The 467,846-nt window shown below is 34.5% G+C and overlaps 62 protein-coding genes, 10 long non-coding RNA genes, 1 other non-coding gene and 2 pseudogenes across 115 annotated transcripts; 34 read left to right on the forward strand and 41 right to left on the reverse strand.

Moving 5' to 3' along the window:
* Nucleotides 1–1,198: 1,198 nt before the first annotated feature.
* LOC108199780 (nucleolar complex-associated protein 3) lies at nt 1,199–9,983 on the forward strand. Of its 2 annotated transcripts, none has more exons than XM_017367752.2 (14): nt 1,199–1,337; nt 2,138–2,303; nt 2,481–2,650; nt 2,819–3,030; nt 3,930–4,138; nt 4,257–4,359; nt 5,522–5,685; nt 5,808–5,946; nt 6,639–6,818; nt 6,897–7,024; nt 7,409–7,735; nt 8,657–8,796; nt 8,885–8,982; nt 9,378–9,983. In XM_017367752.2, exons 2-14 carry the CDS (start codon nt 2,146–2,148, stop codon nt 9,843–9,845), a joined length of 2,496 nt encoding a protein of 831 aa, XP_017223241.1. In that variant the 5' UTR covers nt 1,199–1,337; nt 2,138–2,145; the 3' UTR covers nt 9,846–9,983. The 2 variants fall into 2 exon arrangements, with proteins under 2 accessions (XP_017223241.1, XP_063939042.1); XM_064082972.1 differs by lacking the exon at nt 1,199–1,337 and adding an exon at nt 1,376–1,444.
* Nucleotides 9,984–11,330: 1,347 nt separating this feature from the next.
* LOC108199551 (protein transport protein SEC23 E-like) lies at nt 11,331–18,773 on the forward strand. Its single transcript, XM_017367417.2, has 12 exons — nt 11,331–12,294; nt 12,776–12,949; nt 13,453–13,614; nt 14,149–14,291; nt 14,671–14,746; nt 14,872–15,044; nt 15,304–15,385; nt 15,993–16,070; nt 17,003–17,164; nt 17,264–17,527; nt 17,835–17,939; nt 18,060–18,773. The coding sequence occupies exons 1-12, from the start codon at nt 11,518–11,520 to the stop codon at nt 18,207–18,209; spliced, it is 2,346 nt and encodes a 781-aa protein (XP_017222906.1). The 5' UTR covers nt 11,331–11,517; the 3' UTR covers nt 18,210–18,773.
* A 586-nt stretch (nt 18,774–19,359) lies between these two features.
* LOC108197711 (protein PUTATIVE RECOMBINATION INITIATION DEFECT 1) lies at nt 19,360–25,822 on the forward strand. Its single transcript, XM_017365401.2, has 9 exons — nt 19,360–19,876; nt 20,752–20,861; nt 20,936–21,111; nt 21,620–21,928; nt 22,280–23,240; nt 23,332–24,046; nt 24,124–24,404; nt 24,482–25,145; nt 25,339–25,822. Exons 1-9 carry the CDS (start codon nt 19,430–19,432, stop codon nt 25,570–25,572), a joined length of 3,897 nt encoding a protein of 1,298 aa, XP_017220890.1. The 5' UTR covers nt 19,360–19,429; the 3' UTR covers nt 25,573–25,822.
* A 767-nt stretch (nt 25,823–26,589) lies between these two features.
* Nucleotides 26,590–28,797, forward strand: LOC108197014 (small ribosomal subunit protein eS8). Its single transcript, XM_017364479.2, has 5 exons — nt 26,590–26,729; nt 26,827–26,899; nt 27,687–28,023; nt 28,267–28,436; nt 28,563–28,797. The coding sequence occupies exons 1-5, from the start codon at nt 26,726–26,728 to the stop codon at nt 28,639–28,641; spliced, it is 663 nt and encodes a 220-aa protein (XP_017219968.1). The 5' UTR covers nt 26,590–26,725; the 3' UTR covers nt 28,642–28,797.
* Nucleotides 28,798–29,079: 282 nt separating this feature from the next.
* On the reverse strand, nt 29,080–30,810 carry LOC108197013 (receptor-like kinase TMK4). Its single transcript, XM_017364478.2, has one exon. It carries the CDS (start codon nt 30,734–30,736, stop codon nt 29,222–29,224), a length of 1,515 nt encoding a protein of 504 aa, XP_017219967.1. The 5' UTR covers nt 30,737–30,810; the 3' UTR covers nt 29,080–29,221.
* A 2,277-nt stretch (nt 30,811–33,087) lies between these two features.
* LOC108199885 (probable acyl-activating enzyme 16, chloroplastic) lies at nt 33,088–44,153 on the forward strand. The gene is made up of 18 exons (XM_017367898.2): nt 33,088–33,477; nt 34,493–34,681; nt 35,362–35,476; nt 36,163–36,250; nt 36,796–37,007; nt 37,346–37,464; nt 38,254–38,403; nt 38,959–39,026; nt 39,991–40,096; nt 40,869–41,027; nt 41,317–41,370; nt 41,448–41,528; nt 42,101–42,238; nt 42,801–42,960; nt 43,099–43,178; nt 43,464–43,603; nt 43,768–43,825; nt 43,897–44,153. The coding sequence occupies exons 1-18, from the start codon at nt 33,283–33,285 to the stop codon at nt 43,987–43,989; spliced, it is 2,205 nt and encodes a 734-aa protein (XP_017223387.1). The 5' UTR covers nt 33,088–33,282; the 3' UTR covers nt 43,990–44,153.
* A 4,377-nt stretch (nt 44,154–48,530) lies between these two features.
* LOC108199774 (selenium-binding protein 1) lies at nt 48,531–51,891 on the forward strand. The gene is made up of 7 exons (XM_017367744.2): nt 48,531–48,828; nt 49,629–49,824; nt 50,041–50,268; nt 50,535–50,766; nt 50,884–50,991; nt 51,081–51,353; nt 51,470–51,891. Exons 1-7 carry the CDS (start codon nt 48,717–48,719, stop codon nt 51,749–51,751), a joined length of 1,431 nt encoding a protein of 476 aa, XP_017223233.1. The 5' UTR covers nt 48,531–48,716; the 3' UTR covers nt 51,752–51,891.
* Nucleotides 51,892–53,133: 1,242 nt separating this feature from the next.
* Nucleotides 53,134–53,711, reverse strand: LOC135148231 (uncharacterized). The gene is made up of 2 exons (XR_010286162.1): nt 53,488–53,711; nt 53,134–53,373 (listed from the first exon to the last, which is right to left on the reverse strand). It is a non-coding gene; the product is annotated as an uncharacterized LOC135148231 (long non-coding RNA).
* Nucleotides 53,712–54,336: 625 nt separating this feature from the next.
* On the reverse strand, nt 54,337–58,347 carry LOC108199193 (cyclic nucleotide-gated ion channel 2). The gene is made up of 8 exons (XM_017366928.2): nt 58,293–58,347; nt 57,828–58,218; nt 56,912–57,127; nt 56,494–56,795; nt 56,256–56,367; nt 55,896–56,132; nt 55,035–55,121; nt 54,337–54,956 (listed from the first exon to the last, which is right to left on the reverse strand). Exons 1-8 carry the CDS (start codon nt 58,298–58,300, stop codon nt 54,444–54,446), a joined length of 1,866 nt encoding a protein of 621 aa, XP_017222417.1. The 5' UTR covers nt 58,301–58,347; the 3' UTR covers nt 54,337–54,443.
* Nucleotides 58,348–61,271: 2,924 nt separating this feature from the next.
* LOC108199194 (dof zinc finger protein DOF5.7) lies at nt 61,272–62,760 on the reverse strand. Its single transcript, XM_017366929.2, has one exon. The coding sequence runs from the start codon at nt 62,556–62,558 to the stop codon at nt 61,458–61,460; it is 1,101 nt and encodes a 366-aa protein (XP_017222418.1). The 5' UTR covers nt 62,559–62,760; the 3' UTR covers nt 61,272–61,457.
* A 4,513-nt stretch (nt 62,761–67,273) lies between these two features.
* Nucleotides 67,274–67,766, reverse strand: LOC108199203 (uncharacterized). The gene is made up of 2 exons (XR_001802329.1): nt 67,639–67,766; nt 67,274–67,539 (listed from the first exon to the last, which is right to left on the reverse strand). It is a non-coding gene; the product is annotated as an uncharacterized LOC108199203 (long non-coding RNA).
* Nucleotides 67,767–69,821: 2,055 nt separating this feature from the next.
* LOC108198564 (cyclic nucleotide-gated ion channel 2) lies at nt 69,822–73,368 on the forward strand. The gene is made up of 8 exons (XM_017366314.2): nt 69,822–69,829; nt 69,906–70,302; nt 71,279–71,494; nt 71,614–71,915; nt 72,049–72,160; nt 72,284–72,520; nt 72,713–72,799; nt 72,877–73,368. Exons 1-8 carry the CDS (start codon nt 69,822–69,824, stop codon nt 73,366–73,368), a joined length of 1,851 nt encoding a protein of 616 aa, XP_017221803.1.
* An 8,714-nt stretch (nt 73,369–82,082) lies between these two features.
* Nucleotides 82,083–86,111, forward strand: LOC108197125 (heat stress transcription factor A-5). Its single transcript, XM_017364638.2, has 2 exons — nt 82,083–82,429; nt 84,623–86,111. The coding sequence occupies exons 1-2, from the start codon at nt 82,211–82,213 to the stop codon at nt 85,844–85,846; spliced, it is 1,443 nt and encodes a 480-aa protein (XP_017220127.1). The 5' UTR covers nt 82,083–82,210; the 3' UTR covers nt 85,847–86,111.
* A 1,573-nt stretch (nt 86,112–87,684) lies between these two features.
* On the forward strand, nt 87,685–88,634 carry LOC108197683 (protein RALF-like 24). The gene has a single exon (XM_017365372.2). It carries the CDS (start codon nt 88,018–88,020, stop codon nt 88,408–88,410), a length of 393 nt encoding a protein of 130 aa, XP_017220861.1. The 5' UTR covers nt 87,685–88,017; the 3' UTR covers nt 88,411–88,634.
* A 1,407-nt stretch (nt 88,635–90,041) lies between these two features.
* Nucleotides 90,042–92,930, reverse strand: LOC108199119 (UDP-glucosyltransferase 29). The gene has a single exon (XM_017366863.2). The coding sequence runs from the start codon at nt 91,568–91,570 to the stop codon at nt 90,101–90,103; it is 1,470 nt and encodes a 489-aa protein (XP_017222352.1). The 5' UTR covers nt 91,571–92,930; the 3' UTR covers nt 90,042–90,100.
* Nucleotides 92,931–95,863: 2,933 nt separating this feature from the next.
* LOC135148315 (uncharacterized) lies at nt 95,864–99,193 on the forward strand. Its single transcript, XR_010286363.1, has 3 exons — nt 95,864–96,053; nt 97,878–98,072; nt 98,934–99,193. It is a non-coding gene; the product is annotated as an uncharacterized LOC135148315 (long non-coding RNA).
* A 3,012-nt stretch (nt 99,194–102,205) lies between these two features.
* LOC135148316 (uncharacterized) lies at nt 102,206–105,535 on the forward strand. Its single transcript, XR_010286364.1, has 3 exons — nt 102,206–102,395; nt 104,220–104,414; nt 105,276–105,535. It is a non-coding gene; the product is annotated as an uncharacterized LOC135148316 (long non-coding RNA).
* A 2,921-nt stretch (nt 105,536–108,456) lies between these two features.
* LOC108199571 (adenosylhomocysteinase) lies at nt 108,457–111,796 on the forward strand. The gene is made up of 3 exons (XM_017367449.2): nt 108,457–108,875; nt 109,617–109,982; nt 110,852–111,796. Exons 1-3 carry the CDS (start codon nt 108,531–108,533, stop codon nt 111,596–111,598), a joined length of 1,458 nt encoding a protein of 485 aa, XP_017222938.1. The 5' UTR covers nt 108,457–108,530; the 3' UTR covers nt 111,599–111,796.
* Nucleotides 111,797–123,747: 11,951 nt separating this feature from the next.
* On the forward strand, nt 123,748–125,454 carry LOC108200019 (UDP-glucuronate 4-epimerase 6). The gene has a single exon (XM_017368074.2). The coding sequence runs from the start codon at nt 123,807–123,809 to the stop codon at nt 125,139–125,141; it is 1,335 nt and encodes a 444-aa protein (XP_017223563.1). The 5' UTR covers nt 123,748–123,806; the 3' UTR covers nt 125,142–125,454.
* A 5,294-nt stretch (nt 125,455–130,748) lies between these two features.
* On the forward strand, nt 130,749–155,120 carry LOC108198981 (uncharacterized). 16 transcript variants are annotated; one of them, XR_010286397.1, is made up of 8 exons: nt 130,749–131,009; nt 131,140–131,282; nt 137,305–137,385; nt 139,690–139,956; nt 140,066–140,195; nt 150,979–151,084; nt 151,252–151,369; nt 151,461–155,120. XR_010286397.1 is itself a non-coding variant. In XM_064083087.1 (6 exons), the coding sequence occupies exons 3-6, from the start codon at nt 137,330–137,332 to the stop codon at nt 151,287–151,289; spliced, it is 333 nt and encodes a 110-aa protein (XP_063939157.1). In that variant the 5' UTR covers nt 130,760–131,009; nt 131,140–131,282; nt 137,305–137,329; the 3' UTR covers nt 151,290–155,120. The 16 variants fall into 16 exon arrangements, 2 of the variants coding, with proteins under 2 accessions (XP_063939157.1, XP_063939158.1); XR_010286395.1 differs by having other exon boundaries at nt 130,750–131,009; nt 140,063–140,195; XR_001802233.2 differs by lacking the exon at nt 139,690–139,956 and adding an exon at nt 148,489–148,636 and having other exon boundaries at nt 130,755–131,009; nt 140,063–140,195.
* Nucleotides 134,120–137,161, reverse strand: LOC108198979 (putative disease resistance RPP13-like protein 3). Its single transcript, XM_064083086.1, has one exon. It carries the CDS (start codon nt 136,883–136,885, stop codon nt 134,276–134,278), a length of 2,610 nt encoding a protein of 869 aa, XP_063939156.1. The 5' UTR covers nt 136,886–137,161; the 3' UTR covers nt 134,120–134,275.
* On the reverse strand, nt 143,670–147,806 carry LOC135148337 (putative disease resistance RPP13-like protein 3). Its single transcript, XM_064083089.1, has 2 exons — nt 145,693–147,806; nt 143,670–144,287 (listed from the first exon to the last, which is right to left on the reverse strand). Exons 1-2 carry the CDS (start codon nt 147,804–147,806, stop codon nt 143,786–143,788), a joined length of 2,616 nt encoding a protein of 871 aa, XP_063939159.1. The 3' UTR covers nt 143,670–143,785.
* Nucleotides 155,121–158,288: 3,168 nt separating the features above from the next.
* On the reverse strand, nt 158,289–161,069 carry LOC108198980 (disease resistance protein RPP13). The gene has a single exon (XM_017366754.2). It carries the CDS (start codon nt 160,976–160,978, stop codon nt 158,435–158,437), a length of 2,544 nt encoding a protein of 847 aa, XP_017222243.2. The 5' UTR covers nt 160,979–161,069; the 3' UTR covers nt 158,289–158,434.
* A 5,284-nt stretch (nt 161,070–166,353) lies between these two features.
* On the forward strand, nt 166,354–171,904 carry LOC108198982 (uncharacterized). 4 transcript variants are annotated; one of them, XR_010286298.1, is made up of 7 exons: nt 166,354–166,642; nt 167,060–167,149; nt 167,254–167,398; nt 168,312–168,359; nt 169,105–169,189; nt 170,056–171,069; nt 171,242–171,904. It is a non-coding gene; the product is annotated as an uncharacterized LOC108198982 (long non-coding RNA). The 4 variants fall into 4 exon arrangements; XR_001802238.2 differs by lacking the exons at nt 170,056–171,069; nt 171,242–171,904 and having other exon boundaries at nt 166,459–166,642; nt 169,105–169,387; XR_001802239.2 differs by lacking the exons at nt 168,312–168,359; nt 170,056–171,069; nt 171,242–171,904 and having other exon boundaries at nt 166,465–166,642; nt 169,105–169,387.
* A 1,242-nt stretch (nt 171,905–173,146) lies between these two features.
* LOC108198565 (putative disease resistance RPP13-like protein 3) lies at nt 173,147–176,180 on the reverse strand. The gene has a single exon (XM_017366315.2). It carries the CDS (start codon nt 175,862–175,864, stop codon nt 173,285–173,287), a length of 2,580 nt encoding a protein of 859 aa, XP_017221804.2. The 5' UTR covers nt 175,865–176,180; the 3' UTR covers nt 173,147–173,284.
* A 1,941-nt stretch (nt 176,181–178,121) lies between these two features.
* Nucleotides 178,122–181,164, forward strand: LOC135148272 (uncharacterized). The gene is made up of 2 exons (XR_010286254.1): nt 178,122–178,661; nt 178,857–181,164. It is a non-coding gene; the product is annotated as an uncharacterized LOC135148272 (long non-coding RNA).
* Nucleotides 181,165–181,510: 346 nt separating this feature from the next.
* Nucleotides 181,511–184,818, reverse strand: LOC108197268 (disease resistance RPP8-like protein 3). Of its 2 annotated transcripts, none has more exons than XM_064083217.1 (2): nt 182,937–184,818; nt 181,511–182,023 (listed from the first exon to the last, which is right to left on the reverse strand). In XM_064083217.1, exons 1-2 carry the CDS (start codon nt 184,516–184,518, stop codon nt 181,692–181,694), a joined length of 1,914 nt encoding a protein of 637 aa, XP_063939287.1. In that variant the 5' UTR covers nt 184,519–184,818; the 3' UTR covers nt 181,511–181,691. The 2 variants fall into 2 exon arrangements, with proteins under 2 accessions (XP_063939287.1, XP_017220332.1); XM_017364843.2 differs by having other exon boundaries at nt 181,511–181,990; nt 182,937–184,817.
* A 1,268-nt stretch (nt 184,819–186,086) lies between these two features.
* LOC108197170 (uncharacterized) lies at nt 186,087–187,525 on the forward strand. Its single transcript, XR_001801960.2, has 2 exons — nt 186,087–187,193; nt 187,281–187,525. It is a non-coding gene; the product is annotated as an uncharacterized LOC108197170 (long non-coding RNA).
* Nucleotides 187,526–191,944: 4,419 nt separating this feature from the next.
* On the reverse strand, nt 191,945–194,806 carry LOC108197169 (disease resistance protein RPP13). Its single transcript, XM_017364704.2, has one exon. It carries the CDS (start codon nt 194,731–194,733, stop codon nt 192,133–192,135), a length of 2,601 nt encoding a protein of 866 aa, XP_017220193.2. The 5' UTR covers nt 194,734–194,806; the 3' UTR covers nt 191,945–192,132.
* A 5,227-nt stretch (nt 194,807–200,033) lies between these two features.
* Nucleotides 200,034–202,874, reverse strand: LOC108197498 (glycine-rich RNA-binding protein 2, mitochondrial). 2 transcript variants are annotated; one of them, XM_017365137.2, is made up of 5 exons: nt 202,724–202,874; nt 201,643–201,772; nt 201,276–201,344; nt 200,522–200,628; nt 200,034–200,443 (listed from the first exon to the last, which is right to left on the reverse strand). In XM_017365137.2, the coding sequence occupies exons 2-5, from the start codon at nt 201,758–201,760 to the stop codon at nt 200,336–200,338; spliced, it is 402 nt and encodes a 133-aa protein (XP_017220626.1). In that variant the 5' UTR covers nt 201,761–201,772; nt 202,724–202,874; the 3' UTR covers nt 200,034–200,335. The 2 variants fall into 2 exon arrangements, with proteins under 2 accessions (XP_017220626.1, XP_017220627.1); XM_017365138.2 differs by lacking the exon at nt 201,276–201,344 and having other exon boundaries at nt 200,082–200,443; nt 202,724–202,863.
* Nucleotides 202,875–206,189: 3,315 nt separating this feature from the next.
* On the forward strand, nt 206,190–213,215 carry LOC108199689 (uncharacterized). Of its 2 annotated transcripts, none has more exons than XM_017367628.2 (4): nt 206,190–206,581; nt 206,854–207,468; nt 210,632–211,730; nt 211,961–213,215. In XM_017367628.2, the coding sequence occupies exons 2-4, from the start codon at nt 207,391–207,393 to the stop codon at nt 212,437–212,439; spliced, it is 1,656 nt and encodes a 551-aa protein (XP_017223117.1). In that variant the 5' UTR covers nt 206,190–206,581; nt 206,854–207,390; the 3' UTR covers nt 212,440–213,215. The 2 variants fall into 2 exon arrangements, with proteins under 2 accessions (XP_017223117.1, XP_017223116.1); XM_017367627.2 differs by having other exon boundaries at nt 206,913–207,468.
* A 5,729-nt stretch (nt 213,216–218,944) lies between these two features.
* LOC108197791 (probable magnesium transporter NIPA1) lies at nt 218,945–223,293 on the forward strand. 2 transcript variants are annotated; one of them, XM_017365494.2, is made up of 9 exons: nt 218,945–219,182; nt 219,343–219,537; nt 219,913–219,969; nt 220,460–220,550; nt 220,632–220,792; nt 220,980–221,107; nt 221,189–221,326; nt 222,244–222,336; nt 222,577–223,293. In XM_017365494.2, exons 2-9 carry the CDS (start codon nt 219,411–219,413, stop codon nt 222,922–222,924), a joined length of 1,143 nt encoding a protein of 380 aa, XP_017220983.1. In that variant the 5' UTR covers nt 218,945–219,182; nt 219,343–219,410; the 3' UTR covers nt 222,925–223,293. The 2 variants fall into 2 exon arrangements, with proteins under 2 accessions (XP_017220983.1, XP_017220981.1); XM_017365492.2 differs by having other exon boundaries at nt 218,946–219,182; nt 220,457–220,550.
* A 309-nt stretch (nt 223,294–223,602) lies between these two features.
* LOC108199343 (pectin acetylesterase 8-like) lies at nt 223,603–226,426 on the forward strand. Its single transcript, XM_017367121.2, has 12 exons — nt 223,603–223,884; nt 223,952–224,034; nt 224,268–224,400; nt 224,520–224,596; nt 224,739–224,825; nt 225,049–225,173; nt 225,265–225,295; nt 225,406–225,459; nt 225,553–225,630; nt 225,725–225,818; nt 225,891–226,036; nt 226,127–226,426. Exons 1-12 carry the CDS (start codon nt 223,764–223,766, stop codon nt 226,355–226,357), a joined length of 1,260 nt encoding a protein of 419 aa, XP_017222610.1. The 5' UTR covers nt 223,603–223,763; the 3' UTR covers nt 226,358–226,426.
* Nucleotides 226,427–226,544: 118 nt separating this feature from the next.
* LOC135146726 (non-functional NADPH-dependent codeinone reductase 2-like) lies at nt 226,545–227,854 on the reverse strand. The gene is made up of 3 exons (XM_017367126.2): nt 227,441–227,854; nt 227,129–227,369; nt 226,545–227,060 (listed from the first exon to the last, which is right to left on the reverse strand). The coding sequence occupies exons 1-3, from the start codon at nt 227,761–227,763 to the stop codon at nt 226,656–226,658; spliced, it is 969 nt and encodes a 322-aa protein (XP_017222615.1). The 5' UTR covers nt 227,764–227,854; the 3' UTR covers nt 226,545–226,655.
* Nucleotides 227,855–227,940: 86 nt separating this feature from the next.
* On the forward strand, nt 227,941–233,622 carry LOC108199344 (pectin acetylesterase 8-like). The gene is made up of 13 exons (XM_017367122.2): nt 227,941–228,216; nt 228,285–228,367; nt 228,602–228,734; nt 228,854–228,930; nt 229,071–229,157; nt 229,383–229,507; nt 229,599–229,629; nt 229,740–229,793; nt 229,880–229,957; nt 230,054–230,147; nt 230,239–230,384; nt 230,475–233,073; nt 233,200–233,622. Exons 1-12 carry the CDS (start codon nt 228,096–228,098, stop codon nt 230,676–230,678), a joined length of 1,233 nt encoding a protein of 410 aa, XP_017222611.1. The 5' UTR covers nt 227,941–228,095; the 3' UTR covers nt 230,679–233,073; nt 233,200–233,622.
* LOC108199345 (non-functional NADPH-dependent codeinone reductase 2-like) lies at nt 230,894–232,195 on the reverse strand. Its single transcript, XM_017367123.2, has 3 exons — nt 231,795–232,195; nt 231,483–231,723; nt 230,894–231,414 (listed from the first exon to the last, which is right to left on the reverse strand). Exons 1-3 carry the CDS (start codon nt 232,193–232,195, stop codon nt 231,010–231,012), a joined length of 1,047 nt encoding a protein of 348 aa, XP_017222612.2. The 3' UTR covers nt 230,894–231,009.
* Nucleotides 232,170–233,508, reverse strand: LOC108199346 (non-functional NADPH-dependent codeinone reductase 2-like). Its single transcript, XM_017367127.2, has 3 exons — nt 233,195–233,508; nt 232,864–233,104; nt 232,170–232,791 (listed from the first exon to the last, which is right to left on the reverse strand). The coding sequence occupies exons 1-3, from the start codon at nt 233,506–233,508 to the stop codon at nt 232,387–232,389; spliced, it is 960 nt and encodes a 319-aa protein (XP_017222616.1). The 3' UTR covers nt 232,170–232,386.
* A 284-nt stretch (nt 233,623–233,906) lies between the features above and the next one.
* On the reverse strand, nt 233,907–241,195 carry LOC108199347 (non-functional NADPH-dependent codeinone reductase 2-like; annotated as a pseudogene).
* Nucleotides 241,196–242,144: 949 nt separating this feature from the next.
* LOC108198566 (non-functional NADPH-dependent codeinone reductase 2-like) lies at nt 242,145–243,934 on the reverse strand. The gene is made up of 3 exons (XM_017366316.2): nt 243,384–243,934; nt 242,878–243,118; nt 242,145–242,717 (listed from the first exon to the last, which is right to left on the reverse strand). Exons 1-3 carry the CDS (start codon nt 243,695–243,697, stop codon nt 242,313–242,315), a joined length of 960 nt encoding a protein of 319 aa, XP_017221805.1. The 5' UTR covers nt 243,698–243,934; the 3' UTR covers nt 242,145–242,312.
* An 886-nt stretch (nt 243,935–244,820) lies between these two features.
* On the forward strand, nt 244,821–252,039 carry LOC108198726 (uncharacterized). Its single transcript, XM_017366501.2, has 12 exons — nt 244,821–244,959; nt 245,072–245,156; nt 245,262–245,325; nt 246,719–246,820; nt 246,899–246,942; nt 247,881–247,976; nt 248,270–248,349; nt 248,438–248,654; nt 249,474–249,529; nt 250,336–250,464; nt 251,109–251,292; nt 251,679–252,039. The coding sequence occupies exons 1-12, from the start codon at nt 244,919–244,921 to the stop codon at nt 251,805–251,807; spliced, it is 1,227 nt and encodes a 408-aa protein (XP_017221990.1). The 5' UTR covers nt 244,821–244,918; the 3' UTR covers nt 251,808–252,039.
* A 2,177-nt stretch (nt 252,040–254,216) lies between these two features.
* On the forward strand, nt 254,217–259,936 carry LOC108198567 (E3 SUMO-protein ligase SIZ2). The gene is made up of 15 exons (XM_017366318.1): nt 254,217–254,240; nt 254,941–255,021; nt 255,391–255,433; nt 255,584–255,671; nt 255,845–255,962; nt 256,149–256,258; nt 256,923–256,976; nt 257,120–257,207; nt 257,298–257,373; nt 257,889–257,947; nt 258,082–258,189; nt 258,872–259,030; nt 259,170–259,274; nt 259,563–259,643; nt 259,748–259,936. The coding sequence occupies exons 1-15, from the start codon at nt 254,217–254,219 to the stop codon at nt 259,934–259,936; spliced, it is 1,383 nt and encodes a 460-aa protein (XP_017221807.1).
* Nucleotides 259,937–262,374: 2,438 nt separating this feature from the next.
* Nucleotides 262,375–264,678, reverse strand: LOC108199101 (uncharacterized). Of its 2 annotated transcripts, XR_001802274.2 has the most exons (5): nt 264,286–264,677; nt 263,590–263,675; nt 263,403–263,504; nt 263,146–263,335; nt 262,375–262,652 (listed from the first exon to the last, which is right to left on the reverse strand). It is a non-coding gene; the product is annotated as an uncharacterized LOC108199101 (long non-coding RNA). The 2 variants fall into 2 exon arrangements; XR_010286467.1 differs by having other exon boundaries at nt 263,146–263,504; nt 264,286–264,678.
* A 10,099-nt stretch (nt 264,679–274,777) lies between these two features.
* On the forward strand, nt 274,778–275,314 carry LOC108199185 (uncharacterized). Its single transcript, XR_001802322.1, has 2 exons — nt 274,778–274,834; nt 275,016–275,314. It is a non-coding gene; the product is annotated as an uncharacterized LOC108199185 (long non-coding RNA).
* A 2,529-nt stretch (nt 275,315–277,843) lies between these two features.
* LOC108197429 (RPM1-interacting protein 4) lies at nt 277,844–281,534 on the reverse strand. Of its 8 annotated transcripts, none has more exons than XM_064083442.1 (4): nt 281,407–281,534; nt 279,163–279,885; nt 278,318–278,512; nt 277,844–278,148 (listed from the first exon to the last, which is right to left on the reverse strand). In XM_064083442.1, exons 2-4 carry the CDS (start codon nt 279,760–279,762, stop codon nt 278,074–278,076), a joined length of 870 nt encoding a protein of 289 aa, XP_063939512.1. In that variant the 5' UTR covers nt 279,763–279,885; nt 281,407–281,534; the 3' UTR covers nt 277,844–278,073. The 8 variants fall into 8 exon arrangements, with proteins under 8 accessions (XP_063939512.1, XP_063939513.1, XP_017220535.1 ...); XM_064083443.1 differs by having other exon boundaries at nt 279,163–279,882; nt 281,407–281,529; XM_017365046.2 differs by having other exon boundaries at nt 277,844–278,132; nt 279,163–279,882; nt 281,262–281,429.
* Nucleotides 281,535–282,255: 721 nt separating this feature from the next.
* LOC108199560 (uncharacterized) lies at nt 282,256–290,738 on the reverse strand. Its single transcript, XM_017367435.2, has 16 exons — nt 290,207–290,738; nt 288,502–288,603; nt 288,330–288,396; nt 287,873–288,051; nt 287,207–287,467; nt 286,841–286,924; nt 286,692–286,739; nt 286,530–286,594; nt 286,117–286,165; nt 285,197–285,473; nt 284,916–285,034; nt 284,628–284,708; nt 284,209–284,283; nt 283,426–283,601; nt 283,173–283,323; nt 282,256–282,798 (listed from the first exon to the last, which is right to left on the reverse strand). Exons 1-16 carry the CDS (start codon nt 290,582–290,584, stop codon nt 282,601–282,603), a joined length of 2,310 nt encoding a protein of 769 aa, XP_017222924.1. The 5' UTR covers nt 290,585–290,738; the 3' UTR covers nt 282,256–282,600.
* Nucleotides 290,739–291,642: 904 nt separating this feature from the next.
* Nucleotides 291,643–299,216, reverse strand: LOC108199544 (probable methionine--tRNA ligase). Its single transcript, XM_017367407.2, has 17 exons — nt 298,970–299,216; nt 298,535–298,679; nt 297,762–297,915; nt 297,470–297,625; nt 296,758–296,988; nt 296,440–296,583; nt 295,367–295,457; nt 295,124–295,230; nt 294,908–295,022; nt 294,293–294,411; nt 294,137–294,202; nt 293,831–293,959; nt 293,597–293,740; nt 293,335–293,455; nt 292,843–293,075; nt 292,590–292,691; nt 291,643–292,135 (listed from the first exon to the last, which is right to left on the reverse strand). Exons 1-17 carry the CDS (start codon nt 299,109–299,111, stop codon nt 291,905–291,907), a joined length of 2,430 nt encoding a protein of 809 aa, XP_017222896.1. The 5' UTR covers nt 299,112–299,216; the 3' UTR covers nt 291,643–291,904.
* A 2,096-nt stretch (nt 299,217–301,312) lies between these two features.
* On the reverse strand, nt 301,313–302,757 carry LOC135148307 (uncharacterized). The gene is made up of 2 exons (XM_064082894.1): nt 302,389–302,757; nt 301,313–302,177 (listed from the first exon to the last, which is right to left on the reverse strand). Exons 1-2 carry the CDS (start codon nt 302,755–302,757, stop codon nt 301,542–301,544), a joined length of 1,005 nt encoding a protein of 334 aa, XP_063938964.1. The 3' UTR covers nt 301,313–301,541.
* A 20-nt stretch (nt 302,758–302,777) lies between these two features.
* Nucleotides 302,778–305,475, reverse strand: LOC108199670 (disease resistance protein RUN1-like). The gene is made up of 3 exons (XM_064082893.1): nt 304,344–305,475; nt 302,989–304,090; nt 302,778–302,918 (listed from the first exon to the last, which is right to left on the reverse strand). The coding sequence occupies exons 1-2, from the start codon at nt 304,862–304,864 to the stop codon at nt 303,028–303,030; spliced, it is 1,584 nt and encodes a 527-aa protein (XP_063938963.1). The 5' UTR covers nt 304,865–305,475; the 3' UTR covers nt 302,778–302,918; nt 302,989–303,027.
* A 547-nt stretch (nt 305,476–306,022) lies between these two features.
* Nucleotides 306,023–308,097, reverse strand: LOC135148306 (disease resistance-like protein DSC1; annotated as a pseudogene).
* A 2-nt stretch (nt 308,098–308,099) lies between these two features.
* LOC108199669 (disease resistance protein RUN1-like) lies at nt 308,100–311,568 on the reverse strand. Its single transcript, XM_017367596.2, has 3 exons — nt 310,735–311,568; nt 308,329–309,430; nt 308,100–308,236 (listed from the first exon to the last, which is right to left on the reverse strand). The coding sequence occupies exons 1-3, from the start codon at nt 311,256–311,258 to the stop codon at nt 308,150–308,152; spliced, it is 1,713 nt and encodes a 570-aa protein (XP_017223085.1). The 5' UTR covers nt 311,259–311,568; the 3' UTR covers nt 308,100–308,149.
* A 5,373-nt stretch (nt 311,569–316,941) lies between these two features.
* LOC108199668 (disease resistance protein RUN1) lies at nt 316,942–321,457 on the reverse strand. Of its 2 annotated transcripts, none has more exons than XM_064082892.1 (5): nt 321,332–321,457; nt 319,701–320,802; nt 319,487–319,606; nt 318,305–319,216; nt 316,942–317,842 (listed from the first exon to the last, which is right to left on the reverse strand). In XM_064082892.1, exons 1-5 carry the CDS (start codon nt 321,355–321,357, stop codon nt 317,186–317,188), a joined length of 2,817 nt encoding a protein of 938 aa, XP_063938962.1. In that variant the 5' UTR covers nt 321,358–321,457; the 3' UTR covers nt 316,942–317,185. The 2 variants fall into 2 exon arrangements, with proteins under 2 accessions (XP_063938962.1, XP_017223084.2); XM_017367595.2 differs by having other exon boundaries at nt 319,325–319,606.
* On the reverse strand, nt 321,455–323,512 carry LOC135148541 (disease resistance protein RPV1-like). Its single transcript, XM_064083841.1, has 2 exons — nt 323,074–323,512; nt 321,455–321,924 (listed from the first exon to the last, which is right to left on the reverse strand). Exons 1-2 carry the CDS (start codon nt 323,510–323,512, stop codon nt 321,455–321,457), a joined length of 909 nt encoding a protein of 302 aa, XP_063939911.1.
* A 3,059-nt stretch (nt 323,513–326,571) lies between these two features.
* LOC108199550 (disease resistance protein RUN1-like) lies at nt 326,572–331,403 on the reverse strand. 2 transcript variants are annotated; one of them, XM_017367416.2, is made up of 6 exons: nt 330,717–331,403; nt 329,342–330,446; nt 329,102–329,238; nt 328,957–329,014; nt 327,925–328,848; nt 326,572–327,436 (listed from the first exon to the last, which is right to left on the reverse strand). In XM_017367416.2, the coding sequence occupies exons 1-6, from the start codon at nt 331,238–331,240 to the stop codon at nt 326,789–326,791; spliced, it is 3,396 nt and encodes a 1,131-aa protein (XP_017222905.2). In that variant the 5' UTR covers nt 331,241–331,403; the 3' UTR covers nt 326,572–326,788. The 2 variants fall into 2 exon arrangements, with proteins under 2 accessions (XP_017222905.2, XP_017222904.2); XM_017367415.2 differs by having other exon boundaries at nt 328,957–329,238; nt 330,717–331,399.
* Nucleotides 331,404–333,483: 2,080 nt separating this feature from the next.
* Nucleotides 333,484–336,185, reverse strand: LOC108198570 (disease resistance-like protein DSC1). Its single transcript, XM_017366321.1, has 3 exons — nt 336,120–336,185; nt 334,373–335,284; nt 333,484–333,849 (listed from the first exon to the last, which is right to left on the reverse strand). The coding sequence occupies exons 1-3, from the start codon at nt 336,183–336,185 to the stop codon at nt 333,484–333,486; spliced, it is 1,344 nt and encodes a 447-aa protein (XP_017221810.1).
* LOC108198571 (disease resistance protein RUN1) lies at nt 335,146–342,555 on the reverse strand. Of its 2 annotated transcripts, XM_064082800.1 has the most exons (7): nt 342,361–342,555; nt 341,157–341,307; nt 339,135–340,236; nt 338,738–339,019; nt 337,726–338,631; nt 336,120–337,244; nt 335,146–335,284 (listed from the first exon to the last, which is right to left on the reverse strand). In XM_064082800.1, the coding sequence occupies exons 1-6, from the start codon at nt 342,506–342,508 to the stop codon at nt 336,600–336,602; spliced, it is 3,234 nt and encodes a 1,077-aa protein (XP_063938870.1). In that variant the 5' UTR covers nt 342,509–342,555; the 3' UTR covers nt 335,146–335,284; nt 336,120–336,599. The 2 variants fall into 2 exon arrangements, with proteins under 2 accessions (XP_063938870.1, XP_017221811.2); XM_017366322.2 differs by lacking the exon at nt 342,361–342,555 and having other exon boundaries at nt 341,157–341,836.
* Nucleotides 342,556–344,664: 2,109 nt separating this feature from the next.
* Nucleotides 344,665–349,333, forward strand: LOC108197015 (alkaline ceramidase). Its single transcript, XM_017364480.2, has 3 exons — nt 344,665–344,885; nt 347,641–347,970; nt 348,515–349,333. The coding sequence occupies exons 2-3, from the start codon at nt 347,717–347,719 to the stop codon at nt 349,026–349,028; spliced, it is 768 nt and encodes a 255-aa protein (XP_017219969.1). The 5' UTR covers nt 344,665–344,885; nt 347,641–347,716; the 3' UTR covers nt 349,029–349,333.
* Nucleotides 349,334–350,179: 846 nt separating this feature from the next.
* Nucleotides 350,180–352,407, reverse strand: LOC108197512 (uncharacterized). The gene is made up of 2 exons (XM_017365159.1): nt 351,946–352,407; nt 350,180–350,683 (listed from the first exon to the last, which is right to left on the reverse strand). The coding sequence occupies exons 1-2, from the start codon at nt 352,366–352,368 to the stop codon at nt 350,510–350,512; spliced, it is 597 nt and encodes a 198-aa protein (XP_017220648.1). The 5' UTR covers nt 352,369–352,407; the 3' UTR covers nt 350,180–350,509.
* A 649-nt stretch (nt 352,408–353,056) lies between these two features.
* LOC108197372 (actin-related protein 2/3 complex subunit 4) lies at nt 353,057–357,825 on the reverse strand. The gene is made up of 8 exons (XM_017364970.1): nt 357,664–357,825; nt 357,509–357,574; nt 356,275–356,327; nt 355,795–355,822; nt 355,414–355,488; nt 354,764–354,868; nt 354,057–354,146; nt 353,057–353,442 (listed from the first exon to the last, which is right to left on the reverse strand). The coding sequence occupies exons 1-8, from the start codon at nt 357,733–357,735 to the stop codon at nt 353,353–353,355; spliced, it is 579 nt and encodes a 192-aa protein (XP_017220459.1). The 5' UTR covers nt 357,736–357,825; the 3' UTR covers nt 353,057–353,352.
* Nucleotides 357,826–358,669: 844 nt separating this feature from the next.
* Nucleotides 358,670–364,969, forward strand: LOC108199960 (uncharacterized). Of its 2 annotated transcripts, XM_017367992.2 has the most exons (9): nt 358,671–359,078; nt 359,952–360,044; nt 360,138–360,242; nt 361,185–361,337; nt 362,117–362,215; nt 362,290–362,418; nt 363,055–363,234; nt 363,990–364,106; nt 364,630–364,969. In XM_017367992.2, exons 1-9 carry the CDS (start codon nt 358,785–358,787, stop codon nt 364,789–364,791), a joined length of 1,332 nt encoding a protein of 443 aa, XP_017223481.1. In that variant the 5' UTR covers nt 358,671–358,784; the 3' UTR covers nt 364,792–364,969. The 2 variants fall into 2 exon arrangements, with proteins under 2 accessions (XP_063939284.1, XP_017223481.1); XM_064083214.1 differs by lacking the exon at nt 361,185–361,337 and having other exon boundaries at nt 358,670–359,078.
* A 905-nt stretch (nt 364,970–365,874) lies between these two features.
* LOC108197037 (O-fucosyltransferase 1) lies at nt 365,875–373,123 on the forward strand. 4 transcript variants are annotated; one of them, XM_017364514.2, is made up of 10 exons: nt 365,875–366,027; nt 366,113–366,305; nt 367,670–367,748; nt 367,874–367,944; nt 369,240–369,328; nt 369,840–369,963; nt 370,040–370,323; nt 370,684–370,813; nt 371,984–372,702; nt 372,831–373,123. In XM_017364514.2, the coding sequence occupies exons 1-9, from the start codon at nt 366,020–366,022 to the stop codon at nt 372,596–372,598; spliced, it is 1,593 nt and encodes a 530-aa protein (XP_017220003.1). In that variant the 5' UTR covers nt 365,875–366,019; the 3' UTR covers nt 372,599–372,702; nt 372,831–373,123. The 4 variants fall into 4 exon arrangements, with proteins under 4 accessions (XP_017220003.1, XP_017220002.1, XP_063939647.1 ...); XM_017364513.2 differs by having other exon boundaries at nt 372,845–373,123; XM_064083577.1 differs by having other exon boundaries at nt 365,877–366,027; nt 366,116–366,305.
* Nucleotides 373,124–373,943: 820 nt separating this feature from the next.
* LOC108197283 (small ubiquitin-related modifier 2) lies at nt 373,944–375,554 on the forward strand. The gene is made up of 5 exons (XM_064083578.1): nt 373,944–374,036; nt 374,177–374,222; nt 374,490–374,633; nt 374,916–375,062; nt 375,310–375,554. The coding sequence occupies exons 2-5, from the start codon at nt 374,220–374,222 to the stop codon at nt 375,382–375,384; spliced, it is 369 nt and encodes a 122-aa protein (XP_063939648.1). The 5' UTR covers nt 373,944–374,036; nt 374,177–374,219; the 3' UTR covers nt 375,385–375,554.
* Nucleotides 375,555–375,685: 131 nt separating this feature from the next.
* Nucleotides 375,686–380,040, reverse strand: LOC108197282 (ER lumen protein-retaining receptor). The gene is made up of 7 exons (XM_017364860.2): nt 379,721–380,040; nt 378,300–378,565; nt 378,043–378,158; nt 376,954–377,027; nt 376,782–376,845; nt 376,367–376,462; nt 375,686–376,098 (listed from the first exon to the last, which is right to left on the reverse strand). Exons 1-7 carry the CDS (start codon nt 379,812–379,814, stop codon nt 375,873–375,875), a joined length of 936 nt encoding a protein of 311 aa, XP_017220349.1. The 5' UTR covers nt 379,815–380,040; the 3' UTR covers nt 375,686–375,872.
* A 543-nt stretch (nt 380,041–380,583) lies between these two features.
* Nucleotides 380,584–385,174, reverse strand: LOC108197694 (ER lumen protein-retaining receptor). Its single transcript, XM_017365385.2, has 7 exons — nt 384,593–385,174; nt 383,304–383,569; nt 383,047–383,162; nt 382,081–382,154; nt 381,932–381,995; nt 381,492–381,587; nt 380,584–381,092 (listed from the first exon to the last, which is right to left on the reverse strand). Exons 1-7 carry the CDS (start codon nt 384,681–384,683, stop codon nt 380,876–380,878), a joined length of 924 nt encoding a protein of 307 aa, XP_017220874.1. The 5' UTR covers nt 384,684–385,174; the 3' UTR covers nt 380,584–380,875.
* A 2,202-nt stretch (nt 385,175–387,376) lies between these two features.
* On the reverse strand, nt 387,377–391,243 carry LOC108197428 (ER lumen protein-retaining receptor). Its single transcript, XM_017365044.2, has 6 exons — nt 390,929–391,243; nt 389,588–389,853; nt 389,356–389,471; nt 387,975–388,048; nt 387,805–387,868; nt 387,377–387,726 (listed from the first exon to the last, which is right to left on the reverse strand). The coding sequence occupies exons 1-6, from the start codon at nt 391,017–391,019 to the stop codon at nt 387,690–387,692; spliced, it is 648 nt and encodes a 215-aa protein (XP_017220533.1). The 5' UTR covers nt 391,020–391,243; the 3' UTR covers nt 387,377–387,689.
* Nucleotides 391,244–392,458: 1,215 nt separating this feature from the next.
* Nucleotides 392,459–399,969, reverse strand: LOC108197871 (protein ZINC INDUCED FACILITATOR-LIKE 1). 3 transcript variants are annotated; one of them, XM_017365602.2, is made up of 18 exons: nt 399,717–399,969; nt 398,436–398,639; nt 398,017–398,057; nt 397,600–397,660; nt 397,401–397,503; nt 397,208–397,310; nt 396,970–397,023; nt 396,818–396,880; nt 396,521–396,570; nt 396,370–396,445; nt 396,047–396,250; nt 395,142–395,229; nt 394,461–394,546; nt 394,265–394,372; nt 393,692–393,736; nt 393,526–393,614; nt 392,921–392,964; nt 392,459–392,642 (listed from the first exon to the last, which is right to left on the reverse strand). In XM_017365602.2, the coding sequence occupies exons 2-18, from the start codon at nt 398,581–398,583 to the stop codon at nt 392,551–392,553; spliced, it is 1,455 nt and encodes a 484-aa protein (XP_017221091.1). In that variant the 5' UTR covers nt 398,584–398,639; nt 399,717–399,969; the 3' UTR covers nt 392,459–392,550. The 3 variants fall into 3 exon arrangements, with proteins under 3 accessions (XP_017221091.1, XP_017221092.1, XP_063938574.1); XM_017365603.2 differs by having other exon boundaries at nt 398,436–398,651; XM_064082504.1 differs by lacking the exon at nt 399,717–399,969 and having other exon boundaries at nt 397,608–397,660; nt 398,436–398,480.
* Nucleotides 399,970–403,596: 3,627 nt separating this feature from the next.
* Nucleotides 403,597–406,469, forward strand: LOC108197213 (purple acid phosphatase 15). The gene is made up of 7 exons (XM_017364768.2): nt 403,597–404,090; nt 404,235–404,426; nt 404,901–405,234; nt 405,304–405,521; nt 405,593–405,783; nt 405,862–406,146; nt 406,272–406,469. Exons 1-7 carry the CDS (start codon nt 403,808–403,810, stop codon nt 406,383–406,385), a joined length of 1,617 nt encoding a protein of 538 aa, XP_017220257.1. The 5' UTR covers nt 403,597–403,807; the 3' UTR covers nt 406,386–406,469.
* Nucleotides 406,470–406,688: 219 nt separating this feature from the next.
* On the reverse strand, nt 406,689–409,786 carry LOC108197214 (PLASMODESMATA CALLOSE-BINDING PROTEIN 3). The gene is made up of 3 exons (XM_017364769.2): nt 409,346–409,786; nt 409,083–409,116; nt 406,689–407,176 (listed from the first exon to the last, which is right to left on the reverse strand). The coding sequence occupies exons 1-3, from the start codon at nt 409,653–409,655 to the stop codon at nt 406,945–406,947; spliced, it is 576 nt and encodes a 191-aa protein (XP_017220258.1). The 5' UTR covers nt 409,656–409,786; the 3' UTR covers nt 406,689–406,944.
* Nucleotides 408,127–408,199, forward strand: TRNAA-AGC (transfer RNA alanine (anticodon AGC)). Its single transcript has one exon. It is a non-coding gene; the product is annotated as a tRNA-Ala (tRNA).
* A 654-nt stretch (nt 409,787–410,440) lies between the features above and the next one.
* On the reverse strand, nt 410,441–417,717 carry LOC108199575 (ubiquitin carboxyl-terminal hydrolase 2). Its single transcript, XM_017367460.2, has 3 exons — nt 417,429–417,717; nt 413,681–416,631; nt 410,441–410,969 (listed from the first exon to the last, which is right to left on the reverse strand). The coding sequence occupies exons 2-3, from the start codon at nt 416,611–416,613 to the stop codon at nt 410,732–410,734; spliced, it is 3,171 nt and encodes a 1,056-aa protein (XP_017222949.1). The 5' UTR covers nt 416,614–416,631; nt 417,429–417,717; the 3' UTR covers nt 410,441–410,731.
* LOC108199625 (myosin-binding protein 3) lies at nt 416,907–439,889 on the reverse strand. 2 transcript variants are annotated; one of them, XM_064082840.1, is made up of 5 exons: nt 439,679–439,827; nt 438,760–439,461; nt 436,846–438,416; nt 434,409–434,467; nt 416,907–416,918 (listed from the first exon to the last, which is right to left on the reverse strand). In XM_064082840.1, exons 2-4 carry the CDS (start codon nt 439,454–439,456, stop codon nt 434,417–434,419), a joined length of 2,319 nt encoding a protein of 772 aa, XP_063938910.1. In that variant the 5' UTR covers nt 439,457–439,461; nt 439,679–439,827; the 3' UTR covers nt 416,907–416,918; nt 434,409–434,416. The 2 variants fall into 2 exon arrangements, with proteins under 2 accessions (XP_063938910.1, XP_017223020.1); XM_017367531.2 differs by lacking the exon at nt 416,907–416,918 and adding an exon at nt 433,942–434,290 and having other exon boundaries at nt 439,679–439,889.
* Nucleotides 420,309–423,336, forward strand: LOC108199971 (uncharacterized). Of its 2 annotated transcripts, XR_001802564.2 has the most exons (4): nt 420,309–420,323; nt 421,076–421,157; nt 422,316–422,780; nt 422,925–423,336. It is a non-coding gene; the product is annotated as an uncharacterized LOC108199971 (long non-coding RNA). The 2 variants fall into 2 exon arrangements; XR_001802565.2 differs by lacking the exon at nt 420,309–420,323 and having other exon boundaries at nt 421,076–421,136.
* On the forward strand, nt 426,954–428,294 carry LOC108198818 (ethylene-responsive transcription factor ERF062). Its single transcript, XM_017366595.2, has one exon. It carries the CDS (start codon nt 427,112–427,114, stop codon nt 428,168–428,170), a length of 1,059 nt encoding a protein of 352 aa, XP_017222084.1. The 5' UTR covers nt 426,954–427,111; the 3' UTR covers nt 428,171–428,294.
* LOC108198572 (high mobility group B protein 15) lies at nt 428,574–431,373 on the reverse strand. The gene is made up of 6 exons (XM_017366323.2): nt 431,216–431,373; nt 430,788–430,866; nt 430,230–430,389; nt 430,022–430,150; nt 429,339–429,736; nt 428,574–429,245 (listed from the first exon to the last, which is right to left on the reverse strand). Exons 1-6 carry the CDS (start codon nt 431,371–431,373, stop codon nt 428,748–428,750), a joined length of 1,422 nt encoding a protein of 473 aa, XP_017221812.1. The 3' UTR covers nt 428,574–428,747.
* Nucleotides 439,890–443,668: 3,779 nt separating the features above from the next.
* Nucleotides 443,669–446,021, forward strand: LOC108198573 (uncharacterized). The gene is made up of 2 exons (XM_017366324.2): nt 443,669–445,495; nt 445,575–446,021. Exons 1-2 carry the CDS (start codon nt 443,669–443,671, stop codon nt 446,019–446,021), a joined length of 2,274 nt encoding a protein of 757 aa, XP_017221813.2.
* A 9,182-nt stretch (nt 446,022–455,203) lies between these two features.
* LOC108199952 (receptor like protein kinase S.2) lies at nt 455,204–457,955 on the forward strand. The gene has a single exon (XM_017367984.2). The coding sequence runs from the start codon at nt 455,280–455,282 to the stop codon at nt 457,806–457,808; it is 2,529 nt and encodes an 842-aa protein (XP_017223473.1). The 5' UTR covers nt 455,204–455,279; the 3' UTR covers nt 457,809–457,955.
* Nucleotides 457,956–467,846: the final 9,891 nt, after the last annotated feature.

Consider the following 467,846-nt stretch of genomic DNA (forward strand, 5'->3'; position numbering starts at 1 on the left):
ATACACTCCTAGCACCGGGCATCTTATAGTATCACATGTCGAATGAATGTTGATTAGATCATTTATAATTCCGATATATATATTACGAAACATTGTATTAAATCACATGTAAAAATCGATATTGTAATTAATTGCCAACGAAAATACTTAATTATTGAAAATCCTATTAAAGCATTCATGAATGAGTTTCCGCGATTATTCTTTATATCGAAAATTCTTTATCCTCATCCTTATTCAAAAAATATATGTTAGATGAACCGGCGCAGTAACATGTACAAATGAATAATAAGAAATATAATTCAAATTTTGACTTCAGCATGAACACTGTCGGGATATACTGAATCATTTGTTTTAAGTATATTTATTTCTTATCTTTTTAATTGAGAATCATTTAAACATTCATATGTTATATAATGTTACATATTGTGAACAATTCAGCATCAAATGGAATACGAAATTTTGGATTGTTAAATTTTTATATAACACAATAAAGATTCACAATCTAAGCAGTGTTAGACAAAATCACCGGAACGATTGAAATATTATCTGAGATAGTCCATTGTGACTGTTAAATAATATTTGTATAATCTATGTTTATTGAACGTGATCAAAATAATATAATTATTCTTCTATTATGATTATGATAGACAAGAAAAATTAAAATTATACAATATGTTATTGCTTAGGTTCTTAATTTAGATATATTAATTGATACCTATATACAATGCACCTACTTTGACATATGTGATGTAATATATTGTCGATCACAAAATTATGTATTGGACAATGACATTATAAACAGAGTGAGATATTAATATATAAAAATATGTTTTTTTTACACCTCATATTACGTGTAAAAAGATCAAAATGATTATTATTCTGAAATAAAGAATCGAAACATACCTGAATTAAGAAACAACACAGCATAGCCTAGAAGCCGGATAATTACTCATTTTATTTCAGAATAATAGTCTTTTTGTGTGTTCGTATTCTGAAGCGTAAAAAATGTATTTTTATTTGATATTTTCAATTCTTTTTGAAATAAAAATATAAATGTTAATATTTTATTCAAAAATTACTTTAAAAAATAACACATACAAATATATAATTTTTTACAACTCAAATTACGTGTAAAGAATTGTAATAATTATCATTTTATAACCGAAAATCAAAAATATTGCAATCTCTCTGATTTTAATTTTAAGAAATCGAGACTGTTTAACGAAAAAAGAAAAAGAAGCCTCGCCCGTAAGTAGGGTTACAACGAATTCATTCCGCTCTCTCCCTCCGCATCTCTCTCGCCCTCGTCTCTCTCGCGCGCCGTTACAATTTTCACTGTATGTATACACCACAACACACCCACACATATCGAGCTCACTCGTTATATATCGATTTCTTGTTTAATTTTGATTTGCAACTGACTGCTTACGCGTACACACACTGTGTATGTAACTGTGATTATAATTTCACTGATAGTGATAGCTTTATGATGAATTTAATCGCTGTTTGTTTGTATTTAGCTCATACTAGTTTCGATATTGCAGTAGAAGTTCAGTAGAAGTTGTGTAGTTGAGCCTGTTGTGATTTCGATATTATTTGAAGTTATGTAGCTGAGACTATAATGATTTTGAGCCTAATCGTTGTTTGTTTGTCGAGCTCATTTTAATTTTGATACGGTAGTGGAACCTATGGTGTGGTTGAGGATATTGTGGTTTCGAGTTTAGTCGTTACTCAATTGTATTGATTTTTTTGCTTTGCAGTTGAGTCTTGACTGGTGAGTATCGATATTAGCAGAAGTAATGTAATTGAGACTACTATGATTATTTTTGAAATATTTTAATTGTAGTTTAGGTTATAACTGCACACCTTTTGTAGTCCTCATGTTGAGTATTAATGTTGAGGCGTAGTAGAAGTTATTTAGCTGCTAGCGTTCTGAAATTGAGCTTAGTCGTTTACTGTATTAGTGGAAATTACCTTCACATGTTTGCGGTTCCGTATGATGAGTTTTAACGCCAAGGCGTAGTAGAAGTTTTTGTATGTGTGGCTATTCTGATTTGAGCTTATTTGTTACTTGAGTGAAATGAGTTTGTTTTAATTTTGATCTGCGGATTGTTTATAAGATTGATAATGTACACAGAGTTCTGTATGGGGAGGAAAAAGCAGAAGGTAGTGTTGCCACCTGATCTTCCGCCAGATGTTGCTGAAGATGACGTTGAGGTGTCAGATGAGGATCTGGCTTTTGTTAAGGAAAATATAGAACATGTTGGCTTTCTCAACACTTTGGATACACAGTCAATTACGAGGTACTTGCTGTGATTTTTTAGTATTTTTGTTGAATGAATATTACATGATTGTGTTGTGCCTAATATTACAACGAATCACATATGTGCGTGTGTGAACTTGTTGATTTCTTAGACGGATTGTACAACATATAATAGCAAGTTTTAAGTTTGTAAGTTTTGTTGTATTTTGATGTGAAGGCATGTAACTCGTGTTGCTGACGTTAAAGAAGATGCCCTAGAGTCTTTATACGAGCAACGATTGAGAAAGAAGACTTTACTCAAAGAAAAAGATGAGAATTTGCTTGAAGTTGATCCAGTAGATGCTCTTCCTGTTAAGACCCCGGATGGAAAGATTGTTTTCAGGACGGGTAATTTTATTTAACTTTAATCTTCTGGCAGACATTATTATGCCATTCCGCCTGTCTTGCTTTCTATGTAGATGATGGAAATAAATTGCAACTACACGGGTCTTTCTTATTTTCTTCCAATCGAGAACTTATGTATAATTTACCTCTTTTGGTTTTATATTGCTGTAGTACCGAAGGTACCAAAAGTTGCAGTTGATACAGCAACAGAAGGTGAAGCCACTAGCGACAATGAAGACAATGTTGCAGATAAAAGTCTAGTGAGGTTAAGCAAGGCAGAAAAGCGTGCCAAGTTTAAGAAATTAAGAAAAGAAGCAAAGAAACAAGGAAAGGAGGTGACTGAAATTGAGGAAGTAAATGAGACCTCCCAAGCTGATGTTCTGGTATACCCTATTAGCCAGCCTGTATGGTTATTTTGGTTGATTTTTTTCCTACTCAAAACTTTTCATTTTGTTGGAAATTTGCACTTGAAATGAAGCGAAGTAGTTGAAGGCTATTGCATGAGCGTGGTACACGATCATGTTAAATTTTTACACATTCATTAAATTGTACTGGAAGCAAAAAATATAAAGGGAAATTAAAAAGCCCCTGAATAAACTGTAGTGCTTCATTCTGTGCTCATGCAATGATTTTGTCACAAGCAGCAGTTCAAATGATATACTATATGGACTATATTATATGATACTATTAGGACTATCTTCTGCTTCTCCATTTTGTTACTTATTCTCCAGGTGCTTGAGAAAATATACAGTAATGGTCATGCGGTTTTATAAAAAAATTTGAATAGGTTAGGAGGTCCACTAAATTATTAATTACTCTCAGCGTCTCATTGCACCAGGAGTCTTCCAGAAGGCCCTTTTAGCAATATCTTTCATCATCATATAAGGCTTTGCAGTCATAACATGCTGTCTCTATTTCAATTGTGTTCTTTAAAAAAATTGCAGAAGATAAGTTAGCAATGACAACGCACAGTCTTTTGATGTAAGCTTAGCCTCTAAATGACAATCATATCTTTTGGAGGCCTTGAGGCAGTTTACATGCTATATTCCATCTGTTTTATCTTGCAAATTGCTGGTGTTTGAATTCCAATCTAGTAGCACTCGTTTGTGAATGCAAACATTCAAGAACTTTAAAGCAACTGATGCCTCCTTCGGGCATCTCGATCGAAATATTTTATATGAACACTTTACTTCTTAGCTTTAGACTACTGATTTTTTGGCCATAACTAATGTTATTGTAATTGTGTTATACTATTGCTAATTAATATTGGTGGTTTATCCAGGAGGAAGTAAAAAAGGACCTTACAGCTGAAGAAGCAAGTGAGAGTAAGAAGTATAGACTTGCAGAAATCGGAACGGCACTGCTTACGGATCCAGAAGCCAATATTAAATCTCTCTCAGAGATGCTACAAATTTCTAAATCCGAGGATCATGCTATAGTGACACTCGGTCTAAAGTCATTGTTGGCTGTTTTTAAAGACATTATTCCTGGGTATGAAAGCCTACCGAATTTATTTTACTTTTCATTTGCTAGTTTATATTTAATATTCTTTGTCTATGTGTACAAGGCCGTAGTATGTAACTATTTGTTTACGGGTTTTGTGCACCAGCTATCGTATCAGGCTGCCTACTGAAAAGGAGCAAGCAATGGTTGTTTCAAAGGCTGTTAAAAAAATGCGGTTTTATGAGTCTACGCTCTTGTCGGTTTACAAGGTTTGAAATGACATTTTTTATTATCCGATAATTGTTCTTGAGTCTACTTAACATTAAATTGTACAAGTCTGTTGTAAATGTACTCTACTTGTTCTTGAGTCTACTTAACATTAAATTTTACAAGTCTGTTGTAAATGTACTCTACTTATGCATAGTACCATCATTCAGATTTAATATTTGGTACTAGTTTAGGTAAAGTATAGTTTATCTTCTCAATTTTAACCAAACATACAATTTTCAAGTGTCTGAAGGTTTGGCTGATGGTGCGCTGAATGTTGATTGGTAACTAGAGCCCTCTAGCTAAAGGGAATACTGATGTGCTTACCTCTTACATTTGCATGCTTGTGCACATGTGTTTGGTGGTTTGCTTGTCTGAATGAATGGGTCCTGTAAAATCTTATACCTCTCGATTGTTTGCTTTCTGATAGGCTTGTCAGTTGTCTATACTTTTGCAATACGCTGACCTTCATTCTCGCGAATATATATACTTTAACTATCTAACCATGTCATTCTTGAAGAACTACAAAAATTGGTTTATGTTATCAGACAAACTAAAAGCTTGTTTTCCAGTTGTGCTCTTCATTTACTAGAAATTATACTGATCAATTGTTTAATAGTTTTGGAAAACAGGATCGTTTATCATCAAATGTATCCATTGCCTATTGAAGTGTGTTTATTGTCAAAAGTTATAAGCATGACCTGATAATTATGCCATACCAGTTAGCTTCTTATAGTTGAGTTTCATAGGTAGTACGCCTTTGATTTAAACATCCATATGGAGAAAGTGGAAAGAATATATAATTTTTGTACTGCGAGGTTTGATCATGTTCACCTCTATTATCAACTTAGTTCTGTGCATAATTTGCCTTAAAAAGGTCATGTAATTTGGCTGAGTAACCACCAAAACGGTACTTAAAGTTGATGAATCCATGTAAAAACTTAAATGGTGTAGCCAAAAATTATTAGGATCTGTTTATTCTAAACTATTTAGACTTTTAGAGCCTGAGGGCACATCCACTTTTAAATTTTATCAAGTCCTATATATTTACCTATATTTCTTCTTTACCTTAAGTGACTAGTGAAACGTTCCTGACTTGTTCTAATATTATGCTTATATATAAGTTCACCTTCTCATTGAGTGTTTCACTTCGTGCATTTGCAGGCATACCTGCTGAAGCTGTTTTATTTAGAAGGAAAGCCAGCCTTTCAGCGTGTAGCCATTCGCTGCATCTGTAGTTTGTTGGAGGCAGTTCCTCACTTTAACTTCCGTGAGAGGTTGTTAGCAGTTGTCGTCAAGAACATTAGCTCTGCTGATGATGTTGTCAGGTTGTCCCCTATCTCCTTTCCATTCAGCTCGTGATCATCTGATCTTTTCTGTTAGCCTTGCTTTTGAGTTCTAAGATCATATATATATGCTCATATTGTCTTGATTTACCTTTTGGGGATAGAAAACTGTGTTGTGCCACTATTAAGTCACTGTTCATGAATGAGGGAAAGCATGGTGGGGAAGTTACTGTTGAAGCTGTTCGTTCGATTGCTGCCCTTGTGAAAGCACATGATTGCCAATTGCACCCTGATTCGATTGAGGTATGGAAATTGCAGTTAAAGTTCTTATAGCTTTTATTTTCCAGTAAAACATTATTAGCCGTAGCTTATATTTTCCAGTAGCATTTTCTGTACTCGGATTCTCAGACAATAGTGTTGGACCCAAGTTGACACTAGTATGGTAGCAAGGTCATTCACAATGTAAACAGTGTGCCCGATACCAAAAATTGTACTAAATGCTGGAGCATAGTGTTAGAGGGTTACCCACACAAGAGTCAAGACTAGGTTCTTAAGCTCATAACATAGATATCTCATGGTTCTTGATTCTAGATAAGAAAATTTCATTAATTTTATGTTAGTGAAATGAAATTGGTTTCATTTATACATGCCTACATAAGGAGAAAACAAGGTCTGAACTTTGCTATAGAATCACTCCAAAGTGAGTTGATCTTAGATCTCTTATATAGTGCTTCATATCTATATCTCATGTTAAAGTAAAGTCAACCTAAAATTATTTCTATAAAATGCCAGGTTCTTTTTTTATCTTGCATCCACGACTAGGTGCTTAATAGAATTGATTTGTAAGTATAGAAGATGAAGATATATCAGCAGCTTCACCTGATTTTCTAGACTAGAGTGCACTTTGAGTGAAATTAGCTGTTCTGTTCTACTCCATACAAAAATGTGTGTTATATGAAATTTTGGTTTCCATCTAAGTTCCCTTACTTTTTCAGGTTTTTATGTCTTTATTATTCGATGAGGATCTTGGCCGGGCCCAACGAGCGCCTGTAGATAAGAGGAGCAGAAGTAAGAAATTTAAAAAAAGAAAGAACCAAGAGGAGCAGCCAAATCAGTTACTTAATAATGATAAAAAGAAAGCTAGGAAAGAAATGATATCACAAACACAAGAGGAGGTAATCATCTTCAAATGAAAATCCCCATTGCCTGTTTTTCCCACAATTGACTTCAGTTTGACCTCGTATTTTATGCAGGTTGACGCTGAATATAAGGCTGCTTCATTTGCTCAAGATATTGCAGAGCGCCGAAGAATGCAGACCGAGACTCTTTCTGCTGTTTTTGAAATTTATTTTCGTATATTGAAGCATACCTTTCAGACAAGGTATGTCCATTAAATTATTTTGTAATATGATACGTAGCAGAGGCTTGGTTTGTGACATTCAATTTGAAAACGTAGGTGTGGTTTAATTTTAATGTTACATAGACAAATTATACTACTATATCATATTATGTCACAAGTATAGTAATTAATTAATTCCCAGATGTGCCCCTAAAATTGCAAGTTAAATATTATTTACACTCCTTTTTTGCAACTAGCATGGAATCTGAAGATGGTTACTATTATAAAAACGCAGAGGCAAAATGTGTTTTTGAATGTTGGGTGCTTTGTAATATATCAAGTAGCAGAATTATAAGTGTGATTGAAATAAAGACCTGATGCATGGTATTAAGCATTAAGATGTTTCCTCTTTTTTATGTTCCACAGAACAGACGCCACTTCAGGATCCTATGTTTCATCAGGGGGACACCCACTTCTCGTTTCATGTTTAAACGGAATTGGGAAATTTTCACATCTTGTTGATTTAGATTTCATGGCTGATCTTATGAGCTACCTTAGAAAACTTGCTCGTGGTAGTGGTGATGGTAATGGATCTCCTGAGGATTGTTCAGGATGTTTGACTGTGTCTGAGCGCCTCCAGTGTTGCATTGTTGCTTTTAAAGTGATGAAGAGCAACCTCGATGCCTTAAATATAGATCTACAGGACTTCTTTGCACAACTTTACCAACTAATACTAGAATACAGGCCTGGGAGGTAACATCTTGTGCACTATAATGCTATTATATAGTGAATTTCTCGCATAACATAATAACAGGTTTGTCGCCTTAAAGATGTGTGGAATGTGATCAATAATCATAAATTTGGTGGATGTTTTTAGCAGAGTAATTAACCTTTCTTCCTAGTTGCACACATTCATCTATTTTAGGTGCCAATTCATTTTCTGGTACCTGTTACATTTCTGTGGTTTTCAACTCAATTGTTAGTCTCTTTTTGTTATACGTCAGATACGACCATGGTGTCCCAATCCTTCATGTTGCAAAATAGACGCTTCACCCAGTAGCAGTCCAACTTATATAGAGTCCAAGGCCTCTGTTCAACTTATATTTTAGGAGCAAGGCCTTACAAGGACTTGTTTTTGGAATATCCTATTTGGTTGCGTTATAAATAGTCTCATATACTTCAGTATATCAATTGATTGGTAATAAACGATGTCTTTAAAAATGAATAATAAATTGAATTCTTTGTAGCACACTTGCATGCCAAGTCTTTGCACTTGGTAAATATTAGATCCATACCCCAGAATCTTAATAATTCAGATAGTTTAAACGCCTCTATTTCTCTAGTTTCACTGCATTTAATACAGAATCCTGTTTTTGACTAAGCGCTATCCAAGCTTAGTGCCGTTTGATTGTCTATGAATTTATAACGGTCCCTTGTTTGAACGTTTTCTGTCGTCTTCTGGTTTAATTTGGAAACCTGTACGTAAAATAAATGTGTGAATGCTAGTAATTATAAGGAAGAGGGAGGAAGACAGTCTTTTTAGTTCTGTATATCACATATGTTTTTTGCTTTTCCAGATTTCATGTGTTTGTCATCTTAAGTATGTTTTTTTGTGTGTGGTTGAAAGACCAAGATTATGTCCACTAATTCTTTGACCTTGATATATTGGACCAGGGACAAAGGTGAAGTATTAGCTGAAGCTCTGAAGGTAATGCTATGTGATGACAGACAACATGACATGCAAAGGGCTGCAGCATTTATTAAACGTTTGGCAACGTTTTCATTGTGTTTTGGTGCTGCAGAATCAATGGCTGGTATATTGCAGTTAACTCATAGCTTTGTATCATTATTGGTGTAGTATATTTTTCTTAACGATATGCACATTTGTGGGAGATATTGCAGCTCTGGTTACTCTGAAGCATCTTCTCCAAAAGAATGTTAAATGCAGAAATTTGTTGGAAAACGATGCTGGAGGTGGTTCTGTTTCAGGTCCTGTTGCGGTAAGATATATTTTACTTCTTAGGCTAATCTATGCTGTTCATTTTTGGGTTATAATTCTATTATTGCACCCCTAGTCACCTAATGGTATACCAAAACTTACTGTTCACTCAAGAAAATTGATGGACCTTCCCTAAAAACATTCCCTTCACGTGGATATTAGATTCTCTGCGTGAAAGGGATGGTGAAATTAAATGGAAATAGAGAAAAAGACTGATTAATATCCTTTGTGATCTATAATCCTGTTGTCTGCACTAGTATAACTTTGTTTCTAATTCATTTGCAGTACCTAGCTGCTTATTTGATGATTTAAAACATATTAGCCTTCTTGTTTATGGTTAAGTTGTCTACTAAATTTCTGCATTTCATGCTAATGCTTTATTAACATCATTTGCAGAATTATCATCCTTATTCTTCAGACCCAAACCTTAGTGGTGCACTAGCTTCGGTACTTTGGGAACTTAACCTCCTTTCAAAACATTATCATCCATCTGTTTCCACTATAGCCTTGAACATAGCCAATCTAACCAATACAACTAATCAAGTTTATCATGCCAATGTCTCTCCTCAACAAGCATTCGCCGAGTTATCACTTGAGAAAGAGTCTTTTAATGCGAACATTGACATAAATAAATCGGGTAACAAGAGGAAAAGAGTCAATGTGCAACAGGCTGTACCTACTGTGGATGATGCTGAGATAGCGAGTCGGACGGATGAAGTTGAGGTTAGAAAGAAACTATCAGAGCATTTCTTCCTTCTTCGTGACATATCAGAGAATGGAAGATTAAAGAGCGAGCTAGATCGTACCACAAAGTCATTACAATTGTATCAACAGTACAAGAAGCAAAAGAAAAAGCAAAGGTAAACAAACAACATCTCTCCAAAATTTTTGTAACCTTAGGATGCATAACAAATTATTCATTGAGCTGTATTTGAATGTTGCGACACCGCTTGTATTATTTGAATATACTTTTTTACATATTTTGGAGATTTCTTTCATGAACGGAGATTGCTTAATGTGATTTGAATGTGTTCCAAGTGCCAACATGTATATTGTGGTTACGCAAGTACCATGTTGGATGGACACTGTTATGGTACGATAAAAAAAACTTTAGTCTATCAAGAGTAATTTTAAACAGATTTATTTTGTAATATGGTGTTTCCCTGGTTCTTTCTAACCATCTGTGATAGTACAGCTTTGCTATGCTATCTAAATTTCCATTTGATGTGGTTTTCACAATGACTATTTGCTCGACTTTCTCTCTTTTTTTCTTGTTGCAACTTTTTGCTATCATTAGGTTAAAATCTTAATTTCTGCGTGCGTTTCAAATTAAAGATATTTTGACGGATGAATTACAGTTTATGAATTTCAAATATTGTTGACTCAGAGATTTTTCGTCAATTTTCAAGTGCGAATGTATCTATGGCAAAACTTCTAAACATTATGAGAAATGCTCAAATCCACAAGTTTTAATAATACATTACAAAAATAATAAGTACTTAAATAACACTGATTTTTAAATTTTTTAGAAGCCCATATTTAAATTAAATTGCCACGGGATTACTTGTCACAGATAATTGTCGATTAACGTATTTCATTATCAAATTTGATACTGATTAAACATATGAACGGCAAATATGGAAAATTGGAATCGATGTTTCCTTCCTTTTTTTTTTTTTTTTTGATGCAAAATTTGAAATTTTTTGCGGACGGACATGTGAGGAGAAGATTTCATAGAAAGAAGATATTAGGCTCCATTTGAAAATACTGACACTTGTATCAATTTTTTGTTAAAAACAATCTGATAATTTATTTGATAAATTTAAAATTAATTTTTTTGACAACAATCTTTAGCTCAAAGTTGATTTTAGAAAATATTTTGGCTTATTGTCAGAAATCAAAATTTTATCCGGTTTTTATAAATACTCATAATTTAACTTGAATTGTCACGTATGATTTCAGAACTAATTATGGAAAATTTGATTTGGACTCTCGTTTAAGGATGTTGAAAATTTAAGAAGATTTAATATCAAAATGAGAAGAGTACAATTTTTTTTTGACACGAGAAGAGTACAAAAACTTTAGTTCAGTTTATAAAAAAAATACAATCACCAATTGCATCAACAAATTAGAGATCTTTAGAAATTTTTTAGAACCATGTATTATCCAAATTATTACATTTATGTCCGTGTATTTGATTTATTTTGGATTTTGGATTTAAATTTGAGGACTTAAATAAATACAAACTAATAAACAAATATATTTTTTTTGTAAGGGCTAATAAACAAATTTCTATATGTATTTGGATTCGTTAAAATATAAAAACTAAAAAGACACAATTATTCGTGCAATCTCGAAAAACAAATACACAGAGCCTAAATATACGTCCAGCTTCTTCTTCTCTCTCTAACTCTCCATCCTTGACTCCATTCCTCACATTCCTTGACCCCTCTCTCCATCTCTCTCCCTCTCTCTCTCATCTCTCTCTCTCTCCAGGGGTCATCTCTCCCAATCTCTCCCAAATCTCTCCCACATCATGGCTTCAGAAATGGCAGAAACCGATCGCGAGGGCATCGACGGCGTCCGCATGACCTGGAACTCATGGCCTCGCACCAAAGTCGAATCCTCCAAATGCGTCATCCCCATCGCGGCTTCCATCTCTCCGATCCGATCTCACCCAGATATCCTCACCCTCCCGTACGCCCCTCTGCGTTGCAAGACGTGCTCGGCGATTCTAAACCCTTTTGCCCGCGTGGATTTCGCGGCTCATATTTGGATCTGCCCCTTTTGTTTCCAGCGCAACCATTTCCCCCATCACTACTCCGCCATCTCGGAGACCAATGTGCCGGCGGAATTGTACCATCAGTACACCACGATTCAATACTCTCTGACCCCGATTGAGGATCACAAGGTGGGTCCCACCCAGATGGGGGTGGGCCAGGGCGGGGCGAATTCGATGAGGCCGCCGGTGTTTGTGTTTGTGTTGGACACGTGTATGATTGATGAGGAATTGGGGTATGCGAAATTGGCCTTACAGCAGGCGATTGGGTTGTTGCCTGAGAATGCGTTGGTGGGGTTTGTTACTTTCGGCACGCAGGTGCAGGTGCATGAATTGGGGTTTGGGGATATGTCGAAAGTTTACGTTTTTAGGGGGTCCAAGGAAATGGGGAAAGATCAGGTCTTGGATCAGTTGGGGTTAGGTAGGAGGAGTGCTGGTGGTGTTTATGGTAAAGGTGGACAGGCTGGGGGGTTTGATAGTGGCATTCATAGGTTCCTTTTGCCTGCTTCCGAATGCGAGTATACGTTTACCTCGGTACATCTCTTCCTTGGCTTGGTTTTTAATGGTCGGGCCTTTTTGTTAGTATGTTGAATTTTGAAAAAATGATATATGTGTTTGTTGAAAATTAGTTAATTATGAATGGATTTTGAGTAAGCTTTTAGCTCGGTAGGTCTCGTTCTTGGCTTGGTTTTAATGTTTTGGTCTTTTTGTTAATATGTTGGAATTTGATAATTGATATATTTGTGTGTTGAAAATTAGTTAAATATGGGTTTTAATCTTGGGATTTTTTGATGGTATATTGTTTTTAAGTTAATTGGTTGTTGATTGTTAATTGATTGTGATTTAGTTGAATGTTGAAAATTAGTGAGTTACGGGGTTTAATGGTGGGATCATGTTGATGTTTTGATATTGGTTTGAGAGTTGAATTTTATTACTACAGGCCTAATTGATTTGATTTAGTTATTTGTTGACAAATCTATTAATTAAGGTCTTGTTTTTTTTGGTTGGTATTTAGTTGTTAGAGGAGTTGGGTACAGATTTGTGGCCAGTTCCACCTGGTAATAGATCTTTACGGTGTACGGGAGTGGCACTTAGTGTTGCTTCAGGATTGCTTGGAGCTTGTTTGCCTGGTACCGGTGCACGGATAATTGCTCTTGTCGGTGGTCCATGTACAGAAGGACCTGGCTCGGTATGGCTTTCTATCTTCTAGTTCAATGCTCTCCCTTTCTCCACCCTTTTTTATCTCTATATAATTTTAAACTAATGATTCTTGTTTAATGTTTTTATCTGTATTACCATGATTATCGGGATCCAGAACTGAATTATAAATGTCGAGATGTGTTCTCCTACAGGAATTTATTCATTAACAATGCTTTTCCTTAATATATAAACGTAAATATTTCCTTCAATATCCTAATCATCGCAAGCTTACCTGTCTATATCTTTTAAATATTAACGTGAATATTACATAGTAATCTGGTTTTTTAAAAATTTTGTGACTAAATTCTCCCCTTACCCTCACAGCTTTGTTCTTCTGCCTTTACTTTGTACCTTGATACAATCTACGTTTCAAGGTCTTTATCTTAGTAACACGTATTGTATATCAGTAGTCCAAACAGTTCAGAACTGTATTCATCTGGGACGAGTTTATAATTTTTACTTTACATGATTCTGACTTTTTATGTTCTGCAGATTGTATCAAAGGATCTGTCTGAACCAGTTCGGTCCCATAAAGATTTAGACAAGGATGCAGCACCTTATTTTAGGAAAGCTGTCATGTTCTATGAAGAACTTGCAAAGCAGCTTGTTAGCCAGGGGCATGTGTTAGACCTTTTTGCTTCTGCACTTGATCAGGTTTGTGTGATAATATGCTGTTGCAACTTTTAAACTGGTGCCTGGGTGAAATATGTAATGTACGTACCATTGTGGTGTGGCTTCAGTGTTTAGTTGAAATGTGTATATTTACATCTGTAATTGTATGAATTCTCTATATGATAGCCAGCCCGAGTTGATAGTTTGTGATCACATGTGAATATGTGATAACCGGGAGCAAGTGTCCGACTCACTTCTACAATTCTTTTGTTACCTAATTTTCATCTGCGGATTAAAAATGTATGATTTTTTTTAATATCAAAAGGACAAAAACAGATTGGTTTGGTGTAGATCTGTGTACTACGCATGTACTGTATTAAAAATTCACCACTATAGTCACTGCAACAATATTATATTAGCTTTAGTTTTTAAACTGATATTGTGGCATTAAAAAAAGACATGTGTGTGTGTGTGTGTGTGTGTGTGTGTGTATATTAATTTCTGATGCCATAAGGCCCTATAATGCTTTCCTGGATTGTATAAGCGTTTATATTTTAAATTTGTGTATATTCTTAGGTTGGTGTTGCCGAGATGAAAGTTGTCATTGAGAGAACAGGCGGGCTTGTTGTTCTATCCGAAAGTTTTGGACACTCTGTTTTTAAAGATTCTTTTAGGCGTGTTTTTGAAGATGGTGAACAGTCGCTAGGGCTCTGTTTCAAGTGAGTTCTCATTGTTGAACATGTAACTCCTGCTTTATAGTTGTAATATGCTTTCACATTATATTTGTTGATAAGATATATGTGAAACCTTTTTATCTACCGCTAACTCTGGTTCGAGCTTTGAATGGTGTAAATATATGCAGTACAGTGTACACGCAATAAAAAAGACACGCATAAACAATCAGATATATGTAATATGCATATGTTTTTCTGTAATCTGTATCTCAGAGCCGTGTTGTTTTTGCAGCTTTACGTACAATATTGTTCAATATGTACAATATAATTACTTGCTCTAAAATGTTACTGGTTTGACCTATGAATATCAATAGTATTTTTTTTCAATACATATATGAAGCTTGTAATTGATTAATTGTTTCAGTGGCACACTTGAGATCAATTGTTCAAAAGATATAAAGATTCAGGGGATTCTTGGTCCTTGTACGTCTCTGGAAAAGGTTGGTTTCTGCAATTTTTGAGAAACTGATATTTTGTATTGCTAAATTACTGAAAGTGGACACTAATAAGTACCTAATGGTTATTATTTAATATTTAAGTCATTAAAGTATTGTATGTCTTGCAGAAAGGACCTGCTGTTGCAGGCACAGTCATTGGACAGGGGAATACTACTGCCTGGAAGTTGTGTGGCCTAGATAAAACTACTTGCTTGACTGTTTTCTTTGACATATCATCTAGTGAGAAACCAGATCCTTCTGGAAATATCAATCCACAGTTGTACATACAGTTCCTTACAAGGTGAGCTGGAAATCTCTTTTCATCTGGCTCTGAATTGTATTCTGGACCATGATGTATTTTTTAGTGTGAGTTTCAATTATATATTTTTTGATTTTTAGGATTGTCAAGCTGTTCTTTGGCTTGCATATTTTAACTTCTCATAATATTTATGAAAATATATACTTTAGCTTTTTACATAACTTGAGTGCATTTTCTATAATTAAGAAGAATAGTGCTGCTTCTTCAATATTGAAATATGTTGGTTTTGATTTAAATGAAGTTATCAGAGCCCTGATTGTCAACAGAAGCTGCGTGTAACAACCATAACTAAACGATGGACAGATGGTGCTATTGGGTCGGAGGTATGTAGTGATCTATGTTCCTAATTTCACTTTTGAGTTTTGAATTGGGTTTAATTTTATCGTTTATTTCATGCAGTTTATATCATATTTTCTTTTGGGCTTTGACTCGACATATATATGCCAGTTATACTATATCTCTCGCACAGTATATACTATTTCTAATAGCATCAGTTACCCTTAGTTACTTGCATGATTTTCATACATGTATGTCGGAGGGATTGCAACTTGCAAGGAACAAAATTTCGTAGCCCCTGAGCTTTTAGTTAATACACACCTTATATGCTTGAACTTGGTTGGTCGGTGATGAACCTGCTTCTTGCCAAACACACTTAACTATGCCGACCCCTCCAAAATAGTGAATACACCACTTTTTCCTGAATATTTTTTTTGTTAAAATGTAACATGTCTTGATTTTGCGAAGCTTATAGGGTTGAAATTCAACAGGTTGCCTTGTTTTTGTCTGGCACAAATTTATGTTATTGTGCGACACATACATTATCATGCTGATTTATGCCCTTATTTGCCAAATGGTTATTGTCATGTTAATTTGCCAGAGGTAAATGCACGAAGTGAGATGTTTATGGTGATGAATTTTATGACTCTGCAGGACTTGGTACAAGGATTTGATCAAGAAACAGCTGCCGTAGTGATTGCAAGATTGACCTCTCATAAAATGGAAATGGAGGTACTATTATGTCTATATGAATTGTGAATTCTGGGTAGGTTTTTTCTGTGCGGTTCTTTTAAAGGTTAAATAAAAAGAAAATTTGTACAAGTAAAACCTGGATAGTTGGCTAATTGATTTTTTCCTAGGTTGTTGGGCATGTATAGTAGAATACAGAGTTAAAGTCTGTTTTTATCTTTAAATGGCAAAAGGTGAAAGACAAATGCATTTATATGACTTTCGAAATTTGCATATTCTAGTAGTGACTTGTTGAGTTTTTTAAAAATGTTGTGTTAATTCTGTAACCTGAAGTGATTCTAAGCTAAAACACAAATTTGCAGGGAATATATGGTGTAGTGTTCAATTTGAACTTCAAATATAGTAAATCTATGAAATCCTTTTTGGGCAACTTTGTCACCTTTCTAGAGCATACCGAATGATGTGGAAATAAGGATGAAAATATCAGATTGTATTTACTTTATGTTCTTATATAGGAATAGGTTTGATTTTAATATATTTTAAAGTTTAATTATATTATTTATAGATTATTATTAATATCTAGATTATTAAAGAGAATAAGAAAAGGATTTGTTTCCTTTATTAGGAAGTACTTGGTCCCTTAGTTTAGGGATTTACTCCTATATAAGGAGACGTCCTGCATCACTAAGTAGAGAATGGATTTGAGAACTTTGCACATTATTATTACATTATTAAATGGAATAAAAATGAATTTCTTGTGGTTAAGTTGTCTTCTGCAAGAAATATGTCGGAAGTTTAACCGAGACATTCTGATCTATGTATTGATAATCTATATAATCTCCTACATTCCCTTTTTTTAATACTTCTTTCTACATTTATTGATCGAACTTTCCTTTTAATTAGTAAGTGTTTATAGCTTTTGCTTGTAACTTTAATGTTGCCAGTTGACTATCAATTATGAATTTCTTTATCAGGAAGGGTTTGATGCAACACGGTGGTTAGATCGGAACCTTATCCGTCTATGCTCCAAGTTTGGCGACTACCGCAAAGATGATCCCACATCATTTACCTTGAACCCCTTATTTTCATTGTTTCCTCAGTTTATGTTTAATTTGAGAAGATCACAATTTGTGCAGGTATTAAGCTTCCAGAGTTCTTGCAATTTTCTTTGTCTATTTGCGTGTATTTTATATGTATGCGTATAACTCTATTGTCCTCTGCGTGCTGCTTGGCAGGTATTTAACAATAGTCCAGACGAGACCGCCTATTTTCGGATGTTGTTAAACCGGGAAAATATACCCAACTCTCTTGTCATGATACAACCATCACTCATATCTTATTCATTTAATGCACTTCCTGAAGCAGTTCTATTGGATGTTGCATCAATTGGTGCAGATCGTATTCTTTTGTTGGACTCATATTTTAGTATAGTTATATTTCATGGAATGACAATAGCTCAATGGAGAAACATGGGTTACCAGAACCAGGCTGAACACCAGGTGCATTCTTGCTTCTAATGCTCTAAATGGATAATTTCTACATAATTTAGTGGTTTAGATATTGAATACTAGACAAAAGTCTATAATTCATCCCTATTTAAGACTAGCTTGCAATAAAAATTATGGATATTTATACACACAGAGGGGCATACCTTTTTTTGAACCTGGTGTTTTTTTATTCTTAAATCATTAGTACCAAACACACTGATAAATCATTAGACTAAACCGATGATTCTTTAGAGAGAGCAATGATATGCATTGGATGAACGTGAAGTTTGTTCTCAACAACGTCATTTTCGTTTTGTAGGCATTTGCACAATTGTTGCAAGCTCCTCATAATGATTCTAAACTAATCATTGGTGAGCGTTTTCCTGTTCCAAGATTGGTGGTCTGCGATCAGCATGGATCTCAGGTAAATTTTATTTTAATATACATCTCTTATATTTAATTCCTCTAGCACCAAGTAGTATGTAAGCTATATCTGTGCACCAGTATGACCTCTTCCTTATTTGGTGTAAATTATGTTGAGCAGGCAAGATTTCTATTGGCAAAGTTAAATCCATCAGCAACATATAATAATGCTTCTGAAATGGCAGCTGGTATGGACGTAATTTTCACCGATGACGTAAATCTCCAGGTGTTCATTGAACATCTTCAGAGGTTGGCAGTGCAGTCTTCTTGAGTTTACAAAGAGGGAAAATTTCTAAAGAATTAAGTTTTGGTTATGTAACCGGTGTCAAGTACAACTTCAATCCCCTCTCTGGTATCCTCTTGTTCCATTATATGATTGCTAGCTTTCTTTGTATCCTTCACAAGACAAGAGATCAGAACGCACATCCTAAGAACAATAAAGAAAGCACATATTATTCTTTAAGGGCTGCAGAGAGGTGTTTGAAATAATGGGTCTAGGTTTTGTTTTATATTTTCGAGTTTTTCTATGGAAGATTGTGAATGTAAGTTTATAGTGGATATATTTAAGCAGCAGTTCTGGAGGGCTATATGTAGCAATGTAGAAGTCAGGAGTCTGATCTACTTGTTCTCTGCAAAAGTCATACCGTCGTCAAAGCTTTTCATATAAATTTTATTTTTGGTTTGTATACTCGGAGACTTGGCTCCGAATCTGAGAAGTTTAGAAATTTATGTTGTTTTTAGTTACTCTTGTTTTCTGACTTGTAATATATACCTAATTTGTATGTGCTCTCCCTGGAAGTTAAAATTACATAATTTGACTTTGTTTTGCTCAGAATGTAGTTACCAGATTCATATTTAAATCACCACTTAATAACATGCAGCAGACCATTATCAATCATGTAATGTTTTTAGTCAGACTGTTGAAATAGCATCTTTTTTCATGGTTTTAATATTTTTTGTGCTACTAAGAAGAAAGAGCAAGGAAAAAGATATGTTAGAGGAGCATAGTATAAACTAAAGAATTTAAAGATTTTCAACTTATCTTCTTTTTTACAAGTTAGAAATTGACTTATAAATTTGTTAGGACAACGATACAAATAAGTTGTTTTCACTTGTAAGTCCACAAGCTCGGCTTATAAAGACCATCAAACAGTCCATAGAAGTGTATTTTTTTTTTAAAGTAACGAATATATTAAATAATGAATATAAAACACCTGTTCAATATATATGTCTAAAAAAATTATATAAATATACACATTTTTAAAAAAAATAAGTCCTTTGAAAAGAAAAATACACCCAAACATGCCCATAATAACCTATTGCAATGATTATTTAATATCATGGTGTGATATTAGATAATATATTTAAATATTATATCTATTTAAATAATGTCATTCATATAGTAATTCAAATAAGCTTAATGATCCATCCTTCCTCTAGAGCACCTCGTCTTGGCGCCCAATTTTAAAAACTCCTCTTGAAAAATCTAAAATGTACACCTCTTTCATCGTCTCCGATCACCACCACCACCGCCTCCCCGCCACCACCTCACCGCCGTGCTCCCAAGGCCACACCTCCTCTCTCAACCTCCCCACTCTCCAAGGCGGCTCGATCTGCCTCCTCTGCCTCTCCAACCTCATCTCCTCCCCCTCCTCTCCCTCTCTCCACGTCTCCTACGCTCTCTCCCAGCTCTCTCTCGCTCTCTCCCAGCCTCCCTTCCTCCGCGCTCTGCTCACGTTTCACCCGCACTTTCTCGTGTCGCCGCTTGTGAGCTGTCTCGCGGCGGTGGATGATGAGGCGATCGCGAAGCAGGTGGTGGAGATCGTGGTGGAGATGTGCAAGTGCGGCGATGAGTCGGTGTATGGCGAGTTTGTCGCGAGGGTTTCGGATCGGGTTTCGAACGGATCGTTGGCGTGGAGTAGACGCCAGGTGTTTATGGTAATGTACTAATGTTCCTCGATAAACCGTGAAATTTAGGGAGTTACTGTATGAATGATTTGTATGGAAGAAGCTTGGAGATTATTATTTTTATATGTTACTGTATGATGTTTATGTTAACATTTATAGGAATAATTGTGTAATTTAGAGATATTTATGCCTTTTTTGGAAGTGACATTAAGTAATTCGTTTGAAAAATTTTGAATGCTTGATTTCGGAGAAATTTTAAGATTAAAATATGTTTCTACTAGTGCTAAGATGTCTCTGATGGACTGATTAGTATAGATGTGTACGTTTGTGGCTATTATTAGGTTAGAAAGCGCGAGAACTTACTGAATCACGTTTCGAATCTGATATGATTTAGGGAAAACGTATTAGTTTATGGTGATTTCTGGATTAATTGTTTATGTTTTCAGTTTCATATTATATTTATGTATATTTAGGTGACAGTTAATGATTGAATTATGGAATTTTTTTGAGATTACATGTTATACTCAGTACTTGACTGATTGATTGATTAGTAACCATAGAAATGCACTTTGTAGCAGTTTGAGGATCCATTGTTTGCTTATATGGCATGAGAACTTGCTGGATCAAGCATTGTATACGATATGATTAAGTTTAATGTATGAATTTGTAAGGTACTCTAAGTGATTCTGTATTGCAACATATATTCAAGTATACAGCCTTAATCATCTGAAACAATGATTTGGATTAGTAGCAAGGATAAAATTAAGGTATAGCTACACAGGTAACAGAGCATATGCATTGATATGTACCTAACATTTTACTGTGTCTAAAACAGAATCGGTGTCCTGATTCTTTCAGCTCCTATCTTGGTATTTCATTTAGTTGGTTTTCTTTGTTTTTCACAGCTTCACTGCTTAGGTGTGCTCCTAGATCATCAGAAGAACAATCCCTGCAACAACATTAAAGACAAAGAATCCCTTGCTCTAAATCTTGTGTCTGGTCTACAGCTGCCAAGGTAACAATCTAGCATAAGTCCTTATTTATTTTTTTGCCCATTATATTCAAGTTTTAGTTTCCCTTTTGATACAGTGAAGAGATACGAGGGGAGATTCTTTTTGTTCTCTACAAGATCTTAATCATTCAGAACACGTTTAAGGATGATAATGTCACCGATGCTTTCATTACATGTGGTCCCAAACTCTTGCGTTTATCACTGGAAGCCCTCATGAAAACAGAGTCTGACGACGTTCGCTTGAACTGCATAGGTCTGTCACTTTCTCGTGCTCTATATCTAGAAAATATCTTTCATGGCTGTATGATTATTCTTCTTCCTTACCCTTATGAGTTGGAAGCATGATCAAGCATTTAAAACTCGCCTACTGATAGTAATCCAGTATATAACATTGTTACCTGTTCCAAAATTGTGAGTTCCATTTAGTCAGGCATCCAATCTATGGCTATCTGTGTGGCACTGTCGTACATTTAACACATAACATAATGGTCCAGTATTAATGTAATATATGTATCTGTTCAGCAGGTAGTGCAAGGGTATCAAAGTTTAAACTATGTGACGACTGTTTACTGCTTTCTCTGTGATGATTTTAGTGAGTCTTAATACTAATATGAATATGATTATGTCCCCAATTGCTTTGTTGCTATAATTATCAGCAGTAACTACTCAATATTGTATCTAGTGATATCGTCTTTTGCTATTGTAATTTATTTTCTATCGTCACCTCGCACATCCAATGGCAATTTCATGTGTTACTGTAGCACTTCTGTCTGTGCTGGCTCAGAGAGGGTTCTTTGATAGTGCATACGGAACTGATATCAGTAGCGGGGATCAATACGAAGATGACAACTTTATGGAAACAAATCAATTATCAGATAGGTCTGCGATGACCCGCTTATTTGCTGAAGCCATCAAAGCACCACTGCTTTCATCTGATAGCCAAGTTCAAACAGCCACTTTAAACTTAACATATCTGTATCTGTCAAGGGATGACGGTTCAGGAAAAGAAGTTCATGTGTTGGTGGAAGAGAATATAGCAGATTATGTATTTGAAATTCTGAGATTATCAGGTATTATCCTTGAACTTAACCAACTGATGATGAGAACTATTACATTTACTGATTGATCATTTTCTTAACGATTAAGAGTTTCTGAATATATTTCTTAAATTTCTGTATATCAGATACGGACCTTTTCTGATTGTAAATACATGTCAGCCTAGTCGAAACAGTGGACGAGTTTCTGTTCATATGGCCAATCACTCCTATCTCCAGCATGATCTAACTATTTGCTGAGAGCATGTCCATTCATGCATATATTTGACATAATCTCTATATAAGTTTCCTACAAATATACATATATTAGTACTTCATAATGTATATTCTACTAATCCTTCTAACAAGCTTTTATTATGTTTGTAGGGTGCAAAGATACACTTGTCAATACTTGCCTGCAGGTTCTTGATTTATTATCATCTGCTGATCAAGTGTTTAAACCAAGACTTGCTATTGGTTTCTCAACCCTGCTTCCTGTTCTGCATTATGTGGCAGATGTTCCATTCCATCCTGTTCAACCTCAAACGATAAAGCTCATACTGAAATGTGTTTCAAATTGTCCAGGAATATTGTCCAATTCTCATGTTGAAGAAATTAGCCTTGTTTTGGCTGGAATGCTCAAAAAACATATAGATGGTGACACAGGCATGCTTCCAGAAACATTTACTTTGGCTTGCTCTCTCCTGGTAGCTCTTCTGAAGTCTCCATCTTGTCACGAGGCTTCAACTTTTGCATTAACACTTCAAGATGCATCCAGGCATGCAATTTTGAATTGTTTAAGCATATATGGACGGCACCCCAGCCAATTTCTGCACTCCCTATACCTACTTAAAGAGGCTTATGCCTATGGTTGTGAAAGGAACACCAACACCAGTTACATGGAACTAAGAAACTGCATTCTAGAGGTGTGCAAAACACACCTTTTACCTTGGTTTTTAACAGCCATCAGTGACATGGAGGAAGATATGGTTTTGGGAGTACTAGAAAGCTTCCATGCAATATTGCTTCAGGATATTGATACTAAACCCAAAGACTTTGCATACATTTTGCTTTCATCCTCGTGGTTCAGCTTTTCATTTGGATGCCTTGGCTTATTCCCAGCAGAAAGAATGAAATGGAGAGTTCATCTCATGTCCAGTTCTCTGGTAGATGTGCTTCTGGGAAATGATTCTGGGCAACCCATCAGAGATGCTGCCTCTCATCTACCATCTGATCCTATAGAGATGCTATACATACTAGGGGTGAAGAGCTCTCATAATTTAGATTCTTTATCTTGTCAATCTGCGATTCTGCTGATACTTTATACCAGCTCTTTGTATGATGATAGGTAATTAAATCTTTATTTGTCAATTTTCTTGCTTCATCAACTCTAAGTTATGCATCCAGTTTATCATTCCTTCAGCTTGTTCTTTCTGTAGGCTTGCAGATGATAAGCTGGTGTTAGCTTCTCTTGAACAATATATCTTACTTAACAATATTGAGCTCTTATATGGAGCTGCTAAGTCTGAAACAATTGAAATTCTGGTAAATGTGTATGGCCTTTATAGAAGTCTTGCCAAGATGAGCTACCAAATACCTTACAGTCCAGAAGCTGAAAGGATCTTATTTCATCTTGCCAGTGAAAAAGATTGGGATCTGCTTTCTTCAAGAATTCACTTCAAATCACTGAAATGGTTATTTCAACAAGAAAAGATGTGCAAGTTACTTTCCACACAAATTTTAAAGTTATGCAGATGTAGCACTTCTGTTGCTAACCATATCCTTCTGCATGGAAAAAATAGTCAGAGCTTGGATGTATTAACTCTTGCTGAGCTGGTAGCTTCAGAAGACAACTTCGGTGCTACACTCTTGGTATATTTACTGAGAGAACTTGTAGAGGAAGGTGGACAAGAGGATGACATCATTTCTACGTTGAATCTCATTGCAGAAATTATAGACACATGTCCAGGTGCTTCAGACCAATTATGCCTGCACGGGATAGGGATCGCAATCGAAAATCTTTATTATTATTCAAGGAATGCCTCTTTCCCAAATACTTACATGAACATGTTGAAATTAATTTTCAGAATTTTTAGCTCAGTGCGCTCTAAGTCTATTTCAGAAGACGAATCTTGGCTTGCAGTTACAATGAAGGTAAACATTTCTGCTATTTTAGCCCACTTCCCCTCCTTTTCCTGAAGATTGACTAAACCTTTAATCTTATATCTCAGTTGATGGACTACCTAATAGCAACAGCAACTGCAGATGGGTGGAATCATGAAGGTCTTATGATTATTGGCATTCTTTGTTTGATTTTGCACCATTCTACAAATCAAGCACTGTTAGGAGTATCAAAATCCATTCTTCTGTGTTCTGCTTTGGTGCAAATAATCACCAAAACAATCCGTGAAGCCTGTTCTAAAGGACCTGCTTTGACAGATCACGATGAAGGAACAAATGTAGGAGCAAGCTTGATATTTCTTCTTTTACTAAACTATTTCTCTTTCAAAAGGTCAGTGCTTACTTCCAATGTCCTCCACTCCTCCTTTAATGACATGTGTTGAAAATGACATTTGTTTTTCTCAACAGTATGCATGCTGTGGTACCTGGAAATTTCTACTTGCTCGATTTACTAGATACCAACAATGTAAAAGAGATATATTTTATAAGCATCCCGTGCCACGATCTGTGCAGACTGATTTATTTTGGTTCTCCTCCAGTAAAATTGGTTGCTTCATATTGCCTTTTGGAATTACTAACTAGAATTTCTGAAGAGGAGAGGACAGAACCTGAAAAGTTCAACTGCAACTCATGCTACCTAAAATCACTGATCGCTGTATTAGAAGGCATGCTACATTACAGTGACATAAGAGTTGCCATGAACTGCTCTCTTTGTCTATCAATTATTCTGGGCTGGCAAAAACAGGATATATCTGCACAAGTCTTTGGGAGAAACAATTGGTGCAGGTTTATTATAGAAGAACTAGTAATGTCCTTGGCAGTTCCATGTTTAGCATCAAAGACATTGCCGATTCATCATAAGCCTGCAGTTCATGTAGCAGTCGCGTTGCTCAAACTGCAAAACATTCCTCAGTGGATGTCCTCAGTATTTGATGATTCTAGCATATTGGGTATTGTTAAGAACCTATCAGCAAGTAATTTGAGTCCAGAAATGGTACTATTATTTCGAGTGCTTCTGACCTCAGGGTACTTAAAGGCCGATCAAGTTGCTGTCCTCAATCGTTTGTTCCAGGTAACAATGTTAATTCACTTTTTAAATGGCTTTTGGTAGTCTCAAAGCATCTACTATATCAAAGTCTGAGGAATTTCACAAGTTTATTCCAACTACAATCCATAGCATATTTAAATCATCCAAATTTTGCACTAGGCATCTGTAAATATACATTTCTAACAAACTCCAGGCATCTATCTCTATTTGTCTTCAGGAATGCAGGAAGCGTATCTACTCGCAAAATAGTCAGGACAGCAAAGAGGAGCACACAGAGAAGCTAAATATCGCCTCAGAGGGACTAGGAAATGTTTGCGAGTTTCTGATCAACCTCATGTCCTCTCAATCCCCTGCTGGCATCAGGTCGCAAGAAGTACAAGTCAGGAACAAGGATTTGCTAGAAGAGATAGAACTATTTTCTAAAGATATTATGGAAGAGGATGTTGCCTAGTGATACTTTGTTTAGCACTCTGACTTGTACACAGTAAATACATTCTCCTGAATTTATCATGTTTTTGGTATAATAGCTTTAATAGATCACAATCGGTCAAAACTTGAGATTATCTTGTGTGTTTTAGAAGAGTTTTAAGAAAGATCTCTCCTGAAAAAGCTTTGGAGATGATGGCTACATTTCTTGAGAGGTTGTTTCGGGTATTTTAAAGATATTACAGCCCCCACAGGTGATTCTTGAATAGAAAATTGGATTTATGATGGGTGTAAAAATCACCGATTCTATAATATCTGGTTGATTCTTTAAAAGGTGATTCGATTTTTAAAATGTGATTAATCAATATAAATTTTTCTTAAATGATATGTCATATAATAAATTAAATTAAGTTATAATATAATAATATATGTGATTTTTAGCCCAATTAATTCTTCCGATTAATATCTTATCCTCTGATTAATCCCTAGTTAGTATCTATACCAATTGCTCCATATTCCCAATTTTTACATTCTAATTTCTCAACATTCATCGTAAAAGAAATAAAAATTATTATCGATCCGTGTCACACAATTTTATAGCAAATTAGCTTTTTTGACATGTACTAAAATTAGAAGAATTAGATTTTGAAATAAATTATATAATTTTGATCATTTATGAAATTTTTTTGGCCCAAGCATCTATTTCTAAAGAAATAATTAAGAATTTTCTTGATTAAAAAATTAAAAAAACACAATCCATAATAATAAGTCACATATCGTTAATAGTATTATCAATAAATAAATAACTCTTTTATAATATTTAATTTATTTTCAGGTCGTAGCTTTTAACTTTTAATTTTATCCATATAATTGGAGTGTTAATTTGGAATTATTTAGAGTTCGATTATTAAAATAAATACAATGTAAAATAAATTTAAACAAGTTCTAAATATTTCAAAAAATAAATACTGTTAGCCTCTTTTTTTTTTTCTTCCCGTTTTGCTTTAAAAATTAAAATACACCGCAAATTAAAAGCATACAACGAGAAACGACGTCGTAGAGAGTGTAAAGGCGATTATAAATTAGGGTTTTGCAACAAACCCTACTCTCATTCGGCGTCTTTAGGAGGCAGAGAGAGAGAGGGAGGAGAGAGAGAGAGTTTGACATCGTCGGCAGCCATGGGTAAGCTCTTACTTTACATTTTCTCGGATGTATCTATCTGTATCTATAGTAGATCCAGAACACTGAAAATGAATTGTATGTATATGTGTTTGTACAGGTATTTCTCGTGATTCTATGCACAAGAGGCGTGCCACTGGTGGCAAAAAGAAAGCTTGGAGGAAGAAGCGAAAGTAATCTCTCTCCCCCCCTCTCTCTCTCTCTCTTCCCCTCCCCTCCCTCCCTCCTCTCTCTCTCTCTCTCTCCCCCCTCTCTCCCTCTCTCTCTCTCTCCCTCTCTATAGATGTGTATAGACTGACATATTGGTTAATTATGTCAATCAAGTATTGTTGCGGTTGATTATACTGTATTTTGATTTGTTATTGTCAGTTAATTATGTCAATCAAGTATTTTTGCGGTTGATTATACTGTATTATGATTTGTTAATTGTACTAGACAGCTTTTAATAACTGCGGTGTAAATGCAATTGATGGACTAAAATTAGATTAGTTTTTTTAATTTAGCTTTCAGTTGATTGAATGCGATTACTATTGTAGATAATTGGGGATATTGTTCATAGCTAATGTATTGAATAAAAAGTAATGGTAGTATTGAAAATGTAAGAGATTGAAGAGTTACTTAAAATTGTGATAGACAATATGCTTTTGCTTTTGTGTATGTATAGTTTTTATATTTTTTTAGTTTGACAGAGTCATGGACAATATTGTAGGACCTAATTTTTTGCTTGCTTAATCATATTATCTTGTTAGTGTAGGTTATGATAAAAATGGAAGTTAAATGTGAAGATATTTGGGGGTATATTATGCGAATGTTTTGAAAGATAATTGTTTGCTTTTTGATGCTTGAATTTTGACATGTTATTTTGGTGATGGATCATTGTGAATTGGTGCTGGAGATACTTTCATCTTCAATCTATTTGATATGCGGTGATTCTGAGCATGTTGTCTACCCTTGTTATAGGTATGAGCTCGGAAGACAACCCGCGAACACAAAGTTGTCAAGCAACAAGACAGTTCGAAGGGTACGTGTTCGAGGTGGTAATGTTAAGTGGAGGGCCCTGAGGTTGGATACAGGTAATTTCTCCTGGGGTAGTGAGGCTGTGACACGAAAGACCAGAATTCTGGATGTGGTTTATAATGCATCAAACAATGAGTTGGTGAGGACACAGACCCTTGTGAAGAGTGCAATTGTTCAGGTTGATGCTGCACCATTCAAGCAGTGGTACCTTCAACACTATGGTGTCGAGATTGGTCGCAAGAAGAAACCGTCTGCTGCTGCTGCCAAGAAAGAAGGAGAGGTATGATAACTGTTTATCTTCTTATAATACCTTTTTTTTTAATGCCTATTTGGTTGTAGTCTGAGTCTCCCTGCTTTAATTTGTCTATATGCAATCTATACTTGGAAATGCCTCTGATTGTAAAAGACTACTACAATCAAGAACATGTTGTTTGTTTTGCTTCATAGAAGTGGTTTGTTGTTATGCTCTTGTTTCCATTGTGGTAGTAATTACTAGCTAACAATTGGTATTGTTTTTGAATAGGATGCTGAGGCTGCTGCTGAGGAGGCAAAGAAGAGCAACCATGTCCAGAGAAAAATTGAAAAGCGTCAGGAGGATCGCAAGATTGACTCACATATCGAAGAACAATTTGGAGGTGGGCGTCTGCTAGCTGCAATTTCATCACGACCTGGCCAATGTGGCCGTGCTGATGGGTATGTAAATACTTCAAATCATATTACTTACATATCCCAGCTTACAACTGTGCACTCTTGGCTCAAATTAGTGGTAACAACCTAATAGCACAACTACTGAGTATCTTTCTTTGTCCTTTTTGACAGATACATTCTGGAGGGAAAGGAGCTGGAATTCTACATGAAGAAACTCCAGAAGAAGAAAGGAAAGGGTGCTGCTGCTTAAAAAAAATCACCACATTAACTGAGTTTGATTTCAAGTTGTTTTCTCTTTATTTGTGAACACATGAATTGTAGGATCTATTGAGCTTGCTCAGCCAGCCTTTTTGATGTGACAAGATGTTTTATATGTTATGAGAATTCAGTTGCATTGATAGCTAAATGAATGAATCACTTAATATATACAATGATAATTTGAACCATTACTCTTTGACAAGTTCCAAATTCCTTTTGAAGGAAAAATTGCTTGACAATATAAAGTTTTTGATGGCTCTGTAAGCTAGATAGTCGATAATGGCTTGTTGTAGAACTCTGCTTATAGTTACCCATTCCTTATTTGTGTGAGTTTAGTGACCTACTTGATACACCAAATGAATGGATATATTTTTGAGTTGTCGGAAGTTACATTGAACCAATGTGCTAGTGACATGCTTGATACACAGAATGACAGAACTGTAATTCACCTAAGAGCGAAAATAATTTCGATTTGCTGGAAGTTGCATCGAACCAAGAACATGTATTCGTGAAGGGAGACTTACATTAACTGGCTAATAGTAGTTGTTAATGCGTGCCTACGTGTGCACACACTAGCAAACCCTCATAAACATTAATAAAACGGTGATAACAATAGTAGCGGTCACACTCCAAGTTGACCTCTCCATTGATGCCACATTATCACTAAGTTGTACCCCGTCATCTGATCCCGACCCAGATTTCTTGCCATTTCCATCTTCACTGTCTACATCTTTCCCAATAAACGAGTTGCCGTTCGCTGTAATCTTGACAGTAGGTGCAAAACTTGGTACTGGCCCAGTCAAATTATTATTGGAGACATCAAGGGCTACTAGTTGATCCAATGTGGTCAAGCTCTCAGGAATAGAGCCAGTAAGATTATTGTCACTCAACAGCAGATTCTGCAATGAAGTAAGATTTGACAATGCAGGTGAAATTGTACCCGAAAAGTGCTGCTTGGCGAAGTTCAGAGTTCTTACGCTCTTCCCACGTGAATCACAAGTAACAAATGTCCATTTGGCACAAGCATCATTACCGGTCCAAGCTTCTGCAAGTGAGATAGGATAGCTTAGAGCCCCTGCAACAGCAAGAAGCACGTTTACCTGAGGATCACAAGGGCCAGCGGAACTCCTGCAGAAGCTGTTTGTGTCCCCAAGGGTAGCGTTAACACCACTTTTGAACTCCGGAAACTGACCCTGCAACTTATTGTTCTGGAGAGAAATGTTGATCAATTTAGGGAGTTCAGTCAAGGAAGGAGGGAGTATTCCAGTGAAGTGGTTATCCCTTAGCTGCAAATCGAACAGGTTTAAGCATTTAGACAGGTCCGGGACTGGACCAGTGAAAGCATTAGCGAAAAGCCAAACTTGAGACAACTGGGGCATCGAGGATAAAACATCAATAGAACCTGATAACCCAATAGCCTGACTATTCAACCAAAGGTTCTGGATTCCAGAACCCCAAAAAGTTTTTGGTAACACCCCATTAAGATTATTGTACGAAAGCCTCAGATTCTGGAAGTTCTGGAAAGAATCAAAGATATCAGGAATAGTCCCGAAAATGCCTGAATTACTAGCAGCAAAAGTACCTAAATCAGTACTCTCAGACAAGTAATCAGGGATTTTCCATGGGGAAAGATTTGAGTTATCACTGATACTTAAAGTTCGTAAGTTAGTGAGACCAAGAAGAAAATCGCGAGGGACTGAAGTGAAGTTGTTGGAATCAAGAAAGAGTTCTTGAAGTGTGGTGAGATTAGCAAAAGAAGGTAATGTCCCAGAGAGAGAGTTTCTTTGGAGAGCTAGTGTTTTGAGTTGAGAGAGTTGAGAGAGCTCTGCTGGGAGAGTTCCGGAGAGAGATTTGGAGGCAAGGTTGATTGAGGTTACTCTGTTAGAACTGTCACATTTTATGCCGGTCCATTGGCAGTAAGATGTACCAGTCCAGCCAGACGGAGAGGATGTGAGGGAGGCGGATAGTTTGGACAGGATGGCTCTGTCATCTGCGATTGATAGAGAGAAGAAGAGAGAAAGAACGAGGAGGGTGGAATGCAAATTTCTGGATGACATTGTTAGTGCTAACAGTGAAAGAGAAAGCATATGATATATAGTAATGGAGCAATGTGCTTTGTTTTATGGACACGAGGGAATTTAAACATGGGAAGGGAAGGAGAAGGTCACTTTGGAGTCGTGATTTGAATAATAAACCCGGGCCATGAGTGCTAGAGCGCGTGAAATCCATATATTAGAGAACCCTAAAAGAATATAACAGATTAGGGAGTATGTTTAAATATTCAACAAAGTGCTGCAGAAAAGAAATATTATATTGTACGGCCTCTTAGGTTGAAAAGGAAACCGAATCTGAAAATTAGTCAAGAATGATGTTCTTATGCTGTGCATGTGGAAATGTGGAGCACTCGAGGAGTATTTGTACATATATTCTGATGAACAACTCATCTTTAGAGCCTGTGACAAGGAAGACAGACTGATTTATATTGTATAACTAACACGTATAACAATGAGATGCTAAGGTACATAAATTGGTGAAGAGTGCAATTGTTGATGTTGCTGCAACATTTGAATAAGAGTGAAAGTTTCGACACTATGGTGGAGATCTTTGTCACAGAAAGAAACTACTGCTGCATTTAGTTCCTTCTACCGTCTATCTTGATTAATGTGTAAGAATATAAATTTTCAGACTGTTGGGGACAAGTGTTAAGTTGTTCATATTGCTCTGCACAAGAAGTTAGCTGTTACTCTTGGAGGCATTTAATAGTAAGCAATTAGTTTTTTGGTAATAGGATGCTGTTGCTGCTACTGAGGAGGATATAAAATCAAAAATGTCCAGAGAAAATTAAAAATAAAGAATGTATGGAAGATTATTCAACTAAAGAATCTGAATCTGAGAACCCGCGAAAGTTTCTGGTAATACTCCAGTAAGATTATTGTCTGAAAGCCTCAGATTCTGAAGAGTTGGGAAAGAATCAAAGAGATCTGATAGACCTAAAAATGCTTGAATTACGAGCAGAAAAAGTATGTAAATTACTACTCTCAGTTAAGTAATAGGGTATATGCCATGGCGAAAGATTTGCATTATCACTCTTACTTAGCTTTTGAATTAGTTAGGCCTAGAAGAATTTTTTTAGGTACCAAAGTGAAATCACTGGAATGAAGATGAGTTCTTGGAGTGAGGAGAAATTAGCAAAAGAAGGTAAAAGTATCAGAGAGAGAGGGAGAGAGAGTTTCTCTGTAGAGCTCATGTTTTGAGTTCAGAGAGTTCATATGATAGAGTTTGAATTCTTGAATTCAAGTAACAATTCAGCTTTCAGGTAGCTGTACTTTTTGGTCTGTCGCGATGTTAAGTTTCAGGACTGAGTTGCATTGTTAGTTGCTAGCGGAATGAATGAATCCACTGCCATGATAAATACTGTATAAACTTCTGTCCAGCTTTAAAGCCATGCATCAACAATTCCTATCTGTTGATCCCAGACTCCTTGTGCAGATCATCCATGCTTCTGGTTTCTAAATGCTAATAATCTCTTTATGTCTGTATTGTAGAAAACCAAGACCTTCATGCTCTACTTCAACCTTACAGACTTACAGTTGATGTTAGAAAATAAAATCTTCATGTTATGTACCGTTCAGTTTTAACTTAAAAAAAATTCGCTTTTGTAATATTATAAATTTTTTCCAGCTCTCCAAAAGCTCCTCCAATAATGTATCAGCAAAAAAAATTGTATAATTATGGCCTTTGACCAAATAGATGCGACTTGTATTGAGCGTTCGCTCGTACTGACTCGTGATACCCGTATCTCATTCAATATTAGAAACGCTTTTGACGATATTAGAGTTAGATTTTTGATGTTATAGGTGTATTGCTGTAAAGCTGATGCGAAAATACACCATATTATTCAGAAAACACTTGATTTCAATATGAGTAATGTATAATTAGTAGATAATCATTTCTTAGTCATTGTTGATAATCGGTGTTATTTCCATTTTTGGACCATTAAAAAACAATTCTACAATCATAATCTGTCTTTTCGGTTAGTTAAAGTACTCATTATAATATCATTTTTAACATATATGGCCCTACTTAATTATGCAACAATGATTTTCAAGCATTGATATTGTCAAAAATTAAATAATATATTAAAGCCTTGACATATCCACCTCATGACCGAGCAAACCAACAAAGATAGTTGAATAGTACAAGCATCAGTTACACTACTGGAACTAAAGTATTACCATCTTTGTCAAGGGTGGGATTGGGTAGTAGATAGGAACATTTAAACATATAAAAAAATTTGACACCGATTAATTCCTAATTAAACTCTGCAATATATTTTCTCGATTCGATTTTAAAATCAGATTAATTATTATAAAATTTTATATAATATATTATATCAAATATAATTATAAAATAATATCTAATTATTCGATTAATGATTATTCAGCATTTGGATTCCCTTCTTTTACAACAGGCTGATCATATAATTATTCTACCATATCAATCTTAGTAATTTCAGATGCACGTTTTCCTATGTTGTTGTACTAAAATATCCCTTCATTACATATACTTACAGACCAGTGTATGATGTGTATCTAACATAATCATTAGAATTCCATTGTTTTTTGAGTGAGAAATGGCACTGGTTTCTGGAGCTCTGATTACACCTCCTTTCTCTTCTGTTTCTAAATCTTGTGATAAGAATGCATTTCAATTCTTGTTTTCCAGGGGTGTGGCAATAAAAAGCCCATTTTTTTTGCAAGAGAATTGCAAGTTTGGTGGTGGTGGTGCAGGGTCAAGTCCAAGATTTAGAGTTTCTTGCAAATTACAGGTTGTTTCTTGACTGCCCATGTTGTTAAATTACTCAATTTTGTGAATTTTACTTGCTGTTATAATTTATTCAAGAATTTGATTGTGTTCAAGGTGCATGGTAATATTTTGAATATTGATCCCTAAAAGATTGAGTTTTTACTTTATGGAGTGTTTGTAGAGTATGTGGAGGGATAAAAGTTGGAGTTTTTATGGAAAGAGCTCTCTCTAATTTATTTTTGGAGCAGGGGAGGGATGAAGTTAGTGTTTTTGCGGAAACAGCTCTCTCTGTAATATCTTTATAGTAGGGGAGGGATAAAGTTCGTGTCTTTGCGGAAACAGCTTTCTTTGGAAAAATTATGAAGTAGGGGAGGGATAAAGTTGTAGTCTTTACGGAAACAGTCTTTTGAGCAGAGTAGGGGTGATGGTGAAGCTGGAGATTTTGTTATGAGTATCTAGAGTAGAGAAGTGATGTTGGTAAAGCAGGAGTTTTAGGAAAACAACTATCTAGAGTAGAGAAGGGGTAAAGTTAGAGTCTTTATGGAACCAACTTTCTTTTAAAGGAAGGGTTTGGTGAAGTTGGAACAACTGGGGTGCAGCCCCACTTTTTTGTTCGTAATTTTATTTAAAGCCTATTTTAGCTTGGAGCACACTAGTCCATACTGAAATTATGGAAGTAGGACGTTTAAGGATTAAGGATGTTGCCTCGCATCCTGTACTTACGAGTGGAATATACATGAATGTTTGGCCTAATTAGATTACTTTAATTATCATTAGTGAAGCTTATTTGTGAGCAGCAGTTTCGTAATTTAGCATTTTTTTGGTTAAGTTTTGTTTTATGCAACTCTCTTGGCCCCTTTCTGTGGCTAATCCCACTTGTTTAATATTTTAAGACACTACTTATAATTGAAAAAGAGAAAATATATTGTCTCGTGTTATTCATTTTAGCAAAATTATATTTGTCCTCCATGATGCTATTTGTGAGCAGACAACCGATCTTCTCATTACTTACTGAATAATTAATTTTATATTTTTAGGCCGAGGAAACTCAACTTCGAAGGTGTTCGCCTTTTCTAGATAGTACATTACTTTCTGAGGATAACGTGTTGCCATCTGAATGGAAAGCCATTCCGGACATATGGAGATCTTCGGCAGAAAAATATGGTGATAGGGTAGCTTTGGTGGACCCATATCACGATCCTCCAACTGAAATGACTTATAAACAGGTCAGCTTTGCATTTATAATCATAAACTGATAATGAACTTGATTGCTTCCATCCCAATACATCTTGTTTATGTTACTATGTTAATAATCAGTAGCCTTCAGTCATTAAATAAGTTGGATGTTTCTACGTTTTCAACTCTAGCTAGGTCACCCACTTGTATTTATATATCTTTGTATCGCTTCTAAAGGTTTTCTTCGAAAGTACTGTGTGGGGAAAATTGTATGACCATGTTATCCATTCTTTCACTTGTCATTTCTTCTAAATTCTAGCACAGATCTCAAAGATCTATAGAAATCTTAACATTAGTTATATATTATTTCAGTTTGTGGATGGTTCATTGATAGTACACACGAGGAAGTATGATTCATCTAATATAACTGGGTGGACATTCTTGAATTTGGTACCTAAGAATTTAGAATGGTGAAGATTACTATTTTCAGCCAAATTTCCAACCTGTACATGTCTCAAAAATTGTATAGGATATAGAATATTATAATGATATATGGTTTATCATTTGTAATTCATTAACCAGTTTAAAGGTTTCCCCTTTTAAATTGCATTCATCTATTTTCATTTATGCCCCATGTATAGTTGAATTGACCTAACACATGACTATTACTGCAATGCCTTACAGAAAAAAAATTACCAAATTTAATTGAATTCAGTATTGAAAAATGCAGCTGGAGGAGGAAATCTTATACTTTTCTGAAGGCCTCAGAGTTATAGGATTAAATCCATATGAAAAGCTTGCTCTTTTTGCGGAAAATTCATGCAGGTGGCTAGTTGCAGATCAAGGTCAGGCCAATTTTACTGTCTACTTACTTTTTTTTTCTTTGATTGCCATTCATTGGGACATACATGTCTCGACTTTTAAAAGCCAAATGGACGCAAATAACATGTTTTGCAAAAAAATAGAGTTTATAATTTGCCGTCTTTACCAATACATTGACTAAAATAAATGAATATATGTCAGTCAATATGGAATATATGTTTTAAAATGGAAGAATACATTATTCCATAATGTATTATATAATAGTATACATGATGTATTAATTTTATATATTACAAAAGTAGAGAAATCGAAAAAAAAAAAATGGGAGAATAAATTTACTTTTTGGTGGTGGAAACATGTATGTGAGGCCACTTGAAAATGGTCCATTCTATTGTAATACCTCAGTCTCTATGTAAGTTTCTCGTTTCTTTGTTGTCCAAAGGCCAACCATATTTTTTTTGGATATGATTAATTATACATGTTTTCAACTTGATGGCTTTAAATCTCATATTGTAGAATTACTTCAACCATGATCTAATTGAGAAACATTATATCATCGTGTCTAATTCAATAAATGGACACTAAAATCACAATTGCGTCTATAATAGTAACTGATTTATGGTGTAGGAGTTTGCTTATGAATTATGAATTACTGTATTATGTGGATAATTTCTGTATTTTATGAAGTTCTTTTTGTATATGACTTCAGGTATAATGGCAACCGGAGCAATTAATGTTGTGAGGGGGTCACGATCATCAGTCGACGAGTTGTTGCAAATATACAACCATTCTGAAAGGTTATTGGGATGTAGACTATAGGTTTCTCTTTTTCCTCTCCAGATTATGCTCTTATATTTTTTGATGTTCTAGACTGCTAGGTCAATAGTATCTCACCTGAGCCCTTCCTAATATTAGTGAAAGCTTTATCCTCCTTTTCCTTTTCGAAACAGTTGAATATATCTTTATCTTGTTGTAATTTTTTAATTCAAAATTAATTTTAATCATGACAGTCTGCAGTTAACGTTTCAAGACTATAATTTGCAATGATCATTTACAAATTTGGTTAAACTAGCAGTTTCGTATACCATGGTGACTGCCCTGTAAAATGTTAAGTGATGGTTAACCTCAGCGGTCATTAGCAAATTCCTAAAATTTCAGTGCAATTCATTGAGAATCCCCAGAGATATTTGATAGTATGGTAGAACATGAATCATGTAGCAGCTATATTGATGGATTTTAAATTTTGTGTGCTAGCTATAGTGAGGCTTACTATCTGTCCCATGAATACACTTTGTAAAATTTCTTAGCTGTATTTGTTTGCTGTTGCTCACTTTTGTGGCAGTGTTGCACTGACCGTGGACAATCCTGAATTATTCAACCGAATTGCAGAAACCTTCTCTTCCGCAGCATCTCTGAGATTTGTAATCTTTCTCTGGGGGGATAAATCGTGCTTGGAAAGCAACTTTTTTGATGAAGTACCTGTTTACAACTATAAAGAAATCATACAGTTGGGTCGTGAAAGTCGCATGACTTTGCTTTACTCGCATGATGCTAGTAAGTTACTCTATATTCGACATCAGACGTTGAATAGAAGGTCTTGTTCTACTGTTGAATGCTAACTGTATTGCTTTTGTCAAAAATGAACACATATAAAGAGCTGTTGGCATTCTTTGTTTTTCAACAATGTCCTGTCACACATTTGTAGGCATCACAATAATAGAAGTAACACATAATACAATATTTTGTGACATTATACATGATTTTTAATGATGTATACCTTTAATATCTTCGTACTGACTTTTCTTCTTATTATTCACACCATTAATGTTGTATTCACAAATTGGTTTGCTCTCTATGTTGCTGTGCATTTTTGTCACATATATTTATTTCAGGGGAAAAATATACATATGAAGCCATAAGCTCAGACGATACTGCTACATTTATGTATACAAGTGGGACTACTGGTAACCCCAAAGGTGTGATGCTCACACATGCAAATATTCTACACCAGGTTTGATTAGCCCCTCTCTTGCTCACAAAATCACACACAGACTCCCTCCAACTTGAAACTATACTTGGTGGATATTATCCCCTTGAAGAAGAAATCTTAATTATGGGAAAACAAATCAGAACTTCAATTAAAAAAACAGTTCTCAGTTAGGGGCTTAGATAAGGACAACATTTTTACACCAAAATATAGATCCCTTACAAGGGCAGGAAGACCAATAAAGTAGGAACTGACAAGTTTCGGATTAAGCATCCCGTCATGGGATCTTGGGCACATTGACATAATACTCTCTTTCCTGGGTTCTTATTGTTCTAAGAAGTCTACTAATAGTTTTTTGTGTCACACAGACACACAACACACGCATGGCAGAGTCGCACTCCATGTCTGCTGCTCTAAACACACAGACTCCCCCTTTCCAATTTAAGTGATCAGACTTTTAACACTTTGTTTATCATTAAAGTCACTGTTATTGTGTCTCATTGACGATTCACTTACCATAGCATAAGAGTTTTGGGTGCCACGTCTTTGTTCATATAATCACTGAGTTGTTAACCTACATATTGATAAATATGGTGCAAATACATTTCAGGCTATCTAGTATCTACCATGTAAGAAGCTCATGAGTATAGCTACTTTTACATTGTTTAAAAATCTGCATTACTGAAGCATTGACTAGCTTTGATATCATTACATCATATGCTCCTTCTGGTCTGTGTGCATACAAATTTATCGTATATTCCCAAAAGAAGTTCGAGATTTTGTTGTTAATAGTCAATTTTCTTTCATTCTCAGATAAAGAACTTGGGGGACATTGTGCCTGCTGTACCTGGAGATATATTTCTTAGCATGCTTCCACCTTGGCATGCATATGAGCGTTCTTGTGAATATTTTACATTCACCAATGGGATTAAGCAAGTATACACATCAGTTAGATACCTAAAGGTATCGTCTTTTATCCTGTAAATTCCGGATAGTAGTGCTGAATGTGAAAGATGGAAACAAATGTTCAAATAATTTTCTTATGAAGGCTCTTTGTGGATGCTGGTATAAATGATTATATTAGTCTAATATTTTGATTTTCAATGTAGAAATGGATAAGATGCAATTTAGTAGGATCTTTTCTATTTATAAGTTGTACTACCACTTCACATTTCTATTGCTAAAAAATGCATTAGAAGAGTGGTCTAGATTCTAGATTTAGATCTGTTATGAAGGCTCTTTGTGGATGCTGGTATAAATGATTATATTAGTCTAATATTTTGATTTTCAATGTAGAAATGGATAAGATGCAATTTAGTAGGACCTTTTCTATTTATAAGTTGTACTACCACTTCACATTTCTATTGCTAAAAAATGCATTAGAAGAGTGGTCTAGATTCTAGATTTAGATCTGTTATGATATTATATACTTTGATAGCACTTAAAAATTAGAATGACAAGCTTTGTGGTGTTTTTGTCTAATTAAACCCTTTACTTCCGATATTGTTTTCAATGCAGGAAGATTTGCGACGACATCAGCCTCATTATATGATATCTGTTCCATTGGTATATGACACACTTTACAGGTAAATCAATTTTCACCATAAGTTCACTAATTGTAGCTTAATGCCGGAAAAAAAATATTGTTACGCATGTAACCATTAGCAAGGATCTGTACTATTTTGTGCCAAGAGTATAATTTTGTTGAGGGTCTACCTTCTTAATGTGGAGAAGGGTTCTGTTACCACCATTATTCTGCCTCTTCCTATAAGATTTTTTGTCTGTGCTTAACCTGTTCTAAATTGTGAGCCTGTGAGATGATGTAATTGTGTAAATTTTAATTTATTCTTCTATTATAGTTCAACCCGCGGTATCTCTTTTATTACTTGATGTTGCATGCATGAACATGTACCGTCAATAATGCTGACATTTTAGATGCGGAGAATGAGCACAAACCCATATAGAGAGTTCAATAAATATACAGTACCCAAAATCTACTGTGACTTCAAATTCTTGAACCAAAACTAATATCTATGAGTTGAATTAGCCTTTGTTATTATATAGTAGATGTACAATATCTAGGTCTTGCATGCGCAAGAAAATAATAATCCGTCTTCCCGGCCTCCCCCACACTGTCTGGATTAGTGAAGGCTTATCATTTGTTCTCAGTTGTCTTTCCAGCTTTTTAGCACTCATACCATTGCTAATATAGTGAATTTTTTTTTTCATTCGAGGATAAAATATATATTTTTGAATATTATTACATGTTGAATTTTCTAAATATCTTAAAATTTTATGTACGTTTTTCTTTTTTCAGTTCACCATTGCTTTGGATATAATTGCATTTATACTTTTTCAACATACCAGATGTCTTCACATTTTTTCTTATCTGATTCATCCTCTCCTAATCTTATATATATATTTTTGACTATTTTGCATGATGATCCAGACACCCAGTATGTTCTGGTGGAAGTGTTGAACCAGTTTCTATAATCCATACTTCTTACTAATGATTGTGTACTGTGTCTAATTCAATATTCCACACTGCAGTGGGATTCAGAGGCAAATTTCTACAAGCTCTGCTGTTCGTAAACTTCTGGCGCTCTTATTTATAAGAACCAGTTTAGCTTTCATGGCGTTCAAAAGGATTTATGAGGTTAATCCCTAACGCAGTTATTTGCGTCTCATATTGCTCTGTGCTCTGTTAACTTTTGCAGCCATAGGTCTGATGCACAGGCCCAGCCTAATAAAAGGAACTTTAGTTCCTTGTGATAAAAGATGAATATATCATTATAAATCTAGTAAATGGTTTCCATAGCTGCGGGTGTTAATGTGTCCCTCGTGATCAGGTGTACAATATTAGGCTGAGTTCAATGAAATTTTTGGTTTCAGAAAATTCCCTATATTCTTGCTGCTTACATTTTGTATCTTTGTGTTTCGTGCACTCCCAAGTGTATCTCCCTCTTTCAGCATGTCTGGTTCTGAATGCAAGATAGTTTTTGTAGCAAGAGAAGTCCCATTCATTTCTTACATAGATATATAGTTCTAAATTCCTCTATCCGCTGGCATGCTTAAAATATGACCTTCAAACTACCAAGTCGCATTGAATTGCATGTTAGTTAGATGCTAATTCCTGATTGCTTTATTTCTATCCTAATGTCTCAGTCTACTAAACTGATCCTTGAGAACACAGAGGGAAAGCAAATTTATATCATATTCATATATATGCATCTGACCATACTTATTACTATTTCATTACTCTGAAATTTAATATTTCGAGTATCTACTCTTTTTTCAAGTATTATTAGTTCACTAATCCATGTCAGAACTTTGAAATTCCTGCTTGTGGCCCTCTGTATAAAATTGGAATGGAATAGGTCAACTTTGTCATGACAAAAGGCTGTTTTAAAGTCTTTATCCTTTTGCAGGGAAAATGTCTAACAAAAAATCAGAAGCAGCCTTCTTACCTTGTTGGTGTCTTGGACTGTTTTCTGGCAAGGATTATTGCTGCTATATTGTGGCCGATACATATGTTGGCAAAGAAGATTGTCTACAGTAAAATTCAGTCTGCTATTGGACTTTCAAAGGTTTAATTTAATGAATCATTTTTTTTTTGACTCTGTGTGAACACCTGCGTAGGGTTAAGTAAAAGTGCTGTGCAATAAGTTCTCTATAAGATATTTTTCCTTTCTATTTGACAAATGATAAATCTTAATTAACAAGTTAACTTTTGTTTTTCTTACCCTTGTCTGAACTTTAGTTTAACTTGTCATTAAATTCTACTATTTCCCAAAGTGTAGACTATTTGGTATCTTATCTGTGATCTAGATAAAAGAACATGTAAATAATAGTGATATGCCACCTTTTCTTCTGCAGGCTGGCATTAGTGGCGGTGGTAGTTTGCCTTCGCATGTTGACAGCTTTTTTGAGGTTACAAACTTTTGCATTTTATCTGAGTAACACAAAAAATCTGTGGCTACTCTTTATAAAACTAGTTTTGTTGTCAGGCAATTGGAATCAAAATTCAAAATGGATATGGACTGACAGAAACATCTCCAGTCGTTGCTTGTCGACATCTAAGCTGCAATGTAAGAAATGCATACTAGCACATGTTTTTTTTTTTTTTAAATTTTCTTTCTTTAGATTTCTTTGGATAGCAATGGATTTTCTTTCATTCCAGATTCCTTGTTAGGGCTTGAAATTGCAGTTTACTATCTGCGAGCAGGCCCAATTCAACCCAATCCATCTTTTTTCACCAAATAATTTCAATACCATCGTAATAATTTATCTCCCAGAAATCCTCTTCAAGTATAGTTCATTTCATGAGTTTGTTTCATTGATTTCCTATCTTTACAAACAATCCTGATGGTTATATATGGTGATATTGGCCGGTCTTACTCTAACATTTCTGGTACTGTTTAGTGGAAAATGTTGGCATGTCTTGTAGCAATCCTACAGTACTTGCGATGGCCCATAGTCCCCTTTAACCAATTCTCTTTCAAATTTTCTTGTTCATAGTTGATTAGTCTCACTTTTTCTTAATTACCAAATTTCTTTTAAGTTTTCTTGTTCATAGTTGATTAGTCTCAATATTTCCTTATTGAACCATGTTTATCTGTATTGCTGGTACATCTGACAATGTATTAAATGCAATTTCAAGGTTCTTGGCTCAATTGGACGTCCACTTCGACACACAGAAATAAAAGTTGTAGATTCCTTGACGGATGAAGTTCTTCCACATGGAGTGAAAGGCATTGTAAAAGCTAGAGGGCCACAAGTGATGAAAGGATACTTTAAGGTTTGTTATATCACCTCCCAAATCATGAACTTGTGCTTACCAGTTTTAGCTTGATAGTGCTGATACAAATATTAACATATGAGCAGAAATTCACAATATCCAGTTATATGTAGAAAGACAGAAGCAACAACATCCGTCACTAGTTTTTGGCTCCTAATTAATTCTATACCTCATATTAGAGTTTTTTTTTTTTGGTGAGCTTGAACATGCAACACTGTTTGTCCTTCTCTGTGGAGAGGAATGGTTTTGAGCTAATGGTGGTGCATCATCAATGGTGTCCGGCATAACTGCGAATTGTATATCTAATACATGGTCACTATTCATAGATAAAGAAATTATTATTATCATTATTTTCTATTATTTTAAATTTTACAATTTCCAATCAAACACATTATCACATGTAGAATGGACTAAGATAAAACAGATTAGGATTTCACCATGAATTATGGAAATAATTTTTTGTTCTCAAACCTTGCTGGATCACATGTTTGGTTCCATAATTGTTAATATATGAGTATAAAGCTTCTCTAACAAGCGAATGCTGACTATCTTTATTAATCAGAACCCATCAGGAACTAAACAAGTCCTAGATGAGGATGGATGGATAAATACCGGTGACATTGGTTATATTGTGCCTTACCACTCAGTAGGGCGAAGTCGTAATTCTGGAGGCATTATAGTTCTTGAAGGACGAGCTAAAGATACCATTGTTCTCTCAACAGGTATCAGTAAAAATAGATTTTTTTAAATATGTGGTATTATATGTCAGCAGGCAACATTCTTTGATTAAATTAGAATTTTTTCCAGCTATTTCCTTAATTTATTATCATTATTAGTCAACTTAACATGTTGTCAAATAGGTGAAAATGTGGAACCAGCAGAGCTTGAGGAAGCTTCACTGAGGAGTACCCTGATCCAACAAATTGTCGTAATTGGTCAGGTTGGGCATAGTTACAGTTCTTGCATAGATGTTTGGCAACCAAAACCCTTGCTTAAGAATCGGATCTGGAGAGAAAATTATGGAATACCATTTTTTAAAAATAACTTACTTTGGTTCCCCCACACAATTCCTAAATGATAAAATACCATTATTTCCCCTTTATGAAATTGCAAAATGATGAAATTGAATCGTTATTGCTCTCTGAGAATGACTTGTTAATGAAACTCCACAAGGTGATATTAAACTATATCCATCTGTTAGCTGATATATTATACATACGTACAGGATCAGCGGCGTCTTGGAGCTATAGTTGTTCCAAACAAGGAAGAGATTACAGCCACAGCAGGAACTTCGTCAGAAAGTGACTCATCTGAACTTAGTAAGGAACAGATGACTAGTCTTATATATGCGGAGTTAAAGAAATGGTAAGTCTTCTGGTTACGTATGCAACTGTATATTTCACTTGGTCGATCATTTATAGTTATGTTTGTACCTAGCAACTACTACATTCTCATTGTTTCTACGTGGACAACGAGCCTTGCTAGTGCTCTTATGCATATTTTGTCTAAGTGAAATCTCCTTGCTCCAGGACTGCGGAGTGCTCATTTCAAATAGGGCCAATACTCGTGGTCGATGAACCTTTTACAGTAAGTCTTCATTGCCCGAATGCAACTTCACAGTTCGATCATACATTTATTAACAAAACTCGAAATTGCAGATCGATAGCGGTTTAATGACTCCAACCATGAAAATCAGGAGGGACAGGGTTGTAGCTCAGTACAAACAGCAGATAGAAAACATGTACAAATAAATTCCACTTGGGCAATGTAATTGCATGCTTACATCTTACAAATCACAGTATTTATAATTGTAAAAATAAATAGAAGCGAGTCAGCTGCAAGCAATCATCCTTTTGACAAAGAACTATCTATACGTTAAACTGGTTCGGGCATCTAATTATTGCATTTATATTTTTGTTAAAATGTACATACAATTTTGCTAAAATATAGCGTAAAATTAATTTGGACTCAGAGTCGAATTCAGGATCTGGGTCAACATGAAGTTTGATTATGTGTTACTTCTTATCCACCAAGTTTGATGGAATGGACACGAACATATTAATTATTCTAGAATAATTAAAACAATTAAAACTTATTATCTACTTTTTAACTAAAAAAATGAGATATCTATTTTTTAATTAAAAAAATGAGATTTCATGTGAGGGAAGTGTTGAAATGTTATAAAATCTACCGGACACATCCGACCTTTGAACAACTACTGTGCACATGACTGAAAAGAAAAAGTGTAGCATCCTTAAATTATTTTCTGGCTGAGAAGAAAGGAGGATAAGATAAAGAAAAGTCCATGGGGAAATTCTTAATAATATCTGTAAAGAATCTTATGTTTCGGCATTGATAAAGATAGACTTTCTGGAGTTGCTGCATATATTTCCACGCTGTATCCATTAGTCCAATACTATCATGCCGAATATCCTCTCTGTCTCGTCATAATTATTAGATTTTCCTAGTGGGTCTGACAACTACATTCCATATGAAAACAATTATTAGAGTATCTCCAACCATACAAACCCTTTAAATAATTTTAGCCAATCTTCTCTGGATGGATATATTTGTCGAATTTCTGTAAGTCTGTAAGAAATTTGTAGGATGATTGCACATCAGTTATTACCATATTGAACTGATATATTCTATTTTAACAAACTAAAATATTAATAACATTCTATTTTTAAATTATAACCAACCAATATAGTCAATACCATTGAAGTACAATATCTTACGGATCAGCAAATTTTACATAATGTTTTACAGTTTCAATTTAGCCAATGACCATAACCAACGCCATTGGAGATGCTCTAAGTGAATATTTTTGTATATATGTCCTCGACACATGCTAGAAATCCATTACTTATTTTATTATTCTGTATGTTTCATTATACATGAATATGTTATATTTTAATTTTTGACGCCCAAAACTTATAATCTAAGGAGAAGTTGGTTGATGTTAATGAACTCGTTTGATTTGTATATCAGTGACATAGAATGTGAAATCCAATCTCATTTGAAAGATGTCTTTTAAAATATTTATTTTATTCTCGAATCTCATTCTCATTCTCTGACGATCCAAACTCCGAACTTTTTTCAGGCTAGAATGAATTCAGGAATGAGATAATGTCTACTGTCCACATGTCTAAAAAGAAATCCTAAATTTATAGGATAAAGAGATTCAGATATTGAGAGAATCTTAGTTTTCGACATTGATTAGGATTAGAATTATCAGAGCTGTCCAATACAATCTTCTTAATCGCTACACGCTGTAGTATCCATTTCTCGAGGAAATATCACATATCCCGCAAGAGGCGGTCGTACCTGATGTGCTTTGAATTATGAGTTTTAGATGACAAATATCAAATTTGATAAACTTTTTTTATTTATGCGAGTTTTTGGAAGAATTGACTACTTTTTTTTATTTTTATATACCTATTAAATCAATATACTTATATAAAGGAGAAGCATGGGGCGTTTAGGTGGCGTCTCTTAGAGAGCTCCGTTCTATTTTTCTGATTTTTTGGAATTTTTGGATGAAAAAATATCAAAAATAAAAACGGTCTTTTTTAGTTTTGGATATATATATACTTATATAAAGGAGAAGCATGGGGCGTTTAGGTGGCGTCTCTTAGAGAGCTCCGTTCTATTTTTCTGAATTTTTGGATGAAAAAATATCAAAAATAAAAACGGTCTTTTTTAGTTTTGGATATATTTGAATAAAGTTTCAAAATTACCTTTTTCAAAATATCAAAATCAAATCAGAATTTGAAAGTATCATCATATTTTTGGAAAAAGGTGTATATAAAAAATAGAAAGTATTTTGATAACCAGTCTTTTCTCAAATCAACCCCTATAAGAGCATCTCCAACGGCATTGGCTATAATCGTTGGCTAAATTGGACCTGTAAGACATTATGTAAAATTTGCTGAACTTGTAAGACATTTTGCTTCAATGGTACTGACTATATTGGTTGGCTATAATTTAAAAGTAGTATATTATTAATATTTTAAATTGTTAAAATAGAATATATCAGTTCAATATGGTAATAAATGATTTACAATCTTCCTACGGATTTTCTTACAGACCTGTAGAGGTTCGACAAATTTAGCCATCCATTGGAGGTTGACTAAATTTATAGACAACAGCTGATCATGGTGGAGTTGAGTTTCTGGAGCTGTTGGCTAAATCTTTTTATTTTAAGTATGCTAACTCATCTTTTAGCCAAGGGCTTTAGATGGTTGGAGATGCTCTAAATTGAGGTCGGACATCATAAAATTTAGCATACACAATTTTTTTTTTGAGCTTATTTGTCTTCTCCATCTAATACAATAATGAGTTACACTATGCTACATGCTTAGAATGGCGTTAGAGATGATTAGTGGATAAGAGTAAGAGTTCGTCGGATGTGGCAGTCGACAAATCCAAACACGGGAGAACAATATAGTCTTGATGGATGAAAATGTCAATAAATTAACCGTTAGGGATATATGTTTGTTCGTTATTCTTTTATAATATTTGTTTTGTTCATCGGACATATATGTTGTTATATGATTTACTTTGTACAGAGGAAAAAATTATATATGTAACATTATCAAAAAAATAAAGGTTGTTGCAACTTGGAAGCAAGGACAGTTATAGACCGCGATCTCATGAATTTAAATTGATATTTTTGCGGACAACCAATAAAAAAAATCACTGATAAACCGTAAATGGATTGGAGTTCATACGTAACGAGATGATTAATGTTCGTACAACTAGAAAATAATGTTTATCCCATTAAAATTAGGGATGGTTTCGGAGTTGCATCTCAATATCTTTCAGGCTTTTACGCACATATGCTAAACACAACTAAAATTAAGATTTGCCATGCTTTGAATCGTTAATTACATGCATATTTTTATTTTCATTTTTTCACTCATGAATTATAGTCAAATTTTGCAATTTTATATATTAATATTAGTATTGCATCGATATGTTTATAAAATAAAATTTTTTTTTTATAAATATTAATTTTGAATCATTAATATAATTTTTATATGCTTCCGTAAATTTATTTTAGTTTATAGATATTAATATTAAATTATTAATATAATTTTTATAACCCGCCGCAACGCGCGGCTTTTCAACTAGTTTTTAGTTAAGGATTGAAGATACTCTTAGTTATTGTTTGACAAGACAATCATGTTTTTTCGTTATATGAGATTCGGATTGATTTTACGACGAGATTTATTTATCATTGTTTATAAATTTGAATACCAGATCAATTTACAAATTTCAAATCACAATCACCGTTCAAATGAGGATCTCGACATCTCGTCATTGATTGAGATAGATTTCTTGGAGTTTGTGCATATCTTTCCACGCTGTATCCGAATAGTCCAATATATCTCGGCTTTCTCTTTCTGCTTTCTGAAGAAATACCACAGATTCTGTTAATGTTTTACAAATAATCATAAAATTAAATTGGTGATTTCTTTTCATATTGAAAAAATTATGATAAATTCATGTCTGAAGTAGTTTTACACTGTTAAAAAACCGATATATAAAATTAAATATTTATCTTAGTTCAATCTAAAATACCAGCCTATTCATGTCATATATGATTCAAAATATTTAGTAATTTAAATTTGATAATAGTAAGAAATTTTATATAATTATTTTTAAAATTATATAAAAAGCAATGAAAAAGGTCATCTTTTTGCATAGGAGACTAGTAAACTTTCGTTACATGTTAAGCCGTATATGTTTTAATTTTTACCCGTCATTGGACAACTTTTTCAGCTATTACAGGCCTGTTCGATACCAATCTTCTTCGTATCATGAACAAGGACTTGAATTTATTTTGTCAAAAAAAAAAGTACTTAAATTTATCATTTTTAATGATTAGCATCATGATTGATTAATATCATGATTGATTTATAAAGTAAAAATTACAGAATGATTATATTCCGTAAGAAAGTTTTAATGTATTCTGAAATATTGTTTCATAATTTTATAGAAGGATTTAAATCCTTTTCAGAATTATTTAAGTAAACAGTTCTCCTAGTCCAATTCTTGATTTTTCATATACACATATGAATTCTTTTGTTATAAAAATTATAAAACTACCAAGAATTTTTTTATGATATCTAAGCATGTGATAGTAATAATAAATTTATATAAATGCAGAATCTTCAAAAATAAAATCCTACTTTAATTAGATAATTAAAAAGGAATATACATCCCCCAGTGCAAAAATATTACATGAACAGAGTATATAAAACCGTCCAAGTACATTAAAATATATGGAAAACATAGTATTCAGTTGTTCTATATAATTACGGCACTTGCACGCTCTGACACATGTGAACTGTGACGAAGTGTGTAAGAAATTAAGAGGGTTGGAAAAGGATTCGGAGTCCTTGAGAGACAAGGAGGGATAAAGATTGTATAAACACACAGAGAGAGAGAGAGAGAGAGAGATCAGGGAGAGATGAGTGAAAAGATGAATGGATGCTGCAAGAAGGGACCTGGGTATGCCACCCCACTTGATGCCATGGCTGGTCCGAAGGAGTCTCTGATATATGTTACTTGCATTTATTCTGGTACCCCATCTCTCTCTCTCTCTCCCTCCCTCCCTCCCTCCCTCCCTCCCTCTCTCTCTCTCTCTCTCCCCCTCCATCCATCTCTCTCTCCCTCCCTCCATCTCTCTCTCTCTCTCTCTCTCCCACTCTCTCCCCCTCAGTTGTATAGTATTAGTCTATAGCTTATCAGCATAATCTTTTTCAAGAAGTGGTGTTGGAAAAAAGATTGCAGATCAATAGGAGAGAAAAATAAGGCCCACCAAGGAATTTTGTCTGGATCAAGCTGGTCCATGTTTATGAGTTATGAATTAAAGGGATGTCAAAAAATTTGAATAATTTTTCAATTTGATTATGTGTTTTTGAGTTCTGATCTGATTTGTAAGCTCTTGCCTGAGTATAATTTCTAGAATTTACCCTGATGCGGTCCTTCGAAATTGATTTCTTTTTGGCAATAATAAGTCTTGATCTGTTGACTACTTGTTAAGTACATGAATTAGCTGGATTAACTAATTAACTAATACAATTAGTCTGACCTATGTCATATTTCAATTTGAAATTCATATTCTGAGGGAAGGGCTAATTGGTATAGCTTACTTATGCTACCATCCACATATGGTGTCACTTTGGCAAAGTTTAGTCTTTAGGAATTTTTCCGCAAAGTAGGGAATATATATTCTTGTCCCCTGTTGGTGATAATAAAAGTAACTAATGAATCTTTGTGACTAGTGATGTACAAAGCGTTCTGAACACGAACAGTGAAAATATTGTGCTATTCTATATGGTTTAACATGTAAAAAATCCCTCCTGGTTTTGTTTTATAGGAACCGGAATACAGAAGCCCGACTACCTTGGTACCATCGATGTGGATCCTAGCTCGAAAACTTATTCCCAAGTCATCCACAGGCTTCCCATGCCTAATATAGGCGATGAACTACATCATACTGGATGGAATTCATGCAGCTCTTGCTTTGGAGATCCAGCAGCTGCTAGACGATTTCTTGTCTTGCCTTCACTCGTGTAAGAAACTAGTCTTTTGCCTCTTAGCTGCGATCAGTTTTAGCCTTCGCAGATGCTACTGATTTTAGTATGTTCTGATTGTCATGTTTATTTAAGACCCTAAATATTTTTTTAACTAGTTGGTGCTGTTACTTCTTGTCTTAACTTTGGCTACATATACACAAATTTACAATTATGCCTTATAACACTCATTACATCTTTTGTTGATTCTTTCAGATCCGGCCGCATATATGCTGTTGACACAGCAAAAGATCCACGGGCTCCATCTTTGCATAAAGCAGTTGAGCCTGAGGAAATCTTGGAGAAAACTGGATTAGCTTATCCCCACACATCTCATTGCCTTGCTACTGGTGAGATATTGGTATCATGCCTTGGAGATAAGGATGGAAACGCCAAGCAACTTGGATTTCTTTTGCTGGACTCTGATTTTAATGTGAAAGGAAGGTACACAATTGATTAATAAATGAAAAATGATTCTAGCATTTGAGGACGATCTTATATGCAATACATGTCTAGCTTGCTTTGAGGGACCAACAAGTATCAGCTTAAACATTGTTTAATTTCGAGACTCGACATGTATATGTAATGATATCTTTGATAGCATAAAGCAAATGTAAAATTGCAGTCCCTATTTTATATGTTCAATATGTTCAATGGACAGTTAATCACATGCTGATAATGCAGACATTAACTTCTATTTTACTTATTAGGTGGGAGAAGGAAGGGCAGAACCCACTTTTTGGCTACGATTTCTGGTACCAACCCAGACACAAGACTATGATCAGCACATCATGGGGAGCCCCAGCTGCTTTCACCAAAGGCTTCAACCTTCAACATGTTTCTGATGGTTTATATGGTCGCCATTTGCATGTCTATAGCTGGCCTGGTGGTGAAATTAAGCAGACAATTGATCTTGGCAGTGAAGGTCTTCTTCCCTTAGAGGTGAGTGTAGGAAATTTTGTCTATTCTTTCTAATTGTTTTTACGTAACTGGCTGTACGTCAGGTATATATTCCCCCAATTTCATTTAGAGGACTAACATTTGTAAATTGGTTAACAGATAAGATTCCTGCATGACCCTTCTAAGGATATAGGGTATGTTGGATGTGCTTTGTCAAGCAACATGATAAGCTTCTCGAAGACTGCAGATGGTTCATGGAGTCATCAGGTAAGAACAGTTCATTAAAAAACACGTTTTCTGCTCCATTAAGAAAAAACATGCATGAGTTTATGACACTTCTTTCTTTGACATTTTAGCTTGCAGTATCAGTGAAACCACTGATAGTTCAAAACTGGATTCTTCCTGAGATGCCAGGGCTTATAACTGATTTTCTGATTTCTCTTGATGATCGGTATCTCTACTTTGTGAACTGGCTACACGGAGATATTAGGCAATACAATATCGAGGATCCTAAGAATCCTGTACTGGCTGGCCAAGTGTGGGTCGGAGGTCTTATTCAGAAAGGAAGCTCTGTAGTTGTCGAGGCCGAAGATGGTAGCACCTACCAGGTTGAGGTTCCACAGGTCAAGGTATGCACCATTACAATCTCAGCTTTTATTAACAGCATACAAGAAGCTAAGTAACCAAGTTTTACAAGGGCTTCCATTCGTAAAACCAAATAGTAATTTCTTTTCTCTTTTCTTAGGGAAATCGGTTGAGAGGTGGGCCTCAGATGATTCAGTTGAGCTTGGATGGGAAGCGACTTTATGTCACAAACTCACTCTTCAGCAAATGGGACAATCAGTTCTATCCGGAGGTCATAGAGAAAGGATCCCATATGTTACAGATCGATGTTGACACTGAGAAGGGTGGTTTAAAGATCAACCCAGATTTCTTCGTGGACTTCGGTAAGGAACCTGAAGGTCCTGCCTTGGCACATGAAATGAGATATCCTGGTGGCGACTGCACATCAGACATATGGATATAATTGCTTCTTATCTTATCATTAATAAGACTTAAACTTTTGTTTGGATTTAGACAATGTGATCTTTGTATCATTGATAATTAGCAGTGGATCATAATCTGTCATTTGAATTTGTTACATATGTTACATCTTTCTTCTTACAATTTTTATCATTTTCCGAAATAATCTTCTGGAATTACGACACTGACACAGATGACAAGTGGAAGCTTGATCATTGTTATTCTTCTTGAAAGTAACCTCGCGGTAGAGCTGTAACTTGGGCCGGGAAGCTCGCGAGCTCGGCCGGCTCAAACTCGTTTAACCGGGCTCGACTCGACTCGACTCGTTTAGTTAAACAAGTCAAGTTCTGGCTGAGACTTTGTCTCGTTTAATTAAACGAGCCGGCTCGACTCGTGAAATAAAATGAGCAGAGTTCTTATAGAGGCTTAGGCTCGAATTAAATCAAACGTGCATACTTGATCGACTCGTTAAAACCAGCTCGTTCCAAACGAGCCGCCTCGACTCATAAAATTAAATGGGTCGATTTGGATAAAGGGTTTGGTTCGATTAAGTTAATCGAGCCGCTCACCCGATTAGTCTCATCTACAATTAAACCCAGCTTGAAATTCGGCTAGCTCGGCCCGAATTACAGGCGGAACTTAGCAAGTAAATGCTTGACCACTTTTCATTTTATTCTTTTCGAAAATAATCCCCAACTCGGATAGTAAGTAAACACCTGATCATATTCATTCTCGAAAATAAAACAAGCTCTTCAACATACTTCACATCATGAAATGTTAGGTGGAGTGCGGTTCCTTTGATTGCATAGACTTTCAGTGGGTCTTCCACTACACCACTAAATTCAACATAGTAAAAATGCAGCACTCTCGTTTTTATATAAAGAACAAACACAAAGAAACCACACCAACAACTAGTTAAAATGAAAAGAACTATCCACACCAATGCTCTCTGCTTCTCTCTAGTCCTTGCAACCATGATCTTTGCTGCAAACTCTTCGTTAGACGAATCGACCAGGGACTTAAACGAAAGCCTGGCGAGTTTGTATGCAGCGGAGGAGATTAGCCTGAGGAGAATTCTTGAAACCAAGAGGTACATATCACCTGGAGCCTTAAAGAGAGATCAACCTGTCTGTGATGGTGGCAGAGGTGAGGCTTACTCGAAAAGCGATGGCTGTCTTCCTCCACAGTCCCATCCTTATAACAGAGGCTGCTCCAAATACTATCGTTGTCGTAGTGATTCATGATTTCAACTTTGTTGTAATATCTTTCTTGGATTGTTTGATAAACTCAATAAATTTGTCAATGAAATTTTTTTCGAGATTTTTTTTTAGCAATTTTTGTAAAATGAGAAGTTGTCTGACAAATCATCACAAATTCACAACAGTATATCATAATCAAAGTCATTTATTTAAGTAGCCATTATTACAGAGAAATGGCTTCGATACATAAATCTTGTCAGATGACAGTTTGATTAATAGAAACAGCAACAGAATTTCGATGGTGGAAAGCAAACTCCTCCTTTAGCCATTTTGGCTCTGCAAAACGCATCACAGTCAGTTGGGAGGTCTGCACATTTTCCGTAACACGTTGGTAACTTAAATTTCTGTGAACTCACGGACTCTGAAACTACAAAAACATTATTGTGCATTAGCATAGCTAATTCCCTCGAGCTGAGTTACCCTATACATTTTGCGTGTGCTTGTGTTCGTGTGTGACAAGAGAAAGGATAGTTTTGTATACCAGGCGAGACGATTAGCAAAATAAGTGCAATTGATATCACAAGTTTCTTAGCGGTGAAAGGAACACTCATGTACTCCATTTCTGCTCTATATGCTTCTCCAGGTACTGGTGTGACCTGCAAATGGACTCCCAATACAACATTTTTTGCTGTTTCAAATTATTAACAATTATATAGAGGGACAGTTTTTATTTTTGGTGCTTTTACCTGATCTTGATTAATTTCCAGCCACTCCTCAGTTGTAATCTACATTTTAACTATAACTAAAAGTGGCAATTAACCAAACTGCAACGTTGCAGAGTATAATAACGTCTCGTAAATATCTTTTTCTATTTTTTATCATCAGCTTTAGTTCAAGAAAACCTAGCATAACTTGAATTTTTTTTCTTCCAGAAAGAGAATACTGATTGCAGACTCGTAGTGTTAGAATACAATACGATGCTAGTATGCCCTCTTCCTAACACCTTCAGATTTTAGGAGAATTAGTCACTTAATATGGTATCAGAGCTCTCTGCTGACAATTTTAACTGCCAGAGACAGCAACAGATTTTGGCTGGAAGAAGGCAGATTCCTCCTCGAGCCTCTCGCCATTTGCAGATATATTGGCCAAGGGCCATTTTTTGAGAAAAGTTATTTTAAGAAAGTGACTCCTCGCGGATTTAAGTTTAGCCACTACTTTGAAATTTACTCTTACTTTAACACTAATACTATTCTAACAATTGCAACTAATTGTTGCAATTTTTTGGATTTAAGTTTTCAAACAGGCATATAGATTGCATTTCTATGTAACTGGGCTAACTAAGAAATACTCAACAAGAATACCAACACAACTTAATTTGTTATGTAACTTAAAATATTTTAGTACAGAAAAGTTCTGGGAAACTCTTTTGTTAACCGGTTTACACACACATAATAATCCGGGCCAAACACAACTGATGATAATAACTACTGCAGATTTTTAGTCGAGGTGGTCTTTAGGCCTAAGGGACATGAACATTGCAGCAAAATGGCGGAGTTTCTGGTCACTGCTGGTGCTTGCGTCATCACTGCTACCAGCATTACCTGTGCCACGATTGATGAAATCACCTCTAGTCCTTTGCCAGTATCGCCTCCATGCAAATTGTATATTGACAGCAGCCCATGACCTCCAATTTGAAGAGTAGTACCTTGTTTTGTACTTGAGTTCACCACGTGAGAATGTATAACGAAAATGATTCGTTATATGTTTAAGCTGATCAGAATTAAGACCATATGCCTCAACAGGCTCCACACAAGTGAATGTCGCAGATGAAGGTGGGAAACGGTCTACAAATGGTATACGAAGGCACCAAGCAATAAGTTCATCTCCAATGAAGCCACCAGGTTCAATTGGAGTGGTTGTTACCATGTCCTGTGTGATATTTTGACTTCTCATAACGGAACCTTTAACAATGAACACCATGCGTTGTACTGGTTCACCTTCTTTCAGAATCTGTTCATGTTACACATTAATCAAGAAATTGCTGAATGGATTGATCATTATGAATTAGACATAGATTTTATAGATCACCTTTTCATTTGCAGAGTAGACCATGGGTATAACCCGGTCACAAATATGGTCGAGGATAAGGTCATCCAAGTTGTCAAACAGCGGTACCTGGATCATCAAAAGGAAGTCTTTTGTCGGTGTTGAACAGGACAGAAATCCATCACAGAAGTTTTTCCAGAAAACAATATATTGTTAGAAATAAGAATGAAACAAACTCTAGCTATTAGGGGTGCGGAGGGACTGTAAGGCCATGAGATGCCGGTCACAAGTTTGGTTAAGTAAGCTACAGATGCTAAGAGCCAACACCCAAATTAATTTGCAAATATGTATATTTTAAAATTGTCTTGAGTATTAGTTTCATGCCAAAAAGAAAAAGGAATATGATTACGTACAGAAGGTATCTTGAATTTTCAATTCAAAAATCTTGCCCATTTTCTGACGCTTGTCATATTCATGAGTATCGGTTTGATGCAACAAAGAAGAGGAATATGATAACGTAATGCACAAGATATCACAAATCTTGCGCATTGCGCGATTGTAATCATGTAAAGGAAAAAAGTGGTCTCTTTGACCGACTAAGCAAAAAATACCAACTTAGCAAAAACGTGCGCTCAATGATCAACAAAGCTTGCGCTTTTAATATCTTTTTTTGCATCTCTTCATTTAGCCCTTAATTATTTTTTGAAATTTAGGTAAATAATACTAGTATGATCCATCTTTTAGGTTTCAAACTAATTATATAGTGGTAATCCCTGGATTTCTTTAGAAAAGGAAAATAGCAATTGTTATATTGATTAGAGCGCCTAGTATACTTTCAGGAAATGTATTGAGTTTATCACTAAACAATATAAATGCTAAAATAGCTTGCAGACCAGGCCTAACCTTTCTCACCAAGTCCAAGCAGAGATAACGCTTGATATCTCTTCTCAGTCCATCCGGCATATTTTTGATGAGTTTCATCTCATCTTGGCCTCCCATAACTTTCCATCTCTCTTGCTCATAATGCCGGACTCTCCGCCTCAGCTCAGATGGTATCTGTCTCCGTCCCATCCACCACTTGATGTCACAGTATCTCAATTGCATTTGTCTCCGTCTAGGCGTCACAGAATGAAAAAACACCTAAATATTGTCTCCAATTAGTAGTTTCAGTCGTAAAAAATTAACAAAAAATATGCAATAATTTACTTTTATATAGCCGATCCAAGCAAAAGAAGTTTAGTATATAATCTTGAATATGATCACCTGGATATTCCCAATTAGAAAAGTAAAGAGTGACAAGCCTGCGAGCACCATGACTATGGCAAAACTTACTTCAGTTGTCTGGCTCGTAAGGTCGAAATTACTGCCCATAGTGCTACAAACACCCACCATACAGAAGTTCATAACAAAAACAACAGCGAAATCATAAGAAACCAGTGACACAATTAAAATAAGAAACACTGCACAAAGATTATTATGTGCGTAACAATTATATATATACCTGAGAGACATGATTCCCCAGAGACCAGAATAGAGAATTTTGACAACGTTAGAGTTCTTAACAATAAGAGGCAGAGCAAAGGCATAGTTCCCAAAGGGGAACTCTCCGTTTTGGTCCATGCAGGTCGAGAAATTGCCCTTCATGGTGGAATTGGCAAGACACGAATTTGTAAAGCTGCTGTAACAAATCTCTCTCGGGCAAGTCCAAGCAAGTGTCTCACATTGTTTGCTTACATGACATTGTTTCTTCAGGCACTCTGCTATACGTTGCACTGACAGACTATACCAGAATCCCCCCGACACCTAATTTTTCACGACACATCAAATTCATCAAAATTCAAAAATCCAACTCAAAATCCTTACTAAACCATAATTAGCCGAATTTCTAAACATGGGTATAAACGAAGGCATATACGTACATGTGAGGCAAGAAAATAAGCGATTAGATTGAGGATTAAGCCCCACAAAGCAGTGCCGAAAATGTAGCCTGTGACCTTCTTCACTCCATGCATAAGGTAGAAGCTGTGGTACAGCTTAGGGAAGAATTGCAGCAAGAAGATTATATGACTTATAGTCATTACAGCTTTTACCTTTTCTTGTTTTAGTAGTTCTGGTAATATTAACCAGTAAACAGCCTGCAGTTCACAAACAGATTGACAACATATTTTGTTATATCAAATTTCAACATACAAGTGATCATACTAAATCTAGGTGCTAGGCATGGAATAAACTCATAAATTCGATGAAAAATGGACCATTAGGCATTAGCCCTTAATCTTCGTAAAGGATTAACAAAGTTCGTATTGTCGCATGCACGTAGCTCTGAGCAGTGCTAGTTACCCCAAATTTTACGGATTCGAATACACTCATGTATATCCTATAAAATGCGGATACTAATTTACTTGGAATAAACATGCGCAGAGATAAGAACCAAAGTGCATTTAATTCCGAGATTACACGTGTAACTCTCAGAATAATTTGCATGTAAATCGAATGGAAAATACTGTCACCCATAATTCCCAAATTAGCCAATTTTGTATCAATCCATATTTCCCCGGTCCCACAATACATCGTCAAATTAACTAATTAAATTTTAATTTTATTCATATAAACTAATTTCGCAAAAACCGTATTTATATCACATGACTCGTATAGATATTCAGCATATTTTGATAAATTATTCCTTCCGTATTCTCTAACTACTCAATTATCAAAATTTTTATAAAATAATTCAAATTTTTTAATAAATCTCGAGATGAGCCAGAGACGCCGGTAGCTCTCGGAAATGTTGAATTGCAAAATACAAAAAAGGCTATTAATGCATGTTGTACTTACCTGCGGCACCGGGAGTATGACAAACAAGTCGAACCAAAAGCCCTTGGGCGACCCCACGTACTGCTTCACGACGGCGCGTGAATCCCACACGAGCACTCCGCTGCCGCTGACCAGCGACTCTTTGGCCACGTAAGCCATCCGGAACTTCAACCAGAGATGCATGCCATGTAATAAGTCGACAAAAGTTCTTAACAAGGTGGCGAATAATAACATAGTTCCGTCAATATAAATGCATGGCTTCGGACTAGGAGAGACTGTTATGGCAAAGAGGAACAAAGGGTCGATGGCTAAGGCGGCGCCGCGAGATAGGACGGTGAATCGGTTTAGGAATTTTATTTTTCGGGTTCGGGGATCGAGAACGGGGTCGGACGGACCGGGGATTGGAATGCACCTGGAATAAGATGAGACTAGTTAGATAGTTAAATTAAATTGATCGAATGGATTTGAAATGATTCGGGGTGTTACCTGTGCATGTTGGTTGCAAAGAGGGAGAGGAAAGATGGTAGATGCAATTGTGAAGTGATAAACGAGGCTTTGAGAAATTATACACACTTAGCACAATGATGACGTGGAGGTGGGGTCCACTTGAGGTGGAATGTGGAATATTCTTTTTTGATGAAAATGAAAAATGGTATACGCTTGGTCCCATTTTAATTACTCTTTTTTATAAATTTCACTTGTGTTAAAAACGATTTTTCGACGGTATATTCATGGACATATATTAAATTCTAAATTTTATAAATTTATTTTATTTTAATTGGCTCATACTTTTTAATAATGTTGAATTTTCTATATATATAAAACCTCCTTCAATTAAAATAAACTAAACGTATAAAATTTAATACTTAGCATATGCCCTGATATACACTGGACAAATCGAAATACGAAATTCTAATTAGTGTATTTTTAATGAGAAAAATAATAATAAAACATCATATTTAATATTTCTTAAATTCCTGTAAAAAAAATATTCTTAATACAGTTTGTCTAGTTTTTGACCATGTACACATGTTAAGCACCAAAATTAAACTACATGCATTTAGCTCATTTTGATGGGAGAGTTTTTATATATGTAGGGGGTCCACCATTATAACAAGTATGAGCCAATTAAAATAAGATAAACATTTAAAATTTAGTGCTTTACCATTTACAATTTTTGATGGGAGAGTTTTTATATATGTAAGGGGTCCACCATTATTAAGAAGTAGGAGCCAATTAAAATAAGATATACTTTTAAAATTTAGTGATTTACCATTTATAATTTTCCGAACTAATGCCCAAATACATATCGGACTCAACAATCCATCACAGACCGGTCCAAATATGCCGGCAAATTCGTTTACATTAGTTGTTTGTTCGTGCTTATAAAGGCCACGAATACTTTCCACCTGATGGATGTGGGATGTTACATTAACTATATTTTATAAAAAAAATTCAAAAATTTATTAATTATATAATATTAATATTTAGTGGTCAAAATTTGGTCAATTTAATTAGGTGTGTTTAACTTAATTTTTAATCCCAGTCTCTGGACTTATAATCAGAAATAGTTTATTCGTATCGTTTGCGTAAAAAATTTATAAGTCAATTTTCAATATTTCAGAATATGAGCAGTTGAAAATTCTAACATTTTAGTAATTTATTTTTATTTTTAAATTTGATTTTATAAAAAAATTCAATACTACTTTAAAAGATAATTTATAATAATTTATTATTATATTAATAATTTTTATATCCAATAAATTGTAAACACAAAAAATTATCCAAACACATAAACTATATCTTAATTATCACTTTATTTATTATTAATAATTTTTTTTAATTTATCAAACAACTTTCATATATAATCGGGATGTAATGTTTGATCAAAGGCTTTTGAATATTGGCTTTGGAACTCAATTCGTAGTTGCTATATTTTTAATTATGAATCATGATGTATGATGTGATGTAGGATAACGTGAACAATTTTGATAGACTTTGATAGTGATCGATGAAGGCGCCGAATATAAATGAGAAAAATTATACTATTTTGAAATTAATTATTAGACAAAGTTGATAAATCTAACCGCTATAAAGTAAAATAATATAATTAATAAGACACCGAATGAGTAAATATTTTTTAGACAGATTATTCCATTCCAAGTAACGTTAGATCAACTCAATTCTAAGTAAACCTTAGCTAAAAAAATTGAGTTAGTATATAAAAATACAAAATATACATAATCTATTTCAAAAATTTACATCCCACGCTACACTTCTATTATTTATAACTATAGTCAAATTTTTATTGATGTATATATTTATGAAATGGCTACATATTCATAACAATTAACAAATGACACATCATCTATTATTATATTTAAATAATATATTATATTTGTAACAATTTCAAATAATAATAATATATTATTTTAAGATATAGTCAATCAATATATTTAAATTTTAAACAATCAAAATTCATAAAAATTAAAATAATATTCACCCCACTCATTCCATCCCGATCCTACTAAATCCATCTAAACAAAGTTTAGGCCCACCTCGGATCCATCTCGGTCACAAAATCAATTTCCTCAAAGTATCTCTTAAAATAAACGCCAAGGGTGGATAGTCAGCATAAACACATACACTGATACACAAACCGAGGAGGGGAGCAGAAACAGGCTATGGAAGAGTGCAGTGGGGAGACAGGGAAGACTTTGTCTAGCTCCTACTGCTCTCTCTATCTCCTCCTCTTGTAACACTTGATAACTCAGTCACTGCAATAACACAGACTTACCTGATCGAGAGAGACATACTATACTGCCTGTTGCATGTGACAGTGAGACTTCTGATGACACTGTTTTTGCATGCTACAGATCAGAGATACCCATCAGCTTCATTCATTCGCACTGTCCTTGTACTTCGCGGATCCCAATAAGATCAAACAGATAGATACTTTCAATTAAACTGCATGATACTCCTCCCTCGATCCTTCTGGGTTGTATACGTTTGGGAAAGAAGACTCAGCACACATTTTAAAACTCTTATAAAATATAGTTTTATTAATTAAAGTACTAGTTGTTTCTCCCTCGATTCTTCTGAATTGTATACGTTTGAGAAGGAAGGCTCGGCACATATTTTAAAACTCTTATAAAGTATAGTTTCATAAATTGTAAACTACTAGTTATTTTGATTTGATTTTTAACTGAGTACTATCGATTCCATTTTTACAACCTTGCTTATACTACTAGTTGTTTCATCTAATTGTGAATTAATTGAGTATCAGTGTTGAAGAGTATAAGATTTTGTTAGAGTCTTCCTCTGAGATCTTAAGATTTTTAATGGACGGGTAAGTTATTAATAATAAGAGATTCAAAATACCTGGGATACATCATATATACACACAATATGATCCTGTAAAGACAAGACATACGTTTCTCTAACACTACGAGGTTTTAGAAGAAGTGACACGAGACATGGTTACTTGACAAGTTTCAATGTATGTTCATATAACAAGATGCGAATACAGAAATGATTTAGCTGGTCATATATCAGATCAACTAAACTAAACTACTAAACTTTAACATCAACATCGGAGTTTACATACAAGATTTAACCTCTTGATCATCAAAGCTAATCAACATCTAAGCTCTAAGGAAGGGTTGTGAACTGATCAAAGTTGGCCCATGCCTGATTCTCCTTAATATCAGCAATGTTAAGGCCACTGCTAATCGCGGGGTTTTGATTCACAACAGGTGCATAACTAGAATTACCAAAGCACCAATCTGTCCCCAAATTTGCAGAACTAACATTTCCAGTGTTCTCCATTCTTGATTCATCAGCTGGTTTCGACGAAATCTCCAGGTTCTGAAACAACAGGGGATGTGGCTTCTGACTCTGAGAGTGTTCGAGATAGTTGGCAGTACTGCTAATCAAACCATTTTGCCGCGGGTAATTACTATTATCACCGCCATTATTGAACATCGTGTTAAGCCTATCTTGTTGTAACTTCCAGTGAAGGTCTTGGTTGATTGAACTCAAGGACTCGATAGAATAAGCCAGATTACTGTTAGAGGGGACCGTACTGTTAGAGGGGACCGTATCGTGAAGTAATCCTTCCTTGAAGCCTCCATACTTGTCTGCATGATCTTGCTTGAGTACAGAAGATGAGGAAGAAGAAGAAGATAAAGGGAAACTATTTAAGGCCATGAATTGGCTTAAATTGTTTCCCGGATTAGGTTCCAAAGTAAAATTGGACATAACATTTGATGATAAAGGTACTGTTGGAATGTCACCGAATGAAGAAACTAATTGATTGCCAACAGGAGGAGGTGCTGAAATATTGTTAAACCGCGGAAAATTTGTTAGGCCTTCTCCAAGTTGGAACTGTAGACTATTGTAGAACCTGAATCCGCCACTGTCTGAGTATGATGAGGCTCCTGAGGAGTCCTTAAAGTCTCCTGAGGAGGGCCTTGAAGAGGAAGCTCTGGAGGTTTTCTTGTTCTTGCGACAGCCACCACCAACAGGCACGTTACGTAGAGCTCCTCCCTTAGTCCAATACCTCTTACACGTCTTGCAGAAGTGTCGCGGTTGAGTGAGACTGTAATTGTTGTAGTAGCAGAACTTTGTGTTCGGAGAATCACATCTAGGGCAGTTTATGGCTGCTGGTGGCCTTGTGGCTGACATGGCCTTGCCGCGGCTACTTGGATTCTGATAGTTCCTCTCATCTTTGTTCATGTCCGACGACATCATTGGCTTGGCCTATGCACAAACCCTAGAATTAAGAAAGGGAGAGGTTACGGATACGTAATCAAAGAAAGCATGTGGGGATGAAGTGTATAATTTGGTTGTCTCTTATTGAATGGTTTCATGCATGGGGTTGAGGGGTGGTTGTGAGTTTTATTGAGACAAAGGAGAAGAAACTAGGGCATGCTGCAAAGTATTTGAGGTTAGATCTGGTGGTCTCCAGAAGAAAATAACTCATTTTTGAGGTTATATCTGTTGGTCAACACGGGCGTTCCATAAGCGGACAAGACTTGCGTCTATATCACTCCCACCCTAAAAACCGATTTCAACTAAGGCCTGTGAGTTACATACCGGTTAAAAATCTGATACATTGAAAAAGCTGGGTACAGAGGAATCATTAATTTGTGATTAGAATTTAGGAAGCTAGTAACAAAGTACAGTACTGTATAGTAAAAGATGAAAGGGAAAGAATAGAATCAGCAACTGCAACAGCAACAGTAGACATATAGCTAGGCATCTAGCTAAACACGTATCATACTCCCTCCGTTTCAAATTACAGAATATAGTCTGGTCCGCGTCTTGCATGAATTTTATAATATTATCGAAAATATACCTATACGAATTTTAATTCCGAATTCACTCTCGAATCAGTTTTCGATTTTCAAAATTCTGGTTCCGTCACTCTGATGCTTACGAGTTTTTTGAATTTGGGGTGTTGTCCTGTGTACAAAAAATTCTATGAATATCTTGTGTAGGTCCAAAAATATGCATTTAAACATATACTGTGATCCCCAGCCCGGCAGAGCCATAACAATCTATAGCCGTATATGCAGGCAAAACAGCTACTACGTACTTTTTTTCATTGTCTCTTAACTACCATGTTCTGTCTTTTTCACCCCGTTTCCACCTCCACCTCCCTCTTTTACTACACTGCACAGCTGTAATTTTGCTATGGCTTTCGGGATTTCGGAATAGGTGGGGCTAAAATATATACTATTTTTGTCCTCCTCCGTTATCGTGGTGAAAAAGAGCTCAACATATATTTTAAAACTCTTCGTGGGCATGAAAAGTCCGTAACTTAAGTTTCTTTTTAAATACATATTTTTATAATATTTTTAGAATAAATGTTATGGAGGTATTTCTATTTCATATTCATTATGCGGTAAAAAAAATAAGGCTTATATTAGAAACTAAATATAGTTTCACATACTTTTCCACCAAAAGAAGTTCTTATTTCCGAAAAATAATGTTAACCAAACGGCTGAAAAATATAATTTCATAAATTCTTTTTGACCATTCCTTCTTCTGAATAAAAATTTAATCTTTAAACTTTTATAAGAAAAACTTATTAAAAATAAGTTATGATTCTATACTTTACATAGACCTTAAAATGCTTTGATAAATCTTTGCAGATGAAGAGATGTCAAAGTACACTGAGAGGCGCAAGAAAATGTATACCAAGCTCTAAAGAAATAAAAGGGAAGTAGCTAGGAAATATTATTTTAAGCTGGTTCAGCCGGAGTTTCAGCCTCGATTAGCCCTCTATTCCGCCATGGCCAAGATGACCTTTAAAATGCATGCCAAGCTGTAAAGAAACGAAAAAGAAGGAGGAATTATCATTTTAAGCTTTTGAATATCAGCAGGAACTTGATATAAATCTTCAAATAATCATTAACTAAATGTCAGGATTCAGAAAAAAAATTAAAAACTAAAATTATAGATTTAATTATAGATTTAGCCGGAATTTCAGCCTGGATTAGCCCTTAATTCCGCCATGGCCGAGATGACCTTAGAATTGAAAAGGACGTGACCATGAAGCGGAATATGTGAAGCAAAACAGTTAAAGAAAGGCATGCAACTAGAGTAAACCAACAGTATGTTAGGTGACACATATATACACATTATGCAATTCATTGTGTCACTTGTTTATAGCTATTAGATAAGTTATAATGTGTGTATATGATCTAGCACGAGATGACAGATACAGGGGAGAGGGAAGGAGCTCGTGACGAAGAGGGCTGGATTCCCGTGAGATTAGAACCAAACAAGAGGGCAAGACATGCACAAAATATACTAACAATCGAGTTGCTGATTATGATGTTTTCCGTCTTTTGACTATCGTGAAAAAATTTTGGATTTGGATCGGGATTCGTTGCATTTTTCGGAAGAAATTTTCGTGTTTGGAAAATAATTTGTTTTTTTGGGAATAAACCTTGGGAAGACATTTATCGGAAACTAGGCGAAAAGTAGAAATTCAAGAAGATTATTTTGTAGAATATTTTCTGACAAATAAACGGAGACCGGAGTTTGACAAATAATTTAGAGTTTAACATGGCAAATTCACATGGATTTCGAAACTCTTATTTCACATCTTATGAGTTTTGGTAGAAAAAATATTTGTTTGTGTAATAAGGCTAAAACTAATTACTTAAAGTCATAAATAAGTTAAAAATTGATTTAAAAACAGAAATAAGTAAAAAAAATGGCTTAAGTTAGTTTGAGATATTTTTTTCGGTAACTTAATTTCTTAAAACTTTTTTTTATTTATGAAAGTTACTCTGTTACCCATCCAATAAGTCATTAACAAGTCAAAATTAATCAAACAGATATTTAAAGTTCACATCTTATCAGTTATCACAATAAAATTACGTTAAAGTCAAGTTTTAAACTCAATCAAACGAGCTCCCGATCATGTACAACAGAATCTGATATGAGCACATACAGTATATGTACCTGATAGCTTACAACCTCTCAGTGTTATCAGTTTTTGACCATGTCAAGTGAATGCAACAGTAGAAGCAAAGGAGTAAGCTCTTATAACAGTTGGGAAGACCTTCAAGTGCATATTTATCATGTATAGACTAATTATGCAGATCATCATTCCAACTACCATCTAACAATATATCCAGGTACCTCAAATGCAGTAAAGAAAATCACAGAATCACGAAGATGTCGCCATACAAACAAGACAGTATCTTCAAATGGCATATTTGTCAGTCACAAACTTAATTTGATGATCAACGACGCTCCCTTTTAACAATATGTCCAAGAACACAGTCTTTAATTGTCATAGAGCCTTAGAATTTCCATCAGAAGGATGAAATAACATATTAAAACCTCTGTTTTTTACCCTTAAGGAAAGTACTTCTCTATTAAAGGATCACCTCTGAGCCACGCTGTTTCTGAAAATGCCTCTTTCGCAGCTCCTCCTCCCCAAAATTGGTTTTAAGCAGCGAAAAATGAAAGATACAAGTATTGCAGAATGACAAAGAATGAGAAGATTATCAGAACATCCGCAAATTATTTTTATTTAAATAGCCATTTCATGTACATCAACAGATATATAGAGGAATGGCTTCGATCCATATTCTTAGACGTGAGCCTAATTAACCATAGACACAACAACACTCCTTCAGTATAGGAATGCAGCCTCCTCCGGGGAACCCTGAGTCTCTGCATAACTCGTCGCAATCAATCCCCAAGTCTGCACATTTTCCAAGACATTCGCCAATAGTTCCTTTTTCTCTAATCGCGGAAACTGAAAGAAAAAAGATTATCACATCACGGTCTATATATTTCATTTTACTACTATGGTCTTTTATGCTTATGTGCACATTCAAATACAAAAATATTGCAAGATTATCTGTATAAATCTCATGATGAACATACATACCAAGCGCGACAATTAGCAAAACAAGTGAAAACCATATCACAATTTTCTTAGCAATGAAAGAAAAACTCATGTTTTCCATTGATCTCTTTCAAGAAGTATTGACTAGTTTATATACAGACAGACGATTTCACTCTATCTCTCGTCTCTGTCTATCTCTTGTCTATCTGCTTGAGAGCTTACGTATGAGCTCATCTACAAGACCATTTTCTACTCAATTTTATATTTCAATACGAAAGAACCTAATATAAAGTTTACAGTACTTTCGTAGCTTATAGATGTTCAAACAACATCTTAACTTATAGTTTGTCATTTTGACCTCGAAGGATCGAAGTTTCAATCATCTTGTTGGAGCATCTTATACATGGACAAGGGTCCAAGGCTTGCCAAAAATCACCAGATGGTGTTTTATTTTCAAAAACTAACTAAAGGCATGAGTAAATAGTTGCGATTTGTGAAACATTGATCTACTTTGTGGGAAATGATGAGTAAATAGTATAGTTTTGGGGTTCCAGAGTTTAACTACAACACCATTTTTTCGATACAAACATAAACACTACAAACATTTACACATTTGGTGGAGGGCTGCTTATTTAATACGCTATGCTTTGTTTGATTATAACATTGTGTATGCCCATACGACATGTCTACGGTCTACATACTTGCATCAAGCAAAAACTTTAGTAGCTTATAGTTGTTTGAATGAACAACGTACATCTTAACTGAATTTGTCATTGGAAGAATTGAAGTTTTTAATCCTCTTGTTGGAGCATCTTATACAACACCAAGGGCCTAAGGCTTGCAAAAAATCAGCGGGATGCTGTCATGTTGTTATCTTCTTATCTGTACATGTCGGAAAATATATTTATATCAACTTTTATTAATCTGAACTGATATTATATAGTCAAGGCCTTAAAGTACATATGTTGATCATCATAAACTCCCGGATTAAAAAGTTCCAAGCACCTGAAGTGCAGCAATGGTCGTTGTAGGAGCATAGAGATCGTGGGACAAACAAGTTAATTCATTGGTGAATGGAAGTACGGCAGAATGTCAATCGAAAGAAGAATATTGAAACACGCTCTTATTAATTTATTAGCCATCGCAGGTACATTAGCACACAGAGAGAAATGGCTCTAATACTTATCCTCGGGTGAGAGTTTAGCTACCAGTTCAAACAACAACAATCCTTAAACGGCGGAAGACAGACTCCCACGGCATATCCAGAGCCTTTGCACGCATAATCACAGTCCATGTCCAACTCCTTGCATTTGTTAAAGCAACTTCCAAACCGCCCTGCCTCGCTAATTGCAGACTCTGGAACCAAATGCACAATGAAAAATTAGCTGTAATTGTGTTGTTGTGTGCAAAAAATAGTGTGTAGTGCATAAATCTCGTAATAAACATATTAAATACCGAGAGAAACTACTAGCAAAATAAGTGCAATTGATATCACCAGTTTCTTCATGTTCTCCATCTTGTCACCGGAGCAATACTGATAGCTATCCAAGAGTTTGAACCACCTTATATATATCCTCGCTATTTACTAGAACTCGTCATGTGCATATCTGTTTTTGCTTACGGGCATGTATTTATTCTCAACTAAAATTGTCTTTGACCGCCTAAATTTTTGACTATACATCTCTTTCTTTGTTTTTGTTCTTCAAAGATGACTAGACAATCCTAGGAGATAAGAAACAATGGACCTAAATGATGATATTATATTTATATAATTATATTATATTTTGAGAAAATAAATAAAAACAGTGTAGAAATAAGAAATAACTTATAAAAGATTAATATAAAACTAATTACTTCTATTCATTTATAAATTATGTTAACTAAATAAAATGAATTTTACTTTGATTTTCATTATTTGTATGTGATATTATTATATATGTATTACAATCGCCCCACCTATATTATCTTATCTAATCATATTAATTTTGTATTAAAGGATATGTTTTGTCTAAATGTTATTTTGCTCTGTTATTTTGTCAAATAAATAACATAATTTATAATATTAGGGAAAAACTATTTTAACATTTGATATAAATTTAGCTTCTTTTTTTTGACAGATATAAGTGTTAATATATAAATAAACACAATAACAACATTTAATTTGATCATGGAAGAAAGCTTTTAAGTAAATTGTTGATTCCGAATGGCTCACCGTCGGATACAAGATTTTGTTTTAGTGACTGCCGGAGAAAAATAAAGGACCCGTCACGGGTGTGTCAATGGGTTGAGAATTTGAGATCATGACTTCGATTCTCCACGAAGTTATGGTAATAAATGAAATAAATAAATGGACTGTATATTGGAGGGGTAAGAATGTGTTAACAGTTTTTTCGAACTAGTGTCAGAATGCTGGAGTTAAAAAAAATATATTCAAAAATAAAGGGAGTAAAACTTGTTACTCTGTAGTTACAATTATACACATTTAGCACGACTTTGATACGTATCGGTAGATGATGCTTTAATTAAGCGAAGACACAACACTACTCTTTTAGAAGGCATGCTCCTACTGCAAACCTCAAGCCGTAGTTTCTCCGACACGTATCGCCCCTGCGATACTTTTTCGAGGTGAATCATAATCTCAACACATATCTTCAGGTGGTAATTGTGTCATTTTTGGGAATTCATCAGTCGATAGACATTATCAAAATCGTCAGAGCCTCAGAGGGGGCTGAAATTTACAAGACTGTGACTCACACGTCTTGCCAGTCTATATTCAGTCCTTTTTTAAATTATACTCTCTCGGTCCCACTGGATAGTATACATCGGGGGACGGGGATTCGACACGGACTTTAATAGTCCCGTAAAGTATAATTGTATAATTTATTTTTATTCAGAAATAAAATCTTACAAATAAGTTACGGAAGTATATTTTATAAAAGTATTAAAATATGTATCGAGCAGTTGAAAAAACCCGTATAAAATTAAATAAGACAAAGGAAGAACATGTCATTCTACATCGCACCATAGTTAAAATTATTACAACCAAGTGCAAAGTTCTGCCGGGGTACTGGGTTCATTCGGAGGATCTGATGAATTGATCGGAATTGCTTTTCAATATTCTGAAAAGAATAAATGATTGTAATTAATATCATATACTACCTCCACTACCTATGAAATCAATATATTTAAAATTGGTAGACCCGGAGAAATAATAACAAAAAAATTCATATACCCCATAAACAGTGTCTTAACTGCTAATTCAGCCATAAATTCTACAATATCGCCATCAAAGAATCTTGTGAGAATCACTATTCCGAAAATTCTCTATTTATTGAAAAATCTTGATAAATCTTCGAATGATTTTTAAAACATATTTGATCGATTATATTTCGATATAATCGAAAATCCCGGATTTATCAAACAAGATCTCCGATGAGTTATGAATAAATCCACCTGCTACTTCTGATTCTCTGATTCCCGATTCCTAGAGAACTAACAATCATATGAAAAATAATATTTTTATTTTATTTTCCAATTAATTAAACCAACTAGAGTGTTCTACATTTTAAATTTCTCCCAGCTTCACTCATCACTTCCCAATTCCATCCGCCATCTTTCCTCTCCCTCTTGCAGTAAACATGCACAGGTAATGACAAAAATTATTTTATGATTATTCCACCAACTCGGATTTATTTAATTTATTTTTACTCATTTCATTTCAGACGTACTCCAATACGAGGAAAAACACCCTCCGTTCCCGTCCTCGATCCCCGAACCCGAAAACTAAAATTCCTAAACCGATTCAGTGTTCTTGCTCGTGGCGCTTCCTTGGCCATCGACCCTCTATTCCTCTTTGCCATAACAGCCTCCCCTGGTCCGAAACCATGCATTTATATTGACGGCACTATGTTATTATTCGCCACCTTGTTACGCACTTTTGTCGATTTATTACATGGCATGCATCTCTGGCTGAAGTTCAGGATGGCTTACGTGGCCAAAGAGTCGCTGGTCAGCGGCAGCGGAGAGCTGGTGTGGGATGCACGCGCCGTCGTGAAGAAGTATGTTGGGTCGCTCAAGGGCTTTTGGTTCGACGTGTATGTCATATTTCCGGTTCCGCAGGTAAGGACAACATGCATTAATTATTTTTTTATTTGAAAATCTAAATCTGGATTTCAGTAGGTATAAATTTTATATTCTTATTTATTTGGAATAGTAATGATAAGATACCGAATAATTTCTTGAATTTATATGAAATAAGAAAGAATAAAATACAAAATATTGGTTGACTTTCATCTATTTCAGACAACAAAATGAAATAATATATGACCATCATATTACAAACTTGAAATTTCAGACAACAAAATGAAAATTTGGTACAATTCGATTGTCAATTTATACTTCACTCAATAAAAAATAAAGCGTGTCTTGATTTAATTCATGTTTAATTTTTTTGTTTTTTAAAAATGCGTTCAATCAATTTTTATTAACTAAATAATCCGGATACAAGTTGAGAACCATCTAGAAAATATATAGGGGGTGTTTGGATGATTGTTGGGAATGGGAATGGGAATGGGGAATGGGAATGGGGGATATGGGAATGGAGGGTATGGGAAATGGTAACCCAAGGCGTGTGGAGGTATTGATTTACCCTTCAAGAGATAATGAGGTTCCCATTCCAAGCAAAAATTTTACTAATCCAAACACAATGTATGAGTATTAGGTTCCGATTCCCGTTAACCGGGCTCATTAATCATCAACCAAACGCCCCCATAGTAATTTTGCTATGCAAATTATGTTCCGTGCAAGATTAGTTTAATCATGAAAATAATTAATTAATTTGATGATATATTTGCGGGACCCGAGAGGAATAGGATTTTACACAAAAATTGGCTAAATTTGGAATATGGGTGATACTGGTAATTTTTAAGTCACATCCAGATGTGATCTTGGATTAATTAAAAGCACTTAGCTTCTTATCTTCGCATGTTTATTCCAAGAAAATTGCAGGCTGAAAACGCAAAATTTGATAGTAACGGTATTGTATTTTGATACAATTCAGAAAGTAAATTAATGATATGCGTTGTCAATACTGCAGGCTGTATACTGGTTAATATTACCAAAACTACTAAAAGAAGGAAAGGTAGAAAGTGTAATGACTATAACTCAGACAATCTTCTTGCTGCAATTTTTTACTAAGCTGTACCACAGCTTCTACCTAATGCGAGGAGTCAAGAAGGTCACAGGCTACATTTTCGGCACTGCTTGGTGGGGTTTAATCCTCAATCTCATCGCTTATTTTCTTGCTTCACATGTATGGAAATGCCTTGGCTTGTACTTATGTTCATAAATTCCGCTAATTTTTGTTTAGTAATGATTTTGAGGTAGCTTTTTGAATGTTATTGAATTTGATGTGTCGTTGTGAAAAATTAGGTGTCAGGGGGGTTCTGGTATATACTGGCGATGCAACGTGTTGCAGAATGCCTGAAGAAACAATGCCTTGAAAGCAAACATTGTGAGACACTTTCTTGGACTTGTCCAAGAGAGATTTGTTACAGCAGCTTTGCAAATTTGTGTCTTGCCAATTCCACCATGAAGGCCAATTTCTCGACCTGCATGGACCAAAACGGAGATTTTCCTTATGGAAACTATGCCTTTGTGCTGCCTCTCGTTATTAAGAACTCTAACGTTGTCAAAATTCTCTATTCGGACCTCTGGGGACTCATGTCTCTCAGGTATACAATTAGTACTGACAAAAAATCTCTGTGCAGTCTCTCTGTATTTGGATTTTGTCATTCGTTTCTTATGATTTCGTGGGAATCTATTTTGTTTTTTTTTATTAACTGCATTATGGGGTTATGTTTGTAGCACTATGGGCAGTAATTTCACCCCTACGAGTCGGTCAATTGAAGTGATTTTTGCCATAATCATGGTGCTGGCAGGCTTGGCACTCTTTACTTGTCTAATCGGGAATATCCAGGTGATCATATTCAAGATTTTTGTAAACTTCTTTTGTCTTCAGATCGAGTCATATAAAAGCAAATTATTGCATAGTTTCAATCAAAGTTTCGGGACTGGACTATTAACTGAAGACAATGTTTAGGTGTTTTTTTACTCTGTGACACCTAGACGGAGACAAATGCAATTGAGATACAGAGACATCAAGTGGTGGATGGAACGGAGACAGCTACCACTGGAGCTGAGGGAAAGAGTCCGACTTTATGAACTCGAGAGATGGAAAAGTATAGGTGGCCAAGATGAGATGCAACTCATGAAAAATATGCCGGATGGACTGAGAAGAGATATCAAGCGTTATCTCTGCTTGGACTTGGTGAGAAAGGTTAGGCCCGGACTGCAAGCTATTTTAGCGTTTATATTCTAAAAAGAGTAACAAATTTGATATATTTGAACCAAATTAGTGAGGAATTTGATATTTATCCCGCAAGATTTGTGAATTGTTATCTAGAACAACTTGTGAGATGGATTTCTTCTGGTTCAATATCGATAAAAAGACTTTCTTCTAATGATCCAGGTACCACTGTTTGACAACTTGGATGACCTTATCCTCGACCACATTTGTGACCGGGTTATACCCATGATCTACTCTAAAGATGAAAAGGTAATCCAGAAATTATATCTCTAATTTATAATGATCAATCCTTAAGCAATTTCTTGATTAATGTGTAATACGCACAGATTCTGAAAGAAGGTGAACCAGTACAGCGCATGGTGTTCATCGTAAAAGGTTATGTTCTGAGAAGGCAAAACATCACAAAGGGCATGGTAACAACCACTTTGATTGAACCCGGTGGCTTCATTGGAGATGAACTCATCTCCTGGTGCCTTCGTATGCCATTTGTAGATCGTTTCCCGCCTTCATCAGCAACATTCACTTGCTTGGACCCTATTGAGGCATATGGTCTTGATTCTGATCAGCTTCAATATATAACAAATCATTTTCGTTACACATTCTTACGTGGAGAACTTAAGTACAAAACAAGGTATTACTCTTCAAATTGGAGGTCATGGGCTGCTGTCAATATACAATTTGCCTGGAGACGATACTTGCAGAGGACTCGAGGTAATTCTATGAATCGTGGCACGGGTAATGGTGGTAGCAGTGACCAGAAACTCCGCCACTATGCTGCAATGTTCATGTCCCTGAGGCCTAAAGACCACCTCTACTAAATTACTACTTTCTTCATAATTTTGTTTTTATAGACTGATAAAGTCAGTACTTTCATGCAATCATTTCTGAATGTCAAAGAACAGAGAATATCAAAAGCCCTTCTATTATTTTGTTTAAAAAGCCATTTCATATACAATAAGAGAAATAGCTTTGATACATATTCTTGGATGAGATTTTAACTATTAATACAACAACAGGAGTTCAGAAGGCAAGTTCCTCCGATAAACTGCAAGGTTTTGCAATACGCATCACAATCATCTGGGGTCTTACATTTATAAAAACAATATCCAGCATCATCAGCAGACACTGAAAAAAAAAACTGTTAGGAATAATTAATTTTAGGGAAACTGGCAAAATACTCGTGTTTTCAGACTTATTTTCAAAAATACTATCGAAGTTTAAATAAGGTTGCAATGTTTATTGAAAATAATTGATTTTCATGTTATTAGTATTGGCATTGCAAACGAGGTTGCTTATATGTTTGCACCGTATTTTTTTAGATATTTTTTAAATCGCCCTTAATTTTACTATGCTCTCGGTATATGCTAATGTGCACATGAAAAAAAATAAAATAATCGTAAGTGTATGTGCATCAATCTTGTGATGAACATCCATACCAAGCGAGACGATCAGCAAAGTAAGTGAAATCCATATCACAAGGATCTTGGCAATGAAAGAAAAACTCATGTTCTCCATTTTTGTTCAATCTACTTGTGTATTACTAGTATGATCTACAAAACGACTCTGATGACTCCTTATATAGTTAATGACCCTCATCTCTTTCTGTCTAGTTGCAAGCTTAATACCAGTAGCGGATAACAGAAATAAGCTACAGCTGCATAAAAGAACAAGCTACAGATAACAAAAACAAAATACTACTGCATAAAAAAATCTGAAAGATATTCAATTGAGATTTTTAGGCATTTTTTTCTTCATATGATATCTATGTGCATTCAATTCGGATTTTTTAAAACGTATTAGAATCTTGGGATATTCAAATAATTTAGAAGATCTTGTATTCAATCAAAATTTCATATTGTGTGTTTAAATATCTTGTGATATTCGGTTGACAGTTTTAAAATCAATTAGAATCTTATATGATTTTTTTGGATTTTATAAACTGATGGAATTTTTTAGAATTGTGCAGTTTATTTTACGTTTTTAATCCCTGCAAAATCTGCCAAGATTTGAAGGATTGTGCTAGACCCCGTGTAAAATCGAAATCACCTAAATCCATTAAAATAAATAAATTATTTATAATCTATTAAAATTCAAATTAAATACACACCCCAACCTGCGATATGATTGTTCACATTGATTGCGATATTCTATTAAAATCCGAACTTAATACATCTATAACCGTATATTTGAAGATAAGATTGTTATTGATTAATGTTTATAGTGGAGATTACACATTATTTTCTATCGAATTTAAAAATGTAGCTAAATATTCAAGTTCACAAAGACCAATTTCAATTATCATGTTTTAAATAATTGGTGCCCGCCGCTACTATGCTTTTCTTTAAAGGAATGGCTTAGTTTTAAAAAAGGGTTAATAGCCAAAAGGATCACTAAACTCATGACCAACTTGTAATTGGGTCATTGAACTCAAAAAATTTGCAAATAGATTTAGTCATGTGATCCATCTGCAAGCTTTTTAAGTTCAGTGACCCAATTGCAACTTCGTCATGAGTTCAATGATCATTTTGCCTATTAATTAACCCTTTTAAAAAATGACTTATAAATTAAGGGAAATCATTCTTTTAAAAGAAAAAAAAACAGAATCTATCTCATGAATTTTAAAATTTGGTCATTTTCAAGTTTGATCTAAAATAGTGTTGTCATTAATTACCTCATGCTTATTATTAATGTTTGAGTGCGTTAGTGCACAACAATTAATTCATGTATCGAATAGTATGTTCTTCCAAGAATCTGGGGCCTGGGCAGAACATCATGACCATAGCTTTTCACCTTTCAAGCTCATTTAACTTCTTATCTCAAGTAGTTGCCGCAATTCCACATAGAGCTTCTACACCTTGTAGAGCAAAAAAATAACCTCCTTTTAACGCTCGGCACTTTTATAATTTTTTGACCTCAAATTGGAGGTCATGGGTTGCTGTCAATATACAATTTGCCTGGAGACGATACTTGCAGAGGACTCGAGGTAATTTTATGAATCGTGGCACGGGTAATGGTGGTAGCAGTGACCAGAAACTCCGCCACTATGCTGCAATGTTCATGTCCCTTAGGCTTAAAGACCACCTCTACTAAATGACTACTTTCTTCAAAATTTTGTTTCTGAAGACTGATAAAATCAGTACTTTCATGCAATCATTTCTGAATGTCAAAGAACAAAGAGAATATCAGAAGCCCTTCTATTATTTTGTTTAAAAAGCCATTTCATATACATTAAGAGAAATAGCTTTGATACATATTCTTGGATCAGATTTTAATTATTAAGACAACAACAGGAGTTCAGAAGGCAATTTCCTCCCGGAAACTGCAAGTGTTTGCAAAACGCATCACAGTCATCTGGGCTCTTACATTTATAAAAACAATATCCAGCTTCATCAGCAGACACTGAAAGAAAAAGAAAAAAAAAGAAAAGCTATTAAGAACAATTAATTTTACGGAAACTTGCAAAAATACTCGTGTTTTCACTTATTAACAAAAATACTGTAGAAGTTGTAAATAAGGTTGGAATGTTTATCGAAAATGATTGATTTTCAGGTTAGTGGCATTGCAAACGAGGTTGTATATATGGTTGCACCGTATTTTTTCATTTGTTTTAAAATCGCCCTTAATTTTACTATGCTCTCAGTATGCTAATCTGCACATGAAAAAAGAAGAAGAAGATAATCGCAAGTTTATGTGTATCAATCTCAAGATAGACATGCATACCAAGCGAGACGATTAGCAAAATAAGTGAAATCCATATCACAAAGATCTTGGCGATGAAAGAAAAACTCATGTTCTCTCCATTTTTGTTCAATCTAATTGTGTATTACTAGTATGATCTACAAAAGACTCTTATGACTCCTTATATATAAAGTCATTTAATAAGAGAGGGCAAATATACATATAAGATAACATAAATAAGATATAACTGCCATGAAGATATCTGAAAGATATTTAATTAAGATTTTTAAGCGTTTTTTCATTCATGAAATTTATAGTATTCAATTAGGATTTTTTAAAACGAATTAGAATCTTAAGATATTCAATTGAAATTTTAAATAATTCTAAAAAAATCTTGTATTCAATCAAAATTTATGTTGTGCTTAAATATTTTGTGATATTCGGTTGATAGTATCAAAATCAATTAGAATCTCATGATATTCGAAACACCGATGATTTTTTTGGATTTTATAAATTGATAGATTATTTTAGAATTGTTCGGTTCATATTATGTTTCTAGAATGCCCTTCATAATTTGCCAAGATTAAAGGATCATGCTTCATGTGTATTCAATCCAAATTTTAATGGATTGCATGTGGTTTTAATTCTACGTGGCCAATTTGAGGTAAAATGTTTTAGAGTTGATATAAAATTCTTAAAATTTAAGTATAATATATCAAAATCTGGTGGATCTGGTGTTATTTCTATAAACATAAAATATATCAATACCACAAAATTCTTCATTTTATAAAATTCAAAAAAAAATCGGAGATTTTGAGGCCCATCAAATTTTCATGAATCTTAAATAATCTTAATTGAATATCAACATATTTTTTTGGAAATAACGGAGGTCTCAAAAAAGATATCCCAATTTTTTTTCCAAAAATTGATATATCAAGTTATTGTTGGTTACTCCCTTATAATTAAATATAAATATAATGAGTTCTCCTCCATGTACATTCATTTCACTAATTAAAATGTCATGTGTTTTTTGGAGTTATTTTAGTATCCCTAGCATTGCTTTAATTTAAAATATCAAAACACCCTCTTATTATATTGTTTGGGAATCCATTTCACATACACTGTCCTACATAGAGAAATGACTTTATATTTATTTTAGATTTAGACGACAGTTTAATTAAAAGTAACAAAAGCCATTTCATAAACGTTAATCCACATAGAGAAATAACTTAAATACATATTTTTGGATTTAATTAACACAACAACAGTTGTTCAGCATGCAAGTTCCTCCAATAAACTGCAAGTTTCTGCAAAACGCATCACAATCATCTTGGCCTTTACATTTAAAAAAACATGTTGTAGCATCATCACCAGCAGACACTGAAACAAAAATATTTTATTAAGAATAATCAATTTTACTATGCTAATTATGTGCACAATCAAAAAAAATTATCATAAGTATATGTGTATCAATCTTGTGATGAACATCCATACCAAGCGAGACGATCAGCAAAGCAAGTGAAATCCATATCATAAGGATCTTGGCAATGAAAGAAAATCCCATGTTCTCCATTTTTGTTCTATCTACTTGTGTATTACTGGTATATATGATCTATAAAAGACTCACTGGTTGCAAGCTTAATAACAACAGATAGTAGCAGATAACAGAAATGAGCTGTAGCCGCATAAAAGAACAAGCTACAGATAACAACAATAAGTTATAACTGCATAAGAAAATCTACAAAATATTTAATTGAGATTTTTAAGTATTTATTTATTATTAAAATTTGTGTGTATTCAATCTGGATTTTTTGAAAATTAAATTCTCGGGGTATTCAATTATGATTTTAAGTAATTCTAAGAAATCTTGTATTCAATGAGAATTTTATATTGTGCTTAAATATCTTGTGATATTCGATTGATAATATTTAAAATCTGATGGATTCGATGAGTTTTTTTGGATTTTATAAATTGATGAATTTTATAGAATTGTTCAGCTTATTTTATGTATATAGAACCCTCCATAATCTGCGTAGATTTGAAGTATTATGCTTCATGTTGTAGTCAATCGAGATTTTGATATGTTGTATGTGGTTTTGATTTTACGTGGAGTCTAAATGTTTTAGAGTTGATATAAAGTACTTAGTTAGAATTTAAGTATAATATATCAAAATCGGGTGGATTGTGGTGTGATTTCTGTAAACATAAAATATAACAATCTCACGATATCCATCAATTTATAAAATCTAAAAACTTGGATATTGAATGTCATCAAATTTTCATGAATTTTGAATAATCTCAATTGAATACCACCATATTTTTTAACATAATTTTTAGAGAAATAATAGAGGTCCCAAAAGGAATATACCATTTTTTTTCCAAAAAATTTATGTATCAATTTGTTGTTGGTTATTCTCTTGTAATTATTAATATAATTATTAATATAGTGAGTTCCCTGCATGTACATTCATTTCACTAATTAAAATATGTCATATGTTTCTTTAGGAGTTATTTTGATACCCCTAGCATTGTTCTAATTTAAAATTTCTTATTATCACATTTTCTTAATAATTTAAAATCCTAATCATTTCAGGATGTCAAAGAACAAAGAGAATATCAAAACGCCCTCTTATTATTTTGTTTCAGAATCCATTTCACATGCACTAATCCACATAGAGAAATGGCTTTGTTACATATTTTAGATGATACTCTAGTTTAATTAAAAATACAACAACATGATTTGATAATGCAAACTCCTCCCTTAGCCCCGATATTCTGGTCTAGGCAAAACTGATTGCAATCCCCCACGTCCGAGCAACTTGCCAAACAGATTCCATTCTGTCCTATCTTGCTGGTCGCAGACACTGAAACAAAAAGACCAATCTGAATTATTAATTTTCCGAAACTGATCAATACCATGTAGTATCCACATTTATCAAAATAAATCAGAGCCTGTATAATGTATATATGTAGCAAGTGTACATGGATAAATCTGGTGATGAACATACATACCAAGTGAGACGATTAGCAAAATAAGTGAAATCCATATCACAAGTTTCTGGGCGAGCGAAGAAAAACTCATGTTCTCCATTTGGTTCTATCTGCTTTTGGATCACTGATATGTTCTGCAAAATATGTGCAGACCAAGATCATCTCCGGTCAGTTATAAATCATTGGTTAAGGGGCTGTATTCAATTAGGATATTAATAGATTAGATATGATCCATGGATTTTAATGAATTGTATCTGATTCTGATTTTACACACGGATTCTAGATATGATCAATGGATTTTAATGAATCGTATCTATAGATTTTGGTGGGATTTCAAATCTTTAAAATACACGAAACAATCCACAAAATTCATCGTTTTATGAAGTCCAACAAAATCAATCAACATTTGAATAACGTCAAATTTTAATGAATTTTAAAGAATATGACACTCTAATCATACTCTCCACCTTTCTATAATTTTAGCTGAGCTCTTATGGATGACTATATTTGTAGAAACACGACAGATCTATAACATTAGTTAACATATTAAAACAATACATTCTATTTATAATAATTTAAAATAAAAATAACATGCTAATTTAAAATATAGTCAATCAATATAAATCAGTACTATCGAAACAAAATATATTACGGGTTCTGCAAATTTTACATATTTCACCTAATATTTTACAGGTCCAATTTTGTCAACCATTATATTCAAGCCATTGAAAATGCTCTAGTTGACTTACTTATTTTAACCTATTTTCGGATGTTTTACATGTAGAATAAAGGTAATAAAATAGTTTGCAAAAGATTAATTCATGTATGGAATATCTTCTTCCAAAAGTCTGAGCAGGACATCATGACCTTAATTTTTCACCTTTCAAGCTCATTTAACTTCTTATCTCAAGCAGTTGCTACAATTCCACAGAAAGCTTCTGTATTTTAATACGTTCTTGTTGAATGCAACTGCCATTTCAGAATGTAGAAGACCAGAGAGAATACGAAATCACCCTCTTATAATTTCGTTTAAAAGTCATTTCTGATACATCAAAACAGACAGAGAAATGGCTTTGATACACATTTTGAGACGATGATAACAACAGGCATTACTCACTTGATCATCATCGTCGCTACTCTAGGATTGATGAGTCTGAGACAGACAAGACACTGTCTTTGAACGACATATATTGTCTGCTAAGAAATATGAAGCAAAAAAATTAAAAAAAACCCTGTTTTGGCCCCTTAAGAACCACAAGAACCTCTTTTAATCTATGAAAAAATTGATACTTTCTTCTTGAATGTAATCATTTCAGAACAAAGAGAATATCAAAACACCCTCTTATTATATTGTTTCATAATCCATTTCACATACATTAGTACACGTAGAGAAATGGCTCTGATACGTATTCTTAGATGATAGTTTAATTAAAAGTAACAACAACAGGATTTCAGAAGGCAAAATCCTCCCTCAAACCCGAACCCAAAATGTTGGCAAAAATTATTGCAATCGTCCGAGCAATTTCCAAAACAGTATCCAGCCTGTCGTTTCTCGCTGATTGCAGACACTGAAACAAAAAGACTAATACGAATTATCATTTTCCGAAACTAATCAATTCCATGCAGTATCCTCGTTTATCAAAATACATCAGAGTCTGTAGTAATGCATATATGTAGCAAGTGTACATGGATAAATCTTGTGATCAACATACATACCTTGCGAGACGATTAGCAAAATAAGTGCAATCCATATCACAAGTTTCTTGGCGAGGAAAGAAAAACTCGTGTTCTCCATTTCGTTCTATCTGCTTTTGGATCACTGATATGTTCTACAAAATCTGTCCAGACTAAGGACAATGACAAGTATCTCAAGTTATAAGCATCTCCAATCGTGTCCAAAAATGTTGGCTAAACTGGACAAAACATTACGTAAAATCTGCTAAACTTTGAAACACATTTTGCTTTGATTGTACTGACTATATTGGTTGACGGAAAATGTTAGGTACTTAAAATTGTTTCTAATTCTTTTTACCGAATCTTAACTAGGTAATGTATAATTGGTTCCACTTTCATTAATAATAATCGGATCCCTGTGTACACATAAAGGGTCGTTAACTTAAACGGATATGATATCAGCAAGAAATGAATGAAAGAGTGCAGTGGAGTCTGGAGACAAAAGTAAGACAGATAGTGAGCAAGATGATCAGTAGAGATTAGCTTGAAAACGAAAAGGAGGCAAGGTCTGTGTGTAGCAGTATGGACTATGGAGAAAGGTGTGGTTGGAATGATCATGGTTTTCCGTAAACCGAAAATTCGGGTTTTTTTTATTTGATTCGGCTTTGGTTTTAATAATTTTTCAAACCAAAAAAATAAAATAATTTGAGTTTGATTTGAATAAATCTGAAGTGAACCGAGTTATATAATTATATATTTATGAATACTGATTACATAATATAAAATAAAATTATATTGATTAAATCAACATATAACTTGAAAATGAAATTTATAGAATAATTAATATAATATTTATAACGCCGAGTACTATTGTTTTTTCAAAGCACTGAAAATACATGTTACTATTAAAAAAAGTTGATAATCAGATTTGATCGACGAGGACATGAAATAATAATTAATCAGACATCAATTTCATTCGTCAGAAATAATTAGATGATTAATTGAAATAATTAAAAATTAATTTTGCTTATATTTTTATTTTTTCTTAAAGCAAAATTTATAATAAATAATCTTATTAAAGAAATACAAATAAAAGTGGAAGTATTTTTTTAACTTTCATGAATGACTTAAACAAGTCAAAACTGCAGCAAAAAGTAACTGAGGTTGTATAAAAAATAAGAAAAGGGGCAGTAATGTTGTTTTCTATCAACATTTTCTCCCCCAGCAAACAAACACTTTGACTCTTATCCCTCTACACAGACTTTCTCTCAAATTCTAAATTACAATCTTGTACCACAACCCCAGATCGGAGAATTGATGGACGGAGCTGCGGCATCCGGCGGCGCCGGCCCGGCGCCGTTCTTGCTGAAAACGTACGACATGGTCGAGGACAGATCAACGGACGAGATTGTTTCATGGAGTTCATCAAGAAACAGTTTTGTTGTGTGGAACCCACCTGAGTTTGCTCGGTTGTTGCTGCCTACTTACTTCAAGCACAATAATTTCTCGAGCTTTATTAGGCAGCTCAATACTTATGTATGTGCTCACCAACACTTTATTGTATTGTTGTTGTTGTGTGTGTGTGTGTATTGTGATGTGTGATTGTGGGTTGTTTGTGTTTTGGTGAAAGATTTGGTTTTGATGAGATGGGGTGTTTGAAATTTGTGATTCAAGTGGAAAGAATAGACAAAGATTGTGAATTAATGATGAAATTGGAGATTGATTAATGTTTTGCTGAGTGAATTTATGATGAAATGGGCAAGTCTTGCCTGCTTAGTGATTGACTGATTTCTCCCCCTCCCTGTGTGTGGTGAGTTGAAGATTTAATTACTTACAATTTTGATAAGACATGATACTTGAATTTTGTGAATTTAATGGAAGTTTGATAAATATTGGATTTTTATGATGAATTGAGAGATAACGTTGTTTAGGGTGTAGTTTGTGAAAAGGGTTGCGTAATAACTCTTCGAAATTAGAAAATGGTTATTTTCTATTATTGTTTATTATTATTATTATTATTATTATTATTATTCCTTGAAGATTATTTATGTTAAGTGGCTCTAGGTAAAATTTGGTAACTCGGTAATCTTGGTTGACATATTTGTGATGTATTACTACAATACTACTTGTCTGAACTCTTTATTTATTTAGCAATATAGGAAAGGGCTGACAATGTATGTTTGATGCTACTTGCAGATACAGAACGCAAAAATGACACTGCATGACTCAATCAACTAGAATGTTTAAATGCAATATATTAGGAAGTTTTAGAATGAAATTGGATTGAAATGTTTACGAACAAGAATACGACCCAAAACCACAGTTTTACACCCCTATACGAGTATGTGTCGATGTACAAATTTAGTATGTTTGTTTATTTGCAAAAAGTTTCACTTACAACTCACTGAGATATGTTGTCAGTGGAAACATAAATAAATACATGTAAATGGTCCTCTAACTTTTGACAAGAAACTGCTGATTGTATTTTCATAGCCAGAGTTCCCTTCAATGATTGATGAGGATTTAAAGTAGGCTATCAGTCTGCGGTATTAGGAATTGTGGTTCACTAAAACATGTAATTCAAGAGGCGGGAGAATGATGCAGAAAAATAAGATTAAAATATTAATTTGTATATAGAATTAAGATTAAGTTAATTGCTTAACATTCTGATTCCTGTTAGCACTCTGATTCCCGTTAGTATTCTGATTCCTCCAAGCTCCAACTGACATAGCTGCTTTGTAAAATTGCTTTTAGGCAGTATGAATTCCACGTTCCAAGTATCGTTACATTGAGAACATATCCCAGTTTTGAGTCTCCCTAAACCTTATTAACAAGATTAATGGCCTCAGTAGAGAGTCTGCTTTGGTTAAAACCCTATCATGAATTCTCCCGACAAGATCTATACCATAGAATACTGCCCAGGATTCAAAATACAGCACCTATACATAGAAAACCAGTAACGAATTATATCAAGGTTAGTGTCATTGGACTTCCTCCATACACTTTCCTGTTTGGCTGTTTCTGTTAACAGATGCCTTTGATCTTTACTACATACCTTTTCCGGTTTCCATTAACAGATGCCTGGAACTGGTTTATGCATAGGCCCTTGACTGGTTTATGTATAGGCCATCTGACTGATACTTAAGCCATTTCCTTTAACTGATTCATATGCTCTAAAGGTTTTTCCACCCTCCTAGCTTTTGTTATAGATGTACGCTCCACTGCTCCAGTGCTTTGTAAAGGGTCATTTTCTTCATTCCTGCTAAATTACATATCACCTCTTATAATATCATTGCGAGGACTGTTATAAATTCGATTTCATGCTCTTGCTTTCCAACAGGAGAATCTATTGTTATGTGAATTTGGTATGTATAATCACTTGACTTATTTGGTATGTTTACTTGGTAGCATTAAGCGATTCTTATTTGTTAGATGAACTGTTTTGTACTGATCCCTTCCTCTTGTTTCTCTCCATAATGATACAACAAAATAAAATTCTCAAAGTTATGGGCTAGAATTGGCTGATGTAATTGCAAAATCAGAAAGGACGCAACTCTTTGGATATCTTCTTTCCATATTTGTTAGTTAACATTTTTGTTACCCTTGACATAAAGGACCTTAGATTTATTCATTATATTGAGATAATGTTGATTAAGCAGCAAGAAACTAAAAATAGACCATGTTCTCCATGACAATCATTTGTATTAAATCACTTGTTTTTGTTGACAGGGTTTCCGCAAGATTGATCCTGAAAGGTGGGAATTTGCTAATGAGGATTTTGTACAAGACCAGAAACATCTTCTGAAGAACATTCATCGCAGAAAACCCATTCATAGTCATAGCAATCCTCCAAGTTCTACAGTTGATCCAGAAAGAGCTGCTTTTGAGGAAGAAATTGATAAGATATCGCGTGAAAAGACTACACTTGAAACCAATCTTCTAAGAATCAAGCAGCAGCAACCTACTGCAAAGCTTCAGCTGGAAGAGTTGACTCAACGAATAGGTGGTATGGAGAAGAGGCAGGAGAACTTGCTAGCCTTTCTTGAAAAAGTAGTTCAGAATCCTGAATTCGTCGAACATCTTGCACGTAAACTGGAATCCATAGATTTATCTGCATATAACAAAAAAAGGCGACTACCTCATGTTGAAGATTCTCAAGTTTTACGAGAAGATAGTTTTGTTGACAACCATAGCTTCTCTAGGCCCGAGTTTGGGAATATCTTTCACCAAGATTTTTCAAATAAGCTCACACTAGAGCTATCACCAGCTGTTTCAGATATCAACTTGGTGTCACATAGCACACAAAGTTCCAGTGAAGGTGGAGAAAGTCCACAAAGGGTGTCTGAAGGAGGCATAAAGGATGCCCTCATGAGATCAGTTAGTACTGTATATGCCCCCGAGACATTAGAGCTTTCTGATACTGGTACATCTTTTACTTTTAATATGGATCCTTCTCTTGCCCAGAAGGTAGGATTGGCAGGATCCAACAGCCCGAAGTTGCAATCATTGCAGCAATGTTTGAGTTCTAGCGAGGAAGGCGAAGGTCATATCTCCTGCCAACTGAATCTGACTTTGGCATCTTCTTCCTTGCATGCCAATGAAAGTCATTATTCAGCTAAGCTCGCCCAGGACAGTGAAAAATCTCTAGTCTCAAGGTCTATTGGTAGTGGCAACGAGGTTGAGTTTAGAGTTCCTCAGAAGAGTAAAAACTATTCTAGCGATGGTGCAAATTTGTCTTCCTTACATGATACAGCAACTAAAAACCAAGAACCAGAAACTGCGCCACCCAGGGTAAACGATGTTTTCTGGGAACAGTTCCTTACAGAAAGACCTGGTACTTCAGAGACTGAACAAGCAAGCCCCTCGGCCAGGCCAAACCTCCACGACGAGCAAGAAGGCAGAAGACAAGGAAATCAGAACTCCAGAAGTACTGTGGATAGTCTCACTCTTTGACTGCCAAAATTGCTGCCTGCTGGATGTCCTAAGAAGGTTTTGCAACATTCTTCACATCTTTTGCTACATTTGTAACATAGTGTATATTTAGCATATTCGAGCTTGAGCACTATTCCTAACTGGTCTGTCAATAACTTATGTGCAAACATTAGTTTCCGATAATTTTTTAGGGCATATTAGACCTTAATTTCGAAGATATTCACTTTGAAATTCAACCGAAGATGACCGGTTATAAATCATGCTATACAGTCATTTTTGTTGTTTACTTTTCTGCATATTAGTATAAATTTGGAGATTAAACTGCATTCTGAATTGTTGCAGTACTAGCGATGCACATGTGAGGCTTAGGGTTTGAGGTTAATAGTCTGGGAATTTTTACAGAAAAATAAGTCTTTCCGAGAGGCAAAAGCTCCGAGAATAGTGATGATCCAACTCTTGGGGAAAAAAATTAAGAAACACAGAGGGTGTTCGGCCGGATTTAAAAGTCCGGCTTCTGGATTTATAAGTTGGAAGTTAGAATCAATTATCTGTACCGTTTGTATAAAAAGTCAAGAAATTTTAATAAGAATTTGAGAATACTAGTTTTTTCATGATTTCTACTTTCTTCCCAAACATTTTAATTACTTATGAGTCATTTTAACTTTTTTTTATTTTAAGCAAAAACACTTATTTTAAACTCACCCAAAAATGTCCATTATTCTCAAAAGCAAAATAGACGAGCTTTCTGCAGGTCAGAATATTTTGCTTAAAAGCTACGATTGTTTGTTACTTAAGCTCATTGCAATATTATAGCACCGACGAGAACTGTGGCATCATCTTCCACCCACCCACTGAAATGATTACATTCTCTCCCCGGTGTTAGCAATGATGACAATGGAGGATTATTATTTTTTGTCCTCGGTCCAGAGTTATGTGAACAGCATATTTTTACCCGTATTCTAATATTTTAGATGATGCGTCTGTGTTTATAAATCTTTTTATTTGACAGTTTTTTCATGGAGCATATTACAATACGTATAAAATATATTTTATAAAAATATTAAAATAAGTGTCGATAATTAACGTATAAAATTAAACAGGACTAAGATAGTCGCCGAAAAGTATAAGGTTTTATCACCTCTCCAACTCTCTCTCCATTAGGGAGGATTTTATTCGCCCAAGTACTTATTTGTTGAGGAGAAACTGATCCAATTCGGAGTTGTTGATGTTTATACTGATCAATCATAGAAGAAAAGTTGGGATTCATTCCGATTAAGCTTCCTTCCTTTTAATCTTGAAAGTTTTCTCAGATACAAAGAAATGATTCAGTTCCAGAGCCAAAGATCATAGTTCTCGAACGAGTAATCGAAAGGATTCTGGAGCATCCTCAGGATTAGGTATTGCTCCTCCAATGATAGTAGTACCAAGTACTTCCTGGCGAGCTCTAATATGATCCGATTTATAAGTAAGCATCTCTTGTAAAATATAAGCAACACCAAATCCTTCTAGAGCCCAAACCTCCATCTCTCCTACCCGCTGCCCACCTTGCTTAGCCCTTCCTCTGAGGGGTTGTTGTGTAACAAGTGCATAATGTCCGCTGGACCGTCCATGGATTTTATCATCAACTTGATGAATTAATTTCAAGATAAGCAAGTATTTGATGCTCACGAGACAAAAACCAGTGTCAATTATCAATAATTCAATACCATGGAAAAAGATCAAGTAAAAGACGAATACCCTCTGGGGAAGAAGTGAGTACTCAATTCATCAACAGTAAAAGCATCAACTCCAAGAAAACTGGATGCCCAGTTAAAAGGGTAATCCAAGATATGCACAAAAACAACTCCAGTCACCTGAAATTCTTGAATCAGAAACAGCAAAAATTATTAAATAATCCCTCACATGTCCACAAATTCTAAATTATAATACTGGATTATCTCCAGCAGGGCCCACTAATCTGGCCTCCTCTTACCACAAAACTCCCCAAAAACATCAGTGTAGTCTAGCTAGTAGGTGTGATAAGATATTGTGACCCTCACTAACATTAATGACTTCTCCAGCTCATTACTGAGTCTTAACAAATCCACTTCCACTAAAGTTTCCCCCTTTTCCTTTTTGGTCACATTCACAACCTCCCCAAATTCCCACTTTTCACACACTATATAGTTCAAGAATTTCCAAGAAAACTAGTCATGCTGAAACTAGCTCAAATCATGAAAACCCTTTTCATTTTACTGGTTTTCTTGCATACCCTTTTGATTTCTTGTCATGGGGTTTCAGTCTTGGAGCTCAATTCACTGAAATCAAGTGAGTTTGAGGTAATGGCTAAGAGGGCTTGTGGTAGAAAAGTAGGGGAGTGTTCAGAGCTGGCTGGTGATGAGGAACTGATGGATTCAGAAAGCAATAGGAGAGTGTTGATGATGGGGAAGAGATACATAAGTTATGAGACTTTGAAGAGAGATTTGGTGCCTTGTGGTACACCAGGGTCTTCTTATTACAATTGCAGAAGTGCTGGAGTGGCTAATCCTTATAATAGAGGCTGTGAGGTCATTACTAGGTGTGCTAGAAACTCTGTTGGATCTTGATGAAGTAAAGGGATGTGACATTGTAATGGTGCACTGAGACTTGGTAAAGTTCTCTCCTTTTTGCTTTTTTAACTATGTTGTAATATATCATGTATGGAAAATTGGAAATGTATCCTTGTTATGTATAATGTGATTCGGGCTTAATTGTCGAAGAAATTAATGGTTTCCCTTCGAGTCCATTATACATTGTTAATGTTTTTTAAGAATAAAACCTTATATATATTTATCGGGTCTCGGTTATTTTAGATTGATTGATTTATGTTGCTTTGATGGGTGAATTAAAAAAATGCAGGATTGATAGTTTCGAATTTTCCCAGATTAATCTGCGGATGGTGAATTTTAATGTTGTTACATGGTGCTAACTGCTAAGTATCTTTTGCATCTATTAAATATTGTGATAAGGCTTGTTCAAATAAAGATATTCAGATGAACAAGTTTTTAGTTTCATTTGCATAAAAATTGCCAAATAAAGTACTACATTACTGCTAAAATGGCTATTTTCAGTTATTCAAGAATCATTATTCTGTTGTAAGTACTTCGTTTAACTTTTCAATATTAATTTTGTTTCTCTTCTGCAATTTTTTCTGAGCCTTGAAAATTCTCTAGCGTACCTAGGTGATTTACTTGTTAGATTATTAGTGACATCTTCTTGCTTTTCACCTACTGTATCTGTTGCCATGTGACTGCAATATCCGCTACATAAAAAATTATTTACCCTTCTTACTTGTAACATGTTTTAGAAACAGAGTGGGTGAGGTCTAAGCATTAATTTATTGAGATTATCATATTCTGATTTATGGGGCATTTAATCTAATTGTCCACTTTGTTTATTAGGTTTCCTATGCTCAATCGTTTAGTTCACTAGAAATATTAAAACATAGCTTTGTTCACATTTAGCTGATTTCTGAAGTCTTTATCATGTTCCCTGTGCTAAATGGTTTAGTTCAAGTCATCCCTTGAAGAGTGGTTTTGCTCGACATAGAAATCAATTTCTGTAGTCTACATCTTTCCAATTGGCCAATCTTTACATCCAACTGATAAGGCGTGCAGATTTTTATATTTTTGAAATGTTTACCTACGTTACTGGGCCTTCACGGGTGGGTGAATACATTACAAATTTATAAGAAATTAGTGGTGTAGCTTCTCTTTGTAAGGAAGAAATTCTCCTGTACTTATAACATTCTCTAGCATCATAATTAATATCAGATTGTGGTTAGGTGATGGAATTTCGAGTACAAAATGGTACCTCAGTGGTAGAGTCCATTTGCGTTCCCTGATACATTTTGTGCTAGTGCCTTTCTATGTTGTAGGTTACTCTTTTTATGTTCTTCCTTCCTTTAGTGGGTAAACAACACATTTTACTTCAGGTGTTATAGCTCATCTTGGATGATGCTTTTTGCAAGATGTTATTTTGCCTGTGAACCAACTAAAGTAAACTACAAAGTGACGGAAACACACACACACATATAGATAGATATTCTAAAGTAAGTAAAATTTAATTTCATAATATCAATTAATTACATATGTGTACATAAAACATAGCATTAAAATCCTAATACTTCAGGTAATGTACTCAACTCACTAGAAAGCACTCATGAATGCATGTAGCACTTCTGGAGTCGCCCCTGAGATTATTTATCTAATCAGGGATGGCCCTAATTAACCAAATGGTCAGAAGCTTTAATCAAGATTATGGCCTACTCAGTTCTCTGACCACTTCATCTATCTCAATTTCTGCTTTCTTAAACAAGCTAAGCTGCATCAATTCCTTCACCACTTCATCAATCTCCTCATCTCCTTTTTGCCTTATGCTAGCACCCAATTCCTTTGCTTTCTTCCTCATAATCCTTCCATTTCTCGTAGCAACAACCTGTTTGATGACAGAGGCAATCTTCTCTCTTTTGACTCGTCCATTTTCATCCCTCAATACCTCAATTCCCGTGCCAAAGTCCTTCACTAATCTAGCATTTATAGGTTGGTCTAGATGCATGGGCATGGCGATGATAGGAACGCCAAAATACATGCTTTCATTCACAGAGTTCCACCCACAGTGACTAACGAAACCTCCAATACTTGAATGCCCTAAAATGTTAGCCTGTGGTGCCCATCCCTCAACAATTAGCCCTCTCGCTCCAACTTTCTTATGAAACCCTGCTGGCAGTTTGTCTTCAACCCTAATAATCTCACCAACTGGAAACCTCACAACCCATATGAAATTAACATTACTCAACATTAAACCATGAGCTAATTCTTTAAAATCTTCTTCTGACAAAAAGTACTCGCTGCCAAAAGAAATGAATATGGTGGAGTATTTTTTCTTCTTGTTCAGCCATTGGATGATGTCGGAATCATCTTTTCTGATAGGATCTTGAACCAGCGCACCGACATGCACAATTTTTTTCCCAGACATTGTAGATAGATAATCACTGAAATTTCCTTCCATCTCTTTGATACCTTTGATTAAAATTACTGTATCAGACATCTCAAGGCTTTCAATAGCTTTGTGAAGTTCGTCACATTCTCCTGATCTGCTCACTTGAGCTTTCTCATATTCACGATAGAAAATAGTTGAGAAAGGATAGTCTATACTCGGATACTTGAAAGTATGAAGCATAAAAGAAGTCATGGTGGCACTTGTTGCTATGAACTGGACAGCCGGGATACGTAGATCAACTGCAGCCTGTGCTGGCCATGGCCTGAGAAAATCATATATAAGCAAATCTGGCTTCACCGTCTCTAGTATTTTAGAAAAACCAGGTTTCGCCATGTCAAAAGCACTTTTGAGAGTGTCCATGAGATGAGGGGGGAGCCCATTCGTCGTGTGCCAACAAGGGGGAAGATTCGGCAAACTTGGAAGATCAAGTTGTACTAGCTGGATCGACGACTCTTCCCCCATTCTTTTCCTGATGGAACTCAGATTCGCAGGAGTAGAACACAAGTGCACACTGAAATTCCTCTTGCTTAGTTTTCTCCCGAGCTCTAGGAACGGAGACAAGTGTCCATGCGCAAGCCATGGAAACATCAAAACCGATAACTTCTTGCTTTTCGCATTCATGAAAACTTCTGTCATTGTTTCTGAGCTGTATACTAGTGTCTCTCTCTGTGTTTTTAAATGATGGTGAAAATGTACAACATTGAATGGGTTATATTGAGGTTGCATGGCTGATCTTCTTTAGAAATAGCAAGTATTAGAACATGGAAACACTTTGTCTTTAGCAAAAGCAAAGATCTTAGAGTTTCAAGACAAGAATGCAGGAATATTCATTAAGGTTTCATAAATTTGGAAAATATTTTGTTCAACAAGTTGAAACTTATAAAGTGATTACTAACTCTACCTATATGTAAGTGTATTCTATAGGTTAGAAGTTTTGTTTGCTCAAGATTCTAACATAATCTTGATGAATAAAGGGCTACACTCTAGTGGTGCATGAGATTTGGTACACTTCTTTCCCTTTTCTTTTTGATTTGCTTCTTTGATTTACTTTGCAAAAAATTAAGGCAATGTATTTTGTCATGTATAATGTGATTTGTTAGTGTTAATTGTTCAAAGATTCTTTTTTTTTTATATATGTTGGTCTATGGTCATATATTTCTTAAATTACAATGCTGATTTTTTTTATGGTTTAGTATATGTACTTGTCCAATATCCATGTTAGTTAAGTACAAGTAATTATCCCATATCTACCATGGGAGAAAATTGCTGGTAAATATGCTTGCTAACCTCATCTCCCGACTCAAAAGAATCATTAACGAATATCCTCTCTGACTGGATTGACCATAATTTTTCTATAACAGATTAACAGTTGGCTAAAATAATATTTAATTGTATAAATTTTGTTTCAGTATCATTCTAGTTATAATTTAAAAATAATATATTAATTTCAAATTGTTATAAATAGAAGATATTATTTTAATATGATAACAGGTGATGGAGAATCTTGTTACTATTTTTAAAAATAAACGATCAATATAAGTCAATCCCATAAGAGTACAAGCAAAGCCCATAAGAGCACAACAGCATCTCCAACGGGGTTGGTTCCAACGGAGGTGGTTATAGTCTTTTGTCTAAATTATAGATGCAAGATATTACGTAAAATTTGCTGAATCTGTGAGACACTATATTTCAATGATATTGACTATATTGGTTGGTTATAATTTATAATTAGTATATTATTAATATTTAAGATTGTTATAATAGAATATATCAGTTCAATATGGTAATAAATTATGTGTAATCTTCCTCAGATTTATTACAGGCGGTAGAAGTTCGACAAATATCGTCGGATGTTGGCTGAAATTATAAACAGATTTGGTTGAAATGCGATTTTTTCCAAGAGTTTGGCTATATTTTTTATTTTTAGTATGTCAGATGGTTCTCTGTGGTTAGAGATACTCTAGCAGGTTCATCTCTGTTTTCAATTATAAAGCATATCCAATCATGAAGAACTCTTAGCTAAAAATCGAGATGGCATATTAAAAATGAAAAATATAACCAATCTTTTAAAAAAATATATAGCAAATCTGATCAAATATTTATCCATTGAGTTTCTGCGGGAGAAGTCCTAATTTGATTATTATTTATGCGAATGTTTGGTCATAATTGACATTGTATGCTTTATTATCAACAAATTGATTAAATATAAAGTAAATAGTTTTTATTTATTATGATAACTTAAGTTAATAGCTTACATTTTTATTTTGATATGGCTACGTACTAGGGGTGATCACGGTCTGGTTTAAACCGCAAAATCCGCATAAACCAATCCGATATTAATCCGATCCAAACCGAAACCGAAATGAGGTTTACGGTTTCGGTTCGACTAATTTAAAAAACCGTGGTTTGTGGGTTGGTTTCGGTTTTATATTAAACCAACCCGTTATAAAACCGAACCGCATGTGTATATATATAATATAAATATTTAATATTATATATATACAAAATATTAGTTTTATATAAATATATTAATTTTTTAGTTTATACTTGCTAGGTTGTCTAGTTGCTTACCTTATCAATACCAACTACAAGTCATATCAATTCGGTATTCCACGACTTCGGTTCAACTTTATGCATTTTATTAGACTAAAATTTGTATTTTAATTTAACTATGTGAAATTATGTAAATTGAGACAAAATGATCCTCTATTTTCTAGTATTATTCATGAATTCTCATTTCTGATTATAAGCCTTAATCATAAACCGATCAATCCGCTTAACCGAACCATTAAAAACCGCACCGCTTGGTCCGGGTTAATTGGTTTGCGGGTCGCGGGTTGGTTTGAGATTATAAAAAACCGCTAATATATGGTTTGGTTCCGGTTCTACCTCCAACCCGAACCAAACCGGACCGCGATCACCCCTACTACGTACTGCTGTAGCAGTTCTGACTGATGATTCGCGGAAATCAAAATGAAAAGGGATGAACATATTTTTTTCAGGACAACTAAATAGAAATTCTGGTTAAAACAAGTCGGAGAACCATGAAGGTGTCTCACTTAATTGATCCGTGATTTTAGAAGTTTACCATTCCAAAATTATAGGTTTTTTTTTTTGACAAATGCAAGAAGATTTCATTAACTTGAATATAATACAGCCGGGACAAATCCCCAACTGCCGATACAACCAGGTGGTAAAACAAATAACATACTAAAAACAATTAGATGATTTGTTTCCTGATCGTTTAACACATAGAATTTAAAAATTCTTGAAACTAAAAACGAAATCAAAGACATCCCAAATGATCCAAACTGCACCAACATCTCTGGAAATAGTACCATCGCAATTGACCGTATCACGTAAAACCCATTGTTAGCCCAATGTTCAAAAACAACAATCGTATGAATTGGGATTGGAGAAACGGCACCACAGCTATCTACATGCCGGACACCAGCTATAGACATGCCAAAGGCACCCCAGCTATCTACATGCCGGATACCAGCTATAGACATGCCGAAAGTGTAACCCCGTGAAGAATGAACAATCTTTGATTGTGAAAGGTGAGCTCTTGCAATAATCACCACCGTCTCAGAATCAATACTGTAACATCCCAGATTTTCAGAATTAGTTTATTAATATAGAAATAAAATTTTTTGAATATTACTATTGGCTTTAATTGATTTCTTCTGATAAGATGAACGGTCTGTGTAATATGAGTATAATTGTGAAGTGAATTATAAGGTTAAAGACGGAAGATGCATTCTTCTGTTGTGATTTCGTTTATTTTAGCGACCCGGATTTTTCAAAAAAAAAAAAAAAAATTGTTTATCTTTATAAAAGTAATTTTCTTAGAAAGAGAGGAATAAAGTTTAATATGTTATTCTAGTTTAATGTGTTTTCAAAATTGTATATTTAAATTCCGGGTTATTGTTTTATCAATACAGGGTTGTCTTTTCAAAATTATATTTTATATAATTGATTTTAAAGATTTAAAAGATTGCTATTGTTACATGGCTAAGTGTTGCATGTGGAATTGTGAGTTTAGTTAGTTATGATAATTTAATGTGAATATTGTATGAATTTTGGTGTAAATTGATTTTCTGTAATTGGTATTTATACGTGCTAGAACTGTGGGTTTAATTATTGATATTATCAGAATGAGTCATGTGTTATTTAGATATTTTCAAATGATTTATATATGGATATATGAATATCCTTTCAAAACTTATTTCAAATATTATTTCTGAAAATACAGAGGTTTGTCATGTAAAAGTTAGATGGTTGATATGTGAATATATGTATTACATGATTAAGTGTTACGTGTGTAATGGTCGTGTAACCAGTTATGGTTACTTACGAATATTATTTGAATATTTGGTAAATTATTTGATAACTAGTTTTCTATTTTGATTGCTTATATATGTTGCAATCACGAGTTTTCAATTTTTATATTCTCAGAATAAAATATGGAACATTTGGGTATTTTCCTGATAATTTGTGAATAGTATGTGATATTTATATGAATATTTGTAAAACTTGTGTTATCTGGTTTATTGAATTGACTGCTCATATGTGTTCGGATTTGAGATATTTAAATTTCTATATGATCAGGATAAAATATAGTTTAATTGGATATGTTCATATCGATTTTTGGATTGATACGTGATTTTATAATCGATTTGTGAATTTAATTTCGTTTAATGATTATTTATATTTAAATAGTTATTCAGCATTTTGAACCCCGTGGGCGTTCGGGAAAATTTCGCCATTAAGCTATTTGGAACATTCTGAGCATTTCTCGTGTTTTAACTTTTTCAATCCGGAGTACGGTTTGCCCCGTAAATGATCCGGTACGGTTTTATTAATATTTTTAAAGTTAATAATTATCTGGTTGTCTCGTAATGCGTGAAGCATATTCCAGGAATATTCCAAAGCATATTCAGGGAATATTCCAAAGCATATTCAAGGAATATTCTCTTATCTTCTTCTATAAATATCCTTTACCAGTTTATTTCGCACGTACAATCATTTCGTCAGTTTCTCTGCACGAATACCGAGAGAAGACGAACGGGTGTTCTTCGTGTTCTTCATATTCAAACGAGGATTTGAAGGCGTTATTGGAATCCGATGGAGGCGTATAAATAGTCAAAACGAAGCTCTTGACGCGTAGAATCTATTGTAGTCATCAATATCAGCGCTGAATCGACAGGTTTTCGCTAAATAAGCTTTTTAAATTCGAATTATATTATTTCAAAAGATGAATTTTCGTAAATGATGTTGTTTGATTGATTTGATGATTCCATGTTGTAGAGCATCTCCTGCCATTCGTTTTCATATATTATATGTCGATTTTTGACTTCCGTAACATATAGAAATAAGGGTTTGATTCTTGAGATGTGTTCTTGGATGTTCTTGAGGTGTTCTTGAATGTTTTCAATTGAAAATTGGGGGTTTTTATTTTATGAAATCTGGGCTAAAAAGGATGATACCAGTGTGTTGGTCTCGATGCAAAGAGTCTGTACACATGATTAGTTTGTGTGTGGGATGTCTAATTGAGGCTCGCCGGAGTTTTAAAACTCAACGGCGGCGAGCTTCTTTTCGAAGCTTTTGCGGCCATTTCTTATGGCTTTTGGTGATTCTGAGTTTGTAGAGGTGTTGCTTGTAGTGTGGGCATGAATTCTGGAGTTTATGGTGACTAGAGGACGCCGGGAAACGTTTTCCGGCAAGTGTAGAAGGTGGCCGGCGGCTTATTGCTGTTTGGTCACCGAAGTTATGAAGGTGGTGAAGTTGTTGTACCCAAGTTTTGAATCTTACAAAACACCCCCCTGAAACTTCTGAAAGTTACACTTTAAACCCTGGCCGAAAACTTTCAAAAGTTTACAAAATAAACCTTTTGATTTAATTTTCAAAAATTGTTTTATTTAATTATTTTAAATTCCAAAAATAGTTTTTAATTATTTCTTTATTCAAAAATAAATCTAAATTAGTTTTTTAATTAATTTTAATTAGTAATTAATTATTTTAATTGGTCAATTAATTTAAATATTAATTGATTAATTAATTTAGTTAATTATTAATTGATTTTAATTGATTAATTAATTAGATTTAATTGTTCCTTTTGATTTAAAAATTCTGAAAAATAGTTTCGAGCTTTGAATTATTTTTCTAAAATATGTTCGAGGCTCGTTAATTGATTTCAAATGATTTTGGATCCGATCTTGAGCAATCGGATTTGATTATTTATTCAAGAATGGATTCTTTTACCTGTTTTAATTCCGAAAAATGTCTAGAAATTCCAGAAAATTCCCGAAAAATCATTTTGAACCTAAAACTTGATTTAGCATCAATTGGGAGGGGAAACCTAATGTGTATATGTTGTCTGTTATCGGTGTGCTGTATTACATGTGTCGAAAGTGGAGTCGGAAACGGTTTTCAGCATAACTTTTGATCGGTAATTCAGAATCGAGTGAAACGAAAAAGAGATTAAAGCTTATAAAGTCTATTTTAATGTGACATAATAATATGATGGAGTATAGAATGTGAATAGTTGTTGTTAAATGTATAGAATATGATTATATGTGATCTAATTGCTATTAATTGATGATTTCATGGACTATCTGGTTGTTCTAGTATTACATACATGTGATAAATGATTAAATGACATAGTGTCGTGTCTTGATAAATGTCGGATAAAAGCATATGGATTATAGTGATTGGATTTGGTTGGTTGATTGTTGATTGAGATAGGATAACAGGTGGATAGTCTAATAAATAGACGAGACGATGTCGGATTTTCGATAAGATTTATATGATATTTAATTGATAATATGTTATGTGAAATATGATTAGACTATATGGTAGAGTCAAAACATGATCATGTGTTAAGTGATATTTGATGAGTTTAAAGAGTTATATAAGTGGGTATCGATATACGTGATATGTGTATGCGATAGGTTATGCTACCGAGTTGATAAGTAAAGATAAGAATCAATAGATTATTTAGTGATAATGGTAGTATCTTATTCTCGTAAAGGGTTTGGACGAGACGGATACGATCGAAGACGTTCAGAAGGTCAAACGATGTTACAAAGCGAATAAGGAACGAATCGAGTAAACGAAGCAGTGTGGCGAATAGAGTATAGCCAAAGATGGTCTAGAGACTATGATATGCATAGAGTGTGAAAGTGGAAAGATGAGATTGAGATATGAGACTGGAATCGGATTTAAGGCAAGTTTTCCTAAATCCTTCCTCATATATATATTGCATGCTCTGATTATTCTGTCAAGATTATGATATTGTTTATACTGAAACCCTTCTCAAATAAACCCTTACTTCTGAGAATGAAATCCATGCTTGTTTTCTTCTTCTAAATTTTGAAAAGCCAAACACCTGATTACCCTCAATTTCTATTACAAGTATTCTGATCCTTCTTTCCAGTCCTCAAGATTTTAAAAATGTCAGCTTTACAAATTAATTCGAAGTTCAGATTGTCATTGAAGCATGTGTTGCTTAGTGATAGTTAGAACTTAGAATGAATTGAGATCTTCTTGATTATTCAACCCACCATTGTCAGGCTAGTTAACTTAGCAGATGATGGAGGATACTGAATAGTTAAGGACTTCTTGAATTTTGATTTGTAAAAGGATAATTCTTAAAAGTTGGTTTGGAATATTTCTGTTGTTGATAATGATTATGATTCTGTTCTGTTGATTGATCTGTCTATTGATTTAAATTGTTAGAATTGGATTAGTTTTTATAAAATATGTGGACCAGATTCGTGGTCAATTATAGGCCAATGTGTGCCTTGGATCCAGTATAGAGAACAGGGCTGTGTGCCATGTTCGGGGTTAGTGCGTGACTGATCAGCAGCCTAACCTTTGGTTTTTAAGTAAAAAATGTGATGAATCCAATTCGACAATTCTTCTGTAAGTTTGAATTCTGATTTCAATTGCTGATAAGAATTGTGAAGTTTTCAATTACATATCCTGAACTTGTGAACCCTGATAAGATATTTCAGGACTATTGTTGCTTATATACACTTGCTGAGCATTGTTGCTCACCCTTGCTATTCCTTTTTAACCATTTCAGAAAAGCTTAAAGATGAATTGCATGATTGAGATTGCGAGTATGGCTAAGGCTAGGCGAGGAGTCAGAGTATAGAGTATCCAGAGGACAAGTGGAATGTCCAGGGAGATTGTCAAGGTTGGTTCTAGATAGAATTGTATTGATGAGATTCAGTTGTAAGTCATAATTGGAATAGATTGACAGTAATTCTTCTCATCGAAGATGATCTGAGATTGTAAGATATTGTTTATTGATAGTGGTTGATTCTGATTTCAATACTATAACCTGGATGCGATCCTGTTTTTAGGGGGTTAAAGTGTTTTCTTTTAAATCTTTTACTAAAGTTTTCAGGTTTTAAATCCTTTGATTTTATTACCTTTCTCAAAAATACAGGTTTTCAAAAGTGTTTTAGAATGATTTTGTGTGGTGACGTCAGAATCCAGACCCCCGGATTCTCGGGCTGTCACAGTTGGTATCAGAGCAACAGGTTATGAGTTATTGGAATTAGAATATAGGTTGTCATTATAAGTTTCTAGAGAAGAAGTGTTCAGTGACCTCATATAGAGGTATTGTGAGACTGTCTGGGGATAGTCTAGAGAGGTAATCGGAATAGAATCTAGATAGTTAAATTAAGTTGAGGGTGCATGTTTAGATGGATCATGGTTCCTAAGTCTAGATACTTGGTTTCTAGTATGGGGATTGAGTGAGATAGTGAGTTGTGATAAGGGTCAGAGTTAGACCTAGTCAAAAGAGTGTTGATAGTGAATGATTGAGTGAAGAATGATAAAGATGCATGGTTCAAAATATTTTGACCATGTTACATATTTGAAAGTGGTTTATCGTTTGAATTGAGATGTAGAAGAATGGGTGTGGAATATGAGATATTGTGAATTAGAAAGAGAGTTTTGTAGATAGATGTGATGTGAATGATAGAGAGTATGTGGAATTGAGTCTAGTTATCAGAAGTAATATTGTGAGTGAGATAGAACGTTAGTCTTAACGACGACCCTTCAAGCTAACCGGGATTTCTTCTGATATCAAGATGAGCCAACTTCATTGCGAACGATAATAATGTCTACAAGGGATCTTACGAAGCTATCACGAGCGAGAACGTCGAGAAGAGGACATACCTTGAACAACAGCTTATGGGAGCAGAGCAAGAATTTGAGAAGACCTTGGCAATATCTTTCTTCAATAAAAACTTATTTTAATTCTCCCCATCATCATTAAGTCCTTATTGGGATATCTTTTCTACAAAAGTTTTGATAAATGAGATTTCTTATTTCTCGAATGACGAGAAAACATTGGTATTGATCATTGATATTGGTATTGATTCTTGGTGTGTGATAAAGGTTATTGTGAGAAGACAATGATATTTCTTGATATTCCTTGATATTCTTTGATATACCTTGATATCTCTTGATATTCTTTGGTATTCTTTGAGATTCCTTGGTATTTCTTCCACATGATTGGGATGAACAACCCTATTTATAGGGGACACAAGGTATACCTGTCTGTGTGATAGGAGTTGGATGGGACGCCATCACTTGTGTGTGTTGTGATTACAAGAAGGTTAACAACCTTTAGTAGTGTCTAATATGGGCACGCAACATTAAGTTCATTTGATCATATTGATCTCTCAGTCACTCTCTTATTCAAACATGACCTAATTTGAAAACATTTTTGTTCCATTCTAAGTTCTTAAAGATTGAATCTAAGAACTGAGCTCTGTAATGGTGAAGGTTTTAATACTCTTATTTGTTTCAAAGTCAAAGGTATGCCAAGGTCGAACGAAGGTGGGAGGATGATAGTACGAAGGATGTACATTTTCGTTCTCTTCGCGGATTCTGAGGACAGAATCCTTATAAGGGGGGTAGAATGTAACATCCCAGATTTTCAGAATTAGTTTATTAATATAGAAATAAAATTTTTTGAATATTACTATTGGCTTTAATTGATTTCTTCTGATAAGATGAACGGTCTGTGTAATATGAGTATAATTGTGAAGTGAATTATAAGGTTAAAGACGGAAGATGCATTCTTCTGTTGTGATTTCGTTTATTTTAGCGACCCGGATTTTTCAAAAAAAAAAAAAAAATTGTTTATCTTTATAAAAGTAATTTTCTTAGAAAGAGAGGAATAAAGTTTAATATGTTATTCTAGTTTAATGTGTTTTCAAAATTGTATATTTAAATTCCGGGTTATTGTTTTATCAATACAGGGTTGTCTTTTCAAAATTATATTTTATATAATTGATTTTAAAGATTTAAAAGATTGCTATTGTTACATGGCTAAGTGTTGCATGTGGAATTGTGAGTTTAGTTAGTTATGATAATTTAATGTGAATATTGTATGAATTTTGGTGTAAATTGATTTTCTGTAATTGGTATTTATACGTGCTAGAACTGTGGGTTTAATTATTGATATTATCAGAATGAGTCATGTGTTATTTAGATATTTTCAAATGATTTATATATGGATATATGAATATCCTTTCAAAACTTATTTCAAATATTATTTCTGAAAATACAGAGGTTTGTCATGTAAAAGTTAGATGGTTGATATGTGAATATATGTATTACATGATTAAGTGTTACGTGTGTAATGGTCGTGTAACCAGTTATGGTTACTTACGAATATTATTTGAATATTTGGTAAATTATTTGATAACTAGTTTTCTATTTTGATTGCTTATATATGTTGCAATCACGAGTTTTCAATTTTTATATTCTCAGAATAAAATATGGAACATTTGGGTATTTTCCTGATAATTTGTGAATAGTATGTGATATTTATATGAATATTTGTAAAACTTGTGTTATCTGGTTTATTGAATTGACTGCTCATATGTGTTCGGATTTGAGATATTTAAATTTCTATATGATCAGGATAAAATATAGTTTAATTGGATATGTTCATATCGATTTTTGGATTGATACGTGATTTTATAATCGATTTGTGAATTTAATTTCGTTTAATGATTATTTATATTTAAATAGTTATTCAGCATTTTGAACCCCGTGGGCGTTCGGGAAAATTTCGCCATTAAGCTATTTGGAACATTCTGAGCATTTCTCGTGTTTTAACTTTTTCAATCCGGAGTACGGTTTGCCCCGTAAATGATCCGGTACGGTTTTATTAATATTTTTAAAGTTAATAATTATCTGGTTGTCTCGTAATGCGTGAAGCATATTCCAGGAATATTCCAAAGCATATTCAGGGAATATTCCAAAGCATATTCAAGGAATATTCTCTTATCTTCTTCTATAAATATCCTTTACCAGTTTATTTCGCACGTACAATCATTTCGTCAGTTTCTCTGCACGAATACCGAGAGAAGACGAACGGGTGTTCTTCGTGTTCTTCATATTCAAACGAGGATTTGAAGGCGTTATTGGAATCCGATGGAGGCGTATAAATAGTCAAAACGAAGCTCTTGACGCGTAGAATCTATTGTAGTCATCAATATCAGCGCTGAATCGACAGGTTTTCGCTAAATAAGCTTTTTAAATTCGAATTATATTATTTCAAAAGATGAATTTTCGTAAATGATGTTGTTTGATTGATTTGATGATTCCATGTTGTAGAGCATCTCCTGCCATTCGTTTTCATATATTATATGTCGATTTTTGACTTCCGTAACATATAGAAATAAGGGTTTGATTCTTGAGATGTGTTCTTGGATGTTCTTGAGGTGTTCTTGAATGTTTTCAATTGAAAATTGGGGGTTTTTATTTTATGAAATCTGGGCTAAAAAGGATGATACCAGTGTGTTGGTCTCGATGCAAAGAGTCTGTACACATGATTAGTTTGTGTGTGGGATGTCTAATTGAGGCTCGCCGGAGTTTTAAAACTCAACGGCGGCGAGCTTCTTTTCGAAGCTTTTGCGGCCATTTCTTATGGCTTTTGGTGATTCTGAGTTTGTAGAGGTGTTGCTTGTAGTGTGGGCATGAATTCTGGAGTTTATGGTGACTAGAGGACGCCGGGAAACGTTTTCCGGCAAGTGTAGAAGGTGGCCGGCGGCTTATTGCTGTTTGGTCACCGAAGTTATGAAGGTGGTGAAGTTGTTGTACCCAAGTTTTGAATCTTACAAAACACCCCCCTGAAACTTCTGAAAGTTACACTTTAAACCCTGGCCGAAAACTTTCAAAAGTTTACAAAATAAACCTTTTGATTTAATTTTCAAAAATTGTTTTATTTAATTATTTTAAATTCCAAAAATAGTTTTTAATTATTTCTTTATTCAAAAATAAATCTAAATTAGTTTTTTAATTAATTTTAATTAGTAATTAATTATTTTAATTGGTCAATTAATTTAAATATTAATTGATTAATTAATTTAGTTAATTATTAATTGATTTTAATTGATTAATTAATTAGATTTAATTGTTCCTTTTGATTTAAAAATTCTGAAAAATAGTTTCGAGCTTTGAATTATTTTTCTAAAATATGTTCGAGGCTCGTTAATTGATTTCAAATGATTTTGGATCCGATCTTGAGCAATCGGATTTGATTATTTATTCAAGAATGGATTCTTTTACCTGTTTTAATTCCGAAAAATGTCTAGAAATTCCAGAAAATTCCCGAAAAATCATTTTGAACCTAAAACTTGATTTAGCATCAATTGGGAGGGGAAACCTAATGTGTATATGTTGTCTGTTATCGGTGTGCTGTATTACATGTGTCGAAAGTGGAGTCGGAAACGGTTTTCAGCATAACTTTTGATCGGTAATTCAGAATCGAGTGAAACGAAAAAGAGATTAAAGCTTATAAAGTCTATTTTAATGTGACATAATAATATGATGGAGTATAGAATGTGAATAGTTGTTGTTAAATGTATAGAATATGATTATATGTGATCTAATTGCTATTAATTGATGATTTCATGGACTATCTGGTTGTTCTAGTATTACATACATGTGATAAATGATTAAATGACATAGTGTCGTGTCTTGATAAATGTCGGATAAAAGCATATGGATTATAGTGATTGGATTTGGTTGGTTGATTGTTGATTGAGATAGGATAACAGGTGGATAGTCTAATAAATAGACGAGACGATGTCGGATTTTCGATAAGATTTATATGATATTTAATTGATAATATGTTATGTGAAATATGATTAGACTATATGGTAGAGTCAAAACATGATCATGTGTTAAGTGATATTTGATGAGTTTAAAGAGTTATATAAGTGGGTATCGATATACGTGATATGTGTATGCGATAGGTTATGCTACCGAGTTGATAAGTAAAGATAAGAATCAATAGATTATTTAGTGATAATGGTAGTATCTTATTCTCGTAAAGGGTTTGGACGAGACGGATACGATCGAAGACGTTCAGAAGGTCAAACGATGTTACAAAGCGAATAAGGAACGAATCGAGTAAACGAAGCAGTGTGGCGAATAGAGTATAGCCAAAGATGGTCTAGAGACTATGATATGCATAGAGTGTGAAAGTGGAAAGATGAGATTGAGATATGAGACTGGAATCGGATTTAAGGCAAGTTTTCCTAAATCCTTCCTCATATATATATTGCATGCTCTGATTATTCTGTCAAGATTATGATATTGTTTATACTGAAACCCTTCTCAAATAAACCCTTACTTCTGAGAATGAAATCCATGCTTGTTTTCTTCTTCTAAATTTTGAAAAGCCAAACACCTGATTACCCTCAATTTCTATTACAAGTATTCTGATCCTTCTTTCCAGTCCTCAAGATTTTAAAAATGTCAGCTTTACAAATTAATTCGAAGTTCAGATTGTCATTGAAGCATGTGTTGCTTAGTGATAGTTAGAACTTAGAATGAATTGAGATCTTCTTGATTATTCAACCCACCATTGTCAGGCTAGTTAACTTAGCAGATGATGGAGGATACTGAATAGTTAAGGACTTCTTGAATTTTGATTTGTAAAAGGATAATTCTTAAAAGTTGGTTTGGAATATTTCTGTTGTTGATAATGATTATGATTCTGTTCTGTTGATTGATCTGTCTATTGATTTAAATTGTTAGAATTGGATTAGTTTTTATAAAATATGTGGACCAGATTCGTGGTCAATTATAGGCCAATGTGTGCCTTGGATCCAGTATAGAGAACAGGGCTGTGTGCCATGTTCGGGGTTAGTGCGTGACTGATCAGCAGCCTAACCTTTGGTTTTTAAGTAAAAAATGTGATGAATCCAATTCGACAATTCTTCTGTAAGTTTGAATTCTGATTTCAATTGCTGATAAGAATTGTGAAGTTTTCAATTACATATCCTGAACTTGTGAACCCTGATAAGATATTTCAGGACTATTGTTGCTTATATACACTTGCTGAGCATTGTTGCTCACCCTTGCTATTCCTTTTTAACCATTTCAGAAAAGCTTAAAGATGAATTGCATGATTGAGATTGCGAGTATGGCTAAGGCTAGGCGAGGAGTCAGAGTATAGAGTATCCAGAGGACAAGTGGAATGTCCAGGGAGATTGTCAAGGTTGGTTCTAGATAGAATTGTATTGATGAGATTCAGTTGTAAGTCATAATTGGAATAGATTGACAGTAATTCTTCTCATCGAAGATGATCTGAGATTGTAAGATATTGTTTATTGATAGTGGTTGATTCTGATTTCAATACTATAACCTGGATGCGATCCTGTTTTTAGGGGGTTAAAGTGTTTTCTTTTAAATCTTTTACTAAAGTTTTCAGGTTTTAAATCCTTTGATTTTATTACCTTTCTCAAAAATACAGGTTTTCAAAAGTGTTTTAGAATGATTTTGTGTGGTGACGTCAGAATCCAGACCCCCGGATTCTCGGGCTGTCACAAATACAGTCTTTGCAGATCACCAAAAATATCAATAAACTCGTTTTCAATAGATCCAACACCAAATGAACCCAATCACAACCAGACAAAAACATAACAAAACACTCCAAAAGGAGAGACAAGACACACACTCCAAGAGGAGAAACACACAAACATCCAAAAGATTGGGTTTTATTGAAAGGAAATTAACGAGAATAAAGGAAAAATGAAGGGGTTGGGGCTTTCCACCGGAGAAAACCAGTGGAAGCCCCTTGGTTTACTTGAAAATGCACAAACCCTAGATGAGAGGAGGAGAGGAGGGAGGCCGCTGATGTTAGATGATGGCTGGTTTTTCCAAAATTATAGGTTTGATTTCACTCGGGAGCATAAAAATAAGTAGACTGTCATACTAGCTGAGCAGAGTGTGTTAGCAGTTCTCCGGATTAGTCCAGATACGCGAAGCTTGACTCGACACCGGAATGAAGTATGATAAATGAGTAAAATTTTTTTATCAAAAATAAAGCCAAATAATTTATTATTGCACTTATTATTTTGAAAGATCAAAGTAGATAATTGTAATCATAAAAAAGACACAAATAACATTTATTTGTAAACGGACTGTTTTTTTTTTTTCTAATTTCTGGCAGAACAGTTTATTTATCTTTGAAAGTGAACATAGATAAAGAAAATATATTGGGCTGGGTCAATCAAAGCCCATTTGATCGTAATTCCCAGGCCGTTCAATCTTTAAATTACACGGCCTTGCATATATGTCATTGTCTCGACCCAAATGGATTTGAAATTAAAAAGTAATCGGAAAATCTTTAATCCATATAGTATTTTTATCTTTTTCCTTGTTCGTCAAATAATAGCATAACCTATAATTTATATGACGAAGATATTATTTTCTTGGATTAATTTCAGTAATAACATAACCAAAAAATTTGGTTTTAAGTTATAATTAAGTAAAAATTTCACTGGAGGGTGATTCAATCAAGTCAAATTATACTGTATGATCATGTTCAGCTCATCAATAAATAAATCTATTATAGTTTCAAAAAAAATTCTATAATATTATGTTCAAGTTTTCACTCATTAATAAATTAAAAAGGATCCGAAATGAGTTCTTTTCCAGCCAAATGTCGAGTCGTTTTGGAGTATATGAGCTCATTTAGTGCCCCAAACGTGAATAGTTTAAGATTTCAAGTGATGGATTTATCTTTTTTGTGCAACAATATATGGATTTGACTCGCTCATATCAATAAATATTAGAGTATAATAATGTGATTTTTGACACATATTTTTAGGTGGATTGATCGGATAATAAAAATTATTATTTTTAATTGATTATCTTGTAGATTGAAATTTCAGTTACATATTTTATTTTGGAAAAGAAAATATAAAATAATATTTTTTAACTATAGGGTAAAAGTACATAAGTTTGCCAAAAGTAGAAGCTGTCCTGTGATGAAAACTGAGTGCAAAAACTGCGAATATCAGAATTTTAAGGGGCCGTTTGGGTGAGCTTAAAATGAGTGCTTATTGCTTAAAATAAAAAAATGAAATAGAAGTTAGAAGCAAGTTAAGACTTATAAGTGATAAAAGTGTTTGGAAAATAAGTAGAAGCCATGAGACAAAAGTTAGTAATCGTAGCTTTTTTTAAGTACTTCTTGACTCTTATACAAACGGTACAAATAAGTACTTTTAACCTAAAATTCAGAAGCTGCCAAACACCCACTAAGTTTACAGAAGTCTGGCCTCGTTGGTGCGGTAGTATTCATAAAAATGAATAAAAGGGACCAAGGGTCATGAGCATGGGGTTGTTTGGGTTAAGTTAAAAAAAATGACTTCTTGTTTAAATTAATTAAATGGAGAAGAATAGAAGCCAAAAACAGCTTGCAAGAGGTACAAGAGCTCTACCACCACACCAACACCTTGTTTGATGCTTTTGGAGTTGGTGAACTTCGGTGAACTTGAAACATAGGACACCATTAGTAATGAGCTTAACATTCAATGTATAGAAACACTTTGTGTTTACTCAATAGTTTCCACTTTCCACCAACAACGAACTTTCACCAACTTCAAATTGACATGTCTTCTGTTTAAGAGAAACCAATTTCAACTTGATGGGTTCTTCATTGAATAATAATTTTTATGTTATTACATTATAATCATATTAACGATAAAAGGTTATATGATAATAATAATTCTATTAATATTTTGAATTAATGACTTAAATTTTCTAAATTAAATATTTTATCCGGACACTTTACGAAACACGTGATTTCTCGAACCAATATAATCTTATTTCATTTTTTTCCCCAAATCTTGTTATCAATCTGTGACCTATCTTTATCTCACTATTTGGAAATCTCTCTGAAGTGCGTGCAAATATGAAAAGCTTAACATTAATCTTGCGAGTTTTTATCAAAACTTCATTCTCAAAAAATAAAACTATAAATTAGCATACACAAATATAATTGTAGAAATCAAAATCGAAACTACTGATCCGTTGATTCAGGATTTATTTAAATTTATCATTTTTTTAAAAAAAATAAACTAGAGAATAATCAGAATATAATTGTTACATCGATGATTTTTTCTAAATAAATATTAATCAAGAAGTAATTAAATTATTTTTATAAAAACATATATAAATGTAAATATAAAAATCACGGATAAAGCAAATCACCTAAAACCCTAAACAAATCCCAGCCGTCCATCTAAAATCTCCTCCACTATAAAACCCCTCCTCAGTCTCCCCCATTTCTTGTGCCTCCTCTAATCTCTCTACCTATACTTACAACTATACACACAGATCTCAGTCCCCGAAAATGTCGCTCTCCGTCGAAAAAACCGCGGCCGGTCGCGAATACAAGGTCAAGGACACATCCCTGGCCGACTTCGGCCGGCTCGAGCTGGAGCTCGCCGAGGTCGAGATGCCCGGTCTGATGTCGTGCCGGTCCGAGTTCGGCCCGTCTCAACCGTTCAAAGGCGCCAGAATCACCGGTTCACTCCACATGACTATCCAGACCGGCGTGCTTATCGAGACGCTGACCGCTTTGGGCGCGGAAGTGCGGTGGTGCTCGTGTAACATTTTCTCGACTCAGGACCACGCGGCGGCGGCTATTGCGAGAGATAGCGCTGCTGTGTTTGCTTGGAAGGGAGAGACCCTGCAGGTTCGATAAATGAATAAATCGAAAAATAGACATATAATATCGGCTGATACTGTTAATCTGTTATGTTAGCTTACGATCTCGATAAATGAATAGATTTATTATGATTTATTAATTTATCGATATCTGTTTGTTAATAAAATGTTATCTTAGCTCAATTTATTATTTGATAAATTTATGACAATTATCTCTTGTTAATAACATATTAATATGTTATTTAAGCTCACGATTTGTTATTTAATAAATTTATTATATGTTATTTAAGCTCAGGATTAATAACATTTTAATTTGTTATTCAAGCTCCCGATTTGTTATGTAATAAATTTATTGTAATTTGTTAATTTATAAAGATCTAATAATGTTTCTTTTCTGGACAAACATAACATAGATATTAGCTCATAATTTTAATAAAATTAATAAATTTGTTATGATTTATCGGTTTTTCTAGCATGTGACCATGGGCACATGCACCAAATTCTATAAGTTTGGTGGATTTTGATTGGCTCGTGCTTCTTTATAATGGTGGACCCTTTTGCAAATTAACCAACCACACCAATAGAAATCCACCAAACTTATAGAATTTGGTGCATAGCATGGACAAACCCATGATTTATCAATTTATTGAGATTCAATTGTTGATAATTGTGCCCTTACTAAAAAAAATTGTTGATAATTGTGCATAATTATTTACTTTTAAGTTTGGGTTTGTAAAAAATTAATGGAGTGTTATTTATTAATTAACAGGAGTACTGGTGGTGTACGGAGAGGGCCTTGGACTGGGGTCCAGGAGGTGGGCCAGATTTGATCGTGGATGATGGTGGTGATGCGACATTGTTGATTCACGAGGGTGTGAAGGCGGAAGAAGAGTACAAGAAGACTGGGAAGGTTCCAGACCCGAGTAGTACGGATAATGCTGAGTTTCAGATTGTGCTGGGGATTATTAGGGATGGGTTGAAGAGTGACCCGATGAAGTATCACAAGATGAAGGAGAGATTGGTGGGGGTTTCAGAGGAGACGACTACTGGGGTTAAGAGGTTGTATCAGATGCAGCAGAATGGGACGCTTTTGTTCCCAGCTATTAATGTTAACGACTCTGTTACTAAGAGCAAGGTGAGTTTCGAATTGAACTCCTTGTTAATATGAACGTATATGTTGGTGGTATGCATTGAATTGTTTTATGTATTGTAGTGTGGTGGATCTGATAGGATTGATTTATTAGTGCTTTACTTGGCCGCATGTTTATATGATTTGGGATAGAATTATATTTCATTACAAGTATTTAATAATTGTACTGCAAGTGTGCTAAAGGGATTGATTTAGATTAAGATATGGGGATCTGCATGTGATTTTTTGTTTATTGTGGTGTTTGGACTTGAGATTGATAAATTGTTAATAGTTCCTGAGGCTTAAAGGCTGATATATTAGTTACAGTATTACGTTACATCTCTCATTTTGTGTGTGAGATGCATTATAGTGTGAACTATTTCATCATTAAATCTGTGAGCTCACTGGAAAACCATCACTATATACATGGCTAATAAGTTTGTTCTTTCCAGAAAAGCTGTTTTTGTTGAATGAAAGCCTCTGTTTCTGTGCGTTATGTATTGAAGTTTCTTTTAGGTGATTACATTGATCCATTTCAGTGTTATTCTAGTTCTAGGCTAACAAACTATAACATTCCCATGTTTAGAGCAAACAAAATTATGTAATTTGCCTTTTGTTCTTCCATGCCGATGAACATAAAAAATGATTTTTTTATATGCTGGACAACATTCCCTGCTATTATGACAACTTCTTATATTTGACAGGACTAGTTTAATAGAGTAGTATGTTATTGGTCCTTAAATTTATTGCAAGCAAGAGTGTCACAAGCCGTTTAAGTCTTATAAATGTCTAAAGATGGAGCTTTATTCTAATTTTTTTCATGCTAGTTTACATTCTCTACAATCCTGATATGTTATTCTTTGACATGAGATCAGTTTGATAACTTGTATGGATGCCGCCACTCTCTTCCTGATGGTTTGATGAGAGCCACCGATGTTATGATTGCTGGAAAGGTTGCACTTATTGCTGGATATGGAGATGTGGGAAAGGGTTGTGCAGCAGCCATGAAGCAAGCTGGAGCTCGTGTGATTGTTACTGAGATCGATCCAATCTGTGCTCTTCAAGCTACCATGGAAGGGCTACAAGTTCTTCCCCTGAAGGATGTTGTCTCTGAGGTTGACATCTTTGTCACCACCACTGGTAACAAGGACATCATTATGGTTGATGACATGAGGAAGATGAAAAACAATGCCATTGTCTGCAACATTGGTCATTTTGACAATGAAATTGACATGCTTGGCCTTGAGACATTCCCTGGTGTGCAGAGAATCACAATCAAGCCCCAGACTGACAGGTGGGTCTTTCCCGACACTGGCAGAGGCATCATTATCTTAGCTGAGGGACGTCTCATGAACTTGGGTTGTGCTACTGGTCACCCCAGTTTCGTGATGTCTTGCTCTTTCACCAATCAAGTGATCGCCCAGCTGGAGTTATGGAACGAGAGGAGCTCCGGGAAGTATGAGAAGAAAGTGTATGTATTGCCCAAGCACCTTGATGAGAAGGTTGCAGCACTCCATCTCGGAAAGCTTGGTGCCAAGCTTACTAAGCTCACCAAGGATCAAGCTGACTACATCAGTGTTCCAGTTGAGGGTCCTTACAAGCCTGCTCACTATAGGTACTGAGCATGGAAGTTTGTTTGCTAGGTTTGAGATCCAATTTATGAACTGGTTGTTTAATTTTATTACTCTGCTTTATTTTGAGAATTTTATCAGCTAAAATATCAATGTCGGTTCGAAAAAGTTTGGCAAGTTGGTTGGAAGAAAAGGATTGGCCTTTGTTGAAGATCATATTGAATTATATTAAGGCTGTTTTTTTAGTAACATGCGGTGCTCCATTTATATGTTAAGCATTGGTAAAAAAGTTCCGAAAATCAGTTATGTAACTTACGGTCTGGTTTACAGTTCTGAGGTTAATCTTGCAGTCATTTTTGCAATTATGCTTGCTGTTCTTGACTTGCATTTACTTTCAAGAGCAAATGCTTGTATGATACCATCCAGTCATTTTAGCGTGCAATTTTCCAAATGGGCTTCTGTTGCTGGTAAGCTACTTATCAATGACTTTTTCTTGTAAACAAGAGTTAATTGTGGCAACTCTTAATCTTGGTCCAATACCTACACTTCTATTTGTGACAGTTCATAACTTGAACTTCACAAACTGCAACATGTTGCCCCTTTTACTTCCCTTGCTGTAGTATTTTTCCTCTAGTGGCTGTATATGTATATGTGTATATTTTTCCTCTAGAAAAAACGATATAGGAGTATAACTTGAAAAGAGATCATAGAGGTCAGGTGAGGTCGTAAACTTCAGGAATACAATTGTAGATTTTGAAGTTCTAATCCTAAAACTTGTTCAAGAGCATCTCCAACTACGAAAAACCCTTAGCTAAAAGTCTAGTTGACTTACTATGATTAAAAATTATAGCCAATATCTATGAAAAACCGCACTCCAACCATATGAAGCCTTTATATATAATTATAGCAATCCCCTTATGGATGGTTATATTTGTCGAACCACTACAGATCTGCAGTGAATTCCACGTCATCTCCCGCAATTTATTTTCATCCTTCCCGCTGATTACCAATTATTTATTACCATATTAAACTGATATATTTTATTTATAACAATCTAAATATTAATAACATACTATTTTTAAATTATAGCCAACCAATATGGTCAATACCATTGAAGCATAATGTCTTACAGGTTCAACAAATTTTACATAATCTCTTACAGGTCCAATTTAGCCAACGATTATAGGGCCTGTTTGTGCAACAGAAGTGGCTTCTACTTCTAGCTTCTCTTTTTCTTGACCCGTTTGTGTAAATAAATAGAAGCACTTTTAAGAAGCTGAGAATACTAGCTTCTCTCTCAGAGGTTCTACTTCTTTTTCAAACACTTTATTAACTCATTTACTTCTCACTTCTGCATCACTTTTTTAATTTAAATAAGAAGTCACTTCTTTTAAGCTAACTCAAACGGCCCCATAATCAACGCCATTGGAGATGCTCTAAAGCCCCAAGCCAGCGTATAATGGGACCGTTTAATAAACTTCAAAAAAATTAATTTAAAACGGGAAGTCGTGTTGTCCGAACAGACCCGATATAATAATTTCAACCCGATATAATTTAATGCAGAGACTGATGCTTCTCCAAGATTAATGCTGGACTTCGATGTCTACCAACTTGTGAATGTTAGCTCGAAAAACTTAAAATTTTCAGTAGATTAATTTTTCCATTATTTTTGCTAAAGTATTATTAACATAATTTTAAGCATTATGAAGTTCACTTTCTTTTTCTGAGAAATCTCTTTCTTCTCCTTACTCATATTTTAGTATAAAATATTATAAATATTCTCTTCTCCACTTATTAAAATATCAAATAGTTTAAAAAAATAGCCGAGTACGAGGGAATGTTTGGAACTTTGGATGAACTTAATTTTTAAAAATGAGTGAAAATCCTATACACTTATCCATTGTATTCTAGAATTATATATTTTAGAGGTGTCCAACTTCTTGTATCTATAAATATGTAATTGTTTTTAAATAGAGTTTCACACATATGTTTAAGAATAAAAATTATTTTATAAAAATAAGATAACACCGTCATGAATCGGCTGAATCATTAGTAAAAACTAAAAAACGTTATGAATATGAACACTGATATTGAAAGGTTATGTGCCATAATCACCTAACATTCATTATTAATCACTTTTTAAAAAAGATGATGATCATATCAAATTCAGATCATACATGTCGTATAAAGAAAAGGAAATACATCGATTTGTTATTATATTTATTTCGGAAAATCTTTATGAATAGGCTTCCTATTATGTACACAGTACACACTCATTATAAGGAAATTTTTGGAAATCTTCAAACTATATATAGTGACAAATCTTGCATTAATCTCATGTAGCCAATTGCTATCCCTATTTAAACACATTATTCAGAAGATTTGAGGCAGAGAAGAAGAAAATCACATACATACAGTAGTAAAATGGCCTCCTCTGCAAACTTCTTTGTCGTTGGAATTTCAGTATTTTTATTGCTTGTCAACTTGGGTTAGTCTTCTATTTTGATTGATCAATTCATGTTCTTGCTTCTATCGTAGCCAGATTGTTTTTATACTATCCAACACTGTCTGAGTGTCGAACTCTATAATAATTTGAAAAATTTACGTATTTTTGTCTAAACTAAGTGTCAGAGTGTCGATACCCAATTCTGAGTGTGGAAGATCCGACATGAATACTCGATATAAAATGTAACATAAATGTGTACAAAATTTTGTACATAATGATATGTGATGGGTTTTAACTGAAAAACCCTTGTATTTATATTAAGAACTCTAATTAAAACCCACCACAGCAATTGCCACAACTTTATGTACAAATTTTTTATATATAATTTTGTGCACCTATCAATGCTCATCTTGAAATGTGATGTGTTTACAGGGATAGTTAACGCGGATCAGTCGAGTTGCCCACAGTACAGCAAGCACAGGGTCATTAGGTTGGACCAGGAGAACTGTATAGGGGCTTGTAATGCGTTTCCGAGTTGTGGTCTTGAATGTGTTTTTAGAGGTTATTCAAGCGGTGACTGCACCACCAAGGGACATGATCCCCCTTGTGCATGCTGCTGTAATCCAAAGTAATTTATAATTTATCAAATTCTGATGGAGAAGAAGAATTATTTGAGTGCGTTTGAATCTAATTTATACAGCCTGCAAATAAATTTAATGTACAAACCGTTGAAACTGAAATTTAAAAGCGGGTATTATGTTAAAGTGCTCAGTGCCCGGCATTCTTGTCAAGAATATCAGGTGAAGCCACTATAATCATTGTATATCAATGTCCTACTCTCTCCGTTTTAAAATATAGGTTGTTTGACTTTTTTGCACGTAGTTTTAAGTCTTTTGACCGCATACTTAAAATCATTAATTTTGAAATTTTCTTATTTTGAATAATAATATCAATCATATATTTTTATTCAAAAAATGAAAATTTCGAAAATAATGATTTTTAGCATGCGGTCAATAGACTTAAAAATACGTGCAAAAAAGTCAAACGATCTCTATTTCAAAACAGAGGTAGTAGTTTTTAAGATTTCATCAAATTCCAGTAGAGATTGGATAATCAATTTATAATTTTTGATAAGAATAGTGAATACCTTGATATAAAATCCATTTAAAAACTGTCATAAGACTCAACTAATGAAAACAAGTAATACAAAACCAACTCACAGCAAGCTTCAAAATAGGCTAATACCCCAAAGAATGTGAGGACCCTTTTTCTCGGATTTTGTTGGCTCCCTCCGTCCCTGTTAGTTTAATAAAAAAAATTAATTTTTTTTCTTTTTTAATAAAAATTATTTATTTTCCTTTTTTAATAAAAATTAATGAATCTAAATTTAGTCAGAGCATCTCCAACCATCTAAAACCCTTGGCTAAAAGGTGAGTTGACATACTTAAAATAAAAAAAATTTAGCCAACAGCTCCAAAAATCCAAAAATTCAACTCCAACCATGCTCACCTGTTGTCTATAAATTTAGCCAACTTCTTATGGATGGCTAAATTTGCCGAACCTCTACAGGTCTGTAAGAAAATCTGTAGGAAGATCGTACATCATTTATTACCATATTGAACTAATATTTAGCCAGTACCATCGAAGCAAAATGTCTTACAGGTTCAGCAAATTTTACATAATGTGTCCAATTTAGCCAATGATTATAGTCAACGCTGTTGGAGATGCTCTCGTGTTCTTTCGAAGTGGAATCTTACCTACAGCAGGTCCTGGTTGCTTCTTGTGCTGTTAACTTTACATTGGTATGCCTTCTTCACTAGAGAGTGTTACTGAGTCCCCTGTTCTAAAACATGGCAAATCGATTCCGGAGAATCAACAACTTACGGTTGTTTGATTTTTGACGCACATATTTACGTGTTTTGTCGGGATATAAAATTTTAGTTTTGAAATTTTTATTTGATGTATGAAAATTTATATGTATAATGTTAATTCTTAAAAAAATTAAATAGAATAAGTTTTCTATATGATCAATACTTCTAAACTTTTATATTTTCTTTTCGGATCTCTTCTCTTTGCTGCAAAAAACTCATGAGCAGAAGAGAGTTTTAACTTTTTTCCCCGTATTTTTCACTCATAATCAGAACTTGGAAACACAGTATAAACATGATATGCATGGTTGTAGAAATCAAGAATCAGAGCTAATTGATTCACCTGTCAATTCAAAATTTATGAATTTATAAGTAGAAAGGGTTATGAATATGAAGTTATGAACACTGAAATTGAAAGGATTCTGGTTGCCATAATCACCGGACATCTGTTAAAATCTCATTAATTACTTTCTAAAAAAGATGATGATCATATCAAATTCAGATCATACATGTCGTATCAAAGAAAAGAAATACATCGATTTGTTCATTATATTTATTTGGAAAAAAAATATAATTTCGGTATATTCGTATCAAAGAACAACATGAACAGACTTCCCATTATGTACACACTCGTTATAAGGAATCTGACCTACAACACGTCCTGGTTGCTTCTTGTGCTGTTAACTTTACATTGGTATAACTTCTTCACTAGAGAGTGTTACTGAGTCCCCTGTTCTAAAACATGGCGAATCGATTCCGGAGAATCAACAACTTACGGTTATTTGATTTTTGACGCACATATTTACGTGTTTTGTCGGGATATAAAAATTTTAGTTTTGAAATTTTTATTTGATGTATGAAAATTTATATGTATAATGTTATTTATATGTATAATGTTAATTCTTAAAAAAATTAAATAGAATAAGTTTTACTATATGATCAATACTTCTAAACTTTTATATTTTCTTTTCGGATCTCTTCTCTTTGCTGCAAAAAACTCATGAGCAGAAGAGAGTTTTAACTTTTTTCCCCGTATTTTTCACTCATAATCAGAACTTGGAAGCACAGTATAAACATGATATGCATGGTTGTAGAAATCAGGAATCGGAGCTAATTGATTCACCTTTCAATTCAAAATTTATGAATTTATTAGTAGAAAGGGTTATGAATATGAAGTTATGAACACTAAAATTGAAAGGATTCTGGTTGCCATAATCACCAGACATCTGTTAAATTTCATTAATTACTCTCTAAAAAAGATGATGATCAAATCAAATTCAGATCATACATGTCGTATCAAAGAAAAGAAATACATCGATTTGTTCATTATATTTATTTGGAAAAAAAAATATAATTTCGGTATATTCGTATCAAAGAACAATATGAACAAACTTCTTATTATGTACACACTCATTATAAGGAAAATATTCAAAATCTTCAAAATATATATACTGGCAAATCTTGCATTAATTACACATAGCCAATTGCTATCCTATTTAAACACATTATTCAGAAGGTTTGAGGCAGAGAAGTAAGAAGAAAATCACATACATACAGTAGTAAAATGGCCTCCTCTCCAAACTTCTTTGTCGTTGGAATTTCAGTATTTTTATTGCTTGTCAACTTGGGTTAGTCTTCTATTTTTGATTGATTAATTCATGTTCTTGCTTGTATTGTAGCTGGCATGTTTTTAAACTCAAAGCTAAAACTGTCTAATATGAATACATGTCTGAGTGTCATACTAGGGTAATAATTTGAAAATTACATATTTTTGTCTAATGTGTCAGAGTGTCCATACTCATGTCCGAATGTCGAATGTCGCATATCGGAGTGAAGGTCTATTTTACTCTTATTCCTTAATAGTATCCCACACGGGTATTTGAGACAAAATGTCTAGATAACGTAATTTTTAGATACATAATTTTCTTCCATGAGAAGGACTAATTTTGAAATGTGATGTGTTTGCAGGGATAGTTAACGCGGATCAGTCGAGTTGCCCACAGTACAGCAAGCACAGTGTCATTGGCTTGGACCAGGAGAACTGTATAGGGGCTTGTAATCAGTTTCCAAATTGTGCTTATCAATGTATTCATAAAGGCTATCCGAGCGGTGACTGCACCACCAAGGGACATGATCCCCCTTGTGCATGCTGTTGTAATCCAAAGTAATTTATAGTTTATCAAATTCTGATTGAGAAGAAGAATTATTTGAGTGCGTTTGAATGTAATTTATACAGCCTGCAAATAAATTTTTAATTTGCATCATTCTTGTGAAAAAATATGAAGTGAATGCGATTGGATAACTAAGGGATGGGTTTATCACTCGTTGTCCGAACACCCGGGTTTGACTCTGCTCATATATCAGAACAAATATTCATTTGTAAGGCATATATGGGCGTATAAGCTTCTTTGTTTAAAATTTATTTGTAAAAGATAAATAAGCTTCCCTGTATAAAATTTAACATAGTCGAAAGAGATTTCAATTAAATTTTTTTATATGACGAATAAACATATGCACTGTCCTAATGAATATATTGTTGTATGACGAGTCGGTGCCTCGGTGGTCAGATAGATTTTCATAAATGAGAACGTAGCTTCTAGCTACGACTCCCATGTAGGTCGGTATGGTCACGAATGTCGTTTCATGAAGGAATTGAGAACCAAGTGCAAGTTGTCCTTATCTTTTTATACTAACGTAGCTTAATTATTAAGTCCAGTATATATTTGTTATTTTCTTTTACTTTGGCTAGAATATCTTAAAACAGATACTCATTTGTGCTATAAGTCATATTCGTCTCAAAAAAGTAGCTTAATTGTACATGGCTCTAATTTTGAAAGGACAATTCTTGAGTCTTGACCCGTTAATTCAAATGTTTATGATGAATTTTCGGAACGATTTGTTTAGAATAAAAATGGTAGAGCATTTTCAGCTAGCCTGTGCATTTGGCTTATTTGAATATATATTTATAGTTTTATTTTCAGAAAAGATACGTATTTATGTAATTTTTGCAATTATAATGTTTGATACTACTAATTTTACCTTAAAAAAAATTACTTATCTTTTTCAAGAATAAAAAGTTGTTTTCGAAAAATAAAATATATATCAATCTTTTTTTTTCCCTATGGGTCAAATAAAATATTAAAACTATATGTGCGGCCCCATAGATTAAGAAAACTCGCATAGGTACAAAACCATCTTCATTTTGTTGACATTTGGTACCAAAACATGTTATATTAGAAATCAATAACCAATAGTCTAATTTTATTCTTCAAAAAAAAAGTCTAATTTTATCAAAAATAAATATAAAAAAAATAACCAATAGTCTTCTAATATACTGCCCAAGTCCAAGGACTGGCTATTAAAGTCATGCATACAAATGAATTGCGGTGGTTGCCAATGAGCTATCGCGCATCGACTACATTGCGGATTTGTCCTTTTCTCATTATCGTAATTATTTATTATTATTATTTTGAATAGATATTATCATAATTATTAAGTCCAGTATATATTTGTTATTTTCTTTTACTTTGGCTAGCAAATGATAATTTCTACCTAATATCATCAAAAATGCGTTCTCGGGACGGTGATATATGAAGAAAATGTTTGTTGTTAAGTTTTAGGTTTGGTCTGTCAAGATGAAATTATTATAAAATACTCCTTCCGCCCTAATTTACGTCCTTTTTATTGTTCGATAAATTAAATTGACTAATTTTTGATTAAATTATTAAAATAAATTTATCAATTATTTTATAAAAAATTACATATTAAAATAGACTAAATTTATTTTTTGATAATTTTAATTTTTTTATATAATATATAAATTTCAATCAAACTATGTCAAATTGACCAATAAATTTTTTGAAAATGGACATGATAAACAGATTCTTATGATAAGCACGTAAAATTGTGTCTAGTGAATCTAAAAACATATTTTTTAACAATACTTATTTTAAAAGTTTATTTTTAGAGAAAACAAGTATTTCCACTAAAGATACACTATCTTCTTATTTTCAAAAAAAAAAAAAAGTATTTCCACTAAAAAAAATTATAAGCTTTTATGGAAAGTTGTCACATATATTATTATCAAATTCAAAAAAGTATATTTTGAAATTATATATCAAAACACGTAAATATTAAAAAAAATTATCAAACAATTTCTCAATTTTTACAATATCTTTTTAACGATTTCTTTTTCTCAAAGGCACAACAAACCAGTGTCATTCTTAACAAACAAATCACACTATCCAAAACCTTTTATTTTGAAACATACAATTATCATTGTATAGAGGCAAGTCAACATCATATTTACTGATACTGTGACTCTAAGGTCTTAGCTTTTAGCTTTAAAATTATTCACTTGATTTTAAAGCTCATATAAATAAAACAATAATGAACATTTATAAATGTTTTGGCACCATCACCTGGTTGCGTTACCCGGCTTAAACGCAACCCAAAACGAGATCTATTACACTAATCTCCGTATAAACTGGATTAATCATAAATTACAATGTGGATTGTCAGCTTGTTCGAATTGTTTACAAACTACGTAAGATCAGGGGCGGAACCAGGGGGCTAGTCCCGGCCAGCCCCGGCTGAAAAAAAAATAATAAGTGTAATTATTTTTAATTTTTTAGTCCGGGGACAAATAAAAATGATTATATATAAAAAAAATAGCCCACTTAACATGGTGGTTTACATCGAGAAGGCCATATTTAAAGACATAGACGATGAAGTTATCTTACAACGCTATCAATATATGCAAAATCGTAGAATTCAGTTGTCATCCATTCCTTCCTAAAAAAAAGCAGTAAAGATTTCACCACTTAACTAATTAAAGTATGCATATTTATTTTTAACTTTTTTACTGAAATTTTAATAATAATTTAGCTCGGGTTCGAAATTAATCTTGATTCCGCCACTGCGCAAGATGCAGCCAGGCCTGGGAGTGTCCCAACCTTAAACTAGTTTTGTCGGTCACAACACCGTCCCACACGCTACCAAACAGCCACAAGTATGAATTCATTTATATATTTATGATTTTTCCATCCATCTGTTGAGTCATAACCGTGTGTGATCTATTTCCGAGTGTACTATCTTCGAAAACAAGGGCGGGTACATTATTCTATTAAGATTTAGGAGAGATTTGGTTAAAACATAAAATTATAGAAGGGATTTAAATTTAAAATATTTTAAATTATTAAATAAATATATATTACAAGAGTCTGGAAAGCTTATTCTCGAGCACCCATTATTTAAAATATTTCAAATTATACTTTATAAAAATCTTGCCCGTTCTACTAAAATTTCTTTTCCAGCCAAATTAGTATATCATTATATAAAAATTACTTGTTTAATAATTTTTTTAATATAAATGAAATAACCCTCCGAGTGGATTCGTCGATCGCTACCATATATATCGTGATTTATTATATTATTGTATAATTCTGTCCGGATAAAACTCTCAATTTTTTAAAAGTGCTTCCACTTATTTACATAAATGGGTCAAGAAAAGAAAAGTAGCAGTCCATAAGGCTTATATTTCCTCCGTCCCTCTCATTTCCTTGCAGGTTTTTTTCACCGCTCGACATGCATTTTAAGATTCTTATAAAATATAGTTTCATAACTTATTTTTGAAATTTTCTTTTTACATATGAAAATTTGAGCATCAGATTTTTATTCAAGAAAAAGAGATTAATAAATAAGCTACGAAATTATATTTTTTTAAAATATTAAAATACGTGCCAAACTCTCGTCCCGCAAAGTACACTACTGCACGGCATTATCTAATTTATTGCTTGCCTTTTGTCTAACGAAATGCTAAATTGCAGTCCGATAAACAGCTGTTAGCCCAAATGTACTGCAGTCTGCACATATTTACCCAATCGAAACAAATGGCGAACTTCTTTAATTAGTTGCCGGCCGGCACGTGTTTATTCTTACAAATTCCGGCGATATTCTCCGTTTGTTCGCTAATATATAAGCATTTTACCATCATCCAGGTCCAAACATTCGAATATATTTTAATCAATTAAATTAATATTTTTAAATATAATTAATATATCAAGCATATTTTGTAGCATTCATTCGTCTCCACAGAATATGAATGCCTTGAAAGTCACCGAAACGGCGAGGCTAATATTTTTTCCTTCTTAGTTGCATGCATGTTCCACTCTTTCTATTAGGTCACTTACTTTTTCCGAATTAATAATATTGTAATTGTTGACATTTATATTATATATATTTCTTAAAATTAAATAAATTTAAAATCTATATTACATAGTTGACATTTATATTTTCAATGTCTCTTCCATTTTTTTCATCCCTGTCAGTTACATTTCAAAAAAATTTAAAATTAAAAAATCAATGACATCAACTAAGTTCATCCGTATTTCTCAATTTATTAATTAAATATTAATCATAACACTATTTTATCCAATTTTTTACTTTTTTTATGTAATTTATCGCTTATTTTGACCTAAAGATGCAATATCTAAAGTATCAGAAACGAGTGAGACGGAGAAAAAACATCGTTATGATAAATCGGAATTTCGATCTCTCAGAACTCAATGCAAGGTAAAATCGAAGGCCAAGGTAGTACAGTATTTGAAGTATAGTAAAATTCTTCATCCGTGTACCAGTTTGTAGTACATGAAAAGCATGAAAGCAACACTACAAAATGTTTTAATTTTATTTATCAAATGGTTGGACACTAATATTGAGCAAATTATTTCCGGCTAGTAATTCTATTAGTATCTTTTGGACTAACAAGTGAAGATGACAGAGATGAAAAAGTCAATTGTTTCACGTTTTTTTAGCACATTTCTTGATCTATTGATCTATCGATCTATCTTTGTTCTAATTTAGACACCATCATGGGAAAATACAATAATATTACGAAATTCTGTCATAACACCATTTTCAATAATACTATCAAATATAATTAAATTTATACATATTCAAGTGATAAAAATTTGTCTCTTTCTATTTACCTTATGTTGGGGCCAGAAAAAATTACTTTTTATCAATTTTTATTTGAGGTTCAACTTATATATGTTATGTCGCGTAAATTTTATTGTAATTACGTTCTTATTCATAATTTCAGAAAATAAATATTAATAAAATTTGACATATAAATTAATTTAGTTGGGATCCCTACTTGTTGTCATGAATATATACGTGTTCACCACATGGTTTAGTAATTTGTCTACATACTTCCCTTTCGAATTTATTATGAGCTGGATAGCGGCTGCTCTGCTCATCTTCTTCATCCATTTGCATTAATGTCTCCTCTTTTCCTCCATTACAGTTCACCTACATTTCTGTCCACACTCTCAATGGCATTTTAGTAATTCTCCACCATACCCTGTTCCATAGAAACTGTTCACAAATTCACTTCCATCTCTACCCATCCGAACTCCAATTGAAATTAATATTTTAATCGATGGATGTTATAAAGTCTTAAATTTTCTTGATATTACCTATTTACAATACTTTTTAAAAATGTTATGTATCCTAAATTTTGTTCTAATTTATATTTCAAAATAACATAACAGACAAATGATTAATTTTAATTTTATTTATATATATGAGATCTTGTTATTTTTAATATAGATGAAATTAATCAAATATAATCAATTAGACTTTGACAATTTTTTTTGAAAATAATTTATAGGTATTCGGTATCTTCAGTTTTATGGTATTATATTATCAAGAAACAAAGATGAATCATTGCGACTTGTCCAAGTTAAGTTTTTCAAATCCAATATTAATCATAATTAAACAACTCATCCATGAAAACTTGACTTTTTGGTTGGAGGGTATTAAAGTAATACAACTCATCCCGTGTCCTAAACAAACAGTCCCAAACTCTCCTTTATATCCATTCATTCCCTGCCTTCAAATCTCAGAGAACCTCAGCTCCTCTCAAAAACACTCTCCAGACACAATGGCATTCCCATCCGACACGAGCAAAACAACCAAACTCGAAAGATACAATAGCTACATCAAACGAGTTAACTCGACGAAGCTTCTGACAGCTTCGTCGAAACTCATCTTTCGCGCATCTCTACTAATCTCGATCGTCTTAATTTTCTTCTTCACACTGAATTACCATCCGTTGGCTAGCCACACTGCTACTGCTAGTCCGCACCGTCATTTATCCGCGTTTTACGGGACCGGAGCTGATTGGGAGAAACAAGTCCGCCACTCCTCGACTCCTCGGCGTGCTAGCGGGTTTTCGATCCTTGTCACGGGAGCTGCTGGATTTGTTGGCTCGCACTGCTCACTCGCGCTGAAAAAGCGCGGTGATGGAGTGCTAGGCCTCGACAATTTTAACAAATATTATGATCCGTCTCTGAAGCGAGCTCGACAAAAATTGTTGTCGAGTCACGATATTTTTATTGTCGAGGCCGATTTAAATGATGCGGAATTGCTAGCGAAATTATTTAGCATCGTTCCGTTTACACATGTGTTACATCTTGCGGCTCAAGCTGGTGTGCGTTACGCAATGCAAAACCCGCAATCGTATATTAAATCAAATATTGCGGGTTTTGTTACGTTGCTAGAAGTTGTGAAAGCGGCTGATCCGCAACCCGCAATAGTGTGGGCCTCTTCGTCATCCGTGTACGGTCTGAACACGGAGAACCCGTTCTCCGAGTCAGACCGTACTGATCAGCCCGCGAGTCTCTACGCCGCAACTAAAAAAGCAGGCGAAGAGATCGCGCACACTTACAATCATATTTACGGTTTATCAATGACCGGGTTACGTTTTTTTACTGTTTACGGGCCGTGGGGAAGACCCGACATGGCTTACTTCTTCTTCACGAAAGACTTGCTTCAGTCGAAAGCAATCAACGTTTACAAGACTCAAGATAACAAAGAGGTGGCGCGTGATTTTACATACATTGATGATATCGTAAAAGGCTGCGTCGGAGCTCTCGACACCGCGGAGAAGAGCACAGGCAGCGGTGGGAAGAAGAGAGGTCCGGCGCAGTTGCGGATTTATAATTTAGGTAACACTTCTCCGGTCTCGGTAGGAAAGTTGGTTTCTATTTTGGAAAGTTTGCTAAACTTGAAGGCCAAGAAAAATGTGATTCGGATGCCTCGAAACGGCGACGTTCCATATACTCATGCAAATGTTAGTTTGGCTTATAATGATTTCGGGTATAAACCGAGCACCGATTTGTCGACCGGGTTGAGAAAGTTTGTCAAGTGGTATGTAAGTTATTACGGGATCCAGCCAAGGGTAAAATCGGAAGCCCACAAGAAGAATCAAGCATAAATATTTTCTTTTGATTTTTCGTTACTTTTTTGAAATTCTAATGTTGTAATTGTGAAGGGAAACGATTGTTGTAAAGATACGTAGATATTTATATGATACAACAATTAAATATATTATTATAAATTATAGTGGAGGAGGGGTATGGAGAAGTGTAGATTCGTGAGGTGGGGGCAAAAATGTAATAATGCGTCGATTTTGCTAAAAAAAATGGAGCAATATCGGCCATTAGATTAGAAATCTTTATTTATGTTCTTCCTTTTGTTTCGTTGTTCAAACAACAATGATGATGATATAAAGAAACTTTTTCACATTACTTGTTTTTAATAGTTTATAATGTAGTGATAATGTGCATGTATAGTGTAATTTGCATGTTACTTGTTTGGCAATGATTAAGCTTGCTTTGCTGATTTTTGATTGTTAGCTAGTGGGAGAGATCATGAGAACTTTAATTATTTGTAATAGTTTACAATGTAGTAATTGATTTTTTTTTGCTTTTGTAGATGCCTTAAATAATTAAAGGGAAAGTTCTTAAGTGTAAATGTGGTTGAGAGATCATAGTCGTTAGATATTTAGAGCACCTTCTTGCATTTTGGTCACTTGTATTTTTCAGTTAATTGATTCATATGTGATTTTAATTGGTTGCAAAAATGATTTATGACTTAGCAATGCGAATTATTGTTTCAGTATATTGGTGGTGTTTGTTTGCAAGAAGCAGACTTCTTGCTTCTGCTTTTTTGAACTGTTTGTGTAAAGAAGTAGAAACATTTTTAAGAAGCTGAGAATGTTAGCTTCCTTCTCACAGCTACTGCTTATTTCCCAAACACTTTATTAACTTATTTACTTCTCACTCCTACTCCACTTTTTTATAATAAGCAAGAAATCACTTATTTTAAGTTAACTCAAACGGTCCTATGAATTAAGTGCTTGTTTGGCACGTAGCACTTCTAACTTTTTTTATGAAAAGTCGACTTCTACTTTCTTGACCGGTTTATGTAAAAAACTAGAAATACTTATAAAAGTTGAAAATAGCCGTTTTTGTTTCAGATTTTTTGTTTTTTTTCCAAACAGTTTAATCGTTTATAAATCTTAATTTACCTATCAGTTCTAGTCAACTTTTGAATTTAAACAAGAAATATTTTTTTATTTAATTTATTCAAACAGTTCCTAAATTTGTTCGAGGGAATAAAAGTGAACGTCAGCCGCGTGAAAGTTTGGTAATGTTAACTAAAAATCTCTCCACGATGAAAGATGAGTGGAAGCTTAGTTATTAGCACACTCTCAAATCACAAGTTTGGCTGTCGCCTGTCGGTGCGTTGACAAAAAAACAGAAAATTTGATCACCAGCCTGCTTACCGATCGAGAGTCGATGCATTTAGTAATTTATTATTTATTTTAATTAGTTGAAATTTAGAGGGATTATGTCATCAAATTCTCCTAAGACTTTAGGTTCTTGTCACGAGGTTTTAGGAATCAAAGGTTGGTACCTCTCAATTTGTTGAAGAATCAATACACAACGGCTTGCAAGAATGTTTTTTAATTTTCATGTCAATGATAATGGATGAAAGAGACAATAAAAAAATCGTATAAAAATCGGAATCGAAATCGCTAAAGTTTGATAAAAATCGAGATACAATCTTCACTCATGTATTGTAGAAGTACTGAATTTTTAAAGAAATATTATATCTAAAGCAATTTTTTAATTTTCAGAGCAATTTGCAAAACTTGCACTAAAGTTAGATCATTTACGTGAATATAAAAGAGAGATAATTGAATTTGTTCTGGAAACAAAAATATTGCTCTGGATATAACATTTTTCAATTTTTATACGACGAAACAGAAGCACAAGTACTAATTTTCGGATCTTCTAAAATTTTATAAATTTTGCATATAAATTTTGGATCTTTGAGTGGTATTCTGTTTTGGTCGATGCTTCTTCTTCTTTTTTTCTCTCCATGGAAATACGTTCGATATGCTTTGACATTTTGGACTTCTAAAAACAAAATAATTAAGAATTGTGTTTGTTGGTCACCGCCTAAACTCAACTTGTTCACTAGAGTTTGGGAACATTCCAATGTAATATTTGACATATGCCAAACTATAGAGAATTAATAAAATTAAATAAATTATAAAATGGAGCCGACTACTCGAGTCTTCTGCTTACATCTATAATTTGAGCTCAAGTGGTGAAGTACTAATATCTTTCGGTTGAAAATATTTTGCACCTAAATTTGCCAATAGAGTTCATGTCAAAGACTTAAGGGAACATCACTAGGGAATGTTGGGAGAGTTCTTTATTTTGATTAAAATTTAGAAGAAGAAAATATTCTCCTCTTATCTAATTATTCATTCATATTAGCGTTAAATTCGCGTGAAATATGGAAGATTATATGATTTTAGATTCGATTTTCGTTATTTGGTGTTAAATATCTCTAGGGTAATGGCCCTCGTTTCCTATATATATATTTCCGGCTTAGTAAAAGAAACATCATTTTATCAGTGATATAATATTTTTGATATTCGTATTTTTTGTTCTTCTAAAATAATGTTTTAAATTTGATCATATGTCATTTAAATTTGAAAAAAATGAATGAAAGGAATATATTAAACAAAATATACATTAAATATGTTAAAGTGTGAATGATATAAACAGGATGAATTGAAAATATTATCTTTCACAACCGAGTTGTCATTTTTCTTAGCCTTGGAGATGCACATGGATATGAAGTGAGTGATCAAAGGAAAAAAGACACAAAAATACAAACGACTTAACGAGACTTTTCAATGTAGACTTTATTGAAATCGGAATTTATTTAACATTTTCTGGATTTTGTTCGAGCTGGCATTAAATCATTAAGCCCAACTTGCAAGCTATTCTTGTTAGACCCGTGGGGATAACGTGGCCCAACTTCTCGTCCTAATATATACGTGTTCGGTCTGTCCAATTCTTTTCATCGAGATGGGGCACACGCTGATTATTAAATATATATAAAATAATAGAAAAAGATATAAAATAAAATAAATACTTTATTAATATTTAATAATATGTTAATAAAAATATATGAAGGTAAATTTATATCGTAAAAATTTATTGTTTCTAGAAAGTTCTGAAATTTAAATAATCAAAAAATCATCTCAATAAAAGTGTAAAATTTCGATAATCGGGTGATAATAATTTTAATCTTTAAATTAATTACACAAGAACAAATTATAAATATCACAATAATATTGATTTTTTTTGAAATTTATTTTAAACTCGAATAATCTTGAATGATCAGTAAAAATATTATTATTAAACTTATGAGCCAGGAAATTATTTTAAATCCCGATTCTGTGCCCGAACATGCTCGCTCCGATTTTTTTTCTTTTTTTTTTTACGTGTATCTTCTTTAAAGATTCTGGCATTGAAAATTAATGCAACTTTTTCTATCTAATTTCTTCTTTCCATATGGCTTCGTTTGTTGTTTAGCAACCTCATGTTAAGCCAACTTAGACAACTTTAACACTAAAATATAAAATAGAGAAAAATAGAGATAATTAGTAATATGAGGACACAAGTTGCAAAGTTTAAAGTAGTGTGTGAGCGACAAATGGGACATGCCACCTAAATTATTTATCTTTCAATCCAAATCAGAAGTGTTATCGTTATTATAATTAAGTGGATTTTGACAACTACATAATAATATTTCAACAAAATGTGGTTTAGAAAGCTTGCGCAATATATATATAGGGGTATCGAATCTTGTCACGTATAATTGAATCAGCACCGACACTTTTGTAAGCTTAAGAAGCTTAAACATCGAGTAATTACTAATTACACTCATCAGTCTTTAATCTTGATATAAACAAGACACATGTAAGGTTAAAGACTGTGTTTTCACCTCCAAGTCCGAGGTCTGAACAAAATCAAACAATAGGTGTGAGAGGATTTTCAATTAGGTTGGTTCTGTTTAAAAAATATTAAATATATTATACTTGAAAATGCTGACTATATTTTAAAATAATACTGGAGTTAATTACAGTATATCATTATTATATGTCTACTGGAGTTGATTCCTTTTTAGATAATTTCTAAATATTTTTATTTATTATCTATTAATTATTTTATAGATGATAATTTATAGTACGATTCAAAATGTTATTATTAGAGTTAATTACAGTTTATAATTAATGATGCTGGTCAAGAAATACAAGAGAATTTATTCTTTTAGCTAACAGTTTACTATCTAGGCTGGCTGAAAATGATATAGAGCATAGGATTATTTGTAGTGAAATTATTATAATCTGTCTTCCTTTTCCAGCTTGCATGGATGCAGCTTCTGAGCCTCAAACAATTCTTTTTCTATCTAGACATATATTGCATCCCATTGGCCATTACTAACGTATCTGATCTGGCAATTGGCATAACAAAAACTCAAAATTTTCATGCAAGTGATCATCATGCTATCTTGGCAACACAAGGTGGACGGAGTTGATTATATTAATAAATAAGAAAAATGTATTATTAGAATTGAATTTATTCTATACCATAAGTATATATTTTGTTTATATTTTGAACAACCACTTACTAGATGGAAAGTTTTATCGAATAAAATCGAATTAATACTCATATCTCCAGCACAAAAGTACCGACCAATAAAAAACCTCCACTCAACAAAAAATAGTTGTTTGCATATACGCACGTAGACATTTGTTTGTAGTATGTATTAATGATTTTCACGGGGTGTATTCGATTGGGATTTTAATTGATTGTTTTCGGTGTATGGATTTTAATGGATTCTATGTGATTTTGATTTTGTGCGGATTTTTGACAAAATGTCGCAGAGTTTATATGATTTAAGCATAATGTTTCAAAATACCATTGATTTTGATTAGATTTCAAAAAACTTAAAATACACCGAAGAATGCCACAAAATCCATCATTTTATGAAATCCAAAAAAATCCATCACCATTTGAATATGATCATATTTTAATGGATTTTAAACAATTCTAATTGAATATCATCAGATTTTAAAGCATAATTTAAAATCCCAATTTAATACCATCAGATTTTGTAGCATAATTTAAAATTTGAATTGAATACCTCACGATTTTAATGGATTTCAAACAATCGCAATCGAATACCCTCGGATTTCATGAATGAGAAAAAATGTTTATAAAATCCAATCCAATATACCCTCTTACACGAGTGTATTGGATTGAGATTTTAAAGCATTTTTTTCATTCATGAAATCTGAGGGTATTCGATTGGGATTGTTTGAAATTCATTAAAATCTTTAGGTATTCAATTGAGATTTTAAATTATGCAACAAAATCTAGTGGTATTCAATTGAGATTTTAAATTATGCTTTAATCCGATGGTATTCAATTGGGATTGTTTAAAATCCATCAAAATCTGATGGTATTCAAGTGCTGATGGATTTTTTTGCATTTTATAAAATGATGGATTTTGTGGCATTGTTCAATGTATTTTAAGTTATTTGAAATCCCACCAAAATCAATGGGATTTTGAAGCATTGTGCTTAAATCCTATCAACTCCGCGACATTTCATCAAGAATCGGTCCAAAATCAAAATCACCTACAATCCATTAAAATTCACAGACTAAAAAGAATCCATTTCCAATCGAATCCATTATTTTAAGTTAAAGATATCGAATGTTGTTTTATTTACGAGAGATGCTTTAATATGGCTAGCAATTTTTAGATACTGATCACAGTCTTCACGGTGGATTTATTTAGATTCAAACAAGTTTTAGTGACATGCAATGAGCAGGGGAAGCACCTGCGAAATTATCCACCTTAAAGAATGCAAATGCTTTCAAGGACATGTGTATAATCAATCATCTCCAGCCGTTTTATCATCAAGCAGGTATATGAGTCTATCTGATTAAACCTAATGTTCAAACTTTACATATGTATACGTAAAACATTTGACGTAAATGGAAAATACATCAAATGCGAAGACTTCTATAATCAAATAAGCGCATTCCTATTTTCAGCAGAATATGATCTCTGGCCTTTCATGTGAAAGTGACGATGATCAAAGGTTCTTGTTTAAACCAGTTCAAAGAAATTTGCAGCTCGTTGGGTGATGCGGCGCAAGTGTTCGATGAATTGCCTGTGTGAAGATTATTTTGAATTGGTGAGTTTACTTAACAATATTTTGTTTTCTTTCTTATCTTTTAACCATTGGGTCTTTTCAACTGCTTGGCATGTATTCGCTTTATTGTGTTTTTGAAGTGTTTGATTTTGTGCTGCTTAACTAGTGATGAATATTTGATGCTTGAAGTTTCTTTGAAAAATAGTTTGGAGAACATGTGTGAGATCATGCAGAGTGCTCAAGAACTGTCATATGACGGGTCTTGTGTAACAAACAGCCTTAAGCCTCGGCATATTTGATCAAGTTACAAGCAAGTGGCTTAGAGCAAGCCCAATGCAATTCCCTATTTTCAACCCTTAAAATATTATATATTAATGGTTACTTAAAATATTGGGGATCAAAAAGCTATTTTGCTCCAACGATGTTCTCTATTTGATTCCCTATATTTTAAATCTGTAGAGAGAAAGATTGCACTAATAAATAACGGAAAAATAAGAGGAGATATGAGCTGGTGATGACATGGAGCATATAGGGGTTGCTTTTTCATCCCTCAAATAAGGTGTTGAACTTTCTCTCACCTAAAATTAATAGGGGATAGGGAGTTGCGTTGGAGGAGCTCTTTTTGTTCTAAATCCTCAAATCTTGTCCATGTAGATCAAATATAGGTAAGGAATTGGTGCATTGGAGTTGCTCTTATAACTGAATTCTGATCTTTCTCTCCTTGTGTAAATATAGCTGAGAGCTCAATTAAGGATTGTGCAGCTAGCATTGGAGTGAGTGAGTACTCGAGCTAGTTAAACAACTTAGCCTACATCTCCAAGTCGCTGAAATTAAATAGCTTATCTTGCACAGTCAAGTTGCTATAATTCTACGTAGAAATTGCACTAAGTTCGGGCTACCTTAAAAATATTCTTTAAGTTATTGATTTAGGAATTTGGGTTAGGATGGCTGAGTTATGGAACCTAATGTTTTGAGATCACCGAGTATGGAGCTTGGTTTACTCGATATTGTGCCCTTTCATGGGTTGTTGAAGATGAAAGGTCACTCCATTGAAGTGACCGAGTACTCATGCTTATTTTTGTGCTCTGTAAGCAAGAGTCCTTTAATGGAAAGCGTAACCAGGATATGTGTCTATCACAATCCTCTAATGGTTGCCAAGCAAAAGCAGGACTTTAAAGAAGTTGAAACCTATGTTACCCAAACTCGGCTAAAAGTGTCCTACATGGATATGTGTCTGAGTATCAGAATCGGCAATAATTAGAAAATTTTACATGTTTATGACTTAAATATGTGTCAGAGTGTCCATTGCCATGTCCGAGTGTCGAGTATCCGACACAAGTACCCAAGACAAAATGAAGAGTACGGGTTACATTTGTTGAAACAGTCTTATAATGACAAGCAAAGTCAGGATCCCTCTAATGGTAAACAAAGTCAGGGTCCTTTAATGGCAAGCCAAGTTAGGACGTGAGATATGTATGGTGAACCTGTATGGTGCCTGGAAAATTGTGCCTCGATTCTCTGTTTGAAATTCTCGCCAAATTCTGTTGAGGTAGGCCATGAGCCTTGAAATGCCTTTTGAAAGCAGATGTTACTATTGGTGAAAAGGAATGATGAGATTGATGGAGATTTAAATGGGAACCATAAGTAGGTTTTCTTCCAATTCTTTAATAGGCTTATCTTATTTGTCAAGTTGCTTTCATTTTCTTCTATAAATCTGACAGCTTAACTTGCAGTCAGACAAGTTGTTGTGATTCTTGATCTCTGATATCTCTTCCAATCTATTTCTTCAAATTCTTCTCCATTTCTAATCTCTCCTTCTCGCTTCTTCATCTACCTTTACGACTGATCATCTTCTTTATTTGGTCTGCAACTACTAGCACTTTTTCACTGGCGTCTAAACATCAATCCGTTATCTTCAAGATAAGAGCTCCACACAGGTCTCACTCGTTAGTTTGAGGGGAAGTTTTAAGGGGTAAGATAAAAGGATAATATGTCTTCCTATCCGGAACATTTGTTTAGAATTTAGTATTGTTTGTAACCTTTTATATATACTGGATATGTACTAACTGTAGGAACACGGGTAAAAAGAAATGTAGTCAATTAATTTCTCTTCTTTCTTGTTCATGTATTACTCTTTTAAGTTTACAATTATGGTTCTCACCATCACCAACTTATAAAATCATCAGAAGATTATATTGTTCCTTGAACAGAACTAACCCAAGCTGCAACAAAAATAACAGCTTACCTGAAAACACCAAAAATTTACTCAAACTCATATAAACTCTTTAGGCATGACATGTAAAAGGAGCCCAAATCACAATTTTTATGTCATATGTCAGTTTAAATAGCATGTATAAAGATTTAGAAGCCTTCGGTGAGTGGCAGCAGAACCTGAGCTTAAAATGTTACAAGTTTTAGGCAATAAAACAAGCTCAAAGTCTCACAACAGCAAACAAACTAACAGGAGCTTGTAAATATTACTCTTTCCCACTCATTTTGTCCAACTTAGAAATCCACCTTTAATTCACTCACATTAAATTAGCTGATAATTATTAAAAAATTATATTACTTTTCAAATATATAAATTTAATTTATATTCAATTTACCATATTTAATAAATATGATAATTTTGCATCATGTCAAGTAGACTATGAGGGCTTCAAACTAACAATCAAAATAACAAACAAACAATCAATATTCGTAATAATCATTTTTATATTATTCGTAAGATCAGATATATGAAATCAAGCAATCATTTAAAAGAAAATAAAGATATCACTTTGAATACTGAAACGTCCAAAATTTCAATATTAAATGTCTGATCAGCAAATATAATTATACCATAAAATGAAATTGAAGAAAATAATGAAATCTAGATAGAAAAGAAATTAGTGTAATGTATAAATAAAAGACAAGCCTAAGCTTCAATCGGCATAAAATGAATTTGAATTACTTCAAATTAAACAAAAGCAAAATAAAAATTTAGGGCTGCTTCGAAGACTTCTGAATGAAGAGAGAGCCCTATCCCAGTTGTTTCAGATTCGGGCTTTGGCCCAAGTCAAGAAACGTTCTAGTTGGACAGGAATTTTCTTCAGCTCTTCACACTCAACTGCTTGAAAACTTTTGAGGCAAGGTAGTGCTCCTTCCTCGACTTGCAATTCTTTCAGATTAGGTAAATTTTCTAGTCTTAAAATTTGAAGACTCGGAAATGCATTTTTACTGCAAACCATTTTATTTCCCTCGTACACTCCTATATCCAACTGAAGAGCCGTAAGATTCGGTAAATTTCCCAAGCTGGGCATTGGATCTTCCGTTAAGCCACTACCGTATAGGGTTAAATCTGTGACTGAATCTGGCAGAAAACGTAATTCTGATGGATCTTCTATAACACCCCATAACTCGATGCTCTTGAGACGATTCATAGACGAAAGTGATTTCATTGTTGGAATAACAGCATCAGTACTCAACCAAAGTCTGAATGTTTGGAGATTTGTTAAATTAGCTATGGATTCCAGCGAGTAACCTCCTCCTCCTCCTTTATCTTTTTTTACGACTAGATTATTTTGTATAGATAATGTACGGAGGTTAGTGAAATTGGCAGTATCAATCTTGACCCATTCCTCCAACTCTATACCATATAAAGAATGGAGCTTTGTTTGGTGACTACCTATATTCAACCTCCCGCTAATTTTAATGAATATATTATACATATGCCTCAACTCAGGCAGCTCCCATATCTCTCTGGGAACTGTGTAAGATCTACCGAGCACACCCCATAAAGATTGTAACTTTTTCAGCTTGCCAATACTTGCTGGCATTACTGCTGTTTTATTGTAACAACCATTTAAGCCTAAGAACTTTAAGAGAACCAAGTCCCCTATTTCTTCTGGTATCCTCTCTGATTCTACACTTGACATATCTAGCACTTTGAGATTTTTAAATCTGGTGTATGTCAACTTCATTTGTTTTAATTCTGCTTTAACATTATAACCTTCCAGCAGTAAGGAATGCAAATATAAAGCATCAAATGTACGCTGCTCAAGTAATTTAAAGTACTCACCAAATCCATTATAAATAGCATGACGTCGTTGTCCTTCCAACAAATGGATGAGATTTGGTTGGTCTTTACTTGAATCAAAAATAACCAACAACTTCTGCTCCTTCGCCTTTTTTATGGCAAGTTCACGCACAAGATCATGGACCCGGCATGTGCCAACTTTCCCATTCAATTGCAAACACTCAATCTGAATCAAGTTACGATTAATTAGCTCGTTCAGACAATCCTCGGCCAAATCCTCCATAAGGACTCCATCTTCTTCATCTTCTGATATGAATTCCTCTGCAATCCATAAATGCTTCAAACGTTCGACGCGAATAATATTGTCTTCTGGGAATCGTGCAAGGTAGAGAAAACAATCTTTCATTTGGGGAGACAAGTCTTTATAACTCAAGCTTAGTATCTCTACAATATCCACCGAGTCATCCCTCAAGTTTCGCCAGATATGCTGCGTCACCTTTGACCAATAGTCATAGCTCTTGTCGTGAAATAAAAGGCCGCCCAGTATCACAATTGCAAGTGGTAAACCTCCACATCTACCAACCATCTCCCTTCCCAAGTTCTCCAGATTCTGGGTGGGTTCCGCTGTCTTGCAGAACAATTCCCAGCTTTCCTCTTCCCTCAAAAAACGAAGTTGATAGGCTAAAGCATTCTTATCCACAGTCTCTGCGACTTTCTTGTTCCTTGTAGTTATCATGATCCGACTACCGTTGTCCAGGTTTGGAAATGCGATCTTGATCTGGTTCCAAGCTTTTATATCCCATATATCATCAATAAGTACCAAATAGCAACCGTCATTCTGGAGTAACTGTGGTAGGTATTGCAGCAAGTCACGCTCATCCATGTTTGAGATATATTGTTCGTGCTGAGGTCCCTTGAAAGACTTTATTATCCTCTTAAGGACATCTTTGATAGTATATTCGTTGGAGACACAAACTTTAGCACGGGTGCCAAAATGTCTCAACTTGTTAGAGTTGTACAACTTGAGGGCAAGTGAAGTCTTGCCCGATCCCCCCATTCCGTGAATGGAAATAATTTTAAGGGGCGGATCCTCGTTATTAAGTTCTGTCATCAACTTGTCAATATCCTCCTCGAAGCCAACCACATCCACCTTGTTATCAATGGCGCTTGCTCTTATCAAGGTTCTCTCTTTTTGTTTCACATCTGGACCGGCTAAAATATTGTCGATGCCATACTCGAGGCGCCTCTCCTTGATCACACCGATCTTTTTCTTGAGTGACTCGATATTGTTGCCAATGTCATAAAGCTGAGCTTCTTTCTTGCAGATGCAAATACAGTTGAGAAATCTATCCATATGACCTTGACCTTGTTCCAGACTGGCTTGTCCATCCTGAAACCTCTTCAAGATATCCACAGCTTCATCGGCAACCTCTCTGACAGTGCTTATCCATAGACGGATTTCATCTTCTTCTTGCCTTGATTCTGCACGTCTTACAGAAGCCTGGAGGAGGCCTAATTCATCTTTGAGCCATCTTATATCATCTCTAACTTCTATTCGTAGGTTAACTTGGTGCACAAGAAAATCACCAAGGTTTTCGATTGCAAAAGATACTAAAGCATCAACCATACTTTTGTATGAAGTAGAAAAGAAAGGAAGGCGAAAGGTTTGTGATTTTCGTGTGAGGCTCCATGTATACTCTATATATAAAACACGCCTGATACCATATTGACGGCTCAGATGGATTTAAAAAATTGTCAATGCTTTGGTAAAGAGTCTCATCCAGGATAAGCTAATACTACCAAACATGTTTATAAAAAAAATTAAAAATGGCCAGAGCACCTGTAATTCAAATGCTTTGGTTACTCCAACATTACTCGAAATGAATATTTCTTGGACCATTTTATCATGAAAATTACCAACAATTAAAGTACTCCGTGATTCGCTACCCTGCGAATCTGGGATGCATCATGCATTATTGTTAGTTTTGTCTTTTACTTATTAAATAATAGAATTGAATATAAATTTATAATTATATTTTCTTTCAGATGGGGCTGGCAGGGAGTTTCTTAGATGCATGTGGAAGCGAAAGAGACGACTTTGGGCGATGTTCTTGTTAGAGCATTCCGGTTGGCTTCCCTATATGTTTCCCTATTCTCATAATTTAGGAAATTTCTTAACTTTTTATCAAAACTGAAACTCATGAAAATAATTTTGGGAAATTATTAAATTTAGTAAGAATATAAGGATAGGGATGAGGTGCTTAATAAGAATGCTCTTGGACCTAGCGGAGGAATAACGTGGCCCAGCTCGTCATCGTATTATCTTACTTACGTTGACCCTTTCACGGCTTATGTATGGTGTTTAAAAATTCACATTAAAGGATTTAATTGTTTGTTTTAATTAACTTGTAGAATATAGACAATAAAAAAAGGGAGATTTACAGAATATATAATTTGAACTTTTTTCTATGAACGCAAGAGAAAAGATGATCAATCTCATAAAAAGTCAAATTGAACATAATCAATAATTATAAAAATTAATTGAAGATTTTTTCACTGACAAATTGAAAAACTTTGGACAATGCGCAAACCTACAAATTAATTGGTATCGTTGGAAGGTCATATAGGCAGAAAATATTAAAGACGGTTAACGAGAAGTGAAACCTCACATCGTCTTGATACTTGGATTAACAAATTTATTATATAAAATGGAGATCTCATCTTCATTTATAGTGTGTTCGGTCAGAGACAATAAAATGTAATAAAATGAATTAATAAAATTATTTGAAATTAATAGAGATAAAAGGGAAATTTCAAAAGGAAAAAAATGAATACAAAATTATTACTATGATATTTGAAGAAAAATGAATATAGGAAAAAATGTAGCATTGAATCTCAATTTGAAGATGTGATCTAGCACACATGATGAATGGAATAATGGAATAGAAGAGAAAATGAATTGTCTTAACAATTTCGTAACATAATGCATTTCTCGTTGCCTCTGAAATCATTGATCGCAGCTAAACAAAAGATTAATGGGTAAATCATTCAATTTATAGCTCAGAGAGTACTCATGGATCTTAACCAATATGAAAGTTTTTATACAGTAGTATACTAATATTAATTATTATTAAATAGATAATAAAATTAAATATAATTCAATAATTATATGGAAAATGCTAGGGACCCCAAAAAATTGTCCCAAATTTTTTTCCCAAATGAGGTGTCTAATCCTGATTGGTTGCATTTACTCTCAAAATAATGAGGCCCCCTTGTAGATTCATTCATCACCCAATCATAACTCTCCACTTGTTTGCCACATCATTTGGTAACAGTTTTTGGGAAAATTTTTTGGGATACCTAGCATTGCTCTAATTATATTTTACTTTCACATGGAGTCATCAATGCACCACACGGAGTCATCAATGCACCACATGGATCATCGTATAATTTGGCCGCAAAAGTCTGGGGAGTCTGATCACCATTCACCATCATTCAACGACTCTCGGAAAGTCAAATAGTACGAAAATTCATGAGAAAACGATCCCATTGCCTTGATGACAACATTGGAATATTACTTAACCTGCACGAGGAACGCTTAATTAAGAAAACAAGAAATAAATAAGGACAACAGAAATATGGAAAATGTTTCCTGCACAAGATTATATATATTTTTCATAATATGTTAAATTTTGATTGGAATGAGTCCCTCGTGTACTCACCGGTAACATAAATTAAAACGTCTCATCTCAATTGTCATGTTGCCTTGTTCGGGGAAAATTGACAATCATGCCACAAACCCTACGAGACATGGACGAATAGTCTCCAACCTCAGAATTAGGAGTGAGCAAAACACCGAATAAATCCGAAATCGAAACCGCTAAAAATCGAACCGTATAAAACCGAACCGAAACCGAATCCTATAACTTATAAATTGAAACCGAAACCGATTGTTCGATTTCGGTTATAGCTAGGAATCGATCTGAGAAAAACCGAACCGATCCGATTTTTAAAATAAATATTATATATTATTTATATATTTAAAATAAATTCATGGATTCCAAATAATCTAAATTATGGTGGTCTAGCTATTACAATAGACATAAACATTAATATGTAAAGCTGGTTCTGCTTGAACGAAAAACTAAAAAACTGCCTGGTTCATGGTCCTGTAATTCATCAAGGTTGTGAATTCATTCACTGCTGAATAAACTATGCTATCAGGCAGAGATTTTGTTTCCTTCTAGAGACAATTCTACAAATGTTGATGATAGAATCCGATTTTGTTGCTGAACAAGTTAAAGCCACAACAGTGGAAAATTTTAGTTCTGCTATAAAGAAATTTTATAACACTTAATGTTACTGACATTGTAATATTATATCCGATGATTCTTTCAACAATAGTTAAGAACTTATCTTCTGTCGTCCCAGGTCATGGGTTCGATTCTGCCTCACTCTGAGAATATCTTAGAACAAAAAGCAAGACTATACGCCATATTAGTCAAAAAAGAAGGTTCCAGACAACAAATATAAGACACACACGGTGTACCTCATGTGCCTCCTGTAGAGCTAGGACCGCATGGCTCTGAAAATGCAAATCAATATGCAACAACAAACCAAAATTGCATATTACAATAAAATTCAATACGATAAGTGAAGATGCAATTTTAGTTCTTCGTTATCTTCTTAATGAAGCAGGTATATGAGTGTATTTGATTATGTATATGTAAAACATTTCACGTAAGTAGAAGATAAATCAAATGCAAAGACTTGTATAATCAAATAAGCGCATTCCTATTTTCAGCAGAATATCATCTCTGGCCATTCATTTGAAAGTGAGGATTATAGAAGGTTTTTGTTTAAACCACTTCAAAGAAATTTGCAGCTTGTGGCGAAGGTGTTCGATGAGTTGCCTGTATGAAGATTTTTTTCAATTGGTGAGTTTACTTGACAATATTTTGTTTTCTTGGATCGCTACTAAGAACTTTTTATGCTTTTAACCATTGGGTTTTTTAAAGTGCTTGGCATGTCTTCACTTATTGTGTTTTTGAAGTGTTTGATTTAGTGCTAGTTAAGACTAGTGGTATATGGAAATCGATCTTGGAACCTAGAAATTGCACCAAGGTTGGGCTACCTTAAAAATTCTCTCTTAAGTGATTGATATAGGAATTTGGGCCAGGATGGCTGAGTTATGGAACCTAATGCTTTGAGATCATCGAGTATGGAGCTTTGTTTACTCGATATTGTGTCATTTCACGGGTTGTTGAAGCTGAGAGGTCACTCCATTGAATTGACCGAGTACTCGTGCTTATTTTTTAGCTCTGTAAGCAATAGTCCTCTAGTGGCAAGCATAACTAGGACATGTGTCTATCACAATCCTTTAATGGACAGTTTTCTAGTGACAAGCAAAGTCAGGATCCCTCTAATGGTAAACAAAGTCAGGGTCCTTTAATGGCAAGCTAAGTCAGGACATGAGTTTAAACCTTTATGGTGCCTGGAAAATTCTGCGTCGATTCTCGGGTTAAAAATCTCGCCAAATTCTGTTGAGGTAGGCCATGAGCCTTGAAATGCCTTTCGAAAGCAGATGTTAACGAATTAAGAAATCGATGGAGATTTAAAAGGGAACCATAACTAGGTTTTCTTCCAGTTTTTTTTATAGGCTTATCTTGCTTTGTCAAGTTGCTATCATTTTCTTCTATAAATCTGACATCTTAACTTGCATTCAGACAAGTTGTTGTGATTCTTGATCTCTGATATCTCTTCCAATCTATTTCTTCAAATTCTTCTCCATTTATAATCTTTCCTTCTCGCTTCTTCTACCTTTACGACTGATCATCTATGGCCTGCAACTGCTATCACTTTTATATTGGCGTCTAAACATCAGTCCATTATCTTCAAGATAAGAGCTCCACAAAGTTCCCACTCTTTAGTTTGAGGGTAGTTTTAGGGGGAGTGTTAAGGGATAAGATAAAAGGGTACTATGTCTTTTTATCCAGAACATTTGTTTTTACTAGAATTTAGTATTGTTTGTAACCTTCTATATATTCTTTTTATGTACTAACTGTAGGAAGACAACTAAAAAGAAATGTAGTCAATTACTTTATTTTCTTTCTTGTTCATGCATTACTTTTGAAGTTTACATTTATGGGTCTCACCAACACTAACTTATAAAATCATCAGAAGAATATATTGTTCCTTGAACAGAACTAACCAAAGCTGCAACAAAAATAACAGCTTGCAATTCTATTTGTTCACCTCATAGAGTTATACAGTGGTCATTTATTACGAAACATTTCAATTCGTCTAACAACCATGATCCCTTGTAATGAAGCTAAACAATCTGTTAAACTTACAATCAAATCTTACAGGAAACCTTCTGCAACGGACAAACATCATTATAAGATTCTTAATAAATTTATCTTCAATCATCTTAGTAACAGGCTTTAACTCCCTACAACACTCTGCAGAAAGTCACAAACCATGTTTCCTTGGGCCTTTAACATGGCAGTTAAAAAGAATTTGTCCCTAAAGGCTCTAATGTAAGGTTAAAAATACTAATCCTGTTAGGCAGTCTACTTCATTCAGGATTTTAAGTTCAAATCTTAACATTTATGCAGTCAATCTTAAGCAGAAGCAAATTTAAGATAGAACAGTATGTAAAAATATTACTAGGCATCTGCAGAATTTACTCGCAATATTTTCCCTGATATACTATTACATAACTAGCACGAAAGAACTTTAGCTAAACCAGAAAAGTGGCATTTTCATTTTGTTATCCTCTAATAGTGGCCCTGTTTAATGTGGAGGAAACTTCACATACAATGTTAAAGCTAGTTTCAGTAAAGTAATCTAAGGACCGCAGCAAGATTATAATGCAACTGAATCCGCAAGGCTGAAAGTTCTATGTTTACATCAATATTATGCAGAAAAATAACTGACTGTAAGCTTTTGTTCATAATATCTATCCTAGATGGTTAGTTTCAAGCCTTCCGTAATTCATAATATCACTCACCTTAAAACACCAATAATTTATTCAGACTCATACGAACTCTTTAGGTGTGGCTGGTGAAACGAGCCCAAATAACAATTTTTATGTCATATGTCATTTTATAAGCCTTTGGTGAGTGGCCGCAGAACCTAAGCTTAAAACGATACAACTGTTGGACAAGAAAACAAGATCAAAATCTCAACACAACAAACAAACCAACAATTAGGAGCTCTTAAATATTACTCCCTCCCACTAGTTTCGTCTAACTTAAAGATCCCTGTTTTTTAGGTCGACTTACAGATTTTACTTGCTAGCTTTAGTCCCCGGCTAAATTTCAAATTTCAATTTTTTTTCCAGACCTTGTATTTAGGCTTCAGAAAGCGCCATGCATCCGGTTTCTGCAACGCTTAGTTGGTTTAGTATTATCCTGCCTTCGTCCATAACTTCCATGACTCTTTTTTACCCCAACAAACTCTTGTGAGAAGGTGCATGTCTCGTGATAAAGTTTTCAAAATGTAAGGTTTCTGTCAGAATATATTTCAGAATATGTTTGAATAATTGGATGTTGAAGTTTCAAAATGGGGCTTCAGGGTCAATTTTCTTCAATTTGTATACTCTTTGTTCCCCTCTTCAGGTAGTTCTACTCAATTGTCGAGTTTGATCACCCACAGAATAATAAAATCTTCTGATATATAGTCCGTTGCAATGTTGAATCTATTTCGGAAACTTGAAATTAAAGATAGTTTGGGTAAAGTAATCTAAGGATTGCAGAAAATTATAATGCAGATGAATCCGCAAGGCAGTTCCAGGTTTACATCAATACTATTGCATAGGACTAACCGATTTTAAGCTTTTATTTAATATCAATCTCAAGATGGTTAGTTTCAAGCCTCCCATAATTCATAATATCACCAAATCACAACTTTTTTGTCATTTGTAAGTTTAGCGTGCATAAAAATATAGAAGCCTTCAGTGAGTGGCAGTAGAACCTACCTGAGCTAATGTTACAAGTAAATTGGCAAGAAAACAAGCTCAAACTATCAACACAACAAACTAACATATAGGAGCCCCTCCCACTCTTTTTGTCTAAACTTAGAAATTCACATTTTATTCAATTACAATAAATTGATTGATAATTATCAAAAGATTATATTATTCTTGAATATATTAACATAGTTTATATTCAATTTATGAAACATGATAGTTTTGGAACATGTCCAGGAGAAAAAATGAGGGCTTCAAAGAAATAATGAAAATAACAAACAACCAATATTAGTAAATAATTAAAATTTCATATTATAGTAATATCATATACATACAATCAAGCAATGTTTAAGTAGAAATAAAGATACTGTATCATTTTGAGTACCGTTCAAAATTCAAATACTAAATGTCTGATCACTAAATATTCCATATAATGAAATTGAAGAAAATAATGAAATCTTGATAGGAAAAAAGTAAGTGCATCTTATATAGTACAAGTCTAAACTTTAATCGACACAAATGGAATTGAAATACTTCAAATTAAATAGAAACAAATTACCAATATCGAAGCCAGACATTTAAAATAAGAGACGAACCATCCATCTCACTTTTTCCGGATTCGGTCAAGAAACGTTCTAGTTGGACAGGAATCTTCTTCAGCTCTTTACAGTCAACTGCTTGAAAACTTTTGAGGCAAGGGAATGCTCCGTCCTCAACTTGCAATTCTTCCAGATGCTTCACTCTTCTCAGTCTTAAAATTTGAAGAATCCGAAACGCATTTTGACTGCATACCATTTTATTTCCAAGGTACACTCTTCCATCCAACTCAAGAGCCGTAAGATTCGGTAAATTTCCCAGGCTAGGCATTGGATCTTCCTTTAAGTGACTATAACATAGGGTTAAATCCATGACTGAATCTGGCAGAAAACGTAATTCTTTTATAGGACCCACTAAGTAGACGCTCTTGAGAAGATTCAAAGACGAAAGTGATTCCAGTGAGTAACTTTCTTCATTAATATTTAGCATATGTAATGTACGGAGGTTAGTGAAATTGACAGTATCAATCTTGATCCATTCCCTCAATTGGATACCTATCAAAGAATGGAGTTCTGTTTGGTGGTTACCTATATTCAACCTCCCGCTAATTTGGGAGATACAAGAATTTGGGAAATTTAAAAACATGACAATTCGGGTGTGGGGATACGGCAAATATTAAAATATTTTATATACTCAAAATCATCCAAATACAATTACATTAAATCAACTACCGTCGAGTAACATCACTGCTTTCTTATATTGAATCATCGTATCTACAACTGCAAGTGTTTATAGTTTATACACCGGTCTAATAGAATTCGTGTGGGGTACGTGCATATGTAAATGAAAATGAGGGTACATGTATAAAAAATGTGCTGCAGAATAGGTGTTCAAGTATCTTTATTCACTTGCTAAAAGCACCAAGTGAAATACAAACTTGAATAAACAAAAACATAAGTATTAAGCTGGAATGTAATACAAACTGCACAACACAACAAGCAAAAGTGAAATATTTACAATATATGCCAATCCCGCACCCTCATATCCGAGAGTTCGTCGATGCATCACCACGTGACCTTTACGCACCCGTGGACCCCGTACTTAGTGAGTACGGGATACATTTTTTTTCCAAATATATTAACATAATTTAGATTCAATTTATCAAATATGATAATTTTGGAACATGTACAGAAGAAAATGAAGGCTAACAAACAACCAATATTAGTAAATAATAAAAAAATTATATTAATAGTAATATCATATACATATAATCAAGCAATATTTAAACAGAAAAGAAAGATATCACTGTGAATGCCATCAAAAATTTAAAAACTAAATGTATGATCACCAAATATTCCATATAATAAAATTGAAGAAAATGATGAAATCTAGAAAGGAAAGAAATAAGTGTATTTTATATATAAAAGACAAGTCTAAATTTTAATTGACATAAAATGAAATTTAAATATTTCAAATAAAGAACAAGTTACCAATATCGATATAAGACCTCTAAAATAAGAGAGAAACCATCCATCCCACTTTTTTCTGATTTGGTCAAGAGACGTTCTAGTTGGACAGGAATCCTCTCCAGCTGCTTACACCCAAATGCTTGAAAACTTCTGAGACAAGCGAATGCTCCGTCCTTGACTTGCAATTCTTCCAGATCGTTGAAGCGTCTTAGTCTTAAAATTTGAAGACTCGGAAACGCATTTTTACTACAAACCATTTTATTTCCAATGTAATAATTTACATCCAACTCAAGAGCCGTAAGATACGGTAAATTTCCCAAGCTAGGCATTGGATCATTCCTTAATTTACCACAGTATATGGTTAAATCTATGACTGAATCTGGCAGAAAACGTAATTCTGATGAATCTTCCATAGCACCCACTAAGTACACACTCTTGAGAAGATTCAAAGACGATAGTGATTTCAACGAGTAATCTCCATCAATATTTAGAATATGTAATGTACGGAGGTTACTGAAATTGGATGTATCAATCTTTACCCATTCCCTCATTTGTATTCCTATCAAAGAATGGAGTTCTGTTTGGTGGCTACCTATATTCAACCTCCCGCTAATTTCAATGAATAAATAGTACAAATGCCTCAACTCAGGCAGCTCCCACATCTCTCTGGGAACTGTGTAATAACTGCCATCGCTCCCACCCCATAAAGATTGTAACTTTTTCAGCTTGCCTATACTTGCTGGCATTGCTAATGTTCCACGGTGAGAACCCATTAAGCCTAAGAACTTCAAGAGAACCAAGTCACCTATTTCTTCTGGTATCCACTCTGCTTGTACACTTGACATATCTAGCACTTTGAGATTTTTAAATCTCGTGTACATCAATTTCATTTCTTTTAATTCCGCTTTCACATTATAACCTAGCATCAGTAGCGAATGCAAATATAAAGCATCAAATCTACGCTGCTCAAGTAATTTCAAGTACTCACCAATTCCATCGAAGATAGCATGACGCCGTTGTCCTTTCAATAAATGGATGAGATTTGGTTGGTGTTTACTTGAATCAAAAATAACCAACAACTTCTGCTCCTTTGCTGTTTTTATGGCAAGTTCACGCACAAGATCATGGACCCGGCATCTGCCAACTTTCCCATTCACTAGCAACGACTGAATCTGAATCAAGTTGCGATTAATTAGCTCGTTCAGACAATCCTCGGCCAAATCTTCCATGAGTACTCCATCTCCTTCTTTATCTTCTGATATGAATTCCTCTGCAATCCATAAATGCTTCAAACGTTCGACTTCAATAACAGCGTCTTCTGGGAATCTTGCAAGGTAGAGAAAACAATCTTTCAGGTGGGGAGACAAGTCTTTATAACTCAAGCTAAGTATTTCTACAATATCCACGGAGTCATCCCTCAAGTTTCGCCAGATATGCTGCTTCACCTTTGACCAATAGTCGTAGCTTTTGTTGTGAAATAAAAGTCCGCCCAGTATCACAATTGCAAGTGGTAAACCTCCACATTTACCAACCATCTCCCTTCCCAAGTTCTCCAAATTCTGGGTTGGTTCTGCTGTCTTGCAGAACAATTCCCAGCTTTCCTCTTCCCTCAAAAAACGAAGTTGATAGGCTAAACCATTCTTATCCACAGTCTCTGCGACTTTCTTGTTTCTCGTGGTAATGATGATCCTACTACCGTTGTCCTGGTTTGGAAATGAGGTCTTGATCTGGTTCCAAGCGTTTATATCCCATATATCATCAATAAGTGCCAGATAGCACCCTTGCTCTTTCAGTAATTCTGACAAGTAGTGCAGCAACCGATGCTCATCCATGTTTGATATAAGTTGGTCTTCCTCAGGTCCCTTGAAAGACATTATTATCCTCTTAAGGACATCTTTGATGTTATAATCGTTGGAGACACAAACTTTAGCACGGGTGCCAAAATTTTTCAACTCGTGAGAGTTGTACAACTTGGTGGCAAGTGAAGTCTTGCCTAATCCCCCCATTCCGTGAATGGAAATAATTTTAAGAGCCGGATCCTGGCTATTAAGTTCTTCCATCAACTTGTCAATATCCTCCTTAAAACCAACGACATCCACATGTTTATCAATGGCGCTTGTTCTTATTAAGGTTCTCTCTTTCTGCTTCATGTCTGGACCGGCTAGAATATTGTCGATGCCATACTCAAGTCGCCTCTCCTTGATCACACCGATCCTTGTCTTGAGTGACTCGATATTGTTGCCAATGTCATAAAGCTGAGCTTCTTTCTTGCAGATGCAAATACAGTTGAGAAATCTATCCATATGACCTTGTTCCAGACTGGCTTGTCCATCCTGAAACCTCTTCAGGATATCCACAGCTTCATTGGCAACTTCTCTGACAGTGTTTAGCCATAGACCGATGAGTTTCTCTTCTTGCCTTGATTCTGCTCTTTCGACAGAAGCCTGGAGGAAGCCCAATTCATCTTTGAGCCATCTTATATCATCTCTAACTCCTATGCGTATGTTAACCTGGCGAACAAGAAAATCACCAAGGTTTTCAATTGCGAAAGATAGCACAGCATCTGCCATACTTCTCGAAGTCAGAAAGGAAGGAAGGCTGGGAAATATTGGCAAAAGAGTTTGGTAGGAGATCAGTGAGAGAGTAAGGGAGTAAGAGTACTTCAAAGTGGATCAGTGGAACATATTATTTATCATAATTTAAGTTTGTATTAAAATATTGATTTTGAGGGATGTTCGATTAGTGTGAACGAAACGTGGAGATTCACGTGTAGATGTCGGGAGCTTTTTAAGATGCACATGAGACGAATAAGTTTTTTAATACTCCGCATGGAATCATAAGTTCACTAAAAATCCTGTGTACATATTATAAAGACTTTGGCTTTGAAAACTGATGCAACTTTTTCTGCTTATATTCTTCTTGCCATGTGGTATGTGGTTGTTGTGTTTGTTTTATAGCAACTGCAAGTTGAGCTGAATAAAGAATGAATAAAGAATGGAGTTTTGTTCGGTGGCTATCAATATTCAAACCCCCCGCAAATTTTAATGAATATATAACTCACACAGCTCGAATATCTCCCTGGGAACGGTGTAGAACTGTAGATCTACCCAGCCCGTCCCATAAAGCTATAAAGATTGTACTATTCAATGTTATTTGGGGCTGTTCGACTTGGTTTACAACAAGTTACTTACTAACAATTAGAAGTAAAAAGTTGTTTATAAGCGAAAAATAAATTTTAATTTATCTGTGTAGATTTAGTTCAAATAATCTCCACTGCCTCAGGCATCTGTAAATCCAAGGTGCTGTGCAATACAACGCAGTATTTCAAATATGAACTCCTCTACCTCCGCTGCATGTTCCTGACAAAGGGCTGAACTGATGAACTGTCCTACAAAACACGGTATATTTCAAATATGGACTCAAAAATATTTCTTCTTAGTGGTTCACAGTACTACACGTAATGATAATGATAGTGAAGTCGAGATGCAGAGGATATGGATATAATATCATTTAAGACACAAGAAAGTTTGCTGATCACAACATTGCATCAAATTTTAATTTGACAGAGTATTGAAATCGATCATGCAGTTCTACAATGCATTTATGCCACTCCCTCCGTCGCAGCTATTTGTATACAAATGGTTGGGACACGGAGACCAAGAAATTGTGTAATAAATGAGTAAAGTTGGATGAAAAGTGGGTATAGTGGTGGGATCCATATATATTTAATAATAAATTTGAGATGGTGGAAGAAAGTAGTGGGTGTAATAGTGTTTATATTATTATAAAATGGAAATAGTGGAACAAAGTAGCTGATGTAATGATATTTTATATTGGTGGGACGTCCCAAAAAGGAGGGAGTATTGAGTATTGTGGCCCCAATGGCTGACAGTATAAAATTTCAGAGCCGGAAAAAATATACGCCTCCTCTGTTAATAGACCAAAATTAGGCAAGATACAAGAACAGAAGTGCTTTAGTTTCTGCTCTTCACCCTATATTATACATATTATCTTACTTGGACAATAGGAATTTCTGTGGTGAAAAGTCCATGACAATGCAATAATATCTACCAGTCTACCACAACTCAAAACTGCAGAAGCTTGAACAAAGTAATATGCCTATTCATCAGTTCTGTGTTTGGTTCTAAATTAAAGGCAATGCCTATAGTTAATTTTGAATTACCATTATTGGACTTGGATGTCTAAGTAGGAGAAACTCAAACTCCATGAGGGATTTCTTATGATTTAAGCTCAAGTTCACAGATTTAACTTGGGTCCCTTGAAAGACATTGTTTATCCTCTCAAGGACATCTTTGATGGTATGTAAATTAAAATGAGGTATATGTACATCAAATGAGGATATAAGTACAAGAAATGTGCTGCGAAATCGGTATTAAAGTATTTTTATTCAGTGCTAAAAGCCCCATGTAATATACAAACTTGAATAAACAGTATTAAGCATGAATATAATACAAACTGCAGAACATAATAAGCAAAAGTGAAATATTTACAATATATGCCATTCCCGACCCTCATATCCGAGAGTTCGTCGACATGCCACGTGGCATATCCAGTACGCGCACCCCTCACATCACATTTAGTGCGTACGGGATATGTAATTCCTTCTGGAGAAGAATCCCTCCTTTCTAGGTCGACGAAAACTCAAGTTAAAGATTTTACTTGCTAGCTTTAGTTCCCAGCTCAATTTCAAATTCTGAAAATATTGTCCAAAACATTGTATTAGGCTTCAGAAAGCGCCATGCCCATGCCTCTGATTACTGCAAAGCTTAGTTGGTTTAGTATTTCTGTCAGAGTATATTTAAGTTTGTATAAAAATATTGATTTGAGCACATTGAGATGCACATTGAGATGTTGGGAGTTTTTTAAGATGCACATGAGAAGAATAGGTTTTTTAATAGTCATATGGAATCATGATTCACTAAATTGTCCTCTGTACATTTTATAAAGACTTTGGCCTTGAAAACTGATGCAGCTTTTTCTACTTATTTTCTTCTTCCCATGTGGTTGTGTTTCTTTTGTAGCAACTTCAAGTTGAGCTGAGTTAACTAATTATACCAAAATATACTGTAACAAATAATGTATGGAGCTTAATAAAATTGACAGTATCAATCTTGACCCATTCCTATCTATACTGAATAAAGAATGGAGTTTTGTTCGGTGACTACCAATATCTTCAAACCCCGCTAATTTTAATGAATATATAACTTAGGCAGCTCCCATGTCTTCCTGGGAAGTGGGAACTGTGTAGATCTACCGAGCCCGCCCCAATCCCCATAAATCTATAAAGATTGTACTATTCAATGTTATTTGGGGGACGTTCGACTTGGTTTAAAAAAAGTTACTACTTGTGAGCAAAAAGTTATTATAAGTGAAAAATAAATTTTGATTTATTTATTTGGGTAATCTTATGATAATTTATAACTAATAGGTATAGAAATTAGTATTAGAATAGTAAAACTAGCTTAGAAGGTACGGGCACCGTTGTGTATACTAATATGTGTTTGAATAAAAGGTTATAGGCTGATGTGTGTTTGAATAAAAGGATATATGTAGATTGCTGTGTAGTTTTCTTCTCCAAGAACTTATGAATCAAAGCTGTGTTTTATATTTCATGCTGTCTCTATGGAATCACAAATTTGTCATTCTATGATGAGAGAATCCTAATTATGAAGATATACTTCAAATGACGTCCACTGCCTCAGTCATTTGTATATGATGCAGGCTGCAACAGGACTGCCTTTCGAAAATCCAAGGTGCTGTGCTATAGAACTCTTGCCTTTAGAAGCAATGAAGAGGGTTGTCGAGCAAAACCAGAAATTTCAAGTTTGTGAGTTAACAGTTATTGAGAAACACAAATAATTATTCATAATTGTTCCCTTTCTGTGACGAATTTCAGCCACTTTTTTGCTAATTTTAAAAATCAGCCACATTTTTACAAGTCAGTTTATAATATAGTGAAACTTCTGAAATTTACTCTTATTTGAAATGATGCAGGGACCACCGCAACCCCAGTAAGCAGCGATAACATATAATATTTGAGCTGCAACCGTTAAAAGCATTTGGCAAGAACTTAATCCGACTAATGTTAATATGCTTTAGACAATGAGTAATGGTACGTATCTCAAATTTTGTTTCCAGTTTTTTTTTTCCAAATGACGTGGCAGACAGATGACTAATTTTAATTGCGTGGTTTATGTACATAGATACGGGGGTCTCATTATCATTAGTGTGAGCGAAACCAATCACATTGCCAATAAGATTTGAGAACACTTTCTGGTATCTAGTATTTCCTATCAAACATCGCTAAAGACGAGAATTGTACCAGTATTCATTATCATTTGTTCTTGAGTCTTACAAAGCTTAAGTTATCAGTTATGGTTGAACCTCGCGAAGGAGGATCATCGTATAGTTTGGCCGCAAAAGTCTGGGGAGTCTGATCACCACCATGCAACGATGCTTGGTAAGTCAAATAGTACAAAAACTATGAGAAAACGATCTCATAACTCATTACCTTGATGACAACATTTGGAATACTTCTTTCCCTGCACGAGGAACGGTTGGGGCCATTTGAAAACTTCTGAATGCTGCTGAACTGATTGAAAACTGAATCGCTCAGTCGCTAAGCTCGTTTGATAAATTACTATATTATCTGATTGATTCTTAAAACTTACTGAAACATTCTGTGTTTTAATTTTTATTTTTTTTGAATCATTCAGATTATAATATTTACGGAAACTTGACTACTGCAATACATATTTTGCAAGTGTTGAATAATTAATATATTGTTTCCTATTGTTTGAAATCATTAACCATGAAATTAATTTGATATTTGTTGATCTCCTGTATACAATTATATTATTTAATTATTCCTTAAAGAATACAATTATTTTTTCCAAAATTAGTATCCTTTTTGAAGGCTTAATGACCTTTTAGCTCTCGAAATATGGGTGAAAGTTCCGATGCGGCCTCAATGTTTAAAGCCGTTCGATTCGACCCTTAAAGTTTCACTATTGTATCTTTTAGCCTTTTCTTTTCTTTCAAATAACGGTATATAACGGGGATAAACTTGACAATTCATATTCAGGATAAAGTCTGGGTGTATTCTTTTAAGCCCTAAAATATACATCTCGTTCCTTTTAACCCCTGAAGAATACATTAAAATACATTAGATGTTACTTTTAACCCTCGATGTTTAATGCCTTTTTAACCCTCGCGTGTGAAATATCAACTTTGTCCACCCCGTTATATACCGGTATACGCCACAAGGGCTAAAAGGTATAATCTAAAAACTTGAAGGGTCGAATCAAACGACTTTAAACTTTGAGACTGCATCGAAACTTCCACCCATACTTCGAGGGCTAAAAGGTCACTAAACCTTTTTTGAATTATATAATGTTCTCTTATATTTTCGTGACTATATTTTCATTGATTAAAATATTGAATAAATCTTATAATTATTTGATTACTGTGTTTAATAGGTATCATAACTTATAATTAAATATATTTTTCGAAGAGAAAATTGTAAAATTAAAATTCAGGTCATTCTGAAAAATTGCGTATCAAATAATTTTATTCATCTATATCATTCTGATATCTTAATTGGGTTTGTCTAGTGTGCTTATGGGCACGTGTTAAGCACCAAATTTTATAAGTTTGATGGTTTTTTATTGGTATGGTTGGTGAATTTGTAGGGGGGTCCACCATTATAAAAAGTAGGAGCCAATAAAAATCCACCAAACTTATAGAATTTGGTGTTTAGTGTGTGGTTATGAGCACACTCACTAGAAAAATCGATATTAATTAATCAGATAAATAACATTTAGACTTGTCAAATGACCGGTCAAGAATACAAGAAATAAATAAGGACAGCAAGAAATAAATAAGGACAGCGGAAAAACAGATGTATCAACAAATCTCTGCGTTATGATAGTACTGAATGGCCTTCTGGGCGAAAAAAGTCAAATTAGCAATCTCTTATTGAGTTAAAATTAAATACTTCCTCGTCTCACCCATTTTTTTATATTTTTTTTTGGGGTGTTCCATCCAATTATTTATATTTTAAAACTTATCAAAAATAGTCAATGGATCCCATCAATTCTCCATTTTTTTCTTTTTCACACTACTTTTATTCCACTATCTTCTTTTTATAGATTAAAAGTCAATGGATCCCACCACTTTACCCATTTTTCTTCCTCTTTTTCACTATTTTATATATATTTCTTAACCTGCATACCCAACCCATTCGATAAGAAATGGTGGGACTATTGAATGCCCTGTGGATTTCTCGCACGAGAGATGCTGAAGTAACAGAATGAAATTAATGGTCTTAATAGAAATAAGAATAAGCAATGCCATGATACTGGTACCTAAACAATTTTTAGCCAATATCATCATATCAAGGACCTCTGTATCTGATTATGTATATGTACATCATTTGACGTAATTAGAAAATATTTCAAATGCAAAGACTTGTAAAATCAAATAAGCGCATTCCTATTTTCAGCAGAATATCATCTCTGCCCATTCATTTCAAAGTGACGATTACCAAAGGTTCTTGTTTAAACCAGGTCAAAGAAATTTGCAGCTTGTTGGGTGATGCGGCGAAGGTGTTCGATGAAATGCCTGTATGAAGATTTTTTCCAATTGGTGAGATTACTTGACAATATTTTATTTTCTTGGATCGCTACTAAGAACTTTTTATGCTTGTGACCATTGGGTCTTTTAAAGTGCTTGGCATGTCTTCACTTTATTGTGTTTTGAAGAGTTTGATCTAGCGCTGGTTAAGACTAGTGGTATATGAAAATTGATCTTGGAACCTAGAAATTGCACCTAGTTTGGGCTACCTTAAAAATACTCTTTTAAGTGATTGATTTAGGAATTTGGGTCCGGAATCCGGATGGCTGAGTTATGGAATGGAGCTTTGTTTACTCGATATTGTGCCATTTCACGGGTTGTTGAAGCTGAGAGGTCACTCCATTGAAGTGACCGAGTACTGATGCTTATTTTTAGCTCTGTAAGCAATACTCTAGTGGCAAGCGTAATTTGGACATGTGTCTATCACAAATTTCTAATGGTTGGCAAGCCAAATCATGACTTTAAAGAAGTTGAAATAGTTTTCTAGTGACAAGCAAAGTCAGGATCCCTCTAATGGTAAACAAAGTCATGGTCCTTTAATGGCAAGCTAAGTCAGGATGTGAGTTTAAATATGTATGGTGAACCTGTATGGTGCCTGGAAAATTGTGCGTCGATTCTCCGGTTAAAAAATCTCGCCAAATTCTGTTGAGGCGATGAGCCTTGAAATGCCTTTTGAAAGCAGATGTTACTACTGGTGAAAAGGAATTAAGAAATCGATGAAGATTTAAAAGGGAACCATAAGTAGGTTTTCTTCCAATTTTTTGATAGGCTTATCTTGCTTTGTCAAGTTGCTATCATTTTCTTCTATAAATCTGACAGCTTAACTTGCCTTCAGACAAGTTGTTGTGATTCTTGATCTCTCATAACTCTTCCAATCTATTTCTTCAGTTTTTTCTCCATTTCTAATCTTTCCTTCTCGCTTCTTCTACCTTTACGACTGATCATCTTCTTTATATGGCCTGCAACTACTATCACTTTTATATTGGCGTCTAAACATCAATCCATTATCTTCAAGATAAGAGCTCCACAAAGTTCCCACTCTTTAGTTTGAAGGTAGTTTGAGGGGGAGTGTTAAGGGACAAGATTAAAGGGTACTATGTCTTTCTATCTGGAACATTTGTTTTTACTAGAATTTAGTATTGTAACCTTCTATATATTCTTTTTATGTAGTAACTGTAGAAAGACAAGTAAAAAGAAATTTAGTCAATTAATTTATCTTCTTTCTTGTTCATGCATTGCTTTTAAAGTTTACAATTATGGGTCTCACCATCACCAACTTATAAAATCATCAGAAGAATATATTGTTCCTTGAACAGAACTAACCAAAGCTGCAACAAAAATAACAACTTGCAATTCTATTTTTTCACCTCATAGAGTTATACAGTGGTCATTTATTACGAAACATTTCAATTCGTCTAACAACCATGATCTCTTGTAATGAAGCTAAACAATCTGTTAAACTTACAATCAAATCTTACAGGAAACCTTCTGCAACGGACAAACATCTACTGTACATTATAAGATTATTAATAAATTTATCTTCCATCATCTTAGTAAAAGGCTTTTACGCCCTACAACACTCTGCAGAAAGTCACAAACCATGTTTCCTTGGGTCTTTAACGTGACAGTTAAAAAGAATTTGTCCCTAAAGGCTCTAATGTAAGGTTAAAAATACTAGTCCTGTTAGGCAGTCTACTTCCTTCAGGATTTAAGTTCAAATCTTAACATTTAAGCTGTCAATCTTAAGCAGAAACAAATTTAAGATAGAACAGTATGTAAAAATATTACTAGGCATCTGCAGAATTTACTGGCAATATTTTCCCTGATCTTACATAACTAGCACGAAAGAACTTTAGCTAAACCAGAAAAGTGGCATTTTCATTTTGTTATCCTCTAATAGTGGCTCTGTTTAATGTGGAGGAAACTTCACATGCAATGTTAAAGCTAGTTTCAGAAAAGAAATCTAAGGATCACAGCAAGATTATAATGCAACTGAATCCGCAAGGCTGAAAGTTCTAGGTTTACATCAATATTATGCAGAAGAATAACTGACTGTAAGCTGTTATTCATAATATCGATCCTAGATGGTTAGTTTCAAGCCTTCCATAATTCGTAATATCACTCACCTTAAAAGTTAAAACACCATTAATTTATTCAGACTCATATGAACTCTTTAGGCGTGGCTGGTGAAACGAGCCCAAATAACAATTTTTATGTCATATGTCATTTAATATGGCGTGCATAAAGATATAGAAGCCTTTGGTGAGTGGCCGCAGAACCTAAGCTTAAAACTTTACAACTGTTGGACAAGAAAACAATCTCAAAATCTCAACACAACAAACAAACCAACAGTTAGGAGCTCTTAAATATTACTCCCTCCCACTAGTTTTGTCTAACTTAAAAAATCCCTGTTTTTTAGGTCGACGAAACTCAATTTACAGATTTTACTTGCTAGCTTTAGTCCCTGGCTAAATTTCAGATTTAAAAAAATTGTCCAAACATTGTATTTAGTCTTCAGAAAGCGCTATGCATCCGGTTTCTGCAAAGCTTAGTTGGTTTAGTATTATCCTGCCTTCGTCTAACTTCCATGACTCTCTTTTTCACCTTAACAAACTCTTGTGAAAAGGTGCAGGCCTCATGATAAAGTTTTAAAATTTAAGGTATTTTTCTGTCAAAGTATATTTCAGAATATGTTTAAATATATAATTGGGTGTTGAAGTTTCAAAATGGGGCTTGAGGGTCAATTTTCTTCGATTTGTATATTCTTTGTTCCCCTCTTCAATTAGTTCTACTCAATTGTCGAGTTTGATCACCCACAGAATAATAAAATGTTCCTATATATTGTCCGTTGCAATGTTGAATCTATTTCGGAAACTTGAAATTAGGCTTGAGTATAATTATCCGAAACCGATCCAAACCGGCCGATCCAAACAGTCCAAACCGAATATTTCGGTTTCTCAACGGTTTGGTTTGGTTTTGGTTTTGATAATTAGAAAACCGAAAATTTTCCGTTTAGTTTCGGTTTTCACCTTCAAACCGATCGAAATATCCGAACCGAACCGTTAGCACATGTGTTATATAATTATTATTTTTATATATTTAATTAGGTATTTAAGTGTTCAAGTGTTAGATCAATATTATAGATATTTTTCTTACTTTTGAAATTGTTCTTCTCCTTTTTCTCCATCTTTATTTTATTAATTCTTCATTAATAATCAACCTTTCATCTTTTTCTTTTTTAAATAAAATATTTTGTTTAGTTTTTAAAATAAAATAAATTATTTGTTTCATAACAACGTATTAGGGTAGCACCTGAAATTATTTATATCGAAGAGTTATACAAGTTTCACCTTTATTTAATAAATTTTGTGAAGTGACAAAAAAGGGAACACCTAAACTTATTATGATTTAATAAAAGTGTACAATTATTTTTAATATTTTGGTATTGAACCGAAACCAAACCGAACCGATCCGTTAAGAATCGGTTCGGTTCGGTTTGGTTTTTATAGCTTTTGGTTGTTAATTTTCGAAACCGAAAATTTCGCTTTGGTTCGGTTTGGACCTCCAAACCGTCCAAACCGAACCATGCTCAGCCCTACTTGAAATATTAAAGATAGTTTCGCTAAAGTAATCTAAAGATTGCAGAACATTATAATGCAGCTGAATCTGCGAGGCAGTTCCAGGTTTACATCAATACTATTGCATAAGACTAACTGATTGTAAGCTGTTACTCCTATTTAATATCAATCCCAAGATGGTTAGTTTCAAGCCTCCCATAATTCATAATATCACCGAAAAGAATAACTAAAAGTAACATGAAACCTTTAGGCATGGCTGGTGAAAGGAACCCAAATCACACTTTTAATGTCAATGTAAGTTTATGTAGCATGCACAAAGTCACAATTTTTATGTCATCTGTAAATTTATGTAGCATGCATATAGAAGCCTTCAGTGAGTGGCAGTAAAACCTACGCACCTGAGCTAATGTTACAAGTGTTTGGTAAGAAAACAAGCTCAAACTCTCAACACAACAAACAAACTAGGAGTAAGTGAGTAACAGATGGCATGGGAGCCCCTCCCACTCATTTTGTCTCAACTCAAAAATCCACATTTTATTCGATTACAATAAATTAATTGATAATTATCAAAAAATTATATTATTTTTAAATATATTAACATAGTCTATATTCAATTTATGAAATATGATAGTTTTGGAACATGTTCAGGAGAAAAAAAATGAGGGCTTCAAACAAATAATGAAAATAACAAACAATCAATATTAGTAAATAATTAAATTTTCATATTATAATAATATCATATACACACAGTCAAGCAATAATTAAATAGAAAGAAAGATATCGCTTTGAATACCGTCCAAAATTCAAATACTAAATGTCTGATCACCAAATATTCCATATAATGAAATTGAAGAAAATAATGAAATCTTGATAGGAAAGAAAAATAAGTGCATCTTATATATTACAAGCCTAAACTTTAATCGACACAAATGGAATTGAAATACTTCAAATTAAATAGAAACAAATTACCAATATCGAAAAAAGACGTTTAAAATAAGAGAGAAACTATTCATCTCACCTTTACCGAATTCGGTCAAGAAACGTTCTAGTTGGATAGGAATCTTCTTCAGCTCTTCACAGTCAAGTGCTTGAAAACTTTTGAGGCAAGGGAATGTTCCGTCCTCGACTTGCAATTCTTCCAGATTGTAGACACTTCTTAGTCTTAAAATCTGAAGACTCCGAAACGCATTTTGACTACATACCATTTTATTTCCAAGGTACACTCTTCTATCTAACTCAAGAGCCGTAAGATTCGGTAAATTTCCCAAGCTAGGCATTGGATCTTCCTTTAAGTGACTGTTACATAGGGTCAAATCCATGATTGAATCTGGAAGAAAACGTAACTCTTTTATAGGACCCACTAAGTAGACGCTCTTGAGAAGATTCAAAGACGAAAGTGATTCCAGTGAGTAACCTTCTCCATCAATATTTAGCATATGTAATGTACTGAGGTTAATGAAATTTACAGTATCAATCTTGACCCATTCCCTCATTTGTATACCTATCAAGGAATGGAGTTTTATTTGGTGGCTACCTATATTCAACCTCCCGCTAATTCCAATGAATAAATAGTACAGATGCCTCAACTCAGGCAGCTCCCACATCTCTCTGGGAACTGTGTAATAACTACCATCGCTCCCACCCCATAAAGATTGTAACTTTTTCAGCTTGCCTATACTTGTTGGCACTGCTACTGTTTTACCGCCATTACTCATTAAGCCTAAGAACTTTAAGAGAACCAAGTCCCCTATTTCTTCTGGTATCCAATGTGATTCTACACTCGACATATCTAGCACTTTGAGATTTATAAAGCTCGTGTAAATCAACTTCATTTCTTTTAATTCCACTTTATCTTCATAACCTTCGAGCAGGAGAGAACGCAAAAATGAAGCATCAAATATATGCTGCTCAAGTGATTTCAAGTACTTACCAGTTCCATCATAAATAGCATGACGCCGTTGTCCTTTCAATAAATGGATGAGATTTGGTTGGTGTTTACTTGAATCAAAAATAACCAACAACTTCTGCTCCTTTGCTTTTTTTATGGCAAGTTCACGCACAAGATCATGGACCCGGCAACTGCCAACTTTCCCATTCAATTGCAAATACTCAATCTGAATCAAGTTGCGATTACTTAGCTCGTTCAGACAATCCTCGGCCAAATCCTCCACGAGTACTCCATCTCCTTCTTCATCTTCTGATATGAATTCCTCTGCAATCCATAAATGCTTCAAACGTTCGACGTCAATAATTTGGTCTTCTTGGAATCTTGCAAGGTAGAGAAAACAATCTCTCATTTGGGGAGACAAGTCTTTATAACTCAAGCTGAGTATTTCTACAATATCCACAGAGTCATCCGTCAAGTTTCTCCAGATATGCTTCTTCACCTTTGCCCAATAGTCATAGCTATTGTTGTGCAATAAAAGGCCGCCCAGTATCACAATTGCAAGTGGTAAACCTCGACATTTACCAACCATCTCCTTTCCTAAGTTCTCCAACTGGTCGGTTGGTTGTGCTGTCTTGCAGAACAATTCCCAGCTTTCCTCTTCCCTCAAGAAACGAAGTTGATAGGCTAAACCTTTGTTATCTACAGTCTCTGCTACTTTCTTGTTTCTCGTGGTAATGATAATCCTACTACCGTTGTCCTGGTTTGGAAATGCAGTTTTGATCTGGCTCCAAGCGTTTATATCCCATATATCATCAATAAGTACCAAATAGCAACCTTGATTCTGGAGTAACTTTGACAGGTACTGCAGCAAGTCATGCTCATCCATGTTTGACATATATTGTTCGTGCTCAGGTCCCTTGAAAGACTTTACTATCCTCTTAAGGACATCTTTGATGGTATATTCTCCGGAGACACAAACTTTAGCACGGGTGCCAAAATCTCTCAACTCGTTAGAGTTGTACAACTTGGTGGCAAGTGAAGTCTTGCCCAATCCCCCCATTCCATGAATGGAAATGATTTTAAGGGCCGGATCCTCGCTATTAAGTTCTTTCATCAACTTTTGAATATCGTCCTTGAAACCAACCACATCCACCTGTTTATCAATGGCACTTGTTCTTATTAAGGTTCTCTCTTTCTGTTTTACATCTGGACCGGCTAAAATATTGTCTATTCCATACTCGAGTCGCCTCTCCTTGATCACACCGATCTTTTTCTTGAGTGACTCGATATTGTTGCCAATGTCATAAAGCTGAGCTTCTTTCTTGCAGATGCAAATACAGTTGAGAAATCTATCCATATGACCTTGTTCCAGACTCGCTTGTCCATCCTGAAATCTCTTCAGTATATCCACGGCTTCATTGGCAACATCTCTGACAGTGCTTATCCATAGACGGATTTCATCTTCTTGCCTTGATTCTGCACGATTTACGGAAGCCTGGAGGAAGCCTAACTCTTCTTTGAGCCAGCCTATATCATCTCTAACTCCTATTCGTATGTTAACCTGGTGCACAAGAAAATTACCAAGGTTTTCAATTGCAAAAGATAGCACAGCATCTGCCATACTTCTCTAAGAAGTCAAAAAGAAAGGATGGCTGGGAAATATTGGCAAAAGAGTTTGGTAGAAGGTCACTGAGGGAGTAAGACTACTTCAAAGTGGAACATATTATTTATTATAATTTAAGTTTATATTAAAATATTGATTTGAGCTTGGACGTTCGATTAGTGTGAACGAAACATGGAGATGCACAATGAGACGAATAAGTTTTTTATGATGCACATGAGACAAATAAGTTTTTTTTAATAGCCATGCGGAATCATATGATTCACTAAATTGTCCTCTGTGCATTTTATAAAGAGTTTGGCCTTGAAATTTGATGCAACTTTTTCTTATTTTCTTCTCCCATGTGGCTGTGTTTGTTTTATAGCAACTGCAAGTTGAGCTGAGTTAAATAAATTTATACTAAAATATAATTCAGGCCGCTCCTATGTCTCCCTGGGAACTGTGTAGATCTACCAAGCCCGCCCCATAAAGCGATAAAGAATGTACTATTCGATGTTATTTGGGGCGGTTCGACCTGGTTTAAAAGAAGTTAGTTACTGCTTATAGGTAAGAAGTCACGTATAATTGAACAATAAATTTTCATTCTTCTGTTTGGATAATTTTTTGATAATTTATAACTAATAGGTATAGAAATTAGTATTATAATAATAAAACTAGCGTAGAAGCATGTGCAAGGTACGCCTACTGTTGTGTAATATGTGTTTGAATAAATGGTTATAGACTAATGTGTGTTTGAATAAAAGTTTGCAGGCTGCAACAGGCCTGCCTTCAGAAAATCCAAGGTGCTGTGCAATACTCCCTCCGTCCCATATTGAGTGAGCTGTTTTGACTTTCACGGAGATTAAGAAAAAGGTAGTAAGTTTAGTTGAAAAGTGAGTAAAGTTGTGGGACCTATCAATATTTAATAATAGATTTGAGATAGTGGAGGAAGATAGTGGGTGTAATAGTGTTTATATTATTATAGAATGGAGATAGTGGAAGAAAGTAGTGGGTGTAATAGTGAAAAGTAGTGTTCAAAAATAGTAAGTATGATAGGTTCATTCTTTTTGGGACGTCCCAAAAAGGAATAAGGGTCACATAAAATGGGACAGAGGGAGTACAAAGCAGAAGCAAATCTTGATACTCTTGCCTTTAGAAACAATGAAGAGGGTTGTAGAACAAAACCAGAATTTCAAGTTTGTGAGTTAACAGTTAATTTTTAATTTTTCCTTTTCCGTGACGAATTAATTTGTTAGTTAACTGAGGTTATTTACTTGAATATATCTTCACTGAACCTGTTGTTACATTACTTGTGTATATATGCAGAATTTCTGATGATGGGTGACGATGATCATCACAATGATTAGCTAAATTAATTAATCAAATACACAACGCTTATGAAACCACTGCAGAATAATTTTTTTTATTTTGTGATGCATTTATCTGACTATATATAGGCAAAATTTTGTGGCACTTGGTAATAAGGAAATACTAAATTATTACTATGATATAACTAAACACTTTAGGTATTGTTGAATTAGACGGCTAATTTTGATTAGAGATAGTCGAATATATATATATTTTTTCAGTCAGAAACGGTCAAAATACAACTTCGATAGTCTTAGGGGGTGTTTGATAACTCTTAATAGCCTCTTAATAGCCATTTTACTTATTCGGTCAGAGATTTAATTTTTTTAACAGATTATCAAACGTGCTTAATGAAACCAAAACATACTTATTGGATAAGAGCGTGGACTCTCGCTTAGTGGGTAAGAGAGCCTCTGAATAGGGTTTTCCAATGTATACCCTCAAACTCAACCCTTTATTTTCACCCATCCTGCGTTTATGCTAGCTGCTTTAACAGTGTGTTATCAGATACCCGTCACTTTTCTTCACTTTTCTTTAAAAAAATAAAGAATTGATTAATCTTGATATGGGCTATAAATATATAAAATTATAAAAATTTTGGATGATTTTTATAATTTTGGATTAATTTTTTTATGATTTGGATAAAAATTTTGGATGATTTATGATGTGTTTTAGATAAAAATTTAAAAATATAATTTTGAAATTATAGTTATGGATAAAATTCCAAAATTATAAAAATTATAAAAAATTTAACATCATAAATCATCCAAAATTATAAAAATTTATCCAAAATTATAATTTTTTAATAATTTCGGATGATTTACATTTTTGTAATTTTTATAATTTTGGATAAGATTATACTTTTTTTATAATTTTGAATAAAATTATATTTGTTATAATTTTGGATGATTTATGATGTATGTTGGAAATATAAGGGTAAAATGATAAATATATTGGCATTCAGATATTTTAATATGATTGTTATCAAACAATAAATTTCTTTCAGTAAATTTTTCATTCAGGTAAATTCTTCATTCAGTGTATTCAGCAAATTTAATGACTCAGCATTTTTTATTCAGTTTTATCAAACAACCTCTTAGTCGAAAGTGTAGCGATTGGGATGATCAAAAAGAGTAACTATCCTTATTCAAAAAAAAAAGAAAAAAGAGTAACTATCCGGTTGAACTTTTATATTCGAGCAAATTTGGTCAAAAATAATGTTTTCACGCTAAACTTTTTTTCAGAAACAAAAGGCAAAATTCCCGTCTTCAATTTATTTTCGACCGTGAGTATTTTCGACTGGGACTAGGCTGGAAAACCTTCGCTCAAATTTTGGAGGGACAGAAGTGAATGGCTTATAAGCGGTTAAAAATAGTCCACAATTTTGACGGATTTTTTCAACAGGTCTCTAATTTGACTAAGTCTCGTCGTCACTTTTAACTTCGAACTATTACCGTCGAAAATATATGCGATCAAAATTAGCCGCTTTTCTTATATCACATAATAACGTGTTGAAGGGTAATTGAAATTTGATATGGTGAAACACAAACCGGAATCACTATTATTGTTGTTAAAAATCTTTGATTTTCGGCTCTCCATTGTATCTTCTTTGTCTCTTCAGCTTACTCATTTTTCGAGTTTGGTCACATATTCTGCTGCATGCAATGTTGTATACAATTCAGAAACTTGCGTTAATAATCAAAACATTTGTCAGACTAGATCCCATCAATATTGATCTCTTGTTTTATCATCAGAATATTTTGATATGGTTGTATTTTGGGGTTGTATACTTGTATTCCCTCTACCGAACAGATTGATTCTGAATTTTGTTTTGTTGAACTTTTGAAACAAAACTTTTGAACCGAAGTACTAAACAATTTGACAGTTCAAGAAAGTTGAATATCAAATTTTATGATTCACCTAGCGTTTTTGCTTGTGTTTTTTTTAATAATAATCGTATGATTTTTTTGAAGTCAAGTTGTGTGTCATGTGTTTTAAAGCAAGACTAATAAAGTCCCAAGATCCAAAATCATTATAATCATGTTCCCGTTCATTCTTTTTTTTTTCCTGACAGGTGATTATAATCTGTAAGATTATAAAAAGATTATATTTTAGAAATAATCAATTTATTTTACTTAATTCAATAAAAGAAAGATTTTGGTAAGAGAGCATTGAGGGAGTAATTCAAATGCAGAGTTGAAAGTGGAATTTATCATTCAAATTTATTATAATTTCAATTTTAATGAAAAATTAACGAAAATTAAAGTACTCTGTGATGTGCTACACTCGCTGATTTGCTGGATTCCACCGCATACCCTGCGTGTCTGGGATGCATCATGCATATTGCGTTATTGTTAAGTTTGTCTTTTGTTTATTAAATAATAAAATTAAACATAACTCTATGATAACATTTTCTTTCATATGGGGTCATCAGGGAGTTTTTTAAGATACGCATGAAGAAAAAACACAAAAATACAAACGACCTAATTATTCTTATTAAACCTACCTAGGACACATGTGGGGTACTAAATATAGAGATATAGACACATATCATATCACCATTATACTGCATACTACCACTATATTTTAATAATATTAAAAAGAATAACATAGTGTTAATAATCAAATCCGAACCTAATGTTAGTGACAAAAAAAATCAGAACCTAACATTAGTGAAAAAAAAAATTAATAGTTCAGTGGTAGGTTTCTAAATAAATAATAAGTTTGATGGTAAAAAAATTTATTTTTCCCTAAAAATTAATGTATATTTTTCATTTCGATTCTACTTTTTAATTTTATACTAATTTTTTAATAGTCACTAAAAATCTTAATGACTCATGAAATCATGATCAATTTATTAAATTTTCATGTGTACATTCTGTAAAGAAGTTGGCCCTGCTTATTTTCTTCTTCCCATATGATTGCATGTGTTTTTATAACAATCCTTAGTTGAGGTAGTTAACTTAAATTGACATGTTACATTTTATAAAGAATTTGGTTTCAAAAAAAGAATTCTATAATAGTCGCAAGTTGAGGCAATTAACTTACATTGACCTGTTACATTTTTTAAAGAATTTGGTATTAGAAAATTGATGCAACCTTTTCAACTCATAAGCTAAAATTATGCACAATAATGTATGTGCATACATGTAATGAAACATAAATTTATATGGACACAAGCATGCACACGTAATCGAGTTTTTAAAAGTAGTTTAAATTGTTGATGAGGGCACTGCATTCGTTATGTGAAGAGGAACAAAAAGAGAAATTAGGCTTCAGACTCTTTGACTTGCCGGGAAACAACTAATATCTCAATTACTCTGCCTGTTCTTGAAAATAACTATCGACGAACTTAACCAATATGTGTAACGAAAATAAACAACTCAAGCACGCTCCCCACGGATCCTCCTGGCCAGCTGAATGTCTTTAGACATGTTTGTCACACACTTAGAATGAATAGCGCACAAGTTAGGCTGTGTTCACTTGGATGGAATGGAATGTGGAGAGAATGGAATGAAATTTGCATTATAAATTGGGAGTGATTAGTGAAATTGTTTATTATTTTTATTCTTTCAATCATTCCATTTTAACTATTTCAACTAAAAATCTAACCCACATGTTTTGAAAGGAATGTTGATTCTATTTCATCATTTTTTCTTAGCATCTTCTTCATGAAATTTTTTAACTCACTCATATTTAATCATTATTACTTTATACTTTCTCCGATCTTCATAAAACTTGTCCATGTAGTTTCATTCCATTCTGCCCTCATTCTATTCCATGAGATGAACACAACCTTAATATCTTCCAACAGGTTTATTAGGTATACCTCAGCTGCCTCCCGGAGAGTTAGGACCGCATGGCTCTGAAAATGCAAATCAGTCTGCAACAACAAATTAAAATTGCATGTTGCAATAAAATTCAATACGATAAGTGAAGATACAATATTTAGGGTTGTTTGTTCCAAAGAAGCAGAAGCTGCTTCTGACTTCGGCTTCTTTTGCCCGTTTGCCTAAATAAGTATAAACACTTTTAAGAAGCTGAGAATGCTAGCTTCTGAGTTCTCTCAGAGAGTATCTGCTTCTTTTTCAAACACTTCATTAACTTATTTACTTCTCTCTTCTTATCCACTTCTTTACTTTAAATAAAAAATCACCTTTTTTTAAACTGACCTAAACCCCCCCTTAGTTCTTCATTATCTTCTTCTTCCGAGCATGTGCGGCCCAGCTGATCATCTTCTTTGAAATATGGGCATCACTTACCCCTGGATCAGACATGGTATAAAGCACAGCCAATATCAAGGGCTTGTTGGCAAGGGTATGTTTTTGTCAGAATATATGTAAGGTATTTAATTCTGAAATATATGTAAAAATATTACTAGGCATTTGCAGAAATTATTGGCATTATTTTTCACGATCTTATAATATTACATAGCTAGCATTCTTCAGAGCATGTGCCACACCCAGCGGAGAGCATGACCGGTTCGTCTCGATTTCCGAATAATCGTAACCGCAATTATATATTATTTTTAAAATTGATAACCATAACTGCCGGTTCGTATTTTGGTTTTGGTTTAAAAAACCTGACACGGTTATAACTGCTTGTGTTAAACTTGAACAGTATATTGTAATCCCAGATAAATTTACATTGGCCCGGTTTATAAAATATACTAATACATTTACTTATTTGAAATTGTTTAGATTTAATAAAGTTTTACTGACATTCAATGAGCAGGGCAAGCAGCATGAAGCACCTGCGAAATTATCCACCTTATTATTTGCAATTGCTTTTCAAGGACCTCTCTGTAATCGTCTTATCAAGCAGGTATATGAGTGTATCTAATTATGTATACGTAAACATTTGACTAATTAGAAAATATTTCAAATGCAAAGACTTCTATAATTAAATAAGCGCATTCCTATTTTCAGCAGAATAATATGATCTCTGGCCGTTCATTTCAAAGTGACGATTATCAAAGGTTCCTGTTTAAAGCAGTTGAACGAACTTTGTAGCTTGTTGGGTGATGCGGAGAAGGTGTTCGATAAATTGCCTGTATGAAGATTTTTCCAATTGGTGAGTTTACGTGACAATATTTGGTTTTCTTGGATCGCTACTAAGAACTTTTTATGCTTGTAACCATTGGGTCTTTTAAAGTGCTTGGCATGTCTTAACTTTATTGTGTTTTTGGAGATTTTGATCTCGTGCTAGTTAAGACTAGTTTTATATGGAAATCGATCTTGGAACCTAGAAATTGAACCGAGTTTGGGCTACCTTAAAATTAAGTGATTGATTTAGGAATTTGGGTCTGGGGCTTAGTTATGGAACCTAATATATTGAGATCATCGAGATCATTACAAAGATTAGCTAAATTAATTAATCAAATACACGCCGCTTATGAAACCACTGCAGGATAAAAAAATCTATACTTGTGAATTGTGATGCATTTATTTGACTATGTATATCAGATATTTTGGTCCGTGTGCTGATTTTAGAAAAACAGATATTTAAAAATGAAGGGAGTATTATCCAACACTTTCAACTTTTAATTAAACCAGGTCGATATGATATATTTAAAACTGTAAATATGAGATAATCATGAAATGTTTCGTCTTTATAGAAATAAGAACAAACAAACAATGCTAGAATTACTGATACCGAACGATTCTTAGCCGGGACTGATATCTTATTTATCCTGTTTATTCTCTGACATAAATATCTACCAACTTAAACAATAGGCAGAACGAAAATAAATAAACTTTTAATATAATGTTGAAGATAAGTAAAGATACAAGGTACAATCGATTCTCAGGCACCCGATAAATATTAGGTTATTTTCTGGCTGTTAAATATCTAACGGTCATGATTATACTAACATTTTTTAATATGTCATGTTCAATGGCTAAAAAACACTGATTATATTAAAATTTTATTATAATCCTGGGTGCGAATATTTATCTTACGGTCAAAAATCATGTTTTTTTGACAGGTTCGTGGCAGTCTAACTGCCAGGAAAAAACTTGAAATTTTTGCGCAGGTATATGAGTGTATCTGATTATGTATATGTAAAACATTTGACGTAATCAGAAGATAAATGAAATGCAAAGGCTTCTATAATCAAATAATCGCATTCCTATTTTCAGCAGAATATGGTAACTGGCCATTCATTTGAAAGTGACGATTACCAAATGTTCTTGTTTAAACCAGTTCCAAGAAATTTGCAGCTTGCTGGGTTGTGTTTGTTTTATAGCTACTGCAAGTTGAGCTGAGTTAAATAATAGATAGTGTACGAGGTTATTGAAATTCACAGTATTAATCTTGACCCAGTCCTATCTATTCTTAATAAAGAATGGAGGTTTGTTTGGTGGCTATCAATATTCAAACCCCAGCTAATTTTAATAAATATATATAACTCAGACAGCTCGAATATCTCCCTGGGAACGGTGTAGAACTGTAGATCTACCCAGCCCGTCCCATAAAACTATAAAGATTGTACTATTCAATGTTATTTGGGGCTGTTCGACTTGGTTTAAAAGAAGTTACTTGTCACTTACAATTAAGAAGTAAAATGTTAATTATAAGTGAAAGATAAATTTTAATTTATTTGTTTGGATAATTTTTTATGATAATTTATAACCAATAGGTATTAAAAATTAGTATTCTAATAATAAAACTAGCTTTAAAGGTTGTAGACTAATGTGTGTGTGAATTAAAGGTCATGCAGATTGCTGTGTAGTTTTCTTCTCTCAAAGAACTTATGAATCACAAATTTGTCATTGTAGGATGATTGAATCTTAATTTTGAAGATCTACTTCAAATGATCTCCACTGCATCAGGCATTTGTATATGATGCAATATAAAACCAAGGTGCTGTGCAATACAATGCAGTATTTCAAATGTGAACTCAACAATATATCTTCTTAGTGGTTAACAATACTACATGTAAAGATAATGATAGTGAAATCAAGATTCAGATGATATGGATATAATATCATTTTAGACATAAGAAAGTTTGATAATCACAACACTGCATCAAATTTTAAATTGTCAGAGTATTGAAATCAATCATGCAGTTCTACAATTCATTTTATGCTATTGAGTATTGTGTTCCCAACGGATGACAGTATAAAATTTCAGAGCCGGAAAGAATTTATCCCTCCTCTGTTAATAGACCAAAATTAAGCAAGATACAAGAAAGCACATCCATAAAAGGGTTTGTTTATCATCAAAGAGTTTATTTTTTCCGGTGTGTGTTCATGGGCACATGCTAAGCACTAAATTTTATGTAGGACCTGGGTCAACAGAGCATAAACCCTTAACCACTGGGCTATCCAATCGTGCTCATGTATTTAACTAATTTTGATTGGCTCCTACTTTGTAATAATGGTTGACCGTTGACCCTTCTGCATATACAAAAACTTCACCAATCAATTTGAGCTAAATGCAAAGATTTTAGTGCTTAGTATGTGCCCATGAGCACAAACTAGACAAAAGCGAAAAATATAACAATTCGAGAGGGGATACAATAAATATTAAAAATATCACATAGTCATATAATCAAAATACAGTTACATTAAATCAACTAGCAGTTCGAGTAACATTATTGCTTTCTTATATTAAATCACATTAATCTACTAACTGCAATTATTTATAGTTTATACACTGGTCTAATAGAAATCAGGGTCTCTGGCTCAATTTCAAATCTAAAAAAATTGTCCAAACATTGTATTTAGGCTTCAGAAAGCGCAGGCATCCGATTTCTGCAAAGCTTAGTTGGTTTAGTATTATGCTGCCACTGTTCATAACTTCCATGACTCTTTTTTGCCCTAACAAACTCTCGTGAGAAGGTGGATGCTCATGGTAAAGTTTTCAAGTGTAAGGTATTTTTCTGTCAGAATATATTTCAGATATTTTAAATAAGCTAGTATCAGTAAAGTCATCTAAGGATCGCAGAAAATAAAACGCAGCTGAATCCGCAAGGCGGAAAGTTTCACATTTACATCAATATTATTGCATAAGACTAACTGATTATAATCAGCTATTTAAAATTAATCTGAAGATGGTTCGTTTCAAGCCTCCCATAATTCATAATATCACCCAAAAAAAAACTCAAAGTATTATGAACTCTTTAGGCCTGACGGAGGCATGGTGGGTGAAAGGAGCCCAAATCACAATTTTTATGTCATTTGTAAGTTTATGCAGCGTGCATAAAGATATATAAAGATTAGACGTAAATTAGTAATTTGTCTCGTGTTATGAACAGTGCCGACATTTCAAACGAGAAACGTTTTTAGAGACGGAGGGAGTATAACTTAAGTTTGTATTAAAATATTGATTTGAGCTTGGACGTCCAATTAGTGTGAACGAAACATGGAGATGCACAATGAGACAAATAAGTTTCTTAAGGTCACATGAGAAGAATAAGTTTTTTAATAGTCATTAGAAATCATGATTCACTAAATTGTCTTGTGTACTTTTTATAAAGACTTTGGCCTTGAAAACTGATGCAACTTTTTCTACTTATTTTCTTCTTCCCATGTGGTTGTGTTTGTTTTACAGCAACTGCAAGTTGAGCTGAGTTAAGAAAAAATTTACTAAAATATAATTCAGGCAGCTCCCAATTCCCATGTCTCCCTGGAACTGTGTAGATCTACCGAGCCCGCCCCATAAAGCGATAAAGAATGTACTTTTTGAGTTTATTTTGGGCGGTTCGACTTGGTTTAAAAGAAGTTAGTTACTACTTATAGGTAAGAAGTCACTTATACTTGAAAAATAAATTTCTATTTTTCTGTGTGGATAATTTTTTGATAATTCTTTACTAATAGGTATAGAGATTAGTATTATAATAATAAAACTAGCGTAGAAGCATGTGCAAGGCACGGCTACTGTTGTGTAGACTAATATGTGTTTGAATAAAAGGTTGCAGGCTGCAACAGGCCTTGCCTTCAGAAAATCCAAGGTGCTGTGCAACGCAACTCAGAAGCAAATCCTGATGCTCTTGCCTTTAGAAACAATGAAGAGGGTTGTAGAACAAAACCAGAAATTTCAAGTTTGTGCCCTTTCATGGGTTGTTGAAGCTGAAATGTCACTCCATTGAAGTGACCGAGTACTCATGCTTATTATTGAGCCCTGTAAGCTAGAGTCCTCTAGTGGCAAGCAAAACCAGGATATGTGTCTATCACAATCCTCTAATGGTTGGCAAGCAGAACCAGGACTTTAGAGAAGTTGAAACAGTCTTCTAATGACAAACATAACAGTCTCTTCCAATCTATTTCTTCAAATTCTTCTCCATCTCTTATCTTTCCTTCTCGCTTCTTCTTCTACCTTTACAACAGATCATCTTCCTTTTTACTAGCGTCTAATCATCAATCCATTATCTTCAAGCTAAGAGTTCACAAAGTTCCCACTCTTTAGCTTGAGGGGGAGTGTTAAGGGATAAGATAAAAGGCTTTTATGGTCTTTCTATCCAGAACATTTGTTTTTACTAGAATTTAGTATTGTTTGTAACCTTCTATATATACTGGAGATGTAATAACTATACGAAGACAAGTAAAAAGAAATGTAGTCAATTAATTTCTCTTCTTTCTTGTTCGTGTGTTGCTCTGTAAGTTTGCAACTATGGTTCTCACCATCACTGACTTATAAAATCATCAGAAGATTCTGTTGTTCCTTGAAGAGAACTAACCCAAGCTGCAACAAAAATAATAGCTTACAATTCTATAGATTCACCTTATAGAGTTATACAATGGTCATTTATTACAAAATCATTTCAATTCATCTAACCCTTAGACCTTGTAACGAAGCTAAACAATCTGTTAAACCTAAGATCAAATCTTAAAGAAAATCTTCTATAGTGGACAAACATCTGCTATACATTCCAAGATTATTAATAAATATATCTTGAATCATCTTAAGTAACAAGCTTCGAAGGCCTACAACACTCTTCATAAAGTCACAAACCATGTTTCCTTTGGCCTTTTAACATGGCAGTTAAAAAGAATTTGTCAGGTTCAGAATATATTATATTAATCCTGTTAGGCAGTCTACTTCTTTAAGGATTTAAGTTCAAATCTTAACATTTATGCGGTCAATCTTATGCAGAAGCAAACCTACATAGCATTTAAGACATCTGCAAAAATAATAATAGGCATCTGCAGAATTTACTGGCATTAGATTCAGCGATCTTGCAATATTACATAACTAGCACAAAAGAACTTTTGTGGCATTTTCATTTCGTTCCTTTAATAGTGGCTGTTTGATGTGGAGGAAAGATCACATACAATGTTAAAGCCAGTTTCAGTAAAGTGATCTAAGGATCGCAGCAAGATTATAACGCGACTGAATCCGCAAGGCTGAAAGTTCCAGGTTCACATCAATATTTTTGCAGAGAAAATACAAACAATTAATTAACATTAGGAATTAATTATTTATTAAAAATAATGGAAATATCGTATATATACAATCAAACATTCACAATAGAAAAAAAAAGTTATCATTTTGAATAATAAATTTAAATAAAATACTGAAACGTCTAAAGTTTCAATACTAAAATTATGTGATTGTTTAAGGTAATTGCTCCATAAAGAAGCTGAGAATGTTAGCTTCTCTCTCACAGCTTCTGCTTCTTTTCCAAACACTTTATTAACTTATTTACTTCTCACTTCTACTCCACTTCTTTACTATAAGCAAGAAGTCACTTCTTTTAAGCTAACTTAAACGGCCCCAATGTAACTAAAGAAAATAATGGAATCTTGATTAACCAAGTATCTGTCCAAATAGTCTAAAGTGGAGAAACAAATTCATTTTAGAATGAGACTTTAATCATCAACAAATAGAATTAAAATTCTTCAAATTAAACAAAAACAAAATACATTCAAATTGAACATAAACAAATTACAAATTTTATGATATTGTAATGTGATGCACGAGTGCCGAGAATCTTCCAGGGCGTTTCTAAGACTTCTAGTTGGTTTGGATCAAGATACGTTCTAGTTGGACTGGAATGCTCCTCAGCTCTCCACACCGAATTGTTCTAAAACTTTCGAGGCAAGGGAGTGCTCTGTCCTCGACTTGCAATTCTTTTAGATCGGTGAAATATCGTAGTCTTAAACTTTGAAGACTTGGAAACGCATTTTTACTGCAAACCATTTTGTTCCCCTCATACACTACATACAAATCAAGAGTCGTAAGATTCCGTAAATTTCCCAAGCTGGGCATTGGATCTTCAGTGAACCTACTATGAGACAGATTTAAATCCTCGACTGAATTTGGCAGAAAACGGAATTCTGATAGTTCTATAACACCCCTTAAAGTTATGCTCTTGAGACGATTCAAAACCGAAAACGGTTTCAATGTTGAAATAACGACATCATGACCACACTCAAATATGAACGTTTGGAGATTTGTTAAATTAGCAATGGATTCAAAAGTGCGACCTCCTCCTCCCTCTCTATCTCTTATATATAATGTACAGAGGTTAGTGAAATTGACGGTATCAATCTTGACCCATTCCCTGAAATCTATACCAGAAAAAGAATGGAGCTTTGTTTGATGGCTACCTATATTCAACCTCTCGCTAATTTCAATGAATAAATCGTACAAATGCCTCAGCTCAGGCAGCTCCCACATCTCTTTGGGAACTGTGTAGTAACAATCATGGTGCCCACCCCATAAAGATCGTAACTTTTTCAGCTTGCCTATACTTGCTGGCACTGCTATTGTTCTCCTGACGGTACCCATTAAGCCTAAAAACTTTAAAAGAACCAGTTCCCCTAATTCTTCTGGTACACTCTTTGATGCTACACACGACATATCTAGCACTGTGAGATTTTTAAATCCAGTGTACATCAACTTTATTTCTTTTAATTCCACTTTAAATCTATAACCTGCCAACATTAGGGAATGCAAATATAAAGCATCAAATCTACGCTGCTCAAGTAATTTAAGGTACTCACCAATTTCATCGTAAATAGCATGACGCCGTTGTCCTTCCAATAAATGGATGAGATTTGGTTGGTGTTTACTTGAATCAAAAATAACCAACAACTTCTGCTCCTTTGCTTTTTTTATGGCAAGTTCACGCACAAGATCATGGACCCGGCATGTGACAATTTTCCCATTCAATTGCCAATACTCAATCTGAATCAAGTTGCGATTAATTAGCTCGTTCAGACAATCCTCGGCCAAATCCTCCATGAGTACTCCATCTCCTTCTTCATCTTCTGATATGAATTCCTCTGCAATCCATAAGTGCTTCAAAGGTTCGACGAAAATGATTTTATCTTCTGGATATCTTGCAAGGTAGAGAAAACAATCTCTCAATTGGGGAGACAAGTCTTTATAACTCAAGCTTAGTATTTCTACAATATCCACAGAGTCATCTGTCAAGTTTCTCCAGATAAGCTCCTTCACCTTTGACCAATAGTCGTAGCTCTTGTTGTGGAATAAAAGGCCACCCAGTATCACAATTGCAAGTGGTAAACCTCCACATTTACCAACCATCTCCCTTCCCAAGTTCTCCAAATTCTGGTTTGGTTCTGCTATCTTGCAGAACAATTCCCAGCTTTCCTCTTCCCTCAAAAGACGAAGTGGATAGGCTAAACCATTCTTGATATCCACAGTCTCTGCGACTTTCTTGTTTCTTGTGGTAATGATGATCCTACTACCGTTGTCCTGGTTTGGAAATGCGATCTTGATCTGGTTCCAAGCGTTTATATCCCATATATCATCAATAAGTACCAAATAGCAACCTTCATTCTGGAGTAACTGTGGTAGGTATTGTAGCAAGTCACGCTCATCCATGTTTGACATATATTGTTCGTGCTCAGGTCCTTTGAAAGACTTTATTATCCTCTTAAGGACATCTTTGATAGTATATTCGTTGGAGACACAAACTTTAGCACGGGTGCCAAAATGTCTCAACTCGTTAGAGTTGTACAACTTGGTGGCAAGTGAAGTCTTGCCCAACCCCCCCATTTCGTGAATGGAAATGATTTTAAGGGGCGGATCCTCGTTATTAAGTTCTGTCATCAACTTGTCAACATCCTCCCTAAAGCCAACTACATCCACCTTGTTATCAATGGCGCTTGCTCTTATCAAGGTTCTCTCTTTTTGTTTCACGTCTGGGCCGGCTAAAATATTGTCGATCCCATACTCGAGTCTCCTCTCCTTGATGACACCGATCCTTTTCTTGAGTGACTCGATATCATTGCCAATGTCATAAAGCTGAGCTTCTTTCTTGCAGATGCAAATACAGTTGAGAAATGTATGCATATGACCTTGACCTTGTTCCAGACTGGCTTGTCCATCCTGAAACCTCCTCAGGATATCCACAGCATCATTGGCAACATCTCTGACAGTGCTTAGCCATAGACGGATTTCATCTTCTTGCCTTGATTCTACACGTTTTACAGAAGCCTGGAGGAAGCCCAGTTCTTCTTTGAGCCACCTTATATCATCTCTAACCCCTATTCGTATGTTAACCTGGTGCACAAGAAAATCACCAAGCTTTTCAACTGCAAAAGATATCACAGCATCAGCCATACTTTCTTACGAAGTAAAAATGAAAGGAAGTCTGGGAAATACAGGCAAAAGAGTTCAGATTTTCATGTCAGTCTCCAAAGTATACTTTATATGTAAACCGGGTTGAGTAAGTTGTCAAGTGGTGCGTTTGTTTTTACTGGATTCGGCCAAGGGTTAAACCGGAAATCTGCACGAAGAATCAAGCATGAATAATGTCTTTTCTTTTTTGTTTTTTTTTAGCAATGATTAAGCTTGCTTTGCTACTTTTTTGTTCGTAGTGGGAGAGAATATGAGACCTTTGTTTTCTTTTGCTTTTGTAGATGCCCCGAATAATTAAAGGGAAAAGTTTTAGTATAATTGTGGGTTTTATGAGTTATCCCTGTCAAATACAGGCGAAGAGTTCCGACTTTCATGTCAGTCTCCAAGTATACTTTATATTAAAAAATACCAAAAATAAATATTTAATACTTTATATTAAATAACTGTAGAAATTTATTACAGTAAAGTCTTCACAATATCTGTTTTCTTACTGAATTTTCTTTAATTCATACTTTACATATTTTCTATTGATATATTTATTTTGACCATTCAATAAATCATTTAATACTCATATTTATTGTAAAATGCGGGAATTGGATTTAATCGGTGAAGTCACGGAACAAGGAATAATCGGAGAGTAATTGGATTGTATTGAATGATTAATTGTATAATCATTATTTAATCAGTTTGATGAGTTTCAAAACATGGATTAATCGAGATTAATCACGAATTGAATGCTATAGTATTTTAAAAAATTATATATTTCCTATAATTTTGAAATATTTTCCTCTTAAACTAACGAATTTTAATTGATTGTAACAAATTGTTTTTGTATAATTTTATGAATCTGAAAAATGTATGTCATTTAGTTATATATATAATTTAAGAATTTATTATAACTTATTTATATAAATATGATATTTGTAATTTGTTTATATCTATTATTTATATACTAATAGTAATATGTATTGATCGATCATCAATACATTTAAATTGTTATGACGGCTGGTTAATTTTTTGAGAAGAACATATATGAAATTGTCTATATATCATAAATAAATAAGTTCTAAAAAGTCAAGAATATGTTGTTCATTATCTTTCAGAAACACCAATTTTTTTTCATTCTTTTATTTAAATTATATAAATATCTTTGTATAATTTTTAGATATTTCCATTCTCTTATATGGTAAATATGTTACTCCCCCGTCCCACCAAGTTGTTTACATTGGGTTTGGACAAGGAGGTTAAGAAATACGTATAAAGTAGTGGAAAAATGAGAGAAAAGTGAGTGGGGTGGTGGGACCCATTGATTTTTAATATATGAAAAGGAGACTGGAGTAAAGCAGTGTGAAAGGAGAAGAAAAGTGGAAAAATGACGGGATTCGTTAACTATTTTAGAAAAGTTTTGTAATATAAAAAAATGAGTGGGACATCCAAGAAAAGAAACCGTAAAGAATCTGGTGGGACAGAGAGAGTAATTATTAATGGAAACTTGGTCCTACTTGTTCCATTATTGAAATGTGAAAGGAATAAAGATGATGAATTGAGTATTTTCTTTCACAGGAGATGCACATGGGAGATGTCCGGAGTATGATAAGATGCACATAGCGACGAAGTGACTGATGAGTGATCACGGGAAAGAACACGAAAATACAAACGACTGGATGAGATATTTTTGACGAGATTTTGCCGTGCTCCTTTATTAAAATCGAAATTTATGGGGGATTTTTGGTTTTATTTTAATAATTATTTATTATTAATGTGTGAAAGTGATTTTAAATTTCTATTTTTATTTAAAAATTATTTACAGCTTATTAGAAATAAAAATTATTAATATATTAATAAAATATTATAAATCATCTTTTGATCTCATTTATTAAGCTTAGTATTATAAAATATTAAGCTTGCTTTGCTACTTTTTTATTCGTAGTGGGAGAGAATACGAGACCTTTGTTTTCTTTTGCTTTTGTAGATGCCCCAAATAATTAAAGGGAAAGTTACAGTATAATTGTGGATTTTATGAGTTATCCATGGGAGTGAGAAGTAAATAAGTTCATAAAGTGTTTGGAAAAAAAAAAAAGAAACGGTGTGAGAGAGAAGCTAGCATTCTCAGCTTCTTAAAAGTGCTTCCACTTCTTTACACAAAGAGTCAAGAGAAGCAGAAGTAAGAAGCAGCTTCTTAAAAGTGCTTCCACTTCTTTACACAGACCCTCCATAAATTTTAAAGGAACAAAGAGAAGAAGGCTCAAAATTTTGTACTGTAACCCATCTAATCTGGTCCCAAAGAAAAGAGAAACTGAGCCGTGAGAAACAGACACATTTTTATCAGCCTTAAAGCAACATCTCTTCTGAACAGGATTGCAGAAATGGCAAAGGTAATGTAAAAGTTAGAGTTTTGATATCACCAAAACTCACGAGGACCCCAAATGACATTTTCTAGAAAGCAATGACTTCCCAAGAATCTTAACGAAACTCCGCAGAACCACGATTTGGGTAGAAAGTTTGCCTGTCATTTCTACAAGCAACTAAATATGACAGGATCACACTCGACATTAAGAGCGTTAAATTATAAAAATCTTGGAAAAATAAAATCAAAACCTCTGACTTCTTTTGTCTATAAGGACCTGCCTCACTAAAGCAGCACATCTGTCATAATAATCTGAAAATATGCTCAACTGCAATTGAAAAGAATTGTCCAAATATTGTAATTAGGCTTCAGAAAGCCCCATGTATCGAGTACTTTCTGGGAAGCTTAGTTCGTTTAGTGTTATACTGCAATGTGAGTATCTGCAATGTTGAATCTGTGTGTCGTATTCCCTCTACTGAACACTAACTGAACCATATGATAGTTCATGTTTGTATCTTGTTCAAAGTTGATTATCAATTTGTATGATTCAACTTACTTTTTGCTTCTTTTTTATAGTAATCGTATGATTCTTTTTCCATTAACTTGTGTATCATGTGCCGAAAGCAGGACGAATGAAGTCCAAAGCTCCCGAATCATAATCATTGAGGGAATGAATCTGTTGCTGAGTGAAATTCGCGTTAAATACTGGATATTCAGAGTATCTGTCACAGCCTTGATGGTGGATTTATTTGGATTTAAGAAAGTTTTAGTGACATTCAATGAGCAGGGCAAGCATCTGTGAAATTATCCTCCTTATATCTGCAATTGCTTTTCAAGGACCTCTCTATAATCGTCTCCGTCTCCGGGCGCTTTATCAAGAAGGTATATGAGTTTATTAAGCTAAGTGACAATTATCTAAGGTTCTTGTATAAACCAGTTCAAAAAAAGTTGCAGCTTAGAAGAATATATTGTTCCTTGAACAGAACTAAACCAAGCTGCAACAATAATAACAGCTTGCAATTCTATTTATTCACCTCATAGAGTTACACAGTGGTCATTATTACGAAACATTTCAATTCATCTAACAAATCTGAGAAATTGTAATGAAGCTAAACAATCTTTTAAAGGGCAAAAAAAGACCAAATCTTAAAGGAAACCTTCTAGAGCGGAAAAACATCTACTATACACTATAAGATATTATTAATTTTATCTTGAATCATCTTAGTAACAGGCTTCGACGCCCTACAAGAAAGTCACAAACCATGTTTCCCTGGCCCTTTAACGTGGCAGTCGAAAAGGATTTGTCCCTTGAGGCTTTAATGTAAGGTTCAAAATATTAATCCTGTTAGGTGATCTACTTCCTTAAGGATTTAAGTTCAAATCTTAACATTTATGCTGTCACTCTTAAGCAGAAGCAAATCTGCACAACATTTAAGACATCTGCAAAAGTATTACTAGGCATTTGTAGAGATTAATGGCATTATTTTCCACGATCTTGCAATATTACATAAGAGCAAGTCCAATAGGTTACCTAAACTTGCTCCTAAACTCACATTTAGGTAATGAACTAAAAAAATGCACTCCAACACTCTCCTAGTGGTTACTTAAATCACCAGCACAACCTCAAATCTCCTAGCCATTACCTATTTATAAGTAATCACTAGCCATTACCTATTTAATATTTATGAATAAAATAATCAATCTCTCTCCTTCTTTCTTTGTCTTTTTCCTCTCTTCTCCTTTCTCTCTCTCAAATTTATTACTAAAATAATCTTAGGAGAACAAATATAAGGATTGCTATTGGAGTTGACACTAAAAATAGATTACATAAATCACTAAGACTCGCTAGGATTCATTATTTTATATTATTAATAGGTAATGAGATAAGTAACCTATTGGACTTGCTCTAACTAGTAAAAAAGAACTTTAGCTACAACCAGAGAAGTGCCATTTTCAATTTTTTATTGTCTAATAGTAACTCTGTTTTTTATGGAGGAAACATCACATACAATGTTAAAGCTAGTTTCTGTAAAGTAATCTAAGGATCGCAAGATCATAACACAACTGAATCCGCAAGGCTGAAAGTTCCAGGTTTACATCAATATTATTGCAGAAGACCAACTGCCCTATAAGCTGTTATTCATAATATGGATCCAAAGATGGGTTAGTTTGAAGCCTTCCATAATTCATAATATCATCACTCACCCGAAAACACCAAAAATTTACTCAACTCGTGTGAACTTCTAGGCATGGCTAGTAAAAAGAGCTCAAATCACAATTTTTATGTCATATGTCTGTTTATATAACATACATAAAGATGAAGAACTTAGAAGCCTTTGGGGAGTGGTAGCAGAACGCCAGAACATGAACTTAAAATGTTACAAGTGTTTGGTAAAAAAAAAAAAACTCAAAATCTCTAACGGTAAATATTACTCCTTCCCACTCATTTTGTCTAACTTAGAAATACACCGTATATTCACTAACATTAAATTAGCCGATAATTATTAAAAAAATTATATTGCTTTTCATATATATTAACTTAGTTTATATTGAATTTGCCATATTTACTAAACATGATAATTTTGGATCACGTACAGTAGAAAATGAGGGATTCAAACAAACAATAAAAAAAAAAAATCAGTTAGAGCATCTCCAACCCTCACAAGCCCTTAGGTAAAAGTCCACGTGGCTTTTCAAAATTAAATTTTATAGCCAATGTTCACAAAAACTGGAACTCCAGCCCCAGCAACCCCTTGTGTATAATTATAGTCATCCCACTATGGATGGCTATATTTGTCGATCCGCTACCAATCGGTAGCGAATTCCACGTCATCTCCAGCAATTTATTTTTCTACTTTCCACTGATTACATATTATTTATTACCATATTAAACTGAAATATTCTATTTATTATAATCTAAATATTAATAACATGCTATTTTTAAATTATAACCAACCAATATAGTCAATACCATTGAAGCACAATGTCTTACCGGTTCGGCAAATTTTACATAATGTCTTAAAGATCCAATTTAGCCAACGATTGTAACCAACGTCATTAGAGATACTCTTAACATTAGTAATTATTTATTTATTTACATTAGTGTAAATATCAAATACATACAATCAAACATTCATTCAATAAAAAATAAAGTTATCATTTTGAATAATAAATTTAAATAAAATACAGAAATGTCTAAAATTTCAATATTAAATTATGTGATTGTTAACTAAAAAAAAAATAATAGAATCTAGATTAATGAAATATCTGTCCAGATAGTCTAAGTGGAGAAACGGATTTATTGTAGAAAGGAAACATTACTCATCATAAAATAGAATTAAAATTCTTCAAATTAAACAAAAACAAAATACATTCAAATTGAACAGAAACAAATTACAAATTTTATGATAATATGATGTGATGCACGAGTGCCGAGAATCTTCCAGGTTGTTTCCAAGACTTCTAGTTGGTTTGGATCAAGATACGTTCTAGTTGGACGGGAATGTTCTTCAGCTCTTCACACTTCTTTATTCTGAAACTTTTGAGGCATGGGAGTGCTCCATCCTCGACTTGCAATTCTTTCAGATTAGTGAATTTTTGTAGTCTTAAGACTTGAAGACTTGGAAACGAATTTTTACTGCAAACCATTATATCCCCTCCGTACACTTGATGCAAATCAAGAGTCGTAAGATTCCGTAAATTTCCCAGGCTGGGCATTGGATCTTCAGTGAACCCACTCTCAGATAGAGCTAAATCCTCGACTGAATCCGGAAGAAAACAGAATTCTGATAGTTCTATAACACCTTTTAAAGTTATGCTCTTGAGACGATTCAAAACCAAAAACGGTTTCAATGTTGAAATAACGACATCATTATACCTTTTAAATATGAACGTTTGGAGATTTGTTAAATTAGCAATGGATTCAAAAGTGCCACCTCCTCCTCCCACTCTATCTCTTATATATAATGTACGGAGGTTAGTTAAATTGACGGTATCAATCTTGACCCATTCCTCGAAAATTATACCATAAAAAGAATGGAGTTTTGTTTGATGGCTACCTATATTCAACCTCCCGCTAATTTTAATCAATATAAGATACAGGTGCCTCAGCTCAGGCAGCTCCCATATCTCTCTGGGAACTGTGTGGGAACAACCAAGGGGCCCACCCCATAAACTTTGTACTCCCTCTGTCCCAGTCAATTGTATACGTTTCTTTTTCACTGCTCGACACGCTTTTTAAGGCTCTTATAAAACATAATTCCACAACTTATTTTTAAGATTTTCTTTTTTTGTATAAAAATATAAATGTTATACTTTTATACAAAAAAAGAAAATCTTAAAAATAATTTACAGAACTATACTATATTGAAGCATTAAAGTCCGTGCCGCGCCCCCGTCCCCCAATGTATACTATTGACTGGGACGGAGGGAGTAACTTTTTCAGCTTGCCTATAGTTGCCGGCACTGCTACTGTTTTCCTGACGCTACCCATTAAGCCTAAAAACTTTAAAAGAACCAGTTCCCCTAATCCTTCTGGTACCCTCTCTGATTCTACCCTCGACATATCAAGCACCGTAAGATTTTTAAATCTGGTGTATATCAACTTCATTTCTTTTAATTCCACTTTAACTTTATAACCTTCCACCACTAAGGAATGCAAATATAAAGCATCAAATCTACGTTGCTCAAGTAATTTCAAGTACTCACCAATTTCATCGTAGATAGCATGACGCCGTTGTCCTTCCAATAAATGGGTGAGATTTGGTTGGTGTTTACTTGAATCTGAAATAACCAAATTCTTCTGCTCCTTTGCTTTTCTTATGGCAAGTTCACGGACAAGATCATGGACCTGGCATGCCAAAACTTTCCCATTCAATTGCGAATAATTAATCTGAATTAAGTTGCGATTAATCAGCTCGTTCAGACAATCCTCGGCCAAATCCTCCATGAGTACTCCATCTCCTTCTTCATCTTCTGATATGAATTCCTCTGCAATCCATAAATGCTTCAAACGTTCGACATCAATAATTTCGTCTTCTGGGAATCGTGCAAGGTACAGAAAACAATCTCTCATTTGGTGAGACAAGTCTTTATAACTCAAGCTGAGTATTTCTACAATATCCACCGAGTCATCCCTCAAGTTTCTCCAGATATGCTCCTTCACCTTTAACCAATAGTCTTTGCTCTTGTTGTGCAATAAAAGGCCGCCCAGTATCACAATTGCAAGTGGTAAACCTCCACATTTACCAACCATCTCCCTTCCCAACTTCTCCAGATTGTGGGTTGGTTCTGCTGTCTTGCAGAATAATTCCCAGCTTTCCTCTTCCCTCAACAAACGAAGTTGATAGGCTAAACAATTCTTATCCACAGTCTCTGCGACTTTCTTGTTTCTGGTAGTTATCATGATCCTACTACCGTTGTCCTGGTTTGGAAATGCGATCTTGATCTGGTTCCAAGCTTTTATATCCCATATATCATCAATAAGTACCAAATAGCAACCTTGATTCTCGAGTAACTGTTGTAGGTATTGCCGCAAGTCATGCTCATCCATGTTTGACATATATTCTTCGTGCTGAGGTCCCTTGAAAGACTTTATTATCCTCTTAAGGACATCTTTGATGGTATATTCGTTGGAGACGCAAACTTTAGCACGGGTGCCAAAATGTCTCAACTCGTTAGAGTTGTACAACTTGAGGGCAAGTGAAGTCTTGCCTAATCCCCCCATTCCGTGAATAGAAATGATTTTAAGGGGAGGATCCTTGCTATTAAGTTCTTTCATCAAATTCTGAATATCGTCCTTGAAACCAACCACATCCACATGGGTATCAATGGCGCTTGCTCTTATGAAGGTTCTCTCTTTCTGTTTCAGGTCTGGACCGGCTAAAATAGTGTTGATCCCATACTCAAGGCGCCTCTCCTTGATCACACCGATCCTTTTCTTGAGTGACTCGATATCATTGCCAATGTCGTAAAGCTGAGCTTCTTTCTTGCAGATGCAGATACAGTTGAGAAATCTGTCCATATGACCTTGTTCCAGACTGGCTTGTCCATCCTGAAACGTCTTCAGGATATCCACAGCTTCATTGGCAACGTCTCTGACATTGTTTAGCCATAGACGGATGAGTTTCTCTTCTTGCCTTGATTCTGCAAGTTCTACGGTAGCCTGGAGGAGGCCCAATTCTTCTTTGAGCCATCTTATATCATCTCTAACTCCTATTCGTATGTTAACCTGGTGCACAAGAAAATCACCAAGCTTTTCAATTGCAAAAGATATTACAGCATCAGCCATACTTTTCTACCAAGTCAAAAAGAAAGGAAAGCTGGGAAATATTTGCAAAAGACTTTGGTAGGAGATCACTGAGGGAGAAAGAGTACTTCAAAGTGAAACTTATCATTAAAATTCATTAATTGCTACAATTGCTGCTGATTTGCTGGACCTCATACCCTGCGAATTAATCTGGGTTGCATCATGCATTATTGTTAGTTTAGACTTTTACTTATCAAATAATAGAATTAAATATAAATCTATAATTATATTTTCTTTCGCATGGAGTCATCAGGGAGTTTTTTAAGATTCCCATGGAGATGAAAGTGACTGATAAGCGAACAAATAGAGAAAAATACAGACGACCTTGCGCATTATTCTTGCTAGACCTACCGGAGGAATAACGTGGCCCAACTCGTCATCCTATTATTATACTTACCTTGACCCTTATACGGCTGTAGAGAAAAGGCTCTGTATATCACAAAACCTACACGTAATGTCCAAAATAGCAGAGCTCGGAGAAATGATTCAAAATACTATTTATTAATGTCAGATAATCTATCATTTCGATTTTTGAAATAAAATACTAGATCATGTTGTATTTAGGTATGAATGTCATATTTGAGGTGCAACCGTTGAAAGCATTTGGCAAGAACTTAATCAAGCTCAAACTATCTGACTAATGTCAATATACTTTAGACAATTTATCAGCATGGATTGAAATAAAGACGAGAACTATACCAGTAATCATTACCACTAATCATTATCACGAAGCTTACAATTATGATTGAACCTCGAGGAGGAGGATCATCGTATAGTTTGGCCGCAAAAGTCTGGGGAGTCTGATCACCGTTGTGCAACGACGCTTGGAACGTCAGATAGTACAAAAACTCATGAGAAAACGATCTCATTTCCTTTGATGACAACATTGGTATACTTCTTGTTTCCCTGCACGAGGAACGCTTAATGAAAAATACAAGAAATAAACAAGGACAGTGGAAAAATGGAAAATGTTTCATACACAAAATCAGATACAAAATTTTTCATAAAATAATACGTGTTAAGTTTTGATCGGAATGAGCTCCTTGTATATGTGTTAATAGCAACAACTAAAACATCTAATCTCTAACTGTTATGTTTTGTATCCAATTTTGTGTGTGTACTCTGTAGCACTACTTCGGAAAAATTGACGTATTGACAAACCTCTGTGTTACGATAAAGCTGAGTGGCCTCATTTTGTAGAGTAATGATGCCACAAACCTTACGAGACATGGACGAATAGTCTCCAACCTGAGAACCATGACACGAGAAAATTAAGATAATGAGATTAACGCGAACAAAAACAGTTAGAAGGTTCCGGACAAAACAAATAAACCAAAATTGCATATTACAATAAAATTCAATACGACAAGTAAAGATGCAATATTTACGAGGTGTATTCGATTGGGATTTTAAGGATTGTTTGTGGTATATGGAATTTTAATGGATTGTATGTGATTTTGATTTTGTGCGGATTCTTGATCAAATGTCGCAGAGTTGATAAGATTTAAGTACAATACTTCAAAATCCCATTGATTTTGGTGGGATTCAAAAAACTTAAAATACACCGAAGAATGCTGGCAAAAAAAATATATATATACCGAAGAATGCCACAAAATCCATCATTTTATGAAATCCAAAAAAATCAATCAGCATTTGAATACCATCAAATTTTAATGGATTTTAAACAATCCAATTGAATACCATCGGATTTTAAAACATAATTTAAAATCCCAATTGAATAACACCGGATTTTGTAGCATAATTTAAAATACCAATTGAATACTTCAAAATTTTAATGGATTTCAAACAATCCCAATCAAATACCCTCAGATTTCGTTAATATAAAAAAATATTTAAAATCTCAATCCAATAAACCTTTCTCTTCGGCATCGTCTTTTTATTATTTGCAATTGCTTTCCAAGGACCTCTTTGTACAGTTAAACCTCTTTAAAGTAATACCCCTCGGACCGGGGAAAAATATTACTTTACCGAATTTATTATTTTATCGATATAATAATATTTTATTACTTTATCGATAAAGTAATATTTTATTATTTTACCGAATTTTTATATGTTTACAAATTACAATTCATTATTTTTAAAAATAAGAATCAGTCACATACAATAATTAATCATATGTGAAAACTAAATTCATGCATGCACTGAATAGAGTATACATGTACTGTAACATGTGCAGTGTACGTATTGTACATCATCCCAAGCGTGTCATCAAAGGAAGCACTTCAAGCAATCAACACTTTAAACAATTAGTTCTTACAACATGAGCAAAACATACCGGGAGTTATTTATGCTTGACATAAAGTCAAGGATGTGGTTAATTTTGGCCTTGGTGGAAGGAAGAAACAAGCTACTGTAGGATTCATATTTTAAAAAGAACCGAAATTTGTAATTCATATACATTATATATATATATATATATATATATATATATATATATAATTCATGAATTATTACTTTACATATTACCCGGGCCTTTAATGAATTTCTAAATTTTTATTATCTTATGCTTTTAGCGAAAATATTACTTTACAACATTGGCCCAAGTTGGGACCGACAAAATTTATTACTTAAGCGAGGTTATTACTTTATCGGATATTACTTAATCGAGATTTAACTGTATTCGTCTTATCAAGCAGGTAAATGGGTGTAAACATTTGACGTAATTAGAAAATATATCATGTACAAAGACTTTTATAATCAAATAAGCGCATTCCTATTTTCAGTAGAATATCATCTCTGCCCATTCATTTGAAAGCGGCGATTACCAATGGTTCTTGTTTAAACCAGTTCAAAGAAATTTGCAGCTTGTTTGGTGATGCGGCGAAGATGTTCGATAAAATGCCTGCATGAAGACTGTTTTCAGTTGGTGAGTTTACTTGACAATATTTGTTTTCTTGGATCGCTACTTAAGAATTTTTATGCTTGTAACCATTGGGTATTTTGAAGTGCTTGCCATGTATTCGTTTTATTGTGTTTTTTATGTGTTTGATCTAATGCTGGTTAAGACTAGTGGTATATGGAAATCGATCTTGGAAGCTAGAAATTGCACCGAGTTTGGGCTACCTTAAGAATACTCTTTTAAGTAATTGATTTAGGAATTCGGGTTAGGAAGGCTCGAGTTATGGAACCTAATGTTTTGAGATCATCGAGAATGAAGCTTAACTTGTAGTTAGACAAGTTGTCGTGATTCTTGATCTCTGATATCTCTTCCAATCTATTTACTCAAATCTGCTCCATTTCTAATCTTTCCTTCTCGCTTCTTCTACCTTTACGACTAATCATCTTCTTTATTTGGTCTACAACTACTATCACTTTTTCACTGGCATCTAAACATCAAGCCATTATATTCAAGATAAAAGTTCCCACTCTTTAATTTGAGGGTAGTTTGAGGAGTGTTAAGCGATAAGATAAAAGGGTACTATGGTCTTTCTATCCGGAACATTTGTTTTTACTAGAATTTAGTATTGTTTGTAACCTTCTATACATATAAGAAGACAAGTAAAAAGAGATGTAGTCAATCAATTCCTCTTCTTTCTTGTTGTATTGCTCTTTAAGTTTACAATTATGGTTCTTACCATCACTAATTTATAAAATCATCAAAAGATTATATTGTTCCTTGAACAGAACTAATCCAAGCTCCAATAAAAATAGCAGCTTGAAATTCTATTTATTCACCACATAGAGTTATACAATGGTCATTTATAATGAAACAATTCATTTATCTAACAACCCTGATCCTTTGTATTGAAGCTAAACAATCTTTCAAACTCAAAACCAAGTATTAGAGAAAACCTTCTATAGTGGACAGACATCTACTACACATTATAAGATTATAATAAATTTATCTTGAGTCATCTTAGTAACAGGCTTCGACACTTTACAACACTCTGCAAAATGTCACAAACCATGTTTCCTTGGGCCTTTAACATGGCAGCCAAAAAGAATTTATCCCTAAAGGCTTAATGTAAGGTTCAGAATATTAATCCTTTTAGGCAGTCTACTTCCCTAAGGATTTAAATTCAAATCTTAACATTTGTGCAGTCAATTTTAGGCAGAAGCAAATCTACACAACATTTAAGACATCTGCAAAAATATTACCAGGCATCTGCAGAATTAATGGCATTACCTTCCGTGATCTTGCAATATTACATAACTAGCACAAGCGAACTTTAGCTGGAAGTCTACAACCAGAGAAGTGGCATTTTCATTTTTTTATCGTCTAATAGTGGCTCCGTGTAATTTGGAATTTGGAGGAAACATCACATACAATGTTAAAACTAGTTTGAGTAAAGTAATCTAAGGATCGCACCAAAATTTTAATGCAACTGAATCTGCAAGGCTGAAGGTTCCAAGTTTACATCAGTATTATTGCAGAAGACTAACCGATTGACTGATTGTAAGCTGTTATCTAATATGAATCCCATGATAGTTAGTTTGAAGCCTACGAGCCCAAATCACAAAATTTATATGATATATTAGTTTATATAGCGTGCTTAAAGATTCAAAAGTCTTCGGTGATTGGGAGGAGAACTTGAGCTTAAAATGTTACAAGAGTTTGGCAAGAAAACAAACTATAGATAGAAGCTAGTACATATTACACTCTCCAACTCATTTTATCATAAGTTTTATATTAATCTTTTATTCACTCGCAGTAAATTAGGTGATAATTTTTTTTTTAAAAGTATATTATCTTTTAATTAATATTTAATTTATCATACTAGATTTGATAATTTTGGAAAAATTTACAATAGAAAATGATACTTTCACGCAAATAATTAAAAAAAACAAATCAATATTCAAAACTTGCAATTATTTTTCATATTAATAATAATGTCATATACATGCAGAAATCATTAATAGAAAATAAAGATATTACTTTGCATAAAAAAGTTAAATGACATATGGAAATGTCCAAAAATTCAATATTAAATATATAACTAAACAATATAGTTATTCCATTTAACGTATATGAAGAAAATAATGAAATTAGATAGAAAAGAAAGTATACTTTATAAACAAAAGACAAGGCTAAACTTTAATCATCATAAAACGGAATTAAAATACTTCAAATTAAACAGAAACAAATTACGAATTATTTAGAACAAAATTAAAGAAAACCCCCAAAATGAAACCGCAAATGACTTGAAGGGTTCCCATCAAACTGAAAAATATAAGTTGAGATGCACCGAGTGCAGAGAATCTTTTAGGACTGCTTTGAAGACTTCCACTTGGCCTAATTCAAGAAATGTTTTAGTTGGACAAGAAATTTCATTACTTGGCCTAAGAGAACCTTGAGACGATTTAAAGATGAAAGTGATTTCATTGTTGGAATAACGGCACCAGGATTTAACCAAAATCTGAATGTCTGGAGATTTGTTAAATTAGTTATGGAATTCAACGAGTAACCTACTCCTCCTCCTTCATCTTCTTTCGCAGCTAGATTTTTTTTATAGATAATGCACGGAGGTTAGCGAAATTGATAGTATCAATCTTGACCCATTCCTTGAAATCTATACCAGCCAAAGAATGGAGTTTTGTTTGGCGGCTATCAATTTTCAACCTCCCGCTAATTTTAGTGAATAAATAATACAAATTTTAGTGAATAAATAATACAGATGCCTCAACTCAGGCGGCACCCATATCTCTCTGGAAAAAGCTTGCCTATACTTGTTGGCAAGAAAACAAGCTCAAACTCTCAAAACAACAAAGAAGCCGGTAGAAGGATCCCCTCCCACTCATTTTGTCTAACTCACAATATCAATCATGCAGAATTCTTAGTTAAAAATCATTAATAAATATTATAAATAAAAAATATAAAGATTATGTAAAAAAAAACAACTCCAAAGCTACAATTTTCTTAATTTATAAATATAGTCAACCTTCAAATGTTGGCTATAATTGTCGAGCCTCTGTAAACCTGTACAAAATTTGAAAGAAAATTTCACATCATTTATTATCATATTAAAGTAAGGGATTTTTTCATATGTACCCATATTCAAAAGAATTTTTGCAAAAATACTGTTATTTTTCTAAACAAATTGCAAAAATACTATCTTTCGAAAAAAAATTGCAAAAATACGGTGGTTGCATCTGCAACCATATCTGTAACTCCTAGCAACCTTATATGCAACCACAAATGCAATTTTGAAAAAATCCGCTAAAAATTATATTTAATTGCAAAAAAAGTTGCACTTGGTTGCAAATGGAGTGCCCCTACGGGGCCAATATTAATATAACAAAAGCAACTACAAAATCAACTCAAAACAATCATTATTCCTAATTTTTAGCCGAAACAACCACAAAATCAACTCAAAACAACCATCATCCCTAATTTTACACACCCAAATACAATCTTTACACACCCACCACTGCTCCATCGTTACCAAGCTGCACCCACACTATACTTCTTACCTCTCCGTAGATCAATTCCTTTACAATCAGTCTTGTTGGTGTTGCCACCACTCTCTACCTCAAATCCAACACAACTGCTCTAATCTTGAATCTAGGAACATGATTTGCTTCGCGATCGAGAGAATTAAGTGTCGTCATCGTGTCGATGAGAGAGAAGGTGCGAGGAGAAAGGAGAGTGGAGAGTGGAGAGAAGAGGGGAAGAAAGCCGATCTTGATGAAAAAGAAAGAAAAATGCAAGAGAGAAGATGTAGATGTGAAGTCTCGTAAGTATGCAAACCTTCTGGTTAAAGTTAAAGAAGAACCGTATATTTGCAATCATTTTAGGTAGGTAGTAGGTCTGCAAATAATATAATAAAAAGCGGTACCGTTGCTAATTTCCCTTAAAGTAATATATTCTATTTATAAAAACCTAAAATATTAATAACATATTATTTTTAAAATATAGCCAATACCACAATGTTTGACATGTCCAACAAATTTAATAAATTTTACGCAATGTCCTACATGTTCAATTTAGCCAACACGAAATGCTCTTAATGCTCTTAGTAATCCACTTTCTATTCACTTACATTAATTAGTTGATAATTATTAATAAATTTTATTACTTTTCAAATATATTAACAAAATTTAAATTCAATTCTTCCAATATGATAATTTTGCAACATGTACGGGAGAAATTGAGGGCTTCAAACAAAATTAAAATTAACAAACATTTAATATTAATATTTAATTAAAAATTTATATTAACAGTTATATCATATACATACAATCAAGCAATAATTCGCTAGAAAAGAAAGATATCACTTTGAATAAAACAATTAAATTAAAAAAAATTGTCTAAAATTTCAATATTAAATTCTCTGATCATTATATGTAATTGTTTCATATAATATAATCGAAGAAAATAATGAAATCTAGATACGGAATAAATTAGTTTATAAACAAAAGACAAGCTTAAACTTTAACAGTCATAAAATGAAATTAAAAATTAAAATACTTCAATTGAAAGGAAACAAATTACAGATTTTTTAGAATAAAATTGAAGAAAAACCCCAAATGAAACTGTAAATTACATAAAGACTTCCGATCAAACTTAAAAATATAAGTAGAGATGCACCCTGACAAAAAAAAAAAGTGATTCTTCTGGGGATGCTTCCAAGACTTTTAGTTGGCCTGAGTCAAGAAACGTTCTAGTTGGACAGGAATCTTCTTCAGCTTCTTACACTCAAGTGCTTGAAAACTTTTGAGGCAAGGGAGTGCTCCGTCCTCAACTTGCAATTCTCTCAGACTGGTGAAATATCTTAGTATTAAAATTTGAAGACTCGAAAATGCATTTTTACCGCAGACCATTTTATTTCCATCGTACACCTCTTCCAACTGAAGAGCCGTAAGATTCGGTAAATTTCCTAAGCAGGGCATTGGATCTTCTGTTAACCCACTACCGTATAGGGTTAAATCCGTGATTGAATCCGGAAGAAAACGTAGTTCTGATAGATCTTCTATAACACCCCATAAGTCGACGCTCTTGAGAAATTTCAAAGATGAAAGTGATTTCATTGTTGGAATAACGGCACCAGGAGGCAACCAAAGTCTGAATGTTTGGAGATTTGTTAAATTAGTTAAGGATTCCAACGAGCAGCTTGCTCCGCCTTCTCCTTCTTCATCTTCTTCTGCGGCTAGATTTTTTTCTATAGATAATGCACGGAGGTTAGCGAAATTGACAGTATCAATCTTGACCCATTCCTTAAAATCTATACCAGACAAAGAATGGAGTTTTGTTTGGCGGCTACCAATCTTCAACCTCCCGCTAATTTTGATGAATAAAAAATACATATGCCTCAACTCAGGCAGCTCCCATATCTCTCTGGGAACTGCGTAGGATGTACTGAACCCACCCCATAAAGATTGTAACTTTTTCAGCTTGCCTATACTTGCTGGCACTGCTATTGTTTTACCTTCACTACCCACGAAGCCTAAGAACTTTAAGAGAACCAAGTCCCCTATTTCTTCTGGTATCCTCTCTGATTCTACACTCGACATATCTAGCACTTTGAGATTTTTAAATCTGGTGTACATCAACTTCATTTCTTTTAATTTCACTCTACCAGTATATTCTTCCAGCAGTAGGGAATGTAAATATAAAGCATCAAATCTACGCTGATCAAGTAATTTCAAGTACTCACCAATTCCATCGGAAATAGCATGACGCCGTTGTCCTTCCAATAAATGGATGAGATTTGGTTGGTGTTTACTTGAATCAAAATTAACCAACAGTTTCTGCTCCTTTGCTTTTTTTATGACAAGTTCACGCACAAGATCATGGACCCGGCATCTTTCAACTTTCTCATTCAATAGCAACGACTCAGTCTGAATCAAGTTGCGATCAATTAGCTCATTTAGACAACCTTCGGCCAAATCCTCCATGAGTTTTCCATCTCCTTCTTCATCTTCTGATATGAATTGCTCTGCAATCCATAAATGCTTCAAACGTTCGACGACAATAATTTGGTCTTCTGGATATCTTGCAAGGTAGAGAAAACAATCTTTCATTTGGGGAGACAAGTCTTTATAACTCAAGCTCAGTATTTCTTCAATATCCACCGAATCATCCCTCAAGTTTCTCCAGATATGCTCCTTCACCTTTGACCAATAGTCGTAGCTCTTGTTTTTCAATAAAAGGCCGCCCAGTATCACAATTGCAAGTGGTAAACCTCGACATTTACCAACCATCTCTCTTCCCAAGTTCTTTAAATTCTGGGTTGGTTGTGCTGTCTTGCAGAACAGTTCCCAGCTTTCCTCTTCCCTCAAAAAACGAAGTTGATAGGCTAAAACATTCTTATCCACAGTCTCTGCGACTTTCTTGTTTCTTGTAGTTATAATGATCCTACTGCCGTTGTTTTTGTTTGGAAAAGCGATCTTGATCTGGTTCCAAGCGTTTATATCCCATATATCATCAATAAGTGCCAAATAGCAACCTTTTTTCTGGAGTAACTTTGGTAAGTACCGAAGCAAGTCATGCTCATCCATGTTTGACATATATTGTTCATGCTCTGGTCCCTTGAAAGACTTTATTATCCTCTTAAGGACATCTTTGATGTTATAGTCGCTGGAGACAGAAACTTTAGCACGGGTGCCAAAATGTTTCAACTCGTTAGAGTTGTACAACTTGGTGGCAAGTGAAGTCTTGCCCAATCCTCCCAGTCCGTGAATGGAAATGATTTTGAGGGCCGGATCCTGGCTATTAAGTTTCTTCATCAACTTCTTAATATCCTCCTTAAAACCAACCACATCCACATGTTTATCAATGGCGCTCGCTCTGATTAAGCTTCTGTCATTTTGTTTCACCTCTGGACCAGCTAAAATATTGTCGATCCCGTACTGGAGTCTCCTCTTATTGATATCTTCGATCCTTTTCTTGAGCGACTCGATATCATTGCCAATGTCATAAAGCTGAGCTTCTTTCTTGCACATGCAGAGACAGTTGAGAAATCTATCCATATGACCTTGTTCCAGACTGGCTTGTCCATCCTGAAACCTCTTCAGGATATCCACAGCATCATTGGCAACATCTTTGACAGTGTTTAGCCATAGACGGACGAGTTTCTCTTCTTGCCTTGATTCTGCCAGTTCTCCAGTAGCCTGGAGGAGGCCCAGTTCTTCTTTGAGCCACCTTATATCATCTCGAACTCCTATTCGTATGTTAACCTGGTGAACAAGAAAATCACCAAGTTTTTCAATTGCAAAAGATATCACAGCATCAGCCATGCTTTAATTTCTATGAAGTCAAGGAAGGCTGGAAATTATAGGCAGAAGAGAAGAGTTCTGGTTTTCATGTTAGACTCCAAGTATTCTCTATTTATAAACAGTTAAACACGCGGCTAATACCATACTCACGGCTCAGATCAATTCATAAAATCCTCAATTTTTTGGTAGAGATTTTAAGACCAACTTGCGCGTCTGAAGTGAAGTGTTTTTTTTAAAAAAATATTTGATGTTTAAAAATTAATAATCAGAAGATTTATCTTTTTTCCATCTTAAGTTACTTAAAAATATTAAAATAACATATGAAAGGGGATGGTGGATTATATAATTTGAATTTTTTATTTGAATTGAACATATGAGAATAAATTATCAATATTCATAAAAATCAAAGAAACTTTTTTATTTTGATTTTAATTTTTAATCTGATACTAATATTTATAATCACTAAAACATTGTTTCTAAATATTTGAATCTTTGACTTGGATTAAATCGTTCGCATATATTGAAGAAAACACATGAGTCATTATACGTAAAAAAAAGTATTTTTATTTAAGTAAAATTTCAGGAAATAATATTTATAATGTACTCTGATAAACCATCGTATTTAACAAAATATTTAAATATGTGTGGAAATAAAGTTTAAGAAATAATTTTGAGATTTCGCAACTAGCTTTGCTCCGCGTCTGACGGGGACGTATCACCTAAATAAATGGCTTATGCTCGTCTCTTACTAGACCCATGGTAAAGTAGTCAACTTCTCATTCTATTATTTGTACTTCTTAAGAAAGAGAATGTCGACATAGAATCTGATTGCCTCATTCAAGCTATTCCAAGTTTTTTCTATAACTTATCCTATTTGGGCAAGGGGGTGGAGAAGTTTGAACAATTTCCAAGTGATGTTCAAAACCAAAATATGATTATTAGGTTTGTTAACTATTTACTGCTCCCTCCGTGCAATGGATTGTATACATTATTTTTTGTCATCCTATAAAGTGTAGTTTCATAATATTTTTTTAAAAATTTCTTTTTCTGAATAAAAATTTGATGTTTAAACTTTTATTCCAAAAAAAAAAAAAATTTAAAAACATTATGTAACTATATTTTATTGGAGCCTCAGAATGCGTGCAAACAGTGAGCGGGTACATCCCATTAGGCCGGAGGGAATAACTGTTTGTAAGAAAAAAAATATATATATATATATATATATATAAAGAGCACTCAATATTTTTTTTGAATCTTTTTCCAAATGATGAATTATTTTGGATCAATTGGGTTTTGGCGTGATTAAATATAAAAACGGTTTTTCTAATGTGTGCCCAACGTCACACAAATAGCACGAACTTTCATGAAAAAAGCTTGTTTTGATTGGTGGAATTGATGTGAATACAGAGGGGGTCATTAACATTTATTACTCATCCACCAATCAAAAGCTAGTATTTTCATGAGAGTTAGTGATTATTGTGTGCCCATAGGCACACCACAGAAAATTCGATATAAAAATTATATTCAACAAGTTACGACGTGAGTTCTGTCGTACCTGTCGATTATTAGAAATGTGAACAGAATCAGCGGGATAAATTGAGTATTTTTTTTCACATGGACATGCCCAAGGAGATGTCGAAAGTCTTTAAGTCTTGTAAGATGTTCATGGAACCCAGTGGGGTGGTGAGCGATTGAAAAGGAGATAAAGCAAAAAATACAAGCGACTCGATGAGATTTTTTCCCCTTAATTAGAGCTACTTGCGCGTTATTCTTTTTAGAACTGTGGGGATTACGTTGTCCAACTTCTCATCCTATTATTATGCTTTCATTGACTCATGAAGTCCTTTTGATTATTTATTTGTGGTGTTTAAAAATAATGATAAAACGATATTTTTTTTTTCATTTTAAATTAGAGTAGTGCTAGGTATATATAATTGTGTGCATAAAATTTGTATATAATGGTGTTTTAATTGGGGTGGTTGATGTGAATACTGGGTCTCATTTTAATTAAAACACACCATATGTTATTATGTACAAAATTTTGCACGCAATTATGTGCAACAAGCATTTTTCTTTAAATTATCAGTACAAAATGAAGAAGATATATAAAAAGAAGACCGATAGAATATATAATTCGAATTTTTTAATAATCACTGAAAAATGTTTCTGTATATTTGAGTCTTACTCATAAAATTGATTCACTAAATCCTCATAGTTCATTTCACGAAGAATTTGGTCATGAAAACTAATGCAACTTTTATTTATATTCTTCTTCTTCTCTAACGGTATCTAAACATCATATATTGACGTTAATCAAACATTATAATAAACACAAAAATAAAGAACATGAACAATTAACGTGTAAATCTTTTAAATTAGAGTAAATTTATCAATCCACTAAATATGAATGTATTATCACATTGGAATCGCTCATTGAAATCGATATACAACAATAGGTTGCTAATGCATTAAATAATTTCGTACGCTGTTGACCAAACAATCGCTCATTTCTTCTTTATTTTATCGAAGTAAAATTAGTAAACAACAAATTATTGATATCCAAAAGTTACTAATTTGTTAAGGACATGATGGGGTCTAATTATGTATGGGCATTCCACAAGAAGTCCTGTCCCTTGTAGAATGCACCCAATTCTGCAGTACCGGAGTGACCATTGTTAACGACTTGCTTCGGTAGAGATTCAGAATAATGGGCGATGGTAGATGGGAATAAAAATTGTTAATGAGAATGAGGGTATTGGAATGAATATTCAAGGAGAGTTGGAAATGAGGTTCACATTCCATATACAAAATGTCTAATCTAAAATGGATGAATTTAAGGTTCTGATTTCTTTTAACCGGACTCATTAACCATGAACCAAACATCCCATGCTCATGAGCATCAGCAGTCAGCAGAGGCATCCCTACCAACATCCTTTCGTCCCAGGTTCTAGATCGCGATCTTAGCTACCGCCTATTGTCGTACCAATGCACTCAGACCATATCTACAGATTTGTACCTAGCACACGCATCTAGGCTGATTGAGTGTTTTTGTACAATATATTTGGAATTAATGTGCCTAATGATTTTATTTGAAATGATGTAGCATAACCCTTCATATGAGCTGCAACCGTTGAAAACATTAGACGAGAAATTAATCAAGCTCAAACTTTTGCTAATGTTTAAATCTGTTTCAAAATACAAGCATCATCAATCAGAATGCTGATGTTCCAGATCCCATTTTCATATAAATTTTCTGCAACTTGAATGAAGCATCGATAGTTAAAGATCAAACTGGGCACACGTAAACTGAAGAGTATCAGATGATCTCCCAGACCTATGTGTCAACATTTATTTTGAAAGGAATTTCATAATTTGAATAATGTTAATATGCTTCAGACAATTGATCAATCATGGATTGTAATAAAGACGAGAATTATACCAGTAATCATCGTCAGTTGTTATGGAGTACTACAAAGCTTAAAGTTATAATTGAACCTAGCAGGGGAGGATCATCATGTATTTTGGCCTCAAAAGTCTGGGGGAGTCTGAATCTGATCATCATTATGCAACGACGCTTGGAAATTCAAATAGTTCCAGAACTCGTGAGAAAACGATCTCATTGCCTCCCTAACAATGGAATACATCTTTTCCTGCAGGAGGATCACTTAGTTAAGAACACGAGAAATAATTAAGAACAACGGAAAAACAAATGTATCGACAAACCTCTATGTAATTAAACCAGATATATATAAGGATCTGTGGCTCCCCATGGATCCTCCTGGCCAGCTGAATGTCCTTAGACATGATAGTCACACGCTTAGTATGAACTATGCACAAGTTAGTATCGTCAAACAGAGTTACTATGTATGCCTCAGCTGTGTCCTTTAGAGCTAGGACCGAAATGGCTCTGAAATGCAAATTATGATTGTACAGAATTGGCCTTTCGCGTTGGCATTCAAGCGTAGTATATAAACGTGACGCTAGTAGATTTAGAATAAATTATTGTTTTATTGTTTATGTTTATTACCTATTGTTCTGCATATTTTAGTTGAAATTCTCATCAACCTTCCTTGATCCTCAGATCATTTTGTTGTTGTAATTGTGATGATGCTTTCTGCCATTGATTCACAAAATCCTTCTAGTTTTTTCTTTAGTTCACCATCATCTTCTCCCTTGTGTTTTTAAATATACTAGCCTTTAACCCGTGCGAAGCACGGGCGGATATATAGTTCGTAATTTAATTTTTATAATTTAAATTTTAACATCATTTTATTGGTATTTTAATATTAATAGATTGAATTTAATTAAATTATATTATTCGACTGACTATATTTTCTCATGATTACCTGAAAATGGACAAATCCTAACAAATATATATATATATATATATATATATATATATATATATATATAGAGAGAGAGAGAGAGAGAGAGAGAGAGAGAGAGATTTAATCCGAATTTAGTACATGTAGATCTAAAAATTAAAAAAATCAGAAAATTCAAATCTTTTCCAAACATAGACGATCTTGTAATACATTTGAAAAATTCAGTAATCTAATCAATCAAATTTCAACATAATTCTGTAATCTTGATTTGTTTGACAACAGAAACTTTTAAGATTTGAGTTAGAAAGGGTTATGTAATGTTTGGTGTTTATATTGAAATAGAACACATTAAAGTTAAAAAGAGTTATATAAAGCTTTTTGTTAAAAAAAGATATTCAAAATTATTATTTATAATTTTATTTATAACATCATTATAATTTTTTAATGAAATATTATATGATAAGGTATTGTTAGGAGTGTTTTTAGTATTTGAAACTGTTTAACAATGTAAGACTAATAGACTCCACATTTCTAGAGTTGTAGTACCAAAAGGAGAGTACCAAACCAAAAAATATAACTAAAATCTAGGACTACAAATTATACCCATGTTGGCTTATTATAGTATAGTATAGATTGTTTAATTCAGAGTACTTGAAGTTTCAAAATGGGGTTTCAGGATCAGTTTACTTCAGAGTGTATCTTCTTTGTTTGTCTCTTCAGCTAATTCTACTCATTCTTCGAGTTTGATCACATCCCTAATAATAAAAAAATTCGATATACAGTCTGTTGCAGGCGATGTTGAATGCATCTCAGAAACTTGCATTATTTATAAAAATATTTTTGTCCCTAAAAGAAGTTACAATGTCCTTACTATGAGTGAGATGGCGATGTTGAATGCATCCCAGAAACTTGCATTATTATTCAAAACATTTGTGTCACTAGAAGAAGTTACGATGTCCTTATTCTGAGCCTATCTATAGGAGGAGATTGCAGACATGCGACGATATAAAACTAATATTTAGATAACATACACATTCTTGTCACAAAAAAAAATACACATACTGGTATTATATATCTCTTGCAATTTACTCATTGAAATGAAATCTATAAAAGTGCCAGACTTACAAAGATCAAATCAAAACTGGGTCGTCACATTTTTTCCAGAATATCGGAACTCAGATCAAGTCACACACACTATAAGTATCAAAAATTGGTTTGGAATCAGCAAACAGGTACTCAAATTGAAATTGGGAATAGTTTCTGTCCATATTGGCAATTCTCCAATAATTAAAGGTGTCTTAGAATCCTGCATTACCATATCCACCACCACCACCACTGTTGTCGCCAAAAGTATTGCGCGGTTTATCATTTGCAAAGCTCACGCGGATGTTACGACCATTCAGAGGCTGCAAGGATAGGTTGTAGATCAGAAGAGAGAACTATCAGTATTAAATATTTTTCTACTATAACTGTTTAGCACTCACTTGTCCATCCATGGCCGACACTGCTGAGGAGGCAGACTCACTATCGGCAAAGGTCACAAATCCGAAGCCCTTAGACCTCCCACTGTCCCTGTCCGTGATAATTTTGGCTGTATCAGATCATCAAACTTGAAGTTAAATTCTAGTATTCTACCATGTGGTATACAAAAAAACTACAACTTGAAATAAACAGATGATCCTGAAGTGAAAGGCACAATCTAACAAGAATAAAAGATGAAAAGGGCCAGTCGGACACTCGGGCATAGTGATTAAGCATAGAACCCTTCACATGCACCAAAGTTGGTTCAAGTAAATATACAATAAAATACTAGTCCTTGACTCCTTGTGTTCCGTAGTTAGAAATATATATCCAAAGACAGCTTCCCAAACACATGCAGTCTCTGCTCAATGTAAATCTTTAATGTAAGGAATTATATCTCCTTGTTTAGTCTGAACTATAATTGTATGTTAAATTAAGAAAGTGGCGACAACCTGTAAAAGTAATTCTAAGGCCTTCTCCCATCAGAAGGACCTAATCAGAGCGAGCATTAAAATGTTGTAGAAGAGCATATAAGGGCAAGAAAAAAGTGCACAGAAATGGAATACAATTTGACAGGGAATGTGAATCATAACAATCCAGTTATCACGCCAACAATAGTGTTGACAACACACTCCATTTTGAAACATTGGGACTGGCCCATCATTTGTAGAATGATAGCAGAAGGAAACACTTCATCTCAAAAGAAAATAGACTCACCCTCATCAACATCCCCAAAACTGGAAAATGCATCCCTCAAGCACTGCTCATTGATTTGAAAAGAAAGACCTGAGTCGATGCATAAAAATGTAACACTTAAAACAATATCCCCAAAAAGACTTAAGGGAGGATGCAAATTGATAGCATCCTAGTGACTTAACATTCACACAGAGGCGGATCTTAGAAGGGGCAAGAGGGGGCAACTGACCCCCCTTAAATTTTTATTTTTTTAATATTATACATATTTTTAGGTTGTAAAATTGAAATTGACCCCCCTTAATTTTTTTGTGACCCCTTTTAATTTATTTTTTTAAAAAAATTGACCCCCCTTAACTTTATAGTCAGATCCGCCACTGCATTCACATACCTCCAATGAAGAGCTTTGAGGATGACATGGCACGAATAGCATTCAGCATGGACGGCACAGAAGAAATGTGAGCATTAGACTGCCTCGCGATGCTTCCAACTTTGTTGTAAAATGCCATCGTAGTGTTGTACTGTCAATATTGATGACAGAGGAAACATCATACCCAGGGAAACGGCAAACAACTATCATTTTAAAATTTAAAATCCCCAAGCAAAACAACAAGAAATATTATTAATTGTTTTATAATTCAACTAATTCTTTACAACATCAATCTGCTTTACAATTGGTTCACTTACAATTTCTTGAACCTTAAAAGAACCAAACTAGCAACCATAAAAACATTTATCAAATAGTGTCCCAACAGAAAAGTGGCAGAGGACCATCAACCAAAATAATTAACTGTCACGTAATGCTTAAGATATACATGGCTCACTGTCACATAATCCGGCATACCATTTTGCCAGAGTTTTATGACCTCTAACATTTTGAAACCCCAAAAGTTCTCATGCCTAGTAAGACAGTACAAGACTGCAAGGTCACTTTTCAAGTAAATGTAGAGCATTTTAGTATATGATTACCCAACTAATTTCGACATACGAACATTATAGTCTGAAACCATCCCTCAATCTACGAATAACTCTAAAACTCACAAGCATACTACTAAGGCCGAAAACTCATTTAGCTATTATATACAATTAAAATACCGCTATACTTGGGCGTTTGGTTCATGTTTAACGAGTCCGCTTAACAGGATCAGAATCTCATACCATCATGATAGGCAAAATCACTCCTACCTTACGGCTTACCCCGTGATACCAAATTATTCTCATTCTCGATTCACATTCCCGCCTACTATCCAAACATCCCCACAGTACTAACAACCTATAAGAATATGCAGTACATATAAACATGTAATAACATAAACCCACAAAGAATTTAATCAGTTTAGATTAGTTTCCAGATCTCAATTGTAATTCTAAGAACTTGCACATATCATAGCACAATCAACTTATACATGTAATTAAGTGGACAACATAATAATATAATTTCACCCCCAAAAATGATGATTAATTATTAATACCTGAGAATTAAGAGAAACGGAGACAAGGGGTTTAAGGATAGTTTGGAGAAGTACAGATAGGGTTTAAGACTTTCAGTTCTTGTCAGTTGACTCGGTTCTAGGCTTCTAATTTTTCGTTTGAGATAAAAAGAAAAATAAACAATTTTTATATAAAAATGCTTTGAAATCATACAATTTTTAAGCCAAATGTTCATCCAACTTGAAAAAGGGAAAGTCAAGTTTGGGAAACTTTGAAGCAGGCCTGATGGGGCTTAGAAGTCTTTTATTTTCATAAACTTTCAAGCCCAGCCCATTTCTCGCAAAATCGAAAGGAAAGTTTTTCAAAAAATATTAAACATACACGTGTATTAGTATATTACTCCCTCCATCCCATTTTAATTGCTTTTGACTTTTTTACACGTATTTTAAGGTGTTAAAAAAATCACTTCTAAACATAATTATTTTTTATAAAATTTATATCAAATAAAAGTTTAGAATCTAAACTTTTATTTGATATAAGAATTGAAATTTTTTATTGAGTATATATATTATTTTTTTACATCTCAATATACGTGTTAAAAAGTCAAACATCAGTTAAAATGGGACAGAGGGAGTACTGTTTAAGATTCATGCCATGTTTGCGGCGGATATTTTAGACAAAATCTGTTAATATTAGTATTTGGTAATCGGCGGATTGAAATAATAATTTGGATCTAAAAAATTAAATTTTGAAAAAATATTTTATGAAGATTTTTAGGTTGAAGATTTTGGTAGAAAATTTAATCAATCACTTATTTATCAAACATGTTTATACGAGAAACTTCTTATTCAATCCCGCCAATCAAAACATCTAATTCAATTAACTAATTAAAATATTTAAATCAATTCGCTAACCGCTTATTTTTGAACAAGACCTTAAACTACACTGTTAATATTGTGTGGGGTTAGGAATGTAATGAAATTCTAACCTGAATTCGTATGTGCGGAACACCCACCCTTGCATGTATATTATATACTCTCTCCGTCTTACATCTTTTACGTTATTTTTTTACACGCATTTTAAAATTTTTATAAAATATATTTATATTATATATTTTTTTAAAAAAATTTCTGAAAAAGTTTGAAGTTTAAATTTTTATTAAAAAAGTTAAAAATATGTTATAAAACTATACTTTACGAGAATCTCAAAATGCGTGCAAATAATGTACGTAAGCTTTCTGGCGAGACGGAGAGAGTACAAATTATATAAATCTTGCAGGAAAAATATGAACTTAAGTGCTCGTTTGGTTGCCTCTTCAATACCCAGGAATTTCAACTTCCTAGGAAGTAACTATAGATGAAGTTGTTTGGCTGACAAAAGTAAGGGAAGAGCAACTTCCATGGAAGTATGAATACCCATGATTTGTAGGAAGTTATTAACTCACCCCACCCTTGGTCATTGGAAATTTCCATGATTTTAAATTTCACAGTAACAACCAAACAATTTTTTTCACTTTCCATATATTTTAATTACCAGGAAATTACTACTTCTGATAGGAAGTTAATTCCCGGATGCAACCAAACAAGCATTAAGAACATAATTAGCGAAACATTGTTGTACAAGTACAACTCTCACTCCAAGTACGTTCTACAAAAATGCAAAAAAACACATGAATTCAATAATCATGAAAAGAGTCTGGGACAGAGCGACACGTGTACGGACAGATATAAGCATAGTACAGACAGGGTGATGCCACGTGGAAATGAGAAAAAACTCGCTTTTATAAGGAGGGAACCAGGCCACATGTTGTGATTAGGCAAATGACTTCGCAGTCTTAAATTCTTCTTCTAAAGCAACTCCACTCGATTTACTTATGGGTGTCGTACACACTATCACAAATAATTTGTTAAATTTGTGTGGAATTTCATTGTAAATTTAATATTGAATGTAGTTATGTATTGATAATAATAAAGTTTATTTTGAATTGATGTTGTCTTAATTTTCATGAAAGATGTATGATTTAATTTAAGATATAGAATAAAATTTTATTTGTAGTTTTCAAGATTATCCAAAATCATAAAAAAAAAAACGTTAGTTGAAAATTTGCAAAAATTTATAATATTTTGATATCATTGTACATTACACCGACTAATTTAATAAACACCGTTATATTAATTATGTTTCAAATATAAATAATATATCATTTTTGATATTACCAATTATAGACAACTTTATTGATACACACGTACTTACAAGTTCGACAATTTCTACATTTCTACATAATCGGACTTCACATGATTTAGCTTCGACCGTCCAAATTTCTTAGCCAATTCAGAGATATTAAAAATAAAAAATATGTAGAATATGTTACAAAAATTCATTCCAATCATACATTTTTTTTATCTGAAAATTTAGCTAATCTCGTAATATTGGTGATATCGGTCGAATCTAGAGAAAGATTACATATGATCTCATCAATAATAAAATTGATATACTCTATTCATAACAAATTATATTATAATAATATCTTATTATTATAGTCATTATCAACGTAATGTTTTACAAGCTCACCGAACTTTACAGAATCACTATTTTATGTTGTTAAGAGTATCTATAGTCCGAAAAAGTTCATAATAAAAAGTCTTGATATCATGTATGAACAAAAAATATAGATAATACTCCCCCCGTTTCAAATTACATGTCCACTTTGAAAGAAAATTTTTATTTCAAATTAGTTGTCAACTTCAACTTTCAATGCAAATTCATATTTCCAAAGTCAATTCTACTTCACATACTCCTTATTTATATTTCCTAGATCAACCTAATTCCACATATTTACATCATTTAATGCAATTGATTTGTGAACATTCACTTTTCTTAAACTGTGTGATTTTTTTAAAGTGGACATCTAATTTGAAACGGAGGGAGTATGTATTTTTGTGCATCCCTTGGGATTAAATAATCGATCATTTTAAACTGATTATATTTGGTCACCTCTAAAATCTTACAATAAGATTTGACATCATTTACTATCATATTAAAATAAAACATCTAAATTATAACATTTCATTCTTAAAATATGGTGAAACAATATAACGATTGTCATTGAAGCACAAATTTTACATAATCAATACTTTAGAGAATTTAACTACCATATTTGGAGATACTCTTACCAACCAGTTGCAACATAGCTAAGAAGACTCTAATAATAAATATTTGATTTTTCAGTGTGATCTTTCTAATCCATTATAAACTTTCTTCTAACATACTAGAAACTAAGATAATAATTATTATTTTTAATATTTTCAAAAGTTAAAGAAAATTTAGAAATTATGTTAAAGTTAAATAAATTTAGAAAAACTTCCTTATCCATATATTGATGATCGTAAGTAGATAAGTATACACAAAAATAGGCTAGTTGTGCAAGATTTTAGCAAGTTTACTCCCCATCAAAACAATGTGCGAGCGAGAGTACTAACCTTTTCACTCCCACAGAGTTTCACAACATCCTCCATCCCTCTCTCATTTTTCTCTCTTAAAAAAAAGGAAAAAAACATTTATCTCTCTCTCCCATCTCTCTCCCTATTTTTCTTTTTTCTCTCTCAAAAGAAAAGGAAAAAACATTTATTTCCCTCAATATGTAAGGCCTTGGCCTTGAGATTTGGCCCTTTTCTTGTGTTTTCTTAACAGAAAAACCTACTGAGAGAATACAGAAGGAAGAAACTTTGAAACCCACCTCACCATATTTATCTACACACACAAATCTGTATCTATATCTCTGCACTCAAGAACCACAAACGAGCTAAAAGCCCAACTGGGTTTTCATCATTTTCATCATCTTCATATAAATCTGCGTCTTTCTTTTGTGCTGTTGAAGAAAGTTTTGATTTTTTCACTAGGTAAATTTACCACGTTTGTTGTATTCCCCCATTTCTTTGTGTTTAGATATGTGTGTGTGTGTATGAGTTTTGCCAATTAGGGGTGTAATTAAGCTTCAAAGTGTGTGGAAAGCACTTTTCTTGGATACCCTAAAGCTTATTTTCAGCTAAAAGTGCTAATTTGTTCGACCCTTTTGTTTGTTTTCTTGGAATTTTGTGTTTGGGGATAAAAGTTAAGGTTTTTATGGTGGTGGATCAAATTAGTAAAGGGTGTTTGGTTTTGTGATTATTAGGGTTAGGATCAGGATCCAGATTGGGGATTAAAGGATTTCTTGGTTTTTCTTATGATCAGGGTCGATTCGGGACTTGGTGATAGAGTTGAGGTTCTGATTCTTGGTGGGAACCAGTGGAAAAGAAGCTGAAGATCAGATTGTAGTTGACCCTCTTAGTTTCCTGAGGACTGGTTTTGATTAGCTCAAGTGTGTGTGATATCACCTCTACAGTGTGTGTTTGTGACTTTGGAATTGCCCGGTGTTTTAATAGTATTGTGACATAAGGATCTTGGATTGATGCCACACTGTGATTGTGAATTTAAATTATACCTCAGGATAGCAGTAAGGTTTAGTTTTGAGGAGTTTGACATTGTGAGTGGAGAAAAGTGGTAAAAGTTTTTACAGAATCATTGTGAAGCCGGAATGAGCACAAGGGCATGGTGCATGGTCAAGAATATAGCTGGTTCCTTCCGTTACTGCAACATTGCTGCTTGAAAGTTGTAGAAGCACTTTTGTTTCAGGACAGTGTTATATTTGCCTCTTGTGATTTACTGTACGATGTCTCGCTGCTTTCCGTTTCCACCACCAGGATATGAAAAGAAGCTTGCACCAGAAGTTGCCAACATACTGAAAAAGGTTCATATCTGTGTTATAAGCATTTACATGTTGCCGTCTGCTTGCAATAGTAATGCTCTTTTGGTGTTCGATATTGCATAAATTGGGATATAAATGTATATTAAGGAACTGCCTTACATGTTTGTTCAAATTTATACTATAAAGTATACATAATGACAGTATACCGAAATCACGTAGTTCCCATTCTGGTCCTAACTGACTTCGGTCCTCTACTTAGAAACTTCTTTCTGCAGCATGCAATTATTGTTCATTTGTTTACTATATGCTTTTGTTATCCATTGCTTTAATCTTTCTGGTAAAAGCGTGTGTATTCCATTCACTCTGCATTTTGCAATTTCCTCCCAATCTGAGGGCACATGTTACCTTCTGCCATAAAGACTACTTTTGTGTGCATGGTATGCAATACCATGACATTATTCCTCACAAAATCTTAACCGCCCCTCGTTTAATGCTTATGAACGTTCATTACTGAACATTTTTTTTAGGCACTCCTAAGTCCCATTTGTTTTGTCAACTTATAGTTACATAGGGAATTCGCACTGCCCTGTAACTAGATTACAGCACAAAGTTCCAAGGTAACTGAAGGGAAGTGTTTCTGGTTCATTATTATGTGAGAGTAAGTTATATATAGTTAAATTTGGTAAGTTATTAATGTTTTATCTTTGACAGCTATGTAACCTGTGGTTACCACGGGGGCCTAGATAACCAAGTTCCCTTGCTTTCTAGTGACTACAAAACACTTGGAACTTGGAGCTCTCTTGTCCAATTTAAATTTAATGAACCAAACACAATAACCCATATTCATCCAAGCAGCTTGTAGGTCCATAGTTCAGTTACATCAGAACGGACAATACCCTGATTAACCTAGGTCACAAGCTTGATGCGGAAAGGCTCAGATAGAAACTTTTAATCGTTTCTTATACTATTGTATTTAAGCATATTGTGTTTTCAGTCTCTACATGCTGATATATCTTGTTATAGAAGAATTGACTTCTTGTTTGTTTCCATTCGTGTAGAAGGTTCATAAATTGAGGATTGCCAACCTATCAGCAGAGCGTCGATTAATTTAATGGCTCTTGTACAGAAAATTAATATGAGGCCCTGAATAATAATTATATTTTTATTAAAACAAATCTATATGAAAATGTTACCATCTAATTATTTTACTAGTACAATATCAAAGTATTAGACTTAATAGAAGCATGAAGTATACAAGTTTGAGATACTACTGGAGGCTCACACAGCTGTACATCAAACTCGAACAGCTTCTGCGGTCTTTATAGATGAAGATAAGTATCAAAAGAAAATCAGAATTGGGCACTGAATTGGAGTTTCAATTGTAAGCTTTAGATAGTATATAATCTAAAATTTTAAGGCAAGATGATTGGGAATGGAAATTGGCAAATTGGCTTGTGTTGCACCATTAAATCCAGTATACTTCCTGTCAATTGTAAATGGAAAGATGCTCAGAAATAGTTGGAGTTTAATGAAGAATAAAAATTGATACGCAAGACTATATACATATAGTATAATTTGATTTGTATTTAATAGGAGCAGAATTACAAAAGAAATTGAACCCTCTGAAATTGAGGGACCACCCTAAATCCCGATTTGGCCGGCCCTGACTTTGGAACATATATCATGCTATGATTGTGGTGTAGTATTACAGGATAGTTGTACATTTAAGAAATTATAAACAATGTAGGGTCTTAATTACTAGATCGACATGTTCAGGAGTGTAGGTAAGTACTAATTGCATCGTAGAATATAGCATTCTATTCCATATAGTTTTCACATAATTATGGTTGTCGGACTAGATATTGAAAATCGTAGCAAGAATTTAGTGCATGCGTGTATCTTTAATCTATAGCTATCCTTCTCAAGTGTTTACCCTTTCTATTGCAAAATAACTCTGTTCTTTTGCTAGGAGAAATTTTTTACGTTAGTTTTGAACCTACCACATATGTAGTGAATGGCACTGTCTCGCATGTATAATTTCATTAGGTAAATTGAAGGTCAACTACTTGTTTGGGATTACATTAATACACTATTGTAGGTCACCGTGTTGTCTGATTCGGATCCATCACCGATAAGTTGAAAGGTTATGAGTTGCCAATATATACAGCCACAAACCATTTTAAATAGCAAATTCAACGAATTTGCTTGTATCTATTACTAAAATTTCCATCTCAGTTATACAGTAACTTTCATATATGCAACCAGAGGCCAATGCTATCCTTCACTACTTGTTTCATGAACTCGACATTATTTAAAGATTGGAATGCTGGTTCTCGCATCCTTAGTCTACTACCACCCAAGTGTCATGCTTTAGCGCCTTAGTTCATGATTGACCGGGTAGCAGGAATCAGGGTACAAGTTTCGCCGCTTCTTTGTGAAAATAAGTCATGCACAAGGTATCAATACAAGTGTAAACACCTATAAGTTGATATCTGGTGTTCAGGTTTAAAAGAACAAAGAGGTAACATAAATATTGTAAAGGGTAGTGTGATGGAAAAAATTGGGAAGGAAGAATATGATGGGTTTAGTTGACTTTTATTCTCCACGGAGACTCGTACCATGAACTGTTCTTCAAATTTTAGGTTAGCAGGTATCTTACCTGCATAATTAAAACTTTATTTCAAGGGTAGTATGCTGTTCTCATTAGTTGGTGGGAATTGAGTACTTGCTATGGATTGAATTTGCTATATCCCAGCCAAAAATTCATTCTTTAAAATTCCTAAAGATATTCCAGTTAATTTTATAGGTCACTTGACATGTGGAAAATAAATAAATATGCAGTTAACCTTGGGACTTGTCAAGCAGGGTCTTTGTTATCATGAGGGGCTAGTATAGAATTGTGGAAATCTATGTTCTAGTTAGTATTTTAGAGAGCTGGGATTAAGTTATGAATATAATTGGATTTCTTACATGGTGGTAGTGATCTTACCATATGTCACTTGTATATATAGCTCAGGTCCCAAGTTGTCCTTGTTTCCCCCTTTTCCTTTGAAACTGGTCTATTTGGAATTTTTTTTTCTAACTGAATATGGTTTTGTGGGTTGCATATGACACTACTATGACATTTGTCTTTGTTTACTGCAACTCCAGAAATTATCTTTTTTCCTTGAAGCTGGACGTGTCTAACATTCTTTGTGTGTTGCAGGAGAAAACAAAAGAGAAAAAGCACAAGGAGAAAAAGGACAAGGAGAAGAAAGAAGGCAAAGACAAACGAGACAAAGAAAAAAGTAATGGGAAACATAGAGAGAAAAAAGATAAAAAGGAAAAACACAAGGATAGAAAGAAGGATAAAGAAAAAAACAAGGAAAAAGACCAAGAGAAAGGTAGCACCTCGTCCGAGAAGAAACTTTCGGGGCAGAGTGAGGAGTATAATAGAGCAAAAGTTCTTCAGAGTGAAAAAGTGCGAGATGAAGAGAAAAAGGAACAAAGCAGCACCTCAGAAGAAAAGCGACAGATTGGTCAATTTGCTTATTGTAATGGAGAGAAGCTTCAGCAGAAAGTGGAGAAAAGCAGAGAGAAAAAAGTTACTGCTGATGAGACGTTTTCCGTGCAGCTTCAGGCTCATACTGGAGGTAACAAAGCTGTTTTGCATAGTTTTGCTGACAAGGATTCTCAAGATTCAAAATTTATGTCGGATTTCAGCAAGAGAATTAACGACGACGGAAAGGGAACAGGGAGCCAGATGGTTGAGGGATTCATGGATAAGGGACTCAAGAAGGTTGAGAAAATTGATAAATTTGCAGTCAGAGATTCTAGTACGGTTGAAGGCAAGGAAAAGTTTAAGGACAAACAAGTTAATAGCTGGAAGATCAATGATGGGCAAAGGATCCACCATGAAGAAAATTTCAATGGAAATGCAATGTCTCAGAACCTTTCTGGAAGCATACAAAATAAATTTGGAGTGCCTCCTAAATCCAAGGATAACTCTGAGGGAACAATGGGAGGGAAAGAGAAATCGAAAGAAGGAGAAAGAGATGATAAAAGAGGGGAAAAACGGAAAAGTAAACACAAAGAAAAAAAGAGCAAGGGAAAAGACAAAAACAGTGAAAAAGAGAAGCGGAAGGAAGATAAAGCAAAAAAGGATCGTCAGAAATCTGAGAAGGATGATTCTAGGAGTAGCAACAAGAATGACGCTGGTACTCCGAATAACAAGACATCTCATTTGCCCAAAGACGACGACAAGAATGCTGCTGAGGGTATTCTGAAAAAAAGAAAAGATATTGAGAAAAATGGTTTCTTGCCCGGTGAGTTAATTCACATCTTGAACCATGATAATAATATCTGCTAATAGACTGTGTTAAGATGTAGTTCGAATATTTCTTAAAAGGTGTTTGCAGAGTCGCATGTTCTCTTCCCATGATTCTATAATTATGAGTAGGCACATGTGCAGCTGACTTTCAATAATTCTTAAAAAGCATTTTCCTGTAATTAAATTTGGCTGACATTTGTTGCTTGTTTACCGATTGATTTTCAGAATATGTAATTAAGCCTGAGAAAATGCCAAGACTCAGTTCTCATCCATTGTCAGAAAATGGACAGAAACCGGGACCTCTGGAAACCACCACCCTTTTCACCTCACAAAAGCAGGGGACACTTAATAGTTCTGAAGTAGTTAATAAGGATAACAAGATAAATGGTTTAACAGGACCGCATCAGGTGCCTACTTCTGAGGCGGCAAAGCCTCCACCTGTGATCGCTGAGCATATTGCTGAAGCATCAAGAAAGCCTCCTCATCCTGATATGAAGTACTTAAGCAAAGTACTTACAGTTCCTCAAATGGATGAGTGGTCTGATGTTGATGACCAGGCATGGCTGTTTAATAACAAAGATTCTCTATTGAACAAGTCTGAAGTAGATCCTGTTGGGGTGAACCAAGGACAGCAGGTATGGGCTGAAACTTTAAGGATAGAGTCAGCTGATGTTTTTGCTCTGCCATACGTAATACCTTACTGAGTGGCACTCAGACTGGCACATCTTATGTTGGGTTCTTCATTACCATTCCATCTTGAATCTATTTAAGGGCTGCCTTCGATATTGATTATCCCTGGTTTCCATCGGATTCTTCCTCACTCAATTGCACTGATGGGGTGTTTAACTGATTTCCCGTGTCCTAATATTCTTTTGCTGAACAATGAGGTGCAATGTGCTTGCACACACACAAACGCAGGTACAAACCTGGACAATACCTGCTTTGCAGAGCAATGATATCTTTCTGCAGAGCAGACGGATAGGACTCTGCATCATTAAAGTTCATATCCATTGCCGGGTAGAGGTGCAATTTTTGTGTTGGTGAAACTAAAGGTGCAGACAAACCGCTGAGTACTGTTGAGCTGGAGTACGCAACTAACTCAGAAAGTTGACTAGGTTCGTGCTGAAATTGAGTGTAGTTAGAAAGAGAGATGTATCGGCTTCTTCTGCAGTTTTATGTTTATTTACGTTAAGGAGAAAATACTCTTTCTGAATTCTGATCGAGTGTAAGAGAAACTAGTTGTTGCCAAAGTTTTGATTTGTAACATAGATAAGTTCGAGATAAAGGGAAAGGGAAAAGGTAAAGAGCAGTATGCTCAATTCATTTGACCGGAACATCTGGAGTAGCTTCTGTCTATAACATGTTCTGTATTCTGGGTTTTTGTAAAATTACTAGCTTGATAAGTTCCCCTAGAGTGTGTATATAACTGTAATGAAAGTTATTAGGCTTTTACGAAATCTATACTTCACTTTCTCTGGCAGCTCATCGAGCATTTCATTTGGTTCTTAGTAGATTCTGGTTAGCACGAAGGTCTAGCTTTCGAGTTGCTTTGTTCCTGGTAAATTTTGGCTAGCAAGAAGGTCTCTAGCTTTTAAGTTGCTCTAAGTGGTGCCTCTGCTCTCATTGTATTGACGAAATCTGTCATTATATTTCTGAGTTGCAACTCTACTTGTAGAAGGAAGTAGGAAGGTAGGTTTGGTCGATACGGGTCCTGTTTGATTCATCTCATTTTTCAGAAGAAAGTCAATTATTTATTAAAAAATATAGATAAATATGTAGTTTTTTCAGAATAAGTGACTTATTTCTGTAAATAAATGATATTAAATATCTATTAATAGATAATATCATTAAATTATTATACATATATATAGAGTTAAGTTCCATGTAATCCACATATTTACTGTAGTACCGTAGACCACGTATGTTCTGCAACTATAAAATGGCATAAAAACATTGCAAAATGTATGAAATTTGTTGTTTTGTGAAATACATTCTATAAATATCACTATTTCATGAAAAATATTAAAAATCATTTATGTTCGACAAGTAGAACACATATGTTCTGTAATATGTAAATATGTTCTGCAAACTTAACATATTTTGCAGAATTATGTGTTTTTCACTATTTAACTTGTAGAATGTTTAGGATTGTCAAAATTTTTAACAAAATAATGATATTTATAGAACATAATTTGCAAAATAACACATTTTGCAATGTTTTTATACCATTCTATAGTTGCAGAACATACGTGGTCTACGATACTACAGTAAATATGTGGATTACATGAAACTTTGTTCCTAATTATGGGGCTTTCTCATAAATAACCAAGTCCAAAACTTCTTTTTTTTTTTACAAAAATACTATATCTTGTAAAAATACCAAATTGAAAATATTTATAAAAATACTATATGTAACCTGCGGGCCAATTAACTGAACTGCATATGATTGCATGCAATCATAGTTGTAATTCCTGCGAGACCAATTAACTGAACGGTTATATCTAGTTGTAGACCGTATTTATATATATATATTTTCTAAAAAATTAATATTTTACAAATATATTAGATAGTAAAATCGCAAAAATTTAGAAAAAGCGATATTTTGATTGTTTTCGACAATTTTTCCTCAAAACAAGGAAGACTAGGGGAGCAAGCCAAATTGTCAAAAAAATACATTAAATGTTTTGGGCTACTAAATGAGTTAATAAATGAGTGTAGACCCATGAAGTGGGGATAACCTCTTTATTTGGTCACAGAATCCAGGCCCAAGGCCCTGTATCCAGGTTTGCCTGTTAATCTTTTATTTTGTTTTCGAGAATTTTCTAAATGCGTCAAAAACTCCGTATACTCCTTCGTGTCCACCATCTCTGTGTGAATTACTTTCTTTTTTTAGATATCTCAAAAAGAATGAATACTTCCTATATCCGCCATCTGTTCCATTCTATGTGAACTACTTTCTTTTTCGGATATCCAAAAAAATAAACCTTCAATTTATAACTGTCTATCTAATATTATTATAACGAGACATTCATATAGAACAAAAGAAGGGCAACGATTTTCGGGTCAGAGCCGATACATCTTAAACACAGAGATGCGCAATGCTGGTTCAAAGACCATTGCTAGAGCTTGAGCTTTTCTACGCGACAAAACTAATAATATCCGAAGTCGGATTATTCAAAATTCTAGGGCTATTGATGTTCAACATGCTAGCAATCATGCAAAGAATCTTCAAAACAGTTGGTTTCATAACAAGAGAGGACCACAAGAAGTGTAAGGCAAAGAGCTATGTGCCAGTCATTCTCAGGCATATAGTGACATAGATGTTAACCTGCTGTCCAAATAGTTTCACCGAAGACAAGATAGCTGGCCCTGAGCCTGGCCCTCGAAAGATGCTGCACACACATCTTGCTCCGATTCCATTTCAACTTTTTTACTTCCACACATTTCTTCCGATCAAAGTCATCCTTCATTTTCTTTGTTTTTGGCCTCAAGAAGGGTTGGAAGTTGCGTACCTTGGTCTCCTGCTGCTGAAAGAAAGCGATATCACTGTCTTACAGTGGCCGTGGCATATCTGATGGCACAACACCTTCAAACTGTTAGAGCATCAACATAAATAACCATTCTTTACTGTAATAGATATGAAGAGAAGAAAAGCATGACCCTTCTGTACTCCGATTTCAACATGTACATTGACATAACATTACGGAAAGAAACAAGAGCAAGGTACAGAATAGCTTTTTCTAATATTTATGATCGACGAAACAAGAGGGTCGATTAACTTTGTACATACATATAAGCAGGTTTTTGGTTGTTAGCATTTACAAGCAAGAAGATCCAACTGGACATTCTACATCCAAATTTATAGGATAAGAGGTTTTATCTCGATAACAAAAACATAGCCGAAATACAAGAGTAGCATATGTTCATATATACAATGTGTTAATGATCTTATTCCGTTCTACGATGCAGACTCGTTATTTTGTTGACGCACTCGTTCTCCCCATGACATAGTTCCCCGGGCTTCTCTGTACATGCTTCTTCTCTTCAGCTCTGATAGTTGAGACTGCCAGCGATTCTTCCACTCTCTTCTGTCTTCCATATTCTGAATGCAAAAAGTTGAATATTTAAATATGTGAACAAAATCCCCCCAGTAACGACACCTCAAACCAAAAATACTCTAATATGAGCAAACTGATAATTTCTAAACAAATATATGTATTCCGGATTAATAGAATCTCCAAAAATGCTGTAGCAAGACTGAATTGAGCATAATAAGTTAACTCATCACAGATAAAGTCAGCATTCCACTAAAAGAGTCCATATTGTGTCAGCAACAAACTTCTACAAAACTTTAGTACTAAAAATTCCTACTACCATATGGCATCGGAGTGAATTGCTTTTGTGAAATTTAATGACAGACATCAACTCAAACACTTTAAAGAGAATGGAATTCCAAATAAAGATCCTTGTTTTTTAAAACAAAAACGGATGACATCTAATTGTAGTTGCTCTAATTTGGACTAAACAAAATTTGTCCAAGTTTTGTGATTCAACAAAAACACTATGCCCGATAATGCAAAATATTGACACTGGCCTACTGCATGCTAGCTTCAAAGAAATTCAAACCCAAGTTACTACTCTTAACAGTATAGTATTCATTGTATTTGAACTGAAGTATTGTGTGCAACATTGCTTGATCCAACTAATAAAGAATCTTAAAGCAAACTGCAGAAATATATACTTCCGTTTAATAAAACAAGGGGAGTATATCTTTTCAACAGAATCTAACTTTTATAAAAACAAGGGATATGTATCCTATGCCATAAAACGTGACAAGACGACTATAATATTAAATGAGTGAAATTGGCATAAAAAAGAAGAACTATTGCTGGATTGGTGATCCTGCAAAGGAACAATGTCATGAACAAAGTGAATCCTTATAAACCTCGGTGGCCCTCTAGTCTCTTCGTTAAAAATAATATTTGATCTCATACATAAAAAATGTCAAACATCCAATTCTAGGGTCGCGCTCAAGAAAGAACCAGTCCTTAAAATAGAACCATAGAACCACTAAGGTTCTGCTGCGGAACCCTAAATTTTAAATAAATTTTTAGGATCTAAATCTAAATACATGTTTTTTTCATATTTTTTCATCGTTGTGCGTGTTCAAAAATAATTTTAAAATCTGATACATAGATATTGACATTTTTTGCATGTGAAGTTCTGCTGCAGAACCCTAACTCATACTTAAGTTTTGCTGGAGAACCCTGCCTTATAAGGTAAGGGTTCTATGGTTCTCTCCCTAATGGTTCTCTCTGGAACATGACCCTCCAATTCTAATCAATTACTAACATACCAGTTTCACGCATTCCATAATCCAAAAAGAAAATAAAAAATTCCCAAATAAATAACTTAAAATGTCAAAGGAAACATCAATACTAAGAAACCATGTGAGCAATACAAAAAAACTATAAAGCATCAGAATTAGTGGGTGCCCAAAATTCAAAGATCCATATTCCATATACTAAAGAATAAAATAGTCCATAATCATCCATATAAAAACCAGAACATCTAGTACAAGTGGCATCCGTAATGACCCTAGTTTAATATACAACAATACTAATCATAATTTAATCAAACATACAGATTAGAATCACAATATAATCTTAGCAAACACTCAAGATTAACTTTTTGTGGAATATGATTACCTCAGTGCACTAGGCCATATACAATATAATAAAATAGTCCATACTTACAGTTAAAAACACTGAGCATCTACTTCAAGTAGTGGCAAGAGAATGATCTAAACTTTAGTTTTATACATACACACAAACATGTCATGATCAACCGAAACATATACAATTACAACAAAATCTCCGCAACAACACCCGAATCCTCCCATATCAAAAACGATGATTCACACCTCTAATTCAATACAATAAAACAACACAATCACCAATATATAAAATATAAGAAAAAAAATTAAAAAAAGACCTTAAACAAAAAAAGAACTTATACCTCACTGTTTTGATAATTTTTTCGAGCGGAGAAAGCAAAGTGAATGCCTTTAGCCATATGCTCATCATACATGGCCCTCCGACCCGGATCCGAAAGAGTCTCATAAGCTTCTTGAACCCGAATAAACCGCTCCGTATACTCTTGAACCAGCCCCGGTGGAGACACATCCGGGTGATACTTTCTTGCTAATTGCTTATAAGCTTGCTTTATATCCACTAAACTTCCAGTTTCAGGGATGCCCAGAAGCTCATAAAAGCTCATATGTGATTGCTTTGCTGTGACTGAGTTCTCGGATCTTGAAGCTCTGAGTCGGGTCGACCCGACCCGAGTCGGGAAACTGACATGGGTGGGTGGCAGATGGGGCTTAAACGAGGAGAGATGAAATGGGTCGGGTCTTAATTTGGGTGAAGATGATGAGATTACGTCGTAGTTTATGGTGCACATAGTGTTTCTTGAAGGAGTGTGTGTGGATAAATGACTTGAGAAGGAGATGGATGTTATATAGAAGTGGTAGCGTTTAATGAAGAGAAGAGTGATCCACTTAATGCTCTTTATATCAAGTTGAAAGATGAAATAATTGTGACAGGACTGTCTCAAATGGCTTTCGGTGATTTAATTTAATGTCGGATATAATTTTATAATTTATTTTTAAAATTTTATTTAAAATTTTAAAAATAAATTTTAAAATTATACTTTATGGAAGTATTAAAATATGTGTACGAGTGTGTTTATTTTGACAGATATGATATTTATATTCAAATTAGTTCATAGAATTTTTTGTGAAGGAAGTTTATGAAATATAATTTATAGTTATAAATATGTGTTTTGATTGTCTTTATATTTTATAGGAATAAAAATTTTATTCACTCGCGTTTTTTTCAAAATTTCAAGGAATGAAGTTCCGAAATTTGAGAAAAATAATATTAAGTAAATGTCTTGAATTGTGTATATTTGCAAAAAAATATAAAGCAAAATAATTTATATAATTGCTTTTCTAGATTTTTCCCATAAAAACGAGAGTAAGAAATATGATAAAAAAAGGTTTTTTGTTTGACACGTGATAATAAAAAGATTTTGTTTCTTCAAAAAAAAAAAAAAAAAAATAAAAAGATTTTGTTTCTTCTCTGTGAACTGCAATGATCACAGTGAGTTTCAATTTTAATAAATTGATACAAATGATTTGAACATATCCAAAAATAAAAAATCACGTATTGGTTTGTTATTTTTCTCTTTTATTTACTTCCACCATGATGATAAAAATAGTTCACTGAGAATCTCAGATCACTGATCAGTCTACAGAGAGATTTAAGATAGTTTCAGTACTTTACACTCATTAGTCTTTTTGAGATTTATCGATTTTAGATGGTTGATATGAATATGATCCAATAGCAGTTTGATCACCTACCCTTTTGCCAGAAGTGCCTATAAGGTGTTATATGAATAATCCCATTACTGTTAATTTTGTCTTGATTTGTTTATGTGAATTTCTTGTTTTACAAATGCATGTACAATTGTTCATATTATCTAGTGATCAGTGTGTGGTTATAAATTTAAGTGTATATTGATGTTTTTTTTTTTGGATTGATTAGGATCTTGAATTTGGCACAGAGTGAGCATCAAGATTTCGATTTGTACACATCCTTGTGCTTTCTTTTAGATGGGATTCTCTGCTGATAATGTTCGCGGGCTTGTGTTAGCTTTGTCTTCCAGTGCCTTCATTGGAACCAGTTTTATTATCAAGAAGAAGGGTCTTATGAGAGCCGGTGCTTCTGGAGTTGGGGCAGGTTCGATTTCCCTGTCTTTATATCACATCTATACTTGTCACGCTCAATGGATACAAAACACCCATGCTTTGATACGTTTATATGTTGTTGCAATGCAATTGAACACAGCAGGTTACTAAACTAGTGGTTGCTCTATGCCTAACTAATATTTCTACTTCGTCCACAGTAATTGTACTAGTGTAATATTTGTTGGAGGATGAATGGAGTCTGACACTGTTATCTCTTTTAGAGTTTATTTTATGCTCTCTAGAGAGCGTTAGCTAATTTATACGTGTAAGAATACCTGAGTGATCTGGCATTGGTGCTCACAACCCTTTCTGGAGCGGATATTCTTTTTGTGCTTGACGTAATATCCTGTGGCAATTTGTTTATCAGGTTCAGGAGGCTACTCTTATCTGAAAGAGCCAATGTGGTGGGCGGGAATGATAACAAGTATGTACTTGTTTTTGTATTTCTGCATCTTTCCGTGCTGAAAGTTTCATGTAGCTGAAGCTCGTGTTGTTAGTTAATGCCTTGATGGTGTAAAACCTTTAAGAACTATGCATATTCCTTAGACAGAGTTCATTCTCCATGGTTCTTTTTACAGTTAAAGTATTTTCTCCAATGAAATTTACAGTAATAGAGTTGAGAATGATATATGTGGTAACTATTTACTGACCGGCAAGATTTCCTATTGCAAACTTGCTTGTCATCTCTTCACAAATTATCCGGCAGTATCTTAGGGAGTTGGTACTTCATGTGTATCATCATCCCTATTATGTTATGCCTCAATTTTTATATAAAGAATTACATTTTTTGTAATTGTTGTGTAGTTGCATATATACTGCACTGCTTTCAAATTTTGGATTATAGTTTATTTTTCATTTTCCCAAACTTCAAACGTTAATTATGTCTGTACTAATACAAATTTTGTATTAAGAAGTGATTGCCGGGGAAGTAGCTAATTTTGTAGCCTATGCATATGCACCAGCAGTTCTTGTGACTCCTTTGGGAGCTCTAAGTATCATTGTCAGGTAACTTGATATTACTGTTGTCGACTGAGATTTTAAAATAACCCGACCAGTACTAATGTTTTATATTTACATAACACACAGTGAAATTCTAGCCCATTTCGTGCTGAAGGAAAGACTGAACATGTTTGGTGTGATTGGCATTGTTTTATGTGTAATCGGCTCTGTTGGCGTTGTTGTACATGCTCCACAGGAGAGAACTATAAACAGTGTCAAGCAATTGTGGCATCTAGCATTGCAGCCAGGTAAAAAATTGACAAGTTAGAGTCTATGCCAAATTTTCTTGGTTAAGAATGGCTGCAGCTGGTTTCTTAATTGTTGCAGTTGCGTTTCATTATATGAATAGTTAATTTCCGTGTATACATTATTTTGTCATAAGCAAATGTCTGTCTGTTATCTATTACTAAAACTAGTAAATGCTTTCATATTCAGGTTTCATAATCTACTTCTGCATTGTAGTAGTCGCTGTTGTCATCCTTATTTTCCAGGTGGCACCCCGTTATGGGAAAGAAAGTTTACTTGTCTACATTGCAGTCTGCTCACTAGCAGGCTCCCTGACGGTCTGTCATATATCTTTTTGTAGCTTAACATATGTATACCATACATGTCCTCTCTTAAATTTATCCAGTCCCTCTGTGTAGGTTATGGGCGTAAAAGCAGTAGGGATTGCTTTGAAGCTGTCCTTTGGAGGGAAAAATCAATTCAAATACTACCAAACTTGGATGTTTCTTCTGCTCGTGATAGGTTGTGTTCTTGTGCAGCTGAACTATTTGAACAAGGCAAGTTTATGAATCTCTTTGTAGATATGATATTTTTCGCTTCAAGTTTGTCTATCAAATATAATTAGAGATTGACCTGATTACTTCACATATATTATCTATTTATCTAATTATCCGCAGTCTTCATTTGCTTCATAAGATAATACATCTGCTTACAATTTTTCTTTGTTGTACACTCTTTAATACAATCCCCTCTTTAGTTTAAATGGGCGAATTTAGCCTGAATATTCTATTTATGATTATGCTGGGACTAAATCCCTATCTCTTTCCCAGTGTTTTTACTAATCTTAAGGCATGCATATTAGTTTATTTAATTCAATATATCGGTTTAACTTGAATTTGAACATGGATGGGGATTTTTGTTAAGAAAAACATACTTTGAAGAATCAAACAATGGAACCTTTAGTTCTGCCCAGCGTTTTACTCTATAATCAAGCCTGCAGCAGCCTCGTTCCCAAGTGATTCTTGACGGAATACCAAATGTTTTGTTATACATGTTGAACTTAGTGAGGAATTTCACGTTCCTGAAAGACACTAACACATGTAGACTATAAGATACCCTGACTCAGCTAATGCTAGAGCATTGTGCACTAATTTTTGCTACGAGTTAGAACATAAGTTTAAGATTATTTCAGTCTCATCTAGTTATAATTGAATGTACTGTCTAGAAGAGCATTGCCATCTTCACTCCTGAATAGCGGGAAACAATATTTAAGATAAATTTCAATTATATTTTTTAAAATAATTTTATTCTTCCAATTGAATCTGCGTTATTCATGTTCCAATTTCCCAGGTCAAAAGCAGATATCTTATCGGGATCTAGTGGCTTTTGTTATTTGTAGGAGTGTTGCCAATTTTTTTTTATCACAGTGTCATTTTAAGGAGAAACTAATCTGGTTTGAATTTGATATCTGCAGGCACTTGACACTTTCAATATCAACGTAGTTTCTCCGGTCTATTATGTTGGATTTACATGCCTCACCATTGTAGCGAGCATGATAATGTTAAAGGTGATTGATCGTCTTTTCATTCTGTAATCTTGCAGTTTAATTATGACAGTGTTGTGGGTTATTATAACCATATCTGCTGAAATATGTTTTATCTGATTCCAGTTAAGTAGTGTATAATCGTCTGTCAGATGTATTTTACTTATTGCTGACAACTTCAATACTACTCGTTTCAGAACAAAACATGCTAGAATATCTTAATGTTTTAACCTAATCTTTCAATTGTTGTGCCTGTTCATTTAGGATTGGGATCATGCAACTTCATCACAAATCATTGGTGCAATTACCGGTTTTATCACTATTCTCTGTGGAACTTTCCTTCTGCACAGGATCAAAGATATGGCAAAAACTCCGCTCCTAGGGACCCCCTGCAGAAGTCCAGAAGCGACTACTGGTAGCGCTAGGGGTTCCAGAACAACAGATGTGAATACTAGTGATAGTGGGAGTTTCAGAACACCAGATGTAAATAATGATTATGTCGTGAGTGTTAGAGCACCAGAAATTCATACTGATAAAACCGAGGATGTCAGAACATCAGAAAGTAACTCTACTAATGCAAGAGTCAGTATCTCCAGTAAAGAAGACGTTTAAACATTTAAGAAAGTGCTGCTGTTCGACACTTCCAAAAATATTTTGAATAGCCATGGAAACGATGCAATCTGTTGGTTTCCCAGCCATGCTACATGTTAATGCACTGCGGAAAGCTGAAAAGAGGAAGGAGGTCATGATCGCGTATTAACAGGAACACATTCAGTAGAAACAGAGTTCATCATATAGTCTGAAATATTTTTTTCCTCTTGCCAGTGTAGTTGCCAGCAGAATGCTAGTAGGTTTGATTCTAGACTATCATGAGGAGGTTAAATTCATGTATGCGAAATCGGCATCCGAAATTAGAATTACTCTGTACACGGAATATCTTTTATTCCGCTCCATCGAAATGTAACATTATTTTTTGTTGAACCTACATGATAATAAGGATAAAAGACATGCCCTTATACGTAGGGAGCCGGAATCCGGGATCAGCTTAGACTAAATTCCCGCTGGATCCTCAAAAATTAATATAGATTTTTTAATGTCATGATTTTTAGTTAAAAATTAGCAGATACTTGATTTCCAGCTGCACCCAACTTCCAAAATTCAGCGATCTACTATTTTAGCTCCGACTATTTCAGAATCCTACTTCTGCCACTACTTATATATAGTAAGGACTTGGGCCCTAGGTGAGATATTGCACATGTGAGTCTAACCTACAAAAATACAAAAGAACATAATGCACAGGCCTATAAGATAAGTATAGTAGTGACTAAAATTGTGAATTTGTGTGGTTATTATGTATTGTAATGTATTCTCATTTATAAGTATCTTATAAGATTAGGTGTTCAATTCTTTTGAACTACTGTCACTGTTAGAGAATCATATGATATCTGATCATGAAGATGGGATCAATCTTAGTAGTACTGGTACTTGTTAATGCAGTTCTATATGGGCTTCAAGCTGTGGCAAATCCACCTGATTTGATCAAGATTCAGAGTGCTGTTGCAAAAGGAGCAGGTGCACTTTCATCTTTTATTACCATGTAACTTGAATTTCATATGTCTGTAACTGTTTATGTATGCAGTGTGTTTGGATGGGAGTCCACCTGCCTACCAGCTTGATCGGGGGAAGGACGAAGGAGTTAACAAGTGGCTGTTACACTTGCAGGTTTGTCTGATTTTGTCGTAATTTGTACTGATAACCTCTCTATAGTGATAAAAAGTCTTGGTCCCTAGTGGTGATTAGTATTAATGTATAAACCCTTCTTATGTGATAACCTCTTTAAAGTGATAATTTTTCCGCTCCCAAGGATATGGCTTTAGATACTGTATAATGTGACTGAAGTTCTTTGAGAGGTAGCCTACTGGCTGGCTTAATATGGTTATCAATTTGTATTATAGGGAGGATACTGGTGCACTACAGTTGAAGAATGCAGCATGAGAATGAATGACAGCAGCGGTCTTGGTTCATCTAATAAAATGACGAGTCTTTATTTTACTGGAATCTTAAGTGATAACAAGGAGCTAAATCCAAGTGAGATTGAATTCCTACTCAATTACGTGTTATGATGATATTTCAAACTCTGGTGCTGATATCTGGAAGCAAGGTTTAAAGGTGATTTGCTTACAAGTGACTTTCTGATACTTTTGCAGACTTCTACAATTGGAATAGGGTCTATGTAAGATACTGTGATGGTTCCTGCTTCACCGGTGACAAACAAGAATCTTTGGTAAGTGTGGCGTGTTCATGATCATTAGCAGCAATCCTAGTAGTAGGCTATTAGCAACTGTTGGTTGAACAACCTGGCTATACTAACACATTGATGTTTATTTCTCCTAATGAGTAATCTATTGCTCAATTGTCAATAACAGGTTGATGGACCATACTACAGAGGTGGTAGAATATTCTACGCTATCATGGATGAGCTGTTAAAACTTGGAATGGAAAATGCTAGCAATGTATGATCTTCTGAATCTTGAATAATCGTTTTCTGTTTATCTCAATCAGTCAGAAAATCTTTAGGAACGCTGTCCATTATCCGCTGTGTTAAGTTTAATATATCACTGTGGGAATTATGGTTCATGTGAAGGAGGAAGTAAAAGAACATGTGCTGGTGGGGCTAAGCGAGTCTAATCAGGAACTTGTATGAAACTGTTCACAACTGATACCTGTAATATACAGGTATTTCTTACGGGCAATTCTGCAGGAGGATTGGCAGCAACTTATCATTGCGATACGTTCAAAAATATACTGCCTCTTTCTACTGAAGTTAAATGCCTAGCTGATGCTTCCTTTTTCATTCATCTGTAAGTCCCAAAGTTCTTATGTGCTCAAGTTAACTCTTCCCCCTAAGCGTTTATGAGGCTAAGTAACGTGAACTTGGTGACTTATCAACAGAAATAATCCTTCTGGCTTCGTAAACCTTCATGTAATTGTTCTCTAAGCCCTTTGTGTTCATGTATGACTTAATTCAGTTTTGAGTCTGAGTCTTAATTCACTAGCTAAATCTAAGAGTGTTTTCTCAATCTTCTAATGCAGGGATCAGTTACATATCTGCCATTATCATGCACATCAATGATGGATGCTGCCTCGGTACTTTTTTTTATAAACTGTCATATTTTTCTTTAATTTATAAATATGTCGAATGTTGGAGTGATATACAATTGCTTATTAACCAATATCCAGTGCCTCTACCCCCGGAATGTTGTTCCAGATATCCAGACTCCTATGTTTCTCTTGAATTCGGCATATGATACTTTTCAAGTTAGTACTAATTCATTCTTTCTTTCTTTTCTGATACAGTGATTATGTAATTAATGATTTCTATGATTCAAACAATTTCTTTAACTTGTTTTAGGTTGCATCAGCAATCCGGTTGCCAGAAAATTCAGATCGTTCTTGCTTGTATAATCTAACAGGCTGCCCTACCGCTGTACTGGATGCCTGGATAAGTAATTAGCTTCAAATTCCTTAGCATCACATCCCTTAGTTCTATGCTCATGTTATCTACTTTCCTACCCCAGATTTTAGGACGAAGTTTTTGCAAGAAGTGACTGACTTGGGTAATCTTTCCACGAGAGGCTTGTTCATCAACGCGTGCCATACTCATTCCCAGTCTGAGTTTCAAAGTAAATGGCTGGGGGATCCCGATTCTATGCTTGATAACATGGTAATTTATCAGAAATCTATCTGACAAACGCGCTTAAAATGTCAATATATATGTGAGAACTAATATAGTTATCCAAATTGCGATGAACAGACAATTTCAGAAGCTGTGGGAGAATGGTATAATGACAATAAGCTAATCCAACTGATTGACAGAGAACACATCTATCCCAGACAATGCGTTGTCGATGCTTCTGAGCCATATGCTTGCAACAACTATACAATTGGTGCATCTTATCTCTGTGACGTAAACCAAAACAAATCAAACATACCCAGTGTATCTCACTCGTATGACAGAGTGGAGCGTAAGATGTATTATACTTGAACTAAAAATATATATTGATAATATATATACTTTGTGCACTCTGTATAAATATTTCAACCATTTGGGGAAGTCGTCAAAGGTTGACAATTTTATGGCAAACCACCGATTCCAATAGGCGGGGAACCAAGAGTGACTTGCCACGTCAACTTTGACAACCTCGTGGCAATCCTGTTGGAGATGCTCAAAGCTAAAAACATTCTTTCTTTTTTATTATTTTTTGCAGTTATTAAAATGAGTTTACATGTTCTGCAAAAAACCATCCTTAATAGATATACTCCCCATCCTTGCAACCATCATTTCAAAGTTCTCCATCCCAGAACTCCTCGACTGACTTAATAAGGCCAGTTTCAGAGATAAATATCTCTCCGCGGCTTGTCCTACTCTGTGGGATTTCAGCTATGTTCTTGAAGTCTTCATCGCTCAACTCCCAGTCGAAAATATCAAGATTCTGCTTCATTCTCTGTTTGTTGAAGCTCTTCATCACAATGACAACTCCTTGCTCATAAATCCATCTCAAAGCCACCTGAGCTACAGATTTTCCTTTCGACTCTGCAATTTTCTTCAGAACCTCAGATTCCAACACTCCGTTGCTTCCCCAGAAGGTACCTGATCCTCCAAGCGGAGAATAAGCAGCTACCATGATTCCATTTGCATTACAGAACTCTCTTAGCTTTCCTTGTTGCCATGCTGGGTGCATCTCCACCTTTGATCATAAATTGATCAGTAAGAGCAAAGTGTAAAATAATACCTCTGAATAAAATCCGGACTTACTTGATTAATAGCTGGAGGAATCTTGGCAAAAGCAAGAATATTATCAAGCAATTTGCAAGAGAAATTACTGACACCAATTGATTTCGTAAGGCCAAGTGTCTGGCACTCTTCCATGGCTGTCCAAACAGATTTGATATCCATCGGGACAATATCTTCAACGTTTACTGGAAAAGGTACCCCGGGCTTCATGCTCACTGGCCAATGTATCAGATACTGATCAACATACGCGAACTTCAGCTTCCTGCACAAGAATAAACACATAAGGCCTTGGTTCAAGTAAATACAAATGAACAAGTGGTGCATCTGCACTACTTCAGAGTTGCTTGAAGAGCAGGGAGGACGCGATCTCCATGATTATCAGTACACCAGAGCTTAGAGGTGATGAAGACTTCATCCCGAGACTTGATTAGGCCAAGACTCAGAGCTTGAGATATGGCTTCACCAAGAGCTTCCTCTGTTTGGTAAAGAGCAGCAGTATCAAACATCCTGTAACCGAGCTCAATCGCTTCAAGCACTGCTTTTATAACAGTCTCGGGTCCTGGAAACGGATCAGCTGCTGTCCCCAGTCCCAGAACTGGCATAGGCCTCGCGTTCCCAGAACTCAAAGTAACCTGTGGAATACTAAGTGATGCCATTTTTTTACCTGCCAAGCACCTCTGGTTTGTATGGTTATAATTTAGCGATCTACTGTTTTAGCTCCGACTATTTCAGAATCCTACTCATGCCACTACTTATATATGGTAAGGACTTGGGTCCCGGGTGAGCTATTGAACATGTGAGTCTGACATACAAAAATACAAAAGAACATAATGCACAGGCCTATAAGATAAGTATAGTTGATTAAAATTTGTAATTTGTGTGGTTATTATGTATTGTAATGTATTCTCATTTATAAGTATCTTATAAGATTAAGTGTTCAATTCTTTTTAACTACTGTCACTGTTAGAGAATCATATGATATCTGATCATGAAGATGGGATCAATCCTAGTAGTACTGGTACTTGTTAATGCAGTTCTACATGGGCTTCAAGCTGTGGCAAATCCACCTGATTTGATCAAGATTCAGAGTGCTGTTGCAAAAGGAGCAGGTGCACATTAATATCTTATTACCATGTAACTTGAAATTTCGAATGTCTTTAACTGTTTCTGTGTGCAGTGTGTTTGGATGGGAGTCCACCTGCCTACCAGCTTGACCGGGGGAAGGACAAAGGAGTTAACAAGTGGCTGTTACACTTGCAGGTTTGTCAGATTTTGTCGTAATTGGTACTGATAACCTCTCTGTAGTGATAAAAAGTCTCGGTACCTAGTGGTGATTGGTATTAATATATAAACCCTTCTTATGTGATAACCTCTTTAAAGTGATAATTTTTTTCCCTCCCAAGGATATGGCTTTAGATACTGTATAATGTGACTGAAGTTCTTTGAGAGGTAGCCTACTGGCTGGCTTAATATGGTTATCAATTCGTATTACAGGGAGGATACTGGTGCACTACAGTTGAAGAATGCAGCATGAGAATGAATGACAGCAGCGGTCTTGGTTCATCTATTAAAATGACGAGTCTTTATTTTACTGGAATCTTGAGTGATAACAAGGAGCTAAATCCAAGTGAGATTGAATTCCTACTCAATTACATTTTATGATAATATTTAAAACTCTGGTTCTGATATTTGGAAGCACGGTATAAAGGTGATTTGCTTACAAGTGACTTTCTGATACTTTTGCAGACTTCTATAATTGGAATAGGGTCTATGTAAGATACTGTGATGGTTCCTGCTTCACCGGTGACAAACAAGAATCTTCGGTTAGTGTGGCGTGTTCATGATCATTAGCAGCAATCTAGTAGTAGGCTATTGGCAACCGTTGGTTCAACAACCTGGTACTAACAAGTTGATGTTTATTTATCCAAGTGAGGAGGATTTATTGCTCAATTTTCAATAACAGGTTGATGGACCGTACTACAGAGGTGGTAGAGTTTTCTACGCTATCATGGACGAGCTTTTAGAACTTGGAATGGAAAATGCTAGCAATGTATGATCTTCTGAATCTTGAATAATCGTTTTCTGTTTATCTCAATCAGTCAGAAAATCTTTAGGAACGCTTAGTCCATTATCCCTTGTGTTTAGTTTAATCAATCAATGTGGGAATTATGGTTCATGTGAAGGCGGAAGTAAAAGAACATGTTCTGGTGGGGCTAAGCGAGTCTAATCAGGAACTTGTATGAATCTGTTCACAACTGATACTTGTAATATACAGGTATTTCTTACGGGCAATTCTGCAGGAGGATTGGCAGCAATGTATCATTGTGATAGGTTCAAGAATATACTGCCTCGTTCTACTGAAGCTAAATGCCTAGCTGATGCTTCCTTTTTCATTCATCTGTAAGTCCTAAAGATCTTATGTGCTCAAGTTAAATCTTCTCCCTAGGCGTTTATGAAGCTAAGTAACGTAAACTTGGTGGCTTATCAACAGAAACAATCCTTCTGGCTTCGTAAACCTTCATGTAATTGTTCTCTAAGCCCTTTGTGTTCATGTATGACTTGATTCAGTTTTGAGTCCAAGTCTTAGTTCACCAGCTAAATCTAAAAGTGTTTTCTCAATCTTCTAATGCAGGGATCAGTTACATATCTACCATTATCATGCACATCAAAGATGGATGCTGCCTCGGTACTTTTTTTTATAAACTGTCATGTTTTTCTTACTTTAATTTATAAATATGTCGAATGTTGGAGTGATATCTAACCAATCTCCAGTGCCTCTACCCCCGGAATGTTGTTCCAGATATCCAGACTCCTATGTTCCTCTTGAATTCGGCATATGATACTTTTCAAGTTAGTACTAATTCATTCATTCTTTCTTTTTCTGATGCAGTGATTATGTATGTCATCATTTCTATGATTCTAACAATTTCTTTTTCTTGTTTTCAGGTTGCATCAACAATCCGGTTGCCAGAAAATTCAAATCGTTCTTGCTTGTATAATCTAACTGGCTGCCCTACCGCTGTACTGGATGCCTGGATAAGTAATTAACTTCAAATTCCTCAGCATCACATCCCTTAGTTCTATGCTCATGTTATTATCTTGGAAAATAAGCTTCTACTTTCCTACCCCAGATTTTAGGACGAAGTTTTTGCAAGAAGTGACTGACTTGGGTAATCTTTCCACGAGAGGCTTGTTCATCAACGCGTGCCATACTCATTCCCAGTCTGAGTTTCAAAGTAAATGGCTGGGGGATCCCGATTCTATGCTTGATAACATGGTAATTTATCAGAAATCTATCTGACAAACGCGCTTAAAATGTCAATATATATGTGAGAACTAATATAGTTATCCAAATTGCGATGAACAGACAATTTCAGAAGCTGTGGGAGAATGGTATAATGACAATAAGCTAATCCAACTGATTGACAGAGAACACATCTATCCCAGACAATGCGTTGTCGATGCTTCTGAGCCATATGCTTGCAACAACTATACTATTGGTGCATCTTATCTTTGTGACGTAAACCAAAACAAATCAAACATACCCAGTGTATCTCACTCGTATGACTGAGTGGAGCGTAAGATGTATTATACTTGAACTAAAAAAATGTATTGATAAATATATATATTTGTGCACTTATATAAATGTTTTAACCATTTATATATTTGGGGAAGTCGTCAAAAGTTGACAATTTTAAGGCAAACTACTGATTCCAATAGGCGGGGAACCAAGAGTGACTTGCCACGTCAACTTTGACAACCTCGTGGCAATCCTGTTGGAGATGCTCAAAGCTAAAAACATTCTTTCTTTTTATTATTTTTTGCAGTTATTAAAATTAGTTTACATGTTCTGCAAAAAACCATCCTTAACAGATATACTCCCCATCCTTGCAACCATCATATTAAAGTTCTCCATCCCAGAACTCCTCGACTGACTTAATAAGGCCAGTTTCAGAGATAAATATCTCTCCGCGGCTTGTCCTACTCTGTGGGATTTCAGCTATATTCTTGAAGTCTTCATCGCTTAACTCCCAGTCGAAAATATCAAGATTCTGCTTCATTCTCAGTTTGTTGAAGCTCTTCATCACAATCACAACTCCTTGCTCATAAATCCATCTCAAAGCCACCTGAGCTACAGATTTTCCTTTCGACTCTGCAATTTTCTTCAGAACCTCAGATTCCAACACTCCGTTGCTTCCCCAAAAGGTACCTGATCCTCCAAGTGGAGAATAGGCTGCCACCATGATTCCATTTGCATTACAGAACTCTCTTAGCTTTCCTTGTTGCCATGCTGGGTGCATCTCCACCTTTGATCATAAATTGATCAGTAAGAGCAAAGTGTAAAATAATACCTCTGAATAAAATCCGGACTTACTTGATTAATAGCTGGAAGAATCTTGGCAAAAGCAAGAATATTATCAAGCAATTTGCAAGAGAAATTACTGACACCAATTGATTTCGTAAGGCCAAGTGTCTGGCACTCTTCCATGGCTGTCCAAACAGATTTGATATCCATCGGGACAATATCTTCAACGTTTACTGGAAAAGGTACCCTGGGCTTCATGCTCACTGGCCAATGTATAAGATACTGATCAACATACGTGAACTTCAGCTTCCTGCACAAGAATAAACACATAAGGCCTTGGTTCAAGTAAATACAAATGAACAAGTGGTGCATCTGCACTACTTCAAAGTTGCTTGAAGAGCAGGGAGGACGCGATCTCCATGATTATCAGTACACCAGAGCTTAGAGGTGATGAAGACTTCCTCGCGAGACTTGATAAGGCCAAGACTCAAAGCTTGAGATATGGCTTCACCAAGAGCCTCCTCTGTTTGGTAAAGAGCAGCAGTATCAAACATCCTGTAACCGAGCTCAATCGCTTCAAGCACCGCTTTTATAACAGTTTCTGGTCCTGGAAATGGATCAGCTGCTGTCCCCAGTCCCAGAACTGGCATAGGCCTCGCGTTCCCAGAACTCAAAGTAACCTGTGGAATACTAAGTGATGCCATTTTTTTACCTGCCAAGCACCTCTGGTTTGTATGGTTATAATTTACACTTACATAAGATAAACCTCTAGAATACTCCATTCATTTATTTTGTAAAATGGTCAATATCATGAATTTCAATACCCACACACCTGTATTCTTACCACACTACAAAATTATTTGAATTTGACGTGCACAACAAAAATTAGATAAAAGCCATTGGTCACTGTACTACAAGTCACCCTCTGAGAAAAAATCATTGGGGAATACTTATGTATATAGAATAATTTTTTTCAAAGTTCTCCGTCCCAGAGCTGCTCGAGTGACTTGAAAGGGCCTGCTTCAGAGATGAACATCTGAGCAAGGCCTGTCCTGCTCTGTGGGATATCAGCAATCTTCTTGGACTCTTCATCTGTCAACTCCCAGTCAAAAATTTCGAGATTCTGCTTTAGTCTCTCTTTGTTGAAGCTCTTCATCACAATGACAACCCCTTGCTCATAAACCCATCTCAGAGCCACCTGAGCTACAGATTTTCCTTTCGACTTTGCAATTTCCTGAAGAACCTCAGATTCCAACACCCCCTTGCTTCCCCAAAAGGCACCTGGTCCTCCAAGCGGAGAATAAGCAGCTATCGTGATTCCATTTGCCTTACAGAACTCCATCAGCTTCCCTTGTTGCCATGCCGGGTTCATCTCCACCTAGGATAAAGACACAAGCTCGAGGATGAAACTGATCACTTAAATTGTTTAGTTTGTCAATTTGAGACTTACTTGATTGACTGCTGGAGGAATCTTAGCAAAAGCCAGTAAATCAGCAAGCTTCTTGCAAGTGAAATTACTGACACCAATTGATTTTGTAAGGCCAAGTGTTTGGCACTCTTCCAAGGCTGTCCAAACAGACTTAATGTCCATCGAAACAACGTCTTCAGGGCTAAATGGAAAAGGTGCTCCAGGCTTCAGGCTCACCGGAAAATGTATAAGGTATTGATCAAGATACTCCATCTTCAGTTTCCTGCACAGTAAAATATTCCAACATATTCATCAGCATAGTCAGATATAATCTTTCATCTTAGTTACTATAAAGTGTAGTCTAATATATTACTGCAGAGTCCTTCGAAGGGCAGGGAGGACACGATCGCCATAATTATCAGAGCACCAGATCTTAGAAGTGATGAAGACTTCGTCCCTGGACTTGATCAAACCGAGACCAAGAGCCTGAGATATGGCTTCACCAAGAGCCTCCTCTGTTTGGTAAACAGAAGCAGTATCAAACATCCTGTAACCGAGCTCAATCGCTTCAAGCACTGCTCTTACGACGGTATCTGGTCCTGGAAGTGGATCAGCTGCTGTTCCCAGTCCCAAAACAGGCATGGTTTTCGCATTCCCAGAACTCAGAGTAACTTGTGGAGTGCTCATTTTTCAGATGGTATAGAAATTGCAGGTGAATTCTCTTGTTTAATATGAGCAGGCTATGAGTTCAGACTTTGAGAGAAAAAAATCTATGTTATGAGAAGAAAAATATCTTTGCAACTTTACTACCACAGATACTTGGTGTGCCCACAGGCCACAAGTCAGAGATTTCAGGCTTAAGTCTGAATATCAATCATCCACTACAAAATAATGTAAATTGTTAATTTCATAAATAAACTTTTATGAACAAAAATTTTAAATTTTGCTATAATGAAAGAAAATATGAGTGAATTTAAATTTCTTCTGATGAAGATTGCTGGGAAACATGTTGGACAAGTGGAATGAACATTTGTTTTAAAACACGTGAGTTAGATTTCTAGCTATTTAAATTAGTTAGAATGGAATGATTGAAAGAATGAGAAATATAATATAGATATTTTCTCACATCACTCACACTTTAGAGTACAAATTTCATTCCATCATCTCTCCATTTCAGTTTATCCAAGTGAACGCAACCTAAGAGTTTATTACAGAAGACGGAACAGAACAACAAGATACATTTTAATCCATCCTTTCAACAGTATTTTTATTATTCTCCATCCCAGAGCTGCTCCAGTGACTTGAAAAGGCCAGTTTCTGAGATGAACATCTTTGCGAGGCTTGCCCTGCTCTGCGGGATATCAGCAATCTTCTTCAACTCTTCATCTGTCAACTTCCAGTCCAAAATTTCGAGATTCTGCTTTAGTCTCTCTTTGTTGAAGCTCTTCATCACGATGACAACCCCTTGCTCATAAACCCATCTCAACGCCACCTGAGCCACAGATTTTCCTTTCGACACTGAAATTTCCTTAAGAACCTCAGATTCCAACACTCCTTTGCTTCCCCAACGGGCACCTGGTCCTCCAAGCGGGGAATAAGCAGCTATCGTGATTCCATTAGCATTACAGAACTCCATCAGCTTCCTTTGTTGCCAGGCTGGGTTCATTTCCACCTTTCAACATAAATGTATCATAATTGTTAAGTAACGAGTCCATCTGAAACTCAAGGTGTTAGAGAAATACTATTGAACAGACATAACTATACAAGAGGGTGCGAGGACTTGAACTAAAGACCCCTTCTAAGCTCTGATATCATGTTAAGTATCCAACAAAACTTTTTGTATCATTCAACAACAAGAGTGCATGATCATAGTATGTAGTATCTGTGACATTAATTTTCATTTTGTCAATTATATACATGACCAGACTAGAATAAAAAGACAAGCTCGAGGTTAAAAGTGATCACTTAAATTGTTTAGCTTGTGAATTTGATCTTTACTTGATTGACTGCTGGGGGAATCTTTGTTGGGTTTTAGTTTCTATCTATGAGATTAAAAGCCCAATAGGATTTCCCTTGTTTTGGCCCACAAGGAGATAAAAATAAAGGGAACCCTATATATATAAATATAGGAGGATATTTGTGAAAATAAGCAAGAGAGAAAATAGGCAAAGGAGAGAAATTGGGTGAAAATTCGTAGGTAATTTTCTGGTTGCGCTGGCTGCCTTGTTTTTGCGTTTCCCGGAGTTCCAACGGTCGGATCGTCTTGAATTTCGGACAGTATCTTCCTAACACCGATATCTAAATTCTGAACGGTGGAGATCGGATTCGGAGGTGTATTTGAGGGGCTGGGCAGTAGCTAAAGAGCCGTGGGGAGGCTGAACCTAGCCGCGGGTCTTTGTTCTCTTATTGTCTTATTTGGTTCCATACTTCTTGACGAGTTATTCCAAGAGTGTGAAGGTGATTGTATTCCTCTAGTTCTATCTAGAGAAGAACTTGGTGTATTACCCATATAATTTGTCATAGTGAATTGTTTGGGTGGACTACGGTCCCGTGGTTTTTACTCCTTTCATTGAGGGGGTTTTCCACGTATAATTCTTGGTGTCTTGTTTATTGTTTATTGTTGCTTTACTTGTTTGTTTCATCGAAGGTTCATACAAGTAGGGATAAGTATTGTCCAACGAAGATTAATTCCGCACTTAGCAGTTGCCGTTGTGGTCACTTTTTCCCATCAGATTGGCATCAGAGCCAGGTTATTGTTTTTGAACTTGTTTGAACGATGGAAACGAATACGAGTAGAATGGTTAATTTGAATGGTTCTAATTATCATGTTTGGAAAGGGAAGATGGAGGATCTTCTTTATGTGAAGGAATATTATCTTCCCGTGTTTACTACCGAGAAGCCTGCAAATAAAACCGAGCAAGAATGGACTATTTTGCATCGACAGGTTTGTGGGTATATACGGCAATGGGTGGATGATAATGTTTTGAACCATATTAGTGGAGAGACACATGCGCGTACTTTGTGGAACAAGCTCGAGCAACTCTATGCTCGAAAGACGGGAAATAATAAGTTGTATCTGATTAAACAGTTGATGTCTCTACGATATCAAGATGGCACTACAATTTCTGATCACTTGAATGCATTCCAAGGAATTATGAATCAGCTTGCTGGAATGGGTATCAAGTTTGAAGATGAGATACAGGGATTGTGTCTTTTGGGTACTTTACCAGATTCTTGGGAGACATTCAGGATGTCTTTGTCGAACTCAGCTCCGGATGGTATTATCAGTATGGAACTAGCTAAGAGCAGTATTCTGAATGAAGAGATGAGAAGAAAGTCACAGGGTTCATCTTCACAGTCAGAAGTCCTAGTCACCGAAAGGAAGGGGAGAGCTCAAAGCAGAGGTCCAGCCAATAGAGGTAATCAACGGAGTAGTTCTAGAGGTAAGTATTCTAATGTTGAGTGCTATCATTGTGGTAAGAAGGGACATACGAAAAAGTTCTGCAGAAAGTTGAAGCGAGAAAATAAAAAGAGCTCAGACAACGATCAGACGAAAACTGACAGTAGTAATGATAATTCTGTGGTGATTGCTACTACTGATGAGCACCTGATCTGTTGTGATGGAGACATTGTTAACCTTGCACAAGATGATTTGAGTTGGGCTATTGATAGTGGTGCTTCGTGTCATGTTACGTCACGAAGGGACTTCTTTACATCTTATACTTCTGGTGATTTTGGAGATGTTAAAATGGGTAACAGTGGCATATCAAAAGTTGTTGGCATCGGTGAGGTATGTCTGAAGTTTGACACAGGCATGGAGTTATTTCTTCATGATGTGAAGCACGTTCCAGATATGCGAATGAATTTAATTTCAACAGGCCTTCTTGATGATGAAGGGTATGTTAGCAGCTTTGGTAATGGTCAATGGAAGCTCACTCGGGGTTCTTTAATTGTTGCAAGAGGAAAGAGGTGTCCGAAATTATATATGACACAACCTAAAGTCTCTACTGGCATTGTTAACGCTGTGGAGAATGTTGATATGATTGATTTATGCCATAAGAGACTTGCTCACATGACTGAAAAAGGAATGAATATGCTGTCGAAGAAAAAGGTACTATCTGGTCTGACTGATATACATTTGAAAAGGTGTTCTCACTGTGTTGCTGGCAAGCAAAACAGAGTTTCTTTTAAGAGTCGTCCTCCCTCTCGTAGAGAGCATATACTTGACTTGGTGCATTCCGATGTTTGTGGTCCCATGAAAACCCGAACCAATGGTGGTTCATTATATTTTGTTACATTCATCGATGATCATTCAAGGAAGTTGTGGGTTTATACCTTGAAGACTAAAGATCAAGTATTAGACGTGTTTAAGCATTTTCAGGCTTTAGTTGAGAGACAGACTGGGAAGAAACTGAAGTGTATCCGGACAGATAATGGAGGGGAGTATACAGGTCCCTTTGATGTGTATTGCAGACAGCAGGGTATTCGGCACCAAAAGACTCCACCAAAGACACCTCAGCTTAATGGTTTGGCAGAGAGGATGAACAGAACACTAGTGGAGCGGGTCAGATGTTTACTTTCACATGCTGAGTTGCCGATGTCTTTCTGGGGTGAGGCACTGAATACTGCGATAAATGTGTTAAATCTCTCACCTTGTGTTCCTTTACAGTTTGATATTCCAGATAGAGTTTGGAGTGGTAAAGATGTTTCTTATGATCATTTGCGTGTCTTTGGATGCAAGGCTTTTGTGCATATTCCCAAAGATGAAAGGTCTAAACTAGATGTGAAGACTAAAGAGTGCATATTTCTTGGTTATAGCCAAGATGAGTTCGGCTATAGGCTCTATGATCCAGTTTCAAAGAAGATTGTGAGAAGCCGAGATGTTATCTTTATTGAAGATCAGAGTTTGAAAGATGTTGGGAAGGCAGAGTCATTTCCTCAACATAACAATGATCTGGTTGATTTGGATCCAGTTCCTCCAAGACATGTGGACTCGCAGGTTGGAGACGATGCTCATGATAATGACCAACATGACACTAATACTGATATTCCCGAAAATAGTGACATGGATGATGATGCCCATGAGGAGTCACCGGTACAAAATGTTCCACCATTCGTTCCACTCAGGCGGTCTAACAGAGATCGTCATCCTTCCAACAGATATTCTGCTGATGAGTATGTTCTATTGACTGATAGTGGTGAACCTGAATCTTATGCAGAAGCTATGGAAGATGAGCACAAGAAGGAGTGGGTTTATGCCATGCAAGATGAGATGAAATCCTTGTATGAGAATAATACTTTTGAGTTGGTGAAGCTACCTAAGGGGAAACGAGCTTTGAAAAACAGGTGGGTTTATAGAGTGAAGCAAGATGAGCATACTTCACAACCACGGTACAAAGCTAGGTTGGTCGTCAAAGGATTCAGTCAGAAAAAAGGTATTGATTTTGATGAGATTTTTTCTCCCGTTGTTAAGATGACATCAATTCGTACGGTGCTTGGTTTAGCAGCTAGTCTTGATTTGGAGGTTGAACAAATGGATGTCAAGACAGCTTTTCTACATGGTGACTTGGACAAAGAAATCTATATGGAGCAGCCTGAAGGTTTTGAGGTTAAAGGTAAAGAGGGGTATGTTTGTAGACTTCTAAAAAGTCTATATGGTTTGAAGCAAGCACCAAGGCGATGGTATAAAAAGTTCGAGTCATTTATGAAGAAGCAAGGCTACCGTAAGACTATTTCTGACCATTGTGTTTTTGTTCAGAGATTTTCAGATGATGATTTTATCATATTATTGCTTTATGTGGATGACATGCTTATTGTTGGCAAAAATACTGAAAGAATTTCCCAACTGAAGCAACAGTTGAGTAAGTCCTTTGCCATGAAGGACTTGGGGCCAGCGAAACAGATTCTTGGCATTCGTATTCATCGAGATAGAGTGGCCAAGAAGTTGCATATATCACAAGAGCAATATATTGAGAAGGTGCTTTGCAGGTTCAACATGGATAAAGCTAAAGTTGTTAGTTCTCCTCTTACTACCAACTTTAAGTTAACTGAAAAGGATTCTCCTTCTACGAAGGAAGAAATTGCAGAGATGGATGGAGTTCCATATGCCTCAGCAGTAGGAAGTTTGATGTATGCTATGGTATCTACGAGACCTGATATAGCCTTTGCAGTTGGGGTTGTCAGTCGTTATCTAACAAATCCGGGTAAGAAGCATTGGGAAGCAGTTAAGTGGATTATGCGATATCTTCGAGGTACTTCCAAATTGGGTCTTACATTTGGGAATGATAAACCAGTGCTTATTGGATATACAGATTCTGACTTGGCAGGTGATAAGGATACATTGAAATCCACTTCTGGATATTTGATGACTTTTGCAGGGGGAGCAGTCTCATGGCAATCTAGGTTGCAAAAGGGTGTTTCACTTTCTACGGGGGAGGCAGAGTATGTAGCAACAACTGAAGCTTGTAAAGAGTTGTTGTGGTTAAAGCGATTGATGCAGGAGCTTGGCTTCCCGCAACAACGCTATGTGGTTCTTTGTGATAATCAAGCAGCTATTGATATAGCTAAGCATCCAACATTTCATGCACGGACCAAACATATCGATATGAGGTATCATTGGATTAGAGACGCTCTTGAAGAAGGGTTGTTTGAAGTGGAAAAGGTACACACCGATGATAATGGTTCTGATATGTTGACAAAGTCTTTAGCTAAAGGGAAGCTAAAGGTATGTTGTTCGATCGCCGGAATGGCAAACTCTTTCTCATAGTTAGAAAGGGGGAGATTTGTTGGGTTTTAGTTTCTATCTATGAGATTAAAAGCCCAATAGGATTACCCTTGTTTTGGCCCACAAGGAGATAAAAATAAAGGGAACCCTATATATATAAATATAGGAGGATATTTGTGAAAATAAGCAAGAGAGAAAATAGGCAAAGGAGAGAAATTGGGTGAAAATTCGTAGGTAATTTTCTGGTTGCGCTGGCTGCCTTGTTTTTGCGTTTCCCGGAGTTCCAACGGTCGGATCGTCTTGAATTTCGGACAGTATCTTCCTAACACCGATATCTAAATTCTGAACGGTGGAGATCGGATTCGGAGGTGTATTTGAGGGGCTGGGCAGTAGCTAAAGAGCCGTGGGGAGGCTGAACCTAGCCGCGGGTCTTTGTTCTCTTATTGTCTTATTTGGTTCCATACTTCTTGACGAGTTATTCCAAGAGTGTGAAGGTGATTGTATTCCTCTAGTTCTATCTAGAGAAGAACTTGGTGTATTACCCATATAATTTGTCATAGTGAATTGTTTGGGTGGACTACGGTCCCGTGGTTTTTACTCCTTTCATTGAGGGGGTTTTCCACGTATAATTCTTGGTGTCTTGTTTATTGTTTATTGTTGCTTTACTTGTTTGTTTCATCGAAGGTTCATACAAGTAGGGATAAGTATTGTCCAACGAAGATTAATTCCGCACTTAGCAGTTGCCGTTGTGGTCACTTTTTCCCATCAATCTTAGCAAAAGCCAGTAAATCAGCAAGCTTCTTGCAAGTGAAATTACTGACACCAATTGATTTTGTAAGGCCAAGTGTCTGGCACTCTTCCAAGGCTGTCCAAACAGATTTAATGTCCATCGAAACAACGCTTCAGGGCTAAACGGAAAAGGTGCTCCAGGCTTTAGGCTCACGGGAAAATGAATAAGATATTGATCAAGATACTCCATCTTCAATTTCCTACACAGCACACCACAATAAACAAGCACAGTTATTCCAACATATTCTTAAGCAAAGTTAAACGAGATCGTAGTTATTATAATAAAAGGGGCGTTTGGTTCATGGTTAATGAGTCTGGTAACGGGAATCAGAACCATTTTGTGGTATGCCATGAGAACCCAATTTCCACTTGTGGTACCCTTTATTCTCATTCCCGATTCTCATTCTCATCTGTCATCCAAACGCCCCAAGAGTGTATTCCGATATATTACTGCAGAGTCTTTTTCAGGGCAGGGAGGACACGATCACCATGATTATCGGAGCATCCGATCTTAGAAGTGATGAAGACTTCGTCCCGAGCCTTGATCAAACCAAGACCAAGAGCCTGAGCTATGGCTTCACCAAGAGCCTCCTCTGTTTGGTAAACAGAAGCCGTATCGAACATCCTGTAACCGAGCTCAATCGCTTCAAGCACTGCTTTTATGACCGTCTCTGGTCTTGGTACTGGATCATCTGCTGTTCCCAGTCCCAGAACAGGCATGGTTTTCGCATTCCCGGAACTCAGAGTAACTTGTGGAGTGCTCATTTTTCAGTTGGTACAGAAATTGAAGGTGAATTCTCTTGTTTAATATGGCCAGGCTATGAGTTCAGACATGGAGATGAACGAGGCGAATTTAAAATAAGTGCTTCTTGGTTAAAGTATAAAAATAAAATGGAGGTGAGAAGCAAGTTAAGTGATGATTAAATTGTTTGGCAGATAAATCGAAGTCGGAAATAAAAGCTAGCTTCTTATAAGTGGTTATTAAATTTTCAAAAAAAAAAAAAAGTGGTTATTAATTTTTTACATAAACAGTATAAATAAATGTTTCTAATTTATAAATTCAGAAACCGGATGAACACCTCAAAATCTATGTTAAATCTATGTTACAAAGAAGAAGAATATTTTTGTCATTTTACTACCACAGATAGGTATGTGCGCCCACACGTCACAAGTCAGAGATTAAAGCAGGGGTTGCATTATTGATTCCAATCCGAAAATCCGAGACGAATTTGATCAATAAAATACAATTTAGATCTCAATTTTTTCAAGTTTGTGGTGAATTCTGATTAATCCAAAATCAATCGGAGAAAATAGGATATTTTTTTAATTAAATTTGAATTACCTAAAATTGATTTGTAATTACTCAAGATTGGATATATATATTTAAAATATAAAAATATTATATATTTATATAAAATACAAATATTTATATTATATTTGTATTATTTATTATTTAAATTTAATAACTGTTTTATTCTGATGTCAAAAAATTAAATAATTAGAATTAAAATAACATTTATTCATTTATTGCTAAAAAAAATAAATTTATCAATAATTATTATAAAGTAAGTTTACTCGTATTATGTATCATGTTCCCGTTGAGTATTCCGATCTACTAAATTCTCCGATCAAAAAATGTTCGGGTTCTGACCTCGTTTATCAATCCCGACAGACCCCAACCTTACAAACTTAAGTCTCGAAATCAATTGTCTGCAATAAAATAATATAAATAGAATTTTATAAAAAAATTTCAAATTTGACTATGACAGAAAAAAGAAAATGTATTTTTTTTATCATAAAAACGGTTGTATTAAACCAAATCGAAGGTTATAAATCCGGATGGACAGAGTTTTCTTCGTTCAAGAAGGTGTATCATCTAACCGAAATCAGGATTCTAAGATTAACGGTTGAGAATAACGTATAGTGCAAATAGACAAAAGTAAAGCAATTGACACAGATCACAATCATCAAATTTGATTTATTGTTCTCCATCCCAGAGCTGCTCAAGTGACTTGAAAAGGCCAGTTTCTGAGATGAACATCTCTGCCAGGCTAGCCCTGCTCTGCGGAATTTCAGCAATCCTCTTCGAATCTTCATCTGTCAACTCCCAGTCAAAAATTTCCAGATTCTGCTTTAGTCTCTCTTTGTTGAAGCTCTTCATCACAATCACAACTCCTTGCTCATAAACCCACCTCAAAGCCACCTGCGCCACAGATTTTCCTTTCGACGTTGAAATTTCCTTAAGAACCTCAGATTCCAGCACTCCTTTGCTTCCCCAACAGGCACCTGGTCCTCCAAGCGGAGAATAAGCAGCTATCGTGATTCCATTTGCATTACAGAACTCCATCAGCTTTCTCTGTTGCCAGGCCGGGTTCATTTCCACCTTTAAACATAAATATATCAGAACTAGACACGAGGGGAGGACTCGAACCCAAGACCCCTCTCGAGTTCTGATACCATATTAAATAACTAAACAAAATTTTATATTATTCAACAACAAGAGTCACTACTTAAATTGTTTAGTTTGTGAATTTGATCATTACTTGATTGACTGCTGGAGGAATCTTAGCGAAAGCCAGAATATCAGCAAGCTTCTTGCGCGTGAAATTACTGACACCTATAGATTTTGTAAGGCCTAGTGTTTGGCACTCTTCCATGGCCGTCCAAACAGATTTAATGTCTATCGAAAAAACTTCTTCAGGCTTATACGGAAATGTTGCTCCAGGCTTTAGGCTCGCTGGGAAATGTATAAGATATTGATCAAGATAGTCCATCTTCATTTTCCTGCAGATAATGCATTCCACCATATTCATCAGCAAAGTTATATCAGATACTCCGTCCGTCCCAGTAGATTATTTACGTTCACTGTTTGCAACCTATAAAGTATAGTTACATAATGGTTTTTTTAATAAAAGCTTAAAAGTCAACTTTTTATTCAAGAAAAAAAATTTTAAAAAAATTTAATGGAACTATATATTTTATAGGAGTCACAAAATGTCTGTGGACAGAGGGAGTACTAAATACTATAAAGTCTAGTAAGATATATTACTGCAGAGTCGTTCGCAGGGCAGGGAGGACGCGATCGCCATGATTATCACAGCACCAGATCTTAGAAGTGATAAAGACATCCTCGCGAGACTTGATCAGACCAAGACTAAGAGCTTGCAATATGGCTTCACCAAGGGCCGCCTCAGTTTGGTAAAAAGAAGCAGTATCGAACATCCTGTAACCGAGCTCAATCGCTTCAAGCACTGCTTTTACGACAGTCTCTGGTCCTGGAAACGGATCCGCTGCTGTCCCCAGTCCCAAAACAGGCATGGTTTTCGCATTCCCGGAACTCAAAGTAACCTGTGGGATGCTCATTTTTTTGTTGGTGATACCTGCCAGGCTCCTCTAGGCTCTGGCCAAGTTTATATAGAAATTGCAGGCGGATTTTCTTGTTTTGTTTGACCAGGCTAGGAGTCCAGGCATTGGGATAAAATCTATGTTATGAGAAGATTTATGTTTTTGTAATATTATTACCATGGAATCATATGTTGATGCTTGTGAATGCGCCCAAAGGCCACAGGCCAAAGCCAGAGATCCTGGACTTTAATTGAAAATCAGTCATCATTTGCTACAAAATAATTCTCCTGCAAGCAAGAGTACAGAAAGAAATGGAGGATAATCTCTTATCATTTTAACTCTATGAGGTAAAAAGTGGAAATTGAACTTAATCGGTGAAATTACTGAACAACAAGTATTAATCGAAAATTAATTAAATTGATCGGGTAATAATCGATGATTTAATCCGTTCGGCGAGTTAAAAAACAGGAATTAATACGTGATTAATAACAATTAATCACCAATTTTTAAAACAAAATTCTAACTATTCAAAAATTATTTCGGATCATCCGAGATAATATTCTTGTTGTCATGACTATCAGAAGCTCAAACCTGAATTCAAACAAATTCAGTTTTTTTTACTTAACAACACCTTCCTAAGAAATTGAGGCTAATTATGAGCTTGTATTATCTGATTTTATTATTATTTTAAAATGGAGTTTTTGTATTCTAAATCTGTGAAAAATTCATGTATTAAGAATATAAATTCTTATATTGATATAATTTACTTTTTTAATATGATAAAATTATATGACAAAACTATTAAATTATACCTTATAAATTAAATTATTCAAAAATCAAACTCTTAAATAATTTGTAAGTCAAGTATTAAAATATTTCTAATCATCTATATATTCAAACTAACTTCTCTTTTATAATTCGATTTTCACTTTAAATAATAAATTATCTTTTTTAATCTTATATTCAAGCGGTCTCGAAAATTATTCATGACAATTCCGCTCATTTTCCAATATACATAGTGAATTTGTTTTTAGGAAATAATTCCCCCCCTTAAAATCAAAATATAACATAGGAATTCTTTTTCCAAAATCTCATGACGACTCTGTAATTACAAGCATACGCCCAATAACAAAGGCCCAGTTTGAGACTCCCCTTAAAAATGCTGCTACAAGCCCAATTTATTCCACATAAAAAAGGCGGGAGATCAAAAAATAAAATCAAAATCTCAAGGGCGAAAAAATGGGCGACAAAATCGCTACCAATTTCGATGCAATTCAAAGGTACTCATCACTCTCCATCTTAATCTGTATGTATATCTGTATGTATATGTGTAAGTATATGCGATTGTATTTATTCATTTGATAAATTGATTTTATTTTGTTGATTTTACAGTAGAATTAGTGAGCCGAGAAGCTTGAATTTGAGTTCTGTTGATGTGAATGAGGAATTGGTGAAGCAATGTGGCGAGGAGCTCGAGGTTTTTTTTCAATTCGGTTTCGATATTTATTTGATTTAGAGTTTGTTGATTTTTTTGGATTAGGTATTTTTTGGGATGTGTAATTTTGTGAAAAATTTGGAACAGGGGAAATTGGATGAGATTATGGTTTGTTATTCGGATATTAGCTCGTTATCGGTCGATGATTTAGGTAATATTGTTAAGCTTATGTATTATATATGTCCAATTACAGTTACAACTTACACAAGCATGCGTAATTAGTCTCGTGGAGTGTGTTTAGGTATGGTACTTTACGGAGTAATTTAAAGAGAGTAGAGTTTGTTTGTTGTGTATAGAAAAGAAATTCTGGTTCTACTTGGGCTTGAAAGTGCGGAGGTTTTGAGATATTTGTATTGATTTGTTTGAGTGTGTGTGAGTTTTAAGTTAGGATGGTGAAAAGTATGGTAACTTAAATTGGATACTTAGTACTCCCTCCGTCCCCTTTTACATGTCCATTTTAGTTTTCAATGAGTCAAATTGACCAAATTTTGACTAAACATTACAAATTATCTATTCATTATTTTTAAAATCTGAAAGTTTCATATTAAAGTAGACTACATACTTTCTAATGATATAAATTTTAATATTTTTTTCAATTATATTGTATATGTAAATTTCAATCAAAGTAAAGTCAATTTGACTGGTCAAAAGTCACGATGAACATGTAAAAGTGGACAGAGGGAGTAGTATACTGCTCGAAGTAACGTTTTTGAATTAAAATTGATAGTTATACAATGGTTGTGCCACATTGAGTAACCTGGGAACACGTGTCCCCAAGGGGCTTTAAAATACTTTTTATGCACATTTCACTTGTATATTAGTAATTGATGGCGTGGTGCCTCCAAAATATTACGTGGGTGAAAATTTTAGCCCCCCACTAGACTTTTGGCCTGGCTCTACCACTGGTGGCATATATCCTAGCAATTTAGGGGATGGCATATATCCTAGCAATTTAGGGTCTGTATGGGAGTGCTGTTAAAAGCTGTTGTGTTGTTAGAAAAAGAAGTGTTGTTGTAGAAATCAGCTAATTGTTTGGTAATTTTTTTTATATATGCATATTTTGAGTTATATTATAAAAAAAATAATGTTCTTGATGAGGTTTGATAGTGAAATATATGAATGCTTCCCGCAAAAGCTAAAAAACAGCTTTTTTCTAAAAGCATGGGGGCACTTTTTTCCTAAAAGCAGTTTTTGAGATAAAAGCTGCTGTTCGGAAAAGTTGTTTTTTGATTTACCAAATAGTTTTTCACATGCTTTTCGGCAAAAATCTGCTGTTGCTATCTGCAACAGCGATGCCAAACGGAACCTTAATCTGGTAAACTGTGGCTCAAGATCGGGAACACTAAGCCTTGAACAATGTCTTCTTTATCTATACTTGATTACTTAAAACACATGGAATAACTGAACCATATGATAACAGCCCTAAACATTAGTAGAAAGAGACGAGATTTACGATAATCTGTTCCAGACACCAAAACTGCTTTATACACACATGTACACTCCTATTATTTTTTGGTGTATGAGATGTTTATCGATGAATTTAGATTCGTGCTTGGAGCATTTGAAGGGGGAGCTTAGCACAGTGGAAGCTGAAAATAGTAGTATCTCAACTGAAATTGAGGACCTGAAGAGGACATATTTGGAAGGTACGAGGAAGTGTAGTCAAAGGTTTTAATTTGTTGCATACAAGTACTTAAATTTGATGAAATATGTTTTATTTGCAGATTCTTGCCAGTTGGAAAGTGATCTTGAAGTGTTGGAATATTCTGTAAGCGTTACTTTGTCACATGTGTGTTCAGTGGTTGTGTGAATCACGAAAACATAAAAACATTTATACTCCAATTCGGGTGTAGAGTATATATGTTCACTGGAATCATTGATGTAAATTAAAAACTATTTATAACTGAAAGTTCTATACTACCATAGACATGAAAGTACATGGGAGTATTTGCTAAATGTATTATTATAGCATATTTTTTGGATAGATATCTTTAAGATAGACATGATCAAAATATTTTGAAGATGTGCACAATGAAAATTGATTTTGAGTTTAAACTACGTCTCAGCAAATTTACCAAGGCTTTGTTTTTAGTTTGTGGAGGCAATCAGCAGCTCACAATTTCGAAATTAAGTTTTTACTTTAGCTTGTTCCAGAAAGCAGAGACTAAAGATTGAAATCTCCGATCTCCCTATTTTAATTAATTTGTTGTGGCTTTAGTTAGTTGTGAAGTTTCTTAATTGTTTCTAGTTAGTTGATAGATCTTTTTGGAAGATGCTGATAAATTGTTGAGATACCAGGTGGTGTATATTTATCTAATAATATGTCTCATTGTTTTACATCTGATTCTCTGATTGGCATTTCTACTTTGTTAGTTTCTTGAAACATTCAGTTGCTAACAATGTCGAACTTTTAAAGAGGATTTGACAAACTGAATTGGCACCAGCATGAGTAATAGACTTGCATTCAATAGTTCAAGCTAAGGCATGCTGTCATAAATTGCACCAATCTAAATATATTATATGCATACTCATATTTTGCATTACAGAAATCAAATTATAATACAGCTGCACTCATATTTGCGTCTGTAATATTAATGTAGCAGTCATTTTATTATCTATCTGTTTTTAAGACACATTTTATTCTACTTAGACTTGAAGTGAATCAACAAAGTTAATATGATCTTAGCACCTCTATTCAATGTATAGGGTCTTGAACAAGCTAAAGCTGGTGCTAATCTTGATTGTGAAGCAAATGAAAATCAGATGAGTTTGTTGTGTGCAGATGATAGCAGCCAATTCAAGGTGTTAGTGACAATATCCTCATTCTGCCCCTTATTCATTCATTCAGATTAAAATAAAATAAAATAATTGTTTTCTGAAATTTTATTATGTCTTTGGGACTTTAAACTGTCTTCCCTCTGACATTGTGATCTCTCCAGTAGAGATGAAAAAATAATGAGGTAACTTAGTTTTTTCCCTTTGCTTCTTTAGTAATGTGCGCATCCTTTTAAAAAAAAACTTTTAACATCTTTATTTTCTACATTTTAGGACCTTAATTTACTGAATTAATACTTGTATGTCCATCTGCCTTGCAGATTTTAGAGCTTAGCAATCAGATTGAGAAGAACAAAAGCATTTTGAAGTCATTAGAGGACCTTGACAGTGTTTTAAACCGGTATTTTCTTGATACAATTACAGATCATTGCATTTTATCCGAACTGTGAACTGTTTAATAAATGGATAATTTTTTATGATTTATTCAGGTTTGATGCTGTCGAAAAGATTGAGGATGCTTTGACGGGTCTAAAAGTGATTGAAATCAACAAAAATAGCATAAAGTTATCTTTGACGACATACGCTCCTTACCTAGAAAACTTGTTCTCTCAACTAAAAATAGAAGACGTAATTCATCCATATGAACAAACATACGAATTATTAGTGGAACTTGTGGATGGGACCATGGAGCTAAAGAATGCTGAGGTATGATCTTTTAGATAGCTGAGGTATGATCTTTTAGATAGCTGCATATAATAATTACATAACCTATGTCCATGTGTCATAGTTCTGCACTTCGAAGAATAGAAATGAGAGGTCCCAACTATGTTGTTTTTTGAAAATTCATGACATGTATTGTGGAAAATGGAGCGAATGTATCAGTATGAACAGAATCTTGTTGGTTACACTTGAAATTCTTTAAAAAATTCCCAAGTGTGTTACCTTCACATTCCTGAAATCTCCATACTGGCATTTTGCAAACAAGAAACTTCAACTAGCTGACACATCTTGTCCTAGCAATCAGCCAAAACCTTTGCTGGTCCAGCTAGATCTTAAGACACATAAATAATTCTTAGGAGCCTATAAGGGCTTAAATAATCTGCAAAAAACTAATCAGATAAAGGACCAGGAATGGATAAGTGGAGTTATTTATCAATGTAAATATATGTTGATTGTGTACACACAACAAAATAATTAAAGAAAAGAATATAGGCGTGCATGTTTAATAAGAATCTATAACTAGTGTATGGAAACCCGATGTACACATAACTTACTCTTCCATCTACTGTTCTGGCTTTTATTAATCTATTACTGGATTTGTAAGTAGTCATTGTATTGAAACAGATGTACACATAACTTGCTATTACATCTATTTTTCTGGTTTTTATTTCTCTTGTTCATAGATTAGCCACATGATCCATTTCAGTGAACTGCTCAATCCTCCAACTTATGATTAAACATGTCATTAAGTTGCAAGTACTTATACTCTGTCCTTTGTCGATGTTTTGTGATCTTCACTTCCAGATATTTCCATCTGATGTGTACATAAATGAAACTGTTGATGCTGCAAAGTCACTCAGGTATATCTTCCATCAAGTTCATATTCTGATCTTCTCTCTTATAGGTTGTATATATAAACGGTAAATTGGTAACTTTTGCATACTTAGAAAACCTCTTGAGAGCTCGTCTGTCACAACGAGGTCTCCACAAAAATTACCATAGCTGAACATCAATACTAAACTATAATAACCAAGCATAGGTCTAATTTATAGTTCGGTATGGTACCCTCTTGTTTGATTACCCCTTCTAATCACATCCGTTAAAATTTTCAATTCAGGGTGATTTGAACCGTTAGATATAATATTGAAAATTCATACCAATGTCTAATGCTCGAATCCGACCACCAACATATTAAATTTTAACTTTTATAATATTAATTTTAAAGTATAAACCAATGTAAAATCATTACAATTACATTTGATTCTACTTTAATATTATTAAAATATATCAAAATATAATAATTAGAAATTACTGAAAAAATAAACCATCTAAATTGACCCGTGCTTTGCACCGGCCATAAGCTAGTATATCATAATATAGTTACTATATTATAATATACTCTTTAAAGAATAATATAAGGTCTTCTCTGAGCATTTTTCCTAACTTTTATTCTGAAGTATGTTAGTCAACAGTATAAGCTATTCTCTGCCCTTTTTTTAATAGAACTCTTTAAATTAAAACATAATTTTAGGCTATCCATTGGCTTAGGATACCATAAAACTATTAAGGCAAACTATGTACTAATCATTTAGCAGTTGGGCTGTAAATCTTAAATAAGACTTCTTTTATATTATAACTCCAGGCGAAGTTGATATCTTGTTTCCAGGAAAGTCTTTTCCCCTCTGCCTTTGCTAGAGACAAGGTCTCCTTTGGAGTGGTTTATTAGAAAAGTGCAGGAAAGAATTGTACTGAGCATACTAAGGCGAATTGTGGTGAAATCTGCAAATAAATCAAGGTCAGCACTTCTTTTCATAATCAAATTCCTATCTAACAACACACTCACTCTCTTATAAGAGAAATCTACTTATCTGTAACTATCACCTCTCGAAGAAGGCAAAGATCAATTTTACAAATTTTATAAACCACCAAGTTCAATTAACAATTTTAAGAACCCTCATTGCTGTAAGTAAGAGTATTGATGTCAAATTGTTAAGTTGCATGATGTAATGACGATATAAAAGATAGATGCCATCAATGCCACAGATTTTTATTGATGCAAAAATGCTCACCTCTGTTCCTCATCAACTAGAATGTCTTGTCATACCAAAGAATGAATATATGCTCTCGTTTTTTTATTTATTTAATATATGATTATTCTCAATAGAAAACTCATACGATTAAGGTCAATTTAGAGACTTTTTGAATTGCAGAATGTGGTGTAGATTTATAATCTTCTGTTTCAGCAAGTGCTTCCAAAATTTCTTGTTATTCTATGAAAGAAGGCGGGAGGCTTCCCATTAATATACTCTCTTCTATTTACGGCCCCTCTTATAAATCATCTGGTTAAAAGTATCTCTTCTGTATATAACATGTTGCATACTAGAGCCACTAGTATATACAAGTTCCCAAATTTACTTATAGAGCTTCTTACAAATATAGGCACTCTATTGAGTATATAGAAAGAGATGATTCAATAGTAGCTCATATGGTTGGTGGAGTTGATGCTTTCATAAAAGTATCTCATAGCTGGCCACTACAAGGTTCTCCACTGAAGCTAATATCGCTCAAGAACTCAAGTCCACATTCAAAGGAAATATCATTGAGCTTCCTCTGCAAAGTTGAGGTGAATCACATCTATATATAGGAGTTCCTTCTTTTTATTGCAGTGACAGCATTCTCATATATATGAATGACTGTATAATTACTAGTGATCATGTGCTAAGTAGTGAAATGATGTCAATATGTGGTCGAACTTTGAAATTTGAAGCAATTGTTCTGTTAATGTTGTTGTTGGCACACACTAGTTAGCCTCGTCAGTTGCTTGAGAATTATCAAGTATTTACCCTTTTTGCAATATGGCAATTCCCTAATTTTTGAAGGCAAAAGAAATTATAAATTTTGATAAACATGATGAAGATAGTTGGATGATTGGTTGCCTTCAATTTTGTGTTGTGTATGGTATTAACCAACTTTGGCTGACTATTGTACTGGTTCCTTGTTGGCTGTCAGGAGGCAGCAAACTCTTTGGACAAAGAGATACAGCATAGTATATCGACGTTCGTAGATGCCATCGAGGAAATTCTTGTGCAACGCATGCGTGCAGAACTACATTCGCTTGACAACACAACTGTGAATTAGTTTTGTACGGACAAATAACTTGAGCAAATTTATCAGTCATATGTTAAGGTAGGAGTGATGTTGGCAGAATACTTGAAGTTCAAGAAGTGAAAACAAATTGTTTTAATAATGCATGTCCATTTCCCTTCTTTATAAAGACAATCTTGTTGGTAAAGCAAATGTAAATTCATTAAAAATGGATCTGATTATTCAGGAGTGTCGTACATACACTGCACATATCCCAAATTTCAAGGGAATTTATTTTACATAACTTCTAGATCATGTTTGATGGCATAGTTAAACTTATTAATTTTTTTTAATTTTTTCTGAATAATAATATAAAATTAATATTATAATTCAAAATTAATTTTTTTAAGAACAATGATTTTTAGTTATGCGGTCAAAAGATTTAAAAGTGCATGTTAAAAAAAAAAAATCAAAAGATCAATATTTCAAAACGGAGGGGGTAATACTATATATATAAAAAAATATATAGATTATGTAAAAATATCCAACTCTAGTAAAAAAAAATTCTTATCTCTAATTATAGTCAATCTTTTCATGTGAGAGAACTGTAGCAAAATTCTATATCATGTTATCATATTAAAAAAAATAAAATTTCTTACCGGTTTAACAAATTTTAAAAATGTGTTACATAGTTGTAAATGCTCTAATACAGCATTTTCAAAAATCATTTTTAACGCAATGCTCTTTAGCTGTGTTGAGATGATTCCATCCTCTGGTTTCCACTGCACCTATCGCTAGAGAGAGGTGGCTGAAACTTATGTCCCTCTCAGCAAACTACACCCATTGCGCAACTACTAACAGCGTGACACTACGATAATAACAGTTTGCAAAGAACTTGGTAGATGGGATTGATGAGTCCGGATTTACGTACTCAAGTTATAACCAAGCCTTCAGTTGGTACTTTTATTATTCATATTCAAAGGTGAGCTATTTCACTTGGCATCAGTAGCAGATCTAGAATTTTATCGAGGAGGGGGCTTTATTAATATATTTTTTTTTTATTGAAGTTGAATCTTGCGGAAGGGGAGGGAAGCAATGAAGCACTAACCTGCTAAGTTGAGCAAGAGCATTCACTTCACTTAATTCACTTCACCCGCGGCCCCAGAGAGCGGTGGGTATAATGTAGTAGATTATTTAGTCAATGAGTTGGACTTGCAATAAAAATGAACGGGTTCAAAATAATTGAGGTGAACTCATTTATAAAATATACAAATCTTAGAAAGAAAATTGAAGTTGTCATGACTCAACCCTCCATATTTGTTTCTCTCTTCTGGTTACACATTTCACACTTTGTGTTATCAACAAGTGTATGGACAAGTGCCTCCAAGGGTTGCTAGAAATGAGTATTCTCGTTGTTTACCAACTTTTCAGTACTATTTTTTCATCAACAATTCTAATTGGATGTACATGACTTCAATTTATGTATATATAATTGAATTATTGTCTAACTTTGTTTTTATATATTCTTATTAACATAAATATTTAATATTTCGAAAATAATTTTTTTTGTAAGTATTATTTTATTAGCTTATACATTCAATCAAAAAATTAAATCCAGAGAAAAACGTAATTACAATTTTTTTTTTTTACAATGAGCTTATAAGAGTGTAGTAGATAATCTTTGGGTTAGAAAAAATCACTATTTGTAAATGTATTTATTTTTGAAGATTTGTTTAGAAATTACTAATAATATAATAGTATACATAATTATCATATAGTCTAACTAAAGTATTTAGTAAAAAAACTTGATTTTAGAAAATTATTTTTTATTGAGGTATTTTTGGATACTTCAAGATTTGTTTGGAATTTCTAATTGTGTTTCAAAGTATTGTTAGACTTTGAAGATGCAAGTATATTTAATATTTAAAGTATCATTTAGAAAATACTAATATGTTAAGAATATCTATTAATTATTATTCTTTTAACATGGTTCAAATTGAGTCTTTTACTATTGGGATACAACTGTAATATTTTGAAAAATGATAAACGATACTCTCGAGGTATATTTGTCTTCATATATATATTAGACATAAGACACTTGTCTGGTTGCTCTTGTATAAGTGTAACTTTTGTATTCTATTATCTGTGTAAAATATTATACACAAATTAGTAGCACTGTTATTGGCACAAATCGGTAGCACTGCTGTTATTAGCTTTGACCGGTATGAAAGTTCATATCATCTTCACACACCTAAATCATGTCATTGTTATAATTGGTAGCGCTGCTTTGATTGTTCCCACTTCAATCGCTCTTTATATATATAACACATAAATTTATATCATTGTCTTTGATATGTAGCTTATTTAATTTATATTATCTTGATTTTTTTTAATTTTTTAGTGCTCATAACGATTGTTGTTGATTAATTCAGGATTTATTGATTTTTTAGATCAAAGGAAGGAATGGACTTGGCAAATGATCGTAAGGTATACATCTAAATGTCTATCTAGAGTTTTTCAATTTTTTGGGTATTTAGATTATGTACTCTAACTGTATTCTGAGATGAAATTCCAAATGTAGAACAGATACAGATAGAGCTTTGCAAGGCATATAAGTCCAAAAAATAAAATAAAAATAAATTAATTTGTACTTTAATTTTGATATTTGATAACATCATTAATTAGAAAAATTTCATAATGTTTCAAATTAAAGAACTTTTTGTGAATTTAACAAGCACGATAAAAATCAAAATTAATATATATTATTAACACAGACAAAAAGCTCAAACAAAATTTATATAAGAATAGGACAAATGTGTTAATATTGTGTATTTGTAATTATTTCTCTTTTATATTTTAAAAAAGTTGTATAATTATTGTTTATTTTACTTAATTGTTGTTGGATGAAAATTCAAGTTGAAGGACAAAATTTTGTTCTTCGGTTCTTCTTATAAACTTTATATAAGCTAAGCATTTTGCTTGTTTTCGATACCGCTCTTTCTGTGAAAGATCCTAAGTTTAAGTTTCCACAGTAGTGTACTTCTACGGTTCTTTAATTCACATTAAAAAGAACAAATATTTTAGTCTGGATTAATGTGAGATTCAGGCTACACTATCATGTTTCTGATATATGCCTGCAATTTTATGGGTGCAATAATTATTGTAATAATCTTTTGTTCTCCTCTAGTTGAAGTTGGCGGAATTGGGAGTTAAGGAGCTCCAGTATGTTCTTAGCATGCTTGGTCTTGAATACCATGGATCAGAGAGGGTATGCTTCAATTACATACACATTATATATATATTGTTCGAAAACACTTTTTTTTCTTAAACGCACTATTGAGCATATCATTTCTTTACGCAAATGGATCGAAAATAAGGACAAAAAGATAATCGAAGTTAAGTTGTCACAAGGATAAGATATTTTCGACTGGTCTACCTTCGACCAGAGTAGATTAATTTTTTCGATCAAAGACAGTCGAAATTACAGATTTTGATGTCAAATTAGCCGCTTTTCCGGTAGTGTTCCGTATTTTTATATTGCCGAAACGAGGTGATCAATTGAATGAGATTAATGGATTAATTTATGCATTGCTGTGTTTATTATCTGATTCGAAATTCGAATTTTCTTGATATGCAGGACCTTAGGGCCAGAATACTAGATACCCTGGTTTCCGAACAAGGTTAGCTGCTCATTACTTAATCATTCCATTACTGCTTCAGTATTGCTTTATCATTCCACCTCTAATAACTCTATGTTAAAAAAAATTGCTTGTTTTTCTCTATATTTTCTCTCTGTGGCTTTTGCTTATGCATTTCTCACTTTTTCTCAGTTCCATCATCAACAAGTGCCTCAATAAGGGCCTGCACAAGGGTTGCTAGAAATGAATTTCTTGGAGGAGCTATTGATTATCTTCACAAGTGAGTTTTGGAAGTTATTATAAGTAGACACTTTTTTTATTCAATTTAATTAGAATAAAAGATGCACTCTAGGTTTTAAATCCAGTGGTCTTTCCTTCAATTCTTATTATCTTATTTTTTTCGTGTTGAAATATCATCCTGTCATTCACACATTAATTCTACAATTGGTTCAGACACATGATGGCGGAAATGTTGGAGGTGCAACTAGAAGAAGCTCAACAGACTAGGCAAAAGATCTCCTGCCTCTGTGGTTTCTCATCACCAGATAATAATAGCACTGAAATGATTGAGGTTGAAATTATTATACTTCATTTTTTTGCATATTTGTTTGTTACTTTCTTTTCTTTAGGGTAATAGTAAATTTGTTATATTGTGCATTTTTGTTGTTCATAATTTATATCCTCTTATAAAAGTATCACTGTTTAATCTACTCTTATCTAAGTATATTTTTTCTTCCTGATCTAATTCTCTTGTCAGTGTGAAAATCCACATTGCCGTGTGCTGCAACATAAAACCTGCGCTCTAGGCCTTGGTCCAGCTCCCCCTCACTATTACTGCCAAGTTTGCCGCATTAATCGGGCGGATCCGTAAGTATTTTTTAATAGATTTTTCTATGGTGTATCCATGGGCACATGCTAAGCACCAAATTTCATGTATTTAACTCATTTTGATCAGCTACTACTTATTAATAATGGTGAACCCCCTTCATATACAAAAGTTCACCAATCAAAACAAGCTAAATACATCAAATTTAGCGCTTAGCATGTTCCCATAAGCACACACTAGCCAAACCCTTTTTTAATATATTCATTTATAAGTAAAACTGGTTTATGTTTAATCTGCTTTATAAAATGTATGTTATTCCTGGTAGTTTAATTATTATATTTCCATCCTTTGGATTTTATGTGCTTCTTATTTTGACCTCATTAACACATTGGTGCCGATAAAGAGTAAGTTTATTCCTTGTAAGACTTTCCTTGTATAGTGAGAGCTACAAGGCCGATAAACGTACCACCTTGAAATCCATCACTAGATCTTCTTTAAATTATTTTCGCCCTTCCTAGTCGACATTTCCTTGTCCTTGAATTTTAAATTGTTCAAGTTTAATTAAACAACGTGCACATGTGCTGCGTCTGTGAATGAGAAAACTCGGTGCTATTGCTATTTTATGTGTTGCACCATTTAACAGTTTTGCAACTTTCCACTGGTACCTGAATTTGTTCCTGTTGTTTTAACCTTGTGCAAAAGCAGGTTTTGGATTGGTAGGATTGATTATTCAAACAATTTAACCATGGGATCCCTTGGGTAAGTCGGCTGACTCATGACTTGTATGTTTATTTCATTCTTAAGATTGAGATGATTATATTAATTTTTGTTGTGTTTATTGTCTTCAAATGGAAGCATATGCATGGATACTTATAGTATGAGATGTTATATATCTTTTACAGAGTCAGGCAGGATGTAAATTTTTCTTCAAAACTGGAAATGGTTGCAGAAGTTATGTATCTTATTAATCATAAGGGTTATGAAGTTCAGGTAAGCATTAACTGATTCATGTGTACACTTGTCTTCTAAGCGGCCGAATATCAAGTGACTGAAAAATTGCAGCACTCTTTTTGTAATCAGGCCTGCTGCATTTTTCTTGATGACGTTGATCAGTTCAGAATGCGCTGGCCAAGCAACAGTAAAATCAAAGTCAATGGTACGTAGCGCTCAACCATGTATATGTATAAAGGGTTAACACTAATTAGATCACTTAGCTTCATTTCAATGTATAAGTGGATCACCTACAATTTTTTGGTATCATCTGCACCCTTCATTTCAAATTAAATTACATTTTGATAAATCTCATTAACTGCACTCCTCATTTCAAATTAAATTACATCTTGGTATATAATTGAGAAATTAGGTCAAATAAACAATTTCTGTTAAACTATATAACATGAACTTGACATAAACTTGTATATAATGTAAATTGATGATAAAAATAAATGTGTAATGACGTGTGGATAACAATTTTGAGTGAATTCAATATTAACCAACAAAAAAGTTTTAATTAATAGCATAATATATAAGTGTTGTTATCAATCCAAAAGATCCTTCTTGCTTAGATAACTACAAGACATTTCAAACATTTTAAATATCCATCAGTGTTCCATAATATTTTCTAACTTTTACCCGGAAAACTTGAGCCTTTGTATTCTATATAATTTTCAGGAAATGACGTGAAAACTGAGGGTAGATTAGGCCCAGGTGGTCTCCGTGATGGGGTACTTGTAAGTCCTCTCTTATGTGATCAACTCTACTAAGCAACACCTGTTGTCCTACACTGTATACCTGTTGGTCATTCGTGCTACAATTGATCTGTAGTCTTCTGCTAATTTATGAGGTTTTTGATTGCTTCTTGCAGATCTCAACGTACCTAGACGAGGGATCTAATGATATATCTTTTACAGCTTCTCCAAATGGAATTTTTCGTTTAGGTATAAGACTTGTAAAACCGCGGACCATTCAAGAGGTAATTAACCCTCATATACCAGTTATTTCATATATGATGAAACGTTTTCTGTTGTATTTTTATAGTAGTTTCTCAACAATCAACCGTAAAAAAATTCTCAACTCCGTGATACATGTAGAAGTTGAGGAGCTTGGACGAGAAAAAACACACCAGGAACAGTCAATGTCTTTTCATTTTACATTCATGTCAAGGAATGAACCATAAGAAAAAGAAATTTAGTTATAAATAGATCATATATTAATCATAGGAACTTTATCCATTTTTTTTCATTTTTTGCCACAATTTCAAATTTGCAATAGGGTGGCTATATATTGTTTTAATTTATCAAAAAGGTGGCTATCTATTGTTTTAATTTATCAAAAAGGTGGTTGGGGCTATCTTTTTGTGAAAAAATATTAGTCTTTTCTTAGAAAAGTGGCTCTTAGCCGTTTATTTGAAACATTATAAAAACTATATCCGGCTATCCATTGGTAAAATTTTGAAATTCTGGCAACTAAAATGCAGTGAATAAAGTTCAGCCGCATTTTACTTTCAATTACAGCATATCTCTTCTTTCATTCTTTCATGCGGTAATATTTGTTCCAACTACTATATTAGTACATGGGTGTCTGTAATTATCTTACTTTACCTCTTAATTACTCAGTTAACTAACTTTCTTGTTATATGTCCTTTTTCTTACTAGGTTTGCAGTATAATTTGTAACAAACAAGATGGGGAGCTCTTGAATGATGCTACAGCCCGCGTCATTCGCTGTGTTACAGGTGGTGCAGCTACACTTGATGCTGCCCAGAGGGAGTTAGAAGTGCTTGCTGACTCTGCGGCCGTTGATCTTCGGTGCCCAGTAAATTCAATACTTTATTTCTTGTTTTTTAACATACTTTAATATTCCTTTTATCAAATGAATATATTTCTGGTAACTCAACACTTTAATAAATATTATGAAGAATTCTTGTTATTTATTATCAATCCCTGAATGGCAGATCAGTGGTGGCAGAATGAAAATTGCTAGCAGATTTAGGTCATGCATCCACATGGCCTGCTTTGATCTTGAATCGTTTCTGGGGCTTGCCAAGACAACTAAAAAGGTGAGCAACAGCGACCTTAACAACTTACTCCCTCTCCCATTTAATTATCTATACGTTCACTATTTGGCACGCGTTTTATAAAATATGGTTCTATAACTTAATTTTAAGATTATTTTTTTCTGAATAAAAATTTAATAGTTAAATTTTTATTCAGATTTTTATAAAAAAACGTTATATAACTATATTTTAGAGAAACTTTAAAGTGTGTGCCGCTCCTTCTGCATATACAACTCGAAGAAGTAGTTTTTACATTGTGAATTGTGTATAATGAGTGTTCATTGTTTACAGTGGAAGTGTCCCATATGCTTACAAAATTATTCATGGGAGGATATCATCATAGACCCCTATTTCCATCATGTCATCCGCACGGTACAGTACTATATCATTTTCACTATTTTAATTTGATTAAAATATTTTCACAGAAACATTTTGACACATATTAACTTGAGTCATGGCTTGCTTGGATTATTTAGATTGAGCAGTCAGGGGCAGACACAGCAGAGATCAAGATTAGGGCTGATGGCTCATGGTTTCCAAGTAATGAAGCCAGCACATCCCGGACCAATTCGATTACTTGTGACGACTTAAGCTCCCCACAGAGGACGCCTACTAATCATGGAGCTTCTTTAGATGATCCGTTGATTTTAAGTGATTCTGATTAAATGAGAGAGGAATATTTGGAAACCCTAGCTATGAATTGGGAGCAACATAATGGATGTTTATGTGCGTGTATATTTTCATGGATTATTAAATTGTTGATATGAGGAACTCGTTTGAAATATGTGAATGTAATAGACCGTGCCAAAGCTTGTATCAAGCACAGATTACTTGAAATCTTCTGGAGAACATCATTTTTCACCGACTACTGAAGTTGGAGGATTTTACTCAGCATTTTTCATATTATTATACACATTTATGCTATGTAGTTCCTACTTAAGATTAGAATTATAGTATTCTAGAATAACATATAATTATTTTAAGAGTGATTGACACTTTGCACCCCTTATGTTTAGGCACTTTTTCGATTTGGTCTCAAACAATTTTTTTTGGCAGTATGCACCCTAAAGTTCGAAAAGCGCTTCGCTTTGCACCCTTTGACCACTCTCCGTTTAATTGACCGTTAAAGTTAACAGATTTCAGATTTTCACTTTGCACCCTACAATTTTAATTTTTTTTCATGAGTATTTTGATATATTTTTCTCTTTCTGTTGAGAACTGCAACCTTATATGCACCAGCAGTCTCGTTCCCGTCAGCTGGTCGGAGCATCAGGATGTTGGGTATGGCGCGGAAGCTTGCTATATGCTTAATAGGTTGATGAGTTGGACCCCAGATTCACACAATGCAGAAAGCCTCATGGCTGCTCGCATATAGTCTGTGAAAACAAAGAAGGTAGCACAGTAGGGGCGAGGCCAGGACTGTGGAGTGCAATTCAGGTTTGCCTGAGAAAGATTACGAGTGGAATCCCCTGGGGTTTCTGGAGTATAAGTCTGAAAAGAATGATTTGTCATAAGAAATGTATATATTGTGATTTAAGATAAATAAAAACCATATGACATGCCAACCAAGACCTTCAAAGCGCTTATCGACAGATTCAGTGAATGCAATAGATGTGTCACCGTCAATTGAAATATGGTTGTCATCATTGAATGCAATCAGCTTTCCAAGTCCCCAATGACTAGCAAGAGAGCAAGCTTCATTAGAAATTCCTTCCATTTGACAACCATCTCCAAGCATCACGTACCTGGAACAACAAATATATAGAGGAAAAAAGACAGATTAGCAAACTTTGTTCATTAATCATGTGAGAGCAAAAATACGAAACTAAGAGCATATTTTTATTATTTAGTAAGCATCTTTAATGCTTTTGCAATATCTGACAAGGGTGAACGCAAAAGAAGAAAAATAAAAGTTAGCATCTTACATGTAGTGATCAACAATTTCGCTGCCAGGTTTGTTAAATCGTGCAGCCAAATGCTTCTCTGTAAGGGCTAAACCAACTGCATTTGCAACACCCTGGCCAAGGGGACCTACACAAAAAATAAAGGAAAAAAGTAAAAATATGGTTCAGGAAAGATGGAGCAAAAGATGAAGCAACAATGACTAGAGAATAATGGAAGAAAGCAAGGATTATGAGAAAACCAGTAGTGACTTCAATTCCCGGAGTCTCAAAGTTTTCAGGGTGACCAGGTGTTTTGCTTCCCCACTGCCGGAAACTTTTCAGGGTGTCCAGTTTCAGCTGAACTAAACCAACCACATACATATTTCCAAATACTCATGAAAAAAAAATTAAAATTGTGGGGTGCAAAATGAAAACATGAAATCACTACAAGGAAAACAGCATCAGACAAGCGTTTTTGCCCGTTGTCTGATACCTCGAAAAACCGTGGTCTATCGAGACGCCGTCTGATACGCATATCAGACAACGGGTCGAACGTTGTCTGAGTGTGGGCAACACGATGGTTTACTTTAACTAAAACGTTGTGCAACACCCAGAAACAACAACGCCACAATTCGAAGAACTGTTGTTACAAAGGGTTTTTAACAATACTTGCTTATGAAAACGGTGTTGTTAGAGAAGCTAGCAACAACAGTTTTAGTATTTAAAATACTTGTTCACAAGAGTATCATACAATGGTTTTTAAAGTGCGGATGCTCGTTATTTATGGTTTACTACAACTGTTTTAGTAATTAGCAGACTTGTTTACAAGAGGATCAGACAATGGTTTTACTCGTGTTTTACTACCTTGTACAACGGGTTTAGAGCAGTGGTCACTTGTGTAAGACTCCTTATAACAATAGCTTATATAATGAAACAATTGTGTGAAAGCTCTTCTACAACGGTTTTTGTTCCGAATACTCGAATAATATTGATTTAGACAATGGTTTGTTACTACTATATACTTATTTGTATATGTCTTAGACAACGATTTTATTCTTAAAATTGTGTTGTTTGTAGGGCTTGAGAGACAATACTTTTTATCACAGTGACCATTGTATAATGTTGTTTATAACAATTGTCATTTACATGTCTCATTAGCTAAAAGTAAAACCATGAATCAAATAAACTAGACTAGACAATATAATTAACAATGCCGAAAATTGGTAAACAAAAATTTTCATTACCAACATAACAACCAACCAAGTACAAACCAAATATCAATCACCAATATCCACCAACATATATCCACCAACTAAATATCCACTAACTAATTATATTTACCAACTAATATTCACTTTTCAACCAACAATTTCATCCAACAAACATACGGATTTATACCCTGCTTCTAACTCATCTTTATACATTGATCTCATGGTCGTTCATCAATTGACTCTTCCATTACACGATCTCCCTTGCACTACTCGCAAGTATTCATTCCCTGCAATTGATAAACACTTACAATTAAAGCTCTTAATAAGATACATAGCGGAAAATAGATAGCTTTAGTCTCAATGCTATATATTTATATCGACAATCAATATGGACTATGAAATTTATACCTAACAGAAATACAGAACCATATCTTGTAAAGCTCTCTTGTAACACGGATTCTCCAACAGGAAATAGGCTAAAGGCATTTATGTAGCATTAGGTCACTAAAAAATATTTGAAGTACTATAATATATTTGCATTTTATATTTTGCACTATTTATATGCAGAAACACAATACTGTAAATAGTCAAGACCGTGTATTTTATTTTCATATCAAATAAGATACATAAATAAGCACAGGGCAGAATATTACATGTAGAAATAGAAGCTAGAAAATAAAATTGAAGAATGCACATGTCTCTTGGTCTCTCTACCAAGTTTAGTACTGGTCAACGTGCACATTAAAGCAATTCATAAATAGTAAATGATGCAATATTTACCTTGCCATCACACTGGGCACAATCTTTTTTAGATCTTTCTATTCCGCATTCTGTACATAAGATTTTTAGATCTTTCTATTCCGCATTCTGTACATAAGAGTGTAACCTCTTCCTCTGCAACTTGGGCAAGGCAGTTCCATTATATACCAAACCACTACCTTGGCTTTATAGCAACGGAAACTGAGCTTCCCTGAAACATGTGCCAAAAGAATGTCAAATCACAGGTAGCATAATATTTTAGATTAATACAATCATACCCGACACACAGAATCACGACCCCGTGTAAGCCAAATGTCAATATTAGGATGCATAGCCAAGTAATAAACTCCACTTAGGTGATCATGGTAAGACCTCATAACCTTTAAAAGGTGGAGAAATATCAATAATTAAGTTTATTAGAAACACTAGCATAGCCATAGTCCATAAAGAAAGTTTTTATCAAACCTTATTTTATTCAAGATCCCAGCATTTAACTTGTTTGTCATCACCCGCAGAGAACATATAGGTATGTCTCTTACTAACAGCAAGGCCTACAAGAAAGAGACATATTAAAACTTTAACAATAGATTAATAGTATAAGCATATATATATATAGTCACTAACAAAAAAGAACGGAAGGGGTGAGCTGACACGAACTAAACTCAGCCAACTTCTGCTTCAACTTAGCCTTTCAAAACCATAGTAAACATAAACCCAAATGAGCAAACACTTCAAATACCACATTTTCATACTACATTTTTGACAATAATGACTGATCTTTGCCTAAGTCTCATGTTTACCAGCAGTGTGTTGAATTAGTCTGCTATTTTGTCTCGGATTTTCTATCAGGTTATTGCTTAATCTTAGTGGTCACTTAAGCCTCAAGCCTGTGTATATACTGTTCCTGCATCCTGCAGACTTGTCAGACTGATTTTCGACAATAATGACTGATTTTTTTATTCATCTTTTACCATTTCAGACTTGTCCTGCATAAAAAAAAACTAAAACATGGCATGGGTTCAAATTACGCATTACAAATAAAAATAGAGTATTACAATTTCACACAGAAATAAAAAAACAAACCAAAGCAAATCAACCACATAAACATAAAAACAAATAATAAAAATGTAATAAACCCAGAAGTCCTAAATTCATAAATACCTTAAAACAAGTCTTCAAGTGCAAACCCAAACGAAGAACACCTGAAATCAAAGAGAGATAGAGAGATTAGATGAAATTTAAGGGATTATATGTAAGTACTTGAACTTTAATTGAAGTTTAATGAAGAATCAAAGCATGATTGAAGCAGCCACGCCCTAATTGAAGAATCGAAGCCTCGACCCTCAATTCAATTGTCCCCAATTAGAAACATAAATCGATTAGAAACATAAATCGATAATGATTGAAAGTGGTAGCGTGACTGAGAAAATAGCGGCCAGAGAGATGAGACAGATTAGCCCTAGATTAGCGAGAGAGGGTATTTCAATTTTCTAGAGAGAGTCGAGCAGGGAGAGAGAGGTTGAGCCTGTGAGTATGAGTAAAAATTTCAAAGTTGTTTAAAAATTTGGGCGGACTGTAAGTCTAAAATTTACGCGCTTGAGTCCAATATTTGGACAGTTTGATAGAGTCCAAATATTCACATATATTTATATTTTAACGAATAAAATTTAAATATTTATTATACAAAAAGTTAATCACTTATATATATTTTATAATATTTATAAGTTTGTATATTCACATTTTTAAATTTTCTTTTTTATTTTTTTACCAATTACATATCGGTTTTTCATATAAAAAAAATGGAAATGATATATTCTTTGTTTTTCACTTAATAAAAAAATTATTTTTATTTTAAACGTTTTATTACTCTAAAAATTCATATTTTACTTTTTTTAAATTTTATTTATGGGCAAATTTTGTATCATCATTGTCTTATTTATTTCATTTGTATATCACCTTCAATTCTTGTAAAATTAATTTAAATTAATATTTTATTTTAAAAAATATTATTTTTATATTTGAATATTCTAAACTAACACTTTTACAACTAGGTCATAAGTAAGCATAACAAAGTATTTGGAAAAGAAAGTAGCATGACAGAGAGAGAGAGAGAGTTGTATAACAAGAATGTATTGTTCATTAGTAATACCAAGAAAATTTTGTAGTTCGGATGTGAGTATTAGTATGTGTTTTATGTTTACAATTTAGAAAGTACTGGATAGAATCATTGTTATGTATAACATTAGCTCTATATTAATTTATAAATATTTTTTTCGATCATCTAACCGTACGGATGTCGAGAACTAACAATATTAGTCATGTATAAAAAAATCAAAATTTTTTAAGTTTATTTTGTATTTTTTTTAACAATACAAGTTACACGTAAATTTTGTCTTATTATATAAAGGTAAATTTTGTCCTGTAGTGTCTAAGAGACAACGGTTTCTATACGCACTTATGTTGTATCATTGAAAATGACACAACCATTACGAAAGGTATACCGTTGTAAGATAATCCATTGTCTAAATTAGGCTCAAACAACGCTTCACGGAAAATCCGTTGTATAAAAGTAATGTAGACAACGGTTTATGAGAAGCAAACCGTTGTATAATAAGTTTTCATTTTTATTAGTTAAAAATTCGCATTTCCTTGATCAATTCTTGTTTTTGTACTATTTGTCCTAATAAATATATTTATATTATGCATATATGCAAATATGTATTGTTCATTTGTAATACCTAGACAATTTTGTAGTTCGAATGTGAGTATTAGTATGTGGTTATGTTTACGATTTAGAACATACTGGATAGAATCAGTGTTATGTATAAGATTAGCTCTATATTAATTCATAAATATTTTTTCCGATCATCTAACCGTACGGATGTCGAGAACTAACAATATTAGTCATGTATAAAAAAAAATCAAAATTTTTTATGTTTATTTTGTATGTTTTTTTAACAATACTAGTTAAACGTAAATTTTGTCTTATTATATAAAGGTAAATTTTGTCTTGTAGTGTCTAACAGACAACGGTTTCTATACGCACTTATGTTGTATCATTGAAAATGACACAACCATTACGAAAGGTATACCGTTGTAAGATAATCCATTGTCTAAATTATGCTTAAACAACGCTTCAGGGAAAATCCGTTGTATAAAAGTAATGTAGACAACGGTTTATGAGAAGCAAACAGTTGTATAATAAGTTTTCATTTTTATTAGTTAAAAATTCGCATTTCCATGATCAATTCTTGTTTTTGTACTATTTGTCCTAATAAATATATTTATATTATGCATATATGCAAATATGTATTGTTCATTTGTAATACCTAGACAATTTGTAGTTCGGATGTGAGTATTAGTATGTGTTTTATGTTTACGATTTAGAACATACTGGATAGAATCAGTGTTATGTATAAGATTAGCTCTATATTAATTTATAAATTTTATTTTCCGATCATTTAACCGTACGGATGTCGAGAACTAACAATATTGGTCATGTATTAAAAAAATCAAAATTTTTTATGTTTATTTTGTATGTTTTTTTAACAATACTAGTAAATCATAAATTTTGTCTTATTGTAAAAAGGTATTTTTTGTCCTGTAGTGTTTAACAGACAATGGTTTTTATACGCACGTATGTTGTATCATTGAAAATGACACAACTGTTACGGAAGTTATACCGTTGTAAGAGAATCCATTGTCTAAATTCAGCTCAAACAATGCTTCGGGGAAAACCCGTTGTATAGAAGTAGTGTAGACAATGGTTTATGGGAAAGAAACTGTTGTATAATAAATTTTCATTTTTATGAGTTAAAAATTCGCATTTCCTTGACCAATTCTTGATCTATTGCAAGAAAAACCTATAACTATAAAGAAATTGATTATTTTGTTACAACTTTAGTTAAGATTTTTGAATCTTGCACTCTCTTATGTACATATTTATTTTCTTAAAAAAAAATTCATTCAATCAGACAACATTTTATTAGTTAGTAGAGGCTTGTTTATAAGGTCATGATACAATGCTAACAAAAACACTTGTATGCTAGCTTCCCAATCACACAACACTATATGAAACCCTTGTATGAACTTTTCGTTAACAACACAACAAATAAAACACTTGTCTCATTACAACAACGGTTTCTTGAAATATTGTCTGAGGTTTCTTCACACAATAGCACCGAAAACAGTTGTCTATCGTGCATCATTACACAATACCACAGTTAAGATACCGTTGTCTGATTGAATTTTGTAGACAATAGTTTTTTAACCGTTGTAGGTCGTAGGTGTTAGACAATATTTATTCGATGATGAAAATAAACTGTTGTCTCTTGTTTTCGACCAACACTTTTTTCAGCGTCCGTTGTCTGATCAGTGTTGTCTGATGCCAGTTTTGTTGTAGTGAATCTGTTAACTTTAACGGTCAATTAAACGGAGAGTGGTCAAAGAGGTGCAAAGAGAAACGCTTTTCAAAGTTTAGGGTGCATAAATGTAACGGTCAATTGTTCGAGACCAAATCGAAAAAGCGCCTAAATGTAAGGGGTGCAAAGTGTCAATCACTCTTATTTTAATTATACATATAAGTTTTGTAGTTTTCTACGTAGTATTATTATGTATGTATTTGATGATGCTTATAAGCTCTATCAAAATAAACTCAGTGATTCGTTTAGTATATTACGCTTCTTAATAGACCCCACAATTTTGTATTTTTACCGAAAATTCAAAACAAACCTATAATACTCATTTTCCCAAGAATTTTTATAGATCTAATGAAATGCTGCGATCCAATTTTATAAAGATTCAAAATTAGCTTCATGTTCGTAGGCTTGGGCTTTTTTACTTTCTCTTATGAAAGATTAGCATTTTTGGGTGTCATTCTCCCTTATAGTGAATTGGTGGAGAGAGGTCTATATCCACCAACACGAAATCTTACTTCATGTTCCTCGACTTGGACTTCATTGTTATTTTTTCTAATTTTTCATGAAAAATAATTAAGAGTTTATAATGCAATTTGATACAAGAGTGGCATTTTATTGTCTATAAATATATAAAATGACCAGAGATATAGACACATTTAAAACACATACAAAAAACACTAAGAAAATAATTGTCACAATGTATACGTTGGTGTTTAAGAATTTGTATCACTTATCATTCTTACAACGATAATATATTGGCTCAATCCTAGGAAGCCACGATCATCTTTCCCTCAAGTAGCGGCGGAGAGGCAGGTCCGGCTCCAACAGATATAAGGCCCTAGGCAAGCATAAGAAAAAGACCTTCTATATGCAGAAAAAACTAGATTTAAAGAAAATAATTTTTGATTATCTCCGATTATGAAACAACTCCTCTTTGCCCAAGAATAACAGCAATAAATAACCAAAATCTGAAAGGAAAAGATGGCAGGAGGGATGGTCGGTGTTTAATTTTTCACTTTTCCTGGCATTATTTTATTTCAAATGAGCAAGTTTAGGTCGTATATATACACAATTTTAATTTGAAAATGGGCCCTCTCTCCAGCGGGCCCCATGCCATTGCATGGGCCGCATAGCCTTAAAGCGGGGCCTGCGAAGAGGTATAGTTGTTTTAAGTGCTCATCTTTTCAGGATATTAGTGTGTTTTGTTTTGATATATTTGTATGTCTTGATACGGTTTTCGGTAATTTTTCTGAGAATGATTTAAATAATATTTTGGGAGATCTATAAGACTCGTATCGATTATGGGAGATGGTGGATACCGCAAAAACTCACTTTTCACAATAAATATTTGTTCGTATTTTGAGAGCATTAATTTGTTGCTCCTAATAATTCTAAATATTGAGTTACTAATAATATTTATGTGAATGTTAATCGTGATATTACTAGTTTCACAGCAGGTTGGATTGATCGAGATGTCGTTGTAATACTTTTTAGATGAAAGAATTTGAATATTTTATGTATTAAATGACCTAAAAACAATCAGTTGACAGTTCACAGTTTGTCCCGACTAGGTTCCGATGCTTATTTTGTTAACTGTTTTGTATTAATAAAATCATTTATTTATCAAAAATTACTTTGATAAATCACATTATAAATTTTCATGATTACAAATTTCTTAGTTCCATATTTCATTAAAAAATTTAATAATTATTTTATAAAATTATTATTATTCAATATAAAATACATGTACAAAATTAAAATAATAATAAAAAAGGGATCGAAGAAGTAAATAGTGTGGGATGAATCTCAAAAAATATTTATTTGAAAAATCTCAATGATATCATAAAATTTCAAGTTAGATTTCATGTAACATAAATGTTAGTAATCATTAAATAATACTTCAAAAATCAAATTCTCAATGATCACTACAGGAAATGTGGTCATTTTCGACCGTCCAGTTCTGGTCGAAAATGACTAATTTCGACCGTATACGATCGAAATTAGTCATTTTCGACCAGAACTGAGGCGGTCGAAATTAGCCTAGTCGAAATTATTTTCCGGTCGAAATTATTTAATTTCGACGGCTATTTTCGACCGTCATTTTCAGCCCAAAAAATTGTTTTCGGTGAAAATTTGAACTTCCCACCCAAGTTTTTTTAAAAAATCTGAAAATTTCATTTTCCCGCCATATATAATATTTTCGACCGATAACGGTCGAATTTATTAGACCTTCGAATAAAATTTTTAGTCGAAATAAACATACCATTGCGGTCGAACTTATTAAACCAAAAAATTGGTAGTCGAAATTAATAGACCATTATTTTGGTGCGGTCGAAATTAATAGACCATAATATAAATTTAACAGTTTCAGTGGATTCTGCTTTCCTGTTTAAACCCAAACTACATCCAAAATAACAATAAAAAAAACATAAATATTTAAAGCCAAATTGCCAACATAAAAATACCAAACTATTCAAAATAACTACAGATAATATACTTAAATATTTAAACCATCCACCAAAAGTTAGAAATTCATCCATCCACCAAAAGTTAGAATATTCACTGGCTTACTAACCCATTAACCAAAAGTGTGAAATTCCAAATTACCACAAGTACTGCTGCTAATCTAACAGAGGGTATAAAAACGCATCTACATCATAGTCATCTTCATATGGATTTTTCTCTGTGCTAGCAGCCTCCTTCCCCTTCCCCTTTGGCTGCTGCTGCTCCTTCCCATTCCCCTCTAACTGCTGCTGCTGACTGACCTGAGGATGACATAAAATCCGTATCAATACTAATCAACACAAATCAAAAAAATCAACACAAGTTTACATAGATTACAGTAATAAATCAATGGCAGTTTCGATGGTGTTCCCAGGTCAAGTATTCAGGACTAATGCATGCTCGAACTCACTGAAGTGGCTTCATCTTCCAGTTTACAAAGGAACAGGACAACAAATGCGCGCACTTACAAAAACCAAAGGGATGCTAAAGTTCAGCAACAAGAGGAACACTAGCATTATCAGACCAGGTGGTAATCATAGATTACAGGCAATCCTATCATCGACAAACAAATCAGATTTTACACCATCAGACACAGTAGAGCAGTTCTACGAATGCATTAACTACAAGAATGTAACGAAACTGGGCCGATTTTTAGCGAATGATTGTGTATACGAGGACTTCTCCTTCCCTAAGCGTTTTTAGGGGAAAAAGGTTCTTTCTTCAATCAAAAAATTTTCATAAAAATTATATTGTGTGCTTTTAAATTTATAATTAATTACAGAAAATTGCTTTTCTTGAACAACTGCAGGAGGTTCTGAATTATTTTCAGCAACTTACTAAAATTATAGGGGATAATATTGAGTTCAACGCAGAAATTATCTCTAAAGGAGATGACGACGATCACTTCACCATTGCAGTATACTGGTACTTAGGTATCTAATTTAAACCCGCCAAGATTCATCCGTCTAACATTTTTAACATTCTAATCCATCCATATAAATAACTGACGCAGATTAATCTTTAAATCAATATCAACACAAACTGCACTAATTAACACAGGATCAAAAACAACCAACACAACTCCACATGAACTACGATACCTAACCGAAAACTAAGCTACAGTTCTAATTTCTACAAAAATCAAATTAATCAAAGATAATTATGAATCATACCTCTACAATGACTTTGTCATTGTTCTTGAGGATTTGACTAAGTAATTCCTTCGCTGCACGCACATAATCAGTCCGGAATAACTCCTGGACTGGGTCTGGAAAAGTGGCAGCAGCCAACTTGCTCAGTTGCTGATCCACTACGGGCTGCGTGACCTCACGAGTAAGCAGAGAGCGCACCATTTCATCCACCTCGCACAATATAGTGGACATCATCCCAAAGATATGACCTGAAACGTCCTGGCTTGCTTCGCGCGATCCTTCAGCAAATTGTGAAGCTTCTGATCTACCTAGAAGATCTGACAAGCTTTGTCGCGGGCGAAGAATTGCTTTCCCTTTTCTCGGAGGTTTGGCCTTCAGTGTCGCCAATATATCTTGCCTCTGCTTTAGTTTTTTTTATCATTTTATCGGCGTCAGCAGCAGACAAACCAGCAGTCAAAGCGGCATCTTCAGGCAAAGCAGGCATCGCCATTTAAGAAATACAAAATGCAGATGGTGGCCATTAGATTTTATGCGTTCTCCAAACTCACAAAAAATTCACATTCACAAACAAGAAATTGTACTATTGATTATAAGTCGAGGTGTGCCAGAGTTTTGCTCAACACTGAGTCTGTAAGCAAACTGGAGTACATGCGGGGTTTTGATGAGCTTAAACGAGAAGTTAATCATAAATCAGAAACAGTTTATCCGTATAATTTTTATTATATATTCAACACCTTTTCTTCTGATAATATGCTCTAATAATATGATACTGATGTTCAAGAAGCTGTTTATGCTTAATAAACTTGAAATCATATTCTTATTTATGAATTAAACATCTTTATTAGTCTCATATCGAATTATTGGTGACTATACATAGTTAGCAACAAGAAACAACACCGTATTAACTTAATTAGTAGAAAACTAAAGAATATTACATAGCTTTATTTCCTAAGAAGTTTAAAAATACATGTAATTCCGAGAACAGTTAAGGTCAGAGGAAAAGACACTCGTGAAAATGATCTCGTAAAGCAAGATAAACATGTAATTCCGAGAACAGTTAGGTTTCCACCCCATTCTGCCATAAATCTTTCAATTCATCAATCAATGGTCTAAGATAAACATGCAAATCTTTTGTCGGATCCTTAGGCCCGGGAATAAGAAGAGGCATAAACATGTACGGAGCCTTCGTGCACATAGATGGGGGAAGGTTGTAAACAACAACTACCACAGGCCATACGGTGTAATCTCTCGCATGTGCATCACGAAAGGGATCAAATCCATCAGTGGAAAGGCCGAGTCTCACATTTCGAATCTCTTTTGAAAATTTTGGAAACCGACGATCAAATTGTTTCCACTCATCTCCATCCGCCGGGTGACTTAATTCACCTTCAACCACGTTTCTATCATGATGCCATCTCATACATTTTGCAGTCTTTCCAGCCATGAACAAACGTTGTAGTCTCGGGGTGAGAGGAAAATAACGCAAGACCTTCCGTGGGATCTTTTTTTTGTTAAGATCTTTTGGTTCTTTGTATCGGCTTTCATTGCATATATCACAACGCGTCTTCTCGCTATTTTCCTTGTAAAATAACATACAATCATTCTGACAAGCATCAATCTTTTCATATCCCAAATTCAATCCTTTAAGCATATTTTTCACAGCATAGTAGGTTTGGGGCAGTTTATGATTGTCAGGCAAGACTGATCCAATGAGCTTAAGCAACTCATCAAAGCCATTGTTACTACAATTATGCTTGTTCTTGAAATGAAGTAACTCATTCACGAACTCAAAGGTTGTATAGTTGACATTGCTTGGATAAATTGGTTCCGAAGCACTGTGCAGCATCTTATAAAATTCTTTTGCCGCTGGATTCAGTTCATCATCCATTTTCTCACAATACCTATTTGCCTCCCCAATATCCCGTAACATATCATCGGCGTCATAATACATATCAACATCCCCATCACCAACATTTCTAGCACTCGTCCTGATATTTTCTTCCGGCATTTTCTCCCCATGTGCCGTCCATACGGTATACCATTGCATTATACCATACCGATACAAATCAAGTTTAACGGCAATAGGATTCTTGTAATGCTTATTTTTACAATTTCCACACGGACACCTAATAAGCCCATCACTTCCTCCACGAAGATTTTCACAAGCAAATTTAATAAAATCATCAACACCATTTTTGTATTCAACCGTTAAATATCTTGACTCATTATATCGACTACGACTAATCCAACTACGATTGGAAGCCATCTACAATAAAAACATACATCGAATTAATTTTAGCTCATTTCAACACAAATACACTAATTAAAATATGCTACATCTATGTGCAAATATATCACAACTATAGAAACATCAAACATGGAAATGTCATAAATATATGGGGATTAAAGGTACTACTATTACAATAATTAAAAAAGACAAGCAAATATAGATTATTAATAACATAAAAGAATGACTTACTTGATGATTTATGAAGATTTCATATGAAATGCTTGAGTTTGGAGAGCAAAAAAGAGAAAAAATGGGGGTAAGCAAAGAAAGAAACGGCTCCTGGAAAGGAAAGGGGAAAGGCAACTTATTTTTTTGGGCGGCTAAATTCGACCGAATCTGGTCGAAATTAGCTTTCGATCGGAAACGGTCGAATTTATTATTTTCGACCGAATATGGTCGAAATTATTTTTTCGACCGGAAACGGCCGAAATTATATTTTCGACCAGAACCCCCTTAAAATATTCAAAAAACAAAGTGCGGGAAAATTCCCGCCACATGGATATTTTCGACCGGCAATTATTTTCGACCAAGTCCATGGGCGGGAAAAAGTTGGAGGGTTATTTTCGACCAAATAATTTCGACCGGCCTTAATTTCGACTGGTTTCGGTCGAATTTATTAAGTTCGACCGTTATCGGTCGAAATTAAGTTCCGGTCGAAATTAACTGGTCGAAATTAGCAGCTTTTCTTGTAGTGGATATTGCCTATGCTCGTATTTTGTCTATCATAAATATTGATATCCATCGGATAATATATTAAATATTAAAATCTTAAAGATAACATGTATTCCAACAAAATTTTAATATATCATAAATGTTAGTAGTTGTCCAATAACGTATTAAAATTTTAAAAAGAAATTTTATAATCAACAATCATTATAAGGCGTTTCAAAATTTTTTTGTTTTCAATAATAAGATAAAATGTGTTACTTAGAATTTATAAACATAAAATTTTTATTATAAATCTATCCGAAAATAGAGATCTCCACACACACACACATATATATATCATATTTAAGATGGTAAATTTTAGATAGTCATAAAATATAGAAAAATTTAATTAAAAATAATAATAATATAAAATCTTCATAATGCAAACAACTAGATATTTAGTCTTCAATGTTGTCAAGAAAAAGTTACACCGAACATAAATATTAGTGGATGTTTGCATGCATTAACTTTTCTTTAATTTTAGGATTGTGGTGTTGGGGGTTGGTGGTTGTTAAGTAGCATTTAATTATGTTTTGCCTATAAAATAGATAGGACTTGCCAAGGCAAGTATAGTAAAATTGTGTGGGGCAAGAATGAAGTTATCTACTTTCTTTTTCATTTTCTTCGTGCTTTTTGCTGTAAGTATATTAAGATTTAAAGTTCAGTTCATCTCAATCATGAAATTTATAAAATACACGTACACACACACATACACACACACACACACATATATATATATATAATCATGCAATTTATATTTACAGAATTTTATTAATAATTGATGATGCAATTTATTTTTTGTTGGCTTGTTTGAATCAGTTTGTAGGCTTTGTTCGTGCAAGAAAAGACCCGCAGGATTACTGGAACAAAGTGATGAACGGAAAACCGATGCCTCAGTCAATTAAAGACCTTTACTCTCAATCAAATTTCAAAGATTTTGATACTCGCCCATCACCATATATGAATTGCGATTCTTTAAGACACAAAAAAATGGAAGCTGTTGATGCAAAAATTAAAAATCCTTAAAGATGTAAAGTCTTCATTAGATTCATTAGTATCCATGTAATATTATGGTTTCAAAATAATAAAATTGTGAGGTGAAAAAGCTTTTAAGGATATGACTCATTTAATTTTATGTTTACATAGGGTTAAAAATGGGGTGGGGAAAATGGGGAACCCGCCCCAACCCGCTCCGAAAGGGGCAGATCCGCCCCGCTAATATGGGGAATGGGGTAGTGACGGGGAATGATTTTCTGCCCCGCCAAAATATGGGGCAAGTATGGTATTTGTTGAATCCCTGCGGGGATTCCCAGTCCCGCCCCGCATATATTTAATATAAATAAATAATTATATTTAATATAATATATTTAATATTATTATTTTATAATATACACAAAACTATAATTTTACAATGTATAACATGTCTCTTTGAATTCTATTATATTTAGTTTTTTACTTTTAATATACATGTCTCGTATATTTTTATTAAATTCTGAAGAAAAAATTACTAAATTTTAAAGTAATTATTCAAAGTGTAATATTATAGCAGCGGGGCGAGGCGGGGCGAAATTATATTAAATACCCGGTGGGGCGGGGATGGGGATTAAAAATAAATCCCCGCGGGGAATGGGGCGGGGACCGGGCAAGAAAAATATATATGGGGCGGGGCTGGGAAATGAAGTCCCCGCCCCGAACCCGCCCCATTTTTAACCCTTACACTAGTTGAGAAGCCGCGCGTTGCAGCGACTTATAAAAATTATATTAATAATTTAATATTAATATTTGAAAAATGCAATAATTTAGTGGCTGTATATAAAAAGTATATTAGTAATTCAAAATTAATATTTTTAGGATAAAATAAATTTTATATTATAAAAATCGTGATGTAATACCAATACTAATATATAAAATTGTTTAATTGGACTATAATTCATGGTGAAAAAATGAAAATAAATTTCCACACGTAATTAAAAATTTAAAGAACGACGAATCTTAATTTTATTTTTGTGTTTTTTTTGAAAATTAATCATGTTCTTACATTGTTACCTTCCTCCATTTTTTTGGATTGATAGTGCACAAAAACATTTAACTTAAATCCGTGAGATAGCGGTCTATAACTACCCTTAATTGTAACAACCTTTACTTTATAATACTATATAAACAGTCCTCACTTAAAAATTGCTTGAACGGAGCAATTCTTGATATCTTTCATCCAAAAATTCCAGAAAATTAGAAAAATAGAACGGAGCGATGTGAGGGGCGCCACCTACACGCCCCTCACTTCTCCTTTATATAAGTATTTTTTTGTATAGTGGTCTTTAATGCATGAATAATATTTTCCTCTATACAAAATAAATCATATAAAAATTAACAACAACAAACAGTCCGATGAAAACAAATATTATAAAAAAATAACCAACAAACATACATCACTAATAGTTAATTTATTGATATCACCCATCAATACTATGTCAAGACTATATTCTTCTCCCGTGTTTGGATTTGTCGACTCCCACATAGTGGTCTATAACTACCTTTGCTTGCCACAATCTTTATTTTTTTAATACCGTATAAACAGCTTCTATTTCTTGTTGCAGAAGAACGGTACCACCGAGTTAGAAATCGAGCAAGAGAACTATCAACAGAGATGTTATGTTTAAATGATCCAAAACCCTACAACCTATAAGGGTATTTATAGGTGTAGAGAGACTTGTGTGCTACTCTTTCCCATAATTAAATAATCTTAAACAAAATCAGATTAAAACTTTCAAGCTACTATATTCCATAAATAATCTGAAACAAAATCAGATTCTGAAACTTGCTTCTAATATATCCGAAACTAAAAAAAGTAGTTCTAATTTTTGATATTTTTCATCCAAAAATTTCAGAAAATTAGAAAAATAGAACGGAGCTATCTGAGATACGCCACATACACGCCCCTCGCTTCTCCTTTATACAAGTATATTGATTCATATTGTATATTTTCCATTGAGGACATTCTCCAACCGAATTCACGTGCAAAATGACATGATACAACTGAAATAATTACTATTACTACCTACAATATGCGTACTAAATATATATATATGTGGACCTTTATGTCTTAATAAAATAACTTTTATTTATTTAAAAGATATACATATCTAGCAAAAATAGTTGTTAACATTATCTGGCATTAAATTCCGCTTGGATTTAACACTACAGAGTACTGATTACTTAAATCCTAAAGTAAAACCAAGTCAGCCACAAGAATTAATCGAATTATAATTTATGTAATATAATTTTCAAATTATATTATATATAATATAATTTTAAGAGCAATAGATTACCTAAATCATCGGCACTCTGCACAACCGACACAAAAAATAGTTTTAAGCGTCGGCATTTTGCTGATGACGCAATAGGTGAATACTATAGCGTTGGCATTCTCTTGACCCAACGCAGCAACTGAATTCTATAGCGTCGGTATTCGAAAAAAAATACTTTGTCAGTGTTATTTCGACGGATACATAAAACTATTTACGCGTCGATTAAGGTGTGCACAAATGACATTTTACATGGATTAAGCTGACAACTGACGCTTATGTATAACCGTCGGTTCTACTTTTAACCGACGCAGAAAGATATATTTATACTAGTGATTTACATGATGCACAAACAAAGATCCTGAAGCTCATATTAAACAGTTACAAACAAAAGAAACTAATATTAATCCTCCAATAATTGCACTTTCAAAAAAGAAGTCTAATATATATATTCTTGCAAAAATACTGAATTTAAGTAGAAAATGCACATGCTAAAAAATTTCACCATGCATTTGCTATTTTCCTCTAAGAGAGCCTTGATTTCTGGTAGTATGTACATATCCTCCCAATCTCTATTCATATAAGTTCCAAAAACATATCACTTTCTGCCCCATGGAAAGCAAAAACAACCCTGTAATGTATAAACTCTGTTAAGAAAATCAGTAATTAATGAGCTAAAACAAGGCAGTAGCATAGTTGGCTAATAAATTGCTAGGATATGTAAATTTGATGGGGTCGGGTATCATATTAGATACAATTAATAAGTTTCGAGAACTATGGAAGAACTAAAACAGTGTAAATTGAACTGAGAAATACCTTTGAACTTTCATTTGCATATTGCTTTTGACCATTTGATGTATAAGAAGTCTCAGCTGGCACAACTGGTACCTTTCCCGTCTCACTTTGTTTCTCCTCTCGCACTTTGTTGAATATGTGAGTGTAGCCTTCACCTGCTGAAGGATCACTTTCATCCCAATCACCAAATTTTGGAACTACAGGGCCATGATCAGGCTGTCACATACAACGTCAAGACTCAAGTCAACACACGAGGAAAGAATATTGTCATATGCACGGTGTAGATACAAGGCAATGTAACCCTTCAGGGAGCTAGAATCCTCATGATACACTTCCCTGTATGTTCCATTTAATTACTCACCCATATCCGAAAGAAATCTAGGACTATAAAGCAAAATAATGCCGGGAAATGATGCTTGTCAATCAAATAAAATATCATTTACAAATTTCTTGTGGATGCAAAGGGGGAAGGGGAGGCAATGAACTGCTGGCACTGCTAACATACCCAATTCTAAATATTCTGAACAGGACCCAATGATGGTAACCAGTTTTGCTTCTCTAGAGAAGATGAGAAGAAGAAAATTATCAGAGCCGAATATATATCTTTTGGTGCTGCAAACTAGTGAGACAGAGTATCTCTTACCATTGCTAAGACCACTAACAAGAGCAGACATGTTTAAATTTTAGAAGGATGGATTGACTAGAGTTTCCTTTACCTATTCAGCAATTAATACATAGAAGCAAAATTATGGATCTGCTTAAACTATTCCTACAAGTGAACACTTTATAAAGGCATATATATAATATATGTAATGTGATAACTCTTTCAAGGCTACGTGACAAGGAGTAGAGAACAGAGATATTACAGTTTCATCGCCTCCAGTAACAGATGATCGCAACCGGGATCTTCCTGGAGTGAACGGAGCTAGGCCATGTGTACCTTCAGAGGAGCCCTTTCTTTCCCAGGACGGAGAAGAAACACCACTGCCTTTGTTCCCAGTCCTTGTTTGGTGGTGTGGATGCAGTGGTGACTGTTCAACACTGCGGTCAGGACGTAAATTCTGCCTAGAAACCCGTTTAGGGCTAGAAGTGCCTCCACTTCCTAGCCGATGATGAGGAGAGTCTGCATGGTCTTTCTTGCCAATAGTGTCATGACGCAACGGGGAATTGGATGGTTTCTTAATGTCTCCATCTTCCCCGCTCAGCCAGTGCTGGTGACTTGATCCAGTTCCATCCGGAACTTTGTTTGCCTCAATTTCAGACTTATAATTATTTTCAGATGTAACCTGGCCATGTTGTTGATGAGAGGACTGAATATCAGTTATCGGACCTGGTATTGGTTCACCATCTTCTCGACTCATATGACGCTTGTGTCCTGGCCTTCCTGTCTCTGGTCCGTTTACAACCTCCAGTTCAGCCTTTCCTGCAGAAGTGACTTGAACTGGAGAGCTGTTATTGGAAACCATATCAGGATTACTTGGATTCGTCTTTTTGCCACTTTTTCCTTTCCTTGCATTTTCGAAATAGACAGTGTAAGGAACATTGTCTTCACTTTCCCAGTTACCAAACTTTGGCAATTGTGATCGCTGCTGCAGGAATAAGGAACCTTTTAGTCGAGCAGATACACTAACACTACATATCAGCACATAGATCTTTAAAAAAAATATCTAAACAAGTTCCTTAATTTTATTCCTCCTTTATTTGTGGCAAATTGTAAAACAAGTTGATTCTTGGCACTAGCAATTGGACGTAATGCACAATTTGCTACTTCTTTAAACGACCAAATAAAGATAAATTGCACTTAATCCAAATTTGACAAGTATAGCACAATATTTGAACTTCAATGTCCTGCAAGCAATTGATAAATTGAGACATGGAGCTCTATGTAAAGTTCCAGCATTAAACTTTTGGAAGTAAGCTCAAAGCTTTATCTTTTAATCGATTAAGCCTATGATCGTTGGGTTCACTAAAAGGAACTGCATTAATTTATTCGTAAAGCAGAGAGACAAGCGACAAGAAAAGAGTAGTATCATCCGAGAGATAGTGAGTCCCCAGGAATAGATTAGTTCACAACTACTATTATATTTGGCTATGAAATTATATGGAGCAAAAAGGCACAAGCAGACGAGATGAGCTGTGCACAAAAGAAATATGTGCCCACACAGATCAGCAAAAAAAATAGAAAATGCAAATTGATTAGCTCAATTCGCATTTTAAGTACCAAAACGCATCAGATACCTTGCATTGATCATCATATGATATTTTACTACTCTCAACAACCCGTTGTATTCAACAAGATGGCGTAAGATAGCAAAACCTGATGACGTGGGAAAATATAAAGCACCGGAGGATCAAAGACTCAAATACTGCTTAGTTTACCACAATCAGCCATTTAGAACGCAATAAGGCATCTACGCAAGACACAACTATTTACATAAACAGGCACCATAGACCTATGCAATCAATTCCCTCAGCCACTTCAACCTAAACCTCTTAGATTACACCAGAAAAGCAAAAACTCCAGATCCGACAGTTACAAAAGTAAAATTGCAGCAAAACCAAAGGCCAAATCAACAAAATTCAACACAATTGATGAATAAAATCATCCAGTACTAAATACGAAACTCCAGTTCAGAATCAATCTTTTTTAGCAAATATGCAGACATTTCTGCCTCCAAAAACCTAAATCAGTCAATTTTTACAGCTCTTTTGATAGAACCAAATATTAGCCTAAGCCCATCAACAGTGACTGCTAACCAAATAAAAAAAGCATTAAAACCCAACTCACAGAACAACCAAGAATCCAAGAATTACATAAATCAAGCAAGCAAATCCACATTAAACAAAAACAAGTTGCATGATCACGAAATCAAGAAAAAAGCCATCATATTTGCAATATTAAAGCAGTAAATAAAACAGTTAAGTTCCCAAATAAAGATAGATCAAGAAGAGAAGTGCAACTCACTGTCATTATAACTGCTGTTTTAAAGAACTCCTTTTAAGAGAAACCCAGTAAGAGAATGAAAGTTCAGTACATTTGTTTTGTTTCACAAAAGAGGAGAGAGAGAGTGATAGGTGGGAGAGAGAGAGAGAGAGAGAGAGAGAATTACCGAGTAACCGACACAATAAGTGACAAGCACACCAGAAGTGTTATAAACATGCTTGGCTTCTTTCTTCTTGTAATGAGTAGAAAGTCAATACACGTGGTGCTGCCACCTTACTTTTATTCCACGCACATTGACTTCCGTTCACTATTTTTCGTTTTAGTCACGCCGAGTCCTGCGCAGGAGCATGCCGGAGGTGACAAGTCCTGCGCAGGGGCATGCCGGGGTAAATACTCCCGTTTAAACTCGAATTTTATTCGTAAAATATTTTTATCTAAAAAATTAATTTTACTCGGTATAATAAAAAGTAGATTTCAGACTTAATCAGTCAAATCATGAAATAAAAATAAATCGAATATTGATCAATCGAAGATTAATCAAAGACTAATCAGATGATTAATAACAAACGGAAATTTAATCAATTCAAGCTAAAATTTAATCAATTCGAGCTACAGTACAGAATTTAATTAATGATTAGTTATGATTATAATATATATTTATTAGTAAATTTATTTAAAATTTTTATATATTTTTTTTACTTCACTACCAATAATCACCAGTAATATTCACTATTTTTCATTGTATTTGGTCCTGTGAAATACTTTTAACATAATAATTAAGTTCAACTCGTAAAGCTATTTGAGTTACTTGATTATTTAAACAAACTATAACCATTTCATTTTTTTTGACAATAGAAACTTATATACCTTACAAATTAGTATCTGTTCTAATACTATTCGGATGAGTCAAAGTCGAACCCGGGTCTCCGGGGACAACAGAGAATAAACCCATCACTTGGGCTATCCAATCATGCTCTACCATTTCATTTTTAAAATTTATGAATTTGCTTTGATATGTATAACCAAAATTAATATTTATATGGGTCAAGCTTAACAAATTTGAGTTGTGCCTCTATTTAGTACATTCAATGCATATGACATCAGTTAACTAAATAGTACAATCCCAGAACAAAATAAATAAGAGAAAAAAAACACATTATATTTCTCACAGTACACAGTTATATATATCGACTCCTAAACCCTTGACGTTGGATACTTGATCAAATTTGATTACGAATGGCCTTCGCAGACTTTTCATTGGCGTGTAACATCGCCCATCCGTCAGATGGGTAGGCTTGTATTTTACACGATCAACACATGTTTGCATCTTTTAAATGTTTTTCTCTTTCCAACTTAAACATTACTTGAGATGTTTGATCTTCTTTGCGACATCTGTAATGTTTTGGCTCAACTCTGCGTGTTTTAGGTTTAATAATTTACCGAGTTGTTGAGAGGCTTCGTGAAAACTACCTTCCTCGATACCATCTTCCGTTTTACGAGCAAAAATAACCTCGTTGACGTCCTCTTCCAGCTGAAGTGAAAATAGTTTGCCAAACACCTGAAAACAATTATAAGGGAAAGCGTGAGTAGACAAACAGAAATTTAAACACTCAGACTATTTCTTACATACACAAGCTACCGAGAGGGGCATTATGGTATGCTAGCCCCAGTTCTTACATAAACAAGCTACCCTAGCTCATGTACTGCAGATAAACAAACATACATTGAATTCTCAAAGGCTCAATCTTCTTCCTAATTTGCCTAGTTCTTGCTAATGTGCAATAATATTTCTATTTTACAAAACAAATAAAACAGTAACATGTTCAGAAAAGAATCACGAGTAAGACATTCTTAACTAGTCCAGTCTCTTCTTTTTCTTTTTTTGCTAATTGGCTGTTAGTATAGTTGTATAACAAAAAAATAGTCTCTCACCGTTTTCATCCTTGCAAGAACCAAGTCCTTTATAGATGCTGACCTTGACACCAAATTAACAACAAAAAGACCTGTATTGGACAAAGATTCTCTAACAGTCAACAGAAAAGACTCTTCAACAAAATCTGCAGCAGGGCAGGTCATTCCCGAGCTGCAAGACAAAATCAAACTTTAGATAGTTTACTCAAATCTTCTTGCTTTTTTCCAAAATATAAATATAATAATAACTAATGATAAAAAGATTTGCATATACCTCGAATCAGATGAATCAACATCAACTATAAGTAAGCCAATTTTGTCAATCCACTTCTCTTCTGCGTTGGCATCACTCGAATAGGAGCAACTTCTATCATTAGGATTCACCCCATCAGCTGCTATCTTGGAAGCTGCTACGTCCCTCAAAAACTGGATCCCATCTGTGATATGTACCTGAACCATCACCATACAAGGACATTGAAAAAATTCTTTTAAAAAATGAAAATGCAGCAGAATATTTATTTCGTCCAACAAGGATTGGGGAGATAAAAAATTAGATTCCATACTGGAGCATGAATATTAAGAAAACTTTATATAAATAATTAGGGTAAGTTTTGAAAGTAAAATCATTTATATGAGATGTGCTACAAAAACAATGCACATCTCTTTATTTAGCTACAGACTCATCGATTGATATAGCAGTTGGTATACTTAAGTCCAAACATATATTGCTTTATGTAGTAAATATAAGCAATTGAATTTATTATACCTACTCGAACTATTATAAATCAAGATTATAGTTGTATACTTCAAATGTGAGTAACCAGTCTTATTCATGAACATAGTCCCCGATTTCGTTCAGTATATTGTCTTAAATTATTTGGAACCAACAACCAAGGTCCTATTACTTTCTGTAATCCTCAAATCATAATCAAAAAGGGATTCCCTCTTTCTTTAGGACACTGATGTCGTTCTGTTATGCCAACTTAACTTTTACTTGCACAAACTATAATTTGCTAGTAAGATCTAGATAAAGATGTACAAATTCAAGGGAAGATACCGTCATATGATCACTTTCTCTAAAACCAAAGTAATCTCTAGCAAGATCAAGGATGACAGCATCCAACTCAACTACCTGAAAACAACAGAAAATACATATACAATAAATCATACTCCCTCCGTCCCTCTTATTTGTTACAAATGGGTTGGGCACGGAGATTGAGATAAATGTATAAAGTAGTGTAAAAGAGAAAGAAAAGTGTGTAATGTGGTAGGACCAATTGATATTTAATGTATGAAAAGTATAGTGGAGGAAAGTAGTGGATGTAGTTAATATTTATATTAAAAAATTTTACTATTTTTCGTAAGTTTTGAAATGTAAAGAATTGGAAGAAACATCCCTAAAAGGAAAGTGTAAAGAAATGTTTGGGACAGGGAGTATTACACAATATCACAAAAAGCAATATGGTCCGGAATTACCTCAATGCTTAAACATGGAAGGCTCCGGTGAAGAAACATAGGAAGCAACCCTGCTCCAAGACCGATTACAACTGCTTTTACCTACCACGAAAAGGGGGGATCTTAATATCAAATCACTGGTTGCCAGCAAAAAAAACTCCCGCAGAGAAATCAACCTTATACACACAGGTTTCTGAAGATTAGGTAAATGTCTAAAATTCTTATAACTCTCAAGTAGTCAAAGTCTTAAAATCATTTTCCACAAGTGATGATGATATAGATACAAAATATTTCTAAGCTGATCCTTACCATTCCTCCGTTTGATGACACGGTTTCAAGGAAGGAAGATATCAACATAAGCCCTGAAACAATTCCAGTGTGATACGAACTCGCCAAATAGTCATGATCAATTTCCGGAGCACTGTTTTCTTATTAAATATTACAAAAACAAAACAAAGAAATACACAATGTGAATACACTTCCAGAACAAATGACATATAATATTTACGTGCAACAGAAATCTATCTTCAACCCAATGACATAAATTACAACTGCATACATAACATAATGAATGGAACGAGAGACATTACCATTTATTAGTGACACATTAGAAGAACTTCCGCTCTGGTTCCCTTTCTTTCTAGATTTTGAGGATGAACGAGATTTCTTTTGCTCTTTCACATTGACAATTGTTTTACTTTTTTCTCCTGTTAGCAAAGCTTCTGACTGAACTAAACCCATAGATCTTTCAAAAGTAAGACGACGAAATATCAACTCTTTTGATGGAAATAGACGACTAATATCGTCATCAACATTTTCATATACTACGTCATCAACGATAACTGGACCAGTCAAGGCAGAATCAACCTAAAAAGCAAAATTCAAAGTCAGAAAAGATCACAAACTGCAGAGTTAACCAACACATATGCACTTCACTAACAGTAGCGCAATGGTAGAGATAGCATCTCAAACCATGAATTAAAAATCAATGACATTCACTTCAAAAGTAAATTCAATATGTTCACAAGTCCAAATTCATCCCCTAAACTAGATAAATAAAAATCATGCAAAATTGTAAAACTGAAGCTCATAAGAGGATGGTGATAATAATAAATTTTGGAACCCCAGATGCTACTCGGCATCAAACAAGAAATTCAAACACACTAAAAGCTAACTACTTTTATGAAGAAGCATCATGTAAACCAATCTATTATTCAGCTAATTTCACTGGTTAGATTAATGTATGCCACTTCTTACATCACTTGATAGATGTTGGGACAGAAGGCTCAAATTACAGTAAAAGATATATTGCAGGTATGATCGGAGAAGGTATCATACATCAAGTCAGCATTGCCAAGAAATTAAGAAACCAAGTCACTCTATACAGGCACAAAACTTAAGACAATTTTCTTTCCACACTTTTTTTTCATTTTCCTCTCGTAATTTATTTAGAACCTTGTCCCTTGAGCTTTTATTATAAAGAGAATAGCTTCATAAAATAGTTCTGAACCTGGTAAACAACATTCCTTTTCTCAATCCCATCGCTTGCAGCCATGAACCTGTAATATATAGAAAAGAAAAGCGAGAATCAAGAAAACCAGACAGCAACCACAAATCAGAAACACCAAGGAAATTAGTAAATTGTAGTCTGATTAGTGATGTTAGACTGAGGGCATGTGCAGTCGACAGATATGTAGTCAGTTCAATGGTGTATAAATACATTATATAAACCTGAACGAGCTTGGTATCTTTAGAATTTAAAATTTTCAAAGTTTTTACTGGGAGTATGGAAAGGAGCATAGTACATAACATGACAACAAGAATAAATACAAGTCGAACAGCCTTAAGAACAGCAAAATTCTACAAGTTATGTCGTAACTGATAGGTAGACAGAGGAAACTTCAAATGATTAAGATAACTTACGGAATTAGGGCTCCAGAATCATTTTTTCCCGGTTCTAATTGTTTCACTAAAGGTGATAGGTCCTTCTGAAAGAAGAGAATTTCCAAATACATGTAAGGGTCGACATACTGTTACTTAGCACAGCTCAGAAGTGGGGCCAGCAAATGGACAGACAGAACTTACTTGTATATCTTCTGTGCTGGCACTGGCATGGCTCGAATCTAGTAATACCTGATTTTTTAAGCATGAGAAATAAGAACTTAGTAGACATCAACCAAAATATTACAAGTCAATTCTTTACAAAAATAATTTCTAAGATAGTAAACCATTACCATTATGAGACGAGCAGCCTTTGAACTCTCAATGATCGTCCATTGTCCTTCTTCTGAGGAGAAGATCCATTCATGAGCACGAGTCTGAATTCTAACATCTAGTTAGATATTTTATAACAAACAAAACATAATAGTAAAAGCACATCTATTGACTATCAATAGAATTACAAAATGGAACAATAAAACATTGATTGCACAAAATGATACAAAGCTTTTACTAATGATTGCTGACTTGATCTGAGATTGTATCCTATTCTGTCGTCTGGGAAGGGTTAAGTCGACCATAACTCTTTATGTGTTTTTTCAGCTCATTGAGAATTAAATAAACACCCCCAGAGCATGCAAGAAAAAGTATGATAGACTGACCTTAGGGACAAGAAAAACACCACAATGATACAAGAAAGAATCAGACTGTTTCTGTGCATCAAGAAGAACAGCTTTATATAAAAACTGGGAGCGCCCTGGTTCACCCAAGGTAAGCTGGACGCGACGTCCCGGTCTAAGCTCCGATAGGTCTCCTTTAGCTCCGAGACACAAATCTTCAAGAGAGTACAGCATATCAGAACCATTCGCGTGCGCCGTACGAAAATTATTCTCAATTTCAAGTGCTTCAAACAGTCCACGAGCCTAAAAGTATGGAGCAGTAGCAAACAATCATGAAGGTTATACAGAATATACAACTAAAAGAGTTATAACATCATCACAACCTTGTTATTAGGACTTGGCTGGAAGTATCCAACATGAAATCTATCCAAGTGTCAAACCTGACGATCTTTTTAAACACAATAAAAACATGTGTCCACACCCATGTCCGAGTGTCAAGGGTCCAAACATGTACTTCAGGTAAAATATCGGGTTATACTAACATCGTTCACAACAATGGCAGGACATCATCAATTTGCATCATATCAATACAGAGTGCTTGAAGTCGAAATCTTTGGGACATTATTCGTCAAATAAAACCCATCCATTCATGCCCACTACACCAGACCTCATCATCAAATTAAATATAATGAAGATACAATATATTACCTGATCCCCATATAAACCAGTGGCAGAATGAATTGATGATGATACTTTCTGCAATTCTGGTGAACTCTCTTTCTTGGCAATCAGCATAAAAGTTGTCAGACTAGGTTTTTTGGAAGGCTTCTGTGGTATAGCTTGAAGGCTCAGACTCCACCCATATCGGAACTTAGGAAAAAGCAGTCCTGAGAAGTAGCACATGATTAAATAAACAAATGAGAAATTTTCCATCAGCATCTATCTGACCATATTGAAGACTAAGCAACTCTAAGAATAGATGACACCATTAATCTCTGACTCAGCAAGCTGTAAGTTAGTTTTCAGTATTCCCTTCTGCTTTTGATATAAAATTGATCTCACTCTTATATGCTATATACTTATATCCGACAAGATGTGAAGGTAATACACATTATTTTTAAACATGTAAATCCAGTTAAATAACAAAGCTTAAGAATAGCAGTACCCAACACATGAGCCTCTGCCAAGGTGAGACAGATAAATTTCCCTCCATCTTTCAAAACTCTCTTTACCTGGATGCAAAACAAGCATTCTGTAAACTGACTATGATCAGTAATTAAATTAATCAAGCTTCTACTTATCATAAACTGAGAGTTGAAAAAGAATATGAAAGACACCTCTGACAAGTAGCGATTTCCAAGATCTGTACCAAGCTCTGGCTCCATTAGAGCATCTAACCCTCCCTTGTCAAGAACAACATTAAATGTTTCATCTGCAAACTGAAAAGAAACAACATCTGAGAACTAAAATGAAGGGGCTAGCTCTTCTCCTCCAGAAAGTGCAAGGCAAGAAGGCATCTCAGAATTAAAATAAATCAAGCTTGCTGCATCGATTATATAGCCAATTACCAAAAACTCAACTACCTAGATACAGACTTTACTAAGGATAATAATATCTGATTTCCATCTGAGGGTGTTTGTGCAATTGTGCACCATCTTTTCTTCTATTTTCTGCTCTTGGTAGTCTTTCCTTACTGTAAGTGTAACTGACCATGTCAACTTTGCCTTGAATTCTATATCCAAACGATGGGAGTAAAAAACATATAATGGACATGATAGTAATATTCATGTCAGAGGTGAGATAACTAAAAGTGTTTACTTCAATAAGAATGTCAGAACATACCGCTGTAGCAATTCTAGAAGTATAATACTGTAATTTGAAACAATTTTTACTAATAGTAACCACTGAGTTTTACATAGCTTCGGGCTTTAATATAAACTGCACACTACAAAAGCCAACCAGCGGGTTCCCTAATTATCTAAACATTTGAAATCAACACTTCTATGATCTACAAAGTATAAATTAATACAAGTGACTACAATATATAATTTCCGCAAAACAATAACAAAACTCTACTTCTCATTCTACTTGCACCTATAGAGTAGGCAAATTAACTCTACAATATCAAATGTAAACCGAAAAATTCATACCACCTAGTACCTAGTACCTCTAGGCTCTGCACTTTAACTTTTGTTAAAGGTAGTCCATGTTAGTAACATATAGTACATAATACATCACTAAACATATAGCTTCCTAAAGTCTGCTTGCTCTCATGCGAACTAAAAACCAGACACTATAAACAAAACAGACTTGCATTTCTATGATAAGTATAGGCGTATAGCTATATCAACTTTATATCTTAGTCCGAATGCGTCACATTCATAATCAACACTACCATTAGTCAACAGTCACACTCACACATCTCACATAAATATAGCTCAAATGCTCAATCAACTGTGCAAAATAGTCTCACCATAAAACTCAAAATCAACACTAGCTGTCAATATCCAGATTCTCCAATCAAGTACATCTCAATTAACTCTACATTCGTGTCTTAAAATACTCCTCCCTATGTTTTCAAACAGACGCCGCTTGACTTTTTGGCACCCAATTCTAAGAGCATTGACAGCATATCTACAATAATTATTTTTAAAATTTTCTTTTCCTGAATAAAAATATTAAACGTATACTTTAATTCACAAAAAAATTGAAAAATAACAATTCTAACCATGAGGTCAATGCACTTAAAAATGTGTGCCAAAAGAGCACGACCGGATAGCTCACCACTGAGAAGTATTAGAACAGATACTCATTTGTAAGGCATATAAGCCTAAATTGTCAAAAAAAAAAAAATGTGTGCCAAAAAGTCAAACATCATTTATTTAGAGAGAGTACATACATATCGAGTAAACATAAATATGATAATACGACCTGCAAATCAGTCATAGCCAATATTCACATTTCCCCAACAAGTATATCATAATCAACAGATAAAATTTGATCAATCAAATTCAAATAACCACGATAAAGCGACAATTAGACCTGCAAATGAGTCATATCCATAACGCGCCACCGCATCCCCGGCCTCTCCCTCACATTCCTCCTCAACATATCCGAAATCACGACTTTCGAGAAATCCACATTCGTAACATCTCTAAAACCGGAATCATACAAGTGCTCGGAGAGTTTCGAGTTGCCGCAACCGGGGACGAGGATCTGCGGGGGCGGAGAGAGGGAGAGGAAGTCGGAGAGGTGAGAGAGGAGGGCGGGACTGAGTTGAGGCCACTCGGCGTACCACTCGAACGAGTCGTCGGTGCCGCGGATGGTGAAGAAATCGTCCCAGTTTTGCTTGCTGGTGAAGTCGCCGAGGGTTTTGAGAAGCTCGGCTTGTTGATTTTGTGGTGATTTGGTCTTCTTCATGTTTAATTGTTTTTTGGGGTGGAGTTTTAGGGTTTTAGCAGCACGACAGAGTGACAGATTTAGATACACAGGATACTGTCACGGCTACTCACGAGTTAACTGAGTGGAAAAACCTGAGATTTATTAATCTATCGAGATGACCATTATAAAACCTATTTTCTGTCTTTACAGTTTACCCGGTCTATCACTTCTTCCAGCAGTATTACTTTGGATTGGATTGAGATTTTAAAATATTTCTTCGCATTCATGAAATCTGAGAGTATTCGATTATGATTGTTTTAAGTTATACTACAAAATCTGGTTATATTTAATTGGGATTTTAAATTATGCTTTAAAATTCAATGATATTCAATTGAGATTGTTTAAAATCCATCAAAATCTGATGGTATTCAAATGCTGATGGATTTTTTTGGATTTCATAAAATGATGGATTTTGTGACATTCTTCAGTGTATTTTAAGCTTTTTGAAATCCCACCAAAATCAATGGGATTTTGAAATATTGTGCTATAATCCTATTAACTCTGCGACATTTTTTTAAGAATCCGCACAAAATCAAAATCACATACAATCCATGAAAATCCATGGACTATAAACAATCCATTAAAATCCCAATCGAATACACCCCCGTAAATATTATTATCAAGAAAATGTCTAAGATATTATTTTATAATTTTAAATACTAGATCGTGTTCATACTTTTTTACTTTATAATTCAAGATCATGTCAAATTAAGTTTTTCCAAAACGTGTATTGTTTTGAACCCCTGCACATTATTTCATGTGGTGTTTAATTCTAAAACGTCAAATGATATTATATTTTATAATGAATTTTAGACCTTAACACAATATGTATTGATGTAACATCCTCTGAATAAGAATTAAAATGTTGAATTTCACCGTTAACAAGTGATATTTTGAGTCATTTTTCTTATGATCTTATCGTGTTGATGAATCAAGTGAGATCAAGCAACAGACTTGCAAAGTTATAAAGCAGTGGCATCTGACTAAGTTCAGCGAATAAACCGGGTACCAGTGAGCTAAATGTCAATAACAAGAAGTCAAAAAATATAACCAGCTGATATAATGATTTCTGAAGTCTGGTAACTCATATTAGCTCTATTAAAAATTTCACAAGCACAAAAGATAACATACAAAATTCAAATGTGCACAATTCTTATAAAGCATTAGACAATTTACAGATGACAAAATCATCTGAAAAATGTTGCTGGTAACAATATAGTATAGGGCAACCCCGATCAGAAAATCTTAACTTTGCTAAAACATTCGGGCCAAGATGCTCCAGCTTTTCTGTAGACATATCTATCGTATTGATCCATCAGATATTGACGAGACCTTGCAAACTCCGACTGATGTAGTGAAAGGCAAATCTTTGTAGCAGGCTATCAGTTCCTTGTTAGTGTGCAAGTCAGGCTGAATGGTTTCCCAGACCTTTTTCTTAGGGTTAAGAACGTCATCAGGGTCGCCTTCAAAGCCAGAAAAGGTCAATCTTTCTCCAACAGGTGCAGATTGTGGTGGATCAACCAATTCAACCTGAACACCAGAATCATAATATCGTTATAAAGTCAAGTAATACATGGATCCCCTCAGGCTCCAGGACTGATGCCCAATAGTATAAAATAACAATTATTCCAAATACATTTATCCAATGATAGTAAGCCCCTCGTAAGCTATACAGCAGTAATGGAGTGAAACATCAAATTAAATTGTAGTAAATTGTTTACACAAATAACGAAGAAACAAAATTTGATAGAAATTTGAAGTCCATTCTACAAAATGATTCTCGAATTTCGATTTAGGGATCTACTTTTTCCAGATTCAATGGCAATGACAGACTTTCCAGCAAAGAAGTGATGTAAAAATATGAAATCAAATTTCACAGGAGCAACATCCTATAGGCTATATTCATAATGCATAAAAGGACACTTTGTGTGAATATAAATAGGAGTATATAATGAACTGAATACATAAACAGAACAGAAATTACCTTAGAGTGATCAGCATTTGAAACAGCAAGAACCATAGCATGTGACTTGATACCCCTCATGGTTGCAGGCTTCAAATTGCAAAGAACACATACCTTACGGTTCTGGCAAAAAACAGTCATCTCAAATAAGATTCAAACGACAAATATCATAAATTAGATAATGAATTGAGTGATATATATAATATACAAGCATGTCCGGGTGTGGATGTACAAATATCAATGTGCACGGATAAGAGAAGGTTGGAGAATAAACCTGCATTTCTTCAAGAGGAATAAATTTAACAAGTCCGCTCACAACTGTTCGAGGTTGACCCTCGCCCACATCAATTTCTTCAACATATAAGGAATCGGCATCAGGATGCTTCTGAACCTTTGTGATGAGACCAACACGGATATCAAGCCTACTTATGGAGATTTCTTGTTCAGCTGCCTTGGGTTTATTTTCGGAAGCAGATTTTTTGGTTCGTTCTTTTTTTACATTTCCATCTGTGAAAATTGTAGAAAAGAGTTATCATAGTGTATATTTATGTGGGTGTGTGTTGGTGCAACACTAACAGACATTTAGCTATAATAACCAAGAATATTGCAGTGAAAGAATAAATATACCAAATGAAGCATAATGCTCTGAAGAAGACTGTATAAGGATTAGAGCAATTACAATAAAAGGTTTGCAAATAAAAAAAAGTAAAACAGAGGATCTATATTAAGAGAATCATCAAGTCAATTTTATTTTTAAAACTGTAACCTGATACTTTCGCCTTTTTCAGCTGTTCAGTAATTTGTTTTGCTTCAGCTTCTGCTTTCACAATTCTATCAGCTTGGCTTCCAGCAAACTTTTGCCTGAAAGACTCCACATCCTTGTCCGACTGCAGATATAAAAATACACCAAATATCAAAAACATTAGTCAGATGTATTTCCAGATTCCCAAATCCCAAGTATGAGAATCTCAGGAAAAAATTACATAATAATAACAATAAACGACAAAAAAGAACAGAAAATTACATACCAGCTCCTTAAATAATGGAGCAGGAGTTCCAATCTTGTGACCAGCAGGTAACAACTCCCATGGTCTTTTAGACCTCTCAATATCTCCTTTTTCGTCTGTAAGTGTAACTTGTGTTTCAAGAGGCATGTTCAGCTGTTTAAGTACCTGGCAGTAAGACAGAAGTACTGTTACCTAATGGACACACCGTAATACTTCTAAAAACTATACATAAGAAAATGATATCACCTAATATACCTCAGCAGAGAAGGATGGCATAAATGGTTCTAGCAGGCAAGCAAGCAGATAGACCAGTCCTGCTGCAGTCCTTAAAACTATAGAACAGGAAGCCTTGTCTTCTTTGTAAAGCTTCCAGAATTGGCTTTCCTATTTAGAATTTACATAGAGCACAATCTTCAGCATCTACCAAGGGCAGCCGTATGGCTAATTTCATGCCAAGTATTACAAGTCCCACTAAAGGAGAAAATTATATGCTATGCAATTGTTTAATTATGATTAAAATAGCAAATACACTGCCCTCTAGATAAAGTTTCCAGTACTTACTTGCAGATATGCATTTCCCTCACCAGAAATGCTCATTGCAAGCTTCAGTCCCTGCTTTAGCTTGACCTGAGATAGAATAGACATATAAATTTAGTCCCATGCAAAGAGCGATCTACAAGGTGAAGCAGCAGTAACAAACATAAGACATAGTACAACCTTCTCCATAGCTTCTATATATTGCTCCACACAGCTACCAACTTTATCACCCAAATTTTTTGTAAGGAGGTGTGATTCAGCACCTGGTGCATCAGGGATGATGGAGCCATATCCTGAAGCTGTCGATACAAATTATTCAGGATTCAGTAATAATACAATGTTACTAGAAAAATTCAATGATGATAAAAAGAACATTAGCTAGGAAAAATCAGTATGTTTACAAGATGATTATCTAGATATTGTATTTGCAAAACAGAAACGGTCATGAAATTATTACCATCTTTTTCCAACATACAATTCAAAGAAACAATGCTAAAAATTTTATGACAATCTATTCAAATAGTATTTATTTTTTACCAAATTACCATTTCAATAGTCTATTTTCCTGTATGCATCCATAAAATGGAGCTCGCCAGGACTAACATATATCATATTACATGAATGAACAACCCAGCATTGTTTGTGGATGTGATAGACCCATGGAAGTAAATTTACAAGACTTGGCATTTTTTTGTATTCAGTTCCTGTAAACTAGTACTAAATTTTCCAATGTAGAAAAGGATACAATGCCTAGCCTGCTGTTATAGTCCAATACCAATAACGTAGATAGCTAACCTTGATCTTTGGCGATGAAGCTCAACACACGATTGACGAAATTTCCAAGATTATTTAACAATTCACCATTTAACTTTGCTTGCAAGTCCGCCCATGTAAACAACGTGTCTGATACCTAATATCAATACACCAGTAAAAATAAAAAACAATCATGTCTTTTTTCCGGTATATAACCTTTCATTAAAAACAATAATAAGCTACTTTAGCCAAACCCACCTCTGGTCTATTAGTTAGCAAATAATATCTCCACACTTCTACAGGAATGTTAGTGTCTTTTGCATCATTTCCAAAAACTCCTATACCCTTACTCTTTGAGAACTTCCCTGCAAATGCCAACATCAAGCTTATATGAGTGTCAAAACAATTGCATCAGAAATTCTACTTGTATACTAACAGCATTATATATCAACTTTGTCCTATCAAGTATAGGTAGACAGCATACTCCGAGTATTTACTAACCTGCTTCATAGTTCAAGTATTCAGTAACGCTGATAGTTTTCATCAGGGTCCAATTTTCACCAGTTCCAAGAAGTGTGGATGGAAACATAACCTAAAGAGAGCAACGCCAACAAGTAGCATATTATGTATTATGAGAAATTCTAGAAGTTATAAGGCCATTAGTGAGGTTAAGAAATCTACAATGGCCCATGAATCAGCCCTAGAAAGAGCAAACACATAGCAAGCTGAAAAGACCCAACATCATAAGAAGAAGAAAGAACGCATATATAACTGCAACATGTATAACAAATCATGGTAACCTATACTACTGTTCATCATCATTATATTAAAGTTCTACTGCCTAAAGGACATCATTAATATGGCGTTAAACATGCATCACCATCAGACTTGTGACATTGTCTGGATCCATCTGCAGTGTAAACATCTGGCTAACATATCAATCATACCATGTTACATATCACTAACATAAAATATCTATTAGGTAAAACACATACATCCATTTTCGTTTAACTCCTCCACATCAGTAAATTACTTACAACTTCCATGCAATTATTGACATACACTATAACCTTTTTTTTAATGTAACACTATAACTGATACTTTAAATGCTAGAAAATTACCATACAGGATTTTCATGAAGGTGGAACAGGTTAAGATCAAGAATCACTCTGTCAATTTGGACTCAACAGCTTGCAAAGTCTCATTAAGTCAAAACATAGGAAGACAGACAACTAAATGTCCTATCACGCTTGCACACTTGAATCGCATAATGATTTTATCATTTTAAAAAATATTAGGTAGTCAAGGGATACACCAAGTTCTCACATACGACAGCTAGTAAGCTAGTAAGCTAAGGTCATAATAAGCAAACTCTTGACAATCGAATTAAGACTGGTGGTTGCATGAATTTAAATGAAACCGCTAGTGGACAACAAAGTTGTAATAGAGCAATTAAACTTACTTCACTGGCAAGAATCAAAGATCCAAACTCTAGAAATATTGTTATTCTTGTTATAGTATATAAGTGTACATGCTCCAATTTAAGAGGAATCAAACAAGAAAATAATACTTACAGTATGAAAAGGTACATTATCCTTGCCCATAAATTGATACAATTCTACATTCTCAGGGTTCTTCCACCACTTTTCCCACTCTGCCGTGTAACAGGAAGTAATAGAAACATATCCAATTGGAGCGTCAAACCAAACATAGAATACCTGACCATCATCATATATCAATAGTACACAATACACATATATTATAAAACAAAGTATAAGAATTTTAAGGGATTCTTTGTTATGCTTTGATATTTGAAAAGTTACAAGAAAATCATCTGAAGTCGAAATAGAACCTTTAGGTAATAATCATTACAAGCAAATATCATATCCAACCTTGTCCTTGTATTTCTCATGTGGAACAGGAACCCCCCACTTCAAATCTCTGGTTATACACCGTTGTCTTAGACCTTCCTTTAGCCATGCATTTGTTGCTTGAATAGCATTTTGAGTCCACCCTCCAGCCACCGACATATTGTTAATGTACTCTACTAATTTATCCTTTAGTAAGGGGAGTTCGAGAAACAAGTGATCTGTGTCACGGATGCGTGGTGTGTTTTGACAGACCTGCTCAAAAAGTACCATTTAGTCACTAAGAGCGCATACAATTAATAGAAACATGATCTGATGTTCAGCTAGTTGTCTGTATATATTGTTGCTTCACTAGGGGAAAAAAGGCGCGCTTCTTGGTTACAGAACATGACAGCAGTGATTAATCAAGCAGACTTTTGTCAATTAATATGCAAGAGTTTGGGTTTCCTTAGTGACACCACTCTTTAAAAAACCTCCAACAGTACATATAGAAACAGCGGACAAATTAACCTCCAACAGTAGATATACTTTAAATGCTAGGATATTACTATACAGGATTTTCGTGAAAGTGGAACAGGTTAAGATCAAGAATCACTCTGTCAATTTGGACTCAACAGCTTGCACAGTCTCATTAAGTCACAACTTAGGAAGACAGACAACTAAATGTCGTATCACACTTGCACACTTGAATCGCATAATGATTTCATCATTTTAAAAAATATTAGCATATATTAACCTTGCATTTTGGGTCTATTAGTTCTGTAGGGTTTAAAAGTTTGCCACACTTTTCACATTGATCTCCTCGCGCAGAATCATAGTTGCAGCCTTGCGTCGGGCAGGAACCCTCTACAAGTCGGTCAGCCAAAAACCTTTTGCATGTATCACAGTAAAGCTGCATAGAGATATATTTGTCAAATTAAACCACTACGCAGTATAATATAGCAAACAGCCAAACACAGAATATAAGGTGAACTGGGGCCTATGGTAACCCATACACCAATAGAGTAAAATTTTCAAGAAATTCAAACCTGCTGCATTGTGTTTTCTGAAAGCCAATTGTTTTCCATCAGTTTTGTAAATATGGCTTGGCAGACCTCAGTCTGCTGTGGGGTTGAAGTGCGTCCAAATTCATCAAACTTTATGTCAAACCATTCGTACACCTTTTTGTGAATAGCGTGGTATCTACAAAGTAAACAGAACAATCCAACTTTATATATCTAAAAATTGAACTCTTGAGAACAAAAGCATCTCAATTAAGCATACAGAGCTGAAGTAGAGCTTAAATTAAGCATACATAGCTGAAGTAGAGCTTAAACATAAACTGTGACCATCTGTCTAAACAGAAAACCGCAGCCATTTAACAACCAAGTTGCACAGCCTCATCTGAGACCTGTACTTGTACAAGCTTAGATGTCCCTACTATCATCGATGTACACATTGGACATGAAATATCTAGTTTAAAAACAACAAGCTTACAGAAATCTTTCTATTAACTTTCGACAAAATCCATTACTTTAACACAATTCATACTTGTAAATCTAGTGATGTTTTATTATGTTAGAACAATGTTAACTATCAATAATCACTACCAAACTAATAAATGCTGCAAAAAGTTACCTGAAACATCATAAAATTTCACAACTATTGTTTAATTCCAATCTAACTACACTTTCAATACAAATCTCCAATAACAACTATAAAATTCACAATTAAGATCAATAGCACTTGAAACAAAATGAAAACAAAAAACACAACAAATCAAACAATGCACTTCATTTCATATCTAATATAAGCAAATTACTTGTCACAAATCTCTTTAGGCGTGCAGTTCTCCTCCAGCGCCTTCGTCTCAGTAGCTGTCCCGTACTCATCCGTTCCACACACGTATATCGCATTGTATCCTCGTAGACGACAGTACCGAGCAAACACATCCGCACTCAACACACCTACACAATTACAATCACAACTACACACATAATAACAACAGCATACATATAGACTAACACACAGAAATTCTTAGCTACATTAAATCTCAACAAATCAATAACCACGAGACTGAACAGTTTTATTAATTTATCGAGATTATTAACTTATTGAACATAAAAAACAGCAATATATAAACCCTATCAACTTTATTAAATTATCGAGATTATCAAAACAACAATAGATACACCTTAACGGTTTTATTACTTTATCGAGATTATTAATTTATCGAGAAATGAGGATAGGGAATTACATCCGATGATATTGCCGAGATGAGGGACGTTATTGACGTACGGCAGGGCGCTAGTAATGAGAACGTTGCGCTTGCCGGAAATCGGGAGCTTGATCGGTTTCCGGTCATCGCCGGCAGCGGCGGCGGCGGAGAGATTGCTCATCGGAGGGTTTAATTAGGGTTTTGAGAAAGTGGATAATACAGTGAGGGAGCAAAGTGAACAAGTTAGTTAAGCTGTCTGTTAATTAGGAATTTATATATGACGGAGAGAATCAATGGACCAATGGCGATGCAGATGCAGTCCTTGAAATGTTTTTTTTTACTTGAGAAGCAAGAGAAATTCATGCCCCCTAAGAATCGATCGACAAAAAATCATGATTTTTGATTTTTACTTGTCAGTACCATATATTTTTATATAAATTTTTTTATAACTCGAGACATGATTTAAGATTTTCATATAAATTTTTGTCGGCTTAATATCAGAAGCCGACTTAAAATCATAAGTTAGTTCGAGTTATTTTTTTAAGTGACTAAATTTTTTCGAACTCTATTTTAAATAAAAGTTACCCATAAATCATAAATTATTCATTAAACACTTTCATATTTATTATTATATTTTTAATTTTTAATAACTCATAAACCCTTAATACGTCAATATTATCCAAACAGATATTTTAAACTCTCATTTTATCAGATTAATCACGTTAAGTCATGAACTCGACCAAACGGATTCTTATTCATATTTAATGATCTCAAATTTATACACATCTAAAATGTAGTTTAGGATTTCACATACATCATTTAATCTAATGATATGTTTTGATTAAAAAAAATGTTAAATTTGAAGTTCATTTGAAATCCAATATATTAAAATACTAATATAAAACGAAAAATTTAAAATGAAACATCAAATCATTTCATTTAAAATTCAAAATTCAAAATTTAATATATATTCTTATCTGCAATCTAAACGTCTTTAGTCTTTCATATTGTACAAGAATTAACAATAGCCTTTTTAAAAAATAGCTATTTTTTATAAAAATAACAATAATACTTTCTACAAGTAATATTTTTGACTTACAAGCCAACGTTAGATAAAACAGGTCTCTGTGAAAATTTTCCTGTTTTTGCAAAAATCTTTTACAAATTTGCTACTCCCTCCGTCCCCCTAGTATACATTGGGGGACGGGGACGCGGCACGGACTTTAATGCTCCTGTAAAGTGTAGTTGTGTAATTTATTTTTGAAATTTTCTTTTTCTGGATTAAAGTTTGGATGTTATATTTTTATTCAGAAAAAGAAAATCTCAAAAATAAGTTACGGAACTATATTTTATAAGAGCATTGAAATGTGTGTCGAGCAGTTGAAAAGAAACGTATACAATTAAATGGGACTGAGGGAGTATCAAACATCTTCAAAAACAATATTTTTTAATATTATATTTCAAACCATGCAAATTATTCAGGTAACATCCACTTTTTCTAACGGCATCATTAAATTTGAATAGCACTTCGCTTACAAATTCTCACAACATCTCTAAAGCGTCGAGTAAAATGAAATAAATTTTGCATGCTAGATGGCTTCAAAAACAAATTTTCCGGATTTTGAATCAGGAGTTATTATAAAATAGTAAAGATACTAATAATACAAGCACTGTACTTTGATCATCAAAGTTCTTGTTACTTGTGTAATTACAGCAATATCTGCATTAAATCCCAGAATAAGCAACATCGGACATGAGATCAAAGTGTAACCCAAGACATCAGCAGCAAGTTGACGAAATTGGATTCTGCATTGGCCAGAAATTTCCCAGTAATCAAGCACAATTGCACAAATGAACAACTGACATAAGATACTAAGCATACAAGGCAATAGCAGCCATTACAATCAATGTAGATGAAGCAATGTAGATGAAGCCCGATGCGGATCTAGTAAGAGGCACGGGGACACGTGTCCTCCCTAAAATTCTGTTTTACATTTTTGCATCATTCTAAATCTTACAAAGTTACAGAAGTGACCCCATAAAATTTGAAAACATACCTAGATCCACCCGTGCCTAACCTATTTCTCTGAACTCAAATGGCAACAGCAGTACTGTTGGCCCCATAACCGCTGTGTCAAATTATATCCAGCAAGTTACCATTTCCCAGTGTATCAACTTATATACATATCAATCTACAATAAAAACAAAATGAAACCGAAACTAATAAATAAAATTAAACTCCAACACCACAATCCCTAGGCTTAGCATTGTAACCTAGCGAGTACTTTTTTCTCTCGGTAGCAAGAAAGTGCATCATGTGCTACTAGTATTTGATATTTCTTTGACTGGCCATTACAAAAGTTTAAAAAGAGACAACAAAAATTGAAAATGATAATTACTGTAATCAACCCAAAACTATATAGTTTCTTAATTACTTGAAATTTTAGTTACCATCAAACTCAGATTACATATATTTATAAAATTTGATATAAAGAAACAAGAAACATAGATATAACATGTCAAATTTGTAGGTACCTTCTGATTCAAGAACAAAAGCTCCAATGATATCAAGAAACATGGTTACTAACAATGACATCTGCAGCCTGCAGGATTAGTCGAGTTCAATATCAGAACTTGAGGGCTCACCAGTCTCCACATATTTTCCAAAATATCTCTCCACCCAACTATTTGTGGTGGTTACTCCACAGCCAACGAAGTATAGCCGTGTCGTTCCATGATGAGCCAATGGCCGCATTCCCATCGGAACGACACACTGAGATGATTTATCACTTGTATGTTCCATCTTTTGTCGTTTGGCTAAAGGAACACCTGCCTGTTCTTGTTCTTCGTACACAAGATGGATGCCAATCTCTTTCACCTTAAACGTGTTATCACTGTAGTAGCTATACATTGAAACATTGATCTCATCTCCAGGTCCTGCCTCATGACTACTGAATTTCCAGTGGCACAGCCATGTCATACATTCATCCCCTTCAGGGATGCCATAACAGCCTGGGCGATGCACAATCATTTGATCTTTGGTCTTGTTATGGGATATCAGGTAGAAATAACAATATTGTTCCCCGTTCAATTTGTACACAATGCAAGTGTTTAAGTATCTAAGTTTAGAATGTGATATGATAAAGGACAATGAAGGCATGTAACTTCGACTGCTGAACCATATTGGAACACTGCTCCCAGGGTAAAAAATGCTGAATAAATGGCCATGCCGATTTTCGTGTACTCCCTGTAGCATGGAATCAAAACATCAACTAGTCAATCTAATTTAGCAGCAACAAAAAATCTAAAAAAATTAAGGCGTATCAAGTGTCAAAAAAAGTCATTACTTATGCTACAGATTACTATTCTTTCTGCGCTGTTAATTTACAGTAACCAAACTCAATATATATATACCATATACGTAATTGTGAAAATTACAAGCTAGAGAGAGAGATCACCTGGACTGGGCATCTTCTTTCAGTAAATGTGTAAGAATTGTATAATCTTATCTGGATTGTTTTCATGGATTCCACGTCATAAATACCACAATTGTTGATCAAGTCTGGGTCTATTTCATCTATTGGTACGACCTTAAACAAGCTTTCCATCTCAAGTAATTTTTCACATTTATATGGGAAGTCATAACCTTTAATGAGTAGGCCTGGCTTCAAAGTTATTTTTTCCAATAATCGGCACTCAACAGCCCACAGTTCTTCTGTTTCTGGTAAATCTTCCAGAATTTGAAGCTGGTTGCAGTTACTTAATACAAGACTCTTGACAGCTTTCAGAACTCTAAAGCAGTCTGGTAGAAAGCGAATTGGGTTCATACTTAAGTCTAAGTACTCGAGCGGGTGTTTAAAACTGAAATCTCTAGGAAAAGAATCATCATTTAGATTGCAGTTTACCAAACTCAAGCTCGTAATGGAGTTGCCGGATATGCATTAGGTGCATTCATTTCCAGTGCCAGGCCTTCAATTGCTCCGGTGCCCTGGTAGAACATGAACATAAGCAAAAAAATAATGTATAATTGTTATATTAGTAAAAAGTATCCTTCTTACTGCTTCATCTTTTAAAACTTTAAGGGAGTTTTTACAATGCTACAGTCTACTCCTTTTCCCTGGATCTTTTGGTGATTGCTGACGTATAATTTCTCTACCCATGCTCTGAATTGATTGATGCATTATAAGATTTTTATATTCATCAGTCTTCAGCAAACATCTATCAATAAGATTTTCAATTCCAATTAATGTGTAATAATCACATCCATCTAGTATTCGAACCACAAAACACTTGGGCTCTCCAGTAAAAAAACATGCAATATCCAGAAATAAATCTCTGTCATGGTCATCTTGCAAAGAATCATAACTAATTCGCAAAATCTTCTGGATATCACAGTGAGGAATGAATTCCAGTTTTTCGATCGCACTCTTCCAAACATCTACCTTCTTGCCACGTAGAAAAGCACCTAGAACCTGAAGAGCTAAAGGAAGACCTTGGCATTGCTTTATTATCCTCTCTGAGTGCTCTATGTAACATTCCAGGGGGCGACTATCTTGGAATGCATGCCAACTGAACAACTCCAATGAATCATCGGAATTCAATGTTTTTACAGAATATCTCGTACAATGTTCATAAGCATTCAGCAAATGCACATTCCGAGTGGTTATGATAATTTTGCTCCCCTCATAAAACCACTCCCGCATCCCAGATATTGCATTTAGTTGTTCAACGTGATCTACATCATCCAAGACTATCATAACTTTTCTATTATGAAGGGATCTTTTTATCTTAAGAATGCCATCATTAAGATTCTTTATCTTCAGAGTCTTTCCCTTGGAAATATCTGAAAGAAGTTGTCTTTGTAGACACACTAAACCATCAGAACGTTCAGAATATTCTCTTATGTTTTCCAGAAAACTGTGGCCTTCAAATAGTCCGAGGTTCATGTTGTAGACGCATTTGGCAATGGTTGTCTTTCCCACTCCTCCAATGCCATAGAGTGCAAACACTTCCACATCGGTGGAACCATTTCTTAACCAAAAATTGATGTCATGCACTGAAGGACCAATTCCAACAGGATGTCGTGTAACATTTAAGGTCTTATGTTTCACTTTATCCTGGACTACGTTAACGATTTTCTTGATAAGTTTTGATTCATACCTACAGAATTGGAAGAAAGTAAAAGATAGGTTACATAGATAGTTTTGGCAATGAACATGTGTTAATATTAAATGTCACTAAACAGACATGATTAACAAGTGATCTATGACCATGGACAATTTTTGGTTCATTACAATTTTTTTCTCAGCCTGTCTTAAAAGTGAGGTAAAAAGAACATGGAGCTTAAGCATTAATGGTCTATACATAAAGGGGCATACCAGCAGTCAATTTTGAAAGAGGAGAAATGTATTACCCATTGGCTACGTTTTGCAAAGGCATGCCTGCCAAATTGGCAAGCTGAGTAAGAGCAGTCCTCCATCGCTTAATTTTGTCCATCATATTCTTCCTTTTTGTCTCATCCACCTCCCTCTTGAATTTCTCTTCATGGTGATCTATTGCTTCAGCTATACAACCAGATTGTTTGCGAACATCGGACGGATCAACATGGTAAAAAATAGGTAATAGAAGACGTTTCGAGTTTCTACATTCAAGAATCATGACAAGTTCGTCAAGGCACCAACTCGAAAACGCATACTTCTTTGAGAACACAACGATCCAGCTTCTTGACTGCTGGATTCCATTTTCCAGTTCAAATTTGATGCTCTCCCCCCTCTCAATCTCCTCATCATCTCTAAAAGTGATGAGTCCTTCATCTTTTAGTTCTTTATAAAGGTGATCCGTAAACGTTTTGCGAGTATCTTCACCACTGAAACTCAAAAACACATCATAACGATAGTTTTCAGCTGATGCCTCTGAAGATTTCAGTTTCAGCATAACTCTGAACAATATCTGATAAACTCTCTCTTTGGAATTCTTTTTATTGGATTTGTTATTGTCATCAAGTTACATTCTGCAAATTACTCTCCACTACCACAATAAAGAATCGCCACTAGCCAGGATAATGGGAGACAGAATTATCATGCTACTTTAAATGACCCAACCAAGACTTTGAAACATGAAACAGTACCTTGAGATGGTGTTCATGAGTAGTTGTCTAAATTGAACAAACCGAACCAACCCGAACTCGAAAAAATATTAGGTACCCAAAAAAATATCTGAAATTCTACGGAATTGCCACCAGCAAGGATAATGCTATTTGAAATTAAAAAAAGTCTCCGAGCAAAGACTTCGAAACATAAAACAGTAATGTGGACTCATCTCACAGTGGCCGGTGGGTTAAAGTGCACTAGACTTTATAGGTTTCATGAGAAAATCAATTTAGGACGTGTTCTGTTCATGATTAATGAGTCCAGTTAGCGGGATTGTGGGTAATTAAATTTATTACAATAACTGAGATTATTACACTAGGCTTTGTAGATTTTCATGAGAAAATCAACTTAGAGATTTGCATGTAATTGTAATTTGATGTATGAATTAAAGAACAAGTATTTTGTATGTATGTAGAGAAAGTACCTGGAAGCTGTAGCATAGCAGGAAAGTGGTCTCTGAATCTCCTGTTTAAGTTTGAGAAAATGGGGATGTTAAGCAGATAGCACCATAGTATACCTGACATTCGTGTATGTAATGATCAAACTTACATTGTATGAAGCGTTTTGATAAGTTAAAAATAGTGGGATTAGCTGATTTTTATATTATACTCCCTCCGTCCCAATTCTTTTGTCTTGTTTGACTTTTTGTGGCAGATTGACTCAATTTTGACTGAAATTTACATATATTAAATAATTGAAAAAATTACAAAAAATATATCATTAGGATCTACATTTAATCTATTTTAAGATATCTTTTTCAATATTTAGAAATCATGTTAAAATAATTACCTATTACCGGTCAAAGTTGAGTCAATCTGCCACAAAAAGTCAAACAAGACAAAAGAATTGGGACAGAAGGAGTAATATTTTATTATATTTGATAAGTTTTGAAATGTAATTTTTTATATTTGATATGAACACATCCAGTGTTCTGTCTAAACCCTACCACAAGAAGGTTTAGGATATATTTATGGACCAAAAAAACATGTGTCTCCTCTTCTTCAGCCTCTGTTAACAATGACATCTGCAGCCTGCAGAATTAGTCGAGTTCACTATCAGAACTCGAGGGCTCACCACTCTCCGCATATTTTCCAAAATATCTCTTCAGCCACCTATCTGCGCGGATTACTTCACAGCCAACGAAGTGTAGCCGTGTCGTTCCATGATGAGCCCATGGCTGCTCTCCCATCGGAACGACACACTGAGATGATTTCTCACTTGCATGTTCCATCTTTTGTCGTTTGGCTAAATGAACACCTGCTTCTTCTTCTTCTTCTTCTTCTTCTTCTTCGTACACAAGATGAATGCCAATCTCTTTCACCTCAAACGCATTATCATGGTAGGCGTTAAATATTGAAACATTGATCTCATCTCCAAGTCCCGCCTCGTGACTACCCAATTCCCAATGGCACAGCCATGTCATATATTCATCACCTTAGGGATGCCATGACAGGCTGGATGATACACAATCATTTGATCTTTGGTCTTGTTATGGAATATCAGGTAGAAATATGGAAATTTCTGAAAGTTCAATTTGTACACAATGCAAGTGTTTAAGTATCTGAGTTCAGAATGTGATATCATAAAGGACAATGAAGGCATGTAACTTCGACTGCTGAACCATATTGGAACACTGCTCCCAGGGTAAAAAATGCTGAATAAATGGCCATCCTGATTTTCGTGTACTCCCTGTGGAATGAAATAAAAATATTAACTAGTCAATCTAATTTATCAAGTGTCCAAAGCAGTCATTACTTAAGCTACTGATTACGATTCTTTCTGCGGTGTTAATTCACAGTAACCAAACTCATTATATATATAGCAAAAACATAATTGTGAAAATTACAAGCTAGAGACAGAGATCACCTGGATTGGGCATCTTCTTTCAGCAGATGTGTAACCATTGTATAATCTTATCTGGATTGTTTTCATAAATTCCACATCATAAATACCACAATTGTTGATCAACTCTGGGTCTATTTCATCAATTGGCACGACCTTAAATAAGTTTTCCATCTCAAGTAATTTCTTACATTTACGTGGGAAAACATAACCTTTAATGAGTAGGCCTGGCTTCAAAGTAATTTTTTCCAATGACGGACACTCAAAAGCCCACAGTTCTTCTGTTTCTGGTAAATCTTCCAGAATTTGAAGCTGGTTGCAGTTACGCAATAAAAGCCTCTTGACCGCTTTTAGACCTCTAAAGCAATCTGGTAGAAAGCGAATCGGGTTCATACTTAAGTTTAAGTACTCGAGCGAGTGTTCAAATCTGAAATTTCTGGGAAAAGAATTATCATTTAGATTGCAGTTTGCCAAACTCAAGCTTGTAATGGAGTTGCACGGTAAAGAAGTCAGTTGGGGGCTATTTCTGGGTTTTGCAACCAAATTCCAGATGAATTTTCGCCATGATTCATTTTGATGACTTGTATAGCTGGAATTACTGAAATCAAGTCCATCAGCATGAAAAACTTTCAAGGATTCTATCTTTCTCATCTCCGCAGGAAACATGCAAAGACTTGAACAGCCAGATATGATTAGTATTTCCAGTAACTTTAGCATGCAAAAATTTTCTGGAAGCTTCCTCAAACGTTTGCAGTCCTTTAAATTTATCAACACAAGTCCTCCAGCCATTCCAATAGATTCATCGATCTCGACTAAACTTGGACAATCCTCAAGGAGCAAGTGCTCAAGAGCATAAAGTTTTGCAAAATTTGGGGTTTTCACGATGTCATGGCAGTGGCTCAGATTTAGAAACTTTAGTGATCCAAGAAGCTGCAAGACAATGATTAAAAAGAAGACGCGTTAACTTAAAAATGTAAAGAAGAACCTTTTCTTCAATTATTCTAGATAAAAGAAAGCAAAAGTTAGCATGGCCTACCATGTTTCCTTGATTAAAGGTTTGCAGTTTACTACTTTGCATGTCAATTGCAACTAAGCTGCTCAGAGGGAAGTCACTCGGTAAAGACCTTAGAGCATATTCATGCCAACATACATTTCAAACTTTTAGGGAAGTCCTTGTAACCTCCACTTAGTCGTACATTATTCAGCTTAAGTAGTCTCAGCTTGTGCATCATGGAAAAAGCTTTTGTTCCCAACTCTGCCTGATATGCATTAGTTTTTTCATTTCTAGTGCAAGACCTTCAATTGCTCCGGTGCCCTGGTAGAACAGGAACATAAGCAGTAGCACTATGATTCAACTCTGACAAAAAAAAATAATAACTGTTATCTATGGAAAAGTATCCTTCTTACTGTTTCATCTTTTAATACTTTGAGGGAGTCTCTGTAGTGCCACAGTCTACTCCTTAGACCTGGATCTCTAGGTGATTGCTGGCGTATTATTTCTCTACCCATGCTCTGAACTAATTGATGCATTTTAATATTTCCATATTTATCAGTCTTCAATAAACATCTATCAATAAGATTATCAATTCCAATTAATGTGTAATAATCACATTCATCTAGTATCCCAACCACGAAAGACTTGGCCTCTCCACTAAAGAAACACACAATCTCCAGAAACAAATCTCTATCATGGTCATCTTGCAAAGAGTCATAACTTATTCTCAAAATCTTCTGGATTTTGCAGTGAGGAATGATTTCCAGTTTTTCTATCGCACACCTCCAAACATCTAACTTCTTGCCACGTAGAGAAGCCCCTAGAACCTTAAGAGCTAAAGGAAGACCTTGGCATTGCTTTATTATCCTCTCTGACTGCTCTATGTAACATTCTGGGGGGCTATTGTCTTGGAATGCATGCCAACTGAACAACTCCAATGAATCATCAGAATTTAATGTTTTTATAGTATATCTCGTACAATGTTCAAAAGCATTTAGCAAATGCACATTCCGAGTGGTTACGATAATTTTGCTTCCCTGGTGAAACCACTCTCGCATCCCAAATACTGCATCTAGTTGTTCAACTTGATCCACATCATCCAAGACTATGAGAAGCTTTCTGTGATGAAGGGCATTTTTTATCTTAAGCAGGCCATCATTAATATTTTTTATTGTTGGTGACTTTCGTTTGGAAATACTAGAAAGGAGTTGTCTTTGTAGACACACTAAACCATCAGAGCGTTCAGAATATTCTCTTATGTTTTCCAAAAAGCTGCCACCTTCAAATAGTTGGAAGTTCATGTTGTAGACGTATTTGGCAATGGTTGTCTTTCCCACTCCTCCAACACCATAAAGTGCGAACACTTCCACAGTCTCAGAACCATTTCTTAACCATAAACTGATGTCCTGCACTGAAGGACCAATTCCAACTAGATGTCCTGTCATACTTAAGGTGTTACAAGTCACTTTATCCTTCAGTATGTTAGCTATTTTCTGGATAACTTTTGATTCATACCTATGGAATTGAAAGAAAGCATATAAAAAAGAAGAAGTTATACTAATAGGTTAAATTGGTAATGAACATATGTTAATATAATCAATATCATTACACACGCATGGAATAACAAGTGATCTATGACATCAACATAGTAAGATTAGCTGGAATTAAAAACGTCATTCTCACATAGTAAGAAGTGATTAAGACTAATTTAAGAAGCCACCCATAACATTAAGTTGAAATCGAATACACCATATAAACTAGAAATGTCACATGTCAGAAGAGCAAAATAATTTACATTTAGAAATATTTTAAATTGGTTCACTTTAACTGGTTTGATGAGTCTCAACTTATCACGAGTTCAATTTCAATTTTTTCCTCAGCCGTTGAGGGTAAAAAGAGCATGGAGCTTAAACATGGATAAGTGGCCTAACATTTAGGGATATAACTGCACAAGGAAAATAGTAGAAACTGAAAACAGAAGTCAAATAATGCATTACCCATTGGCCAATATTACCAATGTCACATAACACGCATGGATTAGCAAGTTTTTTTATCTATAAGAACATCAACATAGTAAAATTCTGACACTAATAACCTCAGTGTTGCACAAAATACCTTCATTATAAACTATTCCATAAAAGTATTGTGAGCATAGAAGTAGAGGTCAGTGTCGTTCGATTTAGACTATACCACAATCATAATCCTATTATCTCAATTTGTCAGACTCAATACCGAAATTGAACCAAAACAATAATTCAACTTCAGGACTCTTAATTCAGTTATAAACAGTTTAGTTTCAGTTAAGAAACAATTCTATATTCAAATGATAAAGTTGAGGTTTGGGACTCAAAGTATAATTCAAGAAATAAATATATACTTCAAGAAAATGTAATTTTTGGATTTTAAAGAGGGGATCTGACAAATTTGAGTATGCATTTGGTCTTATGAACATGGTAAAAAAAAAAGGACCACGTAAATTTATTCCATTACAGTTAATCAACCCAAGTGAACAGAAACACTGCCTACAAAGAAATGCATTTCCCCAGTTAAATATTACATCCTGTAGAGGGTGTTTCTTACCTCTAGAACCAATATTCAAAAAATCATCTCAGATATACAATGAACATAAAGTGATGATACTATCATATGCATTATGATGCAATAACACAAAGGCAGGTTGCCTCGAACATCAAGTCTCAATCAAATACTCCTTAGACATAAGTGGACTTAACATTAAAGGGCATAATTGCATAAGGCAGTCAGGAAAAGAGTAGAAACAGAAAATAGAAGTTAAATTTGAAAGGAATAAAATGTATTACCCATCAGCCACGTTTGGCAAAGGCATGCCTCCCAAATCGGCAAGCTGAGTAAGAGCAGTCCTCCATCGCTCTATTTTGTCCATCATATTCTTCCTTTTTGTCTCATCCACCTCCCTCTTGAATTTCTCCTCATGGTGATCTATTGCTTCAGATATACAACCAGATTGTTTGCGAACATCAGATGGATCGACATGGTAGAATATCGGTAATAGAAGACGTTTCGAATTGTTACTGCACTCAAGAATCAACACAAGTTCGTCAAGGCACCAACTCGAAAATGCATAGTTCTTTGAGAACACAACGATCCAGCTTCTTGACTGCTGGATACCATTTTCCAGTTCAGATTTGATGCTCTCCCCCTTCTCAATCTCCTCATCATCTCTGAAAGTGATTAGTCCTTCATTTATCAACGCATTATACAGATGATCCGTAAACGTTTTGCGAGTATCTGCACCGCTAAAACTCAAAAATACATCATAACTATATTTCTGAGCTGATGACTCTAAAGATTTCAATTTCAGCATGACTTAACAATATCAAATCAACTCTCTCTTTGTAATTACTAAGAGCTGAAGACCTTGTAGCAACATCACATATTGGGCCAGTAAGGGGGATCAAGGCTTCGGAGACTGTTATTAGAATACTAAGTCTAAGTGCTTTTGAAAATTAATTCGAAGTGTAAACATGCAGTTAGCATTACTACATTACTGAATAACTCACAAGGCAAATAACTAATCATCACACATTAATGACTCTAAAGAGTTTAATTTGAGCATAACTGAAAGATTCCAGATCTACACTTTCTTTCTGACTGCTTCAAAGAGAAGACTTTTTAGTAACATGATAAGAACTACTACTAGATTAGTTATCACAGTTTTATTGTACATTAATTATTCACCGCCGCAATCAATGTCTAGTATTATTGTACAAATCAATGTCCATCACCACAATTAATAATTGCCACCAGCAAAGATAACAAGACACTCATTGGGAGACTTTGAAAAAGTAAACTGAGATCATCACACATTAGGCCTGCAAGGGTTGAATACTAGGCTTCTTATATATTTTTATAGAAAACTAATTTAAGCTTTAAATACAAAATGCGATCATGCAAAATCTGTATCTTAACTTTCAAAATGCAAAATGTGTACTTTAATTTACAATATTCTGCAATCTATGTACTACTATGAAACAGAAACTAACACAGTAAGGATACCATTATCCAAAAATATACATGATCTTCTTCAAATTTAGTTTTGCTGGAAACCAACCACTAAATTTACTAGACAAGTCTAAATAATACCTATATTACTTTGAATCATAAAATCTTAAACTGGGGACACAAGAAACTTCCCTATTTTTCGGACACGGGTAAGGGGCACGTTATAATATATAGGTTTGTCTGGCCCATGGGCACATACTAAGCGCGGAATTTGATATGTTTGGGAGATTTTGATCGGTGTGGTTGTTGTATTTACAGGGGATCCACCATTATTAAGATATAAAAGTCAATCAAAATCTCCCCCACTTGTAAAATTTCGCGTAATTGTGTGCCCATGGCACACACTAGAAAAACCGATAATATATTACTCCAATAAACAAGTATTGCAAGTAGATACCTTATCATAAAATAACTAGTATTCTCTGATAACCACAATTTACTTAGGGATAAGTGTAGTATCATACACATGGGGTGTGATAATTGATAAAGAACAACGAGATGCGTGTGTTTGTGTGTACAAAGAAAAGGTACCTAAGGCTGGAGCAGAGAAAATATATTTGCGTTTCCAATCTTGCGAGCAATGTCGTTTTTAGAAGGCTGGAGCAGAATCGATAGCTGTTTGAGAAAATAAAGATCGAGAAGAAGAATAATTGTTGGACGATCAAGTCATTATGAGCTAAGTCGGAGTCGATGAATGTTCTCGTTAAAAGCAGCAATTGTGGCACTGCTGGTACTTAAAATGTACTTGGGCGTTACTCTCGAGTAATTTTAAGGAGGGAAAGCAATTAAGCAAGTGAATCATCCCACTTTTGAGTAAAAGTTTTGGAGTGAAAATATGTTATATTTACGCTCACTTTCATTTGCTTTCGTCATTTAAAAAACTCGAGAGCAGTGAACTTCTTTCGGTCATTTCAAGAAACTCGAGAGCACGAATAGGAGTGAAAGTCAGGTTTACGAGTTGCACCACAACTTCCATATTTTATACTTCCCATGTCCTGGCTAGTTTAAGGGTTTAACACCTATTTTAAAAAAAATTGAAAATATAATTTTATAAATAATTTAATTTTTGTTCTCTTCTAAATAAAAAATATAATATTTAGATAATTTATAAAGAGAAATTTAAAAAATAATTTAAAATTACATTTTATGTATATTTTAACGTACGTGTCGAGTAATATAAAAAACTGTAAAAAAATAAGAGATACAGATAGAGTAATTAAATATCCCTAATAAATTTTTACTTTTTAGAAAACAAAAAAGTAAATAATATTTTTTTGTTAAATTCAAATGAGATTGATGTGGCCAAATTTTAAAAATGAGTATTCGTAAAATTTAGAAATGTGAAAAAATGTGAAAAATAAATAAATTAGAGAAACAAGCGTGCCTTTTCCTAGATCCCTCCATTTGTCTCGGGTCAATTTCGCATAAAGGTCTCACTGGTCCCCTGTCTGTTTCCAGACAATTTCGCATAAAGGTCTCACTGATCCTTTAGTTCATGTGGTATCTTATTTATGGACCAAATCTCACTGATCCTTTAGTTCATGTGGTATCTTATTTATGGACCAAAAAACATTTGGCTCCTTCATTACGAAAAGGTTCAGAGAATACAATGTACGTCGTCTACAGGATGTAGTAAAGAATTATTCAGGTTTGTTATGAGGACTCGTAGGCTCACCAGCTACCACCGGTATGTCCTGTCCAAGATATCTCTGCAACATTTGATCATCATCCTGGTTAAATATTGAAACATTGATCTCATCTCCAGGTCCCGCCTCATGACTACCGAATTTCCAATGGCTTAGCCATGTCATATACTCGCAGGCTCACCAGCTACCACCGGTATGTCCTGTCCAAGATATCTCTGCAACCAGCTCTCTGTAGTGGACTAGACATATCCAGTGAAGTATAATCGTGTCGTTCCATGATGTGCCCATGGTTGCCACTCCAACGGGAAGATACACTGAGATAGTTCCTCACATGTTTGTTCTATCTTTCGTCGTCAAATAGTACGTATACGGGATAGAAGTAATAAGCTATTTCCAGAAAGCCAGCAAATAAAGAAATGCAGCTTTGAAGATAATAACTGAAGATTTTATTGAGAGACTTTGAGAGCAAGAAAGGAGAGTTTGTTCAACATTCAGAATGTCCTTGATTCCTACACAGCAGGTGAATATATCTATCTAGGAAAATGAAATGTAAATTACAGCGACAAGTAAATGAAATACAATTAATTATGGAGAGCACTATGAGAGAATAACCCATCTAAAGGTAAATGCCAAAGCCACTACTCTTACTTGAATTTTGATTTATCATCAAGATAATAAAATGACATTAATAATAACAATTTATATAAACAAGAACCATAAATATGACGAGTCAAGTTTGTGGTACCTTTGGATTCAAGAACAAATGCTGCACCACCATCTTTTCTCCGACTAACATTTTCCGGGTTTGCTGCCATGAATCCACCGCCTCTTAATTTCTGGGTTTTAGCTTTTTGGCTTCCCTGCGTGCTTTTTACTCACTCTCTCTCGAGTTCTTTTAAATTAAAACGGGATTGAAATTTAAAAAAAAAAAAAATTGCATGAAATTTGAGGGTATTTGATTAATTTGAAATATTTAATTATGATTTTAAACTAAATTATAAAATTTGGTGATATTCAATTGTGGTTTTAAATTATGTTTTAAAATTCGATGGTATTCAATTTGTATTATTTAAAATCTATTAAAATTTGATGTTATTCATGGATTTTTTTTGATATCGTAAAATGATGGATTTTGTGACATTTTTCTGTGTATTTTAAGTTTTTTTGATCTCATCAAAATCAATGAGATTTTAAAATATTGTGCCTAAATCCTATCAACTCTGCGACATTTTATCAAAAATCTGCACAAATCAAAATCAGATACAATCCATTAAAATCCATAAACTAAAAACAATTCATTAAAATCTCAATCGAATACACCTGTTAGTGTACAAAATCACGAGGGTCGGTGCTCTTCAGATTTCATTCGGTTCGATTGATCATATTTAATCCTATTTCAATTCGATTTTTGGTAAGAAAATTTCAAAAGTTCAGTTATCCGGTTTCAGCCGCGATTAATTATATATACGAATTTATTACTCGGATTAATTTATATTAAATATAAATATTTAATATAAGTTACGTAGGATCTAATGTTTTAGTATTACACATAGTCGGACTGTTCTTGCTACTTAGTTGCTGGAGATTCTTATCTTGAATTTGGAATTTAAGCTTAACTTTTTAAATTAATGATCATTGTAATTAGAAACAAAAAGATCACAACAACAATTTTGTGTTATCTGCGCTCACTCAATAGTCAATAGCAATCTTCAAAAACTTTTTAAAATTTCAGTTTATAAAAATCTCCCCATGATACATTTTGCTGAGTTGTAGAGCTGGAATAGCTGAAATCAAGTCCATCAGCATGAAAAACTTTCAAGGATTTCATCTTCCTCGTCTCCACAGGAAGCATACCAAGAATTGAGCAACCTGATATGATTAGTGTCAGATGATGGGAGTTTTCACAGTGATCATGCACAAGTGACATGAGATAGCAAGCATGGATGAAAAACAGAACCCGTCACGCAATTCGGATGTAGTTCTCTGTTTCTAGGGAGATTATCTGTCACAGAAATATCTACGTTAAAATCCCACATTAAACAGCCTCAGACATTAGATTAAAGTGTATTTAGTTACCTAAGACATCAGAACGCAAATCAGATGGGTCGATGATAAGAATTTCCCAGTAATCAAGCACATAAGACATGAGATAGTAAGCATATATGACAGCTAAACCATATATATGACAAGTCAAATTTTAGGTACCTCTGGATTTAAGAACAAATGCTCCACCAGCATCTTTTCGGCAACTATTTTCAGCAAGTACAGTACCATTTTCCGGGTTTGCTGCCTTCGCACTTGCCATGAATAATGAACTGGACTAAATGCTGCACCAGCATCTATATAAGTTTTATACATATAACATATATGTATACTTAGCAAAAAAAAAACATATATGTACAATTATTTATTGGGTTAAATGGCGTTTTAGTCACTCAACTGAGTAGAAACTTGCAATTGGGTCATCCAACTCAAAAAACTTTCAGTCACATCATTATACTCTTAAAAAATTTTATTCAGGTCACTTGCTGTTACACTCCGTTAAAAATTTGACGGAAAGCTGACTAGGGGTCGTGACTTGGCTTAAATAAATCCACTGTGGCATGTACAGTCAGCTGAATTGACATTTGGGTCACTCAACTGACTACAAACTTGCAATCATGTCATCAAACTCAAAAAACTTTCATTTAGATCACTTATCATAAATATCCGTTAAAAATTGAAAAAAAAAAGAATTGAAAGCTATCATGCAACACCTTTTTTCTCTCTTAAAAATTTCGAAACTTTTTTTTTTGTCACATTGAAAATTTCGAAACTTATTAACGAATGAAACAAATAGACACACATAAAATCAGTATTTGTTTCATTTAATTTATGTGTGTGTATTTGTTTCATTCGTTAATAAGTTTCGAAATTTTTAAGAGAGAAATAAAGATGTTGCATGATACATTTTAATTCTTTCTTTTTTCAAATTTTAATCGATTTTATGATAAGTGACCTAAATGAAAGTTTTTTGAGTTTGATATCCCAATTGCAAATCTGTAGTCAGTTGAGTGACCAAAATGCCACTTCAGCTGACTGTACATGCCACGGTGGATTTATCTAAGACAAGTCACGACGCTTAGTCAGCTTTCCGTCAAATTTTTAACGGAGTGTAACGGCAAATGGCCTGAATGAAAATTTTTAAGAGAATAATGATGTGACAGAAAGCTTTTTGAGTTGGATGACCCAATTGCACGTCTCCGCTCAGTTGAGTGATCAAAACGCCATTTAACCCATTATTTATTATAGACATAGACATACAGAAAGAAAGTGTGGCTGATTGCTCAGCTACAAAAGTAAAAAATGAAAATAAGTATGGAATTAAAGGCGGCATACAGATCATATACAGAAGTGCTTTTCGGGAACAACACACCAATTTCAACAGCTGATACTAGAGCTTAGTTTGATACTGAAATAAAACAATGGGGAAAGTGCATTGATCATAACGGCTCCTCTGCATAATGAAAAAGCTTCTGAATACAACACGTGTCTGTAGGATGTAGGACATAATTAGTTGAGTTCACTGTCAGGACTCGAGGGCTTACCATTCTCCAATGCCATATAATTTCCAAAATATCTCTCCAACCAGCGGTCTATATTGGCTGATTCTATCCCAGCTAGGAAGCACGAGTGCGGGTGCGGGGGTGCGGGTGCCACCGATGTATACTTGTGTCGTTCCATGATATGCCGATGGCTTCCTTTCCGATGGGATGACATACTGAGATATTTGCTCACATGTTTCTTGGATTTTTTGTCTTTTGGCTAAATGAAAACCTTCCTGTTCTTGCTCTTCATACACAAGATAGACGCCAATCTCTTTCAACTCAAAATGGTCATCATCTAAATGATCAGCTACTGAAATCTTGACCTCATCTCCAGGTCCCACCTCGTGAGTACCTAATTTCCAGTGGCATATCCAAGTCATATATTCATCACCTTCAGGGATGCCATAACAGATTGGATGATACAAAATCATTTTATGTTTGGTCATGTTATGGAATACCAGGTAGAAAGTCCTCTTTCTTCGAACCGAGCTCAGTTTGTACACAATGCAAGTGTTTAAGTATCTAAGTTTAGAATGTGATATCATAAAGGATAATGAAGGCCCGTAACTTTGATTAGTGAACCATGTTGGAACACTGCTCCCAGGGTAAAATATGTTTAATGATTTACACCCAAATGGAAATTCGTGTACTCCCTGTAAAAAAAAATGGGTCAGAGATAAGGTCAAAAAAGAAAAAATATAAAATTATATGGGTATATTTGTGAATCAAAAACTTCCTATCTCCAGCAAAAACTCATTAAATATACCTCTCATTTTGGCTTTAAAAATATATGTAACTAAATGCCATGACTAATTTGTAAATAATCAACGACGTCTTGGTTAGATCTCACACCCCGTTTATCGGATTGCTCCATTCTTAGACAAGATCAGGTGTGCTGGGTGTGTGCTAATAATTATAAAAAATATAAATAAATTATTTAGAGCAAGTTTTTATAATTTCGAGTTCGCAGCGGTCTAAATAAATTATTTAGACCAAGTTTTTAAAATTTTGAGTTTACAGATTTATCATCATAGGGTACATACATATATACCAGATATATAAATATGGAAATGAAAAGCCCAGTGTCTTATTATGGGTGTGGAGTCAGAGATCACCTGGATTGAGCATCGTGTTTCGGCAGCGGTCAATTCATTGTATAATCTAATGTGGATAACTTTCATGGATTCCACATCACAAATACCACAATTGCTGATCAATTCTGGGTCTATCTCATCTATTGGTGCAATCTTGAAGCCATAGTCCATCTCAAGTAATTTCTCACAGTGTAACGGAAAAGAACAAGTTTTACACTGAGCTTTAATTTTCTCCAATAATCGGCAATGAGTAACCGCAAGAGACTCTATTTTTGGTAATCCTTCAAGTGTTTGAAGCTGGTTGCAATTCCGTAATTCGAGACGTTTGATCTCTTCTAGACCTTTAAAGCAATCTGGTAGAAAGCGGATTGGGTTCTGACTCAGGTTTAAGTGTTCAAGTGAGGATGCGACTCTAAAATCCTTGGGAAATGAACTATCTTGTAGATTGCAATGTACCAGACTCAATCTTGTAATGGAATTGAATGGTAAAGAAGTCAACGAGAGTTTGGGACTTGTACTTGGTCCAGATACCAAACCCCAGATGAATTCTCGCCATGAAATATTTTGATTTGTACAACTTTCAATTCCATCAGATGAATTACCAAAATTGAGTCCATCAGCATGAAATGTTTTTAAGGATTCCATCTTTCTCATATCCGTCGGAAACATACCAAGACTTGAACAACCTGATATGATTAGTGTTTCTAGTAACTTGAGCATGCATAAATTTTCTGGAAGCTTTTTTAAAAGTTTGCAGTCTTTTAAATTTATCAACACAAGTCCTTGAGCCATTCCAATAGATTCGTCAATCTCAATTAAACGTGCACAATCTTCGAGGAGCAATTGCTCAAGAGCGCAAAGTGTTGCAAAGTCTGGGGTTTTCACAAGGCCATTGCAGTGGCTTAGATTTAGAAACTTTAATGATCCAAGAAGCTGCAAGACATGGATTCAAAAGAAGACAGCGTTAATTTAATATATTTAACCCAGAATCTTTTTCATCAAATTTTTTAATACGAGAAAGCAGATATTAGCAAGGCCTACCACGTTTCCTTGATTAAAGGTTTGCAGTTTACTACTCTGCATGTCAATTGCAACTAAGCTACTTAAAGGGAAGTCAGCCGGTAAAGACGTTAAAGGGTATTTATGCCAACATAACCATTTCAAATTTTTAGGGAAGTCCTTGTAACCTCCACTTAGTCGTACATTATTCAGCTTAAGTAGTCTTAGCTTTTGCATCAAGAAAAAAGCTTTTGTTCTTAACTCCGCCGGATATGCATTAGTTGTATTCATATCTAGTGCCAGGCCTTCAACTGCTCCGGTTCCCTGGTGAACATGATGAACATAAGCAGTAGCACTATAGTTCAACTTTGATAAAAAATAATGTGACTGTAATATAAGTAAAAATTATCCTTCTTACAGTTTCATCTTTTAATACTTTGAGGGAGTCTCTGCAATGCCACAGTCTACTCCTTTGCCCTGGATCTCTAGGTGATTGCTGACGTATTATTTCTCTACCCATGCTCTGAACTAATTGATGCATTTTAAGATTTCCATATTTATCAGTCTTCAGTAAACATCTATCAATAAGATTATCAATTCCAATTAATGTGTAATAACCACATTCATCTAGTATCCCAACCACGAAAGACTTGGCCTCTCCACTAAAGAAACATACAATCTCCAGAAACAAATCTCTATCATGGTCATCTTGCAAAGAGTCGTAACTTATTCTCAAAATCTTCTGGATCTTGCAGTGAGGAATGGTTTCCAGTTTTTCTATCGCACTCCTCCAAACATCTAACTTCTTGCCACGTAGAGAAGCTCCTAGAACCTTAAGAGCTAAAGGAAGACCTTGGCATAGCTTTATTATCCTCTCTGAGTGCTCTATGTAACATTCTGAGGGGCTACTGTCTTGGAATGCATGCAAACTAAACAACTCCAATGAATCATCAGAATTTAATGTTTTTATAGCATATCTCGTACAATGCTCAAAAGCATTCAGCAAATGCACATTCTGAGTGGTTATGATAATTTTGCTTCCCTGGTGGAACCACTCTCGCATACCAAATACTGCATCTAGTTGTTCAACTTCATCCACATCATCCAAGACTATTAGAAGCTTTCTGTGATGAAGGGCACTTTTTATCTTAAGCATGCCATCATTAATATTTTTTATTGTTGGCGACTCTCGGTTGGAAATATTAGAAAGGAGTTGTCTTTGTAGACACACTAAACCATCAGAGCGTTCAGAATATTCTCTTATATTTTCCAAGAAACTGCCACCTTCAAATAGTTGAAAGTTCATGTTGTAAACGTATTTGGCAATGGTTGTCTTTCCCACTCCTCCAACGCCATAAAGTGCAAACACTTCCACATTGTCAGAACCATTTCTTAACCATAAACCGATGTCATGTACTGAAGGACCAATTCCAACTAGATGTCTTGTCATACTTAAGGTGTTACATGTCACTTTATCCTTAAGTATGTTAATTATTTTCTGGATAACTTTTGATTCATACCTATAGAATTGATAGAAAGCAAAAGGAAAAAAAAAGTTATACTAACAGGTTAAATTGATAATGAACATATGTTAATATAACCAATATCATTACACACGCATGTAATAACAAGTGATCTGTAAGAACATCAACATATTAAGATTAGCTGGAATTAAAAACCTCAGTCTCGCATAGTAAGAAGTGATTAAGACTAATTTAAGAAGCCACCCATAGCATTAAGTTGCAATCAAATACACCATATAAACTAGAAGTGTCACATGTACAGGGTAAAAAAAGGTCCATGTAAATTTATTCCATTATAGTTAATCAAACTAAGTGAACAGAAACACTGCCTACAAAAAAATGTATTTCCCCTGCACAGGGTGTTTCTTACCTCTAGAACCAATATTTACAGAATCATCTGAGATAGTAGAATATACAATGAACATAAAGTGGACTTAACATTAAAGGGAATAACCACATAAGGAAATCAGGAAAAGAGTAGAAACAGAAAAAAAAGTCAAATTTAAGAGGAAAAAAAATGTATTACCCATCAGCCACATTCTGCAAAGGCATGCCTCCCAAATTGGCAACCTGAGTAAGAGCAGTCCTTAATGAAGGAAGTCAATGTTCGTGAAGCTGCATTTATCCTAAGTAGTAAATAAATGCAGCTTCACGAACATTGACTTCCTTCATTAGTCCTCCATCGAGTTATTTTGTCCATCAAATTCTTCCTTTTTGTCTCATCCACCTCCCTCCTGAATTTTTCTTCATGGTAATCTATTGCTTCAGATACACAACCAGATTGTTTGCGAACATCAGACGGATCAACATGGTAAAAAATAGGCAATAGAAAACGTTTCGAGTTGTTGCTGCACTCAAGAATCAACACAAGTTCGTCAAGGCACCAACTCGAAAATGCATAGTTCTTTGAGAATACAACGATCCAGCTTCTTGACTGCTGGATACCATTTTCCAGTTCAGACTTGATACTCTCCCCCCTCTCAATCTCCTCATCATCTCTGAAAGTGATCAGTCCTTCATTTTTCAATGCAGTATACAGGTGATCTGTAAACGTCTTGCGAGTATCTTCACCACTAAAACTCAAAAATACATCATAACGATACTTTTCAGCTAATGACTCTGAAGATTTCAGTTTCAGCATAACTGAAAGATAAAAAATCTATTCTCGTTTTCTTTTGATTGATCGAAGGTAAAATGTAGTAGCTTTGATATTCAAATCCACCACCACAACCAATACTTGACATTAGCGGCCACTTTTTCTTATCTTTACTTTACAATTGTCTTGAAGCTCAAAGATCTGACATCCACGAAGTTGCTTCACAATTGCAAGCCTGTTTCACTTGTCACTTTCCTCTAGGAAAAAGTACACCTATTATATACTTTTACTAAAAAAAATTATATAATGTGAAAATTTTCCCGCAATAAGTCCTTATTTTAATCAAATAACGCTAGACATGAGATATTTATGAAGATACGAGAAATTTGAAATTACAACAAGAGGGGGTGAATAAGTGTATTATGGCTTACTTTTCCTTGAACTTTTACCAACTTTTATAGCTGAGTAAGCATTCTGCAGTGCCTAAGACAATGGATTATTGTTTTCGATTAAATAGTGGATTAGCAGCTATTATGCATACAATGATAAAAATAGAAAGTTAATAAGGCAGAAGACATTTTGCGAGTATCTTTGCCACTAAAACTCAAAAAATATTAGATAACCCAAAAAAAAGCCCTAAATTCTACAGAACTGCCACCAGCCAGGATAATGGGAGACAAGATTATTCTGCTACCTTAGATTAGTAAAACTTTTTTTATTTTAAAAGAATCTGAGCAAAGACTTTGACACATAAAATAGTGATGTGAGATCATCCCACAGTGGCCGGTGGGTTAAATTCACTAGGCTTTACAGATTTTCATGAGAAAATCAACTTTAGGAAGTGGTTTTGTTCATAATTAATGAGTCCGGTTAATGGTAAACAGAACCTGAAACTTATGTGTTGGTGTTTATTTACTGGGCTGTGACATGCAATGAGAACCTCAATCCACTTGGAAAGTAAATCATTCTTTATTTGGGATATCCATTCTCATACCTTTTAGAGATTTGCATGTTGTAATTTAAATTAATCAAACACTCGGGCTATCAAAAAGAATAAGAGGACGTTTGGATCGCGAGTGTGAAGGAGAATGAAAGATACGGGAATGAGTAGTATGGGAATGGGTGCAAGGAATGATTGGGATTAACATTTTGTACATATGTGGAGAAAGTACCTGGAAGCTGCAGCATAGCAGGCAAGTCAGTGGTCTGGTCTCTGAATCTCCTGTTCAAGTGTTGAGAAAAATGGGCGATGTTAGGCAGATAGCACCATATTATACCCCACATTCGAGTATGTCGTAATTTAAGAATTATTAAGGTGTAATAATCACATTCATCTAGTATCCCCACCACGAAAGACTTGGCTTCTCCACAAAAGAAACACGCAATCTCCAGAAATAAATCCCTATCATGGTCATCTTGCAAAGAGTCATAACTAATTCGCAAAATCTTATGGATTTCGCAGTGAGGAATGATTTCCAACTTTTCCATCGCACTCCTCCAAACATCCATCTTCTTGCCACGTAGAGAAGCACCCAGAACCTTAAGAGCTAAAGGAAGACCTTGGCAAGTTGGCATTGCTTTATTATCCTCTCTGAGTGCTCTATGTAACATTGCGGGGGTGAACTGTCTTGAAATGCATGCCAACTGAACAACTCTAATGAATCATTGGAATTCAATGTTTCTACAGCATATCTCGTACAAGGAAAATGCTTGGTGCACATAATTGTGTACAAAAACATGTACATAATAACATGTGGTGGATTTTGATTGGATGGACCCCCCGCATTTACACCAACCACCCCAATAAAAACCCACCACATCACTTGTCACATCATTATGTACAAATTTTTTGTACACAATTATGTGCACTTAGCACTACTCCCCGTACAATGTTCATATGCATTCAGCAAACGCTCTTAATTTCTGGGTTTTTTCAACGTTTGATACTTAGGTTTTGGCTAAAATTTAAATATATCATATGATTAAGAAAAATAAAAAAAATTAGAATATTTGAAATTACATCGTTATTTTAAAATATAACTTTCTATTGTTTAAAATAATATATAAATATTTTTAAATATTAAATCAAAGATCGGTCAATTTAACTTATTGAAAATCAAAATAGATATATAATATGGGACGGAGGTAGTAGTTCAATTCGATTGTCGGCACATTTCAGTTATCCGATTTTAACGTGATTAATATACAAATACTAATCGGATTAATTTATATTAAATGTAAATTACATAGGATCTAATGCTTTAGTATTAGACATAGTCGGGCTGTTCTGGCTGTTTAGTTGCTGAAGATTCTTATTTCGAATTTGGAATTTAAGCTTAACTTCTAAAATTAATTGTCGTTGTAATTAGAAACAAAATGATCACAACAACAATTCTGGTGTTATCTGCGCTCACTCAGCAGTCAATACTCAATAGCAATTTTCAAATACTTTTTTAAATTTCAGTTTACAAATTCGATTTTCAATAAATAACCGAAGTTTAAATTTCGGTTCGACGGAAACTTTTAATGAATTTCAATTCAGCAGAAATATCATTTTATCTTTGGTCTTGTTATGCAATATGAGGTAGAAATATTTTCCTTGACCATGTTTCAATTTGTACACAATACAGGTATTCAATCAAGTATCTTAGTTTAGAATTTGATATGATAAAAAGAAGGGAAAATTAAATTGCAGGTCCCTGAACTATTGATATTTTATTGTCTAGGTCCCTGAACTAAAGATTCCGTATTTCAGGTCACTTAACTTTTTTGTTTTCTGATCTAAGTCCTTCCGTCAAAAAGATTCTAACGGTGTTAACTAGGGTTCTTGAGTTTCATACAGATCAAAGCAATTTTGAAGGTGTTAGTGATATCCAAATTCAAAGTTCAAGTAGTCAAATTGAAGTTTGAGTCGCTGGCGACACTCATATGACACCAATTTTCAAAAATTATGTTCAATTTAAAATTTTAAAAATTTAGGTCACTAAATTCGATAAAGAACCCTAAATTTATGGTCCAATTTGGGGGTTTTTTAAAATTAAATCTAATTTGTGAAAATTGTTGTCATATAAGTGTCGCTAGTGATTCAAGCTTCAATTTGACTATTTGAACTTTGAGTTTGGATATCACTAACACCTTCAAAATTGCTTTGATCTGTATGAAACTCAAGAACCCTAGTTAACACCGTTAGAATCTTTTTGACGGAAGGACTTAGATCAGAAAATAAAAAAGTTAAGTGACCTAAAATACGGAATCTTTAGTTCAGGGACCTATACAATAAAACGTCAATAGTTCAAGGACTTATAAATTAATTTGCCCTAAAAAGAATACTGAAGGCAATTAATTCTGATTAGTGAACCATATCTAAACTCTGCTTCCAGAATAAGGATGATTAGTGAACCCCTCTTAATTTGTACACAATACAGGTGTTCAATCAAGTATCTAAGTTTAGAATTTGATATGATAAAAAAGATACTGAAGGCACAGAATTCTGATTAGTGAACCATATTGAAACTCTGCTCCTAGAGTAAGGATGATTTGTACCGAGGATTATTCCCATATATTTACCTGCATGGAATCAATAGTTAAAGCTTTAACAAAATTATTAATCTGGAGCATCTGATTCTTCTATTTTTTGGTAAATCTTCTATGCGGAGAATCTTGACCTCTTTTAAACCTTAAAGCAATATGGTAGAAAGCGAATAGGGTTCTTACTCTTTTAAAACCCTGGGAAATGAACTATCATGTAAATTGCAGTTTACCAAACTCAAGCTCGTAACGGAGTTGCGCGGTAAAGAAGACAATGAGAGTTGGGGACTAATTTCTCTGTTTCGAAACCAAACCACAGAAAAATTCTTCCCATGATACATTTTGCTGAGTTGTAGAGCTGGAATTGCCGAAATTAAGTCCATCAGCATGAAAAACTTTCAAGGATTCCATCTTACTCATCTCCACAGGAAGCATACAAAGATTTGAACAACCTGATATGATTAGTGTCAGATGATGGGAGTTTTCACAGTAATCAAGCACAAGTGACATGAGATAGTAAACATAGACGAAAACAGAACCCATCACGCAAATCGGATGTAGTTCTCTGTTACTAGGGAGATTATCTGTCACAGCAATATCTATGTTAAAATCCCACATGAAACAGCCTCAGAGGCTCAGACATTAGATTAAAGTGTATTTAGTTACCTAAGACATCAGAAGCAAGTTCACACAAATCAGATGTGTCGATGATAAGTGTTTTCCCAGTAATCAAGCACATAAGACATGAGATACTTAGAATAGATGACAACTGAACCATCACAAATTCAAAATCCATCTAAACTTAAATGGCAAAGCCAGCACTGTTACTAGTATTTGATTTTGTTCAACAGGTCACTAGAAATAAGTAAAAAGACAACAAAAATTGAAATTACTGAATTCAAGAACCATTTACCTTCGGATTCAAGAACAAACTCTACCAGCATCTTTTCTGCGACTATTTTCAGCAAGTACACTCCCATTTTCCGGGTTTGCTGCTGTCTTGACACTTGCCATGAATAATGAACCGGACTAAATGATGCACCAGCATCTCTATAAGTTTTATACATATAACATATATGTGCAATTAGTCATATATAGACATAGACATACAGAAAGAAAGTGTGGCTGATTGCGTAGCTAGATAAGTAAAAAATGATAATAAGTATGAAATTAAAAGCGGCATAGCAGATCATATACAGAAGTGCTTTTCAGCAACAACACACCAATTTCAACAGCTGATACTAGAGCTTAGTTTGATACTGATATAAAACAATGGGAAAGTACATAGATCATAACTGCTCCTCTGCATAATGAAAAAGCTTCTGAATACAACGCGTGTCTGCAGGATGTAGGACATAATTAGTTGAGTTCACTGTGAGGACTCGAGGGCTTACCATTCTCCACTGCCATATAATTTCCAAAATATCTCTCCAACCAGCGATCTTTAATGGCTGATTCTATGCCAGCGATGTATACTTGTGTCGTTCCATGATATGCCGATGGCTTCCTTTCCGATGGGATGACATACTGAGATATTTGCTCACATGTTTGTTGGACTTTTTGTCTTTTGGCTAAACGAAAACCTTCCTGTTCTTGCTCTTCGTACACAAGATAGACGCCAATCTCTTTCAACTTAAAAGAGGAATCATCATCGTACTTAACTATTGAAATCTTGACATCATCTCCAGGTCCCACCTCGTGAGTACCTAATTTCCAGTGGCATATCCAAGTCATATATCCATCACCTTCAGGGATGCCCCAACAGATTGGATGATACACAATCACTTTATCTTTGGTCATGTTATGGAATACCAGGCAGAAAGTCCTCATTCTTCGACCCGGGCTCATTTTGTACACAATGCAAGTGTTTAAGTATCTAAGTTTAGAATGTGATATCATAAAGGATAATGAAGGCCCGTAACTTTGACTAGTGAACCATGTTGGAACACTGCTCCCAGGGTAAAATATGTTTAATGATTTACACCAAAATGGAAATTCGTGTACTCCCTGTAAAAAAAAATGGGTCAGAGATAAGGTCAAAAAAGAAAAAATATAAAATTATATGGGTATATTTGTGAATCAAAAACTTCCTATCTCCAGCAAAAACTCATTAAATATACCTCTCATTTTGGCTTTAAAAATATATGTAACTAAATGCCATGACTAATTTGTAAATAATCAACGACGTCTTGGTTAGATCTCACACCCCGTTTATCGGATTGCTCCATTCTTAGACAAGATCAGGTGTGCTGGGTGTGTGCGAATAATTATAAAAAATATAAATAAATTATTTAGAGCAAGTTTTTATAATTTCGAGTTCGCAGCAGTCTAAATAAATTATTTAGACCAAGTTTTTAAAATTTTGAGTTTACAGATTTCTCATCATAGGGTACATACATATATACCAGATGTATAAATATGGAAATGACAAGATGATATATACTAAGCAAACAAAGTGTCCAGTGTCTTATTATTGGTGTGGAGTGAGAGATCACCTGGATTGATAATCGTGTTTCGGCAGCGGTCAATTCATTGTATAATCTAATGTGGATAACTTTCATGGATTCCACATCACAAATACCACAATTGCTGATCAATTCTGGGTCTATCTCATCTATTGGTACAATCTTGAAGTAATAGTCCATCTCCAGTAATTTCTCACAGTTTAACGGAGCATAAAAAGTATTAATACACTGACCAGGCTTCCACGTGATTTTCTCCAATAACTGGCACCATCGAACCTTAAGAAGTTTTATTTTTGGTAATCCTTCAAGTGTTTGAAGCTGGTTGCACTTCCATAATTTGAGAGACTTGATCACTTCTAGACCTTTAAAGCAATCAGGTAGAAAGCGGATTGGGTTCTGACTCAAGTTTAAGTATTCAAGTGAGGTTGAGACACCGAAATCCTTGGGAAATGAACTATCTTGTAGATTGCAATCTACCAGACTCAATCTTGTAATGGAGTTGAATGGTAAAGAAGTCAACGACAATTTGGGGCTTGCACTTGGCCTTGAAACCAAGCCCCAGATGAATTCTCGCCATGAATTATTTTGATTTGTATAACTTTCAAGTCCATCTGATGAATTACCGAAATTGAGTCCGTCAGCATGAAAATTTTTCAATGATTCCATCTTTCTCATATCCGCCGGAAACATACCAACATTTGAACAACCTGATATGATTAGTGTTTCTAGTAACTTCAGCATGCATAAATTTTCTGGAAGCTTTTTCAAAAGTTTGCAGTCTTTTAAATTTATCAACACAAGTCCTTCAGCCATTCCAATAGATTCGTCAATCTCAATTAAACTTGCACAATCTTCAAGGAGCAATTGTTCAAGAGCGCAAAGTCTTGCAAAGTCTGGGGTTTTCACAAGGCCATTGCAGTGGCTTAGATTTAGAAACTTTAATGATCCAAGAAGCTGCAAGACATGGATTCAAAAGAAGACAGCGTTAATTTAATATATTTAACCCAGAATCTTTTTCATCAAATTTTTTAATACGAGAAAGCAGATATTAGCAAGGCCTACCACGTTTCCTTGATTAAAGGTTTGCAGTTTACTACTCTGCATGTCAATTGCCACCAAGCTGCTCAGAGGGAAGTCAACCGGTAAGGACCTTAAAGGATATTTATGCCAACATAACCATTTCAAATTTTTAGGAAAGTTCTTGTACCCTCCACTTAGTTGTACATTATTCAGCTTAAGCAGTCTCAGCTTGTGCATCATCGAAAAAGCTTTTGTTCCCAACTCTGCCTGATATGCTTTAGTTGTCTTCATTTCTAGTGCCAGACCTTCAATTGCTCCGGTGCCCTGGTAGAAGAAGAACATAGACAGTAGAAACTGTAATCAAACTTTGACAAGAAAAATTGTAATTGTCACAATAAGTAATAGAAGGTGTAGGTTTTTATCTTACTGCTTCATCTTTTAATACTTTAAGGGAGTCTTTACAATGCCACAGTCTACTCCTTTGCCCAGGATCTTTTGGTGATTGCTGACGTATAATTTCTCTACCCATGCTCTGAATTGATTGATGCATCATAAGATTTTCATATTCATCAGTCTTCAGCAAACATCTATCAATAAGATTTTCAATTCCGATTAATGTGTAATAATCACATCCATCTAGTATTCGAACCACAAAACACTTGGGCTCTCCAGTAAAAAAACATGCAATATCCAGAAATAAATCTCTATCATGGTCATCTTGCAAAGAATCATAACTAATTCGCAAAATCTTCTGGATTTCACAGTGAGGAATGATATTCAATTTTTCCATCGCACTCCTCCAGACATCTACCTTCTTGCCACGTAGAGAAGCCCCTAGAACCTTAAGAGCTAAAGGAAGACCCTGGCATTGCTTTATTACCCTCTCTGAGTGCTCTATGTAACATTCCGGAGGGTGACTTTCTTGGAATGCATGCCAACTGAACAACTGCAATGAATCATTGGAATTCAATGTTTCTACAGCATATCTCTTACAATGTTCATATGCATTAAGCAAATGCACATTCCGAGTGGTTATGATAATTTTGCTTCCCTGGTAAAACCACTCGCGCATCCCAGATATTGCATTTAGTTGTTCAACGTGATCCACATCATCCAAGACTATCAGAAGTTTTCTATTATGAAGGGATCTTTTTATCTTAAGAATGCCATCATTAAGATTCTTTATCTTCGGAGTCTTTCCCTTGGAAATATCTGAAAGAAGTTGTCTTTGTAGACACACTAAACCATCAGAACGTTCAGAATATTCTCTTATGTTTTCTAGAAAACTGTGGCCTTCAAATAGTCCGAGGTTCATGTTGTAGACGCATTTGGCAATGGTTGTCTTTCCCACTCCTCCAATGCCATAGAGTGCAAACACTTCCACATCCGTGGAACCATTTCTTAACCATGAACTGATGTGCCGTACTAAAGGACCAATTCCAACAGGATGTTGTGTCATACTTAAGGTCTTCTTACATGTCACTTTATCCTGGACTACTTTAACGATTTTCTTGATAAGTTTTGATTCATACCTACAGAATTGGAAGAAAGTAAATGATAGGTTACATGGATAGTTTTGGTTAGCAATGAACATGTGTTAATATTACTAATGTCACTAAACAGACATTGATTAACAAGTAGAAACAAGTGATCTACGACCATGGACAATTTTTGTTTCATTACAATTTATTTCTCAGACCATCTTGAAAGTGAGGTAAAAGGAATATGGAGATTAAACACAAGGGGTCTAAACATTAAAGGGCATACCAGCAGTCAAATTTGAAAGAGGAGGAATGTATTACCCATTGGCTACGTTTTGCAAAGGCATGCCTGCCAAATCAGCAAGCTGAGTAAGAGCAGTCCTCCATCGCTTTATTTTGTCCATCAGATTCTTCCTTTTTGTCTCATCCACCTCCCTCTTGAATTTCTCTTCATGGTGATCTATTGCTTCAGATATACAACCAGATTGTTTGCGAACATCAGACGGATCAACATGGTAAAAAATAGGCAATAGAAAACGTTTCGAGTTGTTCCTGCACTCAAGAATCAACACAAGTTCATCAAGGCACCAACTCGAAAATGCATAGTTCTTTGAGAAGACAACGATCCAGCTTCTTGACTGCTGGATACCATTTTCCAGTTCAGACTTGATACTCTCTCCCCTCTGAATCTCTTCATCATCTCGGAAAGTGATAAGTCCTTCATCTTTTAGTTCTTTATAAAGGTGATCCGTAAACGTTTTGCGAGTATCTTCACCACTGAAACTCAAAAATACATCATAACTATAATTTTCAGTTGCTGATTCTGAACATTGCAGTTTCAGCATAACTGAAAGATATCAAATTTGTTCTCTTTTTCTTTTGATTAATGAAAGGTAAATAGCTTAGATATTCAAATCAGGTCTCATTGTGCAGTAGTCATCCACCACCACAACCAATACTTGACATTAGCGGCCCACTAGCATGTGCTACCACTTTTTCTTATCTTTACTTTACAGTTGTTTTGAAGCTGAAAGATCTGACATCCACGAAGTTGCTTCACAATTGTGAGCCTGTTTCACTTGTCACTTTCCTCCGGGAAAAAGTACTACTTTTATTTTTGAGATATTTGAAAATAAGGATTGTTGCCCACCTATTTTTTATACTAAAAAAAATTATATGATGTGAAATTTTTTCCTGCAATAAGTCTTTATTATTATCAAATAACGCTAGACATGAGAATATATATAAAGATACGAGAAATTCGTATAATTAATATTTAAGTTATCATTAGCAATAGATTATTTATAAAGATATGAGAAATTTGAAATTACAACAAGAGGGGTTGAATAAGTGTATTATGGCTTACTATGACTTCAACTTTTACCAACTTTTATAGCTGACGAAGCAGTCTGCAGTGCCTAAGACAATGGATTATTGTTTCTGATTAAATAGTGGGTTAGCAGCTATTATGCATACAATGATAAAAATAGTAAGGTGTAGTAAACTAAATAAGGCAGAAGACATTTTGCGAGTATCTTCGCCACTAAAACTCAAAAATACATCACAACGATGCTTTTCAGCTGATGACTCTGAAGATTTAAGCTTCAGCATAACTCTGAACAATATCTGATAAACTCTCTCTCTGTAATTCTTTGTATTGGATTTGTTATTTTAGCCAGGATAATGGGAGACAGAGAAATGACCGAACGAAGACCTTGAAACATGAAACAGTTCCTTGAGATGGTGTCCATGAGTTGTCTGAATTTAACAAACCAAACCAACCTGATCTCGAAAAAATATTAGATAACCCAAAAAAAAAGCCCCAAATTCTACAGAATTGCCACCAGCCAGGATAACGAGAGACAAGATTATTCTGCTACCTTAAATTAAAAAACTTCAATTATTTTAAAGTGAGCTCATCTCACAGTGGCCGGTGGGTTAGATTACATGAGAAAATTAACTTAGGAAGAGTCCGGTTAACGGGATTTGGATCCAATTAACTTAGGAAGAGTCCGGTTAACGGGAATCGGATCCTGGTATGTGTTGGTATTTGGATGTATCACAAGAACTGAGATTATTAGGCTTTGTATATTTTCATCAGAAAATCAAATTTTTTTTTTTGGAAGGCGAAATATTGCATAAATAGAGCAAAGATTACAGCATGTCCTGATACCAAAAGTACTTGAAAAGCCTACCAACTTAGGTCAACATACTTAATAATATAGATACATAAACAGCCAAACATCATTAACTAAACATCAGAAAATCAATTAACTTAGAGATTTGCATGCTGTAATTTGATGTATGAAAAAGAACAAGTATCTTGTATATATGCAGAGAAAGTACCTGGAAGCTGTAGCATAGCAATTAGCAGGTAAGAACAATTGGTCTCTGAACCTCCTGTTGGGGGATTTTAAGAGTTTTTTTTTTTTTTAAAGTTGTATATTTTAATAAAATTTAGATGTAAATATTAAGAAGGTTTTTAACATTTGGTATTCAGTAAAAAAAAGGAGTTTACTTTAAAAATAATAATTTTGTGTACTTTTTTCAATAAGAATAATAAGGTTAACATTTATAAACGACATGAGTGTATTTTATAAGAAAAATGCTTTATGAACAGAATTGGTATAAAATATTTTATGAAATTATATTTGTTAAGTTTTGATTAGAATGAATGTTTGTATTGTATGTTAATAGTCCAAAATCAATGGAGTTGATATAAAATTATACTCATAAATCATTGAGATTCTTTATCTATAATGTGATATGAAATATTAGTTTATTGTGCTTCAAAAGTATCAGCGTAATTTTAAAATATTACTGACACTCCAAGCATAATTTTAAAATATTACTGACACTCCAGTGGTATCACCGTGATTTCAAAATATTACTGACATCTCACTGCATTATCGGTCATTTCAAATTTTCAATATTCAATTCATATACTTTTGATTTCCACTATTTTGTACTCCCATCGGCACGACACACTGAGATGATTTCTCACTTGTATGTTCCATCTTTTGTCGTTTGGCTAAATGAACACCTGCCTGCTCTTCTTCTTCGTACACAAGATGGATGCCCATCTCTTTCACCTCAAACGCGTTATCATGGTAGTACCCGCCTCATCTCCAGGTCCCGCCTCATGACTACCGAATTTCCAATGGCTTAGCCATGTCATATACTCATCACCTTCAGGGATGCCATAACAGGCTGGATTATGCACAATCATCTTATCTTTCGTGATGTTATGGAATATCAGGTAGAAATATATAGGTTTTCCCGGGTTCAATTTGTACACAATGCAGGCATTCAAGTATCTAAGTTTAGAATTTGATATGATAAAGGATAATGAAGGCACATAACTTTGATAAGTGAACCATATTGGAACACTGCTCCCAGGATAAAAAATACTGAATGATTCGCACCGATGAGGACTATTCCCATATATTATTACCTGCACAATGGAATCAATAGTTAAAGCCTTAACGGTCAGAGGCATATTTAGTGTCTGAACTTGACACATTTTAATGGTGCGTGTACTTTCAAAATTTTTAATTTGGAGTTCAGAACCGCCAAATACTTTCAACCAAACCGACAACTTTATACATATACGGGCCATCAGATCTTACTCTAATCACATATAACAAGAATGTAATGATGGAATTTACAAGCTGAAAACGAGAAAAAAACATGAAAAATGCTAGGGACCACAAAATGATTCCCGAATGCTCCGTTGACAAAAGTTGATTTGATGTTTATTTTTAAATAAAGAGGGCTACATGCAGGCACATGAATAGCACGAATTAAATCTCGCTGCTTGATATTTAAAAATCTTTTCAGGGCCCCTAACACTCAGCAGTCACATATAGCTAGCACAAATGTAACTATGCAACTTACAACCTAAAAAGTAAAAAATAATAAACAATGAACTGATAATTGTCTTATTATCTGTGTAGAGGGAGGGAGAGATAGAACACCTGGATTGGGCATCTTTTTACTGAAGATGTGTAACCATTGTATAATCTTCTCTGGGTTGTTTTCATGGATTCCACGTCATAAATACCAAAATTGTTGATCAATTCTGAGTCTATTTCTCCTATTGGTACAACCTTGAATACGCTTTCCATCTCGAGTAATTTCTCACATTTATGTGGGAAAGCGTAACCCTCCAAAAAAAGGCCAGGCTTCAATGAAATTTTCTCCAATAATGGGCATCTTAAAGCATGTAATTTTTTTATTTTTGGTAAATCTTCGAGTGTTTGAAGCTGGTTGCAATCATATATGATGAGATTCTTGACCTCTTCTAGACCTTTAAAGCAATCTGGTAGAAAGCGAATAGGGTTCTTACTCAAGTTTAACTTCTCAAGTGTGGGTGAGACTCTGAAATCCCAGGGAAATGAACTATCATGTAAATTGCAGTTTACCGAACTCAAGCTCGTGATGGAGTTGCACGGTAAAGAAGTCAATGAGAGTTGGAGACTAACTTTCTGTTTTGCAACCAAACCCCACAATAATTCTCCCCAAGATACATTTTGCTGAGTTGTATAGCTGGAATTGCCGAAATCAAGTCCATCAGCATGAAAAACTTTCAAGGATTCCATTTGTCTCATCTCCCCAGGAAGCATACCAAGATTTGAACAACCTGATACCTTTAGTGTTTCCAGTAACTTTAGCATGCAAAAATTTTCTGGCAATTTCTTCAAGAGCTTGCAATCCTTTAAATTTATCAACACAAGTCCTCCGACCATTCCAATAGATTCATCGATTTCAACCAAACTTGCACAATCTTCAAGGACCAATTGCTCAAGAGCACAAAGTTTTGCAAAGTCTGGGGTTTTCACAAGACCATGGCAGTGGCTCAGATATAGAAACTTTAATGATCCAAGAAGCTGCAAGACAAGGATTTAAAAGAAAAAGCATTAACTTAAAAATGTAATGCAGAACCTTTTGCCTCAAATTTTTTAATAAGAGAAAGCAGAAATTAGCATATTATACCATGTTTCCCTGATTAAAAGTTTGCAGTTTACTGCTTTGCATGTCAATTGCAACTAAGCTGCATAAAATTAAGATACAAGTCCGCAAGATGGAAATTGTAAATCTAAGTAGAATATCCTACTACTGGTATTTTTCCCAAAAAAGAAACATAATGAAACATCACATAGCACAAGAATAAGAGACATTTATATTTTTATTTGGTATTATATTGTCGCGATTCTAAGTTCAAGACACAAGGCCTGGCAAATGGTGGAACAGACTGCAAACTGGCACTTGTCGCCTTATTTAGAGCACAGCAGCTTCAAGCAAACTGGTTAATATTACATTTTTCTATACTCCACCCGTTCTTGAAATCTATTGCACAAATAAGTACTATAGAATGCATCTAGGCAACATAAGAACTATAGAGTGCCTGTGCATTGGTTAATGTGTTAAATTTCACAACATAGACTTGTAAGAAATGTGTGCGCGTATATATTATAGATGTGATGTAGTTCTCTGTTCCTAGGGAGATTATCTGTTACAAATATCTACGTTAAAATCCCAGATTAAACAGCCCCAGACATTAGATTAAAGTGTAATTAGTTACCTGAGACATCAGAAGCAAGTTCACACCAATCAGATGTGTCGATGATAAGTGTTTTCCCAGTAATCAAGCACAAAAGACATGAGATAGTAAGCATAGTTGACAACTGAACCATAAATATGACAAGTCAAATTTGTAGGTACCTTTGGATTCAAGAACAGGTGCTCCGCTATCTTTTCTGCAACTATTTTCTGCGAGTAGACTACCATTTTCCGGGTTTGCCGCCTTGGCACTTGCCATGAATAATGAACTGAACTGAATACTTCACCAGCATCAATATAAGTTTTATACATATAACATAAATGTACAGTTAGTCATACATAGGCATGCAGAAAGTGTGGCTGATTGCGCAGCTAGATAAGTAAAATATGAAATCAAAGGCAGCATGGCAGATCATATACAGGAATGCTTTTCGGCAACAACACACCAATTCAGACAGCTGATACTAGAGCTTAGTTTGATACTGATATAAAACAATGGGGAAAGAAAGAACTTGCAAATACATAGATATAGAGTACAAGCTGAGAGTTTCCAGATAAAATAAGACCATAGATCATAACGTCTCCTCTGCATGATGAAAAAGCTTCTGAATATAACGTGTGCCTGAAGGATGTAGGACATAATTAGTTGAGTTCACTGTCATGACTCGTGGTCTCACCAGTTCCGACTGTTACATAATTTCCAAAATATCTCTCCATCCAGCGATCTATAGTGGTAAAGTCTATGTTAGCGAAGTAAAGTTGTGTCGTTCCATGATATGCCGACGGCTTCCTTTCCGCTGGGATGACATACTGAGATATTTCCTCACATGTCTGTTGGATTTTTTGTCTTTTGGCTAAATGAAGACCTTCCTGTTCTTCCTCTTCATACACAAGATAGACGCCAATCTCTTTCACCTCAAAATTGTGGGCATCAATATAATGAAATATTGAAATCTTGACCTCATCTCCAGGTCCCACCTCGTGAATGCCTAATTTCCAATGGCATATCCAGGTCATATATTCATCACCTTCAGGGATGCCATAACAGAATGGTTGATACACAATCACTTTATCTTTGGTCATGTTATGGAATACCAGGTCGAAATCTCTACTTCTTCCTGGGCCCAACTTGTACACAATGCAAGTATTCAAGTACCTAAGCTTAGAATGTGATACCGTAAAGGATAATGAAGGCCCGTGACTTTGACTAGTGAACCATGTTGGAACACTGCTCCCCGGGTAAAATATGTTAAATGATTTACACCAAAGTGGAAATTCGTGTATTCCCTGTACAATGTAATGAATAAATTAACTAGTCATATGGTCCAAGCAGCTATTACTTATTTATTATTTTTGAATATTGTATACCCAAAATGTATCATAACTATACATTTAATAAGACGTTCTTTCAACAAGAAAAAATGAGTTTGAGGTCAGGTTAAAAAAAGAATGACATATAAACTTATATGGGTATATATATGTGAATTAAATATCACCTATTTCTATAAAAAAAAAACTCATTAAGTAGGCAGCTCATTTTGGCCTAAAAATTTATCTATCTAAGTGTCATAACTAATTTGTAAATTACCTCTTAGTTAGATCCGTCACTCACCATTTACCGGAGTGTTCCAATCTTAAACAAGATTGGGTGGGCAAGTAGTTTCAAATGTTGAGTTTACAACGTTCTCATCATATATACATATATACCAAATATATAAATATGCAAACAAAGTGCCAATGCCTTATCATTGGTGTGGCGGAGAGATACCTGGATTGTGCATCTTGAATAGGCATGTGTGAATTCATTGTATAATAGAATCTGGATGGCTCTCATAGATTCCATATCACAAATACCACAATTGTCAATCAATTCTGCGTCTATCTCATCTAGTGGTGCAATCTTGAATATAAAGTCAATCTCAAGTAATTTCACACAGTGTGACGGAGAATGCAAATGTTTAAAATGCTGGCCAGTCTTCCATGTAACTCTCTCCAATAATTGGCACTCAGCAAATGAAACATTTCCTATTTCTGGTAATTCTTCAAGTGATTGAAGCTGGTTGCACCTCTTTAATTCGAGACACTTAATCTCTTCTAGACCTTTAAAGCAATCCGGTAGAAAGCGGATTGGGTTCTGACTCAAGTTTAAGTATTCAAGCGAGGATGAGACTCTGAAATCCTTAGGAAACGAACTATCTTGTAGATTGCAATCTACCAGACTCAATCTTGTAATGGAGTTGCATGGTAAAGAAGTCAAGGAGAGACTTGTACTTGGCCTTGATACCAAACCCCAGATGAATTCTCGCCATGAATCATTTTGATATGTTGTATGTCTGGAATTGCCAAAATCAAGCCCATCAGCATGAAAAATTTTCAAGGATTCCATCTTTCTCATCTTCGCAGGAAGAATACCAAGATTTGAACAACCTGATATGTTTAGCGTTTCCAGTAACTTTAGCATGCACACACCTTCTGGAAGTTTCTTCAACAGTTTGCAATCCTTTAAATTTATCAAAACAAGTCCTCCGACCATTCCAATAGATTCATCAATCTCAACTAAATTTGCACAATCTTCAAGGAGCAATTGCTCAAGAGCACAGAGTTTTGCAAAGTCTGGGGTTTTAACAATGCCATCACAGTGGCTCAAATTTAGAAACTTTAGTGATCCAAGAAGCTGCAAGGCATGGATTCAAAAGAAGACGCGTTGAATTAATATATGTAACGCAGAATCTTTTTCTTCAATTTTTTAATAAGAGAAAGCAGAAATTAGCATGGCCTACCATGTTTCCTTGATTAAAGGTTTGCAGTTTACTACTTTGCATGTCAATTGCAACTAGGCTGCTCAGAGGAAAGTCACCCGGTAAAGACCTTAACGGGTATTTATGCCAACATAACCATTTCAAATTTTTAGGAAAGTTCTTGTACCCTCCACTTAGTTGTACATTATTCAGCTTAAGTAGTCTTAGTTTGTGCATCACAGAAAAAGCTTTTGTTCTTAACTCTGTCTGATATGCATTAGTTGTATTCATTTCTAGTGCCAGACCTTCAATTGCTCTGGTGCCCTGGTAAAGAGGAACATAAAAAGTAGAAACTGTAATCAAACTTTGACAAAAAAAAGAAGAAGAAAAAAACAAAGAGGTAATTGTTACAATTAGTAATAGAAGGTGTTTATCTTACTGTTTCCTCCTTCAATACTTTAAGGGAGTCTTTACAATACCACAGTCTATTCCTTCGCCCTGGATCTCTAGGTGATTGCTGACGTATAATTTCTCTACCCATGCTCTGAATTGATTGATGCATTTTAAGATTTCCATTTTTATCAGTCTTCAACAAACATCTATCAGTAAGATTTTCAATTCCGATTAATGTGTAATAATCACATTCATCTAGTATCGTGGCCACAAAAGACTTGTCCTCTCCACTAAAGAAACACGCAATCTCCAGAAATAGATCTCTATCATGGTCATCTTGCAAAGAATCATAACTGATCCGCAAAATCTTCTGGATTTCACAGTGAGGAATGATTTCCAATTTTTCCATCGCACTCCTCCAAACATCTACCTTCTTGCCACGCAGAGAAGAACCTAGAACCTCAAGAGCTAATGGAAGACCTTGACATTGCTTTATTATCCTCTCTGAGTGCTCAATGTAACATTCTGGGGGGCAACTGTCTTGGAATGCATGCCAACTGAACAATTCCAGTGAATCATCGGAATCCAATGTTTCTACAGCATATCTCGTACAATGTTCATATGCATTCAACAAATGCACATTCCGAGTGGTTATGATAATTTTGCTTCCCTGGTAAAACCACTCCCGCATCCCAGATACTGCATCTAGCTGTTCAACTTGATCCACATCATCCAAGACTATGAGAAGCTTTTTATGATGAAGAGCACGTTTTATCTTAAGCATCCCATCATTAATTTTTTTTATTGTTGGCGTCTCGCGTTTGTAAATATTAGAAAGAAGTTGTCTTTGTAGACACACTAAACCATCAGAGCGTTCAGAATATTCTCTTATGTTTTCCAAAAAACTGGCAGCTTCAAATAGTTGGAAGTTCATGTTGTAGACGTATTTGGCAATGGTTGTCTTTCCCACTCCTCCAACGCCATAGAGTGCAAACACTTGCACATTGGTGGAACCATTTCTTAACCATAAACTGATTTCTCGAACTGAACGACCAATTCCAACTGGATGTCGTGTCATACTTAAGGTGTTATATGTCACTTTATCGTTGACCACGTTAACTATTTTCTGGATAACTTTTGATTCGTACCTACAGAATTGGAAGAAAAAAGATAGATCTGGTTGAAAATGAAGATAGGTCAATATTACTAATGTCACTGAACACGCATGGATTAGCAAGTGATCTATAAGAACATCAACATAGAAAAATTCCGACACTGATAACCTAAGCTTTGCACAGATACCTTGATTGTAAACTATTCCATAAAAGTATTGTGAGCATAGAAGTAGAGGGTAGTTCGATTGTAAACTATTCCATAAAAGCGTTTAGGCTATACCACAATCATAATCCTATTATCTCAGTTTGTCAGATTTAATACCGAAATTGAACCAAAACAATAATTCAACTCCAAGACTCTTAATTCAGTTCTAAACAGTTCAGTTTCAGTTATGAAAAAATTCTAGATTCAATTAATAAAGTTGAGGTTTGGGACTCAATGTATAATTCCAAACAATAAACATATACTTCAAGAAAATGTAATTTCTGGATTTTAATGAGGGGATCTGACGAATTTGAGTGTGCATTTGGTTTTATGAACATGTTAAAAAAAAAGGTCTTATGAACATGCTAAAAAAACGTCCATGTAAATTCATTCCATTAAAGGGTAACTAGGACTAATTTAACTGAACAGAAACCCGCCTACACAATGCATTTCTGATTCATCCTATAGAGGCTGTTTTGTACCTCTAGAACCAATATTCAAAGAATCATCTGAGATATAGCAGAATTTTGAGTTTTTGATTCATCTTATCAGCATAGTCATAGTGATGTTACTGTCATATCATTATGATGTGATATAACAAACTTAGAAGTGCCTCACATCTAGTCTCAATCAAATACCCCTTGGACATTAGTGGACCTAGCACTAAAGGGCATATCTGCATAAGACAATCAGGAAAACATAGAAACAGAAAAAAGAAGTTAAATTTGAAAGTAATAAAAAGTATTACCCATCAGCCACGTTCTGCAAAGGCATGCCGCCCAAATTGGTAACCTGAGTAAGAGCAGTCCTCCATATCTTTATTTTGTCCATCAAATTCTTCCTTTTTGTCTCATCCACCTCCCTCTTGAATTTCTCTTCATGGTGATCTATTGCTTCAGCTATACAACCAGATTGTTTGCGAACATCAGACGGATCAACATGGTAAAAAATAGGCAATAGAAAACGTTTCGAGTTGTTCCTGCACTCAAGAATCAACACAAGTTCGTCAAGGCACCAACTCGAAAATGCATAGTGCTTTGAGAACACTACGATCCAGCTTCTTGACTGCTGGATACCATTTTCCAGTTCAGACTTGATACTCTCTCCCCTCTCAACCTCCTCATCATCTCTGAAAGTGATTAGTCCTTCATTTATTAATGCAGTATACAGATGGTCCGTAAACGTTTTGCGAGTATCTTCACCATTAAAACTCAAAAATACATCATAACTATATTTCTGAGCTGATGACTCTAAAGATTTCAATTTCAGCATGACTTAACAATATTAAATCAACTCTCTCTTTGTAATCACTATGAGCTGAAGACCTTGTAGCAACATCATATGGATAGGCTTAGTTGTTTTTATCTAGTATCATTGTAAACATCATTATCTATCACCACAATTAAAAATTGCAACTAGCTAGATAATACGACACAAGATTAACCTACAACCTTAAATTAAAAGAATTTCATCCACAGTTCTATTATTTTAAATGAAATTAGCTAACACTGTAATGCAAATTTTGTATCTTAACTTCCAAACTGCAAAATGTGTGCCGTAAAATTTCCAATATTACGCATCGTATAAGAACTTCTCTTATTATCAACAATATACATGATCTTCACTTAAATATTTCATAAAGGATCGGCCGGCTTAATATTTGTTCTTTTCCTCAACCACACATATCAGTGGCCAAACTAGCCTTAAAATTGTTGAAGAATATAATATCTTATCAAGGTCTTCCTCTAACACCGTAAAGTTAGATGAACCCTTGATATTGTTGAAGAGTATAATATCTTATCGAGGTCTTCCTCTCACACCGTAAAGTTTTATATGGACTTGTAACTTAACATGATATCAAAGCTCGGTTCGTGGACACTGCATGCCTTACAAGTAGTTTGATCAAACACATGGGCTGCCATATCATCATTGTGTAAATGTAGAGAAGGTACCTAGAGGCTGAGGCGGAGCAGCTAAGTAATTTCTGAAATCGAAAGAAGCCATACGGATGGATTTGAGTGGGAAATTACGAATATATCTCTGTCTTCTTCGATCTTGATATCGATTCAGAGGGCTTTTTGAATTAGCGTATTCTTCCATAGTTATTAGGATCGGCTCAGGTATTCTTATTTATAATTTTTTGAAAAATACGTAGAAATGATCGTGTTAATGATACTCCTTAAGTCCTTATCTTCAAAGATAACTTGTTTTTTTTTAAACTGATATAAAAATTGGGTCTACCCTAATATTTTCTCCTTAGATGAAATCACATTATTTGTAATTAAAAATTCAAATTTTTATATTATATATATATACATATGACTGGATAAAAATCATAAATAACGATATATCTGAAAAAGTAATAAATATTTTAGAAATATAAATCATAATTTATTAACAATTATGATTTTATTCATCGACTTCATCAAAAATATTTTTTAATGCTTCGTTATGATTGAAGTATAATTTTATTGTTTAGATTTCAGTCCGAGTTTAAAAAATAAAGTATCAATTATTGGAACAAGTGTGTTAAGTTATAAATTTTAGTGCTATAATTATAATTTGTGTATTGTTACAAGTTCGATAATTGTCCTTTGCCCAAATGATGAGACAAATAAATAATTCATTGTAGCTAGATGATTTTTATGTATAAAAGAGTCTCGTTATTATTAATATGTCAAATATTGTTAAGTAGAATTTGAGGAGGGAAAATTCAAATTAGATTTTTTGGAGACCTAACATTTTTCTTAGAATTTTTAATGCAAGGGGTGTTGGCCCACTACCATCTCTATCATGATTTTAACAAATGTCTCAGATATCACATTTTATAAAAATGACCCTAAATATCACCGCAAAACACAAATTTAAGTTGGGTTTATACAAAACGTATTATCATGCAGTGTTCTGGGCATTTTCTTTCTTAGAGTTAAAAAACACTATTTAAAGTAATATTTTTGGTTCAAAATGCTACTTTAAATTGTGTTTAAGTGCAAAACGCTAATTTATCACGGGTTACCCATTTTTATTTTCTCTTTTTCAGATTCGAAAGGAATTTTAAGTGATATTTTAGAGTCAAAATGTTAATTGACTTTGAATATAAAACGCAACTTTATCATGTCGTATTAAAATTTTATTTCTAAGAAACACAAGAAAAAAACGCAACATAAAATTTTATGCCAAAATTTAGATTGACGCCAAATCATCTGGCGTCATATGATATTTAGACCATCTTTTTTATTATAATAGCGATTTGTTTGAACTTTAAATGATAATATTGTAAATATATTTCCAATTAAAAGCTAGTACTCAATAACGTTAAGCCAGGATAACATGGGCTCGTTATTATGAACAATACCGGTCCTAAAATTTTGGGTGCTCTAAACGATTTTTGAAGATGGTGCCCTATTTCTCAAGATCGTAAAGAAATTTTTTTCTGACATTCAAATCAATATAATGACATAATAAAAATATTGTTTTAAGATTAATATGATCAATTCAAATTCATGTAAATATATAAACGCATAAATTTATCATTATATACTCCATATATATAAATTTTTTGGTGCTTTCGGGATACTGGTGTCCAAGACCGGGATACTGGTGTCCAAGACATTCGTCTTAGTTGTGTTACTCAAGAACCAGTCATGTCTATGAAATTAAGATACTAGTGAAGAGTTTATCCACTCTCGTTTCAGGTATTAGGTTCAACCCTAACTCATCCGAGAATATGTATTACAACATACACACTTGTAAAGCATAAATCACATTTGTCAAAAAAATAAATAATAAAATACTAGTATACCCTGTGCTAGTCTCAGTTAGGTTATCGTTAATATTCATTTATTAAACGCATGCAATTTTCGTTTGCTAACTGTGCTTCATTTTATTACATTGTTTTGGTATTTCCCAGACTCAACAAAAATCAGGTTCAACAAAAATCAAATTAATTATAATAACCACTAAGTAAAAATCAAATTAAACTATAAAATTATATAAAATAACCTTTAATACTAAATAGACAGATATTACATCACTTTAATATTTATAATTTAAACACTAAACACAAATTCTCTCGTATCAGTCTAAAATATTTAAACCAAAACTTAAACTTTTGAATTGTTCACAAAAAAAAACTTAAAATATAAAAAATCTCCAAAATCATTATGAAAAATACGATGTCCAATCGATTCGATTTTTCAAATCCGATTACTCTCGGTATCTTATTTAATGAAACTACGACTTTATTTTATGCTTTAAAATAAATAAACGGAAAAAAGTGACTTGAATTAGGAAGGGGGCTGGGCTGGCAGGCATCTCTCACTCGCCCTTGCAACTTTTTTCGATTCCTCCAAAATACCACCATACCTTTATCGCCCATAGAGATCTATAAACACACACAGCGAGAGAGACAGCGAGAGAGCGGGAGAGACGGGAGAGATTTGCGAGAGAGAGAGAGAGACAGATCTGATTCTAACAGGTAACTCATTTTCATCTCCTCAGATGCATTTACGCCTCTCTTTTTTGAAATTTTTGTTGTGTTTTTGTTTGTTTAATTTGTTTAATCTGGTGAATTGTAATTGGTTGTTACGGGTTGTTGTGTTTTTAGTGTAATTGTGTTTTGTAACGTGGTGATTGATGTTTTATGTGGTGATTACTGGTTGGAATGTGTGTTTGTGTTTGAATTACGGGGTGATTTGGGGTGATTGTGGGATTTTTTGTAGTTAGGGTTTGGATTGTTTGTGTTTATAGTAAGTGGAGGATTTTGGCGGTTTTGCGGTAGTGATTTTGGTAGGTTTGTAGGTTTTTTATGTTTTGTATTGTTGTAGATATGTTTAATTGTGAAGAAAGGAAGACGGGCTAGTGGCGGGAAGTAAGCGTGTTGGGTTTTCAGTATGTTAATATGTTGTTTTACTGATCGGAATGTGGGTTTGTGTTTGAATTATATGGTAGTTGCTTTTGGTGCTGTTGAATGCTTGTTGATTTGTCGTAATTGTGGGTTTTTGTAGTTAGGGTTTGTATTGTGTTGTTTGATGGGTGCAATGAATTGTTCATAGTAAGTTGAGGATTTTGTTGGCTAGTTGATAGTGGTTTTGGTAGGTTTGTAGGGTTTTTTTGTATGGTTCTAGATGCATTTAATTGTGGATTTGTCGTTTGTTATGAAGATGGGCAGGTGGCGGGAAGTAAACATGTCGGGTCTTTATTATGTTTTTTATGTTGATTAGAGTGTGTATTTTTTTGGTTAAATTACCTGGACTATGGTAGTTACTTTTGGTGATGTTAAATGCTTGTTGATATGTTGTAATTGTGGAATTTTCTGTAGTTAGGGTTTGTATTGCATTGTATGTTTGGAGGGCAGCATAAAGTGTTTATAGTAAGTTTATACGAAGGTGGTTTTGGTAGCTTTGTAGGTTTTTGTTTTTTGTATTGTTGTCAAGGAAGATGGACTAGAGGCGGGAAGTAAGTGCGTTGTGTGATTGTGTCTTCATCATGTTTTATGTTGATTAGAATGTGTATTTGTGCTTGATGTATGTGGTCGTCACTTTTTGTGCTGTTAATTGCTTTTTCATTTGTCGTAATTGAGGACTTCTATATAGTTAATTGTGGTTTTAGGGTTTGTATTGTTTGTCGGGCTGGATAAACTGTTTGTAGTTAAGTGTGATAGTCATTTCTGTCAAAGTTATTTTGGTAGCTTACTAGCTTCGTAGGATTTTTATTGTTTGTAGTGTTCTAGAGATGTTCAATTGTGGAGTTGTTAGGTGTGAACTAGATTAATTAGTTGTGAGTTCGTCCTAGTTGACCCTATTGAATAGCTTTCCTTGAAAACCCCATTCTTCTACCCTTTCCCGGAATTCGATGACTATTCATAGCTATTGCATGTAATCAGATCCCCGGGCTCCACGTGGCGCATCCCCATCTTTTATTGATCAGGTAGGCGAGGGGCGGGAAGGTTATAATTAGTAATTTTTTGACTGATTTTCACATACCAATTGATTCAAATGTGCCCTACTTTAAAGAGACGACTGAGAGGGTGGAAAGGAGAATCGCCGTTTTACGCCTTCCATCTCCAGTTATCATCACGGATCTGTATATACCTACTTGTTTAGATATGCATGTGTGTGTGTGTTGTCTGGTGTTTGACCGCTGTGTGTATTTACTCTATGCTGACGTTTGTGTGTGTATTTACAGTATCACCTCCATGGAAATATATGTTTCATTACTATATTAAATTATTGCTTATTTTTCACATATTGATTATTATATTTCCAAATAAGTTAATCATTGAATTACTTATTTACTATGTATTTTAATTATCAAGGATCTATTTACTCCAATGAAAATGTCTCTCTTGAATTATATGTATAATATATATTTTTAATATGTTTACATTTGCTGTATAGCTCTCCCTCCGCACCCGAATCCCCATATTTTCAGATTTGCCGAATTTCTGTACCCCGTAATGCTCGCACCAGTGCTCCATAGGTTGTGAATGTAAGACAGACTAGTGACAGGAAGTAAGTGTGTCAGGTTATACTGCGGACATGTATAAGTTTCCTTCTTATTATGTGCTGTTTTTGTTAGCTATTAGGATTAGGACTTAGGAGGGCAAAATATGGAAGAAAATTTGTCTTGTTTGGTTATATCGTTATGGCATTTTGCTCATTATTAACTAGAAAATGGAAACTTTAGACAAGTTAAAGTATTCTTTTGAGAAAGCAAAGGTTTTTTTTTTGAAATATATCTAAACGTCTTTTTCTTCATAATTTTCGTTGAGTACATGCTTTAAATAATTGCGACTCTGATTTCAGTGCTAACTCCAAAATGATTCTAACATGATTGTGTATGTGTTATATCATGGTCATATGTAGATGAGCAGACAATTGTCTGTCAGGCAACAATCTTTTTAAAAGAAATACTAATAAATGCGCTTCTTACCTAATTACTTCTGGTGGTTTCTGGTACTGCATCTACTGTTTACTCAAGTTCTTAAATCACCGATCCACAAATTGGTGAATTTTAAAAATGTCTAATAATTAAATTTTAGTGTTACCGCCCCATGGAATTGGCAAGGGGAGCCAAGAAATCTTAGCAAGAAAGGTGTTCGGCATCTGATAAGAGAATAGTTTATGATTGTTACATTTATATGAAAATCAAGAATCTAGAGACTTTATTTTGTATATCTTATGTTATTTAGTCATTCAGGTCTGAATATTTCCATGTTAACTTTGTTGCAGGTAAGGATCAGAAAAATCGTGAACAAGCAATATTGTTGGACATAACCATACAGTTAGAGCTTATATAGAATTTAGAATGGAAGATGAGATATCAAGCTTTTGGGGACCTGTCACATCAAGTACTGACTGGTGCGAGCAGAACTATGTCTACTCTTCTTATATTGCAGAGTTTTTCAATACAATTGGAAACCTTCCGGGCATTCTTTTGGCACTCATTGGTCTTGTAAATGCCTTGAGACAACGGTTTGAGAAAAGATTCAGCATACTCCACTTGTCCAATATAATTCTTGCAATGGGAGGCATGCTATTCCATGCTACGTTGCAGCGACTGTAAGTATTACCTTTTTGTAACCCTAACCTTTTTTTATGCTTTCAAATCATACGCAGCATGCTTTAATTGAATTCATTTTCTCAAATATCGTTGGTAAACTGAATAGACTTTTTGAAAGAGGCATGATTTAGTAAAAAAAATATGTAAGAATAAATCTGCAGACCAAATGGGATCTGATTTTTGATATTCAAATTAGAGAGTGATTTGTTTGTAGCAAAAGCCAATGTTTGAGACAATAAGCTTAAGCTTGAGTTTGAGCTAATAAGATAACTTAGCAATGGGATAACAATCTGGAGAGACAATTTATAGTAGTGAAAGTGTTGCTGAAGGATATGGTGCACTAATTAGTTATCTTGCATCCTATATCATTGAATGTTGAACAGGAGCTATTGGGTGTCAGTTTTTGTGGCTATGAATATGGCCCTCATGCAAGTCAACAAAATACCACTCTCTTAATTCTATCATGATTATCCTTGCTTAAAAATATGACGCTATTGTGCTTGTGACCTGTGATTGATGCCATTCTGTTCTGTATATCTTTAGGCAGCAGCAAGGTGATGAAACACCAATGGTCTGGGAGATGCTCCTATATATCTACATCCTTTATTCTCCAGATTGGCATTATCGTAGTACAATGCCCACCTTTTTGTTCCTATATGGTGCAATATTCGCGGTGGTGCATTCACAAATCCGGTTTGGAATTGGCTTCAAGGTGCATTACGCTGTTCTTTGTCTTCTATGCATTCCCAGGATGTACAAGTATTACATCTATACGGAAGATATATCTGCAAAGCGTCTTGCAAAACTATACGTGATTACTTTATTGCTGGCAAGTTTATGTTGGCTCTGTGATCGAGTGTACTGCAAGGAGATCTCTGGCTGGTATATAAATCCACAAGGTCATGCATTGTGGCATGTATTGATGGGTTTTAACTCGTATTACGCCAACACATTCCTAATGTTCTGTCGTGCTCAGCAAAGACAGTGGAATCCAAAGGTTAAGCACCTCATGGGACTATTCCCATATGTGAAAATCGAAAAGCCGAAAGTCCAGTAAAACAAGTGGCTGTTTGAAGATATATCATCCTTTCCGTGAAGGTTGGCCAAATGGTCTATGAAAGCGATTTAGAAGCAGGTCAAAAACAATTATTTATATTTCATTTTGCTCAAGTTGAAGAATGTGATGTAAAAGATAGTTGGAATTTGTTTTGCTAGTTGGATTTGTAGTTGTTAATTTTTGCTGTAAAAACTGGTATGGTCCTGGTGTACGATATTCACATTCTTCATAGTTTGAACTAGGTTTTTGTTGGTCATTGGACCTTGTCTTTTGCGACAACTTAAATTTGAGACTTCTTTGAACAAGTTTCTTGTCTGGCTTCGAAACTTTCAAGGATTGCTAAATTCTTCACTATTGTGTTCGGGAGCATGTCATTCATATCAAATGATGAGGCACTATTTAAAGATCTAAACTTTATACTAGTATTATTGCATTTCAAATGACATGATCTAGTTATCATTTACATTTCAAATGACATGATTCAGATTGGGGCATTTTTTTTAAAAATATGGGGATTTTCAAAAATATCCAAGTTGCAAAAATTGTTTCTAAAAATATGATTCAATGTCATTTCCAATCTCTTTGCAATCTTGTTTACAATGCTAGTAACAACCTCAATTACAACTTCGATTGTTTTTTTTTTTTGAAAATAAGTTTAAAAACATGGATATTTTGCAAATTTCCCTTCAAATTATCATTTCAAGATCTAAAGTTTATACCAACATTTGTTAGTCTTTGATTTCAAATAAAAATGGATATTTTTGCAAATTTCCCTTTAAATTATTATTTCAAGATTTAAAGTATAATCATATATCTTTACTTTTTAGCTAACTTGTAAAGATATAAGATTAACGGGACGGGTGTGTGAGTGTTAACTTGTATAAATATAAGATTTAACAAGATGGGTGTGTTAGTGTATTATTTGCTGGTTTATATATGGCTATATTTTCCTATTATAATCAGAGAGAAGGATTAAAGGATTCAGACCCTAAATAAGATGACGGCAAATATAAGTGTAACAAGGCAAAGGCCCCTGACAAGCATATGTGCCGACTCTCAAAACCTTGAGCTTCCACTTTTTCTAACAAAAGATAGCGAGACAAAATTCTACGGACAGAACAATCAGAAGTACTTAACAGCGCAAACCAATAGGCATCAAAGCATGTGCATAAAACAAAACAATCACACTGAGTTGCAACACGAAACCAGTTTAACAAATTGCATTCTAGCAGAAGACAATAAGGAAGTTTGATGTCATTTCAATGGCGCATAACATAAAACATAAAAAATTCCATTTAATCAGGTCCTTCTGACATATAGCTAAGCTTCTATCCAATCAGGTTTTTTATCTGTCGAAAGAGCCAGAAGAAAGCAGTTTATTATGTCGTACATGCTTCCAGAGTAAGGACATAGGAGACATAAACCAGCCAACTCTTTTTTCCTTCTCTTTCGTTTGTCATTTTGTAACGAGAATGAAAGTCTCAAAGGTAATTACTTCCATCAACCAGTGCTTCCAGTGTCCTTGCTTCTAGTTTATTCTCGTCAATCCACATAGAACTTTGCCTGCGGAGATCCTCTTTCTTCTTCTCCTTCTTCTCTTGTACGAGGTTTTCTCTCTTCCTCCAATATTCAAGTTTTTCTTCTTTTTCTTTCAACTGCAAATAAGTAGTGCAAGAAAGTAAGAATGCAATACTGAAAATGAGTTACAGAGTTATAGTGTTGGCCGTTGGGTTGGAGATGCTCTTAGTGGGTGCATATATAGTTTGTATATGTCATTAATATAAGAAGTCATATTAATTACAAAAGTTGGCTATAGAACATAGCAGACACTCGTACCTTGATCTAGCAAGCAAAATTTTCTTCAAAAGCAACAAACTATCTACAGATTCTACACCGTAGTGATATAGTCCTACGGCCAATCTATACAGAAGACGACCCCACAACAATCATCATGGCTCAAAAGAGTGAAGAACTTTTATTGTATCATAACTATAAAACAATTATATACTCCCTCCATCCCACCCATTTGTTAACAGATTTTTATTGCACTGCTTGGCACGCATTTTAAGGTGGATACGAAGTATATTTTCATAACTTATTTTTCAAATTTTCTTTTTTTTGAATAAAAAACTAAACATTAACGACGACGAACAGTAGACACATGTACAAGGTGACTCGAACACAACAATAGCACATAGAATCACCAGCTTAATTACACTCATACAAATTTATACTCTCACAGACTAACATAGCCTAAAACATATAAAGTAGCAAATGAGCTTGCTCAAGTCATAGAACAGAAAATTGTAAATTCATTGACAAATGACAAAGCACTCAGCCTTCATCAATTAAAGAGGTAAAACAATAGCTCAAAAGGCTCACTTCTATCTCTATCAATATTCCACAGAACAGCCCCGTTTGTTAAATCCATTTCATCCCCCGTAAAGATCCAATTTTCTCCCTAGTTTACACTTCCATATGATTGTCGAAACATCCACAACTCTAACATCATAAACTAATTGTCATTGCCATCAAATCTCAAAATTACACTAAACCTTACTCATATACACACTAAAGAAGCCAATTTTCACTTTCCACCAATACTTGCATAATACGACACAATATCCGCAACTCTAATATGTTAACCAAACCATCACTCCCATCAATTCTCGAACATGCATTATCTATACACACACACACAAATAAATCAAATTATCAATAAATGATACTACATTCTCTACTCCAATATCATTCCCTAATTGGTCATGCCAGCAATTCCCGAACACACATATTACACCCACACAAATAATCCAATTTTGATCAGCACTTCCATAAAACCCCACAAAAATCCAATTTTATCGACACTTTCACAAACAATAAAGCCAGCATTTTCATAATTTTTTATAATTCACCATACAAGCATTCGTCGAAACTCCTCCTCTTCCAGCTTCCGCTCCGCAGCCCGGACCTTCTTGGCCTCCAATTTCGCCGCCTTCCTCTCCTCATTCGCAACCCGAAGCGCCTCCCTCTTGGCCTCATCTTTCCTCGCCTTCTCAGCCCTCATCACTTCCATTTCTTGCATATACTCCTTGCGCACCTCCCTCACTTGCTTGTCGTATTGTCGCCGGAGCATGGCGAGCTGCCATTGAGCTTCTTTAGGGTTCTTGGGCGGGTCCCAGCTGCTGAGAAATGGGCTTGGGGGTGAGTAGGTGTGGGTTTTCTGGTGGTGGGTGTGGTGGGTTTGGGAGGGCGGTGGTGAAACGGCGGCGTATGAGCGGAGAGAGGTGAAAAGGGGGATTAGGGTTTTGGGTTTTGACGGTGATCGGAGAAAGAGTGACATTGTGAATGGTTGTGTAAATGAAAAGGGCTGCAAGTTCACTTCAAAACACTCGAATTACTCGGTTCATATTAAATTAATAATTATTTTAATATTTTCCAATAAAAATGTATATTTATACATTATTTTCCATTTTTTTGATAAAATATAAATGATAAACTTTTATTCAGAAAAAAAATTAGGACATTATCTAAAAGTATATAATTTTTTACATTTTCAATAATGTGCACAAAATTAAAACAACTATTATTTTGGAATGAAGGTAAAATTCCGTAAACATGATAATTTCGTATAGGGTCGCGCTTAAGAGAGAACCGGTCCTTAAAATAGAACCATGGAACCACTGAAGTTCTGCTGCGGAACCCTAAATTTTAAATAGATTTTTAAGATCTAAATCTAAATACATGTTTTTTTATATTTTTTTATTATTGTGTATTTGTGTGTGTTCAATAATAATTTTAAAATCTAATACATAGATATTGATTTTTTTTATTTGTGAAGTTCTGCCGCAGACCCATTCGTATAAGGTAAAATCATGTTTGAAATTATTTATGATACTACCGTCTTTAAAAGTAAGTCGTATTACAATATTTTATCTCTTTGTTAATAATGATTGGTACAAATTTTTTTATTTATTTTTGCGCAGGTACATATAGGTTGATAAACAATTGAAATCAAGCAAAGGAGAAGGTTAATATCAACCATCAGACTTTACATTTAAAAACTATCACTACGGAGTACAAAGTAGTTTTGCAGCGAGAAATAAGAAACTTTCGAAAGGATAGAAAAACTCATACAAGAGCAAGCAAGAAATATACAGCAAGAACAAATCTACTTCAAGGAATCGGTACAAAAAATATTTGAGTACAGTACATGATGGGCAGTGATGGACTAACAGATGGACTATTAGGTAGTACAGATCCTGAAGCTAACACACACCATCTTCAAGAGAGAAAGGATAGTCGATATGAATTCGTTTAGGCATCATCAAATAAATTGCTTAAGAAACTCAGTCGCAACTAGTCTCCCTCTTGTGCTCATGGATAGCTTTAGCTCGCTAATCTCTTTATCAATATCCTGCATGAGAGATAAAAGAAAAGGCAATAAATAATCTTCTGCATCAGATTATTATAGGTTTTTGGCTGGGGATAATCAACAGGACAGACACTAGGAGATATATGTGTGTTTAAAACTTGTATAAGAAATGACTTATTAGAAGTTCGCACTCCACGAGTGACATAAAAAGTCGCATCTAACCAATTTTGGCACTCTGCAGTTTCCTCAGACGTTTATGTTTTTGCACCAATATCATGACGTAGATGCACAAGTAGATGGATTTCTTAGTTCGTGTGTTATTAGGATACATAGACACACTACTACTTCTTAGAACTCCTTTAGGCTTAAGTACATTCGGTTCAACAGCTTAAAGGATATGGCCATAACATGTAAGGTATAAATATGAGGCCTGTTGGTTGCAGAGTCAAATTATGTGGAATGTACTATTATTAGATATTAATGTTAAAAATGTCTACTATTTACTAAGGTCGTATAAAGATGCAAAAACAATAATATGCTCAACCATATTAGTAGTCATTGTCTGAGCGTATATTATCAATCTGCCTAGTAAGTAGTAACTGATTAGGAACACATAAAACAAGTACACGAGAGAGGAAGTCAATACTAGAATTTACCTCCATGAATTGCACAATAAAATCTATAAGCTTATTCTTCTGCATGTCCTCACAATGATAATTAGTTATAAGAAAACTAATATCATATCCCTGAAAACCCACGGCACAAGGGCAACAATATTAAGATGCAAGCAATAAAGTAACACTATGGATTAAGCTTAGGAACAAACATGTGGCAGATTGGAGTGCTAAAACAAGAGGGCTACATCACCATGATTTATCCCTTTATAAAATCCAAGAAAACAATACTGTGTGTGTATATATTGGTGTATAAATTGTAATTTGATAAGGCAAAATGGGGAACAAAATCCCCATAGACGAACGTTATCCCTATCTTTAAACCACAGGTCCAGTAAGATTTCTAACCCACATTGTCTATTCAAGACCAAATTTTTAGTGGAGCACTTCATACCAAGATTTTTATGTTTAAAGGGTAGATGGCATTGCTTGAAAAAACAGCGACCATGTTACATCAGAATATAACTTCCATCATATTATTACACTAAAGTCCTTTAACAATAGATATTCAACTGAACAATAAATATATCATAGGATACAGCACATTTTTTGAAAATTTCTTCTAATCTATTAATATGTATTTGTAATAGTACTGATAATTCTGTTTGCACGCTACCAACACATATTCCAGTCAGGGCAGATGAAGATTTAAATTTAAGATTAGCATCAGCTTGTTAGTTTAAATATACCTGTACTGGCTGTCTCCTTAAAACCTGAAATGCTTCTGCCCTCATAGATAAAAATCTTAGAAATTTTTTTGCCAGTATGTTTTCAAGTTCATCTGCCTGCTTTACCTATACAGCAATAAAAATGATAATATTGATAGATCTTGTTACACATGTAGGAAATACAATAAGTGACTTGCAGAGTGCTTACAATTTCGGGAAAATTATCCTAAAACTTAGGCAACAACTATTAATGCTTCTCATAAAGGACAATGTAACTGAAAGAGTTTTTCATTATCAGATTTGATCAATTTGCGAGACTTTAAAAGCAGCCTTGAGCTTAATAACTAGACTACATGATCAGTCCGATAGTTATTGCCTAAGCAGTCTATACTACTATATGATGAACATACTTCCTTCCAAATGGAAGCTGCCTCCTTTCTCCTCTTCCATTTTCATTGAAAAATTAAAAAAGGAGATTGCACTTGTGGATTATATTGTGAGATGCATAATACTGTAGATGAAGAAAAAAGAACACACATATGGTACTAGCATAGCCTTGGCACCGTGCAGGTCTAGTGAAAATTCATGCAATATGATGCCCGACAAGATCATAACATAAGTTGGAAAATAATTATACAATTAAATGTTCTGAAAATCCTTCTATGAATCACCTTAAGGCTAATCCGCAGTGAATTGATAGAAGTTTCTATCAAGCACTTCTCAGCCTCATTTCGACATATCAAAACCTACAAGAAGAAAACAGCTTTTTAGAAACACTTTTTCCATTACATTGCTGTTCAGGCCACTTGTATCACGTAAGATTAAAATAATGAAAAACTAGCCCATACTTCTATACAAGAAGCTCAATTTTATGCAGCTAGTAAGACCATTAGATGACGTTACTTTGTTCAAGAATTTTACTGATCTTTGTTCCAATACTTGTACATGTGTTGACAATGGAAAACTGTAGACTGTGAACCAACTTCTTCAGTATTTTTTATTTCTTCTGATCATATAGTTCTACATAAAATGACAAAAACAAATAATCTTACAGGATTGAGCAGAAGTTCTGGACTGGTCCTGAAAATTGAAAGAAAAAATTATTAACTTGCTATTTCAAATGTAAAAAGATCAAGTAAATTTGACATATTTCAAATGATGAACTAACAAGAATTCGTGGTTCAAAAAGTTATGTGCTTCTTCAATTTCAGTCTCTAAGATCATCAAAAAGTTAGGCATAGATCCCATAAGAATTACAGCATGTTAAAATTTTCAGAAAATTGATATACGAGGAAAGGGTAGATGCTAATTTAGACTTATAGTACTTTATCATGGCACCATGTCAAAATATACAAAATAACTATGATCTACTTTTAACTCTCTAATTCCTAAAACATATAATTTAAAATATGCTAAGACTCAATTAGCCAACAGGTAAATCTTTCAGGTACTGATTATGTACTTCGAGATAATATCAAACCTTAATTCAGAGAAAATGATTAGTAAGATACAGAAATAAAGTATATACGTACTTCAATTCAACCTCTGGTTTGTTATGTCTTTCAACTTCTTGGCAAGGAAAGTTCTGCAACCATCATTCAGTAAAAAATATGATTAATACATAATATATGCAATGAATGGTTTATCATAGATATACTCATACATAATGAGGCCAAAAGGAAACGAGAATACTGTTGGAGTTCTTAATGGTAAAAGCATGTATCAATATTGTAATTAGTGCTCGCAATAGTCAAAGTAATAGTATAACTAAAACCTACTATCAAATGGTCTTCAAGTTCCTGATGACTGGCATGGGTGACTAGTCTCACTACGAGAAGCTTAGAACTTAATACCCTCGAAGAGGCTCTCACCAAGAGGAGCAAAAGGGATTGGAGATGCAATTTTCTCATGAATTCGTAATTTAAAACTTGACAGGGCTACCTAAATAAATTTTGCAAACAATTTGACCTGGCTCAAAATTACCAAGACCATCTTTTGCTATACAACAGAGAAAAACTTGATGTAAATTAGTTAATAGTTAGTCCATAGAGACATCAAAGCCACTAAGACTCTTCTGGACATAGATCACCAGAAAATCACAGACTCTGGTTTGCCAAGCTTGATGAAGAGGAAAACATCATATTACAATTAGAGTTGCTCCAACTATGTGAAGTCTCTTATTCACTTCACATAAGTAATTTGAAGTCAATTACTACTACAGAATAAAGTTATTATTTCAACAAGTTGTGAATGAAAACTACATGTCTTCTTGATTGGGAAAAAAATATATCTTGATTATCTTCGATCACTTCATAGTTAATCTGAATTTAGTCCGACTGCTCACGACATACAAGAACAAAAATGCAATGGAGCTTATTGATCCAAGGTCGGGCTCAAATCACAACAAATTAAAGGCAGCAAGAATGATGAAAGTATCGCTACTATACACTAACTCACTGCCAGCACTTAGCCCAGCTAATATGTCTTCCGTCGCGAGCACTCTTAAAAGGAATGTCTAAAATCAGAAGCTAGGCCTTAATCCAGATACGAATAAGGGTGATTCTACAAGTTGCTAAAATCGGAACTTCAAGTACTTGTTCAGAAGCCTTCGGAGATGCAGCTAATAACATAAAGTACGGCTCTAATCATTTGTATTCTAAAAACTGCTTTCGACTAAAAATCTAAAAACTTGCATAATTTATATACACGAGCAAACAAAATGTACATGATTACAGTCAAAATCAACACGCATTTACGCGTAGCGACCTGTAAACACATAGCGGCCTCGAGAGTGTTTCTGATGCAATTCAGGTACAGTTTCAACGGATTGCCCTGAAATTTGGAAATATTCATAAAGTTAGTTAACCTGGAAACCCTAATTACAGAAATTGAAGCGAATGCGAGGAAAAGAGAAGACGCACCGAGGCTGGCTCTTGCCGGAGATCACGACGCCACTGGTTCGCCGGAGCGGCGGCTGATTCTTTTCCGAACATTTCAAGCTCCTCGTCTTCTTCTGCTGTTGTTTTGTGCTTCAGTCACCTGATCTCGTCGTTAGATTGCCAGCCTCCGTACTTTTTACATTCTCGCTTTTACCCTCTAAAATCTTCCATTTATCGAAAAATCTTAAAATTTTTAGTTAATTTTTAAAATTATTTTATACTCTTATTTGATTAAAATTTTATTTATCTTATAATAAAAATCAATAATCCCGATTTCTAAATTTTATGTGATATCTTCTTATTTTATTTTTCAAACTGAGCGGCCGTTTGGGTGAGTTTAAAATAAATGTTTCTTGTTAAAATAAAAAAATGGAGTAAGAAGTTAGAATCAAGTTAAAACTTATAAGTGATTAAAGTGTTTGAGAAATAAGCAGAAATCCAGAAACAAAAGTTAGCATTCTTAGCTTTTTATAAGTGTTTTTTGACTTTTTACACAAACGATACAAATAAGTGTTTCTAACTTATAAACCAGAAGCCCGACTTTTAAGCCAGAAACAAACACCCCCTAAAATACCCTGTTTCAATGAAACTGAAGATGCATATATTACGTGCTTATTTAAAAGTAAGTACTCCCTCCATTCCAAAATAATAGTCGCTTTGACTTTGTACACGTATTTTGAGGTGCAAAAAAAACATACTTCTACATGTTGTTTTTGAAATTTTCTTTTTCTAAATAAAAATAGAGATGTTAAACTTTTATTCAGAAAAAGAAAATGTCAATAATAATGTGTAGAAGTATGTTTTTTTTACACCTCAAAATACGTGCACAAAGTCAAAGTGACTATTATTTTGGAATAGAGGGAGTAGTGTTATTAATTACTACAATGTATAATTTATATATAATTTAAAATGTATAAATATAAAATAACATTTATGACTATTATTTTTTAAAATTTTTCGAACAAATTCTTCTATTTTTCCAAAAGAAAAACCGAACTCACTCGTCCTCTCTCCTCAACAACTAAAAAACCTCGCGAAGTGTGAAAAATGAAATGAATTCCCCACCTATACATACACACAATTCCCAAACTACCTAACAATCGATGGTGAAAAAGCAGCTGCCTGATTGGCTCAACAGCTCTCTCTGGTCCTCCAATCCGCCTCCACCGCCGGCCGATGACCCCTCTCCTTCCGATCACTCTCCGTTTGACCGGAAACCGGTTGTTCCGGTGACTCCGCCAGGGGCGATTGAACCGCCGGAGCCGGTGAAAGTTGAGGCGAGTGATCCGTTGCTTGATGATGCTGTTAGTGATCATCAGGATGAGTTTGAGAATGGTGCTAGTTCGGTGAGTTCTGTGGTGGAAGATGCTTCGAAACAGGCTCAGCTCTTACACGAGGTTGCGTTTACTCTCTGTATAGATGATTGGATGTGTTTGTTTGTTTGAATTGTCGTTTTTATGTGAATGTGATTTTGTTTGACCTAATTATGGGGAGAGAGAGGGGGAGGGGGAGAGAGAGAGGGAGAGGGAGAGGGAGAGAGGGAGGGAGAGAGTGAGAGAGGGAGGGAGATGCTGATGATGTATTCAAGTGTGATTGATTATACTGAGAAAATACTGAGAACAACGAGTACTGATAATTCAGTGGTGATTTGTTTTTCTAGGGATAAGTACTGCTGTTTAATTTAGTGCAGTAAGCCAGTATTTATATGTATTGCTATCACACTTATAGATTGAAAACGTTTGGTGTGTATTGATGCATGTAACTTATTAATTGCTTTTTTCTTCAATTAAACATGATATTACTTAACTAATTTTAAGAGAGCTGACAGAGAAAATGAAATTAATAGGAAAGAGTAGTGTTTGAGTTATTTGTGGCGAGATAGTACGTTTCAAGTATCTAATCATGCCGATAGTTTAGTAGCTTGTATAAGTATTGAGATTGAGTAACTGATAATTAAATGGCTCATAATTTATTGTTCCGATATATCGCTGTTTCTCAGTTTAGTCCAGTTATGAACCTAATATCATAATGAGGGCTTAGAGAGGAATAAGAAAGAAAAAAATATATATAAAAATGGTGTTTTGAGTTTGATTCAATTATCCGAAAGTTGAGTAGCTTGTAAGATAACTGAGAACGAGGAGTTGTTGATGATTGAATGACACATCATTTTGCTCAATACAGTGCAGTTATTATATGTATTGTTGCCCTCCAGTGACTGCCTATGATTTTATTTGTGTTGTGATATTGATTATATGTTTGTGCTGAAATAGATTTCGAACAAGGTTATCAGTTTGACTGAATTGCGGAGACTTGCGTCACAGGGTATACCTGATGGTGCCGGCGTCAGAAGTGCGGTTTGGAAGGTCTTCTGTCCTTCAAGTGTTAATTATTTGATGTTAGTATAGTTAGATTGACAATTATTTTTTTTGTGACTTACTGATTTGTAACGTTTTCAGTTGCTATTGGGGTATCTCCCGGGTGATCGAGCGCTTTGGCCTTCTGAATTGGCCAAGAAGAGGTCTCAATACAAGAACTTCAAAGATGAGCTTTTGTTGAATCCTGTAAGTCCTACTTCATTAATTAAACATCTATTCAGTTGATCTTGTTTTGCGGTATTATATAGTATAAATTGTTATTTAGCAATTGTGGATTGTTCATAAAAGTGGCGTTACTCAGTGACCAAACTGAGTGCCATCTGTGTATATCTTCAACACAGTTATATATTTGAGTGTTAATAGACTAACAGCTTTTGAGTGATCATTTCATTATCTTTGCATATCTCGAATATAATTTGGAGGAAAGCAAGCACTATATCGAAAATGTGTTCTTTGTGCATGTGATCAATGAATAAATTTCAGGTAAAAGTGTCTCGGCTTCTAGATTAGCTGTACGCAATAAGGAGGTTGTTAAGTGCTAATTTAAACTTCTATATGAGACTGCATGTCCTGGTGCTATCTGTGTAATGTGCATTGAACATGCTTTTTTCACTGTCCGATGGTGGTTTAATGTTAAGTTTTACTTAAATTGCAGTGTAATAAAGTCGTGTGCCGTCTTGAAATTACAATTGAAACTTTTAATATAAATAAAAACAGATATTGGAAGTTGCTGCATTAAGGAGTTGTTTACCCAATATAGCCAACTGGAATAATCCAGTAGCATTAGATGAGTTGTCTGCTACTCTGCTTGTAAGCCTACTTTAGGAGTCATAATTGATACCTGAATTCATGCATGTGCCTAATTAGTGGATGAAGTGTTGTTTATTAGACACAGGAATGTTACAGCCATCAAAATCATAAGTGCTCCTGTCAAATGTTTTGAAAAATATATTTGTGTTTGCCTGATCATAGAGTTTATTTGTTACTTATTCTGTGTGTATATATTATTTCAGATATAGTATGTCTACTTGCTTAATATCTTATTAGGATAGTCAGTCGAGACTAATGTAACTAAATGGTGAAGTTTTGTATTATCTGTTGCAATCTGAGTGATTTATGGCTAGTCAGTCAGAAATCGCAAGGAACAAGGGTAACTCCATCAATTTAGACCCTGATGAAACAAGGAAGGAGAACAAAGGTTTACTTTCAAGATCAGAAATCAGCCATGATGAGCATCCTTTAAGCCTAGGGACAACAAGCGCCTGGAATAAGTTCTTCCAGGTACCAGCCTCTAGCTTTTAAAACCATGGTGCATACCTATAAAATTTGCGATTACAAATTTTATTGGGATTCATCACTCATCAGTCATCACTGTGCAGATATTCCAATAAAATCTTGGCATCGAGTCTCTTACATGGGTAGAAGTACCCACATAGTGTAATAACTATTGAAAGGCATATAGGTTGTCAAAAGTAAGCTATTAGCATTAGTTTCATGAAATATGAAGATCATTGCATAATTGCATTAGTTCTGAGAAGTGAGAACAGCTAGCTAGGTTCAGTGGAGTTAAATACCAGGTCACCACTCCTCATCTTTGCTTCTCTGTTTTATATGATTTATGATTTGGGTTGGTAGTTGTAGTTCCTTGTTAAATTGACAAGATGAGGATAGGAATTAGGAACTTATGATCTAAACACTGAAAAATATTTAACTGAGTGTCTTGTATCATGTATTCATATCAATTCCTCAGACTAATAGCTAAATTATAGGCACTTCTAGATCCATGTCAGAACTTAATGCTTTTACGAAGATTCTTAATTTTGCAGATCTCTCATATAGTTCTAGATCTTCTTCACTCATTTATCCAATGGCTTACCAAATTCTTAGCTTGTAGCTTCAAACGATGCTTCACCTGTGCATCTTGTACAGGCTTTGCAGTGTCATATATGGGAAAATTGATGCAGGCTTGTTGAAGTTGCAAACTAGTGTCTTGTATTATTTTCAGATATGCATAGGTAACAAAAACTGCATTCCCTGAATTGAAAACCTTTGCTTTGTAGGACACTGAGATCATTGAACAGATTGACCGTGATGTGATGCGTACTCATCCTGACCTTCATTTTTTCTCCGGAGACTCGCAGTTTGCAAAATCTAATCAGGCAAGCTCTGGTCATGTATCTAGTGAACTGATTTCTTATTGAACACTCTGTTTAAATCCTTTGGTTACTTCCAGGAGGCTCTGCGAAGTATATTGATCATATTTGCCAAATTGAATCCTGGTATCAGATATGTCCAAGGCATGAATGAAGTGTTGGCGCCTTTGTATTATGTGTTCAAAAACGACCCCGCCGAGGAAAATGCAGTAAGTAACATCTCTTGATGCTTAAGGTTCCACTCTGATACATAATTATGTTTTCAAATAGCAGTTTTCTATGTTCACATACTTAAACTAGATTGCCTTGCAACAATTATTCTTATTATGGTACTCAACAATTTCTATACGGTGTTCTTGCGTTCTTGCATATCAAATCTGAAGTCATTCTGCTTGTTAGCTTGAGCAGGTTTAGTGATATGTTCATACATTTTTTGGACAGAGCTGGTTCACATTTTTTTCTAACATAATGAATTTTATGCATTTTGAAATTATATCGCATGGATATTTTAGAGGTTATGAATTGCAGCTTCTTTATATCCGCCCCTTCTGGATTCATACAAACTTCATATGTATATGTATAAATCATAAGATAGTTCTCTGGGTAGAAGAGTAAATGGATGATATATAATATAGTGGAGCCTTCTCAAACAAGATTATTAAAGTCTGGCATAATGTTTGAAAATAATGTGCAAGGTTATCACTTCACGCATAGGTCTTCGGTCTTAGTTGAGCATCAAGCTAAACGAAATTCTCTTCATGAAGTCTTTTAGTATCTCCATCATATACATATTGCACATACTTTAACATCATTGTTTTCATGTTTTTGGTTTCCAATTTGTGCAGTCCTCCGCGGAAGCAGACACATTCTTTTGTTTTGTGGAACTGATCAGTGGATTCCGCGACAATTTCTGCCAGCAACTTGACAATAGTGTAGTGGGTATACGATCCACGATTACAAAGATGTCACAGCTTTTGAAAGAGCATGACGAAGAACTCTGGCGCCATCTTGAGGTCACATGTAAAGTAAGACACCCACGACTCTGGACTCCTTTTATAATTTAAGTTGACTGATCATAGAAACTTTTTATCGCTTGAATACTATATTATTTCCGTTCAAGGTACTCCAGATCCATATTACAAAAAGTGCATTATATTCGGTCTCTATTTACTATTATGAATTGAAGTCGTCAAGAAATTAGCCATGGATCCTGATGGAAGTGAAAGACTGGTCTTATTTCACTTGGTCTCCCCTTATCTACTCCATCATTCTCTCTTTGCACCGACTCCCTGGACTAATGTAATACTACATAAACTTTTCTTCTTAGCTGTCCAAATGGTCAATATATGCATGACCACCCGCGGTATGTGCTATCCCCTTTCATAGGCACTCTAGAACTCATGTATGCGACTCTCCTATAGTATGTTCTGGGAGCAGCTCTAGGAAGTGGATATATGGGTGTACATTAGAAACAACAGGTCTTAGAAGAAAACAAGTGGCCCTTTATAAGTATGTTGTAGAAGAAAACAAGTGGCTCTTTTTACTAGTACAGATAGTTTTACAAACGTGCCGGAGTGGACTTTCCTCCTGCTAACTACGTTTCCTCCTCAGAGCTAGCTGTCAATAATCACATTTCCCCCCTTATACCTAGCAGCTATAACATAAGAAATATGGAAATAGATTTATGACTAAAATAGTCTCTTGCTGGGTCTTCGATCCTTGTAAAATGTGTATCATAGAATTATTGTCATTCCTGATTCTGATGTTTTTAAATTGACAGGTAAATCCCCAGTTTTATGCATTTAGATGGATCACCCTCCTATTAACCCAAGAATTCAATTTTGCGGACAGTCTTCACATTTGGGATACACTCTTAAGTGATCCCGAAGGTCCTCAAGTGAGTAACTTTTGTTTTCTTCTCTCTGCTCATTAATAACTCTATAATTATATATAATAATTTTTGACGGGGGCTAAAAATTCAGTAATCTTTATATGAGTTGGGATAGGTTTTTAGTTTTCTTATTGGTAACTTGAAACCGTAGAGAAATCCTGGATTAGCTCCTAGCTACAGTGTGATTATATAAACTCGAAATAACAGGAGCAATTACTGTAGAGGCACCATGAATCAACTGTTAGTTAAATACTGTATCCATAGAGAATTCGATACAGCTGTTCATCCTTAAATAGGTCAGCCATTAGATCTCAAATAGCAAAGAAGTTTCATAGTGAATAGAACTGAGAGAAAATTAAGCAGGGAGGGAAGAAAATTTTAAAATATGTTGAGAATCCATTAAATGGAAGTAAATAAATTTATATACAAGCATATGTAGATTTAACATCTTTACTTCAACTGCAAAGTATAACAAGCTAACGGCTACAAAAACAACATGACATGCCCTTGCCGCCCCTTGGTATTGCAGGAGACATTGCTCCGGGTTTGCTGTGCAATGCTTATTCTTGTGCGGAGGCGTTTACTTGCCGGCGACTTCACCTCTAATCTCAAGCTGCTACAAAATTATCCATCATCAAACATTAGCCACCTGCTTTATGTTGCCAATAAGTTGCGGTCTCATCCTGGCTAGAGCAGGTGCTTACCCTATAAAGACACTGTACTTTATAATTGTGTTAGTTTGGTGTTTCTATAACTAGTTCTAGGTGGATGTAAATGTATTTAGTTGCAATACCTTTCTGTCTAAATAATTATTTGTCTGTGTATTCACAAAACAATTTTTTCGTCAATTAATATTATGTTTAATAAAACTTTTCCTTCTGTAGAAATAATTAAAATTATGGGAATTTGCCCCCGAATTAGCTTCCATCCTTTCTTTTTCCTTCTGGTCATTCTGTCTTGTAGATTGCAGTTGAAACATGGATGTGATTCTTTAAGCGCAGTCATCTGATGTTATATCAAAGTCTGGTTTTGAAAGGTAAAACAAACCGGATCTGACAAATCAATAATTTGTGGTCGTTTGTTAAGAAAATCGAATCAGTAGGTGTTTTATTGCTTTGCCAGAACATTTGCTTACAGCAATAAAGTTTAAATAAAATTTATATCTTATATTATAAATAAGTATAACTCTTGTTTCCTCTCAAAAAAAAAAAGTATAACTCTTGTTTAGTTTAACATAAGTTGATCCGGTAATTAAATGGAGGTCTAAAATCGATGATTCAAATCTAATTTAGTGGAGGTCTAAAATCGATGATTTAAATCTTTTCAAAAATAATCAGAGGTTAAGTTCAAACATATAAGTGTGTTTATCAATAAATTATAAAATAAATATTAATAAAAATTGTTATAGTAGGCGCGGAGTATCAACTATAGCAATATTTATGAAAATCACTGGTGTACACCATACGGAATCTTGATATTAATTATTGCTAATAATAATTTTGTATATTGTTTCAAAAAAAGAAAAAAAAGAATGGCTAGTATATTGATATTAATCTGTTGCTAATAATATCTTTACCAACGATAAATATAATCAAAAACATATTTTATATTTTATATCTTCATAATTTACTAACAACGCATTTACACCTCCACTAATTTATTTAATTTATGGAGTAAATTTTTTCATACGGTTAAATTCAAAAAACAAATTTATAAATTAATCGATTCTGATGATCCGATCGGGTATCGGATAATAAGAATCTTTGGCAAACTGCGCTGTAAAAAACGGCACTCCCACTGTAGTTCTCAGTTGACACACTAACCAATAAAAAAACCCCAAATTTCCCACCGACTTGATCATCGCAATTCAATCAAATCAGCCCCAAGCCTCCTCTCATCTCCTCAATCTGGATCTCTAAATGCGAAGGTAACACACCAATTCAACTTATATACAGTTTTTGTGTATATAATACATAACTAACTGTGATGATGATTCAATTCATTGATTTCAGTAGACTCGGAGATGCAATGGCGCCGGCGAAGAGAGGCGGCGCTCACAACCGGCACCACCAGCTGAAGCAACTGAGCGGCGGCGTCAAGCGGCTGTTCGGAAAGTTATCGGTTGCGGTTATCGTGCTTGTGATCTGCACTCTCTCTTTGTTGTCATCCACCAAGACTTATAAACCGCCTGCTTCTCCTTCCAAGGTGTTTGCTTCGTGAAATGTGAATTGTGCTATGCGTTGCCTGTTTTCGTGTTTACGTGATTGATTATGGTTGTTGTCGTTGATTATATGATGTGTTTGTGTTTGTCATTGTTGAGTGTAATTGTGTACACTGTTTGTAGTTTACGAGAGATTTAGCTTGTAATTGACTGCATTGTCAATTTCACGACGTGTCGCCTATTTTTCATGTATGGTATGGTTGTGTTTGTCATTGTTAAGTGTAATTGTGTGCGCTATTTGTCGTTTACGAGAGGTTTAGCTTATAATTGACTGCGTTGTCGTTGCTTATGACTGTTATTTGCGTTCAAGCTGTTAAATTGAGATCGTTTGACTTCATATGTTCTATGCTTTTTGTAGCATCATGAAGGAAGCTTTAGCTGTAATTGATTGTATTGTTATGAATTTCAGGTTTTGAGCATATTGGAGATTGTGTGTTACTATGAATTTTGACTATCATTCACGTGTAGAGTATTATGTTTTTAGTTGATTCTGTTCCATTTTTGTGTTAAAAATCATGAAGCGAGCGTTTGCTCACAATTGACTGTCATTATTACATTTGACTTTATTCGCATTTATATTATGGTGTTTATGATCGGACGGAATTTCATTCCATGTTTGTTGTAAAATCAGGAACAAACTTTAGCTTGTAATTGATTGTAATTGTCATAATCTTTAATGATATTGGGGATTATTTAGTTACTATTGATTTTAGAGGGAGGTGCTCTGTGTACATGCCTTTCAAGTGTGCATATTTATTTTAAAATGGTATCAGTGACCCATGTCCCATTTTGCATGTTATGTTTTGAGAGGATGTTATGAAAAAGAATTTGATAGTTGCCATATGAACATATTTGCAAAACTAGAGATGTACCATTTATAGATTTATCACTTTCTGCTTATGATACGTATAAAGTGGATGATTGTAGATGTCAATGTAAATATACGTGTTGCCTTGTTGTAACCATAGTCCAATGAGATTTTATTAACCTGACCAAAAGTGAATATAAGCTAATTAATGAAGTAAAACATTGTTATTTTCTGTGCTATGTCTTCAAAAGCGATCATTTGTTTCTTGAGGCTAAGCCTGGTGCATCTCATATCCAGTTTCTATACGAGATTCGACTCTACCCTGACTATTGCTTTGTGCAGGCCTAGAATTTAGTTATTTGTTGATAATCCAGTGTATTTTCGTTGACTTCATCATTTTCTACCATATTCAAGTTTCCTAGTTGGTTCAAAGTCTCTTTAATTATTTTATGTTTCTAGCATGCCATCTATTAGGTATATATCATATATATATATTATACATGTATGTGTATTTAGTTCTCTTTTACTACGTGTAAGCAGATCAGCGTAAAGAACCTTTGGGGTACTGTTGCATCTGACGGTTGGAGACCATCATCTGCACCACGATCTGATTGGCCTCGTATGTAAATGAACTTATCTAGTACATATCCAGTGAGGCTGCGTTCCATATTATACTGAATATCTGCTCTCTCTCAGATGTGTATACTGAATATTCCTTTCTCTTTTTTTCTTGACTTATGGCAGCTCCTCCAAATGAAAGCAATGGCTATCTGCGTGTTCGTTGCAACGGAGGTTTAAATCAACAGCGTACTGCGGTTTGTTTCTCATTTATATGAGCTGTGTTTTCCTTGAACTTGTCATCACATATTATTTCCTGAAAATATATTTCTGGTCTTGCTATGTGATCAAAATGCTTACCACAGTTGTAATTTATTTCCGTGAACTTATAATTATGTCATTCATGACTCGGGAAGATTTAGTTTATATACATATCTGTGAACTCATGCGGATATTATAACATGATCCACTTTCTTTATGAAGATAGTAGACAGATAATATTTCAGGTGTAAATAATTAGGGAAGTCATGTAAAGAGGTGATAATAAAATAATTTCAGTGAATTAGGGGTCTCATTACCAATAAGACTATTGACTTGGCATAAACACTATTGTTCTCTTGTGTTGTCTTAACAAAAGGGAGAGCTTTGTGATTGGAAAACATGCCTCATTGGATGTTGGAAGTGGTTGGCAGAATGAGGATGGCATATGATTTTCTGTTGCCACAAAGCCTATCAGGATGATTATTGAACTTACAGTCTGTAGTCGTTACATTGAAATGAGGAGGCAAAATATGCATGATCTGATGTTGGGCAACTGCTATGGCATCCATATATTAAAATGATCTTACAGTTAAGAATAGGATGCTATTTTTAAGTCTGTGAGGCCCTTGATATACTAGAGCGAACAGATCTTTGTTTTTCGATGGCATTCTTTCCACCTCTACAATCTACATTGTTATTTGTTAGTCTGTTCTCCTGTTGTGGTTTGTCTTCTGATTTCTATCATTGGCACCTTTTTGTAGTTTTATTGCTATGAATGCTTAGTTTTTTGTTTTTTGCATGTCGTCCGTTGTTATTTTGTGTCGAGGGGTGGGGGCTGTTTCTGGAGAATACTTGCAGTTCTATGTATTTCTGTGGTGGGTTATTTTCACGTCATGACAACACAACTTTTGTTTTTTTCAAACCACATAACTTTTACGGTAAAAAATGGAGCAATGAGCATCTAAACGTGGTCTATGCGGATATTAGCCATTTTTTTCTTCTGTTCTTTAGGCCCTAAATTTAGATGCAAAGCATCTGGCCACACTATTTATTATGTTACACAGACTTGCTGTTAGCCTGTTACTTGCCAGCTGCCATGACATAATTAACCTCCAGGAGTAAAATGGCATATATTTCGAGTCATTATTAGATATATGTCTTGTCTTCTGGAACAACTAAAGATAATATTGCAGTTAGTAATTGATACGTGTGTGCGCACTCTAAAACATATGCAGTGTCATTTTCAGCATTGTCAACAAGGTTTACTCATCAGTGGTACCTGCTTTTGTAGATCTGTAATGCAGTTCTTGCTGCAAGAATTATGAATGCTACACTTGTACTTCCTGAGTTGGATGCAAACTCCTTTTGGCATGATGACAGGTATAAACAATTTTCAACTTTTGTTCTACATTACCTTTGGGCTGAATTCATTGTTCGTAGTTCTGCACAGAACACTTGAACTTGATGGCGTGTAACTCTCAATTTAAAACTATAACAATTTGGTCAGAATTTAAAAGTTACAACAGGGTACAATTACTTGGCTGTAGTTGAGCGGATTTATTTTAGTTTTGGAATTGTTCCAGTTGGTAAACCCAAGCATTGGTCCAGCAAAATCTACATTTGACTCTGCAATTTTCAACTAGAATAATGCTTTTAAGTACGAGAAATTAAAAAAGAAAAGATTGTAAACTTCTTTGCTCAGTTTAGAGATCAGATGATCACGATGCTGGGGTTTAGCAGGAGCATGGGAGGCCAACTATATATGCAGAAATATAAAATTCTGCAGATAAAAAAGGCAGAATGTCTTTTTTTTTAAGCACTGGGATCTAATTTATTTTGCTAATACCAGCATTTAATAGTAGTTACCATAATGATTCCTCTGTTTGCCCAGTGGTTTCCAGGGTATATATGATGTCGAGCATTTTGTCAATTCGCTAAGGTATGATGTACGAATTGTGGAGAGGATTCCTGAAATTCGAAAAAATGGAAAGACAAAGAAGATAAAGGCTTTTCAGGTACCAAAGCTCAGCCTTTTCCCTCCAATATATTGCTTATAGAAGCTTAAACTTTAGCTATGTCATTTTGGATTAGATTCGACCTCCTAGAGATGCTCCTGTCAGTTGGTATACAACAGAGGCTTTGCAGAGGATGAAAGAACATGGTGCTATTTATCTCACTCCTTTTTCACATCGTCTCGCTGAAGAGATTGACATGCCAGAATACCAGCGCTTAAGGTGCAGAGTTAACTACCATGCCCTCAGATTCAAGCCACATATTATGAAGTTAAGTAACTCGATAGTTAGCAAGCTTCGTACACAAGGCCACTTCATGGCGATCCATCTTCGGTTCGAGATGGATATGTTATCATTTGCTGGGTAAGTTTTATAAACATATATAGATCCAAACAAATTAAGTTCTATATACTCAAACTAGTATAAATCAGATGTCTCACTTCATCCCGACAAAGGAATAGTTAAAAGGTATGATTAAACATGTATACCCCAAGGTATATATATATATAAATAATATCATCCATCATTAATCATTAATGAGTAAGGAATAGTTTCGGTCTTAATGTATGTATCTCATAGTCTATGAGGAACCCTGTCGAAAAAAGCTAATATTATTCTTATATGGCTTGTTTTAGTCAGTAAAGTGAACTATTGGTTGTTAAGGATAACCAGTAGAGTTTATTATTTGAAAAGTTGGAATATAATATGATTTGAATCTTGCAGATGCTTTGATATATTCAACCCCGAAGAGCAAATGATATTAAAGAAGTACCGGAAGGAAAACTTCAAAGACAAGGATCTTAAATATAGTGAACGAAGGGCTATTGGAAAATGTCCGCTAACACCTGAAGAGGTATACTTTCTTAGATTTTACTTTTGGTGTTCATTGCCAAACAGCCTCTATCTGTAATAACAATGAACACCTATGTATAACCAGTTGAAGAAAGGATCTTTTAGTTCTAAAATTCATTTGGAAGAACAAAGTCTACGTAATCATTTGAAGAAAGGATCTTTTAGTTCTAAAATTCATTTGGAAGAACAAAGTCTACGTTTTCATAGAATCTGTTCTGTCTATTAAGAGTCTGATATATAAAAAGTCATTTGTTTTCTGATAGATAGAAGTCCTTTGTGTTCACATTATAGGCGTTCTCTATTTGCTAGGTTTTGTTCTAGCGAATACCCTCCCATCTTGATTGTAAGAAGCTGAGGATTAAGTCTTGCCTGAGGCATGTCTGTGTGTGGCGTGTTAGATTTTAAATTCCTTAATACACTAAAACCAAAATAATAAGGGTCTTCGAGTGGAATGCATAATACTCTAATTAGATTTAGATTGAAAATCAATTTACCTCCTGAAGTAATAGTAATATAAAAATACCAATATGTTATTAGGCAAATATTTTTTTTATTGATTACTGCATCTGCATTGAGCCAGTAATAGTTATATATTTTAAATGATACATATTTACATAAAAATGTTATTATCTTCGTATATTTTATGAACTTGAAATACTTATAGACTTGGGTAGTTTTTAGAGTGAAATGCTTTAATCTAACAAATTTTAATTAATTATGAATATAAAATTCTCAACACATGAAGATTAGATTTCATATTTATGTAAGAAGCCGAATTATGAGAGAATTAATTTTTCTTTTATAACAAAGAAAATTATTGTTTGCATCGATAAATTTTAAGCAATATTATTATTTAATTTGAAAAGTAGTTTAGTAACTATCAAAATTATCCAATATTTATATAAACTTGAAAAATACTTGAGCAAATATCTAATTGCCAACCATCTGTGATAAGTTTTTACATTGGTGTATGTAGTCTAGTCACCCTTGGTCCTATGGAAACCTAATTTGGGATAATAATATACTCAGTCTTGTTCCTATTACAGCCATGAGACAGCCTTTTGTGGTACCATAGTTGGCGCTGTCAGATGACTTTGCTATGGAGTTATCTTCCAAATGCACATGACTGTTTTAAGGTTCCATTAACATATTCTGGCCCTTCCGTATGCAGGTTGGCCTAATATTACGTTCGATGGGATTTGATAATTCCACGAGGATATACCTTGCAGCTGGTGAGCTATTTGGTGGCGAAAGATTTATGAAGCCTTTTAGATCCATGTTCCCACGCCTGGAGAACCACAAAACGGTTGATACTTCTGGCGAGATAAGTGAAAATACACAGGGCTTAATAGGCTCTGCTGTTGATTACATGGTCTGTCTTCTGTCTGACATTTTCATGCCAACATATGATGGACCCAGCAACTTTGCTAATAATCTAATGGGCCATCGCCAATACTATGGTTTTCGCACCACACTCCATCCTGATAGGAAAGCCCTTGCTCCAATATTCATTGATCGAGAAAATGGGAGAACAGCTGGTTTCGAAGAAGCTGTTAGACATGCAATGCTTAAGACAAACTTTGGTGGTCCTCATAAACGTGTCTCTCCCGAGTCTTTCTATACTAATTCTTGGCCTGAATGCTTTTGCCAGACAGCTGCAACAAATCCTGCTCATAAATGTCCACCAGAAAATATATTGCAGATACTAGAAGATCAGTTGGAGAATGAAGGGACAACTAATTCAGACACCGCTCAATCTAATTTGACGTCTGTCGAAGAAAATTAGGAAAATTCATTACACATTCATGTTAATTAGCTAGATAGCTCTGTTTGTAAAGTATGCTAACCAACAAGAGGGCAAGAAGGTTTCATCAAGAGTGTCAGCCGTGGGTATGTATCTATCTCTAGTTCTCATTTTTGTGCAAAGGCAATATTACTATGTTTTCGATATACTTGTTGCTGTTCTTGCTTAATGATACCTACCGCATTTCTTACGTATAAATCTGAATATAGTTCAGCTTACATTTTTCAGAGACTTTGTGGGGGTTCAGGCAGAAGTAACTTGCATTTCAGATAGCAGCAGAACTTGATGGATAATCTACAAGGAGTTCGAAATTATACTATATGAGGTTGATGTACACTAATATTACATATTTTTTTTACGTTTGATTAGTTTGATGATGATGATACAGCCATAATATACAGTTTTCCGATACCAGAGAAGAAATTGTAGCTTGATATGTAATGTACAGGTTTTTCGATACCAGAGAAAGAAATCAGTGTTCAAGTGGCTGAAGTTTTTTACTTTGAAGTTGAATCAATCTTTAAGTCAGTAATCCAACACTTATCCGTTCCGGTGTAAAGCTTGATCTGGAACACAAGATTTCTCACACCGTATGAATTTTAGGAAAATTGATGCATCATATAAAGCAAAGATTACATTGAGAAAATTGAACAGGATGCAGGTTGCTGTCTAATAACTGAAACATTATGAACATGATGTACAATAAGTTCATTAAACATTTAATCAATATTCTTGTCATCTTTCTTCAGTTTTCAGTTAGTTACCTACATTTATATTTGTAAAAATCCAAAATCGGGATTAGATGATTGGAGATTAATAAAATCGGATATATTTTAGTATTATAATAATATTTGATATATTAATTTAATTTATTATATAACATATTATTTGAGAAAATTTATAGTGATTAATCAGATTTTAAAATCGAATGTGGAAGATACCTTGCTGGAAATAATCGGTCGAATTGGTCCCAACTATGACTAATATATACTCCCTCTGTCCCATTTAATTGTATACGTTTCTTTTCAACTGCTCGACACGTATTTCAATACTCTTATAAAACATAGTTCCGTAATTTATTTTTGAGATTTTCTTTTTCTGAATAAAAATATAACATCCAAACTTTAATTCAGAAAAAGAAAATTTCAAAAATAAATTACACAACTACACTCTACAGGAGTATTAAAGTCCGTGCCGCGTCCCCGTCCCCCAATGTATACAACTCAGGGGGACGGAGGGAGTATAAATATTGTGAAAATTACTACAAAGATGGTAAAATTTGTAATAATTGACGTGCGCCAAGCCAACTACCAAAAGCTCATTACAGCAACGCGGTAGTCTATATAGACACTGGTTTCTTCAAGTAGTGTGTGTGTGTCAGTGTGTGTATCTAAGCTAAAACTACCATTTCTGGACAAAGGTTTGAACTTTTAATCTTAAATACCTTGTTTCTGGTCATCATGGCTGTCCCATATTACAAGTCTAACAAGATCTTAGCTTTCTTTATTTTCTTGACCGAACCCGCATTTTTTACACACGTATCCTCTTTTCTCTTTTTAGCCTTCTCTGCATCTCAAGTGAAGCTTTTCGAAGAAACAAGATTATGGTATGATTTTTCTGCTCAAAAATTTGAATGCTGTTTTTCTGGGGAGAGAGAGAAAGAGAGAGATCGTAGTATGATATTATCTGCTCATATTTTTGTATGTTGTTTGTGTGTGAGAGAGAGAGAGAGACAGAGAGAGAGGGAGGGAGGGAGGGAGGGAGGGAGGAGAGAGTGAGAGAGAGGGGGGGGGGGGGGGGGGGAGAGAGAGAGAGAGGTTTTAACTGGGTAAATGTTGCAAGAAGCTAATAACAAAAAAAATTCTGTGTGTAGGATATGATGTTTAAATCATCAAATTCTAGAGGAACACACCTGGGCAAGAGGCCAGCATCAACGGCTCAAGAGAATCGAGGCAAGAAACGAGCCACAGAACAGATGGAAGAACCTCGTGAAATTACAGTCAAGGTCAAGAGTCAGGTAATCTAGCTATTTCTAGCACCAACAAATGTTAGAGACTCTTTCTATTAGTTTTAGTTTCTTGTGTGCCTCTTGTTAATAGGATTCTGGAAATTAATTGCATTGGTTCTAGTCTTATGGTAAATGAGTTTATAGCAGATTACCTGTGTTTCTCAGAAGTTCTGTTTACAGAATCTGGTCTAACAAGTAACATCTGTTACGGTTTTCGCGGAAGCAAAAACCATTGCTTTATTATCGTTCTCGTGTATCTAATCTTCTTGATCTCTTTCCCTTTCTTAAAAGGTGAAGGAGGTCAATTTCAAGGTTAAACACAATACTAAGATGCAGAAGATCTTCAAGAAGTTCTGTGACAAAGCTCAGGTAGAATACAGGACCATGCAATTCTTCTTTGATGGCTCTCGAGTCCCGCCTACTGCAACCCCTCACGAGGTAAATTATCTTCCAGCATTGTAGCATGAAACGTTTCCATTCTGCTTTCTGGTCATGCCATAATCTACAGAAACAACATCTAAAATTTGAACACTCATTGTTGTACAAGTCTTTTAATTCGTGATAGTAAGCTTGCACTGATATATTATGTTCATGAATAACTTGCTTCCATAAAAAATAACAGTCTAGTGCATTTGCTTTACCTTTGATGTCATGCTCCTTCTCTGGTTTGCTTTTCACATGATAGCTTAACATGAGCGATGGCGACGAGATTGAGGCCATGATCCATGCTGGAGGAGGAGGCAATCCGCCCATCGTCTGATTGCAGCAGGAACTGCAACTTTGCATGTTCATTTCATCATTTGCTCAAGAATAGAGAAGCTTAGGATAATTTGCTTTAAAATGTAGAATGAAAACTTCTAGCTCCATGTATTCTGATTCTGCGATATTACATTGCATTTGGTTCTGAAATATCACCATTGCATTCAGTTCTGCGATATGATGTCCATTCTATATGGATTTTACTGCAATCTCATACGTATCATATCATATCGTAATATATGTAACATACACAAACATACGTTTGTTGTAAAGCTAACGTGTTGGGCTCTGGCACAGATATATAGAATTCTAAAAATGTAAAGAGATAGTATCCAAACAGATTGAACTAAATCCCTTGAGCCTTGAACATACTAATATGTATGTCTAAACTTTATTCACTAATACAACAGTTATACATATGATATATGCACCAGAACTTGGCATAAGCAGCAACATAGTCAAACTGATATGTACATTTCAACAAGTGATTCATATTTCAGAGGCACAAGTAGCACAAGTGCAAGAATCACCACACTTGCAGAAGGCCTTGGTGGAACCACCTGAAACAGCGTCAGAGCAACCACAAGGGTTGCAGCCACAGTGTGAGCCACAAGAGCACTGCTTATGCTCAATATCACCTGAACTAGCAGCGTTAAACTGGCATCCTTGGCATCCTTCACCACCAGGGCACGGCATCGGACAACCACAGCTGTCACTGCAATCACCACCATGGGACCTTAAATCAGACCTAATATCAGCAATTTTAGCTACCTCTTGTAATCTATATATTTCACCAGTTTTTACTATAATGATGATTGAATAGTGACCGGAGAGATGTACAGACTTATCTATAGTGACTGGCCTATTGTATCTATGTTATGTGGCAACTGCATGCATGCATAGACCTTACTAACCCGATTCCTGATTCCAAATCCACACTGATCCAAACATATGAAATGAAGAATGGAGTTTCAAACTGATACCTTATTGACCTGATTCCCGATTCCAAATCAACACTGCTTGGTAAAACCAACGACTCACTTTCAGTCTCAAATACAAGCTTGTCAGTCATGGCAGTCCTGTACAAGTACACCAAAATCTTAGCTTTCTGCAGTTACTTTTCTTTCTCTATGTATCTGAAGAAATATTAACAAAGTTGAAGCTATTCCAATGAAACAGAAATCAAAGTTCAAACCCCAAAAAGTCCATTCTGCCATTTTTTTTATAATGGTAAAATTCTTTTCAGCTAAAACTTTGTACGATGTTTTTTATGGTTATGTGTATACTGATGTATCTGTGTCCTGTGTGTGATCTCACTTGACTCTTGCATTTTGCATGTTAAAGTAGCTGGCTAGGGTTCATGATAGCTGGCTTCTTATTAAAAGATGAATATATTACCTCCGGAAGTAGTAGTAGAAGAAACCAGCGTAAAGCGATACCTGAATAATCCCGGATATCAAAGCTGAAAGTTGCAACCATTTTCGTTTTATTATTAATGAACAGAAGAAAGGGGCAGATGGAGAAAGGAGGAGTTGAACCAACTTAGGTAAAAACTGAATAAAACACACACATATCCAAAGAACAAAGTGTCGTTCCGCGAAGTAGCGGTATATCCAGTTCAAGACGTAGAATGCTTTATATGCACTGTAAAGAGGAGGAAACGCAAGTCAGGTCCTGCTTCTCATTTGAACCCACAAGTAATAACTTTGATAGTAGGATGATATTGAAAACACACAAAAGCTGTTATGCAACATACTTATTGATAAATAATTGATTAATAAAAATGTGCACCGTATCGAGTTGTCAATGCAAGGGTCCTCTAGTTAAATTATGTTAGAGCAGATTATTTCCACGTTCATCTGAAGATATCTGAGACTACACAAGTCATATTCTAATATATTTGCAGCCACCAGTCTCTGACAACCATGCTGGAATTGCTAATTGCTTGGGAAAATGGTATCAACTAGATCAACAATTAATTTAACTAAAGTAAGTTACCATGATATAAAGGTAATATCTTTCTGGCACACGGTAGTATGTCCGTGTGTTGGTTATCCAGGAGCAGTAAACGCCTACAGAATTATCAACCATTTTTGGTACCTTGGATAATTATCGTAACATTGGTTGTTTGTGATTCAGTTTATTGATTAAATGTAACGATTTACGGCTTTAAAGATAGGAAGCCCAGAACATAACAGAACCACTAGATTGTAAAGCAATTGGCATTTAGACTCACTACCCACATATATATAGTCTACAAACTATGATTAATCACAAGAAGATAGTTGTGCATCCATTGACGGATTCAGGGCGGGGGCGGGGGTATGGGGTGGCCTTGGTACCCTCAAGACCTCATATTTGCTTATATTTTCGTGATTAAAACTTATAATATAGGGTATTTGGTCCTCCCAAATTTAGTATATTTGGTACCCCACAACTCAATATATCTCAAAATCATTCACTTTTTACCCATAAATATCTATAATATTCATTATTTGGCTCCACAGAACCTGCCATGTTTGTCTACTTCGGCCTTAACTTTTTTTGTTTAAGTTTCCGCCGCCCAGAATTTTTTTTTCTGGTGCCCTCCCTGTGTGCATATAATGTTGAACTATTACCAACTGAACCTAAAGGGCTAAAATCAGTTTGTAGTGATTACCCAAGGAGGAACACATATTGCCCTATCAAATTGTCATTATTTCTTGTCCTTCGTACCAACACTAGCTGAGGAAGTATGCCAATAGCCTCCAAATATACAGAGAATGTCCACATTACCTGTTCAAAGATACAAAAACAGAAATAGTTAGGGAACCGATCCTATGTTAACTTAGAACTGAAAAACTCAACTTACTTAAACATGAATAACCGCTTACAAGAAAAGAGAGAAATGTAATTGTAGTACAGGGAACATATTACCTCTAGGAAAGTGAACCTTTCATTTGTAACTAGGGCCAGAAGAAAACAAGGCAGCAAAAGAAAGTAGTGGCGAAATGTGTCTAGGTGTTTATCATAGGATTTGTGGACAATTTTGTGATGCCTTATGTACCAAACAATAGACAAAGAGCTCCCGAAGAAGAATATCTTCATTACAGAATTGTATAGCGAGATAAAATAAATGAAAATATCCAGGTAGCGAGTAGCGAAGACAAGAGCATAAAGCTCTTGAGTCTTTAGTGAAACGCCTGAATGCAAGTCGAGAAGCCAAAATTAAATGTCAACAACATAGCAATAACAGGAAAGCTGAAACTGATACAACATGCAGAATTGCAGAGTATTGGCAAGAGTGCAGAATAAATATTATACTGATTGCCTAAATAATGTAACCCGTTAATATACTGTGCATAATACTTTTGCTTGTTATTTCTTTGATATGCATCCTAACAAGTTTCTGACGGCCACACCACTCTCACTCTTAAACTTCTCAACCTTCTAAAAACCCAATGATAACATATGCTCCCTTGACGTTATTACTGCAATAATTCCCATTTTCAATTACTATATCATAGATACATGTCATAAAACACAACTTATTTCTAAGTATAAATTATACCTTCACACCAGTGATAATTCTATATTAGCTGACTAACAATCATCTCATTACCTGATGCGAAACAACCCCCCAAATTGTTCCATCCAGCAGTCAAGTGAGCATAGAACCACTTGAAGTTACTTACTGTTAACAGTAGCTTTATAACTTCTCAAAATCTCGAGGTATTATGAAATACCACTTGAAGTTACTTACTGCTAACAGTAGCTTTATAACTTCTCAAAATCTCGAGGTATTATGAAATACCACTAAATATTCATCCCCCCCCCCCCCCCCCCCAAAATTGTTCCATCCAGCAGTCAAGTGAGTATAGAACCACTTGAAGTTACTTACTGTTAACAGTAGCTTTATAACTTCTCAAAATTTCGAGGTATTATAAAATACCACTAAATATTCATCCACAACAAACACACCAAGAAGCAACAATAAAGGCATCTACATATAATTTTGAAAAAAGAGGCCTCTCCCAAACATAGGAGACAACTAAGATTTCTTAAACCTTAATGCATGTTTGGTAAAAAGAATGACGTGGAAGGAATGAAAATTTATAAACAAAACTCGAGGATAAAAGCACTAAATACTCAAAAGAAAAAAACAAATAAACCAAAACCCGATTCACATTTTCACCAAAAAACTTCAAGAAACCAAAAGGGTAAGCTCCAATTGCCAAGAAAATGAGAAACAACACACCAAAATACAAAAAGCTTCCAACTTTAAACACCAATTAACAAAAAGATTACAACTTTATAATCAAAAATATACAAGAACAAGTAAATGGGGAGTTGGATACCAGCACAAGATTTCATGGAGTGAATCTTGAAAATCAAAAGAACACCAGCAGCCAGATGGCTCATGTCCCCTAGTAACCTGAATATATACATCATTGATGTGTGTATCTAATACCTATACACCCATTAAAGAAAATTTTTCACTGAGTTGCAAAATGTTAGCCCAGCAAGAAGATGAGAGTAACAGAGCAGACAGAACCCACATTTCTTTATCAAGTTGACGAGGTCAAATTCTACTCCCTCCAGGTCCAGGTCGTCTCACTTTTTTTGCATTGCTCGTGTGACTTTTCTCTGCTCAATTACATACCAGGTCCTCATCCTGGGCAAGTACGCTGGTGAATCTAGGGGTGAGCAAAAAAACAAAAAAACAGAAACATAGCCTAAAAATCGAAAAACCAAATCGAAAAAAATTGTAACCGATAAAAACCGAAAAAACTCATAACCGAACCGATATAACGGTTTAAACCGAGCCGAACCGACCCGTGCACGCCCCTAGGTGAATCTATCGTTTTTTAAAATATTCATATCCATAGTCGAGTTAAATAATAACCCTATAGATAAATAATCATTTTACTCATTCAATAATTAAAATGTTTTAAATATGTTGAAAAAATATTATATTCCTGATAGCAGTACATCATATTGAGTTTGGGTCCTGTATATTTCATCATTATAAATTTGTTCAATAAATAATAATATTAATTTATACAATACATATTTATCTGAAAAACTATAATTTTAAATGTCAAAAACTCAAAAAAAGAAGTGTTATATTACTAAAAGCTTCAGATGAACAAACGACAATCCGTGTAAAATATGATCAATATTAATAGGAGTATTGTTTTCAGAAGTCTATCCATGCTACAAGAATCATTTCTGGACAAAGTTTGAAACTTTAATCTTAAATACATGCTTGTCAGTCATGGCAGTCCTGTACAAGACCCAAATCTAAGCGCTCTTCAATTTCTTAACAGAACCCACATCTATCTACATTCATACTCATAAAAGGTGGAGCTTTTTAAAGAAAATAGAAACCAAGGTTGATGAAAGTTCAAACCCCCGAAGCCAGAGCTCATTTTGCAGTTTCTTGATCATGGCAAGTTTCTCGGCATATGCAGCAACATAGTCAGACTGATGTGTATATTTCAACAAGTACTTCATGTCACAGAGGCACAGGTAGCACAAGTGCAAGAATCACCACACTTGCAGAAGGCCTTGCCGGAACCACCTGTAACAGCACTAGAGCAACTGCAAGGGTTGCAGGCACAGTGTGAGCCACAAGAGCACTGCTTATGCTCAATATCACCTGAACTAGCAGTATCAAACCGGCATCCTTCACCACCGGGGCATGGCGTTGGGCAACCACAACTGTCACTGCAATCACCACCATATACATCAGACCTTATATCAGCCATTTTAGCTACCTCTTGTTATCCATATATTCACCAGTTTTTACTATAATGATGAGTTAATAATGACGAGTTAATAATGACTGGCCTATTGTATATGTGTTAAGTGGCAACTGCATGCATAGACTGATACATGCATTCTAAAGGGATAAAGGTATCAAATTATTCTGTCATTGTTATATTTAAACTTCTATCTATAATCTTTAGTGTACATAATTCATAATGATTATATAATCTCAATTTGATAAAAAAAAATTATTAATAAGATATATTAATTAAAGAATAACTTGATAGATATTTTGAATTAAGGAAATACATCTTTACACTGAACCAAAGTATGAGGAATGGAGTTTCAAACTGATACCTTACTAACCCGATTCCCGCTTCCAAATCCACAACGCTTGGTGAAACGAACAACTCACTTATAGTCTTAAATACAAGCTTCTCAGTCATGGCAGTCCTGTACAAGTACACCAAAATCTTAGCTTTCTTTAATTTCTTAACCAGGCCCACATTAATTCACATTCATATTCTCTATGTATCTGAAGATAAAATTAACAAAAGGTTGAGCTTTTCCAAGGAAATAGAAATCAATGTTCAAACCTCAGTGTACATTCTGTGATTTTTTGATAATGGTAAAAATCTTTTCAGCTAAAACTTTCGTATGATGTTTTTTTTATGCTTGTGTACACTGATGTATCTCTGTCCTCTGTGTGATCCCATTTTACTATTGCATTTTGCATGGTAAAGTAGCAGGCTAGGGTTCATGCTAGCTGGCTTCTTATTAAAAGATAAATATATTACCTCCGGAAGTAGTAGTAGAAGATACCAGCGTAAAGCGACAACTCAATAAGCCCAGATATCCAACCTGAAAGTTGCAAGCATTTTCATTTTATTATTAATGAAAGAAAGGAGTTGAAACAACTTAGGAGAAAAGTGAATACAACACATACGTATCCAATCAACAAAGTGTGGTTCCGTGAAGTAGCGGTATATCCAGTTCAAGATGTAGAATGCTCTATATGCACTGTAAAGAGGAGAAAATGCAAGTCAGGTCCTGCTTCTCATTCGAACCCACTAGTAATAACTTCAATAGTAAGATGATATTGAAAACACACAAAAGCTGCTATGCAACATACTTATTGATGAATAATCGAGTAATAAAAATGGGCACGATATCGAGTTATCAATGCAAGGGTCGTTTACTAATATTATGTTATGAGCAGATTATTTACTCAACAAATTATTTCTAACTTCATCCGAAGATGACTGAGACTATACATGTTATATTCTGATATATTTTCAGCCACCAGTCTATGACATCGAGAGAATTATCAGCAATTCTTGGTACCTTGTAATTATCTTAGCATAGCCTGTTTGTTGATTCAGTTTAATGGATAAATAAGAAACATGTCATATGCTTTTCCATTGCATCTTATTAACATATAACAAATAAATGTAATGATTTAGGGCTTTAATAAACATGCCAAGTTCATAAAGATAGCGTGTATCAGGTACAGACACAAGTAACTACAATGTGCGAGCCAGAAGCCAGAACATAACAGAATCACTAGATTGTAAAGCAATTGGCATATACTCACTACCCACAAATATATAGTCTACAAACTACGACTAATTATGAGAAGATAATTGTGCACCCATTGACGGCTCATATTTTTGTGATTAAAACATATACTACAGGGTATCTGGTCCTCCCAAATTTAGTATATTCCGTCCCCCACAACTCAATATATCTCAAAATCATTCACTTTTAACCAATAAATATCTATAATATTCATTATCTGGCTCCACACAACCTGCCCCCCAGAAAATTTTCTCTGGTTCCATCCCTGTGTGCATCTGATGTTGAACTTTTAATTACTGAACCCAAACTACTAAAATCAGTTTCTAGTGCTTACCCAAGGAGGAACACGTATTGCCCTATCAAATTTTCGTTATTTCTTGTCCTTTGTACCAACACTAGCTGAGGAAGTATGGCAATAGCCTCCAAATATACAGAGAATGCCCACATTACCTGTTCAAAGATACAAAAACAGAAATAGTAAGGGAACCAATCCTATGTTAGCTAAAAATTGAAAAACTCAACTTACTTAAACATGATTAACCGCCCGCAAGAAGAGAGAAAAATGTAACTGTAGTACAGGGAACATCGTACCTCTACGAAAGTGAACCTTTCATTTATAACTAGGGCCAAAAGAAAACAAGGCAACAAAAGAAAGTAGTGGCGAAATGTGTCTAGGTCTTTATCATAGGATTTGCGGACAATTCTGTTGTGCCTTATGTACCAAACAATTGAGAAAGAGGTCCCCAAGAAGATTATCTTCATTACAGTATTGTACAGTGAGATAAAATATATGAAAATATCCAGGTAGCGAGTAGCGAAGACAAGAGCATAGAGCTCTTGAGTCTTTAGTGAAACGCCTGAAATTAAGTCAAGAAGCCAAACTTAGAGGTCAACAACATAGCAATAACAGGAAAGCTGAAACTGATACAACATGCAGAGTATAGGCAAGAGTACCGAAAAAAATATAGAACTGTGTTCATATGATAATGTAACTCCGTTAAACAACTTTAATATTCTGTGCATAATACTTTTGCTTGTTATTTTTTTTTTTTTTTGGACAAGTGTCCTAAAAAGTTTCAGATAACTACACCATTCTCGTTCTCAAAAATCTCAACCTTTTAGAAAATCAATGATAACATATGCTCCCTAGATGTTCTTCCTGCAATATTTCCCAGTTTCAATTTTTATATTAAAGATACATGTCATGAAACACCACTTAATCCTGGTACAAAATATAACCTTCACACCCACTTTCTAATTTATATTCACAAATAGCCTCCAAACAGGTGTTAAAGTTGCGTAAATCTGACCCATCCGAGACTCTACTTATTGTTAACAGAATAACGGTAGATGTACAACTCTCTCAAAATCTCGAGGTGTTATGAAATACCACTAAATGGATTGACCACAACAAACACACTAAGAAGCAACAACAGAGGTGTCAACATATAATTGTGAAAAATATTGTGGTTGGAACTTGGGAGGCCTCTCCCAAATCCGAACTTGTGATCCAAACAAGATTACAACATAATTATGAACTTAAGACACTAAGATTCCTAAAACCTTAATGTCTGTTTGGTAAAAAATAATGTGTGGAAGGAATGGAATTTCATAAACAAAATTTGGGAAGAAAACCGCTAATATACTCAGAAAATACACTTTCAATTCAACAATCCCACAAACTAAACCAAAACCCCGTTCACATCTTCACCAAAAACCTTCAAGAAACCAAAAGGGTAAGCTCCAATTGCCAAGAAAATGACAAACACCACACCAAAATACAAAAAGCTTCCAACTTTAAACACCAATTAACAAAAAGATTACAACTTTATAATCAAAAAAAAAAATATACAAGAACAAGTATACGGGGAGGTGGTTACCAGCACAAGATTTCATGGAGTGAATCTTGAAAATCAAAAGAACAACACCAGCCAGATGGCTCATGTCCCCTAATAACCTCAATATATTCATCTTTGATGTCTATACACACATCAAAGAAGAATATATATTTTCCCCTGAGTTGAAAAATGTTAGCCCAGGAAGAAGATGATAGCAGTAGACCAGAAACAACCCACATTTTCTTTATTACAACCATGGCGGAAGCAGCTATGATGTTGAGGCGGTCAAATAGTATTATACAAGTATTAAGAACTTTGATAAGCCCAACAACAGTATTAAAATGAACAGCCATTCTTATAAAATATCATCAAAAAATATTATATTTACAAGACAAAGTGTCCTTTACAGATCTTGTTGGTGTTCATCGAATGGAACATCTGGAGGGTGTTTGTATGATTGGTAGCAATGGGAATGAGGATGGAGGGTATGGGAAATGGTAATCCAAGGATGGAGTGCGGAGTTATTGATTTACCTTCAAGACGGAACGAGGTTCCCATTTCTAAGTAAAAATTTTACTAATCCAAACAATGTATGGGTATTAAGTTCCGATTCCCGTTAACCGGACTCATTAACCATCAACCAAACGCCCCCTAGTTTGTTAAGTTCTGTGAAAATATTCCCGGCCTGTTTGTTCTGGTCAGTGGGGTGGAAAATAGGAATTTGATTTGATCGGTGATTGATGGTGATGCGGAACAAAGATTAATCACTAAAAATAAAAAGCGAGGATTAAACTTGATGAAAGATTAATTGGATCGATTAAATGATTAATTCAATAATCAAATAATCTAATCAGTTGGACAAGTTTTGAATGATTGTTCGAATAATAAAAAATTTAGCCAGTTCGAATTACAGAACCGAGATTAATCACGAATTAAATAGCTAACATAATTAATCACCAATTTTTCTGGCAAAAAATAAGATAGAAAATAATCACAAATTTTAAAATAATAATACCTACTTCTAATTTATATTTATATCTAGGATCTCAGCAATTTATTCAGTCATCAACAATTCAACAACCAGGATTCAAAAAATCATAAATCATAAAAATCTGCAAAAGAATTTATTATTTCATCTTCAATTTCATTTCTTATCATTTTGATTCAGGTCATTCCTATTAACCCAATTCCTCATTCCATTCCATTACGATTTCATTCCGATTCCTGGGTTAATTCCTGATTCCATTCCATTACGATTCCTGATTTGGATAACATAAGATAGGCAAGATATGTATCCCAATAGTTTAAACTGAAGCCTTGAACATACTTAAATGTATGCCCCAATTTTATTCTTATTTAAAACACACAATTACACACATGCAGCAACATACTCAAACACAACCAACACACATGTAAATATTCAAGAGGCACAAGCAGCGCAAGCACAATTATCACCACACTTGCAAAAGGCCTTGCCGGAGCCTGAAACCGCGTTCGGGCACCGGCAAGGGTTGCAGCCACAGTGAGCGCCACAGGAGCACTGCTTGTGCTCCACACCACCTGAACCAGTAGTATTGTTGCACTGGCAGCCTTCGCCACCGGGACACGGCGTCGGGCAGCCGCAGCTGTCGTTGCAACCACCACCGCCGCCGCGAGACCTAATATCAGACCTTATGTCAGCCATTTTAGGAAGGTTTTATGAGCTACAAGTTGTTGGTATAGTGAAAATGAATAGTGGAGGGCTATTTATAGATGAATATGAGATGGGGAGACTTATCTGTGTAGTTTTGGAGGAGACAGATGTTACTTGTGGAGAATGACACGTGGATTGTTTGTGGTACGTGGCAACTGCATGCATGCATGGATCGACACGTGCATTCTTAAGAGTTAAGGGTAAAGGTATGACGTTGGTCTATTTTATTTGATTTTCAGTTTAGTTTTAGGAAAAATATCTTTTCTGACACCTTACTAGAGTATGACTTAACATGATTTATCTAATAAATTGAGAGTTTAAAATGTGCGTGTGAGTAATTTTGAATTTATGAGTTACTGAAAATATAATAACAAAAATAAAAGTGTTTTATGAGTAACTTATGATTTAGGAGTAATTTTTATAAAGAAAATTATTCACCGAAAAAAATATTTCAAACTAACTTCTGTCTTTAAGTTAATTTCTGGTTAATTTCTGATTTTAAACCGATTTTTGACTTATTACACAAACATACATTTTCATAAATGACTTAAAATCCGGATTATAAAGACAAACAGGCTTCTGTGTCTTACAAATGAGCATTTGTTCTATTATTTTTCCAGATGATCAAGACTCGAACCCGAATATTCAGAGATACGATAAACATGCCCTTCGCTATCTTATCAATCTTGCTCAGCATCATTTTCTTTTATTATACTGTAACCATCTTTAGGATAAGGATGGTTTGTGGGAGAGCAGTGTCACACTCTCCAATTTTTAATAATTTTTTACTAGATTATCGATATTGAACAAACAGTGGTCTAAAACTGTAAATATTTACTGGACAATTCACAAGACTCAAGAGTTTCTGGCAAAGAAGTCAGAAAGTTTTAGGTGCGATATTTTGTTGTCAGCGGAAATTTGTTATAATAGGTGGCTAAATTGAATAGGCAAAATATTATGTAAAATTTGTTGAATTTGTAATACATTATATTCCGATTATATTTATTATATTGACTAGTTATAATTTAAAAATAATATTGTTATTAATACTTTAGATTGTTGTAAATAGAATATTTCAGTTCAAGTAATAAATGATGTCTGATCTTCCTGCAGTCTGCAGAATTACTGCAAGATGCAACAATGCCGAAAATTTATACAAATCTCTAGCTTGGTGTATAGTAATAAACAACATATGGCGCTAAGCCGCTAATGAATACTCTTTCGTGCTATCTGGTAACCCTCCCCCCTTTCATTCAAAAAAAAGAACCCAACCTCACACACAGCTCACGATCAAACAAGAATAATTCTGCATTTGACAGGCTTACAAAAAGGATAAAAAAGTTGATGAGAGAACACGAAGTGCTAAAAACCTGCAACCAGACACATATATATTCGTGTGTATACAGCTTGAGCAATGTTAGTCAGCCCAGATAATCAGGTCGAAGCTCAAGCTGGTAACTGAAGCCTTACGTTATTCTTCCAGCTGCAAACAATTGCAATGATACAAGTAAATACGTGAAGTTTAAATTTATTTTTCGAATTTGAAAGATGAATTTATTACCTTTGGAAGTAGTAGTAGAAGAAATCAGCATAAAGCAGTGTCTGAATAAGCCCAGATATCCAAGCTGAAAGTTGCAAGCAATTCCATTTTAATATTTAATGAAAAGAGGAAAGGGACAGATGGAAAAAGGAGTTGAGCCAACTTAGTGAAAAACGGAATGCAACACATACTTATCCAATGAACAAAATGTGGTTCTGTGAAGTAGCGGTATATCCAGTTCAAGATATAAAGTGCTCTATATGCACTGCATAGAGGAGAAAGTGCAAGTCAGGTCCTGCTTCTCATTCGAAGCCACTAACAATAACTTTGATAGTAAGATGATATTGTAGATCATATGAATAGGAGTAAACAAGCGGTCGCATTTGTTTTGCTTTATAGTATGCTTTTACTAGAATACAAATCCAACTTCACATAAAAATGATCCATCTTAAAATAATTTCACTTTTTATTCACTGCATATATCAAATGCCACCCTGCCTTGAGAAGTGCATGTCCGTGACAATCAACGAGCTTATGAGAACCAATACTGCAGAGTACTTAATCTTCAAAAAGCACACGTGCCTTTTATCAAATTATATTATTATTTACCAAGGAAAATAATGTCATATCCACAAATGAAAAAAATATTATATTTTATTCATATAATTATTTTTCTTCATATTATTATTATTCAAAACAGACAAGTTGCGTAACTAACTATTAATAACTTTAAAGCACCTATTTTAAAATCTATAATCTTAAAACCCTTTAAAGCAACATGACTCAACTCCGGAAGAAAAAACATAAGCTGATATGCAACATACTTCTTAATATATATACTTATATTAATAAAAAATGTGCCCTCTATTAAGTTGACAATGCAAGGGTCCCCTAGTTAAATCATGTTATGAGCAAATTGTTTACTCCGCATTATTTCCAAATTCATCCTAAGATATCTCTATACAAGTCATATCGCAATATGTTTTCAGCCACCAGTTTATGACAACCATGCTGGACCTGCTAATTGCTTGGATAAATGGTATCACTAGATCAACAATTAATGTAAGTTACCATGATAAAAGGGGTATTATACAGTAGTATGTCGGCGTGTTCGTTATCCAGGAACAGCAAATGTCTAGAGAATTTTCAGGTAATGTTGGTATTGTAACATATCTTGTTTGTTTATTCAGTTTATTGGATGGAGAAGAGTAATGATTAAATATAACTGAGAGAAGCTTGAAAATAGAAACATGTCATATGCTTTTTCATGGCATCTAATAAACATCAATGCAAAATAAATTTAACGATTTAGAGCTTTAAATATGTAATAAACATGGTGTGTATTAGGTAGATAGACACATGTAAATACGTAACTAAATGTGCAACATATAGCCAGAAGCCCAGAACATAACGGAACCACTAGAGTGTAAAACAATTGGCATTTAGACCCACTACCCACAGATATATATAGTCCACAAACTATGACTAATCATGAGTGAGGCAATCGTGCATCTTATGTTGAACTATTATTGACTGAAACCTGAAGGGCTAATATCAGTTTGTAATGATTACCCAAGGAGGAACACATATTGCCCTGTCAAATTGTCAATATTTCTTGTCCTTTGTAGCAACACCAGTTGAGGAAGTATGGCAATAGCCTCCAAATATAAAGAAAAAGTCCACATTACCTGTTCAAATATACAAAACAGAAAACTCATCTTACTTGATCATAATTAACAGACACACAAGTAGAGAGAGAAATGTATTGGTAGTACAAGCCTACAGGAATGAGGGAACATAATACCTCTTTGAAAGTGAACCTTTCATGTATAAATAGGGCCAAAAGGAAACAAGGTAGCAGAAGAAAGTAGTGGCGAAAGGTGTCCTGGTCTTTATCATAGGATCTGCGGACAATTTTATGGTGCCTTATGTACCAAACAATTGAGAAAGAGCTCCCCAAGAAGATTAGCTTCATCACAGTATTGTATAGCGAGACAAAATCAGTAAAAATATCCAGGTAGCGAGTAGCGAAGACAAGAGCATAGAGCTCTTGAGTCTTTAGTGAAACACCTGAATGCAAGTCAAGAGACCGGTAATTAAAGGTCAACACAAGGCAGTAACATGCAGAGTATTGGCAACTTAAACATATTGTGCATAATACTATTACTTGTTATTTCATTGATATGAATCTTTAAAGTTTCAGATAACCACATCACTCTCGCTCTCAAACTTCTCAAATTTTTAAAAGACATTTATAATATCTGCTCCCTAGATTTTCTTACTGCAACATTTCTTATTTTTCATTTATTATATCATAAATGCTTGTCATAAACACCACTTAATCCTATGTATAAATTATATCATTCATACCAGTGATAAAACCATATAAACTGATGAACAGTCATCTCATTACCTGCTGCAGAACCCCTGCCATTGTTCCCTCAAGTGAGTATTAAACCAGTTGAAGTACTATCCACTCTTCAGACTCCATTATTACACATAAGGCTACTCACTTTCTGGTTTATACTTATCAAGAAACAGGGGTGCCTTTAAAGAAACAACACCTAAACAGGGGTAAACTTGTGTAATTTGTTGGCCACCCTAGACCCTACTCTTTCAAAATCTCAAGGTGTTACAAAATACCACTATATGATTGCCAAAAGAAACACAACATAACATACAGTGTTGGATGGAAATAGCCACTAAATTAATCATATTAGTCTATCCCCAACTCCCCAAACGTACCGTTCAGATTTATGCTTTTAGCTATCAATATTGACCTACCCTATCAACATCGATAACTCACTTGAAACTAACCTCAGAATCTAGAAATCAAATCCCAAAAACATTTGCAATGCAATCCCTTAAAACCCAGAGAAAAAACTCAGGCAACACATGTACATACTCAAAAATCAACTTTAATTCAACAAACCCAAAACCTAAATTAAAACCTCATTCACATTTTCACCAAAAAAACTCCAAGAAACGAAAAGGGTAAGCTCCAATTGCCAAGAAAATGACAAATAACACACCAAAATACAAAAAGCTTCCAACTTTAAACACCAATTAACAAAAAGATAACAACTTTACAATGAGAAAACTACAAGAACAAGTAAATAAGCAAATGGGTGGTTGTAAAAAGTACCAGCACAAGATTTGATAGTGTGAATCTTGAGAAGCAAAACAAGAACACTGGCCAGATGGGTCATGTCCCCCGCTAATCTGAATATGTTCATCTTTCTGTGTCTATATATATAAATAGATCCAACCAATGATGATATTAATGTCAGTGGATTGAAAAATGTAAGCAAGAAGATGATTTTGTACTGTATCAGTAGATCTGTTCCACACCAGAAACAATCAAGATTTTTTTTGATTTTTTTGAGGTCTGGTTTGGTGTTTCGCCACTTCTCCACGAATGCAGTTTGCGAAAGAGTATATATATTTTATTTTTTTTTATGAGCATAAACAGGGAGTATTTTTGTGTATAAAAATTAGAGTAAAATTCTACGGAGACCGCAATTTCATCGGAGACCTTGGAGATCACGTATGTTCTGCAATCAAAATATTATAAAATATATTATTTTGTAAAATATGTTCTACAAATATCATGTATTCGTTAAAATTGTTAAAGATCATATATATTATATATTTAATAAATATACAATGTATGTTCTGCAAGTTGAACAAATGTTGTGCAGACAAAACATTCCGCATGTAAAACTTATATGATATTTAAGATTTTAAATGAATTAATGATTTCGTAGAACATGATTTGCAAAACTATACGTTTTGCAATGTTTTTATGAAATATTTTACTTGCAGAACGCAGGTGGTCTCCAGGTTTTCAGAAAAAATGTGATCTCCATTGAACTTAACTCTTAAAAATTAATATTATTACAAATAAAACGTGATAATATATCATGCTAAAAATAAAATAAAATGTGATAACAAGTGTGTGTTCAAACTTTATTTTTGTAATAAGATTTATAATGAAGAGAAGTTAACTTTTATCGTGGATATACATATATAAGTATAACTAGAGCATATTTAATTTTATTTCACGTGTAATTTTTCATTTTCAAATTTATTTGTAATTTCAAACATTTTCTAATATATTTTAAGAATTAGTGTAACATGTTTCAAAAAAAGAAAAAGAATTAGTGTAACATGAGTCATAGTTTCGAGTCTTTTGACAACAAAATCTACATATTTTTTTACCAAAAAGATTAAAAATCTAAAATAGATATTTAAAACGCGGATAAACAATTTAATCCTACATTTATCAGGTCATTTAGTGATGAAAATCACGAAAAAATTTGTGTAGAAATCAATATCAAAGATAGAGTCCTTATATTCACATAAAAAATCACATACTGGGTCTTTCAATAATAAAAATCGTTCATAAATCTAGAAATCAATTTTCAAAGAATCACATTTTTTTTTCCCGCTAATTGATTACGCACATCCGGAAATCATCCGGAAATCGAATGAACTCCCGCAAAAGAGTACAAGAGCTCAATCACTGCACCAATACTTTATCGGCACAATCAGACTCTCGTGAAATACGGTACTAATTTGTGAATTTTAAATATTTACATCACTGCCACTGGGCATAAACTGACATGTATTTGTTACCGCTACTAGTTTGATAAGTTCTGTAGTAACCAAACTATTAGTAAAATCTGGTCATATATTGATTTGCAACTGCTAGTTCTGCTGAAATTGATCAAAACTATAATGTTACATTCCCTACAAAACTGATTTTCAAGGTTGCCGTAAAACTAGAAAAGGTTCGAACGTCAATGCAATTCCGATTGCTTCGACTACATTCAAGATGAAGAAAACTATCTGAGTACCTGCAACACAAAAACCGCAGACAAAAAGTTCATTAGATGGGATACAAGCATATCACAGATTGAACATCATTATCAAGATTATAATAATAAAAGAATGAACTTGGTCTAGCAAAGCAGAAACTAATGATATCTTAAATTTTCTGGAATCAATAGGACATGAAGTCGGACTTTGGAGTATATCACGGGCAAGATTTTTGAAAAATGACTACAGCGCCAAGCTAGATTGCTGTGTTTACACACATACACATTTACATAATTAAAGTATATAAGAAACATACCAGGTAGGAAGGCTGCATCTTGGCGGCCTTGAGACCAAGAAAGGCTGCAGGCGGAATATTAGGTTAGAGAGCAGAAATATTTACTTTGATGCAGATCATGACTGCACTACAGGACTACAACTGAATAATACTACTGCTTATAAAATGGCCCATGCAGAATGGTTTTTTCATTTTTTGGTCATATACAAGCTTTCGAGATTGATTTACCCTGTAGGAGATATATCTCAACAATGTTCACAAGCAAAAAAAACATATAGAAGGGATAACATTCATATTTTTAGGTATTCAACAAGTCAAACTACACTGAAACTGTGCCTTTTTACATTATTCAGGCCACTTGCAATTTCTTTACCTAGAATCAGTACAAAATCTTGTGCATTCTCTAGACAAATTGATTAATAGCATATCTCAAGCATCAGTAACTACTGAAACTGAATCAACCCTTTTTACATCCACGTATTACTTTTTAGAATTTTTGGATAGCCATGAAGCATGTTTTTCAATCATAGAATTTGAATCCTGCTGCGGTATGAATGACATTGCTTGTGCATCTGTAAGATGTGGCGGAAGAAAAAATAAATTGAGAATTTTAATAAAGAACTTACATTGCCCCTCCACCTGCTGGACCAATCGCTTTGAAAAGTGACATTGCAGTCATGGCAATGCCGTTAGCAGCACCCCTTTGGTGTTGGTCCTGTTGTTATTATGCAAAGCTTTATATATGATACAATTATCTATGACAATTTAAAACCACGAGGAGACAGAAATTACCACAGCCCTATTTTGGAGTATGAATATGCCAGTTATGATAGACACCTAGAAGTAAGTAGTAAAAATTAGATTCAAGATATTGAGAGCAAAGATCTCTACAGACTACAATACGGCTCATTGTGAAATTCCTTTTTGGATAAACCATAGATGATTGATCCTGTTCTTCATACACATAATTATATATTAATACAATTTGCATGCATCATCGCACTTAAAGAATCTAGCTTCCTTTTCTGTAAAAGTAAATGATTTCTACTATTCTATTGCAGAAAACTTCTTCTCAACCAATTCATTGTTCATTCACATCATTGATGCTAATGTTATAGTCTCTTACAAGGCATCATAACCGGTTGAGATTTGTAATTGCGTGTTTTCTGATGCTTGGTGTTTCATGGACTTTATTTTCCCAAAATACCATGTCAACAGAAAACAAAGTGACAAATGTTTGAAATTTTTAACAGATCCATCATCTAGCGCTAATCGAAAGTAGAGTGTAATCAAGTAACCATATTGAGATACATACTTCATACACTGAGAGAGCAGTCAATTCATTAAGGTCATTCATGAACTTACAGATAGTATATTCTTCAGCACAGAGGCACATGTTAATAAGACTGTAAGGGTGACCCCTGAGAGCAATGCTATATAGGAATAACTTGTCAAAAGCGGAATAGTGGCAAGCTGAACAAGAAGAGTTGTGCACAATGTTAGATTTATAGTTAGACATGCAAAATATTATAAATTACATTCAGGAGGTTCTTTTGCTTACTCCTGAAACACGAGCTAAGATGATAAACCCGACTCTCCTCTCCAACTGCGGAAACACGAAGAGTTGAAAGACTAAAAGACCAAGACCTGGAGATAGACCATTTGATTAGAGTCCTAAGGTCCACAAGAAAATAATTTGGCAGAGAGATATTCCTTCCTACTTTTTACCCAAAAGTTAGGTATTGAATGAAAGCATACAGACAAGTTCTTTTTTTTTTTGTCAGGAAGCATATAGACAAGTTAACTTCGTTATTTTACAAATTTTTTTTTTTTCTAATTTTAAACTTAATATCACTATTATTGTCATCACTATTACTATTACTCAAATTGGTTTGGTTTTTGCCGTGTCTGCTACTGTTCATTTTTATAGCTATATTTTAGTATCTCCTTTATCAGCCCTTGAATGAGCTGGCTGCTCTCAAATTTCAGGTCATGCTCTTGCAAAAATTATAAGCCATACACACTATATCATGCACCAAGCATCTTTATTAAGTTGAAGATTATCTTAATGAGGGTGAAATCATGGTTAATATAGTGAAAACGTGATAGATGAATGATCTAAAGCGGTGACTTGCAGCATACTTATTTTCACGAATCACCAAAATTTTCGTATAAAGGAGTATATCATTTTAAGTGAAAAACAGAAGATTGATTTGCTTTTTGATGGCATAAATTCCGGTACCTGAAAATGCTAAAGTTTTGCCAACACCATCAGTTGAAAAATTCAACCCTCCTAATTTCCTAGGGCTCACTGCCCATAATGAGAATATCTGCAATATACATGAATAAAATAAATTAGCAGCAAGAAACAAATTACAGTTTAAGGATATGTTTTCTTAAGGAGCAGCAAATCCAATTTTTTAGAATGCAAGTTCAGAGTAAGATCATAGAAACGACAATCATCCCAAGTATATGCTTTCATTGACCTTATAAATTTCAAGTTTATAGTCAGCTGCAAATACCGAGTGGATATTTATGGGAGGACAAGATAAAACTGTGAACAACTGCTCTTCTCCTGTAATTTTTTAAAAGAGTACAGAGTTTTTTCGCGTTCAATGCCCATATATTGCTTATCTTCAACTCTGAGAAAGTGATTTATTGAACTTTGGCATGTATTTCTATTCGCAAGGAAAAAGATGGAGGGTTTCATAGAAACTTTCAACTCTTAAAAAAAGAAATTTGTGTAATATATTGTTCCTGGTAAGCCAGGGGAACATCCCCCAAATTTTGTTCTAAGTGCCAAATTTCAGGGCTCTTCTACAATCCGCTGAACCATGCTAACTGCATTTTGCAGGTGATTGCAGATTGAATTTTAGACAATCGCTAATTTGAGGTTGGTCAGTAATTTTAGTATTACAAATGGTGGATCAAATCAGTATTGTACTTACTGACGTGATCTTTAATTAGTATATTAGGGAAAATTCAACTGGTATAAATTTTATGACACGGACCTCATCAAAGTGGTAAGGAAAAAAATAGCTAGAACTTCTGGTTAAAACAAAGTAATATATATCGCTGAGTCAGGCATTAGCATTACCTTATTGTTCTGGTATAGTAAAGAAACTGTGTTTCATAACTGTTTCGTACCTCTGTGTATGCCATATCGTGAAGTGAGAAGACACAATAGACTAAGATTGATGACATCAAGGGCCAATTCTTATATAGGCTTTCAGAAGAATCTGTTTTTATATTATCACTCATATACTTCTCTTCAGATCCATATGCACTCTCTAACTTCTCCAAAGAGTCATGACGCTGTAACTTGTGGAACTCTGGCATATGCAGTGTTTCCTGTCAATAGAAATACTTAACTATCAGCTCTCAGAATAAGTACATGATTTAGTTGACGCCACTGGAGAAAAATATAAGGGAAGTCATACTTATAGAAAAATGGCATATTTAAAGCATACCGGAAGCCAAAGGCAAGCGATAGCAACTACTAGTGCCAAAAGCGATATTACAAGGCAGGGTAAGAAGTATGGGAACCTGCATAAAGGTATAAAGTTATGATAAAATTGCACATCAGAAAATGGTAGTAAAATAACTAAAAGATAATATTACCTCCCAAATACAGATTCTTGAGAAAATAATACTGGAAATTTATCTGCAGGCTGGGTTTTCAAACATGAGTCAAAAAGAATACATGCATGAAAGAAATACATAAAGAAACAAAATGTTTGCATAAAGATTGGTTGATATAACTGAGGCTATCAATATGTAGATATCATGTCTCTACTTCGAACTCTCAGAGTCGGGGACTTCCCCAAAATAATTATATGACCTTAAATTATCAGAAAAATATAAAGGAGACTTATTATCCCTCTAGTCCTGGAAATAGGGAGACAACAAGAAAAAAACCTGGGCAAAGAAGCCTCCTAAAGCAGGGCCAATAATCAATCCGGCACCCCAAGCTGTGCTAACCTGTTACCAAATAAGAACAATGTTCTATTTTCAAAGAACTGATGTACTATTTATTTGGAATGTGTAGTGTAATGTTCCAGAAAGCTTACAGTTGATAGTGCTAAGGCCTGGTATTCGCACCGGACAAGCTCAATTGCATATGCCTGAGAGAAGTTAACAATGCAGGATACTGTGCATCAACACATGTGGTTTATATTGAACCAGGAGATATTACTCTATTGATGAGACCCTTTGTAAATTTATTCATTGGATACATGACACATCATACCGGAAACATTAGCAGGGCTCCTATCATATTTGAAAGGAGTCTGATATAAGGGGGGGTACCTTTATTGGTCCTAGTAATCCATTTAAGCTACCAAGAAGAAACCTTGTAGCAATGGCCATCCACAAGTTTATACTAAGGCCAAAAAGAGTGTTGAGCACAACTCTGCACATGAAAAAAATAAGAAATTGTTGGAGAAGCATATCGCAAGTAGCCAAAAAGAATATTCGAGCAAAATAACGAGTGGTCACATACACTGAGAAAGTGCCAAATATTATAACTACTTTGCGACCATATCTATCAGCTACCATGCCCCAAAAGACAGATGTTAGCGCCCTTCCAAGCATTAATGTCGAACCTTCGTAAAATTTAGGAATTGACGCATTAGTCAAATCTAAATGTTATAACAAGCCATGCCAAGTAGATTCGATAAAAGATGTAAATAGTTACTAACCTACATACCCTGCATAGTAACTTATATCCTCTTCTTCTTTCGCAATATTAAAGTCCCTCACCTGGAAATCATAATGTGGAACTGATGAATGGTGAGTGTACAGAAAATTGAAGAATGTTGATGTTTTTGTAAAAATATATGTGATGCGGAAAGTAGGGCACTAAACATTCTCTTCTTTTCTCTCGATGAAAAACCAACATAGAATTTTAGTAATGAGAGATATAATGAGTGACAAACAAGCAGCTTCTACTATGCATAATTTATTTTGCTAGAAAAAAGATGATAAAATAAAACTAGGCAGAATTGATTTAATTAAAGATCCTTGAAATAATACAAGTACATAACTTTAGTAAGAACCGAGGAACATCAAGAAATTTATATGTATATAACTGAGCAATTCAAGAAACATGTACTTACCATGAAATAAAGGAACGGGAAAAGAGATGATATTGGCAGAGCTGCAACAGGTTTCACAGTTCAGTAAAAGGTGTTAGAACTTTATAATATGCTCAATAATATCAGTTAAAATTAGCAGATCAAGTCGACAAAAAATCACAAAACCTACGTTTCGAAAACAAATTTAAACTAATTTTGCATTCATCGCACTCCCAAAATGTTGGAAGCTTAAATTTACTTTACCACCTACATTACAATGGTCCTGTGCAGACAGACACATAGGCTCATACTAATTCGAAAAACTAATTAGAAATGACCAGGATTCTGTTTGGTCAAGTATTAATACTCAGATATAGTAAAACTAAAACGCATCCTCATTGTTATCATTCTAGTATAGTGAGGAATAAACTAAATTGTTTGCACATGTACGGTTATCTTACCTGAAGCAAGCACCACAACCCATATTACCAAGATTTCCTTGTATGGCACACCTTGCTGCACCGCTTTACGCCTGTCAACTTTACAGCCAGGGCAATTCTCGTTGTAGTCTTTCTCCAACAGCGTCTCTTTGATATCTTCGCTAGCCATTTATCTTAACCAAATGCCTGCTCGCTAGCCTCTAGCCTGTGAGAATCCTATCTCACCTGCCCAAACAACTGAAATAATGTAAACTATCTCTAGAATTTCTGTAGGTAATGCCTACTTAATAGCATGGTGATACGTTTATACAAAACTTCTAAGCACACGCAAATGAACCATTAAGTAAATGGTTTGCATTCGCATAAGTGAACCTAAAACCTCAGATTTCAAGGGGAAAAATAACAACAAAAGTTTAATCTTCTTTGAACAAAAATACATTATGCATCTGTAAGAAACCAATTTGCTTTCGACATTTCCTTACTCCATACCAAACAACTCACAATTGGGATTTTGAAGGATATTTTTTCATACCTAGCACTACTCCTAAAAGCATAAAATACACTAGTTAATCCATCAAATCCACCATTTTATATAATAGGGAAAAAAATCATCAGTACTTGAATACCATCATATCTTAAAGTATTTTATAAAATCCTAATTGAATACACTGAGATATTTAAGATTAAATTAAAATCCTAACTGAATCTCTTAAGATTTTAAAAGATTATTATGCATCCTAGTTGAATATATCTAAATTATAAAATATTATTTCTAATTTTAATTGAATACACCTAGATTTCAACAATAAAAAGAATCCTCCAGAATCTGGATTGATTTAGTGTGTTATGAGAAACAGGTTGCACAACCGGCAGCCACCATAAGCAGACTAGTAGTGTTTCGGAATCGCAGTGTTTGCCATAAACAGTGTTTCTGCAGATGAATTTCAGTCTCCATAAGTTTGTGCTTGCCAACTGTTTGATACGCTGCATCATCTAAAATATTATGCTTTATAAACTCAAGTTTTCGGTTCATAATCTTTTCAATACAAGTCCAAAACTTAACATCTTAGGGTAACACAAGACATTATGGTGTTCTTGCAAACATTATAACTTCACTAAAAAAACTTATTCGTATAATAGACATGAATGCCTTCAATAAAAGATTCAAACATGCATACTCAAGCTGTAAAAGTGAGAATCTTAAATTCTTAATATTCCAGGAAAACTTAAATTTCTTATTAGCTACAGAACAAAAGTAATTAAGTAAAGAATTTCCAAACAGAGATAAGTAAAAGAATTCACCAATCCACCGTCCATTCGGGTCCGAAAAATCGAGGAAAACAGGCCAAGCACCTGAATCAAAACAGTGCAGCAAGCAATGGATCAAACAACATAAGTATACAGAAAATGTGAGTGCATGCAAGTGCCATTGCCATGTTGATTGTTTAGGCATTGGCAAAAGATGGTTTTGTGAGTTTGATTAGAACCAACCACATGCCAAATCCCCTGTTTTTAGAATGCATGTACTATTTTGCTATTGTAATGTATCATCCATTCTTTCTACTTTACACTTTGTTCCCTTTTAAATATCTATTTTGGTTTTCGAATAGTTGAATTGACAAATTTTTAACTAAATATTATATATTATTTATTTATTATTTTTATAATCTGAAAATTGCATATTAAAATAGACAAGATATAGTTTCGAATGATATAATTTTTATAATTTTTCTCAATTATATGATACATGTAAATTTCAGTCAAAATATAATCAATTTGACTGGTCAATGTCAAAATGGACATGAAAAAGGATGAGCCAATATTTTCGTATTCTTCCCAATATTCCCTCTATAACATCCCAAGCCCACAACTATATGCATACCAGACCCAACAACCCACCACAGTTCGTTCCAAAAGTGCTAGCAAATTAGTATACATTAGTTATTGACTTGTACCTATAAAGGCCCCCAGGCCCAAACACTCTTATTCTTATCGATGTGGGATGTTACAAACACCCCCTCTTATAGGCTCGACGTCCTCGTCGAGTTCACAAACACACATACGAAACCCGGGCAGTGCCTCTGCACTTCCGGCCGGGTAGAGCTCTGATACCATTTATAACATCCCAAGCCCACAACTATATGCATACCGGACCCAACAACCCACCACATGTCGGTCCAAAAGTGCTAGCAAATTGGTATACATTAGTTATTGACTTGTACCTATAAAGGCCCCACACACTCTTATTCTTATCGATGTGGGATGTTACACCCCCTGTCCCATCAACTTATATATCCGGGACACGTAATTTAAGATATTTATAAAATAATATTTTATAGTATTTGAATTTTTTTGAACAAAAATAGTATTTGAATTTTATTCAGAAAAAAAATTTCAAAATAAATTATTTACATATAAATCTTAAAATATGTCTCAAACAATGAAAAAAATTATATAAAAATTAGTGAGACAAAGATAGTAACAGTAACTTGTTGCTGATACTCCCTCCGTCCCAAAATAGTTTTCACATTTCTATTTTTATTGGTGAAATTGACTAAGTTTTGACCAAAGATTATAAGTTAATCGATCATTATTTTAAAAACTGAAAATTACATCTTAAAGTAGATTAAAAGTAATTTCCGGTGACATATTTTGTCAATTGATAAAATATTAATAAATTTCAGTCAAACTTTAGTTAATTTGACTGGTACAAAACCAAATATGACAAATATTTTGGAACGGAGGAAGTATTATTTTAAAAAAATAATATATTTAATTATGGTCCCGTTTACCGATTCCTGACCATGTCAATTACTAGGGATGAGCGTGGTTCGGTTTGGTTCGGTTTCGACCGGAAACCAAACCGTAACCATATTTATTCGGTTTCTAAAATCAAAAACCAAAACCAAACCAAACACCATCGGTTTGGTTTCGGTTTCTAGTTACGGTTTCGGTTTATAATGGTTCGGTTTCGGTTTTCAAACCAAATTAAATTAAATTAAATTATATACTCATAAACTTTTAATCATAAAATGGCTTGAGATAAAGTTTTTAATTCAAAATGTATAATACTACACTAGTAACACCAGGCACCAGCATAGAACACTTGGTCACCTGTATCATTGTATGAACATATTCTGACCACATAGCCATTTTACAAATAATAATTACTAAAAAAGTAAATCTAAAAATTTGCACATTCCCCTGGAATACCATTAGGTACTTACTGGTGTCCAGTTTCAGTAATGCAGCAATACAAAATATGAAAATATCAGCTTCCAAAAAGTTGCAGAAACCAACCTTTTCCAGAGACGTACAAGGTCCAAGAATCCCCTGAATCTTTATATCTTTTGAACAATTTATATAATTAAATTTATATAATAATAATTATTATATATTTATATAAATTTATATAATTATTTAATTTGGTTCGGTTCGGTTTGTATTCGGTTTTAAAAAATTTAAAACCAAACCGTAACCATATTATTGGTTCGGTTTTTATTCGGTTTGGTTTCTAATTGGTTCGGTTTTTAATGGTTCGGTTTTGTCCGGTTTTTGCGGTTTCGGTTTTGGTTTCGGTTTTTGGTTCGGTTTTGCTCATCCCTATCAATTACAGTTGGGCGTTATAGTGTTATTTAATACTCTATGTATTCAACGGAGACTTTAAAATATCTACAAAATTTGTTGATGTGCAATTCAGAAGTTTGAAAATTGCAATCCTGGTTCAAAACTTTAAATTTTGAATAATTTTTTTACGCTTTTTCTATGGTGTGCCCATGGGCACACACTAAGCACCAAAATTTATGAGTTTGGATGGTTTCTATTGGCCTATCTTCTTTAATAATGATGGACCCCCTGCAATTACAACAACCACACCAATCAAAACCCTCTAATTCTATAAATGTTAGTGCTTAGCATGTGCCCATAGGCACACACTAGACAAACCCAATTTTCTAATATTTTAATCTTGTTTGACTTGTTTTATTCTATAAATTTTTTTAGAAAAAAACGAGTCAAACACTTTCTCCGCTTCATGATATTTTATTTAAAATATAGGTAGTATACATAAAATTGTTGACTTTGAACGACTCTATAAATTGCTAGAGTTTATTGGATTAAATAATACAACATTTACAGCCTTTTAAAATTAAACATAAATTAAACATTTTATGGTGGATTATAATAGTTTTTCGTTCTCAAATTTATTTCAAAAATAATGTCGAAATTGTAACTGAGGCTGCAACACAATTAATTTAAAATTGAATTTTAGACGCTTGCACAATATTTTTGAAAATAATTTCCTTAATTTTAATGTTATTTCCAGAACAGATTTTTTATATCCAGAGGAGAAGAGGCGGGAAAAGATGATATTATCAGATGATATTACCCTCACATTGTTTTTTTTTTCTGTTATTGTGTATGCACGATGAGTTTTGTCTTTTCATGCTTTGTTTGCTTTGGAAAATTAAAAATCATCTCTGGATATAGCATTTTTTTTAAATAAATCTTCTTACAATAAATCGGCAGAGGGAATTTTCTTAGTAATTTAACTTAAAAACTTATTAAATGCATCCTTAATGTATGATGACTTGCCCACTAATTTAGCTTTCACACTAAATTTCGCAACTGTAGGGCCACTTTTGTCACCATCTTTCCTGATTTATTGATAAGAAACCAAAAGAGTAACAAGCAAGCTATGAGAAAAACCAACTTAATATGAATGAGTTGTAAAGCAGAGAGTTGACATATAATCCGCAGCAATTTGATGAATCCTCTATAATGACAGGCCAAACACACTAGGCCAACTGCTCTTTCACTTTCAGTTTGAAGAAAAAATCACTTTTCACAAACAAATTAACAAATTCTTCCCCACATTCCCTCCAAGTTATCCATCCATAAGCATAAGGATCCATAAGCATAAGGATCATAGCATCTCCGACGGGTTTGCTAAACTGGACACGTAAGATATTAGATACGGATTTGCTAAACTGGACATGTAAGATACTGTATTAGATAAAGTTTGTTGCATCTGCAAGATATTTTGAATCGATGATGTTATTATATTGGTCGAATATATTTTAAATATAGTATATTATTAATAATTTCGATTTTGCTAAAAATAGAACATATCACTTCAATACAGCAATAATAAATATTATTAGATACCTGAGAATATTATTGCAATTCGATATGAGCGTTTGTCAGCACCAGAGCCTTTTAAGAGTCCCGGAGTCTTTTTACCGGTCCATGCAACTTTTCTGTTATACTGATACACAATAAAAAATCTAGCCACATGCATATATATAAATTGTCTGTATTCTTGTCTAGATATTCCATTTCTTGATAAACCCAAGGCTCCATTTGTTTTTATTCCAACTGGGTAGTAATTTTTAATGCTCTTTTCGAGGCTTAAGATGAGGTTCTTTAAGGATTTTTTGTTGCTGATCATACTGGAACTTGCAGTAGCAAAATTTGCTCTAGGAGAAATTCCAACAACCCTTGATGGACCATTTGATCCGGTCAGTATTCCGCTGGATGACACTTTTCGAGGGCATGCTGTAGATTTGCCAGACTCTGATGAGAGGCTAAAGAGGACTGTTCATGGCTTTGAGCCTGAGCAAATCTCTGTTTCCCTCTCCTCTACTCATGATTCTGTTTCCATTTCATGGATTACAGGTAATTTGCTGGAATTTGTTTTTTCTGATAATTAAACACGTTCAGACACCCGTATTGTTTCTGACAAGGTCTGGACTCTCGATATCCTGTTATCAGGAGGTATCTTGTGGCTTTGATGATATTTGGTTCTGGTTTAATCTGCAGGTGAATTCCAAATTGGAGATGATATCAAGCCTTTGGATCCAAAAAGTGTAGCAAGTGTAGTTCATTATGGGAGGGTGAGTTTTGTGTTGAATAAAAAAGCTATGGGGCACTCTCTTATTTACAGTCAACTTTATCCCTTTGAAGGCCTAAAGAATTATACTTCTGGTATCATACACCATGTAAAGCTTACAGGTAAGAGCAACTTAACGTTTTCACTTTCTATAATTTATATTTTTTAACGGGAAATGTTCGATTCGGAATTCAAGAAATTAATAATTATTTATAGATTAAATATCTTAGAATCCTAGGATATTTAGTTAGAATTTCAAATTATTTATAGAATTTTGACGGTAGTCAATTATGAGTAAAATTTCGTTAAGATGTGATGATATTTGTAAATACTTGGACTTCGTGCGATTTGTTAATATTTAAAATCCCAACAGAATATCTGCAATTTCTATAATATTCTTTCTATCAAACTCGACTCGAATGTACCTAAATTTCATATATATAGGAAAAAGATCATAAGAATGGGGATATTTATGTATTGCCGATTGTATTAACATTATCATGTACCTAAACTATGTTTTTAGTTGGAAAATGCTAGAGACCCTGAAATATATTTTTTAAAATATTTTCAAATATAGTTGGCATGTTTTGTTGCAGGATTAAAGCCACAAACAAGATACTATTACAAATGTGGAGACCCTTACATGGCAGCAATGAGCAAAGTCTTGAGTTTTGTGACTATGCCTGCATCTGGTCCTCAGAGTTATCCAGGCAGGATTGCTATAATGGGGGACCTTGGTCTCACATATAATTCTACTTCTACAGTTGATCATATGAAAAGCAACAACCCTGATCTTGTTCTCTTGGTTGGAGATGTATCCTATGCTAATCTTTATCCGACAAACGGAACAGGTTCTGACTGTTATTCGTGCTCGTTCTCTGACACTCCTATACACGAGACGTATCAGCCTCGATGGGATTACTGGGGAAGGTGACGAGCAAATCGTGTTAGTGTTAATGATGGTTATGTGAAGTATTCGACTAATGTGCATTGTTTCAGGTATATGCAGCCTCTGATTTCTAGAGTTCCGGTGATGGTTGTGGAAGGGAATCATGAGATAGAACTGCAAGCTGGAAATCTGACATTTGCAGCTTACAGTTCTAGATTTGCTTTTCCTTCTCGCGAAAGCAAATCTGCATCGACGATGTATTATTCGTTCAATGCTGGTGGAATACATTTCCTGATGCTTGGCTCCTATGCTCCGTATAATAAATCAGGTAAGTTAAGTTCAGAGTTACCTGTGGTCCTCTCCAGGAGTCTGTCTGATCGATGATTCGTTGTATTTCAGATCCTCAGTACAAGTGGTTGAGACGAGATCTGGCTAAAGTCGACAGAGAAGAGACTCCATGGCTTGTAGCTCTGTGGCATGCACCCTGGTACAGCAGCTACAAACCACATTACAGAGAAGCTGAGTGTATGAAGGTTGCGATGGAAGAAATGTTATACAAAGCTGGAGTCGACATAGTTTTCAATGGTCATGTACGGGGAAGTTCACGATTTTCTTACTCAAGTATGTGCAAGTAATACGACTCATCTACTTGTTGAATGAAAATGCAGGTTCATGCCTATGAAAGATCAAACAGAGTATACAACTACGCTCTAGATCCCTGCGGTCCAGTTTATATAACAGTAGGAGATGGTGGAAACAGAGAGAAAATGGCAATCAAACATGCCGATGAGCCTGGTAACTGTCCAGACCCATCTAAAAGTCCAGACGAATTTATGGGCGGATTTTGTGCATACAATTTTACATCAGGCCCTGCAGCTGGTAAATTCTGCTGGGATCGACAGCCTGAATATAGTGCATACAGAGAAAGTAGCTTTGGCCATGGGATCCTAGAGGTTACTACCGTTCTTTTTTTTCAGATAGCATTGCCTAGCCTTGTGTCACGTAAATGAGTAGCAAACAAAATCGACAAAGCAATATGTGAACTGATTAATACTGATCTTGTGACTGTGATGTGCAGGTAAAGAACGAAACTCATGCATTGTGGACATGGCATAGGAATCAAGACATGTACGACGAGGCTGGCGATCAGATTTATATTGTAAGGCAACCTGATAGGTGCCTAGTTGAATAGAAGGTAACCACACAAAACATGTATTCACATATAAGTTCCAGACAAGGTATCATATCCATATGAAAACATGCAACATTGAATTCATGATTTCTAGAGATACAATGAACAACAAAAGGTCAAAGTAAATTTACTGATCATATATGTTTCACAAAGAGGTGCTGCAAACATAGGTTTTTGAACACATTTCACCTAATTGTCGTCCTGGTGCATTTTTTTAATCTACGAAAATTTTGTGGTGATATAGCAGACTAATTTCATGACCTCGTCTTTGTAGAGGTTTTCACCAGAGCTCGAACCCTGTAATTTAAGGCTGAAATTTGCACTAGATAAATCAAAGAAATTGGACTGAATTTGTTAGACCTTGACATGGCTAACTAACGTGGGTTTTTTTATACCTAAATTTGATATTAACCGCCACCAATAAATTTCTAGCTGTAGAAGAGAAGAACCAACTTAAAGTTTTTACAAAGATGGCTTCAATTTCTAACAAAATTGTACTAATCTAATCTTCATAATATCACGATAATCCAGCTAAGCTTCAAAGACCGATCTACTTAGGTTAAAACACAAACAAGAGAATTAGAGAGAAAGAAAGATGAATCAACATTCTTGTTACTGACGACTCCGCTGAAGCCACAGAAGGTGGGGCATCAGGTAACGGTGCACCTGGGTTCATTCCCGTAGTTCCAAAAGTTGGTGAAGTGCCAAGTGGTGGTGGTGGTACGTCTGCGAGGGGAACTGCAGTTGGTGTAGTTGTATCAGTTGCGGGTGGAAGTGTCCCTCCAGCTGTGCTGCAATTTGAGGAATCAATTAAGTTCCACTACAGAAAAAAGAGAAACAGAATCTGATCTTCATAAAATATACACATAATTCATTGCTTTAGTCATTAATCTTCAAGCTTAGCATCTTCCAACTTTTACTTAAACTAATATAGATACTATATTTCAGTTGTCTGAGATCACTAAACAATGTTATAACATGACGCTTTTGACCTACTATATATTAGTTGCCGGAAATGTTATGCTAGGAGTGGGCAACAAGTTTCAAAAGGAATCCTTTTGTTTAACAAACGCAAATCAACATATAAAATGCAAACTACATGCAGGAACATTTAAGCTTTTTCACTTCCCTTTTACAGATTTTCTAAATTATCTGCTGCATCTTTGTTTACACTAAGCTTCTGCATTGAACATCCTTTTTTTAAGCAAAAGGGATGGAACAAGAATTACTAGACACCAATATGAACATTCTAAAGTAGCATAACAGAGCAGCTACAGAAGCGAGTGGATAAATGACAACCCTTGCAAGTGGTTAATGTTCAAAACCATTTCGAAACTCATTTCGAGAAGTTGCACCCTCTCTACTAATTAAGGTCCTAGATGGACACATACTTCCTCCTCTTGACTGTTGTGCCACAAATCTTTTAACCTAAACATTTTGGATGTAATGATGATACTAAAGAAGACAACTCAACCCTTAAGATTAAATAAGTTGCAGTAAAATGACATCAAATCTATGAACAAAAAATGTAAGGGAGAGTTACGACTTACGAGTATGAAGCCTAGATAAATCATTCTAATCGACAACGAACCTAGAAGCTTTTAGTTCTGGTCCTCCGAGTATCAAACCACATTTCATGGTACAGACAGAGGGGACCGAGGGACCACTACATTGTTCTATTCCTACTTAATTGTGCTTTCTTTTATTTAAGTCATATGAATAGAAATAACCTCTTCATCAAGGGGATGTAGCTCAGATGGTAGAGCGCTCGCTTAGCATGCGAGAGGTACGGGGATCGATACCCCGCATCTCCATTTTAATCCCAAATTTCCCACATAATTTTTTGCTGAAAACCTTCCATAAATATTATGTGCATTTTGAATTTTCAGGGAATTTAAGTTTTGCTTTCAAATAATGTGGATCTACCTCATAAACAAAGAACATATACCAACAGGTTATAACAGTCGATAAACCTTCAATAAATCTTGTACATATTTTCATTTTTAGTAAAGTGCTTAATGAAGCATGTATTTTCATTTTTCGCTAAATTGCATAATGAAGCATCACTATTTTGTGTACAAATTCTATTACTATCAATCATATGCACACGGCATATATATCAAGAATTACCGATTCGGTTTCTAAACCGAATACGATATGGTTCCGGTTCCGGTTCCGGTTTTATCTACCTGGTATATCTGCAGTACAGGCCTACAGATACTCTGTATAGTGAAAAACTGAGATAAAGCTAGCTAGTGATAAGGACAAGTCTAGTCTTGGTCAAAGCAATAAAGTGGCCATCTGCCACTTGTACATTTTACAGCAATCTTGACCCTTGGATTAATAGAAATCCAACGGCTACACATCACTGAGGCCAACTCAAACACAGATAGACTCCACTCATGCAAAGACACTACTACCAATACAAATCATACTTACACGTGGCATGCATCTGTAATAACAAAAGCACACTCTCTCAATCCTGATTCATCAGCATTCCACGTGGGATCACATCAATAACACTGACACACTCAAGTAAATCTCAACTATCAAGAATTACTATTTCCATTTTTAAAACCGAAGATATACTATTCCGATTCCAATTTCATCCAAAAATCGAACCGAACCCGAACAAGCTAAATGAGAATGCACTAAATATATTATGATAAAGAAAGACAATAAAGATAAAGTTGGTACCTTGATGAAGATGGATACACACAAGATCCATAACCTAAAAAGAAAAAAACAAATCAATTTCAATTAACAACATGTACATATGATCGTAGAGATCTTGATCATTTACTAGAGGTCCGAAACATTATTGTTCTAACGAATGTTTCGGGCCTCTAGCATATATTGATAAATGTTTTAGACCATCTAAAACATTTATCAATATATATATTTCGGTAACACGAGATCTCGGTCTCTCGTGTTACCGAATATAGTTAAGAAATACTAACTGGGGTCAGTTTTGGCAACGGTGGCAGTAGCAGAGAAGTCACAGGAGCCAGGAGCCATAGACTTCCTCTGAAAGAAGCTATTAAAAGCATAAGAAGCATGAGCCTGGATAGTATTAGGCAAAAAACAGAGCCCAGAGGGCTGAATAGGATTGCAATCAGCTCCAGAAGCGCATGCATAATCCAGAGCAGCCTGCAATGCATCATCACTAGCGTCGCTCCGAGCCACGCACCAGCTGCCGGTCATTGTGGCAGCCCTGGCTAGCTGGAGGGTCATCAAGATTTGGACCAGCAGCTGGAGTGGTGCACCCATTTTGGTTGGGGTGATGGGTTTCAAAGTTTTTGGTGAATAAAGAAAGAGAGAATAACAGGAGATGGTTTGTAATAGTTTGTGTAGGTTGGTGCTTTTGGTTGTGTTGGGTTCTTTTTCTTTATGTGGTTGGGGGCTTTATTGCCTTTTTCTTTCTTTATATTGTACAGTGAGACCCGATTGTTGATAACAATTGGACGGAAATCGGAATTTCAAAATAGTCGAAAATAATAAAAATTATGAATAATTGAAGTTTTGAAATAATTATTTAAGGTGGAATTTATAATGCATTTTATAATTCTACACGTTGTGGTTTTATCCAGTGATTCAATCTTCTGATATCAGCCATTTGAAAAACAGATATAGGGCGTCAAATCCTCAAAATAATATAGTTTATTATATTTTCACAAAACACAACAATTTATGAATGACAAAATAATATAATTTATTGTATTTTCACAACAATTTATGAATAATATTACAAGACAGAAAATAAATAAAATACTTTATTCTGGAATTTAAATGACTAAAATACTGATTATTACAAATGACAAAATTAAAATGCCAAGATACTAGATATAGTATTTTAAAATTTTCCAATTTGTTAAAAATCCCCATTTAATCATGACTAATCTCTAAAAAATATTTTACCGATATACCGATTATAAAAAAATGATAATCAGAAACAAGAAAAATTACCAACAACAATCTCGCAGGTAGCTAATATTTCTGCTGTAGTAACGAGCACAATATGGCGAGGATTTGAGAACTTGACTGAAAGTACCATATGCTATAAGTCGTAGTGAATATATTCCGGGAGGGAAATAAAATGTGTGAAAGGCTGAAGCGAAATCCGGTCAATAAACCAGATTAAGCCATCAGCAATTTTCTGCCAAAAAAAAAAGTTCATGTGAACTTTAAAACTCATTTTGCATTGATACAGGTATAAAACTTCCGAAATTTTTGTAACAAACTTCTCTGCTTCTCCATGTTTCCTTCCCGCCTGTGGTAGAGGAGGTGCTCGGTAGAATTCCTCCAACTCTTGAAAAAAGAACAAAAAATTGGATGTGATCCGTCTCTCAAATTTCTTCGTAGAACAAGATATATGCCTCACACCTTAGAACTTCTTCAAATGAAACCTGGCGAATATATGTATCGCTGGCATGATACCAAGTATAATCGCCACTATTTGCTTTCTCGGTTTCCATACTCTTTAAGCCTCCTCTTATGTATGCTACATAGTGGCCTCCTCTAATCGTCCCCAGATGCTCGACCACTCCAAGCAGACGATAGATGCAGCTTCTTTTTTCAGCTGACCTGCAAATTACGAATTTAGACAATTTAATACAAACATTCTCAGTTATACAGCTACTAAAACTATACGCAAAGACTGCCACATTGAGGGTCTATAACATGAACTGGTAGATTCAAGGTCAGGTGTACGGAAAAAAAGGCATCAGCACACACGATGATAAATATGATGTTCAGCACAAAGTGATCATATATCTGGATGTATTACACGTTTCCATCCCCGCATCTTTAAAAGTTAAGCTACCTACTATATAGGACAGACTTGTATAGCCCTTTCTTGTCACTTAATACACTAGTCGCCCAAATGTCAGTAGTTTGATTGACTTGCTAGTAAACAGTAACAATATGGAGTAAAATCAGTTTTTCTTACGTTAACAGCACCAATACATACATACAGAGAACTTTTCTTGTGACTAGGATATGCACCCGGCTAATAGATCAAGATAAAAACAGCCCAGGCAATATGATAATATTTCTTGGAAACCATAGTAAATAAAATGCCGTAAAACAACCAAGATTCACCTTATAAGTCCTACCCATTTGTGATTCAATAATTACCTGTATATACCTTCGTAACTTATTCTTCATTGGTAGCATAGTTTTTGTTTATGTCAGCCAAAGAGTTGCTATAGTGTAAATTGATAGGCTCGATAGTTATTAGATGTTTGAGCCGACACTCTCTACTTTAGCTATCTTATCTTAGCCTTCTCGTCATCTCTCAGAAAAGTAAAATTTACAGACCAGGTTCATTCGAGGATTCACAATACAAGAGCTTTACTAACTGTTATCTAAACAGGGTGAATGACACACAATATCAAAGTCAGCAAGTGCAAGCTGTCAAGGATATTGGAACAAGGAAGTATTTTGGGTCTCGACAGTTAAAAATTCTATTCTTGGATGATGCAACAGGGAGTCAAACGCTTAAGGCTGGTGGCTACCTTGCTCAAAGAACCACTAAAATATCAATAGGTTCCTGCAAACTGAAAATGCAATATACAGTGTCAGTAGATTTTGGAATGTCACATCAGTACTAACTTCCCAATCACCAATCCAATCCATCCGTCAAGATCTCTTGACAGCCTCACTTGGTCTTTTGTCTCGAGACAGTTTGTGAGAGGGCATGCATGAGGTATTTCTGAGCAGAAATCTTCAAATTTCCTAGCATGACTGTCTAAACCTCCTCTGGCTCAGTATTAGTATGAGCAATTACACTTGGTGAGAGGATCTTGCACCTTTGTAGATTCACTTGAGCCTAACAGGTACTTTTGATGTAGGGAAAGTAGGTGAAGGCAAATATAAAGCTCAAGCACAAGCCCGTTTGGGCACACCTGGGGTAAAGAGTTGGTTGGTGTGCCATGTGAAGCGTCCAGGGAAGGTGCTATCGGACAACTTATTAGAAAGAAAAGAGGACCTCAAGTCTCGTTGGCGATTGATGGTCCTAGTAGATTCTTCATAACCCTGTTAAGTGCAAACATCCCACCCATTTGGCGTGTGCTATGCTAATATGAATTGCATTCTTTTGCCTTACTAAGTGCGTTTGTACTAGTCAATATATTTCAAGCCTCTAGCTTGATCAACCCAGTCACCCGTTTTTAATGGGAATATGGGATACACGCCCAGTCATCAAAATGCCCACACCACCTCCTGTGGCCCCTCAATAACAATATCACTCCTAACTCCCTTGTACCATAGAAATTTTTAACAGTAAAGCATTTGTTTGCCATAAAGCCTCTGTAGATTTATGATCCTTGTTCATATAAGGAATCTAGATTATATCCAACAAAGTTTATTACCACAAAAGCTAATAATAGAGTAAACATACTTTTGCAAATTACCAATCAGAAAATCAGAATATCACTGAGAAATTTTTCCAAAATTTGTGTGCGCAGCTTTATCTGTTCATTTTTTAAAAAAAAAACAGTAATATTATCAGCAATGGATGTTACTTGGGCTTATGGTACGAACACACCACATTCAAGGATCGCACTCAGAATTTCAAAAACTTTAAGAAAAGGCAAGGGGACACACATTACTTATTAATCCATACGTATATTAAACAACCATCAGGTGTGTACTGAACAAAAAATGAGTTCACAAATCACAAAAGGCCAGCCCACTACTTTGCCTAAGCTACCCCAAGATGTACATGACACAGCAGTCATCTAATTGTTAACTACAAATCCCTGATAATCTTCGCATATCTCAGATTGTTGCTTGCAGAAAGACATGTGAACCTTTCTTTAGACATAAACATCTCCATATGATGACACTAAATACGAACAGGACTTTATTTCTATTCGTTTCTTCAGTACGAGGGAACAAGTTGGTGAATTTAGAGTCTTCTCTACAAGTAACGTAGTACTGGTACATATTTCCTGTTATAATCCGTAAAGAATCACTCCCCCAACAATGGAGAGTGTACGGATCATTGTTAAATGTAAAGATGATAATGTCATAGATTCTTTGCTTGTAATCCAAAACCCAACCACACTGCACAGAATTGTGTTTTCTTAGACCTTTACTTATTAGCTTCTAACTTGTACCCACTTCATTAGCTTTGTTTCGTAATTATTTCCTCGGAACAGTTAATGAAGATGTATGACACTTCGTTTATACACAAGGTTAAATTAGATCTCCATATTTCCATAAATCAATTAAGCATTACCAGAAAGATATTAGCTGTACACTTAGAAGTCAAGTGGAGAACAAAATCAAACCTGGGATGCATGTATGGTCCTAGATCAACCATATCGCTAAAATCCACGTGACCTTGCAATTTACTAATGCGACCACGAGCATCCTGACTGAACCTCTTTAGATGAATGGTCAAGATCGGAGGGGCCCTGTCAATCAGAATCCTTTTTGTTGCATCTCTCTTCACCTTGATGCTTTCTGAATCCACCTCCACATCCTCACTACCTGACTCCCGTTCCCCAGGCGGGGAATCAAGTTTACTTTGTTGGGCACTAACAGGGTAACATCCAGCACCAACAGATTCATTAATGTTGAAAGAGTCATTTGAATTCTCCCCATTAATTGTGAGCTTTTGGAGTGCAACACTGATCTTATATTTTTCTTCTTCCAACAGGGGATCTACTGGAAGATGCTCATCACACTTCTGATTACTTTCAGTTGTGTCGTTCAATTCACCATCAATACTTCCATTGCTTGAAGTCAACTTTTCACTAAGAGCATCAAGTACTTCCCTTTTGTTATTTCCATTACAGTGGTTCTTGCTGCCTATAGGAAGAGGTTCCAACTGTCCAGAACATAAAAGAGGATCCTGAACTCTCGCCGCATCTCCATTCAGCAAAACATTTGATCTTAATTTATCAGCCTTCTTTAATTTTCTTTGTTCTAGTACAATTTTGGAACAATTTTCGCAATGCCATGCATGTTCATCTTTCAAAAGTAGCTCTGGCTTTGTAAAGAAAGACACACACCTCTCCACTGATATTGGAGCATCAGAATTATCAATCTCATCTAGATCAGACCCACTGCTATTTCCGAAACTAGTACCAGTTCCTACAACTTCATTTCTGTTCATAGGCCCCATAACGGGACCTTCAACAACTTCAGGTTCATTAAATAGATCTCCAAATCCGCCGAAGTCCATGGAATCTTGTTCATCAGCAACAGGTGATGGTGAGATTCCAGCTATGCTATTTGATGCACCATCAGCAGTTGATGTGTCTTCTTTGTAAGGAAGTAACAATACTTCTGAACTTTGAACCTGCAAAAGGGGCTCATCTTCCCATGAATTTTCTCCCCAATCCATTTTCCTGCTGGAATCTTCAGGCAAAATCAAATCACTAAATTCTGAGTCATGCTTTGGAATTTCACCATTCATAGTAGCATGCTTGATGACAGAATCTGGCACTGATGATATATCATTGCTGTGGGAATCCACAGTAGGATCGTTGGATACACCATCTGTATTAAGGTAATCCATAGATGCAAAGCTATCTCCCAAAGGTTCTGTTTGTTCCGTACAAGGTAAAGGATCCTGATTACTAGATTCCATAACCATTGAACTACCAACATTTTGCAATGATACAATATTCTCAGAAGCATCCTCATTACCAGCATCCATATTCTGGTCCTGTGCAGCCAATTCATAATCACTGGACACTGTGTCTGGCTCAAGGTAATCCAACCATGATGCATCATCGTCTGCAGGTACAGTTTTCTCCACAACATTCTTGTGCAACAAATTATTAGATTCTTGCGTAGCGGAATTATTCTCTAAAACTGAATTACTCTCATTACCAGAAACAACTTGGCCTGTAAATTCTGATGTAGAAACCACTGCAGAAGGCGTGATATCCTCCACACTGGGTGTGCTACTTCGATGTACTGGATCTGCATTTCTGTTAACTTTTGAACGAATTCTTTGACTACGTTTTGGAGGAAGCTTTGTTTTTTTGGGTTGAGTAACTGGTTTAGCCTTTTTGGATGGAGGTCTTTTACTTGGTATAGGCAGTGAGAGATCTAAAAACGGCTCATGAACTATTGAGGAGTGTGAACATTTTAAACAAGTAACAGTACTACAAAGCATCCCACCAAATATAGCATCCACAAACGTAGGAGCAACATTCGGAGACGTCCCATCTTCATTTAAAGATTTGGCTTGCTTTCTTGCACTTGACTCTTCAGTACACAAACCATCCAGCAAACAACGAAGTAACTCATGACTATCATGTTGCTGAAATCCTCTAAATTGAGGAGCCTTTGCACAAACACAACCTAACAAGGCTTTAGGAGTAATTACGTTCCTTACTCCAGAGCCCGAATATATTTCAACAAAAAGCTTCTTTAGAGACACAGTAAGTGGGCCAATTGACTCCTCCATTTGTAAGAAATGATCCCGCAATTTCTGCATGGCAAGAAGATTTTGCAATACCGAGTTAAAGAAACAAGTGTTTCCTAAATTTGTTAATCCTCTGACCTTATAACCACCTCCGGCATATATATTATTTAATGTAGCATTTTCTGTCTTGATATCACTTAAAACACTGCCACTTCCGAACCATACATCCTCAACATCAATAGATGCTCCTTCAGTAGGGCGCACCTTCATCAGTTTTACAATGTCAAACAGAACATCTTTTGTGTGACCATTCTCTTCTAAATTTCCAACTGGAATCAACGTACTACAAGGAAAGCACCACCGGAGTTGAGTATTTTTAAATTGAATAGCCAAATGATGCCTGTTTTGTCTGGCATGACGAACCGCATGACTTTGAGGCGTTGTTGGGAAACCGAGCCCTCCACATGAAAAATGGCCACATTCCAAACACATCCAAATCGCCTTTTCCCCTGAATTTGAATCCACTGAACCGCTACCTTTTTTCTTTCCTTTACCTTTTGCCTTACTTGCTCGCCTGTCATAAGATTCTTCTCTACAATCCTCACATTTCAATGGACCTGGTGATCCTAATTTAAGGGACACTTTAACCAAATTAAAACCCTTGTCAAAGTGAGGACATATACGTCTATCTTCCACAGCTGGCACTACAGCATCCACAGCCTCAGTCTCAAGGACTGGAGTATCATTTGCAGGAGCAGCTTTTTCAGAAGCAGTAGCTGATTTTGCAACTCGCTTCTCCTTGTTTCCAGCTCTAGCCTTCTTCTTGACCTTTTTTCCCATTAATCCCTCAAACTAATCCTGTGAATATATAAAAAAGAAATACAAACACTGAAGAGACAAAATAGAGTAATGTTCAAGACACGAAACACGAAGATAAAAGGAGTACAAAAAATTCAAGTCTCATAATCTAAGACGTAAGACCATCACCAACACTTGATCAAAAAGCATATTCACAAAAATTTTAGAGATACATGAATACTTGTAAGAAAAAAAAATCTCATTAAGCTAGTTGCAAGGCAACTTCCCACCCCCAATATGCCCAAATGTCATGAGTTCAATAACTCAAATAAGAACGGGTTGATCTTCACTTCCTAAACTTTCAACAACTATGTGAACTACAACCTCAACAACTCACTTTTCCTTCGGTCCATCCATAACAGACTATGTACGTTTAAGATCGAAAACGGAATTATCTCAACAAATTAATGAAATTCCCTGGTCCTGAGAATATTCAATCACAAAATATTCATAGAAGTATGCAAGTACAGAAAAATTGTTCTCACACTAAAACTGTTCTATTCTTACCGGAGAACGAATCAAACAACCATACATAATCTGAACTTGTCCAACTACACAAAGACTACAACTACAGCAGCCCTATTAATCTATCAAACTTTGCACCAAATCTATCACCACCCAAATCATCATAACACAAATTATAAACTATTCCAACACAAACAAATCAGCTGCCTTTATCCAATACACACAACTATCACAAAAACCCATTCAACACACAAAAATAAATCCAAAAAAGGGCAGCCCAGATGGGCTAATACTCAAAAACAGATGAACAAATCAAGAAAACGGAGATTCACCTCAATCTTGTCAAATCAAGAACCGGGTCAAGACCCGTTTTTGACACATAACCCAGAAAATATTAGTGATTGAATTAGGATCTGAAGCAAGAGGCAAGAAAGCTGTGTTCTTTGTTTACTATTAAGTCTTGTATGATTAACAGAGAAGAGGGGGAGAGTGTATTGAAAGTGGTGAAGCAAGGTTTATCTGAGGAGGGGTTGAATTGTAATAAAGCTGATAAAACGGAGCTTGGGCCTGGTGGTAAGTTTTATTAGAAGTGATTGCACCTTGCTTGCCCTATGCAGCCATCTTTTGCAAAGGAGTACATGGTTAGGTAAAATAAGCTAAGCTAGAATCGATATATTTATTTATTTATATTATATCGATATATCGATTATTTGGACCAATATTTTTTTTAACGTAGGAATCCGCAGTTGTTTAATATTTTATTTTTTCGAATTTGCAGTTAAGAGTACAAATAAGATATCATAAAAAAATAAATTGAATTGAAAAAATTGAATATTAATTTGAATTATGAATTCCGACTATTCTGAGTAGATAAGAATAGAACGAGTATTTTTAGAAGTATGATGATAAATGTGACAATTTTTGTAAATCGTATAAAAGGATACTCATGATCGATGCATATAATTTTATATGAAAATACATTGAAATTATTAGACAAAATTTAGTGACATTCTCGATCGGAGAAATGAGAGATGTTCTTGTTAAAAGGATTCCTAAGCTCTCCTAACCCTAATTCTCTCTAACCTCTCTTGTCGCCTGGGGCTTCCATCGGTTTTCACCGGTGGAAAGCCCCAAATCACTTGATTGCTTTGTTTTTCTTTCTAGTTTTTGAATAATACATCTTCTCGAAAAACTTAGATCTAAAATCATCGGAGATTTCGCTGTCTCTCTTCCAAGCGGGTGAGTTTCGGTCTGATTTCTCTTGTTTTTGTGGTTCTATTTCGGATCTATTCTCGGAAGAATTCTTAGATCTAAAACCATCGGAGATTTCGTTGTCTTTCTTCTCTGTTTAAAGCGGGTGGATTTTCAGTCCGATTTCTCTTGTTTCTATGGTTCTGCTCAGATCTAAGGTTGTTTTCTCTCCCTGGTGAGAGTTTTGTTTTTCGCTTCTTAATTGTAAGCGGGGTCTTGATTTGATGATGAAAGTTTGTATGGAATCGTCGTTTTGGTCGATAGCTCAAACGATAGCTCTGTTAGGGCATGATGAAGAGGGTACCAGTAATTCAACGAGGATGCATGAAGCGGATACTTGTATTTGTATATACATTTTCTTCAAAATATCGTTTAACTGTCTCTTTATGAGAACAGGCGATTGCAAATTACTGTTTGTTCGACTCGATCATTGGTGTAGATGCCGTATGGCTTTTTATTATTAAAATTAACACCTTTGTTTCAAAAAAAAAAAGATTCCTTTTAAGAAATATATTTATAAATGATATTTAGATATTATGATTAATAAATAAATAATTAAACAAATTTGTTCATAAATTTGTTTTTAAAAAAATATTATTATGCCATTGGCCTGTTGCTAAACCAAGTTTGTTACCTAGCTACAGATATTTTTTGGGCTTCCACTTGTTCTTCACCTCTCTGCATAAAACTAGTGAAACTACTACATACAAACACAGTTACAAACATATATCTATCTCCAGCTTCTGTGTCTCAAAGTTGACTCAAGAACTCTTCACCACCTGCTGCACAATGACTCATATCCTTCACTTTTTACTTGCCCATTTGCTTAATCTTCATTCTTGTTTTCAACTTTCTTGATTTAATTAATTGTCATGCTTTTAAGTTATGAATCTTTATTTTTTTTTGATGATTACTATAGTCTCTAGCTCATCTTTTATGTGTGTATGTATGCATGTAATTTGATTTCTAATGTGTTTATAGTTTATGTATGTTAATGAATATGAGCATGGGCGGATCTAGGATTATTTTCTTGGGTCACTAAACACATTTTCGAGAAACAATTTTGTCAGGGCGTTTTTATAATTTTGTAAAATTTTGAATGATGAAAATATGTAAAAGAAAATTTATGAGGGACACGGGTCCGCCGTGCTTGTTACTGGATCCGCTCTTGAATATGAGAGCTTGTTTGTTGTGTCTTTAATGAGATAAGATCTAACGAGGTAACCAGAGAGAGAAGGATAGAGAGAGGGCTAATGCTAGAGCTGGTGGCAAGAAGGGTAAAGATGATGGCTTGACTCCTGAACAGCGCCGTGAAAGGTAGATATAGACAAGCTATACATACAAAAATATACCCATGTTTTGATATGTTAAATGGTCTAATCTTGTTCTTGCTTCAAGATATTGAGACTTTTGTTATGTGTACATGTTTTGTGGAGATATGGTTTGTGTAATTTTGATTCGTCTTCGTTGGTCAAATCTGATACTGTGTTAAATAACCAATTCACCAAGAATCATAAGGTGTGGAAATGACGATTTAACTGGATTATATATTATATTCTATTAAAGACGGGCTAGGCTAAAGTCTTGACTGACCTGTGAAATAAAGTTAACAAATTTTTCTTAGTCTTGGCTTTTTAAATATTTTATGTAGTTATGCATTTTACATCTGGTTCTTTTAAGATCTTTAGCCTTTTGTTATACATTCTTTGTTAAGATATGGTTATAAGCGCGCTTGTTTAGTTTTGATTTTATTTTTTTTCTTAAAGCTAGTAAAAAGATACGATCTTTGTTGTTTCTTAAGTTTGGTGGGGGTGTATCTATATTTACAGGGACGGAAAAGCACTTCAGGAGAAACAGGCAAAGAAAGCAGCTGGGGAAGCTGCAGGGAGCAGTGAGGCTGGAGGTAAAGGCGCCAAGAAATGATGGAATTATCAGGGTTTCGGGATTTGTTTCTATCTTTTGTTGAATTCTATAATGTGAGTAAAGGCAACACAGTCTTACTTGTTTGATCTATGTTTTACTTCAGTGTTTTGTTTTGATTCGAGTAATTGCACATGTCCTAATTTATTCCAAAGATACATAGAGAGACTATAGTATCATGTTCTTATCCCATGATGATTGGCGCTTACTCATCTTTGCCTTATTATTTTGGTTCCTTATAGGGCAGATAAGCCTTGAATGATCAAAAAGGTACCATTTTGAAAATCAAAATGGTACTGTCTCTCTATGTTTTGGCCTTTTCTCGATGTAGCAATTTTGTTAAGAAGGAATATTGCACCTCAAGATGTGCAATCAGTTTTGATTTTCAGAAGATTTAGTCAGTCATGGTAACAGCTTAGCAAAAAGCAGAAGTACGAAGTTATAAACTAGGATAGTTTAGAGTCAGTTTAGAATTATTAGTTGCGAAGATTATAAGGGTATAATTAAATTTGAGGATTCTGTATTACTAAATGTTATTACTTGAACGTTGTTGTGCTATTATGCTGATGAATTACTATAATGGAATTAAATATTATGGTTATTAGGTCTAGTGTGATTAATAGATGAGGACTATTCATGAAATTCTGATTGAAGTTTATGGTCTTGTAAGGTGAATGGCTGATTCCTTTATATTATCAATGTAATTTATGCAATATGTGATGAGTACCTCTCTATGGTTTGATAGTGATAACTTTCACTTTTGCTCTTCATGCTTGGCTTTATTCAAGTTAGCTATTTGTATATACAGGCCTTTTCGATGGGCTTTCTTGCAAGCTTATTTTTTGAGACAGTTCTACTGTAAGAGCCTGGTAACTCTTTCCATATAACTGGTACTACTGGTGGCACTTCTTATACACTTCATAGATCCTTGGTTTAGGTTTATTGATTTTGATTATTCTGAATTTTTGTTAATTATCACTTGACCATTGATGTGGTTATAATATAAATTGCTTTAATGGAATGTTTTAATAATATGACCGCTCGTGGCAACAAACTCGAAGCTTTATGGACTACGGTTTATAATGTGAATCATGATTCCTTTTTACATAGCAATTTTATAGGTATTGCCATGATTGCTGCAGTAAGTAATTGCACCTCTTGTACGAAGTTTCAATTTTTCTTCTTAGAATGTTTTTGCGTGCATACCTTCCTGAGCATGCATTGCTTGACCTGTTGCTTACTATAATTATGAAAACTGATATCTTAGAATTGAAGAACACAGTAACTGGAAAACGTAACGGGTTCCTGTTGCTACAAAATTGTGAAATCAGTTTTTAAGTTAGTCTAATATGATAATTTTAATTGAATGCTTATGTATATTAATATACTACCTATAGTGTTATTTGAACTGACAGCAGTAACCAATAGTCCAATATCCACTGTCTGGACCTTATGCAAATGACCCCATAATTCTCCTTAACATAGTGAGAAATAAATAACCCAATAGTGTGTATTAGATGCCTTATTGAGTTTCCTTTACACTATTAAGTGATGAATATGAATGCTGATATAGATAAACTACCTCAAGCCCATTTCTGTACGACCAACTTCAGTAGTCTGGCTAAGATGTTAAAAATGATCGCTTTGTTTCATAGGGATTATAAATTCTTCAGTGCAATAGATGTTGTGTTGTAAATTCGGATCCAAAAGAAATATAGTTAATAAATTTATAGTTTCTTTGGCTTGCATGTATCCCGGTAGTAATTTCAATACTTAGCAAGTTAAATATGAGAAGGTGTCTCAATACAAAATCTGCAACATATGTTGTGCAACTCATAAATTGTCATACAGATGATGTTGATGGAAATACGGAGTCATATATTTTTACTTGCAGATACCGTTTTGTTGTAGTATACCTGTTTCATTTAGATGCACAAAACAGATAATTTCCGCTTGGATAGGTATTGATATTAGATACTTAATATTACCCGACATGGCTAGAAGATTACTATCAACTCACAGCTCAGATGCCTGGATATTATGTTTAGGGCTTGAAGGCAGATGATTGTTTGCTGTTAGACGGCATTAGTTCAGGGGTTTGGAGTAGCAACTATTTTCCTCTTCAACAATTAAGAGACTGGAAAAGCCCTTGATGCTTTAACCTTTATATAATCCATCTGCTTGAGCTGATATCTTGTCAATTCCATGTAAAACTCGCCTGCAAAAGGTAAGAGAAATCATTTAACTAACAATATCACGAGGCAAGAGTCGTAATATAATATTTTCTGATACATAATTACCAAGCTCTATTACGCTCCTGTGGATACAATCTCCTCTACCAACACAAATAAGCTCGCATTTTCTAATTAGTTCTTTGTTGTACTTGTGATGAAGTAAGATGTTTTTATAAAGTGCAGACCGCAGATATTTGACTATATCTGCGCAACTGAGCTGTTTGTCGAGTAGATACTAAAATGCACCAGAAGTACAATTTTGTGTCCTATTCCCTGGAGGTTAGGCTGAACTTAATCATCTTGTTAATATTTACATAGAATTATTATACTTGATAGAGGACACTGACTGAATTTGTTGTTTTGTATGTTGAAATCTGCTAAGTTGCTTATTTGAATAGTATTGAGGGTTAGTTCTGTTTACAGGCTGCAAATATCAGTAGAGGGTTCTCAGCTTAAATTGTTAAATACCCGGTTCCAGGCCAATGAGGAAAACTTTCCTGTATGATCATTCAGCACCAGCAGTTTGTGTAAGAGTGAACAGGGTTCCCGGCGGTTTTTTGCTGTGCTTGCACACCAAGTTGCCCTTTGCTGAAAGCTCCGCGGCCTGCAGGACCACCCTACCACTAGTCTTCTGCCAAAATGGTTAAATTTTAAGAGAATGGTTTGTTTGTATAATCCAATACAACTTCGGCTTTTTTTTAGTTCTTTTTCCTTATGGAACAAATCAAATTAGACTATTTTTTCATGTCTGCTAGTATCGTCCAAATTTTCTGCAATTTATTGTTTGGTTATTGATTTAAGAATGCTGAATGAACTCTTTTATTTGTACTTGGTATTTTTGTTCTCAAGAACATTCGTCACAGAATGTGCACTGCAGTATCTCATAATGTTATCTGTCAGAAACTTGCAATGAACCTGAGTCTTCCACACTCACACTCATGAACTCTCATATCATGTTAAATGACTAATTCTGTATTTGAACGTGTTAGATGAACTTATATTGATCGTGTAATATTTGAACACCCTGATAATGAACTCTTATATAATGTCAACTTATATTGATCGTGTAATATTTGAACACCCTGATAATGAACTCTTATATAATATCAACTTATATTGATCGTGTAATATTTGAACACCCTGATAATGAACTCTTATATAATGTCAAGTAACCAATTCTGTATCTGTATCTGGGTATCTGAATGTGTTAGAAGGAAGGTTTACGGCAAAAGTTGCTCCGAATAATATTGTTGGATACCAGCACACAACATTGATACTGTAAAATCTTGATAAATGAATAAAGTCGTGAAAGCGTTCGAATAAATAAATGTCTAAAGGACAATTTATAGCACCACTTCCGAAAATTGAATCATTGGCTCATTGCGACGGCCCTTAGATTTATTTAACCAGCACTTTCTGGATGTTAGCACGAAAGTGATGTCGAATTCGAGAAATGCCGTCTACGCTTTTCGCTAATTTTAATTCAAGAATATTTAAATTTGCTGAGACTTTTGTTTCCATACAAAAAATATTGTCGCCCCACGACATGAATGACATAAAAAAACTTATCCTCATCATAGTATGACTCCTTCGCATGTCAAGAAATTAGTGGCTATCCATCGATCACCATGCTTGTGAGACTCGCAGGTGGTGGTGTTTGTAAGACGACGTGCTCGTTTACCTTCGCGTATTCGAGCATAATCCCGATTTGATATTGCTGTTGCAGATGGTAATAATAATTTTTTTCTTGTCGAAAATAGTTTCCTATGTGCATCTTTAAAGAGGAGAAAATGTTTCATATATCACAATTTTAACAAATAACGTAATCTAGAAAAATATTCCGAGATATCACTTATCAATACTGGTTAATCCCAACTTTTTAAAAAAAAAATAACGCTACATCTAGTTGTGTTTAGGTTTAAAAGTCTCTATAAAACATAAAATAATATGAGGTTTTGTACCAAACTTACATTTTCAATATATTAGACAATTTGGTAATAAGAAGTGAAAAATAAGTGAATATTATGAGGCTGTTTGGGCAAACTTAAAAAAAGTGACTTCTTGCTTAAACTAGAGAAGTGGAGCAAAAATGAGAATTAAATAAGTTAATAAAGTGTTTGGAAAAGAAGCCGAAGATGTGAGAGATAAGTTAAAAAGTAAAAACACTTTTTACACAAACGAGTCAAGAAAAGCAGGAGCTGTTTCTGAAAAACAAACATGCCCTATATGATTTAGAATTTTGAATTGGAAAATGATACTTAGAAAATATTTTCTCCAATAATGATATATAAGAACTTATCTCGGGGAAAAGATGATAAATTAGACACAGCTCCGAAGTGAGCCCTTGGTATCACTCAAAGAATATTATCATATGCATGTTCTCTCCATAAGTTCACGATTATTTTTAAATTACTGTTTGGTTAAGGAATTTCCACATACAACATCATCCTTGTTTTATGACTAAAAGTGGTGGTTGATGTAGCTTTAAAAAAAAGGGTGGTTAATGATGTGCTGCAAAGAACAACTTTATTCTTGTTAGTTGTTTTTAGTGATAGAACTAGAGACAAAAATGGAAGAAAAGTATTATTTGATGATGAAAGAAACTAAATTAACAAAAGCAAAACTCAAAAAGCAACTTTGATAAACATGGGTTTTTGTCTATTGGTCTAGTTAATCACATTTTTTAATATATAGGGAGCATCATTTCATGTGACTACTCATGTCCATTGTCCATGCTTATACTTTGCTGCTTCGGTTCGGCATGAATGAGATGAGCCGGGTCGAATACTGTCAAACTTGATTTAAGTTATTAAACTATTCGAGTTCAAGTTTGATGGTCTTTAATTTCAAGTTTAAAACTTGTTTTGTAAAAAATTTGATGAGTTTGAGTTCAGTTCGAAAATTTGAATCAATTTCACAAAATATTGACAAAAATTTGAAATCTGATCAGTCTGATTCGATTAAATATTTATATAAAAATATGTTTTTTAGAAAAATAAAAATGATAGAAATTCGATAAGGCTCGCATATTTTATGAGTCAGAGCTCTGAAGTTCAAACTCGCTCGGTAAAGAATTTGAAAAGTTCAAAGTTCGGTTCAGCTCTTATCGAGTCGAATTCAAATATTTTATAAACCGAACTCAAGTAGTTTGACTCATTTATGTCCATAATTTTGTAAGATGCACAAAGCTCGCCCATAATTTGAAGTTCGGGGATGATGAGTTGTTAAAGTGTCTTCAAAAGCATGTATGACACGTAGAGGAAATGCCAGAGAAGAGACAAAATGATGTATGAACTGATTGGACCATTTGCTAAACACTGGATCTACTATTACAAAACTTGCACTAATGCTTTCTTTATACATGTTTAACTAATTTCATATAAAAAATTGAGAAAAGACTCAACAAACCCTTTTGTTTAAGCAAATGACATTGTTGATGATAACGTTAATTACTCATTAAGATGTGTTAACTGCAATATAATTGTGTTAGTTAGTTCCAATCATTGTTATGGACCACATCTTGAAGGGAACTGTCAACTGTGTGTTCAACGTGTGGATGTGTGTTGTGCGTGTATAGCGAATATGTGAAGTGACGGAACCAGAATATCAAAAATTTCGTAACTGAAATAAAGTAATTTTTATTGATTATAAGATATCAGCTAAAATTTATATAAAAAAAGTCTATTATATTTAAGAAGGAATGTTCTGAACAGGGTTTGTGTGCAGGTTCCGTCTGGATCAATAAGGATTAGTCTCGTTCGAGGATTTAAAACTTGTTTTAATTGAATATAAAAAGTTTAATAATAATATTTATTTTTTAATACGAAATCAGCTAGAGTTTAGATCAAAATTCTACTATGTTTAAGGTGTTTTTAGGATTCTGTCTGGATCAATCTCGTTCTACGACTTTAAAATGTGTTTTAGTTGATTTTGGTCTAGATCAACATGGACTAGCCTCGTTCACGACCTTGAAATGTGTTCTAGTTGAATATAGAAAGTTACAAGGTGACAACAGCATAAAGCTTACTAATCAGGAAATTACATGAAAACTGAAAAAAGCTTATTACCTAACCATGGTGCAGCCAAATTAAAGAAACAGAAAAAGTAAGCCTAGCTAGAGATTGAAGACCATTGAGGTTCTTTAGGCCCTTGTCATGGAACAATGTACATTCATCTTGCCAACTCTAAAGGCTTGATGCATGAGTTGTCTCATTTCTCTTGGCCACCAGAACTAAGTTGCAGAGCATGAATGCTTCTGGAATATACCAATAGTACAGATACAATGCATATTAGCAAGTGTCAGTTTTTGCGGATAAGATCTGCGTACATTTTACCCATTTCCGATCCCATTAATTAATCCGGGCTACCGAATAAATTAATGCAGATGTGACTTCATGCATAGTTTACCTTCCCCTGTTAGTCTGTTACCACAGCTTTGACACCTCATTTTCTTGAATATAATAAGTAATTAGGTTCCTCAAGAACAGCTGCACAGCTGAAGTTAGGCTGGAATTACTTGTATATAAATAAAGTTGTTTAAATCTGCAGATCATTGCAGTCATTCAGAATCCTTTGTTCTTTCTTTCTTTCTTTTATGATTCACATTCATCATGGACAAACAGTATCCAAAGTTAGAAACCTTTCTTCCCAAGGAACTAATGTTGCCTTCTTATTTTCAAGAAATGGTTCCAGGGTCTCAGAATTTTACAGATCACAGTGGTTGGAACTTTCTTCAGTCCAGTTCGGAGTCTGATTCTCCGGTGGATGATAAGTCTTCTGTTGCAACTCTGAGTACTTGTAATGTTGCAGACCTGGAAAAGACCAAATTTTCTAGTGGAAGTTCATGCATTCCTCTAACTTTTCTTGAATCTTTTCCGCAGTTACATCAAGTTAGTCATGATCATGCCTCTGAACAAGGTTCGAGTTCATCAAGTACTGACATGAAATTCCAAAACCTAGGCTTGTTTTTAAATGATCCTTCGGTTTTGAATGATGTCCCAAGTTTTCAACGCAATGATCAGGCCAGTTCAGAATGTTTAAAGATCAATGAGAATTTGTTGGCTAGTTACACACCTGAAGGGCTTAGTGATTACTGGCTCAGCACTACAAAGACTCAGGCAATGAAAAGCTCAGGGAGACGAATGCAGAAGCCTTCTTTCACAAAGCTGTTTAGGGGAGTGAGGCAGAGGCATTGGGGGAAATGGGTTGCGGAGATAAGGTTGCCAAAAAATAGGACAAGGGTGTGGCTGGGGACTTTCGACACAGCTGAAGAAGCTGCTGTTGCATATGACACAGCTGCTTATTTGTTAAGGGGAGATTATGCACATTTGAATTTTCCAGAACAGAAGCACCAACTAAAGGCCAATTCTTTGAATGGCAGCACCGCAGCATTGCTTGAAGCAAAACTGCAAGCAATGTCTGGGAATAAGAAGGCATCTGATTGCAGATCAGCAACATCCAAGAAGACTTGTGAGGAGACAAGAACAATCAATAACTGCCAAGTTGAAGAATTTAAGGGCAAGAGTGGTATGATATCACATGAGAAGAATAAGAAGCCACAAGAGGTTTTCTGTGCAGAAAATATTAATGGTGTCGATCAGTTAAGTAGAGTGCCATCTTTGGACATGGACATGATCTGGGATGCGCTTCTCGTCTCTTCTGATTCCTGATAATTCTATGTTTGTACCATGTTTTTAGACTTGCAATTTAAGATTATTGTCTAATTTCCTCTCATAATTTGGAGGATCCATGGAATCTTTAATGAACTAAATCTTCTTGTTTTATAATTCTTGATATATATGTTTAGTTCTTTGCCTTTCCAGATCAATGGCACAGAGGTTGTGATGCATCTTGATTCATTGCTCTATGTGAGGAAAGTTTCATTCTTTCTATATAATGTCAATGCTTAGTAAATTGTCGAGCTTTATTATCTTGGTCTGGATCCATCATCAACCATGAACCTTCATAAAGAAATTCGGATAAAGACACAATATGGCTTTATTACAACCTATAAGTGTTTATTAAACTGAAGAGATGAAGACTACAAGATGTTTTGCACAAAAATTGGGACTGTTCAGAGTAAATCAATGAAAACAAGTAAAAAACTATTCTTGAGAAAGCCTACCTTCTTGCATTGCGTAGAATCTTGATTACATTGTTGATGCTTCCTAAATCACCAGATACTTGTCCTTCAGGTGTCGATTCTGTTTCAGTTCTATCTTTTGTAGTTATTAATTTTTTTCCGACTCACATTCCAATAGCTACTGTTTCACTCTGTGTTAGTTTTTCTGATTCTGTCTCCATATTGGGTGCAGAATTTTTCTGCAAATCCATTTGATCATCAGCCTTAAAGAATTCTTCACCTTCACGTCCATTCTCGACAACTTTCTTCTGCAACTCTAAAGCCTTTTCGTCAACCAAAGCTCCCATACCAACATTCTGCGCTCCAATCTCTAGTCCAAGAGACTTCCCAAAATCTCTATCCCTGTCTGCTGTCATATTGTCTACCAAGTTGCTCTTGTCACTCTTCCCAGAACTCGACTCATTTTCCGGAGTTTGTGGAGAATCTCCACATTCATTTTCAATATTCTCATCCCCATCTATCATATTGATATCAATCTCAGGAGCCTGTTGCTGTATTGGCAAAACATCGCTAACAACTTGCCCCGTCCTTAGCCTTTCTCGGTAATCATCCATTTCAATCCTGTACCTTTCCTTGTCTCTGACAGCCTTTTCCTGATAAACCTGACCCCAGTAAATTAAAAGATGTCAAAAAAGAAGTCCTATAATCAATGAACTATAACTAATTTAGCAATGCAGGTCAACTTAGGTGCTTACTGCTTTGCCAGGTTCATTAAGTTTGTTCCACAATTCACCGATCATCCTACTGATGTCTCTGTCCTTTCCTGGATACATCGGTTTTAGCCTTGCATGCTGCTCCGCAAAAAAGAAATTGTACCCACTTCTGTTGGGTTTTGGATGTGCAGGATCCCTCTTTTTCATCTCACATTTCTTTCTACGCTTCCGTCGTTGCACACCAGTTGCTGTTGCTGTATCATTAGCTTTTGACCCTGTACTAATATTCTGCTTCACTTGATCAGCTCCATTTTGTGGAATTTGATACAGGACACCTCTTAGTGTCTCAGAGCCAATTGTAACAGTAACAAGATATCCACTTTCAAATTTGGCATCGATTACTCCAGTCACAGTTGGAGTAGCTGCAGTTGCTGGAACTACTGGAGAGAGAAAAATCACAAATCAAGTTTTACCTCAAGATTATCATATTGTTTATGCAACTACTGCAGAACTAAGCGTTCGCCAGGGGTAAATCTTAGGCAAAACACAATCCTACACTACAATTAGTAAAAATTTGTAATTTGAGATTGAGGGTCTATTTCTGGAAATTGATTTGTAATTATGTAATATGTAATTTCCCTCGAAAAAATCAGAAAAAACCATGCTCATCTGCAACATTGTAAATTTTTACATATATGTCAAGTATCGAGGGGCAGGAAAACTACCTCCAGGAAGCGACTGTGTTGTATCCATTTGGGGCTGTGACGGAGTCTCTTGAACATTTGTTACTGGAAATGCGGATGAATCCAAACCAGGACATGAAGCTGACACCGTAGGGACTTTATGTGAAGCATCTGCAGTTTTTATCCGTTTCATATATAAGAAAAGGATCAAAAAGTTTAATGTGTATATTTGACAAGGACCTGCACGCACCAGCAGATTGAGTCCAGCCTTTCGCCTTGAAATAGTAAACTTGTTCATAGTGTTGAAGCAGTGACAAATAGTATTTGCGCAATATAAATGAAGCATTTGTCGCAGAGGAAGGAAAGCTGAAAGTAGCAGTTACTTCCTTCCACCTTTTCTCACCGAGAACCTGCAAAAATTTAATTAACCTTGTGAAGCGGCCTTAACTAAAACATCCAATAATTTAAGTCGCTGCAGATCCTAAAAAAGAACAGCAAGAGGATGAAACAATAATCTCTAAGAAACGAAGAACAGCAATAGGATACTAATTCTATTTTTTCTGACATCGACGTATGCCAGAACAAAAAGGGCATGTTATCTAACTGTCATAAAAAAAAATAACTATTGATTTAGAAGCAATTTGTTTAATGAAAGATAAAAATCTTAAGTACCCTCAATGATCTAATAACCACAGAGATCCGCATTCAATTAAAGAATTTAACAGGCGAGAAATTCATCTGATGCATTAATCTGAGAAATGAACATCCAGAAAGTATTCCACAAGACAGGACAGAACTTCAACATTACCCTCCCAATACCTCCGCGAGAAGTGACCTCTACGAAAAGATGATGCAAGTCCAGGTCCTTTCCCCCTATAACAGGTATCCTACAAGAAGCAAATGTAGTCAGAACACTTCCATTTTCACGCAGACTATTCGAGTTATGGTGCATTAAGTATCAAATACATCACTCATTATATCCAAATATATCAATTGATCAGTCATTCATTGCAAAAGTACTCGATTTAGTCATTACTTTGAAAATTTGAATCAAGGACACCATCTGTCTATGACTAATTTAATGACTAAGTTAATAGAAATTTTCACTTTAGTGACTATGTTGAGTCATATTTGTAATACGAGTGACTCACTTGATAAATTTGAACTCAACGAGTAATGTACGTGATATTTAACCCTGAAAAAAAAATATGCAGTTGCTAATAAGAGGCAGCTCACATGAATTTGGTTCCCATTGTAGCATGGAGCTTCCCTAAAGTATCCATGAAGAGTTTTCCAGAGGCTACAACATCCTCGTATCGCGCCAAAGGTTGCGGGTAAGGATGAAAACTCGCTGCAGAAGCACTTTGATTGGCAGCAGCTGCAGAAGATGCCATTATCCACTACTCTTCTCTTCACTGATAATCAACAAAATGTCGATTTTATTACTCAGTGCAATAATGCAGTAATTAAAAACAGGAAACATAATAAACAAACCAAAAAACCAAAAATATACCAAAAATAAAATCGTTTCCTCCGACATACAAAATATCGATGACAAGGGATCGAGAGGTCAAATACATCATCGTGACAACACAAATTAAAATATCGATAAATGATCCTCAGTCATATCGAAAATTTCCGTAACAAGAGGTCGAGAGTCCGCTGCTCACATGCATGTGTGAGTATCATGGCACAATAATTGCATCTTGCTTTACACTAAATCATTTCCCAATCTACATAACAAATCGAATCATGGATTCGAGATTTCGAGATCACAAAATGTATCATCATTAAAGATTTTTCATTCAGAATCATAACATGTGTTGATGAGCACATACTAGAAAACCCGAACATAAATAAACGTAGACGTGTTTGTGTAAAAAAGTGACCATAATGGATGAAAGATATGAACATGTTACATGTAAATGAAAAATAAAGAGGCGCAGTAAAAAACCTGAGGATGAAGAAATATAAAGAAATTACAGTGGCAGACTTACCAACAAAGAGAGATAAGAATCATAATACGATTATGATATGATTTGAAAAAGGAAATATATAAATTATGTTAATGAAGATATGGCTTATCAGTTGCCCTTGAAACGGACGGAACTATTTTCTTGATTTTATTTATGAGGATGATGATTATTTGATTATATCGACTTCTGGTTTTTTATAATTACGATTTTGCCCTTTTATGCATTCTAACTTGCTATTAATGAAACAAAATGATCCACTTAATTCTCCTCATCCATCCCTTTTTATAGCAAAGTGCATCATATTTGTAGTCACGGATTTGTGCTTGGATGGTTTTATTTTTGGGATGGTTAATCTCGGAAAAAATAGTAAATTCACGATAGATATATGTCGATTGATAATTTTATTAATCATGTAAATATGTTTGATTTGATTATGTGGGTCAGGTTCAAGAGAGAACCATTAGGGAGAGAACCATATAACTCTTACCTTATAAGTCAGGGTTCTGCAGCAGAACTTAAGTATGGGTTAGAGTTCTGCAGCAGAACTTCACATGAAAAAAATATCAATATCTATGTATTAGATTTTAAAATTATTTTTGAACACACACAACGATGAAAAAAATATGAAAAAAACATGTATTTAGATTTAGATCCTAAAAATCTATTTAAAATTTAGGATTCCGCAGCAGAACCTTAGTGGTTCTATGGTTCTATTTTAAAGACTGGCACTCTCTTGAGCGCGACCCTATGTACAGTGTTATTGTTGTTTGATGCATAAATAGCTCAAATTTACGGCAAAGATATGAAATTTGATTTCCAAGATGGAAATATGTCAATTGATGTTTTTACTTATGAAGGAAATAGGCCGTAAAAGCATCTCCAACCATCTAAATATCTTGGGTAAAAAGTGAGTCGGCATACTTAAAATAAAAAAATTTAGCCAACAGCTCCAAAAATTCAACTCAAACCATGCTCAACTGTTGTCTATAAATTTAGCCAACCTCTTATGGATGGCTAAATTTGTCGAACCTAGGTCTGTAAGAAAATCTGTAGGAAGATTGTACATCATTTATTACCATATTGAACTGATATATTCTATTTTAACAATTTAAAATATTAATAACATGCTATTTTTAAATTATAGGCAACCAATATAGCCCGTACCATTGAAGCAAAATGTCTTACAGGTTCAGCAAATTTTACATAATGTCTTACAGATCCAATTTAGCCAATGATTATAGCCAACGCCGTTGGAGATGCTCTAACATCAACATCGAAGAGTGCGGAAACTTTTATTCAGTTTATAAGCATAAGTATTTTTTTTTTTTTTTTTTTGAAAATGTTTATAAGCATAAGTATTGTTATCAATTGTACCAGCATATCATAATCTTTGTGGGGGCTTGTGATGATCTGATGGACTTGTGGATTACCCTGGTTGGACTTGTGGATTACCCTGGATTACCCTGGTTGTTGCGCTAGTGTATTTGGACTTATTTTCAGCTTCAGAGTTTGAGACTTGAACCGATTTTCAAAAAAGACTCTGGATTTGACCCGGGTTGTCATATATGGTATTAAGAGCCAACTCTTGAAAGCTTGATCCATCAAATTGCAGCCGGCAAGTATTATCCCACAATGACTAGAGAGGTACGATCTATGTTTATGGGCTATACTTTTCGACCTGACGTCATCGATTCGGTTACAGTGTGTTTGAGTTGAATGATGAAAGATGCAATTTATAAGCAGTAAACAAGCAAGGTTCTCCAGAAGTTCTGATATGCATCATTTTCTGAACAAAACCTGCAAGGCTGCAACTATGACCATCTGCAGCTATAACCATGATCCGATGAACATCTCGCATTTTTTTCTACCAGAGTCTGCTGTTTTCTCAAATCTCAACCGAATAAGCAAATCACAATTGCGAAGCACATGATAATGCTCACTGAGTCGTCAATAACAAACGATCACAATGTGTAAGCATGAAAGAGATGTTATCAACAAAACTGTGATTATATACAAACTGTACAACTGCAAAAGCTTTATTCATGCTTCATTCTGAGCTTTCATTTTTACACAACTGAAAGTGTAAAGAAACAAAAAGTGATGGAAGGACGGTAGTAACAACTAACAAGTAGGCACTACACAATATTTACATGTTGCTTACGAGTTCTCACATCAAACCTAGGTAACTATTTGTAAGACTATATCTCCTAGAAATGATAATTTTCGGCAGCTCCGTGATCTAACTAGGCTAGCATCCTGGTGCATATTCGAACATCTATGATCATGATGCTGCGACAAGGATCAGTACACTTTCTAAACATGGATGATCGATCTTCTGTAACATTTGAGAGAATCATCTATTAATTCTGATATATTCTCATGCAATTGTCACCAAAAAGTTAACAGTTAATGAAATAAATATATTAGTTAGACTATGACACCAGATTCCGTACCTCAAGCCTCACGAGCTGTTGTTTACATATGCACTTGGATGCCTCCTTTTCTTTGTAGCCTATGATCATATATTATAAATATCAGTAATTCAGTAACTAGAGCATGCAAAACATTTACTATTTGTTTTTAAGCTTTCGATACTGGAGTATACCAGAGCATCATGAGGATATCGAAAGGTTAACAACTTTTGCCTATATGACATTAGCATGGTTTACAAACATGAAATCGTTGCTCTTGATAATGCACGTCTTGAAATAAAGAGTAAGCACGCATATATAGAGAGAGATGGAAAAACCAATTTCTTCTTCAAAATACAGCGATTACTCTAGAACTTGCAAACTTGTATTAAAATCCTACAGAACTATACATGAAAGAGGCCAAAAAAAGAGTTTACGATGATCAGGACCAAATTGAGATATATTTCTTGGTACATATAATAGCCAGAAATATAACACAATTCAATTTAATTTACAAGTGCCAAATGTGGAAATTATGGATAGCATATACAAGCAAAATAGTTGTAACCTAGACATCGTAAGATTTGTTACTTCTTCGGCCATAAACACAAGTTGATATGTTCTACGGAAACTTATTACTTAATGTGATGTAAAGACATGCAATACAAATTCTTATTGATGTCCGTGCAGTTGGAACTAGATAACAAAGGAATATATAAATGTGAGGGAAACAGTGAACAGTGCTGCTTCCCTTAAACCCTTAACACATTTTATCATTGTTTTTGTAACTGCCATTGTTAAGGAACAAGCTTAAAATAATTTTCATGAATTTTTTTTTAAGTAAGCATGTGAAAAATTGAAAATGATGCAAGTTTGCATCAATTCCAAAACATGTCATCTTTCACATTAAAAATATATTCGGAATAGCCGCATGACTTATTACATAGTTAATTTTGGGGATTGTATTGTATGACAATCTCAAAAGCAGGGTACAGCAGGTACTCGCAGAACAGTTGAACTTGGGTCTTCTGTCAAACATGGATAACTTGGGGTAATTTGGGCCGCAATTGATCTTGGAAACCAATCACGTCCCCAAAAAAAATCTCAATTCATATATGACTAGAAGAAAATCTCAAGCTAAAATTTTCCACCACGACAACAAGGGGCTTAATTTTTTGAGGGTACGATTCCGGTTTAAAAACCGATAATTCTGTATCGAACTTCGAACAGTATAAAGGCAAGCGTCCAAGCCAAGGAACTTATGCTGAAAAGACTGAAAAAAGATGATTGAGAAGAGATTTAAACAATTTCGAACCATGAAACACTCGATGGATCATCCAGAAAGTGAAATTCCCATACCCCTATCAGTATACATATCATGATATGCCCTAGCTGTATACTTATTTTTAAATTTAAGTTTTTTTAGCATCTGAAAGAGTGTATAAACTCTACCTAGCTTTCAATTTGCCTCTAATAATCAAATAAAATTTGAATATTATTTTCTCGTGGCGTGCATTTTGTGTCATTGCTCGTCAACCTGCTTCTATGTATCTAGAGGTAATCCAAGCAACATATGCATATAATGCAAAAAAAACACATCAAAGTAGTATATATTCCTAATTCAGTTAAATCCTTCAAATTCCCCAATTTATGTTCAACACCTTTTGAGTTGGTTCTAAAACAGAAAAGACCAGGCCTACAGATTATTGTGTACTTACAGTTTGAGCTAATTTTTATAAGGAATATATTTTAACTGTGCGCTAGTCTCGAAATAGCTCACATAAATTGGTGAACTTACAAGCTTAACTACAGGCAGTTGGGGAGGGCAGCTTTGTTGGGAAAGGAATTATGTTCCTAGAGAGGATTATATTTTAGTGATAGGGGTGGTTTCGCTGGGGTCCTGGGGCTATATTTGCTCTGTGCGTTTCCTTTTTTTTTCTTTTTTTCTTTTTTTTTGGGGGGGGGGGGGGGGGGGGTGATATCACACATGAACATCAAAGAGGGGAGGCGATGGCAGGCAGTGCGTGAGATTTGAGAAAGGTAAGACAGGTCCTGAGGTGGGTAGATAAAGGAAGGAAGAAGAAAGCGACTGATAGAACTAACTAGAATTTAGCAGCAATTTTCCAATGTTCAGGAACCCTTCACATTTTAGTGTCTCAAAGTCCATTTCTCAAATTAATGTGCTTTTTAGTTATATATTCAACATTACCTTTGTGATGGAAAAACACTGTCACATAAACAACGTGATTAAAGTAGTACAAATTGTGAGGCTGAATAGTATGCAACTAAGAGTGGAACAACTTCCCTCTTTCTCCTCATGCAACTCAAAATTACTATCACTTGGCACCAAGGAATATATAACCATCCAGACATCAGCCCAGACAATATCATTCATACAAAAAGAAAACATGTAATGACACATTATATAGTAAAAATGACTAAAGGTGTCGACAGAGAGTTATAACCTATAAGTGCTCACCTCAGAGGACGGAAGTGGTAAAGATGCCTGTCGCATGGCCTTCTCAGGATGAGTCATAACTCGAATTTCTCGAAGCTGGGAAGCGATATCTTCCAGCAGTTGCAACTGCAGCTTTTCCTTATCATGATCCACAGAGACATTGAGCTTTGTTCTTCTTTCCTGCACTGCCCTTAATTTTTCTCTTAGCCACTCAACCTCCATATCAATTTTTAACCTTTCAGTATCTGATACAGAAATGGAACTTCTATGGGAAACAGGCACAGATTTTTCCCTAGGACCTGGTGGTGGCAGCCTCATGGCCATGTCTAAGGTGCTCCTGTTAGAGTCTGTTGCAATACCTATCTTGCTAGTACTTGGGGACTCTCTTTTATGTATGTCTGAAACTTCTTGGGAGACATCAGGAGTAACTTTAGAAGTATCAGTCTTCGGCAGTATTTCAGTCTTCTTACCACTTGCCTCATTAAAGATCTTGGAGTTGTTATTGATCACATGAACATCATAAACAGGCTCCTTTTTATTAGCTTCATTACTTTGAACTATGTTTTCCATAGTGTCTTTTTCATGTTTCTTTATATCATCATCATCTATCTGAATTGGTACACTGCTCATGTTAGTATTTACATTCTTTGTTATGCCTCCATATATATCCTCAGAACCATTTTTCTTCTGTTCATCACTACTGCAGGGAATGGTAGACTTAGGAAATTGGGGCTCTTCTGAATTATTTGATCCCTGCCCTTCTATTGGTTGAGCGAGTTGACTATTACCTACGGACACCATCTCTTTCTCTTGTAGCTCCTGGTTGACATCATCAGAGCTATTTAAAGAGGAGTATTTGTCTTTACCCTGCTGTGTTGGAACTACATCATCTTCGTTCCATTCTGAACTCCCAAGTTGAACAAAAGGTCTTTGTTGTGTATCCTTACATGTCAGCTCAGCATTTGAAATTCTACCTTTAGCCGCTGTGTTCTTTCCAAGGGATTCATTGAGCTCACGTAGCATCAAGTCTGTATCGTCAGACAAATAACCTGAAGAAGATTCTCGTCTCTGTTTGTCCACTATACTTTGAATATCAAGTTCTGACTGCTCCTTTCCAGAATACAACAGCTGCCTATAGGCTTCAACTTCTTTTTCCAAGAAATGTTTTTCCCTCTCTCTCCTTAAAACGATTTCTTTAAGAATGTTCATTTCTTCTGTATCATATGCAGACTTTTCTTCTATTTCTCTTTGATATTGTCGTGCTTGCATTTCAACGGATGCTTTCTCCTCTTGAAGACGCAGTATCATGGCCATGGCTTCATCTGCAGCACTAGCAGCAGCATGTCTCTCCTTATCAAGCTCAATGTATAGCGCAACACGAGCAGCATGCTCCTCCTTAAGTGCTTGCTCCAGAACTCCAATTGTATTTATCTCGTCACCAAGAGAAAGAGCGCCTCGTGCATCACTCATAAAGTCTTCATTACTCGATTCATATTTCTCTTTCAAATTCATGCCAGGCAGAGAGCTGTTCAAATCAACGTCACGCGAACCACTCCCCCCTGCACTCATGACACTAGGAGCCCTCCTGTCATCTAAGTTTAGATATGATGAAGCCAAGCATTAGAAGGATTTATAAATACAATAGCAGTAAGCATGTGTGACCTAAACAATACAACAAACTCGGATTTTTCAATGTAGCTTCATATTTACATATTATAGGATGATTCTGAAAATCCATCCATACATTATCTCGCACTATGCTGTTGGTTTCATTTTAAGTTCTAAACGAGACAGAAACCCCATCCTATTTTCTTTTCTTTTTTTTAGGTGGTTAAATTCTTAAAAATGTTAATGCTCCAATCATAAAACAAACATTAACTGAACAATAATATAGAACCTAAATCACAACTTATAAAATGCATAGCTAAAACATACCAGACAAGTAGTTAGTGTCGGCTTCATCAGAAGCTGACATGCCCCCTAGGTCCTCATTCTTTTCCTTTTTAATGCTACTAGAATACCGAGGAACAGGTACTTGATCGTGAGATGACACACTGGAACTTCTTTTGTGATCATAACCACCCTTTCTTCGACGACGCATATTGGCTCTCGGTCTGTGAATACTAATCCCCTTACCCTTCATATCAATCTTCTTATCCGGCCACCTTCCTACATTAAACTCAAAACCAATTCCCTTTCTTGGAACCATCTCTTTTTCACCCGTGTTCCGTGACACCTTAGCATCTGATACTGAACTACAAGACGCCTCAGCTTCGAAATCAACATAATAGCCATTACCAAGATTGCTTCTTTCTTCAACCAACTTCACACCAAGATTTTCATCATTCGTCAATTCAGAATGAAATGGGAACTTATTTCTAACAGAACACAACACGTAACCGACTTTCTCATGAGGATAATCAAACAAAAGCCTCTGCAAACAATAATGGTTTCTAGGCCGCGTAAACATTCCATCACAAGGACAGGGCAGCCTCAATCCAAACAAACCAAGAAATTCCGACACGAAAAACGCCAAACTTGATGCACATAATACGCAATAAGCAATACCAAGATCAAGAAAAGCACCCACAAGGCCAGTAAAGGTCCAATATTGCATATTTTGACAAGGCATCCTCCCTAAAATCACCCACACATCACAATCACAAACACAAAATTAATCAATCAAACCAATAAAGATTCAAACTTTCCCCAAAAGGGTGTCTAAATCACCAAACAACTTTCATTTTAGTCACCATCTTCACCAAAAGCAAGGTGCACAACATAAAAATCAAGAAAATTCAAGAAAATCAAGAAAATATAAATAACATGATCAAAGAGAGAAAGTGAGAGATACCCTTTACAAAAGATGGAGACTTTGGATGATTCTGATAGAGAAATCTTGTTCGTGATTCCTTTTTGTGAATTTAGGAACCCTAGAATATGAAGCTATGATGGGTATATTTTTCGATATTTGCAAAGGAAAAGTGAAATGTTGTGTTGTGTAAATGTTTTTATGGAACTGTACATACAATTATACATACAACAATGATGATTGAGGGGTGTATAGAAATAGTTTGTACTTTGCATGTTACTTTGTATTTTTATAAGCTTGCTATGTTAAAAGTAGATACTGACATCAAACTGCATGAAATGGTTGGCTATGTCTTGATGGTTTTGAAGTTCGAGATTTCTCCTCGGACGTCGTCGTTTGTTGTCTGGTTGTTGAGTTAAGTAAAAATGTTGTTTGGTTTGTTCGTCATGGAATCATCAAATTTGGATAGCAAGCTGAAAATCGAAGACAAGTACACAATAATAATCACACTTTATACGATAATAATCACACTTTTGTTAGGTAATTGAATTCTTTTTTTTTTTTTTGGAATTCTTATTAATTTCAATCTAATAATGACATTTCTGCATGTATAAAGATTTCGCGTTAACAAAAATCTCTCAGGTAGTTAAAAAAAAATTCCATCCTTTTCATTTTGATACTCATACTTTTGTCAAAATAAAATATCTTGTAATATTTATCCTCGTCTTTATTCAATACAATTTTTATACTATTTTTGACATAATAAATTACACAACTTTTAAAAGTTATCAAATATATAATTATGAATTTCAAATAAAATGGTTGAAAACTTATTATATTCATGATTGATGCAATTTTAATTATTAGTGTTTGTTTATTTCTAAAATATGTTTTAGTCGAATAGGAACGTAGATAGGGTTTGAGATCCATGACAAATGTTAGTTTATTTAATGTATGGTACTTGCATTTCTAAATTATGTTAAATTATTGGTATTATACAAATAAATTTAAATAATTAAATAAAATCTTATTCAACAAGCCACGCTATTAAGATTCAGATATGACCAAAGTTATTAATAAAATTAAATATATGATGATATGATTTAAGATATCCGATTAAGGACAAAATTCGACGGCATTAAGCAAAAGAACTTATAAAATCTGGGCCCATGTGATAATGGGGCATCTAGAAGGGCCCAAACCTTATATATTCCACTTGGGACGGCCCAAAAGTAGAAGAGTGAAAGCTACAAAAGGAAGAATATGATGAGAAAAGAAGTTTGCAGTCTTTGAAGACCATTTAAAAGTGTTTTTTTATTCTTTTTGTAAATTGTTTTATCTGTATAAAAGTTAGTTAAAACAAGACCGAAAGGTCTTCATGACCTATGAAAATATAGGTAGTTTAAGCTGGCGGGGTTAAAAAGTCACGGTGATGGGTTGGTAAAATTTGAAAATTGATAGGAAAATGACGTAATTTCATTTAAATATATGTCTGGTAACAGTCTTTAGAATCATTCATATTTTCGTGTTTCGTGTATTTTAATCGAGTCATGTATTTGAAATTCAACGATAACGTGATATTACATAAAATAAAAAGTATTTTTATGATGTATCTATTGATACACAGTAAACACTAAATCTGATAAATTTCTCTTATTTTGATTGGCCGAACATTTTTTAATAATGATGCACCCCTGCAATTACAACAACCACATCAATCAAATACATCCAAATTCATAATTTTTTTTTGACAAATATGGATTATAGCCTTACAAATGAGTATATGTTCTACGAAACTCTCGGGTGAGCCAGGGTCGAACCTAGGACCTGGGACGACAGAGGATAAGCTCTTTACCACTGAGCTATCCAACCGTACCCAAATTAATAAATTTTAGTGCTTAACATGTGCTCACGTGTTATTGTTTGATTTACAGTCTGGAGATTTCAGAAAAGCTACAATACCGTCCCCAAGCAATAACCCTAGAAGGCTGGAATATGATTCGATTCTATTCTTGTTCAAAACTAAAATGTTAAACTCCACAAATTTTCAAATCATGCGATTACATGTGCCGCACCAAGTCGAAATACTAGCGTGGTGCGTGGAATTTTCTTGTATCATACGGAGAGTAACTCGTCAGAGAAAAGAAAAAATTGGTAGCAGCCATTTTCATTTGGTCCATACACTATCAGACAAGTTTGACCACTTCCTAAATCGAGACCAATCCACCACTAACAGTCTAACATTAAACACCACCTCTCTGCGGAATGACAACTTGACTATATTACCCTCGCCTTTAAAAATGAGCAAAACTTATACCCCTGTGCCTTTCCTAGGGAGAACCCACGTCATCTCTCCATTTTTTTTGGCATTTTTTATTTACGGTTTTTTAGTGTGTCTATGCGCACATGCTAAGCGCGGAATTTTACCCGTTTGCGAGATTTTGTTTGGCTCTCATATTTAATGGTAGACCCCTCAAATATGACAACCACACCAATCAAAACATCTCAAACATATCAAATTCTGCGCTTAAAAATATGACAACCACACCAATCAAAACATCTCAAACATATCAAATTCTGCGCTTAGCATGTGATTATAGACACACTACACAAACCCTTTTATTTATCAGTTAACTTTTTCTTTCAGAATACGGTGATTAGGAGTCTACATTTCACGAATGATACAAACATAGGTAGTAACAGATGATGAATCAGTATTTAACATTATGTTAATTATTATAAAGTTATTAAATTTTAATATTAGTGGTGATTTGAGATTGAGAATTTATCAAGCTTAGAAAGTTTGTCATTTTACGAAATATTAATTTAGAGACAATCAAAATTATATATAAACTCGTTTAGAGTCTGTTTAGAAGTGTCATATAAAACTGTTGTGTTATTTTAAAAAGCGGTGGTAATTTCTCTTTGATATTTTTTTTTCAATATTTGCATATTTTGATTTATAATTTAAAATTATAATATTTTTTGAGATTTGATAATGAAATTTGACACATATTCTTACAAAAGTTAAAGAGCTCTTTCCTAAAAAATAAAGGGCTTTTTTTATACATATATATGTTTTATATATATATTACACAAATAATGTCAAAACAAGTTTAATTTTCAAAAATACCTTCTTTCTCTCTCCATTTTCAAAAATACGTTATTTCTGTTTCAAGCCCAAAAGAAGCCCATTCAGACTCTCAGCCGCGCGCACTCTCACTCGCGCGATCTCTCAGCCGCGTTCCAGCCGCTCCGCTCCGGTACTCTCAGCTCCGCTCCGGCACTCTCAGCCGCGTTTCTTCCTCACCTCGCACTCCGTCATCATCAACTAGCATCTAATCGCTTGAACAAGGTATAATCTCAGTTTTAAAGTTTCAATTCCAGTAGCATTCAGCTAATTCGGTTTTGTATATTTGAGTTGATTCGCTTGAACTAGCATCTAATAGTTGCGTTTTGTGTTGCTTACGATTCCAGATTTAAGTATGATTTTCAGCTTTGAGATTACTATAGTTTTGTAAATTTTGTTGTTGATTTCGTAAGTTTGTATCTAATAGCATCTAATTGTTGTATTTAGTTGCAAGTTGATCAGTTGATTTATGAGATTATGATTTTCAGTTGCAATTGAGGTTGATTATGATTTATGAGATTATGAATTTGGATTAGTGGTTGCTGTTGAGCTTTGTACTTTTGAGTTGCAATTCATGTTGATTCAGTAGTGATTTTTCTGATTAAGTTATCTTGCATCCCAACTAGCATGTTAATTCAGTTGTTTGCTAAGGTTGATTTAGTTGCTGATTTAGGATTTAGTTGGTTTTGGTTAGGTGGCCCCGCAGGGGCACTTATTGAAGTTGCATAGCGGCTAATGTTTAATCAACTTTATAGAGTGTTGCATAGACCGGGGACAATTATGTTTGCATATAGTGTTGCTACATTGTTTAATGAACTACATTGTTTGCTATATGTTGTTGAATTTGGTTGATTGCAGTTGCAATTACCTATTGATTTTTGGTATTGTTTTGTGAAGGATAAATGGATAATATCGCTGTTGTAGTACAACATGGTGGTGAATGGAATGAAAATCGAAACTACATCAACTTTAAGGTTTGCGGATTGCTCATTCCAATCAACTGCACTTATAATAATTTGCTAGGACTTATTCTCAATGAGCTGATGTTGTCTCCAGAATCATCCACAACAAAAATTGAGTATCAAGTTAGAGATAGTTATCCTCCATTTGATATTGCTAATGATTGTCAACTTATGTTTTATATTGAGTTGAAGAAAAAAGAGCTAGATTTTACAAGATATCCTCTGTGTTTGACAATCAGAGAGTGTAATGCCCAAGACACTATTACGTCAACCAGGAGTGGAACAAGTGATTATATGTGCATTGAAGCCGTGCAACCTGAAGATGCAACATCAAGTACACTTGCTGAAATGGATGGCGAAATGGTTGCAAATTATATTGACTATGCAGAACTCATATCTGGTCAACTTGTGGATATCTCAAATGAGTTTGAAAATAATGGAGATGCAACTCATATTGAGAAGAAGTTTGTCATTAGCAACAAGCAACATGAACAGATTGAATTGGATCAAATATACAAAGACAGAGAAACATTGAAGATAGTTATGAGTCATTATGCCATTCGCAATAATTTTCAGTTTTATGTTAAAAAGTCTTGCCAGAAAGAGTATTTGGTTGCTTGCATCGACAAAAACTGTAGCTGGATGATGCGAGCATCACGAAATGGAGAAACAAGTCAGTTCATAGTACGGAAGTTGGTTGACACTCACACTTGTGATCTGGAGTTGAGATTTAAGGATCAAAGGCAAGCCACTGCAACTGTAATTGCAGACATCATAAAAAACAAATACACCAATATCAAAACAAAATACACAGTTGCGGATATAATAAGAGACATGAAGCATGATTATAAAGTGCAAGTGAATTACAGCAAAGCTTGGAGATCCAAGGAAAAAGCGCAAGAAATTGTTAGAGGCAATGCAACCGAATCTTATGCGCAACTGGTGTCTTATTTGTATATGCTGCATCAAAAAAATCCTGGATCAATTGTTAATTTTCAAGTGGGAAACAATGGGTGTTTCTTATACGTCTTTGTTGCATTGAATGCTTCAATGAAAGGATGGCCTCATTGCATACCGGTTGTCATTGTTGATGGTACCTTTCTAAAATCAGCTCATGGAGGTACATTATTGGTGGCAGCAACTCAGGACGCAGGGGGTAAGATCTTTCCATTGGCATTCGCTGTAGTCAATTCAGAAAATGATGGTTCTTGGGACTGGTTTTTTGACAAGTTTAGACATGCTTATGGATTGAGGGGAGACATGACTATAATATCCGATCGTCATGAGAGCATAATAAAAGCTGTCAGCAAAGTGTATCCGGAGATACCACATGGATTTTGCATCTTTCATCTCCTGAGCAACATTAAAAGCAAGTTCAAGAAGAACTCAAAAAAGATTAAAGAGTGTTTCTTCTCAGCGGCAAATGCATACACTGTTAAAAAGTTTGAGTATCACATGAGAGAACTTGATAAGGTTGACAACAGAATAAGACCATTTTTGGAAGAAGTTGGGTATGACAAATGGGCAAGAGTTCATTCACCAAATAACAGGTACTCAAACTTAACATCCAACGTTGCTGAATCTTTAAATTCTGTAATCATAGCAATTCGAGAACTCCCAATCTGTACTATGTTAGAGAGTTTGCGTGCTTTGATCCAAAAATGGAGTTGGAGCAATAGAAATATAGCAAATGCAACCTTGACAAGACTGACCACTAAGTTCGAAGTTATGTTGAAAGATAATTACCTATACTCCATTAATTTGACGGTAAGACTTTGAATTTTAGATTTTTTTAAATATAATGAGTATTGAGAGGCACTGATTTTTCTATTCATATTTTGTACAGGTGCATCCGACAAATGATGTTTTGTTTGAAGTTCACAATGGTGATAGAAAAGCTATAGTTGATATTGGTTTGAGAACCTGCACATGCAATAGATTTCAGCTGGACCAACTTCCTTGTGGTCATGCAGTTGCTGTTTTACAAAAGGCTAATCATGATCCATATGATTATTGTTCACCATATTTCACAAAGGAAGCAATGATTCATGCATATGAAGAGACGGTGTTCCCTGTTGGTCACGAAGACACGTGGGAAGTACCCGAAAGTTTCAAGTCAATGGCACTATATCCTCCACAAGGACGAGTAAGAGTGGGCAGACCAAAGAAAAGAAGATGTAAAGCTTCTTGGGAGATAAATGCAAAACAGCGTGAACAAGTCAAGTGCGGGAGTTGCAATGAGTATGGACATAATAGGAGAACTTGTCGAAATCCCCCACTTAGAATTGCTTGAATTAGTTAGTTTACATTGATTGATTTTTCTCAAACAAAGACAAAATTGTTGGTTTATAGTACACGGAATAGAACTACTAGTTTTATATATTTGACTTTGAGGTTAAGGTATCAAGTGACTTTGAGTTGCATTTGAAGTTGATTTCTGTTGCATACTAACATATATTGTCTGTTAAACATTAGCAACACTGAATGCTACACTGTATGCAACTAAACATGACAAATATTAAATTTGGACTAGTAGTTGCAATATGTGTTGATTTAGTTATAGCAGTTGCAATTGAGGTTTCTTTTGGTTGATGTCAAATATTTAACAACTTCATTAAGAGCCCCTGCGGGGCCAACAATCCAAATGAGTTTAAAAATATCATGCATTGACATGATAATCCTTGTAAGATTGTATAAACCTACAATGCAACATTATTTGCAACTTAGTACCAACTTATAGTTGTAAATTGTTAAAGTTGCTAGTATTCAACTTAATAATCCAATATGCAACATCATATGAAACTTATTTAACAGATATGCAACTTCATCTGCAACTTTACCAAATTATTATTTCAATATGCAACTTGCCACCCTAATATGCAACATATAATGAAACTCAGCAATATAATATAATTATGCAACTAACAACCAAATACGAACAAAATAATTCATAAACGAACCAGATCATAAGTTTTGAAACCATATCATTTACATACTGCTTAATTCCATCATATCAAATCAAGTTAAATCCCTAACCACTATGAACAAAAGCAAATCATTTCATAGATCTCGTCTTTCTCCTCTTTGTTGGTGACTTTGTTGCTTTCTCATCTGCTTTTTTGTTCTCTCCCTCGCTCTCGTAGCCATAAATCTGCTTTGCCATGCCATATGAGTAAAAAAGATAACCAAGTCTGCTTCTATGAGCGCCAATATCCAAGCCTCCTTGCGGAATTTCCTTCTTATCAGCAAAATACTCAGCAAAAGAAACCATGTACATACCACTATCACTGCATCAAATATAACATAATATGATTATACAAGTTCTAAAAAATTTAAGAAACTTAAAATAGTCATGCAACTTACATGGATGATGACTTAACGCAGTCATGATGCATAACTAGTCCAAGAGGATCAGCTTCTGACTTGTTCAAATAAGCCTTGGATGAGAAATCAATATCATGACGTTCGTAGAAGCCAGTAATTCTCATATAGTAAGGCAGTAACTTGCAAAATGGATGCAGATATTTTACAAGAATCTCCTTCACGCCACCACATTTTAAGGTGTTATACACATGAACTTCCCTATTTGCAAAACTAATTCTTCCAAGAAGCCAATGCTTTTGCTCTCGAATGAATATAGGAAACAGGACATCAGCAACCAAAGCCCAATGAGTATTGTAACGAATGCCATCGCCCATCATAACTTTAGCAATGTCTTGCTTGATATTAACTGTAAATTTATTCTTCTTCACACATGCATCATACATGGTAGAAACTCTAAGTTGAAAGGTGGAATCTGTTGAAAGAACTTCAAAGTTTTCCTTCACCTTCTTCCTTAAATGGTAAAAGAACACATCAACATGCTGCACAAAAGAATAAAATGACATTTTATCATTAGAAACAGGAATATTATAGTACAATTTGAGCAATGCAACCTCATATCCAACAATCATTAAAACTTACAGAGTTCGTGAAACATTTGCAACCGTACTCCACAATATGAAACCAAGTTTTCTGGGATACCAAATCAACCCCTAAATTCAGAGCCGGGTCGATCTTGTCGTCTTCTTTTGAATAATATGTTGTCGTACTACAAAAATATAAAAGACATAAACATTAAAATCAACCTAAAACTCAATACACCTATGCACAAACAAGGACAAAAGCCTTACTTTCTCTTTGTAATCATGCCATGATCCAACCATTCTATGTACTCTCCACAAACATTAAAGCTTGGCAATTCTCCAATGTTACCATCCAATGCTGAAAGTCCTTTGACAGTCTTGAACACTTCTTTAATAGCAGAGGGGTCAGTACTCTTTCCCGATGTCGAACCAAAATGTTGCAAAAAGGGAGACTGCAAATATGCAGGGAGCTTAACCATCCGTTTAGGATTAGCAGGAGTTGGCTGAATAGGTTTGGTAGAAGTTCCCTGTAACAAAATAAATAGAATATACATGATTATACATAAAATAGAAATATTTACACTGGAGAAATTTAATAACATTTACCAATTTGGGATTCCCTATTTTGCTGGCACTTTGCACAGCCAACTCTAAATCAGCCAATTCTTTCTCCGAGAGGCTACCAAAAAATCCATCATCAGCTCCATCAACTCCTGCATCTTTTGAACCTCCTATTGCAACATTGTTATCCTTCTCTGCAGTGTTTACAATGTCCCCTGTAACTTTGCCATCAGCTGCTGCAACCTCTTTGTCAACTGCAGCAACATGCACTGCAACATTTGCCACCTTAACTGAGGCATCTTCATTTGCAGGAGCAACCTCTTTTGCAACCACTTTTTTGGGCCAAGGATCCCATCCTCTTGTGTCCTGCATGACATAATGTATAATATATTGGTGAACTTAAATAATATCACAATAATGTAATAGGAAGAAAAGAAATAAGATGTTTCAACCTTAGCTGCAACCTCTCTATCAACTGCAGCAACTTGTCCTGCAACATCAGCAACTTTAGCTGCAGCATCTTCATTTCCAGCAACCTCTCTTGCAACCACATTTTGGAGCCAAGGGTCACATCCTCTTCTATCCTGCATGACATAATGTATAACATAATCATGCACTTGTATAATATGACAATAATTCAATAGGATCAAAAGAAATCAATAATGCAAACCTGATCAAAATCATTTCCAGTGTAATTATCATAAAAATCATCATGATCAGTTTCATTTTGCCTCCTAACCTGAGAAATTCAATTATTTTTGCATAAAATATCATCATTAGTAGAGTTTTTGAAACAAAAACTATATTATTAAAAAAAGGTGACTGAAACTAAAAAAACAAGATACATACTTCCTTCATGATAGTTTCTTGCAGGTTTGATAAGACAGATTGAAAATATGAACGCATCTCAGTCATAGTTGTCTTCAAAGAATCAACCTCAGCAGTGAGATTATTCTGACGAGTTTCAAACATGCAAAATTTCCTCTGCATTTCAGCGAGAGATATGTTACTTTCAGGTACATTTGCATGTGAAGAAGACAGCCTCAAAAGTGGGGTTGGAGGGTTGACAAAGTCATCATCGCTATTGTCATTCCCTTGAACACTCCTTTGATTGGAAGTTGGAAACAATTCCTCCAACTTCAACTCCTTGATCTCACTTGCAGTAGGCGTTAAGTTTCTCAATCCCAGCTGCACAAGTAAAAAAAAATGAATAAAACATTATCTATATAATTATAACGAGAGGAAGGTAAATTTAGTAGTTATACCTCCTTTGCGCTCAATGACAGTGTGGTATAGACATCCTCAAACTTCACATTACCATCACTTGACCAACGAAGCATACGTGGAATACATCCACTATTTGCAATAGAGTACTTTCCATTCAAATATGGGCAGCACTCGTAAAACCAAAGTTGAAGAGCGTATGGAAAACCATTCAAACGGTAATAGTTGTCTTTGCAACCAGTTCTTGCATTACATTTGAGTGACTCCAAGGTTGCCTTATAAACTTCCCTACCCCATGGAAATTGATCAAAATCTCCACTGTCCAGCATATCAAGATCACCCCTAGAAATTACAGAATCACTACTGGAGCTAAGAAGAAAATGGTGAAGTAGATACAATTTCGCAAACTTAATTGCATCCTCATCAGTTTTCCATTCTTTCTGAATAAAGGACTGTTTGATGCGACTCTTGGTTATACTATTACCACCTTGATAATATAACTTCACAAACTCATTCTCAGGCCTCACAAACCGTTTCTTATCTAAAGCACCAACGCAACGAAGACCAGTTTTAAGTGCAAATTCATGTATGCTGAAACGCAATTTTGTCCCGGCAATACCAAACCAGATTTCAAGAGGGTTTGGTTGTTTCAACTGTCTAAGCAAAAGGTTGTGAATCAGTTGGTATTGGATTTTGAAAGGTTTTAAATGGGTGAAATTGCCAAAACAAGAAGCACGAAACTCAGCAAGCTGCTTTACAGATAATGTTTCTACTAAATCACTAATTTGCTCATACTTGTTATTCGTGTGAAGTTTTGCTGTCTCGTGCTCTTTAACAGCAATAACATATTGCATCCCCTGAAAATACAAAACAATGAATACAGATATATAATCAACATCGTTACTAGTTTGCGAGAAAAATGCAGTACCTTAGGAGGTGCAATCGCATTATCTTGAATTGTAAAGTTTGTCTTCTTCCCTTTCCCCTTTAACTTCGACTTTTTCATTGCAACTTCCTTCGGGCTCATCTTAGATTTCTCCTTTGAAGCAGAAGCACACTCCGAAGGAGATCTGGACACCGAAGAGAACCTAGTATGCACCATTATAAACCTACAATGCCACAACACAAGCAACACAGTACTATAATTTGCAACATTACATGAAACTTAGTACACACAATGAGTCGAAAATGTAACTTAAAAGAGGCAAAATTGTATTGATTCTTTTTGAACAACTTGTACAATATGTCTTTCATATCTATCATAAAAATATTGAGTAGCCCTAATTACATTGTTAATTGAAATAACTCCTAATTGATCTAAATGATCCATTACGTGAAACCTAAATCTAGATCTAAATCCCTCAACCGAAGGTGTCAAAGTTGTCCAGAAGGTGAAATTGATCCAACATTTATGGATTCTTAGAGCTCTTCGCAAATTATTGTTAAAACGAATCTGGATTTCTATAATATCCAGATTCATGTTAAATGGCCTTTGTAGATGCCTTACTACTCTGAAATAAAGAGGGTTTGGAACATCCCAAATAAAAACCCCACTCATGCACTGAGACAGAGTCAAATCTTCAAGAGTTCTTTCATCCATTACTTAAAAATGCCCTGCATATTAGCATTGTAATGTTGATTCAACATCAGCCACAGTCAATGCAATTCAAGTCTTAAAATGCAACCATCTAATCAAATTACTCAATCTTAACAATCATCCTAATATGCAAACTGCCCCTGCGGGGCCACCTATCCAAAAGCAAATAAAACCTAAATTATCATCCTAACCATTAGAACTTAAACAACTTAACTCCTAACATTTTGATTAAGGCAACTTAATCAACTCAACTCCTAAAATGCAACCTCCTAAGCAACAAAATCAATTTTAACAATCATCCAGGTATGCAATAAGTGCCCCTGCGGGGCCACCTATCCAAAAGCAAATGAAGCCTAAATTATCAGCCTCAACAGTAGAACTTAAGCAACTTAACTCCTAACATTTTGATTAAGTCAACTTAATCTACTCAACTCCTAAAAGGCAACCTCCTAATCAACAAAATCAATTTTAACAATCATCCAGGTATGCAATAAGTGCCCCTTCGGGGCCACCTATCCAAAAGCAAATGAAGCCTAAATTATCAGCCTCAACAGTAGAACTTAAGCAACTTAACTCCTAACATTTTGATTAAGTCAACTTAATCTACTCAACTCCTAAAAGGCAACCTCCTAATCAACAAAATCAATTTTAACAATCATCCAGGTATGCAATAAGTGCCCCTGCGGGGCCACCTATCCAAAAGCAAATGAAGCCTAAATTATCAGCCTCAACAGTAGAAATCAAGCCTAAAATGCATGCAACTTCATCTGCAACTATCTACTTCTTAAATCAAACAGTACATGAAAAATCTACAAAGAATAACAGTCAACACTACATGATAAATCAAGAGCTTAGGAGTTTATAACAGTCACTAACTAAAATATACAAAATAACACACATATACATATTCAAATTCATTTAAATCGAAGCACACAAATTATCATACGAAGAGCAACAATTATCCAAATCAAATGTATTTAGGGTTTTACAAAATAAAAATTGAACAAATCGAACAAGGCGAACACAACAGCTCGGGACTGAGATTACAAAACTTCACCTGATTAAGCAAGTGAACAGAGTGAAGAAGCTTCGCCGATGAAGAAGCTGATGAAGATGAGAGATGTTGCGAAGAAGAGAGACGTTGTGAAGAAGAAAGAGGTGCTCGAAGAGAGAGGTGCTCGAACAAGAGAGAGGTGGTCGAAGAGAGAGCTGATGGAGACGTGAGTGTGCTAAGCCCAATACACTACTGAACGTATTTTTAAAATACTTCCCCAACTGTATAGTATAAATGATATTAAAAGCTGATGGTTTTAAAAGAGGTAGTAAAAGTGAAAATTCTTTTAATTGGGGTAATAAAAATAGAAATAAGATTTAAAAAACAATATACAAGACAATTCCCCAAAAAAAAAAAGAGAGCCTTTTTGCTTAAATGCAATTTTTGAGCCAAAGCTAATATTTCTTAATTTTTTTTAAATTTATTGAAACTTATTACTCCTTCCGCCCCTGAGTTGTATACCCAAAGAACACGAAACATACTTTAATATTCTTCTAAAATATAATTTTATAATTTATGTTTAAGATTTTTTTCTAATTAAAAAAATTTAAATATATTCTGAAAAATTTAAAAAATAAATTATAAAACTACATTCATTAAAACATTAAAATATGTGCTGAATAGTAAATGAATAGAATAAAATGAAGCTGAGAGAGTATCAAAATTTTACTCCCTCCGTCCCAGCCAATTCTTTACGTTTGGTTTGGGCACGGAGGTTAAGAAATATGTATAAAGTAGTGGAATAGAGAAAGAAAAGTGGGTGAAGTGGCGGGACCCATCAATTTTTAATGTATAAAAGAGAGATAGTGGAGTAAAAGTAGTGTGAAAAGGGAGTAAAAGTAGTGTGAAAAGGAAGAAAAAGTTGGGAAGTGGTGGGACCCATTTACTATGGTAAGTTTTGAAATGTAAAGAATTGGATGGGACATCCCAAAAAGGAAACTGTAAAGAATCTGGTGGGACGGAGGGAGTAACAAAAATATATTGTTACTGTTTATACTAACCAGAATCTAAACAAAGTTAGATAACCTCACAATCCACATAACTCGATACATTTCCAACCTGGAAATTCTGACAACCTAATCCCATTTCATAATTTTAATAGCTTATTTTGTGGGTTAAGGAATCGATGTTAAGATAATTGAGAAACGTACATGTCATGTGGCATGCCAACCAAAACATACGGTAACACCTAAAATTCCACAAAAGTAATGACCCTGGTTGACTTGAAATTTAATTTACGATATATCAGAATAAATCTAGAAATTAATAATTCGTGGTGCACGCCTTGGCTGGTGCCATCTCAGGAAGGTGTGGAGCACACAGTTAATCAAGTTCAAGATTTTGCTGATATTATAAGACAGTGCGATGCTCAATATTCTCGATAGGATTATAAAAGTAGGAGGAGCTGACTAGTTTAACTAAACTTTAATTCCGATTTCGATTCTAGAACTTGGTTGCATGGTCTACTTCCCATATGTATTCACCCTCCGGTTATTATTATTTTTTTTTAAAATTTTTTCTGAAAATAACAAAATTTTACAGTATTAAAAAATAATCTTACATTTTTTTTTGATCAAACTATAATATAATCATAGTATCTATGCGATGCCTAAATTCTGATATAAGTGAGAATCGAATCTGACACCTCGGGGACGACTGACGTATAGTTTTACCACTGAGCTACTCTCAACCCATATAAACATGTTTTATGTTATATATAACATAAAACATTAGGATGAATCGGCTGATGCAAAATACGAGAGATACTTTCTAAAATATTTAATTAAGATACTCCCTCCGTCCCCTTTTACTTGTCCCTTTTGAAAAAATAACGCATCTTAAGAAAATGTTAGGTGGATATCTTGTTTTCATACATATGCCTAATAAATGTAATGAATTAGATAGAGTTGTGTATATATATATGCTAGTCAAACATTGGAAGTTGTTATATTTTGAAAAAACATACAAAAAGTTGCTTTGAAAAGAGAAGTGGACAAGTAATTTGGGACAAAAAAAATTTTCAAAAGGGACATGTAAAAAGGGACGGAGGGAGTATATGTTTTCGATCGATATGATTTATATCGTTTTTTGATCGAGTTCTCATTCGTTCAAAAACTAAAGATTGAATCAGATTGATAATCTAATTTTAATTAATAAGCTCAAATAATGATTTGAACTATCATCCGTCATCTTGATATGCAAAATTATAATTCAAACTTATTTATGATTTTAATCTTAAATAAAAATATATATTCTATCCGAAAGAAAGTTGAACACCATATAATACTCCTCATTACCGAGTGGATTAGCTTATCTTGACAAAATCGTTAAATCGAAGTCCATGCTCACAAGTCTTCGATAACATGGAAGTTTCCATAGATATCCACTCCTTTACATAGTATTTACACGACTCACATGAGCTGTATATTTCTCATTGTAAACATCACAAGTTTCAAGATGGAGCATTATCTTATTCTTACTTTCTTACCCTCAACGTCATGGAATCGGTCATCTTTGGTTGGACAATCCACTTTACACTTAACTAATATTCAACCATTTAAAGCTAACCGCGTTACCAACTTACCATCATACATCTATTACTACCATCTACCAACAGCACAACCCACTTGCATTATTTAAGTGTAATCCTAGGTTCCACAAAACTTTTTTATAATTTTTTGTCAAATAATGGGATAAATAAATTAGATAGCTTATGTATATACTAAAAATCGAGAATCGGACTTAATCGATGAAATTACGGAACAAGGATTAATCGGATTAATCGGAGATTTAATCAGTTCGGAGAGCTACGGAACAGGGATTAATCGGTGATTAATCACAGACTTTTAGAACAGAGATATATACTGGATTTCATTATTATTAATTTGAGCGTCAGCAAATAAATATTGTCAAACAAAATTTGAGAAAAAAGTTGGAATTTTTTTAGATATATACCAACATTTCCAATTATTTAATCTGTAACTGAATAAAGATTTCAAGAATATATCAGATACCTGTAGGGTTGAATCGATCAAATTAAAATATTGAGACCGTATCAGTATACACCCCAGAATATCGAATATCAAGGATAAAAACGTATTTAGCCTAATAATAAACAATGTTACTTTTATGCCATGATTAATATATAATCTAGATCCCACAGCCAACAGTCATAATTTTCAATTTCCAACTTTCAACTAATGCCATCCCATGTTTCAAACCAGCACCAAACCACCCAATATGCAGATGAACCAGCACCACCTTTGCTTTGTTCTCCCAGATGAGCCTGAAGATGAAGATGAATACGTTGATGTAACTCCCTCTGTAACACCCTCAAGAGAGCCGCCACCTCACCGCCGCCGCGCCTTCCTTGAAGTCCTTGTCCACAGCTCAGTTTACAGGTTTTTCGAGTCCAAATTTATCAGGATGGTCAGGTTTCGACAGCCCAAAAAATTGCCTTCAAGTGTGTACTTGGACACTGAGGGAGTCCAGATTCTTGAGAAGTTTGGAGGCAACAGCAATCCTAGGAACTTCAGCTATTCAGAGCTTTATATTGGATCCAAGGGCTTTAGCAAGGAGGAGATTCTTGGCAGTGGAGGTTTTGGCAGGGTTTATAAGGCTGTTTTGCCTAGTGATGACTCGGTTGTTGCTGTTAAGTGCTTAGCGGAGAGGGGAGACAAGTTTGAGAAGACGTTTGCTGCTGAATTGCTTGCAATGGCGCATTTAAGGCATAGGAATCTTGTTAGTCTTCGCGGGTGGTGCTTGTATGATGATCAGCTGTTTCTTGTGTATGATTACATGCCTAATAGCAGCCTGGACCGGCTTTTGTTCAGGCAGAAGGGGTTTAAGCCGCTTGATTGGGATATGAGGGTGAAGATTGTGAATGGCTTGGGAGCTGCATTGTTTTATTTACATGAGCAATTGGAGACTCAGATCATTCATAGAGATGTGAAGGCGAGTAATGTGATGTTGGACTCTGATTATAACGCGAGGCTTGGTGATTTTGGATTGGCGAGGTGGTTGGAACATGAGATTGATTACAAGATCAGCGCGCCTTCAGTGAAGCATGAGAAGCAGTTTCTTCTGCCACCAGATAAGTTTCGGCTAGTGGATACTACTAGGATTGGGGGCACAATTGGGTACTTGCCCCCGGAGAATTTTCAGAGACATGGTGCTGCAACTGCAAAGGGAGATGTTTTCAGCTTTGGGATTGTGGTCCTGGAGATTGTGGCAGGGCGGAAGGCGGTGGATATTACTCACCAGGATGATAGAATTGTTTTGCTTGATTGGGTACGAAAGCTGTCTGATGAAGGATCTGTTTTGGTAGCAGGGGATAGGCGGATTGCTGACGGATCTTACAAGGATTCTGACATGGAACACTTGATTCACTTGGGGCTTTTATGTACGCTTCATGAACCGCAATCAAGGCCTAATATGAAATGGGTAATGGAAGTGCTTTCTGGCAATCTCTGTGGGAAATTGCCTGCTCTTCCATCGTTTAGACATTACCCTCAATATATTTCGGTGTCAAGCAAAGATACTGATTCTAGCCACATAACCGCGACAGGGCCATCCAGCGCGACTTTCACAATTACCACTAATACTACTGATTCAGTCATAGGTGATTCTGATGCATATTTTACTGCTAAGGGGGAGACCTTATACGCGAGTGCTGAGACCAGCCCCTCGCGAAATGGTCGCTCCAGGTCAAAAGCTATGCCACTCATCAACATTCCGCGTGAAGTGAGTTTCAAAGAAATTATTTCTATAACAAATAACTTTTCAGAGTCCCACAAGGTGGCTGAAGTAGGCTTTGGAACTGCTTACCATGGTTTTCTCGACAAAAAAAAGCATGTTCTGGTGAAGAGATTGGGCACGACTATATGTCCTCAAGTGCGCTCACGCTTCTCATATGAACTGGAGAATCTAGGCAAGCTGAGACACCGGAACCTAGTCCAGCTTCGCGGATGGTGCATTGAGAACGGAGAAATGCTGGCTTTATATGATCATAATGCAACTAGTCTCTTAAGCCATTCTTTATTCCATCCAGCTCATAAAAGACATCGAGTCCTGCAATGGCATCAACGATACAGCATTGTCAAATCACTTGCTTCCGCTATTTGTTACCTGCACGAGGAATGGGATGAACAAGTACTTCACAAGAACATAAGCTCATCATCTATCTTTCTCGACTCAGACAGCAACCCGAGGCTCGGCAACTTTGCCCTGGCTCAATTCCTGACAAGAAACGAGGAACTCCAACAACCCGCTCCTCAGAAAGCCTGTGGCAACGACGGGATGTTTGGCCACATGTCCCCTGAATACATCATAACCAGCAAAGCCACCACAATGTCCGACATTTACAGCTTTGGTGTGGTTGTGATAGAGGTTATAAGTGGACAAATGGCAGTCGACTTCAGCAGGCCTGAGCCATTACTAATTCAACGAGTTAACGAGTTTGAAACACGTAAGAGGAGGTACGAAGAATTGGCTGATCATCGACTAGAAGGGCAGTACAATCACAAGGAACTAGTGAGGCTAGTGAAACTAGGAATGGCTTGTACACGTTCTGATCCGAAAGAAAGGCCAAGCATCAAGACTATACTAAGCATACTCAATGGCTACGACAGATGTTTCCTCGAAAAGGGGCTCAAGAAGGAGAGAAAGGAAGAATGGAAACATAACAACATGGATTCAATATCACTGGTTAAGAGACTTCAGGCATTAGGCATACAATAAAACCATTAGTACTTAGCAGCAATGTCATATCATACTGGTTGGTTTGTTTTTTTTTTCTTTTGAAGATTTGTAAATTAAATTTTTTGGGGTTGTTTAACATCAAGATATATGTAATCTAATGAACTTATATAGCAGATTTGTGATGAATGATGAGCTTTACATGCACAAAAATATTGAACTGATCACCCAAGGGTTTGAACATAACATGTTTGATAAAAAGCCCCAAAGAAAAACATATTTCATATTCATTATTTTTCAAAAAAAAAATCTGAATAAAAATATAGATGTTAAACTTTTATTCAGAAAAAGAAACTTTGAAAAATAATACGTAGAAATATGTTTTTTGTACGCCTCAAATTACGTGCACAAAGTCAAAGCGATTAATAAAAAGAAACGGAGGGGATCCGCAAATCAAACCCTATTCTCTCTTTTCTCTCTATTCTTGAAGTAGCCGTCTCTATAATCTGAGGGGCTTCCATCGGTTTTTACCGGTGGAAAGCCCCAATCTTTTCTTCTTTTTAACCGTCTTTGTTCATCTTTTGCTTTTGTTCAATAAGTTCCCAATTTATTTGGGTTTTGTTTGGTCTCTCCTTGTGTGAGAGTTTGATTTTGATTTTATTTACTGTTCGTCATGTCCGGGTATCCAGATCTGCAGGATTTTGATGGTGTTGATTTTCATGGTGTTGATTCGGTGATGAAGGTTATTATGGTGATACATCTGTGGTCGATTGCTCAAAACAACAGTTGGAGGATTACAATATGTATATATCTCTTCAAAAAATCGTTTGGTTGCCTATCCAAGATGGAAGGATTCAACAACGATATTATTATGCGTTTGTTCAATTTCGATCATGTATGTAGATGCCGTATGGCTTTTTATTATTGAATTATTTTTCCTTGTTCAAAAAAAAAGAAACGGAGGGAGTATATTTTAAAAAAGAAAATTTGAAAACTCAAATTAAATTAAATTCTTTAATAATACTTCGAGAAAATACAAAAATATGTTAGGTAAATACAGAATCCTGGGCATAGCAGCAACATCTTACAATATGATTGTCCTGCATTTCGCAATCACCTCGCTTAAGATGCAAATATTTTGTGCAGAATGTGCTGCACTTATCATTAGTAAAATCGCCTTGGCATGGCTGAAAGCAGTTGAGCCTTAATCCTTTTCGGTCCCCTGTGACAAATTAAATGAAAATAATTAGTTTCGTAAAATCGAAGTTGATCGTGACTGGTGATTGTATATAAATATTGTTTAACAAGATTTTATCAATAAAAACCGAAATTCTAGATTAAAAAAATGCTTAGAATTGAATATTTACCAAGAACACTGGGGCTTAACACAGCATCAGCATCGGTAGCAGTGCAACTAAGAGAAATTATGCTGAAGACAATCAGAAATAGAATCAGTGTTCTTGAGGAAGTCATTTTTGAGATTTTCAAAAGTGTAATTTTGTGATGTGTATTTTATAGGGATTTTAAAGGATTTTTTACTTTTATGTAATCGTATTAAATGCATGAGATACCAACGAGAGTTTAATATGCATTTAATTTGAGTTTTATTTACATTTTTTATGTTAGAGAATTTATGTATCTACATGTAAACACAACCAAATGATCGATAAATGAGGAGAGAGTACGAGGCCAGTCAAGAAAATAAAATTTTAATATTGCATATATTAGTGAAAACGTCCTATAATTCAAAACATTTATATCTTCCTAAAACGTTTACTAATACAAAACAGAGGGCAGAGTAAGATTTTAGTTTATACTACAAAATCTAGTAGATTCAATTATGATTTTAAGTTATACTTAAAAATTCGATGATATTTAATTGAAATTATTTAAAATTTATTAAAATTAGATGATATTCAATTGCTGATGAATTTTGTTGGACTTATAATCAGATCTTGGTAATTAATTATTTGCAAATTGACAACTTAAAACAGAATTGACAACTTAAAACAGACCTTTCAAGTGATGAAATAATTTTTAATGTATGAAATTGGTAAAATTTACAATTATGATTTGTGCAGTAACATTATTTTGTATTCATTCGGTTTAAGTTGGTATTTTCTTTAGCAGATTTGCGATGAATAGCATCAAGATATATGTAATCTAATAAACTTATATAGCAGATTTGTGATGAATGATGAGTTTTACTTGTACAAAACTACCAAACTGATCATCCAAAAGTTTGAGCGTTAGATGTTTGATGGAAAGCCCCAGAGAGAAACATCTTTCATATAACACATGTTAGATGAAAAGCCCCAAAGAGAAACATCTTTCATATAACACCTTGCAATTAGATACATACAATATTAAACTGTAACCGCTTGTCTCAGATTACATATAAGATTACATACACAAACAATCACAATTCCGATAATGATAAACATTTCCGAATAATTTTCAGAATCATACCAAACTAGAGTGTATTCACTGAAATTTTAATAGATTATGGGGCCGTTTGGATGAACTTAAAATAAGTGCTTATTGCTTAAAATAAATAAGTGGAGTAGAAGTTAGAAGCAAGATAAGACTTATAAGTGATTAAAGTGTTTGGGAAATAAGCAGAAGTCCTGAGACAAAAGCTAGCATTCCTAGCTTTTTATAAGTGCTTCTTGACTTATTACACAAACGGTACGAATAAGTGCTCATAACTTATAATACCGGAAGCTGGACTTATAAGTGTTCCCCAAACATCCACTATATATAATTTTATGAATTTTAATGAATCATATCTGATCTTGAATTTATACAGATTTTAAATGAAATATTATATAAAGTCTTTAGAATTTATGTATAATATTTCAAGATTTTATGAATTTTGATGGAATTTCACAAATTCGAAATATACCAGACAATTTAACAAACTCCATCAGTTTATAAAATCTAAAAAAATTCATCAAGATTTGAATATCATCAAATTTCAATAAATTTTTAAATAATCTGAATTTAATACCACCAAAATTTTAATCGTAACTTAAAATCTCAATTACATATCTCAAAATTCTTATACATTTTTCAAGATCCTAGTTAAATACACCCGTATTTCATGAATGAAAAAAAATCTTATAAAATTTTAATTAAATATACCCTTTCAGGATAAAATATCAAATTACTTTCATAATGCATCAAGAAATACAAGAACAATTATATAAAAAACACGCTGGTAAAAAAAGAAAACAACTGTAATATCATGAAATTACAAAAAAGAGCATTTATTCCAACCCACAGGTAAAATAAAATAAAATTGAACACTCGAATTAATCCTGGGCATAGCAGCAACATCTTAAAATATGATTATCCTGCATTTCGCAATCACCTCGCTTAAGATTCAAATATTTTGTGCAGAATGTGTTACACTTCGCATTAGTAAAATCGCCTTGGCATGGCTGATTGCAGTTGACCCTTAATACTTTTCGGTCCCCTGTTGCAGAATAAATGAAAATAATTAGTTCCGTAAAATCGAAGCTGATCGTGACAAGTGAATGTATCTAAATATTATTTAACAAGATTTTATATATAAAAATCAAAATTCTAGATAAAAAAAATGCTTATAAAAATGAATACTCTAATCATTTGTTGGAATTTATATATCAATTAACTCGAAACATTCGATGTTTATCAGAATTTATATATCAATTAACCAGTAACATTCAAATTCTGACACTAAAATAATTTCATTAGTAATCTTACCAAGAACAGTGTGTTCTAAAACATCGTTAGCATTCATGGCAGAGCAGCTAAGAGAAATTGAAGCAAAGACGATTAAAAATAGAATCAATATCTTGGAGAAAGTCATTTTGCACTCTTTAAAAACTATTTTTCTTTTTCTTGTTATGTGTATATGAGTATTAAGATTAGTTCTCCTCCGCTTCTTTTATAGGCATTTCCAAAATTTGAATATCCTAATTTTTTAATAATTTTTTGAATATGTGTTTGTTGGCACACAATGACGATTTTTTTCCTAATATAAATGACGTATATTAACCGATTTGAATCTTATTAATAACGATATAAATGTATGTACAAAATCTCCATCATACTTGAATAAAAAATAATCGATAGACTCGTATTAAAAAAATCTGTTAATCATTAATGCTGGATGTCTTTCAACGTACGTTTAATCAGATTCGAATTTTATTGTTTTTCACCGAAAAACAATTTAATGCTCGTGAGTCGTGATAGATGTGGATTATCTTTTATGAGTCCCGATCCCAGTTATCGATCGCTAGGAAATACTCTATTATGCAGGGGGGTGTTTGATTAGAATTTTTTTAAAGAAAATTCAATTATAAAATCAGAGGGTATTCAATTAGGATTATTTAGAATTCATTAAATTTTTGGTATATTCAATTGAGATTTTAAATAATGTTACAAAATCTGGTGATATTTAATTAAGATTTTAAATTATGCTTAAAAATTCAATGATATAATTGATATATTTTTTTTTTTTAACGTAGGAACCCGCAGCCGCGGCCGCGCCCACTTGCCAGGCCACGACCACACGTCATGCCGCTCCCACATGTCTGGCTACGCCCATATCCCAGGCCGCGGTCACATATCAGGCCGCGCCCACATGTCTGGCTGCGCCCACATCCCAGGCCGCGTCCACATGATGTTAGGCCGCGCCCACATGCCAAGCCGTGGCCACATGCCAGGCCGTGTCCACATGATGTCAGGCCGCGCCCACATGCCAAGCCGCGTCCACATGCCAGGCCGCGTCCACATATCAGGCAGTGTCCACATATCTGACAGCAACCACATATCTGACCGTACCCAGAAGGACCTCCATGAGGGCGCGCCCTGATTGGAGGGAGAAGACACATCTCAGCTTTATAAGAAAATGATTTATATGAAGACCGACTTCATGGGCCAGGCCCACAAAAGAAGACTTGGTTGGGCCAGAAGAATCAAGATCAACCCGATTTAGAAGTGACCCTGTAGAAAGATAGGGCACGCCCTATCTTTGGGCGCGCCATCTTGCCGAAGACAGTTCAGTTAGCAATGGTTCAGAAGGACAGAAGGAGATGCTTTTGTTTAGGGGGACGCCCTTAAGCATAAGTAAATCCAACTGTTGAATTGTAGAAGGCCCTACCTTGTAGTCTGAGGAGTTGTCCTCCTTGGGAGGTGGAGGTAGAATAGAAGACGCGCCCTGAAAGGCTCTACCTCTGTAGTCTGGCGGGTTGTCCCTGTCGGGGAGTGGAGTAGTGTCCATGCATTTGGGGTAAGGCTAGGCCTCATCGTAACCTTGTAGTCTGAGGAGTTGTCCTCCTTGGGAGGTGGAGGTAGAATAGAAGACGCGCCCTGAAAGGCTCTACCTCTGTAGTCTGGCGGGTTGTCCCTGTCGGGGAGTGGAGTAGTGTCCATGCATTTGGGGTAAGTCTTGGATGCTCGAGAGTCTGCAAGGCCCAAGACTAGGCCTCATCGTATTGGGCTCCTTTCGGGAGGAAGATTCTAGAAAGGGAGGCCCAGCCCACATGGGTCTCTTAGGAGAAAGAACTACGTGCCGTCGGTCTTCAACTTAAATCCTGCGTCTTGTTCTAGGTCTTTGGGCTTCGACTTGCATTCTCGGTCTTGTTCTGGATCTTCGGTCTTCGACCTGTATCCTTGGGCTTGTCTTGCGCCTTCAACCTGTATCTAATAGCATGTCCAGGGTTTCCGACCTGAACTCGGAACTTATCAGGCCGCGCCCATCTGTCCGACCGCGTCCAGAGGGACCCTTGTTGAGGGCGCGCCCTGTTGTAGGAAGAAGGCATATTTGACTGATTCTACATAAATATGGTTTACATGAAGATTAGAAGAGCGGGAGGGAACATGAAGCGCCCCCAATTAGCCTATAACTCAAACGTCTACAGAGTTGAGATCCTTGTTCAACTACAATTGGAAGAATTATCTTCACCATCAGGGTGCGCCTCATCCTCATCTAAGGCGTGGTAGAAGGTACGAGCATCGGCTTCAGCAGCATCGTTTTCGTCGACTCAACCACTTCAGCATCGGCTTTACCATCATCGTCTTCCTCGACTCAGCCTCTTCGGCATCATCTTCCGCGACTCAGCCTCTTCAGCATCGGCTTCGGCAGAATCTTCTTCGTCAACTTAACTCATTCTTCTCAGTGGAATCTTCCTCAATTTGACTCGGCCACATTACTCAAAACTCAGTCATACTACATCAAGAAAGTTCTAACAGTCGGCGCCGCACGGCGCGCCGAGTAAGGAAACTTCTACGTCTTTTACACATGTGAAGGACAGTCGTCACAGAGGAATAAACAAGATGGAACGTCGTAGGGAGTAAAGATTATCAAGATCTCGTCGACATCTTCAATGCCACCAAGATCTGGGGGGTAGTTGTTATGCCCAAAATTCAACATGAACTTCATTGATGGGCTAGGCCCGTATAAAAGATGAAGATATGGACTTACGCACTGAAGATTGGGCTCGACAATATGTAGGGAGAAGACACATCTCAGCTCCAGGAGGCATAATCACAAATTCTGCTCCCTTTGGGAGTCGAACCTGTGACCAAGAGGATACATGTCCTCTCTTTAACCAGCTGAACCAACCCTTGCGGGCTGATATAATTGATATTCAATTGATATTGTTTAAAATTAATTAAAATATGATGTTATCCAATACTGATGATTTTTTTTTTTTTTTGATTTCAAAATTTGCATGATTTTGTGGTATTCTTTCATGTATTTTAAGTTTTTTTTGAAATTCCACCAAAATTTATGAGATTTTGAAGTATTGTCCTTAAATTCTAAAGAAACTATATCTATTTTGTGACATTTTATTAAGAATCCACACAAAATTAAAAGTACATACAATCTATTAAAATTATAAATAAAAAACAATCTATTAAAATCTCTATTGAATACATCCCTACTAATCAGTTTTTCAGCCGTTGGATATAACGATCAATGATCATGATTTGAGTGAAATATTCCAACGTGTAGCAGTTAAAAAATGCTAGAGACTAGAAACTACGATCGTAAAATTTTGAAGGTATACAATTGAAATTATTTAAAATCCATTAAAATCTAACGAATTTTTTGGACTTCATAAATGATAAATTTTGTGGGATCGTTCAGTGTACTTAAAAAGAAAAATCAAATCTCACCAAAATCAAAGATATTTCGCAAAATTGTGCTTAAATTCTAAAAACTCTGCATCACTATGCATTATTCTACAATCCGCATAAAATCAAAATTAAATATTATTCATTAAAATCCATAAATTATATAAAATCTACTAAAATCGCACTTAAACACACTCCTTTAATATATATTGACGATGATAATAACTTCTCAACCATCTTTTATAACAACTTCTGCATAATCACAAGTTCAAATTAATTCAATCTCCACAACCATCCAAATTTGAACAACGGTAATATCACAAAATTACAAAAACGAGCATTTATTCCAACTCACAAATTATAACAGAAATTTTGAAAATTCAAAATTAAATTAAAAACTTTCATAATACTTCGAGAAATACAAGAATATGTTAATCTCGGGCATAGCAGCAACATCTTAAAATATGATTGTCCTGCATTTCGCAATCACCTCGCTTAAGATTCAAATATTTTTTGCAGTATGCGTCGCACTTAGCATCAGTAAAATCGCCTGTGCATGGCTGATAGCAGTTGAGTCTTAGCCATTTTCCGTCCTCTGTCGCACAATAAATGAAAATAGTTAGTACCGTAAAAACGAAACTGGTCGTGACAAGTGATTGTATATAAATACAATGTAATGAGATTTTATTAAGAAAAACAAAAGTTCTAGATTCTAAATTATATGATTAAAGGAGATGACATAACCGACCATGTTCAATAAAATAGATGAAAAAATGATTAAAAAGATGGATATATTAATTTTTTTTGTTAAAATTCAAATATTAATTAACCCGTAATATTCGAAATTTGTCGAAATTCATATATCAAGTAACCAATAACATTCAAATTGCGATACTAAAATAGTTTCATTACTTTTTTGTAGAATAATCTTACCGAGAACAGTGTGGTCTAACACATCATTAGCATCCATGGCAATGCAGTTAAGAGAAATTGAGGCGAAAAAAATGAAAAAGAGAATCAATATCTTGGAGAAAGTCATTTTGCACTTTTTAAATTTCCTTTCTTTTTCTTGTTATGTGTGCTCGAGTATTTTGTTTAGTTCTTCCCCTCTTCTTTTATAAGCATGTTCAAAGGAGGATGGATTCATTGACACACAATAATGACGAAATGACGGTTGTTTGTTTAAATAAATATGACGTATTTTTACTGATTTAAATCTTATTACTAATAATACATATACAGAGTTGACTTTTACGGGAGCATTTTTTTTTGAGAACGTGGAGATCACACTTATGTTCAGCAAGTAAAATATTGCATAAAAATATTGCGAAAATCATAATTTTGCAAATCATGTTGTACAAAGATCATTATATTATTTAAAATGTTGAATATCATATATGTTTTGAATGTAAAATATTACAAAATGTTTTTATCCTATGGAAATGTTTACTTTGCAGAATATATACATTCTACTTATTAAACATATACATTCTTCAATAATTTTAATGAATTACTGATATTTGTTGAACACTTCACATAATGCATAACATGAGACAAATAACTAATTTATGTGAATGAATATAGTTGTACGTGATTTTGTTGGATTCATGAGTATTTTAATAATTTGAAGAGTTTATATTTAATACTAATACGAAATTAAAAATATTAGTGATGAAGAATGTATGTTGGCAAACGTGATAAAGACAAACATGAAAAATATTAAGGCCTAATTATAAGAACTATTTAATGGTACTAATACTTGATACTTACCATTACCAAGAACATTGGGGCTTAATACATCATTAACATTTGTAGCAGTGCAGCTGAGAGAAATTGAAGCCAAGACAATTAAAAACAGAACCAATGTTCTTGAGAAAGTCATTTTGCAATTTCCAAATGTGCTGTTTTTATCTTCTGTATTTGTATAGGATAATACAGGTTAATCCTTCCTTTTAAAGAGCATTATTCTTACCGGTTTCAAGATCATTTATTTTTAATTAATTTCTTTTAAAACAATCTCTCATTAAGGTTATTTATAGCTCTCATAAACTATTGTTAGACTACTAAGATGAGAGGTTACATTTTCTAAAGTAATAAAGTAAAAAACGAGTAAGAGTTATGGCTGGCTGAGTTCAAAATCGTGACTTATGAATTAATATGACTAATTGGGGGTTTAAAATATTATTTATTTATAGGCTGTTAAAAATATAATAATAAAAATAAAGTGATTTATGAGTAAATTGTGACATATATATAACTTTTATAAAAAAATTAAAAAAAATCATTGAAAAAGGTACCTAAAAGTAACTTAACTTTAAAAGGGTGTATTAGATTAGGATTTTAAAATATTTTTTTTATTTATAAAATATTCGATTGAGATTGTTTGAAATTATCATCGACATCTCAATGCAAGAAGCGTGTTCCTTGGAATAGATATTTATGAACCAGTATGAATCTTCCCAAGCAATTAAGTCCAGTCAAACCACTAAACTAAACAAGTACAGTACTTAATTAATTTTAAACCAGGCAAATTGTAGCTTGTGATGTCTAATCCAGCTCCGTACTGAATGCTTAAGCATAATAATGAATGGTAGCTACAATCTTTTTCCAAATTCGTACAAGGTCAAGAATTCTTAACCATACCATAATAGAAAGATTCCTCTGCTCCCTCAGCTAATAGGTTAGAGTACTACCTTAAGAACATAAGTATCTTTGTAGTTATAAAAATGAAATCACATCCTGACAAAAAAAAATGAAATCGCATGATCATTGACCGAGATTAAAATTGTGACTTACTCCCCCATCTCATCCAAATGTTTTTATTTAGGCTAGACATGTAGATTAAGAAAATAAGTAAAATAAGAGTGGAAACATGAATAAAATGAGGATCGTGGTGGAATCGATTAATATTTATTTAGTGTATAAAATAAATACGGTGTAGAAAAGTAGTGG

The sequence above is a fragment of the Daucus carota genome, chromosome 8, assembly GCF_001625215.2.
Source record: "Daucus carota subsp. sativus chromosome 8, DH1 v3.0, whole genome shotgun sequence".
Classification (NCBI taxonomy): domain Eukaryota; kingdom Viridiplantae; phylum Streptophyta; class Magnoliopsida; order Apiales; family Apiaceae; genus Daucus; species Daucus carota.

What these genes read in the sequence shown, in the direction of transcription:
- LOC108199119 (XM_017366863.2), bottom strand. Translation starts at nt 91,570, where the DNA reads ATGCAACCTCAATATAACCCATTCAATGTTGTACATTTTCACCATCAT.
- LOC108198566 (XM_017366316.2), bottom strand. Translation starts at nt 243,697, where the DNA reads ATGAGCATCCCACAGGTTACTTTGAGTTCCGGGAATGCGAAAACCATG. An exon ending in GCCCTGCGAACGACTCTGCA is followed by an intron (nt 243,119 to 243,383) that starts GTAATATATCTT and finishes CATTATCTGCAG; the next exon opens with GAAAATGAAGATGGACTATC. An exon ending in TTCCTCCAGCAGTCAATCAA is followed by an intron (nt 242,718 to 242,877) that starts GTAATGATCAAA and finishes TTATGTTTAAAG; the next exon opens with GTGGAAATGAACCCGGCCTG.
- LOC108198979 (XM_064083086.1), bottom strand. Translation starts at nt 136,885, where the DNA reads ATGGTTGATGCTTTAGTATCTTTTGCAATCGAAAACCTTGGTGATTTT.
- LOC108199625 (XM_064082840.1), bottom strand. Translation starts at nt 439,456, where the DNA reads ATGCCTTGTCAAAATATGCAATATTGGACCTTTACTGGCCTTGTGGGT. An exon ending in CGACACTAACTACTTGTCTG is followed by an intron (nt 438,417 to 438,759) that starts GTATGTTTTAGC and finishes ATCTAAACTTAG; the next exon opens with ATGACAGGAGGGCTCCTAGT. An exon ending in TACCACTTCCGTCCTCTGAG is followed by an intron (nt 434,468 to 436,845) that starts GTGAGCACTTAT and finishes ATATGATCATAG; the next exon opens with GCTACAAAGAAAAGGAGGCA.
- LOC108199952 (XM_017367984.2), top strand. Translation starts at nt 455,280, where the DNA reads ATGTTTCAAACCAGCACCAAACCACCCAATATGCAGATGAACCAGCAC.
- LOC108197037 (XM_017364514.2), top strand. An exon ending in ACCACGATCTGATTGGCCTC is followed by an intron (nt 367,749 to 367,873) that starts GTATGTAAATGA and finishes GACTTATGGCAG; the next exon opens with CTCCTCCAAATGAAAGCAAT. An exon ending in GATATGTTATCATTTGCTGG is followed by an intron (nt 370,324 to 370,683) that starts GTAAGTTTTATA and finishes TGAATCTTGCAG; the next exon opens with ATGCTTTGATATATTCAACC.
- LOC108198572 (XM_017366323.2), bottom strand. Translation starts at nt 431,373, where the DNA reads ATGGCATCTTCTGCAGCTGCTGCCAATCAAAGTGCTTCTGCAGCGAGT. An exon ending in ACAATGGGAACCAAATTCAT is followed by an intron (nt 430,867 to 431,215) that starts GTGAGCTGCCTC and finishes TGCTTCTTGTAG; the next exon opens with GATACCTGTTATAGGGGGAA. An exon ending in AGGCTGGACTCAATCTGCTG is followed by an intron (nt 430,151 to 430,229) that starts GTGCGTGCAGGT and finishes TAAAAACTGCAG; the next exon opens with ATGCTTCACATAAAGTCCCT.
- LOC108197015 (XM_017364480.2), top strand. Translation starts at nt 347,717, where the DNA reads ATGGAAGATGAGATATCAAGCTTTTGGGGACCTGTCACATCAAGTACT. An exon ending in CATGCTACGTTGCAGCGACT is followed by an intron (nt 347,971 to 348,514) that starts GTAAGTATTACC and finishes GTATATCTTTAG; the next exon opens with GCAGCAGCAAGGTGATGAAA.
- LOC108198981 (XM_064083087.1), top strand. Translation starts at nt 137,330, where the DNA reads ATGCATGTGGAAGCGAAAGAGACGACTTTGGGCGATGTTCTTGTTAGA. An exon ending in ATGAAGATTTTTTTCAATTG is followed by an intron (nt 140,196 to 150,978) that starts GTGAGTTTACTT and finishes TATATGATGCAG; the next exon opens with GCTGCAACAGGACTGCCTTT. An exon ending in AAACCAGAAATTTCAAGTTT is followed by an intron (nt 151,085 to 151,251) that starts GTGAGTTAACAG and finishes GAAATGATGCAG; the next exon opens with GGACCACCGCAACCCCAGTA.
- LOC108197791 (XM_017365492.2), top strand. Translation starts at nt 219,411, where the DNA reads ATGGGATTCTCTGCTGATAATGTTCGCGGGCTTGTGTTAGCTTTGTCT. An exon ending in GTGGGCGGGAATGATAACAA is followed by an intron (nt 219,970 to 220,456) that starts GTATGTACTTGT and finishes TTTTGTATTAAG; the next exon opens with AAGTGATTGCCGGGGAAGTA. An exon ending in GCTCTAAGTATCATTGTCAG is followed by an intron (nt 220,551 to 220,631) that starts GTAACTTGATAT and finishes CATAACACACAG; the next exon opens with TGAAATTCTAGCCCATTTCG.
- LOC108197169 (XM_017364704.2), bottom strand. Translation starts at nt 194,733, where the DNA reads ATGGCTGATGCTGTGATATCTTTTGCAATTGAAAAACTTGGTGATTTT.
- LOC135148337 (XM_064083089.1), bottom strand. Translation starts at nt 147,806, where the DNA reads ATGGCAGATGCTGTGCTATCTTTCGCAATTGAAAACCTTGGTGATTTT. An exon ending in GATTACTCGTTGAAATCACT is followed by an intron (nt 144,288 to 145,692) that starts ATCGTCTTTGAA and finishes CAAGATTGATAC; the next exon opens with TGTCAATTTCACTAACCTCC.
- LOC108197014 (XM_017364479.2), top strand. An exon ending in GCTTGGAGGAAGAAGCGAAA is followed by an intron (nt 26,900 to 27,686) that starts GTAATCTCTCTC and finishes CCCTTGTTATAG; the next exon opens with GTATGAGCTCGGAAGACAAC. An exon ending in CTGCCAAGAAAGAAGGAGAG is followed by an intron (nt 28,024 to 28,266) that starts GTATGATAACTG and finishes GTTTTTGAATAG; the next exon opens with GATGCTGAGGCTGCTGCTGA.
- LOC108199560 (XM_017367435.2), bottom strand. Translation starts at nt 290,584, where the DNA reads ATGAAGAAGACCAAATCACCACAAAATCAACAAGCCGAGCTTCTCAAA. An exon ending in GAAATCGCTACTTGTCAGAG is followed by an intron (nt 288,397 to 288,501) that starts GTGTCTTTCATA and finishes TTTTGCATCCAG; the next exon opens with GTAAAGAGAGTTTTGAAAGA. An exon ending in TTCTTGCAAGGATGAAAACG is followed by an intron (nt 282,799 to 283,172) that starts GTGAGAGACTAT and finishes AATTGTTTTCAG; the next exon opens with GTGTTTGGCAAACTATTTTC.
- LOC108199575 (XM_017367460.2), bottom strand. Translation starts at nt 416,613, where the DNA reads ATGGGAAAAAAGGTCAAGAAGAAGGCTAGAGCTGGAAACAAGGAGAAG. An exon ending in GGACCATACATGCATCCCAG is followed by an intron (nt 410,970 to 413,680) that starts GTTTGATTTTGT and finishes CGTAATTTGCAG; the next exon opens with GTCAGCTGAAAAAAGAAGCT.
- LOC108197372 (XM_017364970.1), bottom strand. Translation starts at nt 357,735, where the DNA reads ATGTTCGGAAAAGAATCAGCCGCCGCTCCGGCGAACCAGTGGCGTCGT. An exon ending in CAGAACTTCTGCTCAATCCT is followed by an intron (nt 355,489 to 355,794) that starts GTAAGATTATTT and finishes TTCTTCTTGTAG; the next exon opens with GTTTTGATATGTCGAAATGA. An exon ending in CACTGCGGATTAGCCTTAAG is followed by an intron (nt 354,869 to 355,413) that starts GTGATTCATAGA and finishes ATTGCTGTATAG; the next exon opens with GTAAAGCAGGCAGATGAACT.
- LOC108197498 (XM_017365137.2), bottom strand. Translation starts at nt 201,760, where the DNA reads ATGGCATTTTACAACAAAGTTGGAAGCATCGCGAGGCAGTCTAATGCT. An exon ending in TTTTGGGGATGTTGATGAGG is followed by an intron (nt 200,629 to 201,275) that starts GTGAGTCTATTT and finishes GATCTGATACAG; the next exon opens with CCAAAATTATCACGGACAGG. An exon ending in TGTCGGCCATGGATGGACAA is followed by an intron (nt 200,444 to 200,521) that starts GTGAGTGCTAAA and finishes CTATCCTTGCAG; the next exon opens with CCTCTGAATGGTCGTAACAT.
- LOC108198980 (XM_017366754.2), bottom strand. Translation starts at nt 160,978, where the DNA reads ATGGCAGATGCTGTGCTATCTTTTGCAATTGAAAACCTTGGTAATTTT.
- LOC135148307 (XM_064082894.1), bottom strand. Translation starts at nt 302,757, where the DNA reads ATGAACCCAATTCGCTTTCTACCAGACTGCTTTAGAGTTCTGAAAGCT. An exon ending in AAAGAAGATGCCCAGTCCAG is followed by an intron (nt 302,178 to 302,388) that starts GTGATCTCTCTC and finishes TCCATGCTACAG; the next exon opens with GGAGTACACGAAAATCGGCA.
- LOC108199669 (XM_017367596.2), bottom strand. Translation starts at nt 311,258, where the DNA reads ATGCTGAAATTGAAATCTTTAGAGTCATCAGCTCAGAAATATAGTTAT. An exon ending in TTGCCAAACGTGGCTGATGG is followed by an intron (nt 309,431 to 310,734) that starts GTAATACATTTT and finishes TCAATTCCATAG; the next exon opens with GTATGAATCAAAAGTTATCC. An exon ending in AAGTATTAAAAGATGAAACA is followed by an intron (nt 308,237 to 308,328) that starts GTAAGAAGGATA and finishes CTGTTCTACCAG; the next exon opens with GGCACCGGAGCAATTGAAGG.
- LOC108198726 (XM_017366501.2), top strand. Translation starts at nt 244,919, where the DNA reads ATGGGCGACAAAATCGCTACCAATTTCGATGCAATTCAAAG. An exon ending in AATGTGGCGAGGAGCTCGAG is followed by an intron (nt 245,157 to 245,261) that starts GTTTTTTTTCAA and finishes AATTTGGAACAG; the next exon opens with GGGAAATTGGATGAGATTAT. An exon ending in ATGATAGCAGCCAATTCAAG is followed by an intron (nt 247,977 to 248,269) that starts GTGTTAGTGACA and finishes TCTGCCTTGCAG; the next exon opens with ATTTTAGAGCTTAGCAATCA.
- LOC108197268 (XM_064083217.1), bottom strand. Translation starts at nt 184,518, where the DNA reads ATGGCTGATGCTGTAATATCTTTTGCAATTGAAAAGCTTGGTGATTTT. An exon ending in TGCTATCTACGATGAAATTG is followed by an intron (nt 182,024 to 182,936) that starts GTGAGTACTTGA and finishes AAGGTGTTATAG; the next exon opens with AACTATCAGAATTCTGTTTT.
- LOC108197428 (XM_017365044.2), bottom strand. Translation starts at nt 391,019, where the DNA reads ATGAACATATTCAGATTAGCGGGGGACATGACCCATCTGGCCAGTGTT. An exon ending in CAATATGTGTTCCTCCTTGG is followed by an intron (nt 388,049 to 389,355) that starts GTAATCATTACA and finishes TCCTCTATGCAG; the next exon opens with TGCATATAGAGCACTTTATA. An exon ending in ACATTTTGTTCATTGGATAA is followed by an intron (nt 387,869 to 387,974) that starts GTATGTGTTGCA and finishes TGCAACTTTCAG; the next exon opens with CTTGGATATCTGGGCTTATT.
- LOC108198573 (XM_017366324.2), top strand. Translation starts at nt 443,669, where the DNA reads ATGGATAATATCGCTGTTGTAGTACAACATGGTGGTGAATGGAATGAA. An exon ending in TATACTCCATTAATTTGACG is followed by an intron (nt 445,496 to 445,574) that starts GTAAGACTTTGA and finishes TATTTTGTACAG; the next exon opens with GTGCATCCGACAAATGATGT.
- LOC108198565 (XM_017366315.2), bottom strand. Translation starts at nt 175,864, where the DNA reads ATGGCTGATGCTGTGATATCTTTTGCAGTTGAAAAGCTTGGTGATTTT.
- LOC108199550 (XM_017367415.2), bottom strand. Translation starts at nt 331,240, where the DNA reads ATGCTGAAACTGCAATGTTCAGAATCAGCAACTGAAAATTATAGTTAT. An exon ending in CCTTTAATCAAGGAAACGTG is followed by an intron (nt 328,849 to 328,956) that starts GTAGGCCTTGCT and finishes CATGTCTTGCAG; the next exon opens with CTTCTTGGATCATTAAAGTT. An exon ending in AAACACGATTATCAATCCAG is followed by an intron (nt 327,437 to 327,924) that starts GTGATCTCTCAC and finishes TTTTTTTTACAG; the next exon opens with GGAGTACACGAATTTCCATT.
- LOC108198567 (XM_017366318.1), top strand. Translation starts at nt 254,217, where the DNA reads ATGGACTTGGCAAATGATCGTAAG. An exon ending in ATAGCACTGAAATGATTGAG is followed by an intron (nt 255,963 to 256,148) that starts GTTGAAATTATT and finishes TTCTCTTGTCAG; the next exon opens with TGTGAAAATCCACATTGCCG. An exon ending in TTAACCATGGGATCCCTTGG is followed by an intron (nt 256,977 to 257,119) that starts GTAAGTCGGCTG and finishes TATCTTTTACAG; the next exon opens with AGTCAGGCAGGATGTAAATT.
- LOC135146726 (XM_017367126.2), bottom strand. Translation starts at nt 227,763, where the DNA reads ATGGCATCACTTAGTATTCCACAGGTTACTTTGAGTTCTGGGAACGCG. An exon ending in GCTCTTCAAGCAACTCTGAA is followed by an intron (nt 227,370 to 227,440) that starts GTAGTGCAGATG and finishes ATTCTTGTGCAG; the next exon opens with GAAGCTGAAGTTCGCGTATG. An exon ending in TTCCTCCAGCTATTAATCAA is followed by an intron (nt 227,061 to 227,128) that starts GTAAGTCCGGAT and finishes TTATGATCAAAG; the next exon opens with GTGGAGATGCACCCAGCATG.
- LOC108197013 (XM_017364478.2), bottom strand. Translation starts at nt 30,736, where the DNA reads ATGCTTTCTCTTTCACTGTTAGCACTAACAATGTCATCCAGAAATTTG.
- LOC108197683 (XM_017365372.2), top strand. Translation starts at nt 88,018, where the DNA reads ATGCTGAAACTAGCTCAAATCATGAAAACCCTTTTCATTTTACTGGTT.
- LOC108197694 (XM_017365385.2), bottom strand. Translation starts at nt 384,683, where the DNA reads ATGAATATATTGAGGTTATTAGGGGACATGAGCCATCTGGCTGGTGTT. An exon ending in AAAGGTTCACTTTCGTAGAG is followed by an intron (nt 383,163 to 383,303) that starts GTACGATGTTCC and finishes ATCTTTGAACAG; the next exon opens with GTAATGTGGGCATTCTCTGT. An exon ending in TTCTACTACTACTTCCGGAG is followed by an intron (nt 381,588 to 381,931) that starts GTAATATATTTA and finishes GTACTTGTACAG; the next exon opens with GACTGCCATGACTGAGAAGC.
- LOC108199193 (XM_017366928.2), bottom strand. An exon ending in TCATACTCCCGGTGCCGCAG is followed by an intron (nt 57,128 to 57,827) that starts GTAAGTACAACA and finishes TGTGAACTGCAG; the next exon opens with GCTGTTTACTGGTTAATATT. An exon ending in TGGGGAATCATGTCTCTCAG is followed by an intron (nt 56,368 to 56,493) that starts GTATATATATAA and finishes GGGTGTTTGTAG; the next exon opens with CACTATGGGCAGTAATTTCG.
- LOC108197283 (XM_064083578.1), top strand. An exon ending in CAGTCAAGGTCAAGAGTCAG is followed by an intron (nt 374,634 to 374,915) that starts GTAATCTAGCTA and finishes CTTTCTTAAAAG; the next exon opens with GTGAAGGAGGTCAATTTCAA. An exon ending in CTACTGCAACCCCTCACGAG is followed by an intron (nt 375,063 to 375,309) that starts GTAAATTATCTT and finishes TTCACATGATAG; the next exon opens with CTTAACATGAGCGATGGCGA.
- LOC108198564 (XM_017366314.2), top strand. An exon ending in CTTATTTTCTTGCTTCACAT is followed by an intron (nt 71,495 to 71,613) that starts GTATGGAAATGC and finishes GTGAAAAATTAG; the next exon opens with GTGTCAGGGGGGTTCTGGTA. An exon ending in GCTTGGACTTGGTGAGAAAG is followed by an intron (nt 72,521 to 72,712) that starts GTTAGGCCCGGA and finishes CTAATGATCCAG; the next exon opens with GTACCACTGTTTGACAACTT.
- LOC108199194 (XM_017366929.2), bottom strand. Translation starts at nt 62,558, where the DNA reads ATGATGTCGTCGGACATGAACAAAGATGAGAGGAACTATCAGAATCCA.
- LOC108199343 (XM_017367121.2), top strand. Translation starts at nt 223,764, where the DNA reads ATGAAGATGGGATCAATCTTAGTAGTACTGGTACTTGTTAATGCAGTT. An exon ending in CGGCATATGATACTTTTCAA is followed by an intron (nt 225,631 to 225,724) that starts GTTAGTACTAAT and finishes AACTTGTTTTAG; the next exon opens with GTTGCATCAGCAATCCGGTT. An exon ending in TGTACTGGATGCCTGGATAA is followed by an intron (nt 225,819 to 225,890) that starts GTAATTAGCTTC and finishes TTCCTACCCCAG; the next exon opens with ATTTTAGGACGAAGTTTTTG.
- LOC108198571 (XM_017366322.2), bottom strand. Translation starts at nt 341,680, where the DNA reads ATGCTGAAATTGAAATCTTTAGAGTCATCAGCTCAGAAATATAGTTAT. An exon ending in TTGCAGAACGTGGCTGATGG is followed by an intron (nt 340,237 to 341,156) that starts GTAATACTTTTT and finishes CCAATTCTGTAG; the next exon opens with GTACGAATCAAAAGTTATCC. An exon ending in ATTCAAGATGCACAATCCAG is followed by an intron (nt 337,245 to 337,725) that starts GTATCTCTCCGC and finishes TACATTGTACAG; the next exon opens with GGAATACACGAATTTCCACT.
- LOC108199885 (XM_017367898.2), top strand. Translation starts at nt 33,283, where the DNA reads ATGGCACTGGTTTCTGGAGCTCTGATTACACCTCCTTTCTCTTCTGTT. An exon ending in GCTTTACTCGCATGATGCTA is followed by an intron (nt 37,008 to 37,345) that starts GTAAGTTACTCT and finishes TATTTATTTCAG; the next exon opens with GGGAAAAATATACATATGAA. An exon ending in TGGTCGATGAACCTTTTACA is followed by an intron (nt 43,826 to 43,896) that starts GTAAGTCTTCAT and finishes TCGAAATTGCAG; the next exon opens with ATCGATAGCGGTTTAATGAC.
- LOC108197214 (XM_017364769.2), bottom strand. Translation starts at nt 409,655, where the DNA reads ATGGGTGCACCACTCCAGCTGCTGGTCCAAATCTTGATGACCCTCCAG. An exon ending in CGTTGCCAAAACTGACCCCA is followed by an intron (nt 409,117 to 409,345) that starts GTTAGTATTTCT and finishes TTTTCTTTTTAG; the next exon opens with GTTATGGATCTTGTGTGTAT. An exon ending in GTGTATCCATCTTCATCAAG is followed by an intron (nt 407,177 to 409,082) that starts GTACCAACTTTA and finishes CTCAAATTGCAG; the next exon opens with CACAGCTGGAGGGACACTTC.
- LOC108199689 (XM_017367628.2), top strand. Translation starts at nt 207,391, where the DNA reads ATGTCTCGCTGCTTTCCGTTTCCACCACCAGGATATGAAAAGAAGCTT. An exon ending in TTGCCAACATACTGAAAAAG is followed by an intron (nt 207,469 to 210,631) that starts GTTCATATCTGT and finishes TGTGTGTTGCAG; the next exon opens with GAGAAAACAAAAGAGAAAAA. An exon ending in GAAAAATGGTTTCTTGCCCG is followed by an intron (nt 211,731 to 211,960) that starts GTGAGTTAATTC and finishes ATTGATTTTCAG; the next exon opens with AATATGTAATTAAGCCTGAG.
- LOC108199668 (XM_017367595.2), bottom strand. Translation starts at nt 321,357, where the DNA reads ATGCCTTTGCAGAATGTGGCTGATGG. An exon ending in TTGCAGAATGTGGCTGATGG is followed by an intron (nt 320,803 to 321,331) that starts GTAATACATTTT and finishes TCAATTCTATAG; the next exon opens with GTATGAATCAAAAGTTATCC. An exon ending in AAACACGATGCTCAATCCAG is followed by an intron (nt 317,843 to 318,304) that starts GTGATCTCTGAC and finishes TTTTTTTTACAG; the next exon opens with GGAGTACACGAATTTCCATT.
- LOC108197213 (XM_017364768.2), top strand. Translation starts at nt 403,808, where the DNA reads ATGCTCTTTTCGAGGCTTAAGATGAGGTTCTTTAAGGATTTTTTGTTG. An exon ending in TTCCATTTCATGGATTACAG is followed by an intron (nt 404,091 to 404,234) that starts GTAATTTGCTGG and finishes TTTAATCTGCAG; the next exon opens with GTGAATTCCAAATTGGAGAT. An exon ending in CGATGGGATTACTGGGGAAG is followed by an intron (nt 405,235 to 405,303) that starts GTGACGAGCAAA and finishes GCATTGTTTCAG; the next exon opens with GTATATGCAGCCTCTGATTT.
- LOC135148541 (XM_064083841.1), bottom strand. Translation starts at nt 323,512, where the DNA reads ATGTTACATAGAGCACTCAGAGAGGATAATAAAGCAATGCCAACTTGC. An exon ending in TGCTATGCTGCAGCTTCCAG is followed by an intron (nt 321,925 to 323,073) that starts GTACTTTCTCCA and finishes TGAAATCTTCAG; the next exon opens with AGTCATTAGCTGAAAAGTAT.
- LOC108199344 (XM_017367122.2), top strand. Translation starts at nt 228,096, where the DNA reads ATGAAGATGGGATCAATCCTAGTAGTACTGGTACTTGTTAATGCAGTT. An exon ending in GAATGGAAAATGCTAGCAAT is followed by an intron (nt 229,158 to 229,382) that starts GTATGATCTTCT and finishes TGTAATATACAG; the next exon opens with GTATTTCTTACGGGCAATTC. An exon ending in CAAAGATGGATGCTGCCTCG is followed by an intron (nt 229,794 to 229,879) that starts GTACTTTTTTTT and finishes ACCAATCTCCAG; the next exon opens with TGCCTCTACCCCCGGAATGT.
- LOC108197282 (XM_017364860.2), bottom strand. Translation starts at nt 379,814, where the DNA reads ATGATGTATATATTCAGGTTACTAGGGGACATGAGCCATCTGGCTGCT. An exon ending in ACACTTTGTTCTTTGGATAT is followed by an intron (nt 376,846 to 376,953) that starts GTGTGTGTTTTA and finishes TGCAACTTTCAG; the next exon opens with CTTTGATATCCGGGATTATT. An exon ending in TCGGGAATCAGGTCAATAAG is followed by an intron (nt 376,099 to 376,366) that starts GTATCAGTTTGA and finishes TGGTGATTGCAG; the next exon opens with TGACAGCTGTGGTTGTCCGA.
- LOC108199571 (XM_017367449.2), top strand. Translation starts at nt 108,531, where the DNA reads ATGTCGCTCTCCGTCGAAAAAACCGCGGCCGGTCGCGAATACAAGGTC. An exon ending in GGAAGGGAGAGACCCTGCAG is followed by an intron (nt 108,876 to 109,616) that starts GTTCGATAAATG and finishes ATTAATTAACAG; the next exon opens with GAGTACTGGTGGTGTACGGA. An exon ending in ACTCTGTTACTAAGAGCAAG is followed by an intron (nt 109,983 to 110,851) that starts GTGAGTTTCGAA and finishes ACATGAGATCAG; the next exon opens with TTTGATAACTTGTATGGATG.
- LOC108199780 (XM_017367752.2), top strand. Translation starts at nt 2,146, where the DNA reads ATGGGGAGGAAAAAGCAGAAGGTAGTGTTGCCACCTGATCTTCCGCCA. An exon ending in TGCACCCTGATTCGATTGAG is followed by an intron (nt 5,947 to 6,638) that starts GTATGGAAATTG and finishes TTACTTTTTCAG; the next exon opens with GTTTTTATGTCTTTATTATT. An exon ending in TATCACAAACACAAGAGGAG is followed by an intron (nt 6,819 to 6,896) that starts GTAATCATCTTC and finishes TATTTTATGCAG; the next exon opens with GTTGACGCTGAATATAAGGC.
- LOC108199670 (XM_064082893.1), bottom strand. Translation starts at nt 304,864, where the DNA reads ATGCTGAAACTGAAATCTTCAGAGGCATCAGCTGAAAACTATCGTTAT. An exon ending in TTGCAAAACGTAGCCAATGG is followed by an intron (nt 304,091 to 304,343) that starts GTAATACATTTC and finishes CCAATTCTGTAG; the next exon opens with GTATGAATCAAAACTTATCA.
- LOC108199551 (XM_017367417.2), top strand. Translation starts at nt 11,518, where the DNA reads ATGGCTTCAGAAATGGCAGAAACCGATCGCGAGGGCATCGACGGCGTC. An exon ending in GTACAGAAGGACCTGGCTCG is followed by an intron (nt 12,950 to 13,452) that starts GTATGGCTTTCT and finishes TATGTTCTGCAG; the next exon opens with ATTGTATCAAAGGATCTGTC. An exon ending in CTTGTACGTCTCTGGAAAAG is followed by an intron (nt 14,747 to 14,871) that starts GTTGGTTTCTGC and finishes TATGTCTTGCAG; the next exon opens with AAAGGACCTGCTGTTGCAGG.
- LOC108197429 (XM_064083439.1), bottom strand. An exon ending in TTACTGGAGGCGATGAAACT is followed by an intron (nt 278,513 to 279,162) that starts GTAATATCTCTG and finishes TGTATGTGACAG; the next exon opens with CCTGATCATGGCCCTGTAGT. An exon ending in ATGCAAATGAAAGTTCAAAG is followed by an intron (nt 278,149 to 278,317) that starts GTATTTCTCAGT and finishes TTTTCTTAACAG; the next exon opens with AGTTTATACATTACAGGGTT.
- LOC108197871 (XM_017365602.2), bottom strand. Translation starts at nt 398,583, where the DNA reads ATGGCTAGCGAAGATATCAAAGAGACGCTGTTGGAGAAAGACTACAAC. An exon ending in TCCCGTTCCTTTATTTCATG is followed by an intron (nt 397,661 to 398,016) that starts GTAAGTACATGT and finishes TATGATTTCCAG; the next exon opens with GTGAGGGACTTTAATATTGC. An exon ending in AGGCCTTAGCACTATCAACT is followed by an intron (nt 396,881 to 396,969) that starts GTAAGCTTTCTG and finishes ATTTGGTAACAG; the next exon opens with GTTAGCACAGCTTGGGGTGC.
- LOC108199345 (XM_017367123.2), bottom strand. Translation starts at nt 232,195, where the DNA reads ATGGAGTATTCTAGAGGTTTATCTTATGTAAGTGTAAATTATAACCAT. An exon ending in GCTCTTCAAGCAACTTTGAA is followed by an intron (nt 231,724 to 231,794) that starts GTAGTGCAGATG and finishes ATTCTTGTGCAG; the next exon opens with GAAGCTGAAGTTCACGTATG. An exon ending in TTCTTCCAGCTATTAATCAA is followed by an intron (nt 231,415 to 231,482) that starts GTAAGTCCGGAT and finishes TTATGATCAAAG; the next exon opens with GTGGAGATGCACCCAGCATG.
- LOC108197512 (XM_017365159.1), bottom strand. Translation starts at nt 352,368, where the DNA reads ATGTCACTCTTTCTCCGATCACCGTCAAAACCCAAAACCCTAATCCCC. An exon ending in AGGAGTTTCGACGAATGCTT is followed by an intron (nt 350,684 to 351,945) that starts GTATGGTGAATT and finishes ACTTATTTGCAG; the next exon opens with TTGAAAGAAAAAGAAGAAAA.
- LOC108198818 (XM_017366595.2), top strand. Translation starts at nt 427,112, where the DNA reads ATGGACAAACAGTATCCAAAGTTAGAAACCTTTCTTCCCAAGGAACTA.
- LOC108198570 (XM_017366321.1), bottom strand. Translation starts at nt 336,185, where the DNA reads ATGGTAGTCTACTCGCAGAAAATAGTTGCAGAAAAGATAGCGGAGCAC. An exon ending in ACCTGTTCTTGAATCCAAAG is followed by an intron (nt 335,285 to 336,119) that starts GTACCTACAAAT and finishes CTTGTCTTGCAG; the next exon opens with CTTCTTGGATCATTAAAGTT. An exon ending in TAAAAAGATGCCCAATCCAG is followed by an intron (nt 333,850 to 334,372) that starts GTGTTCTATCTC and finishes TCCATTGTGCAG; the next exon opens with GTAATAATATATGGGAATAG.
- LOC108200019 (XM_017368074.2), top strand. Translation starts at nt 123,807, where the DNA reads ATGGCATTCCCATCCGACACGAGCAAAACAACCAAACTCGAAAGATAC.
- LOC108199774 (XM_017367744.2), top strand. Translation starts at nt 48,717, where the DNA reads ATGAGTGAAAAGATGAATGGATGCTGCAAGAAGGGACCTGGGTATGCC. An exon ending in TGTTACTTGCATTTATTCTG is followed by an intron (nt 48,829 to 49,628) that starts GTACCCCATCTC and finishes TTTGTTTTATAG; the next exon opens with GAACCGGAATACAGAAGCCC. An exon ending in AAGGTCTTCTTCCCTTAGAG is followed by an intron (nt 50,767 to 50,883) that starts GTGAGTGTAGGA and finishes ATTGGTTAACAG; the next exon opens with ATAAGATTCCTGCATGACCC.
- LOC108199544 (XM_017367407.2), bottom strand. Translation starts at nt 299,111, where the DNA reads ATGAGCAATCTCTCCGCCGCCGCCGCTGCCGGCGATGACCGGAAACCG. An exon ending in TGCTAACTAATAGACCAGAG is followed by an intron (nt 295,023 to 295,123) that starts GTGGGTTTGGCT and finishes TATTGATATTAG; the next exon opens with GTATCAGACACGTTGTTTAC. An exon ending in CTTCATCGCCAAAGATCAAG is followed by an intron (nt 294,412 to 294,907) that starts GTTAGCTATCTA and finishes TTGTATCGACAG; the next exon opens with CTTCAGGATATGGCTCCATC.
- LOC108199960 (XM_017367992.2), top strand. Translation starts at nt 358,785, where the DNA reads ATGGTGAAAAAGCAGCTGCCTGATTGGCTCAACAGCTCTCTCTGGTCC. An exon ending in ATGAGCTTTTGTTGAATCCT is followed by an intron (nt 360,243 to 361,184) that starts GTAAGTCCTACT and finishes ATGGCTAGTCAG; the next exon opens with TCAGAAATCGCAAGGAACAA. An exon ending in ATCTTGAGGTCACATGTAAA is followed by an intron (nt 363,235 to 363,989) that starts GTAAGACACCCA and finishes TTAAATTGACAG; the next exon opens with GTAAATCCCCAGTTTTATGC.
- LOC108199346 (XM_017367127.2), bottom strand. Translation starts at nt 233,508, where the DNA reads ATGAGCACTCCACAAGTTACTCTGAGTTCTGGGAATGCGAAAACCATG. An exon ending in GCCCTTCGAAGGACTCTGCA is followed by an intron (nt 233,105 to 233,194) that starts GTAATATATTAG and finishes TTTACTGTGCAG; the next exon opens with GAAACTGAAGATGGAGTATC. An exon ending in TTCCTCCAGCAGTCAATCAA is followed by an intron (nt 232,792 to 232,863) that starts GTAAGTCTCAAA and finishes TCTTTATCCTAG; the next exon opens with GTGGAGATGAACCCGGCATG.
- LOC108197711 (XM_017365401.2), top strand. Translation starts at nt 19,430, where the DNA reads ATGTACACCTCTTTCATCGTCTCCGATCACCACCACCACCGCCTCCCC. An exon ending in GTAGACGCCAGGTGTTTATG is followed by an intron (nt 19,877 to 20,751) that starts GTAATGTACTAA and finishes TGTTTTTCACAG; the next exon opens with CTTCACTGCTTAGGTGTGCT. An exon ending in TGAAATTCTGAGATTATCAG is followed by an intron (nt 21,929 to 22,279) that starts GTATTATCCTTG and finishes TTATGTTTGTAG; the next exon opens with GGTGCAAAGATACACTTGTC.
- LOC108197125 (XM_017364638.2), top strand. Translation starts at nt 82,211, where the DNA reads ATGGACGGAGCTGCGGCATCCGGCGGCGCCGGCCCGGCGCCGTTCTTG. An exon ending in TTAGGCAGCTCAATACTTAT is followed by an intron (nt 82,430 to 84,622) that starts GTATGTGCTCAC and finishes TTTTGTTGACAG; the next exon opens with GGTTTCCGCAAGATTGATCC.